Raw genomic sequence first — 464,026 nt, 5'->3', positions numbered from 1 at the left:
GTGGATCGGGCGGATGTGATCGCGATCTGAAACGCGACGCATCTGCATCGGCATCGGCATCGGCGCAACGGGCACCACCAGGCTGCTGTACGCATCGCGGTTGCGCGGTTCGCGGTCTCGATTCGTGCGGCTCGCTGGAAGCGAGCGATATATAGCATATAGCGCGGAGAAGAGAAAAGAAAAAAGGGAGAAGGTAAAGCGAGCGACGGCGGCGGCGAGATTGTGTGGCCGGTAGTCCTAGAGCCGGTATTCGGGCGCGTGCGTGTGCGTGCATGCGTACTTGCGTACGCTCGCGCGCGCGTTCACGCGCTATCTAGAATCTAGATGATGGCAGTGAGCTTGACCGAGTGGCGCTTCGCGAGGCCGGCCGACGCCCTTCCTCCTGCTCTCGCTCGCGGCTCGCGGCTCGCGGCCCGCGCTCTTTTGCTTTTTGCGCAACCTACCTACCTACCTACCTACGCAACGCGCACCACCGCTCGCTCGCGCGATCGCGCGTCCACACCTGAGCTTGAAACGCCATTACATTTCCCTACGTTCGCCGGCTACCGCCGCGTCGCATCGGGTGAAGGAACCGACGCACCGCGCACCGCCGGCGAAGTCACGTCGCCGCGGGCGATAACCACCGTGCCGCACACGGAAGCACCGGCTCTCTATCCGCGCTGCTACTGACTGAGTGGAGAGAGAGAGAGAGAGAGAGAGAGAGATAAAGAATCCGCCACGCCGCGGCCGCCGCGGCCGCGGCCGTGCGCCGCTCGCGTTGTCTTTTTCATCTCCTCGAACCGGTATTCGATCGCGGTTGCATTGGTAGTCCGCTGAATCGTAGTAGTACTTTGAATCTTTCAAGTTATTAAAGTTGATATTATGCGCCGCATGATCAACAATTTACGTTATATCCTTGTTTTTATCGCTTTATGTTCGTTGCAGATTATGTCAAATAAGATGCGCTTTATTTTTCGAAGATACCGCTATCTGTGTGTTGAAAGTATCGCCATGATTAAAGTACTTCGAGATCATTCAGTCTCGGCTCGAAATACATCTTCTCCAAAGTTGATGTTTCAACGGAATTGCGTTAACGGGCTCTCCCGCGTACGCGTATCGGTCGCCTCGAAAGAGAATTAGCCGGTCCGACGCGACGCGACGGCGCACATCCACTTCGCATCCTTGGAGCACGGTAGCCGATCAAGCGCGAGCACTCGCCGCGGGCTCGCGCGATCACGCGGATACGCCTCACTGGTATTCGGAACGTTCGGTTTTACAGCTAGTGTAAACCGAACGTTCCGTGGGTGGAGCTAATCCACCCGACTGAGATTAGTCCGGCGCGGCGCGGCGACGACGTCTCCGCGCCTCGTATCGATAGGTCGGCGGAGGTTTAAGATCGTGACGCGAGATATTCCGTGTTCCCGGATTGCATTCCGACAAATCGATCCACGCCGCGGACACGCTCGCGCGCTCGGATTATTCCTTCGTCCGTACGAAAGAAAGTTTCCCGGGTACAGGGCAACGGACAACCTTCTCGCATTAATCATTCGTGTCTCCTTTTACGGGCGGTCGCGGTTGCGACTGGGATTTGAGTGAACGAACGGCGAAATTAATTGCGATCCCAAGCGCGATGTTAAACATTCGACCGATGGGAAGGGAGAGGAGGTATAATCTCTTTGTCGCCCATTATCAGCCATATATATACTAACCGATAAGTAAGTAATGTATCCCGATCAAATCGGGATACGTCCGGTCGCCTAACGCGTATAAACGCCAGGCCGCATCACGGCTCCACGGCATAATAACCGCGCCGCATCGCGCACGGCCGCGCGTTCCGCGAAGAACGTCGCGAGTCATTGCGTTGAATCGACGAATCTTCGAAACCTATGGTTTACTCGTTAATTATTCGGAGCCGTGGGTAGGTAGATAGAGCAGGTAAAGGTAGAGATAATCGCGCCCCGCATCCTTGCAAGGACATCCCCGACGGGGATCCCGCCGCCAGCGCGCTGCAGCGGCGGCTCAACGGCAGCGTGGCGCGGCGGTGCGAGACGCTCGAGAATGGAAATTACGGAGAGTTCATTAACCATCGGATACGCGTTTACGCACGCGATCCACGCGAGAGCTCGAGGGACCGCGATCTGTTCCTCAGGAACCGGGAAGAAGAAAAAAACGAGAGACCGATAGGGAAGGAGGGAGAGATAGAGAGATAGAGAGAGGGAGCGAAAGGGGTATAAAGATAGACGATATTCCGGGCCGAGAAGAAGGATACGCGAGGAAAAACGAACACGCACATACACACCCTCACTCACATACATCCTACGTGCTGCGCGCTATAATCCAGGCGGCGATTACTCGGTCGTGTCGCGTCCACCCATTCTCCGGTGAATTTTTCCTGCTCCCTTTCCCCCAACTCCGCCCTCTCTCCCCCTGGTCCGTCATCCATCTCTCCCTCGTCCCCCGCCCTTCCCGGCCGGCTCGCGGGAGATCAGCCTTTTTTCTTCGCCAACTGCCATGCCGTAACCGTTGTAATTAGTAGCTATCCCGCCGGTTTAAACGTCCGCGGTGCCCGCGTGTGCGCGCACGTAGTATATATAGTGTACGCGCAGTCGCTCGTGTTACCGTAGGGAAAAGCGCAACGGCGCGGGATGCGAGAGGTGTACCGACTTACAGCTCGAAGGTGAGAGGGAGGATGGGAGGAGAGAAGGAGGGGAGCGAGAGCGGTGTAGGATGGACAGGGATGGCGGGTGGTGGGTAAACCGCACGCCGCCGTTGGTGCATAACTACGCGCTTATCGCACTATTTTCATCATGAGCCGATACACGTGTGCCTCGGTCTTTCCCCGCTCCCGCGTTTTCCGCGCGCTCCCGTGACACACGCGGGATCAAGTACGGACGGAGGGGCGAAAGATCGGGTGGTTCAACGGCGGGGGAGGGGGGGAGAGAGAGAGAGAGAGATAGAGAGGAAAGATGAATGTTGCCGGGAAGACTAGGGCAAAGGAAAGCAGGGAAGGGTGTTGTTCGAGGAGTTTGTCCTGTCGAAGGATCAACAGGCGTTAACGCGTCGAGGACGCGTACGCGCGCGATTTGTGGAGCAAGATAGGAAAGTGGCAAGGGGAAGGGAAGAGGACGAGAAGTAAGGGGGAAACCACTCTATGCACAGGTTGTAGTTATCCGAGCGACGAGATGTGATATACTTGCTCGATGGTTTTGAATAGATAAGACGGCCCGGAATAACGGCGCCGGGCGCGCTCGTGTTAAGTATCATACGTCGAGGAGCGGTAACGATAAGAGATAGCGCAAAGATTTGACTGTTGAAGCTAACATACGTCTTATACTAATTGCAAGTATGTAAATTACGAGCCGCGAAATCGATACTATCTAAATCCTGGCGAATAGAAGATAATAATAACGACGATTGTAGAAAATACACATCGCAATCGGATGATTGAGACAATACGCGAATATTACGAGAAAATTATCGTTCTACCAACATCGATATAGAGCATAGAGCGCCGATGCGCGACGTTTCGTTTGTTTTTTTATCTCGCACGCACCGAGCGTCCAGTCTCACCTGATGGAAGACATTAATAAGCATGCAGAAAAATGAGTTACGGTACGTAATTCACAGGTCGCTGCTCCGATAACGGGCGATTATCGCGTTGCAAGAAGGTTCCCTTCTCGCGTTGATGCCGAGCACGGTGCTCTCCTCGCCGAGTACCCTGCGCGGCTCTTGTAACGACTTTCTGATTAGGTGCGAAAGGCAGGCTTAGAGAGCAGTTAATCGTTTCAAACGGTCGCTCGCACGTTAGCGGACGGAACGTCGTCGGGTCGTAACGCGACGGCGACGGCGACGGCGACGGCGACGAGTTTTCGCTATTCGAAATCTTTGCGTGAATCCGGCCCACAGCTTCGAGAGACAACGGCTTATTCTTGTAGTTGCTTCGCGCGAGGAGTATCGACACTCGATTGCACAAGTTCGTTAAACTCGGTAGGCGTGCCAGAGTTAAGCTGCGCGGTTAAAGCGTGACAGTGTGCTAGATTTAATGTTGCATCGATGATCGGGGCGAACGTTATCGGGGGAAAACATATCGCATCCGACGACGTCTCGTCGCGATATCTTTCCGCGACGCTCGGGACTTTGCGTTTTCTTGGAGAGATTCGGAAATTGGAGAAGAAAGTTTCTATTTTAAGATCATGTCTTATTATTGCATGTTTTTTAATCTGTAATACAATTAAATGTTAAACGCGTTGTCGCTGGCAAACAAATTGGTTCAAGCGCAGCCTTATATTTCGTTTGTGTAAGGATAATTCCGCTCAATAATGTTAATTCGATCGTGTAGGAGGGAAGGGGAGATTTGACATATGTATATATCGAAATGCTCTCGTTAATACTCAGCGTTATCCTTCCATCAATCTTGTTTAAATTGCACCACGTGCAGCACCGTCAGTGCCCTAATCTTCTTCGTTTCAGCACCGCGAGTATCTTTTTGCGTTAATCGGAAAAAAATAAAGAAAAGATCAGCAGTACGCGCGTAACTCCATTCCGTTGTCGATAGGAAACTTACCTCGCGATTCGCGAAGCTCAATCACTGTTCAATCACGGCCTGGTCGGGATGGTTAATAATTTTCCGTAGTAATATTCCCGCGATAACTCTCTCGTCGCCGGATAACGCTATGTCAATTCTGGGACCTAGTGGAGCGTACCGCCGGCAATTGAATACAGTAAAAAAGGAAACAAAAAGAGAGGAACCTACGACCGCGCGTGTCTGTGCGTGCGCGCCGCGCACACCTCTACGTACTCTCTCGCTCACTCGCGAACGCGGCGCCGTGTCCGTGTCACGGACGCGCTTATGCGCATCAGGATGACCGATCGTTTCTTTTCCCCGCGCTCACTTAACCGGCTTACCGTCCTTGCGCCGCGCCGGCACGGCACGCCCGCCGCGAGTGCCGGTACACGGCTATTACCATTACCGTACCTAGGCCAAGTCCGCGCGCATCGAACGCGAAACGATCGAACGCTGAATGAGGCCTCAAAAATGTTTATCGCGCGGAACGAGCGTGGAAAATTGGAACGGACAAGTACGAGATCGTGGCCACGCGTGAAGAACACCTCGCCGGACTTGGTCGACTTTTAAATCCATCGAACTAACGGTTAACGATAACAATCGCGATTGTCTCGACGAGTGACTGATGTTGAACTGAACTAAAAATAATGACAAAGTAATTAATTTGTCTCAACTACTTTGTCGAAATAAGATATTTGAACTTTATTGGTATTATATTCCAAGTCTCGGAATTGATGGAAAGTAGATAAATAGCATTTCCCCTTGAAATTCGGACCTATTATTTCTTTAGAAAATACTCTTTTAGTAGAATAAAGTAAAGTTCGTGGCAAAGATAAAAATTAAGATCCATTTCAAGCTTAAACAACTCGATACGCGATATTTCGCGATGCAATTATATTTGTTATAACGCAATCGACTTAACGGGTATCGAAGGGTGTGCCACTTAATAAAAGTATGAAGTATACTTTAACATCATCCTCTGGATTAAAGGTTAAACACATCCGTGCGGCGGCGAGCCCAGTTATTTCTAATGCTATGCCAGTTCCGCACGCATCCGCCGCGAATGATCGAATACTCCGAGAGTCTTGCCAGTATTTTCTCAGGCATGCAGAAGGCGAGGTGAACTGCTTTCCGTGTCAAACCTGATTTCTACAGAAGGGAACGCAAGGAACTTTCGTCGTAACAGCAATTGATTTAATTGCAAATAATTCTCCATTCCTCTCGCGGTAGAAAATGTCACCATTATACTACGAGCGAAAGGATACGCTTATCGTCTTTTTCCGCAAAATTATTTCCTGCCTAGCAAATTGATGTACGTTTAAAATATCGGTAAACGAGCGATCACTTGGTGATTGTTAAGTACTGTTTGAAAACTTCACCATAAAATCTATGTATATTTTTATTTTGTACACATTTTTATTTCGTGTGCATTGTAAAATCTACTAGTTGAAAAATTCAAAAAGTTGTGAATTTTTCCATATAATTGAAAAGCAAGTCATAAGTATAGTGTTAAGCGTGATTTATATTATATAAACGTGATTTTTATATTTTTGTGCTCCTACCTTTTAACGATTTAATTAATTCTCAAAATATTGATTTTGATGCACAATGGCGTTTCCTCGGGAAATATTTCAGAAATTTATCTAACGACACAATATGGTGTGTGTCAGATAGTAGCGTCGTTAGATGAGATCTCCGACGATTTTTTTCACATCTATTCTTCGGAGGAAGAAGAGAGAGTGGAAGGAGCTTATTTTAATCTCGGAATAAAATCATTCTAGGTAGATATAGCATTATCTAAAAAAATAGCAAAGTCTAAATTGAGAGAGTGAGAGGAGGAGAAAGAGAGAGAGAGAGAGAGAGAGAGAGAGAGAGAGAGAGAGAGAGGGAGAGAGAGATCACAAAGAGGAACATTGCGGCTCTCTCGTAGTGTGGCTATGGGCCGTGGGCCTTCTCGTTGCTCCGGTCGGTCTCTCGTAGATGACGGATGGGGACAGTTGTTGCATCGCCGTCGCTGCCAAGAATATCTCTCCAGTGACCACCCTTTCCCCCCTCCTCTCCCGCTTTATCTCGAAACGTCAGTCTTCTCCCCTTCCCTGCGTACCTCGTTTCCCGCGCGCACCGCGCTTTCCTCCCCCTTTCACCCTCTCTACGCCAACCAACGCCTTTTCGTTTCGTGTTGCTCGCCGTATCCTGCTGCTGCTGCTGCTGCTGCTGCTGCTGCTGGCGGAGTTCGTTAACGCGTCCCATAACCGCGTACGCATAATTACATACTTGTGCGTCTCGGAATCGCGTAAAGAGAACTGCTCGACCTTCCTCCGCGATTCCGGGCCTTTATAATGCGAATCTGAAGAAAGTTTGTAGAAGTAATACAACAATTAACTGGCAATTGATGTGTGACGGGATCGAATAAGGTTGATCGAGAGCGCGAATTTCGATAACAAATTATCTATGAGAATGCAAAATTCGCAGATATCAATGGAACGGTCTCAAATAACAAAACCAAGGATTCTTTGATAATCTCACTTTAAACAGTTTTACGACGTTCGTTGGACGTTTGTGCTGCCAAGATCAATTGGGAGATTAATGATCGCTTTTAATTGAAACTATCGGGTGAAATCATTTGGCGATCGGCAAGGCCGCGAGGGCAACGAACGGGGACGATGCTTATCCATCTAGACTAGATGTATAAATAAGCGTAATACAGTCTTGTCGTAATAGTCGGACTAAAAATCACTAATTAATGCAGCTCGCGGAAGAGAGTACACCGGTCGTTTTATACCGAGGTGCGTCCACCGCAGCGTTAATAAGACGCCCCGGCTAGCGGCTCTATACCTCGTATAGAGACTGCTCTCCTGAATCTATATTGAGCGCTGGTCCAACCTCTCTTTTTCTCTTTCTCTCCCTCCCTATTCTCTCTCTTTTTCTCTCCCTTCCTCTCGCGGTTACCATAGCCGGCCGGAGCTAACGGCTTCCCGATTTTTGTGGGATTTTATCAGGGAGCGGTAGTACGCCCGCCGATGCGTACACGCGGAAAGAGAGGCAGCATGGCGAGCAAGAAAGGAAGAAAGAAAGAAAAAACAGGACAAAATAAAAGAGAGCGAGAGAGAAAAGGAAGGAGTAGCGCAGCGACTCGAAAACAAGAATCTGTGCGGCTATTGCGGCTTCCGTTACGCTGAGTAGATGTTGTTGCTGCTGCTGCTGCTACTGATGCTGCCGCTGCCGCTGCCGCTGCCGCTGCCACTGCCGCTGTTGACGAGAACGAAGACGCAACGACGACGAAATAGAGTGCTAGTTCGAACCGGTTTCGAACTCACTCGTGTAAAATGAGTGACAGGCTTTTCGAGACGGGGCTTTCCCGCCCTTCCTGAGATTAAACCGCGAAACGAAACGTAGACCCGTTAGATGCAGGGCCGGCCTTAGGCCAGTCAGGTCGAAATATCTGGCCCGACATCCATTGCGGACCCAACATTATAGCCATTGACCGCTACTTTCACCTTTTTCTATACGTATAAACATCAATTACCATTTTACTTTTTGACAGTTTGTATTAACGTAATCTTTGATCTGATAACGAAAATCCAAATTGCGAAATCATCGAAGTCCATTAGGCCTCGCGCTTGATAAAGCCAGTCCTGGTTAGAGACGGGATCTCGATAATGACGTTATCGCGTATCACGAAATAAACGCGGGCGATTGTTTCCTCGCGCGGTAACGCGCGGAGCTTTGCATGCCGGACTATCTGATTGGAAAGTTCGATTAAACGGTAGATTGACGTGCGCATACATCGCGCGGTGCGCAAAACATCCCGTGACGGAGGAGCGTCGATAAAATGCGAATTAATTAGAAAAGCGATCGCGCACCGTCATCCCGGCGCTGATCTGAATCGCACTTAGGCAGGGGTCGCGCATCCTGAGCGGCTGAGCCGGATGACTGTAAAAAGCGCACCGACGATGCGGCCGCCGCGTGATGCGAGTGCTCCTTATAACGCGAGTTCTTATACGAGGAATTACACGTCCGTGAATACGTCTCGTTTTTTACGAAAATAATTTCTAATTCTAGCTTTCGCGGAAGCTCGTAGAATTCTTAAGATATTTCGTAATTACTTTGGCGAATATCATTTCTCCGATTTCTGATTTGCTTTTCACGTTACGCGTTATTAATCTCGTGCGAGAGATTATAGGTTTACTGCGCGAGACGTAGGAGCTTACCACGAGGATGGAAAACCAAGGCGGAAAACGCCGCGCCGGCGCCGGACGCGGCGGTCGGCAACGCCAGAATTAACGGAACGCCGATAGATCGAGCGGTAAGACACTCGGGTGATTACCCCAATTATATAAGTTCCGCGAGTCGTTGGACGTGTCGTGCACCACCGCCCGACACATGTGAGGCCGTTTATTAGAGGGGAATATCTATCGCGTTCGCGCGCTCGCGGGCTTTCAAACTCTGTCCTTCTCTATCCGCCCGGTGGTCCGTTTTCGCGCGAAATCACGTTCCGTCGGCGCGGCGCGGCGGTAGCCGGCAGTAAGTCATTTCGACGACGCGCCGGGCTTTCTACGTAATTACCGCTATTGATTTCAGCGCATTAACGCCTGGAAAAATGCACGAGGCATATTACGCCTCTGGCTCGGCTCGGTTCACTTTTTGCGACGTTACGGCCAAATGCCGCATTCGTGCTCCAAAACCGTAGCAAGCTCGAGGACTCGAGCGTTGGAAAAAAATGTGGAGGACATCGATCCTTTCTTCTTGTTCCGCGATGCGTGTCTCGCTACGGGTTTCCTATTTGTCACGATATAGTTGCGATAAAGGATAGAGGAAATCGACTCGAGATTTTTTACGTAGGTCGACTCGAAACTCGAAAGGCTGTCATTAGGGTTAAAATCGCAGCTCACGTAAGACATGGAAATTTCGATCGATGAGACGAAACGATTGAAACGTCACGGAAAGATCGTGCGGAGTTGCGTCTCGCGTTATCCACGATCGGATAAATTGACTCGTCGCCGTCGCGCGTCGGCGAGATATCGGAAAGTCCAATATCGTTCCTTCCGGCGGCGTGGCGCGACGCGCGAGCGCAGGATTCGTCGTCGCGGCATTCGCGCCGTGCGAGACGCGCGCAAATTAACGAGCTCCTTCTCGGATGATGCTCCTCGCTAAGCAGCGCTCCAAATAATGATGCTGCGCATTGGTCCGCGCCGCAACGCGCGGTTGCCAACGCTTCCGTTGCAGCGCGTTGCAGCACGCGCCGTTACACGCACCCGGATCAAACTGAATCCGCGCGACGCTCGCGTGTGTGCATATGCACGTACGTGCACCTAGATGCTCCGAACTGACGTATCCGTAATCACGGCAATTACGTACACGAAGCCCGGCCACGACAGCCCTGCCGCTTTTCCCTCTTCCTTCCTTTGTCCCTCCCCCTCCCCCTCCCCCTTCCGACGCGCGAGTGACCGCCGATCGTTTACCTCCGCGCGTTTTAATTATTATAGCTCAGCTCGTGGCTCGGAATTTCTTTCGTACCCTTCGCAGGAGCATCGAGATCGACCAAGATTCAACTTAGATATGAAAGCGGAATGCGATGTCCGGTACGATGCGCGCGCGGTACTCTAATCACATGTTACGCCGATTACTGGCGTGTCCGCGAAACGTTGAAGCGCGCAAATTCTCTCAAGATTAACGGCTCTCAGCCGTGAGTTTTTTTTGGGGCGTGAAGATTGCGTAAATTGCTTCTTTTATACGATAGATATTGGAGAAGTAGCAGTTATATATATATATATACTGAAAGAAGCTCGGAGAGATGAATGAATTGATCGAATCGATCGCGGGCAAGACATGAGTCAATCTTTTCTGGAGCGAAAAACACGATACTATTTTTCCTAGATCATTATTTTTCATTGTCATAAAATAATTTTCGTAAAACACGCTAGGTATTTAGCTAAAATTAATGCATTCACATGCATTAATTTACTACAAGAGTTTTAAAGAAAAAAAAAAGGTGTAAGAATGTATCGCGAATAAACTGTTGAGGATGTAGTCTAACGTAGTTCAATTTCGACTTAATAAGCGATATTATACAATCAGCGGTGGAACGGAATAAAAATGCACAAATATTACGGTAATGTTACACGTTAATCATGTTGTAGTTACTAAACGTAAGTCGAAATCAGTCCACGCACAATAAAACGCGCAATAAAACAATTATTCATCTCTCGCGCGTTTGTAATAATCTAATTGACTTCTGCTTGCGTATACGAAGCGGGATTGATAATCCCGAACGCAAAAAACCCCGAGCGTATAATGATGTCGAGTAATTGATATTCAAATAAAATGACGGTTAATAAAATCGCAAAAGAGCTTCATTGAGTATAACCATTTCGTCAATTGATATTAAAATTACGTTTTCGACGATCGTTTACAAAAAAGAATATGAGAGAGAGAGAGAGAGAGAGAGAGAGAGAGAGAGAGAGAGAGAGAGCGCAAGCGCTACAATACGTGTTAACTATCACTTTGCGATATTATGCCTCGGATAATCATTTCTCAATTATACAGACTCGACGCTCGAAACGTCCTCGAAACATACGCTTTTATTTCGTCATTCGCGATTTTCCAGTACGGGCTGGGAAGACGGGGGATTATCGGATGTTTCGCCCTCCCCCACCCTTTTACACGCGCTTGTTCCTTTCCACCTACCGCGCGCTTTAAATTCGGGATGTGCCGGGCCCGGCAAAACGCGTTACCGCAAGGTCCGTTCGCGAAATCAAAAAAACTCGCGAAAGCACCGTGCCAAGCGAAGCCGCGGAGTCGGCGTGCCAGAGTCGGTGCAAGACACACGTGGCCAGACGGGATGCAGACACGCGAAGCCCGAGGAGCCTAACCCAACCCAACGTCGCGCATCGGTCGCACTCTTAAGGCCGTACAACCGTGCTTTCAATTTGGGTATCCGCCTCCCGCCTCGTCGAGTGACATAAGGAAGAGACGAAAATGCGTAATGTCGCATAATATCACCGCGGAATAATCATTTTCGTTTTTTTATGACTACACACAGAGAGCACATCTACTTTCCATCTGTCGTAGTGCTGAGACGGAGAATTATCATTCGAGGAAGAAATGTGCGAAACAAAAAAGTGCCGACAATTTCAACATGAAAAAAATACCATGTTTCTTCTCCGATATAGATAATACAGTTGAATTGAATTTGACGCGCGCATCAAAACGTGGCACAAGATTGTCGCTTCAGTAATTTTAATGATTATTACTCGCTAGAGGACACCGCAATATTCTGCTACTCTCGCAGATTACGTCGAATTACCTGCAGTCACAGAATAATTATAACAGTGTGCGGGAACGTTAATACTATTTTTTTCGGTAGTAATTCTCAAGTCATTATATACACCACACTACTGTTATCACTGTCCTCAAGATCTATATTGTGACCAATAATGAAATTCCGCGCTGCATTCCGTAAACGTTATCGAACAATCGCGCGCGAATATAATGACTTTTATCGAAGAAGCATCTTTATCGGTAACGGAGACCGGCTGTAGTTGGCTACATGTTCCCTGCGGGGAAAGTCCCATTCTTAAAAATTGCATTCCTCATTCTTCGAACCAGAAATTTAGAGTTTAAAAACGAGGGGTAAATCACTCTAAAATCATGATTTTTCAAAATAAAAAATCGGTAGATGTTGTTAAAATAAGCGCAGCTTTATTCTGCTTAACGCAGTGTAACTGCCCGTACAATTTATTTATTATGTATAACATAAGTTTCTTATTCTATAAAATGAAATCATTCGCATACGAATAAAATAAATTAAAATCAATAGCTAAGGAAAGAAATCACAAGCGTAGTCATACGCAACGCGCCGCGAAGAGAAATAACCATGGGATAAGCATCGAATAAGGAAAAATAGCATTCGATCGCTTACTGTACAGCGTACAGTCTTACTCTTCGTGACGAGTCGGGTAAACTCGGAATATGTTGGCTACGTTCGGTTTGGGCGCTCACGCGCTGTAAGTATCATTCTATCTTCGTTGCACATCGAATATCAAACGAAGATAGAGTAAATACGAAACGAAAGAGGAACGTTGCAATATTGAAATACTAGACTGTGTTACTAGATGTTTTACAGATTGTTCTATGTTTCTACATTGTAAAAAGAAAAAAAATACTTTTCTACCTATAATTTGTTATAAGTGTCATTACATTATACAGAGAATATACTTGTCTACTCAAAATAAGTCTTAAGTGTTTTCTTGGAAGAAGGAATAATGTTTTCTTCGTTGTACAGAGAGAATTTATAATTTTGGAATTAAATTATAATTGAAATTATAATTTAAATACAAAATTATAAATTATTGACATGAAATGTCCAAACTTTAATTTAAAAATAACAATCAATTACAATTGCCAATATTGCATACAAATTACGTATATTTAAAATTCTTCGAATTTCCAAGAAATTCATTTATAATAAATTTGGAATCCGTTAGTTTTCGAAATTCATTTCAATCGAATAAAATTAATAAAAAACTTAGACATTAAATTTCTCAAAAAAAAACTGAAATTAAAAGTTCCAGAAAAATCCACTCAAAAATGATTAAAATAAAAAATCTAAAAATTGGACATAGATTTGATGAAAAATTCCAGAAAATTGAATAAAACTTAATTAATTCGACTTACACGACTATATTTTAAAAAAAATCCCTCGAGATCCAATTGCCTGTAACATATTAACTTACAAATCGAAAAATTGATGAAGCCCAAATGCAACTGTCATAAAAATAAATGATTATTCTTCATGATTCTTCATTGATTGGTTATTGTTTTTCTTTTAATCGTAAATAAGTAGCGTTACACTTGAATCATAAATATATTCGGGCGCTTAATATTATGAAGGTATAATCTATTTTATTGTTATACACTCAATTTTAATGTATTTAATAATCAACCCCTTTCAGTTAATGAAACGCATATTTTTATTTTATTTTATATATATTTGGTTTTATTATATATATATAGAGAGAGAGAGAGAGAGAGAGAGAGAGACAGAGAGAGAGCATAAACTTTTTGTATATAAACCAAGGTATAAATATAGACATACGGAAGAAGAAAGATTCGATTAACGTCAACATCGAGGTGTTAACGAACCTGTAAGGGACGGCTCTTAGTTGGTAAGAAAAAAATCATCCGAGAAGCTACTGGACTAGGCTCTTTTAGCGCTGCTAGCGACGACGAGCTTATCGCTAGCTTACAAGAAATATATAGTAACTCCGACGTTAAGAATAACGATCGCCTATTGCATTGATGCTATTCTAACAGACTCATAAGACAAATTCCTTACTTTAGCGTCACCAATATCGAAAAAACAGAGCACAACGTCTATATAACGCTGAACGTTGTCTCGCTGATTTTAGAGTGAGTTACCCCTCGTTTAAAAATATGTTAAAATACTCAACATGCCTCGTGAACAATTAGAGAAATAATTGTTGCAATTTCTCGCGTATAATAAAGTGCGGTGATATAATTAAGCGCTCAATGTGAAATGGAAGAGAGTTCACTGCAACAAATATTAATTCTTATCAAAGAACTGAATTATTTCATTCCGTTGGAGGTTGGAGCAATTAAAATGTACCAGAAAGGAGAACGGGAAGAAATAAAAAAAGAGATCTGAGACAAGCGGTCGTAGGAGCGCTACGAAACTTTTTTGACACACCTTTCGCGACTCACATGGAAGGTCTCTCGCGACCATGTTTAGGATGCGCGTTGTGGACGATGGAGTAGCGCGAGAATCAAGGGGAAAAAACGGGGAAAAAAGTACGAAGGCAAATTCGGGCAATGCACACTTCGCGCGAAATAACTCGCTTCGCCTCTCGATTCATCCCACTCCCGGAGCAACCCCTCACCACCGCCGCTGCCGCAACCCTTGGTTCCCCGCGTACCCTCGGTCCTCGCCCTCCTTCCGCCGCCGCTGCCGCTGCCGCCGCCGACGTTGCCGCCACCGTCCTTCTCCCCCGCTGTCGAGCCCTCCGTCGCCGTCACCGCCACCACCCGTCGTCTACCCCACTTTCGTGCCTCCACCAATGTATTCCTGGCGTTTCGCACTGCAAGGTCAACAAACTTCTCCCCGATAAAAAATAAATGAAACGCAGAACTGTTTGAAATTGTAACAGTAGCAACCGAGGGGGGGGGGCAGAGATTGCTCCCGATAACTTTAAAGAGGCACGATTTCTTTGGTCGCTCCCTCACCTTAGGAACTTAGCGGGGTGGTCATTCTCGTTTTTTTTAAATTTTTTTCCCCTGAAAGTCCGCAACGAATGCGCGTCCGATCGAAAAACCGGAGTTCGCGATCGAGTTCGATGACTCAATGGGAACTCGAATCAGCATTAGCTCGAATCAGTCCTACTTCTACAGGGGATCAATCATTTCCGAATCTTTAAAGTTTTGCAATAAAATGTGTGTTCCGTTTTGTTTATTAAAAACGTGTGTGAAATCTGCTTTACAGAATCTATAATATATTATTATCTATATATTAGAAGCAGGCCTCTCTCTCTCTCTCTCTCTCTCTCTTTCTCTCTCCAAACATTGTTCTAGCTCGAGCTGTAAATCCGTCATTATATTAGGCGCATCGGCAGCTACTAAATCCACCGTTTAAATTTATGTGGCATGCCGGCGATTAATCATATCATTACAATATGCCGCTCACGCATCGGCAATGGCCGACGCGAAGTTTCTTTATTGCGATCGATCGAAATGCAACGGATGTTTATGGCTGTCGGGTACGAGCCATTGCCCCTTCTTTTATCTTTCGTAATAAGCGCGGCTGTTTAATTGCCCATAATCGAATACGTCAATTGCTGGAGAAATCCATTTCTCGGTGTTTACTCGGTGAGCGCCATACGCGGGGAGGTAAAGTTGTACAACTCGTTAATTACGAACATAGCGCCAGTATTAAGTATTGCTCTCATTTAATTCTAATCAACGGAAATGAAATAAATATACAAAAAAATCGTTAAAAATGTTCGGAAAATATGCGTAGCAATTTATAAGCATTTTGTTTCAATTATAACATACATGTCGTGGCATAATTATATTAGAAAAAAAAGAAATTGATATATATTTTTGACTCTTAAACTTTGCGCTGAAAAAAATGTCATCATGGATTTTACTAAAAATGCAGCTTTCGGAGACTTTAGGTGAATGGTTCGATTTTGCTTTCTTGTTGCTTTCTGGTTGCTTCCATCCATCGTCCATCGACGACGCAGATTATCGCGCCGATTAAAATCGCATTAAATTTTCACTCCTGACTGAATCTCGTTCGACCACGGCCGCGATATTTGCTGAAAGAAAAGAAAAACCGATCGCTCGTTTATCGCTCACGCGATGGTCACTCGAGAGATCATCGCGCTGCTCGTCGTAACGAGACTCACGTGCTCTCGAATGCAGCGTGAGCGAATCGGTCATTTCGAAAACAGTGAGTGAATACAAAGAGCTGGAATTGTTGAAACAGTAGTAAAGATCTTGGATGTAAACTTGAGAAGAAGGTGCAAATACGAGATAGGATATAAAATACCGCGTTGCAATTTTTATCTTAAATCTACAACATTATTGCACATCCTATGTGTGATTCAACACTTTAGTAGCGTTTACCGTTTACAAAGCATGTCATTGTAAAAAATCACTATTACGCGCTACAATCGTTACGTGTACTCGCGGGTGTTTCAGCAAGTATACATCGCTAATTTAACACGTTCCATTAGCTGCTTTGACTTGTAAAAGCTGCAGACTTATGTATGTTGTTTTCAACGTAACCGATTTGAACGTGGTGACGCTAACGGAGCAAATAAACACAATTGTCGTGTAAGGCATTTTTGTCCGATGCAAAAACTCGGGGTCTTAGCCGCGCTATCGGAAATTACTATTATCTGGGATCCGCTAACGTTAACGCGATATTTCTAGACCGGATTTAACGGGGTGACCGGGCAGATAGGGGCCCAAGAGCGCGGGAAAAGGGGAGTTAGGACGGAGGGTAAGGCAAGGAAAAAAAAACGCACACGACGTGGCGATGCGCGTGGAGAAGGATATTATTGCGCCGGACCAAACCGCAATCTACCGACCATTATTTGCCCCATTCTGTGCGTTCTCGTTTCGTTTACCCGTTCGATCTAATTTCTCGCGGAAGCAAATGATCTCCGGTAAGTTGTCGTTACGGTGCTCCTTCATCTTAGAGCGCTCTCGTGAAGTAGCGCTGGGCCGAGAGCTCGTACGCTCATATGCTCGCTCGCCAACGAGTTATAAGCCGACGTTTTCCGGAAGATTTCGCACGCCGTGTTAAAACCAGAAATCATCAGAGCAAGTCCGCGCGGCAGTAGATCGGCGAGAAAAATCCGCATATCCCGATGATTAGCCGGCGCTAGGCGTTAACGTTGCACGGAGCAGGTTTGGCGGGGCCGCGATACGAGAGGCGGGGGGGAGAGAGAGAGAGAGAGAGAGAGAGAGAGAGAGAGAGAGAGAGAGAGAGAGAGAGAGAGAGAGAGAGAGAGAGAGAGAGAGGGGGGGAGAGAGAGAGAGGGAGCGCGAAAGAGCGAGAACGAGGGAAGAGGAGCACGAGAGCGAGAGAAAGAAAGAGAAGAGTGCGGTCCCGGCAAACAAGAAGCGAGCCGCAATGCATTCGCTCTACTCGCTAGATATAAATACGCGACAGAGGGCAAGGAACCAACCACGCCTGCACCGGCAGCTACTGCCTAACGACACCGACACGGACGCACAGCCGCTCATTGTGATAAAGCAAAGAGGGAAACGGAGGCAAGGAGAGAGAGAGAGAGAGAGAGAGAGAGAGAGAGAGAGAAAGAAGAAATCGGGGAGAGAGAAGAAGAGAGAGAGGAGACAAAAGAGAGAGAGAGAAAGAGACCGGGCGAGAGAGACAGAGAAGAAGAAGAAGAAGAAGAAGAGAGAGAGAGAGAGAGAGAGAGAGAGAGAGAGAGAGAGAGAGAGAGAGAGAGAGAGAGAGAGAGGCGCGCAAGCTGCTGCCCGCCGCTGCTGCGAGTTCGTTCACGCGCCCATCCGTGCGCTGCGAGTTGTGGACGAATGTGGTCGGCTCCGAGTCCTTCCCTCTCTTTCTCTCCTTCGTCCACTCTCTTTCTCGAAGACGCGGCCAAATATTGCATCGTCGGATAAATATAGGCGGCCGCGGACCGCGCGACTGCACCAGCCCTAACGCGTACTTTTGCTTTTCTCGCTCCTCGCTCGTCGCTCGCTTTTGGGACGGGACTACTGCTATACAGTATATACACGCCGGCGAGAAGTCGCCGGCGCGCCGCGGCATTCCTTTTCCGCGGCTCTCTTTCCGCGCCTCGCCGCGTCGCGCAAAACGATCGTTAAATCCGTTCTTCGTTCATGGCCGAGAACTTGGCGATAACGATCCCTGCGCTTCGTGATGTTTTTTTCCCTCCTTTTTTTCACCGAATAGAACCACACCCTTTCGGGCCCAAAGTGAGGCAAGTTAGGTGTGTGTTTTTTAATAACCTGTAATCGACGTCAAAAATAAAATTAATATACATACATGTTTATACATGTTATTTTATATAATATGTATATACATGTTAATTAATATCTATATATATTATATATATATATTTTTATAATATATATTTATATTTATATATTATATATTTTGCTTTATTACGTAAATAAGAATTCGGCAATGAAATAAAATACGTTATGAAAAACATTATCGAAAGAAAAATGGAAAGAAAAGCTTTTTTCACTGATCTCAATTTTTGTTGCTTCTGTAAAATAGATCTTGCGATAGCATAGCATTACATAATATTTCCCACGAGAATTTAATATATAAAATCTAAATGGACGATGCAATTGATACAGTCGAAATCATTTCTAGAAATTTACAGCGAGGCGTGATCCAATCCTTCGCGATCCCATATAGCTTATAGTTCATTCGGTTCGAGCGGTTATCTCGTGGCGCATTACAGCAGGCGATAAGTTTTAATCGGGTCACTACAACGATGCATTGTAAAGTATCGTCGACTTGCTCATGAATCTCCATGCTTCTTCCAGCTTCGCGAGAACAACCGTTCGACGAGCTTGAGATATCGTCGATGCCTCGAATCTTACGAAGCTTACGTAAGGACATAATCGGGTCCTTCTTCCGTCAACATTGAGCGTTCATCAATCTGTGATTCGTCTAAAAATTTTTTTCCTTCGGCTTGAATAAAATTGGCAAGAGACGAAAATTTATTTTGCACCTGTGTGCCATACAGCTTACCATATAGGCGTCGTTTATAAAAGAGGAGCGATAGAGATTAACGTCTTGTTGTAAATCGCGTTGTAGTAAATCGCGATATCAATAGAGAGAGAGAGAGAGAGAGAGAGAGAGAGAGAGAGAGAGAGAGAGAGAGAGAGAGAGAGAGAGAGAGAGAGAGAGAGAGAGAGAGAGAGAGAGAGAGAGAGAGAGATGCATTATCGAGACAGAGTTTTAAGCGAGAGCGCGTCCGCTCCACTACAGCCCATGGCTTATCGCTCGTCGCTGTGCACGCGGCCCGAGTCCGGCGAGTCCGCATGCTTCTGCATGCCAACACATATACGACCGCGACGAGTCGAGTCGAGCCGAGCCGAGTCGAGCGCGCGTTTACGTCGCGCGTCACATGTATCGCGTATACATACGCTTGCGTAGGCATGCTCGCGTTGTACCAGACGTCGCATCCAGCGTCCAGCGACGACGAGACAACTATCCCTTAGCATGCGCCTAGTCCGCTCTCGTGGGGCGCATCGGCCCCCTTTGTTTTCGTGGCATGGCGCTGCGCGGCGTCGCGAGAGCGAGCACGTGGCTGCGAGGTTGCGGGCATATAGTCAGTGAAAATCATCGTGCGCGGACATTGGATGGCGGGAAACGTGCGTGATAGCGCGCGGCAGGCCGTCGCGGAGGGAGGCCCTAATCAACCTGGCGCGTGAACCTAACCTAACCCCACGCGAGAAACGGGGTGGGAACGCGCGAGGTGGAGGAAGTGGCGGAGGAGCCGGCGTAGAGACGCAGGGGCAGGGGGAGGGAGGGAAGCAGAAGACGACGGCGGCGGTGTTCTCTCGCTTCTCGCCGGCGATCGGCGGCAAGACCGGGGACGGAAAGCGGAGACGGTTATCGCGGAAGTTCGGCAATTATAGGTGGCGATTCGTTTTTTTCCCTTTCTTTCTTTTTCCCCTCTTTTTTTCGACGAGTGATATTGATTTGGGAGAGGCAGTTCGTATTCGCGGCACGAGCATACCTTGTGACTCGCAGAGGCGATGCCGCCGCCAGCGCGATGCATCACGGCGCAGCGCGCATTGAGGGGTACGCGTCGGCTCGCCGCTCGCCGGGAGTGCGAGAGGATCGCGCGGAGAGGTAGGGAAGAACGGAGGGACGAGGGGGCGAGGCCGAGGGGGGAGGACAGGAGGAGGTACGCGCGATGGCCCGAGAGAAAGGAAGAGAGAGAGAGGAAAAGCGATCGGACCGTTTCCCCGCCACTCGGTCGTTCCCCTACGCCGAAAGGCTGCCCCACCCCCACCGCGTGGACCGTCGGCGTCGTTCCCCGACGGCGCGGTATCAAACCCCTTCCACGGGTTCAACGAATATAACTTCCTCGCTTCGCCTCCTCTCGGCTCTCCCCTTCCCGCCGTCGGTCCTCGCCGGTCGTCTCGTTCTCCACCACCACTGATCGCTCCATTCGCTCCCGCTGCCGCCGCCACCGCCACCGTCACCACCAACCTCCTCGCGTCAGGAGCGAACGCTGAATCTCGGCTGCCCGCGGTTCTTTTACCGATTTCGCGGACAATCGGGATGATGAGAGATTCGACTAATTTTTTAAGTTAAAAGATCGAAATGTTAATAATATTGATATCGATTGACACTCGATCGGGTTTGAAATGACGAATTCGAATAATGGATCGCGAGACAATACTATAGTTGTTTATCACGAGACAAGACACCGAACAATTTTTATAGAAAATGCGTAGCCTTTCGCCGAAGATGATCAGCAATCGATCATCATCGAACAATTATCCTCCTTGGAACAAGAGTCGGGTCGAACTCTCCTTACTTAACCATGGAGTAAATCCGAATTCTAATAGTCTCTAAGGGTCTGTCACATCATTCTTATTTCTCTCAAAACGATGTATCAGGATCGACCTACAGAGATATTTAAATCAGGATAATCCGATCAAATTGACACAAGATACTTTCTGGAAGCACAAGAAGCTAAATTAACGTACTAACGAATTATATCATATTGCGCCGATAAGTTTAAACTTCAATTTCAACTCAGCTGTGTCTTCAGCCCTCTACTTTCCCTCTTCACATCTACAGTTTGGGCTGACTCGGAGTCGCGAGTCGCGAGTCGCGAGCGGGAAATGACGCAACGTTACCCTCGCGGATGCATTCGCCCCTGCAGCCGTCGCTGCGGCCGCCGCCGCCGCCGTCGCCGCTACCACCGCCGACGCCGCCACCACCACCCCACCGCGACTCGTTCCACGGCACCTTCTCCGCTCTCGCGTCCTCACCCGATGTTCTCTACCATCCCAAACCCGAACCAGTCCAGAAATCCCCACTCTGGTCGCGCGTGCACCGCGACGACGGAAGCGTGGCAACACCGCAGAGCGCTCGCCAGTGTCTCGGTCTTGGCGAGTTACTCGGGGGGGCTCAGGTCGAGTCTACCGAGATTGTGTCTGCCGGCGCGGGTAACCCGAAAGCGAGTGTGGCGAGGATTAAAGTCGCGGGCTGTTTCCCGGCATGCGAGACCGTCTCGCTGCTGTCCGAAGGCCGTACAAGAACGCACGTAGGACGGCACGCCAACGATAAGAAAAGTTTCACGGCCGCGGATCTAGAGGAAGAAACTGCCGACGGCGACGACCGACGACGAGGACGGCGAGGAAAAGATAAAGCAGGAGGCGAAACGTCAGGAACGGCAGCAGAAGAAAGAAGAAAAAAAGGCGTCGTAGCGGGAGGAAGAGGAGGCGGAGGACGGATCGTCGCCGTCGCCGCGCGACAGACTCGACAGACGTAGCAAGGGCAGAAGCAAGCCGACGAGACCGGGCGCCGCGCCGCGCCGCGCCGCGCCGCGCGCTCGCACGTTGCCGTGCCGCGCTTTACTATATCGCGCCACACGCGCGTCGTGATTCGCGTACGCGCGCGTGAAACGTACACGCGCGCCATATTACATATTTATATGCATACACGGTGACCCGCGCGCGGAGATAATACAGTGTAAATGGCGCTCTCGGCGCAGAACCAGTCGACGTCGTACGTGAACTTGTATTATTCGATCGTCCAGCGTGCGGCGACGCGCTACTTTAAGGAATATTACAATTCCGGTAAGTACCATACGCACACACGTATGCACGCGTATACACGTGCCCACACACGTAAACATGTACGCATACGCGGACACGACGCGCAGATGCGTATCTTGGTAAAAAGCGCAGCCGGCACGCATCCGCGACGACGGATTCGCCGGCGAGCGCGGATAGCGCGCGTCCGGCTTTGTATCGTGTTCTAGCGGCATCCACCCTCCTCTCCCTCGCTCGTCTCGTCCGTTGCCCACCCGCGAACTTTATCCCTCATGTCTGCGACGGACACCGGTAGCCACCTGTGCGTCCACGTTTCGGCAAAACGCGACGTCATCGCGTGCGCCGCACCGCACCGTATACTCGCGGTTTCGAATTTTCCCGCCGACGTCCCTTCTCATTTTCCTCTCGCGCGTTCGACGCCGCGCCGTCCGTCTCTCCGCCTCCCCGAAGACCTATTCGAATTCCGGAGTAATTTCGACGATCTCGCTCATCCGACGGTGACGTGGATAAACGCGACACTTTTTATTTCTACCTTCGTGCGCGACAATAGTCACGTGATAGCGAAATATCGCTGCAACGCGCTGGAGAAATAAAATTCATTAAAACTGCTTCGGTTTTACACAATCTTTGCTCTTTTCTCCGTATTATCTTTCATTCGAATACCCTTTCTTTCTCTCTTTCTATCTCTCTCACTCATCTCTCGTCCCCTCCCCTGCCTCCTACGTGTTCGCGTGTGCACGTATGCACGTATGCATACCGAGACAATTACAGGAGCGAACTATAACGTGTCGACGACTGCTTGTGGTAGAAGTGTTCTTCTGACTGCGATTAACAACGCTAGTTAGACACGTGTCCCGTGCGAAACTCGTGTCTGCGGTTAAACTCGAAGCTCGATTGAACGAGACGTGTTTAGTTGGGAGACCGAAAGGGAAGAGAGGGAGAAAGAGAAAAACGAGAGAGAGAGAGAGAGAGAGAGTGGGAGAGAGAAGAACGAGGTGCATAGGGTGACTCAGAAGTATCGAGGGGGATAAGAGAGTATTGCTATCCGTCGGCCAACGTCTAGTACATGAAACTCCTTGCGCAATGACGGACAGAGAGGGAAAAGTCGCGTGTCCGTAGCTACTGCACGAAGCGAAAACAAGCGAAAGCGTGTAAGGGTGGAAAAGAGGGAGAAAGAGAGGCGCGCTTACTACACTACAAATCCCTCTCGTGAGCACCGGCACCGGGCAAAATGACGTAGCAAAAGCTATGAATCGGGGATGGAATGTTAAGCGAGAAAACGCGCGGCAAGACAATCGTATTCGATAATGCGAGATTCTGTGTAGGGTAATAAAAAAAACCGTAAAAATCAGAAATCAATTCGAGATAAACGCGAGACTAGTAATTATTAAATAATTTTGTTACGATAGTTTGCTTCGCGCTCAGGAACTAATCGTAAAATTGGATCTCGAATGATTAAATCTCTTTATTATGGAACACGGTACTATGAAAGACGGAGAATTTAATTAATGCTCTGGACCAAAACATTCTCGTTACGGATATCGATGTGGAGGAAATGCAAAGAAAGTGGCAGCGTTGAGATTGCATAAATCACTTAATAAATTTAGCCGAACGCGTATCGCGCTCTAACGGTAGAATAATTTTAAAAAGGAAAACCACACAAATACACAGACCGAGAGACAGAGACAAATAATCGTAGATTGAGTGCAATTTTCCTCTCACACATGTAATTGTGATCATTGCAATATAAATTAGACGGAAGTTGACGATTATATATGCCGACGAATACGCGGGTGATTTAAAGAAGGATGAAACACAGTATTGTTAGAGGTGTAGTTTATTGCACAGGTATGCATCACTAATTAAATATTTGTAGACAAAAAAAGCGCAAAAAGTTCTTGAAGTGTGCATCGGCATGTTGAATGCTGAAAATTATTCAGACGTATTTATACAATATATTATTGTAATATATAACATTGAGCATGTACGTAATACGAGAAATCTTTTGAAAGATTTGATACAATATATGATAAATGATAAATAAGACAAAAAGAGCTTCGCAATTAAACTGTAATAGCATTATCCCGTATCATCGCGTGTCAGCATTTATGGTTATATTAATTATTTACATTTACGCAACATCGTTTGCGCGTTAAAGATAGCTATACATTGTGATCGTCGCTTATTATTGATTCGTATCTTTTATAATTATCCTTTTAATTATCCGAAATATATAAAATTAAATTAATTTGTTACCAACGTGACTGCAAGCTGCACTTTTCGATAATTAAACGTTCCGGCAATTGTTATTAACGCAATACGGACCATTTGCTTGATCTCACCATTTGTTCCGCAGCAACGTACAAATCGCGATCAAATTTTTATGACGAGAGCATTGCAGTTTATATATATATAAAGCGTTTCTTTTCTCTCGAGTGAGAAGAAGGCACAGGGAGGGGAAAGAAGAGAGTTACGCGATGATACGCAAGGCACAATCGTGTAATATCTATCGCGTCGTTTGGGTCATCTAATCGGTCCCCGAATTATCGCGGCGAGCGAAGTGACGAAACGCGTGAAGCGATAAGTTTTCAAGCTACCCTCCGACCACCTCCGACGGTCTGCGCTATAACTTTCTCACGGATCCGCATTGAAATCAATCTGAAGGGAAATAATCCGATTGTCGTTTCGTCCTTCGATTCGTGGCGGAGTAATTCAGCGGTAAGACAACGTACGACGCGCGCCGGACTCTCCGTACCTTCCGTTACTCACCGGATTCATCGACCAGTCCCGGAAATTGACTTTTTCTCAGCGGGAATTCGATACGGTGCCGCCGACTGTCCTACTAACTTTTTAATATTCAACTTTAAATTTCTTCCAAGTACTAATCCCTGAATTAAAACTTTCGTTCAAATTTCACTTATAAAAAGAAAGTGTCCCGTCGTCTACTTTTATCATTGAAGATTTTTCCTATCGCGCAAGTTCACCGCGAATATTACACGTGATTTGTTCTCGATGTTTCGATCTCGTCAAAAATCGGTTCCCAAGCGCACTTATTGCGAAACAAACTGCAATCACAACTCGTTCTTCCTTTTCGGAAGATGTGAAAATCACGCGCGACGCTTTTACCAAAACGTATCGATAAGAAACGTATTTGGAGATTTATTTGGAGCGGATCGACAATGAAAACCCGTTGGGACCGATCGCACGGTCTCGCCGCGGCGCGACTCCACACCGATCGAGGCGCGCAGCCTGGTCAAGGTGAGCGTCGTCGGCCGAGGACTCTCGTGATCGTGCTCTTTGTGACCGAGAAATACAACGCCGGCAATCGTGAGTCGTGAGTGAGTGCGTCGCGCGCGGCCCGCGACAGCGGGCTCTAGGCTCCAGCCGAGGGCGAATGACAACGGAGGAAGGTCGATGACGGAAACGAGAAACAACCGCGCTAGTCTGAATTGCCGCGCGACGAATGGGACTGATCTTTTCCGGCCGAAATCTTACTCCGGTCGCGTAGGTGCCACTTGAATGTTTATCTTACGTATTTGCCGCCGTTTTTGTTACGTAGCCGCGAAGGTAAAGATTTAATTGTCGAGAGAAAACCGTTTAGCGTCAATCTGAAAAATACCGCATCGGGGGTCGCGAAAGGTTAATCTGATTTAATTCCGTGAATTCCACTCGATGAATCGCTTTCGCAAACACACCCTGTCCGAAGGACGTAGCCGCCGCAGCGACGATTTCAAACATGGCGAGAAACTGGCGCGATTATATTTGTGACGGGGAAATATAGACTTAGCGCGCATTGCTGGAAAGAGACGGATTGCCTATTTAGATATGCTACTTCGATAAGAATGCTGGTAAAAATTTAGTACGTGTCGGACTGCATGCGTCAAATCGACCTTATGCATTTTCAGCGATTGGCGCGTGTAAAAACTTTCTTAATTTATATTATGAAATTAGCAGTATATAGGTGTAATAATCCAAATCTGCTAATATATTTGAAATATAATTCAAAGTTTCTTCTCGGGAACACGAGTGTTTTACACCGACAGTGAAAACGATGCGATGCAATTAGAAATGAGGGATTGAGGCACTAGATCGATAATAACGTTCAACATAAATAAATCACGTTAATGCGGGGAGTAAGTCCCCGCGGTGTGTAAATATAAATCGCGATACGTGTTCACCGCGCCGCGCCGATAATAATTGTTATATTGTCTTAACGATCACGTGAATATCTTAATCGCGCGATATACCTCTGTACGTTAAAGCGAACGATCGTAATCGCAAACTATCGTTATATTCCGCGGCGTTTACGCAGCGTGGTTTATGTCGAGAAAATCAGTGTACTTCCACGATTAAATAACTCGTAAAACAGTCATCGCAAAGAGTGGCGCGGAGTACTCTAAGTGTGGCTGTGATTATTCCCATTATTATTACGTAAACGCATATTTAAAGCTCATCTTGCGCGTATTAGATGTTCGACTATTCAAGCGCAGGTGTTTTGAAGAAGCGAGATATTTTAATAGAATTCATGGTCTTGTCATTGTTTTCTTTGGAAATAACGTATCATTATAGATGGATATTGTCACTTTCAACGTGTCAAGTGTAATCCCGCCAAGTCTAGCATTATACGCAGTTACGAGTTACGACGACGTAATGCCTCATACGATTTCTCTCGAACGGGTTTTACATAAAGTGCAAGTTGTAAAGCTCGTAAATATTTGTGCGCGTCCGCGTAAGCCAAAGTAAAGTCACGTTTTAGCTGGGAGTTAGATGCCGAGAGATTCAACCTTGACTTGAATTCTCGAAGGCGGTCGACATTACATTGTTCTTTTTTTTCGTCAAAAGTTCCCTTCTTTCCGCCAGGTACATTCATCGCGTCGCGAGATAATTATGACGTAATGTGATAAAATCGTATAAAGATGCAGCATTGAAATATGTATCGCGCGATACGATAGAAGATTCGCTCTACAAAGATGCTTTGATACACGCAAAGTGTGTCGACAGTATTCTTTTTCTTAAGTGCATCGGGATTCCTAATCGTAACATGTAATGTAAGATACCGTGAAATATCATATGATACAAGAAATGCATTGTACAAAGATTGTAATTGTCTGTTGAAGATGCTTCGTAGTACGAATCGCTTCGACAAGTATGAGTCATTTTTATTGAATAGCGAGGAGAGAGAGCGAGAGAGAGAGAATCAGAGAGAGAGAGAGAGAGAGAGAGAGAGAGAGAGAGAGAGAGAATCAGAGAAGGAGAGCGGAAGGGAGGGAGAGGGGAAGCGCCGACGTCGCGCGCGCATTCGGAAAATAAACGCGTCGACGAGTTTATCGTTTGACTCCTGGCGATAAAAGAGCGATCATTGCTCCGTATCATTCGTAATATAAGAATTAATGCAAACGAACGCGCGCGCGGAACGCGCATGTAGAAAATCCTCGATCGACCTGATTTAATTCACGGATATGCAATAATTATAGATGTGCGTTCGTTTTGCTGTCTACTTTGTCTTCGTAAATTACATATTAATGGCACAACGTGACAGCAAATGGCAGCAAATTACAATATTTAGTCTGTAATTATGTTAAAAAACTTTCCGTCTGAATGATATATGTGACCGATGAAATTGGCTGGCGAATCTGTGAATGGATCTACAACGATTATGAATGTTTATATTCTGTCGCCCGCGTCGGCTTTATAAATTATGCATCAGTGGTCCACTTGTGAAAAAAATGAAATCATATTTAATTATTCGCATCGTCTGATACTGCTCGAGATATTATATTTCGATGAAATACTTTACTCAAATAATTAATGTCGCAGCGCTTCGTGTCAACATATCGCAATTAAATAAATAAATAAATAAATGTAGTTAATGAAATCAATTCGTATATTTTATCTCGGCTATCTAAACTTCATGAATTATGCATTAATGTGTAAAAAATTGCAGCGAGTTCGAGTCACAACACAACGTTTGATATCATCGCGCGTTGTTTTACAACTTTTCCACTTAAGCAATTAATATCGCAGCACAACGAAACTAAATAGAGTAATAAATATATCCGAACGCGAAATGTTTTTAATTGGATCGTTATCAGATTCGATTATTAACTACTCACTGCGCGCGAGGCGCGACAGGACACGTCGGTTTCACGCGCGTTTCGCGATATTTGCGCAAATCCGCGATGGTCTTGGACGTGAACGCACGAATTGTTTTATAAGGCAGAAATAATATCCTCCGCGAGTGCATTCGAGCATCCGTCAAAAATATCGCGGTAACAATAGCGAAAGAAAAAAAATATATCCGACGTTTCGACTTTGTCAACGCGTGCACTACACTCTCGAGCTAACAGCGGGCGTATTTCGTTTCTGTCTATTTTTCTGAAAACAAACATTCGATCTGACGAGCTGAATAACGCCAATGGAACACTAGGAAAGGACCACTCGTTTCTGGAGCACTCTTCGGAGCGCCATCGCGGAAAGTTATGTTTTTGTTGCGCCCGTTTCGTTTTTTGCCACCCCCACGTACGACTGCCGCGCGAGGGAGGTCCCTTGAACGGTTCGATAGGAATATGGGCCGCAGGTATTTCCTCTGACGTTCGATAAATAGCGGCCGATGTTCGCAAATGAATACCCGAGTCCCCCCCGTCTCTCTCCACTCGCGAGATCCTCGCACGTTTAATTCTTAACTTATATCTCATCGGCGTATGGATATTATAGGCAAGTCCTTCAAATGTGAAAGTTGCATGATGCAAAACATAGAGAATTATTTTGGGAATCTCACACGTAAAAATCTTACGTATAAAAATCGGCTGGTAAGAATTATCTACTGGAATGACGTACTTATTATACCTACTGGAAGAGTATAAGTCGCGTTGCCCAGTGATATTTTCGTGATTCAGCACCGCGTCTAATAGATCGGGCGACGAGGCAAAAACCAGCTCTCTCGTAATTTATACGCAACTCCCACGCGAAGTGCACATTGCCGCTGCGCGGCGCGCCGTCTCTTCTTTTCTGCAAGAACGCAAGGAAAACGATGGCGTTATATGCCGCGAATATTACATTCGCGAATCTCGCCCGTGACCACAACTATCGGCCGTTCTTTCGTTTGCGCGGAATCCATAAATTAACGAATAAAGCCACTTAAAAAATAGTGTCGTGATTTATCGTGCTGTCCGATGTCCTCCGAGAATTTTACCGATATGTAATATGTTATGTAATGTGAGAGATGCGTATATAATATGCAAGACACTTGTATAGTATCATAATACTAGGCATCGAACAAACAGGAAATGATACGAAGAACGATACGCACGTGTTTATTTGCGCTACGAAAAAAATATGTCAAAATTAAAGTACATATAAAGGCAAATAAGAGCCAGCACCGATATGGTGAGAAACGTAAGTAATATTATACAGTACATCTTTTAAGGTACATCTCTTAAAAATACATAAATTTGATTGGAACAATATTAAAATTTTGGATAGAAAGAAATCCTACATAAAACGCAGTATTTCTGAAATGTTTCGTATAAAACGTCAAATTAACGCTATCAAGCTACAAGAGGATACATTAGATCTCAGCAAAGAGTATTTTTCAATTACTGAGATTTACACATATATATGATGTTGTCCTTGTTTTTATGTTTTTATTTATAATATTATTTGTTTCTTTTTGCAATGCTTCATAATACTTACGTATATCTGTATATACTTTTCGCTTATTAGATAAGACGAGTTTAGTCTGCAAAATTTTCTCTGTTCGATATATAGAGCGCACTAATGCCGAGTACCAATGCCAAAGGATTTTATAGTTTCATATTCGTTTTAAGAACTTTTTATTGATTAATCTTGCTAGTCATTTATTCTGACTTTTTTCTTATATGGCAGCAGTCACTTTTGCGTTTTAATGTCGATATTTTATCAATGTTTTTATCAATCGCGCGATGACCACTTACTATGATCAGTGTATGACTGCATTTAATTAGTTTTTTACCCTGAGGAAGGTCTAAGCCTAAGAGCAAAATATTTAATTGTATTTTTAAGAGATGTACCTACTGTGTGTAATATTATTTTCGTTTTATTACCGGCGCTGGCTCTTAGTTGTCTTTATATTTACTTTAATTTGATTGTATATCTGCAGAGTTTTATTTTTTGTTTTATATAAATATGTCAAAAATCTGAAAATCCCAAGGAGCACGATAACAATTCGAGAAACCGAAAACCCAAGAGTCCCAGCAATTCGAAGAGCAGGAAACGTGAATTTTTACGCAAGGCATACTTTGTTTTATCTGCGGATTTATCTACAAAGTGTGTCGCGGACTTCTGTCAGCCAGTGTAAAACTTGTCGATCTAATACTATATATCGGGTTTTCTCCTTCGATATTTTCTTTTATTGTACGCATATCGTGCAGACTGCGCCTTCACTTTGAGCCCACAAAGTCGCTTTCACCTGTTCAATTAAATCCGCACTTTCGATCAAAGACACTCTATAATAGTTATTTCGCGATTTTGTCAGTACGAAGCAGAGGAGGTTGAGTTTTTCTTTTTTTACTCTTCTTTTTCTTTTTGTCTAATTTACGACACCGTTAAGACGGGCCGGAAGCCATCAGTGCAATCCGCGTAAAAATAATCGGCTTGATCGCCAGTTTTATTTCCTCTTGGTCATTACAAATCCAGTGATCGTTAACTCTAATTATCATTAATTTTAAATTTACGACGCGACGGAAAAGTTGAGTCGTCCAGACTCGTCAAAAGTACGACTCTCAATCTTTTCTTCTTCCTCGACGTAGTTTACCGAACATTTTATCGACGTATACGTAAATGAAGCAAAAACTCATTCTAAATTTTAATGCTGCGAAGAGAAGAAAAATAAGCTCTGTGTTTATTCGTGATAATAGCGTCGCGACGATTGATGTGAGGGCTGACGCATTTCACATTTTTGTTTCCAGTATAGGAGATTGACCTCATCGAAATTATACCGGTTTTGAAGCCTGTGTCGCGGTGCAAGTTTTTCGATTGTTTGCATGGAATAAAGCGCGATTCCCACCACTCGGGGAATCGACGGGATCGACCCGGCGACTTAAATCTACGAGCCGCCGCGGCAGGAAAAATCTTTAAAAATGCTGGCCCCGACGAAAAAAGCGCGCATGTGCAGCCACGAGCCATCTCTCTTCCCTTGCTCCTCTTTCTCGCCTCCTACCACCGATGCGCTACGGTTCTCCCGAGCTTCGCTTTATGCGTTTCTCGCAGCCAAAACAAATCGTAAAGACGTCCGACGGAGTGCAATCCTATGCTTGTTACCGCGAAAAATCAATGATATCAGCATTGGCGACTTTTCTCAAACGCGAAATACCATTCCACCAAGTACTATACCGTGCAATAGATGAAGAGTTTTACGTTTTTACGACGAGTTTTCGTACCTCATTTCGCCAAGCATTACCGATATTTTCAATTATTGATCGGTCTAGATTTTTTTTTTCGATCAAGAAGAGCTCGACGTCAATTTTGTTAAAGACTCTACTTTTCAAAATATTACTGAAAGGAAAAGGAATGGTAATAAGAACCAGTCGTAGGTAAATTATCTGGCTCTTATCGGTTTTTTGCTTCTTTCGTCGGTCATATATCTCGGAGCCTAATATGTATTATCCTCTATATCTTGCACGTGCTATACAATTTTTTTTCTATTTCTCTAGTTTTCTTATATGTCGTCTTAACAACTATGCGTCTTTATTTTCTCTTTTTTTTTTTTTATTGGTAAGCTCGTATAATTTCTACCAAGATTTTTTCCGATTTTTGTTGACACAAGTGTCGCTAGTCTATCCAAGTGTCTGTTGGTGTCCTTACTCTAACTTGAAATGAGATATCGATATCACGAGAAATATTGACTAATGCGCGACACATAACACGTATTGAAGATTTTTACAAGCAAAAGTATTTCTATCTGTTATATCGTTTTTTGAATGACGTGTTGAACGGATTAACAAATTTTAATTTGAGTGATTTATTTTTTACGCGGGGAATCTATCAGGAATTATTCGTAAGTTGTTGAAATAACGTGCGGTGCTCGGACTTACTCACTCTATAAGAACTTGAGTGATAAACCGGTCCGAACGAACAAAACGTCATTCAGCAGGGATTCCTCGACGTACGTGGTCCTCGTTCTAACCTGTGTATTAATGCAACACTGTCGAACAAGTACTATCTCATTTTCACTCGCTGGCTGTTCTTATCGAATTTTAATGCAAATTTTAACTCTAGCGACAGAATTTATTGCTTGATGTGGAGCTAATTTTTCGTTATTATAATAATTAAAAATTGATACACAATACACAAATACACATTTTTTAATCATACCTGCTTGTCTGATTTTTTTTATCTATGATTGAATAAATGTAAGCGATCATTTACGTTTAAGTATTTATGTTATTGAGATCTTAAGCTTTGTGTTCGTTCGAGAACAACTCGTAGTAAGTAAAGAGAACAAGAGAATAAAAGTAAGAGAATAACTCTCCACCGTAACACTCTCCATTGATATATCTATTTGTAAGTGTGACTTTCAAGAGTGACTCTCGACAGTATTTGTTTCAAATGAACAGTAGCCGCTTGTCTTTGTGTGATTTGTGAAACATAACGCGCATCAAAATCAACTCCGAGATCTTACGATTGCTTAGTTGGTAAAGTTATAAGTGGATCGCGTCTCTCATTAAAGCTCGGTCGGATTGCAGCAAAACTTGGAGTTCGTATCAACGCTTGCCAATGTTTATCCACGCGAATGCAAGGGAAATCGAAAGAACAATCTGGACATTTCTTTAATGCAATTTAGCATTAAGAATATGCTTCTTGAATAACGCGACAACAGGAAAGATTCTCGCGATGGAGAGAAAACTAATTTTTATCTTTGTTTCTTTTTTTTTTTAGTCTCTGTAAATATTAACCTTCTGTGTTTGAATAATTGGCCGAATAAGTTATTATTATAATAGTAATTATTTTTTATTATTATCGCGCGTTTGATTATTATTGACATTGTAATTATTGTAGGACTTAATTCTTTAAAAAGATTTATCTCAATCACGATTTCTTCTAATTTCTCATAGAAATAAAATTTTAGGGCAAACGAAAAAATCTTTATTTTACTCCATTAATTAAACTTTTAGTGGCTTTGGTGTTTTAATCTTAACTGTCAGTTTTCGTAAAGTGCACTTGCGGTTTACAAAAACTTCTTTCTGAGACTTCTTTTTATACGATATAGCTAATGACTTCCCGGGTGCGAAGGAAATTTGGACGATTGCTCCGGGATTCTGGATGTAATTAAGTGTTGCCGGACGGAGATTGAGTTTAATGAGACGTAACGTCACCTTGCTAGCATAACTTTTGACGAATTTCTTGAAATAAGCTGACTTTAGAGCAGATTAATGGATGTAATTTTTTTAATACAAGGATGGATCGTTAATTGTAAAAGAAGAAAGAGATAGCCAATAAGAGTCAAACCGCAGATGTTGCGTAAATATTTACGGCAATATATGATTAATGCTTCTATAATGATACAATTGCTTGGGCTATTTCCCGCTATTGAGATATATTGAAAAGCCTTTCGGTTTTCCTCATTGTATAACACATATTTGATTAAAGAAACAGAAAAGCGGTGTTTTGCAAACTAAGATTGAACTACGTGCAGTACACGCTAATTTAAAAAGTTGTGGAATTTGCGAAACGTTACGACAATTATATCAATGATAATAACGATATTTTTCAAACCGCGAATATCATATTAGCGCCATTTTTCGACCAGTTGCTTTTCTCTTAACCGCGATAACGGGATATTACAATGTTATCGCATCGGAGATTCTCGAAATAGTTAAATGCAATTATATGATGAGATAAACTTGGAATTGCAATAAAACTAATCTCGACATACCCGATGCACATAGTATTATCTTAACAAATAACGGTTATGTAACGAGTAAATACGACATAATAAAAACGATAAGATTTTTTTCTCTGACATAAATTTATATATCGGTGAACTTTGTTAACAAGTATTTTCAAGTCTTATCGTTATCTGTCATCATTAACCACTGCACATCACACAACGTTTCGATCTACTTCACGTTTTTCTTTACACATTCGTTTAAGTTTTTCGTTTTTATATTTTTCCATCTCTAGCAATTAGCATTTGTTCTACTGTTAATCAATTTTTCGAAGAAAATAAGTTATGAAATATTTTTGTGTGCAGTTTTGATTGATATAAATTGCGAATCTCGTAGATCGTGACTCGTTGCGTATCCAGGCGATAAAACTTTTATTGGAATACTTTTCACAAAGGAACAATATTGCATCAGATGAGTCATCCAACAAAGCAAACGCAAAAATTTAAGCAAGTCGCGAAAAATGCAGACTGAGTGACAAATTTGAAGTGGCAAACGAAGGCTGATGTAATTAGTCCGATAAGAGGAGGAATGCCTCGCGATATTACGTAACATAAATTCCGTAATCGTAAAACGACTTAAGGCCGTCTTATTCCTCGCAACGTAATTGCGCGCGATAATACTGATTGGGTGAGACACATGTCTTAAATAAGCGTCTTAAGTAGCGTGGCAAAGTTTAATTAAAAACTTGGCGCGATATGATTACCTTCCTTTGCGTTTGCCTCTTATTTTCGGATAATTGTAATCGCATCCGCCTTTGTTACTCACATATTTAAAAAATTAATAAGTATAAAAAATGAACGGATTAAAGCGAATGCGCGATATGATTATAAGAAGTTCCGTCTTAGGCGTCCAAGGACTATAGCGTCCAAGGACAGAAATCTTCAAGGATTCAGGAATCCAACGAATCAGGCCACGTGGTTTTGTGTTGCATCTGTACCTTTAGCACCTTAAAAATTATCAACGCGATACGCAATTCATAGATTTGACCTGCATAACTGCTATTGAACTTGTGAAGCGTGAACCGGACGTGTCTGTTCATGCGTGACTAAGAACGTGGTCTGATTTGATATTCTAGAGCGCGTATTCTAGAATCGAAGATTCTAAAGATGCAAACATCTGTGATTCGTGGCCTAATTTCGAATAACGTTATTTGTAACCAAAATTGGCCAAAGTTTAGCCTTATTTTACGAATACTAACTGTCTATTCATACGATATTTATACTAAAAAAAAAAATTGAAAATTGAGACTAAAACTGAAACTCGAGACGATAAACGTAATGATCGTTACCAATAAAATAAAACGTTTTATTGTATGCAAATGGAAAATAAAACGAGTATTTCATATTTCTTTTTTTACACAATAACGCGCTGTCAGCACCCGCCTAATTGCGAACCCTCTTCTGCATTGTTTACTTGCAGATACTGGCGCGCCTTACGTATTGTACAAAGATAACATGGAGAGACCCCAGGGTCAGTGGGGCCCGGGGCCGGGATCTCTCCAGGACGGTGGACTGTACCCGCAGCAGCAACAACAGCAGCAGCAGCAACAGGGTTCCTCCTCGTCGGGAAGCCCACAGCAGGCCTGTGGACCTCCAGTCGAGGGCGGTGAAAGCGGTCCCCCGCCCTCGTTAGCCTCGCCCGTGCCCTCACCATATCCCTCGGCGCCTCCCGAGCCTCAATCCTTGACTCCGCCGGACGATGACATACAATCGAGTCAAGCCACGTCCCAACAGCAGCAGCAACAACAGCAACAACAAACGCAGCAGCAGGTCCAGCAACAGCAGCAGCAGCAACAACAACAACAACAGCAGCAGCAGCAGCAGCAGCAGCAGCAACAGCAAGTTCAACAACAACCTCAGCAACAACAACCTCAGCAACAACAACCTCAGCAACAACAACAAACGCAACAGCAAGATCACTCGCCGCAACAACAATTGACTCCTCACGCAGATGTGGATCGCAGCGACTGCTTTCCCGGCGCCGGAGAGCTGCAGCAATATCCGCAGCATTATTTCAAAGAGGCCCGGCCGCACCCCTCACCGTCCGTGCCGCCACATATGCTCACTCCCGGCGGCTTCTCCGCGCTGCACTATCTCAAGCAACCTGGAGTAATGCTGACGTCTCTCGGCCAAGGCGACGGCGGGCCCGGTCTGGACGCGCATCAGTACGCGAGTCCGGGCGCGCCGAATATGGCAACCGGGCTGCCTGACATCGTGCAGCAGAGCGGCAAATTGTCCAAGGCCGGCAACAGCGATCTACGTCTGTTCAAGTGCTTGACCTGCGGCAAAGACTTTAAGCAGAAGTCGACTCTGCTGCAGCACGAGCGGATTCACACAGACAGCCGGCCGTACGGGTGTCCAGAGTGCGGCAAGCGGTTCCGTCAACAATCCCATCTCACGCAGCATCTGCGCATACATGCTAACGAGAAGCCGTTCGCTTGTGTATACTGCGAACGTACGTTCCGGCAGCGTGCCATCCTCAACCAGCATCTGCGCATCCACTCGGGTGAGAAGCCATACCAATGTCCGGAGTGCGGAAAACACTTCCGTCAGAAGGCGATCCTGAATCAGCACGTCCGCACACACCAAGGCGAGCATTTCTCTCTGCCTCCCAGACTCCCCAGAGGGCGTCCACCACAACCAAACACTGACCCACCCACCGGTTTTCACTCATTACTATCGAAATCACCGTCGCCACCGTCACCATCGGCATCATCGTCATCATCGTCATTATAATTATCACGTTCATTACCGCCGGCGGTACAATAACCCGCATACTAACTATTCATCTCGATTCTGCACCAGTGGCGGATTTGCGGCTCGAGAAATAGCAAAGAATTATAAATTGACAAAATGATGTGTCTCGAAATAATGGGGGTAAATTCACCACTGGTTTATATCATCTATATCCCTCACCAGCTTGCCGGAACGCGTTTTTTGCTTCAAAACCTTCCAGAACTAACGACGACTTACCAGAGACAAGTACCGGTACCATCGGCCTCGTTGAAGCTAAGGCCAACCGGCGGGTAAGAACGGTTGAGCTGGACGCGACAGCGCTGGTGAGCTGTGAGAGCAGCCCCCGTCCTCGTTTTATGCGATCCGACTTGTCATCCATCTAACCCGACTGCCCTCTAATAACTCTAGTTCCTCGCGTTCCCTTCGTTAAAGTGAACATCGGCCTATCACGGATAACTACTTTCTCTAGCATTTCTTCCCGCATTTACTTACTAATGCTAATAACTTTCAATGGGGACCACAATAAATTGGGTCATAATAATTTCCCAAACAGCACAAAAGTCCAAAAGACATGTAAACGCCGTCGAACGAATCAGAATACCTGATTAAACTTAAGCTTTCTCGGATGTTTGTGTTGTCTGGGTGTTTGTGTTCTCACTGAACTTGAGCCAATGTTGTTGAGGTCGCGCTTCACTCGCGCTACAATTTACACGTAGATAGATTTTGTCCTGTATCATTGAACCGTAATCCGGGCTACTAACGTTTCCTCTTACCCGCCCGCCGTGGAATACCGCCGATGAACCGTGGACCGTTCTCTCGTTACAGACGTAAGCCCGCACCTCATCTTCAAGAACGGAATGACGCCAACCCTCTGGCCACAGGATGTTCCCTTTCCTCCCGAAGAGGGTAAGGAGGAGGTGGCGTCGACATTCGGCGACACGGACACGCAGTCGGGCGCGTTCAGTCCGGCGCCGGACGCCAACTCCATCCACTATCCGGCATACTTCAAAGACCCAAAGGGCGGCAATCACGCGGTCTTTGGCGCGGGTGGTCCGAGCAGCTTCGGTGCCTTGCAGTACATCAAGCAGCAGGGTGGCATGAAGAGCTGTCTACCCGATGTGATACAGCACGGCCGCTCGGCTGGCATGCCGTTGTACGTGCGTTGTCCGATCTGTCAAAAAGAGTTCAAGCAGAAGTCCACGCTGCTGCAACACGGATGCATACACATCGAGTCGCGGCCGTATCCTTGCCCGGAGTGCGGCAAACGGTTCCGACAACAGTCCCACCTTACGCAGCATCTGCGCATCCACACGAACGAGAAGCCATACGGCTGCGTGTACTGTGGACGTAACTTCCGCCAGCGCACGATCCTCAATCAGCATGTGCGTATCCATACCGGTGAGAAGCCTTACAAGTGCCAGCAGTGCGGCAAGGATTTCCGTCAAAAGGCGATCCTGGACCAGCACACGCGCACTCACCAGGGCGACCGACCGTTCTGTTGTCCGATGCCCAACTGCAGGCGGCGTTTCGCCACCGAGCCCGAGGTGAAGAAGCACATCGACAACCACATGAACCCGCACGCGGCCAAAGTGCGCCGGAACTCGATCGGTGACACGAAGCCGCCCGGTACGCCCGCGGGCTTGGGTCCGGTTCCGGTGCCGCGCGGCCTTACGCCGACGGTCGTCAAGCCGGAGCTCTATTTTCCGCAGTGCTACGCGCCCGCGTTCAACCATCAGCCGCCGGTCTCGACCGCGCAATTCCCTGGCGCCCAGGCGAATGGCGTGTCCGTAACCGGCGAGTTCAAGCCACCGACCGGTCTGCCGCCGCAGTGACTAACCGTCCATCCTGCCGCCTACTAGCAAGCAGGAATCCCCGCGCTGAGGTTTCAGCGCTGTTTCGGTCCCGCCGGGTTGGAAGCCGACGCAACGTCGAACGCCATCGCCGTCGCCGCCGCCGCGTCTCGATGCGGCCAGCAGCCGATCCAGCAACACTACCCGTGACATTTATCATTGTGCATTTACTAGAGTCTCCTTTATTTTCGTCGTTTCACAACTCGCTCGCTCTTCTTGTTCCATCGCTGCTTAGCAGAATCTCGGAACACGCCCAGCTAGTCTTGAATTCGACGGTGAGAACGGTGTCGTCGTCGCGCATATACCACATAACGCGAATATCCGAGAAACATCGCGAAAACGTGCACTACCCGGTCGCTACGTCTCTGATTGACTGTCGGATAAAATTATCTTCGAAAGATAACCGCTTTTCTATCCCTCTCTGAATCGTAGCGCACCGGCTGTGATGTAAATAGAGAGATATAAATTTCGAGGATCGTTCGGGTACTTGTTTGACACGTGTCTTGGATTTTCGCGTTGTTAAGCAGGAAGATATGCGACCGGGTCTCCTGTGACATTCGTCGAATATGCTGTCACATTTGCTGAATGACGTCGCGGAAAGACGACAATCCCAGTTAGAATTGTCGCTACAGAGTAGCAAACGACGATTCGATTATACTTGCTCAGGTATTGGTCGATGACACTTCAACTCATAATAAGTTTGTGACATACATTTTCTTCTTTATTTTATGATGTACGGTACGCGATTGCGACGCAACGTTTATTACTTCCTCGCGACCGTCCGTTATTTTTCACTTTTCGTTAAATTAAATCGGTTTTTGAAGGATCCCAAATCAATGCTTCGTTATTGTTGACGCACACCGATGAGTCTAGTTAATTCGCTAGCACACGGAAATACCGATTCTCGCTGCGATCCACATCTCCAAGTCGTCGATCTCGCACGAAGGACAAGTGACGTGAGGGGGACGCAGAAAAGCTCGGAAAAGCGGCCGCCGCGCTCACCGTCGAGTTTCTCGCTAGCCAGACCAAGGTAAAGTAATCAACGAAGAGTCTCGTCTCTATTCCTCCGTACGTATTTTTTATAATTAATCGATTACGACGTACCTTCTCGCGTTTCTTTCGTGGACAAGCGAATAGCACGAGAGTTCGAGGCTTATCCCGCGAGACGTAGGCGAATTCAAAGAGATTGACAAAGAGAGTTGTCGCGAATCTTTCTGAATCCGCCTATCTTCTCCTCGCGGGATGCGAGGTGCACGCGCCGCCCGGGGCGCTACCGCTCACCGTTCGAAATGCCACGTATCGCCAAACGGGTTGAAGATGTTCGATTTCGACCAGACTAAAACGATTGTGATACAATATTTAACTTGCCTATGTTTTAAAAGTTTCGCGGGAGAGAAAGAGAAAAAGAAAGAGTGAGTGAGCGAGTAAGTGAGAGTGAGAACGAGAGATATATATATACATATTATATATATATATAGAGAAAGATATGTTGTGCTTCTTGAGAGGAGCGCTTACACGACCACGAGAAGAATACCTGTAAATATGTAAAGCCGTTCACTCCAAACAAAAGAAGAAGAGGAGGAGGAAGAACGAGGAGGAAAACAAACGACGGAGAAAGGTGAAGTATGCGAGCGCGTGCGAATGAGACTAGGTGTGAATGAGTCGAAAAAATAAAAAGTACGACGTGAGTGAGAGGGTAGGAGAAAAGACGACATAGGGGGTTGGGACGGGAAGGCGGGGGAGGGGAGATATGACGAGCCAGAAAGGAGAAAGATACGAGAAATTATAGGTAGAATTTACGAGAACGACGCATCCTCCCACTGTGCGCTGAGCCATAGCTTTCGGTAGATCGAGTCGTGAACGACGACGAAGATGATCCGCGATAGTACGAATAGGTTGAGAAACGGAAGAAGGGAGGGAAGGATGCGATTCTTGTATACTATAGTAATATTTGAATGTATATTTATACAGGTTATATTATATTCTAACTATATGACGATATTTTGAATCGGTTTTAAAATCAGATTGGTGCTGATAAAAGAAAACTAGGTAAGCGAGTACACGAAAAACAAGAGGAGGGAACGTGGAAGAAGGCTGAGACACAGTAGAAGTTAGCGTTTAAGTAGCGTAGACGATAGCGTAGCTCAAAGTAAAGAAAAGACTTTGAAGGACCGCGCTCGCACGGGGTCCGCTCACATCTCGAAGAATTATCATCGTCACTCTTTAAAGAAAAGTAGGGCGAAAAAAGGAAAGGAAAAGAAAAAGAAAAACAATTCGTGGCAATACTTAAATAAAGAGCAAAAATGAAAGAGGAGAGGGGGAAGAAGGCTTCGACGTATTAGAAAATAATCTTTTAAAATTTCTATATTAAGACGTGTGTGATCTCTCTAATTATTGTACATTACGTAATGAGTCTAAAACCTAGACGACGAGATGCGTTAGTATAATTACGATTACGTACGTATTAGGTGTTCTACAGTTAGTCTTTTGTCATTTAGAGACACAGAGATCTGAAGATGATAATTGCGCGGCCATATTCTCTGTGGCCTGTTCGTAGTGCCTCGGAATTGCTGCTCGCGGCAGTGATTTGACCGTATTTTTAGGAAGGTATATTATACTATATTGAGGAACCGCAATTATATTATACTCTCCAATATACAATATTGAAAATAAAGAAAAGGAAAGGGATGGGAGGGGGGGGGGAATCGCGTCGTGAGGCGTCGCGTTCATAAAACGACTCATTAAATTATTATGACGAAAGAAAATCTACTTATATATATCGCGAGGATGAAATGACGACGACGATATAATCGTGGTGGTTGTTCACTGTTGTTTTTGTTGTTCTTATTATTTTTACTTTCCTTTCTCTCGTTCATTACGTAAAACGCGAAAATATGAAGAAAAAGATGGCGAATAGGAAAATATTGAACGCCGGGAATGGCGGGGTCTCTTCCGGTAGCCGTTCGTAATATTTATGAGTATTATTATTAACGTTGAGATAATTTTAACACTTACCTACGTGCCCTTTTTAGGATATCTCTTTATCGTTCTTGCGGCAAAAAGAAGGAAAGCGCAAGCATGGCAAGCTTGCTAGACATTAACGCTCATTTAACTTGGGTCATACTCGAAACATCGATCCGTATGCCTTCGTATGTACACATGCGTCTGCAACAAAAATATTCTTCTTACGTTCCGCAGAAACTTTTTGCAATAGCATTTTGGATACGGTAAACGGTAAGGTCGTATAATCAAGCGCAGTGAACGATAACGTGAGATTGGGATGAAAATCATAAGTAACAAAATGGAGAGTAACTACACAATTCATGAGGCTTACTTTAAATACGAAGTCGCATTTAAAAAAACTTGCAGATTATCGACTACTTCTTTCTTGCTTTACGAGCTCTTTAATCGCCATAATAATTGTTTTACATACCAGTGTGGAACTTTAGCGTTTACCGTATTTAAAGTATCGTTAAAGCTCAATATTCGTTAAAAATTACAGCAGTCATTTACGCATAGACATCGAAAGCTCAGCATACGTCTCTCTTAGAACTCTTTGAGAACTTTGGTTCGTTCTCGTCGACAAAAATATAATTGAAAGAAAAATAGCTGTTTAATTTTTTTCATTTTTTTATTGCTATAAACTTGACACTGACCGCGCTATAATCGTTTCTCAATTGGAGATTTATCTCGATAATTTATTTTTGCTATAAACATCTGGTCTTATTTACATATTTCGCTCGTTATCAAAGACAGAATATTTGTATTGATCGGATAAATGTCAATGTCCGGGATATGTCTCCTCGTCTTTCACGAATAACATATTACAGTGATTTACATTATTATCAAAACAAGTAGACATCTGAATAAAAACTCGAACTATTTTACAGATAGCACAGTCATAAAACACATTTTTTAAATTACATTATCTTCTTTTTTTTATTTCCCGGGACAACTAATGTTTTACTTCTTAAAAGTCTTTAATCGTATCTATTTCGTATACATTTTGGCCGTAAACTAATTAAAGTTAATCTATTTTTCATACTTTATCTCTCTACGAGACAGAAAAAATTGAAAACAACTTATAGCTTAATTAACGAATGCGCAGCACTGCAATAATGCTCGCGACAAAATTTACAATCGCGAGCACTAATTTACAACGTAAATTAAAAATTAAAAATTTTAAATTAAATGAATAAAATAAAATAATTTTTGGCAGAAATTTGTGCTCAAAACTTTCTGTAATTTGTAATAATTTGTAATTAGTAGCCGGTTCTTGTACGCCCTTCTCCTTCGGTCCAATTTATGTCAAATTGGAGATCTCAACGACGGTCTCGTACAATTCGATCGGTAAAACTCGCCGCGGGGAACATTGCGCGCAAACCGTGCGGTAATGCTGAAAGAGCAGCGCGCGAGGTAGGGAGTTTTTCTCGAAAAAGTATAGACACCGCAATAAAAGGGAAAAGAAGCATGTTGACAACATTTCGAACTTATTCATGTGCACGGCCGATTGTACTTTAAAGAAATCCGTGATAACGAAAATAACTGATTATACAAAGATACACATACATGCACGTAAACATATTAACATAACAGGTCAAGCTTAGAGGAAAAAAAAGGGGGGAAAAGGGAGAGACACGCGCACACACGTTTCCCGACGTGATCTTTTTCTCTCTAACGAGTCAAAACATTATATATCGAAAAGCGAATTGGGTTTCATCGCGATTGAGAATCGCGTAAACCGAAAAATGCGAAATACGAAAAAGAAAATAATAACTGTTGTAGACAATGTGTAGATAAAAATAGATATTTGTTTTTTTTATATTATTATTATTACTACGAAGTACACTCGATACAATTATATCATTATATCTTATTATTACTATATTATTATTTTATTATTATTAATTATTACTATTATATATATATATATATAATTATTATATTATTATTAATTATTAAGTTTTATACGAGAGAGATATTGCGTATGGTGCATTTCTTTTAGTACCGTCACAGAGTTTTAATTACCTTTGTTTTTATTACGCTGTATCGACTGTACGAACTTCTCTCACTCTGTTTTCATATCCGACAAGAAATCTCTTTTTATATGCTACTATCGATATTAGTCGACTATTAGTGCTTATGCTTATTATATTCTAATCTCGCAGTCACAAAATCCGCCGTGTGATATAACAATACGTATATTCGAGTGTCGCGAATGAAGAAGCGATGTCGGATTGGTGTTTTTTTAATCTCTTTTATATATATATATATGTATTATATATATATAAATATTTTATATACATATTGCAAGATGTACTTTGCAAAGAGGAGGGGGAGGTCCAGAGTTGTTTTCTGTGGCCGAATGACAGGGACGTTACTTTGTACTTTAAGTTCCGCATACGCGCGAGACCGCAGGACTTCGTGGCGAGCTGTTGCGAGCAGGGATGAATTTATATGAGGAAATTAAATGCGACTTAAGACTGTTCGGAGGAAAACCACTGAATTAGATTGTAGGAGTATGTATTGATTTTTTGGAAAAAAGGAAAGAGAAAAGAGAGAAATACGAGATATATATTTTTTTGCTTCGGTTTGCTAAATATTATTAGCTTCAGACTGCGAAAAATCATCATCCTACCCGTGCCTACGAGCGAAACTGGTTCGGATGGTTAGACGACGACGTCGGAAGGTTGCGCGGTGCCATTTCGATTGACGGGAGAAAAGGAGGGAAGCAGAGAGAGAGAGAGAGAGAGATAAGAGGAGAGAGAGCAAGGCATACTTATTAAGTAGAATCGGCGATGTACTGTGATAACGACCGCTAACGACATACAACATCCGCTTAATTTCATTTAATCCTATGTCGAAATTACACATCAGCCAGCTTTCTCGAAGTTAGATATCACGATTGCCTTGCAAACGCCGCACTCTCTTTCTCCGTCGTCTCTTGCTTTCCTTCGAATCGCTAAGACGGAGGAGAATCACCGTCGCGGTGTCTATCGATCGATTTATTATTTTGCAACAACGGCCCTCGTCTATCACCTCGATACCAGCGTTTATCTCTTTTGTTCATTATTCGTCGTTTTTGTGAATGCGCAATAAAAACGCCGCGAGTCTAGTGTGATTCCACGTCTGGTTTAACAACAAGCTTTCATGGATTTTGAAGGTGTTTACGCAGGTCCACGAGTAATCCGTGAGAACTGGGCCTGGAGAACTTATCCAATCTTTTTTATCATAAAAAAAATAGAAACGGCCAGTTTTCCTTGCGCGTCCGTGTTGCGACAAGAATAGAATGCACGAACAAATTCCAGGATATCCAGCTCGCGACGAATTCCGCGGTAAACGCGCGATCGTGTATCCGTATACGTAAACGACAGAACAAGCGATCTTGTTTCTTTTCGGTTATTTTTTCTCCTTTTTTGTTTTTTCTTTTTATAGTCGGATATATGCTTTCAGAGACGTGTAGAAAAAGAGGCAACGCGCTTATCACAGGCTGCGTCACTCTCGTCGTTCACCGAATGCTCAACATAGATTAGGTGTAAGCTTTATACATATATAATATTACCTAATGATATATATATATATGTAAATTATTGTTTTCTCTTTCCCCTCGTAAGACTCAGGGTACGTGCTCTCAAACGGGCCGTACCCCGCCGACAGGGTGGCGCATCCGACGTTCCGTACATAATCATTCGTACTCATTTTGTTTTCAGAAGCTCCGCAAAAAAGCAGATGGATTAGAAGAAAACCGACAGAAACTCGTTCTATAAAGCTGCATATTTCTGTCCTGCAAGTCAGGGTTTAAAAATAAAGTTCAAGTTTTTTCGATTCTCTTTTGCTTTTAAATAAGATTAATTTAATATCGAAACTGGCGATACCTGCGCCGCCAGCGTCGAAAAAGTGAAAGGGACGTTTCTCTGATAATCATAATAATATTGAATGAGAGCGTTAGGAGGAGTATCTTAAAAATAAATTTTCACATTTGGACTTTGCGTCGCAATATCTCCGCTCGTAAGGCACGTAGCGGAATATTATGAGAGAAACCCCCCCCCCCTAATTGGACCCCAAGCTATCGATCAAGCCTACTTAGAACTTGATCCGTTCACTCGTTATCGAGATCTCAACATCTCGGGTACTCGCAACCCGTCGCGTCGCGTAAAAGAGTCACGGTCGGTCTCGCTCCGCGTGTACTTGGCGCGAGACACTACCGTGTCTCTTGATCCTTTAATCAGAATTAAGATACGTTATCCTTTATTTTGTTTCACATTACATACTCGATTATTTCGCTTTATTTTACAGAAAGAAGTAAAGCCTTCTTGTATCGGGAAAATAAACCTGCCAGTTTTTTTTTTTTTTTTTTTTTTTTTTTTTTTTATTAAAATCTTTTTTTACATTGTAGACAGAAAAATTTTACTAAATTTAATTCTACGTGACGTTGGTGCATCCAGTTTCGAAAGAATTACTTCGTGTCGCTCGTGCGGAATATAAAGTGGTGTTAATATAATAAGGATAGGAGGGAAAGAAATCAAAATTCTCCTTTTGATCTCAAATTTTAAATCCTTGAGAATTAGAAACTGAATTTTATAGAACGATTTTCCGACTATTTCTTTCAATCGGTCGATTTTTTGCAGGAGAGAGAGAGAGAAAGAGGGAGAGAGACGAATCTCCGAGAACGTTAATTTATGCGGACGGGAAAACAACGCGATGCGCGCGAAAGAAATACAAACGGGTGTGCCCGCATACGTTCCCTCGTATACATGAGATCTCGCTTTCAAAATTTAGCTTTAAAAGAAAAAAAAGGAAGAAAAAGCCCTCGAATGCGAACGCCGACGCAGGTGCAATACGTTTCACAGATGTGCATAAGTATACTTAGGATCGTGCCGTGATGCGTTGAACACGTTGGGAGGGAAGCACGCGAATTTGCAAATATTAAATGGCGTCGTTTAGCGCGTGCAGCATTGTACGTGCACCATATATGTCCAGTTACGAGCCGCAAATTGTTACGTTGCGTGCTCACGTAGATCCGTTAACACCGAAAACTTGCCTTATTCCGTAATACGAAAATTGCTTCCCCGCAAAAAGAGAAACGAATCAAAAAGAACCGATGGAAATGCACTTTTGATGACGAATTTTATGATATCTTTCATCTTTGAAATTAAACTTTATTTTTTGTTGTTTTAAAAATTCTTGATTTGTATTTCCTTCGATTTCTGTTCGTTCAGTTTATTTTTATGACGTGCAATTTGAACGAAGGTTAATTAATCTTTAACAGATATCGAAAAGAAATCGGCGGACGCTTGGGCGACGTTTTCAACGCAGATGTCGTGTCTTATTTATGTAGAATTATATATGTACACACACACGCGCACACGCATACACATACACATACACATACAGACTCGCCCGATCACAATTGTAAAAGAAACAGAGATCACGCGGCGCGCCAAACGCCGGGGTGATGCATATACCATTATTTACAAGTATATACGCGAGCAGCGAAATACTGCGCCAAGATCGACCTTACCTCGTTTTTCGTCGTTTAGCATGCAAATTTATTCGCGGCGCAACTTCCCTAATTATATTGCCGGTGGTATACCTCTTGATTCATGTTTGACGGTACGATAAATTGTTGAGAATGATGTTACGTTTTCGGCGAGGCTTTTTAGAGACAACGATGTTCTCCGTGGAAATATCAGCCATTAAGCAGCAGACATTAGGGAAACTATGAATATAATGCGCAGCGAAATTAAATGCTTTCTGCGTGCACGAAACATATATTTTATAACGCCACGTAAATATATTTTGTTAAAAGCGCCTTCCGTTTGGTTTGTTTTCGTTGCCCTTCTATCTTTAAGTTACGTAGTTAAGTTTTCGCGTTTGACGTAGAGATCTGTGTTACCGAAATACTCAGTTGTCAAAAAGTCTTCGGAGTAAGTATTAATTATAACGCTTTTTTGGTTTATCTTTTGTAACAGCCGATTTAACTTGATTTCTGTTCGCAATATGCAGCGATACATGTTATCATCAATCCTTTTGACTCAAATCATTGCTTTAGTAATTACGAAATTATGTTAAATCACAGAACCGCGAGTTCTGGCTCGAAGAGTTAATTCGGCTGGATCTTGGGCGCAGAGTTTTTCGCTGCAATGTTACGGCGGAACCAGGTTCCTAATAGTAATTTAGGGCGTGGGAAGAGTGAAAGAAATCAATTCGTCTCATATATTTTGTGACTGACGAGTGTCTCGGCGGCGCGGGTCCGATTCTGTTCGAACAGACAGTGTTCCCAAAGATATATCACCGTGTATATCGTACGTATCCTTTGTTCTTCTTTTCTTCGTTCTCCCGCTCTCCTCTGGCTTATTTCTCTCTGACACAGCTCCCAGCATCCCGCTCCGTTCCTACCGTGTATATTCCAGCCCACCAACTTCGTTAAATATATATACATATACACATATACATATACGTATATCGTATATGTATATATATATTTATAGTATATGTACACGTATATACATATTACATACGCGCGTATATATTATATTAATCAACAAGTGTGGTTGTTCGTCACGAAACGGCCCCGCGTCCATGCCCCGAGCGTGTTCTGTTTTTCATTTTTTTTCACCTTTTTTATACAAATAAAATATACAAATAATACCAGAACAGCGCACGTCTTCAAACACAACCTTCGTTACTTTCCGTTAAATTATCCTCGTGGTGTTTACCGAGACACATTATTTTACTCGTATTTAATTTTTCAAAATTTAACGTAATTTTATAATTTTTATTTCGAAAAATGCTTTCTATATATATATAGATATATGTATATATTATATATATATATATAAAAATATAAAAGAATTTTATATAATAGTAATATATTTTTCTGAAATAAGTTAAAGACGGGATTAAAGGAAGCTAAAGATTAAAGAATTTCGACATTAATATGAAGTAAAAGTGCATTGACTCAACTTCAAACTTGCATAACTTAAATGCACTTTCTGTTTCTTTGACATTTCGTCGTCAATTAGAAAGTAGCGCAATGAAAAACACAATGTCTCGGTAAACAGCGCTGCTATATGATTATTACTTTGTTTCAGCTGGCAATTATGTTGTTTTCTCTTCGGTCGCTTCTTATGCACGTTTACTTTAAAAATTGTCCAATTTTTTCGTCTGAATTCTTATAATTTTCATTTTTTTTTTGTTTCCACGGATGAAGCAGTGATTAAAGATGATATTTCTTTCTCGCGTCAATTCATAAATCTAAAGTATAATTATGCAACAAAATCTTAAAACGCAAACACTTAATATTTATAAATTACTACTTGCATATTTCCAAAATTCGTCTTACGTGAATAACAAAATTAAACCTTTTATTAACATCTGGATTAATATCATATAAACAAAACTACCTGAGCGACTGAAAACTATCGAAAATTTTTACCGGATTCTCTGCCGAAGCTTCCAGTGTCGCGAAATTTCAACGGCGCGATTCCAGGATCGGCTTTATCGGGTCTACGACGCGCGGAGAATAAATTTCAAGCATGGTCGTAAATTTGAGAGACCGACCGACCGACCGACCGACCAACCGACCAACCAACCAACCAACCAACCAACCAACCGTCGGAAACAGTCCGTTTCTCGCGCGGTGCAACCAGTTTTGCACAGGCACGTCAGATCACGGCTCCTTGTCAGAACCGCACTTGTCCGCGGCAACCTTGATTTGGATTATTTGTAACGAATTTTACAGAGCGCCGCTTATGATGTATGCATCTGTACGCGCGCGCGTTCTTATCCGCTAAACTTCATCAGAATCCAGCAGAACCATACGTTAAAATCTCGTTCGTGCGAACACAGAAGCCACTTGCTCTCGTTCGCGCGAGCACGGCTTCGAGTTTGCCAGTGGTTCTCGTTTTGACTAGTCGGCAAAAATAGAGAACTATAAATCGATATTTTTCAAAATTGAATTATAGAGACGCGTGAATTTATATACCTTTAAACGCGACGTAAATCTATTGTCGATAGTGTTTAAAATACACTAATATTCGACGAAAGAGAATGATCCGTTTGCAGAATATCCAGTTTCACTTGTTAAACCGTAAACATGCAAATACGCGACAATGTGCCGTCCATTATCCCCGGAAGACCGAGAGGTTTCCGTGTATATCTGAAGACGAGTAAGAGGAAGAGATGCGATATGTAAATTTGGCTCGTTCGTCAGTGCAGGGAATAACGTCGTCACTTTTGTCGGTTACTTTTTGCATTACTCTTCTTGCACGGCAGCGAAAACGGAGCGTTTAAGTAGTTACTCGAAGGGAAGCGAGAGGCGATCATCTGAAGCGTGCTTCAGTCTGGAGAACTGTTAAGCTATAATACGTTCGATCGATGCAAAAGTTTGAGCGGCCTATAAACACGAGAGAGAGAGAGAGAGAGAGAGAGAGAGAGAGAGAGAGAGAGAAGGGGGGAGGGAACGGAAAGAGATGGGGGAGAATGAGAGAGAGGAATACATTGCAGAGAGAGCAGAAAGCCGCGCGCTGTTTGAGAAACTCTGTCGTCTCTCTGCGTGGAAGCTGCCCGACTGCACTTGACTTTCCAACTTCACGACCACAGCCGCGGCACAAGTGAATCCCGCCCATACGAGGACTGTAAAAAGATCAAATTGAGATAGCCAAGAGAGCTCGCGCTATCAAAGGAAAGAAAGGCGAAGTGAAAAGTGTCGGAGTTATACGCGCGACTTTGCCTTTTACGACGAACAAATCGAGCAATTTAGGAAAATTACGCGATGAATAACTTTGAAAGAATCACGCGCGCCAAATAATTACGGGAGATAATTGCACCCGCGAAGGAGAATTAACCGAGTCTTGAGTGCCAATTTCCGACGAAATATATATACACATTTCCAAAGACAAGAGAAAACGATATTAACGAAATTAGTACAGCTCACGAAGGCGCTATCGGATTCTGCGTTTCTTATCGGGGCCTACGGTGCCCATCTTCGACGCTAATCGCTGAGCTCTTTGTAAAACGAGACACAGAGACGTCGGTCCGATGACACGGCACTGACGGCGAGAATCACGGCGATTCACAGCAATTTGATTCACGCTCGCATCTCGGCCAAGCAGCTAATGTAGTTATTGCCAAAAATGACGAGGAACGAGTTTACGCGGCTCACCGATCGGCGTACCATCTTAACCAGCCGCGTACACGCGGCGCCGAATCCGGTTAGACCGGTTCGGCGAGACGTTAGATTTTCGCGTGATCGCACTTTCGGTTTCTGAATATTGTGTCCTTGAATGAAGCCCCGCATCGCGTGGTGCCCGCGGTGATCGCGGAGTGTGTGATGCAAGAACGAATGCACCGAAAATTATTTTTAAAAAATAAAAGCGCAACCTGATATATATTTTATTTATCGCCACCGGGGCGGGATGGTAGATTTATTTTTCAGGAACGCGAATGATATATGCTGTTTTCGGGGCCGCTTTGTTGCGCGTACAAGGGGAACCAATTAAGAGTCTACTTTTGTTGTAAACTCAACTTTTAATAGTACAAGAGAAGCTCCCAAAATTCGCGAGTCAGCTATCGGACTTGTAAATGATTTTCGTCAAATATGCAAGCTCATTGATATGCACGCGTTTGTTACTGTTGTAATTACGAAATGTTTAACCTTTCTATATTCTCTTAAGAGATTAGTAAAATTACCGCTAGAGAAAATCAAGTTTCTTTGTTTGAAATGTATATCTTCTTCAATCGGATGATCGTATTATCGTATTTATTAACGTCAAAGAGTAGAATTCGTTTACGTATCGAAATACAAAACTTTTATATTCCACAAGAAAGAAAATTAAATTTAAAAAATTCTCGTTTGTAGCGTTAATTTTTGTGCGGGTTGAAATTGGGTGAGGCAAACGCAGAAAGGCTTCTAAGATAAGGTATGTCGGTATGTGGCTCGCAAACACGGATTAACAATTGTTGTACGGCGGATTGCCGTAGAGGAGCGACGAGTTGCAGCTCGTTGCATGGTCGGTGCGCGTCGCGCCACGCCGCGAAATGCAAGCAAGTAAGCAAAGCCGAAGGACAAGGAGCAGCCGGGTATCGGAACGGTGCGAAGAATGATGGATCATCATGCATGCCCGAAAACCCGTTGGGACTCGGCAGAGATGAAGAATGTTGACCGGAGAAGAGAGACAAGGAGTGAAAGAGAGAAAGAAAGAGAGAAGACCCCAGCCGGGCGGCGGCACGGCGAAGAGGCGATATCAGCGATCATGAAGTATGACTCCGACTGTTTTGAGCGTCCGTGCCCCGGCTCGACGGGAACGAGAGGAAATTATTATGCGCCGTAGAACTTCCGATCGAGCAGCCACTCGGTGCAACACGTCACGACGAGATAGATAATAGTTTTCATTTCGTGGGGGAAAACCCCGTTTATCCCGAGACTCTTTAAATTGATCTCGCGAGCCAATCAAATCTCATTTAAAGAAAAATGAAAATTATCGCTCGATAGAATTAGCGGGATCTGAAGCACTAGAGGTTTCGCGCGAAAAAGTCATCAGTGGTCAGTCCTAAAGACGGAGAAGGAGAGTTGGTAGACAATTTTTTTTATCAACGTTTAACTCATAAAATTATCATTTACAACTGTTTACTCTAGTCATTAAAATTCTTTCGGAAATGCATTCAGAACGAAGTCTCTGTAGATAACTGAATTAAATTCAACCTTTGACCAATTTGAAGTCGACGTTTTTGTAGCAAGATTGGATTATGAATTTTATCGTTCCACGTTCAAATCTGGTGAATTTATTTTACCGTGAATACCAAGAAATACATCTTACATCGGTTATTTCGCTTTCATGGTATTCAATCTGTGTAGAAAGTTATCTTCCAGAAGAGCTAGGCTCATCGACGACACCGAAATATCTGACCTCACCGAGATTACGACGATTCGAATCGCCTGGCGATAAACCACGCGCGTCGAATCACGAGGACGCTCTTAAAAGGCATTCCGCAAAATGACAATACGAAGTTCGCGTAGTTAAAGTCGAGACTTGGACGTCATCTCGCCGTCGCGCGAAAATACAGGCGGGAGCGAAGAGGACGAGAGAAGGCGAACGAGAATTAAAGAAAGAGAGAAAGAGCGAGAATTATGCGTTCGCTATATGGACCACGCGAGGCGAAAGTGAGACGGGGGGCAGAACCGCGATGGATGAGGAGAAGAGGCGCGCCAAGCTAGGGGGGAGCCAGGGGGATATCGCGAAGGAGAGAGACGAGATCCTCTCTCAGGTCCCCCCGGCTGCTCATAACTCGGTGCCGCGCGGTGGGAGAAACGCCCTTGACTCGGACTTGGTGGTTGGCGGGGGAGTGGGACCACGGCGCGGCCTTGAGGCGGCCCGTCTCGTTCCCCACGACCAGCGTTTCTCAATCTCGCGGTCTCGTCGGGGGTCTACCGGTCTACCGGCCGAACCAGCGACGCCACAAACTAAAACGTAAGAATGGTCATGGAAGCTATATTTCTATGAAAGGGATTTAGTCATGTACACGAGATAACACTGACAACTGGGACAGTCCGTCGTCCTTCCCTAAGGTCGGAGGATGGAGAGAAATGGCAAGAGGAAAAATACGTCGTGGTTTAACGACGTCTAATTTTTCAGCGGGAGGAGCTCAGTGGTCAAACGACGTAGAGATGAAGAGTGGTGCATGCAAGTCAAACCGAGATAAAGCTTTCCTCGTATCTCGCATCATTGTTTTCGTGGCGTTCTTGTATTTCTCGAGGTCACCGCGTCACGCTTCTTCTCGACGTAGTTGTGTCGCGAAGCGAGACGTTCTGGTTCTGGAAGACGTATGTACAGGTGGACGCGAGTGGCGAGTGGCGTTACGTAGGTCAAGTAAGCGAACGTACTCTGAAAGCGCAACCGAGAGCATTATCCTGCCCGTCGAGATAGCAATATGCTCTGGAGTATAAAAAATTTGTCCAATATGACACATGTGTTTTTCTTTTAAATTTGAATTTCAAAAATTAATATACTCTATTTAAACAAAATAATTCTAAAATGAAGATGCACCCAGGATCTTTTTCCCCTGAATTAGACATATTTCATCGGTAACATTTAGGGTTCAGGGTCCCGTATGCGACGAGGGCGTTCAGCGAGCGAGCCCAGCCGGTGTTGGGGAACCGCGTTAGTTGGCCGAAAACCTAATCACTGACGGATCGCCAGCCACGCGGGCATCTCTCGAAACGAGTCGGCGGGCAAAAGCGGGGTTCAAGGTTCATGAACTTGGCACGACGACCGTCGCGACGGCTCTTATGAGCGTGGCGCGGCCACGACAGAGGAGAGAGCCCTTCTCGCGGCTCTCTCTTTCTCTGGACTTCTCTTCCCTCGCGGTCCTCGCGGCCACGTGAACGAAATTCCTCTTCAACAAGAACGAGTGAAGGATCTTCGAAAAAAACATTCCGATGCGCGATTGCATCTACGGTGCATCGTTGGACCGTATACGCAACGCGACGTCAACCATCGCATAAATGATTGTGCTATCTCTCTTTTTCGAAGATAACAATGAAAAAATTTAGTTTAAAATCTCAACAGTTCGACCATAATTTTTTAAGAGAGAGAAATCATTTCAAGCTAAATGTGTGTGTGTCTGGTCATATACCATATTTAAGAAAAGCGTTGGCCCTGGAACATGAGTAGCCACTTTGACGCTAAAATCAGAAGATACGGAGATTCGCAGAATCGAAGAACCATAATACAGCATGTGTTCAACAGTAGTCGGCCCTCCACTATATCTACGAGAGTCAGTCGGTACATACGAATGCAATGAAATACCCGCGTTGCGGGTCTCGCGGATTTGCGCACGGGCCGGAAGGCGTGATCGAGGAAGTTGAGAACAAAACGCGTTTCGTCTGCCAGAAGCGTCTGCGAGTATCGTGGGATAGAGAGAGGAAAGAGGGACGAAGATATCACGAGAGAAAGAGAAAACCGACGAAGAACCGCGTAGAGAGAGAGAGAGAGAGAGAGAGAGAGAGAGAGAGAGAGAGACGCGAGATGCAAAGGAGAGGAAAGGAAGAAAGAAGCGGTCGAGACGATCAAAATTAGTGGCAAACCTCCCGATAGGGTTATAAAGCGCACGTTTTAAGTCTCGTGCTGTAGCAGTTTTTGTTATACAAAGCAGATAAATTGCCAAGAACAGATTTCCATCTATAAAAAATTCTTAATTATAAGAAATATGATTCACGCGTCCGATATTTTTATATCTCTTCTAAGTTCTATACTTATGTGTTTTCCTCTTCTGCGTTATTCGTAATTACATCGCACGCTGTACGTTCATCGATTACAGTAATATTGATTTTAAATTAACGAAGATCCTCGCAGATTTCCTGATCAATCTACCGCGCTTTAGGGCCCCATTAATGCTAAATCCGCTACTGATCGGAGGGATATACTGATCGAGAGATCCCACCGTCGCGCTCTGCGCTCTCCCTGCACCGTCGGCGTCGTCTCGCGCGGCTCGTATACACCTCACGGTGCACCGGTGCTCACCCTTTATACTTTATTTTGCCTCCGCGAAATACCAGCCGACAGTTACTCCCTCGAACGAAATAAAAGATACCTCTTTCCCTCCTCCCTTTCCTTCTCTCCCTCTCCATCTCCCTCTCTTTCTATCTCTTTCTCTCAGTCTCGCGGAAGAGAATCGCGCGTGCGGCTCCGGGGAAGTTCCTGGCAGGCCACTTGGCCTACTACTCCACTCCGCTCTCTTCGCTCGCGGACGAGCTACCGGGGCTTTTCTTTTTACGCGAGCCACTTCCTGCTCTCCGCGAACTTTGTTTTTCTTTCTTGTCCCTCCCTCGCCCTCCGTCCACGGTCCCCCTCGCGGTTCTTCCCCAGCTTCTTTCTTTCTTTTCCCCTTTTCTTGTTGCTCCACCCCGGGACCCGGTCACGGGGGATTATGCAACACATAACGGATAAATCTAAACAAGCACGACGAAATTTGCCGGGATCGGACTGCCCGGTCCGCTCTCTTTGAAGCGACGTCTCTCGTACGCACCACTCCTCGCATCGTTCAGCCGAAGAATGTCAGTGTCAGTTGATTGAGAAATTATATTTCCCACACAGAAACATGTCACCAATTATCATTTCTCCTTCATCAGTAAAGATATGTATATTGTAATCAATTTTAGAACGACATTTGAAATTGACAAAAATGGAAACTTGTACTTCCGAAGAATAGCAATAAGTACTTATCGAAAAGATTACAAGAATCGGACCAAAGAAGTTGTAGAGAATAAAAGGATCAGAGAGCCGCGCGCTAGCTATCGTACATCGAATATACATATACGTCGCGTTGCTATTAACAACTTTGCGATTGCTGGGCGATCTATGTATTGTAACCTGAGTCTTGGCGAGATGCTGTGTGCGTGAGGCGGCGATTACTACCGTCTAGCTGTTATTACGAGTCGGCGGGACGGGTCGGGGCCGGGGCCAGGGCCGGGGACGGGCAATGGCGAAGGACTGCTATGCAAAGGACTCTCGCTGGCGGCGGCGGCGGCTTTAGCATACTAGTAGATTAGTTCGCTAGGTCGCTGTAGTTTCGTCGTCTCACCCAATTCCGGACGGGATGAATAAACCAACGGCAACAGGTTAATCGCTCGCCCGGCGAAACGCGCCGCAAACGTTAATCGTTTTATTACTCCCCGTTACGCGCGTTTTACCGTATCTCGAAGTTCGCGGCGCGGGACGACGCGAAAATTGACACCGCGACGCATCGCGCCCGCCGGCGCGCTATTATTTTAATCGAGCGGCCCGCCGTTCCTTTGTCGTGCTCCGCCGGGGCCGCTGTTGTTTGTCAGAGCGTAAACAATTGGCGCATTGTGTGTTCGGGGGGCTGCGTTACTCGCAACATTGTTGCAAATTTAACGCGACATTTATATCGGTTCCGTTGTAATTCGACGCGGACGTGCCTACGGCGCGGCGGCGCTCCGCGATCGACGAGGTGTCTGATCTGTGGATTCGTATCGCAGATTCCCGATCTCTGGAGCATTCGGTCAAAGAACAGAACGTAACAGCGGAATGTAAAAATAGAAACCTGAGAGAATGAAATTTAAATTAATTTTTTCAATTCTTTAAGGGGAGTGTTGGGGTCTATATACACATCGCAGTTGCATTCAACCCTTTTTAGCTCCCGATTGCGTTGCATTAGATCATAATTATGCACCATTATGTTTTTCGCGAGGCGAGAGAGAAATTCCACCGATTTTTCCTATATTTTAGAAATGCAATAATGCAGCGTTTCAATTTTATAAAAGATTGTTATGGTGCGGCTGACGATGCAAGTGGGACCACCACTGCGCATTGTTTTTGCGGGTTACGCCGGTCGGCGTCGCGCATTTATGCATCGAAGCCAGTCCGACTGTTTACCCGTTTAAAAAAACGTAGATCCCTTTTTTTAATTATTTTTTTTTTAATCGTAGTAGCTACCTGCTACGCCAATGAAACACTCGCCGACCTTCGAATCGGAGTCTGACCGTTTTTGTGTATCGTGCCGGTAGCCCGAGCCGAGGAGGGGCTGCCTCCTCGAGGAGTGGAAATAAACCTGAGAGGAGGTACAGGACCCCTAAGAAAGGCTGGAGGGGAGATAGGTAGCGGCGAGAGAGCAGTCAGGGAGAAATGTGGTAGGAGAGTAACGACGTACTACAGAGTGATTCATAAGTTTGCTTGCATAGGCAATGTCTTTGGTTAGCTGCATGGACTGTAAAAATGTTAAAGCGAACGCGTAGCCGGGATGTTATTTTTTGTTAAAAGATAAATGTTTCCTTTAAACTCATCCCGAGCCTCACGACGAAGGTATACGGATATCGGTATTCCGAGAGTGCATCATCTATGACTGGTGCACATTCTGCGTTATTACACATGTATATATTCCTTTGTGATACTCTTCGATTTGTTATTGATTCGGTTACGCTAGCGCCTTTGGAATTACGAAAATTAATCAATTCCATGATTATACGTATACGATAATCGAGCGTTAACGACGCGTGCATCGGAGATGAAACAAAATGAATTATCGTACCGAGCGAAAATCAAAGCTCGCCTTGTGCCGCGAGGTACTTCTTCTTTATTTTTTTAATTTTTACACGCGGAATATCCGCGACTGTTGACTTGTTGAATTTCTTCGTGTAAGGCGGGCTCGTGATTCTTTAAAATGTCTTCAATACAAGAGTTACCTTACTTTCGATGAAAATAGGAAATTCTCTATCCTTTCTCATTTTATTCCATTTTATTTCTCTCTTACGAATTCATATAAACGCTTCTTTACCGATTCTCATAACTCGTAAATTACGAACGCTCGTTTGGTATACGCAAAGTTAGATACTACGTATGTGGATAATTTTGTAACGATTACAGAGAGTATATGTACGACAAAGAAATGTGATCAATCGATTAATACGTAGCGGTGTGCCGTAAGATCTTACGAACGTGGTTGTTCGATCCGCGCGATGGTCGCGGAGTCGGTACGCAAAAAGAATCCGGACGAGCGACAATTAACGAACAAAAAGTGAAATCTCGCACCACGTCCAATTCGTATAGGTGAAAACGAGCTGACGTGTCACGGCAATCAAAATATCTATATATACGTACATTCAGGAACTTAACGACGCCAAGCGGAAGTTAGGTGGAAAGAGTCGCGGTAAAACTTTCTTTACGTTCGAAATATCGCTACAATTATTACACAGGTATGCATATATACATATATAAATATACATATTAATATATAATAGATTATCGCACAGGTGCTCCGAACATTGCAGGCATCTTCCACGCTCTACCGAAGAATACGTAATTCAGTGTGACTTATAGAGATCAGAGAATATGAATAATAATAATAATATAGTAATAATATTAATAATAATATTATAATAATAACAGTAATAATATTTACATTTTAATGACCGTTTTCAAGTCGCTCCGACGTATCGATAAGACAATGCAAAGAAGTGACAATCCCAAAAGATGGTTTTCGAACAAGCCGGAAACAATTTTATCGACAAGATAACAGCGCGGCACCTCTTCGGTTCACCTTCATCCCAATCGATTTAGTTATCTTTCTTTGTATTTCCGTCAAGCGAAAATGTAATATTAGAGATTATAACGTGTATAATGTCGTGTCACGCTATCAGAAGCCGAAAACTTTTGGTCGGCTGTACATTTTTTCTTTCGATTCTTCTGACTGTAAATGCAATTGTAACGTTTGAACTTTAGTAACTCGTGCAAAAAATAACTAATCAATTCCAAATGGCTCGCCTCCACTTTGTACAATACATTGCGAGTACTTGATGACGAACGCGCGAAGATAAGGATTAGATCCACGCGAGCCGAGTGCAGTTCAGATCTGATTCTCTAATCTAATCGAATATTTAAACAAGTGATTCTCTTGTTGAACGTGTTGTATATTCTTACGTTGCCGCTTTGGTTCCTCTCCGCGAGGTAGAAGCTTCAGCTTCAGCTGTTTCCGAACTGATCTTAAATCGGTCTTTAACACGGATTGCTCGACTTTTCGACACGCCACAATGTTTTTCATCCTTTCTCGATAAGACGGTTTCCCTCGTGAGATTGCACGCGTTACGCGACACGTGTCACTTAATCAAAATGTTATACGTATTATATATACTATTAAGCAATTGCCGGACAAGAGCGGACGCGCTTGTACCACACATCGACTGATTAGAATTTCGTTTGACTGTCCATGCGAGCGCAAACGAGAAACTCTTTCCCAGCTTTACGTTGCGATCGTTGCATCTTTACCGGATGCTGGATGACGTTTCCGTATCTCGTGATTATGCGTTAGGAGAGACAGAGTGGTGCGTTAAAAGTGCGCGAGAACAAATGTTTATACTATATATAAATATAATAAATATATGCGCTATACGAGAGATGAGAGAGAGAAAGAGAGACGGTCAAGTATCGGGACACACGTGCGATAGTCGGGAATATTTAATTACACGACGTTATTACTACTATTTTCATATGCCGGATCAAGACGGAAAGATCCGCTCGTCCGGTGGTGTTATCCCGCGACTTTATCAATCGAAATTACATAATCAACATCGGTGGCGGTGCATTGACGCACGTGTGTCACAATACTGCGCGTATCGCTCTCGTGCGCGCGTTTCTCGGTATACGGTAAACGATTAAACAAATGGGAATCACTAGTGTGTGTATATAGAGGACCACGGGTTCCTTAATTTTACAATTCTTGAGAGAGAGAGAGAGAGAGAGAGAGCACATGCTCATAAAAAATAATTAATAATAATAAACGATAATTCACATTGCGCGTATCTCTCGTTGCGCGCCTAGTAGACTGCAACTAGTAGTCATTCGAAAGTCCGTACATCGTGTTTTGGGGGTACGAGCAGGAAGTGTATAGTGTTTAATTACAATACAAGAAGTCCATGCATCGACGGAAGCTTCTGCGTCGCTTTCCGGACAATTACTTTTGTGATTTATTCGTAATCGAAGGAGCATCTAAGGTATAGGTGCACCCGGTATCCGAAGATTTAAGAGATTAACACAGCCCGGCAAAGAAACCTTGAGTCAAAAGAAACTGATAGTGTCGGACGATAAGCTCGTATGTAGCGTAAACTCGTGAGCATAGCTTACAAGGCGTTCGGTAAAATAATAATCTTTTTAATTCCTTCTGTGTGGAATGAAGTATAACGATATAATCAAGTGCCCGATGTGGAATGGAGAGGAATTTACTCTAATAAAAGAATTAAGTCACTTAATTCCATCTGAAGGATTAAAATGAACGGAGAGAATTGATAAATTTTTAAACTTATCTCTCTGACAATTTTATATAGAATGAATCAGTTTCTTCGAATGTCTTCTTCTCGCGGGGAGAGCTTTAAAAATCGACGGTAGAACTGAAATCGAATAGCCGGGAGAAGCCATATCCCACCTTTCGCTCCTCGATAATTATATGAGTAATTGTCTTTTGTTTGACAGAAAAGCGATGCGAAGATCGGTCGCGTTGTACTCAGATATACTCCGCATACCTTGTTATTCAGCAGCAGTTGAACAGATGAATATGATTTATTGCAGAGAGCCGTAATACCACAAGTGAAACCGTTCTAAGTATATTTGTTATACACACATATTGTTACCATTGCCACATGAAAGCAATTATTAACTCCATAGCCTGGGCCATTGTTAGACGAACGAGAACTCGGGACTGTTTCTTGAAGTAGGATTGCAGCTGGGATTACTTTTTTAATATCACCGTAAAGTTCGCGTTTATGATTATTGCACCCTCTATAAAATGTAATAACTATTGTTTGGAGGGCAATTAAAAAGATCCAGGATTCGGAGACCTTGGGAACCGAATTTTAATAATCAGACTTTAATATTATTCTCCCAGCATAACGTGTCGCGTATTAATTTTCTTGAGAAATAATTTTTTAGATGAATTGATTTTCGAACAGAGTTATACTCTTCCCCACGATCTTGTTCTATAATATCATTTTTTGTCTGTCCGTTGTTTGTTTTTTAACGGCGCAGGCAATCCTACATCGAGGAAGAAAAGAGTTACAAGAAAGTGTGAGACAAGTTATCGTAATAGTCGCCGATTACTCCGTAACAATGGCAATGCCCATACGTATGAAGTCTATAATCGAAATGCTTTATATTTTTACACCGAACAAAGCAGTATATAACGTACAATAAAACAATAAAACATGTCCTTCCATACATGCAACCTCAAGATGACAAATGTTGAATTTTTATTTTTACAACAGCCCACTATCACTTCCGATATCTGAGCTATATTTGGGCGTATAATTATAGTTGAGACTATTAATTAGGATATTAAAGTCGGCTAGATTCATTTTAATCGACTCACAATTTTACGATTTCTACACGAATGATCGTCTACTGTAATATACGCATTATACGATACGTATACATATGTTAGTGATATTATACCGTGCGACGACGCGTTTTACGATCGTTAATAATCCCGCAGGAAAGGAAGATCTCGAAAGTGTTAATTTCTTCTCCGAAATTATGAAAACGAGCTGGCCTGTCCAAACAAATAGTTAGCGTTCCATTCGTCCGTTGTCGCAGCGTCCGATTGTACATTGACGCCAATCAACTCCGGCTATCCAGATTTATGCTGTTTCGATGCGAAGAAATCAAAAGGAAGGGAGAAAGAAGCAGATAGTACCAAAAGCGAATTGCGAACGCCGCCGCCGCACCGCGCCGCGTCGCGGCGTTTACCTTCACGACCGACACACATATTGTACATATGTATTTATTAAAAATGGTAGATATACGAATTCTCACACAAACACACACACACACACACACACACGCAAAATACATATGTATACATCTACGCAAAGGTTTCCACCGTACCGAATACTGTGTATGAAATATTTTTCTCTCCGACATTATCTTCTGGATTGTATGTATACGTATACGAGAAAAAGAAAGTTTATATCGACGTGATTCCGCGACAACCTTCGATATTACTATTTCGTGTAATAAATGTCGGATATAGAGCCGCGAATTGCGTTTCTCCGAGTAATCCCTGAATACGCGAGTTTCGACGTGGACAAACGAAAGCCACGTGGTCGAACATGTGATGGTTGCATAACTTTAGGCGCAATGCCGTTCTTTTCTTTGATCGAATTTTCGCGGAATTCAATCAAGCGTGCAAAATCAAAAGTCGCATCCTGCTGTCCAATTTCTGTCGACGAAAACTCCCGGCAAACGCGCCGAGAGACAAAAGTCAGCCAGTATCAGGTCGTTATGCGTGGTAAACATTTGCGTACACAACATGTCATTCCATCAGCAACGTCATCATTGTTATCAGCTGATCGAGTGTCCCGTCGGTTTCTCATCGACGGAACACTGTACGGTTTTTTATTATAGTCGCCATACTCGCCATCAAATTTAATTTTAACATTATTCTTCTGTACAGGCTGTGTTGAAGTCCCGCGATCTCTTTACGGTTACAAACTCCCCAAATCTGAATATGAAGTTTTATGAAATTATATGAAAAATTATTGACGTTACGAGTTAAGGAGAAAGTTACCTTCGAGCCCCCCCCCCCCCGACGATGTTTGATATAAATAAATTATAAAATCTCATCCTTTTTGATCGATTAACGAATTTTGTTTTGTCGATGTAATCTCAGGTGCAATTCGAGGCACGCCTACAGATTTTATATCGATGACGCAAATGGTTTCGATCAATTGAGAGCAGTATTGATGGAAAATCTTCTGGGAGGAGAAATGCGCGTGAGACATTTGATGCGGCCTACATATGCCAGGTTTGACATTGTAAGGCAGACACGACGAATCAAATTCACATTTTTTCCCCCCTTTTTTTTCCTTAAAGGGAACGTCTCTAATAATAAAAGACAGCCGCACTTAGTTGTACATACGTGAAAGTATACGTATCCGAAAGAAGGGAACTTGGATATTCTCGATTCGCCAAATCGCGACGGAATTTTCTTCAAGCGCGGAACGGGACGTCGCCAAATTGGGACTGCTTTTGGTGAAACGATAGGAAAGGAAAGATTCGATGTCGAATCTACAAGACGCGGGAGAACGAGAATGAGAATGAGGCTAATGACGCGATGCGTCGAGTCGAGCCTGAAATTAATAATCAAAATTGAACGACTGTTTGCGAAACACTTGTGATTAACTATTTTGTAAAACCAACCTACGGTACGTCCTTAGGTATATTATGTAACAAAATGTAGAAAGAAAAAAAAAGATAAATAAATCGAGGAAAATTCCCTTGTGAGAGAGCACGAATATAAAATAAAAAGACTTTTTGAACATTATCACCACACTCTCATCTGATGATAAAAAAAAAGAAGAAAGAAGAAAAGGATAAAAAAACCGCGAAGACATCAGTCTTTTTCGTTTCGATGTTTATCGTTACTCATTTTACGCGCGTCGAATCGTTGGGACTGTGTTCGTAATGTTATTAGTCGTTAGAAAATTCTTTATCATTAGTAGTCAAAAGAGAGAGAGAGAAAAAAACAAATGTTTACAGAAGAAAAGTTTACATACCACACGCTTACTGGAAAACATGTTTATAAAATGTATTTCAAGACGTCTTCATGCAAAGCTGGTGAATGTTTTACGTGTATTAAAATATTCTCTTTTAATCCTATTAAGACTTACAAAATATTATAGGTATTATACTTTACTTGTATATATACATATGTGATAAAAAAAATATATATATATATCTATATATATACACATCTTGTTCTCTTGTGTGCGTAAAATTTATATTCGTGACCTGTTCTCCGTAAAGCAAATGTATATGTTGAAACATATTATATGCATGGTTAATTCGTAATGATACAGGTTATATGTCAAAATCTTGATACCGTGAGAACTACAAGCAAATTTGCAAATAAATTTTATATATTTACAGAAAAATATATTTTTGACTTTCTATTTTTACAATTTGGGTTTTACAATCTTATTGAATTTGTCTTTTAAGCGTTAAACAATATAAAACAACGTGGAAACTTGCAATATTTGTGCAAGATATATATTTTGTTTTAATAGGAATGTATGTGTAAATTATATGTGTTTATAACATGTTAACATATCTTTAAAATATCGCGATTACCAAGCAATTTTATTTAATGTGTATCGCGTTAGCTTTCGTAGATGTCATTATTCAAGTAAAATGTGCATTATGACATTTATCACAGTTCAGCGACAAGATATAATATACATATTCAGTCAATTAGTGAAATTATCTCAATAATTCCTAGATTCCTACATGGGATGTTTGAGAATCCAATGAAGAATCCCACCATCATTCAAAGTGTAAAATTAAACATCGTTCGGGATCATCGTGTCCAAGTTGGAGACCGTACTAATACTAGGTAAACTGCTGTCGGTCCAATCAGGATGTGGACAGTTCCGTAATGGACTAGGTATATTAACAGGTTTCCTATTTTGCACATCACCTTGCTTTCTTATGCCAGAAACTGTTGATTTGGTAGACGTAATGCTTTCAAGAGCTTTCGATGTATTAAGAAATAATTTTCTGATGTTATTATTTTGTTTTTCCATAGGTTTTGCAAATTTTCTCGTCTTGTATGTATCATTTTCTTTTTTGCAACCCTTCTTTGAGGAATGACGTAAGGATTTTTTCCCGATCATATTGTTCGTGTCCATATTTTGATAAGGAACAGTATTATTTTGCATTGCTGATCTTTTAGCATTTGTAACTATTAATAATAAACATGAATACAAATTAAAAATTATATAAAAGTAATTTAATTAATAGCAATTATGTTTCGTAAAAATTCAACTTACTTCTTCTTACCTTCATTCTGATCCGGCATTATAGTATGTGATGATTCTCCATCAAGTAAGCTAACAAGTTTAGGATCTTCAACAGGTGCATCTTTTCTTCGAGCATGCTCTTCGCAAATGGAATTTACCGAAGAAACTGATATATCATCCAAAGATTGACTAGAATCATCAGTTGAAGTAGGGGACGAACATGCGTGCCCTGTATGGATAAATGACATTTGAGGACTTGTGCTTCCTTCTTTCATACAGATTTCATTTAGGATTTTTAATTGATTTGCAATCTGATTTTGTAGCTCTCTGTAACATAAATTGGTGACATATATATGAATTAAATAGGTAAGTAGAGCGTGTCTGTGTGTGCGTGCTTTTAATTTTATCAATAGATTAATCGATTGTTGCGCAATTTGTACCATTTACAATTGTGTATCCACTAAGCAGTAAATTTTTAAAAATATATATGTATTAATAATAATAGAATATATATATATATATATATATATATATATATATATACTAACGTTATTGTACTTCGGTATTCAGTAATTAGTGTATCTTTACAAGAAGATAACGCTGTAAGTTTATCTATCTCTAATTTGCTATCAACGTAATTTTGTGCAAGTTCTGTTTGCTTCTTATTCAGATCTGTAATTATTTTTTCCTTGTCTTTAACATGTTGCCTTAATTCAGTTATTGCCGATGTCATATCGTTTTTTTCACGAGTTGCTGTATCCAATTGTTGTCTTTGCACATCTGCATTAAATGCTAACTCTGAACATGTTTTATTAGCCTTTTTTAATTTTTCTTCTCGGTTTTGAAGTTCACTGATTTAAAAACGAAAAATTAAAAAATTAGTATTTTTTGTTTTTTGTTTTATTTTTTAATATATCACATCACACCTTTGCAATTTTTCTCGTTCCATCATGAACAGATCATACATGGTCTTCATCTCTTTACTAGGCTCTTTTGGAACCGCACTGGATTTTAGATCCTGCAAAAATAAATAACAATGTAACCAACTCATTCAAAAATATAAAAGTAACATAAAAATTTAATGAGACTTGTAAAATGTAAAATAAAATGTGTATGCTTAAAAATATGAATTATAATGATATAATCCTTCAGATAGTGATTTTATTAAGGTTACCGGTATTTTCTGCAATATTCGTTCCATTTGGGCAAAGATTTCACAGGTTCTTTTATCCTTTTTATTAACCGAATCTCGTAATTCTTTTATTAAACCCAACATTAGTAATTTATTGAATACAACGTGTGCTGAATTAAATTCAATAGGTTTATTGGAATTATGTATTTCGGGATTGTACATTGTACATTGTACAGCGCAATCCCGAACAAGAGTTATCGAACAGCACGGTGATGTTTTCAGATGTTTTTCGTCCGATTTCATCTAGAATAGATACTTTTTAATATGAAATTACACATATTTAACAACATATTAAATATGAAAGATGTTTGGCCAAGAATAGAAGGATGTATGTGTGTACGTGTACGTGTGAATTTGAAGTATACGTAATATAATACTCACAAGATTTTTCGCAGTACTCTGTTGTGTTTTAGCACTTGTATTCTTTTTTGCTTCTCTATCTTTATCATGTTTAGTAGACCGTTCTTTCGTCATATGTACTAAGTTCTGCTCTCCAAAAATATTACCCCAGTTTTGTGGGGACTTATTATCATTGATCGTAGATCTTTCCTTCTCAGCTTTCTGCCCAGAGTTAAAATTTGCTACGGGCGAAGTACGTTTTTGACCTTTAGTTTTTTTAACCGTGACTTCTATACCATCGCCTTGGCCGAGCACTCCGAGCAGTATTTCCTTGGAAGGCATCGTGACACGCTGCTTGTGAAAATAATAAAAATTTATTCAAATATAAAATGTATTATGAAATTGCATTATAAAAAATTGTAGGACCTTATGTTCTATATTATGGGCTTTCAAAGTTTGTCGATAATTTCCTAAATTTTTAGTCTTAACAGTCGCAGCCTCACGCATCTTGCTCATTTTGGAGCTTGTCGAAGTCACATCGACTGCTAGGCGTCGTTGCACATTTTTTTATAAACATGTTACGTGTATATTCAGAAAGTACTATAAAAACAAACGGAGAAACGGGATAAATATTACAAACGATTTACATGTTGACAAATGAGCGTGTATTGTAACCTAAAAATACAATGTTTCACAGTAAATCGCAATACTTACAAGATACCTGTCGCTTATCAGAGGTAGCTTTAGAGATTGGTCGTTAGACGTTAGACATCCAACGTGTTTTTTGCAGAAAATTATCAGCCAGAATCCTTGGTACGCAAGTCATCGAACATCGAACTCGACTCGGAGTTGTTAATTTATCCAAATTTTCGTCAGTGTCGGTTGGTGATCAGTCACTGACTTCAGATTGTCGAACCCATGGCAATTCGTTTTATTTGTCGAACGAAATTTGTTCAACGGAGTCGGCCGCCGATAAACACGCGCGGGATCCTTTATCAATCGAAACGCGCAACGAATTTCAACGAATTCGGTCGCTCGCGCTGCGTGTTGCAGGGCTTGCAGGCTGTTTAAAGGCTGCTGCGCATGAGATTCCTTTCGCGTGGGAACGCAACACGAGCATCTCCACCAACGAGATATCTCATCGTAACTCGCTTTTTAACATTATTTAGCAGAATTTATACAAGTGTTTTGTCATTCGGAGCAGTTCGGAGTAAGCTCAGATCGGTTCATATGCCATGCCCCGGCCATGCCTGTGCAGTGTGCGTTCGGACAATATCATGCGGAACGGCCTTAATTCGCGACTTTCGCGTAGTGTAGATTGTAGATGCACTGAGTGCACAGAGTGCACGCGCATACATCGTCACGTCGTTGCTGCGATTGAGCGCAGCAAGCCCGAGATAACTAGCGTTACTAGCGTACATTAATCAACGATAAAACCGTGACTGTCTCGCGGAGGCTGTGGAAGGATCGCGTGTCGTCCATCCCGCGCGCGATAATCGATATCGAGGGTGCATCGGCGATATACGTGAATCGCGCGAGTCGCTAGGGCCTCCGACACTTGGAACGCTGTTCAAGCGTTGAAGCTGACGTCCCGTGGCCGTGGCGCGTGGCTCTTGACCTGACTCGGTCTTTGTAAACATGGTGTTTGGACTCGTCGGGATAATTGTTTTTTTCCGCAAGACCGACTAGGCTCCGGCGCGGGCGCGGGTTTTCCGAGTAACGCGCGCGATCGCGCAGCCGCCCCCCGAGGCCCCGAGAGGACCGGCGTGTATCATGTGATTCTCACCGGGATACAACAAGTATGGACACAACTCCGTTACACGGTGAGTTTGCTGCGTTCTACTATTTAGCCCGCTCTACCGAGTCTACGCGTTTTCGCGAATATCGCTAATCTAATTATTGGGACAGTCCGATGTCTCGATAACCGCGCGCTACGTTATTTGCCCTTCCCGCGATAGCCGAGATAGTTTCCTCGAGTGCTCCATCGTTAGCCGCCGTTCTTACGCGAGTTAAAGTTCATCGGTAATTACAGAAATCTCGTGCCCACCTATATTTTCGCGTTCGCTTGCAATTTGCGTGTCGTTTATGAGATCAATCGTTCTTGTAAAGATTCTCCGATATTTTTCGCGAGCGTTTACGTAGGATCCCGCTTGCTAGGTTATGGTTCTCATAATAATTACACGATAACGCGGATATCGTCAGATTTATATCACGATATTATTTTCTTGCTAAACAGGAAACTGTATGCTTTAATGACAAAAGTTTGGAACATCTTGGGTACTTTATCATGGAACAACCAAACTCGTCGCAGTCGCAAGTTCTGGTAGTCGAAGAGATCAAAACGGATGTCGACGCGCAAGCAGCTCGGATCGCCGAACGAGATGTAAAACCCATTGCTTCCGTAACGGAAGGTGGCCAAAACTTGTCCAAGGCGTGCAAGCTACGGTCGGAATCTGAATTAACGGTAGACAGTACCGATATCCATATAGCAGCCGCATCGGAAGATTACACGGATGCGAGCCACAGCGAGGTATCTGCTGAAGAAGTTGACGACGGCGCGAATAATCGAGTGAAACCTCCCTCTGAGTCGAGGGAGCCGGACGCAAAGATTTGCAAATCAGAACGGGAAGAGATCGAGATCTACGATACAAAAGATAAGGTAAATTCGAATCACGAATCGCAACGCTTGTCCAACGAGGAAGACCAAAGCCTAAATGTGATAACTGAATCTAAACTAATAAAAGAAGAACTAATAATAGAAGAAGAAGAAGACAAAGAAGCAACGGATAGTCTAGAAAATGACTGTAATATAATAAGGGACGTGAATCAATCAGATATCGTAGATAAGCAGGATGTAGCGCTAGACGAGTCTAGACTTGGCGAACATCAGGGCCAGACTCGTGACTCGTACGAGTCAGTTGAAGAAACGATCAAGGAAATACATGATGAAGGTAATCAGAATAACTCGATAGTAACCAATTCTGAACTGACTAAGTTAGTACAAGAGGACACAGAGGTAGTCGTAGTAGTAGAGACTCTACCAGTTGCGACTGACTCTACAGATAATTTTATTGTTACTCTAGAAGAGAAAGACGCTAATAAAGAATGCAGCCAGGAAAATGTTACTTTGCGGGAAAAACAAATTGCGGAATCTGACCATAGCAACAATGAAATTGATCTAATTGACTACAGCCAAGAAAGTGACGATACTGTAATAGAAGTGACGGAAGTTATAGATGCTCCGTTTGCCGAACAACATAAAGAGCAAAGTAATACGGACTATGTGGACAGTACTAAATGCGATGCAAAATCTGTACAACTAATTGACGGGAAGATTGCGATTGACGAAAGTATAAATGATGAAAATACTGAAGTAAAGGCGACTGATAGTAAAACTTTAATTAGTTCTGAGAAAAAGGATAAAGAAGATATCACTATAATCATAGATGAGAAAATCATAATTACTGAAGTTGAGTCGACAGATCTGCCACAAATTGAAAATATCCATAAAGACACCATTAAGGAGATGACCGAGCGTAAACAAGATGACACACCTGCTTGTAAAATACCGGCGGTGGACTCGTCGATGAAGAAAAGAAGCGTTATTCAAGATATATTTGACGACTGGGGTGTTGAAAATACGGACGAAGATGTGCAGTCAACTTCAAAAGTGCACGATTCTGTCGAGATCGAATTAAAAAGTTTATTAGACGAGACCAAGACGGACCAGACTGTTTCGAGTGAATCAGTTGTAACTTCTCAAGAAAAAGTCCCTTCTGCAAATGAAGAATACGACGAGACACGTGACGTCGTAAGTACAACCGAGAAGAATAAAACGAAGCAGTCGACGGAAAATCAAAAGAAAAATAAAGCAATTAGTAAGGACGCAATGTCATTGAATAAAAATGAAAGGAATTCTCCTGTATCATCTGCAAGCAGATCTTCACGAAGTATGGATACGCGTGCGGTTAACGCGACGTCGCGCGACACCGCGGTCCCTAAAAGTCGTTCTCGGCATTTAACCAGTCAGATAGCGTCGCCGGCGGAAGTGACGGAGGTGTTGAAGGAGCGTTTCCGCGAAAAGCAGAAGAACGTAGACGCACCGCGTGGACCGGATATATTCTTTGTGAAGAAATTAACGCAAAGATTGTCTAGTAAATTGGCAGGTGGACCAGTGAATCCGGCACCAAAACTTATACCACTGCCACAGCAAACTGCTTCTTCAAATCCAGCTCCTTCTTCCGTAACTGCACAATCGGCGCCGGCTAACTGTGATAAGAAAACAACGGCGGAAAACACAACAACGGAAGCAAGTAAGGATGGTAATTCCGACAACAAGGAACTATTGGCTATTTTAGAGGGTGACATTGATCCTGACTGGTCTATCTTGAAGCCACCAGTTCTCACGGAAGAAAGCAAAACACCGTTAACCGTGGAACACTCCGAGCAAAGCAATCCACCAAAACTCGACCCGTTGGTGGAACGAGAATTGGCGTTAAAGCAGCTCCTTGAATTGCCCATAACACCGTCCAAGAAGATTCCATCGCGGAAAAAGAAAACGTTTCGAGCAGCGCCCAGTAGAGCATCTAAAGACGCGACTATTGACGCGAAGACTCCGCTTGCTACGCAGCCAAAAGAAGTTAACATAGATTTAGCGAGTGAAAACGCGCAACCAAATACAAAGTCAGTTGGAACTAATCTATATTCTTCATCTCGCGAAAAGAGTGGTCAGAAGAATCAGGAAGGCATACGAATAGAAGAATCGAGATCAGGTAGAAAGCGCAAACCTACTGAAAAAGCGAGGGAGCATGAACAAACGATAAAACGGCAGAAGGTATACAGGGGTAAGGTTCCGATAAGTAAGAAACAAATGGAAGACAAGCCTGTTTCCAGTGATAGCTCGATTGAGAATCGCATTGCGGCGAGCGATGCGACGAACGTTGATGCTGTAAATAACGAGAAAACCGTCGCGAAAGAATTAGCGAGTAAGCGATCCGAGGATAAGGTAGATCCAGTTTTGAATAAAGTCGAAGATTTTCCCTTGAAACGATCGAAGCCTGGTCTTGCTAGAAAGGGACCGATGACCAAGAGGAAAATGGTAGTCAAGAGATTGCTGCGCGAAAAAATGCCAATTGATAAGAAGTCTGTTCAGCTGAAAACTAAGTTGAATTCGCCGTCAAAGAAGACTCCTCCGAAAGCTGTCTCGAAACCGCCAAAACGGATAGTCGAAGGTCCATCCGGTGACGTGAAACCCAAGAAGAAGAATATAAATGAGATAGATAGATTGTTGCAGGACGAGGGTGTCGTCAATTTACTGTATGATGTAGAGCAGCCGGATAGAAAACGTTTGGTTCCCATCACGAAGTCACGAGCGAAGGTGATGGACTTGCAAAAGGTGCAACGTGAACTTAAAATCAGAAAAAAATTGGTTCGCAATGCCGTGCTGCGATTGCGCACGTCAACGATCGCAAGTGACAAGAAAGTGTCACCGAGATCAAAGAGAACGGCGATTCATCCGAGTGATGTTCATGATAAAAAGATGGTGGAAGTCACGTCGTCAAAAACTCCTACTTCACCCACGGAATTTATTCTTCCGGCAAAGATTCGGAATGCGGCCGACGCGTCCATCATCATCAGGAGACACTCGTCTAGTTCGTTTTCCAGTGCGTCTGGAAGTCCCAGAGTTAGCATTGACTCACCTGAGAAATTTGTAGAAGCCGTCAGGTCGGATGACGGAACAATTCATTCCTTGAGATCTGCCAAAAAGAGACGAGATTCGCAAGAAGAGAAGATTAATATTGCGAAGAAGAAAAAGAAAACAGTACAAAAGTATGATATTGATGTTACCTCTACCAGCACCAGTAGCACCGCTGCTACAACTGCCACAGCTGCTAACAATGCTATTGCTAATAATGCAGAAGAAAAAATTGCTGTCGTTGGACGTCCCGGTAAGAAATCGGAAATCAAGAAAATCGACAAGATCGGGAAACAACAGGAAACCATTTCCGCGGTTGAAGACAACGTTTCGAGTAAAGTTACAACTAGATCGTCGAATGGTGCAGTAACAGGGAAAGTAACAGCAAAGAGCAAAAAGGAAAAGCAAGGTATGAAAAGCAAAGTGACTTTTGCCAGGGCAAATGATCTTAATAATGCTGATGACTCTTTGAAAGATGAATTATCTGCTTGTCTTGCTGAAGCAGCTACCGCTCTTTCAATCGTCAATGCCAGAAACGTTGCGACCACACGAAAGAGCAAAGGTAAAGGTAAACACTTCTAATATCTTTTCTTTGTAAAATATAACAGTTAATTTTTTTGTTCACTTTTTTACACGAGAAAATGATAAAAGGTTAAGTAAGAGTTAAAAAAAGAAGAAAAATAAGTTAAAAATAATTTGAATTTAAAAAACGTACGCAAAAAATCACACGATATTATATTATTAGGTTATCAAGGTTTAATCCAGATCGTAAATGGCGTTTTTTTTTCTCTCTAATTGATTGTATATCATAACCATAACGGTCGTGTTTTACTTATTATTGTTGTTTAAAAGTAATTTGATATAAACCATGTGCTAAAAATATCATACGATATTCCAGTGAATACAAGTACCATGAAATCGTTGGACGCAGATAGTAACAAAACAAATACTGAAATGCAAGGTCAATTCAGCAATAAGGAAATAAATGTGCGCCGACACGGTAATCTCGTACAATTAATACTTACGCCATCCTCTTCGACGAAAATAAGAAATGCTCTCACATTGCAAGTAAGTACTTTCGCGCTCGAACAATCTCCAAATCGTATATAATTATAAACTGCTAAATGTATTACTTTTAATGGTATTAGGTGATGCAAGAATTCAGAGAGGCTCTGTCGATATTGAAAAGAGATGACGAATGCAGGGTAGTACTGTTAACATCTACGGGTACAAGTTTTTGTGAAGGTCTTGATCTTTCAACATTATTGCATACAAATAAGGAGGAACGACGATCTACTGCTCAGGAGTTGGCACATGCCGTCAAGTATGTACTTAAGCATGTACAAGCATGATAGGTGATATGATACTTCATATATTTTATTAAAATTTTCATTTCTTTTTTTAGGGATTTCATAAAAAGTTTGGCTACTTTCAATAAACCCATAGTGGCTGGCGTACAGGGTGCTGCGGTTGGACTCGGAGTGACAATGTTACCTCTTTTCGACCTTGTGATTGCTAGTGATAAGGCGACGTTCTGTACACCTTACGGGAAATTAGGACAAATTGCCGAAGGTGCTGCAGTCTTCACCCTGTCACACATACTAGGCAGTGCAATTGTAAGTCGTAAACAATTCCGTAACACGTAAAGTGAAAATAATACATAAAAATAACACATCTATATATTTCGATAGACGAGCGAGCTTCTTTTGGGTGGAAGGACTCTGACAGCAAGTGAAGCGTTAAGAGCCGGTCTCGTTACTCGAGTTTTATGGCCTGATCGGTTTCAAGTAGAATTATTACCATCATTGCGGGCTATGAGTGATCAGTCGTCACAGGTAATTTACGTACAACAATATATCTTGATTTTAATTTTATTAATAAGCTTTCGAGATATATTTTAATATATTTATATAATATATTTTACACACACACACACACATACGTGTGTGTGGCATCGTTAAAAGTATTTTTCGTAGTTTTTATTTATTTATTAAATTATAATATCTTTGTATATTTAGTAACGGTAACAATAAGCCATATAAGCAGGCCCAGAATAAAGTAGTTCTTGTACATTTACCTGTGTCTTATTCTTAAAAACGCATAAATGCTTTTCTGGGCATGTACATCTGTAATATGTCGAATATAGATCAGATCGTATGTAGCCGCAAAATTCCAGAGATTCGCACATTCTTTTCTGCATTAAAAAGTTTGCATTCAGTAAATAACATATTGGTAAATTAAAAAATATTAAATATTATAAAATAAATAAAGTTATAAATTTTTTTTCCATTCCTGCATGGTTTAAACTTTTTCTCTTCAAATAAGAGACTACAGGAGAAAATTAGTAGTTTTATATACATATAATTATATAACAATAAATGTTTAAATCATGCGGATTTACAATACAAAATAATTTTAAAAATTATTGGAAAAAAGTTTCGCAAAATGCAAAAGCAATTTTCTTTTGTGCATTATAACACACATACAAGGGGTACCTTAACACATCTGAATATTTGAACGAGACCGTGCTCTTCGTACGTGTATTTTTGCAACTTCCAGTAATGTGTTTGCGGACATATGCAACTTATTGTCACATTGTATGGTATTATGTAGCTATTATTTGTATCACCTTCCCCGTGTACTACCACTGCCTTTTGCTTATACGCACATGTCTCCAGTTCCATTAATTGTGTGCAAAACTGTGCCAGGAAATGTGACTGTTAGAAGCGTCAAAAAGAGATATTTTTTTTAGAGTAGATACCTCAATATTTTCGATACCTTCAGAATGGATCTATTATTAAGGAATATAGTTGAATTATCAAAGGTTTTCGTCCATTGCCACGGACATTCTCTTCCATTAGGACAGTGGCAAAGTCTTTCCGTTAAACCGGGCATCCAAAATCGGTCATGAATTACATTACATGCCTCGTAGGGCTCACAGTTATGTAAATCGCTTTCCCCTTCAACCTATTTTGATTCAACAGAGTTTCATCATGCCGTCACACTTACGAAAAGTATTTATATGGTATATAAGTTGGTATTACGAACTCCTTTTGTGTACTTGAACGTAATATTGTTAGCCTTACTGCTGATTGTCGTATACACACTGACACTCGCGCTTATCAGAGAAACGAAAAAACAAATTTTGATAAACATATTTACAATCGTGCGCGTACTTGACTACGCTAGATTCGATTGTCATAAGCGAGATTATATTAACGCAAGTGGCAATAATGCTAATACATTCTCGATTCTACGTTTGCTCCCACATGACTCGTAATTACGAAACTTTTTAATATTCATGACATTGTCTTCGTTTCATTTGTAAGGTACAGAGGTGTGATATAACGTACGGTAAATCAAAGTGTTGGTAATAAAATCCATTTTTTTCTGCAATATTGAGCATATTTCAATAAATATGAACGTAGATTTCAACAAGAAGAGTATTCGTACAAGATATTATAAGGAGAGAGGATTATATCTGTATGTGCGTAAAATTATGATTTTTTAAATCACTAATCATATTTTTTTTAAATATATTATTTTTAGTCCATGGAAGCAACAAAGGCTTTGCTACGTCACAGTTTACGAAAAAAATTGGACGCCGCACTTGAATCAGAAACATACTTATTGATTCAGCATTGGTGCTCCGCAGAATGCCAGACTGCTATAAAAGCTTACATTGATGGAAAAATTCAATAAACAACGGTAAGTTCTTGCATGATAAAATATTACGACGAATATATTACATTTTGCAGTTTATTATAATTATTTATTGTGTCAAAATGTTAATTGCAGTGCATATACTACTGTTTAATCGTGGTCCTATCTCTCTCGGTATTAAAAATCGGAAGTAATGGTTTGTGAATATGGATGCAGATGATGAAAGTCGTATGACAACTGAAATCAATAATGTCATATAACAATTTTTGATGTGACATTCTACGTCAACGCATAAGATATAATTTAAGTATAAGACAAAAATATTGAGAATCACTCAAAAAGATGGGCTATTTTACTATTAGATCATTTATTATACATAAATATATATGTGTATACATATATATATATTTCTATATATACATACATACATATATATGTAGGTCTGGAAGTATGTTCCGGGACTTTTATTTTTGATATCGGTATATTCCGGGACATTTGGCAGTTTCCAGGACTGTCCTGGAAAAAATTGATGTCCTACGGCATTTTTTGGGACAGTTTTTTGAATCTGATTACATATATATGCGTTATATTCCAGGACTGTACATTTCAAAAAACGTAAACAGTCCCGGAACATACCTCTGGACCTACATATATATATATATATATATATATATATATACATATATCCTTCTGCATTATGTTATTATTGTTAGATTAAAATAAAGATACATTCATTGTAAGAATCAAATTATATTTCTGATACACATTACATTACCAAATTCATTGGCTCGTGTGAACTTTACGTTGTGTGTATCTGTGAAGACTTGTGCGACTGTTTAAAAAGAAGTTCGTAAGTTGCACATCAACAAACTTCAAAGTTCAAACAGCCAATGGATCTGTTTTCCTCCCTGTAGAGCGATATTTATATATGACATTTTCGCAAAATTAACAAGTATTTAGTTGGAAAAAATGGCAGAGCCGACAATGCCATGCACGTATGAGTTTTCGAGAGGCTATGGTACTGGTGTGGCAGAAGCGCTTGGAAATTGGGGCTTCTCTAATCAAACGTGCAACGCTGGCCAAGAATTACGACGTTTAAAGTGTCTCTTTGCAGAGATGGATTCTTTGTGAGGAAAAACATGCGTTTCGTCCAAAGAGAGGCTCAAATTGAATTATTCTTCCTTAAGGAAAAATTCGACTAGGATATGAATAGGAATAAAGGAAACACCTTAATTACAGACGTAGCAACAACAAACCGGTGATGTGCGTTAAATACGATCGCAGATACGATCCTGATGCGTGGTACGTTAAGCCTAGCCCTGATGAATGTAAACCGGCGTGGACATTTCCTGTAAAGAGGCCTCTGATTACTTACTGCTCAACTGCAACAGTTATGAAAGTTTCCAATCTACACGATGTCGGATCGGAATTAACGCACGTTATTCCTGGTCGTAGCTATGTTCAACAGGGTGTATGTATATATTCTTTCAATGAGTTTAATCATTTGAAGCGAGTTAGCAAGGCTTTTATTACGTATAATTACCACATAAATTTTGGATATACATCGCATCCTAAAGTAGATACTCCGTACAATTATATAATTTACTTTTAGACGACCAAATGGTATCGTCGAGGTTCAAATTGTTGTTATCAACCTAGCTGTTTAGCCCCGCAATGTCCTGTACGATATTGCGAAGGCTAATCTTCAAATTTTTATATAATTGTAATCGTACTTAAATGGTAATGTTAAACTAAATATAGTTTTGATTTTTTCTAATAATAAAGTGTAATATCTGCGCAATATACATATATATTTGTTATATTCTGAAATATATGTTTGTAAATTAAAAGAGAAATCACGGTGGGGAGGATTCAAGGTACAAGGACACAAGTAACGATGCAATTAAGTTAACAAAAAATTATATTCGAGAGTAATGAGGTCGTTTAATTTATTTTTTTACTTTAACAAACACAGTGTCCTGAACTTTTGCGCGTTGCGTGAGAACAATTACATTATTATATGGTGGGACGAGTGAATTAACTGACCGTTACTGCAAGATTTTCACTCTTGAGCTGATATATCGGTGAATGTGAAGTATCTCTAGATACTAGTGTTACAACAATGTACACTAATTCAAATTCCTTAAATAGAAATCTACGCAAGTAGCAATTTGTAAGATCCTAGATAAGGAGCTCTGTGCTGTCTTTGCGATGACTCTGCATGAAAGCTTTCCCCCGGGATTTTTATGTACAAGAAAAGATACAAAACTGAATTGATGTGAGTCATGGTACAATATAAATATAAAAACCGTAAGAAAATGACGTACGATTTACGCGAATCAATAATATATGTTACGCGAGTTATTAAAAATATACTTATGATACTTTAAGCAAGTAATATACATATCGAAATGTATAAATTAAGACTAGATAGAATATCGGAGAGATCTTATCTACTTCTACAGCCAATACAGTAATCGAGAGTGACTGAAGTACAACTTATAAGCTAGTTACGCAATAACATGCGGCACAATGACGGCTGAAAGCGTACTGGCAAGAAGAAGAGAGCACATGATATTTTGTTGACATTTCGTTTTCCTTTTCCACATATTCTGCTTTAAGTCGGACATAACACTGAAATCAGAATAGCAATTTTGTAAGTGCTTTCTAAAAAACTATTATTCAAAATTAGCAATACTTATATATTATTGCTTATGATATGTTCAAGTTGAAAAATTAATATTCACAGTGGATAAGATTTATTAAAATTGAATTAAAAATTCAATTACCTTTGAGTATATAATCCGTCAGCAAAGTGGGTACTGTCGGGCTATCCTCGCTAATGGCCTTTAATACTGCAAATAAACATGTCATCGATACATGTAATTAGGTACATAAAACTATAGTTCGTAATTAAATACTTACTTTTGATGAGTACTTGCAAGGCTTGATTGTCTGGCGGACCACTGTCTGTATGATATGGAATAACGGTCGTCAGGTACTGTAATGAGAATGATAATTATATCGTTTTTATTTGTCTCTAAATTGTACAATTAAATTGAAAATTGTTTTTTTATTGAAAATTTAATTTTCTGTAAAAGTATTCATAATTCAACGGTCGATATTATGTTTACTACGTAAATGCGTAACTGTATATATACGATGATATACGTTACCTTCGGCTCTTGCAAAGACCTATGTTGCGGCAACGGACTAGTGCCATTCTGCATTTGACTTCTCTTCTTTGTAACGTGATGCTGCCTACGTCGATTTTGCACAGCCAACAGTAAAGAGATAAACTGGTTTTTCAGTTCTTTTTCGTATTCTAATTCGTCTCGAAGCGCAAGCTCGGCGATCAGTGTTTCGCTCAAAGCCGCAACCAAAGATTCCATTTCTCCAAAAAGTTCAGTCAGTTGGCTGGAGGAAAGTTGCTTTAATTCTAAAAATACATCTAACGCTTTATGACATGTATTTTTATTTTAGAAATTATAATTTGTTTCTAATTATGTTAAATATGAATATTTTTATATTATGTAATTAGTGTTTTAAAACATACTCTTTTCGCGAAGTGGTGATCCAAGTACTTCTCTACTTCTTTCCAAAGCTTCATCGCTGTCCAATAAAGAACCTTCTGAATCCGGCGATCTTTCCATTGACGGACTTTCCTACGGCGACAAGTTGCAGAATTATTAATCGTTCGTTTAGTCATTACTGCACCGACAAAGATACTCTGTTGCGCCGAGATTATACCTGCATTATGTCATCTATCTCGCGAAGAACTTCCTCGGCGGTCTTCAGCGGCTCTTCCGGACTGTGAGTATCGGTACTGCTGGATAAGATCAAAGCATGCATGTCCAAATCTGTGGCAACTGCCTCGTCTTCGCTACTCAAATCCTCTAGTTCGGGTCTACGGCGAACAAAAAACGAAAGCGTTGAATTTACAAGCGCTAGCGCTGTCGTGAAAAAGCGAAGTCGATCTATGATAAGCAGTAGTTTCGAGAAAATTTGATTTTCAAAATGCATAGTCGCTGCAAAGTAAACTTTCGACGAATAATTGTACTTGTGACAAATAATTAAACGCGCAAGAAACTGAAACGTATCTAAATACCTCTCCGTCGAAGCGGGCGCTTCGTTCAGATTTAAAGCGGGCATATGCATTTTTCGCGCGTAGGATTTGCTCCAATCGATGGGTAATATATTCCCGAAAGTTCCGGTGATCGTCCACCACATCCTGCAAGAAAATTCAATGTCAGACATATACGTTTATTGAGGGGCAAAGGATCTCTGGCGTCCGCTAAGGGTCAATCGCTTGCTTGATCTTAGCAATCGCTTATATCGCTTATGTACATGTAAACAGATGCAGAATCTTAATAGATGACTCATTTCCTCTAATTCACACCATTCTCCGGTCGAGAATACAAATGTGCCTTAAATTTATGTGTCATCGGTTTTTTTTCGCTCGTCTGCTGAATGATTCGATACTCATTCATAAAATTATCGCATCCTCTCTTTTTTTATTTTAATTTTTATTTGAAAATATTTGAAGCGGGATTTCTTACAACAGAAATAAATCCATTTTTTTGTTAAACGCGTACGAGAGAATTGTCTGCCGTTTTAGCTTCAAAATCGGATTGCATAATGCTGTTAATCATTTTACTAACATCGAAGTAATGAGATTATTTCAGAACGATCCTCTAATTTTCATTTTATTTCTATTCTTCTTCCATAAAATGCTTGAAATATCTTTTTTGTTCTAATATTTAAAATTAAATTTCTAATCTCTCTCCCTCTCTCTCTCTCTCTCTCTCTCTCTTTTTCTCTCTATATATGTCTCTCTTTACACGTGGGTAAAGAAAACATTAATTTGTTCATCGAAATGTCACAACAGTTTCCGGCGTCAATCTAAAGGTTAATGAGAACGTATGACAGAGATGTCGAGTAATTTTAGCACGAAGGACACGATTTACGATAGCATGATGCGTAATGCGCGATCAATAAATGCAGATGTTCCTATACGAGGATGATATAATGCCGCGATATTATTGAGTCGTGCCAACGTGTGTTGTACCACAATGTAGAAACACGCATTTGGAACATCCTATATATAGCTGATGAGAGTGACAGGTTTCTCACTTGGGAATCTTCGTCTTTTAATACCGCGTGTGCTTATACCATTTATATAATACCCGTGTGAACATTGCCATCGGGACACATTTAGGACTTAGGACACCCTCTATGGTGATGAGAGCGATATAGACTTTCTAGGACGCCGCGTGAATCACTGCGGGCTGTGGGCGTTTCCTGCGTTACGCATTGTACATTGTATGTACGTGTACGCACTGCATAGATAAGACGTTTAATCGTGTACAAACAAAACGTAAGTCAACGTTTATGATGGTAACGTGCCGTTTTCTAGAGGAAGTGATTTTTCATGCGAAGAACGGCCAGACCGTCGGCGTCGCCGCGCCGCGCCGGAACGAAGGCTCCCCGCGGCGCAAATTTGCGAACAATGTATCTCGTGGGAGCCGAGCACCAAAAACGGCATTCAAGCTTGTTAATATCCTTAAGAGAACTGAATTATCAATCAGCTATTAATTCCTTTTACTTCTTCTCGAATGTCCTGTAACCCTCTCGTGGGTCGATGGGTGACGGAAGCCACGTGTTTTAAAAGTCGTTCCAAGAGAGCTCTGTTTTTTTTTTTAATATCTCAGTTTCGCTAACTTGAAATATTCACGTTTCACGAATTCGATAAAAAGATCGCGATTCCTTATTTTTCTATCAATCAACATTTCTCGGAAAGTTCAAATCAATTTTTACACGCAAATTCCTTAAATACATAAATTGCGGAAATTTCTAATTCTTGTGGAAAAAATCGTGTGAAGAGATGTTAGAATTTTAATGAAACAAAGTGATTAAAATCTGTATTATGTTGAGAATATTAGATATATTTCGATCTAAAATATTTATTTTGTTCAAAATTAGCACGTGTCTGTATGTATACTTATTTGTGGAAATAGAAAAATGACCGCAATGGATATCAGAGGGAGAGAGAGTCAACGCATTGATCGGCCATCTGATGCCGTGGGTTAATAAATCGAGGTCAACTCAGTCCACTTGAGTCTCTGATTAATGTAAAGTGGCTTTATCTCCAGCGCACACGTTGTTCGCATCGAAACGGCCAGACATTTTATACCACACACGGTATGTACGAAGCCTCTACCAAGCTAATTTATCTACTTTCTTTCCGAGCGCTCGCAAAAATCACAAGCGGCTAGGCGAGGATAAAAGGAAGCTCAGCTAATGTAAAATTAGCGTAATTTCGAAAAAATGGGGATTTCGCAATATTGCACAAACAGCCCCTATCGATTCTTCTAAATTCGCTTGCTTCCCACAAAATTCATATAAAAGAGAGAGGGAGAAAGCGAGAGAGAGAGAGAGAACATAAAAAAAATTATCTTCCTTAATTAAAATCGGACAAATTCTCTCATAGCTTCCACGTATAAATTCACCCCCGTGGATGTGGACGACGCCATCCGAGGCGCGTGCGCGCCGATATTGACGTTCGCCCTCTGTTTGGAGGGTGGTGTAGCTCGATACGAACGAAGGAGCAAAACAGAGATTAAATTTTCATGTCACGCGTTTTCGTCAGTATCAAAACACTCAGGAAACGCAATATCGGTAAGGGAAACGATTTACTTTCGAGTGTTCATCTGTCGGACCACAGATACCTAACGCGAGTCATTAAAAAAATAAAGAAAATACGTAAATATTTTGAATCATATGTATATTTCTGAGAAAAAATAATCTCTCTCTATATATATAGAGAGAGAGAGAACCATGTAAAAAAACTCAGATGTTAAATTGATCAACCTTTAACAAAGTTTGTAATTTTAGTATCGGAGCGATTAGCTTATAGCGCTTTATCTATATATACTAAGTTTTTCTACTTTCTATTTCGCGGAGACGATCGGTTTGTGCGTGTGTGGCTTCTGAGAAGCTCATATATCGGTTCTCGCGCGATGATGATTTGTATCACGTGCAAATCATGAAGGGGATAGACGTATTAATCTCTATATCTGACACGCGTGTCCAGTACTTGGGCGTCTAGCGCGGTCAGCCTCGTGCTAGAAAGTGCGGTTGGAAAATTTACGTGGAAACTACGTTTTAAACGCGTTTAATCGCGACGAACAGCGTACTGTACGCGACGGAGAACGCGAGCGCTTCGCGAACGCGCGCACTCGCATCGCTACCGCGGCTTTGTCGCAATCGCAATCGGGTCGATGACCTTATTAGTCACCGGAATGGAGAGAACGCGCCATTTGAATAATGCCACCCTCGCCGAACGCCCTTTCATAACGCCGCACGTAAATCGAAGCCGATCAATGGCATTTGAGTCGTTCTAGCAGAGAAACCACGAGCAGAAGGTAGACTTCTTGGGAGGAGAGGAAAGAATAGGGAAAGAAGAAAGAGAAACCTGGCGCGGTTGTTCGTTATCAGAGCGCGTGATTCTTCTTTCGTTTATCACGATCTCTTCAGAAAAATCTCCAATATCAGCAATATTTTTCTTTCCGAAGCGATTCTTCTTCACGACTCGCGATCATACATTTCTGAACGGCTAAATTCTGAAAATCTTCTCACATTTCCACGAAAAATGTATGCAATATTCTTTTTCATCGGTAGACAAAGAGAATTGCACAAAAACCGAGAGAGATACTTAAAAAAAAAATCTAGCCTGTGCGCGTCTGTGAATTATCTCGCACTTGCAAAGGATGTGTAAGAAATTAACGAACCGATCGAAAATCGCGCAGCACCTCCGTATTTGAGGGCGGATGATGAGGCGAATGATCCAATGTAAATTTAACAGCTCTGTGCGTGGTCGCGCGCGGAAGAAGAGACAATTTCGCGCTTCGTTGAGTTTCACCTGCCGTCGCTCGGTTATGCTCGTTAGGACGCGCAGCCTTGCCTTGTCCGTGAGCGTGTTGCGACTGTAATTTGCACTCTACGACTAAAATATTTGCCGGGATCGTCTATCGTAGCGTGAAACCTCGACCCCTCAAACTGGTCAAAAATCCGTAAAGCTGCAATGACCGTAAGCTCCAAAACGTTACGTGGTATTATGGTGTGCGCTAGATACCTAAACGTCCACATACGTCTCTCCTATCTCGTATAGCTTATACTATAGTCCATACTTAATTTTTCGATCTACTTGCAAAATTTTGTTAACATCCCAAAATTGTGTTTAATGGAACTGAGAGAATTTGGAAAGAAACCGCTTACTTTTTTTTGGTTCGATCAGGACGTATGTCATATCTTGAGTATATCTACAGATATTTGAAATTACGTCTACGACGCAGCTCGAATCGTGCCTACGTCAACATGTCTCGCCGCGGAGATGTCCGTCAAGGTTGCCTTGAAAGATCTCGTTGTACGTCGTTAAATGTATACATTCGTTGTGTATAGAGTAGCGGATAAGAAAACGGATTTAGAAGATTTACGTCCAGTATGAGATTTCACTGACAATAAGTATTGTGCATTATTATCAGAAAAGTAAACATTTAATTATTTATTAAATGTGCCAAATATTTTTTCGATTTTATAATATAAAACCGAAAGTGCCAAAGATAACAAATTCGTGTCCTGAATTTACAAACGCCAGATAATATATTTGATTCAACATCTTTAATGCTTTACTCAACGTTAATAAATCTCGCGGAACGAGAAAATAGCAAAAACGACAATTCCGTCGCCAATCGATAATTAGACTAAAAAGAAACGTTCCATATATGTATTATACGTGTATATACGAATTATACAATCGAGATGCATTTTTTTTGGAGTGGAGCGGCGACACTGTGGCTTCGGAGAGAAAGCTGTGTACCGTAAACATCGCGTAGAGAGTACTAGCAGTGTTGACCGTCGACACACTTCTTCCATTGGGAAATCGATTGCTATCGAATATCGTCGCTAGTATGAGAAGAAATTCTATTTACTCCCATTTTTTTTGTCTTTTTTTTAAAATACACGTTCGCCTGGAATAATAAGGTCAAAATGTTGCATCGTTATTTAATTAACATGCCAATATAAATGTTTCAGTGTCATTTTGATCTAAATCTATGTCACGCAAGGATTGATTTGAAAAGATTTTACACCTAGAGTGACCTAGAAGTTTCGATTGCTGATATAGATGAGCAGTGAAACCGTAGGTACGTGTAATTGGGTTACACCATGCCGCAAGATCGCATTAAACGGAGCATTAAGTGGAATTGCTGACGCGCTTAATAGAAAGAGAAGAGCAAGAAAGAGAGAGAGAGAGAGAGAGAGAGAGAGAGAGAGAGAGAGAGAGAGAGAGAGAGAGAGAGAGAGAGAGTGTCGTCGGCGAGGAGTAATCCAGATGAAACAGATTATATTATGGGACCGCGTTCTACTCTCCGAGTGAACGGGAATGCTCCCCGTTATTGCGCATTACGTATCACGCGTGTTACGACGAGCAAAAGAGTTAACGGTAATGCGATAAGTGATTATTTCCGCTGGAGCAATCGTCACTTTCGAGCTAAGAAACGAAGCTGCGAGAGAGCCGAGGTCCGCAAAACGTAAACGTCGATTTTAATACGCACCGCGCGTTATACCTGGTAATTTTCAGGCGAGCGGCGAGTACTCCGCGCGTCAACGACGCCGGTGATTTATTTTCCGTTGATACGCGGTGAAACCGGTATATACTCGTCCGTAACCGAGTTCTCGTGAACCGAAAAACCGCACGGTTGCACGCACGAAGAGGTTCGCGAATACGGTTAATTAAAAAAATTAATCAAAGTAATTGCGTCAATGAGGTCAAACGCGCGCGCGAGACGCCGAGATGGTTTTTCAACGATGACGAAATAAGTCCTGGTATTATTAAAAAGTAACACCGCTAGATTATCTTTTATGTAAGGTGCGACAATACTCTCGTCTCGTTCAATACAGGCGCTTCGAGATCATTAGGATAATAATGAATTACGTGGCGAACGGACTTACTGGCACTCGTTCATGATCTCCTCCTGCGTTCGCACCTGCACCGGAGCCAACGATTCTACATCGGTGCCATAATCGCGGAAGCAAGATGTAATCTTCTCGTCGAAGGTGTTGACGAGATCCTCGAGGCTGCCGCTGAACGGGCTGAACGTTCCTTCCTGGAGGATGTCGGTGCCGTTCTCGTGCGTCGTGGGCGGCTCATTCGCGTTACAATTTTCCCCGAAACTCGCGTCCAGGCTGGCGTCCAATAATTGTTCTGCGAAATCAAGAGAACGATCAATCGTTATATCTGGCAGCGCGAGACAAGGAACGTGTCTGTTAATTACGCGTGGGATATCGACATTTTCTTTTTGTTAATTTACACTTTTCAGCCAGCGACATCGCAGATGTCTCTTTCCCCTTCGTTGAAGTAAATTCTGATCTAGATTTAACCCTTGACGTGCCGCACTTTGGTATTGATGAAACGCAAAGATGAACTGAGGTCGCGGGTCGCGATATCGAGCGTTATCGGGTGCGACACCGCTCGTCGTCGCTCCAATAAGAGTATACCTATACTCATCCCTCTCTCGCGAGATATATGTATATATATATATTTCTTCTCGTGCCAAGCCCGATTCTGCGACGCAGATTACGCGAGACGAGGAGGTAGACGTTCGAGAGGTCTGCAATGTGCGAGGTGACTTTTAATCCGCACATTTGAAAGCGTCTTATCGCACAGAAATTGAAAAAATTGCACGGAAAAGATTAAACATAAAGCAGCACCCTGCGAACATTGATCAAAGACTCGACGGATTATTTTATTTTCTCCGAGATGGAATCTGAGGGGGATCGTCCGTGATCCTCTGTGATCTAGAAAGGTGCGGAAAGACTCGGTTATTATCGCGGCGAAAATTAATGGCCTTGATGGGAGAATTGCCGCTCGTCGCGGCAAAGAATCGTGGGTGTCGACGGAGGAGTATAGCTCGTGCTCGAACGTCGCTGATCGCTGTTATATGCTATATTCGCGAGCAAACACACGGACATTTCAGTTAACCGGAGACGGATTTCACGGTGACGCGACCGAACGACAAAAATAAATTCGGAGGAAGGTCCGCGGTCGGTCTGAGTCAAGTATAAACCTAGCTTTTCCATTTTCCTACCCGTTTTGGCTGCCGAGGCAGGTACAGAAATTAAGCGTACCGAGCGTCGAGAGCGCCCAACAACGTCAACATTCGTCAGTCCCCGGGCCCCGTTGCGGGACGAGGCACGTTAACACCTGTCGATTCCTAAGGAACGCGCCGCGTATATTCCTTCGCTCTTTTAATCCACTGGTGGTGCGAGGGATCGATTTACCCCCCCAGAGAACTGTTCGGAGAACGAAAATTCAGGTCGCGAATCGCGGCGCCTTGTATAGAATTACATCACCGCCGTAACCGCCGCGAGCGATATTCTTCAGTGATTTAACATTTCCACGAAAGTTTCAGCCGTAGACGGCTGGTACAGGCGTGCAAAATAGGATATCCGTTTACGCGTCAATTGACGTGGGAACTGGGAACTGCGGGAAGGAGAGCTCGCGCCGGGGGCCGCATCAGCGTTTGTCGCTAATTTCGAAAAGTTTCGGTAGCCTCGCGTGCCCGGGGCGACGGACGTGAGAGGCGGACGGGCCGAGTCGGGATCGAGAAAGAGAGATATCGCATCGCCCGAGGCGCGCGTCGAAGACGGAGTAAACAAGGCGCGTGTTTCGCACCTGTCAGGAGGTTCATGTTCTTCAGGCTGGCGGTGTCCTCCTCCTCGAAGCGCGCGAGGGGTGCCTCGAACTTCAACTCGGCGATCTTACCTGCCATGTCCCTCATTATTGAACGCGAGGGAGGACGAACGCGGGCGCGACGGGGGAATTCGGCGTCGCGGCCGAACGTGTGCGCGTCTCGTTTTTTTTTTGTTTTTCTTTTCCGCAGACCGCGCGGGAACGGACCGTGGCTCGCCGTGTTTCGTTTATCCGACGAGATCTCGAGAACCGAGGCCGAGACGACCGCGTCGACGACGCGACCGAAACATGTAGGAGGTGCGACGACGCGCGCGCGCGCGCGCGTGGACCCACACACACGTCACGCACACACACACACACACACACACCCGCGTGCGCGCGTTCAAGACACGCGAAACTCTCGAAACGTGCGCGCGACAACCCCCTGTCGACGCGACGGACGACGGACACGAGCCAACCGACTGCGAGCGACTGAGTCGACTGACGTGACGTGGAGTGGAGGGGACCTGCTCCTCTTCGCTGACTTCGCTGCTCGCTGCTCTTCGACGATGGGCACCGTGGCACGGGTGGTGGTGGTGGTGGTGGTGGTGCTGGTGGTGCTGGCCGCGCTGGCGGGTTACGTTGGAGTCGAATAGTAGGTGGTGGTGGGAAGATGATCGCCGGTCGTCATGGTAACCGCTGGCTGAGCCCGCTGAGCGCGCCGATGTCACGAATCATCTCTCTCCGCCAGGACCGGCTCTATCGTGAGAGAAGCGGCCAATTTCAGGGCCAATTCAATTCGCTGAGTCTGTGTATGTACTGTTCGCATTTTATAGGTAATTTTACTCTTTCTCTTTCCAACGTCCAAATATATATATATATACCGTTAATATATATATAACGGTGATACCGTTTCGTTTCAAATACAAAAAATGCTACGTGCAGGTGCAGGTAGAAATAAAACAAATGACTCCACGTGCTCCGGTTTGTTAGCGAGGATACTTGTTCTTTAAGTACCGCAAGCTTCCTAGAACTCCCGACCGGCCCTGATCTCTCTTCAGTGCCGTGTCACGTTTGTTATAATTTTGGCCATTTATCGAAAATAGAACAGATCTACAATCGAATCCTGCGACTACTTTTGTCTGAGAAAATTAATAAGCTACTTAGCTTGTTATCTTCAATTGAGTTTTGACTGCGCCAGATAATATAGCTCTAACTTTGCTTTAATTTCGTCTAGATTTCTTTTCGTTGAAAGAACGGAGAACAGTTGAGTTAACGTTTTTATTCAAGAGCAATGAGAAACAGTCTGTACAACTTTTTGACGAGAAGCTTAATTAATTAAATTAAAAGTTCATTCTTATATAGAAAGATCAGAGATTCGATGTTGCATCGTTGGCGTATCGCTTGATGCAACTGGACTTTGGTTGTATACGGTATTGCCCCGACCCGCTCGCTGGACAAAGCGCAGGCTTGTGAGATAGAACGATATAGAAACGAGCAGCGAGATGTCGCATTGTCGCTGTTGAATGTTAAAAAATGCCATTTATCGATGCTGCGTAAAATAGTCGGTGATGGCGTTACGAAATTAATTTTTGGAAAAATTATTTGTCGTTCGTTTCTCTTACAATCTTTTTTTTAACTTTCCTTTGTCCACGCTATTGATTGTATAAACACATATATATACGCTGTGGACATTTGCTCAGCGGGTAAAAACTCGACGGTGCGATCGGCATCCGTGGATAACATTTAGATTACGGAAAGAGCAATTGTAAGCCACATCGGTCACGTACCGCCATCTTTCCTATATTTCCATATACCGGTAGTATACGTATTGTTCAGTATATTTTTTCGGTTGAATACTAAAATGCGGAAGAAATAATTGGTGAGAGTCGTTCGAATAAAACGTCTTCCACACGAGCGGCATGGCATGAATGTCACGTTGTACGATGTATAAGAAAGTTGTCGTATGAAAAGTCGCGAACTCTTTTCTCTTCTACGCTCCAAATAAATGATGTTGTTTTCCGTCTCTCCCTCTCTCACACACGCACACCGCTCCCTTCTCCCTTATTTGTATACCGATATATGGAGTACGTTCCAATTGAAGATTGACTCACAAAATACTATCCTTCTTCGAATGATTTTAACTGTCATAACTCGATATAATCGGAGGAAATTGATCGAAAATAGATCTCGAGAGCTACCGCAGGTTGAAAGAACCGGTTGAAATCGCGGATTGAGAAAAGTCTAATTGCGTTTCGAAGATGCAGGCAGATAATTTCGGGAAGAAGAGTCAGGGCGCGAGTTTATCAGAGGAATACACACGCAAACAGCCGTAGTTATATCACGAAAGATATAATTAAATCTCGAATCTCGATCGAAGTTCGCTCTGTACGATGGAAAAAAAATATTTCAATGAGCTTTTAATAAATCTCCGCCCATTAAAGTGAACCAATCGCGCAGCTTTTATATATGCTGCAAAAACAGTGTCCCGTCATTACGAGTTGCATAAAGAAACAAGGCAATTTGCATCTAACAAAGTTCGAAAGAACGCGCGATCTGATTTCCATCCTTGGCGAGAAGCGATGGTTATAGATAAGCGCGTGCATGTTTCAGGGTCCGAAGTTGGGTGAAAGGGGGATGGAAAACAACATTATTATATGTATATTTATCTGGAGCACGGAGTTCGCGATTTTTTAATACAACTTTTTTACGCCGTATACAATATGTTCGCGTCAATGTGTTCTCGCGTAGAACACGTTTTATTCCGTAAAATTTCGAATGGCACGCGCAATTATCTGTTGAAATGATTCCGTCTCATCCTAATCCCGTCTCAAATGTCGGATTAGATGCCGCGAATCCCGCATTCTTTTATAAATTAGCCCAATTCGCGACCTTCGCGAGCGATCCGTCATCCGTCTTTATCGTATAACGCGTGTCGAAGGAAAATCGAACACCACCGCGTGTAAAACGTCGACTTCGACGTCATGCTTGGCAAGCTAGTGTGCGTGTGGGCGGACTGCGTGCGGATAGAAAGAACAAACGGAGGGATTGTAGTCAACCTTGGCATCGCACCTCTCGTAACGTAAATCTCTTTGTCACTACTGGACATTTTAATAAAATTGACGTATATAAGAATGTGCTCTCCATAAAAACTAATTAATCCCATTCTCCACATCCATGTGGCTTCTTCCCATTCGTTCTTCGTATCAAAATCAATATATGCGGCTTTGACTGAACTATATGTTAGTAGAGTGGAACTGATTTTTGTCGCATCCGATCGAGTGAAAAAAAATTGGACGGGATGCAATGTGCAAAATTGAGCGAAATTTAATTTCACAAAGATAATAAGATATATTCGTGATTTACTTGTCTCCCCGCTGTGCTAATCAGTCGTTAATGCAACTTCCGACACGCGTAATCTCAAATCGGAAATAAAGTTCGCGTTAAAAAGTGTTTGAGCTTAAGATATGCGTATCAGAAAGTTGTAACATTAAGATATGCAGAAATGTTAGAAAATCTATAATTCATAACAATTGCTACAAACATTGCTTTGTGTTTAAAACGCAATCTTGTAAATTATAATTTATAATCTAACGGCGGACGCATTATTTAACGGTTAATCACCGAGAAGTGAATGATCAAAAGCGAGTTGAAAATGGAGCGAATAAAAATAAAAATAAAATATGCGTTTACACGTTACGCATAACGTTGATAATATTTTAAGATCCAATATACCGACATACAGCAATATTTTTCAATTGGTTTCCGAAGGCGACATAACCATCTATACGAATAAGATGATAATTAATTCTAATTGAATAGGTTCAATAATTCTTAATCGTCATAAATGTATGAATGATTTTACCCTCGAACGAAAAAAAAACTAGAAACTTGTCGCGAGTGCCCGAGGTTGGAAAAAAATGCTGATTTAACGTTAAATGTGTAATAATCGCCTGTCACATATATGACGTTATGCAAGTGATTATTACCGTTTGTCTGTCGTACTAATTATGAACAGAAAGCTGAAAAATTGAGCGGTAAATATGCATGGTATCTCTATATGTAAAAAATTGAAAGACGTAAACGCACAAAATGACATATCTTATATAGTATAAATTCCCTAAGTAATTTATTGACATTACAAGGCGGCAATAATATTAGCGGCCTACTCGATACTTAATCACATACTCTATAATTATTCTACGCTATTGCATTCACATATATAATTTTATTGCGTATCTACATTGTACTGCCTCTTGCATATAAATATCAATATCTTTTTAAATTAATAGAGGAATATTTTTATCATGTTCGTTTCATATAAACGTTAATTTAGTTTGCAATTGATACGTGATATGTATATTTGTAATATGTTCGTTAACTATAATTTTATCATTACCATTATTATCGTTAACCATGATAACAACTACCATTATACTACTATAATTGTGTTAATTTATAAAATTTAATCGAATGATGTAACTACGCATGATTTTCTAAATAATCTAAATTATAATTATAGTTTGAAAATGCATACACGTGTAATGTAGCATTAAAAGGAAGTATAATTTTCAACAATCATGAACAGACTCTGCGCTTTTATATCGCTGAAACAAAAGAAATCGTATGTTACAGCGGTTCAAGTAATATAGCTATAACGTAATAAAGCAACCGAGTGAGTCACGTCGCAAATCTTGTGTACCTCTTCTCGCCCGTTATCTGTTATGCAAAACAATAATAAATGCAACGTATCGATGGATGGACGCGCGTTTCTTTGCGCCCGTAACGTGTATTTTCAATCGTAAGAATTGTTCTACTGTCTTCTTTGGCGAGACGTGCACACACAAAAATATATATAATGCCAATAAAATAAATAAATAATTGATTAATGTAGTTGGAAACACATTCAGTGTATAATTATTTGCTTAAAAAGAAAAAAAAACGAAAGAGAAAAATTAGCGGCAGGAAGGCGTTCCTGAATAGATTGCTCTGTCATTATCGTATATCGATGAAAATGCACGAGATAAGATCGTCGCGGGAAAACCAGAAATAGAATATCCGATAATAATCAGTAACGTGTAGCGAGGACTCGGACATTTTTCAAATTTTTTTTCTTTCACATTTCAGGGATAAATCTCGATGGAGTCGTTATTTATATATATATATATATATATATATATATATATATATATATATATATATACGCAAATACGTGGATTTGCGCCGCTCAGCAATCGTCGGTGACATCCGTGATGGAAAATAAATCGTGCAATAAGGTCAATTTCACAACAACACGAACAATGTTCTTTTAATCGCATTACGATTAAATGGCTCTTTGCTCGCGACGAAAGCATTACTAATCGCGAGATCTCTCGGCGATAAGTTTATTTAATGATTCTGTTTAAGTCGTGCGCTCGAAAGTAGATTGCGCAACTAATCGCACATGTCTATCAGAATTGTGCTGTTGTAAATACGTTATGCAAAACAAGTAACTATTAGTTAGACGACAGTTTTATCGATCGATGCAAGATAACGTGCGTCGATTGAACGCGCATTTATGTCTGCCGTGAATTTTTCAGCTGAGAAATTTGTTTCTGAATATTCGCGCAAAGAATATTTTACATTGATAAAAATTCGATGTAAAATCGTACATTTCGATAAACAAAAGAATAGAATGTGTATAAGATTTTATGGAATACTCGCGAACGGTTATTGCATCAAATGATACAGCACAATGAGCTCGTTAATGCACGTATCCTCGTGTATAGTCTGACAGTTCGTCCCAAGTGTATCAATAGAACCCCATTGCTGATGATAGCCACGGATCTCGCTCCCTAATCAAATTTAATGGAAAAATAGACCGGGGGAGTCTCGCTCGAACATATTGTGTGTGTCGTCGGATAGTAACGACCCCTAATCCACGATCATCCTTCTCACATCGTCAGTCTATAGTTGGATACAACGCGTTAAGGGGACAAAGCACGTCGTACGTATCTTCCGGTGAATTCACGAGAAACCGACGGACATCCGGTCTTTTTGGGAAACAAGTAAGCAGTAAAAAAAAATAAAGTAAGGATAGAAGTTTTCACCGAGAGTATGCATCGCGACGTTCCGATTTATTTCGAGTGTCTTGTCGGACGCTCGTCCGCTCGATCGCTCGCTCGCAGTTCCTTACCTTCTTCTTCATAAGAGACCGCGTTTCGATGCATAATTAAGACTTCCGCTTCGTCGATTCTTAAGCGAATTATTGAAATAATTCGATCGTAAAACTTTATGTATTGAAACGTGAATACACATACGTTTAACAGACAAGTGTTCCTTACATATAAGCTTCGTCAAAAATTTGTGCCTATTACTTGAGCAAATAAGTTGATGACTTTGTCGGTATTTTATTGTAGTTGTTACCTTCAAAACAAATGGGTACAATTCTATCTAACAATAAATAAATAAATAAGGATTTGTAATACCTAAATACTTACAATTAATAGTCTTTAGGTATTAGAGTCTTAGGCTTAGTTGTCTAATAATAAACATTTTCTCACTTGAATGTAAGCGACATTTATGTGACAATTTGAGTGATAATAAGATACAATAGAAGTTATTAGATGAGAAACTCCAATAGTCATTAATACAATTATAAATGTAATATTTTTTCACCAAATATATAATAGTCCTAATACAGAAATTAATATAATGACCGCGTTGGTTTATTCCTTTTACAGATCAAATATTATTGTAGCTTTAATATTATAAATATTTATCTCTGTATAGCAACACCGCTTACACCGCGCATATTCTAAATTTAGGTGGCAAGAAATGCGTTGCTTATATACGTCCATGCTAATAATAACCTCTACCGAATACCTATGTGCTGCACGAAGCGTCAAGTCGAAACGAAATCACGACCTGAATGTATATTACGAAAATAGTTATTTTGAATTATTATAAAGATAATTGTGTTCTGAAAGCTAAAGCAGAAAAGTTAAAAAAAATTATTGTAAGTTTCTGATTTAACTTCTCATGAACTTTTCTTAATTTTTAAAGAAAGAATATCTACGTGCGATAAGATTAAACATTGTTATCAAATAAAAATCTCGACAATGATCAGAATATTGTTGCCGAAGTATATTTGATTTGATTGTACGTCAGACTCAATCAGATTCAATTCCTACGCATTAACGCTCAATTGAGCAGCATGTGCCACGCGATCGTGATACTAATATCAATATAATATAAGGGGTGGTCTATACTTATTATTTCTTGTCATCTACAGTGTAACAATATATCCGAGTTATTTTTTATCTTAAAAACTAAGGAGAGATCAATCCTATAGTAATCTGTTTTTCCGAGTATGAACAGTGGTTGCAAAGATAGTGCGCTATAAAATGTTTAATAGAGAAGAACGTATTCACACAGAACTAAATTCAGAGAGTTCTTAAACGAAAGGCAGCTCGGTAACTCTGAGACACCAGATATTGTCGTATTGGTCACCGATCAACGTGTATATGCAACGGGACATTAGCGTCATGTAAAATGTTAATGCCTCATGGAACGATAGCGCTTTATCACACATTTAAACACGAGCTGTCAAGCCAACTGTAGCAATTGCATCGATAAAGATGACGACCATAATAGTTCTCATTGTCAGTAACAACACTAGGTTGCGATGCACCATTAGAATCGTGCGCGACTGCCACTTCGCCGGCTTCGCTTGTGTATTTCTATTATAGTTCGATAAGTCGTTTTCGGCAAGTTGTTGGCTGGTGCACAAAACTATCGCGCGATAAGAGATCCCATCACTGACCAGGATCTCAGCATCCGCATCTGCGTATGCGTGCGTGTAATAGGATAGAGCGTTGCTCTAGAGAGTCTATATAGAAGTCTAGAGCAACAGAAGCGGAACGGTGTTATCGCAGGTGCAGTCAAGTGGGTACCGCATATCTCGTTCTGGTGCAGATCGCGTGTGCAGATACGTGATAAATGCAGATAATGCGCTAATCGCGCTTCATTCGGACAAATTTTCGTCCGCGTCACGCGACTATACTCAGTCGGCTCGAAATTAGCTATCGAGCACGTATTAACTCTAGTGGCGTTTATAAAAGTTTCAAATAAATTGCTGTCGCGCGAGTCTCATTTCGATTATCTTCAATAAATGTGTTTACTACAAACATATACGATACGCTAAAAGTAATCTTGAACTTTCGGTGCAATAAAATCGTGTCAAGTACTTTCGATTTTATACGCGTATTTTTCATATCGGTTGGTAGTATTAAAAAAAATAGACGTAAGATAATATAGTAAAATTTAAAAAATGTTACATATATAATGAAAATGTGCGTTGTCTTTCGCATTAAATACTTAACGTGAACTTACTCAATAAATGAATTAACATAGTAAAGTAAATCGAATGTTTTTTGTCATTGCCTTCTTATGCGGCGTCAAACGTAGATTTATTTTGATATAGAATTATTGAGATAGAAATCAAGAACGCGATCGATAAAATAATAAAAATCGATTTTTTTCATTGGTTTCCCACGACCGACTAAACTGGAGCAATTGATTCATTTTGAAAACATGCACACAGACTTATCGCGACATATATTTGTTTCTTCCTCATTTACGCACGTTTACATTGTCGCGTCGGTCTATCAGAGTAAACAGTTTAATTTCTGCAGCACGCATGCGCTTCCATGTCAATATCAGCTCGCGAAATAATTCTAACGAGGTTCCATAGACTTAAATGCCTTGGAAAACAGACTGTTATACTGTATATACTTGAGTTACTATATCGACAATTCGGTCTTTAACCGACTTTTACCTAACAGTATATTTTGATAGATCATGGCATACTTTCTTTGTAAACTTTTTGAATTTTTGCAATATCTTCAAAATTGAAGAAAATATAGTACACGAAAATGTGCGTGACGTCATAATGTTGTTGCGAAATCTTTTGAAGTTGCCGTCATCAAAGAAACTTTAGAAAGCTATAACTTTCTCAAATTTGGGTTTTTTTTTTTAAATTCAAAAAGTACTAAAAATTGGCTTAGATTCTCTACATTAATTATGGATACCGCTTAATAAAAAAATTTTACTTAAGAACCCAATTGTATTAAGCCGGATTAAGTTTGATTTAACAATCTTATAATTAAAATGATATCACGTACGAAATTAATATATATCGATATAGTCTCCATGAAATTTTATTTAATAATTCGATAACAAATGACGATTTAAACGATCTCGCGAGTAAATTAAATTATTAGAGTAATTTATTCGTTATACGATCTTCCAGTTTTAAAGTGATCGTGCATCAAGCTTCACAAACGATCATATTACATAGCCACGTCGAGGACAACTTGTCTGTCGACACAATAATACGACTTTAATTTTAACATACACAACTTGAGTTTCGGTTTATCGAAAAAAGAAAAATCCAGTATATTAGGAATAATATTACATTCTTCAAATACCTGAATTTTTTGGTAATATAATTTGGATTTATCATCTTTCCTCGAATTGCATGAATTAATAAGATAGTCGGGTGACCAATTCCAAAGAGGAATTGATTTCTCGCAACAACAGGACAGATATAGGACAAGATTCTACATTGGTATATGATTCAATTTTCCCCTACTATACGAAAATATACACACTTTTATTATGAGTAAAAGAAATTGAACTATTAAAAGTGCGTCAGAAGGTGCTCCCCGCCGAAGAGTTGTGCATAATGAACAATGTATATATATGCATTTCTTTTTTTCCTATCTAAAAAAAGGCATGTTAAACCGATACTCGTATTTGATACTCACTATCGGGGAACGCACTATTAACGCTATTGCATCATTCTCTCTTTATCGCTCATCGGGTGCAAAATAAGGATAGAATAAACAAATAGCGCTAATAGCGCGCTCCCCGAATCCAGCCTAACCATTCACTCAAGGTCTCCGACAGGTTGCTAAAACTGTTCCAACGAAACATATATGGTTACGATCGTAGTGAGACAGGCTGCGACGTGACGGAATTGTTCCTCATTAAGTGCTGAAAGTACTCCAATAAATCGCGTTTACAAATGCACATCGAGTCGGCCTCGGCATCGTAAAGTCGACATTCCCAATTATTAGTTGCTGTCCAATTAAAGTCAAAATCGATTATTCCTGTTCCAGAAACTTACGGTTATTTTTATCGATTTGATTTAATCGATAACTCGAAAGTGAAGCGTGATGATTTCCATGACTGATTCTTTATGACATTATTTTTCGTCTTTATTTATTGGCTAACAATATTTTTATCATTTAATATGTTTTCTCAATTGTGCAACAAACATCTTTTAACAAATATTGTCAATTTTTGTACGTTACCCATTTAGCTTCTTTTTTCTTAATTTTATAATTTATCTATAATAATCTATTACGAGTGTACAGATGTCCCGTATACATGATAAAACAAAATAGTAGAGGATATTTGATACATGGACGAACATCTGATATCGATACCTATAGCGATTGAGCTCCGTGCCAGTCTAACACCAGGCACGCTAAAAGATACGATGTTCAAAAATGAATGCTATTCGCAAAGACATAGAAATAAAAATGCAATGGTTTATTAGTCCGCTCGCTAATGACTGTTCGAGACAATAAAAATTTGAATCGGTTCACTAACAACAGACGTAAGGCGGTTGAATCATACAATTCACCCTGTGTTTCAAGGACAGTTTCTTTCTATTAAATCTTTCTATCAAGTCTTCTAAAGGCTTTCGTTGAGCAATTCTTCGTACAACAAAACCTTACCATGCGTTCACCGTTCTGTCCCCTCTTTCCATCGAATGCGGAAACTGGCGTAACATGTTCGTTCAGGATTCGCTACCGCATCCGATTTGAAAGGCTGCAAGGAATGCTTGGGAGACCATTTTATTGAGGCCATTATTTCATTGTCGATCGTTTATCGATTGTGTAGCTTATCGAGTGTCGCGATCAAAGGACGCACGATATACGCGAACATATACGGCCATGAAGATGCTTTGTAATTCTCGCTGCAGCTCCACGCGATTTAAATCGCTGAGTCGCTGAGCGGTATCAGCTTGCTAAAAGTTTATCGTTTGCAACGAAAACGAACAGTATGTTTAATCCGTCAACAATCGTAATAGAAGCCAATAAACAGCGTTCTATCGGTTTTTATGTCATTGTAGAAAAATCGATTTCGTAGACTTGAAAAAATCTATGATGGCGAGTAACCGGATATTTATATTGTGTTTTTATACTCGTATACTCGTTGGGCTCCACAGGTAATAATAAGGCGAAGTCTCTCAGTTATATATGTTTAAGACAAGGATAGCCTCGAACTATACGGTCTTTACTATGACGGTCTTCAAAGGTACCATGTCCGATTAGAGATATGCATGGTTACGACTATCAGTGACCTTCGAGCTGATAGATCGATAGGAGTCGTTGTCTTTGGCATGTTCCATTCTCCACACAATAGCACAATTGCTCGTATAAGGGCGTAAACGATCTGAGCATACGATATAAGATAACAATATGCAGACAAGGCATATATTTAGGGAAAACAATTTCAACATCCGCGGTATATGGTGTAAATTACAATAAACACATTGCGATATACAACATAACAATTAATAATAGCATTCGATTATTATAATTTAAAATTTTTAATTGCGTAATAAAGTCTAATTTAGACTCTAATTTAGATATTTTCTATTTGTTCGTTAAACATGAGGACGTACTATTTTCCAGCAAAAATATCTCTTGCATTATGTATATCAAAATGTGTCACGACAAACGGCAGCGTTAAATAGAAATTATTTTCTAATTTTATATGCAACACGTGCACATTTTTATGTTGTACACTTTGCAAGTATTAAATAGCAAATCGTCAAAATTTTATTTATGTATACAATCTATAGAATTATACGCTGGACTGGTGAAAACATGAAATTCTGTTATTATTCCAAGCTATAAAGTGATGTTGACATTAAACTTTATGCGTATTTTTCTCTCTGGAGATACAAATACAAATTGTTACAGGGCATTGCACAGATTTGCAATTTTTATATTATTATAGAAAAAGATCAAACTACGCGTTTGCCTCGCGCGATTCCTCGACTTTTCGTCTAATTGCAAGCTTGTATTCTTGCTTCTCCTCTGGCAATGCAACGCTCTTCACTGGAGTAAAAAATAAGATCCAGTTTATCATAATAAATCACTGCAAAATTATACAAAGCTGCGACATAATTACGCGATGATTGCAGATCGATCCAAGGCTGATTAGATATCCTTTGATATTAAAAAAACGGGGGCGTCGCCTAAGTATCCTAAACTATATCTATCTGTCCCTGAACCTGCAAGAATGCCTGTTGCTTCTACAGCGCGTATATAAGACTGACAGCGTTCTATTGCAATGCACAGTGTTAGATTACCACCTCGTCGACAACAACTGAGGATCGCGGTGTTAGCGCTTGGAGAACTTGCTTCCACAGTTGTTCTCTGCAATTCGTGTATTGAAACTCTCGAGACACAAGTGCGGTAAAGCTCGCGGATCTTATCGTTCGTCATGGAGAACATACGCGCAACAAATCTGCTTGATGCGATTCGCATCGACAGCGACAAGACTACCAGTTTTGTGAAAGATGCACCGAGGATTACGAAATACTCGGTAAGAAGTTAAATTGAACGAGACGAAAATTAAAATAATATAATCCGCGTTTACACTTTAAAAACCGAATTAATATGTTTGGTAAATTTGACGTAATATGTCGAAGTGCTTCACTTCAGATTCGAGAGAAATATAATTTCTGAGGGCTCTGCTTTTAAAACCGCAAACACGGAAGATTGCATCTCCCGAGTCCAATTGGACAGATATAGATAAACAATTATTATTATATTTTGTAAGAACGCGATAGCCCAACAGCATTATTTCTGCTTGTGGTTCTTACTTTTTAGTTTTTTTTATTATTTATGTTACATATTACGTATTCGCGACGTTTTCTCTCTGGAATATATCACTATTTTATTTCACGTAATAAACATGAAGATTGTTTTCGCACGTACTGATCGCGTCGAAATGTTTGATCGTATCAAAATTATATCGTTTCTTTCGACCCGTTAATTTGTCATCGAATATGACACTTCCTTCGAAGTAAATGATACTTCTCCAAGGGATAGAGTCACTCTTTATTGCCTTGCACGGTGATGATGTACGCGTAAACGTGCGATGATCTAATCATTTTCTCACGGTAATTGTAGGACAGACATTATTATGCAGATTATTAATTACGCTGAAATAAACTGTGTGTAAGATCTTTTAATGTAAGTAACGACGCGCTCCCCCTTTGACATGACGTAACTCGAATGATGACAGCGCGCGTCTTCACAATGCATCCTTCTGCAAACGTAATGACATAATGTTCAGATGCTGGCTCCCTTAATTGCGACAAATATTATTAGCATATGAAGCAAACGATTATTTTATAATTTAGCAAATTATTATTATTAAGTAACTTATCAGAGGAAGGACATTTCAAATTGCACGCGCGAACAATAACGGTGTAACATTCAAGGCAAAAGAGTTTTGCATTCAACAAGGTTTCCTCGCGTTCTAAATTACGCGTCATGACATCGCGACATAACATCAAAGTTACCGTCTCAGAAGATGTCCGTTCAATATGCAAAAACTGATTCAATATTTTTGATGGAAAATATCTAATCGTCCTACTTTTTTTTTTTTTTTAAGAGAATTTTTAAGTCCACGTTATTATGTATCTCTATGCCATTTGCGAAGCTGTCGTGTCAAAACGCATATCGCATCCGCACGCAGGCGGTCTTATCAACTCTTACAAATCACTTGTCTAGAAGTAGATCAATGACAAATTAGCGTTGGGCGACGTTGACCGCGCAATGACCGATCGCGATAAAATGCGTTTGATAAACGAGAATGTTTCACGCGCGTCAACGTGACGTGCGGTGCGTGTAATAAAGTTGGCGCATCATTTCCACGGGTATGCGAAAGTCTCCTCTGAATCCTCGATTCGAGGATCATGTCGCAGCGTTCAGCGCAAATTACGCTGAATTTATACATTTCCTATTGTTGGAATTGCGTGATGCACGTCTCGTGTTCCGATTAACTATGACCATCTCAAGGTACGGTTAGCTCTGATCAAAATATGCGTCAATCATCAAATAGTAGCGTTCGATATAAAAAAAAATGTATCAGATATCTCGTCAAATTTCTCCCGTATCGACACTATATTGTAAAATATTGACTAACATTTTCAATTTCCTTTTGTAATTTATAAAGAAATGACATTAATGTCTATGAATATAAAAATTGTATCGGAATATTACATTCTTCTCCTATAATAATGTCAAATAATTTTCGTAAAATCTCACATTCTCATTTTCGTAATGTTCTTATTTTAGTTGGCCGATTCGGCTGACGGAGCGAACGGTGGTATGGATTATCATATCGAGATAATTAATAAGGATGACAAACTGAAGGTGCTGAAGTTCCTAAGGAGATTCTTCTTCAGAGATGAGCCGCTCAATCAGAGCATCCAATTGATTCCAGAGGGTGAAGACAGTACTTGCATGGAATTGGAGGATTACTGCAGCCACTCGTCGCTCGAAAATAATTTGAGTCTGATGGCAGTTTCCGCGAGTGGTGCAATTGTTGGAGTTCTGCTCAGTGGTAAAGTTGTACTTGATGAAATTTTTTTATAGCGACGATGTTTTTTCCTCAAATCTTCGAAAATATATAGTTCGATTACGACACACGTCACGTTTCCAGTGGATTTCATTTCTCGTGCATTTTACCGTTTTACGTCATCAGATCAATCGTCTGATTGTATCTTCCGAGCTATAGTTATCAAGCACATGTTCTCAGAATTTTTAAATTATTGTGCAAAAATGCTAAATATTTATTTTTATTTTGTTGATAATGTGAAAGTGATTGAAAATATTTTACAATTGTCTAACGTCTATTTGTAGTTTGTAATATTTTATTAAATATCGTTTTTGTTAGTTTCATCTTATGGATGAATATATCCATTATCCATATCCATTAATATAAATATAAAAAATAAAGAAAGATACGAATATGTACATTTATCTTTAGTCTCTTAAAATACGTACGGTTGTATCGTTTCGTTTGAGCAAATGTAACAATTACCAGTTAATTTGAAATGTATCTCAACGGTATTCAAATAAATGCACATGGAAAGAAAAGACCGAAGAAATACAACGGTACCGTTTGACGTTACGTAAAATGCTACGGATCTCCGTGATTTATTATCCGATACCGGTTTTGTGACTCGAAATAGATAATTACATCACGTCATCTACTGATAAATATTATACATTAAAATGCACAAACAACACGACATTCGAAAATCGTATTTATAAATTATCGCATCGCGCGTGTGCGAATCGCTAACGGTGCTGCGAAGATGTTAATCAAAGACTTAAATGCAATTTAAAATCAACGATGTGGATAGATATAATAACGTAGATAATAGCTTAAGTCGTTAAGCAAAAATAGCAAGGCTGTTAAAAGTCAAAAAAGAAGATACCTTTTAAAACTTATAATAATCTTCAAAGTAATATTTTTTAAATAAAAGAAACAAAGAGAAGAAAGGAAAACGTTATATCTATAAAAAAATTCAAAAAGTACATTTACAAGTAAAGAAATATTATCGATACACAGTAATAATAGGTATATACGTCACAGTTTAACATTAAAGACAGATTAACTGGATCTACATAGTTATCACTCGTTTCGTCTTTTAATATATGCGGAATATTAATTTGTAAAGTTCATAAAAAAAAGGAGATATCACGTAACATACTACTACAAGAATCAGGCAATATATTCCTTCATTAAAAACTGGAAATATAGCTATGCTGCATTTTACGTTTAGGTAGTGAGATTTTATATTCAGATATACTTTGAAATTTTCGTTGGATAATACGATTCATATTACATAAAAATATTTAAGTAATTTAGAATTGATTTTTTCACATCAAAAATATCAAAGCATTTTATAAAGGATATCTAAATTCCCCGATAGCACCATTATCCTATAAATATTCATATATAACGTCCATAGGCATTCTGGACATAATATGGATATCCATAGGATATTGTGTGCTGTCTGGGTTGTATGTCAAATGACGGGACAAATTAAATCAACCTGTATAGAAATCTAGTATACTGAAGAATTTTTAAACACCTTTGTTATACGTTACATATTTGTGTGTGTGTGTGTGTGTGTGTACCCTAGTTCCATATCATATCTTAATTTAATTCCTGGCTTATTATCATTTACTAATTTAATAATTGATAGTCGTTAACTGTCGTTAATTGATAATATATGCAAAATGTATTACAAGGCGTATAACTATATGTATATGTATACATATGTATATGCACGTCGTGTTATATTATGGAAAAACGTATCTATTAAAATATAATTTTTCGACTTTGCTCTCAATGAATATTGAAATGTAAGAATTGAGAAAAAACTGTTGTTCGAAATGATAAAAAAATCATCTATGATTGTATTGATTGTAAATAATGAGAAGAAGAAACTGTTAATTGATTTTGAACTTAATAATTGCGTATTAATATATATAAGTATATATATATATATATATATATATATAAATATATATATATATATATATATAGTGTGTGTGTGTGTGTGTGTGTGTGTGTGTGTGTGTGTGTGTGTGTGTGTGTGTGTGTGTGTGTGTGTGTGTGTGTGTGTGTGTGTGTGTGTGTGTGTGTGTGTGTATATATATAAACCAAAACTTATTATTAAATAATATTATATATATATTAAATAGTTTAACTTATTTATATATATATATATATTATTAAATAGATTATTAAATATAATTTTTAATATAAATTTTTTAATCATGTAACTGTAGATAGACGTGGATTTACAGTTTTTTTTTACCTTTTACAGGTAAAATGGATCCTCCGTCGAACGAAGAACCAGAATACATACAATCGTGTAAAAACGCGAAATTTAAAAAGATACTAAGATTATTGCACCATATAGACAAAGGTGTAAACATAAATGGACAATATCGGGATTTCAACGTTCTAGAGGTCAGAATAATTTCGGTGGATACAAATTGGAGAGGAAAAGGTGTCGGGAAAACGCTCATAGAAAAGTCGATGTAAATATTATCTATAAATCTATAATGTTTAGAGATCAAATTCGAATGAGAGATGCATTCAAGAACGAGCGATATATTCTTGGCCTACTTATGAATTACAGGGAAATCGCAAAGGAGCAAGGATTTCATTATATCAGGGCAGACTGCACGTCCTTTTTTTCCGGTAAGTTATGCGCGCGACTTGGCTTCGACGCGATATACAATCTTAATTATAACGACTACGTGGATGAGGACGGGAAGCCAATCTTTTCACCCGCGTCACCTCACATGGCGGCTGTTACATATATAAAGAAATTATCAACATAAAGTTTAAAGATGTGTGTGATATTGAAGAGAGAGTATGTCTGGAACGACCAAAAGTTTGATGTAAAGTATGAAAAAAAGAATAATAAGACACGTCACATATTAAAAATGTATACCGATATCTACATTGTAAAGAGAGCCAGTAGAAAATAAAGTATATTTTATAATTTACTGTACAATATACCTATATGTGAAAATTGCATATCATTATCTAATTGTAAGTGTAACGCTAACCATTGTAAATACAATAACTATTTCGAAAAACGATTAGATATATAATAGCATAGATGTTTCTACGTCTACATGCGCAACAAATATATTATTGGTGTACATGTAATACCACCGACATATATAGATATGTGTATATTATGTAAGTTGAAGTATAGAGAATGTTTAATTCATTTTTTTTGTATGTAGCATTAAAATATATCCATATCTAAAAAGAAATATTGTAAAATATACATGAAATATTGTATTATAAAAATTATTTTCTTATCGTAGCAGTTTTTCCCTTAATTGAGGCATTGGGTAAAAATATTCTGTACCTTGTTTTATATGTTTAAGATGTTAAGATTATAATTTATCATGCTTTCAAATTTTCTTTATTATGAGTAGATAAACAAGGTATAAAAAGAATCTAAAAAGTATAAATATAAAATCATCTCTGTATAAAAATCATACAATAGGATTTATCTTTAGTATAACAGGAAAGCAAAGGATAGAGAAAGAAAAAAAAACACTGATGTCTCTAATAACTGCTATTTTTTAATTTCTAATAAAATTTTTGCTAACATTCATTACTGTCTTTCGTCAGGTACTCGTTCAGATCCTCTGCGGAATTTATATTTTTTATAACAAACTGATTGGTTCTAGTGTGTGCCGAGTTTCGAATTTGTTGGTATTCGTTCTCTATTCGAACATTTCGCAAAGTTACTATTTTTCTCACTTTAATACTATAGAACATGAAAATAAGTTGTAGCAACCCCAACCCACAAAACACCAGGGCTATTAGGAGGCCAAAAAATGCATTTGGCTTTTGCTGAGACGGTGGCCACGGTCCTCCTGCCGTACGTACTTCATATTCCCATTGACTCCTATATTGTCTGCAACAATATGGGAGTTGCATTAATTGCATTAGATTTTTTGCTTCCACATGCAATAGAGGGCACAAATCCGGGAATGCAAAAGCAAAAATCCTCAAGATACAACTTAATTTCACATTACACAATCGTTAGCATTCTTTTAACAAATCAATATTCTAATGTATTATACATTAACTTACGTGTTCTGCGAATGATATGTGTAGGAAGGATTGCATCTACGGTATTTCAATTCAAAATCATATTGACGCCTTGCACTTTCCTTTCCCAGAATCGTATATGCCTCGGTCAACTTGACAAAATCAGCATGATCTTGTTTTCCACTAGTATCAGGATGCAGCTAGCAAAAACAAAATGTGCAATTTATACAATTGTAAAATATAGAATAGCGAAAGCAAAAAGTACGCCATTTACATTCATTTCATACTATCTAAAGTAAAATAAAGTTATAATAAATTCTCCAAATTTAAAACAAATTATCTAGTGTTACATACTCGTTTTGACAACCTGATAAAAGCTTGTCTGATGTCTTTCTGTGACGCATCGGGTAAAACATTTAAAGTTTCATAATAATTCTGCTGGTACCTTTAAAAGGAACGTGCTACATGGCAGTAATTAAATTTGTTTCTTTTAGTAGAATGACATTACTTTCTGTGCACTCGGGAACAAAATAATTAAATAAATATATATTCCCATCCCATATATTAGAAGATGGCAAAGGAAAGAAAAGGATTGTAAAAGAATACAAAAAGTGACTAGCTAAAAAAAAAAAAATATATCGTTTGACAGCGATTATATATTATAATATAACGTGATGAGACAAGATACTAACCTCTGAGTCCCGTAACTTCTGGCCACGCAACAGATTTCCGGCTTGCACAGTCGGAGGAATTGTGCCATTACAACAACGGTTCAACAAACACGATGTTTCTCAACAAAGCGATAAGTCATTTCGGGGACTCGAGACATTTTGTGGATCGACGGTCCGTCTGTCATACTAACGTCAGACCGTCGTCACTGTCACTTTTCATGCAAAAAAATTACAAAAATAACATCGACAATCGACATGCGTCGTCGTCGTCAAAGAGGTCAAAGTGATCGAAAGTGATTTAGTGATTTCCTTCCTACTCCGCGTTTGATAATCGGTAAATAATATTGTAGGAGACCTACTTTATCAGTCGCTACCCTAAGACGCCGACGTTGGCCGACGTGGCACCACTGTAAACGGGAACGGGGAAGGTGGGCGAGCTGGGCGAGCAAGGTCTTGATTGGCCGTCAAAAGTTGTTTACGTTAGGAAACCGCGGTTTGAAAGTTGATGCGGCCGCGGCGATCGGGGCGAGAAGTCGAGAAGCGAGACCGCGACACACCTCCGGCATTTACGACCTGCATTTCTCGTGCCGGCCGTGCCGGGCCCGACGATGGTGCGCTACGCTGCCCTGAAAGGACTGTACGACCTGGAGAAGACGATCGGTAGCGGTGGCTTCGCCAAAGTCAAACTCGCGACTCACGTCGCTACCGGCGAAAAGGTTGCCATCAAGATTATGGAGAAGACTGCGTTAGGTGTAAGTAAAATCTCAATTGTTTATGTCTTTTTAAGAAAAGGGGATTTTTCTTTGTAATTTTCTTTCACCTTCTTTCTTTCGACATTGCTTTATCTCTCTTTATTCTATCTTGAAATATATATATTTACTGTACAATTATTTATTCTAGGAAGATTTACCAAGGGTGAAGGTCGAAGTGGAGGCACTCAAAACACTGCTGCATCAACACATCTGTAGGCTGTATCAAGTGATAGAGACGGACAGTCATTATTTCATGGTGATGGAATATTGTTCTGGTGGAGAACTGTTTGATCACATAGGTAAGCGTTACGTACGACCGCGACGTAAAGAATCTTTTGTTATTTTCAACAGCTGTTAATATTAAAATGACATTGTTGTGTTTGTATTGCAGTTGAGAAAAACCGATTGTCGGAATCTGACTCGCGCACATTTTTTTGCCAAATAGTGTCTGCTGTTGCATACATGCACAATTTGGGATATGCTCATAGAGATTTAAAGCCTGTAAATATATTTTCTGTCTTTTGCAATATATCTATATTATTTGAATAGAATTATTCTTTTATTCTTTTTTTTTCCCACAGGAAAATGTTTTATTGGATAAAGATGAGAATTTAAAGTTAATTGACTTTGGGCTATGCGCAAAACCCAAAATGGGAATTCAGGCACATTTATATACCTCTTGCGGTTCTCCCACGTATGCTGCGCCAGAGCTTATAATGGGAAAGAAATATCTAGGTAACTGAGCTTCACAAATGTTTTTGACACTTCACTGTAACGTAATATTTAATTAAAGATACAAAATTTTTTTGCAGGCTCGGAAGTAGATATCTGGAGTATGGGAGTTCTTCTTTACGCCTTATTGTGTGGCTTTTTGCCTTTCGATGACAATAATTTAGAGAACTTGTATAAAAAAATACTTGTAAGTCCTACAATCGCCATCTGCATATTATGACACAAACAGATAAATTACAAATTTGTTCTAGACTGGCAAATATGAGGAACCGTATTGGTTGTCCAATGATAGTAAAACACTGATCAAGTCAATGTTACAAATCAATCCGATAAAGAGAATCACCATTCACGAATTGTGTCGCCATCCATGGATTACGGGAAATTCTCGAAAGCCTATATCATTCATTCACAGAATAGAAGTAAGAATTTGGTGTACAGAAATTGATTTTATAGCTTTAAATGTTTTATGAAATTCTCTTTTTTTTTTTTTCCCTATGAAAATGTTTAGTTTGAAAAAGATGACGAGGTATTGAGTACTATGTCTGCCATTTGCGGTCGGAACAGCACAGATATATGGAAGAAACTTGTGCAGAGTGATAGAACCGATTACAGAACGGCTACATATCTGTTGTTACTTGACAGAAAATTACGTGGACTTTCATTGAAAATAACATCTACGATGAGGTCTCATCTAAAGCAAGAAATGGTAAGTTAAATGTTTTTTCAATATGAGATTGATATATTTAATCGTATAAATTTTGTTCTCTCTACAGAATGGCACAAATGTTCCACAACGTGAAATAATAGCCAACAATTTTATAACCAAACTTGATCATTCTCCAAGAAGCAGAACGAACAACGAGCAATCTCCAACGATTGATGTCACTTATGATGTACTGCCTAAAAGAACTGAAAATAAATTTATAGAACCATATACATCGACAAGAAAAAGATTACGAAGTAGAGACTGTGACGATGTATCACCGCCTGGTAAGTATTTTATCATCATTACAACATCCTAATCCTTTTTATCCTATTTATCGTTTTTTTTTACAAACAAAAACATTTTAAGTTTTATTGAATTATCATCATTTTATCTTCAGAAACTTTTCACGATGATAAATATATCAATCTCATATTTCTAGATATGTCGATTTTTTATGTTTTTGACGTTTTTGTACATTTTGCGTGCAATTGTTTAGGAAACGCGTTGTATCGCAGGTATCGTAGGTAGTTCCATAGTACATTTTGATTTTCTAAAGTTTACTTCTAATTAGGAGATGCTAGCACCACCTAATTAGAAACTTTAATGAAAGTTTCCGACTGCGATAAATTACAGTAGTCGCGCGAAAAGCAGATAATTACCTCGAGAAGAGCAATGACTCGCTAACAAACGCAATTTGGACTTAAGAATTTCCGTGTACAAGAATTCTTCCCCAAAACTCCTTAGAAGATACGCTATCTCCCAAGCACCGCTACATTTGAAACCTTATCATTCAGAAGAGTATTAAACTTTTCAGTAATCCTATCTGTATAGTTTGTTAATAATACATAAATAATATTGAAGTTATGCTTATGTAATTTGGCTTTTAATAATATTACAGTAGTTCCAACAAAGAGGCTGCTTGAAAATAGACCAGCTACTCCAACGCAATTCTCAACACCAGATTCCAAGTATGCTTATGAGTAATATGAAAATAATATAACAAATACGATAAAGATGTTCAAAAATATAATATTTTTTAGAGTTCCTCAGACATCTACACCCGGTAGTGCAAGAAAAGTTATGATGGGGTTAGAGCGAGGGTTGAATCGAGTAAGGTATGTTCTTACACCGAAAAGACGAGTGAAGAACGAAAACACCGATCCGGATGAACCAAATGTATTGTCGGGGAAGGTATGTCTCACATTTAAATTATGAAAATATTATTGAAAGAAGTTTTCATCTCGCAAACCGCGGTAAATTGTATTTTGTTATCAAAGGGTCTTTCTAACGTATCTGCAACATGCAGCGGTTGCCCAAAACATGTCCTCTCGAAATTACGAAGAGCACTTCGGCAAAAGGGTATAATGTGCCGTCAAAAAGGGTAACTATAATTTTATCTTGAACACTGTATTCCCTATATTGTTTTATTATCAAAAACATATATCGTCGTAGATTCATTTTGCAAGGAGAAACTGAAGAATCCTTTCCGGAAGGTAAAAAAGATTCGGCGAAATCGATTTCTTCGCAGAATTCCTGTTCTTTCGAATTGGAAGTTTGCCTCTTAGAGATCGATCCGAACGGTAAACGATTAGTCGGCATTCGTCGGAAAAGATTAAAGGGTGATGCATGGGTTTACAAACGCGTCTGTGAGGAAATTCTTGCTCTCACTGCAGAAGATATTTCCACAGATTCAGAGGTTACTTCCGAATCTAAGTGTCCTATTTGAGAAAAATGACTTTCATAATTACATACTATATTTCTACGAAGTAGATTTGTCAATATAAACGCTCTAACAATCTAATTATATGAGAAACGCACCTCTTAATAGTTATATAATGATATTAACGATAAGATTGATGTTTTATAATAAAAAGATCGACGTTATGTGCAACAGATAGTGTAAGACTTAAAAGTATGCAATTTCTAAAATATATTCAAACGTTTAATTTAATCATCAGAAAGAGAATATGTTGCTTATAACGTACATTTATTTTCGTTAAAGGGATAAAACTATGACTAAGTGTAACAAGATCTGTAAAGATCTATAAATATATTTTTTGAGGTACGGGTAATGTAAGTGAAATTATAATGTAATAGTATTTACGTGATATGTCAATTTAATAAATTTATTTTATCGCTCCTATATATCTTTATTATCTATATCCAAAATAAAAACGAAATATATCCATTAAAATAAGATTGTAACGATAAATACATCGTAACGTCATATCTCGACAAATTTTGATATCAAGGAGATATAAATTATCGGTTTTTTTTTTTTTTTTAATTCTTTCCACCTTTCATGTAACATCGGTATTGATCTGAAGAATGTTCCGACCAACGCGATCGACTGTTCTATGGACAGCACAAAGAAATTTCCTGTGCGAGCACTTCGAGTGCTCCTTGCTTGCCCCTTTCTGTCCAGAATATGTAAAGCTCAATTTTTCGCGTTTATACCGCAGATATAAAGTATCGCGGCCCGTTTGAACCGGTCCGCAAGGCTCTGCCACCGACCGGTATAGAACTATAGCCGGTATAGACAGGCGAAGATATAAAATCACCACAAATCGATCAGCATAAAGTGGTGCCGCACGTTTACTTCACTTTCGCTTTATGGGAAGACGAAACCGACCTTTTATCTTTGCCCGCTCAATAATCGCCGGCACTGCCCCGCGCGTAGCTACGTAGTAGACAAGTATCACAGGTATATCCCTCTCGCGCGCGCAGACTCAGTCCGATCGGCCGCTGTTTTTTTCCCCGTACCGATTCGGTACCGGTGCGAGACAAAGCCCGGCTGCTGCGGCTTACCTTACAATTGCCGTACTTGCAGCGCGTACACTCCAAAAAAAATTGAAAAATGTGCAGATTGCCCGCAGAGTTGTAATATGACCATGTGAGGTATCAGCGTCCACTTTTGGAAATTTTTCTACGGAAACTGAAATAGAACATTGAAAAAAGAATGTTAACAGACGAAGAAAGAGTACAGCAATTGTATTGAAGAAAAAATATCTACGCAAGAAGAATAATAAGAATATGTTACCTATATCAAGCCCGTATCGCATTACGGATTAGGGGACTGAGATTGGCTATTAAAATTTAATTAATCAGAATAAAGAAAACTAAGGCTGCGCTCCGATATTTGTCGCCAGTACTGAAAATCTATAGTTTACGTAAATATAGCGTACGTGACGTAAACTATAGATTTTCACAATGAATGCCGGGACGCAGCCGGCATACTGTAGTTTAACGAACTTTGCTCTGATTGGTCAAATTTGAATCCAAGCTCAATCTTTCCGCACTCCGCGCGCGCGTACTCCGTCTCCGTAGTCTGATGTCTGATGTCGGGCTCGGGGTCGGGTTTTCGCACGGTACCTGTATCGCAAGGAGTAATGTCGAACTTCGACTCGATAAGCTGGTAATTAATATTCTAAAACAAGTTACCTTATAAAATTAATTTTTAAAAATTAATGAACAAAACACGAGAGGAATTTCCTGCTCGTGATATAAGTTTCTAACCTGACCAGGTATAAATTGCAATTAACAGTATCACCCGTGCGCGAGCGCACTCATGTGCATGTTGCGATCTTCGATTCATCGTTACTTTTAAGCCGAAAGAACCGAAGCGAAATACACAAAAACACATAGGTATCTCATTTATTTGCGCATGTGTCGCTTATAAAATAATTCTAGGTTATTTGTGTCCGACTTCTGTAATGTATATATGCGTTACGTGCATTTACATATTGATTATATTTTACACCGTGATTCAATGCCGAGTTACTTTAAGTATAACTAATTACAAATAGCTTTCCATTTTTGGAGATTTTTTATATATCTCACTTTTGCAATCGCAATCGGTTCAATTTCGTCTTGAAAAATAGCACTTTCGTAAGAGATATATCGTGTAGGAGAATACGTTAAATCTCGATATGATTTGAACGATTGTTGAATGGCTGCAACGCGTGAGACATATTTATTAAAGTATAAATTAATTGTGATTCACATTAATTTAACGTCGAATGAATTTTACAGCTCTCGATACGGCTACCGAGGATGTAGAGGATGTACGTTATTGCCCATGTGCTACCTTGCTCGTATCTTCTCGCCATCGTATCGGCCACTCGACACCGGTTCGTACCAATTACCGTCTAGCCGGCAGCTAATTAAGGATTGGGGCAATGAGGCCCGGCGATACGGTTTCCGCGATAATGATTATCCGCGACGGTAATTGAGCGAGCGGCTATGAACGCTGCAGGGGCAGCGTATGAGGAAAGAGGGAAAATGCGAGGCGTGTGAGAAAAAGAAATAAACGACGTCACAGCGGACCGAACGACTAAAGGCACGTAAGAGTTTCTGGTTTTTTTACGCTTTACATTCTCTTTTCTCGTAATTTTACATTTTTTCTTTATAAAATCGCTATATTTAATTGTAAAATCACAATGTCACGATTTCCTCTACATTTATGGAAATATCCTTTCGTCCTTATACAAGACTAGATCTCTGACGATTTTTATTTGTACATTAGGAAAGTTCCATGGGAAAGAAAGAGAAAAACATGCTTCTCGCCGATGAAGACGGTAAAAACGGTTGCGGCGTGGATTTTGCGAGCCGAGAAAGATGGAAGTCCTTATACCAGCTGAACTGCTTCGAGTCAGGCGAGCTCGCGAGCAAGACGCATTACTGAAAGGTAAGTGTAAGCATATGTATGATACAAAGCCACGCATCCGAAGAAGAAGAAGTAAGGGTGGCACGCGCGGCCCGCTTCTATCGCTTCCGGGCATCAGCGTGCTCGCGAGCCGCGGCTAATTGCTCCTTAATGTAAGCGAGCGTGCGGGCGCGTTGCTTTTCTTGGGCATACGTCGAAGAAAAGCCAGCCTCGATAACATAGTTAACGACGAAAATGCCACATTAACGATAATTCCGTGTTCGGTATTAGGAAATGGCTTTTTGCAAGGCAGAATCACGCGACTTTAAGGAAATTTCGCGAAATCTTATTTAAAAAAACGAAAACTTTAAAGAATTGATTTAAATTGGACTCATCTCGTGTCTCTTTTCGCCTCCTGATGTTAGAAAATTAAGCTTTCCTTCATATGGCGAAACGATACAATTGTGGCACTGTGGGTGAAAGTAAACGTAGCCTCGTGCAATTGTGTTTTCTTGAAACGCTGCGTTTCTGCCGAGTCGCGTACGGTTTTAAAGTGACATTTGTTACACGTAAAAGAGGCGATTTTTTCGCACACCTGCGTATACCCGATGCGCACAGTGTTACGCGTAGGTTTCTTCATCGAATAGACAGAAGCCGCGAAGAAATCGTTATGCAGCTTGCACTCGGAAGAAAGACGGGGAGCGCTAATCGTCCGGCTTGCTTATTCTCATTTCTCTTCTTTTCTTTCGGGCTCTATTTATTCGGGAGAGGAAAGGGCGCGCTGCTGGCAAAAATAAAGGGCAGAAAGCCCCCGATTCGTCGAGGCATGACCAGCGCGTCCACCAGAAGCTCATACATATGTACGCGGCTCGAACCGGGCAGTGGCGAGCAACCCTCCTCTTCCTCCTCCTCTTCTTCCTTCCCCTTCCCTGAGACTCGCTCCCAGAGGGAGACCCCTCCGGAAAAATGAATATGCAGCCCGCATAGAGGAGGGTATTATTTTATAAAATTTACTATCTCGTGCCTGCGCATTATCCACCCTCCTGCCAACCCCACCGACAGATTCGCCGCGAATTTTCCGCGCTAACGTGAAACCAGACTTCTATAGCTGCGAGATAAAACATTTCTTAAAGGGGGCCAAGAGCGCTTTCTATCCGAAAATGTGTATATTCCGATTTGAAAGTAGATTTCTCCGCTGTAAATTTATCTCAAAATCATTCAAAGGCAATCTTGATATATTTGAAAACTCATACGCGCAATTGAGAAGAATTCAAACAATTGTACACTTTATATTGAAATCTATTTTACGCCGAAACGCATCTTAAAATGAGATATGGAATTAAAATACGCAGCGTTGTGACCGTGGAAGAAATCTGTTATAGAGTTTCGTCTTTATAATTCTCGTCATATATAATTTATACCTTCGACGCCTTCTCACTCCACCTGTTCCACAACACTTATTCCTTTGACTAGTGGGGTGGTGGCCCTTAACCGAGGTCTATAATTGCAACGTCGTTCGCGAGCGTAACCGCTTGTGTTTTTCCAAGTGTGCTTCGTGCGCGCGGGGCTATTCTAGCGCTTCTATAAAATTGTAGCCCCCTTATCGTCGTAGAGGAAACGAAACATTAAATCGGCTCCGGCCGACAGGGGCGGGCTTGTTTCGGTGGGTGCGTCTGAGATTTCCTGTGTGGACTGTGGATGCTAGGAAAGGATGGCTTCCTACGTAAAGGGCGCGTCCTGGTGTGCGTCCTCACGTCGACCGCTCGATTTATATATGAGCCGGGGAACATGAAATAATCCGCCCATCTTTACCGTATAAATATAAATGTAGATCGTATCGTCTCGATCCCATCTCCATAATTTAGTCTCTTTTTGCCTTTTCTAGAAATATCAGTACGGCGATATATTTCTACGATGGGAATGGAATGTAAATTCGTCTTCGTATATTTATTCATTATATATTTTCTATTGTGTATATATAGCGCGAAGTCGGGCGGGCACACGCAACGTTATTCCGTTCTTCACCAACCGATCGTCGCGCAAACTCGTGCGTGTGTGTTTTTTTTACGCGCGCTCTTCCTTTTGCGCTCGCGTGCCAATATCGCGCGATATCTAAACAACTTTATCATTAATGCAACAGTAGGAATTTGTATATAATGGTGCTATGTACATATGTAATATATGCCGGACTGCCCGCACATAACGGTGATATCATAAGATACGAACCAATAGCCGCAATTGTATGGAAATATGTATCTATGAATGAAGACACTTTCATTTATGAAACCAGATACTTATATACCGGACACGGGCGTTGTAACATCCTGCTATTATGTGTCCTTACCTACCTATTCGTTCTCTCTCTTTCTCTCCTCATGCTTTTTTCTCCCTTCGTCTTTTCGCTCTGGTCCCCGCTAGAGCGTACCTTAAAGTGTCCATCGTTCGTGTAGATATTACGCTATATCGTATCAATGTATATAATTCCGCGAGTTTCATGCATTTTTCGCCGTGTTTCGTAATAAGCGCGATATCGCAATCTATCGCTTTTGCAAATCGCGTAATCTTCTCTTCGAAGCTAAACATCTGCTCGCGGTTCTTGCCGACGGAGCCATCAACGAACGATTCTTGTAATTAGCGTTCGACATCGCAACGTCGAATAGGAACGTTAGAATTTTCTACGTTAAGATTTTATTTCGACTCGAACGTCGTCCGCGCGAAGGGCCTTTTTGCGACACGCTTGTACTGCGAGTCGACGGAAACAACGCGCAACCCTTTCGAGGAGGATAGGGAGAAAGAGGCCGGCGAGCAGATAGCAGAAGGGAAAGGAGAGAACGAGGCTGAATACGCCGACTGTGACGCTTTCCGGTCAGGTGCCGCCCTGACGATCCCTCTCCTTCCAATTTCCACGTCGAGATCCGCTCGCTCATTCACTTGGTTTTGCCCTCCCTGTTTTGCTCTTCCTTCATCCTTTTGCCCGAACGTCGCGCGTCGTCCGTCTTCGAGAAAAACTGGCAGGAAAAAGCAGGAAACGGATTGTTTCCGAATGTAGATCAGGAGGATTTCTTCGAGGAGAACGCGCGCGCGCGAACAAGCACCTAGTAACGATATACGTTATTCGGTATAGCCTCCCTTGAACCGAGAGATGAAGACGTCCGTCCTGACGTCGCGCGCGATAATTGGATTATAATTTTGATCCTTGATTACGTGTCATCGGCGTTTTATAATGCTTATCATGCGCGCTGTATATTGCACGAACGATCCGTTAACATTCTTATTTCACTGGTCAGCATTTGATCGTATCTGATTGTTAATACCAGAATGAAGACAGCGGTCTCGAGGATTCTTTTCTGTTTACCACATTATTACTCGGCGTCGTAATTATCGCGCTGCCTCGGGAGGCCATTGTCACAATGGACGTCCGGAGTTTCCCTACGATTATCGTACCGAAAATCTCTTCGTGGTCGAGCTCCTCATCGACTTCCTGCCGGCGATGGACGATGATTATTTGTCGCAACGCCATGGTAGACGCGCGTGTAAAAATGATATTGACAACTCGATCTCTTCCATTATATTTGTCCATTATATCTCGTCCACTATATTTGAGACCTATGTCAAGAACTACGACAAGCTAATGACTTACGCATACGTCGTAATAAACGTTACAAGAGTAATTAAAAGGGGCAGAAAAATTATTAGCGATTTAGCCGTTAGACCGATTTAGTAATTAGACAATCAATTCCGCTGGCGTAGGTTGATTTTATTCGCGTTTTTGTTCTCTTGCATCGAGAGTTTTTGTTCCCCCCTACATCGATTCGTTATTATTATTGCCAAGGTAATAATCTTTTCCCATCTAAATTCTCTTTGAACTAGGCACACAGAATGTCTCTGTACCGCATCATAATTACGATCGGTAGATATTTCGTTCAAATTCTAAAGAAGTGATTCCCGCGCTCGTATCTCTATCTACTCACCTGTCGCAATTCGCAATCATTATTAAATAAAACCAGCAAGTATCGGCGTTAGCGTACAAATAACTTTCATTTTACAACATCATCATCGAATCGTCAACGTCTACGATACGATCGACTTCGGTATCGTTAATTGACCCCGTAATAACTTATCGCAGCGTGCCGCGATTGCGGTTTCCTTTTTATTAAAGCGTCATCGTTTTTAATTCTAGAGTCTGGTCATGGACAATATGTGTCACGAAATGCAATTTTGCATTGTTGCAAATGTTTCAGTCTCTTAAAAAAAAGAAAGCAGAATCTTAGAATTTTAAGATTTGATTTCTTCCAAAGCGCCATTATCGCTCAACGCAGACTTTTGATACAAGTCTTTTCGAAACGGTCCTCACTCACGTAAAGTCAATCAATTTGATTCTCCTTCTCTCCATGGACACAACGGCGAGTACCGTTGTCCGGTACGTCGCGTTATCATTATCGCGAGCGCGATAATCTGCGCCACGCGCGGTCGAGGCTTCTCTGGCCGTAGTTTCTCCGCGATTATCCTACCGAAAAATCTCTCGCGCTCTTTCTCCTCACCCCGTGCACACGCCAGCCGGGGCCGGTCGTCGTCGACTTCCTGTGCCCGCCGGTGGACAATGACCAGCACTTGCCGCAATGGCAGAGAGCGGCGGGGCAGACGCGCTTCTAATATCTATTCGGCCGATCTAGTTCGCGGAAGCCGCCGTTATTGTGGCACGGGCGTGTGCGTGTGTGCCGTATACGTCGCACACACCATCGCGGTCTGTACGACGCGTACAGGGTGTACCAGGAAACGATCATCACGCGATTTCAGTATTTCGCAATTTGCGCGCAGAGGTTTCGGACGCGGCGTCTCAAACGCGTTATCGCCATTAATTCACGAAGACTCCGGAAAGAAGAGGAAAGAGATAGGAGAAATAAGCGAAATTACAAGCGTTCCTGCTTGTTTGACGCTACGGATTTATACACCCCGTATGAATTGGCGTCAGGTACACGTACGTACATACGCGTATCGCGTATCGGCGGGGACCCGCGGCGTGTGCGTGCGTCGGCGGAACGAAGAGGCCCCATCAGCGTGGCGTGGCATCGGAGAGGACGACGAAGAGGTGGAGAAGGACGAGGGAGACGAAGAACGGGAGGAGATGGGGGGGGGGAAGGGGGGAGAAACACCTCCGAAGAGCCTCTCTGGAAGGAGGATATGATGGCTCGTGGCGTTATGCTCCGCGAGCTGTTATGCTCCTCGGGCACCACCGGACCATAAGCGAGGCTACTTCGCTCCGGCGCAACAGCCGCCACGTTTCTCGTTATATCAACGCATCGGCGTCGGCCAAATAAAGTTTGCGCGCGCCAACTTTTTTATCGCACGCGCGCCTTTTTTTCGCCGGCGAGAAGACGAACGATTTTTTTTATCGAGAGCGATTGGACCGTTATTCGTTAATTCAAGTATCCAGTACTTTTTCCAGTCCGACTCGAAGACTGCTAATTCTCGTTAATTAAAAGAAATATAGTTTCTCTTGTAATATCAGTATTTTAACAAGAATAAATCTAGCCTTCGCAAAGAGTTAAGCGTGTATATTCTTGCGGCATAGGTTTATAGGAATAATCATAAGTATACATAGCGATTGCGGACGACGATGTTGCAATCGCAGGAAAAAGAATCATGTGCTCTTCCTATTGTTAGGCGTGCAATCACGAATATGTCGTTATCGTGTACATACGTGGCGCAATGCTGCGAACGCGACGTTCATCCGATTTCTTGACGCCGCGCCGCGCCGCGCCGCGCCGCGGCCGCCTTCACCGGATGCAGGCGCCAATGCATCTTAGGCACGAGCCACTCGAGGCTGCGTACGCTGCGCTGAGCGATTGCCGATAAATTATATTTTTTCCCTATAATTTTATAATTTACTACCGTCATGTAGTCCTGATGGATTCCCCGGATATATTACGGGAAATACGTGTAATAGTGAATCGATCATTTTCAATCCCAAATGTTCTTAATCCTTTGATGTAAAATAGATCTCGCTTCAGTGACGATTTAACGCAAACCCATATATTATTTATCATATCTTCATAATATCATCGTTAAATATTTTAGTACTTAAAAATGTATTATAATTTATAATTTTGTCATCAATCATGTACATATGTATAAACGTTTAAACAATATTCTAAACCATCTTTTATCGCAGTTTGTGACAGAAAACTAAAAAATGATCGTGATACGTCGGTTTTCCTCTCGCGATTACTTTCGGGTCCGTTTTCTCGTTTTCCTCGAGAGACCACGGAACGTGTGCGTCTTGCCGCCGCGCCGCGGCCGTCACGCTACGCGTAATTCTCGGCAGAGTTGGACGCCAATGGATCTAGGCACGAGCCACGAGTCTGCGTCGAATATGCCTCGCAGTCTCTGACCCGCAGTTCCTCTCGGGGCTACGGTCTTCCGAGGAGAAGGAAGGGGAGGAAGAACACGACGAGGGCCCCGGAGGAGGCGGCGGAAGAAGGGGTGGCGGCACGGCAAGCTGAAGGGGGTGGCGGCAGGGGGGATAAGTTAGCGTTCAGCATGCGTAAGGAGCTGAGAGGCATTATGCCTGGAGGCCCCTGCGAGGCCGGGCTGAAACGAGCGAATAAGAAAGTAGTTAAAAGTCACGGGTGGCGAGGGCGGTAGAGGTGGCGGTGGTGCCACCGAAGGTAGAAGAGGGCAAGGAGGAAAGAGGAAGATATAGGGGGTCCGCCTGCCACGCGCTGCCTCTTCTTTCTCCTTCGCCTTCACTTCCTCCTGCTCCTCCTCTCCCCTCCTCCCCCTCTCGCTCATCTACCTCCCTCAACCACCTCCTTTCGCCTCCTTAACTCCTCCCTGACTTCTCTTCCATCCACTTTGGACAATCTTCTTCCGTGCCGCACAATATGTAACAACGACTCGTCACACTCTGCTTGTCGGCGCACAAGATAATTGCCCTCATTATAGTTATTTAAAAAGCGCACCGCGTGCGCGAACGCGCGCCACCGCCGCCGCCTCCGACGCGATTGAACCGCCGATATAAAGACGCTGCCAAGCGCGAATTAATCGCAGGGGATGCTCGGATGCTAGCGAAGGGCGGGAGGGGGAGAGGGAGAAAGAGAGCAAAGAAATACAGACGGTCGCGCGACCGCGCGCGTTCCGTCGGAGGTAGCTGTTGCTTTCCGTCGTTCCGTCCTTAGGGGCAGCATTAGCTCGTTCCACTTCGGAAGAGTCGCACTAGCTACATAACGAGCTGGACCGAGAGGACACGCGAAAGTTAAGAGTACGGAAACTGATTTTTATATATAGGATAACGCTCAGTCCGTTATATTTACCATTTTTTCAAGATATCAACGAAAAAGATGATTAGATAAAGAAAAGAAATTTCATATTTTGTCATACAATTTTCACATTTTTACGTTAGACAAGTTCCTGTAATTTGCAATTCTATACATAAAATGAAGGAGGAAAGATTATTTCTTTAAGATGTATCAAATATCACACAAATATAAGGTTATATATACAAATGGTGAGGTTTGTGTAGCGAAACGCTATCTATTTCTAATGTGCTATTACCAAGTGCAGTAAGTACGTTACAAGCCGCCGCGACGTCGTTATTTTTTAACGAAGAGCCAAAGGAGATAGGCATGCTCCTGATTTTCTGGTCTGGTTGGGATTATGATGTTGCAACACGCAGCGAACGCTACTATTTCAGACACAAAGTGCTGGAATGTGCGTTTATTAGCGGTCGCGGACTTTAATGCATGGCGGCGGAGGCGAATCGTCGGACGTGCTGTATTTGTATAGCGGATACCGTTTTAAGTAACGGTAAACACCCGAGAAAACGTCGGGGTGGGCGATAATTAAGGCACCGTCGGGTTAAGCCAACCGTTTCCTCCCGAATACCGAATTAATCTTGAAATCGACGGAATTAAGGAGGAAAAAAGCCAAATTTCAAATTATAACAATTAAAAGACGCGATGAAAGAGAGAAATATTAATTTATGTTTTACGATTTAGAGTCGATGAATTATCGCCTATATCAAGCGGTAATATGCATCACGATGCGAAACGTATATCCAATGATAAATGGCGGTGTCGAATTCAGACGAGCGCGAGAAATTGGATTATTTTTGGTATCCGATAAAAGCCGACGTGTACATATCCGCACCGGTTCTGTGCTTTCTAAATACGTTTGCCGCTCATCGAGCATCAGATTTACGTTTACACGCGCGTTTAATATATCGGAACGACGATGGAAAATTCATGTTCATTCGCGACCGCGTATACGTGAGATTCTCGCCACAACGAACGCGCCGGAAACCGACAGTCAGAAACGGTAACTTGCACATCGAGATCCTGCGTTTTTGTCAAGATCCTAATCGGCGGCTATCCTCAACTCTAACGTGCATAATTTTTGTTATTATCGCGCGCAAACTCTATCCTATTGCTGTAGCAACGCTTAATAATTGCTTTTTGGCCAACTCGCGTTATCGCTACTGGAATATTAAACCAGTGGTCCATGACGTCACTGAACCTTTACTTATATTTACTCTTCGGTATTCAACGCAATTTCTTTAATCCGATCTTCGTTCGCGCACGAAGACCGGGGATATAAGTTCGAAGTTATATTTTTAACCTCGTGAAAAGAATTCGCACGACAAAAGTATCCCCGCAGGTCTTCGCGGATAAAAAATTGCACCGCGGGGGCATCTCGTATTTGTATTCAGCAGGATCGTGAGGACGCGATGCGGTCCGATAAACGTTCCGCGAGATACAAAGCGGCATTACCCTGAGATATAAACGTAGAAGCCACGTGCGCGAAATATATCTGCGCGGAAGCCATTTGTCGATGATCTGAAACCGCAGACCGCTTTATCAACGTGGGAATTTTTCCACCTCCCTTGTACTTTTACATTAGGCCTATGTATACTTTTTATACGACAGTACGCATATGCGAATATAGTATTATAAAGCTTTTTTTAGTTTTTAGTAGACTTATAAAATTATATTTATACATATGTGTCGGTATTATGCACCCAGTTGGTGTATTTACGTTTTGATCTCTTCTTTTTTCATCGTTATATCTGCTCGTTCGATATGACGGCGAATACGCTTGTTAGCCGATCTCTGTTGGTTAATACTATTATTATTTAACTCTAGGAATTCATACCCAGGCGAATCCCCTAAAGCGCGTGCATTTGCATGCATTTAAACCGTGCGCGACCGCATACGGGTCGCATCTTGGAATCATCCGCGGGGATTCCACGTGCCGCAATGCCGTAGAGATACAAAGTTATAGGTACCGTACGACGCAACTGCGGGGCACGCAGGTGGTAGATTTTCCGATCGCGGTTCCCGCGTGTGCGCGGCCACGATTTGTGGCAGCGTCGTCGCGCGCCGTCGTCATCGTCGGGGACTTTTCGCGAACGAAGGGACCGCGAGGCCCGGGGCCCCGTGCGTCGATTGTTCACGACGCGGACGGAGCACGCGCAGCAATGAAAGCTCGACGGCACGAGTAAAAAGCCTGTGAGGTAGACATAAATAAATAGATAGTGGGTGTGGTTGGTAAGGCCGCACACATGGCGTCGTGACCCGTCGTCTCCGTTCGTGAGCTCGAGGCCAGCTCGAGTTATGCCCCGCGGAATGTTGCTCCTGCCGCGCGCAACTCGCAAGCGAGCGAGCTGCAAGCAAGCGCTTTCGGTATCGCGGTTAAACGTAGTTTCGCGTGCACTTGTCTCCTGTCCCCTTCAATTGCGTTCCTCCTCGACCCGTGTTCATCAATATATATATATTTCGCGTTTCTGCCGAAAATCTAGGAAATACGTCGTACGATTTTTATTTGACGATAGACGAAAAGTCCAAGGAAATCGATACGGCCTAAAAGATTCCGCGATGATGGATAAATAAATAAAAACGCTCGCAAACGTTACGCAATTATACAAGAGATTTTCGTTCAAAGAACGAGCTCTTTCGGTCGTTTACGAACCGTAACGGGGTCAGATTGGGGTTCCGTATAGCGTGCGACGATCGAGGGTTGATCCGGAAATTCAGGAGTCTACAAACGTGAAACGTGTGCGTCGTGTAACGCCGTTCATGACTTAGCACGGTGCTTGGCTTTGGCGGTTGAGGCTGCCGATATACAATGCCGCATTGTTTCGTCGTTGCCGTCTTAGTCGGTACTCGGTAGCACACAAACTGACGCCAAGCCAATGTTTATTATCTTCTTATAATCCGCGTTTCTTGCGAGTTCGTGCTCGAATCAATCTCCTACATAAAATCCGGGAGGCCGATACTCCCAGTCGTATTTTCAAGCGGCGCACGAAGCAACGTGCGAGGATAACCAATTCCGAGTTTGTGCGACTCTTATAGGAAACGGATGTTTTAGAACAGATAAACAGATGTGCACAGTGTTGTCGGTAGAGTTATAATGCTAGACAATTATCAAAGAATATGTTGTTAGTGTTGTAAGGAAAGATATCTTAAAAAGAGAGAGAGAGAGAGAGAGGGAGAGAGAAAGAGAAAGGAATGATCTAAATATATGTCGCGCACCAAATGTCGAATCAGAGTATACGAATACAAAGTGAAATATCGAGGTTTGCAGACTAACATTTCACGCACATTTTCTTTTGCGTCCTACATAGGAATCGAAAGAGGTCATCTATCCACCTCTCGTATGAGCCAGGTTTCCACTTTCATGGATGGCCGCCCGGCTCGCGCGCCCACGCGTGCGTCACGATTTTATTTTCGTCGCCAGCAACGCGACTCCCGTATTTCGCGAACAATTATTACATATTCTTCGGATGGAAAGTTTCCTTTCTCCCGAAAGCGGCAGACGAGGTGAGGAATCACCGCGATAGATTTGCAGATAGAGTTTCGTTGTGCCAACAGTGAAAGCCGCGATCTCTGATCAGCCTTGGCACTATTAGATGCGAATCGAATTCTGCGTCTCGCGATGCGCGAATCTTCTCCTTATTTTCGCGCGACAGGAAGGAGAGAAAAAAAGGGAATTGGAAAAAAGCCGCGAGAGCCGCGTATTGGCGGGGGAGCTGTGCGTGTAGAGAAATAGCTTTCTTATTTCCATGAAAATTGCGTTCGGCGATTTCGACGACAATGCCATTCCGGTGTTTTAAATGCAAATCCACAAAAGGAAAAACCGTAAAGGCATTATAATTTATATTACTACATGTGGCAGCGGCGCTTCCGGCGAAAGAGCATAGGCGCAGTTCCGGTCAGCCCCACGGGCTGGAGAGATCCTACATCGCCAGATTATGAGCCCACCGCCGCTTTTACAATGGATCGTCCGCCTCTGAGTCGTACGTCAGCAAGAATAATTCTGCGTTACCGCCGCCGCTCGCGCTCGTCTTGCCAGCAAAATAACACAAACGATCGCCGAAGGGCGTGCGGCCTCACGCGATACAAATATAAAAACTATTTTTCTTCCATTGTCTACACGGGATAAATAATTTTCTTACGTCTTTACAGATATTATCGACGTTTATTACCCAATATCTTAATGTAATTATAAATTATGCTATATAAGAGCGTATAGTATAGATGGTGTGCACTCACAATTATATTTATCGATTCTCTATGATACATTTGTGATATTAGCGATAGACAGGCACGTATAACGAATAAATATGCAAGATTAAAATAAATAGCGAAAGAAAAAATAGGATTTTTTAAACTATGCCAAAAATTGACCGTTTTTGATGAATTCCACGATCGCCTGGACAGTGGTCTGGAAGCGCACAAAATTCTCTCGACCATCCTCGGGAGATTTGGCATTGTAGATAGCGTTCGTGTACGCCGAGGTCAATTCGGACACCAATATCTGCGCTTTTTTAGCGGCCGCCTCGATCGAGCCTGTGGGCGTCTTAATTTGTTCCGCGGTCCTCACGACTGCCTCCTTAATGATTTCGACGAGCTTTGAGTCATCCTCCGTGTTCGAATCTCCGCTCGAGATCTTCTGCAGGATGTCTCTCATAGCCGCTACGTTCGCATCTTGCAATCATACAATAAGATAAAGAGGTCTGGATTAATCGAGAATTAAAATCTAGTCGCATGTATATAACTCTAGTAATAACTAATTAAAAAAAAAATTGACTACTCGCTTCGATTATATATCTTTCACCTGCGGTTTGTGTGGTTGTTTCCCTAATTATTCTCTGGGACTGCGAGACAGTGCTCGCCAGCAGAACGATCGCGACAATTGCAAACTTTGCCATCTTCGGAAATCGCATCGAGCAGCAAACTGTCAATCGGTTGTCCAGCCACGCTCTCTCTCTTTATATGAATGCATGTCCCCGCGAGCGCATCGGGTAGGGATGACGTTATGTAAAATGTAATTTGCCGTTCGTCGTGTACGCGGTCGTTGACCATTATAAATGATTCTAATGGGTGTCATTAAAAAAGAAGACGCGCGAGAGAAAGTGGAGCGCCGCAAACGGCATGTTTCAAGAAAGTATGCTTTGTTTTGATTTCTATCCGTTGACAACCGGAAGAAATTAGCTCGAATAAGATAAGTGTTGAGCGAAGCATCTTTTCTTAATTACCTGCGTGCGATTTTCAACTGACCAAACGAATATTAATCCGTATTCTTATACCTTCGTAATCAGAAGAGTGCTGATTTTGCAATGATCTTCTAAAGAAAAGAATAAAAGGCCTGATTTTCTCTCTCTCTCTCTCTCTCTCTCTCTCTCTCTCCTGAATTATGTTACAGAGCTTGTCATATATATTTTTTCTTTTACTAGACATCACAGACGCGCGCTAGTTAGCTATTACTGTTACATTACACTATTAACCCTTTGATACGCAAAACTATAAAAATATGCGATGACAGATGCTCACGAAGTAAGTCCAGTGAGAGATCGGCATCGCGGAAAAGTAAGAATAAAACCTCTTATACGGCTTTTTTAAAAGTAGGCATTTTATATTTATTACACAACGCAAGATCTTCGAAATTATGCATATGTCGTCGTGATGTTGCGATCGGAAGTAGTGAGAAGGCTTCAACCGGAAGCGGTGCGAATCAAATGTTCCTTGTCAGCTAATTGCGGGTCGCGAAGCGAGTTTTTCTCAACCGAGCAGCAATCGTCGTAAAAGCGCTGCTGCAATTTTTCGTTGCAGTCTCTATGTATATACATCGCGATACACGCACAATTCGACTCGACACGACGACGCGCTCAACAGGTCGGTCGTTCGCGGTCTCCCCCCTTTCAAAAAATGCAGAGGCAATGCCGATACTGGCCGACGGTAAAAGTGCGTGAACACAGGGAGGGAGTGCATCCAGCCATGATTCCTCCTCACCGATTTTTACCCCCTTCTTGCCTCTTTCCGTGTGCCTCGTTCTCTTCTCTACCCCTGCCGTTACCTTGACGCGTCGCGTCAAATTAAAGGTTGCCGAGTCGCTTTCCACCTGAGAAACGATTCAAATCTTTCGCAACGATTCGCGACAGCAGTTCAGCGTCGCGATTGTCCACCAGATGTTCCCGAATAAAGGCGAACAAAGCGAAAACGAGAGTCGGCTGGAAAAAATCGTGGTCGACGCGACGTCTAATCGACGACGTTTGCCGCGGATGAGACTCTCTGCCTTGCATAGAGACTCGCAAGAAAGCGTACCTTAATGCGGGATGAATGAAAATACGGGTGCTTGAGTAAGCTTAAATTACATTTCATTCATGCAGGAAAAGCAGACACGCGGGAGTCGTCCTTCCGGCTCGCGTTGCGCACGTATCGCAGGACGGTGGACTTGCACGTAATGACGACTGGACTATAATGTGTATTATCCCGACATCCTGTACGGCGACGACTTTTTCTGCGTTTCTCTCTTGCGTCTAGGGGTGCCGGCCCTTGCTGCGTTACGACAGCGATTACAATCGTAGAGGCGACCTTAATTTTTGTGCGAACGCTCGCTTTTCGCAGAATGGCAACACTTTCGTTCATTCTGCTTCTCACTACTCATATGCATCATAAGGCACTTACTATTGCCACATAAACTGACTTTTCGAGCGGTTTCTGATCGCGAGGTAGTTACGTAAGATTTCGCCCGGCGAGTAACGCCCAATTTTTCCGACGCACAAAGAAAAGCGTCCAAGCGGAGACGCGAGGGCGAAATATCGATCGCACGTACGCGATCGCGCGCGCGCGTACCATCGATCACGATCTTATCTGGCGCACGGACATGGGATTCACGTCGACTGCAATGGGATGACGAGGAAACACAAGGCCTACGTATATCGTGAACAGTATACAATGTATCGGTACGCTCCGCTCCGCACCGCGCTCCAGTACCGCGATCCACGATCATCGATCCACGATCACCGATCCACAATGAGAGGACTCGAGATGCAGGGCGACGAAGAGGGTACTCGTCTCACCGATCGGGAGGAGGGGAGGTGAGAAGAGAAAACCAGAGCAGACCGATCGACGGACAGTCTTTATTCTCGTATCGACAGCGGACAACGCCAACGATGGAAGCGACGTGGGCCTATTATGGGCATGGGTCCATATAGCGTGGAGCACAATGATCAGTGCCGACGCGCAGAGATCCTCTCCGGATCGTCGAGAAACACCGGCCGCGTCGTCGAGCAGGACCCGCTGAATGAGATCCCAACATGTTCATCTCGCGCTTGGGGGATTATGGCGAGTGTGGGGCGCCGCCGAAGATCGACAGGACCGATTACGTCCGCGCTGACTTTAAGCCGTTTTAAATGCTGCCATTCAACCCGGACGGGCAGTCTCCTGACCTCGCCGCTCGCGGTGCACCGATTTGGCGTTTCTCGCCGGTTCTTTTCTTATATTTTGTCTCACACACAATGCGCGATCTCTCCGTAGATGCGAAGATGGCCTCCGTACCCGGAAATCGCGAATGACAACGGTCCTCTGCAACTTAATTTCTTCGCGAAAGTTATTTCGTCGTGGAAATTAAAAGATCGATCATTGTTTTATTAATTACATCAATTGTATCAGGTTTTTCTTCTTTGACGATTGCCTATTTCTGCGGATTTAGATGCTGTAATATCTTAGATGCTAGAGTTGGAGTAGATTCTAGTGAAAGACCGTCCGACTTAGAGAACGGGAAACCGAGATTCGGTACGGCCTGTGGGGGTTCCGCTTGATCAAACCGTGCGATTCTCACATGCAATCGCGGGGATCCATGAAAAACAATTCCATGAAATTAATAAATCTATTCTCGGGAGGACCTCCTACGACGCAGGCGACTTTTTAGGGCAACGGACGATTCCGCGAAACGTGGGTGATCCAATTAGGCGCGGCCGCTCCAAAAAAAAAAAAGAAAGAAAGAAAAAAATCGTCGCGGTCACGAACGTTATCCGTTTACGCGCAACAAGATAAATTAGCACGCTTTTTCGCGTCAAATGAATTTTGCGACGGAACAAGATCCGGCTTTGGCAACGACACAACGCGGCTAACAAAAATAATAAACAAACTTAGAAACAGCGGGGCGCAAGTGAGATTAAGAAGACCGCGACTTCAACGAGACGGCGTGGCTTTACCACCCGTCGATCGATCTGTCGCCTGATTTCTCTTCGCAGCATCGAGTCACGGTGCTTTTTGTCGGTGTGCCGCGGCACACTGTGAACAGGCGGCGGTTTCCCAGATGTAGAAATCCTCATCTTCCATTTCGTCGAGGAACTGTAATACAATGGCATACCTAATCAAAAAATCACGACGCTTCGAAAAAGCAAAACATTTCGCGCTTGTTCACGATGGCGATTCCGCTGGCGGAATAATCGCCGCGCAACGATGTACTTTCCATCGATTGAAATTAACTTTTTCTACGCCGCGCAGCGACAGGTAGAGAGAGAAAGAGAGATAGAGAGAGTGAGAGAGGATACGGCGCCCCGGATTTCCTTCCGATATTCGCGTAATTAGGCTGTTTTACTATTATTCGCAGTTTTGTGAACTTTCACCGCGACGTAGCTTCAAGAGCTCCTGCATTGAATCCAGACACTCTGCGTACAATACCTTGTAATATGTATATATCACATATATAATCATTTTACGCACGAGGCATTTTATATTAAAATTACTATGTTCGCGCGCATCTTTATCTCGCGAGATCTTCTCTCGATGAAATAACTGTGTATAGACTTAAAGTACTCGATACAAAGCAGGCGATCATTAAAATATCGCACGTGACGTTCGAAGATGTAATCAGGGTGATCCGATGAAGGATGCACGAAGGTGCTCTTTGAAGAAATCTCTATATGGCATTCGAAAAATCGACGTTTTGCTCAGGGGCAGGTGTCGTCGTGTCGGCGCGGCATATCGAGTTAAGGAAGTTAAAAGAGTGGGTAAAAGGAGTTACGTTAAGCACCGGCTCATCGTCGCCTGAGGGCCTCGTTATCATAGTTTAATGACGGTGGGGCGTTTCAGTCGCAATGGATTACGGTACACGCTAACCGGCAATATGAATGAATTAATAATCGATATAATGTTCCGGCGAGCTCGCTGAGCTGGTCAAGACTTTTAATGCGAAATGGCGTAAAAATACATCCAAGGAGTTTGGTAATTTTAAGTATTTTGAAATATTTTAATATCTCAATGTGTAATTAATTGCGAGGAAATAGAAAGTTAATTAGTGCACGGTAAAAAATACGTTTTTATTGAGAAACAGGTTTTAAACCACGGCTTTAAATCATCTGCATATTTGAAATTTAGCATTTAACATTTTAATGGAACATATGAAATTTTACAAGTGCAAATGTAATAACAGTTTCGTGAGAAAGAAGGAGAGAAAAAGAGAAATGCTCAGAAGGTACTTGAAATTATTAGACAATTTAGCTTATAACTTACAAGACTCATTCTTAGCGTATCGACTCGACTCAGCATCGGTTTAGTATGATGGGAAACGTAGTATTCGGGCAGAAGGTTAGTGTGAGAACGCGCGGGTTTACTGAAAACGATGTTGTACGTCGTAAAACGCGACAGTTTGGCACGAGCGTTGCGGACGGCGTATATTGCGGTGTACATCATAGACAAAGCCTGGATTATTTTTCGCGGTGGCAAAGGAAGCGTGCTGGTATTGTTGCCGACCACGAACAACAATAGTTTCTCCTCGCTCGCCTCCGTCCTCGTTCGTGTTACACTAGTTTGACTAGTCTTCTAGAAGAGCAACTCGTACCGGCACAAGGAATGAACGACGTACGCTTCTAGGTCTATCTGGAACCCTTGTAACTCGAGTTAAGGGAACTTAAATTGAACGCCAAGTTATATAATTATACTGCAGTATAAATGCTTCTTGCCTTCGTTCACACTTACCTGATGTTAACGTAACGGCATTTCCTAGTCGTGAAATTTTTAACGCGCTAATTAAGTGACTGGCGATATCTGCTACCTCGCTAACATTTTCATTATTTATCTTATCGACATATATTTGGAATCGTACGTAATTACAGTTTATCGTCTTTATCGGATCATTAGAACGTTTTTCTGAATAAATCGGATTCATTTGGCGAATCATTTGCACACCGATCTAAATCGAACCGATTCGAATTACGTTATACGACGCTGGATTATATCGTTGACCGTAGAATGCGTTAATTAGTAGCTACGAAAAAGTCATCGGGAATATAGTACTGGTAGGAGATTACTGGTCTTTGATGGGTGCGCGACATTATATATACATATATACATATATATATATATGTATATATATATATATTTATGCCTGGGTGTCAAGATTAATAACACGGACTCGGATAGATAAGACCGGGAGCCGCATTGAAATGCTTCCATTTAATCCGCCGGGTCGGCCCGTTTACGAGGCAATTCAGGGGCGAATTATGGGCGTGCGTATGAGGATTAATCACGGGCCCTGCGTGCGAGCGTGGACGTACACGCGCACATTCACACGCAAGTATACCGGAGCACATTAATTTGCCGGCTATAGCTACATCATTCCGCTGTGTACCTTCTACAGAATTTAGATTTGTTTTGTAATAACGAAAACGCGAAAAAGTTATTGAGATAAGACGATAAGAGTTTTATATATAACTTGCAATCAAATATATGAAACAAAGTAATCCAGCTCAATTTTAGAAGAGCTTAGGATGATTTTTCTATGATCTTCATAGATCTGTTTGTCATGACGAATTTTGGATATCCGAGCTATTGCGATACATTATAAATGTAAAAAAAATATTTCTGTATCATTTGACAGCTTCTTAAAATCCTTCTTAATGCACTCAAGTATACACGCGATGCAGTAGTAAGATAGAAGAGAGACGCGTGTATCGCAGGCGGTGGTTTTGCCGCTCGCGCGTGTGTTCACGCATTTATCTGCACGCGAGTCGTCGTTGTCGTGCATTGGTCGACCTAATTCTGCGATTTGTCACGCCTCTTATTCCACACCTAGCTTTCACTGCTATACATCAGGGGGCGGACGTCGAAGGTATTAACTGTGCGACCTGGAAATCGAAAAAAATGCGAGATATGTCGCATTCTCAAAAGAAATCTTTGTCATGATCATAGTCACTTAACAATCTTGAAAGTGAAAAAAGCTTTGCTATATAAAGAAAATCTTATTTATTTGTAAGCCCTATTGCAGAGACTCTATAATCAAGTCTTTATAATTAATTTTATAAGTATTCATGATAAATATAATAAATATATAAATAAGCACATATATACAGCATATTTTGGATACTATACTGAGAAAAAAAATTTGTCAATCCCAAGAAATATTTAGTCCGATACGTTCAACTAAACATTTTATTTAGTTAACTAAACATTAGTTGAATTAATTAATTCTTGGTTAAAGAAACGAAATAAATTGTTGAAACAACCAATATTTAGTTAACTAACTAAAATGTTTAGTTGAACGTATCGGACTAAATATTTCTTGGGATTAACAATTTTTTTTTCTCAGTGTAAGATTAATAACTTTTTAGCATGGAAGTTACATTGTTTTTTATATGTTTAAAATTGCTTAAAATATCTTTATACTTATACACTTAAAATATTCTGATATTTAGTGGAGGAAAATAAGAAAGAATGCGCGGCTGGCTTAAAATAATCGTCACGTCGTCTCCGGATTGCTCGTTTCTCGTCCAACGCGATAATGACACCGACACTGACTGCGTAATGTTAGCTACAACCGTATAGTAAAGCTGTTTCATGCCGCGCAACAATAAGCATACAGGCGCCGTAAAGGCGCGAATTCAGCGATTTTATTAAGCGCGGCCGCCGAACATGGCCGCGTGAGATGTCTTAACGACTGATTGGTATTAATACCCATTGTTAAAATTGAGCTGCGATATCGATCGACATGTCGATACAAATTGCGAGGCACGAAAGCATTTGGCCGCTATACGATCTAAAGTTAACGTAGCACTGATCTGTCTTTGATCCTACAAAAATAGAAAGATGTAATACGGAAATTATACTATTACAAATATCAAGACCTCGCGAATGACGTCTGTAAACGCTAATGCAAATACAAATGTTCGGGTGATGTCGATTACATAACGGTGGCGACCAGGTTTGGCGCCGTGAGTAATACAGATATATCTGTCTAGTTGCAGAGATATAATAACGTACCGAACGTTAATTAGCAGTTTCTCTAGAATAAAATTAGCGTATTAATAATATTTTAAACTGTGGCCTTAGTTAGCTTTCACATTAAAATTTATTGCGATACATGATTACATTACAATAATATTTATATAAGTTTGCTTCTCTTTTTACGTTTCTCTTTTTATGGGTTTACTGAATTTTACATATAATTTATGAATTTATGTAATTAATTCTTCTGTCGTATTATATAGATATCTATATTAAAATTACTAATTTAGCGTTGATTATAAAACTGCGTTGTCTCTTATTAGTTAAGTTGCATGTCACCTCAAAGCTTTTTGTGACTATTGATACAGTCTGATAGTTCAGCTCTAATTCGCTTCTAATCGCTATGTTGCTAGTGCGTAGTGTATATTATTATATATACATATTATATACACTTTCTCTTAATTTATAATATAATGCTAACTGATTAGTTTATAGACTGGAATTTCTTAAGCAATACAAATCATTGAAAGCAAGAGTCGAAAGATTATTAAGTTGTAGTGCCCGAACATGGCCATGTTTAAATAAAATATCTAATAATAAAAATGTCGAGAGAGAGAGAGAGAGAGAGAGAGAGAGAGAGAGAGAGAGAGAGAGAGAGAGAGAGAAATAATCGTAAGAAAAAGTTGACATATTTCATGATACCTTCTTAGCTTCCGCGAGGACGGTTTACAATTAAGAAATAGTTTTCATCGTTTTTTCCTTTTCTTCCGTTTCTCTTTATGAGAGCGATTTGTCGCAATAGTGCTGTATTCCTCGCGCTTGTTTCTTCTCATTCCGTCGGATGTTGCAAGGATCATTGATTATATTTTTCTTCAAACGACGACACTTTGTGTCTACACTGTCTACTTTTGCATGATCATCCATTATCGATTGCTCGGTGATCGCACTGGCTCGGGCTGGATCGATCGATCTGTCGATCGATCGGCCGGTGGTGCATACTTGCTCGCCGGAATGCGCGCAAGAAAGTGGCGAGCAGAAAAGAACGCGGGGTCTAGAGTTGATTCCGAAGACAGGAAGGAGTCTGATGGCTACGGACTACGGATCTGGTGAGCTGTTCAAGCAAGTGACGTAACGCTTTTGCCTGCAAATGAAAATCCTACTCCGGATTCCGTCGTTCTTTACGTTCGAGGAAGTAATCGGCAAGAAAGATTGGCTCGGAACGAAGGAGCGTGCGACTCCATCTGACCGAATGATCTTAAATTGTTCGCACGTTCTTCACGCGCGTCCCGCTGATTTCCGTCACGATGCCATTTCGATCGCACTGCGTTTCTTTTTGCATATAATATGAATTTAGAAACGGCAACACAACTAAATATGCAATATCCCGACGAAAAAGAACGGCGATAAAAGAATATCTCGTGGCCGTAATGTACGTAATATAATTCGTATCATGTACGTAATATAGCAGCGCAGATGCATTTACAAGAACGATCCTCCGAACGTTCGCGCACGCAAACGGCAATTAAATGCGGGAAGGATGAGGAATGTTAACGGATAATTTCTTGCAAAATGCTGCCGTAGCATCTACGCGCATTCCTAGTATCCGCCTATGCATATGCAAAGATACGGGAGCTGACAAATTGCGTCGAGAACGCTCGTTGTATTAGCGGCGACGGCGGCGTCGTTGTCGCTGCAACAAGAGATATAGAGACAGGAAGTCTCTAGGATGCCTGTAAACGATTATATACTGGCGTGATGCTTTACTTTTATTCCATCGCGTAGCGTAGGCTCGTGCATCGTTACGCGAGAAACAGCCATGCGGAAATGTCGGATTACTCGCAAGATATAAAATGTTTATTTGAATCCTCTGCGCGTGTGATTTGCAGTTTGCGTAGAAATCTGACTCACGTACCGTTATTATATAGCAAATAATTGATCAAAATTTTTGAAATTTAAAATAATACTAAATGTTTCATAAATGTGCATCTTTATATCGCGACCTAATTAATTTAAATAACATATTGTAGAATGTATCAGGGTATACATATAGGAACAGAACGGAATCAGTGCAAATGCTGATAGCTCCGATCGATAATGCTTTATAGACTGGCATTTTTTCCTGATAACATTATTAATGATGTTATTAAATTTGAGATCCTTTACAGCTCACCGTATATAAGCACGATAAGAAGTATAAGCGACTCTAAGGCGGATGTTATTTATACATTTTAAATATTCTCCACCAAAGGCGATCAGAGGTGGTTTGGCAACTTGTACACTGTCAAACAGGATTAGATCCAGTTTTCGTTCGACTTGCTCTCTTTAGCACACTCACGATCGCACTGACAGGTTGATATAATTTCCGATAATTTACCAATAAATAACTTATTGAGCGCGAACCCACTCTCCATCCCGCGGGAAAGGTTCCTCATTTCAGCCTAGCTTTCTTCCGACGTCTTACGGTTTTTATCTCGGTTTTAATTTATCGAGAAGCCGTCGAGATCGAGCGCAATAAAAGTTTTTCTCGTTTATCAAACAGCGATTGGTATCTACAAACTCTTCACGATAATATCAATTTATAAACTCTATGCAACATTTCTTTCTTTTTCTTTTGTAAGATAAAGATTTTATATAAAACGAAACGTGATACTATATAGCACATATTCTAAACGAAACTCTTTCTCTCTCCGATCAGATTACGGATTCTGTCGGCAGTCTGATCCCGAGGGTCGCCTCTTTATAGCGTGTTTCCGGTCGCGCCGAGGCTGCACGTGACTCGATACTCTTCAGTTCACTTCACAGCTACCTGTCCCAATTTAATCTATCCCGTTCTTCTTCGTGGTGCCCACACTGCCCACTACCGATTATCGATACCAGAGGGAATCCACGCGACCGCAAGACTCCCTCTTCTACACGTGTAAATAATACACTAGCGGGCTACGCTGACTTTCATCTACCTCCGCGATCTTACACCTCGTAGCCACGATATAGTAGCCGAGTAATATTTTTGTAATGAGTGCTCACGTCTGAATCGCATTTCGATTCTCCGCGAGTCGTGACTTGATCAGACTATATAACCCTTTCTCTTCTCCTTCACCGTATCTAAACTTTTTTGTTCATGCAACTCTGGCTCTCTTATAGACTTTCGATTTACTGTGCCGATGCAGCCATTTTTGAATAATGTCGAATATCCGTAAACAAAATGAGAGAACTCTTTTGTAGAACTAGAGACACACGTATTAACATACCGGTAAAATTTTTTTTTCGGTTTACCTTCTACGTCCGGCTAATAAAAACATACGCGGTCGAGGACTTTAAAGCGATGTGCGGCACGCACGCGTGAAATCGAATAGGACCTCGTATACCTACACGTCGAGATATTGATGAGTGCGCACGATGCATATCGGGATTCGATTTTTAGCGACAGACAGGCAGGTATCATACTGGCGATGATAATCATCTGTCTCTAAACGGTTGGGATCATAAAGCGTTGGTGTCAATAAAGCGCGCGTGCACCAATCGTCCTCGTTGCCGCCGCCGCGCCGATGCATTTTTCTGGTACCGGCGGGACTCATTCAGAAGAGACGCTCATCTTATGAATGGGCCTGAAGTACCGGTTAGATGTGTCATTAGCATAGGCATGACCCGCGGCGACATCGCGCGTCCTCGTCGTCCCGTTATCCCCGCTGCCTTGCCAGCGGCGGAACGATCTTCCGATGCAAATTGCCCCGATGCAAATTGCGTAATCATCCTCTAACGATTACCGCGTCGCGCGCTCGCCGCTCTCATTACGATTACGCGCGGACACCCGTGGCCAGCCATCACTCTCGCGGGGTCTCGCGAAGGAATCGCGCCTTTGCCTTCAGGTTCTCGCCTCGTCGACTTTACAGTTCTGTGGTATCTCGCTACTAACTTGCCGAGCCGTCACAACGTGGTAGTTTAACCCTTTGTTTGTTTATTAAATAACAAAGTACTGAATAACAGAATATAATCCTACAATTTTCTCTTTCTCTCTTTCTCTCTCTCTCTTTACATTTTCCAATACAATCTTGTAAAAGGAAAGACGAAAAATTGGAATGATAATAGCGACACTGCTATATAAGAAATTTTATTTTAAAGTTTGCTCATTGTCAGAGCTCTTGTTGTCGTGAACTCTCGATAAAAATAAAAAAGAAAGAAACACGCCAACGAACGACGCGGGGGACGACATACAAGAGCTAATGGGGTGAGCAGGTGTTTCGAAAATGTAATCGGCTGCGGAATCGATTCTCCGTTTATACTTTCCTAATCGAACTCGACAAAAAAGCGCCACGGTAAATTGTAGGCGGCAATTAGGACGGCGATCAAAGAAGAAACACTCTCGGCTACTGCGGTTTGTATCTGAAACGATCGAATCAAATTTGTGTCGTGCTCCATGAAGAAACCGATCGTATCGACTCCAATCGGGTCGATCTGTTATTTGTAAACCGCGATACAGTCACAAAATTGTACAGGGTGATTCAAAAGATTACTGCCAAATTTAATCCTCCACATTCAATGCAATCAATTGCATCGTCGAACAGAACTCTGGCGTACTCTCTTTAATATCCCAGGTATCCCACGTAATTCTTAACAAAATCTTAATAAAAACAAAATAAAGCCAGTAGAAGAGTAGCAAATTGCGATTATTTTATTGGTATATATATTAGCCGAGTTCCAAATAAAAGGTCTGTACTGACTCAGGATTATATACTTCGGAGAACATAGGTTCTTAATCGAAAGTTGTTCTGTTTTAACCCCTCTATACGCTCCTTAAGTTTGGCAGTAATCTTTTGAATCATCCTGTATATGTGTAAGGATGATCGAAATTAATAATAAATAACGCTCGGTTTTATAATTAATTATCGCGTGCAATTAACATCCCTCAAATGTGATTTACCATACGTTATATGTTTAAGAATTAAATAGAACTAATGCAAGTGAAGGTTTATACCGAATGTGGAAAAAGTGTCAGGATACGCGCGAAACTCGCTCCCGATGGAGGCAATGTCATGACGCGATGATCGGTTAGCTCGCATCAAAATCCGTGCGAGCACGAGAATGGCTCTGCTCGACAGGATAAAATCATGGAGCGAGAGAATTTCTCCCGAAACCCTCACGGTTCAATCCCTGGTGCTTCACATTTTCTGCCTACGTAACTGTAAGCGGGGCGTTGCTTCCGAAGCGAAGCGCGACGCGAGACAGGTGTGACCAGGTGTCACGCTTTTCAGGTGTTTTGTGCCAACGAAAGGGATAGCCTTACAGAAGATGAGACTATCGATTTCTTTATTTACCTACCTTTATCATCTTGACACTTGTGGTCGATCATTCTTGTTTCGAACTCGAATTGATTCCAAGGGTCTTTTCGGTGACGAAATTACATCCTCGATTCATGACATGTATCCTTGATTCTGCACGTTATCTACGACACGTTTACGTCGGCATGTTCAGGAATCAAACCGGTTTTAGAATATTTTTCCAGCATTTAGAATAATAAAAGTAAGATTTTTTGTTAAAGTGGATGAGAGCTAGGACACTTTATAACGGAATAGATCTTTATCCCGCTGCGAAAAACTTCACAAGGCATTTTGTTATAATAAAAACAAATTGTTGGATAATTTTATGAATACTTATCACTTGTTTAATAAAATATATTAAAATAGCAACAATTTATTCGCATTTAGACTAATATTTGAATACTTTTAGATCGAACAATTGTTATTCATAATTCTTATACTGACAAAGAAGGATATATACGTTTTAATCCAATTAATTCTATTTATATTAGATATTAATTTGTATTACACTGTAGTTATTTACCACTTAGGCGTGAAAAAAATATAAATTATGCATTATACAATACTGATCCGAGATCTGACATCGGCAAATTGGCGTCGCACGCCGTGCGAAACTTATTTACGACGCTTCGACTATTATTAATAAAAGTCACGGCACCGTTACTCAGCTCGATTTCGCTCAATCGACTTTATGTAATCGTCCTCCCCCCCCTCTCTCTCTCTCTCTCGAAAGAGAGCAAAAGAAGACGCAGATCGTTCCGACTGTCAATTTCTCGGTAGAACGATAATGATCGGTTTTGCACTGTTGTTTATTAGTTTGTCGCGGTCATTGTCCGTTATTGGACATTACGATCTCTCGCTACTCGACGTGAATCTTCGCCATCGTGGGAGAGTCGTTCGATCTGGATCACCACGAAAGGGATCGCCGCGGGTAAGAGAATCGTGTTTCGCGGCATTTGCCACCGTCGACCTGGTGGATGAGCATGCTATGTCACGGTCACTTGATCAGGGAAACGTTTAACGCTCGACGAAATCAATGAAAACATCCTTGGTAATACTTTGAAGTGATTGAGACGTTCTAACAGATCGTTCGGCGCAATGAAAGTGAGATGTGATGAGAATCTATAAAACCGCCGCCTTAAATTTTACTATTCTGTATTTACAAATAATAGTAGTAATTGGTACAGGATTTGTCAATTTCTTGTTAAACTTGACGGGAAAGTTTTGCGTAAAATTCCACCGCAAGAAAGTTTAAAATATATGATATACCACGTTGACGCGGAGTCTCACGTTCACATTTTGCAGTTGCATAAAACTGATGAACGTGCGCTAGGCGAGCGCTACATAATACGATTATGATGCGATGCCCGGCATCGCGTAATAACTCGTGCGGCGATGTTGAAGTGACGTCGAAATAGCTTAGAAAAGAACGGCAATGCCCAGCGCTGCGCATTGAATCTCGCATATATCACACAGACCGCTCGACTCGCTTCCGCCTGAAACGAAAGTAGGATGATGGCGGTCTATTATTTATACATAAATGGAAGCCCGCCCGCGCTCTGTCCGCGTCCGCGCTATTTTTACTTCGTTACAGGAGTGAAATTCTTTTTATACACGATGCCCGCGCGCGGAATCGCCGGCAAAGAATCACGATGCAGACTCGATAAATTCTGCGCGTACGTATACTATTTATGAATGCGAATGTGCAAATGCGCGCGTTGGCTGAACATAATTTTACATAGAAACTCACGAATCTTTTTAATAATTCATCGCACGGAAACATATGCGATTTAAAAATATGATTTTGCGGTTTTTTTTTCGACATCGTAATGATATTTGCGAATAAAAATTTCGGCAGAAGTATGTAGTGTAGCGTCGAACATTGCTTTTCCAAGAATTATAAAAATCGAATGTAAAATGATTTTCAACTAATTTGAACATTATTTTTGTGTTTTTATCAATATACATTGTATATTTATTCAACACGTACACATATATATATACACACATGTTAAGGATTTACGTTCGTTATTAAGTCGTGATATTGTTTATTTTGTTTTATCGAAAACTGCGACAGCCAGTTAATTCAGTTCGATCCTAAGTTGATTATTATTCTAGTATCGTTGCGAGATATCGCGACGTCCCGATCTGCAGATCTGAGTTATGCAAATTTGGCTTTTCGTAGATCGCGACGGAATATTCCGCTAGTGACAACGTTATCGCTTGAATTATCTCGTCGCCTGCAGAGTCGTTGATATTAAAAAGACGGGCGCGCGGAAAATTTTCTGAAAAGTCGTGTTTGATCTGCTATCATACGTCATATGATATGCATTGATCGCCCCGCCTAATCGTTTATAACCGACTAACGGCAATCTGCCGATCATCGGCTGTATATTACACACCTGTCGCGTGCAAACGATGATCGGCGAATCAAATTCTAGCCTCGGTCATGCTGCGTGTCATTCTCGTTCGCTCCATATTTACATATTTTCTTATCATCACGTATTTTACGAAGGATCGAATAACAGTTATCCATCGGCGATCCGTTAGTCTTATCACTTTGATTGCAACGAACAAATCGTGGCTTGAAACCATGGTCTTAATGTTTCCTACCTGTTTACATTACCGTTCCTATCATGTCATAAACTCGACCTGATGAGATCGTAAAATGTGATATTTAAATAACTGAAGGGGTTTGTTCTTAGTTTTCCATAGTTTTGCTATAGTTTTGGTTTTAACGTTACGCGCTTCGCTTTGCGATATGAAAGGAACATTACCATGCGTCTCTTCTTCTTCCGGCATGCGCGCGTGCGCATTCCGCATGTATTCCTTCTACTAAATCTATTTCTTCGACAATTATGTCGTCCACCTCCATTCTCTTGATCGCGATAGACAAGCTGGGTGGGGATACGAAAAGGAATGGTCGCTTTTCGGGCAGGGCCTTTGCTTGTGGCGTTTAAAAGCCAAACGAAGGCGGGTAACCGACGAAGACCTCTCCGAAAGAGGGACAGGGAAGTACGTAAAAGGACAAAACGGAAACAAGGATGGGATATGTCGAACGGCGAAGGACTGCTAAATGAGACCTGGCGGGACGGACAGGGATGAAAACCGGCGTCCTGGGAAGTGGGAGCTAGACAATGACAAACATATCGTGTCGCGCCAGGAACGATATACAATTGGGAGGAACGACAAGGAAAGAGACAGAAGACTGACGAGAGAGTGCTGAGAGAGGTCCGGAGGTGAGCTGAAACGAAAGAGAAGCCGCGGCGAGAAGCCGGTACGTTTCCTCGGCAGGGAGCCCGGCCAATCGGAGCACGGTGGGCGCCGCGGGTAGGAGGAGACAGTTCCGCGCCGACAGGCGATGTAATCACCCGCGGCCGTGTCCGCCGCTGCTCTCTGGCCCCTCCGGGGGTCTCTTCTCTCTCCCTCCGTGTCGTGCCGCGCCGCGGCAAAGCCCTCGCCTCTTTCTCCGCGCCCATCGACTTAGCCGCCAGGCCCCCACTGTGGCCTGGTGGCGACGGCAACGCTACGGGGCGAAGAATCCCGGCCGGCGGTCACCGGCCGGATCCGTCGGGTCGCGAACTCCGCGACCGAGAGAGTGCCTATCGGCTGGGTTCGGCCACGTTCGGAGTGTTCGAACCGCTGCCAGCCACGCGACAAACAAGCTGTCGGGGCTGCTTCAGCTTCCACCGTTACGTCCGCCGGTCCGCCGCGCGTCCGCCGGGTTGCTCTGCGACTAGGCGGGTATGACGACCCGTGACGCGTGCCTTCGAGTAACACCTGTCCCTGGCAATGCTGATAAAACATCTGCATCGACATCGTCGTTTGATCGATCTCGCGAAGAGTCAAAGACTTTATCCATATGCATACTTCGATTAATTATGCAGAAAATAATATTCATACAATTTTCCTGCAGTCTATTTACAGTAATATTATTGGAGAACGATTAAATGCAAAAAATTAACAACGCTTACAAAATTCACAAATATGATCACAGATAGATATTTTAAGTTCATGAACGCGATAGATAATCACATCAAAGGTACCTACCAGTAAAATAATCGAAGGTATGTTTGGCAAGGAAGTGAACAGTATACTCATCCCTGACGACGATATGCTATGCCGTTCATATAAGAAGGCGAGTACATCGCTTGAAGGTGATTTCATGAAGACGTAAAACGTAAGACATGCATTTATGTCGCATCGTACGCCGTTCCTAGCACTCGCTGAAGTCCACTATAAATGCAGCCCGAGGCGAGAAGGTCTCTCTCTTGAGTGTTTGGGTAAAGCATTAAATTGAGAGACCGGTTGAGTATCCACTAAGAGCTTAACAACGTCTTTATATCCAACGATATTTTATGCGAGTTGGTAGCCCACTACCATTCGCGATGATGCTTGAGACGATGCGTTGATAAATATTGTGACGACGGAGTTTATCGTAAAATTACGAGTATCGTTTATCCCCCTCGTTTCCCTCGAATGTTAGAAAAGTAGAGACAGGACTCAATCTTTTTAACGCTTGACTTGATATTTATGTGCCGTAATTATTGGAACATAATAAAATAAAAAAGTAAACGCGCATATATATATTGTCCAGTAACGCGAGGATTTAAAAATACTTGTCGTGGGTGACTTTAACTTCGTTGACTTCCTATACTGAGCGTTTTAAATCGGAAATCGAATGAGATGGTAGTGGAGCGTGTATATCAATATATACACGCTCGGACGTAGTGTGTAATTTCATGTAACATGTTATTTTCTCATTATATTCAGTGGCAGCATAAAGATAAAACGCAGCTGGAGACTGCGTAATCCGCTGTCGAAATGAGCTGATTAAGGCATTGAGACGATAAATAGTGTCTTGATTGCGCCGTCGGTAGACAAATTCGTGAAAATTATATAATACCATTACGTTATCGGGTAGATTCAAAACCACGTAACTTAATTTAGACATCACATTTTAAAATTCTATAAAGCTGACTCTCTCTTGCGACGAATAAAATTCTCGCTGCGATTCACGTGCGAACGTCGCACCGCGTATGCATAATACATCGAGGTTCATATCAATAATAATGTCTCTCGTGGTGCGTTTTGCGAGCTGTAATAAATTCCCCGTTGAAACGAGCGTGACGAATAAAAATGAAAAAACCCACTCGCGGGGCGGTAGGAAGCGGAACAGACAGAAAAGACATTACCTACCCTTACGTCCGGCAGTCGGAAGAAAGTTGCACCTGCTGCTGGCTGGTGAATTTGCCGACCTACGATTGCATCGCCGTTCGCTCGACCGTCCAGGAATTGTTTTTCCAAAAGCGATATTAATCTACGCGTATATATATGCTTGATCGATGAGAATCTATTTTCGAAACACCTTTGACGGGCGAAAGTGGCACATCGTTATCGGCCATCGCGCCACGCTATCGCTCTATCATCCGACACAGTTCCTCCTGCGTTTCTAATATCTCGAGAAATACCTCGATGCTATTTATACGCAACGTTCCGCCTAATAATAAGATAATACGTAATGTTCAAATAAAAATCAATTCTTTCGTGTTTCATATCCGATTTGTATCCAACAACGATATATTATTTATTTATTCGTCTGCGCCATTAGCCCGTGGCAAACGAAAGAGCCTGCTTTCACTCCCGCCGCGGCCGTCGCGTAGCACACCACGCTTCTCTATTTTATATTTCTCGAGTCGTGCTCCGCGCATCTCTTGTGCCGCCCAGTGCCGCGGGCGAGCTAGCTGTCGATCGGCATTCGAGGAGCACCCTGCCCACGTACGCTCCTTTCTTAATGCCTGCAACAAAAAAATAAGACAGCTCGGTGTTACCGCCCTTATCTCTCCGACGCGCGTACCGCGTAATCGACAGATACGCAGAACGAACGCAATTTCTCATTAAATCGTGGGTGTACGGTCGCGGTCTTATAAAGTCTTTATTTACGTTTATCTTCCATTGCACACGCCCTAGGCGCATTATCTTGCGAGATCAAAGTATACGTTGATGCGGCGGCTAATTCGCGCCAGCGGCTTCTCACCTCGACGGAAGGTTTCGCGCGGTCAGGTTCAGGTATCAATTCACGCGAGCTCCTCGCTTCGGGGTTGTGTATCGTGTTCAGCTATGAGAACTGATCTTTGAGTTTTTCTATCTTTCATCTGAATCGGTTATTGACCGCGAATAACGCAATCTAATGGTCGATTTACTTGAATCTCCCGTATTCTTTTCTTGGGATTTGACGGCCATATCTTTAATATTGCAACGTGTACGAGTTAATTAGTTTTGTACGAGTTTTTAGATCGTTATTCATTCATAATTTGCATCGTTATTAATGATATGCCTGACTGCTTGAAAGATGTTTCCTGCACAAAATAACGGAGATCCGGTAATTTTAATATTTATCTCTCGGAAGGCACGCGTCAATTATTTATATATACAATGCATTCATTCCCGAAGAAATTGATTACACGTCCGCGTTGATGTACTAATTAAATAATTGTGATCCGCGCGAGGCTCATACCCAAAGAGATCAACCGAAAATTTCGGATCCGTTTAATTACCCTATCGAGCATCTCTGAGTCGCGTCCGGCCTGACGCTCGTGCCACGGCCACGCAACACCCATTTCGTATCCCGCTATCGTGGCGGACGCGTGCAAGAAGGTCGCGGCTACCGGACTTGCAGTCGAAACGAGGACCTCGCCTCGCGATCGTGACGAAAAGGGAAGAAAGGGGCCCGCCCCTACGAAGAAGGGGCTTCGACTCGTTAAGGCGTCAGGTGCCCGGGACCGTTGACGCACGGCCGTTACCGTATACCATCCCCAGAAGAACGCCGCGCGATAATAATGTATACCATTAATGCGAATACCGGGCGGTGAGGTGCGCCGCGTGCGTGTCTTCGAGGAGCGGCGCGCCACCCTGCCCTTAGACTCGAGGGACCTGGGGGCCATGTGCGCACCTTCGCGAAAGGTGAAGGGCGTTTAACGGTCGGAACGTACACGGTTTTCAGGATCCATCGGGGCAGAGAGCACCAGCTGATCATCGTTCGCTCCCTATCGTTCGGCCACTCTATTTCGGGCCATGTGTTTCCCGCGCTTTTTCTCTAGCCGCCCATCGGGCTAGACGATTTCTCATTTGCTCCTCTTTGGTACCCCCCGAGTTCGTTGACTTGTATCCTTGAGTTCGCAACGTATAGTCTGAGACTGGCGAATAGAGTATCGTTTGTATGGAAAATTGCACGAGAACAGGGTGTGCGCGGAAACACAAAACTGTATCGATATCTTTATCAGCTATTACAGGAATTACGTGAACGCACAAATGCGAATTTTAAGATAGATCTTTTTAATCCTAAGACACTAATGTTATAAATTATTAGGATTATTCGAATACTGTATAAAACTTTCTTTTGATACTCGCGTTTTCATTATTAATATTCCGATGCAAACACGAGACATATACACTTCCAGCGCATTCCACTTGCGCGTCCTGGTGATCGTTTGCCGTCGGCCGGCAAATGCCGCGAGAGAAGGAAGGAAGACGGGCAAACGAGGGAAGCGAGTATCAAGATCGAGATATCATTAAGCCAGGTCGAGTGATCTAGTCCGGCGAATATTATGGGGTTGAACGATGGAAAGTTGATGAACTGGCCGCACGGCAAGGGTATGCACGAGGGAACGTTGCACCTTACTAGCCGGCACAGGTGCCACAGCTGTTTCAGCAAGTGCAACGAACGCCCGTGGAACACGCGGGCATTAGAACTGTTGCGGACGGTGGGCGCAGCGCAGGGGTAGCGTAAGGGGTGCATAACTATTCGACTAAAGCGGGCGCAGTGAGGTGTTGCGCGTTGTTTTTTATGGCGTGACCGTTGAAGCAGCTCGCGGCAACAGGTTGCGCGCACGTGTGACTTTATCTTCATTACCGAGGCCTTTTTTGAACGTCGCGAATTACATCTAATTACGCGTTGCAAAGGCACAAATTTATCCTTAAGCGTTGAAATGAACCGGCTACAAAATATTTTCGAGAATAACAAATTTTCTGTGTAATTATTTATATTTTTTCTATCTAACTTTTTTCCAGCAATACGAATCCGTTAAGTGCAGAAGAGTCATATGAATATATAGCGCAATGCCGCGTCAGATAATCGAATAACATCATCCATCGATCACTGCTGAGATTATTGTGTCCACAATTAGCGTCTTGCTTGACTTCTAACAGTTCTAGGGTCAGCCGCGCACCGAATTTAACTCGCTTCCGTTTCACACGCCCACGCGCGCGATTCGATGATAGAGGAATGGGCGTTAATTCGTAGTTAGTTGACCGTCGGCATAATATGAGCGCGGCTGTATGCAACAACTTTGTCCAAAGTTTAATTTAGCCGACGACGACGGCGGCGGCGGCGGCGGCGCGGCGACGGCGATGGCGGGAGAGCGGGGGGAAAGTTTTGTTCTGTGCAGGAAGCGTGGTTCCGGCTCTCTCGGTTCCGCCCATAACGGTGACGGTGTGAACTTCGTGGATCCCGCGCGATCGCCACGCCGGACTTTTTCGGCGGGATTTGATTGGCGGTGGTGCGCACCGTAATTAAACGGGCGATCATTAAGTCGTCTTCCGTTCTGTCGTCACCGACGGTATACCGACGTATACATGGAACATCAGCGACCCGGATGAAATCAGAAGTTTGTTCGACCTCCGTAGATCCTCGCGTAGATAAGCGGCGAAGAAAAATTCTTGCCGCTTTCTGTTATTTAACTATGGCCAAAGTTAAGTGGTATCTGAAACAGGACGTTCTTCTTTGGTGGATCGAAATGCTTTCTCTTTAAACGAGGATTGAAACGCGACTTATTTACCGAGTGTCTTGATTTTCTTTGATGAAACCTCATCGCTCCTTTCGATATCTACGTAGCATAATTTAGTCACAAAGAGGTTCAATAAAGGACTGCTACTCTCTGTCGTTTTCGATACCATTTGTTGACAGTAAACTTGGGATCAGATTTAGCAACGACAGTAGTTATAAGAAGCAACAAAATGGATTCCGCGAGTAATGATTGTCGATCTTAATTTCTTTCATCAATTAGTATTGTTCAATGACGCGGTAAAATGCCGAAGGGAAAAAGAGAAAAGGAGTCAAATTATATTATTTCTAATCATTTCCGAGAACATATTCGACGTGAGTCGATATTTCTATAACTTATCATATTTTCGAGAGATGATCGATGTTTTAATTTCACCCATCATTGACCTCAATGCTCAAACCACTCTAACGTTATAAATGTTCCGAACGGCTGTCGATTAGAAGTTAGAAGTCGAGGAAACATGGCACATTAAGTACGTCGATTCGCATTGGACTTTAAATAGCTATTTTATCTTTTCTAGCACATTGTGCGTGCGTTGTTCTCGCCTTATAGAATGCAACAGCAAAAAAATTAGTATCTTTAGTAGCATTGTTGTTAATTTGTCATAGCATTTCCTAACTTAATATTGTGACAAATAGCGTGTAATATTTCTTTCGTCTAACTTATTCGTTTATCTATAACGAGCAAGAAATGAATTCAACTTGATCATAAAGCGATATGTTTCAGATGATTGTTTTATTGCTGCAACAACTGTTAGTCCTGTGTTACATTATTAAAATAATATACAAACAGTATACATAACGTATCTTTTGCGTTACCAGTTTTCTCAGCAAGTGACGTGATTAGTTTCGAAATGATTATAGGCGAATCACTTCTTTCTTTATCTTCTAATTTTTATCGGCAAACCCTTTTCACGCAGCAAACTCCTTCGGTTCCTAAAATCATCAGGACGGGAAGGCACGAGAATGCTCTTGTCGTATCTCGGTGGGGGTGTTGTGGTACGAGTGTGCGGTAGAAGACTGGGAAAGGGAAAAGAGAGGGGCCTCTTTTTCATCGGACCTCTCTTTCTGTCCTTTTTCTTTCTCTCTCTTTTTCTCTCTCCTTGAGTCCTCTGTTCCCCGCGCTAAACGTCTCTTACTGCGTTTCTCTCTGACTCTCTTTTTGTCTCTCTTGCTCACGGCCCACTGATATCGCGAGAGGTCGCGGCATAAGGGAGAGGGAGAGACAGGTAAGCAGCGGCGTTCCGCCACGGCACACGAAGGCCCCGGGTAAGAGGGAGAGGGCCCCGCGCTAGACCGACAGAAAGAGAGAGAAAGGGGCACCTAAAGCGACGCAGCGCACGGTGGAGGGAGGTCGGCGAAGCGGAGGTGAAGCGCGACCGGCCCTCTCTACTCCAGGGGCCCAGGCTAGTCCAGTCCGGGACAGCACGCCTCCTGCTGCACGCTTCACGAGGTAGAACGACGAACGTAGACACGACGACGTTGAGACCGGTACAACGTTACGCGCGCGGGCCCAACTTCGAACGCGTAAGACCCCCGGCTACTCGCCCTCTATCACGCATCGGCGCGCCGCGTCGTCACCCATCGACCGCGACGAAATTTTGGACTTTTACGTGGGGAAATCTTGTACGAGCAAAGGTGTCCTGTCTTTTCGGTATCCTCAACGTTATCGTTCGCGACAGATTTGCTCAAGGGGCTTGACCGTCTCTTTTGTCACTCGTCGACAATCGAATCGCGACTTCGCTCGGACGTTGGTACATCTGAACGCCTTGGTACTGCTCAGAGTGTATTCTTCAATTCGTGTAGAGGATGTTTCCTGGAATCCTGTAAAGTCTAAAATCCAAAGAAGACGTCTTGTCCCGACGATGGAAAATCCGAGGTAGATCGCAGGACTCTTATCTTCAAGGTACACCGATCGGAACGAGTTTATGGAAAAGAGTGACGAGAAAACAGAAGTTTTCATTTATATCATCCGTTCGATTTCGATGAGAGAAGTCTGCAACCCACGACGTTCGTGTGTACTTCCGATCCACAACTAATCGCGACTAAACCGATTGCCGATTGCCGCTCCGTCAAAAATCGTAGCCGATATATCGTAGACCCGTGACTTGGTCTCTCTCACCAAGACGATACATCGCCACCCCCACCCGTGAGCACCACGCGTCCAGCCACGCGATCAGCGGGATCAGCGATCCGGAAGGTTTCGCACGGCAACGGTGACCAACGAGCCGGGTATTCTTAATGGACACCTGATCCACGGTGATTGACCACGTCGTCCAGCTGCATCGAGCTACAACGTTATCAGGGTGACGATGATTCTATCGGAATCCTGAAGCTCTCTTCAAGATTATCGAGAACCATTCGAGAATCGTTCCAGGATTTCGGTGTTTGTCACTTTGAAATTTCTTTCGAGAAACTTTCGCAGTTGTGAGTCAGCAAGGTCGTCAAAAAGGGTGGTGACAATTTACACGTGTGCGGGTATGAGAGACCACTGTGAACAGTGCAACGGGCCACCCGAACGGTGAGCCGCTGCGGGGTGTTCAGTGAGCGCAATTTCGAGAGACTTCAACGCCCGGCAAGGAGATAACCGAGGGATATAACCAGACGACTAAGACGACCACGATCACGACGACAACAACGACGACGACGACGACGACGACGACGACGACGACGACGACGACGACGAGGCTATTCATATTCAGGTGAGGCTTGCCAGATAAGCTGGACTCGTTGGACTAAGTAAGTCTTCCCATTGACGCTGCGATAGAGGATCGTCTTTATCACCGACGATGATGATTTATCGCGACTCGGTAGATTGCGCAAAACTGTCACGAGGCACAGATCGTTCGGCCAATCTGTCTTGTTGCATTTGTTAGATTTCTTCAAGGACGAGATATCTCATGCATATTGAATATTTATGGGTTTAAGAGAGATATTGCTTCATTACTACGGAAAAGTTGCCCTTGCTTTCAGTGATAAATGGAAGACGAACGGGCTAAGAAATAACATTTCGTTATATCTCTCCCGAGAATATTATTAAGTTTTATGAACGGAGTAGAGATGTGTATTAAACACAGCAATCAAGCTATCGGTATCGGCTAATTTTTAAAAATTTAGATGTATGTGCATTCTCTTCTTCATATTTCTCGTTTTAGTTAAATCCCATAGTAATTAACATTAATAATTTTTTTTTATTACGCGTTTGTTTAATTTTCATTTTTAATTTTTAACCAATACAAACTATAGTATTTCGAGCTAATTAAATTCGAAATGTATAATAGATCGACTTGTCACGTATAATGAACAATTATATGGGTATTCTCTTTTCGAAAATCGTAAATGGGGCAACATTCTGTGGTCAACAGTACGTAAACTACGTATATATACGCAGATCCCACCTACCGACACATGCGCAGCGGGTTACACTCTGTGTTTACATTCGCCAATTACAGATAGACGCTCGTACGCAATAATGATAGATCTGCCGGCGTGGCTAATGACTGGCGAGTTGCCCAGCGCAAAAAGTGACGGGCATGATTTTCGAGCGGAGAAGAGTACGATCCGCGAAGCCGACGGCTTCCATTGTGCCAACACGCCGACTAGGGAACGGAAGTATGGAGTGAGATTGAGAGAATTAAAATAGGTGGATATGTAGGAGCGTTATAAATTACCGCGCGAAGAGGTTTTCCGGTGTGTTGTACTTTTCTTATTCTGGCAGAGCCGCTGGATTGTATGCCTAAATTTAAATCGAGGAAATCCGTTCGGACAGTTATAGCAAAACTGATATTTATATACAATTTGATAACATTTCGAAAATCCTATTTGGTAGTTCTTTTCCTTTAAGTAGGGTGTGATTTTTCTGATGCACGTATCTATATATCAGGAAGTGAAGTAAATGATAGGTCTTTCCGATATTCCCCGTCGGCGGCAAACTTTGCATTCCGGTCCGCTTGCTCTTCTTTCTAGAATTCTATTCGCGCACTCACGCAATGAAATGTACGTATGCACGAATGTACGTGCACTATGTATGTTCGATATAATCACAGGTAAATTAGAGATCATCATCGCGTCGCAATTATTTGTTAGAGCGGTAAAACATGGATGGCATTACCGCCGGCATTAAGAGCGCGTACTCAAACAAAATTAGCTCTATTAATTTTAAGATGATCGGACTCCCGTTTGCCAATTAATTCCTCGGCAAACGTGCCCCTTTCCATTACACGTTCGCTGGTTGTTACGTTATCGAAGATATCGCTTTCGTCGAACTAGATTATTACATTGATAAGATGCAAAGAATCGCGCGTGTCACTGTTTCCCAGAGTAATCCGTTGATTAATCGGTCGGCTCATGAATTAATCTGACAAGATTCGTCGATAAAGCGAACCGGTGCTCCGATATTCCGACAATGTTCCGCGATTGATCCTCGAATATGTAATAGGGTGTCTCGAAATCGCCATTATTTATATGATGAGCTGATCAAACTTTTCTTATTATATATAATCGTGTCCTCGTTAATTGGATCGACCACGTAAATAATTGTGTATAAAGTTCAGAAGTTTGATTCCTGACAACAACGACATTGGTTCCCGAGGAACATCGACAACGATATCTTTACATCAAAACATCAAAAGGATAAGATCGGCGGCGATGCGTTCGGGCTTGATGCAAACTGGCCCGTCCGTCTTCCCTCAGCCCATTATTCGAAAAAATTCGTTTCTAATCGCGTACACAAGCGGCATCTGCCTCGCACGTTTCCACCCTTGCGTTTTTCACCTACTGCCACCACTCTGTACGTTCACCCGAAGACAACTGCCTTCTTAGGGGCAGTTGTGGCGTCAGGTGGCACTCGTCAGCCAAAAGTCGTTGGCAGTTAAGAGAACATGGGTTGACAGTTGATAATGGTGACGACGATCTCGTGCTGCTTTAATAGAAGACGAAACCATCATTAGAATCGATAATAGCACGTCATCTGTCAACAGTAGCGATATGTGCATTGATAGCGATTCGAAGACTATCTCCAAAAAAATTAATCTGTCGCACTTAAGGACTTGCCTATTTTCTTGTCTGATTTTTTTCTACTTTGAGAAATGATAATTTATTGGATCTTCTAGCTGATCGCATTGTTAGAACTCAATCTTTATTTCGACTTTATTCTCGGCACACCTTTCGACGATCTTTTATCCTGGAATGTCAATGCTGTAAATATGTTCACACATTGATCACAGATAACATCCGTCAGCGTAGACTCGACGGAATCTCAAGCCAATCGTACTTGAGAGACGATGGTTTGTCGCGGGCGCCATTATCCCAGCTGGACATCCGCATAATTTCCTACCGTCATTCCATGTCTAAGCCTACAACTCATTCCGCTACGAGGAAGAGAGGGCGCAGATTCACAAGTGCAAGTGGCTCGATCGAGAATTTCAATAGTTCCTCCGCGTCAGCAATGACGACGCGTTCGAGATAGCGACAGAGTTGCAACGTAAGCGATTGTCACCATTAGCGCAAATAAAATATTGAGCAGCAACGTTAATGCAACGCAAATGGAACTATCTAATCACTTAATAATCTATACGTCCTGACATCTGATATTGTGGGAAAAGTTAATATATAAATATAATTGGGGTAACTAAACTATATACGAATATACCGAGCCAACTCTTAAGAATACTAAGTATTTTAGAGAATCGCGTATACAATGGAGAAGTCACTTTTGTGTAACATAAAATTATATCTTTCATTATCCAATTATTGGTATATAAATATATATATATATATATATATATATATATATATAATATATATATATTTATTTACGTATCTCGGATATATATCACATTCAGGGCACGCAGCCGAATCGATTGGACTTTCTCAGATGGCTTTCTCGCGATACTTGTGTAGATGCAGTGAGATTTCTATTTTCGATACGCGTTCTCGGGTTTTTTGTCGCGGAAATCTCGATCAAATCGTGCACGTCTCGCGCGATTCTCCGATGACGTTGCGAATCCGTAACACGTCACGTTCCGCTCGTCTCGCAATCCGATTGAGATAACGTTCACCTTCGCGAAGAAGTCGTGCGATTGGTAGCTAGAGTACACTATCATCTCCACCTCGCTATGTAATTAGGTTTCCACTTTTAGGACTATTACTTACGCGGAGCGCGCGATGAATACTTATTCAATCACGGGATAAGACAGCTCCAACTGTCCGTTCTATCTTCTAATGCGGCGCGTACAAGGCGTATTGAGAATTTACGGTGTTGCAAAATGAGCGGCCATTGACGCAATCATTTGCGAGTAACATTCTCCATCTATACAACGATCGCGCTAGCATTAGCAGCGTTTTTGTTTATATACTTTCTTACACGCGTAAGTATTTCGCGCCCAGTTCGGCGACCGCCGAAGACTCTACCTTGCTATTATCTCTATCGCGCCGTTATGTTCTCTAGTCTATATAATCCGGAATGTGGTTTGAGTATAATGATTAATAATCTGTCTCAAAAACTCGATCATTTTAATGCGGTGCTTGTCAATCTCTCGCATTCAAATCGCAGTTTAATATCGAGCAAGCGTCATCATGTTTCTATTTTACGTCATGCTCGCGGGAAACTTTGTAGACTGTATCGGCGCAGCATGTGCGTAAAATATCTAATGAACGCTGCAGTCAATGTTTTAACGTCTCTATTATAGTATTATCAAATTGGCGAGCGAATGCGAAGATTAATTAATCCTCAAATGATCGAAATGTATAAGCGATTTACAAATATGTAGCGCGTATTATCAGGTATAGATACGAACATGATCGAGGGATAGTCCATCATACTTGGATTATGATTTTCATATCATTTCACATTCGTTATTATAGACTCCGATGTAGGTAGTTTCCTTTCCTAATCAATCAACTATATAATCGTTAGAATTACGGATAATTTATGAGCAGCGGATATGACACGATATACCGATCGATATTGAATCGATCGCGTCTGCATCCCGATAGGCATCTAATCCCCGTTGAGACCCGTTAAGGATCCCGGACTGTCATCGAAGATGCGACGAACCTGGGGCGAGATATCGGGCGGAATATAATCTGAATGATGATCGACTCGATCGCGAGGCGACGCGCGGCTGCCTCACGCGGTTATCCGGCTCTTCTCCCATATTGTTTATCAGCCAGCGAGAGCGGACTGTCGGGTGGTTAATTGCAGAGTGGCCCTCGTCGTCGTCATCGCCGCGGTGGTTATACAGTTAACCGGCGACGGCGGTCGCGCCGCGTGCGCTCTCGCCGCATGTGGTGCGCAGCACGGAGCCGCCGCACCACGTCTCGCAACTGCGCTGCGCTGCGTGCAGGACTGCCGTGCGCGCGCGTGGTACAGGTAGCTCTCTCGTACGTACGAGTTTCTTAGCCAAGTGAGTCCCGCGAATATTGCTTTGCGAATTTTCTGTCGCTTTATTCTATTTGTTTTTGTTTCCAGCGGGGCGAGATTCATTACGCCTTACGGTGTGCAAGAGGTCGCGTAGGCGATCATACTCGACTACTAATCGACAGGTGTCCTTTATATTTTCGATCAACTTACATGGCTTTTTCGTTTAGATACATTTATTATAATGTCACGACACACACAGTTCATGAATCTTTATTGCGTTTTGATTCGCGAGCCGTCGCGTACAATCTCTCTTTTTTTTCGCGCGAAAACTCGTTTTATCATGAAAACAGTCGGCAACCGGCCGACCAGCCACCTGTGCGGTATGCAAATGCGTAACGACTAATTTCTAATTCACTACCGAACATAAACGGTTCGGCCAAATGACGGCAATGCCGTCAGTAGCGCACAGCGGCCGAACCAAATCGAACCCGCTGACATTTCCTGGATTTTCGAGCTAATCAAAGATAAGCACGAATTTGTCGTTTCGTTTAAAATGACATGTAGGCCACTGACTGGTAAAGGTGTATAAAAAATTTAAAGAAATACACTCTACGCGCGTGATCCGATGTTTTATATCTTAAAATTTTATATTATAAATTTTTATATTTTAAAATTAATTATGAAAAAATATCAAGCAAAACTTTACGTGTGGTATATAGTATTTAATATTTTAATCCGTAAGTCGTCTGAAGCGAAATGTTAAGTGATATTTGAAAAAGAATTATATCCACATCGTAATTTTGTACGGAATACTGAAACTTTCATTATTGTTTTTGAGCAATCCGCAATTATGCACGGTCTTTTTCAATGTTTACTGATCACGCGGTAGAACAGTACATACAGCAGTCGTACATATACATATAATAATCATTTATCACGCGGTAGGTAACCAGTCGTTTAACTTTTAGTGTGAGACGCCTCTACTTTTTTGGTTATTTTTATACGACTCACTTGTTAGAAACCGTTAACAGGAGACGATTACACTGTCGATATCTTTGTAACGCGTGTCCGTTGATAATTCCGTTCTCGCTTCAGATCGTGATCGCGATGCATAGTCATAGAATCCATTTATCACGTCATATTTTAGATGCCATTTAACCACTTACGCTTTTGTAGTTAATAATCTTAAATCAACAAGTGCGAGCGATTCGCTCCAACGAGTTGTTAAATATTTATAAACATAGCTGCGTTGGATCAAATGCCAATCACACTTGTTTCGAAACGTATAGCATTAATACGGTACATTGAGAAATTGATTTACGACAATCGGAAATCTCGAAAGATTATGAATACTCCCTCCCTCTGAGACCGTATTAAACTTCTTCCGCTAACAGATATTCGAGAAGCATTTTATTCATCTGAACGAATCCTCAAATTTATTCGCCTGCAAACCTCGTAAACTTCGGGACGCACCTGTTAGCGATACTCGAGTGATGCAGATGTCGATCGCTCGAATACTTTTTTCGTCCTCCTTTTTTTTTTTTCGACGCGTGTACTCGCGAACCTGTTCTTGCGCATCTCCTTCTACGACTCCACACATCAGTCGGATGTAGTCGTCTGTATCAATCAGAGAGCAGGGATACGAGAGTGTACACTTTCTTGCCGTTACGCTTGATCTGTATACGCACTTACGCCGCGCGATTAACTTCAATCAGGGTCGATTGCATCGGACGAGCGGAATAATTACTGCCGTATCGCTTATTGAATTATTGGGGGCGATGACGCTTTTGCACCGAGCTGTAAATAAGCTTTTAACGCTCTGGCCATCGTTTTTTTCACCTTTTGTCTCGCCAAATCGTGATTTACGGCCTGTAAATCTATCAGAGGTATTCCAAATCGGTCGTTTGGTTCGTCAATGATCGATCTTTCGCTCCCTGTTTACTAGGAGAACAAAACTTTACGATCCTTCGTGCAGTATTTCACGGTGAGAAATATTTACTCCTAAATTCTCTTCGCGTCTTAGATTCTAGGATGCTTTCGCAATGCTTAAATTCCTACACATACAACTCTATCACACGACGAATCCTGGCCAATATCATAAAGATAAAAGTGACTTAACGTATCGCCATAATATATTGATGGTCGCTCGAGAAATTTTTCGCAAAACCACACATCGCCAACATCGCCGCAGAAATAAAGGAATGCTTACTCGTCTTATAATATTAAGGATTTAATCAGACATGTTTCATCGGATGATAATGAATTAAAGCAGGTGTTTTCATTATGAGCGGTTATATAGCGGCACGATCAAGCGGATCGTATCTTACGTGCTACATTTCTCCGATCGATTCTTCCAACAGCGGATATATGCATATACCTATCTACTTTTTGTGAATCGCTCGCGAAGATTATCAGGGAAAGAAGCGGTGCAATCCCATCGTTTCGCCACTTGTTATTTTCGAGAGATTCGCCGTCGCAAAAAATTACTTGGCTATTGTATGTTTAACGCCTCTTCCGACAATATTTGTACCGCTCGCAAATATTTATCAACCGGTTTTAAATCGTAAAACACGTTCCGTTGCGCTAAACGACAGTGGCTAAAACCGCTATGCGTTAGAGATACTGACAGATCGATCCTCATAAATCATTGCCGTTTGATAGCTACGCGTTAACTTAACACGATTTCGTAATAGAAAAGGAGAAACTTAACGTATTACGTATTATGAAAAGTTATTACGATCGTAAAGAGCAATCATCTTACATTTTATTTGAATATTTTTAAACATTTCCGGATGTAGAAAAACTGGTCGTTTAATGAAGATAGTTAATTGATGTGTAAATACGCGATCGCTGTCAATTACCTCAGTTTTTACCGAAGCCATATATTTTTCAATATTTTCGCTCAGCAAAATTGCAAACAAATCTTGAAAATTAATCGAAAAAAATTACTCTACAAACGATTGTTCGTATTGGATAAACTATCAAAGATACAACTCCCCAATGAGTTTTTTAAAATAAAGTTTTAAATAAAAGACAACTCTCTCCAATAAATTTTTTTTTTTTAATAAAGTTGAAAAATAAATCTGAAATACTTTTTCTGATTTTGCATATTATTTTGTATATTACTCGGTGGAACTGCGTGTATAATTAATGTTCTCTTTTACCCCACTCTGTGTGTGTCGACTCGCGGTGCGGCAGCATGCGATGCATCATGCGGCGCAACGAGGAATGCTCGCACGTCAAATATGATATATTTGCGGTGCTCCGATTTAAAACTATTTACGATGTCGAAGTAACGTACTCTCGGGCACCCCTCGTTGCGCACGAAACTTGACGGTTTTTCGTGACAAGGTGGTTGATCGCTGTCTCGCAACTTATAAATGCAACGTCAGTCGTTCCGCGCGATTCAAAGAGTCACCAGTATATTACACATCGCGAAGAAACGACGAGTCATAAAGAGCGTAAAAGAAATTTTCTTCGAAATTTTTTCACTCTGTTGCGAGAAATTTTCTCATAAAAGATACCTTGCATTCTAGTATTGTGATTGAAACAGTAGTTACGCATTACGTTGGTTAATGACTTTGTTGTACAATAAAGCAATTAATGACGCGTAAAAATTAGTTAATGCGCGAAATATGGGGGGAGGGACAAAAGGATGATAACTTATATGTATGCAGTTGTAAGAGTTGACAGCGCGCATTTATTCTCTCGAGCTCGCATGAATTTGCGGATTCTCTTCAGACAGGCTCAAAAAGACTGCGTATAACGCCTCGGCGTCGCTCGGTGCATACCGAGAAAGTGTTACGGCGCCTTGTATAAGCGACCTTGGTACGACGTAGACGCACGTCGGGACGTCTCGCAAATTGCCGGAAATTTCCGTGGGAAACTATTCCGCCGTCCGTTCGGCGGGTCGTACATTGTGCTTGCGATAGTGTTGGCGGGTGTAATAGTACGCGTAATAAGCGAGAGCCGGCGATCAACCGGTGAGTTGACGACACGACTATATCCTATACACAATCCTGCACTTAAGCAGGGCTTTGCCAATCGCGTTTGCGTTTTCGATCGCGGACAACCGGATTGCGCATATGATGGAAAACAACTTTGCATCATAGATCTAAGATTAAATACATATATACATATATGTATGTGTATGTGTACGCGTCCTAAGTTTTTTTCATAATGTTTCACAAATTGGAAAATAATACTGTCAAGCGATTTGAAAGCGCGCGATAATTGATACTGGAAAACGAAAGTTCTTCGAACCAAACTCCCTACAATTGTCTACTTTAAGTATTCTTGTATTCAAAAGTACATAGCGACGAAAAAGGCATAATTATAAACGGCTGCGGGAAGAAATAACTCAAATTCCACGTCGCACGTCATCGTCTAAAACTCGGAAACCATTTGTAGTTTGTAGCAGGTGTATAGGGGACGTGTCCCCGCGCATTTTTGCCACCCCCATGAAATAACCGGATATTTTCCGTGTCGGGGTGCGTGCGTCACCGTAGAAAACGAACGGTCACGGATACGAATTAGCGTCGAGTAATGTTGGGGCGTGCAACAAGTGCGACATTGTGGGGTATCAGGTGCATGCATTGAAAATACGGGCGTACGTTAAACGCGGCCGTTGGAGAAAGATCGGCTTAGCACGTGACCGAGACTCTGCCAGATGGGCTCTAGGAATGACACCTCGTTTATTTTTTCGTGCAATCCCACTACGGTGCATCGCGTGCGCGAAATTGCAGGACATTTGCGGTCCCCGGAATATTTCAGGCGAGTCCTCCGTGAGCTTTCCTAACGAGATAGCTATTCATTTAACGGAGAACATTATTTGTCTCGCGCGCCCGTAGCTGAGAAAGGGTTAAACAATTTCGCACCATTTTTTTTAATCTCACCGTTAATCGCGGTCGATTGCTTAACTCTTAATCAGCGAGATCCTCGGAAACGCAGCACGCGTTTCTCAGCACACGCGTTAACAAGCCGCGCAATTAAGCCGGTCCGCAAATTACTCGGTGCACGCTCCAATTCGGCTGGCCGAATATGGCAAGGCGGAGAAAGAACCGGAAGTATCAAGATGCAAAAATGCAAAAACGGCGAACCGACTCGGAACGGAAAGCGGACTGTTGCGTCTCGACCACGTAAACCGTTTTCATTTCTTTCTTTTTTTCTCTAAATGTTGACGATCCTTTTTTTTCAACGAGTTTCAAATCATCGCGGACGAAAATCGTTCGAAAGGCATCGATGCTAAGCGCGGTATCGGTGGCCATTCCTCCCTGCACGCTGCCGGTATCAGGTGGAAGGTGGAAGGTGGAAGGCATACGGTCTTCGTGAAGGCACGTGAATGAGGTCTACTCAATCGATCGGCCGAACCGTCGATCGGGTATCGCGAGAGTGCGGCATGCAAGGGGGCGGGCCGAGATTTATCTAGCAAATAACCTCCTGTTGCTCGCGCGCGTACCATGTGTGGCAAAAATTTTCAGCCGTCTTAACGGCGATCCTACGCGCCGGGAATAGCCGATCGATTACTCTCGTCATCGTATCGGGGGCAGCAACGATTCGCGAATAGGCGCACGTACGATGGCGTCGATCGCCCACGAAGAGTACAATGTTAGCGTGAATCCCCGTGATTCGCGATTCCTAGGTACACTGACTCGCGTCCGTTCTTCGTTCCGCAATTCAATCATCATTGCGGTTAATCCTAACGGACAATATGTCATTCGTAAAATATATAAGTCAATAATGATGACGGTCCAATTATCAGATATGATATATTAGATGCCATTTGTCGAGGAAGTGACTTCTCGTTTGCCGAGAGTTACGAGCACGACTTCCCTACTATCAATCACGCCGCGATTTATTTCACGTTCGTTACACATTACCGTTAGCGGTAGAAATAATCCGGAGATATGGCAGAGATCGGCATAACGACAGTGAGGTGTGACGTTTGTGGGAAGAGTGGCGACGGCGAAAACGAGTCGAGAACGTGGTAATTACCATTGTAATCGTTGATCGATCTCGCTTTTCTATCTAACTCTGACGTTCCAAGGATATGCGAATATATTCGTTAATCGGGGAACGCATGTCCAAGGGGAGAACGACGACGATATGTATCACGGAAAGTTCTCACGACGCGTTAAGGCGGACTAATTGGAAGTGCACGTCGCGATAGGATGCTCAATTAATAGAGCGTGCCAACCACGAAGATATCTGTGGAATGACTCGTGAAAATAACGACTTGAGGGGGAAGCGCGCGTGATTCGATCTGGTTACGGACGATCCGCGTACTTCGCGTTTGTCAGTGAAAGAAAAAGCGACGTGTGAGCTCGATGAAGAAATAGAGAGTTAATCTTTTATATTATATTACGTTATATTAATTAAGTTCTTTTGTCTCTATGACGCAAATCCTCTCTCGCAGCGCTCAGAGAAGATGCTGCGATTATTTCTGACGCGACGAGAAGCGGAATATTAATTTTTCCCGTAACGTTCGATGGCATTGTGTGATTCTTCTTGGCGGAAATTGCGCGATTTACAATATATTTTCACCACACGAATGATAAAGGATGCCTTCGATCGTTATCGGATTTTATTGTAAATTTTCTGCTGCGCTTTTAACAAGGTGCGGTTGAACGCGAGTTTAACACTTGCGGCACGCACCATTGCGCCAAATGGTCAGTTGTAGCTGCGCGCGCCGCTTGTTTAACAATCATTATTTGCGAGCCCATAGGTATCCGCCGATATCACGCGTAGATCAGATCGAATCTGTTTGCGGGCGGCTTTGCGACTCACCCGCATTGTATTCGCGAACGACAGCTACGATTTCGAGAGATCGTTTCACGTAAACTACCTCGCCCTGGCCGTCGTCTACCACGGTTGATCATGCATTTTCTTCTTTCTGCAGTCCGTATTGTCATTCTTCCTCTCGCAACCTTAATAGCGAATGATTCGTACTTTGCCGATCCGTTTCATATTTTGAGATTTATCTCTTTAGTGATAGATAAAAATCGAGACACAAAGCGAGATGAAGAACTGAAGCTAAAAATGTACATATTTCGCGATACCAGGCAGCGAAAGCGGTCAATGTTATAAACCCGATTTTTGGAGCAACGTTCGCGAACCGAAGTACTTCTTCGCAGTTGGCTCGCCAGTCGGTCGCATTAAGTCAAATCTCTTTCGACGCCAATTAAGAAGGGAAGTACGGGGCGTTCGGCAGTAATTCACGGATATTACCGCGACGCGGCAACGCAACCACGCCCATGCACATTGGTGTATACTCTTTGGTGCTGGAGCTCTTTGTGTCCCTAACACGGTGTATATATCGTTTGCGGGTACCTTATAAACGTCGCGCTCACTTCCCGAGTGACTTTATATCCTGCCCGGATCGCTGTTGCTTCGCCGATCGCCGATCGTCCTTATCCTTACCGCGCTTGATAAAACAACTCGCTGCCGAGCGACGATTCATTGTACGGATTCACGGTACGGATGGCATACACGGACGTTACTCTGGAGTTTTTCGTAGACGGACGTGTGAATACACGCGGTATCATTCTTATAGAATCTTTGAAGTCCGCGAAACTTAATTGAAAGAAACCAAATTCATATTTAATCTCGATTTTAGCAATTTTTACCGAGTTACTTTCGGCATCGGATAAAAAACGTCTGCCTTGACGTATCTCGTAATTGTAACATTATGAATCGCGTAAATCAATTCTATGTCGAGATTCAAACAGCCTGAGTTACGAGCTACAAAACAAATAGTCCGGTTTCAACCATAAAATAAAACGCAGTTATAACGCAAACACTTGACGCTAAATATAGCGTCTGTTGAGCTTTATTTTACCTATCAGCGGTATAAAATATGTGACCACAGTTGTACTTTGCGTTAAATGCGCGGCAAAAGAATGCAGGTCAATGTCGCTGCAGCACGCTGCAGTAGATTTCGCCACTACAACGCCGGTATAGCAATGGTCAGCTGTAAGGAGACCGATATACCCTACGATTTGTAAAACATGCAAGTTCGCCTGCTTAGCATCGCAACTCAATTTGTCATTGGTGAGGGAGGGTGACGTTTATCTACGACCTTCACGTATTATCGTAATTTTATTCCGTCTATCGTGTTCACCGCGACGACAAATCACGCGCTTCGCGAGGAAGCCTCACGAATATACGACTATTAAATTTTCCCTCAATTACGCCGCCGCACGGGCGGATGCCGGGCGAGTCGTCCGACAGGAAAAAGAGGAATTCGACGTTCGTTGGGAGCATCCGGCCCGACGCGATGGAGGGAACCCGCGACGCGACTCGTGAGAGTGAAATGGTAAAAGGTACAACACGCCGGGAACGGGGCAGAGGCGAATTTAATGGCAGTGAATTTCGGGACCCCGGGAGAATCAGAGACTTGTTTCGTCGTTAAGCCCGGCTAACAATGAGTCGCTCGTGTCGGCCCGATAAAAACCTTGTCGACTTCCTGCGCCACCCGCTTCTCCCCAAGGTTGTTGCCTCATTACGTGTCAGACAGATACTGGTCAACTCCGCGCGCGGTGGAACTTATGCCGCGATATCTCTCTCGACTAATCAACCCGTCAAGGCTGTTCACGAAAGCGTGCGGAACATCTAGAAGCGTTCGCTCCGATCGCGCGACCTTTGAGATAGAGATAAAATGGCACGGCTGTGTAAAACCCGGTGCGACAAACGAGTGAACGGTGATATTGGTTTAACACCACACTCTTACGGCAAAATTAAATCAACATAAGACTTTTAATCGTGCTGACTTTTAGTAAGCGCTGCCCGAATAGCGATTACGATGCACAAATTAGGTTCGATTGTAACTTGCGCTTGCAGCTAATAAACGTTATAATACTATATCGTATTTTCTATTTACTAGCATTATACATTTTATAGTTTTACGAAAGCAGCCGCAGAACGCGTAAACTGCGACGATGATCGTTCTTTCGCCTGCATATCGTTATATAGGAGACGCGTTAACTACCAGCACCGTTAACACGTAACGTCATAATATAGAAGTGATACACCGCGATTACCCGGAAAAACGCTTCAATCGGCGCGTCTAGGGTATTGTTTCGACTCGGCACTCGAGGCGCCCCGCGAGATCTCGACTATCGATCCGGCGGGACCGGGACTTCTTCCTGGTACCCGCCGAGTGGACGTCGACTGCCTTCGGCGACAGATCTCGAGGATCCGACACGAACGTTCACGTGCGTTCACGTACGTGAACCGGTGCGGTGGCGTGGTCGATCCGCGCGACTCGGAGCGTAACGCACGTGTGTGCAGTGTGCACCGATCTACGTGCATCTGCATCGCTGCACGTGCGCGTCGACGCGACGGCGCGTAAGTTCATTCGTGCACGTATATGTGTCGCGCGCGCTCGTGTTTGCGCGAATCGCGGACGTGCTTGTGTGTACGGAAAAGCGGGATTGCCGGGCGAAGGACGCCCTCGCAATGGATAGAAGCGCTTATTTCGTTTACGACGTAAGCTCCGGGCTGTTGGGTGTAACGCGGAATTGCACTCAAAGATAGACGTGGTGCGTGCGCTGCTTGGCACTAGACTAGAGTTAACTAAAACTGCGGTGAATAATCGATCTAACCGATAAAATACACGGGATAGATCTCGAATTTTAAGTCGTTACCTGTCAGAAGTTTTTATACGCTTTTCTACCCAACTGGCATGCGTCCTTTTCTCACGTCGTGAAAAAGGTAGCGCAGCGCTTCAAAAAGGATCGCTATAACTACAAGTTATAAAATAGTGAAAGGACCGGCGAAAGCAATGAGATCGATCTTTTTTTTCTAGCCGCGTGACGAATTCGCGCCACGCGTATAACGCGCTGGAACTGTTACCTCGACTGCGACACTTCACGGATGCCGAAAGCCTCCGTTCAAAGGCGGACATCCCGCCTTCTTTCTTGTGACTCGCCGTCGATCTCGTCGCGGCTAACTGACGGTTTTGCTAGCGTGTTTATGACGAGAGAAGAAGAATCTTCGATGAACCGACCGATGCAATTGATCTCGGGGTTCTCACTTTTCCGCGCCGCGGAATGACTGTTTCTTCGAAGATAGTCGCCGACGAAAGAGTACCCTGATGCCAATCAGCCTTTTCGTTAGAATGAGTCCAAGTACAATGAGTCGACTTTCTTTAAACTTATCGAAGAATTTAGGTCGGATATATCACAAAAAAGAGTAGCAGCAGAGTGAAGAATCTGTTTTTATTTACGTATGATAGAAATTCTTCACAATATAATGGCATGATGCCAATAGTTATTGTTTTGAAATTTATTATTAAATACAGAAAATTCTTTCATTATTATTTACAGTGTATTATTTTTGGGTATAGTTTGGATGAAAATTAGATCTTAAAAGATTTTGATGTATGGAAAGTATGAGAGAAGAGAAATTTAGACGATAGCTATTCTATGATGTTAGGCATCGTAAAATGGGTTTAGATTGCACTGGTAGGGATAACTTTGCCACAGATCCGAATGCCTCTTATTCGCGAAAATAACCGGTCGCGGCCGATAAGTCGTGGAATAACAGAAATGATCGACAACACCCGAGGCCGGGCGTTCTTCCTGGAGACTTGGGCAACGCGATCATAGACCACATATCGGCGCGCGGTGAACAAAGTCGGTCATCATCCACGAATCCAGTTACTCCGCGGCACGCCGACCGGCAATCGATTCGTCTCCGTCGGGCATAACCGATCCGTCGAGTATCGGGCTTTCCTGATGCGTTTAGGCGTATCGATGTTTCACCTGTACACACCTGTACACGTCCCGCACCGTGTACACCGTGAACGGACGAACGCGTATATGTAACACCATCTTCACTCGATATAGGTACCTAGGCGTCCCTATTTATGAATGAGACGTTTCACGGTATCCAGATTGGTCACGATGTTTCTTTCTTTCTTTCTCTTTCTTTTTCTGCTGTCTTCGCCACCTCTCGTTTCCTTCCTCTCGATCGGCGGTTCTTGATCGTGATCCACAAAGCATCACGACAGGTCGTTCCAGCTTTCGCGCGATGTGCCCTTCCTCCTCCACACCAAGCTTGATTGTATTTTATTTTTTTTCTTTTCTTCTGCGTCCGACCGTTTTCTCTTATCCTCGTCCCGCTATTATGTGCTACCATGCCCCCGTTGATAGAAGAACTAGGGATACAGGTGGATAGATCGATATTAGTTTCGTAGGCGATCGAAGGAGCCAAGGAGGTCCAGTAAGAGAGAGGGATAGAGCAGTAAGAGAGCGAGAAAGCCGATTATGGCAGAGGTGGGCAACAAAAAGCGAGCGATGCCTGCGATGGACGAGTTTCCCATGAAAGGGGGCGGAGGACGCGGGGGCAGGATGTGCCAGGACCAATCAATTGTACACGCCGGTCTCCTTCTTCTCTCTTCCGCTCCTTCACCCCGCTATTTTTCTTTCTCCTCTACCTTCGCATTCTTTTTCTTTATCGGAACCGCTGTTTTCCTAGCGATCGCTTTTCTGCGATCGATTGACCCCACGCCGAACTTAAATCACATCTTTCCCAGAGAAACAAGAGCTCATCTCATGCTTATAATGTGTATCGATCTTTATTTTACGCCTTTAATTATACCGATCTTTGACTTCCTTTCGTTTGATCTTTGCGAATATAGGTTTTGCAAGTGTCGGCTTGTCAATACATCTTTGTAACGGATGTGTACATTATTGATTGCGGAAATATACTAAACATTTTAAACAGAAAGGACGATTCTTGAGAGATTCCGATTTCGCGTAGGCACCATGTCTTACGATTTTCAAGATGGAGCAGCAAGGAGGCCCTGGTTCCGGTTATCGCGGTCATCACGCGCTTTATATTCCGTGCACGCGCGCCGCTACTCTGCCGCTACTCTGGTTTCTCGGTCGAAGATCGTGAAAGTGTAAGAAACTGCGCGGCGGCGGCGACTATCGGCTGGCGATCGGAAAAAATGCAAGGTGGCACGCGGCCTGGACCTTCACTTACTGCAATGCGAGCGACGGAAAGCGTTGGGTGGGCGGACTGACAACCAGAGAAGGCGACTGAACTGGTAACCCGGACTGGACTAGCGACCTATAATGAGGCCTGCTTGGAATCGTCGTGATCTCTCAGGCGCCACGCGAATCCCGCGAATGTCGGAAGAGAGACGTTCTGGTAACCAGCGATTCCCGTCACGCACGTATGTGCTTACGACGCTGAGCGTTAGTCAAGCCCTAGATAGGTTGAAACAGAATCACGGAAGAGAAGGGGAAAGGTCATAGGAAGTCGCTGGAAATGAGATTTAGCATTTTTAACAGCTTTTCAGTCCGTTTGGTATCCGTTTACGTGTTAATCTTGAAGGAAACATAAGAGATTTTTTAAAGGATAATAGAACTTGGAACTAAGCGTATAAGAATTTCTTATGCCTTTGCTGCGTATGTAGCTTAGTACGTTGTCGCCTCAAGTCTTTCGAATGATAAGTTCAAACGGCAGGAAACGATTGCGCGAATCAAATGGATAGATTTTATCCCCGAGCAGGATTTTGTAACGCCCTTGATTTCGCGCGGTCTATTAACGTGAATACGAGTGGAAATTGTAAAATAGCGCTAAAGACTTGCATGATACTTACAAAAGTCTCTAGACAGCCAGCAAACCTCTTACTGTATTTTTTTTTAAAGATTATATCTCAAGATAAGCCTTGTTAAGATGCAGGGTTAATTCTTTTATACTCTCTCTGGTATCTCCAATTTTGTATAACATCGCGGCTCATTAGTTACTACTTTGGTATCGTCGTTACGCGTGACAATCTCGGATGATCGTCCGCGGTGATTTACGCTTGTCGAGCCGATCTCGCGCATTGGGCACGCAGTCGCATACCGCTGCAGGTGCGCGTGGATTCATCCAGGACATCCGACGTCGACGAGGACGATCGTTCGACGACGGGCAGTATCGAAGGAGAAAAGGAGGAAGCGTGGCCGGGACTGGTCTTCTTCTTGAGAAGGGATGTGCGCGCGCGCGCAATGTTACAGTTAGGCAGTGTGTATAATTCAGCCGATTATATACCTGATCGCGAACGATCGCGGCATTGTTGTGACGATCCAGAGAGAGCAGTCGCACAATGAATTTATCGATTATACGACTTGGCTCTCGTACCATTTACCGTTAATGCGCGTGGAGAAGTCTCGATAAAAATTAAGCACGCCTTCGACATCTACATGACCGAGACGAAAGATACTTTCTTTATGGGAGTTACATTTTTCGCACTTTGAATTGAGCGTCACTTTGACAGCAATCGGTAAAAGTAAATACATGGACGAATAAAAAGTATCAGGTCATAAGAATCATTAACGAAAAATTGTGGAAATGTGAAAACAGATAATAAGAGGAAATTAATGATAGCAATATTAATAACCAGAATGAAATTGCCACGTTAATAACATCTTTGCTGCGCACGTTCGTTGCTTACGCATTAGCCTACGAAAACATCGACAATGCGAGATCGAGATCGAAGCGCGCACTGACGCAAGATGCACTTTCCGCGCGCAACGATCGGGATTACTCAGCACCGTGCGGAATTTCTTGGCAGCCTGACCGGCTTTTCTATATTCACGCACGATCGTCGCATCAACTTGGCGCGCTCTGGCTCGAATCGAATCCCCCGCGAGCCCTGCGTCGCGCTGCGCCACGGAATAAGATGACTAAAAAGTGACCGGCGCGGCGCGGCGATCATGTCGATCTTGTCGGTGCGCTTATAATTCTAACTTCTCCTTTTACTGCCTTCTCGTAATCGTGATCGCGGCCACCTCTCCAGTCACCTACGCCTCTCTCAATTGCCTTTCCCCTGCCCTCGTCCTATAGCCAGGCTCGGCTGAGAGTTGAGCGAGCGAGCCGGCCATTACGCGGCTAGATGGTCGATTCGATAGACGATTGACTTTGTAATTATCAAATGGCGGCCGATTAAGGGCCAGTCGCTGATTGATGGCCGTGCGTAACCACACGCCGTGCCGAGCGCCGCGCGGCACTATCGCCTTTTTGCCGCGCGTTTGACCATTAGCGCTTCTAATGATCGGGAATTACGCGGATCGATGATATTGTCCTATTGCGAATCGCAGGAAAGTGAGCGCGATATTACCTCGGATCGGCGGCAGCCTCGCCACCGATTCGCTAGCCCCGATGTCACCGCGCCGATCCATTTCTTACTTTAACGCCGTTTATCTCAAGCGTTAGAAATTCACGTTGTAGTTAGAAATCTAATGATTGTGACGATCTCAGGTATGCGGGATGATGTAAACGTTATTCGAACATAGCAGTATGCTTATTCCAGTTTGTGACAATTACATAGTCCAGTATATATAAGAATCTAACAATTTACAGATTTTTGCTTAACATACTATAACGTTAATTAATTTGGCGGAAATTAATAAAAGCGTTCGATACTTTTGGATTACGCACGCTTGGCGAAAATATCACGGGATAGAGATATTTCGAGACTAAAGAAATCACCAAGATGGAGGACCGGATAATCGCGGCAACCGGTATTTATAGGGAATGTAGATGTAATCGTCGGTCCCGAGACCCAGAAGAGGAGAACGGACGGGAGGAGGACGCCGCGGCCGTTACCAGATGCGGCGGCTGATCGTTGCACCGATGGCGGTGGGATGCACCTTGGTGTCTGTTACCTGCTACCTTGTGCTGCATGACATCGGACGGGCCGAAGGGAGCGACTTGGGATTAGTCCGATGGTGGCACGTGCCACACGGCCACAGGTGGCTCTTTAAAACTCACTTATCCGCCTCCTTCGCGATCGGCGCGGCGTTTCGCCGACGGAAAACCGGAATCGGAAGCTCGAATCTCATAAAGAGACGATTAGCTGAAGTATCAAGGCTTATCCGCTAGCGTTATCACAATCTTGTCTTTTCAAATGTAGAACGTGTTAGTAGAAAATGTGTGGAAAATACATGTTGTGCAAAAATTTGAAATGATATGAGACAAAATGTATCGTTATCCGCAGCTGTGTATAATTATGCGCAACAATTTACTATCTTCCTCATTATCTTGTATATTTTCTGCGCTTATGACGCTTCTCATTCGTGTTCCGCTGCTGCCGACAGGTGCAATGTTGTATCGGATTAAATAGACTGTGCGAGATAAGTGTCGGCGTGCCCAAAAAAGACGATACTATCCTAGCTTAGAATAGTACCGTCTTCCGGCGAACGGCGAACGGCGCGCGGCGGCGAATTTTATAAATTAGGATTGAACGGCCGAGTACTGTTAATCGTTCCAGGATGCCGGAGTCCTATGGTATCAGGGTATCAGGGTTTCTCGATACGTCGTTTCCCTCCCTGCTGCCTGGAACGGGGAAACCGCACGCTCGGTAGATCGTTCACGGTCTGAATTCAAGGTTGGACACGCGGCTAATTGTAATAAATATCCCGCGCGCGCACGCGCAGCGAGGCTTAACTGTATGAGAAATAACGTGTCGGATATATATCGGTACCCGTTTTCTTCTTTCGAAAGCGACTTGTATCCCGCCCCTGGCTCGCGGTCGTATATATTCCGCGGGACAGCCGTGCGCAACAAGCAACAAGCTACTACTTTATTGCAGGTGACTCCGCTGATACTCGCCTGCCCATCTCAACCTCTCGTTCTTCCCTTTGCAACGGAAAACCGGAATTGGAAGCGCGATTCCCGCGCGGTGAGCCAATCAAGCGGCCCGCGCCAACTCCTCATCGAGCTCCTAGAAACAGGGATCCCGTGCTCTCCCGCGAGGAGCAATATTACCGCGCGTATCTCGCTGTCCGTCTTACCGTTACGCGGTCGTACGATTCAAAGGCGAACCTATCGGCGAGTCTATCGTGCGCGCGCGTGCATTTATTCGTTCCATTAATATATCTAATACACTCGTGATTTTATCTCATCCCGCGCACGTGCGTTAACTCCTTCGCGTTATGGAACAACCAACGTCGCGACTGGGCTGGACGTATCTCGGAATGTACGGTTCCGCGGCATCGCCTCGATAAACACGTCTACGGCTTCAACGCGGAAAACGCATTCTTTATCATTTCGATTTATATTCTACTTGATAATTATTCCCCGACATTTACAGAGACCAATATGTATACATTGCTACAATTTATTTCTCGGTCACTCCTCAGACTCTTCCTGGAATAATTTTCAGGCTACACGCGCGACGGTTCCATTACAACGGCTATTCCATTTAAAAAAGTCTTCTAAGATCCACCTGGAAACTTCAAGTTCGCTGTTACATAAAAAATGTACGTCCAGGACGGAACGCGTTGGATGTTGATCGGGTGTTTTTCTCACTCGTTCCTTTTTTTTCCCTTGCTCTGCCGCGGCCCGGGCAATTACAACCTTTGAAATTGTAGTGTATTACAAGAAAGGTCCGTCCGCAAAGAAAATAGTATCCGCGCTCACCTGTTACACCCACGCGGCACGACGCCGCGACGGTGCGGCAATGGCGGGATATCGAGACATTCGCGCACGTACGGACACGCAAGGGAGCACGTTAATGGCACGTGCCACAGGTGGTTCTTCGAAAGTCACTTATCCACGAAAGCCGCGCGTCTCTTTCCCTTTTACTCAGGCCGGCTCTCCTCCTCTCTCTGGTCGTTCTCGCGCAACTTATATTTACCTACATACGTTCCTCTCCATGACCAAGTCCCGGCCGCCGCCAACGACGAGAGAACTGGAATTACTTGACCCGGCCTGGTGCGTGCAGCAGACAAACCGCCGCTGTCGATCGGGATAGCGCAACGCGCTGTCAGACACGACCGATATAGCTGCGAGTGTAAATGCACTCTCGTATATTTCACGTGGGTTGCTCTCTCGCCATGCTCCAGTAGGCTCGTGAATTTTTGTTCATTAACAGGACACCACGCGCGCTGTGCCGCGGGATTGTCGATCGCTGTAGCGTGCGGTGCTCGGTATCGGGGTACACCGCCCGGATAACGACGCCTCGGCTTTTACGATCGGTTCTCGATAATGCACGGAAAAAAGAAAGAAAAGAATTAAGAAAAAAATTCACTTGAAGGAGAATAATGATTAGTTAGTAAGTGATAAAGCTTTCTTGAGTAAAGACACTAATGCGATTTTAATACAACGCGTTTGAAATTAATCAACGATGAAATTTCGTGTTTTATCGATGATCGTGCGGTGGTAATATAATGATCGCGTAGGCGTACAGACGACTGACTAATGTATACGAGGCACACTCTATGTATACCAGCATTAATATAGATATATATGCGTTTGTGATTTGCTAGTGAGCTGGTACAACGTGCGCGCTTATGTGGTGGCCAAGTACGGATAATGGGGTTAATGAGAAAGAAAGAGAGGCACCTTCTTGTCGCTTGAAAGCTCGATCGAGCATGTATGGTAGACTATGTATGCCTACTAAAGTACTTCGGCGTGAATATTTAAAGACACTCACGGTACATAATGGTACAAAATTTGCAAGGTGGCTAGCCGGAACGCTTTGCTTTTCTCATAAGTAAAGGACGAAGAAGCCAAACCGATCATTCTTCCATCGTCGTCCATTAAATTCGCATCTTATCGTCAAACTTTATCGTGAGAAAGGATGCGATCCGCGGAAACCCGGAAGCACAAAAATCCGCGAGTCGTTCTCGCAGATCGCGGAAAAGATCGTCAAGATTGTCGGCACACACATTCCGCACTGCAATTCCCGATCAGATTAATAAACATGACGGGCGGCGATCAAGGCGCCAGCCGTCCCGCGAAAACTGGACTGCTCCTCTCGACGATATACGCCACGAGAAAAGCTTCCCAGGATTCCATCGTGGATTCCTGGCGGGAGTGTTCGTTTATGGACCGAGAAGTTGCATAATGTATCGATGTTTTCGTTCGTGAGAGTCCGAAGCCGAGTGTATTTCGCGGCCCTTTCGCGTAGCTGGCGCGCGCATGGACGCGTTGTCCCGTCACGAAGAGCGCGCACACGGTGGAGGATACGCGTGTACACACCTACGCCTCTTCTTCTTCGTAGGTGTTCGGTTTACGGAAGCCGGGAGCGAAAGAGAGACAGAAAGGAGCATAGTCGGAGTTGTTCCGCGCTCGAGCAATTCCTTGATGCATATTGTCACGCGTTGTTAAGTCCCGAGAGCACCGCCATTACCAACCAGTTGGGATATCGACGCTGAAGCAAAGGCAGAAGAGCGAAGGCATAAGGTGCGGAAGGTAGCTGCACGGGTTCCTCGACTAGTTGAACTGCTAGCCGCTCTCGGATCATTACTGTTTACGTAAGCGACCTGCGTGCCATGGATATCGTCCCTTAGTTTCTCTTCTTTGAGTAACCGAAAGGAAGGCACATCTGGCGAATTTAATGTTTTAATAGGTTTCGACATGGTCACTCGACGCGGCTCCATCGATTGCAAACTCTCTCGCGAGTGAAAGCGAGATGCATCAAGAACAATTGGCTATTGTAAATACCGAAATAATTCCTATAATATTGGTCATTAAAGAAAATTATTTTATTAAGCTGTATTATCTGACGGTATTTCTTTAACCGGCTACTCACTGACGCGTATATTTTAATTGAAAAAGAATTACTTCAAACAGATCGATGGTCGGCTATTTATCTTGACGGGAATATTCGCGAGAGATCATCCATAGTCTCGACCACACGTGAGATGCACATCGATCGCGTGTGCAAACGCGGGGTTTTATTTTGGGCCTCAGCTACGAACAGCCCGTTTTCAGAATGGCATAGTGGCGGCGTTTTCTACGTCCGCTCCGACAGTTACCTCAGTCCTTAAGACATATAGAGTAGCCGACGCGGCGGTCCGGTCCCGTGGCGGGGCCCTGTGAGAGGGCCTAGTTAGTAAAGTACGCGGGCGTTCAGGGCGGCCGTAAACAATGGTTTTAGCGAGTGCGTATACGCCGTGGCCGGTTGGAGAAGCGCTGGTGGCCGACTCCCACGGTTTATAGGGATAAGTCTCTCTTTCTAAGACTGGTCTTTACGCGTACTTTGGCCGTCTACGACTCACCCACTTTGCTTTAGTTAAAGCCGTTCGTTGCCTAAGTCGCTGACCGTTTCACCGCCGCCCCCTCGCTCAACGATCATCGTCTGCCTTTTCTTAACCGACGTTTACTCGCCACGGTGTAGTCTCGCTACATTCCATCCTCCATTAGGAGGGCACCGCACGCTGGTAGCACGAGTCCGCAAAAGAGGAGCGAGCTTTGCTAGGAAACTACGACGTTAAACAATCATCTCTCGCGCTCTCATTGCCGATAATCTGAACGTCGATGTAAACAGAAAACGGATCCTTGTTCCGGCCTTTCTTGCTACGGAAAAACGGTTGGGAAATTGAGAGCGCAATTTTGACGTTTTCCTCCCGGGGATCCGTTTCGCTTTTTTGCCGAGTTAAAATTGACACTTCTAGCTCCCACTGTCAAAATTAGCGTGGCGAACGATTTAGTCGGATTGAGACTCTGCGAGGATCGCTTGAAAGTGATACTTCAAGGAGTTATTTGTAAATTGCTGAGAGCATCTTCGCGGAATCTGGTGCAAATAAGATAAACGATGCTTATTTTTACACGCTTTGTAGATTTACGCTCTTGTATACGATTTACACGTTCTATAAGTTACGTTGATTTTCGAAAATCATAAATCTATTATTTTGTATAGCGGGACAAAACGACTTTCCCTTGGCGGAGACTCGCGTTTCGAATACGACCGGCTTCCTCACGCAAATTAGAACCTGTCGAGGTTTTAATCGCCGACGAGAATACAAAGACAGCACGCTTGCTACGGTGGACAGTCGTCGACCGCAGACGATAACCGTTCCCAGTCTCACTCCCACGCATTATAAGATCCCGCGTGTTTCGCGACGTAAAACGGCGGAACGCGGGAGCAGTTTCGAATTTCACGGATGAGCGCCCGATGACGATTGGTGCACCAGGCGGTTGCTTCCGACTCTCGAGGCCTTCTCGTCTCTTTGCTCTCTTCCCTTGCAGGGCAGTGTAATGTACTCCGCGGAATACGAGAACAGGACCGAGCGCTCCATCGATATTTTTTTTCACCAGCTCCGAACGCTTATATTATGCATTCGCGGAATGCAGTGAGCGGAAAACGTAGATATACGCCGTCGAGTTGGGCGCGAATATCTCGACTCTCATATCGCTTTACTCTCATAACGTTTCACTTTTATATCGTTGAAAACGATAGAGATATCACCGTGATTAATGATGGCCAATATAAAATTTACTGGCGCAGGTGGTCGCGCATTTTACGACAGAGGAAATATTGCTGACTATCCCGATAAAGGAGTTTGACAAATAGACAGAGGCTTGCGTTTCCCTCGCAGTTGGCCGGCGCGGTAATGTGTTCTTTTTTTTTTTTTTACACTAGCAGCTGCAACGCGCGTCGCGAGAAACTGTGATCGTCCGAACCTAGACAATGCACCCGCCGTCACCAGATAGAAGAACGGGCAGACTATAGATAAACGTCGCCGACAGCGTGGACGAAATTACACTTCATTCATCCTTTCATTCATCCGAGGGATTTCACCTTGCCTCCCGTAGCTTTCCAACCTAGCCGTCGTTGGTGTGTCGCTCGCTCTCCACGGCGGCCTCCTCTCGACGTAATAAGCAAAAAAGATCACCCGGCCAGGCCATTACGTAGAAAGGAACGAAGAAATTATCTACTCCGCGCGTAAAAAGCGTGGCAAAGGCAATTCCACCGCGGTTGGACCACCGAGACTTATTTTTGTGATCCCGCCTGTTGCGTGGGGTTCTCTCGCCGATCTGCGGTATGCCTAGATCAGCTTGTGAGACTTTGTCTACGGTATTCTTGCACCATTGATTCGACTACGAGTCACTGACCGAAAATCCGTGTCCGTTGCTCGGCGGAAGCCACCGACTCTATTTATGTCCCCATGAACAATGATGATCATGACCAAATCACTCGCGAGAACTTAAAATTTTTCCTCATCAAAAAATCGAATAATTTTTTTCATGCTATTAAAATTGACTTAACAAATTTTTTTTCTTTTCAGAAGGCGACGAAGAGGTGCACGGACACCTCGTCCAACTCGGCGAGGTGTTGTCCGAAATAGAGGAGGGTGGCGGGAGGAGAGGGTTGGACGGAGGGTGGCGTGCTATGATCAGCATGGAGCTCCCGGCTCACGCGACGCAGCATGGTGCTCTACACCTAGGGGTCGGAGTCGGGGTCAATCCGGGTGACCCAGCCGGAAGTGCCTTAGCCGCCATTCATCCGCATCCCCAGGACCCTCTAGCCCTCCACCATCATAATCACAACGCTGCGACACCCGGAGGTATGCATGAGGAGTCCAAGAAAAAACGTATGTTTCTTCTTACGAATCCACTTTTTCATTATGTAAAACGCTAATTGTAAGGCTAGCATTATCGCAAGAAGCCGAAAATAGATAATTATTTTTGATCGTAAGAGAGAATTGCTTTTACAATAAATGAGACAAGTACCTAACGTATGACCAGTTCTTGCGATAATCAACATTTATTAATAATATAGTTATAACTTTTTATAATTGAATGTATGATTAACGTAAGTGTTTTAATACAACCGTTATTTTTTTCGTATATTGGCATGAATTTTCTTGACTGCCACGATATACGCGATATCGGATATACAACAACCGATAATTAGCCTGCTTTTCGATATCGCGCTCGATGATTACTCCGACATCACGAATAAGATAACGTACGCGTCAATCGACGTTCGAGCGAACGGCGTGGCTCAAACGCGAGCACGGTACACAGCCGACAGGAATGTCGTAGTCGCAAAAAAGTGCAGGCACGTGCCTCGCGAAATACCAACGATAAATCTTGGTCCGCGCGCGGCGACGCTTCTATTACTAGCGACTTATGCCCACGCGATGACGATGCATCACGTTCGCCAAGTCAAGTTGGAATTCCGGAATCCGTCGAATGCGCTTTCCGGTTCTCCTGCAATCGCGCGAGATTCTCGGTGTTCGACACGCGCGTATCCCTCGCGGTGACCGATCAGACGAATTTTTAAAATACGGGAGTTCGCGAGGCAGCGCAATTTCAAATTGCGGCGATAATTTAACTATCTGGATCGTATCAATTACCTCGTAATTATTTATCGTTTGGAATAGACGCATTTATCTCAACGTCTCTTAGGAGAGCTCTGCAAATTACTCATCGCAAATTCTATACCGCGCTTCTATACACGATCATTAATATTCTCGAAGCTGCGAATTGCACATGAAAGCGCGTTAAACACTCAAAAGTCCACATTCCCGCACCCGCCGGTACCACCTTACCGTTTATCATCATTATCTTGCTATAAACCGCAAGCTTATTAAATCCCGTATCGACGGCGTATGTACATCCGGTGGAGTGACATTACGTATATCGGGGACACCGCGAACGATGATTCCTTCATCAAAGACCGCCGGAACGAGACTCTCGCGTGAAAGAGCTCCTTGTTCCGTATGGAGCAATCGAGTTAGCTGAACTTGCTCGGCGCTCGAGCGTCGCGCAGGGATCTTTCCGGATACACAGATACATATACGAGCATGACGCAGACACGACAGGATCATCTTAGAAGCGATAGTTTCTTCTTTGGTGGGCGATCGTCACACACGAGTATATTTTTGAACACATACAAACTCATATACGTGACACGCGTGTACGCATGGATACGCCAGGATCATCTTCGAAGTTGTAGTTTCTTCCAGCCAACGGTTGGTTGCGCCGATGTAGAAGCTCGTTGTCTTTCTTCGTCCTCCTCGCGTCCTCACAAATGAATGTGTGCGTGATAGTAGAGAGTGCGGCTGGTTAAGGAAGATGAAAGGCAGCCGCCGTGGCAGCAGCCAGTGACGCGGCATGAGCCACGAGGCCAGGAAGGAAGAAAGGGAGGAAGAGAAAGAGAGAGTCAACGCGGGTCGTTAAATCTAATGATATCAACGTATTTGACAGAGAGATCCGCGGATCAATTTTAGGGCCACACGCATATCCAGCGGGTCGCATACATTACATATATACATCGTTATTTCGTATTAATGACTAACATTTGCCAAGTTCCTATGTAATGCTCTCGTGCGTGTAGTTTATCCTTCTGATTTTCGTTGACTGCAGAACAGATACACTTTTAATTGCACCTTTGAAATTACGCGTCGCTAAAGCAATCGCCGAGCAATGTATAGCGGATTTCGATTATCTCTAATGGTGCGTAACCACGCAATGGATTTAATTTGTAATTAATGCCCACCTGCGTGCGTGTCGCGTGTAGAACACGCAACGCGAATCGTAGTGAATTATATGGTTTATTGACCTCGCGACATAGTAATTATTTCGTATACCTCTCATCTAGTCGCCGTCCGGTCCGCTTTGTTTCGATTTAGACCCGGATTGTTCGTTGTTCGACGATCGAAAAGTCTCCGATTTAATGCCGACTATGTAACGATACCGCATAGATACCGTAATAAGACGGTTTTTCTTAACTGCCGCGAAAAGAAAGTGATTTTCTAAAAAGTGGAACTGGGCGTGAAAGGTTTCAATTGCCTAAAAGCCAACATTTTATTTTCAATAAATTACTTCGCAAAAAAGTATCTTTAAAAACTCATGCCTTTCTCTCTCCGATATATTAGACATCAATCTGGACGTATTGCGCAAGACGTATTGCGCTTGGTACGTTTGACCATTTAATGCCAGACGACTTATTTATAGCAATTAGCATTAATATCTGATACTCTGATATTCAAGAATGTAGTGTTACACGAAACGACGTGGTTATTGATTACTGCCTACGTTCTTCGCGAGATATATTTATAATTATTTGCATATGTAGCTCCACCATGAACGGCATTGATTATTTGTATCGTACGATATACATATAACGTAACAAATGCATAATAACAAACTTTTTGATGTGTGTTACAAAAAAAAGGACGTACCTACAGTTTGAAGTCACGCAACTTGGGGGATTAAACGCGCGAGCTATTATCGAGCGAGTAACACATAGGTACCACGCTTTAATCTCGCAAAGGGTATTCTTTTCGCTGGATGGACGCACGGATCGCTTATGGGGATTCCCATCGCGCCAGACTCGCGCTACACCAGAATGACTGGCAGCATCTAATATATTTCGTACCGTATGCATATACACGGAAATGTATTTTACTGTATGCACACGTATACGTTGTTGTCCGTTGCCTATAGGAAAACATTCGGGGTGAGATAGCGACGGTTATTTATGGGGTTAAATAAAGGAACACTGCGCGATCGCGCGATACCAGGTCCGGAGTACAAATAGGTTGCCGCGCAGGTTGCTATCGCTGGCGCGTTGCGAGTCGTCATGATCCACAGCAACGTGCGAATGCTGAATCTTCGCGAGGTGCATTCGTTTGCTCCCTCACGATATCCTATCGGGAAAGTCGCAGATCTCGTACAACGAGGCTTCCGTTTTCGATAGATTTATATTCCTAGACGTGTTAAAAATAAAAAATATTCTTGCAACATTACGCAGTGTTATTTATATATATTGACAGCACGCAACGTGTATTATGTTCTCAAATAAGGTTCGGGAATGTCATTAGCATTTCTTTGTTTCATATTAGAATACTTTATTACTTCTGCATGCTCTCTAGAAGTATCGCTTTGTCGAAGATACCGATTACAATTCAGAGAACGGCATGACGCATGATTATAGGCTGTAACGTTTCAATTAACACGCGATCAGACACTTCGAGTAAATGAATAAATGGCGAATACCATTTTTTTTTGCATTTTTGTTCGATTAAATGTACATACGCATAATTTGGCGATAATCTTGGTTACGCATCTCTCCATATTTCAATTTACACGTCTTAATTCTGTTTTTCTGTTTCGAACAGATGATGGCGGCCACGGAATGAACCAGGATGGTGAGTGAGCTTTTGTTTTTCATATAATTACAATCCCGCGCGACGGGTAATCCAGTTCTACGACGCGACGTGCCGAGATGTTTCCCTTGACACAGTACTGGGATTAGGCCGGCGCACGCGGGAACGGTCGTAGAAAAGTCGCGCGTGGAAAATGCGCGAGCGAACGTTGTGTGCGCGGCCGCGGCGTTCGGATAAAATGTTTATCGCGAACCGTTAGCGATACGCACCGTGTTCCCGTTATAATCGTCGATAGTAATTAAATGCGGTGGAAGCGAGAAAGTTATCTGAAATGTCGGTTGCTGCTTATCGGCATCGAGATCGATCTCGAGAGATCACCAATTATCTCAACGCGAGTTCTTACCCGCTATTTCACGTTCCGAAGCCACGATACGGAATCGTCCGAGTGATTCAATCATTGATGAGGTGATAAGCGCCTGCGCCCCTACGAACTTATTAATAATCGAGCAAGACGTTACACGCGCCACCGAACTTTATTGCCCTAAATCTATAAGGCGATAAACGATCTAAACTGTACATCTTCGATATCAATGTACAAATGTTAATTAGATAGGTGATAACACACCGCAAGACATCGCAACTCTGTAATTTACTATGATACATCGTTCGCATAGCCTTCTCATTGCTAAATTAAATATGTGTTAGACTTTAATTCACTTAACCGTCAACTCACGCTATCACGTCACGTTGATAGCGAAAGAAGCTTGCATTTTAATTCTTAACGCGCGAAATATGAGCCAGCGTCGATTCTTTTTAAGAAGGATCCCGCGCATGTCAAGGATGTCTCGATCGTTTTCTATCTCGCGACTCTTCGCGCGCGCGCGGATCCAAACGGATAGGGTCGAAGGATACCTCCTCCTCGACGAAGTGGCGAGGAGGATCTTCAGCATCGCCGCGCGATGTTCACGTATAATTTATGCCGATGACTTACACGCCTCGCCGCGGTAGGTGGGAGACGGCGCTGGATGGTAATCACGAGTTTAAAGGGTAAACGATTGCAAGGTGTTGGGGGCCCGGCGTGGGGCCCCGTGGGCCCTGCCAGCACGCTCAATATTCAACAGGTATTTACATTCGCAAATTGTTTACGTCAGCCCACGATGAAATCTGTCAGGATTTCGTTCCGTCGGCAGCTCGGCGGAGTTCTCTGCTCTTTCTCTCTCTTCTTTTCGTCTTTTCTTCCGATTCTTTCTCCTCGTCCTTTGTACGATGTGTTTCATCTCTGTTCTCACCTTCCTCCCACACGGTCCGACGAGAGGCGCGCACAACGAGGAGAAGGTTGCCCTCTTCTCTCGCGTCCGTCCTTCCCCCGAAGCGGCGCGTAATTACATCTGGATATTAATCAAGCGCACGTCGGCAACGAGCACGGCGAGATCTTGATTTTCGTCCGCGCGGTCGTGTCTATTCGCGATCACCAGTTTAGTGTTCATTTAGTAATGCTTAATTGGAAATTGATTATGAGACATAGCGGCGGCTGTTTTTTTTTTAATGCAAAAAACACTCATTTTGATCACGCTCATACGAGAAAAATTTAAAAAGAAATTCTTTTACAATGTAAAGTGAAAATTTATGTATTTGATCGGTACACTTAAATGTCACTTAATTAATAAATACTTGCAATTAGTAGTCACACACAATGACAGTATTACTGTTCTGCTACCACGAGGTGCGTTTTACTTTCTTCAGAGAAATTGTTGTTCGTAAGACATCAATTAGCGAGGCCCGCGATTCCACAATTACATTCGAGCATCGATATACAATGCGGTATCTCCCACATGCGCCATATGTAGTGTGTACCTTTTCGCGATTTTTCAGCTCGCTCGCAAGATCGAGGCTAAAGATAAATAAGTCGTGCGCCGGTCAAACGTTCGTTGCAAACACGCAAAACCAGTTTGCTTTCCTTAATGTCGGACGATTACGTGGACATTTAGAAAAAAAGTGCCGCAACCTGCAGCAAACTATCGGCTGCTCGTTTTAATACCCGAATCGCGTCGGCCGCTTTAGAGTCAGCCGACGGTTCGTGGCAGCGGTAAGAGCACAAACTCCGTGCAGAATTTCAAATATTCCGACGAGTACGCGCTCGGCTCGTCGTGGGAGATCAAGCCGTGTTTTGATAACGAAAACGGAAAGCGTGCCTCGATGTGACCTCTCCCCTGAAAAAGCGCTCTCTAATCCCGCACTATCGAGATTCGTAGTTCTCGGCAACGGCATTCGCGCGCGCGGCAGTTTACGCTCTTCTTCCCGAGTCCTGGGAGAGACTCGGACGGCGGTGCACGTTAACGTTTATCGTCGCGGTTATTAATACGGCGCGGATTACGCGCCGTAAGTAACGTCGCGCTCATACGCGTATGCGGGCGCGCGCACGTATATCTGTGTGCCTGTGTGCGCGGTTACGACGGCCAGCCGGTCCTAATTATAGCGTAATACAAGCGCGATCGTATGCCGCGGCTCGGCGCTTACGTAATCCCGCGATTATGCGGCTCTCCGCGAGTGCACGCGCTCGCGAGTGCGCTTACGCGCGCAGCGTAAGGCCGCATACCTCGCCTACCGATGGAAGCATTCGCCCCTGTACGCGCCGGTAGGTGGTGGAGTCTCACCAGCCGGGGTGATGCGGCGTTATCTCGTTTGGGATAATGACATTGAGGCGCGCGGATTTTTGCTGGACGCGCGGAAAGTCGACGGCGGTCACGATAACATCCGGTTGCGGTATCCGCCGATCCGTACTGAGATTACTTTAGATCGTGATCCTACGCAGCAGTCGCTTTGACCGATTTGCGTACGCATAATTTTCTCGAACGTGCTTCAAAGGGCGTTTTATAGAGGAGAATGAGAAAAAAAAGGGGAATGAGCGAGACACGTGATGCTAAAAATTTAATAGCGCGAAAATTACGCACTGCGAGATTTTCCCTGTCATTAGGGTAACGCTTTTACGCACTGGATGCATTTGCGCGATCCATGTAGCATTATAATTAAAGACACGATTTTTTAGGTCTCGATACTTAAATGGAGCCATACTGAAATTTATAACCCGTACAAATTTTAATCATTTCGATTTAATGGATGATTTCCTTTAATTCGCAAAAACTTTACAAAAAATAAAGTTGAATACAGTTTATATCTTTAATTGAATAATTAATAAGGTTCAGTTACGATTATATTTGTTACAACTTTATTTGTAACTATATATTGGCTTTCTATATATTGCCAATTTAATTGATATTTAAATTAATAGATTCAATGAGAAAACACAGACTATATCTAATTAATTAAGTACATAGATAACATGCAAAATTTAAATATGAAAAAATGTAGATCGTGTCCGCTGTGTATATCGTAATCGCGTTCGGATAATACATGATGATAAAGAATAGCTTAACGAGCTGACGTTTGTCTGGCTGAAATCAAAGATTATCTGGTTGATTTGATTGCACGAACGCTGGCGCAATCGCGACGTGCCTGCACAGCGCTTTCCGCGTTCGCCGAGCCTCCTCGGAGAGATGCCACCGCCCTGAACGATTCAGGAAGCGAGGTCAGCACCCTGCCTCTTCCTTTTCTCCCTTTCTCGCTTGTCTCGATTAGCCGGGAGTATAGCGGCGCGATAACATCGGCCCGCGCCGCGAGTAGTCGCGGCGATAACGCGCTATCGCGGCTCCCGCGGTGAATCACCGAATGCACTTTGAAAGGTCATAATATTCTAATGTATCTCTGTTATCGATTCCCCACCTGCCCGGTTTGGAACAGGCGGCTGAGGCGGCATCGCGCGCGCAAGCGTGATTAATGACATAGCACGAATCATAAATTGTGTACCAGGCGATATTTATTAATTGCGTACGGCGGTCACGAGGAATTTCGGAGCGATGTATCGCGCGCGGTAGCTCCTCCTAGGAAATATTTTATCTCGATACAAGCGTGCGCGAGAGATATGAGCAGATATGGATTTATATACATCGCGCGAGAAACTGTCGCGGCTGCTTTTACGATTCTCGTTTGCTCGTTTATCGGCCGGATCTGAAGTGAAATAGAAATATTTTTGAGGAATTCAATTAAATGGATATTCAATTACCACAAAACTTGCAGAATGAGTAACGAAACAAATTAAATGGGGATTAAAATTTACTCAGAATTCATTCGTACATTCTATTAGTTATCTTTTAAAACATCTGGCGCATTCGCACGATACGTCAACGTTTTACGACGTGGGATACTTATAGCTTGCCAGTGAGAACATTCTTTGGCGATGCGACAAAGTAATACGGCCGGTTCAACCGAGCTTGCTAATCAACAAAACTGTTTCTACCGACTGGTATCTGATGCACATGCCGCACGAGAGAGCCGCGTATGCGCTCCCGTATGTGTGTATGCGTATGCATGTGTGTTTTATTCGCCTTTCGCATAAGTAGTACGTGCAGTACCACGCCCGCGCACGCGAGAACTCGTTCGACAGAACGAGAAAGACGAGGAGAGAGACGAGAGAGAGAGAAACGGTACGCACTCGCACTCGACGAATGATTTGTATTGCTAAATAATCAGCGCCAGTTGTCTCGAGCAGTTGGTTTAATGACGACCGCGGGGAAAGCGAGCGGGGAGAGGAGAGGTGAAGCGAGTTACATGTAATACGCAATGCATACACAGACCATACATCCGTCCTGGCGAAGAGAAGTCGAGAGGCTTTTCTGCCGATCGCGCAAACTTTAGTTGGCGATCGCATACGTTCTGACCAAGCTATATCGTGCGTCTCGATATTTCAATATCGAGAGCGTGCAAGTGTCGAAGAATGTATGTGTGTGTCGACAGGACGAGCGTTGCTCAATTGGAATTTATACTTACGAATGCCGATTATGGAATATCTACAGCCATATATCTGTTCTTGTGTTATTTGACGTTAATATTTTACGCGTTATTTTTATGGTCTGGGAGATAAGTTTCTTAAAAGGATACCATTTTTTCATATCTGTTAAAAGCGTCAAGTATTTCGGTTGTGATAAACCATCGATGGATGATTTCTTCACGCGGAAATTTGAGGTCTCGATTCTAAATGGGTTTGATGAGATTATGCGAAGGTGGATTTCGCTTGGGATTTCGCTTCACAACTTCCTCCTCTCCTCTACGACAGTACCTCTACGTCGGGACGCTGGAGATAGAATCGGTACAACTCCAGGTGTATGTACAGAGTTGTGTGTATATCGATGCACGTATATTTCCTTGTACACAGACAAGGGTGTGGCTGCTCTGCGCAACGGTATCATCGTAGGTGCATGCCGGTCATCGAGACCAAATTCTCGTTGCGTTTCGATGATTGTAACCTTTCGCGAAGCGACGTCCGTTCGCGCGACATACACAAAGGAGTGGCTTTAGATAGTAGAGATAGATATTCCAGCTATCATAAATTTTCAAGGAAAAAGAACCTATATGTAAGTGTAATTGTATTTTTTAGGTTTAGCATACGTTGCTAGGATGCACTTTGTTGGATATCATAATGTAATTTTTTGTCGTAATGCCATATAAATCCGCAATCTATTTCGAGAGGAAAGAGAGAGTTATCAAAAAAGCCATAGTTGCGAGCAACAAGTGCTTTTCACGCGATAGTTTTATTCGCGCGAGCTTTCCACGGGAATAATTATTGCTGCCGTGGTTCCGTATCGTCTATGAGATTGCTTACCGGCGGGATATTCATTTCTCGAGGTGTAAGGCCCCACTTAATTCGAACCCCCCGGGTCCTTCGGAGTGAGTAGCCTTCGTTTAACCTACGTTATATACATAGCACTGCAGTCGCGTATCTGTGTGCCTATGAACGGCGTGCACACGTAGCCACGACCGGTACCTGCTTCTCTGCCAATGCAAACGCCGGCTCGTAATGCTTGAGTATACAGAGTAGTACGCGGATACTTGCGCAAACAGTCGGAGGAAGTGCAGTTGCGAGATCAACCGGTGAGCGAACCTGAATGCGTGCTCGCTATTGAAAATGCGTGTTGTATTTTAACGGTTTCACGCCGCTTTTATTGGTGCATCGGGTCCCATTATTGTTGCCGTTTTAAGTTTTTATTGAGATACGTTAGAGCCGAATTCTCTTTACCAACAAGTTATTCTCAATTTTTTGTCGACCAGAGTATTTAGATTTTATGTAAAAAAAAAAGATGAAATTTAATTAGTCTATAAAAATTGGGACAGGATATTTTTATATATAAATGGCAATCATCTACTTGATGAAAATATCTATGTGCCATTGACTTTCTCTTGTACAATCTTTTCATGAAACGTGAGAAAACAAGAAATTGTAAAGATCGTACAGGTACATCTGCTTTCTGCAAAAAAAAAAAAAAAGAAGAGACGTGTGCCTAAAAGAGAATATGTTTTCTGCGGGCGGGGGTATTCGCTGATATGCAACGTACGTGCGTAACCATTGACGAGCCATAGTGGGTGGAGATTCGATCATGCGTAACATCAGGTTGTTCGGTAGTCGTGTTCGTGGACTTTTTACCGATTGCGTGTTGCGTGCTATTTTTAACAAGCGAGCAAAAAGTCTCGACGGAGGATTCCTTTCGCACCCGCCCGTCTGGCACCTCGATCATTATCGGGCGCAAGAAGATAAAACGATCGCTACGAGGACTCTACGAGTCTACGAGGCGTGATGTCGGCATCCCGTGTTCTTGGAGATATATACATTCGCTCGCGGCCGAGAGATTAATAATTATCGGGGTGCTTGTGAATGCTAATGGTTTCTGCGGCCTCTAGAAATAATCCGCGTAAGTTCGACAGAGCTTCCTTATTCGACATTGTACAGTCCTTAACTTTCTGGACTTCATGTACGTTTAATAACTACTAGTTTGAAATAAATTGGGAATTGTATATCGCGCGCGCGTGCTTCAGAAAAAAAAATACTTTGATACTGAATAAAGCGATATTGATCGAGCGAATAATCTTCACGTGGCGCGTTGAAGCGAATATGTCTCCGAACGTTGTTCAACGCATTGTACACCGGTCAGCTGCACAATTATTCGCTTCCGTCATAATAATTATACGAGTGCCCTGTGCACATCAAATGCATCATTCACACGTACGCGTGGAGTACTCTCTTCTGCAAATCTTTTTCTGATCGGCCTATTATTATTAATAAGCTGAAGAACTACTGATCGGCTAGCGTCAATAACGGAAGTCGAGCAGGTTTGTCTGGGAGTCTGATTACTAATCGTGACTACTACTCAACGCGTCCTTAAAGACAACCGTCCCATTACCAATTTAAAGCAAAAAAGAAATGCGGTCAGTGACACAATCCTATTTCCAATCTTCCCATAACGATCTGTAATCTGTGATTGATATTATAACACTTATATTGCACTAACATTAATAGTTGGACATTTGAAAAAATTCGTCGGTATGTCATCGTTTTTCACCAACTACTCATGTATAAATAATTTCATGCAATTATCGTGTAATTTCTTTAACCAGTTCAATCGAGAGCAAGTACGCATTTGGCACACGCCACAACGTCTTCATGGCGGTCTCCCCGGAGGCAGGCGGGGTTCTCCGAGTCGTTCGTAGACGGCATTGCCGGTTCGGAGCCGGCTGGTCAGCAGAGTAGTCTGTGGGGCGCCAGAGCATGACGCCATTAACGTAACGAGGCCACACGTTGCACCCTCGCGAGCACTAGACTATATCAGCCCCGAGTGCCTATGCCGCGCGGCGCGGCGCGGCGCGGCGCGGCAATGGATTTCTAGACCTAGACCTCCGTCGAGAGAGAGCCCGATACCTCGCAATTATATCCCAACCAAAGGATACATACGTGCATACGTATGGTACGGTTCGCCGGTTCGAGTGCATCGACGCCAATCGAGATCGGTCGCCGTAACTGCCAATGGAGCGACGACAAAGTCGTTGCTTCTGTTTACACGCGGGAGCGCACGTGCGTGCACCACGTGAGTCCGTAGCCACCCGGTGCGGCGTTCACGCCGTCACCGTCGTCGCCGCCGCGCATGGTTTTCCGCTTGAACTGATTACGAACTGGTTTTTGATCATCCAACCGTTCGATCGCGCGGCCGCGAAGGTGCTTGGCTGTCACGTCATCTCTGCCGACGGATCGTTTCGTCCGCTCTCAGATTTTTGCGCCCGATCGCCGAGAACGGACGCCAGAAACGTTTAGCGATAGTTCGCGCGTGTCAGTATTGTATCAAATTAAACTCGAATTCGATCGCGACTACGCGAATAAAAACTATATTGCTATACGCAACACTTTTCGGCAATTAGTATCGTTAACGGAGCTGCAGCGTTATCGTAGATAAATTATAGCAATATATCCGTTGCGCATTGACATCACCGGAAGCGGGAACAAGCGGCGAAGCAGGGTCAGACGCAGGTCGACTCGACGTGCTCGTAACAAATCAACGACGGAATCAAAAGTACGTGGCTTGTCTCGCAGTCGAATTACGGTAAATTAGCGGGAGTAAAGAGTCAGCGCCGGCAAGAGCAGCAGGTACCTACATCGAAGAGAAGACTAGTCGTACAGGACGAGCGGACGGATAGGCATCAGGGGCAAACATAAATTAAGATGGGGGACTGATTATGAGGCGAGGGCAGGCTATCATTACCCGAACCATCGTGACCGGCCGACCCTGCAGCAGCCGCGGCTGCTGAACACAACGCGCTTGCTCGCTCGCTGTCGTCTCTCTCTCTCTCTCTCTCTCTCTCTCTCTCTCTCTCTCTCTCTCTCTCTCTCTCTCTCTCTCTCTCTCTCTCTCTTTCTCTCTTTCCCTCTCTCTCTTTCTCCGTACCAGTACACGATGTTCGCGATCCGCCTGCCTCGTGCCCCGATAATGTCGGGGTGGGAAACTGCAAATTATTAATCTCCGTTTCTTGCATTACATAGTTCAACGAATATGAAACGAGTATTGTCAGAAAGATACAAAACCACCGTTTCGCGAACGTCGAGGCACCCGCGCCACCCGCGCCGTTAGACGAATTTTTTCTTCCGGGTCAGTCCGGATGTGGTATTATAGAGTAAAGCGAAACCGTCACAAGCCATAGTGCAATTATCGATTATTTGATGGTGTTACGAGCTTCCAATCACTATAATCTTGGCATTTTATATTTTTAAATGTTTTTTTAAATCTCTTTATAAACCATCTTAAAGAGGAAATAAATTTACTTTTGTGTGTTAGGGATCGAAAAACGAGAAAAGATATAAATGTAGAAAAACCACAAACGTGTTCATTATTGAGTGGCAGGTGTCGATACACGCGCCTACGTGACGAGGTCGCGGCGAGGACTCGACCGAGTTTCTGGTGCGATGCAATGCAAGCGCAATGCAACGGACAGCCGCGCAAATGCTAGCGCGCGATACGGAGAAAGTTCTACATTAAGTACCATGCTTTTCCTTAGCCGGTAGCCAATCACGATCTATGGCGGGTATCTCTAAGTCGTCTGTCCACCCGAGGTGATGGGGCGACGCGATAAAGACCGATATACATTGCCCACGCAGTTTCTACGCTCGCGTTTCTTTCTTTCTTCCTTGCCCGCAGTTACATTGCCTTCCGTGGCACACCGCAAAGTAGGTCGCTCTCCGTAATTTCCGGTGAAATTCAATTACTGTATATTTCACACCTGATTTGATTGCATCGATTTAAACGTATGCATCTCCTGAACGGAATTCTGGAGCCCGGAAATGAGAGATTCTGGCGTCGCGATTCTTTCCTCGTCCCAACGATGCGTTATACGTAAAATTAATAATTGCGCTCATTAATATTTGATTTGTATCGGATATAATTTCATCGAAATTATTTCAATGTCCGAGAATTCTACGGATCGTTATCGGGATTGAGGCTCGGCCGATCATGGCAGTCGATTTGCACCGTGCGACTCGCCGTGCGTGCTCGCGATTCGCGGCGGCTGCGATCCTCAAATATCTCAAGTTCTCGCGTGGCGATATTAGTTGCGCAATTTCCGACACGGCCCCGGTACGTCATCGCTTTACCGACTCGTTCTCTCAACAACTCATTGCAGTTCTGACCTCTCGCGTATTTGTAGGCGCATTCGGCATGTATAGGAAATTTCTAGCAAATTAAAAATTTTAGCTATCTATTGTTTGAGCAATTTGAAATCAAATTTCTTCGCAAAAAAGTACCAAGATTCCAATTTTAAATAATTAGTATCGAAAAGTTTAGTCTAGAATCTTAACAATCGATCCAATCATTACTTGGAAATATTTGTGCGTTCGCAGTCACAGTTGCGGTCGCTGTGCGCGGTTTGCAATACGCGAGTCGGTTTCAACGGCCGAGTTTTGCGGCCGATCGCGAACAATTAGAGATCGTATCTCGGCTTCTCTCTTTCCCTTTCTCTTCCCTCAGTGATTTTTTTCTCTCTCTTTCTATCTATCGCCGTTCTGATTCTTCGTATTTCTCTCTCTCTCTCTCTCTTTCTCTCTCACTCTCTCTCACACTCTTTTTCTTTCTTCCTTTCTTACCTCTTCTGATATAGAGGCAGGGCAGAGAAACGGGTCCGCGATTCAAGCTGAAGAAACATTACGTGTGCCGTTGGCAGTGCCGATAAAAAACAATTCGTGGCTTTTCTCCGTTTGTAATTCTTCCGCCTACAATTGACCGAGATACAACAGCTGCGTGAACATCCGAGCACTTGGTTCATCGATAAACTTAAGTTTGTTTCTCTATCAATGTATTAACGCTCGTTGCTGCACCTTTTGTTTGTGATTTACATCTGCTTGTAATAAGACGTTTCTTTCGACCCTGCGTCCTCTCTAGCGTGGACATCGCCGTAATTGTCGCAGAGAGGCATAAAACGCGTGTTACATCGTAAATCGAAAAAATTATGTACGCGCATAAATTATGTCCGTCATGTAATCACAGAATCAGAAATCGTGCGTATAGTGATATCAGTGTATATTCTCGGTTAATTAACTATTTGCTGTTTTTGCTGAGTTAATGATTTGATTCAGCGCTAGAACGGACAAAATGTTTGCATGCAAACCTTGCTTCGATATAACGGAATGGGTCATATTTGAAGCTGCCCATTCCGTTCCAACAACCAGACCATCGAGGTTGAACATAGCGTAATATCGCATAAAATTTTTATAGACCATTAGCAGCAAGCTAATAACTATAATTGAGGATGTAACGTGAATATAAATGTCGCTACTTGTTTCTGGAGTGAACGAGCCACCACCTCGCATAAATTTCCTCCGACGCGGTCAGTCCGATCGATGAACATATGAAAAACTGTAAATCTTCGTTGTCATTGTAAACGCAATTAGTGATATACTCGAGCGCGAGAGATATTTCTGTATTTCTGCTTGCCGATCTGCAAAAAGGTGCTGTTTGTGCCAATTTCAAACCGCAGATATTAGACTCACGGCCGTTTACAATATCTCGTAAAGTTTCATTAACGGTGACAATTTACGCCTTCGTAAACTGTCCCTGACATGACAGAAAATGAGGATTCCTCGCGAGGTCCTGGCCGCCTTGTTCAATAGTCTTTCGTAATGAAGGCGGAACGTCGATACACTCAACTTCCGATTATCGTTGGCCGCCGCGAGTCCTGCCGCTGGTTTATCACTAACGTTGATCCGTTGCTGCGGCAACATTGATATATCGGTCGTTCCGCACGACGCAAGAATTCGCGTCCACTCCCGGACCCCGACGTTAGAAATTATCATAATCTCGCCGTGCGCCAGCGGATAATGCGGATGATTTCGCCGCGAGAGTCCAGAAGCGGGATTACAGCAACCGGAGAGTTCCGTGTCCATGTGCCCCCGAGCGGCATGCACCGATGCACCGACGTTTTAAGAAGTTCCTTGCTTGCAAATTGTGCTGATTGGCTTCATAGGCGGATAGTTACGGAGCGCCCGAGACTGCCGTGGCCGTTCGCGTTGGTATTCTCGTAGAATACAACTGTATGTGTATTTATGTCAATTACGTCATTTTCGTCGATCAAGAAATTTGCACATTTCGTCTTTTAATATCTAACCAAATTTATCAGTACAAATCTTAAAAAAGGACATTGGAAAAATGTATTTTTATTTTACTTTTTATCGATAAATAAATTGGAAACGTTTCGCACATTAATAGGTAATTTTTAGAATTTTAGAGATATGCATACAAGAATTAAAAAACGATGAGTGATTAACCGTATGTTATGTAACGACGTAATGTGTACAATAAAATTTGTGAACATCATACATAACGTACAATGTTGGAGATTTTCAACATACATACGGGATCTCTAGATCGAATATTGAAACTAACTCGAATCGCCGTTTTAGCAATGTTACACAGCTTACGTTAAAGTGACACCCGCTGGCTGAGACGTTCGCCAGAAAAGGGTCTTACGGTAAGATCCCGACCACACTACGAATGCTATAAAAACAATGAGAAGTGAGAAGGGAGAAAGAAAAAAGAAAAGAGAGGAACATAAACAGGCGACTTTATCTGCATATAACCGCCTCGACTCACAAAAGTCTATGATAAGTTGGCCCGATAAAGACGACCGCTTGTAATCCCCAGCTTCCGCGCTCGCGGGACGCCGTACATATATTTCAAAATGCTACGAGCTCACGGCTGTTTTTGAGCGATATTACGTTGTACCGTCTTGATTTATAGCGTCAATGTGTCGCATGTAGGGGGATTTTCTGCAAATTTACTCGCTTCTCGATTTTGATCCAATTACGATTGCGTATATTAACGCTGTTGCGATAATTGGAGATGCCTCAAGAAGAAGGCGCAAAAATGACGTGATCGGTCAATCGATTAATCTTCGCGTCATGTAAAATTATTAATTAATCATGATTATTTTTATTTGCAAAAATATTCAATTTCTTAAAAATTTGACCAAATGTTACGTATGGTTTAGTTTTAGTATCACTCGGATACATCGCGAAAGTGTATGGATTACGATATTTCGCGGTGAATAGATCCGCGTATCGCGAACAATAGCGGCAGTGTCTTACCCGATACAGGTGATAGGTGGACTTAGGTGGCAAATAGCATGCACGTGTAACTGAGAATGCGACCGCTTAGCAAATATATCCGTGTGTAAATCCGCGTTACATATATACCGGGTGTGAGCGTATGTCGCTAATACCTAAATTAAAATTCTCTTTTGTGTGAAAAATTGAAAATTTTTTAAAAGGGAAAGAAAAAGAAAGAGAAAACTCTCTCACATACAAATGAACAATATGATAATATCTTCAAAGTATGAGTCTGTTACTTCTTATGGCAAAAAGCAAGCGCTATATAAACATAGATACTTCGATCGCGACTCGATCGTGCCCAGAATTTTATCGGGACATGTTTGGAGTGTACTACCACCGTGAATTTCAAATAAGTGTTCTTTTTGCTCTCTAAGCGACGGATAAAGATCGAGATTCTATCGAGTAAAGGCGGACACCTGGTGTAGGAATGGAACGTAGGGAGCACGGGGGCGCGTGCTCACGCGTGTGCAGGTGACAATCTCGTTTGTGTTCACATGATAAACGGCTCCGCGATGGTGTTATAGACGTTTGACGTGCCGCTCGCTGACCGCACGTTCACCGAGGACTGTCAACCACGTTTGCAGCACATTTCAAAGATTCACACATTTTCAAATTTTCTACTTCTCTGCCAATCTACATATATCTCTGTGTAAAAGCAATGATACGGAAAAAAATTGAGCTCTAACTTCTATACATATTAAGATGATACGGGAGAACAGAACACATCGATTAATTGTAAAACGCGATAAGGGCCGGCAGTCATTTCCGGGTTTTACGTTCATCGCAAGTGACAATCTATTTCCTCCTTCGTGCGTTCGCACGATAAACCACTCTCGATAGAATTACCCGACGTCTCATGCGGCTTACGAGCGTTCCCTCCGCGAGGCCTACCATTTGCGTTGTACACGCATACCGGAGGCCTCGTTCACCCGGCTTAGTAACGCCGTCGTCCCTTTTCATATCCGCGTTAACCTCCGCGCCGTTCGGTTAATTGATCCGGAATACCATTCGAGCCTCTTAGGCTTTTTCCCGTCCTGCCCCTTCCAACTTAACCCCTCGCCTTCGGCCGGTCATCATCTCATCTGAAAGAAGCTCCCGGTCGGCCCGTTCTTTGACTCGGGGAGCGGAATTTCAATGCGTCCTACGGCCCTTCGCGAGAGAGATTCCCCAGTTATTCCCATAGTTACTTGCTAGTGAACGAGTACGTGCGGCGATTTATCGACGTTTCGATCGAGAAATGGAAAAAGCACTTGGCGAAATATCTAAGTTGGCAACTTCCACTGGAAGCGCGATGACGCCCAAGTACCAGGAATGCTGATTTATTGTCCGGCTCGCATTTTTCGCGTAAATTGTATGGCATATGATTTCCGACTGAAGTTTCGAATTTTTTTTTATCCTACGACTCACGTCACGACTTTATACTTGCGTCTAAACTCTAAAGGATGCGGCCCTCATCCTCTCGCAGTAAGGATATCTAAAATCGGCGAAGAACATCGCTAAACGCCTATTTCCGCGAACTCGAAAATCGTACCGCGATGCATACTCGATCGTACGTGATGCACGATGCGAGCGGGCATCAAATAGGCGGTTCCGCGACTTAAAGACGAGTTTGCGGAAAATCCAAGGTAGCAAGGACGGGCGCAGACGATCGCGAGGCAGCGAGTAAAGGCGGTTATTACTTAATTCTAAAGGCAAGCCTTTAACATTACGTACGATTAACCGAGCGCTCGCAATCAGTGATCGGATCGATCTTTCGTAGGTCGCGCAAGATCAATGTAGAACTTATGTTAGCGGTGTAGGTACCCTCGCGTACGTAGCCATGCACACGTTCATCCTGTGTGTGCCTAGGTATCCTAAGCACCTAACTACACGATCTCAAGCACGGAGACCGGCCAGCCAGCAGGCCGATCTGCTTAGTGCAACGCACAGGATCGCTCTATGACCGGTCTATAAATCTAGTAAATCTTAAGACGATGGCTGTTTTATCGAGCAACAAACAGGTTACTAATGCGCCACGCTCCAATCACGGGCTCGCGTGACGCTCCGAGTAATGCCGCCTCGGCCAACATTTTTCCCTCTTCTCGTCCTCGTCTCGCTCTTCTTTTATTTCGGTCCACTATCTCATGCTCGTGCGTCGCGCTTTTCCAAGCGATCCGTGGCATCCTAAAGGTCAATTCACAATTCGTCATCCCTCAGAATAGTTTCGATATATCTAATTGAAAAAAATTGTGTCTTTCTCGGCAAATACCTGCAAGTATCTTGTTCAATTCGTTTAGTCACGGCGTGAAATAAGTAAACGCTCGGTTAATCCGTTGTTTTAACCCCGTCGACTCGAGTGAATTTTTCCAAGGTAGCACTCGCACGCGGAAGCGACCAACTGCAACGTACCGGATTGTCGCAAAAAGCAGCGCATGACACGCGCCGCATTGCTGTGCGCCACGCAAGAAGCGCTAAACTGTAAAGTATTTCTCATATATCTGAGTAATCGTGGCGCAAGTGAGCACGGCGAAACGCATCTGGTCACATTTCGACGTTGTACCGGAAGAGCGTAAGAACCTTAAATCAATTTCAAGGCAATTTGTGCAATTTAGAAGCATCTGTATGCGTGCACTATTATCGCGTATTAGAGATATAGCGGAGCTAAAAGAGGAGGAAGGGCAGAGAGAGAGAGAGAGAGAAAGAGAGGGTGGGGGAAGGAAAGGATTATATTCTCTACTTGTTATACACACATATATATACATACATGTGCAAACACGTGCATGCACACACATTTTACCATTTTTACTATTTGAATATTTAATGTCCACTTATAAATATATATCTGTGTGTATAATTATCGCTAATACTTATTACATTGCAAAAGCACGGTATAAAGCGAGTATACGTGTTTGTTCTACAGTCTTAATCGCGCTAGCTTCATCTATCGTCTTATCGCGTGCGAGTGTGAGTTAGCCTTAAGCTCCGACAAGAGCTATCACCCGAGATCCCGGCGCGGTCGCGCAATTTATTTGAGGAACGACAGGCGTTGTCTCCCGCCAGTGTACTTCCTGTTTATCATAAAACTCGAGGTGCGCTATTAATTGACACGATAAATCGCGCGGCGTCCTACGTGTCTCCGTAAGGGGATTAATAATTAGATGATGATTATATGCGCGGCCGGGCTGCTGCTCCCCGTGCCGGAAACCGATCGTTGACCGCGTACCGTTCTATCCTTAGCCTGTTTCGAGCGCGCAATGCCGCGCACGTTGCGCGTTGCACGAAGCGAGCGATATTTACGGCACGATGTGTGTGATAAATACGAAAGTGATTTAAGCGAGTTGGGTGGAACCGGTGGCGGAGCTTTTTGTTCGCGCCGCGGTGTAGCGGTCGCGATATTATTTCGATAGCGACCGCCATCGTTATTATACAAATGAGATTGTACGAGATTTACCGTTATGCGAGATATTTGCACACGCGTCTATTTTTTTTTTTTTTTTTTTTTTCAATTTTCCTGTCTGCTACCGACCATTCTGAGTAACTTGGGCAAAAGTCGAGTAAGTCTCATGGGAAATTGATGACGAACGTGTTTAAACGCGAGCCAAAGTGCATTTGTTACGAGCAACTAGGACCTTGACTGTAGGAAATTTTAAGTATGCTTTCCGGATTGCGTGGAAAGTACTGGACGATCTCTGTCTCGTAAATAAGTGATTAAAGCGTTCTAGAAAGGATAGAGCCGCCTCTCGCACGCTTTTCCATCCTCTCCGTCGCCTGGCTTGCGACCGTTAACGAACCAGAGCGCATCGTATTGTCGCAAATTGTTCGAAAATGCATCATCCTGCGAAGTAGAAAGCATGGCAAAAGCGAAAATCTGACGACGGCGGTACCGACCGAGTTTCCAAGCTTGCTCGACGAAACGCCACTCGAAACTTCCTTCTGCTTTGGTTGGGAATATTATGGAGATCACTTCCGGATTGACGTAACGATGAGCGAAAATCAACTTTCGAAAGTCAGATTCTCCAATTCGCCGTATCGTCGATCGGGCAGGCTCGAAACCGCAAAGCCTGTCGAAGAAACGTCGTGAAAGTACGTCGCGATTTAGTTTCGTCGATCTGTCCACAATAGAGTCGATCTTCCGGGTTAAAGTCAATCTTCAGATGCGAATAAAATCGCTGACAAGTTCTAGTTTCTATTCCGTGGTAACCATCAGTCACAATTTTTGCTCCGTTTACACTCTCTTGTTCTTGCGACAAGCGGAATCGAAAGTTTCGTTGCGTCTGATTGATGGACGGACTTGGGTACTGACGTCGAAAAAAGGACATCTTTTAATAAACGTTTCTTGAACGAAAGATGAAGAGTGTACGGAATATTCGCTACCAACCGGACAGAACGTTACCTTCGGGGTTTAGAAACAGTTGACCGGACGTGGATAATGGCTGGCATGGCTACAGCTGAGTACGCCGACCCATCCTTCCTACCGGCACGCGGGTGTGCAATAAGCGGGATTGCGGTTTTAGGATGATAGGCTGTCAAGCCGGGTTGCAAATTATTTTCAGTGGAAAGTATGACATTCTTTTGTTCCTCGAATTATACAAGGAAGTGCGGGACGAAAAAATATTTTTCTTTGTCCGGGCCCATTTACGAAAAATCTCACTCACATCTCGTCTCAAAATATCAAGGATCAAAAGGAAAAACACTAAACGCGTACGATTGAACAGAAATCGAATTCAATCCGCGGTAAAACTTTTATGATGGTTCTGCGCTGAGCGTGTCGATGCGAAAACTGGAGTGAGAAATTTCGGCACCTCGTTACGCTTGAACCATCTATACGGACAAAGTTTAAATATAACAGTGACAACGGGGGATATACTTTGCATAATAGGAGACCGATGTTAGCGATGCCTAACAATAGTCGGATGCATGCAGCATGCGTATTTCGCTATGGCTCGTTGATTCCACGCGTGCTGCGCGTATTCACGGCTCCTTAACAGCCGCCACGATCGTTATGCTATTACGTGTTGTTATCACTATAGCTCGCTATAGTTATCACGCCGCTTTATTCGACTTTTCCAACGGAATTAAATCTTATCAGATATTATGTCATTATATCATTTTGCGCATGAGATGAACAGTTTGAAAAAAATTATGTTTTTAATGGAACAAAAGAAATGTCTTTTCAATCGATTATATACATTTTCAATTGTTCAACAAGTAACAGGGTGCACGGAAAATAAAAAATTACAGAATCTAATATGTTTTATGGATAGAATAATTATCCGACATCAAGGCAAACCTTGTCAGTCTAAGCTTTACACTTTTGAAAATTGGCGACTACCCTGGGGAAATTAAATAGAAACGTCAATAAACGCCTCGGGAAGTATTCTCTCCGTAAAATCGGTTTTATGATCGTGCGCTCGCGGGAGAAAAATCTGTAATTCCTCGTGGGAAGAAACGCGCGCCGTGCATCGTCGCTGCCACTCGCAAATAATCCCTTCCCGTGGCGAGAGGTGAGCTTTAGAGTTAGCACGCTGCAGGACTTCGGTGTGTGATCTGAATTGGACGGTTGAAACTAAAACGACAGGCGTTTGCTTATAAATCAAGATCAGACGAGCTGCTTCCTCGAAAGTAACGTACGTAATTCCAACATAAAAATATTACGAAAGTGAATGAAGTCCGAATATAATTGCACGGATTACGTGACGATATTAATAAAATATTGTCACACTTAATCGTTCGACGCATACCCACGGCGTTGATAGCTATAGAGAAGAGAACTGGTACTCGATAAAATTGCATTATAGTTATTCTTTGATTTGTGTTTAAACGCTCGGCACAGAGTTTGCACTCAACGTCCACGGATACACGTAACGTAGTGTAAAATACATTTTATAGCTCATTAAGAGGCACCCGAAGCCATGCTGAAAGGAGAGGTCGGAATATTCGAGCGCGGAACGTGAACTGAGAAGAATACAGCATGTACCGCCTTATATACCGTGCGTGGTAATTTTCAACGTTGAGCTACGAACGGGCTAAACAACTAGTTCAATTTTTCATGGAAAACGTCTGGGCGACAAACGGAAGAAAGCATTTAATATTCAAGCGAAATGTCCGCCCTGCGCGTCGGATATTAATGAAAATGTCCGCGCCGATACGGATGATACGGATTTTATAGCATGCAATGGGAGAAAATTATCGAAGCTGCATTCACATGCAGTATGCATGCGAGAATGTACTTACGGCGCAAGACTCGAATCCGCGGCGCTTCTCTTTCTCTCTCCATATTACGGTATTGGAATTCTTTACTTGTATTATATAATTACGATAGTGTTGCTATTTTGTTAGAATAACGGATGAGATGACTTTTATCGACTTTCTGCGGGCATTAGAGAAGTGCAGTAAGAGAGAGAGAGAGAGAGAGAGAGAGAGAGAGAGAGAGAGAGAGAGAGAGAGAGAGAGAGAGAGAGAGAGAGAGAGAGAGAGAGAGAGAGAGAAGAGAGAGAAAGGAGAGAGAGGGGGGAGCAGCGTATTCAACTGTTGTTAAACCACATTGAAGTTCGTATTGTTTGTCACTGTAATGTACCCCCGTGAGTATCTGGCAGATGTGTAACGACGAAGCGAGAGCACGAGTGGTGAAACAGGAGTGGCCGAATTCGTTGGTATTCCCTAATAACTTTACACACGTTGACAGAGAAAAGACCACGGGGTCGTAAAAGGCAGCAGCGATAGCGAGCAGCGGTAGTAGCAGGTATACCGACATCCGCGGCTGGACGTAAAAAAGTCGTGGAAATAAAAACCCAGCGTAATTATGTTTGCGAGCCGCGCGACTGCGACAATATAACTGCGGGAAGGAGGGTAGCGGAGGCGAAGAATGGTCGGACGAGAGGAGATGCAGGAAAGAGAACGGAGGAAGAAGAAGCGGAGGACGAGGGAGGACGACGCGGGTGACGTCGTGTCGTTGTTGCTATAAAAATTGGAACGGCTGCCCCCTGACGTACGTGAAAATTTCATATAGTCGCCGAATGACGAGCAGTTTTCTCGGTAATTCTGCGACTGAGCTCATTCGACTCGAGTACGGCGAGGAATATCGCGCTTGTACGCTGGGAGGCAACATATCGCGAAGCACAATAAGTTTGCTCAAAAGAATAATATGTACGAAAGATCCGTGATAAAATTCCTCCAGTGACTAAAAGTAGATTGTCAATTAATTTCTTTACAAGATTAAACGTGGTAATCGAGAATCTTCGCTAAATAACGCAATGATTCAACAACGAAATCAAATAATAGAAAAAACAACAGTTTTTATCAATATCAATCGATATTTTAAACGAAATAAGCGCGCGGCGAACTAATCTTGCGAATTAATTATAAGAGCTAGGATTGAATATAGCGCGAACGTGGCGAGCATACCGAATTGACATCGTTGCGTTTTGCAACGGCAACGCAAGAAGGCTGAACAGACAGTGCGATTTCATTTCTCGTTATTGCACAGTTAATTGCTAATCGATTCTTGTACCGCTACAGTTGCCAATCACAATGTGGTACGACCCTGACGAGAGCCTTCACAGGTAAAGCAACGATCCCAATCGTTTCATCGTTAGAAATAATTCTCGCGACGTACTGCTTCCGCCGCGCTCTGACTTTTTCTCGAGGTTGAAAACGGCGTGATCCTTCAGAAAAGATCGTGAAGTGAGAAATGAGCAAGTCTATTGACAATTTATTCATCGCAATTTTTTCATTTATTTTGATTAGATCGCTACGTCGAGCCGGTGTGGATATTTGCACGAGGCAAATACGCTCGAATAAGATAAAAGACTGCTATTTGCTATTTGACTTTGAATTTGCAAGTCGCCAATCACATAGGCGAATTACACAGTCAAATAAGTTACATTATTTTTACGCACTAGCTTAAGGGTTTATCGATCGCGCTATGCAATTTCCATATAATAATCGTTTTCACAACGTTCGTAGAACGCTTCGCAAAATCCAGTCTATCAAGAAATCTGACATCGATCGCGCAACTCCCTATTTACTAAGGACTCCGTCGTCACGGCGACGTCTCGCTTCGATCGATTCGCTTGGTCGAATCTCCGTCGAAAATCGCGACCTAAGCTTATCTTACTATCCTTTGGTGTATCATCAACGTCCACTTTTCGCGACAGAAGCGATATCCTCGGACCAACGTGTACGCGAGATTGTGGGCGGATATGAAATACATTCGCGTCATCGCCTGGCGCGCACCAATCTTCTTCGATCCTGCGATCTATCTTTCCCCGAACGCGCTGTTATTTCCATCGTAGGCGCATCGCATCAGTTCTGCATCGTAGGTACTCATTGACCGGCTACTATGCCGCGATACAACCCTGGCTTCCTATATTCCGATTCCTATTTATAAGACGAGAAACATGGCGAGGGGAATAGCGGGAGAGGAGGCGCGGGAATGAAGAGCGTTTCTAAACGGCGGTTACCGTGTGGTCTGGCGGATCATCGGCTAGATAGATCCTGTTGTATCGCGAAATTCACATCGTACAAGGCGCCTATAACTTTGAAATCCTTCGAGTACTCTTGTAATACTTATCTCGCTGTTCTGCATGCGATCGTCGAATTCTGATCTCGCAATGTCCTATAAAATTTTAAAAATTAATTATAACCAGCGTATCTCGATTATGCATAAATGTCTAATCAATTAGATTGCTCTAGTACATGTACCTATTATAGTAACTGTAGTATATCCAGTAACATGATAAATTTGAATATTTATTATCCAAAATTCAAAATAAGAGAGAAAGAGAAATGTATGTTTTATTACATCGTTTGTTTTATGCAATATGCGAATAGACGACTTAGAGGAAAATTACCCTTCGAATTAATTATTTTGAATCAAGCTAGATGTCTAAAATACACAAATAGTCTGCAAGATACGGACGCGTAAAGAATATCAATGATACTTTCTCGAACATCGTCACAGTTTATCTCTTGGACGGAAAAATACGGGCAATTTACCAATCCATTTAAATGAACCGACGTCGGTAACAGGTGAAGAGAAAGAGGAAGAAAGGATTCGTGGGACGCCGGGTTCAGTCCGAGCCGGGCTCTGTACACGCGTACCTAGTACCACGTGTACCTAAGTCCTAGTTCAAAGGATTCAAATTGCCCTTCAATCTGACGCTAGTGCCTCACTGCTCTTCGACTGAAGCACTTAGGCGGCCCGCAGTCGGCTGAATCATGTTTCACGATACCTCTTTACTGTCCGTACTGAGGCTCTTAACACTGTTCTCGTTCACTCGTGCGCGCGTACTCGCAGCGCTAAGTGGCGTTTCGCCGGCAAATCGATTCCACCTTCCATCCTCGAGAGGATTCCGAGAGAGAGAGAGAGAGAGAGGGGGGGGGATAGATATGGACATCGCTGCTTAAATCGGACGACGATATTAATCCAGAAAATAGGCGCTGGAAGGATACACTCCCATTGCATGATTTGTTCACACTCTAATGCCATCGATAAAAGTCATCGATTGCGTACGCCTTCGATCATTCCGTTAGACTTCTAACATTTCCATTTGTTTATATTTGTTTCTCGTGTTAACGCGGCGATTCTCTCTATACAGATCGATCAATGTAAACCGATCGTTCATTTCCAAACGGGGATGGAATCACCATTTACATCACTATGAAATGACGGTATTAATTCCGCCAACAGTACCATAAGATCGACTTTCGATATAACATCGATAAGAGTCATTTCGTCCATTTTTCATTCCGTTCCTTCCTTTCGTTCCGCTTCAAACCTAAAAGTTCTCTAATATACGACGTGCAATGTACATCGACGATCGAATCAGGAAACAGGTGATACGTTGATCTAGCTTCGCGGATCTGAAGGAGGAAATTAAGTTTACGGCCCGGCCGACGGAAATTATCGTGTATTATGAGATTTTAATTCGCAAGTTTCGCGGTAATGGAATTTCGTTAAAAAATAATCGCACTTCTTTGCCACTACTATTGCAAAGTCGTCGTCTATACAGAGACAATTTTTGGGCGACTAAGGTCTCACGCTCGACTTTGCAATCAATCCGGTGGAATCGAGGAACTGGGAAGTGAAGAAAAGGAAGAAAGTTGCGCGGCACAGGGGTAGGAGATAGAAGAGAAGAATTTGCCCCTTGACAGACTCGGTTCTGCTGCGAATCCTCCGGATGGATCCGATCGCCGCGTCATTTTCTGCGGTCGCGGCCGCCGGTTATTGGTTATTGGCGAGCGGTGCCAAGAGACACCCGGAAACTCCTCATGGGAACTTCTCCGGTGACCGGATCACTTCCGTGTCGATTAGTCAACTTTTGACTCCGCTTTGTCATCTTCACGAACCAGTGGCATGAAGAATGAGGATTAAGACGCGAAATGAACCGCATTGGGATTTACAGGATTGCACTGATTGCAAGCTTTCTTTCTCGTTCTACGTGTAAGATCAACGAAATATGCGTTATATAATTGTTTCGAGGTATTTATTCGTACTTAATCTTCGCGCACGCACACGCACACACACACACACACAAGCACTTTACAAGCTATTCTTCTAATAAATAAATAAATTTGAACCGAACATGTTTATCGTATCCTCGAATAATTAGTCATTATTGAGGAATCGATAAGCAATCTCGAAGATGTTTTCCACTTAAGATACTGAAGCGCATTATAGCATTAGGAGAGAACTATATGAAAGCGAATAGTAGGTGGAAAGTGAAGAGGAGGAGGAAGAAGAGAGGGAGTGGTTATCTTCTCGTACTTTGGAGATCTCGTTTAGATCGGAATCGGATACTCATGGCGGAGACGTCTAAATCGGCACGCGGAAGAGACCAACGACCAACCAAGTTGAGAGAGAGAGAAATAAGAGAGAGAGAGAGAGAGAGAGAGAGAGGGGTGAGGGAAGTGAAGGTGGAAGAAAAGCAGAACAGGATGAGAATGAGGATGACGAGGAAGAGGAGGAGAATGGATGAAAAAAAGGCAGCAGCTCCTCGCGTGACTACGTTCGAGCGTCCGACACGTAGGTACACGTCGAGGCCTGTCCGTGTTTATCAGCCATCACCCTCGGCAAACCGCGCGGCGGAAACATGGACGAGCAGCAGTCGTTCGACCCTTCCGAGCAGTCGAAGAAGCATTTCGGAAGGAAAAAGCAATCTGTCTTTCCATTCTAGCCAGCTGGCAAATATCGATATCGATCGAAATGCAGAAGCAAGACAGTTATTGGAGATTAAGACAGTCGATTGGTTAATTACCAGCGAACGATATGTTTAGATATTAGACACCGATATGCGTAGGCAGATTACCAGTCGAAATTATGTAAGAGTATTTACGTAATCGTACCCAAGTCAGGCCACTGGCAGAACCAGTAGTCGCACTCCGCGCCTTCGTCGCTTTCTCGAGGCCGCAAAAAGGTCAATACATTTGTCGAAATATCTAGGAGAAACATGAATTTGTGAATACGCCACTCGTCACTTAGGAACTCGTAATACGTCCTCGAATAGGAAAAAAAAATACGACAGGCCGTACGGGTGAGGCAATATTCGCACGAAACTTCCGCGGGGAAGGACACTCAACAATAAAGTCTCTCGTAGAGAGACCAAGGACTTCCTCGAAGCTCGATCTGTAACGATGGGAATTTGTCCGAGGAAACCAGCGGTAACACCTCGCTCGGAGATGGAATGAGAGGAAGAAAAGAAAGAGGAGGAGGAAGGCGTCGTCGAGGAAGGAGAAGAAGCGTCACAGATTAGCACATCTTACTTATACCTCGGTAAGGACAGCAGCGATGAGTAACGAGAGATATACTATTATTAGGTTCCTGGTACTTCGATTAATTGGCTGATACAGTTATAAGGGTGGAAGAGAGAGAGAGAGAGAGAGAGAGAGAGAGAGAGAGAGAGAGAGAGAGAGAGAGAGAGAGAAGGAAAGGAAAAGAGAATTCAATGTTTTCGCGATTTGCTCGACGCCCTCTCATGATTAATTTACTGCAATGGCCACGATGAATCATGTTGGTGATTGTCTCATTCACGATAGCAACATCACAAGTGAAAACTTTTATAAACAGTTTGTGACAAATAGATGAAGAGAAATCCAATGTTTGATATCTATTAATTAATACCACTGCAAATTTTTACTTGTTATCAAGAGGACATTCTGTTACCCGGAGCATGCGTTGCAGCAATTTGTCCGATATAAAAATCATTTGCAACGTATATTCCTATCCATCGACTTATGTGTTAAACGTGATTCAGAAACGGTTTCTTGTATCTTATCAGCAATTCGATAAAAAGTGATAGCATTCGTTCGCATCGATTGCCGGCCGATGTCGAATAAACCGTTCCCGTGTTTATTCGCGGTCGTTGGCGACGCGAATGAATAACCCCGAAGGCATGACCGAGAACGGTGAAGACAACGGAGTAAAGCGATCTATCTGGTGGCGCATTAGCATAAACGGGCGGTGTGTTGCGGCGCGCGGCGCGCATTGGGACGCTAACATGTAGCGCGGCGCTCACTTCTCATGGAAAGTCGATGGATTCGCGCTTGAGTGATCTTACCACTCAATCGGTACCCCGTTCACACCTCTGCTGAGTCATTCGGCGGCGGGATATCACTTATGTCATGGCCATTGTACGATTTTGCTGCCGGAGCGAACGTCTTCGTGTGTGAGTCGGTGTATTAAATCGAAAGCATTATAATGCAATAATTATTTCGAATGCCTTTTATATTTCTGTTAATCTTCTTCTAATTCAACCACCGAGAGCTTCAGGGTGTACGGCTTGTTTTCTTTGCCGTGTCGCTCTCTCTGTCTCACAACGACAAGTGTTTCATTCGCTCGGGGGGATAGCTAACCCCGGGGACCTTAGCGCGCGATAGTTACTGCAGCTTCCACTTCCTTTTTATTTCTATTTTCCTTGCCTTTTGCAGCTTCAGAAACGGACGAGTATCGCGTTACTCGCAATTTCCTGGTGTCCAGAGCACGCACGTGGACCAAGCGGATGATTCCTTGGGAGGGGCACGCACTTAACTGCACGGATACAACGGTTGTTTCGTTGCTGGATACTTCGTTTTTGGCTTACACATACACGCGCGCGCATATAGATACACATATACACTTGACCCTGCCTGCTCGCTACCTCGATCTACTCTTTCGCTTCGTTAGGCAAAAAGCAATGCATGCGGTAGATATACCGGAAAATGTTGTCTGATACCCTTCCCGCCTTGTACCTTATCATATAGCAATTAAAATAGAAGTCTATACCTACCTCTTCAAGACATATACGTGTATCAATTACAAATAGCTAACATGGATCGGGTTAATACGTGAGCTAATTTTAGTCACGTTTATCCGCAATTTTAGAGCAGCCGTCGTGAATATATATCGCACCGCTGCTCAAGATATTGCTTACCACCAAATATTATTACTATATAATTTCTCTAGCGATAAATTAAAATATCCCAATTACGAAGGCGATCAACCAAGATATTCGATAACGGCATCTTGTCTTACGATCATTTATTTTCGACGCTTCAGCTTCTATTATATGAATCCTCTTATAAGATCGAAATCATATAATATTGCCATCGCAACACGTAGATTTCAAACACGTTGGAAACGTCAGTTATCAGCCACGTCAAGAAAACGCATCGGCGTTAATCATGTGTGATGGTGCTTTATTTCCTACAAAATAAATATACGGATACATCGCGTTATCCGCATAATTTCCCGAGTGTCCGGCTTACACATGCATCATTGCGAGACTCGAGCGGGAGAGGAAAAATTAACGGAACATCTCGATTCGCGCAGAGTGCATAAATTCAACCATTGTTCTGCAAAATAGGTAATCGGTTGCTCGCTTTCGTATAATTAATTTCAGATCAGAAATTTTCAAGATACAGTATCGGTCAGATTTTATACCGAAATATTCGAGTTGTAATCGTAAATATTTACATTTTAATTAGCCGTATTTTAGTTAATTTTTTTTCGCATTACAAATTAAATGTGCACCGAATATTTTCATTTTCTCCAAGAAAAGAATTTCAAATTGGTTTCGATGAATACACGTAATACATGTAATACTTATTGCACGATATTATTGTCGCTCTATATTGCATCATTACATACTCGATTGCTATTACGATATGATAAGTCATCCGATTATGTATTTTCTAAAACATTTTTCATTTTACTGAATAAAATAACTAGTGATATTTGATCTCACACTGCTCTAAAAAACATCACGCATTATATATGCTTTATCGATAGATATGTCTTTCGTATACTTCATAAGTGAAGTCATTAATCTGGTACGAATATATATATATATTCTTAGATAGTTGCCGGGGAGAGCGTGTACCTGCATGCGGCTAAAATTACTTAATCTACGACAAAAGCGCTAGTATAAATCCCTTTTGAATCCTTTTCCAAAGACAAATAAATGTCTTATAGCGAAACGCGAGGGCGGCGGATGACCTGACCGTGCCTGCAGTTATACACCATCGACTCGCGAAGCGTCGCTGATACATTTCTGCCACGTCTTTTTACACACCCGCACAGGCATACAGGTATATCGCGTTACTCGTAATTCCTAGTGTGCGCGGTGTGCGCGGGTCTAATAGAGAGGAAGAGATGTAGCGTGCGTGCAACGCGCGAAAAGAGCGGGAAACAACGAGCGGGCAGGAGGGAAGAGGACACGAGGAGAAGAGCGCGTAGGTAGCATTAGTCGTCGATCGCGCGCGGTGCTCTTGTTGTTAGTAGTGCCGCATGGATAGCGGAATGCGCGAATTCTTCGGAGAGAGAGAGAGAGAGAGAGAGAGAGAGAGAGAGAGAGAGAGCAATAGGCAGTGCTGCCGGTACATGATGCCGATGCCGCTGGCCTGCACGAGTCGCTACGGTGCAGTGGCAGGAGCAGCGACCAGCGACCGAGCAGATGTCGGCAGAGGTGAGGGAACTGTGGGCGTCCTTGCCCCGGGGGACAGAGACGCGGAGGGCCCTCAGGAATATAGGATACCGCTGACTTCTTAAGCGAGACCAGTGCAGGCTTCGATTCGGGAAAGCGAAATTCCGTCAATACCTAAAAACACGATCGTCTACCATCGAAAATACTCGAAGGCAGATGGACATATCAACTTTTTTTCTAATACAAACTTATCTCAGCCGGAACAGCCTTCATTCGCGATTTTACGTCATGCATTTTTCTAACATTTGCATAAGACAAGATTTATAGTAACTTGAATCGCCTCTCATGAGGACGGAAGCCTAATGAGATAAAATATAGGGAGTGCCCATTACGTAGATCACACATCGTACAAGCAAATATATAATTTCTGAAAGAAGTTTGAATTGTAAATCTACATTAGTCTCTCATGCCTCAGCGAAAGTGTGCATGGCATTTATTGTTCCTCTTTTCAAAAGCAAACCCGCTGATGCAGGTGTATCTTCCGGTAAAGAAGAAATCGATAGGGAGAGAGAAAGAGAGAACGAACCAGTCGGCTACCGGTTAGCCCAGGTCAGGGCTGCCCGCGAGCTACAATTTGGCATTTCTCTTGGATCCTGCCGAGCGTAATTTGCTTAGCTCTGCCCCGTCAAGGAATCCGGTCCATCGAAGAGAGGTCGATCGTCGACCGATGTAAAGTGAAGCGGACGGAACACGCGATGGCGAAAGTAGATGATTATACAATCAGCACTTAATGAGGCATTGATGTAAGTCCTCTGTTATTAATTTGGATAATGCGAAGATGCATATGTGGATCATAGAATTCTGGTTCGTGATTAATTTAAAACGACGATAAATATTGCAAAAAGTCTTTAAGAATCAAACAAGAATTAAAAAATTAAACAATCTCTAAAATATGGGTTTAATATCTAAAAGACAAAAAAAGTATTTTATTATATGTTCAATGACTTTGACAGCGTCTTGACTCGCTTGAGAAATGCTCCGAATTTTTTAAAAGGCTGGCCAATGCGACGGAGATCTTAATAAAACTGATGCGGCCAACAGTGTACAGACCAGTTTGCACGAATGACGAAATCTATAATACTACGCGCCGATATGGCGCCCATATGTAATTTTATTATCGACGATGTTAAGCGCTCGATTCCGACGAACCTTCTTCCGGGCTTTAAGGCCGGCTGTTATGCCTGCCGCGCCTTTACGTAGCGGATGCGGCCCGTTCCCGTTTCTAGAGTCCGGTTGCCGGGGGACCGTGCACGAGATATGCAATCTCTGCCTTATCGTTCCCCCGCCGGTCGCTCTGAAATTCCAACCGCGCTTGATCTCTGATCCTCCTTCGACGATGATCTTTGATGGTGTTTCGGGCGATCGAGTTCTGTCTGCGCGATAACGAATCGGTGATTGACGCGCTTCCGCAATGCTCCCTTTCGAGCACAGGAACGCGTACGAGCATATTCGAGCGCGTCTGTGTTATACGATACAACTTTTAATAATCGCCATTACCGGATTCACTTGTCGCCCGTCAGAATCACGAGCCGTCTCGTAACGGTACGGCTAATTAATATCTCTCTGTGCGAGTGCACATGTAATTCAGCCACGTTACGGCACAAAGCGAAATCGATAAGATCGCCGCTGATTCTGAGAGATCCAACGCGTTGCAATCGGGAGCTCGTGCATCAACCTCGAAGGTCATCTTGCGTAGCCTAGGCAGAAAAGAGAGAAAAGAGAACACGTCGCTATATTCTCGGCAGTGTTTATTTGTTATTCTATTCGCGAAGATCCGAGATAACACGAGGGTGTTGGTTCGCATTACACGTATGTACACGCGGTTATTACGGTCTTGGGCAAATTCGCGTCACATCTCGATTCACCTTCCGTGTTGAGATTTCCGCATCAAACGAACACAAAGACCGAAAAGTTTCGGAAAGTACCGTGACGTACTTATGCCAGGAACTAAGAAGACATTCTCAGTATATAAAATCGACAACAGTTTTACTTTTATTCGATTTCCAATTGGGCGAATGTTTCAGAATGATGGGATATCGGTCTTTCATATTTCGACGTTTCGTTTTAATCTCGCACGATCGAAGATTTCCTTTGTCGATTGCCAGACGATGACAGTGAGTATCTCTGACATAAATAGTCTCGGAGGAAGAAATAATGAACTATTAAAGGATAGTAAAGCTTCTTTCCCTACACGCACGTACACATGAACTCGTAGAACTCACGAATGGATTCTCTCAATGAGAGACTCGTGGCGCGTATAAATCGTATCCCCTATACTTTGACAATTCTGAATCTCTCTCGATCTACATTCGACTGCTCATTTAAGAGAATCATCGTAGTCCATTAAAATGTCCAATGTACGACCCAATTCCCGATTTTACTTTGGTACAGAAATACAATACGCTGTGCATACACCAACGATGTGTGACTTGCGCTATAAAATAAAAATCATCGTAATATAATAAACGCGCGGTTGATTTTAAACGATCGTAACAATCAACATCGTAGGCCCTGTTAGACTAACAAGCTGCGACCCAAATTTCATTTTCCTCTCACAAACGGAATAATACGATGAATGTTATCAGAATCTGTAGAATTGAAATTGCATCATTATATTTGCAACTTTGAATCTGTTCTCTTTAATCATTGCGTTTTCCAAGCACAGTCGTCACAATGTTGCGTAAATGTGAATTGCAAAGGTCTACGAGGAGGTAACACGTCCGTCAAGATGAATTATGAGATGAAATATCGCGAAGAGTGTCTTGCGAGGATTATCGTTCTGAACGATCGTTCTCCATCTAATTGTTCGCGCTGCAACATCGCGTTTTGAGGAAGTCCACAGTCCAGGAAGGTGTAGCCCGAGGTTCGCGATAAGAAGCAGCAACAACTCGCGAAGGTCTCGGGACCTTAGGGACAACGGTTCTTAGAAGTGCAAGAGAGCTGTAATCGTTCTCCCGGCGGCTGCAGCAGTATACGAATCACTGTCGGCAGAAAAGTAGCAGCCCGCGGGCTCCATAATTTCCGTAAATACACAGTGAAAACACCGCGCGTCTCCTCGCCGCCATTCGCCGCGTCTCGCTTCTTTATCGGGACGAGGAAGAAGCCGGAGAAGAAGAGGAAGAGAGAAGCTTCAATAGATCCGCCCCGCGCGCAATTGCCGGTCGATTGGAGTCAAAAGCGTGCGCAAACACTCCTTCTGTCGCGCGGTTTGAGCGCGTGTACTTTCATGCGGCATCTCCTCTGAGTTTTCAACGTTTAACTCTTTATAAGTAATTTTCAGTTTTATTTCCTTAACTTTATTTAGGGATTTTTTTTAATTTTCTCTATATATATTTCCCTTCGCTCTCTTAAATGCTAGTACAGAATAGTTAGAACGTCATCGCCATGTTTAGATTATCTTCTTTCCGAACTACATACTTATGTAGCTGGTTTCCCTGAACGCGAGTGAAACTCTTACTCTTGACGTGGTCGCGAAATACACGGAAGCTAGCTGGCTTCCGTCTCATTGGGCGGACCCAGAGTTGCACTTTGACTGACTCCCGTAACCGTCGAGTCGGGCTCCGTACGCCGACAGTCGACGTATGAACGATAATTTATTCGGAATGAGATGCAAGCTAGAGAGCGCGCGGCGCAAAGTCGTGCAGTCCGTTCGGCGCGACCAACCGTATGGCTTTCTGGTCCGCGTGCCGGCTCTACAGACCGAGAAATCGTTTCTCGGATCAGCAGCGCGCTGTAAGAGGTGAGACGAGAGCTACGGGCGGCCACAGACACGTGGATTCGTTCCTGTCGCCCGTTGTTGTGAATGAGAAGTTTATCGTACCTCTTGGCGAAAGGCAGCGAAAAGCTGCGCGCGGAAACAATCCGCGTCTTCGTCCGGAATTAAAATTTCGATACTACATATACACATAAATAATATTTATATATATAAAATAAATATAATTTTTATGTATACGTGATATCGATATAATAACGAAACTATTAGATCATTTTCGGATTTCCCAAACGTAAATATAAATATTGTTATACTTTTAGAATCATATGTAATTGATTGACGTGTAATATATTATTATTAGTCACAAAAAACATGTCGCGTCAATCGCGCGAGTCGTCCAATTCATCCACGTGTCGGTCAATCTTGGAAGCTTTCAACGTCAATGCTGGTGCGAGATTGAGCGCTTCACGTACGTAGAATTTCCCATTAACGGAGGACGTTGTCGTTATGTCGTTACGCGTTGAATTGATTTGCTTTTTGCGATGCTCGGCGGGATTACGAGCCACGTGTAGCAGCATACAAGTATACAGCTTGAAAAAAAGTCGGTTGTCTCTTCAGGCTACTAGACTAACGACATGAGCGTCTGGCGTCAGGAAGATCGAACGTAGAACCATGCGATCAAGTATAGGAAATAAAACATGGAGACGGCGTTCAACGCAGGTTGAAAATCGACGATCGCTAGCCGAAAACGCTAGCGTTAACGAGCGTCATTATAGAGCATCATTACGAGCGCCAGGAAATGCGTGAGACGAGAAATCTAAACTCGGAATCTACAAACTGGTTTGGCGGCGCCCCGCGTGGGCGTAATGCCCCCTGACCCTTAATTTAGCTTCTTCATCAATCTGGAAGCTTGAGAGCTCGCGATCCTTTGCACACGGCTACCATATCGCGCTTAATTTAACGGTACTTTTAATATCGAAAGTTGAATTTATCGAGACTGTTACCTGATTTCAATGCCTGATTGCAATAAATATAAAAATGTATATTTCACATTCTTCGGATTGTTTCGGACTATTAACTAATTACGCGAGCAAATAATTATTGCAATTAACAGCGCTGAGAATTTAGGATAACCATTGATGTACCTGAGCCGCTAATTAAGCCAATAATTATTTTTATCCGTATGAATATCTTGGCCTAATTATTTCTATCGATTAAGAAGGACGTTAATGTAAAAGAAACGGTCATACGTTTGTATGTACCTTGATAGGTTCGCCCTCAAATACTAAATGCTGCAATGACGCCACTTGTCATTAACATAGTCATAATGCATAATAGTTTATGCGACGACAGTACAGAACTGCGTGCGAGAAAAGGTGTTTTACGATCGACGGAAAAACGACGGTTCAAGACTCAGCAAATAGTATCGGTGTAAACCAGGTACTCCGTAAGAGATCGAGTCGAAATACTCCGCAAATGTGCAATACCGTAGCCCGTACTCACATACACGTGAAATCGTAACTTTGCAGTATTATATGTATCTCGCATGCACGGGTTATCGCAAATCGACCCGCAATGTCGCCATTACTTCCTTCTTCGTTTTACAACCTAACTGGCGAACTCTAGGCGGATACACGCGCCTCGTTGCACGCCAAAGTACGTCCTTAAACTTATACAGCGACGTAACGCTAACGCTTTACGTCCTTGTAAGACAGCACGAATTTTACATATCGCATTGCATCAAATAGCATGTAGTTGCCTCTTGAAATACGGGATATGCGTGATACATTTCCACGATTCCAATTGAAAATAAAAATACAACATTACACGAATCTAGCAAAATAGAACAACACTTAAAACGGATATCCATTGTTGAAAATCCATTTCGACGAGCGCCAAGATGCCTTCTTTTGCATATTTTGCGATCTGCTCTCGATGTCTCAAGTCGCGGCGCGGCTCTTCAACCTCTCCCACGGTGCGTGATCGAGCCTGAAAGATAGGCCAGAGAGCGAGTTCAGGCTGGGGAGAGGAAGACCGTAATGAAATCGGCTCGCATCTGAAACGCATCTATCGCGGGGAACTCGGGGAACATCGCAGCAACGAGGCGACGTGGGATCGTCCTTGTCTGCGCTCCCGCGGCCCCCATTGTTCGCGCCGACGAGTCCGCTTTGCTCGCTGCCAGCGCGAGCAAACATGCATGTGCACGAGTATCAGAAAGTAGTTCGCTTTGCTCGGTGGATTGTTTCACCGCGCCGCATTGAATCGAGTTTCGCTCCGAGTAACCCAGAAAGAAAGTGAATTTCTGCCGTGTTTGTTCGTTATTGTAGCGGAGAGTAAGCGCGAATGTATTAATATCTTGGCGTGAGGGCAATCGATCTACAATTACAACTTTATTCTAATTTTCAGATAGTATTCTTTCCTCTTAATTATTAAATGTTTTATTAAGACAAAAAAAAACGAGACGTGACAGAAATTAGAGAAATCGTTTAAAATAATTTATTTATTTATTTCGTAATTTTTTTTTTAATATAATAATCTGGTAGATTTTGCGCTGAAAGATTCGCCGTGGCAAAAGAAATGGAAATTTCGCTGCAAAAACAGCATCCACTTGTTGCGTAAGCTGGTGAACAGATTTATTGGCCGGGAGGGAGATGCAACATCGACTTCGATTTATCCTTTGCGGGTTGTTCAATATCGAAACAATGGCCTCTATATAGAAATCACGGATGCAATCTCGACCGGATGTCGATCAAAAACGTGTGCGCAGCCCTTCGTGCTTTTTTTGGCACACTGAATTCTATTTAAACTTTCCAGTTTTTCTCTTTTACCAATCAAAGCAGGAATTTCAATAAGGGGGGGATTTAGAAAAAGTAACTATTAAATATTTTTAATTTGGCCCCTATATTTAAATTTAATTTTAATAATCAATATTGTAATAATTAAATTTAGTATGAAATTGAAAGGTTAGTAGATACTCGTGGAGAGTTAAGAACAATATGCAATATACACTTTCTCATGAGTCAAATGATTTTCCCTCGCACGCGCACCTCGCGCTAACTTAGGCATGAGTAATCATCGCGTCGCAATCATCATATAATAAACACGTATGCGCAACTTTATCTCGGGCGTTATCGCGCGACATCGATTTCACAAGACGTTCCCAAGGAGAAGCACACAATTGCGCGTCTCTTTTTCGCAATTGTTTATAATACCGTTCATGCTCAAAAAGGAAGTGACGTCTGACGATCTCGACTATGCGAAATCAAAGCGTGCAACGTCATTTGAGACCGACAATTAATTTCACACAATTCGTAAACTGATGATTTGTAACTTGACAGACCTTCCATGTTTTGCGTCCAACGCGCCGGCCGGATTTGCGTCTGATTTGCGTGTTATAAGTTATAACCGTGTCACGAGATCGCGGGCGATATTTTCTTTCGCGGTTGCTAAAGAAGTGCGGACGAACGTCCCGCGCGTTATGGTCTTAAACAAAAGGGACATTAAGCGTGGTGCAACACCGTCGATTTCCTCTCGTCGCTCCTCGTTTTACAGTTTCTCAGGCGAAGGGAGCGAGGAGAGGAGCGAGGACTGAACCAAACTGAAGAGCCGCCGCTGCACTGCCGCGATGGGAACCGCGAGATAGCTCTGCCCACATTGATTTTCAAGAACGCCAAATTGCAGGAAGCGAGAGGTCAGATCGACCCGCCACGGCGGCGCAGTGCAGGCCGTGGGGAACCGGCCGAAGGTACAACGGCCAAGGAGGACGCACCTGTACACCTGCGACCGACTCGTCCGACGATGGTCGACCTCGCCGATCGCCGAATGCGGCACTTCCGGAAGCCATTCGCCAGCAACTTTTGTTGTAATAAAATTTCGCCGACATTAAGACAATTTAGCGTAATCCACTTCGAGAAAAGAAATCTTCGTTTTATTCTGTATATGCGAAAATATATTAGAATTCTCATAGAAATAAACACTCGAGGCATCTATGCGGATCATGTTCTGGGCGTTTTATTGGTATCAAGAATTGTCATCGAGGAGGTTTATACAAATAGAAAGGAAGAAAAAGAGAGGCATAATGAGTTGTGCACATTGAGTAGCGAAAGTGTGTAATACGTCCGCCCTAACCGCGAATATGGTTTGCGGAGCGCATGCTGCCACCATACCAGCCGTCTAATTGCGTTAACCGGCACGAATGGCAGCCACAATACGAGTGACACCGATTTACTGGACGTCGATGGTGATAGGATCTCGTGGATTTAGTGAAACACACACGCGCTTAACCAGAGTCGATATGAATGCTCAGTCACGCTTTCGCTGTCGCGCTTGATCGATCGCGTTAATAATTGAAATTTAACAATCAATAATTTTGTTACAGCCTGATAATATTATAAGAATTATACAAATGTGATTTCCTTCTCTGTGTTTTTAACATTAGGACGTTGCGAGAACAAGATAGAAACTGAAAGCGTTTTAGTTGCCCCGCATCCTCAAAAACAATAGACATCTCCCGCGATCTACGATCAACACAATTTCATTTCGCAATTACTTCGGCGTAGCGTTTCCTGACTGCATCAGCACGCGTTTCGCATACAATGCTGCTATAATGGTAACCACCGCTGTTCTTATGAAACATGTAAGCGACGATTACGAGAAGGCGAACGGTTAATCATCCATTTCACTTTTCATTACCTCGCCGATCTAATTTAGCGAGCAGATAAAATTACGGACTAACAAAAGCGTTAACAGTCGTAAATAAAAATGCTATTCTATTATATCACGCGAACGGTGACGGAAAAACGAGACGGTGGAGAAAGGAACCAACCACAGGGGCAGACGTGCAGGGGGCACACACGTGCGTGCACGCGGAGAGTGTGTTGCTCTCGCTTGGGAACTCGACACGGAGCACGTCCTTGACCGGGTCTATCGTGTGACCGATCTCCGGGCGCATCACAATGTCTCCCCTTCACCGTGCCCGCCTCCGACGCGACCCTCTTCTGAGGCCCGAGGCCCCGCTTAACCGCGCGCGCTTCGCACCGACCACTTTGTCTGTTTGTCTCCGTTTGAACGCAACCCCGTCGCACGCACGCACGCACGCACGCACGCACGTACGTACCTACCTACCTACGTATACGTACACGTGTATACGTCGCAGCACTACGCTGTCCTGGCGAACAATGCGAGATCTAGCACGTTCGCCGTTTTTCGCGACTATTGTTCGCGCGGTATTAATTACCTGCGACGTGCAATACGGGCGAGATAAATTTTCTCCGTAGTCGCGGGGCGGCGGAGTGCACTCCATTTCGAGTTACAACTTTGGTGGTGGCTTGTGCTTTTTAGATACTTCCTCGCGCTTCCATCCCCTTTATCCCCGCCCCCCCCCCGCGCCGTCCCAAAGATCCATTACGTAGCACCGACTTTTGTATCCCGAGCGTCGTCGTAAAATGCTTCCCGGAAAGGAGATTGCGCGCAGTATTAAGAATCACGAGAGAGGCAAAGCTCGTTTTCCACCGATGAATTTACGTTTGCTAAACGTACGCTTACAATTAGTTTGTGATCTATGAACGGTGAAGATATCGTTTCACGATCAAATTATTGTCAATACAGAGATTAAATCGCTAGAGTTATACTTCGGCATACATAGAGGTGGTAGAAATTAGGATTATTTAGGATTAATAGCTAATTCACTACTTTTTAATTAAGTAATAAGATTATTTGAACAAACACCAACGGTGTTTCAATGTACAAACGTGCTAATTTTCTTTTTTTTATCTCTTGCCGTACGATGAGAACCTCTGTTCATAGTTAAAATAGTGGGAGTAAACTGGGAGTAGTATGGTCTCCGGTCGACATGCAGCGAGGGGGAGGGTGGGCTGAGACAATGGAGCATTAAAGCCACGGCGTGGTTTTCTAGACAGGAAATTACAGGGATCACGCGGAGATTGACAGAAAAACGGCTCTGGCGAGCTTGTAGATAGCGAGCGCACGATACACCCCCGATCCCGTTTCTCTCTTATTCTGACACATGTAAGAATCACCCTCTCTCGGTTCTCAATGAAGAATCTCTTGAAACCTTCACAATCTCCGCGGCCGTTAATTCGAATGGAAAAAGTGTTCGGTAAAAAAGCAATGTATACTTAAGCGACAGCACGATTAATAGCAGCACGTATAATCGGAATAAAAAAATATGATAAACGCGTATGTTCTTAATAGGCGCCGATCTCGGTTATTACGTCGATCTCGCCGTAACTACTTTAAGTAAGCCCGTACCTCCACGAGTATAACGTCTCAATAATCGCTCGAGCGGGGGAAGGTTTCCGTCCCGTGCATGCATGATTTACGACGCACTTCATTATCACCAATCGAACCGGCCGATAAACGCGCATCGCGAGCCCCATTGCGCACTCTATCATTCGATAAAGGGAAAATAAAGTATCCCGGTTGGACACGGGAAGAGAAACGGGAACGGTATATTCGCGTCATCGAGCGCAGGTGCGCCTGGCGAACGCTATTTCTGGACCAGGAACCGCGCGCAACCAGTTTACAAGGTAGTTCGAGAACCAAGTTCCTTCTGGTCGCTCAATACTCCTGCCTGGCCGAACACGCAAGAACGACGAAGGGGATGCTGAGGAAGAGATTCGTGCTGCCAAACAATGACACAATAATACAATTGCACCCTTTTCGCTCCTCATGTCAAGATTGTGCTGCCGATTATCAAGCTCGACGCTGTCGAGTTTGAAGACTTTATGTTTGAAGAGTATAATGTGCAACGTTTATAATTTGCTCTTTATTTTTAATAATTTGAAATACTATCTCTTATTTTACAGTTTAAATTCCCATATTCTTCTCTTTGTTTTCGATAAAAATGTGATAATTTACTGACATCACAGTTTACAATATAGAGTCATTCATTATTATAATGACATTAAGTTTACACAAGGCTGTACTTGCCTACATCTTTAATTTGACGCGCGCTAAGTCGATCGATCTCGTTGGTTGGATAGACGCGTCTCGGCTTATGCTCGCGAAATCAATCAATCGGAATGACGCATGACGTCGCGCTTGGATTTCAGAGGCTTCCAAACAAGTTCGATAATTTTAGATACTTATGGTTGAGTCATTTTATTTTACGCTTACATCTACACGGAAAGTATTCATATTCACAAGGGGAGTGGGGGCTCGAGATGGCTATGCGAACACCTTAAACGTGCTTCAAGTATCTAAACAGCAAGCTACGCCATTCCCTGCAATATAATCGCATGACAGATATCTCGAACGATACGGCGGACACACAGCGCGCGAGCTATCCGGTCGCGATCTCTGCGCTTGATTCCCGAGGATTCTTAACGCTGCTGCGGCCTAACTCCTTACACGAGAGAGACGCCGATGACGTACGGCGTCGTGGCTATCCATTACCGAGGGAACGATAAATTCGCCCCGGCCGCGGCCGGGGTTGACCGGGTGAACCAGCGAAGTGCGGCGCGTCGTACCGCGCGCTCGATCCTGCCGGGTGGTGGCCGGTGGGTCTCTCGGCTAATAAAGAGAGTAAAGAGAAGCACGGGGGAGCGAGAGGAGGAAGGGGAGTAGGCAGAGGGGATCAAGCGGGATATTGGCAACATTAAGTATAAATGCAACCTACCGAGATTTATGCCTGTCGAGGAGAAGAGAGAGCGCCGGCGAGAAGAAGAAGAAGAAGAAGAAGAAGAAGAGGTGGATGAGAGGGAGTAGGGGAGGGAGGATGAGTACAGAAGGGATGAGGTCGCCGCAAGGCGTAGCGGAGGACCACACGGAGAGCTGGGCCCGCTCGTGGCTCGTGGGGGGCCCTTACTTCGACTTTCCTTCGAGTCCCTTCACGGGTTCCTCTGTCCTTCTCACTCCGCCTTACTCCCCTTTCTTTGCATAACTACGATTTGCTGCGATGTCGATACCGGAAGGTAATGAAAGGGAAACATCGATGGAGGGCAGTATCCAAGATTCTCGAGCGATATTAACCGATTATCCAAGAAGGTAATGCGCGTCTTAGTTCGATGTAGAAAAATATTCAAGATTGAATAATGTCAATTCAAGCTTATAGTATTTTGAGAAAACGAAGCAGAATCGCGTGAATATTTCATGTTATTTCGATAGATGAATGAACATTGATGTGCATTATAAAATGAACAAAACGCTCAGATGATTGTCAGCAAGTTAGCAAGTACATGATAGTTCTTTCTCCCTCTCTTCAGTCTCCTTGCTCTATTTGCCCGTTCTGAATCTTCTCGGTTTACAGTTCGTAATATTTGCCGATATACGTAAAAGGAAAAGAAATTTGCTCGCCAGAAAGTGATGAAACTGTTGCGTACAAGTGGATCGATGAAAAGAAATAGAGAATTTCCATCATCCACCTTTGCTTTTCTTATATTTGTACAGGAAAACTATGGAATTGTCGATCCATTTACTATAAATATATTTCCTGTAAATTTGTTTCTTTTCCGGGGATTCCAATAGATTGCTCTCGTTAGTTCCAATTTCTAACGTGTTTGTTTGCTGAGCAAATCTCGCGGCTATTTGTTTTCATTCGCGATACTTATAACTGGCACAATGAGAGCTTTTATGTTACAAAATTTCATTTTTGCAAAATTTTTGTCTCTTTCGAACGATGCGTATAAATGGGATACCCGCAACGAGCGGTCACGCGTAAGATTAACTCCGATCGATCGATCGATCGAATTCAACGGGCAGTATAAGTGAATGGAAAGAGAGAAAGATGGAAATACGTTCGTTATGCTCGTTATCGCTCGTTATGTCGGTAGCTATAAAGATAACCTGCCACTCTTTCATACGTAACACATAACGTTACGCAATCATTACGAACGTCGTGTCTAATGATCCTTGCTCGGGCCCGACGACAACGTCGAGAAAAAGCGAGTTCGATCGTTACCATGGCGAAAATCGTACAACGGTACGGCTCAATTTTAACCGCGTGCTCGCACCTTCGACCGTGCTTAATCCGCCTTATAAACGATCGATCGTTCAGCTATCTAATTAAATTACAAATAGCACTCGGTCAATTGAACATATTGTAGGAAAGATCCGAAAGATTAACAAGAATTATCGAGATACTTGGACGCTATCCGGAATGCAACCTTCTTCTCTCGACTCCAGACGTGTCGTCGATCTCGGTCGCTTCGGAATCGCCGCGCGGCCGGAAGCATCTTGATTTTTCGCGAGCAGAAGTAATGGAGCGTGTCAGTTCGGCCGCGATGATAGATACTCGCGCCGTACTGATACACGCCGATACCGATGTTTCGAGCACCCGGCGTACGCTCGTTACACGAATTACAAAAGTATCCGTGAACATTGGCGTGCGTTCGTTACGAGCGTACGAGCTACCGGCGCGAGGAACAAATTGAGCGATACGCGCGGGGACAGCTCGCGCACAGTCGCGGTATTAATGTTGATCGCGAACGATGATCGCCGACGGAGGAAGCGATTCGTTAGCAGTGTTAGCACCGACCCGTTATCGCGAGCCGTTTGCTTCCTCAATATAATTGAATTGATAGAATTGAGACGCCGGCGCTCTCTCTCTCTCTCTCTCTCTCTCTCTCTCCTCCTCCTCCTCCTCCTCCTCCTTCTCCTCCTCCTCCTCCTCCTCCTCCTTCCTCCTCCTCTCGCGCGAGAAATACATCAGATCTGGATGAGTGAACCTCGTGGACTATATCTGCGATACGGGAATTCAGTTAGAATCCTAACGCCGTTTTCCAGTCCACAAATTAGCGTGAGCGAGGGCCACCTGCCTTCCGATAGGCGGATGCGGAAACGGTACAGAGAGATTCATGCGAGATTCATGCGAGATTCATGCGAGAGACTCGTTTCGCCGCGATCGAGCGTGTTCGCAGAATATATTCAGTCGGTGTGCGCTGATATCGATCGCGGATTGGCGCATCTGTTAGCACGCGAGCGCGAACTTCTAAACTTCTACATTGCAGTCATTTAATGATCCCGTCGTGATCTTATTTCAATCGTGTTTCCGCGCTTCGCGCTTCGTGCCGAGGAAATAAGTGTCGTTGACACGTTCATCGGGCTTCTGTCAAAGACGCGCGGAGAGTTATACATTTTCCACGGTGACTCTACATCCTACGAAGTAATATAATTTGGAAAATGTTGTATCTTCTATGATTCTGTAAAGAAACATGCCGATGCTGCCACACAATCTGTAAAAATAACCTGCGTCGTATGTAAGGACTATTGAAATTAATGGGAAAAAATTGAGATTATTTTTAAAAGACCGGTCGATGGTTCTACATTGCGAAGAAAACATTGCGCGCGCGCGAACACATGGAGCGTGAAACAAGGATTGCGGCTACAATGGAGCTAGTTGTAGGTACAGCTAGACAAGCGGCTGACATCATCTACGAAACGTAAAACAGTTTGCAGAAAACGCGTCGCGTGCACGCGTCAGACGCTAGACGGGTGCACGCCGCACGCACTCGAGCGTGAGATGCGTTGCGCATCGTTCCACATACACCGACGCGCGCGACGGACGCATACGCGCGCGAAGCGCGTGAACGTGAAGGCGAATAGATAGGGATACGGCAGGAAATGATTCGTGTTGTATCTCCTCGTCCGGCCGAACAATGCCACCGTGACTCATCCTCCGTGTGCCCGCGATCCCGACAAGCTATGAAATGAACTCTAAAATAAATCCGCGGCTTCTCCGCAACTACGTCGCAACGTACGTTCTTTGATCGCCAATGTAAAACAAGAAAAAGAAAAAAAAAAGAAATGCGATCCTAAAAACCTGTCTTTCCTAATATCGGTATATCGATATTATTCTCGCGCGATCCACAACGTTGTTACTAACGCTTTTCGAAATGTGGTAATATTAAGTAATGTCGATCGCGCGAGAAACCCCCGGGGGAGTGAATTGCATCGAGCGAAATATGAGACTTTTCTCGTGGAGCATTAGAAGTACGCACGGCGAACGTACGTCTCGACGCGGGCCAATTTCCACTGTGTTTCTCCAGTATAGAGAAGACTGTTTATGGTACGTGTATATAGCGATGTAACGTTGGTATATAATACTGGGGTGTAATTACGGCGCCTAATAGGGATTACGGCTTGGCCAAGGGGAATCGAACATCGGGGGAGGGTAGCCGGGGGTAGCCCGATGATGATCGATACCATTGGTATCATCGCGCGGTGATTATGGGCGCGGTGCGGCGTGCGGCGACGGCGGCGGGGACAAGAGCGGAAGGCGAGAAGGATACCAGAGGTGGTAGGTGCCTAGGGATCGCGAGGCCTCGGGAGTAAAGAGCAAAGTAAAGGGTTCCTGCGGTCGGAGGCGCGTTGTTGCGGTTAAAGCCGTAACACGTCGCGTCCAACCTGCAGCCGCTTCTTAACTACCCGCTCGCCGCGAAGCGCGTTCGGATACCTGCTTGGTAGCCGCGCCGCGCATTTATAATATATACGCGCCCGCGGGACGAACGCGGGGTGCGGCGTCGATTATTGGCCGGACACGACCGCAGAGCTCTTCGGACAGTTCGAGCCCGTTCGGCTTACCGTCCACCGAGTCTGCCCGGCGAATTCGCAGTATCGAGAATTTTCGATACACACAAAAACCGCTAAAGTAGCGTGGGATGAGAGAATCGGCTCAATTCGGCGAACGCCCAACGAAAAAAGCATGCTTCACGGGCGCAATTATAATATATACGCGACGCGGGGATCAACCGCGATTCCCGTCGTACAACGCGGCTGTTTCTCTTCTGACACTGAGCGATACAAGGTTTATTACGCAAACTAAGAATTGAACGAATCACCAGGACTTGAAAAAAAAAAGATGAAACCCCAGTGTACAAATCAATTAAAATTTCAATGCGTATAAGAAAGATTGATATGTATGTAGATAATTAGGTTGGGATAATGAATAAGTGCGTTTATAATGATGTTGTAGTCACAAGAGACAAGAATAAATAAAATTGTTCCTAAAACGCATTCCCTGTCACCGCGAAGTCTACGTCACGAGACACGACTTGACAACGCAGAAGATGATTTCATAAACCGTAACAAAAAGTGCGATACACGGGGATCCTGATGGCTAGTCCGATGCGAGCTGACGAGCGTAAGAGGGATTTTATGCGCCGCGCGCGCAATTATAATGCACAAGTCGGAATAAACGGCGGACGATTACCAAGGCGACCGCAAGATTCCCGGTAACTCTTAGCGAGGCGGTAGCTGACGTATAAACGTATAAACGTTTCGGTTGTATGTGTATGCTAGATGGTCACTCTGAATTGCCCGAAAAAAAGGGAACTATGTCGGCCTGTCACTATTATAACGCAGCGTGTCGGCACGTGAAATAAACGCGACCGCAAAGTCCTGTTTACTTGTTTAAATTTTATAGCAGACTCTATTGCAATTGCAAGTTTTGGCGCAAAAAAATTCGCGAGCGCCATGAGAAATAATTTAGTCGTCGCACGCACGATTATGGTACATAATCACGATTGTACGCGAGAGCCTTCTTGCGCGCATGGAAATTGTAGTTAAACGGACGGTATTGTAATTTACGGAAAAGCAAAAAAGAAAAAAAAAGAGAACAATTGCTCAATTTTCTGCGGCTTTACACCGGCGACGTCCTTGCGATCACAACCGGGAGTGTCGGATTCATGTTTTTCCTGCGGCGTTTCCGAGCCTCTGTCCTTGCGCGTTTAATACGGATTGGAAGAAAACGCAGGATTTCGTGCTCATTAGCGTTCGATACCCCGAGTCGTATCGATTTCCATCTATCGATTGCAAAAGCGGCTTCATCGGTTCATTAAGTTCGGGCAGGACCTTCGGTAATTAAAATCGAAGAAATCGGCTGCGGCGCGCACACGCGTATCGACTCGTGAAAGCCTAAAATTCACGTAGAAGTGCAGTTTTTACTGCGCGCCACTAGAAAAGTTTTCACTTCGTTAAAAGTGATTATAACTCATATGGAATTCGTAAAGCGGTGATTTCGCTCCAATTTCACCGGTCACCACCGACACGACGAGATAACGGCATCCATTAAGATCGCGAGTAGCCGAGTAGCGATAATGGATCTTTCGTGTGTCGACTAACCGACTTTGCGCAGCCAGTTTTTGCTAAAATGAGAAAAGCATTAAGCTTCACAGCCGCGGCGCGTAATACAGACCCAATCAGATCACCTCGCTTTCCACTCTAATGCCTATTTGATCGCGTCTGCTAACGATGCTGTCTAAATGTCAATCCTTGAGGTTTTTCGAATCCGGAAGAAAGTTCACGCTGAATTTTCGCGTTTTGCTCGTTGATACACTTCTGGCAATACGTATGTACCGTTATGACAATCTGAAGATTTAATGGAATAAGTTTGTGTGTGTTGAAGCGCAATAATTTACATATCCATAAAAGGATCACTATCCAGGAAATATAGGACCTACATATTTAACGGCGCATGAAAAGAAAAAGATTCTGCAAATTTCCGATTCGGTCAGAGCGTTATTAATAAAAGACACATGTGCGAATATGTCTAATTGTAAGATAATTCATCCTTTTGCGCGTGCCGAGAGACCCAATAGAATCGCGACCGCGCTCCTGTTCTCCAAGATATTTTAGAAACCTATTTTTTTATAATCTAATAATAAGCGGGAGTAATATGCACGTGACTCAAGTATTCAACAATCGTCAAGTCTATTGGTGCTCGCGTATGATATCTCGCGAATCACCTCCGGAAGTGGATATGTGCTAGAAAAAAAGATTATAGAAAAGTGCAGAAAATTCACCTAATAGAAAGAACAGAGTCATTATGTCTCGTTGCAACAACCGCAGTTCGTGAACTGCAATTTTCGAATATTTCTCATTCGAGGAATTGCGACTTTTCTGCTTCGACGTGATCTACCCGGATTGCAAAAATCATAAATGCAATGACAACCGCCTGCTGCCATCTGCGACTTATCGCGAGTTGAAACGCGAAACTCGTTCGTATACCTTTGGTCGAGGCCCGGTCGAGCTCGGTGGGTAAGAACGATTTGCGAAGCCGACGTCGTTCCCGAGAGCGCCGGGCATCTTCGTGGCCACGTTGGATCCAGGGTGATCCAACGCGATAATTAATAATGGGGTGATTGCGGGTTTAATAATGCGCCACGATCGATGTCTCGAGGTGCAATCGAGGACGAAAAAGGGGGCAAAATGGATCGAGAATCGAGAATATATATAGATGAATCGAGTGGTCGCGCCGGATATCGACGCCATTAACAATGCCAATTAAAACGAGCTGCGCCTATTGACAGATTGACGCGGGTGTTTTCTTCCAGACCATATACCGCCATTGCGGGATGAGTTACCTGACCTATAGGAGAGAAAGAGAGAGGGGAGCGAGTTATTATTAATCTCCCTTTAAGACCGCACTTTTCTGCCCCTCCACCTTACCATCGCGTTTGCTAACCCGAGCACCGGGTGGGTTTTTAGACTTATCGGGATACACGTGAGCACCATATTTATGTCAACAGCATTACAGCATACGTAGGCGGCGCGATATGAAAGATTTACTACGTTTACGCGAGCGTTACTTCTGTAGTAACTTACGATACGTCCTTCGCGTGAACGGGATTTTGTAGTAACTTACGATAATTTACTCCGCGTAAACGAGTGATATATCGTAAGTTACTACAGAAGTAACGCTCGCGTAAACGTAGTAATTGTCTCGTTATCTCCTGTCATATACCCGCTTCCAGAGTGCGAGTTGGAAGTCACAGAAACAGGTTATGCCGCACGAACACGGCCGCAAATATCTCTGTATATAACAGAATGCCTCCTTTCTCTTGGGCGGCTGATATAGGCAGTGATAGGATGTTCAGAATCGAGGGATCTCACACTTCCGGAATGAAACTGTCCGCGACTTGAAATTCTTAGCTCTCGCTTTAAAAATGTACTCTGTTTTTGCTCTTTCTGCGATATAATTACAAATATTCGTGTATGCTAATACTCAATAACTTGCCAATTAATTTTCCACGAAAATGCAAATATGAAGGATATGCTCTAAATCGGACGCGGCCGGTCGCCGCGCAATAACGGCTCCAAGCGCTTCTAATTTCAGCCCTTCCACGATAGTATGACGAATAGTTGCGTTATCCACGCGAGTCCATGCTCCGTGCTTGGGTTTCGGCTTGGTGGGACCAAGAGCTGACGGTTCTCTCACTCTTCGGCTTGGGGGGGATAGTAGAGGAGGTATACAGGAGGAGGCGCGGAGAAGGTTGAAGGGGGTGGCAGATTGATCCGTCACGGAGGGCGAGCACAATCACCCCCATTAGACATTATGTGCCTCCCGGCCGCACGTACACGCACGCATCACCTTCCGCGTGTATGTACGCGGTACGTGCGTGTGCGCGTGCGAGCGTTACTGTGCCGGCCACCGAAATGTATCCGCTCTATAATCGGGTTCTCTCTGAGTTACGATACTCGTCCCGATCTATCGTGCTGGCCGCGCCGATGTAGGAACGAGCCCGAATTTGCAGCGGTTTACGCTCGGCCCACGCTTGGAGAGGAAATCGCGACGCGACGGTCCTCTTTCCGCACGCTACGCGGATCAAGAGAAAATCGACGGTATACACACAGGACACAGAGCTCCAGGACACGTGTCGTTCGTCAGTTTCGCTCGTTTCGCCCTCGGGCTCGAGGCACGAGGCACGAGGAGCGCGAAAGCGCGCGCGGCGACACGGCGCGCTGCTCACCATTTCCCCGCGACTGCCGAAGCCACCCACGTAGCCCGCCGCTCGTTTGTCATCCGACAAATAGGCTTTCTGCCCGCGCGCGAGAGGAGCCAAGTGCGTGTGCGACACGCGTACGCGCTTTCACGCGCGCCTCGTTCATCTCGTACACTCGTAAGATTATTATTATCTTAACGGTCAGGGCCGCGCGCGTCGAGATCCTCGTTCGTTCCGTTTCTTTATTTTTATCTAAAACGTTCGAGTACGCTATCGTCGTTTATCTACGTATCATAATCACAATAAGAACGAAACGATACAATTAATATTCATTCATTGCGAATCGTGAATAAAAACAATAGTTTAAATGAATATGGACGTGCTCATGTTACGCACCGCGCGCGACAATTCAAAGTGTACGTTATACGTGGCAATATTACTCTTGTCCCGTTCAAAAAAGATTTTGTCAGTCTCTTCCTCCATGTGCTTTCGGCACCGATCCTTCGTCGATGCAGTTATATACGTACGTCGCAAGCAACATCTGGTGTTAAAACCAGAGCGAAGATGCCGCACAGAAGAGCGCTGCGAGAATTCGCATATAAATTAGAGGCTATTCGGAGAATGCGAGGCGGCGAGTAATATGTCGTGCTCGATTAATACTTTCTTTCTGGAGCGGGCTTGCTCGGAGCATGTCTATATGTCACGTGTATAGCACGAAAGCTAGAGACGATAATTCACTTTCTTCGACAAGGAAGCGGTGACTTACAAAAATCATCCGGCATCTTTTATACTCTTTATCGAATAATTTAACTTTGTAGAATTGGAACGATCTACTTTTCATCTATTATTTAACATTATGCCGCGGTACCATCGTTTTTCAAAGCTTTTCTCTTGAGAAAAAAAATGGGTATCGGCGTTCCTATACAAAAGATCTTTTTGGTTTAGAAAAGTGAACGCTGTGCCAAGTTGCAAAGGGTAACGGTGAGGGTTGGCTCGACTCGTGCGCGAAGGGTGAAGTACCGGATAGTCGGACAAGAGGGCGAAAGAACGAGAGAAGCAACGGACGAGGTGAGATGAATAAATAAGAGGGTTTTGAAAGGAGCTCGTTGTGGTGCAGAAGGTTATTACGTGGCGTCACGCGATGATGTATCCGCGCTGGTTCAGATTGTCTCCGCGAGATGGGACCACAGACCGTGAAATATGCACCAACCCCCGGGTTAAACCCCCTGGAGGCATACCCGCCCCCGCCCTTATTCACGACCGCATCACCACCTCCAGACGCTGAGGAAGATCGCCACGTCTTTTCGAGGGAGGGTCGAAGCGCGCGGCTGCTGCCTTTCAATCGTCGAATACCTCTGTCCTTTTTGCGCGAGGATTAATAACGATTTTAAATGTTCCACCATTGTAATCAGAGGCGTTATTGGCAGAATAAAATGTACATCTTTCTCAAGATCGGTTCCGTTTCGAATATCTTTTGAAACGCTTAAAAATAAAATCATATATCACTCAGTATTACGGAATCTTTTTTAATAAAAGCGTCCCGCGACAAATAAAATATCGCTATGCAACGCGATGCAATATGTCCCCGCGATGATTAACGAGCAAAAGAATTTTTGTCGCGCGACGCATCGAAATCCGAGCGTACGGAGGACCTCTCTCGCTTTGTCGCCGATCGATAGCTTTTAAAATACTCGGCTAAATCGAGATGGGTCCGCGCGCGCAGCGTCGAAAAGCAGCGTATCCGGATTGCGTGGCAATAATTTCCATATATGTGAGGCGCAGTGACGGCGCATAGATCACGGACGTCTACCGCGGCACGCGACAACACGTGTCCCGTACTCGCTACATTCAGCTACCACCCCTCGCGCCTAGCTACACTACGAGGGCGAATCCTCCAGGTTTTCCACCCACCGCCACCGCAAGACGACGACGAACCACTCGAGTGCGTCCCCCTTATGCGCGCGACACAACCCTTCTTCCAGCCATCATCGTAACGTTATTCATGCTTAATACGGAGAGCTTCTTAGAAATGCAGCTTGCTCGGGAGAAGCGCAAGAATCCAATTTCTCTCCCTATTATTCTTGCGGTACAAACGCAAATAGTATCTTTTATTTTTGTCGTCTACGTAAGGAAAGAAGAAAATCCAAGTTATTGTATCATGATACGAGTGGACGCTTTAAAGAATGAGTGTGAAATGATTCAGAAAAATATTATAAAAATTTGATTAAGTATTTGGTGTAATATAATTCACAAATATAGAGGAAAAAAGACAAAGGAAAAAGTACGTTTGAATGAAGATGATCCATCATTTTTGCAATCGAATCGTCCGATATTATATTACACATTGTCATAAATCTGTCGACGATGCTCGACGCACAATAATAATCGTGTCTCTAAACAAGGGGATAACGAACAGAACGTAATCATATTACGATGCTTTGGCCTTTAGCTCCCGCGGGAGTGTCGGAGGGTTGTGTATTTGACATTTAGCATTTCCCGCGGGAAAGTTGCTTCTTTGTCTGTTGTCAAGGAATCCCATTCTCGTAACATTATCACGTATTTCAGAAAGATAAACGTAATACACATTTACATTAAGATTATCTACAAAAAATTCTCGCGTATTATATTAATTATCTGACTATATATATACATATATATATATGCTACGTACAGTCAAGCGAATCTTATTATATTTCACAATATGCTATAAAAATTGATGTTATCATTCAACTGCGATATAATTAATTGAATGAAACATACTGTCGGAATTAATATGGAAAAATCTGTTTTTTTTTTAAGTAATAAAATAGCTGTGTCGCGCCGGCAAAGTCCCGTCGCAGCAGAACGACGAGGATTTATTTCAAGGCGTTGCAATTTCTTTCTGTATCAAACGAACGCGTCTAACCGGTCTGTCCGGGCGAAAGTAAGAGCTCCTCTTCTTAAGATTAACGATACTTTAGTGCTCTTTTAAAGAGATCGTCCTTCCATACCCGCGTTTCCCGGCAGGAATGCTCAGAATTAACCGCCACCTCAGCCGCCCCCTCTCATTCTCTACGCGTCGCTCTCCCTTCGCCTCGCGCGATCCCCACTTCGTTATTCTCCACCGCCGCACTACCCTCGCAATGGGAGGACCAAAAAAAAAGAGTAGCAATCGTCGGAACTTGAAAGCAGGGCATTTTATGATGACTACAAAAGTGGTTGCGGCCACCGTTGGGGTGGCAAGAAAGAGGGTGGGCACGGTGCGGTGAAACGAGGGTGAGACGCCACTACCACCACTATTGCTATCCACCGCCACCTCCTTTCCTACGTCCTTAACAGGACCAAGCGACGCGACGTAAGGGAGAACGGGTGAGATGGAAGGATCGAGAGAGCGCGGCTACCACTCTCGGCAGAATGGTGGAGACGGCAGGGACTTGAATTGATTGCTTTCATTACGCAAAAAAGTCGCCTTCTCTTTCCCTTCCCGCACGAGCAACCCCTCACCTTACCCTCCGTATTTTTAACTTCTGCCGTGCGACACTGGCGAATAAGTAAGTGCGCTATTTACATCAAATCTTGTGAGTTATCGCCGCCCACCTTTTCTTTCCTCCCGCTATAGTACCGCCATCGGAGGAACTTTGTCGGGGGTAAATTCTTTGTGTAACCGTTACAAGATTATGCGACAATGAAAATGTCCTTTGGATGCTACCGGAGTTAAATCGCGGAGCAGCTTAATCCTTGCGCTCATAATTTTCAATCAGAATAAGATAGAATCTCTCTTTTCGAAAAGAAATATATTCGCCGGTAATTTCACCGTAATTTCTGAATCGTAACGAGCGATAAGAACATATATTATCATATGACGTATATACCTTAACAATATCGTTAATTTTACAGACGCCCCGTTACAGTTTCGCGAACTCTTCGTTCTTGCACTATGATAAAGGAGATTAATGCGGCGGTCGGTCGCATAGATTGGGAAGGATAGTAGCTCGTCTAGGCACTGATTAGGGACAGCCAAGAGCACGATGCAGTCGCATTACCCCAATGATCGATGCACCCCGTACGGTGACCTCATCTGCATTTGCCCCCGCGTACACCGCAGCGATGCTTCCTACCCTCCGCCGCCTACACCGCAGGGCCTCCGGGTCCACGGTGCGTCCCTATTCGCCTACAAATGCGTCGTCTCAGCGTCGAGCACCGGTGCAATCATGTAGAGGACATATTACCCGTCAACGCGGCCGGAGCCGCTCGTTCGTTCAGGCAAATGATATGCCAAAGCGTAATCTCGAACGAGATCCTCGAGAGATTAGGTTCACCGGCGTAGTAATGACGAATGAAGGGTCCGTGCTCGTGAGGATCACGCGTCAGGTGAAGCAAGAATTTTTGCGAGGGGTGAAAATAAGCATCTCTCCAAGGATCCGCCACGAAATACTAATTTATCATCATGTCGCCTCTATAAGAAAACGTGGACGGCGATTAGAGCAACCAAGAGCGAAAAATAAAAATCTTTCTCATATATACGTATGTCTCGAAAGTCGAGTAACTTTGTACGCTCCCGACTTCCCGCGCGAGTTCCGTCGCGATATTCTCACGAATCGACGATCGAATCGACCGTGTTGCTGCTAGGAAGTTTCGTTTCGCCCGAGTGCGAGTGTCGGTGTCGCGTACACCGGTTGCGCAACGACACCGTTTTGACAAGACACACATATGTAAAGTTTCGCGATGTCGGGTATCTAGTGTCAGCGGGCGCAGGGCGAGAGGAGGTGCGGAGGAGGCGACGCGGGGATCTGGAAAGGAAGAAAGAGAGAGAGAGAGAGAAAGAACTCGCAAAAGAACGCACTCAAATGTAAACCGGACCCTTGTGAGATTCGCGGCCTAACGACGGTCCCACCAACGACGACGATGCCTGACCGCACCTTCCGGGCGATCCGGCCCGATCCATGCGGCTCAGAATAGGGCCCAGTTTCTTCCTTCTCGGCGTAACATTCAGAAAAGATGATACTATACGATCCAGTTGATCATTTTGATGTAAAATGAATCTTTTTAATTTTTACAGATTAGAAGTCTGTGTCTCTCTTTCTTTTTATTTCAGGCTTTACGCATATATAAACACAACGCTGTACAATTTGATTAAATTTAACATTAAGATATGTTATAGGTATATGAACAAAATGTAAGCGATTTGACAATTGACAAATATAAATAATACAGAGATGAGCGGCTATATTTACGAGCGATAAATGTCGAATATAGTTTGTACCATTCGAACTTTTAAGCGTTATAAACTGTAACTCTCTTCCGGCGAATAAGTATCTATATTTCACGATACGTATCATGTCCGAGAATAAGTTCCCAAGGAACGCGTTGCACAGGAGAGGGAGTATTATACGCCGCAGTTCATAAACCAGTAGTATACATCGCGCTCCACCTTCCGCGCTTTAACTTCCCCACCTCGCAATGTGTAGATTGCAAAGCCCTTTTCTCCCTCGGCCACCTTTGCTGTCCCGCGGCAGAGTCCGTGAGCGGTATCCACGGTATTTGTCTCCACGTAATCAGTCTCGTAATTAATCGCGGCGATGCATGCCGCGGGACGTCGCGCGATACGCTCCAAGAGCGTTAACCCTTTCAGTGCTAAGTTATTGTAACGCCATAATACAAATAAGATCGCATACGATTGTATACAAAACATCGTGCTCAAGCAATCTTTACAAACTAAACCGAAATATATCTAATATAATAGTCTCCACTACCTCCACGTTTTAGTGAATTGTTGGTGATGGCAAATCGATGACGAAGAGATTGCCGTGAAAGGTGTAGAAGAATAATTTCGTACGTAAAGAATGAAAAAAAAAAAGACTAATTGTTGAACAAAACTCGATTTGAAGTTGGAAATTCGAAGAAATAGATTCCCGCTGAGAAGGAGAGACAATCAAATAATTTCGCGTAATATTGGCAGTACACCAGCCGACCAGCATTAATTTTTAAATATATTTGGCTGCGTGGCTTCGTCTGGCCGCCATTGTTTTTTTCTGACCCTTCATCTCCAAAATGTGACGATAAATAAGTTTATAGCCATTCGATATCCTTGAATTGCTCTTTGCGTACAGAGAGAAGGATCGATAAAATGAATAAATTATAACAATACGAGAGGAAGAAGAATTAAATAGAAACAATCGAAGAGGGAAACTATCAGAAAAACAATTCCACGAAAAATTCTGAAGATACATGAAAATCGTACGAGATCCAAAAACTTGAATTATTATGAAAATTCATTTGTCGTGAAATCGTTAACGACAAATCGACAAATACATTTTGTTCACCCTTGCTTCGCGCACTTCTCCCATTCTTTTCCTTTCCTTGAATTTCTCTTTCATCGATCAGCGATCAAAACGCCATGATCCATTCCGCAGAATGAAATGCCACACGCCGCAGAAGCGGCCGTACGGTAGAGAGAAACCCCCCCCCGGGGCGGGTAACTTTTAAATAAATAAAATCGATAGGGCGCGACATCCGAGGGAGTCCAAGAGATACGACCTCTTCTCTCCCGGAGAAGAGGGACACTCTCATGAATAAGCAGTGCTCACAGGGGTGTGCGCCGCGTGATTTCGCGCGGGACTGTTGGCGGTAGACCAGCCGGCGAGCGTTTATTTCGCGCTCGCCTTCGTCTCTCTTCCATCCCGAGATCCACCGTCCTCCGCCACTCTCCTGCCTCCCCGCACCCGTCATCCGAGGGTCCCATACTCGTTCCCGCCGAGGTCGCCGCGATGCCAATAACGAGGTTATCCCGCGCGACGCCGCCGCCGTTTCCGTAGAAACCCCTCGTCGCAGGGTGCTCTCCCACCCGGCGGTTACATCGCGCCGACCAATCGGGCCCGGCTGGATGCTGATCGAGGGATGCAAAAGGCGGGGTCGAGCGCGGCGTGGGGATGAAAGCTCGCCGCCGCGAGGCGGGGGTCGAAAAGCTGTCCGAAGTCACGTGTGTCCGTCGGCAGAAGCCACCTTCGTACTCCTCGACGTCGTCGGCCCGGTTTTGCCGTGGCGGCACGGCTCGCGTCGCTTCTTCGGGAGCACGAAAACAACCGCGGCAGCTGATAACGATATAACGACCAACGGACGTGAACGAGACTTGTTTCCCTTCTTTCCGCATACCGCGAAGCCATTAAGAATTTCGCGCCTGGACGGAGAGCGTTTGGCGTTTCGTTTGTCGCCAAGCTCGACGTCCCGCGCGTATCTCGGATTCGACCAACCGGTTCACTATCGCGCCTGTCTATCGCTTGTCAATAATTCACGGGATGAATGTTGTATTGAATAACGCGACATATTCTGTAATGCCGTCTTGAGAAAATCCACATCTCAGCGTGTTCAGCGGATCGAATACAGTGATAAGCGTTGACTACCTACTGAAACGTTGGACATGTTAAACTCTCACCTTTGTGTCGTCGGCGAGACGTATGACTACTTGGATGCAGTGAGCTGGATTGGTGATTGTGACGAACGATAACAGCAGTGCATGTCGTGTATATCATATCTCGAGTGTACCTGTAACACACAAGTTCGTCGTTGATATTTCACACTTTTCACATACCGCATACGTATAAGGACTATGTGCAATATGTCTCCTAGGAAGAGTCGAAAATATTACATAAAGCGCGCGTGAAAACTCTCGCACGTGAGATTTGAGCGGACACTGGGATCTTTGACCGCTCATGTGGACGATGTTGTGAATGGTACTCCGCGACATTTGTGAACGTGCGAGTTGTAGGTCAGATTTGATTTTTCGACGGTGCAGCGAGACACTCGGCACTTGATTCTCGAAGATGAAGCGACGGCCGACCGGGTATCCGCAGCCACCCGTCGTCCGTCACAAAGACGCTCCTGATGACAGTCATTGTATCGCGTCGCCATAGACCGACCCACTTCGTTCCCGTAAAAAAGAGACGAAAGCCACTTTTGGAAATCTGTGAGAGGTCTTTATCGGCGGTCAATAGGACCGCCCGTCCTTCGGATGCATTTGATACATTACATATAAAATCTGCTCCGCTCCGGGAGAAGCAGGCAGCTGGATTCCCGATGGCCGTCGGGCCTGGAAGTGCCGCGATGGACCTCAGCACTACTCTGAGTAGTGCCTACCGATATAATCAAAACATGATGGAATATTACACTTGTAAGATATTTAACTCCACATATATTTTTTGAACGTCTCGCTAGAAAGTACAGGCCTCTTTTTATTTTCTTCTCTTCTTCACCGTCATAACTATAGCATGGCACGACTGAATAATTTATCCGAGTCTGCTTATATTCGCGCGTGATATACGTATATTTCAAATTGGATTATAATATCAAAATTTATCGTTACAATGTTATTGTCTTACACAATTCTTCTTTTATCTTGTTAGACTATTGATATATCGCGAATATAATAAGTACTCGATAGCGTCGATAAATTTCAATCGTCACGATTCTATTTTGTTCGTTAATTCTCAGCTCATGTTAACAAGTATTTGCGGCCCGTGGCAACCATAACGGCATGATTTTAATAGATATTCTAGATATAAATGGATCTAACCTTGCGATCGGACACTTTTTCTTCATACGAGGAGTTTTTTCGTTGCTTTCAATTTACCGTCTATTCTTTACATTTTATATTTCTTCTAACGCGACTCGAAGCTGCGCATAAGTTCGATGTAAATGCGATTATCAGCGGATGTCGATAACTAATGCAAGAAGAACCGCGAAACGGACATTCTCTCGCGTGTAAAACGATTCTCTCGGGATCACACGATTTCTCTTGGAGTTCGCCGACGGAGCATCGATTAAATAGAGCAAACAAGATGAGAGGATCAGAAAAGAGTCGCGAATCCACGGTATCGGTGTGTAAACGAGAGTGCGAAAACAAGAAATCCAGTGGCCTTCGATCGCTAACTGAGCCGTAGCGGTACCGGTACCGACGAAAAACTAAACCGCAATCATTGTAGCTGACGATCTGCGTAGGAGCTATTCGCAAAAACCTTGAAACTCTCTCTTCCCTTGAATTTGTAAAAAAAAAAAAAAAATGTTGCGCATCTGACAGTTTCTATAATAATGTGTTTGGTCCATCTCGTTGTAAAAAATTATTAAATTAATCAAATGATTATAATTTGTCTATTAAGAAATGATTTCTCGCATAACTTTGTCTAGAGCATTACGTAAAAATAACAAGTTCGCCGATCCGCAAGCATTTCCATTCAATCCTCATTCGGACCGTATTTATTAGTTCGAGCCTCATTTTAAAGTTGTAGCAATCAAAATCACCGTACGTTCCGTTTATGAGCGCGCAGCTGGTCCGTTAAATCTAATGGAATGCTAATAACTATGCAACATTAACAAGAATAACAGCGATCACTGATCGGCCACGTGTTGTAAAATTATCTATAACGAACCGTGTGCTTTTTACAACTCGAGAAATTTAAAAATACAAAATTTTTTATTATCATCATAATATATATTATCTCATATATTACGTTGTGTCATCATTCACTATATAGTAGTCCGTCAATGAGAAAATCTAATCAAATATTGATTATCAATTACATTAACGTGCTTTTCAATTACTTACGCGGCATAACTGTTCTGATTACAATAGCGAAATTCTAAGGCATCGCACGCTATACCGATGAATTACACTTGTACGCGTATTTTTCTAGCCAACAGGTAATAAAGTCCGTCGTATTCAGGCGTGCCGGCAATACATAACGCCAAGGCGTAATGTAATACGGGAACAAAGCAGCGCGATGCTGGAGAAATATCGAGTGACTACACGGGAATCTATATCAAAGTTCTTGGCTTCCAATATACACACGTACCGAATCGCCGATCGTGTATCACTAGGGCTCATTTTATTGGCTCTGGAATTCTCCTGGATCGGTCCTCCATTCCGCTAGCACACAAATGTAGAACGGATGCTGTATATAAGTTTCATCGCATATATGTGCAATCAAATATTTCTACCGTATACAAACTTTAGTCTCTCTTAATAGACATCTCTAAATTCGAAAGAGCTAATCTACATATTTTGTAAGATTGATAAATTACAATTAATGCGTCTGAAATAATTTCATTCCTTTAAAAACGCGTCAATATTCGCATAAATATTTTTTCTTATCATTGTAAATATCATTTCTCTGGAGAAATCGGCTTTGATGAGATCTGAGAGACAACGCAAACCGGATTGAGTTATCTCAATTCAGACCGCGACGAGATTTCAAGGATATCGTTAGCGCGGCAGTAGCCATTGAGACATGGGCACGTCGCGTAATGAAAATGTAATGGCGACTCAGCCGATGGGGATCGCATTTGTCCGGAAGTAGTCCGCAGCAGCTCGGCGCACAGCCAGGTCATCTTATTTTGCATCGACGTTTTTATATCAGCGGTTCCAATTGCTTAGAATTGATTAGGAAAGACACTCTTGGATTTCTCTCTCCGATTGTCAATCGAAACGGTGATAAAATCATAAATCCAATTTTATGGAATCACTAACTTGGATATAGCTCGAAATTGCGTGCGAGTCATTGATTGACGATGATCGTGAACGCATCCTATCGAATCTTTATCGAGTAAGAGATTTCTATTTCTATTGAAACACTTCGAAGCAAATAAAACGAAAAGTAACGAACGTCATCAATCTTCTTCAGGCTAGTCAAAATCGAAAGCTTGTTTTGGTTTTTCGTTACCGCACGATAGTTTCTAGCAAATCGCGCAATTTTTTATATAATACTTATATTCCCAGATATAAAGAAAAAATTGCGTCATATAGACAATATAAGAGAAACGTAATTACATAGGACGAGACGTTGCATCTCTCGATTCGACGTATCCCAGAAATGCGGAACGGCACGGAGCGACGGCAATAAGCCCCAGTAATATATGGTGGCCAGTTCCAGCGACGGCAGCAAAACTCGTAGCAGTAGCAATAGCAGTAGCGGCAGCTAGCCGATTCGGGGGTGGTCCAGGCCGGACTCAACTCAGAGCCCTCGTATAGCTGTGGTCAGCAGGCGTGACGGCGTGTGTGCGCGTAGGGTAGTCATGGTGCTTTCGCCCTGGCAATGCCACCATGATCCCAACAACTATCCCCCTGACTACCGGCCGCGCCGCGGGGATGCGATCATAAACGCGAGAGCGAATTGATTTGCGACCGGAAAGCGCGTATCGTTTCCAGTAATGATCGCGGAGACCTCATTGTCTTCGTGCGACGGCGAGATCATCGAGTGAACGATACGATATACGGTCAAACGGCAAAAAAATGTCGTGGTTCACGCCTCATAGATCGCGGTGTTACCGTAATTACGAAACCCCTCGGATGGAAATGCGAACGCGCGCGCGATGTCGGGGGCGATGACTCGTTGTCACACGTTTAATTTATTCCTTCGAATTGACTTTACGACGAACGGAGAAAACGTCGAAAATTGTAATTAGATGATAATTGAAATCAGAAAACTTGAAAGTATATATATGAATAACAATAATTCCCGAATTTATTATTTGCTCATCCCGATATAAGAATGTATTTGTCGGAACAAGTGTCAAGCAGAAAAAATATTCAGCCAGGCTGCCATAAGAGCGATAGCGGCCAACTTAACTCATTGTCGTCGAGGGTTCATCGGAAACAACGATGATCATCGAATCATCGGTGCACTGGCACGAATAGGGAGACATATGTCGCGACGCAGAACCCTCCATTACGATATTGGCTCGAACTTATCGCATTAGGCAGCTTTAACGGGCGAAAATGAAGCCTGCGAATGCGGCGGCATAGAACAGACACGAGTGGCAGCGGGGTGTAAACTATAATAATGAAATAATCGGACCCTGGAATATTTCTCGATGTTACGAAAATAATGAGCCGGCAGAAATATTAAAGTTTGCGTTTTGCTCCCGACGCGTTCGATCTATTGCGCGCTTTATTAGTCACTACGACTATTAGATACCATAGATTTATACAGATGTCAAACATAAAAGTAAATATGTGTGTGTGTGTATGTGTGTGTAATAAATCATTATTTTTAAAACAAACAAACAAACAAACAAACAAAGCGTGTGAGACAAGTCGCTTTCTTAACAGAAAATCTCGTCGGCGAACGGTACGACATTCTTTCACGGAATCTGTCAAGTGGAATAATTCCGTAGCGGTAGACCGCTCGAGACAGAAGATTTACATTGGCGTTTGCGATCCGTTCTGCCAGCAGATCTAGCACGCGCGCGAAGCCTAATTCACACGCAAATCGCATTTAACACCGTGATTTCACGGTGGATCGTTCATGGCTGATACATTAACCTTTTGAATTCGTGCCCGGCACTATCACAGCTTTTGAAACCGAGACAGTATAGACGATATTGAGGCGGCTTATACGTGTTTTTGCTATACAATACCAATATAGCATATTTCTTCTGATATAAACGTTATAATGCTCGATTTACTACCAAGTTCAAAGAGTTGAGTCTTAGTCGACTAATGCATTATCGATCCGCATTTTTCCAGGTCATGGCGGAGTCAACCAACTCGGCGGCGTCTTTGTGAACGGAAGGCCCCTACCGGATGTAGTCAGGCAGAGGATCGTCGAGCTAGCGCACAGCGGCGTCCGACCGTGCGACATTTCGAGACAACTCAGGGTATCTCATGGCTGTGTATCCAAGATACTGTCGAGGTGAGTGCCGCACTCTTTTCGTATCCGTTACAACCGCAGCCTCCCACCGAATCCCGAATACCTTCCAGGACAGCGGGCAAGATGGGCGAAATTGTTAATCTGAATGCGCGAATAAATCAAATCTCTAAAAAAATCAAATCTCACGTAAAGATTAAAATTAAATCTCTGAAACGTGACTTATTTATTTGAACGGTGTAAGTATTCCGTGAGCAATTAACTTAGACGTATCAGAAATGTATAATTGTATCTGAAAATCGCATTTGCCAAGTTCGGAGAGCGGATAACGAGCAAACAACGTCGCCGAAGGGCAAGTGATTTATGAGGGAATCAAGTTTGTCTTGCCAAATGCCACGCCGCAATTTCCGCGCCGCGAAGTGGCCAAGGTCGTTCGAATCGCGGATAGAAAGAGAGAAGATGAGAAGGCAAAAAACGCGCGCGCGGGAGAAAGAGAGACTGCTCTTCCCGAAGCAATTTAATTAAAGACGCTGTTAGAATCGCGAAACGAACGAATCCGAGGGATGAACAGAGAGACGACGAAGCCGGAAGGAAGGAACCAGTCCTCATACCCTCGCGACGCGGGGGTGCTCGACGATATGCGGTTTCCATGTTTTTTCCACCCTCCAGACCCCCGCTCCGCTATATAACGGGTGGCCTCGTGCCGCTTTGATGGTCCGAACGTCATTCGCGTCCCCTGACTGAATATCATTGTCATATACGCGCTCTTTCATGAATCCCGCATAATAAAGGCCGACTGGATTATTTACTGCCACGACTAAAGTTACCATTTCCTCTTCTTTTCTTCGGCGCGGACCCCTTTTCGAGCGAGGATCGAGTCACAGAAACGAGATTTCGTCATTAACAATGTGAATGTCGCGCGCGATCCATCGGTTGAATTTCACTTGTGCGTCAAAATATGAGAGAGCAAATTTCGAACAATTTAAATCTTGGATTTCAGCACCGAAGGATCCGGAAATAATGTCACGAGTACCGAAGGGTAATAACGCAATCTCGTTAACAGTCCGATACAAGCGCTATGGTTTTCGAGTGCCACTCGCTGCTAAATTTAAACGTAGACAGTGGAGAACTTAGTGCTGATTCCATCTAAATACATAGTTCTTCCGTGTGGGGTGTGCGGATGTGACTTAATGACCCGAAAATACAGTGAAAACATAAGGCCTGTCGACGACGACGACGATACCGACGTGACATCGTTAACACCGACGCGAGCAGTTTATGCAGTCACGCGTCGCTGATAAAACGAGAATGCCGCGCGTCGTGATGCCTCGTTCGCCGAATTTAAGCGAAACCGGATACCGGGATTTTTTCGACTTTAGGCGAGGGTTCGTAAAATCGTTGACGAAGACGGCGTTGAAAGTCCGATGCCGGTGACCCCATGAAATCGAGTCGTTCCCCGTTTGCTCGGAAAACCTTTTCTGACTGCCGCGTCGGAGATATACAAAGTGCTCTTCTTCTTTAGGGTTACATTCGAAAGAAGAAACGCGAGAGGGATCGTAGTCTTGTTGTTCTTTGTGTCACGCTCGTGAATCTGCTTCTATATTCTAGATACGTCGTGGATTCTGGGGACTATGTAAAATGTTATGATTCTCGAGTCCTGCAAAACATCTTTTACTAGCGTGCAAATGTGACGATACGTCTTTTCTCGCTCGTGTCGTGACGTTACGCAAATGTACGTTTTATTAACTTCTCATCGATTAGCGATTGAATAATTAACATTTTTCTGTAACCTATTCTATTATTACGATTATATAATGCATTTCTTGCGTCAACGCTACACTTTTAATGTTAACGTGAAAATCAGCACGAGGCATTGTGGCCTCGTAATGAAGGGCGTAAATAATGCCATTTTTTCACGGAGGTGGTACTTTCGATTTCGCGCAAGACTGTTTCGAATCCATTTAAATCTGTATTAATACAGCAAGGGTGAGTAACACGCCGACGATGGCAAGGCAATTTGAAAAATCGCGCGATCTAATGGCCATTTCACGGTGGAGGCGGAATAAAGGGGACGAAATATTAACGGGTGAGCATTGCCATGTGGGCTTGAAATAGGGTTTTACACCAGATATGATCGCAATAATTTCGTGGGGATGGCGAGATCCAGGTCTGTTCAAGGCTATCCGATTGTATAATACTTTCAGCTGTAGATTTACGATCAAATGTTTTTTTTTTCGACAATACAATAAAATAGCAATTGATAGATCAATGCAATCTGACAATTATAATAACAAAATATTCAAAAATAGTAACATATTTCCCAAAGAGTGATATTATTCATTCTAAGATAATAGAAATATACGTTACAGTTTTAATTAAAAAATTTTCATCCTTCTACAACAATCAAAATTCGCACAAAGGATCAGGTTGTCGCAAAGGACTATAATTCGGCTCAACAATCCGAAACCCATTTTTCCTGTAACATGCGCAACGCAAAAAACCTGTTACGACGTTTTTATTCGCGCAAATATTTTTTACCGAAAAATACAGAGGTCTAATACTGGAGCGTGTTCATGTTCCGCAGTACACGCACAAAGGTATATACACGCGGGCACACTAAATTGGCCAGATATCCAGCCGGTATGAGTCGACGCTGATGTCGATGCCGACGCCGACGCCAACGCCGACGCCGGCGGCGGCGGCGGCGGCGGCGGACCCACATCCATCAAGGCGGCCCACAAGCGAACCATTATTGCGGGCCATTCGGCGTAATTGAATTTAAGCACGAGCGAAGATATTATTTAACTAATTAGGCACAAAGGGCGCGTTCACGGCGGGCCAATCGCGATTGTCCATCTCGCGCGCATATATACGCACCCCGCCGGTGGGAGGCCCGGCGGAAGAGGAACGAATGAGAGAACGAGAGAGACGAAGAGAGGTCCAAAGAGCAGAGAGAGGGAGGCAACAGCGGGAGGCCAGAAGCCGTTTGTTTTAAAACAGCCGGTCGTTGACGCGCCGCTGGACGGCGATTCGTTATTCCGACGTTGGCCGCCCACCGCGGGAAAAACGTTCGTTCCTCTCTCTTTTTCCCCTCTCGACCTCCCATGTTCCGTGATAGAGCAAAAGAGAGAAAGAGAGAGAGAGAAAGACAAACTGCGAACTTTGGCAACCGATCTCTTGTCGGCATCGCGCTTTCAAGTGCAGTTTAAGACCGATCAAAAGATTTCTTCCTTCCGCGTGTTGTGATTATTTCATAAGATAAAATTAATTGTAATGTTACGTGAATTTTATTTTGTAGGTATTATGAGACCGGTAGTTTCAAAGCCGGTGTCATAGGAGGCTCCAAACCGAAAGTAGCAACGCCGCCGGTCGTCGACGCGATTGCTAATTACAAGAGGGACAATCCGACCATGTTCGCGTGGGAGATCAGGGACAGATTGCTGGCCGAAGGCATTTGCTCGCAGGACAACGTGCCATCCGTCTCTTCCATCAATCGGTGAGTCGATGTTAATGCTCCGACAATTTTTCTAGTATAAAGACACATTTTATGAAGAAATGTCACTTCATCTCACTAATTGCCGGTGGAAGACAATAGATTACGTGTCGTTCCCCGTGATTACCCGAAGAATCGCGACATATGCTTCAACCGATCACCGGCGATAGGGACGCGATCAGCTATTCGCGCGCGCGCGCTCGGGCGCGGAGTGTTCGACGAGAGCACACCCTCGTATATGTGCATCGAGATAAGTACGCATCCGGCCCGTCACCCCGATCCTATTGACCTTTCGCAGGTTCCTTCGGGACCGGGCCGATTAATTCAAGTGTTTTTGCGTCGCCCGACGATGCGGCGGGCCAACGGAACACGAGTACCCTAGGATGTTGTAGGGCCGCCCTTACGAGAGCGAGAGCGAGGGGGAGTGAGCTCCCGCGGGACAGCATTACAGCGTATCAGCACCGCACAAACTGAACGACTCGATCCCCTTTCGACCAACTGAAAAGCTACAAGGGTACACTGCGGGAAAAGGAATGCGTGGGTAGGTAGGTAGGTAGGACAGGAAGGGACAGAGAGAAGCGACCGAGAGAAGGAGACACCGGGGTACCATTGATCGGCTCGCATATGTCCCGAGATTTAATCAGTCGCTACTTAAGACCTTATCTCCCGCTTAGTTTACAAGGGCCAGGCTATCTTTCTCCGAGGTCCGATTCTGTCTTTCTCGCGTGCACGCAGTCGATAATGAAATAGAGCGTAATGCGAATTGAATTGCCAGCAAGTGAAATTCACTAACGCGATTTCTACGGACCGCAGCCGCTAATGGAAACGCACGCAAATGAGTTAGCGCCCACGTAACGACGTAAGTGCTATGCGCGGCCGCTTATTTAAATTCCGCGTCGTGGTTGTGCGCGAGAGATTAGTCCGGCCACAATTACACTTACGATACTGCATTCTCTTGCGAGAATCTCAATCGCCGTAAAAATCCATTCTTTCGATTCAGTCATAAAGTGACGATCTTCGACTTAGTCAATTTTTCTTTTCCCTACATTTTCACGATTTTCTTTGCAGCTCTTGTAGCTATACCATAAAGTAATTGTTACACCACGAGAGAAAGTTTTGAATAAACTCGCATAACAGTGGTTACCCAAATAGAAAGCAATTAACCTCTCTCCGTCACATTCCCTGGTGTTTCGTCAAGCTTACTTTGCCATCATAAGAGTTACCTCGCACATATTTTCATTCTTCCACTATTCGCGTCGTGCGGTCACAGTAGCGTGAAACGTGGGCGTGTGTATGTACAGAATTACTTTCTGGCCGAGGTTTTCGATGTGTCTAGGATTGCAGTCGAGGGTGCGGCGGTGGCTTGTTGCTCGAGTGACTCCTCCACCTCCGGCTCCACCTCCGGCACACGCTCTCGCCTCCTCCTCACTCCTCGCTCCCTCTCGCTCTCGCCTCTTCTCTTTGGCCACGGTCTCCTTCTCGCTACTGCGACTCCTTTTCCTCCTTGTCCCTATCCCCCGATTCGAGGCCCAGATGGCGGGTATTGATCTGAATCCGGAGAGCAGATCGCCTGGAAAAACTTACTCCGCGGATACTTACCTACCTACCTACCTACCTACCTACCTACCTACCTATCTACCTCGCTCGCTATCTACATGCACCTATCCAACGTACCATCACCCACTCACGTACACCGAACCCGCAACTTTCCGCCCTATCCATTCGGTACAAGTAAATGCATTTCCGCTCGACGAGTAACAAATAGAAATGCGCACGCGTTTGGGTCTCTTTAGAAAATGCCCACGCACTCAGTACGTACTCCCGCAGGCTAATTGTATAACGACTGATAACGAGAAGGATTTTAAATGCTACATATATATTCCACGAGGCGTCGAAGCGAATATAGTTTCTGTCCGATACAGACAGATATGAAATTCATTGGGATGACGGTGCAGTTTCGTGAGGGGAAAGTAAGATCGTCAAAACGGCATGACGGCGCAGAGATTGTCACGTTACGACTTCATATAAACTTGACGGACAAATGCTGCGACTCTTATATTGTTAGACAATAGTAGACAATTGCTATAAAGAAAAGGGAAATAGAGAGAGATAGAGAAGAATTGAAAATAAAAAAGAAAATCTTCAAATCGATCGAATCATGCTTTCGTCGACGAACCTTTGGTGCAGCTGGAAGTTAGTTTAAAGAAAAGAGTGCAAAGAAAGAAAGGTCTCGATATGAAATGGGATTTCGCCACGAAGAAACAGGAACTGGGTGCATCAACGACCAGAGCGCGTAGTATACCGGGATTTCTCCCATTATGAGCATGTCCCGGTTTTTCTAGCTTCGGGGTGGAGAAATAATGATACAGCTAATATAATGTATTGTCTTGCTTTGCCGGAGCACTTCGAAATGAAACCCGTCCGCAAACGCGGGACAGAAAGAGAAAGAGCGAGAGTAGAGAAGTAGCATGGGAGTCGTGCGAGATAAAAAAAAAGGCGGACCAGAAGAGCGAAATAATGGAGTGGCTTTCGCGAAAAATAACAGTTATATATCCCGTATATAAGACAGGATTGAGGAGAGCGGAAAAATAGGCGAAAAACGGAGAGAAGATTGGACGCTAACAGTTCCGAGCCTCTTCTTTATTCGCTAAAGACGCCGACACAGCGACTTCTTCCTATTGTTCTCATTGCGCGCTCTTTATGAAACGCAGAATGCCCGTCGTGATTAAAAAAGAACGTTTTCTTTGCATGGTTCTTACGAAGATAGCTCTTCTTTTTCTAGTAAAAGGAATTTCGTGTCGCCAATTTATTTAACACATTTAGCAGGTCAAAAGAGTATTAATCAGACATTATTGAACGTGAAATGTGTATGGTAATTAAAAGGAAGATGAAAGAAATTTAGAACATTAAATGCATAAGCATAAATGTCGCGCACGATCGAAAAAGCGAACGCATTTATTGTGAGGGTATGACATCGAAAAAGATGAAGATAAAATCGGGAGTGTCTAAAAAAAAAAAAAAGAATATAAAGAGAAAAGGATTGTCGAAGGAGCTACGGTGAATTTCAGGAGGAAATATTGATAGGCTCGGCTTCGGCTGCGGAGTCACGGTCGAGTAGGCGGCTCTCTACCGAGGTCTATCTTACACGTATACAAACCCGCAAAGGCCCACCCCTCTCTTAAACCATTCTCTCTTTCTCTCTCGCGCTTTCTTGGTGTCGATCCTTCTCTCCCTTCTTCTTCGTCGGAGGAGTCTCAGGAGCAGATCGATAAGGAGCGAGGTTCGCCCGAGAGCTTTACGCCGGGTTCACAGCCTCCTTCTTCTCGTTTCCTCGACGCAGCCCCCGACGTCACGCTCTCGCGTGCCTCTCGCATTCGCCTCCGAAGCCGCAAGTTACGACAGAGTCGATATCAGGGCCAAAGGAAGAAGCCGCCGCTCCCTCGACTTCCTGTTGTTCCGGTCGAGAATCCTTCGCTCGCGGGATACTAGCGTTGTTCGACGATGTTCGAATTAGAAGTCAAGCTTGAAAGTTCTTTATGCGATAAAGATTCAAGAATTATCTTTCAAATGTAAATTTCACGCAGTCATCGATCTTTTGTTTCATTTTCAACGTTTTATATAATACATTATTCGGCGGGTTAAAAAATTCCATCGCAGTAAGGTGCATTTTAAAAGAGAAGGATGCGCGTGAACAAGATCTAAGCGATCTCGCAGATTCCCGAATCCCGCACGATCGATCACATTTTCAGTCGTAGCTTTAATTCGACGTAATGACCAGCGCAACGACAACAGTTGGCAGGAAATCTGTCGCGTCGAATCTCGCCGGAATTGTATCAATCTGTCATCGCTCTCTCGCGCCGGTGCGCGGCAGCGTCGTTCTGTTTCTATCGCGCGACTCAATCTCCCGTCGAGGCGCAACCGGCTTCGCTTCGCTCTCCATTACTTCCATATCATTTCGCACCCCCGGAATCTCCCGAGGTGGCGGCGCAGAAGCGGCCCGGGCCATATGGCTGGTTGCTCTCCTGGAGGACACAGAAAGACACAGAGGGACAGCCAATGGGATGGCTGTTACTTTCATGCCACTTTCGCCTTTCCGGCCGGCATAACCGGTATATCTCCCTGTTCATCTTTCGGTTATTAAATTACATCCCCATAAATAATGCTCTGCCTACCCCGACGAGCTTATTTACCATTCCGCACGCGGCACCGCGGGAGGACTAGCTCTTCTCCTCCAGGAAGCCGTCAAATCGTCGCATTTGTCATCTCAACTTGAATTCATTTACCGAAGGAATTGGTTCGCTATTTCGCATTCTTGGCGGACGCTAATTTCTTGATAAATATCGCATTGGCGTTCGGGGACATTTTATTTCAACAATATGAAAAAATGCTTGATGACACTGCAATCCAAGACCGTCATTTTATCTAAAACGAATTTTGCACAGAGCAAAATATTCAATGCCACCTTATTTTTCGATTACTTGCCTTAAAAAATATAATAGAATGATTTTGAATATACCGCGCGATCGAGACTGTTTCAGAGATAAGTTAAAAATCAAAGATTTTTCTCTCTTGGAAGGGTGATAGGATGTTGGTGTTTAAATGAATAGCGACACACACATGGCCGTAGGGAGAACAATATGGTGCACCATGGTCGTGGACTTCGTTAAAGCAGCCATATTTGCGGTGCGCGAGAGCGAAAGGGAAGGAGGCCCTCCTACATTATCCGGCACAGCAGCACCCTCGGGGGTGGGCGGAGGATCCGGGGGATGGTGGTGCCTCCACGTTGGAAACGCCGGCAGTGGCGGCGGCGCGTATCCATAACCGTCCTTTGTCTGGATAACGCAATTATTACCGCGTTTCATCATACCCTCCGGCCGAAATTAGCCCCAAATGAAGTTACAATTACGGGTTCTCCGTATCCCCTGCCAGCGAATGGAGGGAACCGCTATGAGAGACTTTGAGGTTGTACCTCGATATGAGAGTGGCGACAATGACGACGACAATGATAAGGATGACGACATCGACGACATCGACGACGGCAAGGACGACAACGAGGAGGACGTCGACGAGGAGGACGACGGTGGTAGCAACGGCGTCGACGGCGGTGACGGCGATGCACGAAATTCAGGTTGCCGTGGAAACGTCAGAGGACAGACGGAACAGCAATGAAACCGGATGGTCGCCTACTCTGCCAGCCCATAATGCTTCGTCCCTTTTGTTCCTGGTCGAGAGCTGGAATAGCGAAGTTGCTCGAGAGCATTGTACCGCCGAAACTGCTCGACCGGACAGAAGCCAAGGTTTCGGGAACATCCCGTCGATCACATTGGATCTACATAATAGTGCGAATTTCACGATTCAACTTCGTAACGGAAAAATGCGATTGCCATTTAGCGGGCGATGACTTGGGAAAACGGGCGTTTAATATCCACTCGGTCATTGAATTGACTGGTAAGTTAATGAACCGTCGAAACTCCGCTATTAATTGCTCATCACCGATGAGTAATAATCACAGGGAAGTTCAATCACGTATTATCGTGCCATAATCGATCTAGTGAACGATCGTAAAACGAAATTGCAGTGTCACTTCCCACGACCTATGATCGCACGATCTCGCATTACTCGCGTGTGTGATTAATATATGATACGTAGAGATTGATAATTATTTATCTTGCTTAACTTTATCTTATACAGATACGTCAATTACGTCATCGTGTTTAGGATTAAACAGCGCGATGCTGGAAAACGAGGGACAGCTTCGAATATATGAATAACATTCCTGATCACCGCGCACATAATAGTGAATACAGACTATCCTCTTGACTTCCCATGGCCGTCTCGAGGGGGGAACCAAGTGTCGGTACAAGAACGATATATTATAAATCGCGTGTTACATTGTGCTTAGAGGATCGGTGACTGTTGACTCGCCAGTATCATTGTTGGGAGCGTAGCTTTTGTCGTCGGGATGCACGGCATCGCAAACAAACACACAAACACACATTTTCCGTACGTATACGCGCGCATGCACGGATACACGCAAATTATTATGTCGTTGAACGCCGGCACAGCCGCAGTTAATATAGTTGTGTACACGGAGCCGGCAGCTGCCGTTTGACAATGCGCACCCTGCGCGTCCCCAGATATAATAATATACTCATCCTGAACGCGCGAGCAAGGGAGGGACACTTCATCAAAATGAGACGCGCTACCGAAGAGTAGCGCGAAATGGCGCACTACGGTATACCGTTTCAATATATACTTGACGTTTTAAAAGTGGAATCATTATAAACTACATAATATATAATATATATGTGTAATAGGATAAGAAAATAAAAACGAAGGATAAATATTATAAATCTGTCGTTTGAAGATGCAACACTGTCTCGCGTAACTTCCAAAGTTGCCTAAATCCTTCCTAAATATGTCATTTGTAATGAAAAAGAATTAATTCGAAAGAGATTAAGCTAAATTGAAAAGTATTTTTAGGAAAAAACAATGTATTTCGAAGATATAATCTCGTACTTACAGTACAAACGAATAGAAGCGCGAACTCCGACATCGCGGGAGTTGCTTTTGTTTAAGAATCACACCTTGCTGCATTGCATGGAAGCGCCAGGTAGCTCCCGTTCAGAGTACATTATAGCCTCCTCTCTCTCTCTCTCTTTCTCTCTCTCTTCCTCTCTCTCTCTCTCTCTCTCTCTCTCTCTCTCTCTCTCTCTCTCTTTCTCTCTCTCTTCCTCTCAAGAGTGAGGGAGAAGTGACGGAATATCAGGATACACCTTTTCCAGCCATTGTGCGGCTCTGAAGGGCGTACAATAGCCGCGGAGCGAACCCCGTATTGTGTCTACAGTTCGGCGGAACAGTTCTGCGACTCTGGCTGCTGCTTCTGGCTCCATCTTACTCCCTCTCGCTGCTCTCGGGTGCTCACCACCCCCCGATCCTTCTCTCGACTTCGAGTTAACGAGAGAGAGGAGTTCCGTTCTGGTACTATTCGTGGGCCATGGACGGAGCATCTGCCCCGGGACCGCTAAATCCTCCGAAAGCCCCTTGAAATCTCCCGCAATCCGCCGCGGCATATAATGGGTCGTAATAACTTAAGCTCCACATTAACACCGCAAGAACGCAAGGCACCTTAATACGCATTTAACATCATCCTATCGAATCATTTTGCCAACAGAATTATTCTGTCATCAAACGTGCCGGGACAAATTGAATATCGTTTTATTATCTTGACATCGGGAGCACGAACAATGGTAGCGATGCAAATTAGACTTCATGAAAAATTAAAACAACGATGGAAATTTCGGGTCAAGCTTCTAAATTCGTATTTTCTACGTCGGCGCGGAACCACGGTAAACGATGTGTAAAAACAGATACTTTGGTGAAATGTATTAGCAACATCTGCTCGTAAGAATAGCGTGCCATAACTGTTATCTGAGTTCTGCGAGTTTAACGTGAGTAGATTTCTTCATAAAATTTGAATTAAAGGCGTGAAAAAAGAATTTAGTATTATGTATTTTTTACATTAAATATATACAAAAAATAAAATTTTTTTAAATTGTTATGAAATTTATAAAATAAATTTTAGCTTTATACTATTTCATATAATCGAATCGATACAATCGATACGCGAAGATTTAAGTCGATGAGAAATGAAACGTGTTCTGTCTCCCCCTCCCCCCTCTCTCTCTTTCTCTTGTTGTGTGAGTAAAACATTCTTTCCTTCGTGGTCAATACAAGATCCACCAGCACTTTGAGCGATCAATAACAGCCGACGCCTAACGAGCGGCACGATAATTGACAATTACAGATCGTTTGCGCTCGCATCGCAATCCGGAAATCCCTCGCGATATTCACTAGCGTGTATACGTATCCGCTAACGAGCGATTTGAGCTCATTGACAACCATCGATCGTCTCTTTTCGCCCACGCTATGATCAAGATCCACGCCCGTTGGCAATCCAGAATACTTCTCCTTCGTCGTTAGATCATTGATCTTTAGTAACATCAGAAGAAACCTATCCTCGTAACGTAACTGTCTCGAAAGGATTAAGCTACGGCGACCGCGCGGACGGCCGTGCTCGAGATCCGAAGAAATTAATCTCGATCCGTGAGAGGTGAATTTTTAAATCCGCCCAGTCACCAACCCCCGACACAGAAGAAAACGTCGGAGGTTGGAGAACGCGCCGCCACGATGGTGGTGGTAGCGGCAACGGTGGCGGGAGAACCTAGGCGGCCCCAGCGCCGGCGAAATGTGATAAAGTTGGCGTAGAGGTAATTTGAGTATAAAGTTTTATTCGCAATAATTTAGCCGCGCGGCCGCGAGTACGGGACGATCGGGGGCAAGATCGGGTAAGTAGGGAGAAGGGTGCTCTCTCCATCCTAGAGGAAAGCGTGCGGGAGTGCGGGCCATATATTTGATGGGATACTTGGCATAAAGTCGTGCATAAAAGTAATGCCGACATTAAAGTTTGTGGTTCCAGAGCTGTGGCACGAACCCGAACTCATCTCTCCTGCTTTCTCGGAACGTCGCTCGTGCATGGTAGCTGCCTACGATTTTCCTAGCCGTGACGGAATCGCGGGGGCGGTGGGGCGCAAACTTCTATCATCGGAAGCGGCCTATGTAATGATACTCGTGCACGTTCGGACGCGTCTATTATATTCCCTTAGTTACTATCGGTTTGTTAGAAATAAATTCCGGCCAATAAAGAGACGTTCAATGTCGTTGTCGACTACGCATTCGAGACGTTAAGTCGCCAGGCACGCTCGAATAACTCGGATGATTTACACTATCTCTATATTGCTTCGTTATTCGAAAAATACATACGCATTTTTTATCACTTACAAAAACGCGGAATAAATAGTGAACACTAACGTTGCATATTGAAGCGGAACTATAACTTTTCTTTTTGTGTAATTTTTCATTGTGTTTTCTTTTTAGCGTTTTAAGCAATATAATTCCAGAATAATAAGTAAATAATTCGTTCCATCCTTCTTGTTCTTAAATTTCTAAGTACACGCAGTCCTGGTTGTAAGACTTAAGCGGTATGCGACTGCGACATCCACATACTTAAAGCGAACGGCAAGGAAGCTTGACTTTGGAGTGGGAGATGGCACTTCAGGGTAGGTAGCGGAGCAGTTTAGTTCAGGAGTGGCCGTTGGGGAACGATCTGACGGCGCCAGGGGAGGCATAGCTTCTTCCCACGTGGCATCCCCGACACGCTCTACCCTCATAATTCTACCAAGCCTTCCTCCGAGGCGCCACCTCCGGTTTCTCTTAAGCATCGTAACCGTGAGAGCGAAGGAGAACGTCGTTTCGTATCATTCACGGGAAATCCCTTTTCTCGTGCCTGTCGTATCAAGAATCGAGGGACTTTCCTCTCCCTACTCTCGAACGCGAACGAAAGCCGTCACATGATTTTCCGGCAACAGACTTACACAATTTCCAATGGCGAACTCCCAAATTCGCGCCGAAATGCGAGCGAGCTGACTAACTTTACGATGCACAACTATTAAACGCGATTTCAGCTAAGATTCAGCAGTGAAAACAACTGCAATGGATGTTCTCGATTGTTAAAAAAACATGGACTTCAATGATTAGTATGCGACGTTATAAGAAGCCAATCGTGATTATTTATATATTGTAATACGCTCTAAATGGCATTTTCCTTCTTGTAACGTCAGTGGTACTGTTAGCAATTTATCAGCTTTAAGCATGAAAGCTTAATTATATAGGTGGAAAGCAAGTTGTAAAATCTGTGTTGGAAACCGTCGAGCTCGCATCGTCTTGCGCCGCAGATCGCAACAAGAATCGCCACGGGGAAAAGCACAGAAGAAAAGGTGCACTCAATGATTAGATGAAGGACCGGAAAGGTAGGGGAAAGAGAGGGTAAGAAGGAAAGAGACAAAGAAAAGGGAAAGAGGAGAACAAGAACGGAGAATCGAGCACGAAGGGAGAAACATTGTAGCGTCAGGAAAATGTTGGGGTTACATCGTACGAACTTCGTTCTCATCCATTCGCTTCTCTATTTTCCTCTGCTCATACAAGTCTCTCTCTCGTTCTCTCTCGTTCTCTCTCGTTCTCTCTCTCTCTCTCTCTTTCTTTTCTCTTTCTATGTCTCAGATAACTCTTATTGTTAGTGGTACTCCTTATTATCAATACAATCCTATCCTTTCAAAAATGATAATTTTTTGAAAGATCAATGTTCCGCATTATGAACAAAATTTTCACAATCACTCTCATCTCAGAAAAATCTCAAAAATACATTTTCTTAACTCGCGGTCTACGTGTCAGTATTTCGAGTATAACATCACGATCGCGAAAATGATAACGCAACATCGCGATTTACTTGCGCAAAATCGCGCAACTACTCGATTAGTCTTTGGCGAATTGCCCCATCCCTTGCCAGTGGCATATAGAAAATTACCAAGCCGCTGCTGATATTTAGCAATGCATCGATAACGAGCGTGCTCGCAAAGGATTACGTTAATTAGAGTGCCGAAGCCCGGGCGTGCAATGAATTTTAACGCGAAAGCTCTCGCTCATTCGGCCACATTCGCCGAACGAAGCGCACCGTGTCGCAACGGTTCGCACCATCTGTATTACGATATAATCTGCACCTGTTATAGCAAAAGGACTACCTCTCCTCGGACGCCGCGCGCCGTTGCATTTATTAGATCGTCGATTACGTTCATTATATGCCGCGCGAGTGAAGTCGTTACGTGCTGTTTCGCGGAAGCCACGCGTCTGATTTTCATCATTCACGAAATACCTCTCGCGTTTCACCGTGGAAAAAATAACGCATCGTTGATTATATAGCGAGCAAACACGGCAACGTTTTTATCATGGTATGCCATAATATTCTCCGGTAAAAATATTTTTCTTCTACTTCTAAATATTTTTTTAAATATTCTTTATTATTTTATTTGTGTTCAATAGACATTTTCGAAATTTCAGCAAAAATTCGAAAATCGCATTTAATTAATAGTTAACATGTATAAGGTGCTCCGAAATAAAGCAATGACGAGAGTAATATAATATCAGATTAATTAGCTTATCATTATCGAAAAACATGATAGCGATTAGCTATATTGCAGGTGTGAAATTTCCATGTGTAGAGAGCGACGTGCGATAACTCGTTGGTTTAGGATCGCTGGTACCCCGGCCACCCTAGAGTCTAACCTTGATAAGGATCGCTGCTAATTGTTGCGAATTGGTGAAGGTGGCGAACGAACGAGGGAGGTTGGGCAACAGGTGTCATCTGATTGATCGCCGTTGCTCGCACCCCCACGATTACCTAGCCCACAAACACATCCACGGCAGAAACGAAGGACTTAATGTCGATCCATTACGTACTGGCCCATCCCGGCGAGGAATCGTTGACCTGACGCGCTCCAAAGTGCATTACGAGGTGAAAAAGGATGACCATTGAAAAAGAGTGGAATATCCGCTACGTTTTACGACCAAACGTAATATGTGTAGCACACGTTGCGTACTATCCCTGCGAATTACTCCACGAAGAAGTTTTACATTTTCAGTGATCTTTTTAGTATTCTCGTTAATAGAAGGAAGCGAGCTGATTGCGTACGGTCATTGCTGAGAAATCCAAAGTGCAAATCTATTGAAAATTTAAACGCCACTACCGACAATTTATTCAAGAAATACTACAATCCCAAGTCCATATTTCATGTATCTATCTGTCGCATAAAAATTCCCGAGTTGCGAGCTTCTCGCAAAAACAGACTCACCGATTCGTCCTCACCGGGCTGCGCGCGTTCCGGCGAGGACGTTGCCGGCCTGTGCATCTTACGGGAGCAAAAAGTCGACCCGTGGAGAGCGTTAAATCATCCAAGGCCGAAAAAGGGCGTACCGGGCGCGGCCGGTCATTGGCGTCGTAAAACGCGCAACTTGGTTCGCGCGAGACATTTCACACTTTTGCGGCGAGTCGCATGCGCGAAATTAACAGTGCTCCGCCGTGAATATTCGACGGGATAATTGACACCGACGTCGGCAGAGTTGCTGACCATTGAAACCGCACGCGCAATATATCACGGATAATAAGCAGCCGGTGCATACGCCCCGCGTACTCGACGGAAGTGGAGGAAAGGGAGAGTCGAGATGGTCACTCCGTTACATTTGCGGCGGCGACTCTCCCTCGTTATACGATTATGATACGATTATGATACAATGCGGGCAAGTTTCGCAAAGTCACGTCGCTGGTCGCTATCCGAAGGTAACGGCCGACGGCCCCGACGCGACGTCAGGCAACAATAATGAAACGATTCGCGTCTCCTCGTATGCGTGTGCAACGACGAGCATATTCGTCGTACAAGTGTGTACACTCGCGGTAGGTAGGTCTAGGTTATACATTGGAGTCGTGAAGAATGATCGTACGCGAAGTGACCCGCGCAATCGTAATTAATCATCGTGTAACCCGTGACTCGCGGATCGGCATCGTATAGGGCGGTTATCGGTGGTAAAGTCAAGCGGACATAGCCTCGCGCTCTAAGCGGCGATGTCGGGATTTATGATCGGCTGTGATGGAATTGGAATGAACAATCGTTACTTTCGTCGTGGCACAGCTCGTTCTGCTCTTCCGCATCGAGCGTAACAGGCACTTGTCAAAGAAGTGAAGAGAGATCACTTTTGGAAGAAATATTTCTGCGACAAGGGTATACCTTTGCTAAATTGAAAAATGTAACGATGTAACATACGCGTTTGATTTATCGCGTTACATCCCCTTAAATTTTTACTTATTTCACAATCCACGCAATCCAAATTAGTGATCGTGTAATTCGCAACCGATAGTTCAATATCTTGATCTCCGTTTATCACCGCGGCGTTCAAAAGTCAAACCGCCGCGCTCAACGGGAAGATCTTGTCTCATAACAATGCCAAGCTTCATCATCAATCTCGAACGCGAATCGTTCCGCGCCCGATGGACTTGGAATTAACAATCGGTACTTTGTGCCACTCTCCATTGTTACATTATGAAGTCACTGTATATATTAATAGATATACGCAGCGCGCGCAGCGTAGATGCGTCTACGCTTCGACTTTGCCGAAAGCGTTTTCAATGAGATTCAGATCAGCGAACGCTGTCGCGATTTATTACCAGCCGGCGTCATTTATTCGGATTTTTAATTCGAGAAAGAGAAAAAGCGAAAGAGAAGACGACGTCTCTTGGTGACATGGCGGTTTCGCTATACGATGCCTGACCTATTGTTCGCAGGATCGTGAGGAACAAGGCGGCGGAGAAGGCGAAACACGCGCATCAGCAACAGCAGGCGCAGCAGCAGCAAGGTCAACAGCAAGGTCAGCCGGGATCGGGCGGTTCCGTGTCGGTGATAGCACATGCACCTGCGACGGTGGCAGGTCATCCCGCTGCCACCGCTCCCAACGCCTACAGCATCAGTGGCATCCTGGGCATCCCGGCGCATCATCAGGATCCCAATGGCAACAGCATCAAGAGAAAACGCAGCGTTGACGGTGAGTCACTCTCCTCGTTCGTGTCGCTGACCTTGCTTCTTCGTTCGCATCTTCTCGAACCTACTACGCTCTGTCATCGTGTAACATTATTCAATACTGAATCCAATGCTTATTATCGGCCACGAGATCGCTTTAGTTGAGATATCGAATTGCAACTGAACTTGCAGAACTCTCGAAGCGAAACAGCATGATGCGAAAGCACGCGTCATGAAGAGGAAGAAGTGTTATTATAATATCGCAGATATATAAATTAAATAATAGCGAATTTTCAGATAACAATACTTGAGATTGAGTAATGTTCGTATAAATATGGATCGTATAACGTAGGCAGTAATTTGTCACTTGTAAAAATTACGGATGCGATATAATTTAAATATGATGTCATTTATATTGTCGTTATGTCCCGAAGATAAACTAAGTCAATTTAGCTCGCGAAGAGTACAGATAATGGGGAAGTTAACAATTTCGCAAAGACGTTAGTCTACGGCATTGCGAGCACCGTCAGTGCTCATTTGTACGTCCTTATAGTCTCATTTTTGAAAATTCAAATTTTCACCTTATTCAGTCATACTAAGACTCGTGAATTATATTTCATTCATTTGCATTGCCCACTCAAATGGACATGTAAAGACAGAGATTAGGTATAGTTTAATTAATGAATCTTGTTATAAGTGACTCTTTTACTCACTTATAATTATATCACGTATAAATAATTCCTTATATAATAACATTGAGCGATGATTGGAATAAAAACGATAATTAAAAAATAGAATATGACGATATTGTTTGCACATGGATATACTCGATGTAGAAATTTGTCTATTGGGACATATGTTTTGAGCTTACGGATTTTCTAGTCGTACGCGCTCGTTTGCGAATGATCGAGTCACTTGGAGCACTTATTGCCCCGAGCGAACCAAGATTAGCCACACACACAGCAAGGTTATCAGTCAAACGTCACCGAGCACGTGTTGCGATTCATTCTGCTGTCATTGCGTGAATAACGCAGACCGAAATATTCATGACACGTGCCGCATACACGTGACCGACGACGGCGCTTTGGCTTCGCAAGAGGTTTTCTGTGCCGATCGCGTTGCAAGAGTCTCTCGCGGAGTAATTCGCCGCATTTATTTTGCGAGCTATGAAATAATTTCGCGTCTTCCAAGATGTTAGCGCGAAAAAATTCTCTAATCCATCTGCCCGTGTCATCGGGGACTAAATTAATTCGATTATGACGATTCCGCGAAACAGGCGTTTTTTTTTCTATTCTGTGCGCTATATACACGAGCAAGCCACAGCGTTACGCGATACGATACAGCGGGGAAAACCGCGCGCGTGAGCTCGATCAAAATTCCGCGAGCGCGCGTTTCGCGGCGAGATATATCGATTCGTACGCGGAAACGCGCGGCGCGCAGTGTGCCGATAGGTACATGGGTAATTCAATATAATCGGATTATGAGAGCGGCGATACGCGGCCGCAAAAGTGGTCGCGTCCGCGGTGAGAGCACTCAATGTTTTGCGAGCGTGCGCTCGTGCCGAGAGGGTAGGTATACGTATTAGATTATAAACTTCACAGAGAGACAGAGACCACAGACGGCTTCCTCTCTATCTCGGCCTCGGCGACACATTAGCTTCCCTATCCTCCGGGGAGATCATCAGCGTGTATCAACGCACGTACGTATATATACGCGTACCTCCTAACCGCCTGGAATTTCAACGACCGAGCACGGTGATCGTTCCGAGAGCGTTCCTCCGGCTCCGGTGCCGTGCCGTCAAAACGTAAAAATCGACCGATCGTCGCGTTAACCTAGCCGCAAGTACTCTAATTTAATGAAACGCTCTGACCAGAGAGACTCACGGGAAAAACTATGTTACGGAGCGCGATCGATTCTGTTTTAACTTTCCAGCGGTGGAAACGCTGTTATTTTGCAGCGGCTAGATCGGATTTAACTCGAATCTTACCTCTTGCCATGCTTCAGTTAATTTTAACAATATAAACGCTATATGTTAAAGGTACGCGTCGAAGGAATAATTTATAAAGTATCGAGTTTGCCGAACGAATGCCGATATGTTCCCACAATTTGAGACTCGTCGATCGAGAAAAATCGAAGCGGTCCCAGCGCGCCATTATTTATGTCTTATGTCTTCGACGAACGAGCCAAGACATACCCAAAGATCCCGGAGCTTATTACGAATTTACGAACGACCTCTCGAGGGAAGCATTGCAATCTATCGGGGCTGTTTGTTGTCGCGTTACATCTGCGCGCTTCTGACCCCATGCAGAATCCCAGAACCCGTCGCGGCGTGTCCCACCCTATATATCCCCTGGACGTAGGGGATACACCGCGAGGCCAGATTCGCCCCAAAGTCCATTATTACCCGTGTATTGTATTGCTTAACATTGACTCAATTGCTTTCGAATAACGCGAGCGAGAGAACGTTCGCCCGTTCGCCCGCTCGCTCGTGCAAGCGCGTGCTTTGCCCTCTTGAGCATCAATCGAGTTATTCGATTTACTGCTCTTTTTCGGGGGACGCGCTGACCTTCCTTCCGCGCGACATAATTCATTCGTTGTCAAATCAGTCGAGGACCAGCTACGATTTCGACTTCTCAAAGTCTACAAATTTTATTTCGTATAAAAGTACGCTTCGTTGAATGAAACTTGATTAACTTTTCGATATTATATAATATACAAAAAAGAAAAAAAGAGGAAGACACACACTTTAATATTGTTATTCTATATAAATTCTATACGCGAGATAATTACATATGTTCTTTTTTTTTTATAAATTTGCTGAAAAAGAACACGCTCGATGACGCGCGTCCGCTTGTAAAAACAAGAACAATATTAATCCCTAATGTAATAAAACCTGTTATTGGCCCATGGTAGCGATTGTCGTTTTACTAACTTATCACTCGCGCGAAATCCGATTCACGTGCAATCCCAATTACAAAGTGGAACTACGATGTCCCCAGGAAACGCCCTAAACTCCAGTAAAACCGTATCGTAACGCGGTACGCGTCTGTATGCCGCGGCACAGCGCGGCCGCGATTAACTCGGCCGATCAAATCGTAAAATTCGAGCGGGACCGGGAGCGAGAGCGGGAAGAGAGCGTACGGGGCATCGCTGCCGCCGCCGCCGCCGGTGTTTGAAACGAGGGTTTTATAGCGGTCCAGGAACAAACCCTGCCGTTCGAATGGGATCGTCGCTCTCGGCCGGCCGGACAATCACAACTTGACAGGGAGATTTAACGAGCCCTATGCTAGGCGCACTCCGCTCGTCCCACCCTCGGATGGTCATTTAATTATTCGAGATACCCCAGAACGTTGGACTATCTCTACCCCCACCAGCGACATTGCGTCCGTCCTGTCGTCCCTCTTGCCCTCCCCCCTTTTCGCCGTCCATCCCTATACCTCTCACCGGTCGGTTCCGTTCACGACCTCATCCCCGGCAAGGGTTCGCGATGCCCACACCCTCGGTACCGGAATAACGACACTCGTCCCACGTGCCTGTTCCTATATTAAACCGCCGGGACGGCCGGGAGATAATAAAGACATATAATAGAATCGAAATTGTTTCTCTATCTATCAATGCCATACGCCGTCTACGCGCGCGAGCCATGCCGCGCCGCCGCCGCCGCCGCCGCCGCACGTCCAGCCCTCGACAGATTCAATTTAGTTTTGGCCGGCCACGTTTAATTTGTGTCTTGATTCGTTGGTAATACGAGAGACCAGCCGCGTATATGGCCTGGTCGCCTGGTCCGCGTGTAGGTGGATGACTATACATGCGATCGCGCCGGTTGATGTGCCGTCGGTCCGTCGCCGATCCATTTTCTCTCGCGTTTCGAAATTATCAAATTCGAGATATACACCGACGGAAATAACAATCATCGAACGTTCTGCACGTTGCTCTAATATTGGAATCGCTATTAACGATTAGTATTGAATGACAATACATATCCTCGTAATATGTTGCCACAAATTAAAAAAGAATTCTGTCTCTAACAGTTGTTGAAACTTTTACAGATGATAATCGCGAGCTGAATGACCACGCCGAGAATGATTTGAAAAGGCAAAGGAACAACTACAACGGCGATCAACTGTATTCAAACGTAAGTATCGAAGAAACTTGTTAATCGCGCAACAGATTGTCTACAATGTCTATATTACCGCGTGAGTAATTGAGATCAGATCAAGTTGAAATCTCAGGCAAGTGAGTCAGGCCCGGTAGCATATCTCCATTAAAATGCCCTAATCAATCAAAAGCAAGCTAAGTTCCATAGAATTTCCGCGTAACTCTCAGCCAGCCCTTGCAGTAATCGGGGGACCGAGTCGGGCCGAGCTACAACATTCAAGTCAATCTTGGCGCTTGTTCTCGGATGTCCCGCCAACTCGCGAACTTCGACTTCAGGTTTCGCCGGTTTGTGTTGCAGCTGTGGTCGAGTAAATGGAGCATCAAGGACGAGCACAAGCTCTTGAGCGAGCTTGGTGGCGGTGGAGGCGGCGGTACGACCGGTGGTACAAACGGCGGTGGAAACGGCGGCGGTGGAAATGGCGGCAATGGCAGTGGCGGTACTGGCAGCGGCAGCGGCGGAGGCGGCGGTTATTACGAACACAGCGGATTCCCCGGGAACGCTATTGCCACCTCCGCCGAGCTGTACGACTCCCTGGGCACCATCAGCACGATGACGCAGGCGCAAACGCCTCATCTTTACACCCCGCCCATAGGGGGCACCATAGGTGAGCGTGCTTGTTCCCTCTCTTTTCACCCTCCGGCACCCTCCGGCACTTTCCGACACCCCCTCATCCCCGTCAAGCGTGGTCCCTCTGTCTCTTTCTCTGCCGTTCCTCCCCTCGCACGGAAATCCCAGATAGTGTGTACACCACAACCTCTTGTACGTAACGCCGTGTCCCGTACCACCACCTTCTCGTTTCCTATCCTTCTACTCTCCCGTTGCGCCCCAGATCTATCTTTCTCTCTCTCTTTTTTCTCTCTCTCTCTCTCTTTCTCTTTGTCTCTTTCTACTCTCCCTTCCTCTCTCGTTTCCTACCAGTACGCTTATTATTGCGGCTTACGTCTTGCTTTGCATACCCATATCGGCTAAATACATGGCTTTAATAATGCATGAGCTGTACCGAGCAGCAGCAGAAGAGGTGGCGGAAGGCTCTACACGGTGGTTCGGCATTTTCAGCTTTGGGGAATACCGCTCTAACTTCTCTCATCAGCCGACTTTCTTCCTTCTCTTTCTCCTCTCTCTTGGTCTATACTTGTGTCTCTCTTATCTATTATCTAAGTGGGATCGCCGAAATCTCTTGTTCGCGGATCTTTTTACCTATGTCCTTTCCATATTACATTTACACATACACACACACATACACACACACACACACACACACACACACACACACACACACACACATGTACTCACCCTCTCACGCTCTCTTTCTTTCATTCTTCCACTTTTCATCTCGCTCTCTACTTTTCTTACGCCGTTTAAAAGCGGTCGATCAGCGGCGGAACGTATACAGACGGTACAAAGTATTGAGAAGTATATCACCGCGCCGAACGTGGTGCACAACACATGAACGGAACTTTCTCCGATGGCACGTGTTGCGACGAACTCGGTCACGCCGCGTCGCGCCGCGAATTCGCCCGATCGGTGCTTTTCGGAATGGACGAAGCGAGGCGTGTAACGGTGGCTTCATCTCATGAAATTCAATCGAGGATCTTCGCCCCGGATCGAAGTATTTTTGAAGAACAACATAAACGGTCAAAGTCGCAATCGTAGCTTGCTGCACCGTCGTTAATATATAGCAGTATCGCGAGTAAAATGCTTGGTCAAGGGTGTACGCGGAAGTACTTGAACTTTTATAGTTTATACTATTGAGTAGTATAGTTTATATATTCATAGACGCGAAGAAATTAGCTGCGCTACAAATGTTCTCGCTATCTCTCACAACGATTTTTATAAGTAACGCACTCTTGAGTTGAAAATATAGGGGCATTCTCCGCGCGACAAAATAATCGTTTAACGTTCCGCCTTGATTGGCCGTCGACGATACGAGAACCGCAATAACGGAAAAATGGGGATCCCTTAATAGCAGGTGGTACTTTGACGCCGCTCGCGCCACTGACGATGCAAGAACTAAAATTGAGCCAAACATTGGACGGGGCTAACATGTCTCCTTACCACACCACCGGTGAGTTCGCCACCTCTTTAGTTTTCTTACGGTTGTGCCGAATCATGTACACCTGTTTCGCTGAGCATAAGGTTTTATTAAGCCTCTCTCAGATATGCGCGTGTCCAACTAATATGTCCACATCTCAAGTGTGTACTACCACATCGAGTGTTTATGATGGTGTTGACTTACTGCGAGATTAAGCGCGGCATCTCCTGTGTTCTCCAGAAAAATCCTTTATTATACCCACGATAATGATTTGTATTTTATGTCTAACGAATCAAAAAATATATACGAGGCATACATCGCAAAGAAATAACATACTTTTTCTTTCTTATTTTTTTCTCTTTTCATTGTATTATACGTTGAAATCAGACACGGTAATAGCACACTCTTAATTTTTTTGTCTGTATAAAATTTTCTGTTCTAAAATGTAGAAAATTTTCTTTCAGACTAAGATTGTATGAAATTTTTGTTAATTTTTTTAAATGCCATTTATACATTGAACAGAATCATAAAAAAAAATAAAAGAAATGAACGAATGTTTAAACAGAAACGGGTTGTATTTGTGAGAGATATAATTCTAAAAAGTAATTAATAAGATCCCTCAAATCCCGACTGTTTCCCGGTCCCCACCAAAACAGTTTAATTAAGCTTTAGACGTAAGGCGCTGATCGTTAGCTAGTGCTTGATTCGAATGTCGTGTTGTGTTGTGCATGGCCATAGCAGAGAGCAGTACCGTCGCAGTATCGTATGTCGGGGTGGGGGCCGGTGGGGGCGAGCAAAGTCCCCCGATTTCGTTGCAGAACGAGACAAACGCCACCCCCGCGGCCCCCAACACCCCCGGAGGGGATCCCGGACTGACGGTCTTGCAGCCGCCAGTTTCTCAGCCCCAAGTAGCCTCTGCGATACCGCCGTACTCGACGATGCTCCCAAGTTTCGGACACTACGCCACCGGTGAGTACAACCAAAAACCGCTTGCTTAACCATTCGTCAAGGACAAGCGCGCTCGTATACCCTCCGGGGGTTGAAGGGTTGAACCGAGCCTGGCGGTACATTCGGAGGGTAAGTCAGAGCTCTGTCTGAGGAGCGCTGATTTACCAGTTCGGGGTGATGAGCAACAGCAATTTTATCTCTCAGAAGGGTAGTTTTATCCATTGGAAACAGAGTCGCGTACCAATGGAGAATAGAATACCATGATGATGTTAATTGATATGTAATTGGAATGTCTTTTTTTATCTTATGTATTACTCGCAAAATTAAATATATATATATATATATACAAGAATTAAATATATTTTGTTTTTTAAAAATAATTGCTGCAGTTATATCGTTTAGCATCAATTACAGCAATAACCACTATTTCGGTTGAACTATGTTTCTATCGTGCAAAGTCAAACTGCACGCGAGAATCTAATTTATTTCTTAGCGCATTTTCGCGCGAGTTTACCTGGAAGACCAATTTCGAGAATCAATTAAGACATTAACATAATGTGCTAATTTTAGAAACGTCGACATTGTCAGCCCGCACTAATCAGCTTATCGTCGACTTTTGTTCAGGTGGTGGCGACTACGCGTATAGCGCTGCATATTCCCAGTATTCAAGTGCACCGTACAGTGGCTATGGTTATGGAGCAGCGACAAGCGGGTTGCTCAGTAAGTAAACAGTGAGTATGAGTACCGATTAGATTAGGATCATCGAAATACGAAAACATTAGCAAAGTAGACCGATATTTCGGTAACGCCATTGATAACGTTGCTAAGCCGGCCGGCCATTACACAACCGTTCGCGAAACCAACGTTTATTACTTGATCTATAAGTCTAAGTAATAAACGCGCGAAAGCCAACCGTATTCTCTATCCTGCAGGAATTACACGAATGCGATACACAAAGATATGACCTAGCAAAAATCTTATTCCCGGTTACGCTCATGTAACCGCGCATGCGGACACAATTCCTCGCGGTCTAAATAGAATTTCCTAGCCTCGTTCCTCGTTAACGCGAGTTGCATATCAGATAACACCGAACTAGTTCCCCGTAAGGAGCTACGTCGCGTTCCCCATCCGGTTCTAATACAATCCCGATTCGATGCCTATCCCTCATAACGTACAAGATTGGCGGCATTAAACCGAGATCGCGATACCTCGAGGTGCAAGCACACTAGAAGAGAGCGCGCATCGCGCGTGCAGAAATGAATAGAATAATAAACCGCTTTTTTTCCTATCGGACACGCGATACGCTAACCTGTGTACCTCGTAACACGTAATGCAGATCCGTTCGCGATATCGCAACGCTCTCGCTCACTTCCCCGCGCACACTCAGTTTATTTCTCCTCGTTCTTGATATTCCACGCGAGCGTTACGTGAATGTTATAATTAAACGCAAAAATCAGATAGGCGCAACGCGGAAAACAATTTACTCCATCTTAATTCTGCGCGATACGTACATGTACAAGTAGACGTACACGTACATAAATAGAACGGGAAAAGTTGTTGCGGCGAAAACATGGCTACATATGCAACGTTACAAATTGCGCACGAAACGTGAAACATGCGACGTAAGCAAGTATCTCATTCGCGGATACAACATTAATTGAGCCTGTAAAATTAGCAGGTATAATACACGTGACAAAAATTCGATATCGCGAATCGCCGCGCAATATTAAGCAGGGTATTGTACGCAGGTATAGAGAAACCAGCAAATTCCACGCGCGATGAACGTAATCGTTTCTCGTTGTAGACTCCACGTACTACTATTGCAACGGAGACACAACCACTCATACGTCGCAGCAGGGCGGTGGCGGTTGCACTAGCGGTGCTCCGGAAAGCAGCGCCGATGTGGCTAGTCGTTCGCCTCTGGCGGCTACCAGGGCTAGCAGCGGGGCCAGCGCAGCCTCGCCGACCGGAAGCGCCTGTACCAAGCCGGACCACACCTCCGCCACACCGACGGACCTCTATCTGGCTTGATGGTCGAACCGCACGACGGGAGAACTCTTGATCGAGCGTCTCCCAACGATCAGCGGAGAGACAGCGAGTTGTGATGGACGCCATATCACCAAGAGACACCATCTCGAAATTTAGCAATGATCTCCTTTTAACCGCTTCGGGAATGCGCAATGGAAAGTTCGGAGTGCGAGGGATACCAATAAATCCACGGGGAAGATTAAATATGTCGAAGAAGAAGATTAGGATAGCTCGACGAACCTCTTCACGCTGATGAATCTGGATAAGTGGCGTTTTTGGACAAGAAACGTTAAAACGACTCTAGGATTAGTTGTGCTCGGAGTTCTGAATTCCATCGCGTTCAAAATGGATGACAGGACTTGGGAGTTTGATCTGATCGATGAGCGCGCGACGTGATTTCGTGTAAAACGAGCTTGACGAGTGACGGTCACATCAGAGCATTGGCGTACAGAGTTCCCTCATGTCGCTGCCGTTCTTTGCTATACAACGTTCCCTTTTACGTTTTATTTATTAATCGTAATCCGAAGAATCCGAAGAATCATCGGTCAATCGACTTATCAATTGCTAATGGCAGCGATGCGAGTGAATCTCGAATGCTCGAAAGCGTTAAAGACGGCGTCGCCGCTCTCTAGAGAGCCGCGACGATAGGTAGTTTAATTTAATGATATCCTCAGTTAGTATATATAATTTCCACGCGGTGGTCGTGACCGCCCTCGCGAGCGCGCGCTTGCGTGGCGAATATAGTCGCTGACCATGTAAATATATATAAATTGAACATATATAAATAAGAATAAAAAATATATATATTATATATATATAATTCGTGTAAACAAAGTCAAGCGCCCTAACGGCACGTTTTTCTCTCCTGTAGGCACAACGACCCTTCACCCCCTTAAGAATATCGTAGAATATAACACGATAAGTTTGAGATTTTTAAATCAGGAGTCGACCGTAATGATCACACTACTGTTAAGGATATTATATATATTTTTTGTAGAAACCAAAGACCATATACACACGCGCGAGTAAACCCAACACATGCACGTACACACGCGTACATACGCACGCACGCAGCACGCAGGCACGCACCGACATACGACATTTACATCATGCGGATCGTCGAACGAACGAGCACGTCGCGCAATTGCGGCAAAAAAGCGTGACCTTTGCGCCGGTTTTGAGCGGCCTTTTCACACGGATAATTAATGCATAATCGCGAGCGGCGTGTAGGATCGACATAAAAATTGAAAAAAAATCGTAATTAGTTCAAAGGTAGCTCGTTATTAAAAGATTCAGAGAATTGATATTTTTTTATTTAAATTTATTTTTAATTTTGTCGAGGTAAGTACATACTGACCGCGAGTCATGTCGAGATATTAATCGCCATTGTACGAAAAACGTTCTTTCTTATTCGTGATAATTAGCACAAGTCGGCGCGTGGACACTTCCTCGACAGCTCGGCGCGATCACGCTCGTTCTCCCGTTCCGTTCAACGCATTCGCCACGCTTCCGCTTTGGGGCGGAAGTCGTACTGGTTCCCGTTCGTCGTCGGGCGGAACGCGCCGGAGAAGATTATCACGAAGCGCAATTAGCGCCGAGCGTCGGAGATTTTTAATGAGAAATTACGTTCGCAAGCGCACGCGCGTTCTCTGATTTAATTACCGTGTTAATTATTGATGCTTCAGCGGCACGCGCTACAGATTTCATGCGTCTCGAACTTACTCAGCTTGCCGGATAATGTTGTAGATTGAAAATTACTTGACAATTCTACGCAATCCGACAATTTCTAGTCACATTCAAAAGAGATGCGCTAGTAAACCAAATATTGCATATTGAAATGAAGGGAACAGTAAATTAAATAGCGAGTATAATAACGATATAAAACGTTCTTTCAACTCATTAGATTTGTCGATCCAAAGCGTGCTCGCAAAATCGAAATATTGTTATTGATCCCCAGTCAATCGATAAAAGTTTTGAAATTTCTCTCGCGCGATGTTCCGTCCGTGTCGATCGCCTTTTATTAAATAATTAAACTGTACTATTTGTTGCGAAAATCATTTTGTCTCCACTGTCTGTGTTACGCTCTTTAGCAATTTGCAATTTAATTTGATTTATCATAAGGGTAAAATTAGCGATTGCAAATGACATCTTTAAATTGCTAATTCAAACCGCGATTATGATATTTATTGCTTACAATTATAATGTGCCACGATAACGTGATATAAAGCCGTGCAGAAAGGAAAAAACGCAGATGCTAAAAACGATCCGAAAGATTTTTTTGCACTGCAATCTTAGCGACAATTTTTCCAGCTCGGCATTGCTAAATGAAAGGCACACTTAAAAAAAAAAGTTCGAGAAATTTAGCGCGTGCATGCACAAGATACATGTTTGAATTTCAATTGGCCAAATATGGGCTAGATCATTGTGTCCGATGTTCGGTACGATTTTTTGCATACTTATACATTGTTACTTTATTGCTATTATCGTAATGACTCTGATTATTAATTATTATTCTATTTACTATTTTCACTATTTTCATTATTTTATCATTATTATTATATTTTATTATTATTATTATTATCATCATCATTATATTATTTAATACATTTATTATTTATTAATTGTAATGATGACCTATGTGTAATAAGTTTTGCCAAAGAATCCGTTGAGAGAGCAATATTGCAGTAAACGTTTTTATAGTCTCCATAGGAGGAAAAGCCGATAAAGCACAATTGTAATATGGAATTGAATATAGAAGATACAAAGAGAAAAACGACTGTGTGCGGCATTCGAGCGATGAGCGGAATTGCGAATTCGTTTGCGCGAATTATACATTTGCGAATCTGAGATTTCGACTCGAATGCCGCAGCCGCGCATTTTTAATCGAGCACACATTATCTCATTTTATTTTATTTGTTCCGTGTGATATTCTTGTTCCGTGCGCCGCTCTTGCCGAGTCTCGCTGTTGATACTTGCAAACAAAACTCTGTACATCCTTTTTAAATAAATATGAGGTTTATATATATACATATATATATATATATGAAATTCATCTTTACACCTAATTCCCTAATTCAATTTTTCATGTAAATATTTTTAAATTTAACATTTGACTAATTTAAATTACTGCAGAGATTAAATACCTGCCAAAATATTGTTAAAAATAATTATATATATATAAAATATCTTTTTTAAAAATAATTTAATATTTCCATTTTGTAAGTTAAATCGATATTGAATAAGAGAATCTGAGAAGAAAATTATTCTCGTCCTTCTATACCTCGTGCATTATAAAAAATAAGTCAAACAAAAAGTTACCATTAATATCAATTTTGTTAAATATAAAATTAGCAAATATAACAAATACATATGATGCATACATTTGAAAAAAAAATTCTAAATAAAAGTGAATAAAGCTATTAAAAGTGAAAAATAAAGCTATTTTTCTTGTAATTATAACACAATATAAAAAAACTCTGTTTTAATTTACATCAAAATCGATACTTTGTAAAATTACAATATAAAGTTTATTAATAATTCGTGAAAGTGTATTTGGCGACATCTGTTTACAGCAATGAATACTCCTATAGAGAATATAGAAAAAAAATCAATACAATATAATTAATACAATAATAAAAAGAAAGAAATAACTTTAATAAGATTATGAGACACCAAAATGTTGCGTTACATTGCTTATGTTTTTATATGAAAAATCTTTATTTATTCCCAGCTAACTGTACGTGATGGCAACGCATCTCTAGTCGTGAACGTGCATCTCTCCTTTATCGGCATTATGTAGCCGTAGCCTAATGTATCGCATATGCGTATATAATAGAACATGTAATCTGTATTATCCCCGTTCTAGATATTAGATCAGTTATAGGCATGGGTAATGGGATAAAAAAGTAGTGGTAAATAGATAGAAAATATAATTATTTTCTTCTTATATAGCATCGTTATTATTATATTTAATACCGTATACATTTCTGAAATTCTTGTAGAAAATAGAGATATTTACGTATACATAAATAACCAGAATGATCGTTATGTTATATTTAAGTGTCCAACTGCTCCTTGCATTCAAAATTGTACAATTGTCTTAATTGAAGTACACATTACTGCTTTTACATTTACACTTCATTTATTGTAAACATAACTTTCAGCACCACCACGTCCGAAACCTGCAATAACAGCGATCATTTCATTACGCGAATCTGCAATATTAGAAGCACTGCAAACCTAATTTGAAAACAGTACAAAGAGCAATGAGATACGCGTATAAACAGATGAAATAAGATGCATATTAATTTAATATATTAAGTGCGGGACGGCGATGTTCTACGAAGGGTTTTGAATATGAAGCAGTTTTAGAGGAAACGAAGCGCATCGCTCGAACCGAGACGAAAATTTCCATTTACCTCCTGGACCGAACAGAGCTGAATAGCAAGGGTGATTGCAGTAGGGTTTCCCTTCGTGCTCGGCATGACCCCCGGGTGTTAAGGTCTTATTGCATTTCTCGCAGCGTAAACACGAACCGTGCCAATCTTTGCCTAAGGATGTCTTCCTCTCGGCTGCAACACAAGATGAATGTTAACGCGTCCGTCTCGGTGTAACGTAAAAGGCGGTACACCGCGGCGGAACTAGTCGCGTTTCCCATATTAAATTTTATGTTCCTACGGTAATGTGGTATTCGCATTAGAATATCATTTCCCACATGTGCCTCTGCCGGCGCAAAGGTGATTGCTGAAAGAAATAAAAATTATCGGGCACACGCATATATTAGGTAATAAAAAAGAACGATGAAAAATTTTGTATGCGATGTAATGTTGACGGAATGATATCTAAAATAAAGTAAGATAACGAGACCTGAAAAATGGGCAACACAAAAAAACAAATATTTTTATTTAATAACAAAATTGATTTAGCTAACAATATTACATCGGATCAACTGTCAATTATTTCCAGCGACCTAAAATCCGAAAGAACAAACTCCATATAGATTAAGTGCAATGTCGCGTCGTCTGAATTGAGAATGACGAGAACGAACTCTCCCATTAGCAATTTCGTAATTAGAAAATCCAATGTCGAAGTCCCAATGGGATCGTTGTCAGTTATTCATTAAAGGCGCGAATGCGAAACACGTACACTCCGAACGTGTTTCACAAAGAATTTCACGTTGCCGACGGATTTTGAAAAAAACATTCTCAAACCCCACATTATATTACATGTACCTCAGTTAATTCCCAGATGCATCTACGAAAATTTGCATTAGTATGTGTGTATGTGTGTGTGTGTTTCGCCTTCGCGCGAAAGGGACATGTTACAATAGGATTGCTGAAAGAAAGATGCAGTGATACTAAGGAGAAAGCAACGAGAGAATCAATTGATATTATATTTTTCAAGATACCAAGAATTTTAAAACATTCCTTTAAATATTAAAATTCTTAAATTTTATTTATGTTTTATCCTAAAATTAATTCAAACTTATTAATTTTAAATATTTGTAAAGATAATAGTTGATCACACATTTGTTTTTTAAATGAGAGAATAAGCGGATAGATTCATCATATTTTAAAACTGCGTTAGTCAGTTTTCAGTGTAGTTATTCAGATAAGATTAAATCGTGTATGAAATTAAATATCTTGATAAAGATAAGTCTCAGTTTATAATATGATTTGCTAAGTGTTGTTGACTCTATAGTCTATAGCGTCTATACGCCTGCCGTTGACATTTCATTGACTTCGAATATCTTCATTTTTATATGTGGTTCGCGCGTTTTATAACCAACAATTCGACAAAAGACTCGCTAAAGCCGAAAACCGATTTCTCTTTTTCTCCGTTGCGTCGCGGCAGCATATCGCGCCATTACGGCATATCAAACCTCGCGGGAGAGACAAAAAATGATGCAAAAACCGCAGCGGGCTGGTGGTTTGCACACATTCAAACGCTTCACCGTGTCTAAGAAGAAGCACAAAGGGCGGTAGCGCCAGCGAGGGAAATTGGAAAATGACGAGACGCGAGCGCAGTGAGTGCATCGGGGAGGAAAGGATGCGTCGGTGAAAGCAAGGTGTAGTGGAGAATGAGGAATAGCAACGTATGGGAGAAGAGAGAGTGAAAAGAGAAATGAGAGAGCAGAGAGAGAGAGAGAAAGAGAACGAGAACGCGCGCAGTGTATCGCGGTTAAGAAGGGTACGCGCATAAAGGGCCATTAGTTAATTAACTCCTAATTATCTGGCGACGGAGAAGCGAGTGCATAATCGTCAGCGACATTCGCCGTGCTGCGCACCGCACCGGCAGTGTGCGAAAAGGTAGAGACAGTACCGTAACCACGAATCGTTGCGCCCAGGCGCCAAACAATCGGCCACCACCGTTGATTGCATAGACCCTCGGAACTTCATTCCCCGGCCCTTACGCCCCTTCATTCCTTCATTCCTTTTTTTCCCCTGTTCGTCGGCAGAGACCATCCCCTGCCTTCGCCGCGATCTCCTCGCACCCACGCGTGCATCATCCCGTGCGGCGCCGTGCATGCGCTCTTTTCCTTTCAAACCACCGTCCGCACCGTCGTATCCCTTCTCCCCTCCCTTCGAGGGCCCCAGAAAAACCGCTCGGATCTCGCATCTCGCATCTCTCCTCCCTTGCAACGGGGGTTGCGGCGGAAACCGACTGACTCCTCTCTTCGTAATTCCTCCTCCTACCTTTTCGTACTGCGACTACGAGACCTGACCATTCAGGTCTTCTCTCAAAACCTGTTTCGCGTGTCTGTGTTGTTATTAGTATCCATGCGCGCGCGATATACTATGTTTCCTTTGTGTTTTCCTCACGGCTGGACAGTTTATTGTTGCTGTTACAACTCGGCGCAACTCGACGTTCGTCCAATGCAGTTTTTTCCTCAACCTTGCCGTCTCTCGCTTCACGATTATTTTCTATCTTTTTTTCTCCGTTTTATTTTGCATTAACATAATAGTTTTCTATGCGATGCATTTAAATATGATGCATAAATTTTTTCTCAAGGTCATACATATATTCACAATAACTTTGTCCAATTTTTTGTACATACATATATGTAGAAAAAATTATTCGGTAAAATACAAACATACAAGTGTAATTCAATTGTTTATGTAAAGAGTTCCATAATTTACATATTATTATTTTCGAGCATTTTATACAGAAAAAAACGACATTTATTTTATACGTTTGTGACGCATCAAAAAACGCAATCCGTTACCAGCTTTAAAAAAAACCAGGATGCAAAAGCTCGATTAAAAATGCACGTCTAAACACAAAATTCGCGCACGTCTTTTTAGAGATTCGTGCTTTTATTTTTATTAATAAAATAAGATAAATAAATAATATATTAATTTTTTTGTAACGGCAACAGTTTTGAAATCTATAGAAGAATGCTTTGAATAAAAAAAAATGCTATATAGCAATTACCTATCCATATTGTTTATCTATGATTAAGCAAAGTTACTATGCATGATGCGCACCTTAAAGTGCATAGTCGACTATAGATAACGTTATCGCAGCATTTTACCAACTACTAACTTGTGGTACAAGTTACAATGTGCGGTGTAATATACCGAGGTGCATTTGAGGAGGTTTCGAGGTCGTCTCCTCGTTTTGGAAAAGTATCGTTAATAATGGTTAGCTGATTTTCCAAGTAAAGCTGATGTAAAGTCGAATCGTGGCACGCATCGATAGAAAATATTGCGTAGAAGTCACTTGTTGTGAAACGAGAGTAATACGATGTTACCGTAGACTTAAGTTCATGTAAATACGCGCGGTGTCTCTCTCTCGTAGGTGCAACTCCTGTTACACAACTACGGATTGAGTTTATTCTATAGAAACTGACTGGATTACTCATTCACTTCGCTCGTAGTAAACTCGAGAGCCTGTATACAGTGAAACAGACTGACATAATGTTTGCCGTGGTGGATTCCGAGGTCGTTCAATGATATCATTGATGTCGTCACCGCGCGTTTACCATTTCGAGTATATTTATGTTCGTCTGATATTTTATGCCTTTCTTATACAACTCGAGGCTTATAAATTCAGACACAAGAAAAGTTGAGAAGTATAGTTTGTACTATATATATTAATTTCATTATAATTTATCGCGCGCGCGATACTTTTGAGAAAAGTCAAAATAAAATATAATAGCACATAAAAATTGTAGCATTGACGTTTAACAATAATATGTCACGTTTATAAATGTGACTCCTGCTGTATCTTCCAGAAAGACCAAAGTGATAGGCTATATATTTTTTATAGCTAATTTTGGACGAAATGTAAAGCATATTACGTACGCGTATATATCGCTTCGATCGTTTTCTATCAAGTGATATACTTATGAAGTGGGGATTGTGATCATCGTACGTTTATCAATACGAGATACTCAATAACCTCTTTTCTTCGCTGCGCTATATAAATGATCGATGCAATAATTTATTATGTAACCACGTTTATGAAACGACAGCGTCCAAACAAAAAATATGGGAAATAAAATTGTGTCACTTTCAGCGTTCACTATACTTTCATTCTTGCACATATAAAAGAATATCGCGAATATATAGAAATGTACAGCCACGTTCTGTAAATCAAGATATATTCTATTTCGATAATTTAACTTTTAATGTTACGGACATGCGGGACATATGTAGAATAACCTTTGTTCACGATGATTAGCACAAAGTACAATTCTTCGTATCGGCAGCATCGAAAACTCAACTCATTCAAATTTTACTGGTTTCAATGTTTTGTAACAACGTTGCAAAATAATAATCATCTTACCGAAGTACACAGGCTTGTCGCACTTTGGACAATTCGGCATTTCGTTATATATTGTGAAGAACCGGCTTCTAGCCTGACGAGGCTGCACGTGTAACAGAAAGATACTTTCAGCGGCGTGGTCAGACGCGTACTGGCCCCGAGTCTGAGTCGTCTGAGAGCCCGGCAAGGTAACGCAACGCTCTCCAGTTGATTGAGCGTATGAACGTGTGTTAAGGCTAACGGCTGCACGAATACACGACGAAAGCTCAACCACGGCCGCGTGCAGTGTTTAAGTGTCGGGCAAACGTTACCTGCCTGTCGTTATACAATCTCGTGTGCGAGCGTTCGCGTATTCGTATATAAATGGATGCACTTTCGTTGTGGATTCTTTTTATTTAAAAAGAATTTCTATAAGCAATTTTGCTTATAGAGAAAATATCGAAACGTAGGTAACCTCGGCCAAAGATTGATTACGAAAAATTCTAAATTAATAAGAAAGAAAATCCGTAAGCAAAAGAAAGCAAAAGAAGTGAAGAATTCAGGACACCTTGTACATACACGTAGATCTTCGAGCAGTAACGGACACAGGCTCGACATCGGCTTCGTTCACTTTGCGTTCGTTTACTTTCTTCGGTTACGCTGGAATAATCCCGTTAGCTATTGTGAACAAATTCATTATCAAAACTGCGCGACGCAACGAGATTCACGAGTATCCAGATCGATAGTTTGATTATGCGCGAATAACGGAGCTGTTCGAAGTATCGAACAACGGAATGCACTCGCTTCGAAGGTATTTACTCATAAAACTGCAACGTGATACCCGCGAAATTAATTAATTATCGGAATTTGGGTCGGGGAGCTACGCCGTGCAGCGTCAGAACGTAGCCAGAGGGCGATGTGGGAAATGCCGCTGTAAATTTTGGAATTTATTTTAACGAGATTATACAAATATTCGGTCGAAAGTTATTCGCTACCGTTTAAAAATTCAACTGCAGTCTTCACTTTTTGTAATGCGTATTGTATAGGCACTAGACGCACCCTAATAGACTACGAGATTTTTATTCGGTAACAGCTGAACAGAAATCTGAAAATCTATATAATTATATGTCAATTTATAGTTATTTACGAGCCACGAATTTTTATTTTAATATCAATACTTTGACCAAAGCTATTGACGTAAATTAACAATTAAAATAAAATCATATCCAAATAAAGAACATTATCATATCCCCTGCGTGCCACATCCGGCAGATAATGATTAGATGTTCTCGTTAATTACGCGCATTGTGCGTCAGTTTCTTATGAGCATTAGAGATGCTTGGACTCGTAGACCGATCAATTTATATCGTTGACGCAAGAAAAAACGGAAAAATCGTAATGCATGAATGCGATCCGGATCATATCGCGCTTATATTAGCGATCGAGAATGGAGAGTTCGACGAGGCGAGTAAAATTTTGGCGCGCGATAGCAAAAATAGATATGTGCGTCCGGTGGGTGCTCTTCAAGTGACAGCCGTGCACATGGCTGCGTGGCAGGGGAATATTGATTTGTTGAATCAACTCTACAAAAAAGGCGCCGACATAAACAGTATGGATAAAATTGGTAGATGCGCCCTTTATTATGCGGCACACAACGGTAATACTGACGTGACAAAGTGGCTTCTTCAACACGGAGGGCACATCGACGTTAAAGTCGGTATCTATTCGTGTACCAAGAATATCCCATATTCTTCGCTGACAAAATGCTTACTCGTAGGAAGAAAAGTTCGTACCGCGAAGATAATTCGCGAATTTGTACTAAACCCGAGAAAAAAAAAACACAGCTCCTTTTTTCGATGCTTCGTTTTTTTAGTTGCCGTTACCCGTGTGCTGGGGAAGAACGCCGTTGCACCAGGCAGTAAAAAATAATCACGCAGACGTCGTGCGCGTTTTGGTGGAAGGCGGTGCGGATGTGAACGTTAAAGACGAGTGCCTGGTTACTCCGTTGCTCTTGGCAGGAAGCGCGGTGAATCGCGATGATCTCAATGAGATGACTAAGTTTGTCGAGATCGTTAGGATTCTAGTCGCCGCGAAGGTGTTCGTGAACATTATTCATCCGGACACGGGTATTAGTTAATATCAATCGAGCGTTACGCAATATCGATAGAATCGCGCTATATCATCATTTATTCTTGATCAGAAATCTGTTATTGCCAAAAAATTTTTTTTTTAAATGACATCTATGTACATATTATGTGTGAATCAAAGATAAATATAATGTAATTCACGTTCAACTCTACTAGGTACCACTGCTCTGCACCATGCGGCGATGCTAGGTAGTGCCGAAGCGACGAAGATATTATTGTCAAATGGTGCATGGCCAATGTATAAATGCAAGAGCTCCGGAAGCACGCCTCTACATATCGTCGCGAGTACAGGGAGTATCGAGACACTAATGGTTCTACTTGAAGTAATGCAACGTCATAACATTGACACGCGCGATCAGGTCAGCTCTATACCGAATGCTACAATTTAAGTATAACAGACGAAATTACAAGACAAAATTGTATATTACTTTCTACATCTCTGTGCTTACTATATCTCCGTGCTTTCTTGTGTTATCCACTTAGATCAATCGTACGGCTCTTCATAGAGCGTCTTATCAGGGACATCGCGAGTGCGTACGAGTTTTGATCAGTCATGGAGCTAATTTAGCCGCCGTGACGAAGACTGGTGTCACCGTCGTTGACGCTATATTCGCTCATATTTCGCGACCATTGGCCTTTTTAACAGATATCTTGGATTCTAACGTACGAACGGCCAATAATGCTCCTTCGGAGAAATACGAGAATGTAAGGATCGCGCTTTACGTCTCCCGTTAGACTCTTACGTGCAGATACAGATATCCTACTTTCTTATTTTATACTATGCTGCCTTTACTGAATTCTAATGAATGGAACGTCTCTGTTAAAGATTACCGTTGACTTCGGTATACTGGCTCCAAAGCACCAGATGCAAATGGCAGTAGTTACGGCCGTTATAGCCGTAGTTTCGGATATAAGGCAATTGGCAATATTACAGCATCCACTTGTGGAGACGTTTCTCAGACTAAAGTGGGCGAGATTAAGGATACTTTTCTTTCTTCTTATACTCGTACACTTGTTCTTCGTCATTTCGCTCTCGGTCTACGCTATAATGTTTACACATAATGACGCTGACCACGTGGTGACTCGAAGAATCCTAGCGACCTGTTCCTGTTTTCTTTTGTTTCACAATATGATTCAAGTTGTATTAGAACCCAAGTAAATATGCGCATCTCCGAGTAATAAAAATTTGAATTTTTTCAATTGATTCATACTCGACATATATTCTCGAAACATTTCAGGCATTATTTGCGACAACTCGAGACGTGGTTATCACTGATATGCGCCATGCTATCCCTGGTGACATCGATAGCGGGCGAATTCGTTAAGTGCTCGAAGAAAGAAATTGAGACTCGGCATTGCGCGCACTGGGTGCTACATTCCATCAGCATCGCAATCTTGTTGAGTTGGATGCAAATGATGTTATTAATTGGTCGAGTTCCAATGTGGGGATATTACGCGCTCATGTTTTCCACGGTGTTGAAAAACTTTCTAAAGGTTAGCCGAAACAATTGACGCACCGTTATTTTTCTCTAAGTAAACATTATTATGATTTATACATTCTACGAAATATATTCAATTACAAAATACAAAAATATAATTAGCATTTCGAAATTTTCCGTCATAAATCCATTTTAAAATAATCGTGCTATTTATATATAAGCGGAAACCTAATGCTTGGGATGAGAGTAACTCAAGCATCGTGATTACCTTTATGCATATAATTATTCATCTCAAGATTTTATCGCTCAGCTTAGTAATCCTCGCGCTCGCTATGTCGAATTCTCTAACAACAAATGTGACTATAAATATGATTATCGAAGAAACGAATCCGGATTTGAAAAAATTGCGTCGACGATATCACATCAGAATCCATTTCACGTATCACTCTTGCTATTAAAACAAAACATATATACATAATTTTTTATTTCCTTTTAGGTTCTCCTGGCATTTGGCTACCTGATTGTCGGATTCGCGTTGAGTTTTGTAGTTTTGTTTCACGGAAACGATCAATTTGACGATTTCTGGAAGACTATCGTAAGAACTATGGTAATGATGATGGGCGAGTACGAGTACGAGGACCTGTTCAAAGAGAACAAGTCAAACAGCACCGAGAACGACAAGGGTACTTTTTTACCAGTTACAAGCAGAATTGTGTTCTTCGTCTTCATTATGCTCGCCAGTATCGTTTTGATTAATCTCATGATCGGTTTGGCGGTCAACGATATTCAAGGTCTCGAGAAGGAGGTAGGATATATATTGCCAAAAGCTACACTAAGCTAAATCAAGTTAAATTAAGCTATATACAATAGATCGATATGCAGATTAGTCTGCAGGATTAATCAGCGTCGGAATTAATATCGTCACACTAGGGCCACATACGTCGACTACTGAAACAAGCGGAATTTGTCGCACATTTAGAAAGGGTGACGTCACACAGAATCTTTCGCAGCAATTGGCTACATCCTCGCTTAAGAATGTTGTTGCACTCGAGACGCGATATTCCCACAAAAATTACGTTGGTCTCTCGTGAAAATTATTTTCATCATATGAGTCATTTTACGGAATCGCCTCCTAAGATTCCCGCCGATCTAATAGAAGCTTTATTTTTGTTAGCCACCAATGAGACATCCTTCAAGAACGATAAGTATGGATTAGACAATTTGCGTAAAATATGTTTTTCCGTAACTTATAGCATAGAAAATTGAAATTATGTTTAATAATGTAGCGTCATATTATTTTTTAGTTTGGCGGACAAAAACATAGAAGTATGCGATACGAAGATGACTTCTATACTGTCCAATTTGGAAGAACAAATCCGGGAATTGAAAATACATTGTTATCGTAATTTGACGAATCGAAGATCGTCGAAACGACGCAGGTTCAAAAGAAAACCTGTCCAAAAAAAACTTGTAAATACTTAGTATATTGCGTGTATGCGACGTACAATTAATTTTCAATGTGCTGGACGTTAGCCCAACAACAACATTTATTATAATCATTAAATAAAGCGCCATAGATAATGTCCTTCTGCCTCATTGGTATTGCATAATATTTACAAATAATATAAAACAAATACAGAATAAAAAAAGTAAAGCGAAATGCATCTCATTGTCAGTATGTACATACACAGTTGCGCATAATGATAAGTCAGCGATCCGTCTTATCTTCTCAGTACAAAGAGACCTAACAGATATACCATATAGATGTCACCACGGAACTGGTTGAAATTCCGATTCTTTGTATAGCTTGCGAATCATATATCGACCATTTTAACAAATTTAAATTTGCTCGGAACAATTAAATTGTTATTATTTATTCATATTGTTGATTTTACATACGTCTCCCCGTTCTATCGTTCAGCTAGTGTCGATTTTGATGCTTTTATATATATATATATAAACACGATATCGGGGAGACGCAGACGTAAAGACCCTGCATGAGCCTTATTTAATTTCATTAAGGCATAATTTAGCAACGATCAGATGAGATTCACGCGTAATCACCGATAAGGTTGAATTAAGCAATAATTAACGATATTTACAGTAGTATATGTAAAACACACGACGTTATAGATCATCGTTCTGTCGTAGCGTTCGAACGCGACACACGCTGTCGTAAGTATCTCTGGATATACATCGGTATTAAAGATTTTTTATTTTTCAACCATGATATGCATTTAACTGGCGAGTTTTGCGCGTTCGCATCTCCATATATCCGACTACTAAATAGCCGCGCGTATTACTCGCGATGCAGCGCAGCGGCCGAGAATTACGCCGAAAAATATCGCGGAGCATAAATTATAAGCCGGATAAGTATATTTGCAAAATGTATACGCTCTTTCCCAACGGTACATGGGATGGCGGCATCAGCAAGCTCCCACCAGTCCCACCATAAAATGTGCAATTTTGCTATCTTACTTATTCCTAGTATTCCTATTTAATTCTTTATTACATATGTAGGACCTGGATAATAATTTTATGGAATTCCTACCGATAGCATACAAAGGATGAAAATCTATCTTATAAAAGGCAAAACACTACGGAACTTTACTTGAATTATATTTCGCAATAATAAAGTTACGCTTGATTGTACCGTAGGTATATATACAAGACATCGCAATAGGACGAACATATCGAAGCATTTTTAAGCGTATATATATCAATCATGTAACTCCACGCTACATATGATAGATTTGCTGCGCTCGTAAAGTTTGCGTGACTAATTAAAAATTTATTAAATATGAAAAAGAGCTGTGTGTACTCGCAGAGTGGTGCGGCTAAAATTTAGTTTGAACGACGCGACGGTCTAAAAAGGAACAACGGCGGCAAAAATCGAGAGTCGAAAAACTCGCCGAAAGCGACTCGCGAGAGGAGGCAGCTCTCATCGGCGCGGCGACGCGAATTTGGATGCTTTCATGACGTATTAAATTCGCTTGTACGTCGGAGTTTATATATCCTGCAACGTATATATGTTTCAACAGCGCGGGCGCTTCGACGGCACGCAACGCACCACACGATTCGGCGGTATCGTCGTAATTTCGGAAGAGCGCGGAGCGTCGGAAATACGCGGAGCTGTTTTCTCGATTTTGCGCCGTCATCGCCATATAGGAAACACCAGCTATTCCGCGGATTTTCTCTCTCGACTCATATATATAGATACATAATTTTCAGAAATCCGAAACGCGAACGCGCGCGCATTCGATGTGTCTCTTTCCACGAATTACGGTACAGAATAAAATAAGCACGGAGAAAGATTTATACGCATGACAATATCCTTTTCTCTTTATCGCGCGCACAAATCCTACCGGAAAAGGAGTATAATTATTTCAGTAAAAAATTATATTATATATAAGAGAAAACCCCATTGTTATATTTTTTGAGAAATCAGTTTCTTATATTCATCGATAAATGATGGCTTATATATGTATATGATATTCGATTTCTATAACATATAATTTTCACGCACGAGCATTTATGTATATTAAAGTTCACGGTAACGTTAGATATCCTTTCGACGATATATCAATTAAACGCTGAAATTTATAGTTGCAACGGGCGGTAGCGGAGCGGACATATAAATTATCATAAATTACTAGGTCCTCCCGCGGCCATAAAGAAATCACGCGTGTACACCTGTCCTAACTGCTTCACATACAGGAGCAAAAAGGCAAGTTCGCGCAAGTGCCACGTTGGACGATAAATTCATGACGATCCCGCCACTTTTATTTTACGATGAGTACCTACGTACTCGATAAGTTTCTTTTTTCCCCGATCCGATAAGATATTACAAAATAAGAGAAAAAGAATTCGACTAACGGGCAGAAAAGAAACTTGCAACGATTCGCCTGGGGAATAAATGCAATAACCAACGACACGATCGCGGCTCGCGGCCAGTGCCGAGCCGAACGTGCGCGCGCGCGAGCGCGGATAAAGCTTGAGAATAAATAAGAAAAAATTGTTTGAATTTTCCTACCTTCGTTACCAGGTGCGACAGCTTTGGTAATTCGTCAAGACGCATCGGCGACATCCGCGATGAGAGGCACTATTTCTTCGTCAAACATGGGCTGCGAACTACGAAGACGAAGACGACGACGACGACGACGACGACGACAATTCGCGACAACGACGATACGTTCGCGTGACGCGTCGGTGGTAGTTGGTAGTACGTATAGCGGCGGCCGGCGCGGCGGCGGCGCGCGGCGGTGGCGACGGTGGAGAACTGGAGCCGGCGCGCCGGAGCACGTTCGGGCGAGATCGTGTTCGGTCGGGCGAACTCGGTTCGCCGCCTTGCCTGCCATGACTGGCCGAGCGCGGCATCGCGGGGGAGCGAGGTGGCGCGTCGGCGAGGGAAACCGCCGCGGTGAATCCGGCGTCGTGATTGGTCGTCGCGTGGGAGAGCCGCCCGCCCGAGCTCACCGTCGCCGGCACGGCAGTCGGCACCGAGCATCCAAGTAGACCGTACCGGGGACATTCGGAGTATTTCGGAGTCGGGGCGAGATACAGGTATACGCGGGAACGACACGCAATCTCGAACACTGCTTGTTACACACTCACGGGCACGATGACCGCTCGGCGCGTGCACCGTCCACAAAAACAGCGTAAACAACAACAACAACGACAACGAGAGTGCCGTAGTTGTCGTGGTGCCGCATTCGTCGCGCGTCGTGTCCATCGTACGGGCCCGTTCACGGAATCGCAGTATCGTGCGCTCGCGGAAACATCGTGGCCACCGTCTTTGTGCGATGCTACGTGCAAACCAGGCTCGCGGTGCGCGCACTGAGAATCCCATCCGGAGCTAACTTCGAGAGAGAGAGAGAGAGAAAGAGAACCGGGAGCGAGTGGAGGAACAAGGCAACGCGCACCTCGCTCCACTGTAAACTCCGCGCATTGATACCGACGCGGCCTGCCTTCCGTACACCACCTACCTCTGTCCGCTACATTTTCTTCTTCGCGCTTCTCCGTCTCTTTCTCTCCTCTCCCGTCCTACGCCGCCTTACTCCTCCTCCTCCTCCTCCTCCTCCTCCTCCTCCTCCTTCAGTAGCGGCGACCTTCCCACGCGTATCTCTCTTCGACAACGACGCCGACCGCGCGCGCGACGACCGGAAATTAAACTCACGCGCTTTTCGCGCGCGGCTGTGCGTCGCGCGGGGATCGCGGGTCGAGAGAGGCGCGCCCGGCCGTCTCGTTCCGTGTTCCGCGTCGGCCGGTCGGCGAGACGTAGTCTCCGCGCGCGTCGCGAGTCGCGTCACGCCAATTCACTCTGGACTCCGGAGCGCCGACGGATATCGCGGTACGCGAAGAAACGCGGAGCATTCGCTGACTCCTTTGTCTCTCGGGTCAAGTGGTACCTACGGCCTAACCTCGTCGTTCGACTGTCAGCGCGACGAGCGACGAGAACGGACGAGACGCACCGGCGCGGCGCGGCGGCACGCGGGTCGCGGCGTGGCGGCGACGGCAACGGTATAAACGCTGTGTGCCACGAAATTGCCTCCGATCGCGTTCGTTCGGACCGCATTCGACGCGCGCGCGTTCAGTGAGATTCGAATCGAATGTGAACAGTGAATCGCGATCGCGGTCGGTTGAGTCGGTGTTTCTACGAGTGCAAACTTCACGTCGCTCCCCGTCGGCCATCGTTCGAAGTTATCGCCGGCGGCGACGGACGACGTTTGACTCGAGATCTTGAAACTCCTCGCCGTGAGTCAACTCGCCCGCCGACGGATACGAGCGTTCTCACCACCGAATACGAGTCGATCGGCAAGCGAGGAATACGAGACGAGACAGGGAAGTGAGGGAAGACGGTGGCCGTCGGCGTCGCTCGCGTGCCCACAATAATGCCGCACGTGAGCAGCAGCGGCGGCGGCGACGATCTCGGCAGCGAAGACGAGGTCAAGGTCTTCAAGGATGAGGGCGAGGAGGAGAAGAGGTCCTCGGAGAATCTCACCGAGGACAAGAGCGATCTCATCGACCTCACGGAATCAGAGGTGCGGATCCATTTCTTCGTCGTCCCACCGACGTATTTTCCTTGTTCTCCATATTGTGTTTCGCGTTTCGCGTTTCGACATATTCTTCATCCACCCTCCCAAATATTTCTGTAGCCGCATCAGGACACGAAGCATTAAGTGCGTGCATGTGTGTTGCAGGAAAAGGGCACGCTCGCCGGGACCTATGCGACGACGGGAAAAACGTCGGCGAGATCCGACCACAGTCCCGTTTTCGGTAAGTCTTTTATTGTTCTTTTATCGTATCGTACAGTTTCTGTACTTTGTCCGTGTCCGCGTAGATCGCTTTCGTCGCGGAGAGTTGACTCCCGATATTTCGCGAACGACGCGGGAAATCATATCGACGCCAATTTCGCGCGCGTCGCGTGAGTTTAATTATTCGTTAGCCTCCCCTATAATTCCTGCCAAGTCAACGGGCTCGATACATCGTTCCGTTGCGTCCGCGTCGTGGCAAACAGCTGGCTGGAGGTTTATTTAAATGAGGGTAATATATATGCGCAAGAATATTCATTGAGTGATGAGTACGTGACGTAATTTTAATTTTACGATGTGTATTACAAAACATTGTCAAGTTTCCCTTGGAAAAGAATTACCGTTTTCTCTTGAAATATCGGTGCAACATAGAGACGTATAGCGTTGTATAGAAATGCTCCGATTTTGAGTCACATATCGACAAATCCATATGAGAAGTCAGAAGTAACGTATCGTTAGAAGTAATTCCATGTAAGTAGACTTTGCGACGCGAGAATATCATATATAGTTGCCGGCGATTGATCGCGAAGCACGAAGGAATGAAATAATCAAGTATCAACGGCGCGAGGCGCGAGGCGCGGCGCGACATTTCCCAATGGTGGCCGCGTAGCGTCCGGGCTTAGCTCGACGCGATGTAACGCCAGCACCCAGGTATCTCGCGCTGCCTCGCGCGCTTAGATTAACGTCATTTGAAATCGATCGAGGCACGATAAGTGCCTACTCTCGTAGCCGCTTTCACGGTCCGATGATAATCGCGCCTGTGTGCGCGCGCGCTCTGTGTCGGCTATAGAGAAAATATGTGACTCGGATTCCCGTTCCCGGCGTATGGCTGTCCACTAGCCACGGCCGCTCCTATTAATTTCCTCGCTATTACGCCGCGCATTACGTTGCACGTCGTCACCGTTCGAAAGGTTCCTCACCGTCGTCGCCGTCGTCGACGTTGGCGGCGGCGGCGACGGCGATGGCCTTATTGCCCACACTCTCCCGTTCGCGATAATCGCGAACGCCGGAGGCGTCGACAACGACACTTGGACGATTCTACGCGTGAGAGAAAGTGAGAGAGAGAGAGAGAGAGAGAGAGAGAGAGATATGCCACGTTGCTCTTATTGGCACGACGTCAATAAAAGCTACTTTGTAAGCCGTCTCGAATCGCGTTCTCCTTCCTTCAGGTCGTCGCCAAAACGCGGCCGATTGTTGGGCGAACGACGATTATACGGTAACATATTGAACAAGTTTGGAAGCAAACCGACTCATGTGGAATGTCGCGTCCAATTTGTTGCAGCATGTACGACAAATGAGCCAAAAATTTCGAATCACCTCGATTTTATCTTGTTTTTTTTTTATCGTTGGCGATTATTTTGTTTATTGTCTCGATATTGAATATTTGTATATGCATCTCTTTGAATGCACGCGTCAGCCTGAACATTCACGTTCTTTAGGCTATAACCGACTCAGAATTCTTTAGAAATGATATTTCGGGAGTTAATAAAAGAATAAAAGTAATATTAATAGCTGGTCGCGGTGCAACCTTTATAAAGACGAATGGCCGTGAAACTGGCGCGTTATCACCGCTAAGCGCCTCGCACAAAAATTCAACTAATGTAAACAATGTAGTAAACTCGAACGCGCAACGTGTGTGTAGGCACTCCCGCGATATTCGAAAAAAGAAATATCAAGGTCGAGAACTGTCACGTTTCTCGCGAAGCTTTAAACCTCGCTTCTTGATACCATCTATAGATTTCTGGAGTTAACCCAATCAAGAATACAACGCGAGACTGCATTTATCAATTGTATTGAAATTATTTTACTGCAAATGATAGAAGTTAAGTGGCTAGAATTAGCGTTTCAAGCACAAGATTTATGAGATTATGATTATCAATGGTCGTTTACAATGTATAGAATTTCAAGTCAATTTTTCAAGAGACCTGGAACCGTTTTCTTAAATTGCTATTCTCTCGATATCTTGGGAGAAAACTTTTCAATTTTTTTAATTTTTTTCCAAAAAACGCTTTAATGTCTTCAATTGTCTTTCCATTCTGAAAAAGTTGAGAGACCGATTCTAATTTGTCAATTGTAAAAAGGAAGTCGAACGGAGTTTACGAGTGACAGATTCATTCGGAACAAATCGCCTCGACGCGTCAGTAACGTATACGATATGAAGTGCGTGCGCCTGCCGTTCTCGTTGGCCAGTTCTTCCTCTTCCCTGCCAGACTTTGTCACTGACAAATCGATGTCGCGCTACCGCGCTGTCATGCTGTTGCCAAAACATTTTAATGAGTTAACGTGGCCGTACGTCTCCTGACGCGTCCCGTATGTGAGATGTTGCAGGCACGATTACGGTACGACTGTCTGGAAAGCGTGATTATCGAATATATCAAGGTCTCGGCTCTTAAAGAACCTCGCATTCTACGGCTTATGTAATGCACAGCCATACGAAATAATCTTTCATAATCGTCAATTCGTTTGATTTTTAATTTTCTATCGTCATTATATTTTTCGTAATATATCTATCAATAGAATTCGCGATTGTTAATTATACATATCGTCTTATAGAGATTTATAATATAGTTTCCATTGATCAGATTCTGTCGTCGCGCCATAGATCACTTTCGTTTTATATGTATGTACGTAGTACAAGAATACGTGTGTACTAAGCAGAGAGAGAGAGAGAGGGAAGGATTCGTTGCACTCATCGTCAGAAAACGTGTAAAACGTTACGTCGGGATCCGTTGTAATCGCTTAAGTGGTTAATTATGGCTCTTCGAGGAAGGCCGCGCGCGCGAGGCTCAAGCGGAATTAATCTTGGCATCGGCCGACTTCACTAGAGCCGCTTCACGTGTTCTTTTTTTTTGTCACTTGTCTGCATGAAAACTAGTTATTCAGATATGCCGAGAAAGTCGAGATTGCGTGTAACGCGTCACATTCTGATGACGTCATTTTTAACCAAATATGATTCATTCCTCGAATCGACGCATTATACAATACGTGAATCAATGGCGAAACGTTATGCACATATTGAAACTTATTTTTTATCATGCGTATAATTTCTATGCGTATAATTAAAAACAATATGTAAAATAAAGACACGAATTTGCACATAAAGAAATTCGCATTTTTTATATTGGAATTTTTGTCGTGCGCGATGTAATATATTTTTATGACAATCTGATATTATTGCTTGTTTGCTACCTTTCGGTTACCGTAAAGAAATGTCAGTAATAAGTGCGCGCGCGCGCGCACACACACACGCAAAATGTGTTTACATGTAGTTAATGTTATTATTATTACCATAAATTAGTATCATTAACATGTCATAAAACGCCATACTCGTCTTTTTCAAAGCTATCTTTTTCTTACACTTCTTATGTTCCATAATGTCGAGCATTTCGTTAGTATTCATGTCAGTTTAGCGTTTCTATATGTGACTGCCCTGTGCTAATTATAGGTATTGAAATAAAAAGAAGAATCTATCCAGCTCCACACAGAAAGCGAAAATATGACTTTACCAATTTTTTCGTTACATTTCCTTAAAGTGCTTACTTGATTAAAACCGCTCGATTTATTTCACGACACATATGGTTAATTATTCCAAATCTTTATTATTTGGAGCGAAATAATATTACCAAAATTGTTTTTATCCAACTCTGAAGTGTCGAACAGATATCGACGATTTGGACGTGTCGGTTGGAATAAAAATTGATGGCATAAAATATATGCAAAACAAAATCTCACTTATATGCGCGGGCGAGGATAGTGGTCGAACGACTAGCCACTAGAGTTTTTGCTGCAAGTTTACTTCGCAAGCGAGCGTAAACGCTGCGACATAAATTGCAACGTATGATGCGATTCACGCGGTAGTTTGAGTTCGGACGATCGCGAAATGTTCGAACCTGTACGAACTGTCTTTATTTTTCGTGTTTATGTGAAGTTAGCACGCTGATATCGCGAAAGTACGTAATTCAAGTGAGGCCAGAAGTCTATTTTAATAATAAATTTTTATAAAAATTATCTTAATATATAATTTACCTATTTGCAAAGTGTTGACGGTAGTTATTATTTTTCTCTCTTGGTAATTTTTGAGCAATCAGCTATTTTCTATGTAAAAACTTGAAATATGAAATGAACTCGACGCTGTTCGCCCGTTGTCGGTGTGACATACGCATAATGATACCTACGCGTTTGCACGCGATTTTTTCCGGTGGTATTTACGTGGGCACTCGCGAAAGCGCGCCTTTCGATACATATACTTTGTCGCTGCTCGGAAACCGCCTCCGCGCGTCCGGATTGCACCTCAGACTCCGCGGATATACGACGCGCAATGCATCGTGGCGTGCTTCGAAGATCGAGAGAGAAAAAAGAAGTGAGACAGTAGTGAGAGGTAGGGAAGAGTTAGAAACGATGTGTCTCGTTGTGCGAAGTAATTGACGAGTTCGCGTGTAGGCGGTCGGGCGCCTAGATCGCCTCAAGCACATTATAGGCTTATCCCCAGAGACGAAAAACGAAACGAAACAGTCCCGACGGGCGAGCGCGAAATCATGAAGGAGAAAAAGTGAGAAAGAAAGAGAGAGAGAGAGAGGAGAGAGGAGAAGACGTCCTCTCTTCGTAAAGAAGAGGCGAAGAAACGAGATGATGCGAGAGCGAGAGAATAAGGGGGCAGAGAGAGAGAAGCACAACGAAGAGAAGAGAAGAGAGACCCTGCTGCTGCATCACCCTGAACTTGCCCGAATACCTTCCCTCCGAACCGTACGATGTGTATCCGCTCACCAATGCACATGGCACCCAAGCGAGTTCTCTTTCTTCTCTCTCTCTTTCTCGCTCATTCTTTCTTACTCTCTTCTTCACGCCTTCCTTGTATCGCTCGTTCGATTTCTCTCTCTCTCTCTCTCTCTCTCTCTCTCTCTCTCTCTCTCTCTCTCTCTCTCTCTCTCTCTCTCTCTCTCTCTGTCTCTCTCTCACTCACTCATTCTCCGTGGTATCTCGCCACGGCTCTCTCACTCTCGTTCCTTTGGTATCCTTCCTTTTCTCTTCTCTTACTTCGTCTCTTCTCGGAGCTAACCCACCCATTTCTTACGCTCTGCGGCATATACCGGGTATACCGAAATATCCGCAAGTCTTTTGGAATTTCCAACGATCGCGATAACAAGATAATAAGCTTAAAAAAAAGGAAAATTAAATAAAAATTGAAGAAAAGTAGTTACACTTGTACATTTCGATATGTATCGTAAATTGTGTTTTTATATATAATTTCTTTAACATTATAATCAATAGAAAAAATTACGCGAGATATAAATATCTAATAAAAATATAAACGCGTTAACGCGCTAAATGAAAATTGGCCGTTCCTGTAACATCTTTCATTCTCGTTACACAAATGTGAAATGTAGCAATTCTTTGTATATTTTTAAGTCATGCACATTTTTCAGATAAAGATTACAATGCCATTGTGACAGCGCATGTTTTACAGTGCATAAATATTACGATCACGTCATTTGTCAACAACGCAGTCGGAAAAATCTGTAACGCACTATATAATCTTTTTCGTAAACAATTGATAGGGGTAATTCTACCCGATACGGTAATTCACCGTAAAATCTGAATGAATAAGGCGATGCGGATTGTTAGTACACCCGATATGTAAGCACAGATACACACTGGCTACAGTCAGCATTATACATCTACCCTGACTCGCCTTTACCTACCTACCTGTTCGCTAACGAGCCTACCTGCCGGACTTCTTGCATTCAGAAAGGTTGCCCGAGAGAGGAGAGAGAGAAGGAAGGCAAGACTCCGTCGATTCGCCGCCCATGGTGCCTATCCCCATGGGTTCGGCAACTATACCCCACGGTGGTGCTTGCGTCTTCCTTTATAAATGGTTAAACAAATTCCTCTTGCGAAACGCCTTTCCCAGAAAGAGATACATACGCGCACCACGAACAGAAAATATGTTTGTTCTACTAAAACCATCATGATTTCATGGACGTGGGCGGAGATCGAAATTTGTTACTTAAAAAGGAGTAAGATGATTTTACTCGCATACCGCTGGAAAAACCGTGTGTATACGATTCTCAAAATATTCTAATACAACACTGGAAATATCTCAAACGGTTTAATTTTTTAAAATAAAATAGAAACTAAAAAATAGAAAATAAAATGAAACCTTGCTGTGTTATATATATATCTTTTGTACATTTTTGAACTCGAAAATTAATATTGAAATTGCAATTGATGCGATGCCAATGAACAGCGTATCAGATCTTACGGCTTTTTCTCTCTCGTGGCTTTTCATCGCACATTGTATAATGTATCGTATCTTATCGCTTGGCAAATCGTCGATTTCTGTTTCCGATTTGTTTGTAAAATCGATAGACATGACACGAAGCACCGATTAATGACGTGAATTTTAATAGACGGTTGTACAGAGATAACAAGTTCCTGACCTGCGACATGTGGATTACCCTGTGAGTGTAAAGGTAGTTTAATTCACATCGTCACGCAATGTTACGCCAAGTTTTTATCGAACTTGCGAAAACGAGATTCTCCTCGCGCATTGTATTTGGTGGACATTAATAAGCGGTTGTTCCGCGGGTAAAAGTGGGTGAAAGAGGCTGAAAGAGGCTGTCAAATATTGACGTTCAAAGATACGTATTTAACATCTCTAAAATTGATATGCACTGGGCAGATAGTCGGATAGATAGATTTGCAAAATATCGAATAGAAACTTGATCATTATTCATTCAATAACGTTCTTTTCTTTCAAGTTGGATGCGATAGGGTAAAAATTTTAACAGATATACATATATGAGTGACTAAATGTAAGCTTTTACAAAGACCAAATGCGCATTAAAATAATCGCAGTTTAATCAACATAGTAACAGGATAAGCGCATACTTGGATGAACTATCGAGCAGCACTTTCATATCGTTTTAGTTACTCTTTTGATCAAGAATCACATAAACATTTACATAAAAATGTAATTCTTTTAGTAGGAAGAATCTATCGATCTCAAATACGAAACATCGATTCATTTGAAAGAATTCTGCTTTGCAACAATTCTTTTTTTTAAATCTATTACTTATGTCGGTTTTTGTTGAATAAACAAAAGCTGATGTGTATATATATATATATATATATATATATATATATATATATATAAGTATAACGAACAGTTACGAACAGTGAATGCGCCGAAGAGAGTGTTACTTTCAATACCTATTTAAAGCGTGATGTTTGCATTGCGTGAACACAAACACGCAAATACCTTGTTCGCGCGCGCGAGAGGAGTAAACCGCCGTTTAATAAAATAGCGTGATCCTGGTGACGCATGCTATCGTATATAAACGCGCTGAAATGTTCGCCTACAGAGTACTTTGACGAGATTAATGCAGGTAAATGCAAACGACTCATTTATCGCGCTTCGCTCCGGGCGAGATTAATAATCTTGCGGATTCAGTTAACACACTACAAAGTTAGATCTAGCGAATATAATTAACGTCTGCAGAATTAGATATGCATTTTTATTAATTTTTATTTATTTAAAAATGTTATAAACTTATAAATATATATTATAATATGTAATTTTTGATATTTTGTGTGTAGAAATATATACAAGCAGTTCTTTCCGATAATATTCCATTCTCGAGACAGAAATTCTTTTTAAAATGTAAAAGTCCAAGCACGAAGTTTTCTTTCTGTGCTAATGAGGATTAACATAAGCTCACATATTCTCGCTTCTGAATTTTGCGTTTCCGCCCTTTAAAATGCATTTTTGACGCGACGCTCTAACGAAGATCGCGCGGATCCCGAAAAACCCGGCTGGCAAAAGAATGAAAAAGCGGACGCATGTTAATAAGCTGTGCTCGCCCAAAATACCGGTTTTTCTTTCGAGACTCGCATGGTTACGATTCAGGTTTGTCCGCCCAATTCCGAGCTCAGTCGAACCGATTTTCGTCAAACAATGTCATTGGACCGTACAATTCTCGAGTCAATTAACGCCAAGAGACAGTCGTCGTCGTCGTCGTCGTCGTCGTCGTTGTCTTTGTCGTTGTCACTGTTGTTGTTGGTGTCGTCGTCGTTATCGTTATTGTCGAACCTTGAGTTGCTCGTGTCTCACTTGATAAAAAGAAGAAGGTTAGACGAAAATTGAAAAGAGAGAAACGGAGAAATACGCGTATTTGATTAATCTATGGCCACTAATTATGTTATTTCTACGAATGGAGTGAAAGTCACGAGCACAGTTATGATTAAAATGATGTTTGCAAACTTTGTTCTTTAAGAAATAATAAGAAATTAGTCTTAAGTCGTATTTTTATATAAAAATGAAGAACAACGAGGGGGGGGGGCAAATTGTTAATTAGATGGAGAACCGAGAGAGACTGAGATTAGGTAAAAAGAAGAAAGAAGGAAGAAAGTTGACGTAATAGAAGAAAAGAGATACACAGAGAAAAAATGAGACATGATAAAATTCAAAGAAACCAGAGAAAAGATTAGAAAATCAAAAGAAAGAAAGTACCTCTTAGATTGTTCATTTGTGGCTGTGTGAGAACAATATGAGTAAAAAAAAAACAGAAGACAAGCGAGAAAGGAATTGAGGCGGAAAGAAAGTGGCGAAGAAAACAGATTGAAAAGCGAGAGAAAGAGAAAAGGGAAGATGGTAAACGAGGAGGTGCAGGCTGTCTGTGTGAACCGAAGGTTAGCAATCTACGTAGTGTTTTACGACAACTATAAATATGGTCGTAAAGCTCTTTGTTTAGAGCAGCTAGTCCGGCTTTCGAAACTGTGCCCTTACTCGCCACTGCCGCCACTCGCGGAGACTATTTAGGCTCTAGAGAGTAAACGACTTACATATTGCTTCGTTTTGCACTCCGTTGCTGATTTGGTTTTCGGGCTTTCGATACACAAATAGGATAGCCGATAAAAAATTTATAACTCGGCGTGATGGTTGTTCGTGATTTTAAAGGAAACCAGAACCATCCGATCACACGTCAATTCACAGCATCCGAAAGATCGACTTTAATAGTAGGATATTTGCACGTGAAAATTTCTGCCGAAGCATTTAATTAAAAAAGAAGGCTTATAGCAGCGATGGCATCTGCTAACCATATGCTAAGGCGACCGGGACCGGGATAGCAGGCTGTCACGCTAATATCAGGTTAAGCGGTGAGAATGATTTACAAGCGGCGAGTTCGAAAAGATGCATGGCATGCACAGTATTGAGATAGAAAGAAAAAATAGAAGAGAGTATTCCTTACTGTTTAGGATTCTCCTCTCTATGCACGCTTTGGCCTTGCTCATTTAATTATAATTACCTTTGGTTGACCGACGCATTGACCGCATAGTACTTAAATATTGCACGAGCCGAAGCACACCGCTCGAACGATCGGTTTCCATTTGGAAGACTTCCACTATTACGTAATTAACGTCTCGCGTGGCCGCGCAATCGTCATGCTAAAAAGAAAATATGTATAATAGATTCGAAAGCGTCAAGTTTTTCAGAAAACCTATCGTATACGTCGAATCAGATGCTGGATAAGTAGATTATATAAGGATGATATAATATTATATAGTATTCTATCTTTAAAACCTTAACAGTATTTTTTTAATACAGTGCTTTTAATAGTATTGAAGAGATATCAAAGATTTATTTATATTTGAATTTTTATTTAAACACAAATTTGCTTTTATTATTATTTATATTATTACCAATTAAAAATGATAATAGACAATCTTCGGATGGCAGCAGTCGGGAGTAAAAACATATTTTTAATATCGACTGTTTGTTGAGCCTGTAATAGATCATTAGAACGATTCTACGTGAGGATACTTATTTATTACGATTATCATTAATTTGTCTGTGGAAAGAATTTTACTACTCTTGTTCCAGCCAGTCGATAGAACTGTACGTATGTAGAATGATAGGCATAGAGGAAGAGAGAAGTCGAGGATAACAAGAAGGGCCAATTAATCGGCTTCGTGATATTCGTCGGTGAGCTAACTAAGGCTAAATAAGGTAGCCAGTCGGTCTTCGTAAATAATTGTATCTCGTAAAGCGACTAGGTAACTAAGGATTTATATGGGCGTAGCCGACGGGGCTGACACTTGCTACTTGGGTACACGACGGCGCATAACAGCCTCCACTCCCTCCCCATCCTTCCTTGTCTTCTTTTCTTACTACGCGTTTTCTCTTCTTGTTTCCCTAACGTCCTTCCTCTGGCTCTGCCCCGTTCCTTTCTTCGGACGGACGTAACCTGCAAGTACCATAGTGGCGCACACGTGGCAAGAGAGGCAGTCACCGAGGGGACCGTGCCTCTCCTCTTCCTCCTCTCTGGTGGTCAATGTTGTATCGGACGCGGACCTTTCAAAGGCTTAACTTTAGTCATGCAAATTAACCGTCGAGAGACCTCGAAGGTAGCCCATTACGCTCGCGACAATTCGCTCTTTTTTAATTGCCTCGTCTCTGTCGTACGGCTTCGACCGTGAAAAATTGTGATGTGTGTCAACGACGAGAACGAGCTCCTCTCGTTTAACTCTTCAAAGGGGAAGAACATAAAATGCATTGAAATTGATATAATTGAAAGAATTTTTAGAGTCGATTACTCTATTTTCAATTTCCATATAGTTATATATTTTTATGCATTAGGTATATACTTGGTTCATTCTTTTATACCTTGGCGATTACATTTTGCCACGATTTTCGTCTTAGTGTGACGGGAAAAGCTTTTATACACTTGTCAAAGAAAGTTCCGAGAGATATTCGAGTGTGGACACGGTCCCCAATGCTTTCCGACGCTTTTAGTCCTTTCAATCTCTTGAGCGCAGGATGCGTATGCGAATTACTTTCGATAATCTCACACGTAAGGATACCTCGTACAACTTTTCTTCTATCATCATCATCGTCGTCGTCGTCGTCGTCACTATCGTGCTTTTTTCCCTTATCTTTTCTTCTTTCGTTGCTCATCTCGTCGCATCACGCGCGTGGGGAACGGGATTCCGAGAAATTTTTTTCTTCCACCCGAGATTCCTCGACGGCGATTTAATGGAATTAAAAAGTTTCCGCGATGCACATCGCTGCGCCCTTTACTCCCACGCGGCGCGGGGGACTCGGCGTAAAAATAGCTTACGCGCGAAAAAGAAAAGCCCCGATCGCCGATCAACGATCTGGGAAATTAATTATCGTGCACGAAGAAACCTCGCGGAGATTATTAGTCACGGCTCAGCCATAGTTATCATCGCCGTTGTATAAAGAGCCTTTTGCGTGCACTCGCCGCGCGTCGAGTCTCCGCGCTTATAGATACGCTAATCTTATCTCTCACCAAGATAGTGCGCGCACCATGCTCATACGATATAATTACCTATTGATGCTGCTTTTTCTACATAGTTTTCTCTTCTTACAATAAAAAAAGGCGTAAGTTGCTTTCGACAGTTATTGTTTCCTGAATTAATGGGATCAAACTATCACATATTACATCATATTATTGACATAAGTTTTAATTGGAATCTTTTAATTGCAAATTAACATATACGCGTAATACTATATAATTGTGTTAACTTCTTGCCTTTTTCTGTATTTTGGGGGGGGATCACATAGGATAATAAATATCATTATCTACATCATTTTGTAATAGCAGTCAAGAGTTGCTAACACCGGCGAGAAAACGGTGTGAAGCATATAGAAACCGGACTCTAACGAAAGTCACATACCCATAAGCGATACGTGCACGCGCGTAACTATTTATTTCGTATTTTTAATATTTCTCTCACTTTGCTCTCCACTATCAAACATCTGCGTAATAGACAACGATCGGTCCACTCTCCAACCACGATACTTCTCGATACAGGAATATGAATATCCTTAAAGTTATATTTCTAACCGTAACGCGAATTTGATTCGTTAATATGCTTTTTCCTGAATACGTTTCTCGGCTTTTTTCGCAACATCCACGCGAGACTGCAGCGCCCATCTCTGGTTCCCGGACACTCGGACGAACGGGCGCCTAATTTGAGACTTTATCGTCTTGTTATCCTTGCACTTCTCTCTCTCTCTCTCTCTCTCTCTCTCTCTCTCTCTCTCTCTCTCTCTCTCTCTCTCTCTGCGATATTAAGCTCTTTCTCGCATATTCGGATGTCGCTATATTTGTCTCGCATTTACACTGATTTTAAGATTCGCACTCCATCACGGATTGCACCGTGTTTCGCGTATACCATAGAGAAAAACAAGAATAAAAAATAACAATAACGCTGACATAAAAGTAAAAGAAAAGAAAGAGATACAAAGGAGAATACGCTCAGAATATTTCTTAAATGTAGATGAGATGCATAAGCGTAAAAATATCATAGTTATGACATTAGATATTTATAATTTTTTTCGAATTGAAAGTAACGATAATCATCGTTTATTATTTCCAAGCATTTCTTTTTTCAACTACTTGAACACTAGAAAAATTGCATCGTTAGAGTAGGTGCAGTTGGTCAGAGACGCCCTGTACGCCGGTATATACGAGTGGGTGCGCGCGTGTCTCCTTGTCCCCTCCATTGCAGGCGATCTCTGGACCCGGTGGGGCACCTTCTTTCCATCCCGCGGCTCTCAACGGGCAGAGCCCGAGGCCAAGAACGCAGGGCCGTAGGCCCCTGGCTTCGGTAAACCGCCAGGGCTACGAATAGCCGTGTGCGACGTTGCCGTATCCTCGTTGTATCCCCGTTTGAACTAGAGAATACCCGGTTTTATATAAATTATCGATCCTGAGAGCCAGTGGGCCATGTGACATATCAAGAAGAAAAAAAACAGATGTGTCGAAAAATTGCGTGATATGCAGATGCCGAGAAATTAAAAAACTCTCAAACAATTTATGCATCGATTGTCATGACGCAGAAATAATTGTCTTTTGCTTAAACCATATTCACAGATATTCATTGTTTGATCTTATATTCAAGATCGTCTCAAGTATGATCTTAAGACGCTGGCTGTATTTAACGATTATTGCATTACACACATTGGTTGGATATAGAATCTTAGGACTGATGCCCATGAGCAGACTTGAATTAAAACGACTTGAATATAAAGATCGAATATAAGGATCAGAAATACCTTAGCATCAACATTTGCAACTTGTTAAAATTATATCGTTTTTTATTTCGGATTTAAACTTTAAGGAATATCGGAGTAATCTTTAGTTTTCCACAAAACTCTTCCGTTACGCTACAAATTAATTATTTTGGCAAAATCTCGCAGATCGACATAATGGATAAGCATCGCGAAATTTATAATCGGCGATCACGTCGCGATATTCTAGTATGGATAATCGCGCTTATATTAACTCGTAATGAAAATCGCTGCCTTAGATTCTCAGCCAACCTTGACCAATCGATTACCATGTGTGCTCGTCAAGATGCATCGTTTCCCATTACAAATGGAACCTATAGCGCACTCGGTCTCGTTTCAAAGAATAGGAAGCATCAATGAGCCGTCAAAAATTCGGACGGATAGTCGAGACTAATCGGATTAGGCCACTTGATCTACCGCGGTCGTTACTGTGTGCTCGAGTGTACTTTTTCAGATTCAAATGTTTCTCGTAAACATTTATTACAAAAGAAGTATAGTTATGTAGAAATTAATGACAGAAGTTAATAACTTTATTTAATAATAATCTGTCGAATGTCTTTAATATTTGTCAGTCTTGCAATTTATCATTGACAAGTTGTGGATTAATCTCGTATTAATCGCAGATTGCGTAAGCTATTGAAAGTCACGCGTCAAGTTTACGCCACAGGCGCGAAGAGAAGTTTCGGGATATCGCTTTCCCGGAAGGAGGAGCAGGTCGTTGGACTGAAATATCACGCGCGCGTCCCAGGAATTCCAGCGAGGAATTCGTTTATTTCTTTCTGTAAATTATCGCCGGGCTCGTTCTAGCGCTGACGCTCGGTTAAACGAGAACCGTCTTTCCTCATCTCGTCCACGTGTTTTGCGTCGTACAAAAATGTTTTGCAACTTGCGTCAATGTATGTACCATTCACCGTCAATTTTACGATAAGTAGACTAACTAAATTTTTATATTGCCTATGCTAATATAAAATACAGTTACAAAATATTTTAGCCAACATTTATTCACATTTACTTTAAACTGTTTATTTGTTTGAAAGAAAATATCTGGTAGAGTGAGCAATAAATGTTTTCTCATTCCCCATGTGGGCGCGCTTTTTCTCGGAAACGAACATAATGGCCCGTAGAAATCGGTCCTTGTCAGCGACCTCCATCACTTCCGAAACCTGTCAAAACTGCATCGCTCGCTACCTGCGTGAGCGCGGGTATCTCGAAGAATGCGCTTAGATTCAAGAGACGTATTGTTGAAGGGAAGCGATCGACAAGGCGTCGAAGCGCGTCGGGTCTGGCCGCGCCAGTGCTGCAGTGGTACGCTGCTTAATATACGATACAAGGATTCCAGGCAGTATTTCTCTATACTTGATCCTGAATAGCCTATAGATTGCGTACCAGGTACAGGTAGAGAGATCTTTGTTAGTGTAATTATTGTCAATGTACGTAGTATTCGGTTCTAGAATTTTTCCGACTTAAAATAGACCAGGAACAATCTTTTTAACTCTTATGTTGACGGAAAAGGATGACATTAAAATGAGAACAATTCTTAAAATGAAAAAATTACACGTTAGTCAATAACGTGATATAAATATATCACTTTTGTAGGGGAGAGGGAGTGACTGGGAGAATTAGATAAAAAAAGATACAGGTTTATAGACTTTTTTATTACCATTAGAGCTTAATAATTAAAAAAAAGAGAGAGAGAGAGAGAGAAACATAATATGATGGAATATATCATTCGAGAGAGTTTAATTTAATGTTTTTCGAACGGCGAGTCTCACAGTTATTTCTCAAACGTTACTTATTAAAAAATTACGGGGCGATTAAACTAGTCACTCAAACGGGACTCTCTTCGTTCCTTGGAGAACGGAGTTCGCGGCGGATCCGCGAACGTTGGAGGAAAATCTTGGCCTCAACATGCCTTTCCGTAATTCTTTGATCGGTCGAGTGTCCAAAGAGATCTCGGCCGATTAAAAACTCATCGCTAGGCAATAACGGCCACTCTCGCTCTCCCGGCGTATGGTTATCGCAAACTCTCGCTTTCTTCTCAAGGCATGCCCGGTTTTATCTCGGCTTTATCTCGCCCCATTACCGTCGTAAGAACCTCGGCTGCGGACGGAATGACTCGTTTTCTCGTGTCTCTGTCCGTGACAAGTATGCTCTAAGTCCTTGCAATGATCGAGCTACTTATTATCAAGATAAGAATTAATTTTAAAATATCAAAGGTACTCTTTATTAATTTTTTTGGCCCCGTTAGATAAATGACAATAAGAATAATAAATATATATTCGATATAGCATTAAACAAAGTTTTGTCAATATATTCAAACACTATCCCTCTTGATTATGGATCGGCTTTATCAAGATTATTATGGCTATCAAGTCACGCGTTAATATGAATGATCACGTAGCGACTATTAGGTTACTTTATAGGCATGAGCCTGTAGAAGGAAAATCACATGCGTGCATTCGTGTCGTAAAATATCAATTTTATAATTCAAGAAATAAGAACAACAGTGAGCATACATAGCAAGCGCAACATGGCACTATTCGACAATTTCGGTGAAGAGCATAGTGTTTCCAGGCTACGCCAAGCGGAGCCGTGTGGCAGCCTTGGCCGAAGGCGCGCTGGTACCAGCACCCATTGTCCGCGCCGTCTCTTGTTACGAGACGAGACGAGCTGGCGAAGGAGCAAGAGAAAAAGTTAGAGAGAGAGAAAGAGTGTGTGTGTGTGTGTGTGTGTGTGTGTGTGTGTGTTGTGTGTGTGCGTGCGGGAGACAGAGAAAGAAAAAAGTTAGGGAGAACAGAGGAAAGAACGAGACGAAGAGCAGCGGTTGAGCAGCCAGCCAAGCGGCGGTCAAACAGGCAGACTCGATCTTCTCTTTCCTTCTCTCACGCCTTCTCTCCTTCCTCTTCTTTTCGTCTTTACCTCTCCTCTTGTTGCTTTCCTTCGCGCACGGGCCCTGCCGTGCCAGAGCCGCACCGCGTCGAGTCAAAACTACCTACGTGTGCCTGACCGAAGCCCCCGGCAGTAGGTCTCGCCTCGGGGCCTCTTTTCTTCTCCTCACTGAGATCTTGCTCCCTCTTATCCCCTCTTCTTCTATATCTCGGCGTGAGCGAGGACCCGTCTCCCTTGCCGGGGCCCGACTTGTGACCTTTGGTCAACTCGTTGAATGTTTCGTGTACACTGCGCACCATGCACAATGACAAAATTTTGTATAATATTTGAGGAGTTTAATTTGTTTTATTTTGAATGCTCATTACAATACTGTTTTAACAATAATGCACAGTTAAAGACGCGCATGTATAAGTATAATGATAGTATAGATTTTTAAATAAATCTTACAATTAGATAAATTTAAAGTTTGCTCTTTTTTATAAAATATAAAAATAACTAAACATTATTATAACCATGCATGTACGTTTCTATACTGAAGAATTATATAAATTCCGTAATAATTTAAAAACTATTACTTAATTGTGTATGGTCGCTCGTATAATCGATCTTTGAAGTCATCTTCATAAACTCGTTCGCCAAGAGATCTCATCGACTTTGGAATCCAGACTGCACATTGATTTCCACGAGGTTTTGATTGCTTTGATTCTTGCACGTGGTCTTTCTGAGCACGCCTGAGTTCTAACCAACAACCACGTCTTCGATCTCGACTACGTGACAGTGGGTCTGGCCTCGAGGCCCGTCAAGAATCTCTGGGGCCCATTATGAGGGTGCGTCTACTTGGTGACCTTTACGCGGCAAAATACGTTTCAATTCTTTCTCTCTTTCTTTTTCTTTAATTCACTAGGCGCACTTATATTTTCGACCATATGATCGAGAATATCATAAGAAATAAAGATAATTTATGGAAAAATCGAATATCACGGATGATTCATATATTTCATCAGTCACATATTTCGAATAACTTAAATTATACATCACAAACATTTAAATGTTATAATGGAATATGTATTGTGATAAAAACAAAGTAAAATTGAAATATTTGTAAAACTAAATTACATTTTGTATATATTTCTTATTTTTGTTAAAGAATAATTTCTATTATTTCTACGTCATGTCTTCTGGTTGTATAGTTCTTTGTTAATGTCGAAAATACGAAATATAGTATATTTTTCTAAGAAGTTAACGATCTTAAGAAACGTGCTATAACTATACATACGATACTTGGTGCACAAAACGTGCTAGGATTCTAAATTTTTCAATACATTTACTGGCCCCTAATTTCTGAACCCCCGCGTCGAAGGTCAAATACATGCCAATGCATATGTTTTGGTACTTAATGGAAAAATTCTTTGTATAATACGCTAGAAATTCTAAATCACGGAATTTTTTGAAAAACCATAAATTCTTAATTTTACAGTTTGCTATTTATCATTAGTCTCTAACATATCATGAATTTTCTCGAAAAAACTATTTCAATATACAATACAAATGTAAATTTATTAATAAAATTTATGAAATTTATATATATATATATATATATATATATATATATATTAAATTCTTTCCTAAAATAAGATGTCTTACATATCTGAAAGAATGTTCTTTGAAAAATAAACGCATGGAAGGATATACATTTAGATTAAATATGTGTCAAGATATAAAATTTACGTTTTAGGATTTAAAAATGGCTCATTAAGAAGTTGAATTTTCAATATGTCTATTATTATATATGGACAACACAAGAAGTATTCGTTGAAAATACGCATACTCGTGACGGACAATGAGACATGGATTCTTATTACACAAAACTTTCACAAAAATATCTAAATTGCTTGCTGTCCTTCTTTAATTTCTTTTTATCTAACGGGAGAAAGAAAGAGAAAAAGAAGAAAAAAGATAAGGCCCCCCGCAGATCAAAAGCTATATCCAAGATACATTCAAAAGACATGAGCAAGAATTTATACTGACACAGGTCAACGGGGAGCTTCGTTTTTAAAGAATCTCTAGGAATATACTAACGTATGAAAACGTTTTTTTCGCTCCTGTAAAATTAGACCTCTGTCTCACTCCGGGCAGAAGACAAGTGAATAAGATACTCGAGGAAACAAGAGGCAAATTGGAGAGAGACCAAGTGAAAGCCGTTGATTTGAACATTGACCTAGGTCTAGGGTACATATGCGATATGGGGGTTAAGAATTATAGTAATTTTTAATTTTTTCTTTTTTCCTTTCATGATCGATTTTTTTTTTATTCTCTTGAAGAACAAAATAGCTTAAATCCGTGCACGCGCATGTGTGTATAAATTAAAAAAATTATATTCTCAATATACACGTGGAATCAATTCGTAGTAATCGCTCGTGCAGTTTTGCCTTCGAATTCGAGGGCGACTGAAAATAATTGTACGGTTTCTTGCCGAGCGCGATGCTATTACATGACGACGGTCGCGCATTATTGGCGCCATTAATTTGGGTTAATTGCCAGGTTGAACGGTGTGTTTTTAATTCGGCTTAATCAGCTATATTAATTAATCGAGAGAGACTCGTTTGCGCGACGCGTCATATAACAAGACCTTCGCGCGATTTTAATCGAAGATCCGTGTTTCCTTTCGAGGATGTCTTTTATCATTTTTTTTTTTGCAAATCCCCTTCTAAAGACTAACATGTTTTATACTTGTCTTCTGAATATCTTGAATGAGAGAAACAAAAGTATATTTGTAATTTATATCAAGTTTCCATCGTACTATAAGACGTGATCTTTTTTATGTATTTGTCAAATTTTACGAAATTGAAAGTTAACATAAGCGCAATGTGAGATTTGCGAACGACCGCATTTAATATTCGATTTTTGTATGATTTATTACTTGTGGGTTTGGCAAGTTGAGAATCGCTGGACAATGTCGGCAGGTCGGTATAGGTATACCGTTGATGGACCAGAGCTAATCTAAAAATCGCCGGAACTTCACAATTATAGTAATTTACCAACCGACAACAAGCTGTATACACAAGCTCGTCCGTAATGGCATTAACAGCACGCTCTTTCGCTCTCGTGTCCTTTTTAGCTTGTATCCGACCGTGATTTGAAACTCGAATTTGGAAGAAGTTCATAATTGCCGCATCCTCTCATCTCCGGATTAGGCGGTGCGAACTCGACCTTCATCAATCTCGTTCGTGAAATAAGATGATAACCCAAGAGACAAAGTTTGATTTTATATCCTTTCCCGCTTTTTCCACCGGAATATAGAGTAACAATTACTTTTACATCTCATATTTTGTAATTTTTTATTATTTGTCTTTCGCATGCTTTTTACATGGCGTGAATTTGTGTAAGCAGTTGAAAAAATATTTATATGAAATCTCATTATTGGTAGGGTTGCATTTGCATATTGAAGTAGAACTCCACTTTTTTGTAGTTTTTGTTTTTTCGATGACGCCATCATTATAGCTTGTCTCGGTACATACACGAGATATTCGACCTATTTTGTTTGCGAGGATATATGCCTGATAGAAAAAAAATCTCGTTGCTTTTCGTGAAACAAAAACAATCCTCAGGCATAAACAATACTCGCAAGCACTCGGCGGGAGATCGAGAGCGCTTCGAGATACCAAGCCCAGTAATAATCTCTTCACGGCTTCCGCTCTTTGACTTCTACGTTCTGATGGGTCTTTCCTGGAATCATCGATGCGGAATTGGAGATGTTGTTTAAGAATCCGTACAATAATCACAATTGTTACATACTCTCATAAATTGATATTCTGTTCCCGAAACTCTCCTATGTGCATTTTCTCGCCAGCGTGGCGCTTCAGATTTGGTGATAAATTCAAGTGACTTAATAATTGTATACATTATGAAAGGAAAAAATACCTCTTTTGCTACACGGCAGTGAGTGTTGAAAGAAAATCTAACGCGTTCTGTAGTTATTTCTTTATTACCGAAATTAAGTTAATTCAACTCCATTCTTTAAATGTAATTTCGAATAAAATTCGTTTTCTCAAATTAGATATTATAAAGTTTCAATGAAAAAATTTGTCGCGTTATTAAATGAATAAAATATTATCTGCATTAATTACGCTAATCATATTACATGATAGGAGATGCATTTTCGATTAAGATAGATCGTGTTTGCTCGCCGAAGAAGTCGAGGTGGGTGTTCATATCGGGTGTCGAGATTTTCATTGTCAGCTGCCGCCACGGGTATCAGTACCGAGAAATATTTGCGCGGGTGTGTGTCTTCGGGCTGTAAACGTGTGTCGGAGTCGCATTGTGAAGCTCCGGGTATCTATAATTACCTTGCCGGGGTATTATTCCAACAAGACTGCGAAGTAAACAAACCCGCGGGAGAGGAGCGAACGAGAGAGGACGAAAGAGGATAGAAAACAAGGAGAGAGGTCGAGTATACGAACTTTGTATTAGTATAGCGCCGGTTGGAAGACCGATAGAACGCGCAAGGGAGGTCGTGCGGGCGAGGGAGGAAACACACCGATCCGATCGTGATGGAAAGGGCGGACGGGAAAAAGAGGAAAGAGAGACAAGCTGGCAATAAACTTTGGGCGCGAGGAGTGTGGCGCACATGTGCGCCCAGGATATGCATTCGGTGGCGAGTGAATGCGAGAGGAACGCGGCTAAAGTTACAGCTAAACGCTAGACAAGCGGTTCCTTTTTGCGCGCTTTTACACAGTTTCTTCCGAACCACGGAATGTGACCGATAAATGTTCCATCTTCGACAATCCAAATCCATACGTCAATACGTAATTGCCTTATGCCATTCATTGCGATAATCTTTTAAACTCTAAGTGTTTATTGCTTTACTTGCTAATAACCTTGTACGCACTTTAATGCTTGACTATGCTATATTTTTCTTCACACACACACACATTCTCTCTCTCTCTCTCTCTCTCTCTCTCTCTCTCTCTCTCTCTCTCTCTCTCTCTCTCTTTCTCTCTCTCTCTCTCTCTCTCTCTCTCTCTCTTTCTCTATCTCTCTCTCATTCATTCACTTATTCACTCATACTCTCGTACAATAATTTTGCGTAAAATCCGTCAAGCGTTTCACTGCGGGATCCTCGATAAAAGCAGCTCTCGCGAGAGCTTTCCATCGGCAGACTCACAAGCGTTGATAAAACGAGAATCGCGGGACTCGACTCGGTGGTATGCGGCGCTGCGTTGCGTTATTTATAGAGTCGCGTAGCTGACAATTTAATCGTCCGCGCGTTCGTGTGAATTGCATCGAAGCGTGCACGCAGCAGAAGCGTTCGCGTCTTAATAACTACGAACGAACGAGTACTGTGCTGTGTGTGCGTATCGTGCCTCTCCTCCACTCAAAGGGAAAGGTCAATGGTCCTACGTCTCGCGACGATCGAGATCGCGTAAGTCCAGCGCGAAGAATTAACTCTTTCATGGTCGTTACTGGAGCCGAGCGGTCAAGACGACCGCGAATAAGTTCGGTCGTTTTGGCCTCTCGTTGCCAAAGTATTAATTGAATATGTGCTATTCATTGATCGTTTATTTAAACTAGGGCATTATTCATTGATTATCTAATTTAGAAGTAAAATAGTAACCATACAGTATAAATATTTGAATTATTTTCGATACGAGAATGCTACTATACAACGGTTCATATACAACGGTTATGAAACGTATAATCATCCTTATTGAGAGTGAAGCCAGAATAAAGTATCAATCAATTTCTCTGAATTTTTATAGCGTCGAGCGTTATACGAAAATTAAATTAAGGATCTTGTTTCCCGCTCATTGAAATGTGCGCTCATTGAAATTATCGCGCGATAATTCCACTTTTGCGCACTTTGCAAATATTATCGAGAAGGAGAACGCGATTTTCGTTATACTTATATATATAAAATTTGCGAATATTCGTACAATTCTATCATTGTCTCATTGACTACTTAACGACGTTCGTTCCTCAACGATAAAATCTACGCGGCGATAATCATAATGCTCGGATTTGCTGGCCAGATCGATGGACGATCGCTATATCGATTCAAGCAGGTTTCAATCGTTTCGGTCGAAACGATCGAGTTTCACGAAACCGACAACAGAATTCGGTCGATTCTGCAAGGACGGAATCCGTTTTGATTACGGAGACGATCTTGGGCGGAAGCACACAGCCTCCAGGACGATCGGTATCGCGGAGCGAATTCTTCGTGTATATTTCTCCTGTTGCTCAGGGCGATCCAGTTTCGCGGAAGGGTAAGCCCGAGAGGTGTCTCCGACCGCAGCGTCTCGGCGTCTTAAGGATTAGCCGTAACGATAGACGATTGGTATCGCCTCTGAATCTTTGGAGCAGGTTTTCGCATGCTCGCTGAGATCGGTTTTCTCTACGCAAACGACGTTGAATCCTATTAAGCGAAGACTGGTTTTAATGTAGATGTAATATTTATACGAACGTTTAGGATAAAAAAATAACATCTGGCATGCGGATCAAGCGGGTATATAGTGTTATTAACTCATCGATTAAATGCGACGTTACATAAAATTGCGAATGCAATATTTTTAGTGACTTTAAATGAACTTTTGTAATGGATAAGCTAAAACACGACAAACAATTGTACTTGTCTAGTATTTTATATCGCGTTGAAAAATATATCTTTAATTACATTTTGAATATTTTTAAACAAAAATTGCGAAAAAATCTTGTGCGCGTAAAAAAATCGAGCAAACGCGAAGGCAGGTCGAGATAAAACTAGATAAAATAAATATCACGCAATCTTCCATTTTTTTTGGCAAACTATTATGTAAAAGAAAAATAAAAACGATTTGTATGGGGAACATATAATTAAGCCAGTGTTGCACGAACCTCAAATTGTCGTCCTACAGTCGGTCGTCGGGCTTTCTTTCGGAACTATTTTTTATTTTTTACAATTTAGTTCGCGTGCAGGTTACCATTTAAAGGAATGTTTCTCCGTCTGTGGTCTGTTTAACGTCTGACTAATCTGTAGCAATTTGTGATCTGTGCGATACCGACTTAACTGGTGTGTATATTAATTGCACGACAATATTACCGTTGTACCTTTTTTTAGAGTTCGATTACTTTAATTTTCTACAGGAAATAAAAGTGTGATAAAAATGAACATTTTATATCTAATTGAGTGAGATTTGACTAAAAGCGAAAGATAAAAAATTAATTAATTGTTCTAATCTAATCAATATTTAACAAATTTAGTTATTAATATAAAGGGATCTACGAGTATACTGATAATAATCGTGCTCTTATTTGTTTTCGAAACAGGCAAGGTGGATCCGACCCCGCACACCTCCTCGTTCAACATGGGCTACCTCGTCTCGCCGTATCCGTATCCCAACGGAGCCGGAGGACCCATCCCCGTTTCTATGGTGAGTAGTCCGGTTATGCTTTTCTTAGTTTTATTTCCGTTAAAAATTTGGCATGCCTTGAACTTGCCACCAGTCTGCCCATCCTACAGGAAATTATATTCTCGCGCAGTATTGTTCGAAGAGAGAAAATATTATCCGTTTAAATATATACGTACATACCTCTGAGATACAGTTATAATGACTGACTCGGATGTATGACGGGACTTACAGTCTGAACCAAATTACAAGTGACTGGCACCATAGGCAGCAAATTAACCAGAATTATTCACCGTCCTTGTTCTCGACGACAACGACGCGTCCGTTCCATCATGGAATCGCATTCTTTTTAATTGGTGGGGCGCGTTTTGTTGCGCATATGTAAACGCACAGATTTGTGTATTTTTTTGTTTCTTCTCTATACATTTCTCTTCGATAGTCGAACGGCTTTTTCTACGCGGCGCTTTTCGAAATTCGTGTAAATTCCAGCAACATCGTTCCTTTGTCATAGCAGTAACCACCGTCGGTAGGGTGTAACACGACTCTAGTATCCCGAGTCAATGTCGTCACGAGTCGGATGTACAAAAGATATGAAAAACATTCGGCAGTGTCGCATTGTACGAAAACTCGCGAATAATTGTCGCGATTAAATTCTGCCGTTAGCAGCGAACCGATCGTCCATTAAATACGATCGCGGTCAATTATTCTCTGGCCGTTATCGAGGCTCTGTGTCGACAGGATGTGTAATGGCCCAGTTATCCAATTCCTGTTTCTCGCGCGGTCATCACTTATCGCGAAAACCTCGCTTTTGAAAAATCATTATATCTGATGTATATTCTCCAATGTGAAAGGCGTTGCGTCCTAGCTCCTAAAACTCTTTATATTCTACAAAAGTGCGGCAACGAGGTGTACGCGAACCGTTTAGCAAGTCGTTTTCATGACGGGTCGCAATCGGTGAGGATCGCATTCGCGCGCGCGCGAGAAACGTGGAACACGATCGCTTTAGAGCTACTTAACAGTCTCAGTCGATTCCGTGGTCGACACCTCACGACGAAACGCGCGCACGTGGTCGAGATAGAGAGAGGCACGCGTGTGTTCCGACATTCCGGTGAAATGCGTTTAAACCGCCGCGACGAATCGTTAACGGGCTTCTAATCGCCGCGCATTGCTGAGGTGGCACCAGCTCCAAGTAACGAACGACCGGACAAACTCGGAATATATATTACGCTTTTCTCACCGAGGAGGTCAAGTGAGATTGGCGATATTCGTTGGCGAGCGCAATGTATGCGTTGACATGCACGCGACATACATCGAACGTACAAGTTTCTCTGGGCGATTAAATATGCTATTCTCACTAATATTTAAATGTCGCGTTTGTGATTACTGCATTAATATATAATACGAGTACGTTAAAATGTTCTGCATTGAGCATAGAGTCTAGAGCATAGATCAGGATACACCATGCCTTCCTAGCCGGATCGTGATCACGCTATTGATTTATGGCATCCGCAAATTGGATTCACGATTTATATTTACAGCCGCGCTCGCGCATACGCGCGCATTCTCTCGCTTTCTCTCTCTATCTCTCTCGAACGCGAATTTACAGTTTGCCTCGAGAGAATCACAAGATGACGTTGTTTTCTCAGGTCATCGGAAGATATATAGAATAGTTAAAGCGAGAAAAACCATAAAAATAACGATTAATCTTTTATATACTGACGTTATTACTATACGTGTGAAAGAAATGTGACATGCGGAAGGGTTGAGCCGCGAAACATGATCATATCGATTCATGTGAGCATGCTTCCGCAGATTCGGCTAATTCGGCTGCGGCGAAGCATGGCGACGCTAAATAGTGAACAAAATTGGGCCGATTCGATGTTAAAGAGAGCGTGACGCGTGTGGCCGCCGTGCCACGCCGCGATCTCTCGCCGGTCACGTCGCGCTTTGTGCACGATTCCACGACGCGTGAACCCATGCATTAATAAGAGAGAAGAACAGTCCCCGTCGATTCTTTACGACTGATAAACACCGCGACGCGCGAGGCAAACCGCGCGCGACGTCGCGCCGCGTCGAGTCGCGTCGTTCAATTCTTCATGACGTTCGAAATGCAGCGACCGCGGCGGATGCAACGGCGGCTGCGGCGATTACATGGCGCGGGGCGTGCGACGCAACGCGGCGATGATAAATTATTGGGAATTATCGCGGTAATGTGCGTCGGCGCGTTGACCACTCAATTTCGCCGTTGTTTCATTTACCATGGAATTTCGCGTTGTATCAATATATATCCGCTGGCGATTTATACCGGTCGTTAACGCGATAAAGCGCTATTAAAGTTATTGCGATTGCGCGTGGTCCACGCGTCTATCAAAAGTCAATAATTAGAGGAATGACGGAATATCGCGGAATCGGCACGTTTATAGAGAATGAGAGTGAAGACAATTACACGTTTCGTGGAAAGAAAGCGTGTCGTTGATATATTAAATGATTTTACGATTGTAGAAATCGCAATTCTAATAAAAAAAAAATAATAACATTAATGTTGATGTTTTATTAAGTTTAGTTTTTAATCTTTCATTATATACATAGAATTCTATAGTGCGAAAATGTAATCCATGTTCGTCTACATCTGCACTCGTCAGAATTATATATCGATTCGATTCTTTACTTGAACATATACATCATAAGTGCATTTTTTTATTTTATTATGCGAATTCGAGGCGTATATTTTGATTAATAAATCCGGTCGAATCGTAGCTGACAGTTCAGCGACAAGAATCGCGCGCGAAATCAGGTCGAGACGTGAGGTAAAAGGGTGCGTGACATGGTCCAGACTCTAGCGGGAGAGCCTATTAAGGCCTCTTCAACTCCTCGGAGTTGATGAACCACCGGCGATGGTCAGGGATGCTGCCGAGTGCCGAGACACGCCGATGATCCCACCTTCTCCTTGTTCCCCTCCTTCTTCTCTTGCTCGCTGGATATATATCCCAGTCTGGTTTTCTCTCCCAGTCCCTCCCTGTCCCTCCTCTTTCCTTTTCTTTTTCTCTCTCTTTCTAGTTGCGTCGTGCTTGCGTCTTGGATTTACCTACCTGGGGCACTCATCCTCTACCATGTCATTATGTCGTTATTTCCGACAACGAGCGTGTCTCGGCGAACTCTCTCTCATACGCTTACCTCCGCTTCGGCGCGGGTACGGGGCGCGAAGCGAGTCTCGCTCGAAATCTCACGGCAAACAGCACTTCCGAATCGTTAGTTGAGCTAACTAGATCTTAACGTATATTGCAAGCGCGGGGCTTGCAATTATATATCTATTTACTGCTCCTTTTGAAAGAATGCAATTTATAATAGTTGAAACCGTATAGCAATCGTAGCATTAATTAAAGCAGAGCGTTTTAATGCAATAAATAATTAATTAATTTAAATATTAATTATATGAAAAAATCACTATTAGGGTTCTCTAGAGTTTCACAACGACGACGGTGACGATGGTGACAATGGTTTTATCCCAGAAATGTCCTTTGTCTGTTTGCTCCGGCGGAAGAATTACGGTATTGTTCTCATTGTAGAGATATTGGCGAGCGACTTGCCAAGGAGATGGAGAAAGAGAGAGATAAGAGAAAGTTGTAAGGAGGATGCGCATGACGCCGGTCAAAGATGCTCGCGTGATACATACCTATTCCGCGTTCGGTTCTCTTCGTCGTCCCCATCATCCCCATCGTCTCCTCCTCGACATCGTGGCCGCTAATTGTTTGCCAATCAAGTGCCGTCGTCTAGTACTCGTGGGAAGAAAGTCCGCTGCTTTCCTTCTCCATATCAGGTAGCTCGATCCAAACCGTGGAGCTGGAAAAAGAGAGAAAATGCGGTGTCACGCGTCGCGTTGCATCCGATCGTACCGGATCGCATCCGATCGGCGATTTTACGCCGCGTCGCGCTATCGCTCGGCGGCAAGACGGAGATTGACGAGACAGCGTAAATTCGAGTGTCTTCTTTTTCAGAATGAATGTTCCAGATGCATGAACGTCCAACGCGTTTCTGAGTCGCGCTCATGGAGAATGGCGTGGAGTATGATTAATTATTTGGTTTCTTCGTGATAGAAGAGAAGAGTCTTTTTTCTCGTAACAGAGCATTTATTTAAAAATTTTTGAAATATTCTGGCACGACATCAAGATAAAACAAAATTCTTGCGTGAATTTTGCGAAGAATTCGAATATGTGACACATTAACCGCGACACCGAATAGAGGATTAGGCTTATTTGATAATCACAGGATTTATCAGGTGCGGAGGTGCCATTAGTTTCAGGCGTTAGCATTCACATTCGAGCACTTTTTGTGTTCTCCAAATCTCCATTTCTCTTACATCAAGGCATAAACCGAAGGATTGCCCTTTTGCAGAGGGATAATACCATATAGACCGTTAATACCAAAATGGCCATGCGATACGATCTCTCCATTACGCTACCTACTCTCCCTTGTCCCAAGAACAAGAACCCTACTAATTGTTTTCCTGCCTGTTCGTTCAACGTGCAGGGAAAAGCGAGCGGATTCGCAGATCCAGATCAAGTTCGCAGCGCGAGATTGTTCTATCCAAATTATCCATTGGATTATCCTCTGCAAAAACGTTTGGCAAAATGTCGCCATAATCTTTGCAGCTTTGACAAAGAAAAGTATAGTGGGATTGATCAATAGATTTTTTTCTATCAGATAAAAATAAATTTTTGTTATTCGTTATAATTAGATTCACATTACTTATATAACAATGTACTTTTTTATCAAATTGCTGTTCGGACAAGGAAACAATAACACTCTTTTGGCTCTTTATATTTTGATATTTGTATTTATATATTTGCGCAAAGAGCTCATAATTAATTTAAATAACCGGTTCTATCCGATGATTGTTTTTTAAAAATTTTCTCGTTGCACTTCTTTTCCAAATTTGTTCTCACCGTCAAGAATTTTAAATGAACACAAATTCCGAGAGATTGCATTAAAGTCAAACCACTAGTCGTTATAGTTAACACCTGAACTCTTGTAGAGCTCCGAGGGGAGCGGTATACCGCGCGTATAAATCCAAAAAAGGATCTCTCTAGGTTTCCCTTCGATGACGCGGCGATTCTTGTGGGACAAATGAGCCAGAATAAATACCAGGGTAGACCGTGAACGTCGAAGAATGCCTAGAACTAACCACCCTGAAAACGGAAACGGGAATGTTTGCGATCACTGTGGCCGAGAATGCTTGTTCAAAGAAGAGTCGCCATCTCTCTCGTCTCGGTGACTTCTCTTGCTACGCGGGTTACACGTCTTTACAAACAGACATTGTAGGTTTCTGATCGAATAATCTCTGTGAAATATGCCGTAAATAATGCGTTTTTCCGCGGTGGTATTTAAATAAAAACGAATGAACTATATATATGTGAAGTAACTGTTGAGTAAAAGAAGATACATAATTATGACAGAAGTAGAAAAAGAAGAAGGTAACAATGATCATTCGATACATTATAATAATAAATATTTTGTTTTTTCAAAATTCAAAAGACGGATATATTAGACAGTAAATGTTAAAGCTCGCTTCGATGATGAGGCAGTTTCAAAGGGACAAATGAGCGAAAATGAATACCAGGTAGAATCATAAATAACGTAGCGAGAGAGAGGCTGGCAATCTTGAGAGAGGGACACGAGCTGCTGGCTGCAGCTCGGTTATTGGGTGAATAATTAATTTATTGGCCGCGCTCGTGCTATCTACTTAGGTAGGATTTCACGAGCTCCTCCCACCCCTCTAGGCTGCCGGGATATTATAAAACTCGTTCCACTAGTTTACCCCCGTCGCTCATTTACATTTAATTGGGGAATCAATTCGGTGCCGGGGTATCGTTACAGAATATTTATAAGCTCTTTGTGCATGTAATGCGTGCGAGTTTTAATTTCGCCGACGGGACGCGAATGTTGCGATTTTTCTCGACAACCGCTTACCGCTCAACGATTGTTCATTCATCATCGCCGACAAGTAGATTTTCTTCAATCTCACAATGGTAAAGGCGTCGCGCCTTTAACATTTGCCAATTAATAATTTCACGTTCCGATACATCAGAGATCGAAAATTAATATCGAACACCTGGCCACTGCTACTGGCTGTGATACGTCGTATCTGGCCGACACGCATACACACTAATTTATTGCAAATCCTCTAGCCCATTACGAACTTCAAAAGCGACGCGGGTGCGCCATCATTGTTTTTTAGCGTTATAAACATCGTTGCGTCGTGCGCGAGGATGCGATGAAAACCGTTGAAAGCCTCACGCTTTAAACTAGAATGAATTAATGCCATGAATTAATGGCAAGGTATATGTATTTTAATATACTGTTTAATATGCCGCGTAACTAGCGAGACGTGAGCTTGTATTCGCCGTTTAATTCCACCCATCTTTTATGTCGAAATTTGTTTTGTATACATAGTTTTTCAAGTAAACCACTATTATATTAGATGAATAAAATTTAGAATCAGAATTACACGTTGGCAATGACAACGCTTTAAGACGAAATATGGAATTTTTTTTCTTTTTTTTTTCTTTCTCGAGACCATCTTACAGAAATTACTTTAGTAAGACTCGTCGTATGTGGGTAGCGGATCGAAGAAAGGAATCTTATAATGTCTTCTGGGGTTAGAAACTAGGACAATGTCGACCATAATTCTAGTTTCACCATGACATGGGGTATGCGCGCTTTTGTAATGCGGTTCGGCGGCGTCTAACTGCGCCGGGATGCGTATATTTATTAATCGATCGTGGCCAAGCTATCGACAGGCGCGATCACTACCGTTACGACACATTATAGGCAGTAGGATTAAGTAGGTCACGTTCGTACAGCCTTGTTGCCGCGTGATAACCACTTAAACTGGACTCAGCGAGCAACTCGTCAGCGCTCTGTTCATCATTATCTTCCTTTTCTTTATTTATTTAACATTTATTAAGTAACGCGTTTAAATAGATAAAAACTTAAAAAAATACGCGATATAACATAATTATAATATAAATTTTAATAATATGCGCAATAAAACAATATTCCCTAATACGGTTTTAAACCATGAAGCAGAGGATAATCTGTTGAATTAATGGTAAATGTCACATGCATATCATAGCTCGATAAGAAAATCGCTGCGCGTGTAGTGCTCTTGTTTTAGTAGAAAATTCAATCTACTCTCATCGACCTCGCTAAGAAAATAAAGTTGCGCGCGAAGGCAAACCTGTTTGCAGAAGTCGGATCCGCTCGCGGATCCCCAGAGTGTTGTTCATGATTTAATGCCAATAACGAAGCGTGAATCGTGAACGAATCAAATCGCAGACGTCTCCAGGTATTTTTTGGTTGTCAAGTATTTTTTCGATTGGATGATTTCTCTGACTCTCTTTCTTGAAAGAAAGAGAGAGCGAGAGAGAGAGAGAGAGAGAGAGGACTAAAATAAGATGCTTAAAGCGTAGAGTATATAAAAAGATCTTCGAAATACCGGCGTCGTGATTGAATCAAGATTTGACTCATTCGACGAGAACCCTTTAATCGAAGTACAAAAACGACCCAACTCTCCCGTAATTTTTTCTTATTTCGACTAGCACGACTATTTTAAGCGATACGGCACAGGAAGTTTATAGCGTGTACGGTTTCAGGCCTTTTGAAGAGAGGCAGCAGTTTCACTTCTTTCTTTCAAAAAAGAACAGGCACCAGAGATGTTTTTCCACATAGAAAAACATATCTCAATCGCAATCGATGGCAACATAATTTCCTTGTTCCGGACGTTTATCGTTTATTCTTAATTGCACTAAAAAATTTAAATTTAAACATTACTAAACATTACTAAAAAGGAAAAAATTTTTAAAGAATTTGGCAGAATATAAAAATTATACATACCATGATATTTCTAGATGAAATCACCTGGTGAATATCTTGGAAAATATTGAAGACAATAAAGAAACGTTTCATGGTTCATGGAATATTGTGATTGTTCGAATATCATCAAATAAGAGTTTCCATAATTTTGAATTGGTACACATTTCGGATTCAGCGATTTTCATTTATTTGTTCCATGTTTGATGAAAGCACAACAATATCTTCTCTTCGATAGATCCCGTCACGTTTCGTCTAGGGCTCGTAGAACAGACCTTAGAGAGAAAGAAAGAGAGAACCAGGCTCGGGAGCTCTATACACAAGGCCGGACACAGTTTTCAGAAATCGTTAAGTATCATTTTTACGAAGGTGGAATGAAAAAAATGCATGACAGTAGATAAGAGGAAGGGGTTAGATTTTTTACGCGGATGCTTTGGCATTTTGCTTCTTTTAAATTGCAGTCCGCGACCGTCGATACCTCCGCTCCGAACACAAAACAAGCCCCGTTCTTGCTCTCACTCTCGCTCTCGTTTTTTCATTTGGCTGAAGGGAGGATAGAAACAAAAAAGGAAGTCGGGAACGACTTCGTGCAACGATGGAAACGCGCAATTCTTTCATAGTAAGAAGAAGGGGGTTGTTGCCTGCGAATTCCCTCATTGCTGCCTTCCTCCGCATCTTCTTACTGCTGTACTCTTCCCCCGTGGCCATTTTGCGATGGAAACGGCCCTCGACTAGCCTCGGTTATTACAGTGCGAAATCCCGATAGCCCGTTTCGAGCGCATGCCACCGTTCGCGCGCAGAAACGACTCGGAAAGGTACAGCCCAGCTTTAATATTAAACTTAGCAAACCTGTGAGGAAATAAAATCAATATTGTATCATAATGACAGATATAAAAATAGGAAATGCAAGTATAGAGATGAAAGTATTGCACGGAGATCAAGCATTGTTTAAATCGTAAGAATTTTAGTAATTATATTAATAAAAAAATTAAATTAAAGAAATGAATGCGATAAAATTTCGATAGATTTTAACAAATTTAAGGATTAACATTTTGAATATAAACAGGAAATTATTTCGATGCGTTTTATCAGAATCCAGGTGATAAAAAGAGAGATAAAATTTCAACTTAGGGTTAAGAGCCTGCCACGATCTCGATAATAGCTATCATTGTCGAGTGATATCGAAATTCTGTCTGTCCGTATGTGCGGTCATATGATCGATCAAGCTCGCAAAGGTGGAAAAATTGTGTCCAAAAAGATCGAGCGCACCTCGTCAAACGTTAATTTCGGGTCGGATCGGATTCTCTATATATTATACAGGTGCGGTAAGTAAATGGGAATGACGTGACTCGTGCGGCACAAGGTTGTCTCATTAGTTAGAAAGGTGGTGCTATTACGACTCGCCCTGTGTTAGATGCGATTTATTATACTCGCTACATTTATTATACTCATCGCGATTCTTCCTCGCAGCCTTACGAACAAACGTTATTCAGACAAGTATAAGCGGACATTTCGTCTTCCGTGTTAAAACCTGGACGAGATAGATAATCCGAGATTGTTCCGAATAATTTTTTTGCATATAAATATGAGACATAAAAAAATTATATTTTTAAAATAGTTATAAAATTCCGAAATTTTTCAAGGATTTTTTAGCTGTAACATTTTATATCCTGGGTTGCTCAAGGTGCTACAATTTCGGAACGTTACTTATCCAGCGTTAAGTGGGTCCGTGCCGGCGAAAACGCGGGTGGTCTTTCCGTTTGCAAAGGCGGGACAATTTTATGGTTTCCGCTCTCCCAAGACCTAAGCCACCGTTTTCAAGGCTCATTCGTAGCTCAAATTAATTTCTTTCTAATGCCACTGATATATTGCGGACGAGTCGGCTATTACAATGGCATTAAAAAAAATTAATAGCAAATTCGTGCGCTCATTGAGATAATTAGTTAGAAAAGACTAACATTATCATAAGTTTATTAATAACAGTAATAAAAGAGTATTAACAAATTGCTATTTTTCGTAAGATGTAGGACAAAAGATTGTTGTTTGCCATTGAAATCGTGAAAGTTGAAGAAAATGATCGTTGTTTAGTTTAGTAGATTACCTAGAAGTGAACGAATACAATGAGCTCTCGCGCCTATGGAAAGACCGTCGACCGCAGTGGCATTTGCATCATTCACCTTGAGAGGTAGATACCGCGAGTAGAGTAGAGAGCCTTGTGTCTCACCGCGGATTACGTTCGAGGGAATTTATCGCCCGGCTAGTAACGCCGATGCGCTCCGTTCCTCCGCCCCCTTCTCTCTTTTCCCTCATCTCTTTCCCTCTACCGTTCTTATGAACCATATGGAGTTAATCTTGCCCAAGTTGTATCATAATAATTTAATGATATAAATCATTATATTATCAAGAAGCTTAATTAGAAAATGTAGTATTTCAATAATTGTTTATTTGTTAATAAACATATTATAATGATACAAATATTTTTTCAAGGTTTTATTAGAAGACAATCGTAAACAGATTTATTTTTTTTTTTCAATAGACATCAATTTGTTGATGAATAATATTTTAAATAATCTTCTGTGGAGATCTGCTAATATTCTAAATTCCACCTGTTGACCTGATATTAACGACATGCTCCGCATTGAACAAATCCTCATGCACGGTCTTTTTTTAGTCGTCTTATTCGCATTTTTTTATTTGCACTTTAATATATAAATGACGACGCGATTGTGACGATTTATTCCTTCGTAATAATCTTACATGCTGCCGCTTGCTCTGTTAGGAGCTGCTCGTTATTTTGTTGAGCATCAGTAATTCCGTCGACACACAAGTGTCGTGAAAAGCGATAGTGCACGATTGTCAGCACTGAAATAATAACGCGCACAAAAAGCGCGCGCGCGCGAGAAAGCGAAAGAGAGAAATTTTTTTTAGCAACATCGCGACAACGAAATCGACCGACTCTTTGTTCTTGTCGAGCGTGTGGATATTTCAACGCGTGTTTTACGCGAAATTACATGAGTCTGTCTTGTTTTATCCAGAGACGATCTATTAATTAAAATATTCTGTCCGATGACTTTAAACATTTGCATAGCTATATACATTCGCCACGATTTTCCTATAATACGCGCTGGGGTTAATTCTTTTCTAACGATACAAGAATTTCCGTCATTTTTAACAAGCAGAAAGAAAATATTGTCCTTCTAAGTCCTTTCGTAAGTCGAGGAATCATATATTGAATTGAAGTGTGTGCTAACGAGGCCAGCTATGTTGATTCTTACAAATGTAAATAAAACCTTCGCATATATACATATACGCCGATATAATATATATATATATAACACACAGATAACTACTATACTTGTGCATGCGGGTATGTGTGTATATTGTATACCTACATATGTACATAGAGGAAATATATTCAAGGGATCGTATTGGTCTCATTAGTAAGCTTCGACGATTCTTACGAGGTTCGTAATGAAAGGAGATCGCATCTTGTACGTAGTAAGGTGCAGACCGAAAACAGAAGAGCTGAAAGAGAAGAGAGACGTATATAGAGAGAGATGAGAGAGTCGTGTATTACCGTAGTAGTGAACGATGAGAGAGGCGTGCCACAGTTGCGGTAATAGCCGGTAAGCTGCGCTATTATGAGCGGCTCGAAAAAACATGATGTCACGCTAGGCCACTCCTGCGGTTGACCGAAAGCTGAAAAAAAGTGCATTACAATTCGTCGCTTCTTATTGTTTACCGCAATTGGCCATCGCAAACCCTTTTCCCCGCTCGTCTCTCGCCGTTATTGTTTAGTTGCTCGCGCGCTTCCCGCCGCTTCATTATGCCCTTTGTCCGTGCGCGCGGCTTTTATCGTCTGTTTAATATTTATCGTTGACGCACAGGTGCAATACTAATTTCTTCGGGTTGCGCCCGTCATTCGATCTCATATGCGTCAACTCCGAAAGCTCGTCAGTTTGCGAAAATCATGCGCGCAGAAGCTTCCGTGCGAGCTAAAGATACTTCAATTTTTGCAAAACTTGTTAAATTACAATTAAAAAATAAGATTTAGTGAAGAAAGAGATAAGAAATTATTTTTTATGCAATGTCAATGAGTGGCTCACAATTATCTCAATGCAATATCTCAATATTATTTTCTAAGAAATAATTAAAGTGGAGAATCTTCATAAGAAAATATTGAGAAAATAGTTATCAATAGTTCTCAAGTTATAAGTAATATAAGCAATGAAAGTTGACTAATAGCATTGCGTACATACAATTCATATAATTAAGTATGAAACTATGTACATTATTTATTTATAAATTGCAAATATTTTACGATAATGTATTAAGTAACTTTTATCGTCAGTCGCAAAACGTTCGCTGAATTCTTTCAATATTGTAATAGCGTTGTTTTTCTATTTTGAGAGACACTATCGACAATTTCGACAGAATTCAACTTAATCGATTACATTTAATGTACATGGAATAATAGTTAATAACTTTCTTTATGATTTCAAAATAAATCTTGTTTGATAGAATGATTTTGTAATTGACACCTAGCGAAATCTATAAATCACAGAGAACGAAATATGAGATCGTCAAATCGTAACGTAACACCACGCATCGCGGCGCGATGTGGTAATTATATAACTCGTTCACGACAGTTACCAAAGTTTTAATTGCCGTAAGTTGCGAGTGGCCCCGCAATAATATCATTATTCTCGGCTATACTCGCGTGGCCGCCTTAACCGCGAGTGGACAAGCGAGAAAGAGCGAGAGGAAGGGAAGAAGAAGGGGGAAGGGGGAAGAGATGGGCAGCAGAACTGAAAATGTGCCATCCTTGTTGAACATTTCTTTCAGTCGCGTCTTTCCGATGCTAACTCCTTTTCGCGAAGTCGAGATTTAACGGCGAGATCTTTTTGCAACACAAGCAAACCGAAATAACGAGTTACAAAAGTTTTCATCTTCATGACCCGTGAACCAGAGGTTTTCTCGCCGCATCTTGTTACATCGATGCGGTTTAAAGATTAAAGCGCTCTTTTTCTCTGAAAGTTCGCTCTATGAATATGTATTATGACGATAATATAGAGCAGGTGCGAAGTTTTGCGAGGCCTTTTCTGACCTAGGTGATTCGCCCTTAATGGGCACTCTCTCACTATTATCTACGCCCCAAAAAGCCTCAGTTCTCTCGCTCGCTCTCTTCCTACACTTGGACAGAGGAGAGATGGGCGCTATAGTGCTTCTGAGCATCAGAGACTAATAGCGATCATATCAGCTGCTCAACTGAGCGCCACGGAAACCGGTGCACCCGCCGCGGCAGCGCGCAGCGGAGCCCATATCACGCATGCCGAACCATCGATATCGCCGTTAATTTCAGCGACTCTTATCTACGTCAAAAAGCTCTTCACTCACGCCTTACTCGCTCGCATGAATAAATTAACGCGTAACCATGCGAGCTTTTCTCTCAGCTTCGAAAGACTTCGTCGCACTTGTGAATTAATTCTAATTGCCTCGTTGCAATCTGTTGGATTTTTTAATTTGCTTTATCAAATGTATGTCTTGTAACATTAAAGTATGTTTCAACTTTTTTTTTAATTTTTAAATATATGGTAAAAAATTAGAGAGAGAGAGAGAGAGAGAGAGAGAGAGAGAGAGACTCGATAAATTATTGATTTAAAGAGACAAGACGCGGATAACGTTCAAATAAAAATTTTGCGAGAGAATCGGCGTCACGTCACATAACGTGCAAGCAGCTAGAACAGTCACCTGTAAAGGTGGGTAAAGCAACAGTCTGAGTCACGCAAACTCCACGCGAACCCACCCAGGTCTTTTAGGCCTCCCTCTCTCGACGATTTGCCGACTGTCATTAATTAGAGACGCCCAGCCCGTCATCTTCGTGTCACACAAAGGCTGCGATGATACCGGATATATTTTACCTTGCTAATGCATCCTCACTAAATTTCTTGTCATTCGTAGTCCTTAATTTATTAGTCGTTGCGCGCGCGCGACTTGTCTAATCTTAAGTGAGAATTGATTTAATCTTTTATGTTTCTTGTTATTAACCTGTGGCGTGTAACAGAGATTAAAATGGCATGTCGATGTATAGAATATGCGCGTTGAACATTTTAAGTCAACATTTTTTATTCTAAGAAGATGGATTAGAATGCTTATTAATAAATCATACGAGCGAATAACGACATTTTATAAAATTGCATTTACATAAAGATCGATAGATCGATTGAATCACTGATTAACGCGCGCGACTTTTTTGTAAAGCGCATTTTGTCATCGACGACTCGGCGACAAGACAATGCTATCGTTGTTATCATTGCAAACGTAGCTACGTCATGTGGCACGACGCTGAACGGCCACCGCTTTAAATCGCTTCGCCTCGACGAGACCGTTAAGCCCTTCATGGTTAACCGAGGCTCGTGCTACAACACAGTCGCCTCTTTGTCGATTAGCACGCCAACTCGCCAACCAGGAACGGCTGGATTTTTACCGAGCTCGTGACGCCCGTAATTTTTATCGAAACGGGATGCGGGAACGAAAGAACGCACCTGAAAAACGCGCAAAAATTCGACGTCGATATTTTTATTTTTATTGAGAAATTATCAATATAACATGTATATATGTTTAAATAACCGTGTAACGAACAATGAGTATCATTACACGAATATCATTTGAAAATTAACTTGGGAAAACGATTTTACAAAAATAAATAAAATATAATTTTATAATAATAAAGAGTGAAAGAGAAAGCTGTAGGTATCTCTTCTAAAAGTATTGTATGACTTTCGATGCACGTTTTATTTACATGGTATATAACGGGTACGGGTGTACAGACATGTCGTCACGCGGCACACGCGCGTGCACGGTGGTCTGTATATATCGACGCTCGGCGAACTTCCTGGCGCTGCTTTATCATTATCGGATGTGACTAATGCGGCGTTTAACGCAACCTCGCGTTAGTTGTTATTATAGCCCTTGGCGAACAGGTCCTCCTGCCTCTTTCCTTTCGCTCGTTTCCTCCCTCTCTCTCTCTCTCTCTCTCTCTCTCTCTCTCTCTCCTCTCGCGTTCCCTTTCACTACTGCGCGCGCGGACGAAACGCCCTTTCGTGTCCACACATGGTCCCTGGGCTTCGAGTGAGCCCGATTTTGTGTGACGCTGGTTTATTCATTCAATAAATTCTGGACCGGTCCGCAGGTTTCGAATATTGTTTCTCGGATTCGCACGCTCGGAGAGCGTAAAAGAGATCTCACAATCAGACCGTACACTGGTTGGTACAAGTATTAGTAGTTTTTTGACAAGATTTATACGCGCGACGCACGTATATTTAAATATTTTAATTTTTTTTTTTTTGAAAAGTTATTTTACTGGTACTTAATTAATAACAGCACATTTTTTAATCTGATTAATAAATCGCTAATAAATATAGGTAGAAAAATAATTTGCAATGATTTCATAACACTGTTTTAAATAATATATAATTTCTATTAGTCGTATTTATTCACCCGTTCGATTGACACGTGTATATCACGTGGTGTTCCACGTGTCGTTCATTTATTTCTTAATGATATGGCTTGCAATGCAGCGGTTTTATTTATATTTCACAGCGTAGACAAGGATGCTGCTATAGTTTTTATATATAGGGTGATTAAAAAAGTTACTGCTTAAAGTTACAAACTTAATAATCGTATAGAAGAGTCAAAATAGAACAACTTTCGATTAAGAACCTATGTTCCCCGAAATAATCCTGACAAGTCAGTACAGGCCTTTGAATGTATGGAACTAGCTTTATTATGTTTTTGTTAAGGTTTTGTTAAAGATTAGCTTACAAACTAAATTTACAAAAGGTGTTCGAATTGGCGACCTTCACATTCAATGCAAACATCGCATCGTCGAACGCAATTTTGACGCACTCTCTCAAATACCCCAGGCATCTCCCGGACAACGTCAGATGCTGCAAGTACCCTGCAAAACATAACAAAGCTAGTGGAAGAGTAGCAAATTATGATTATTTTATTGGTATATTATCCGAGTTTCATACAAAGGCCTGTACTGACTCAGGATTACTTCAGAGAACATTATAGGTTCTTAATCGAGGCATTCTTAATCGAGAGTTGTTCTATTTTGATCCCTCTATACGCTCCTTAAGTTTAGCAGTAACCTTTTGAATTACCTTGTATATTATTGGATACCGTCGGTTACTATTTACATATATATTTTTTATCGGAGTCGTACAAGTCGTTACGTGAACGCGTCGTAATCTCACAATTAGTTCGGTAAAGTGTCAGCTTACAATTAGTATCGATACTTAACAATATTCGTCGTAGCTTATTGTTATAAAATATTATATATAGTACTAATTGTACATAAATGAATAAAATAGGAATGTTTTTTTTGGCATGCTTAGCTCTATTTAACTAACACGCGATTGATTACATGATAGAGCCCGGTTTGTCGAGGCAGGCCCAGCGCAAAGCAGCCTCACACTACCGTGACTGTTAACACGGGTTAATCTTGCTTAATAACAGTCATAGCGTTCGTGTGTCTCGCCCTTTATCGTCGTCCGCTATTATTTGCACAATTATTTCCGGCTGCACGTCGGATAAGCGATATTATTAACATTACCGGCAATTAGGCCAAGGTGATGCCAGTCGATAGTGATAATCGGTCAATTCTAATCGTACTCCTTAAATTGTAATGAATTTTCTTTATGAAAGTAATTGAATTTTTTTGTATACAGATATTATATTGTGTTATATATTTGTTTATTTTTTACGTCGATGAAAAAAATTCTATTAAAAAAAATTACAAATGGTGAAACCAAGAGGAATGTGGAAAGCGGGAGACAAACGAAATAATTAAATGTACATAAACGTGACCGTTCATGATATTTATAGCTAAATAGTGCATTTTTATAATAAGCGAGTTTTCTGCTGACAATAAATTGAAGATGGTTGGTTTTAACAAACATCGCATGTAGACGTTGCCATTTACATAAGCGAGAGAAGCTAAACGGATACGCTCGGTTGGCCTGTTATCCGGATAGCTTCCAGGCTCGCTGGCTGTTGGCGAGATAATCGCTTACACATTGCACGCGTTGGTTAATTCACTGCCGTCTGACAAGCGAGAAAATCTTACCTAGAATTACTCGCGCACCGTAGTACGTTTGAGTCAAGTACCATCTTAGACGCACCTGGGAATGCTAATTTTTCGCTTCGTGAAAACATACTGTTTATACCAGAAATACGTACATATACATATCCCGAATGTGTTTTTGTCTTAAATATGTATAACGTAAAGATTTTTGTTTCAATTAATGCTTTGACGCCAATTATAAAATAAAAGATCGAAATTTTCCTTTGTCGAGCTTATCAAGGATCACGCATCACGAGATATAAATTTTTTCTAATAGATAAGTATACGCGACAAAGCACATTCAACAAGTTATTATCGCAATTGCAATGCTTGCTTTTTCTCGTTTCGGAATCCGTCCTTCTTGACATCATATCACTTCCTCGCTAAGCTTCGAAATCTTCGAAAGTGGCCCGTTTATTCCTTGCGTGGAAATTTCATCGCGGTCCTTTACAATCGAGGATGATCCGACGTCGACGGCATCACGGAAGCTCGGCGCCGACGCACGGAGGGCGGGACAAGGGCGCGGCTCACGGCTCGTTCTCCCAATTTCGCGGGCTGCGCCCGGAACGAGGTGCCGTTGCGGCGCAAGGACCCCCTCAATTATCGGACGGTGGTGATTTAAGGCGAGCTGTTTTCTCCGTGTAGGAGGGCAACAGCGTTTCTCCTTGCAGAGCCGTTTGTCGAGAGTGGCCATAGAACGGCCAATCTTGGCTGTGGCGAGTCACGACCCGACGGTAATCAGAGTGGGAAGATTAACGAGACGTTAAAACGAAGAGGCGAGTTACGAATAAATCAATATCCGATAAGCGCGAGATGCATTATATACGTATTCGTAATGAGACCCGAGATTTATATCGACAAAGGGCTCTCGTTTCGGCGTTATCTCTCATCGCCTCGCTAATACATCGAATGATAAATCTACTCGCGATGTTTATTGCATTCCGAAAACTAAAGGGTTTATAAGAAAGTACAAATGTTTATATACATGCAGTTTTTTATATACTATACATATATAAATATGGCAACATCACTACTCTCTTACACACCACCCACACACACACACACACACACACACACATACACGCACACACACAAAATTTATGAACTCATATGATTGAGAAAAAGTATTCATTTTTTAATTTATATAAATTTTACAAGAAATAATTTTTCATGTTATCATGTTATTACAAAGTCTCGTTAATATGAAAATTAATAAAATCCAATCATGTATGTTATGAATAAGGCTCAAATTTACCGGGATATATTATTACTGCTCCACAACCTAGCTCGTATTACATTTTGCGCGTAGCAGGTCTTAGGACGGTCTCTCACAATCAGTCTCGGCACTTTTAATTTTATTACAAAGCATAAATGTTTGTTGCGTTAACGCGCGATAATTTCGTTAATTTTATTTAACGACAGTTCTTCAAAATAAATATCTCTCATTATCGATATATAAACACATAATTTATGTTCATTCTTGTTTTTATTTATATTTCACGTATTAGCGATATGAAACGGACACGATAAATACGGATTGTGAAAGAAGAAGGGCTCACATCACGAGAGAACCTATACACAGAAAAGGAGAAGCGCTTGTTCGCATTTTTGCCACTTTCGCTCCTTTAATGGCCTCAGTGTTCCTCGCAATTTGTTCGTATTACTGATCCCCTCGGTCTCTTCGCGTTGCGTTTCTTTGCTCGCGTTTTTATCTTTATTTTTACCACTTTTCCTAACGCACGTGAGCAATCCGTTAGTTCATCCGAACATCAGGCAACCCAAAGACGGGAAACTTTATGGTAATTTTCTAGACATCGTTTAATGATCCAATCTAAAATATGTATTTACATATATATGTTTATATAATATATGTTTATATATTTACACTATATGTTGTATAATTTTTTAGTTCTGCATTTCACTATCGGAATTTTTATCAATAATGTAAGTTACATTTTACTGTTATTGATAACGATAATAAAGTCTTAACTATCATTGCTGAGATTTCCTGCGGTAGAAATAATGGGAGCAGATCGAAATCAAGCTGGTTCCCGCGAAATCAATGGGATTCTCCTAATCCGTCGCGACGACAAAAGGTATTCTCCCCGTCTGTGAACCCTTAATGCGTTAACGACAGGAAACGAGTCGACTACGCCAGCGGGCTTACCGCGCGTCCGCTTATGGAGGCGACCAGCAAATTGTCTAAGGAGGGGCTGAGTCCTCTAAAGAGTTCACGGCTACAAAGGAGCACGCAACGTTTGACGGTGGAACTTTTTACGGGGGCCTAGTCTATATAAATGCGAGAATTCCCTATGTTTTTCAACGCTATTTCTTAACACGCGTCCTCAAACTCTATCAAGGAAGATGGACTTTCTTCTTCTCTCGCGTCACATACATGTCACAATAATACTGGTATTAAATTAATATTTTCATTAATTTGATCTCGATCGATTTTGAAACATAAGCTAATCGAGCCTTTGATAAGTTTAATCACGTCAGATGCTCTCTGATCTTTTTGACAAATTTTTTTTGCTTTTTCTGAAACATCGGTGATAACCCGATCAATCTTGTAAATCTTACAGAACGATCGGAGCGCGTATTCACGGATAATACTTTAGAGTCTAAAACGAATTTCTCCTATGACGCGCGACCAGGCGTTCGTTCTCTCCTCGCGACTTCTCTGCGTCAAACTTGGAGCAGTTCGTTAAACCTTCCTCGCTGAAAGCTTGCTCGTTAACTGAGTCATAGCAACGCGGTTCGCTCGTCCGAAAAGCCGTCTTTAGTCTACCTCGAGCTCCAGTCTACCTGTCGCCACGGAAGTTATCCTATGCATTTGCACCTTCTCTTCTTTTGTCTTTCTCTTGCTGTTGGTTAACGCCGGCGCTAGAAAAGTAACTAATTAATTAGTTTTCACAGGGCGCGTAACGTTATCGCGCGTTACGCGTTACGCGTATCATCGTTGTCGGTTGTCGTCGTCGTTGTCGTCGACGACGTCGATGTCGTTGGACGACGAGGAGGAGGAAAAGGCAGTGGAGGCATGAGGTGGCGGCCGGTGGTGGCGATGGTGACGGTGGTGGTGATGCCGGTGACGGCGGGGAAGGTGCCGATGGTGGTGGTGGTGGAACACCAAAGAGGAGGAGAAAGAGGATCTCTCTCTCTTTCTCTCTCTCTCTCTCTCTCTCTCTTTCTCAATACGCGCGCGGCGTTGCCATACTTCGCGCACGCACCAAATATTTGACGCTAACCATCGGTGAAACACACGCTCAGGCTCCCCTCGCGGGCTACTAGCCGACTCGAAAACATCGGCGCCTCCTGTTATTTGCATTCCCCTAACCAGCCACCGCGGTGTGTGTCATTGTCTCTCTCTTTCTCTCTCTATCTCTTTCTCCCCCTCTCCCTCTCTTTCTGTCTTTCTCCTTCTCTACAACACACGCTTCTCTCGCCTCTTTGGCTCCTCTCGCTTATACTCGCTCTTCGCGCTGCTTGCTCCTTTTCGCCTCTTTGATCCGCGTTCTCTTGCCGCACATTTAACATGAAACGCGACGCTCCAATTCCCAGTTTTGCCGATATATATCGGTCCTGTGTATCGGACGTCGACTTTATTTTCCATAACACGACTGACGTATCGTCGAGGATTTGTGACTCGAAGAACTTGAATGTAAATTCGTTTAAACTCCGGGCATTAAAGAACGAGGACTGAAAAAGTTGAGAGAGTGCTACGGCCTGAGTATATTTTACGCGTACGAAAAACAGCGACGCGCGCGCGTCGTCGTTAAATGTCGAACGAAAATTTTATGAATTCCCACCCATAGTCTCGGAATTCCGATGCCGTAGGCCGCGATGATGTTCCGACTTTCTTCGCTCGGAACAGCAACGAGAGCCTCCTCCGTTCGAGAGAGAAAAAAATGAGGAAAAAAGGGAGAGAAAAGAGAGAAAAAGAAAAGAAAAACGACCGGGACTCCGACTACGTTGCTGATGCACCTCAGGAATTCGTAGTTTGCGTTTTTCGGTACGAACCGTGCGCGCCCGCGTGCGCGCGCGCGTGTACCGTGGAGCCGTCGGTATAGTAATTTACGAGCGATCGTTCGTCGAATTCGCCGATGATATTCTGCCTCGCGGGCCAGTCTCTTGACCAGTTGCAGCTTGCAGCTGCAATGTCGTATATCGCACCTCCGTCGATTTCGACACCTCCTGCGCCGTCGTTGATCTGCCACCAAAAGCATCGAATATTTCTACGTTAATTATGGCTCGGCCAAAAGGGGCAATCGGTGTCTCGACCGTCTCGTCGGAAAATTATAAGTACCGGGAAGAAACGTCGCGTATACTAACAGGATGCACGAATGCATATTTAACAATGTCCATAAATGTCATTAATATTGATTCATAACCCGAATTTCACAGGATGAATTATTTTCTACCTATAGTTAGATAATTCCTTGTTTTTTTCCCCGATCGATATTGCTGTACTTCTATGATGCGAACGGAAGAGGTCGTATTAAGATCGTTCTACGTTTTAATGTACTAAGTTTTTTTATAATTGACGTGTCGAACTGTCATTCGGGCATCAAGTAAGGCCCAATTAGGGATCCACTAAAGTCCACTGATTACTCTCGTTTATTTCCTTTTGTCATAAATTTTCCGTCCACCATCAGTTGTATATTATATTCACACACATTATTTATTTTATGGGGAACGTATGTTCTCTACCAGCAAATATCGATGGTAATCTGCCACGATGCAAATCGATAGCGACGGATAATTTTTGACTGTCACGATAGATCGATTAATTATGTGCACCTGCAGTTTACGAGCTACTATCGAGTAGTCGTTTTCCATGAAAATATCCAATTTCAGCAAAATATTGGCTAAGATCTGAAGGAATTATTAGCGTTGAAGTTTCATTGTCGGTGGCACGAACACAGACAGGTGTAGAGCGACAGGTGAAATGCCTTTAAAAAATCTAGCTTCGTCGGTCACGCACTTCAAACTACCAAGTTAATTAGAATTAAAAGTTAATTAACCACAGGATTATAGCTGTTTCTATAAACTATAAACAATCAACAGACTGAGTTTCTGAAACAGATGGTGAAACAAATTTAGTTAGATCACTGTACGAGACATTAAGCCCAACTTGATTTATCTTATACCATTTAAGCATTCGAAGAATGTTGATTGTACTAGCAACTATGAGTTTTATAATCGCGATTTTTTCCGCCACTTTACGGTTTACGAGATACTTACCATCCGATACGTAACGTCCTTCACGTGAAATGCTTTATCCTTTTCGTTTAAAAACGTTCTTCCCTGGAAGGACCTAGTCGTCGTCACCACCGCCGCCGCCTCGTCGAGGCCGAGTACCGAGGAGCCGAAGATTGCCCACTTGACAACGATCGTTGGACAGCACTCGGAATACGCGACACTTAGCGAACAAAAGACAGAGAGAGAAAAAGAAGAGCTCGGGAAAATGAGAGAGAGAGAGAGAGAGAACAGTGAAGATAACTATAAGAGAGACACAGGGAAAGAATGAGAGAGGGAGCACGGTACCTTGGTGCATATAGAGACGAGGCGGTTGTGCATAGAGCGCACAGAGTGTCGCGCATTTAGATAATGCGTATGTTCCCTCAGAGCTCTTCTCCTCCACCTCCTCCTCCTCCTCCTCCTCCTTTTCCTCTCCCTGCTCTTTTTCCCTCGTCCCTCTGTCCATCCATTGTATTCCTATCTCTTTTCGCACTTCACTGGCGTTCGTCCGTAAAAGCTTGAAGCATGCATCCTTTTATCCTCTTGTAACTTTGGTGCCTTCGCACTTTTCGTTATAACCGGCTATATTCGCTACGAAATCGTGTGACGTTATAACGCCGCGCCATTAACAGGCCGTAATTGCGCGACGCCGAAATGCCACGGTTGAAACGCGCGCTTATATATATATCCAGCTTCTTTCGCATCGAGAAAACGGTCTCTTCTCTATATATTCTTCGTGCCCCGATCGCCCCGATACAGCGGTCTCAATAAAAATAACCGCTAATAACCTGATAATCATCAACAAAATTCGACCAGCAACGGCAGCAACAATAGGACTATTGAAAGATTTAACGCGCGATTGTTCAGTATTACAGTTGTAGAGCTTTCCGATACTCGCGGTTCGCCACTGATTCGCCACTGACGATTCGCTTCTTCTTTTACGTAGATTCTACCGACGGAGTCACGATCACCTAAAGGTAGCCAAGTTTAGTTTCTTCTGTGTTGCCTTCAAAGTTGGCCGCCTTGTTACTCGAGGGAGCGACCTCGGTGAACGGCACGATTTACGACGGGTAATTACCAACGGGTAGTAGTCTCTATATACTAAGGCCTGGCTTGTATATCAGTGCTGCAAAGGCGAGCACGAGCGCGAGCGAAACGCCTTCGATAGTCAGCGGGCGCAACATTATTACCCCTCTCCGCAACCGAGCATTTGTTCAAAAGAATCGCTGCCATTAGTTCACAGTTGCGATTTTATTGTTAGTCTTACGATAGCGAAATCATCGATTACGCGACAGCTTCAATTATGCACTTTTACACATTCTATATGCTGTACTATCGATTGTTTATCATTTCGAAGTGGGTTAATTGAAGTAGCTTGTATATCTCTTGACACAAGTCTGCATAGATAACGTACCTATTAAGGTAGTTCGATGATGAAAGGCCGAAGTCAAAACAATGTATATAATTTTTTTATTTTTATGATTATAAAAAAATAGAATAACGCATCGCAAAGCTTCGTAACGACGTAAAGGGATTATTTAGTAAATAATTTTGACGTTGTGGAATAATATTTTGCCTGAAATAGATTAAATAAAGTGTGTGTTAACGCGTCGTTTGACTAGTTTTCAACTTTAATTATTAATTTAAAAAAAACTACGGTGGATCGTGTTCACCTTCAACTATAAGCTTCCTCACAGTGTCCTCTTTCCATCGATATATATTGTTCAGATATTTTTGGCAAAAGATTTTTCGCAAACTCGTGTTATTCATAGGAAAATAACCTCTTTTCCTATTAGACCAATGTCAAAATCATTAAAATCACCTAATTTTAAAATTAAATATCTTGAGAACGGGACGGTGAATTATCTTTTTTCTGGGCTTAATCGATTCAGGAGCGTTCCTTTTTTCGATATAAAAAATAAAACCTATCACTTTTGGCAAAAGTTGTTCATCATCGAACTACCTTAAATATCATAATTATTTGTTGTATCAAATATTTCAACAACTTGCTTTCATGTCTGTTTGTTTCATCCCCTCGCGATTTTTTCCGATTGTTTGATTTCTTACGCACTTCTGTCGCTATTCCCACTTGTACGTTCACTCAGAGCAACATCTAACGTAAATTAATCTGTGATCTTCCGAGTGCGGCTTATCTATACCACAGAATGCACAACGCGAAATTGAGTATAAACAGTGCAATTACATGTATTTCCATTATCGTGCCGCCTGCCGAAGGGCGACATCAAACAATGCGAAAATCGAGTTTCGCCGACGCGGTGTGCGAACGCACGCGCGAGAGGACGGCGCAACTTCGACGCCTTGAAACGCTTGGCCGGCCGCTGCGCGGCTGGCCGACTCGAGAAAACGGTCGTGGGCGTATTATTGTAGCTTCGGCTTCTGTTCGTTTGCTAGGAGCGGCGACCGTCACGCGCTTCGCTCCCGGCGAGCACATAGTCGTTCCGTACTAGGTAGATGATCTCGGATGCGCCACAGCTTGTTGTCATTTAGGTACCGAAAACATACACTTTCACGTAATTGCATTTTGCTCGCCATACTCCGCTTCTCGCAATCTTTCGCTCTCCGTGCGCGATCTCGAGTGACAGTTATGTCCATTCGGATCGCGATCACCGCGCTGAAGAGGAGCCGTGACGCTCTTTTCAGACATGTCTTCCGAATGCAGTCTTAATTTTTTTATCCATAGGATAAAATTGTTTGTCATAGATAATTATACATCTATTTAGATAAGAATAATAATTAATTTGATAATTTTTAGAGGCTGCAATAACACACACGCGACTTGCAATTCTACGCGAAATGTGTAATATAATATGCGCTTAATGTATTAATTACTTATAATATGTGTATGCTATCGCGTGATGTAAATCTCTAGATGTTTCTACAACAAACATGAGAAATTAATTTTTTTTATAATTTAATTAATCTATCTCTTTTAAAAAAGGAAAAATCTTGATGCCGTGGCTATTTTTATTAGTCGCGGATGTTTACCTCGCTAAACTACACCCGCTCGATTTTGTGAGACTCCCTCGTTCGTCGCTGACTATTAGGTACCTGCTTTACGATTTCTCATTGCGTAACACGGAAATTGAAGTGACTAAAAAGGAAAGGAATGAGCGAGAAGCCGAAAGGTTGGTGAAAAGAAGAGAGATGACGAAGAGTTTAGAAGTAGTCTTTTCTGTCTTTTCCCCCTCTCCCCCCTCCCCCACATTCACTCATTCACTCACTCTCAAGACGAACGTAGATGTCTCCTTGTTTCCATGTGGGCACCGCCGAGTCGACTCCGAGGACTATTATTTGGTCCGAGGGTCGAGGGATTCGCGTTACGAGCGAGAAAGAAGCGAGGAGGGGTCCCGTTAGCGTAGGGTCAAAACTCCTCCGCCCCTTTTCGGAGGATACCTCGACGTTCCTCCTACTTCTCCTCTCCGTGCTCGCCACTGTCCTTGTCCACGGAACGTGTAGAAGAGGGACCAAGCGAGGTCCGTACTTTCTCATCTTGTTCTCGAAGGCGAAGGCTGAAGGCCTCAAGGCAGGTATAATATAACCTCTTCCCACATCGCCTCGGTATCTCTCTCTTTTTTTCTCATTGTAGAATCCGTTCTTCCTCCTCACACTTCGGCGCGTCTTTTCTTTCTCTCGTCTCTTCTTCATCCCCGAATATCCCCTCGGCTAGCCGAGAAGTTATTTATTACAGGTTTGGCGTTTATATTGGATTTACACAACTTAAATACCGAGCCCGACGCGCGCAGCATCAACATAAATATTGTATTTCCTGCGTTCACACACATGGGTTGCGCCCGGATCCGTACCGAGCCAGTTTCACGACGCTCTTTCCCCGAATCCGCGATCGTAATCGGACCCCCGTTCGTTTCCCAGGCCAGGCCCACCGGTCGCTAAAATGAACGTACGATGTCTCTGGTGCCTTGGGCTGACGCCTTTTTAAAATCAACTTCCGTCTCCCGAACCCTACAAGAATTAGTTACGCTTGTTTCATCACTAAGAACTATATCATTAAAAAATAAGGTGAGGGTTAAAGTTGTCACAAATTCAAAAAGCGCATATAAGATTGTACTGTTAGACTAAACTATAAAATTCATTCTTTAAATATACAGACGTACAGACATAGAAACATATCCGAAACAAAAGTGTTTATTTGACTTACGTAATATATTTGAAATACTTGTAACAAGACAAAGTTTCTCTCGTTTGAATATTCGCGTGTTCCTTAAAGAGCGGCCCGGCCGCCTCATAGTACATTCCGCAAGGCGACTCGCGTGGCTGCAAGCCGCGAGTCCGGATCAGTTTTTGCGATAAGTGGTAACAACAACACCGCGTTGGGAGACGGAAGATGAAGAGAAAGAAGAAAAAGAGATGAGGAAGGAGGAGGAGGAGGAGGAGAAAAAGAAGGCGAAACTGCTTTCGTTGCCGCGGCAACTGCGCCGCGCGGCAATTGCCGCGTGCGCGCGCTTAGTAAAGCAGAGCCGCGTATCGCAATCGCTCGGTTCCTTATCTAACAACGGCGGTGTGTAGGCGCTCATCCATCATCTAGTAGCGTGGAAAAGCGCTCGCTCGTTTGTTTATGCCGCGTCGTGCCCGTCGTTGGACACAAATAGTATCCAGTTTTAACCCGCGTGAGACATTTTCGCAATTAGCTAAGAATGCATATTTGATGATGCGTATAATAAAAGGAGAGGTATGACTCCTTATACATCATTGCACAAGAGTAAGATACCGTGTCGCGCTTTCTCTCGGTTAAACTTATTCTGTATTGACACCGAGGTTGAATTTGTCCTTGTAAAAATTATATTGTAGACGCCGTATATTTAAAAATTTTTTTTATTTTTAACATAGATCATGTCTTTGTGATGAAATTGAAAGAAGCGGAGGTACTTATACGTATAGAATAAAGCTGTCTGGTCACTTGATCCATCAACGATGCTTCGCCATGGAAGCTGCATCGACACGAGGCTCGCGCACGCGGACCGCCTTTTCTGCGTCCGTCTCTCCGCGCAGGACGAGCCGCGTTGCGCCGCGCCGCGCCGCGCCGCGCGTCGTGGTATTCTCCCAATTTTGCGCGCCCACGCCTCGTCTCGCTTCACCTCACCTCACTTCCCTTCCCTTTCCTTTTCTTCTTTTCTCTTCTCTTCTCTTCTCTTCCCTTCCTTTCGTTTCGTCTCGTCTCGTCTCGACTCTCGCGTCTCTCGTCTCGTCGACTGCTCGCCTCTCTCACTCTTTCTCTCTCTCTCGGCGGCGCGGCGCAGCGAGGCGTCTCGCGATTACGCGAAGCACCGCAGCGTCGACGAAGCTCTAGCACGACCCACTTGAATCCAACGAGAATCCGATCTAGCGTCGTCGTACGTGCAAAGAACCGCGCATTACGTTCTCGTCAGGTCGATTTTATACATTTCGACGAACGATCTCTTCCGAAATGTAAAATGAATAATACGATACAAATTAATGTGTCTATTATCGATGATTAAAAATAGGACGCAAGGGATACATGTATGACGAATCGATGCGCTTCGTTCGCTTTATCGCCGACTAGACGAGCTCTAATAAACCTCGGATTTATTTATCGAGCCGAATAACGTGGTTTCGTATTCCAATAAACTGTTGCGAAGTGCAGCCGCACACGTAGCTCTATACTTGTACATATAACCGCGATTGTTTAAAATGATGCAGACACGATGCAACTATTTGGCATTTACTCAATGTATTACAAGCGCTTCTTATTTCAGCACGTACAACGCGCATTTGCATTTAGCAATTATTTAACAAACTAGTATTACATTGGTAACAATATTTTCATATCGATTAATCTTTTGACATTTGTAATCCCTTAAAGTAGGGTGCGCGTTTGAAAATCGAATTACGCGATTTTCATTCACGATTATCTTCTAACGTCCATTGCAATCGGATTTTACGCGAAGTGATCGACGACTTCAGGGTCGAGAGATGGAAGAGGTGTATCTATCCGCCTGACTGAGCGAATTGAATTAGGCGTTCGCTCGCGCCGCGAATCGGGAGAAAGAGAGAAAGAGAAGTGGCGGTGGACGGATCCGCGAAGCGCATAACGGGTTGCATACGTCCGCATAATACGTCCCTGCGCCTGCCGTGTAAAGCCTCAGAGAACGAACGCAGCCAGCGATGATGCCGCGTACACCCGACGCGGCAACATTGTAACCGAGAGAGGAGTACGCGAGAGATAGGGAGACATGGAGGTCGGCGGAGGAGAGGGGTGGAGAAGAGAGGAGAGGAGAGGAGAGAAATGGGAGAAAAGGAGAGACGGCGCCGAAGAGGAGAATAACGTATAGAGAAATATGGTTAGAAAGACCGCTCGAGGAGGATGGTCAGGACAGGACCAAGAGAAAGAGAGAGAAGGATAATGGCCGAGAAAGAGGCGGAAGGAAAGAGAGGAGAATTGTGTGCATCTGCACACATGTATGTATACGTCGTATATGTATACACGACTGTGTGAGTATAGTGGGTGTCGCCTCTGTTGCCGCCGACGTCGCTGCCGTTCCTCGTTACCGACGCGTTTGCTTGGACGCCCTCCACTGGCCCTCGACATGATCTATCAGCCTTGTCTACTATTATACGCTATCCTCCTTCCTACCGTGGTTTTCTCTCTTTGTCTGATGCCTTCTCATCTTCTCGATTCTCGATCGGCGATGCGCGCTTCGCATCTTCGTTCGGCTGCCCTACGCACGCTACGCTTCGTTCAGGGACGACCAAGTGCGTATGGTGCGTGTGTGCGACCGTATACCGTGTTGGTCGACTCGACACGAGGGGAATGGATCTCGCGAGAGAAGATTAATGAGAAATCGCGTTAGTCTCGCTGAATTATTTCACGAGATTCGCGTATCCATTTATGAGAGCCGCTCCCGGAGATTTTTGTCCCTCGGAATAGGACGCACGTTCATTATATTCCGAGAGAGGATAAGAATTGAAGTAGAAAATTTAAAAAAAACGCTCCACGACATCAGTCACTTTCACCGCACTCATAAACGAATAGAATTGTACAGAATCGACGTGTGACAAAAATGCTCGATTCTCTCGATCCTCTATTTATTAAGTACTAGCTGGTTACCCGGGCTTCGCCCCCTATTCTACCCCTATTTTATATGGTTTTAATACAAAATCTGTCCAGCCGTTCTTGAGTTATAAATGGTGTAACTAACCCGACTTTGTTTTATATATATATAGATTAAATTTGAAATTGATAATATAATTTCAATGAGTCGTGAGTCTGATATTATATCGATAGAATAGAATCACCAGAAAGGCTTTTTATGTTTATTTGCGATTAACATGACGTATTTTTTTTATCTGCAACATCGAAAATCAAATTCGAATTATATCGATCTATATCTTTATCTACAAGATTTCCGTTATCACATAGCCACAGAGGGAGAAACGATTGCGATTACGATCATTCAACTATCGCGCGTTCCACTGTTGACGCGAGTCGTCCCATAAATAGAAATAATGGCACGCCGTCAAATTTTCATATAATTCGTTTAAATAAGCGACGGGTTCGTAGAAAGCCAAATACAGTCCTGCGTCGTTCCTCCCCCGCTACCCTTCTCCAACCTTCCGTCCTTCTCAATCTCTCTTGCCTTCTTCTCCTTCCTCCGCCTCCACCGTCGTCTCTTTCGTCCCTACGCCGAGAGAGCCGGTCCCCACCGGACGTGCCAGTCAGTGGTTCTCACTGACTTGGGAACGCGACGTCGCTCTTCTCTCCATCGTCGTCGTCGCGTGGCATCGTGGCGGAGAGATCTCAAGACCACGAGGCTACTCGTGTCACGTGCCAGCACGAACTCGTTAACAGCCCTAACGATCGAGATTCCACGTGGCCGCCGTCGCCGCCGCTGCCGCCATCGTGGTCTTCGCCGATAATTGGCGGTGGGTCGTCGAGCCAAATTGCCCCGAAAACAAAAATTTTTTTTTTAATATTATATAGACGTGTCCTTTCCGCGACACACACCGTATCGAGAGGGCGGATGTGCAACGTGGAAAAATTGCCTGGTCTATTGCTAGTCGATGATGATCGCTCAATCGTTGCCGAGCGTCGCCAACAGCCTAAATCGGCGATAGTTTTAAGGACTTGTTCTGCTGATGTCACACACACGCTTTCTTTGCGAAATCGACATATGTTGTAGGATTTTAACAAAATATCCATGGGACGTCGCGCGGTATTTTTCCAGTTTCGCAACTGCGAGAATCATCGTTAATTGAGAGTACTTAACTTTAGTTTATTAGTCCTGCTTGAATATTTAACAAGTACATATTTATGTTATTTCTTATATTTGAACTTTTTTATAGATATATGGTTTATTTTATATATGATACACATGCTGAAATTCTCGCGATATTTCCTAACTTGGCTTCTGGCAAAATTCTTACTGCATCTCTCGCATATATCGTGCATTCCTAGATGCGGCACGTGAGCTCACTCGGGAAGCGCGCACGTGCTTATCGGTCACGGATCTGACATGAGCGTCAGACGTACCATAGAACGAATTATTATCGTATCATTTATGTGGCTCGCCACCACTCACGCGATTTTCGACGTATCGATTTCACAAGAAAAGATATAGATACCCTTTAAATCTTAGAACGATAACTGATAACGCCACATTATTCAATATATAGAGGCTGTTACCGCGCCACTGTCGCTGCCGACATGCCGTATTGGGCATGCCGCGTGAACGCGAATATTATATATGCAAGACGCATAAATCTTTCAACGAAGCAACAGCGGCAATGTAACTTACGTGCCTAGAGCCGACTGCACCGAGAAAATTTCTTGCGTATTTTCCAGCCGTTGTACCAACAGTTTACAAACTCGGCAGCAGTATTCGGTATAGATTAAATCGAAGAGATGTCGATATTTCGATACTTGGAACATCTATTTCATTGTAATGGTCCTAAATATTTAACAGTATCGCGCCAAGTGTGTACTTTGGGAAATCAACTATTGGGAAATACGTGCGAGAGTTCCAATCCGAATGAGCTCAATGCTCGACACGATGCCGTAGAACGGAGAGAAATCTATGCGCAGGCCTGTATTAATTCTTAATGCTTAATCAGTGCACCTTATCGCGTGTGCCCTCACCTCCCGACGTAGCACGACCGCTCATTCTGTCTCTCTTTCTCTCTCCCTCCATCATGGTGAGCCGGCAGGCATGCCTTGTAAATAGAGGAAACGCGTTTGCCGCCTATCTGGCATCAAAGAGGCCGACTCCGCGACGGTTTTATACTCGTATACTTAATTTATGAACAATATACATTCGCGTCGTCCCACCTAGATTCTGGGCACCAATCTCATCTCTCTTTCTCTCTCTCTTTCTTTTTCTCCGGCTACCGCGGTTTTTCTCTCCGTGTCTCGTTCTCTCCTTTATCAAACACCTTTAAATGGGAGAAGTCCATGATAAGCGGTTCCACGTTACCCTTATCAACCGTTGCACCAGTCGACGCTCTGTCACGAGAGCAATTATCTTCCCCGTCTCTCGCTTTCGCGCATTTCTCTTTACGCGTGTTCCCAATTTGATTGCCGTGCTCCGTAATTATGGAGCTTCTGCCGCGCTTTAGTCGCTTTCGCTGTCGTTATTGCGTTAGTTCATGTTGCGCCCTATATATATCGGCCGCAAACGGGCGCAGAAAGCGCCGGCTACGACATACTTATTGGACGTTCAAGTGCCACGTACGTGTCTCCTTTGTGACGATAACTCAGTTTTCATCGAATATTGGCGCGTTAACGGATTTTCGGTTTCCGTAGTCGTATAACAAACCACGATGCTGTTCGATAAAATTAGAACGAAGCAGTTAATTTTCTAATTGGAGAAAGACGATTAATAATAGTCTTAAATCGTTCACATCGAGAAATAGCAGTGGCCATTGTATAGTAATAAGATCGCGGTTAATACCTCGAATACCATACGCCGCCATAATACAGAGGAATTCTCGTCCAGTTGGAAATCTTATTCATCAAATGAATTAATTACTCGCACCGGCTTCTCCCGCTGGAACAAAAATCAACCGGAAATTAAACTTCCTGTGTGGATCAATTCCGATTGTAAATTAAGGGATACGTACTTATATTCCTAAGGATAATTGCCACCCTGTATGAATCGAGAAGCGGAAAAGTATTCGCGCTCTTTCGCGCTATAGCTGCATGCGGCGTGATTTTTTGTCACCAGCTACGCGCGATGTAACGAACGGCAATCGCGTTAAATCGTTACGCCGGCCACGCGTTTCCGCGAAAGGACGTCGGCGCTGATTAACGATTCGATCAACGACACCATTTGGCGCGCGTGTATTCGCTCCGTTCGCTCGTCGCTTCACCGAAATGTCCATGAATTTTTATCTACAGCATTGACAGATGCTATTCTCGTCTCCTCTGGCTTCCATGCTTGAATCGCGGTAAAATCAATTTTGCAGCGTTAATTAGCATCGGACGATATAACGTGCTCCGTTGCATCAGGTTTAATAGCTGATCGTATAATTTTTCGAGTACCGATAAACGGATTCCTACGAGAGCGAATCGCCTCGTTATAAAAATCCCTAGCGCGCTCTCCTACGTCGTTGGCTTTTATCGAGACTAACTGGCGCTTTGGCGCGTTTTATTATATCGTGTAATGAATTCCTGCACCTCCTCTCTCTCTCTCTCTCTCTCTTTCTTTTTTTTTTCTTTCTCTCGTCATGTTATGCCTCGCGTTTCGAAGGGACGCCCCAGCGTTAACTCGTGAAAGCGGGAAGAAGGGGAGGAGGAATAAGCGACACCCCCTGTAATGACCGCGATAAAATATGACGCGTCTCGTTCGCTCTCAATTGGTTCAGTCGGTAGATTTTATAAATACGACGTGAATAAATAGTTTTTGCGAACCTCTTCTACAAAAATTTTGCAACTGATCTTTTAATCAATTTTTTTCTTAATTACAATTATTTCTTTTTACTCTCACACACACACACACACACACACACATAATTTTACAACAAAAAATTATAAGATGTATGTTGAACATATATGATATACAAAAACAAAATGCATGTATATTTAATTTATATATGTGTGTATATGTGTGCGTGTGTATTGTATATAAAATGCGCGTGTATATGAAATGCTTCGATTTCACTTATCTAATCCAAAGGTAATGAAAATATAGCATAAGTTCAGGAAGAAGATTCACGCATGATCAATCATATTTTCCATATTAGCTAACGAATTCGCGATGCCATTGTTCGCGCGCAACATTCCTGTAATTATCTGATTTTCCATAATTAATATTCGTTTTTTCTCATTTTCTGTTTCAGGTAAGTCCAGCTATCTTTAGCAATGCTGACCTTGATATGTAGGTATAATCTCTCTCATTTTGGTAATATTTGTTGTGTAAAAAATATATTGCCGCATGTAAAATATCTTTTTTATTATATATATTTTTGCTGCATATTTATTTACAAAAGAATCGCAGAAAACTTCAGAAAATATACTGTAATTTTGAAAAAAATTACAAACCAATTATTTTGTTTTGGTAGTAGAAACTATTAGAATATTAAATTTGGAATCTCACTGATTTGCCAGATAATAGAAGGATAAAGACTTTCTCTCTTCTGCCCCCCCCCCCGTCGTATTAAGAGGTATTAAAAGTATAACCACTCAAAGTTGCTCGATGGTAATGCGGTTGGGGCTTTGTCCAAGAGTCGATGGACTCTTATTTAGCCCCGGCCCCGGCATCGGTTCGCCGAATCATAATAGAACGAGAGGCCACTAGAACTGGTGAAACACGCGTTCCCGGGGGGAAGGGTGCATTAGTTTAATCTGACGATTCTCGCAAGCTGTGAGAAGTATCGCGTTCGACTCTATAAAATCAATCGGCATCACCTAAAGCTTAAACCGACGCGTAAAGTCCGACCATGTGGGTGGTCGAGTATCGAGTGCGGTTTTCTGCATCGACTTGCGTGTAAAAGCCTCTAAGTGCAATCTCTACTGCAGTTACGAACTTCTACTCACTTTGCAGTGCATTTCAGCTGCTGGTCCGCTGATAATAGTGGCCACGCATACTATTTTATAGCAATATAGCCGAATATCATTGATGCATTTCGTGAGATAAAAAGCGAAATTTCCGTCTTGAAGTTTGAAGATTTTCGAAAATTTTATATGTCTATCATTTGAAATATGTCTGTATGTATACGTATATTTTAATATATCCGTTTATTTTTCGTTGATTTGATCGTTGACTTTCTACTATTCGTATAAGTTTACCCCATCATTTTACTTATTCAATCTTTTACTCGCACGGGGGGGGGGAGAGAGATTTCCACCCGCATTCATCGTTTCCGCTCATTCGTCGTCCGCACGGATTTTCACGTGGTACCATGAGCATATTAGCGGGGACTGTCCGTCCTAATCTGACTAAATCATTCTTCCCTCGTATCCAACCGACTGTGAGAAGTATCATGTTCACCCCAATAGTCGTTTAAACGGGCACAATAGGACTGCGATTCGTCGACGGCTGATGGGGGGGCGCTTTCCTAAGCCACAAGCAGAAATAATAACTCGTATAATACTCGGCTGTGCGCCACACGGACCCACCCCATGTATTAAATAAATATAACGTTCGCGTAATATAGCTGTTATAGAGGAGAGAGGCTTGTCGGGCGCGGTCGACCCCGTTTGCACCCCATCAATTGCATGCGGTTGTCTATCGCGCTCCCTCCCACCTCCCGCTTATGTTCTAGCCGCAATATAAACCACTATTGCACGCGCGCGGGGGTGAATCGTCACGCAGCTACCATACCTGTGTCTCGTTTAACGCCGAAACAGCGCGGGGCAAATAGTCACGTGCGTCGGTTCCAAATGGATTGTTCCACCTGTTATACGTTATGTAGAATATGCTTCTCTAGATATCGTACGAGGCTCATTCTTACGACAATCGGCACGTCGATGGATACCGCTACAAGACAGCTGTCGTCGCAAAACTTAAAAACGAAAATCAACGAATTTAGCGAAACCTTCGATCTTTTTTAATTTTGATTACAATAATGTTTCATTAATAATAATTTAGGCATTGTATTGTATTTTTTAATTAAAATGCCACATTCTCTTAGTCTCTTATAAAAATATTATGTGCCCCTAAATTCGATATTCTAACATATTCCAATATATACCTACATGTATCGAAAGAACTTGATAGATCCCTTTGTTTCGACTATCTTCCCTTATTTGTCGAAAGATGGATGCGTAGATAAGATGATACGGAGAAGAGACCCTTTGTAGACAACTTCCGCTTTACGTGTTTACACAGAGCTATCACGAATTACGCGTTGGCTGGATGCTCGCACCCTAAATCATTGACTTCCACTTGATCCCGACCAGGTCAGAAAGAGAAAGAATAGTCGCGCCGGAGTTAGGGCGGAAATGGTTGTGTGTCAATGTTGGCCCATTCGTCGACAGTTACACATTGCGATTATCCGCGACGATCCATGATCTATGATCCGTGAATGGGCACCCCGATAAACAGAATCGGGGTGTCTGACCGATTCGTTTCGCCAAGTGACTCGCCCCCTTCTCTCTGTCGAATATGAATATAATATCGCACCCCGCCACTTACGAAATGATTTATCAATTGAGCGCCGTCGACCCTGGGGTACTGGTGTTGAAATATTATAACATCATTCCCCACGGCTCACCCTAATATTATCCCCCCTAGCTGGCCGCCATTAACATAACAATGTCGACCTAATTGCGGCCTAATCGGCGCCACAGGGCAAAACCCGGACAAGCGGCATAGTCGGATCTTCTCATCTCGCTTTATCTCTTCTCCTTTTTTTATTTGTTTCTTTATTCTCTCTCTTGAGCTTATTTCATACGAAGATTATCTGATTGGATGAATAATTGTGATAGATGTAATTATTGGTGCAAAAATCTCATTTGGGGTAGCGATACTCGCAATTTTTAATTCTAATACTCACATTTTTGTGACACGCAACTGATGCTCTTTTTCTTCCCCTTCACTCATTCTTTTTCTTTGATTGAACAACATTAAAATATAAATAAATATTTCCTTAGTTAAATATTTGACGTACGAGATACACACACACACACACACACACACACACACACACACACACACACACACACAAGATCGCAAATAACGGAAAGACATGAATTTCAATAATCAATTTCCTTTGAACAAACTTTATTTACATATACACATATTCGACAGACTTTGATTGTTGCGATAAAGCATATGAAAGTTTATCGTCGCGTTAGCATTTTTTCGACGTTTCTTATGTCTCAAGGAAGAATTCTTGTACTGAAATTCTCTCGAATTCGAAATAACGCAAAGAATAAGCTCGGCACGAGTTTGCAATTATATCCAGGGACTGTAAGTGTAAAGTCGCGTTGCGAATTTTTTTTCAACGATCTCTCTCTTTCTTATACGTATATCTTCATTTGTTTCTCTTTCCGCCTTCCGCAGCTCCAGTTGATATCGTCGCATATCTATTTTTTACACTCAACCGCAGTTTCTCGTTTTTCTCATCCAGATGACCACGTAGTAGATTTCTATTTTTTTCTATAATTTCTTCTATAATAAAATTATTTCTTTGAGGCACAAATTGTGGATGAAGAAGAAAAGAGGTGTGTGCAAAAGTGTTTTGAAACAGATTTCCATTGAATTGAGAATTATTCTTAACTCCATGATAGTAAATTTGTAAAACTAAAACCGCATTGCACCGCATATCGTAAAAGTGAACGCACGTGTGCACGCATGTCCTATAAAACACCGGCGCCACGCCGCTTCATTATCGCGTTATTATTTCTTTCTTTTATTAACGGTGCACGCCAAACAACGCCGTACTATATTCTACTCTGTTCTCGCGGTTCGAAGTCACATTGTTCACAACTTTCGATGATAGTTTTTATTTAGTAACCACTCGCTGCGTTTTTCACAGCCTGTCTTCAAATTCCCAATATACGTATAGTTTACTAATTTTATCAGTAGTACAAATAACGAAGTACAAATAATAGTGAGATTGTCTGCTAAAATCGTATCTTTTCTTTTTGTCATTTTTTCCTTTATTTAAAAACGTATCTCGTGATTCGACATTCCGCGCAATCTCCGACAACGAGTAACAAAGCATCGCTGTGCTTTTAGCGTGATGAGAAGCGTAATTCGCGCGCACGGCGCGGCGCATAGACTAGATTCCCTTAGAAGGTACATCTCGTTCGAACGATTTATCATTTCTCTACGGGTCTGCTGGCGATATCAACACAGTAACGTACAGTAACAGCAGCAGCAGCTACACGCGCATGTCGTTTCCACATTGGGCGATGGTTGTGACGACGACCGGTCGGCCGATCCAGATACGGAGAGAGAGAGAGAGAGAGAGAGAGAGAGGGGGGGGAAGAAAGAGGAGAACGACATGGGGAGGTGGCTGCCAGGAGCACGTTCGTATGATATGTTCCTGAGTAACGTATGCAGATAATGAATGTGGGGGAATACAGTCGGACGTATATAAAGACCCCACGCAGGAGATACGACGGAACGAAGGCCATCTCTTTTCGCGCTCTTTCTCTCTTTCTGTTTCTATATACTCTGCTTTCTCGACGCATCGCCCTACAACGTCCTCGCTCCTCGTCGTCCTAACATGCACGCGCCCATGCAGGCACGCGTTTCTTCCCGCTCGCGCTCTCGTGTTTATATATAGGAAGCAAAAGATCAAAGAGCGAATCTTCGCTTAGCTTAGCATCAACACCGCTCTGCTCGGGGAACCAGCCCATCGTCACCGAGATAGGTTGAGCGGATGATGATGGTGATGGTGATGGTAACGGTAACGGAGGCGGTGGCGGTGGCGGTGGAACTGCTTGTATTTCGCGGCGCGACGGGTGGAAAGGGAGAGCGTTACCGATATAAATATTATGCTCAGGGAATGAGAGAGAGCAAGCGGCAAATGGGCGGCGGAACGATTGATCTAACGAGTCGTGCGCATCCATCATGGAGATCTTGGAATGGAGACGAACGTCGCGTTTTATTACGTGGAAATCACGTAGCAGATAGGCACGGGATTTCTAATTTTCTACCGCGAACACGCACATTGGTTTCTACCGGAAATTGTATATTCAGATGCTTGTTTCGTCTTCGAAAGGATATTGAAAACGAGGTGATCTCGCATGAGTTTGTGGTCTCGCATCATTATATCCAGAGAAAGGTAATTATTTGGAATAGGGTTTTTTTCTAAATTTTGATATTTTTTTGATATTTTTTCCGGTTTTTTTGTGGTAAAAATCTTTGTTGTGACTCCGACAGTGATAATCAATCGGGGGAGACCAAAGAATATGTAACCCACTTATTTTTTTTTTAAGTATCCTTCAATGTTCCACGCAAACTTTAATTTTTTTTTACTTGAAAGTAGGTACACATCAGCAAATTACTTCCCTAAAGCCCGATTGTTCCAACCTGTTGGTAAACTAACTAATAGTTAAATCATATATATGTCTTTGTTTAGCCTTCACATTAGACAAAGATAGACATATGATTTAACTATTAGTTAGCTTACCAACAGGTTGGAACAACCGGCCCTTAGTATTGACAAAAACTGTTATACTTCTAGTTACATTTGTTAATAACATTTTAATAAATAATGAGCGACGGCTAAAACCATATTTACGCTTTTTAAAACATGAAATTGTATATATACTTTTCAATATACCAACTATTCCCTGCTTTAACGTGACGCACATCTGTGAATATCTATTCAGCACAAATAGATTTTCAGCTTATTTGTGCTGAAAAAATATTGGTAAGCTACATATTTTTTAGACTCCCCCGATTGATTATCACTATCGGAGTCACAACAAAGATTTTTACCAAGAGAGCGGCAACAAAATATCAAAATTCGAAAAAAGGCCTATTCTGAATTTATTATTCCAGAGATATAGACGAGAAGTAGGAAGTTAGTGTCAATATAGGTATGTGTGGCAATGATCGCTGTCGAGGAGAGATGAGTCGGTAGCCTGTTGCATTTTCTTCGTGTTATCTTAAAATTAGAAATGCCAAACTCATCTCATATCTTAACGTCTCTCTATTACAATTTTTCAGATTGAATGCCTGTCCTTAATTAGTATAAAATATGGAATTTTATAATAGCATCGCGATATCAATGATATCTTCATGCCTCAAGTCGAGATATGAACAGTTACAAGGATATAGCGTTAATCTGAGAACTGCGAAATTAATTTAATAATTTAATTTGTTAGCACGAAGGATTTGGGCTGCATTGTTGACGGAATTTAATATCTCGCACGACATTAATTACTGAAAATGATATAAATATAAATGACAAAACTTGCTATCGATGTATAAATGAAAAATGTCACGCTAGAAATATTTAATCATCTATACCTATGATGATGTTCCGCTTTTTTTTGTCAAGTCTCCTCGGACGGAGTATGCGGCGTTAATGAAATATAACGAGGTAAAAAGGAAGAGAGGAGGGGAGGAACCAAAGAGAGAAAACGAGAGGCGCGAAATGATAGTTACGGGCCCGCTAGACGAAACTGCAACGGAACGTAATCGCGTTAATCTTTGAAAATAGAAACACCTCGCGCGTTCTCGGCTGAATAACCGGCCCAACGACATTACAGCGATCGCGCCTGTGATCAGAGGCGCGCCAGTATCGCCGGGGCAATTAATGTAATCACGCTGAAAAATAACTCGATATCGAATTTGACGCGGCACAAAGAGAGCGAGAGAGGGGCGCGGCAACGGCGGCGGCGGTCGACAGAGGAGAGGTGTGTGCGAACCACGAAATACGAAAAGTTCCATTGTGTTGATCGCATCGCGGCGGCGGCGATGGGGCAGTAATTCGATATCGTTTAAACAATAGCGGTCAAATTTCGCGTTATACATTGTGCGTTATACATCGCGCGGTTATTATTTTGTTTCTCTTTTTTTCTATTCTAATTCCGCGCGGCAACGCGGTCTTTACGCTTACGGTGACAATAATGATAGAATAGGAGATCAGTATCGACTTTTTGTTAATGTTATCAAATCGAGTCATATACCGATTGTGTTGGCACATTTTCACAATCGCTTTTATTATAAACCGTGTCGCCGCAACAAAGTTAATAATTAGAAATGGCATTTTCACATAATTTAAATATATCTATTTTATTCAAATTAAAATTAGTGTGTGATATTATGAAATCAATGATATTTAAAAAGGAGAATTGTGTAATACGCTACTGGGGCACTCGTAGATCGCATTAAATCCTGGATCGAGGACGGCTACCGCTATCCTTAGCGGATCATTCGTTTATACGAGCCCCTATACATATATATATATGTATAATATATACATATATATATATATATGTACATATATAGCGAGATCGCAACGACGTGCTAATTACACGATGTTTCGCGTAACGAGATGCGGGTTCCGAGGGGGTAGCCCTTTTCGAATTGGATACCCAGATAGGCTGAGTCGAAAAGAGGAAGGAAGGCTAGTCGGACGGACAGCAATTCCTGGTAGTCTCCCTTTTTCGCCGACCACTTAAACGATATCCTCTCTAATTCTCAACGTGTGTTTTCCCCCTCGTCGTCCTTTCGCAGCCAAAAATGTTGTGTTCCAAACCGGCGAAATGATAGGCCTGTGCTCTCGTGGCCCCGAGATGCATCGACCAACAGGTCAACTTTCTTCGGGCTCACGTATCTCCTTGTAGTCGTATAATTTATAGCGGAAGACAGGTTTCGCTTTTTCTTTTTTCTATTCTCTGTTATATGGCGCTACAAAACGCACAATTAATGCCCATCTGCGTCACGATTTCTTTTGGAACCTACAGAAACTACGGTAGAGATATTCTAGTTCGACATTAATCTTTTTTCTAGTGTTGTAACAAAATATATGTATATATTTATTTATTTATTTATTTACATTTATAACATCTGAGAATAAACGCAAATGATTAAAATATATTATATATCTTAAGTAAATCTTTAAATTTTTTGTATTTTTTAAAGTTTAATAGAACCTTAATAGATTAGCCGAACTTTTGTCACACACAACACTTGATTCTTTGAGCATAATACAAATTTGGAATTTGCGCAGACGCAGACGTGTCGATTAGTAGGTCTCGCATCGCGCCGCTCCGATCAAGCGTGTGCCTGAGGGTGTTGCACTCTTCGGTATACCTCGGACTCGTTTATACGGCCCTGGGCGCCCTCTTAGAACCGACAAACAACCTGCTGCGACGGGTGCTACCGCTGGTGATGGAGGCCACGTATTACTCTCTATTAATATCATAATATAAACATAACTTGCATGTGCGAGTCGGCGAGCTAATAGCAAGCGGGAATGAGAGACGGAGCGAGGCAGGAATGTAAGTGGAGCGAGGAAGACGTAACGAGATGGAAGCGGGAGAGGGGAAAGAGAGAGAGAAGAGATGCGTTATTCTACCGCAGGGTCTGTTCAGGGCCAGTAGGTTTTCTGGGGTCGCTTCAGTTTCGATACGGGGGAGGAAGGGGGATTCAAACGAGAGGGAAGCAAGTGGCGCGTGATGAGCAGGGTGTGTTACACGGACATTATGCGAGATCCTGCCCTTCTCACAACCCCGATCCTGCGCGTACCCTCCTCTATTCCCGCTGCTGTCACTGTAGGTTTTATATAACGACGAGAGAGAGAGAGAGAGAGAGAGAGAGAGAGAGAGAGAGAGAGTCCGGAGAGGGTTACAACTATATATCGGGTAATCGTTCCAACCCCTGCGCATATGAGCGTATACGCACGAATCGTTCATCTGACGAGTCGGTCGTCGACTTCCTGCTTCCGAGATGTTTTGAAAATTGTTCATTGAAGCAGTAAATCTGTTTGAAATGCAGCCACTGGGTTTCCTTAGTTAATAATGATAATATGCATATGCGTCCAACCGTTGTCTTTTTCGTATATTATAGATTTTGAGGATTTATGATGAACTTTTTAAATCAGAACCGGAGTCGAGTTCTCAAGAGTCAGTGAAACGAAGCGCGCCAAGAGGACGTATCGCTAGCTTTCGCGTCGAGACGTATCATTACTGAATTAGCTACTATTACAGTCCCGAAGTGGTAGTTAGCTCGATAATATTAATGTCAGCATCAGCACATAGGGTCACATTTAGCAAGAACACATTAGCGTATGATAATTATCGTCGTTAGCGTAATTTTATATCGAAGAGGATCTGGCGCGAGGTGGTGCATCCCGCTCTGGAACCCCTGGCAATAATTTTTGTTCTGCAGAACGAAATTGCAATTTTCGTTCATTACCTTCATGACGAGTACATTAACGATCGTTAGGGAAACGCTGCTATATAATAATTCGTTCCGCATGGACGAGACGAAGACTGGCAATTTTAATGTCACGCGACGAGAAGCCAGGAGCACGCGTTTTACAAAGGCGATAAATGATTGTCATTTCAAAAAATAAGACTTGAAATAGAGGCAAGTGCGCGTAAATATAAGTGATACCATTTCCAAATTCTTTATTTTTTTGGCCGAGGTATCAACATAATTGCAGGGCGCATCTTCGAACATCTTGGTTGCTATTTTCTGTTATTTTTTTATTTATTACTCTCGTCTATAATACAAATATACGCGAGGCGCGTTTCCGGCAGGAAAATCTACGAACGAAGTGTAGTTGTTCTCATCTCTCGTCTCTCGTCTCTCGTCTCTCGTCGTGCTGCAACACTCAACCGCGCCCCGCAATTTAGCACGTGCGTGCCGTGATGCACGTGCGCACGCGTGTGTGCATCTCTGTGCGCTGTTCTCGCCGCCACTTGCGCGCGCGTATGCATCGCGTCGTGTACAGACTGACTCGAAATTACACAGCCTCGTAGCACGTGTACGATATGAGATTTGTGCGTGTGTCGCCGTACATGTAACGTGCTGTGATTGCGTTCGATGCTCGTTGCCTTGAATAATTCTATCTCGAAAGATATGATATAATGTTGCACATTTAAAAACAATTTTTTTAACCGATACGTTTAAAAATCCGTATGATATTTTTGTATAATAATATATAAATTTGTGAACATTTCAAATGTGTGCGAATATATATGTCGATCGTATTATTATTCTTTAAAGAAATTGTATTTTTGCGTACTCCAATGTGTCATTGTTTATTGACAAATTGAAGTACATTCATAAGCAAAAGAGACGAAACAATTTTGTTCATAGCCGCTCGAATAACGTGCGTATAATACTATTTTTGAACGGCATGCGACAAGTCACCCGTTATATGAGCTCGCGCGCAATGGTACACTCGACTGTAGCACGCACTCCACGCACGTAGAGGGGTTGAGGGGTTGCATACGTTGCGGTATGGATTAGTTAGGCGGACGCAATAATTTCACCGGTACAGCCACGGACGATGTTTCCTCTTCTCTCTATTTTACACCACTCTTTCCTAGTCTTCTCGTGGTAATTTTAGATTCGATTTCTTTCTCAACGACAACAATTAGAATTTTGAACGTAAAATGTAATGTACTATTTTTAATATGTTACGCTTGCTAGTTGATTCTCTTAGTGTATTATTTTTATCTTGTTTGTTATGATTATATTGAGAGCTTGAAGATCTAGTGTTTGATAAGCATCTTAATCTATCTCTTATACATTACTCAGATAACAGATGTAAATATCTAATATCCGTGAAAATATCGATATGTAATAGCGACGACGATTTCACGCACTTCCGGCACGCAAGCTCGACCGGTTTGGCTAATTATTGCCAGGGGTGCGTCCGTAATTGTCTATGGATGAACGCTCAAACGGCCACTATATACTATTGCATTAAAGGAAGGAGGAGGCCATAATTAGATGAAATTTCTCAGAATCAGAGCAAACGCGATTTTATGACGAATGCTCTAACGAGCGTCAGGATTTTACGGGAATGTTGCGGAGGACATCGCTTTCAGATGAGCGCGATAACGGTTGAATAATGAATATAAATTTCACGAGATAACACGCAACAACACGCGTTTATCCATGAGTACCGTTATACAAACAACCGACTCTTCTCGCGTGTTTCGTGTTAAATTTCTCTTTTTTTTCCAGTTTAAAACCATTACTAGATGCCTAAGCATTGCCTCGCTAGCCAAAAATAAAAATTGTTGGTTAGATTTTAGTCTCGTGGCAGCTGCGAGTGTTCAGCTTCTCCACTTTCGCTCGATAATCTTTATTCGCCTGAACGAAGCGCGCCAGTGAGTGAGTAACCGCTTCATTCGGCAAAAGTATACGTACGTTCTTATCTTGTACTTATCTTCAAACAACATTCTAGTTATTTTAATGTTATCAATTTTACCCAAAATAACTTCTGCTCTGATGTCTAATATACATATAGCACAACAGTTGTTTTTATAGTACCTCTAAATTCTAAAACTTGGAAATATCAATTTCCGAATTTTTTATAGCATCGATTTTTCAAAAATATAATTACCTACTATTATATGTTTATTACTTACTCAAACTCATTTTTATTTGTGCGATGATATCGATTCTAGATTCTAGATTCTAGATACTGATACTTTAAAAGCAGTGAAAAGCAGCGCAACGAGGCGCCGACGAGGAGGAAAACGAGTAGTTGGGGAAGGATGAAGCGACCGGGGGAGAACCCCTGGCCACCCTTATTAAGATTCCAGCTGTGGAATTCTACCTGCGCCGAGCTCGCTACTGGTCTTAAGTAAATAAAACACGACCGGAGCCACGTCGCCTCCGCAACCAACGGCTCGCTCGACTCTCTTCAGCTCCGCTCTGTTCTCTCTACTACTCTTCATTCCGCTCCGGCGCGGCGCGGCGCGGCTCGTTCGCCCGGTTTGTCGCTGCTGCTTCCTGTCGTTGGCTCGCCGCTCCTCGGCGTTGCCGAGCCGGGAGCCTTCGGGCCCTGTGTTCGCCGTGCCCTGCCCTGCCCTGCTCTGCCGTTCCTCGTTCGTCTCTGTTCGCCTCCGCATATCCTTTTCTCTCTCTCTCTCTCTCTCTCTCTCTCTCTCTCTTTCTTTCTCTCTTCTCTCTCTCTCTCTCTCTCTTTCTTTCTCTCTCTCTCTCTCTGTCTGTCTCTCGTTCGCACCACCGAGCCGACCCGTCCGCGTCTCGTTTTCTCGTCCATTATTACGGCTGCTTTGCCTACGCCTCGCTTGCTCGCTCGCTTACTCTCATCTCGATCTTTCTCCGCATAAACGCGTCGTGAGGGAATTCAGGATCCGATGCTCTCCCAATCTGAGCGTCAAGGACGCATCTCTATCTTTTGCAATATTAATCTTGAAGATTTCTAACATTCATATGTATAGCATATAGGAAAGTATATTTTGGCGTATAAGAATCTATACCGTTTTATATACATACGTATAAAACTTGAAACATTATATTAATGTCTATACTTTATCTAGTCTCTCTATATGTATATAATTGAACCATGCATATATGTATATGAAAATGAAAAGAAATTTTAAACGCAAGCGGAGGATGAATCAACATAATATTTTGGAATGTATTAGAAATCACAATTGTCGTCACAAACAAATATTACGGATACATGTAATTTTTAGCTTCGTTGCGGTTGTGGCCCGTGAAAACGTACAACGAATTCCGTTAAATCTTCACTATCGTGCCCACGAAACCGCGACAAAGCGTCGACCGTGAATGTCGAGTATATTCATGACATATTGAAAAATGAAGGACACAAGAGCTGTAATTATTGTTCTGTTTTTGATAACTGTTGCGTGTATTTAGAATGAGAAATTTTACATTTTTTATTAATTATTTATAGTATTTATAGTATTAACTTTTATCTCTCATAATGGAATTAACACCCACGACGTAGGTATACGTCTTTATTAATATTATTAATTCTATTCGAGCAAGTTTCAAGTGTATGTACATGATACGTATTACACATAGAGGTTTTGGTTATCGAAATTATCGAGACAATCACATCGCAATGATATCCGCTAAGCTTGAAATCCGCTAAGCTAAACCGGCGTTTTCTCGCCGTCACGACTGTTCGACAACGAACATCCGGTCGATGTCTCGAGCGCGTCGCGACACGTGTCATGGCTCTGTGACTATAATGGGCAACTCTCTCGAAGATCGACGTTCGTCGATCCCTCGAGGATTGGCCGTACCCAGAAACCGGAGCTTTGCGTTGAGATCGTATCGCACGAATTAATACGTCGGATTGCGCGTAACTATCTAGTTAACAGAAAATTAAAATGACACAAAATTACACATTTATACAGAAATGCATTTATATAAAAAGGCAAACGATGTATTTATTATATAGAAAAACATATAAGAAAATAAAAGATACCTAAGAAAGAATAAAACAATTTACGGAAAGGAAGAAATAAAAATATTCAACTCTGCAATATAACTCATTTAGCGTTTCCACTCTTTACTTAAATAGCTTAAGCTCCGTTCTCTCTTATATTCTTATACGCGGGACTCTTGGAGCGAGGTGTTGACATACATTCGTGGGGCTTGTTACTCGTCATGCTCACGTAGGGTAGACGGCGGATGCCATCGGCGTCCCTGCCACCGTGTTCCATAGAACGTTTTTAATATTCCCCCGAGCTCTAGCTTTTCTGCGCGCGCGACTGTCATTCGCGTTTTCCGCGACGCTCTCGTTTAAGGGGTAAAGCAGAAAGAGACGACACGTTCTTCTTATACAATGCGCCAGTTCCCGACGGCGACGCTGCCGTGTCCTCATCGTGGTTGACGTGGTCGTCGCAGTTACTGTCAGAGTCGCCTCGAGTTATGGCAGGCGGTCGCCGATGTGGCGCCGTAGATAGATGCCGTTGATGCACTTGGTTGGAGACTTTAGCTCGGGGCCACGATAACCACGCGTGTCTCGCGCCACGCGAATCATGTTCGTGCCGTGCGTACATTTTCGTACAAGAGGAAGAGAAAGGGTGGCGGACATCGCGGGTGATCCTGGGACGGATAAAGAAAAGTCTTCCGGGCATAATCCGAAGCGTCGCGCGAAGAGGCGTCAGAACAAATCAAGCCTCCCCCCTCACGCCTCACATTGTTTCCAGTCCTGAGGCTTGCCGTTCTTTTTCTTCTTCCATCTCCCTTTTTTTTTACATCGACATGAATTGAAAACAACGCCCAAACTGCAGCGTCCCGCCGCAATTGAGAGATTTATCCACAAAAGGGTTTTCTTGGGTTTTCTTGGTTTTAAGGGCTTATGATTCGACTTAAGTACAAACGGAATATTAAGTACACACCTTATCACATAGATTTTTCTTTCCGGTTAAGTTTATTGGTATTTCGAGTTAAACAACTTCGGGAAGATAACTCTATGTCACTATTGATATGAACCATGCATGTGTTCATTACACCAGCGTTTCTCGATGAATTTTCACGATCGATAATTTGGCTTTAATGAATAATTATACGCACGTGTTGCCAGAATTATATTGATTTCTTTAAACTTGAAAAATATTCTGCGAATATATATGCGAAGTGAGAAATTGAATATTTAAGTTAGAAACGTTAGAACGTCGTCTTGTTATTTCCGAGACAAGCCTACGAGAATGCATGGAAAATATGCGGCAACGAAAAGGACCTCTTGGTAAGCCGAGGAACGGCAGGGTTTCGAAAGCGGAACATGCATTGTATCCTGGGAGCGGGAACGAGAGGCAGTGAGAAGAAAGGTGGGAGGGAAGGCCGGTCCTTAAAGGCCCGGGCTTCTAGGAACTCCGACGTTGCATTCGGTCTCGAAACCACCGCGAGTGGAAGTTGTTCACTTGGAAGCCACGACCGGCCGGTGTGCTACCACATGGGGTTTGCGTTACCACGAAATATCTGAAGCCACATCGCGCAGTCCGCGTATCGCATTTCTCGATTCCCTGTCTCTGAGTTCTATCGTCTCAGAAAATGTTGCTTCTCTTCGACGTCCAGTATGATTAGGCCGCTCCTCTCGTAGTTCGACAGTCGTCTGCGACTGTGTAAATATATACATTTCTCCATTGACTTTATGTCGTGCCTAACGTAATTCTAATAATTAATACACGATGAGACCCTAATCGATTCGGAAAACGCACAAAAGTTTAAGACTGTTCTAGAAGTTCCATGATATTTCATTGCCGTGTTTGACGCACGATCAATTTGTTTTACGACAGTTGTGCTTTATTAATAACTACGATGAGAGACGAAACTGACAAAATAACTATAATCTACAATCAACGCCAACGGCAAACCATACAATTATGAATTAAGGATGAATCGTGACAGACGGAGAAACAGTCGTACTCCAAGGATGTACTAATATAAGGACACGTTTTCGTGGTAGAGTAAAGAGATATAGCTGAGTTTTATTGTCTGAGCATATGTTTGTATACGTGTGTGCGCGTGTGTACGCGCAGCATCGATCGAGCGCGAAAGAGCATGGTGAAGCTGATTGGGTATCACCTTGCTCGGCTTCAATCGAGGCATCGCGGCGTGCCCTGTAATAAATCCCCGGAAATTCTTCGTTCCTTCTTTTTATACTGTCGTTTGCCGTGCGCGCAACCATTATGGACCGTGCGGAAAAAATCTTGTCAAATCATCTTACCTTCAAATCAAAATACATTTCTCAAAAAACGTTGGATATCGATCTTTTTGATAGATTTTAATGAAAACATGGAAATGACATCAATCTTTTGAAAATAATCCTCGATTTAATTTTGAAAAGTAACATATCGAGAAGATAGTGCATTATGCTTTAGTAACGTTAGTAACTAAAAAAATCTCTTGACTTTCTATCTTATACTCCGTTATTTAAACTACGTTTTTAAATATTGAGAGATTATAAAATCTTGTTTTATCACGATGCAGAATCACGATGCAGAGTTACTTCCATCGACGCGATACGACCTCATTTTCCACAATGTTATACGGGACTTGCGGTAGGGTAGTGTTATGTTGGTTGCGGTGTGTACTCAAACGAGAGCGTTGCACAAGCCGAGCAAGCCGGGTGGGTGATTTAGAGGAAACGAGTAGAAGAGGAAGAAGACGACGACAACGATGAAGAAGAAGGGTTGGCAGGTCGTTGAACATAAAAGTGGTCACGATGAGTGTTAGTGTACGCGTGTATGTGTGTGTGAGAGAGAGAGAGAGAGAGAGAGAGAGAGAGAGAGAGAGAGAGAGAGAGGGAGAGAGAGAGACAGAACGAGCAAGTCACATGTACCGCGCGCGCATCAAGACGGATCGACAGGAAAACATGGTGCTGCGTGGCGTTACCGGCGGTAGCAGAAGCAGAGACGGCAGACGCTTCTTCACTGGCAGCTCATCGAGCCGCGCTAGCTAGATAGCTTGACGATAGCTGACTGGTCGGTCGGCTCGTTCGTTCGTTCGTTCGCTAGTTTGTCTCTTTCTACTGCGCAGTCTCTTTCGTTCTGGTCCTCTCTTCTCCATCTCGCTCCATCACGCTCGCGTTACACCTTCTTGCGAGCCTCACGACTCCCCCTCCGGGGCTGCGCCACCAGTAATTGCTTCCTTTGAGTAGCTCCGGAGGTGTAATTTAGTCCCCGACCAACAACCTTAACTAATTAACACACCGAGTAGCGAGCGAGTAAGTGAGCGAACGAGTGACGGAGAACGAGCCACGGTGGCTTGACTGACGGACTGGCTGGTTGACTGGTGGACTGGGTGGCTGACTGACTCCTTCCTCTTCCTTACCTTTCCTCGCTGTGCACTGCTCTGTGCACCTCTACGTGTATATTTCTCCGTCCCCTCGCCTTCGCGCGTCGATGATCGAACTCGAAGTCTACCGCCGCGCCGCGGGGCGTCATTCCTTCTTGTCTTGTCGAGGCGCCTTGGGCCCGACTATTCACCACCTCCTGCAACTTCGTTACGTGACCTTGCGTGTCATACATTGACTTAAAGTACTTGGAGTACTTGAAGAAGCTGATCTTCCAACTCCGATCTAATCACTCTCGTGATAAGCCGCGGTCAGTCATCGACGGATGCTCGTGATTGTTTTTCCTTGTGATTGTTGCACAGTATTGTGACAAACAAGTAATATGGAGTTCCGATCAAGTAGCCAAATTTTCGTTCATGGACGCTACAATCGCGAACAAGCGTTGTTATCAACCGTTTTGTGCACGCAGTTTTTCAAGTGCGCTGTTCGGCTTTGTATTTTCAGAGGATTGATTTTCGATGAAAGATGCGCGCACGCCTCAGCGATGTCACGCTGCATTGTTCGCCGGACGTTGCTTTCAACGTCCATTTAGAGTCTCAGACCGGTCTTTGTTTCCTTCCTGTGACGAGCACTTGCTGATCGTCACTGATCGACTAACCGGACGTACAAGATTGCTCCTTCTTGGCTATACTTGGCTTTCGCCGATTAACGAACGGTTTACTCTTGCCCATTTGTCATGTGTGTGGATTAGACTTTAGGTCCTTTTATATTATTCATTCCCTCTCCGTACTATCACGATTAACGATTATCTACCTTGGAAAATGCGGAGGCGTTGGAGCCGATGAGGAGAAAGATGCGAAAAAAGAACGAGTACCATGGAAGAGGCAAAGCGAGAAAATCTCTCCCGATATCTCGAGAGGTAGTAGGAATATTTTCGAGGTGTGCAACGATGCTCGTATTTAACACCTGATTAAAGAAGAGAGGGGCAGCGAGCGTTGGCGTGACCAAAGCCATTGCTCCAAGATGAGGCCCTCTTTCTCCCTCCGCTATGTTCGTCTCACACCTCGGTCGTCTCTTTGCCGTTCTTTTTTCGTCGGGGTTTCTCTTCGTGGTTTCAGGACATAAGGTGGCCCAGTCGATTCTTCGTCACGTGCATATGTGTACGAATATGTACGTGTGCTCGTGGTCCCTTAGCTGTGTATTTGGAATGATGGACGGGACGGAGGAGGGGAGATTGCGGCAGGAACGGGCCCCGAGCGACAGCGTAATCACCTGGACGAACTACCACACACACTACCGCATTTTTCAGTCCCGCAACACGCATGCAATGGCGTAGCCAAAACGAAAGAAAGATAAAAAAGAGAGAGGAGGGGAGGGCATGTGTCACCCGAAAATTGCGGACTGTCCAGCCCCAGCCACGATTTACGATGGGCCCGGGAATTTTGTTAGCGTCGAAAAGCGACGCGAAGAGATACGAACGAGCTGGCCATGAAGCGCGTGATTCACATGTAAATTGAACATGTCGATTGTCGAGTGTGCTCATGGGCCTCGTTGGTATGACATCGGCGCCACGTGGATTGCGTTTCCTATGATGGCCCGCGATTGGGCCCGTTTTGCTTTTACTCTTCGCTTTACTTTTTTATTCTATAGATTCGCACGTGTGTTTTTTTTCCTTCGTTTTCAATGTAGTCTGCATAACGATTGCATAAAGATTAGCAAAATAATTTCTAAAATGCAAAATAAATTACACTATCGGACACATGTTACAGTTAAAAGATAAAAAGATATTTGAATATTTTTTTCACATGCATTACAAAAATAATTGTGAAAGTTTAAAATGCTTTTCTTTTTTGAAAGGATCATAAACTTCACTTCGCTTTATGTATACTGCAGACTTAAAATTTAAACGAAGACATGCAAGATTGTTTTCGTTTAACGCATGTAACGAAGTCGTTAAATCGTGTCGTCATTGTTACCGTCATCAAGATTTCCGCCAGATTTCCGAGTAGAATCATGACGCGAATAAAGCGGCTACGATTTGCTCGAATTCCTTGCCTTTTTCATTTTCTTCAGTGCGTCACCGCACGGTCGGGATCCTTTGAAAATGTAATATTCCCTCGTTAATTTCTCGCCGCGGAAGAAGCGAGAAAAGCGTCGCAGGAAAAAATGCGTGAAATAAATGCCAGGACGCGGGCACGACGCGGCGTCAAAGGTTCGCGGAAATTCGTTTGCTTTCAAGTTTTAATTTTTGACGCCGACTTTATCAAGATGGCAACCTCGTTAACGTCGTTCTGTTTCTCGACAGATCTCGCTCGTTTTTGCCCCTTAACATGACTAAAATATAACGTCGCATTATATATACTATATATTGTCAGTTATTACTATACCGTTGTTAGGTACGCAAAACTACTAACGTATTTTTAATTCTAATTTCTTTTAATTCAATGATTGTAAACTATTAAAATAGTGAATCATAAATCGGGACAGCCACTGTTTTTTTTTTTTTTTTTTTTTTACAGTGTATTCTAATGTTTTAGTAATAGAGGAGTGGCGACAAAATACCGAGGTATCCTGTATAATTCAATTATATTATTTATATAGCACATTCTACCCAGGCAGCATATTCATTGAATATTTATGAATGCGCGCGACGCTCTCGTATGCCTTGCAAACGTCATTGTTTCACGCCGGGATGATTATAGAGGCTCCGATCGATCCGGATCATAGCAAACTTTCTCGCTGCACAGACCTTGTCTTGTCCTGAGACAATGACTGCGGTGGCCGCAAAGGAAAAGCGCGACCACGTTGTGATCTCCATTTCATATTTCATCGTCGCGATCGACGAGGCGCGGCTATTTCTCTCTCTCTTTTTTCTTAGCTGCCCCTTTTTCCCTTCTTTCTTTCTCAAATGCTTCGGGAGCGCCAGCCAGACTGGAATCAGGAAAACAATACCTTGTGCAAGATCTTATTCTTCATCGATCATTAACGTCGGTAGAGGGCAACGTATTTCCGAAATTTATCTGAGACGCGCGAAACTACCTCTGTAAATTGAAGTGTTTTGAATTATCATAAAAATAGGATATTGACTGTGATTACGGTAATAAATAGAATGATACGAGAGATAATTTATAATCTCTATGAATTATTCAATAAATAGTTTTATCGAGATTTCCACAGTTATAAATAGGCGTGAAAGATCCATATCAAAATAACGTTTGACGTGTATCACGCATTGGCATAAAAACTTTATAGTGTTTCAATATTTGTTACGCTAGAACGGCTGAAAAATTTTCGTTATAATCAAGACTACGTCCCTTTCATTACATGGACTCTCCCAGCGTGTAAATTTTCCTGCCATTCCGTCACATTACAATGGGTCACGTGAATGCAATGACGTCACTTGTCACACCCATGTGGAAGGCATGGAGAGAAATCGAGAGAACGCTGGAGAACGCCATGCGTGGCCTTGAATCGACACCTTGCTGGATCGCTGCCAATCGTGCTTCCAAGTACGACGATGGATGCTGCACGCGGCGCATGACTCCTTTGTGACGGAGAAATCTAATAGGAGTAAGGTGTATATCAACCACTTAGGCACAAAGATATGTAGATATGATTTTCAAGTGTTCTCACATTGTACGCAAGAAGATGTAAGTGTGACTCTGCGATATTTTCCAATGATAGCAGCCATCTTCTTTTATTGGCTTTATACATGTAATGTACGTGTTATGTTAGTTTGCCACGATTAGTCTAGCCTAGTCTAGTCTAGTCTAGCGTTTACCACAATCAGTATGGTATGCGACAAAGTGCAAGATATTAACGAAAATCATCCTACGATGGCCCGGCAACGATTATTAGGAATTAACGAATGGCCGAGCATGGTTGACGTAATTAATTTTTTTCGAGACACCATCAATGCCCCTCGATGCATACACCATTGGGATCCGGACTCAGCCCCTTGTTCATCGCATTAACAGGCATGACTTGAAAAATGTGGTTCCTAACACCGTCCTGTTGGTCCTGGTGGAATGACCGACGTATTATTAATGCGTCTTCTTGCCTCGTTTCGTTGATAGTTGAGGCTCCGGATGGGTCGGAGATATTGGATGGAAGGAACAAATTGCAAAATCCAAAATTGGCAGTATTATGCACGACAACGGTTCGCGTAGCACAGCTTTGTTGCGAGTTTACATGTGTAATGATAGAAATTTGTTAATAATAAGTAATTGAATAACAAACTAGCAAACACAGTAGAAAAATGATAATAAATAATAATTAATAAAAAAATTAATTAAATTTGTATTTTCACAAATGCATTGTGGTGCAAATTGCACGAGCAAAGATAGAATTATTATTTCGTTATCGCTATTAACGAAGTACATTTTATCACGGAGTCGTTATGCTTTATTCTTGGGTTATAAAGCGTGATTGGATTAAATTAAATATCATGCGGCAATTTTGCAGTACGTCGAATTTAGTTAAACGTTAAGTGAAACGAAAAATGCCGTTACATGCGCATCAGCGGTTCCCTTTCATGTATTGCTACATTATTTTTTTTTCCCGATGTGAATACGATTCGTGGCTTCGGTCGTACAGTTAAAAAATCGTTTATAAAAATCTGCTGGTTTGTATACTGGTTTAAATACTTTTATTTTTTTTTTTCATTCTCGTTTGTTTAATCTATTATGGAACGTGTCAAATCTTAATCTATTATTATGGTTTTTGTGTCCAATCACGCGGTTAATTTATAAATTTTTGATTGCGGTTACAAATTCTTTTCGGAAACCGACCAATTTCTACGATACGGATTTGCTGATAGACTTTTGTTTGACTCTTTTCGAGTCAGTAGATTGTGGTAATGCAAACAGTAATAGCGCAGACACGTTCTCAAGAAAGCATGTTTCTGACCTTTCTTTATCCCCGGAACGGAGCCGCGCTGCTCAGAGTCGCGTGCCTCGTGAATTTCTCATCGCTGCGAGTGAGTCGCCTAAGCATCGGGAGGATTCAACGAGCTTAATCTTCGGCAACACGCGCGGGAAGAATCACACGCATTTATAATGGATATCGACTCGTCGCCAATACGACGCTTTCGCGGCTTCTTGACTCCGCTCCGGCTTCTCGAGAGGTAAGAAAATTTCTCCCTCGTCAAACGCCCTGAATAAAATACTTGGATCGCAGCCTGATTCGTGCGCACTTTCTTCCGCGCTTTTAAAACTTTAAGTCCTCTCACGGATCAGCGCGAACAACTACCATTACGATCGCTTCTCGAGAACGATGAGAAATCTGTGCCATTTGTTGCTGATATAGAATTCAACTAGAATTGTATGGTAAAAGCTTTTATTTTTTGCAAATGTTATAAATATAACTGTGACTTTTCATTACCACTTGAGAAATTGAGCTTCAGAATGCCTTCGATTTTTGCATGACGACATTACGAAATCGCGACGCGATATCTTAGGGTGGAAACTCGTTTGGACGAGCAGAGTGTTTTTTGTAGCTGGTTTATTCCTTACGAGTTCTTCGTACGGTCTCTCGCGATTAGTCACGTGTCACCAAGTACACGGCTTAAAAAGCTTACGCCGTTCCGGCCTACGAGAAGTATTTATTCAGCGCACCGATATCGCCACGCGGCGACGTGAACACATTTCTCTCTAAGCACCTCCATTTCTTTAACAAAACTCTCAAATCTTAACCGTACCGACGCGACGCGGACGGCGTGGAGTGTGATTGATTGCGGTTGGTGGATGCTCGAGATGAGAGACACTTCATTCCGTAGGTAGGAGATCCTGGTCAGAATCATTTCAACGTATTGAAATACCAAATTAATAATATATAATATGTACATGCTCCATATTACGAAGAAATACGAATTCGTTATTTTTATATTACAGTAGTAGTACATTAATGTTAAAATCTTTTTATCAACAATTTTCGCTTGGTAGACATATGAGATTGAATGATTAATGGCATATTTGTAACAAAATCGATGACAGTGCTATTTTAATTAAATAAATCTTTTTTTATATGAAATAAAGAATGTAAAAAAGAGATATAAGTCGTGTCTTTTGGAACTGGCTTTATACCAATTGTTAAGACAACCCTCCGCTCTCTGCCTTATGGAGTTTTTATTCTACGCGTCGCCGGAGTGCGGTATGTAATCCAAAGAGGGACATTAATGTTGCATAGCGCACGTTAGGCTCAATCCCGCGTCGCTGACAACACGGCAACTAAATCAACATTTATTCGTGGCGCTACAATCTTTCGATCGAACAGACACCTCGTTTCGTGATTTTGTACGATACGAAACGATTCAGATATCTCAGAATCGGAAAATCGACAAGATTAGTGACTAGGGATAACGATGTCTGTATTCTTAAAATTAACGGAGTTAACAAAATAAGTTGCGTAACGAACAAATATAATTTATATTTAGGGCTTTTTTAATTTCATATATATTTACGATTTGCCTTAAAACACTGTTTTCCCGTTTTCGCCGTTTCCAAAGTAAGAGAAGGAGAAAAGAAGGAAAAAAAAAGGAAAAAATGAGTACGCGATGGGGAAGGAAGAGGAACGCTTTCATCACCTATGTTTTACGAGGGCCTCTCTTGGTCGTCGCGGGGCAGTTAAGAACGGGCTGCCGCCGTTCTATGTAATTTGAGCGATCGCGCGGTCGCACCCGGTAATTCATAAGTACGTGTCCTCTTCGCGGTGAAATTTTATAAGGTGAGCAACATTTTATAGGGACGCCGCTCGAGGCGTGGTGTCTGCGGGGGAGTGAAGGACGATGTAAAGGGAAGCGCGAGGGAGAAAATTACATATCGGCCCACAGGACGTATACGGACCGCCGCGCCGCGGACTTTCCACACGTTTGCCAGCCCTATGTCCGAGGGGGGGGGGCCCTCTCTCTTTCTCTCCACATACCCTCTCCAAACGGAATACTCGATCGCGATTAAACATACATAGGCACACCTCCGTCGTTCACCTTTAATTCCGCGCGCTCTGCCTTTTGCGTCCCTGTCGCCGACGAAGCTTCCGCTACACTAGCGAATAATTTTCTTTTTTTACATTTTCTCTCTCTCTCTTTCTCTCTCCCTCGTCACATCTTTTTGCTCTTTCTTGTCCATGGCGTGAATAACCGAACGAGTCTCGTTACAGGGTTCACGATGATACAATTTCGTATAATATTATTTTTTCAATTCTGTATAAATTTTCTCATATGTTAATAGCTGTAATTGAATCATTTAATGTCTTTTGTACAGAATCCTTTCCATCAGATCTGTTGTTTTATTTTACCGCGAAATATAAAGTTGTTGGAGCCCCAACATGTATATTTCTTAAAAAAAGATTACAACTACTGCATATATATATATAATAACTAACGTGTCGGTAAGGCGCCGTAAAGATACTTGGTTCCAAACACGCAATGTCGTTCGGTAAACGACTGTCTTACAGGGGTATGGAAAAGAGAGAGGAGAGAGCACCGGCTATACAGCGGCATGATACAGGACAAACGGAATTTTTGATGGGAAGATCCGTTATTCACGGATCTACCAAGTCTATTGTGTACGATCGTGGTGCCGGCCCTTGGACGCCAAGCAAACTGTTCTATGGGGTTGATCGATGTTGCTCCACAGCGTTAAACGGAACATAAAGACCGAGAAGAAGATAAAGACAACTCTCGAGCCACGAAACTCGTGACCTGCACGCGAAAATTTTAATCCTAGATATTTCTCATTTTGCACGTCGTCAATATTTCGTATTAACGTACAATTTTTTATTTCAAAAAGAGAAGTAAACCATCGCCGTCGAAAACAATCACCACTTGCGTTGTAATAAACTCGATCGCAAGATGAGCAAGCTTTTTAATTATTATACTTATTCCAATTTTTTTTGCGCGTTCTTTTCTTCACACAAGTTCAACAGAATACTGCGGCAATATTAAAATGTTCGTTAATTTCCATCGCAGTAAATTATGTAAAAATTTTTTTCTTCTAATTATTAATTTCTCGGAGAAGTACAACTTTTTACGAGACATTTAAACATTTCATCGCCGCGAAACTTTTCGACTAAAGTATACTTTTTTTATTTTAAGATACAATGTGAAACAAAGTAAACTTGTTCAAAGAATCGGAAGTTAATTTCCGTGTTTGTTCGTTTGGCGCGAAAATTGCTACTCGTTAAACTTTCGAAATGGGCGAGGCGAGGACTGTCGAATAGTATAGGTATCCGGTGGTTTTCTGGAAATCGTCGAGGACTCTCATGTGGAATTTGTTACGTCGTCGTGGTAAAAGACCAGGTAGAATATGCCGCTGATATAGTCTCCGGGATGCAAAGGAATGGCAGGGAGCGCCGTTCGTAGAATATTAATAACGATCAACCGCGTATACATGGGGACACACGTTCGCACACACGCTAATCGTCTTCCATCCGGGTCCGGAGATCGCAATCATGGCGTATAATTATTTCAGTACCCGTGCTATTTTTATCCGCTACCCCAAGTCGCAATGCAGGTAGAAACGCATCGGCCGGCGCATATAGCGAAAACTTTTTTTTGCCTCGTTACTCACTTATCGCGGTTAATATTAGCTGCATTTTTCGAAATCTCGGCACGCGTGTGCGCGTGTGCGCGTATGACAAAATTTTATTTCTATATTTAAGGAGTAGTCAAAATTCAATACAACAATAATTCTTTTTTCTCAAATTGAATGAGTGAATGAATATATATTTTACACATTGCGGGCAAATGTATTGTTAACATCATTGTATGTCTGAAATACAAATTGTTAAAAATTATAGTGATTAGACTTTTAAAAGGTATACAAATTATCGAATGACGCCATGGTACTACACATACATATGTGATTAAGGGTTAAACGTTTTATCCGATGCACCAATGGAGCATGGAGCGCACGCGGCAACCAGTACCGCGTATTTCATTAGCATGCATCTCAAGATCAAACGCCACGTTCGCGCTGCTCATCCGAGAAGCCTCCGTCCTCCGTCCCGGGAAAAAGTTCAACTCCTAAAGACGGGCACGTCGAGCGCGCGCCTTAAAATTCTCACGGCGATCTCACGAGACCGGTAAACTGTTGACGTCGATCGCGTAGCACAAGGTAGCGGCGAACGGTAGGGACCCCGATAATGGTTAGACATGTCGCGCGAATAGGAGAAAAACAAATTATACACCGAATCGACTGCGCGCACCGCGAGAAAATGTTTTGCTTGCAGTTACGCGAGAACTGCTCGCACCGTGTCCGGTCTCGCGGTCTCGCCGATGTTCCACACATGTTCGTTTCGAGATGCAATTGAGGTTTCTCTCATCGTAACATTTATTATAATACGTTTAATTATTAGAAAAATGTTTAATGGAATAGAATAATTATTCTTTTTTATCTATTATGTTATTATAATAATAAATGTCGCAGAACGATAGACTATCGTTTGACCAATTTTTCATTTCTTTTATGCAGATGTATAAACATAGATATTTATAGATATTACACATGTGTATAATATCGTGATTTGTCTTGTCTTAAACAATGTGATCATTCCGAGGTATCTCTAGCGTATTTTTCACACTGGCATATTTCCCCAAGTTACCCTATTTAATTATTTGGGTTGTACCTTATAGTTACGATAAGGAATCTTCATCTCTGTATCTCCATCTTTATCATCGATCATAGAAAACAACCGGGTGCTCTCGACGGCAATATCCGCAACAGCAACAAGCAGCACGTATCTAGAGATAATTATTGCGAGCCGCGTTCCCGACAAATTTCCCTTAATTAACGCGAAGAAGCGCACGGAGGCGCCTACGTACAGACGAGCGACCGAGTATCCGCGTACACATACGTACAACATATACATACATACACGTATCTATACACCTCATGCATACTTGGCGTGCATACACGTTTACGTGCATGCAGTACGCGACTGCGAGCTGCGAGCTGCGAGCTTAGAGCGTCCGCGCGCACGAGGGCAGCAGCAACGAGAAGCCTCATTATTTTCTAATGCACTTGTTAATTGACCAATCGCGGAAGGGAAGTGCGCCTCCCACGCTGCGGCCGCCTCTTCCTAGTGTTAACCATAGCCGGAACAATTTAATGATCGGTGCGCTTGTGCTCCTTTCCCGTCTCCCTCGCCACCCCCCCATCCACTGTTCGTGTCGGGGACTATTATGACGCCGCGCTTCGGGAAATCTTTTTCCTCTTCTCACGCCCCGCTTCTCCATTTTTATTCCCTACGCCCCACGCTCTACGATATGCCTGGGCGACGAAGAAGGCAGTGGGGCACCTGCACCCTGCACCCGATATATGTTCCCTACGCCGGAACGAGAGAAGGGCTCGACTTTTACGCATTCGAGAACACTCGCTTATCTCTCGCGATCGAGTGAGTACGTCTACTTCTAGATATACGAAGAACGACTTGTGTGTACGAATCGCGAGAGAAGCTCGTTCACGATCACACGGCCGAACGAGAAAAGAATCGCGCATCATTTCATTCGAATGCCGGGTCGCCACGTCGCGACGAGCATCGCGCCGAGTCAATGCACGGCCGGCGAATATTTTCGCAGGAATTCACGAGAATCGCGAACAGCCAACGATCCTTATATTTTCCGTTGGCAATAAGGAACGTTCTCGAAAATAGGAAGAAAGTATTGGAAATGATCGGCACCGTCTTTTATAGATAAATTTTAAAATGCTCACAATTAAATTTTTTATTTGTATTTCGCGACTTTGGATAAAAATCCTCATGTGCAAACCAACTAGATTTACATTACGAAGCGATATAAATATACGCCGGGAAATTTTGATATTTATATTAAAGGATTCCTAATTGAGGAGTTTGCCATAAACGTTGAGTTTCAAACAAAAAGCTTATATAAATAATTCTAAATATTATAATTCTCTTAAATTTTTACATTTTATAAAATTTATTTTTATTACCCAGCAATATATTCGATAATTAATTTGATACATTTTTATTCAGCAAATTGAAGTTACAAGCATTTGATCTGTGCTCGTTTGATTCTACGCAAAGGACAGATAACAATGTTTTTCCAATTATACTTGCTCATGAAATTTAACCAAGTACAAAGCGAGATGTAATTAGAATGAAAACTTCTGGATGCGCACTGGCTTTTTGTCGAAAATATATCAAGAATTGCAACGATGTATTTTTAGTTTTAATTATTTTATACCGCGCGTACCAACCGGCCGCGGCCGTTGGAAACTCGGCGGTCACCCCGAAAATTCGACATTTCGCCCAGGCGAAAAAATATTCGCCGGATTTACTAAATTGCCAGTCACCAGCTTACAAATAAATGTAATTACTACGTTTATTTATTTCGCTGCGCAATCTATGACAGGATTCATCGGCACAAATCGCGATATAGCGTAAATATATAACGTGGCCGAACCATAAAATCGCTTAATCTATTTTTTCGACGCACAATTTCGGAATAAACTCAATTGGGTTTTTGTTCGACGCTTAATATCTATATAAATAAATCTAACGAATTCCCTTTTTTATTAATGGTCTTCTTTTTAGAAGTCTTTTATATTTGAAGCGGTAAAAACGGGACTTTATATAGTTACATACGATATATGTATAGTATGTATGTATATCCCGTCATATGTGTAGACCTTGCCTGCTTTTATGCCTGCGATTTATGCAAATATTTTATACTTATTTAGATTTAATCACGAAACAGTTGATTACATAAGACACATTCCGAATTCTGCTCCACTCTATCTTTTGCTTTCGTCGATAACCTAGAACATTCGAGCGAAAAAGCGATACTCTTCTTATTTCTTTTATTATTTTTTCTTTTCTTTATCTTCGCTCTTCGAGAAAAAGACATCGTTCGATCGAATGAAGGCAGTCTTGCTGGGTGGACTTAAAGCAGCGCAGGAGACAGCGGATGGAATAATGACCCGCGTCCCCAAATGACGCGAGGTGCATATTTAACGATTTTGTCTATACTGTGTCGCTTCAAATCTGTTTGTGCATGCGTGCACTGGCGCCGCTGAGCTTGTGCGCGTCCTCAATGTAACGAGATGAAGATACAGGATTCGACGGAAAAGAGAAAACATGTCGTTGCACACGAATTGTCGTTTGTCTCGTAACCGTTGAAAATCTTGATAGATATGTGTTATACGTTTCTATAGTTTTCTCCAACTCTAAATTCTAGCTTAGAAGATAACTAAAGATAAACTTTAACTCTAGCTAATTATGAATTCTGATAATGAATACAATTAGTATGCGATTAATGGGACGATGTCGAAGTTGCGTTATTCTTACGTTGTTATACTTCTTGTAAGCTCCTATCGCTTTTCTCTTCTTTCCGAACAACGTCGTGGGTCGTCGTCGTCGTCGGCGGCAGCGGCGGCGGCGGTATCGAATGGCCTTAAGTGGTTTATCGCTCCCCCGCCCGTCTTGTTTTTATTGAATGACGAGCCGTGATACGATTTCGCTTGAGTAAATAACCAATCGATTTATTTGAAGCATTAGACGACCGCCTTCCGGTAAATGTCTTTTAATTTCTTTAGCTGTTCTCACACACACATAAGCGAAATGGAGATGATCAGTTATCGCCATCTTTATATGCTCGTTACATTCGATATACTGGATACTGAAAGAGATTGTTTACTTCACAATGTTATTCGAGAAATAAAATGCGTAAAAATTTCGAGTATCGGATTTTTAATGTTGCATATGATTATGATTTATTTATAGTACACCCAACTATATATAGTAAATATTCATCATATAGCCGTATGTTCTGTTTGAATGCCGATTACTTATGCACTTCAAAAATGGAAATATCAAGGAAACGATAAAATAGGATGATTAATGAAAATATAATTGTAATTAGATATTTTTTCTCTTCTTATTTTTTTATAAATGAGTGAAATATTAAAAATTATATTTTTATAATAATCCTACCATAATATCTAATAATTTTTGTACCGAGTACTTCTAAGCCATTAAATTGCTCTTTGAATAAAATTAAATCAATCTGGAATCGAGCGGATTCCTAATTTACAATTCCATTCAGCCGTCGAAGCCTATATCAGAAGACAATCGAAGTTACGACTCAATCGTCATCCGAAAATCAATACTCGCGTCCCGCGGAATACTATGGGGTACGCGATGCTCTCGACATCATGAAAAACGCACCTTGCAATACGATCCGGTTTTTGCCGCGTCAGCGGAAACAGCGAATTCACGGCGGGCGGCCCATCGGCTTCGCTCCGAGGATGAGCTGGTTTTATTAATCTGCCTCACAAAGAGGTTTCGCTTTTTCGTAAATACTGCCAATATTGGCGGCTTTTGGTACACACGAAGAGAAAGACTGTGGAAGAAAGAGAATTCGTACGTGATGGTATTGTTGTACGTCGATATTACATCAAAGATAGCACGTTATTCATGATGCAGCGTCGCGAGGGATATAAGAAATATTGCGATGCTCTCGAGAAATGGATTTCGTGATATTTCTCATCAGTTGCTTATGAGAATATATTAGCATTGCCCTTTAATTAGAATATATAAGAATCGTAAAAGTCAAAGACAAATATTTTTGTGTCTTAATATTGTTAAATAACTAACAATAAGAAAGTTTTCGTAAATATAAAATTACATTTCAAATCTTTTTGAGCGCTCGCCAACTACCTATATAGCGTGTCGTACCAACTAGTTTTAGCCAGCTTGTTTTTATTTCGACTAGATCCGCGCTTCTTATTCTCTTCCCTTCTCACCTCTTTGGGAGGCGTACTTCCTCGTTGCGTGTCAAGTGCAAGATTCCCGTTGACAACGAAAGCCGTGTACCTCGTCCCCGCCGATGAATATTTGATCGGACGTATCAGCGTGGCACGATGTATTCCACCTACAAGATTATGCGGCGGCCAGGTCGTTTTCATGCGTGACGAGTCCGTAATTTGCGAAATACCACGTATCAAGGGCGAACGACCGGTGTCGAAGGGAGATAATGCACGAGCGCGTACTGTCCTGTTGAAAAGGCTGTGAAGATAATGCCAGTTTTCCATAAAAAAAACATCGTGGAGACACTTGCTGTGCACCTTCCACAAAGACACGTAGCATAGTTATCGTAAAATACATAAGTATCATACTTTATCGACATTGTTGTTAACACGGCACCTATGAATCTTTGAAAAATTCTTGAACCTTAGCGCGGGTGATATGGCATATGATGTGTACTATGGTAATTTGATATGAAAAATGCAACGCGTTTTTTCTTATAACTTGGACAGAATAGCAGAAGACTCACAATCGTTTTCATTCAACAAAAACATACGGTATAGTTGGCGAAACTCGGCCGCTTATACGCACGGATACTTCATCAAACTTCTCTCAAACCCTGAAGATGATGAATGTTGGAATAGATCTGAAAAAATGTCGAGGAGAGAGGATTTTACGTTTGGCTAGCCAAGCACAAGGACGTTAACGAGCGCTAAGCTATTCCGACCGAGCATTTCGTTAACCTGACGTGTGCTCGCGTTGAACCGTTTTAAGAGAGGGGCTTGTCATCCAAGAAGGCGCTGGAAAGAAAAGCAACAACCACGACACAATACCCAAAACAAATTTGAGGTTTCCCGATTCCGAGCCGATGCGTCCGATGAAGCGCGCCACGATTATTCCGGAATAATAAAGCGCTGTCGTCTCTTTCTCTCTTTCTTAAGGATAAAAGCGGAGGGACCACCACATAGGGATATAGATTTCGGGCAAATATTTGGACGTTCGTGACCGCGAAGAAGGAGGGTGCGGACCGTAGTGGAAGTAGGAGCAGAAACGGTCGACACAGATTGAGGAAGACGAAGCCCAAGCCGGGACATTGTGTCCGAGCGCTTAGCGGACCGCGATAACGGAGTTACCTTCCGCTAGGAAAGCCCCACCGATCCATTGTGCTCTCACATTTTTAAACCGCATAGCCGTGCGAAAAAGGGCCACCCACTCCTGCCTTCTTTGGGTCATTTTGTCCAACTCGCGACATTGGTGGACGCGCATCGATGCGCTTCGAGACTCATCGATGTTTCCCGGTTTAGCCCAGCGACGAATTCTCTCTTTCTCTCTTGCCAACCAATCGTGATTAATTTTGTGTGATTCAGTTTCTCCTGATTAGATTTAAGTCCACATTCAGCTTTCCGTTTTCTCACATGTAAACGACAAACTTGTGGTGCATTCTCTTCACTCTGTATTCGCGTGTCTTCGTGGTATGCTGGTATAAAATTTGAAGATTTAATTATACGCTTTTTATAATGTAGAATTTTTGTTTGCATCGGAAATATGTAATATATTCTATTATAGTATAAATTTCACGTTGATATTTTCTTCAGAGCGTGAAATGTCGGCGCGAGATATAGTAATAATACTTAAGACAATAAGTAATATCATGAAAAAACACTTGGCTTGATATATTTCGGCGATATATGTCAACCGGATATACATCGCTTTCCCCCATATAGCGCTCCTTCAGAAATATGTAGGTGAATCCTACGTCTCAGGAGAGCTCTTACGAGAACGTACGACGGCGACGGGAACGTGTCGGAGAAAGAGACGCCCGGAAAATACCGCGCCGGGCTCGACGTGTGACTGCGTGTGTGACTCGTTGTTTGCTTTAACGTCTCGCTGGATCTTGCTTCACTAGCTTCGAGCTTCGAGCTTCGAGGTTCCTCCACGACTTCTTCTCTCCTCCGACTTCTTTGTTCTTTCACTTCCCGCTTCTTCCTCTGTCGCTCCCGCGTACTCGCGTCTAGTGTTTGCTCGTGGCACACAACTTGTGTTTTCGCGTGCGTATCAGACCTGCGGTGGATAGGCGCTGGAACGGCGAGGACAGGTTTGGGTTCTAGGTCCCCTTCTCGACTTTTCGAACCCTTCTCGACCGCGCGCGCAGGAAACACGAGAACGATGTCGACGTCGTTGTCGTCGTTGGGTGTCGTCGACCAGGATCGGGGCAGAAGGTATAGAGCAGGGCACGGATCGACGCGCGGCGACGGGAATTTATTTTTACGAACTATGCAGGAGGGATCGAGCAGCCTCGTCTTTGATGTTCGAACCGACGCATAGGCATTAGCGTATAAATATTTAGACCTCCGGCTGTTGCCCGGGATATATGGGCGCCTCGATCGACTATGCTACCGGGCACGATATTACGCCTTTGTCGAACCGCCTTTTGGCAAGTATTTTGAACCGCCATCACCGATGAAAGACGTTGGAAGAGCGTTGTCGACGATGTAAATTCGTGGTTATTATACCGAAGATATATCTTACGGATATATGCACGAAGAAATCCTTATCAAAAATTGATATTTTTAATTTTATTATTTTATGTAAAACATAGAGAAATCCGTGGCATAAGAAAAATATTGATCTAGCCGGACGCATTCGTTCCGTAGTTTACTCCGAAGATATGCTTCCGTGCCGTTGGCGCGGAAATTAGAGCGTTACCCGATTGGCGGAGGTGACGGAAAAGCGGGGATTGGAAATGGAAGCTCCGATATATATATATATATATATATATATATATATATATATATATATATAAGAGAAGAGAAGTGGTGGTGGGTCGAAAGAGGGCCGAGGGGATGGCGAGGCGACTCGAGACGACGCGACGGCAACGACGAATTTGACGGCGATGACGACCGGAGGGATTTGCGGGACGAAGGGTAGTAGCTAGCTGGCGATGATGGAGACGGAGGTGGAAGCAGTTGGGGAGGCTGGCTTGAGGTGGTAGGACGGGTCTGGGAGGGTAATTACGAAATATAAAGGGTGGGCTGGCCCGCGCCACCAAGGCAGGCAGCCAGACTGATGAATATTTCACCGTTCTGCATTAGCCAGCGAGAGAGACGCTTGTGTGTGTCTCTTTCACTTTCCATATACAGCAACTCAACGGCGGCCTCCTTTCTCCGTGCCGGCCTCCCCCGCGCAAATATATCCCTTGATATTCTGGTATTCCGGCCGAGGCAGAAGAATTCGTTCGCGTTCCGATCCAGTCGACTCACGCCCCGTAGAAAGACAATCGCAAGAGTAATCGCAAATGATTTTCCGCAACATTCGCATTAAAGAGCAAGAGTATTATAGAAAATAATGTTTCGCTATTTCTATAAATATCGCAAACTAAATCCGCGATGTCTCTTAAATCGTCTCGCGATCTTTGAAGGATGATTGAAGGATTTTTCCAGTCCCAGTCCAAAAACTTCTCAGGGCAAGTCTCGTCCTTTCGATGCCGTTTTGACGTCAGTCAGCCGAGAGCTGCGTTCGAGCAGCAAATTTGAATAACTTCCAAGTGGTGACGAAATTCCGACGCGGAGAACGAGGGAATGCGGAGATCGGCGCAGTTATCCCGTTTCATCTCTTACTTTTCTGTTGGACAAGATGCGCGAGTACAACCAGGAATGGTTGACAAGAGCAACGCCGTTTCGGACGATATGGTTCCTCGGCATAGAGAGAGGTCACACACCGTCTCTTCCAGAGATATTATACTTCCTCCCTTTTCTGCATCTTTCTTTTTTCTCTCTCACTCTCTCCCCCTCTCTCTCTCTCTCTCCCTCTCTCTCTCTTTTCTCTATCTTTGAACATAAATGTACGCACGCGCGTGCGCACATACATGCGTTGCATATTTACAAGTATACGTACGTCAAGAAGAAATGTCGTGCGCCGTCACCACATCGTATTCCCACCCTTTGGCAACAGGGTCCTACTAGACCGACCAGGACGAACCTATCGACGGCGAGCGGACTACCACTTCAACGTCTGGCGACCCTTTTGCCGTGCTCATTCGAATTTATTGGCGCGTGTTCGAATATTCATAAAAAAGGGACCCCGTGTTGGCGGAGCGGAGCTCGGCTCGCTTTGCCCCTCTCGTTTTCCTCATCCTCCAGCATCGTCCCCCTGAACCGCGACGAATTATTATACGGATTTTTAAGTGGCGAGAGGCGGAGCGAGGTGAGAGAGAGGCACGACCAGCGACCAAAACTTGTATGTGCGCATGTGGTTATGATCGAGAAATCGATTGTTTGCGCGAACAAAGTGCTCACTGACTTCGGAGAGAGGGTTTTTCGTGTTGATGTCGGGACACCGTGACATTGCATCCCACATCCTACATTCTACACCGTACGTCGTCTTACAATTAGTTCGATAAATTGACAATTAAAAAAATACAACAGTAATGTTATAAGAGAGACTTATGAGAATTTAAAACGATTTGAACGAAATTCTATAAGATATTTACATTAGATCTTTACATGTATTTTGCTCAAAACTGCCTATACCAATTTAGAAAATCGCCTCGGTTATTACCCAGCAAACTCGAAAATTAATTTTTTTCCAGTTATACGCAGTCATCTGTGTTCGTTTTGCGTGCGTCGACCTGTCAATCCTTCGGAGCCCTTGTACAGCTGAAAATAATTAACGGGTTTGAATTGGACGGCAGTTATTAATCCATTATCAATTTTTTCTGGCCGCTCGCATCCAGGCTGCTTGCCTCCGCACGTTACACACGACGGCCGGATTGAACAGCACCGATTGGAAATTGATGCCTCGTTGCCGAATGTATTTTGACGAGAAGCCTGAACTTGCTTTTCGCTTTGTAGCCTGTTTGTCTGCAAATTTACCGACTGATTTTTCTCCACCAGACACGTCAAACTCGCGGATTTTTATGTTGACGCGCTACAAATGGAACGTTTACCAGACGGCTTCGGGGCGCACGTGTTTATTTAAAATACAACCGCGTCTTTTCGCCGCGCGCAATGTTATTTGGATATTGTTTTCGCCAAGTCTCACACACGCGCGCACACACACACGTATCGTATAGTCGCGGCAATGGGATTTTTTTCTAGCATACATTGGTGCAACTGTGCAAAAACAAAGATAATAGACGGCTTGGTAAATTAAAATTTTACTCGCTTTCTCGCGATTCAGTCAACCTCGATTTGTTATCTATCCGCTGTGCCCGCGCCGCTCAGGATCACAAGTGCATCCGTTTAACTTTTGTAGTTTTACAAATTGGTGTATACATCCGGTGGGGACACCCCGTACGTCGCGCGTGTTTATAAACCCGCTCGTGTACATCGACGAAACTCAGCTGTATATACACGTGTAACTACTTATACACACGTAAGGAGTGCATGCACGAGGCTCCGTGTGACACACGCCTGTAGTCGTGTCACCTCATGCGTGCCCTCGCCCGTGTGTATACGTACCCGGTGACTCACCTAGCGCCCGTATTTTGCCAGTGGAATTCAAAGGCGGGCCGGGTATTGTTTTTGGCAAAGATCAATGTGATCGGTTCGCTGGTCTTCCGCATGGAAAACCCGGCTGGGCTCTCCCTGCTGCATTATTTGCTCCGATAAACCTAAAGAGGTCCGTCCTATCCGACTCCTCCTACTCCGCATCTCTCCCTGTCTTGTCCTCTCTGTCTCTCTCAGCCTCTCTCTTCCCACTACCTTCGAATAGCCCACCTCCGAGCTTTTTGTTCATACTCCTCTCAATGATTAGCGCAATTCCGATAAGAAAACAGCGGAACGAATATGTGTAGTTTCGAATTTGACATATAACGTGCGGAATTTTTTTTTCTGTGTTTCTATTAAGCTTATATAAATCTTAGAAATGCGGTTTACCTCTATCTTATTTCTATGTCACGTGGCATTGTCAAAACTCTTATTTCGGCTGTATGTTGAATCGATCATAACTTCGATAATAAGAACGCGTTTCCAAATGCGGGTAATCGCATTTTGCTGATTTCGAAGGATATACGATAATGATGATGCATTAGCCTGGAAAAGCGTCAATCTATATATATCGATTAAATACACGGTCTTTTGATAAATCATCGTACACTAATCGAGCACGCATTACATAGAACAACACGAAGTATGTGCAAATGTATGATAAGATAACATACGCGAGAAATACTAAGCCTGTAAACTGGAAGATATAGTGCTAATCACGTAAAATGCATTTATCTAAATGGAGTAACAAAAGTGTAAAAAGATAAGACATTAAGAGGAAAACAGATATTGCTAGTGATGAAAACACTTGATAAAATTTCTAAGAAAAATGTTTTAAATGTAAGAGTGGAATACGATTTTTCTATATTATTCTATAGAATAACTATTACAATTGATCAAACGATAAAAGAGTTGTCATCAATATACGCAATTTATCTTAAAATAAACGAAAAGTGAAATTTTATTTTTCAAGAACATATTCTTCAAAGTATTCTTTTTGAACTCATATGCGAACATTATCGTTGGTCCCGGATGTGCAGAAGGCGCGGGGCATTTCCGCGTGGGTCCGTACGGCGGAGAAGCGGCGAGTTTCGCGGCGTTAATATAGCGAATGGCGAGCCGAAAGCCGCGTCGAGCTCTTTGCCACTCCACCGAGCGGAAATTGATAGGATAAATTCCGGGTCTGAATTGGCTCCGTCGAGCTGGAAAACCTCCCCTTCTCGTCTCTCCTCTTCTACTCCCCGCGCCACCATCATCGGCGCCATTTTCTTTCCTCCCTCGACTCCTACTACCCTTTGCCGACTCTCCTCTCTGGATCCTCTCCGTTCACCCTTGCTCATCGACGAGCATAGTCGTCTCTTGGTTTTACTCTCTCGTCGATGTTCCTCTTAAATTCCTGACGTAGAGCCGTCGATTGCGGCGGTTGGCGAATAAATGTCGTTACAGCGTGCAGGAACGACCTCGCAAATTCTTAAAATTATCGGAAGACGGAGCAGCGTCTAGAGCGTTAGCTTTGCATCGCGATAGAAATGATTTTCAAGATTACGCGATGCGTTCCGGTTGCGAATAAAATGCGTACGGAATGCGTATCGATAATTCGAATCAAAAAGATTATCGCGTAAATGATAGTATTATAGATATTCTGTTAATGAGTCGAGCGACCGGTTTAAGATAGCGACGGATACATATTATGACTGCGAATTATGCTTTTTTTTTTAGTCACTCTTGACGCGGTTAGAGTCGTGTAAATTAATAGAATCTGGCTATCTTTTCGTTCTTTCTTGCTCTAAATTGTTCCTTAATATATATCTCTCTCTCTCTCTCTCTCTCTCTCTCTCTCTCTCTCTCTCTCTCTCTCTCTCTCTCTCTCTCACCGTGCCGCTTTCCGCTTCGTGCGCGCCTCTCGACATACGCGGAATAGAGATTGATCGCGGCTTCGGCTAACTGATAAGCGCGGAATGTTGAAGAAACGCGTGCACGTACGTCGCGCCGCTTGACAGCTGTTCTCAGAGATCCGCTTACTTCGTGCAAACAAGTTGTTAGTACCTGTTACAACGAGACGCGGCTGCGTATCGCGGCGAGTTGATCTAGAGAGACGTCTCCGATACGACGCCGCGCTTCATTGCATCTTCTCATACTGGCGCGAGCGAAGAGGACGACGACGGAGTTAATATCGCGGGCGACGGTAGAGTGTACGGTCCTCGCGTGTACTACAATATCGAGCGTGTCTATTTATGACGATGAGGTAATGCAGGTCATGTTGAAGAATGTTGATGTTTGAATGCAAGCAATTACAACATCGTAACAATTTGTTTTCTCTCTACTTTTCCACGGACAATCTCTCTCTCTCTCTCTCTCTCTCTCTCTCTCTCTCTATTGAATGAAAACAATCGCGAAACAATCCAACCCGTTCGGTGTCAAGAGTCGCAAAAATTTACGTCGATTCTTTCGCTGTCGCAACCTCTGTCAAGAGATCCCGAAAATAAGCTCTCTCAAGAATATTTGGGAAGGGACGAAAGGAAAGAGAGAGAGAAAGAGAGGAGGAGAGAGCACGCCAGATACTTTACGTCAGTGGACAATACGCACAACTGTCGGATCTATTATGCCCACTTAATTAGGCTATGGCGTGTCGTGCAAGGGGCGTGACACACGGGGACACACGGGTGACGCGGGAGGGTAGCGCACACAACGCCGACGACGACTACGGGATAGTCAATAGTCGGACAAGATACACCGCACGCGTGTACGATGCATGTACATAAGATAGGGTGAGAGAGTAAGGTGAGGCACAGGGACACGACGAAATATGGAGAAGGCTACGGGACGCAGCAACAGGGGGGTGCAGGGGGAACAGCCCCTCGGGGGGTAGACGAGATTATAATCTGTCCCATTATTGTGCCATCGACGTCCCGGGGGGGATTTTTCCATTTGACAATGCAGTTACACATTTGTGCATTTAACATCCGCGCATCCCGCAGCTATGCTTACGATGCGCCCGAATCAACTCCCTTCTCCGCGCGGAAGGGGGACGAGCACGGGATGAGCTCCGGGACACGATGGACTTGATCGGGACATCGAGGAGGGTGGCTCTCGTTCATCCCTCTAAAACGAAAAAAGGGGTCCTCGGCTATAATCCTACCTGCATATGATGTCCTCGGCTTTGTTTGCCACTGCGACATACTGAGCGCGACGAGGGCTCACGAATAGAATGAGGGGGGAAAAGGGTGTCTCGCACACATCGACGATGAAACCTCGGTTGACAAAACGTGCTTAAATGATGTTCCTTTTCCAATCGCTGGACATTTCCATTAAGGTAAAATCGACTTAAAAAATTGACGAAAGAATTTACGGAGGAAATAATAAACCATGCACGATGTGTTTATGAGTCGCCACGTGTAAAGTGCTTTGACATATTTCGGAAGTGTATTTCCGTTCAATTTTGCAAACACTGCAAACTTGTTCATATTATCTCTCTTTCGTTTTAAAAAATGTAGTTTCTTTCTATGGAATACGTACATCGTGACCTTTCATTCAATTCTATTGTTTAACGCTCTTTGTCCCAAAATTTGTTTTGTCCCGTGCTGAATAGCTTTGCGACGACGCGAGGGAACATTACCGTGAGAAAGTATGCTCGCAAATGAGGGAACTACTAATTGCAGTTTTCGAACAATAATCCTTACTCGAAGCAGCGCGCGGGAGGCGCTGCTTCAAGTACAGAACCAGTTTTTTCGCTCGGCACTTTCACGGTCGAAAGAAGGAAAGGCATATCTCGCATTATTTCACATTATTCGCCTTCCGCCAAGTTTCCTGCTGTTTTCAACCGCTAACCGCAATATGAGATGGAGTGACTATACACTCGCCTGTTACATCGAAAAGTACAGGTTCGTTCGCCCGACTGACTGCCCTCGAGACAGTTGTCTGTCGTCACGTGTACCGAAGTATCCATTAAACTGTCGAAACCGTGAACTGTCGACGCCGCGGCCTTTACGATTTACTAACGCGGCACAATATGTCCTCTGCCAGCGATGGCTGTATCGATCATAAACACCTGTTTCACGACAGTGATTCATGGATCACTATTCTGACCGACGCGACGCAGCGACGCGACGTATCGCCGAAGATATCTTTTATATGCCTACTGAAACTCCGCTATCGCAATAGAATATAATAATTCGATCTTGTAAATAAATTCGACTATAACTTGTTAATTACTCGCACGTTTTTCTCTTACATAAAAATTACAGGTTTGTGCAATTAAATTACGATTACATAATCAAATTATTTATTTTTACTCTTAATTTCTATGATTATAGATTCTATTATACCTCAATTTGCGCAATGCCTAAATATCTCGAGAAAATTTTGAAAAGAGTCATCAGAACCGAACTTCCCTCGGCTTGTCATTACCGCGTGATTGTAGCGGTCGCTAACTTCGATGTAGCATCACAACTCTGACTATCTTGTCCGCAAATGTCCGCGTGTTTGCCAGCGAGTCCGCGGGAACACTCGTATACTCGCGTCGGCGTCGCCTCGATAGGATTGCGCGAACGCGGTGCCGTCGGTAATGCGAAGGGTAAATCCCAGCCGCCGCGCGCAACCGGCCCCGGCGTATCTAATAACCGTTATTATGCGTGCGCGTATGTTGACAGTGGTAATACGGCGTGTAATATGCCGCCGGTGTATAACTGATGCGAGCCGCGCGCGTAGCTCCCAATATCGTCGCGCCCCGTTATCATCGGCTGTTGTGCCAAGGATGCACACAACGGAGAGAGTGAAACAGAACGAATGCCGAGAGCACACTATCCGCTTAGCGCTCTCTTATCTACTCGGAAAGATTACTCGCGTGTGCGATTGATATCGATGATTCGTATGTAAAAGATGCTATATTTCAAAGTGAAATATTTCCAAGACAAACTTAGGTACTTACGCGTCACGCTTAAATTCTTAAAAATATTACAATTAGGTACAGCAAAATTAAGTCAATTTTTAAATGTAATACGATATATTATTTTAGAAGAAAGTCTAAGTACTATTTAAAAAGATTACAGCGCATACATGAAACGCACGCATCGCGTGCGATCGTCTACGCGCGTCCACAACGGGCAAATATATAAACGATCCGTCAAGCTCGTGAGGCCGAGCATAGTGCGCTTGTCAACATGGGAACAGCAAACACGAATCGAAACAGATAGCACTACAGCCGAGCAAATAGTTAGGACCCTTTCCCCCCCCCCTTTCGGCTACGCGTGTTACGTAAGCCGAGGCACGCAGAACGTTACGTATAGTGATCCTGTCCCCTTCTCTCGTAGACACACATCGCATCGTTGTTACCCTTTTCAATGGACAGCGTCTAGTTTGACAGGGATGAGTTAGCGATACATAGACGTTTTAATTTGAATACTTAAATTCGTGGATACGCGTGAAACTTGCACAAATAAAATTACGTTAAATTTAATTAGAGTAAAAATAATAATTTATTAATTAAGAGATGGAGAAATAACAGTTTACGAATAATTGAAAATTCTTTGGTGAAAAATGTAAGATAACGTTCGTATAGAATATCACACGTTATTGAAAACTTCAATTGTTCACATTTTAAATTGGGCGATTGTTTTATTTGCCATTTTTCTTTTGTTTCAGGTAAGTGCAGTGATGCGACTGGCACTAAACGCGCGATAAATCGTGAGTATCCAAGACACGCATGACATGCTGGACACGCTGAATCGTGTCATATCAGAATAATCCGATTACGGTGTTGTTATAAGCGCGCCATAAAGCACGGACCGAAAAACTTGGTTGCGAATTAAATATAGAGGAGTAGTGGCAGAGTTCATAAATCCATTTATAGTGTCTCCTTGTCTGGCTCGCCGTCTGAAAAAGCGTACGAACGTCGATGCGGCGACGTTCTCCACACTCGCGTGTAGTTTTATGGGCGCACTTTAAGCAGCTGCGTCAATTTTATTAGACCGAACTTGGACTCTTGACGCGTCTGTCAGACGTTGCTCCGGCTGAAGCCTGATAGGAGCAGTCGCGGATTTTAAATCTGAGGCGTGATTTTTTTTGCAAAGAGTAAAATAAATGTAACTAACTCTATAATTAATCAAACTCACTGACCTTGCATTCAAGAATTTGGTATTTCTAAATGCAATTGCATTCCGAAATGCCAGTTGAATATAAATAGAGGAAATGTGATCTGTGAATCTGCAACTACGTAGTGACATTACTTACGTTAGCGTTAATGGCAATCATAACGATAGATATAATCAGAATGATATGGCTGGCTCGCTGTTATTCACGTAAGACGTTCATGATCACTTCGTTGTCGCTATCACCGACGACGATCGGTATACCTAATGATCGTAGACCACCTTTCAAGAGTGCTTTTTTGTTGTGGATCTTAAGTCTCGGTAAAAAATCGCATGCGCGACATACTTTCCCACCTTATGGTGAATCGGTTAATCGTGGATCAAATCGATAAATTCAGTGACGAAAGTCGCGAGCGAAAATCGACTCGAGTATAATAGTCAAAGAAAATATTTACAAGCATCGCCAATTGGTTAGGAATTCAATAAATAGATATTTTCTCAGAACGAGTATTCCGAGTGGGACGACTCTTGATTTTTTATTATTATTATTAATAAACGTTGTGATTTAAGCACCTGCAAACGAAAGGAGTACAGAGAGGAGAGGGAGACGAGAGGTCAGTTCTTCTAGCGATGCCAATCGGCAAACCTCGACCGGATGGGGGGGATAGCGGTGTGGGGGAGAGGGACCATAAAATTTCTCTCCTCGTCCCGGCGTCCCGGCTCTTGACCAGTTCTCACGCAACTCGAGCGCGAGCTTCTTGCCTCGCGGTGATCACGAAGAGAGGAAACGTCCGTCCGTCCACGCGTTGCCGGCGAGAACAGGATTTTTTTCGTTCGTTTTGACGTAAACGAGCGTATACCTCCGCCCCGTACCCGATGCACGCCACGCGTTGCGCATCGCGCCCTTCGTAAACACGATCGAGCGAAACCCGCCGCGTGATAACGACGTGCAGCCGTTTGTTTACTCCTTTTGCGGCACGTCTCGCCATAAATTTCTCCGACGCCCGTAACCAAAGTATTTAATCGCGAATGTTAACAGCCTCGCCGCTGATCGGAGTTGACAGTGAATTTTAAACAGGCAAATGATGCTGCAGAGTTTGGGTTTGGAGAAACATATTAAAATAAATTTAATAAGATAAATAATTACAATTTATATAAAATTATATTTTTCATTTTTCTCTGATATTGTACATCCATTAAATGTATGTACATAATGTTGCAAACGTACATAATGTACGTCGCTATTTACTGTTAGCACGATTGACATTAGTATTTTCTACCTCGATTAGATTTATCAAGCTCTGTGCATTTTTATTATCTCTATTTTTTCTCGAGGTCTCAGATATAAAAACTTTCGAGAGCTCTCGAAGACTTTTGTAAATAGATGATCCGACGCGACGCAACGAGAATGTTCTTGTAATAATCGTAAACGTGCGCGTTGAGAAGACAATCTCCCCGAGGCATGGAACAGCTGGTCCTCCTTAGGTGCGTAACTCCCGACGCTCCCGACATTCATTATTATTAAACGGCTATTAATCCGCGCCGCCGAGAAACCAGCAATAAGACGCAACAAGATATCGCTTTGACGTCCGTCATCTCCTCATCCTCGTGTTTTCCTCACTTGATATCAGCCGCGCTCGCATTCCGCTTGACCTAGATGTTTGTCGTTTGTCCCCGGGCGAACACGGCGGTCTCTTCTGGCTTCGAGGTAAGGAAACGACCGTTCTTTGCTTCCACCGGACTCTTGCACCACGATAACTACCAATGATAGGACACAACTACCAGTGAGATTCGTGGGTGGGCCTCCTTCTCATCCGCGACACGTCATCCGTAATTATACAGGTTCCTTTATTTGTTGTCTGTTACACACTTGGTTAGCACGTCACTTATATAAAGAGTTTGTGTATTATTTAGTAGGCTACATGTATTCTCGAAGCGTTATCGTACAATCTCGCTGCTTTTGGATCTTTCTACATCCTTCTATCCGGCACTGAGTTGATCTTGACTATTATCTCTTCTACTTCTACCTTACTTTCTCGATTTGTCGTAAATTTTTATATGCGCGGCAATCATCGTGACGCTAATCATAGAGTCATCGAATTACTTTTCGCCAATGCGATTTAGACGAGCTGTGTGTGTGGTCTCTTTCTTTCAAACTATTTCTTCCGAACGGTGTAAAAATTTGACAATTTTTGTAATTTTTACATCGTTCCATTTTCTAAAAGCTATAATAATACTTGAATTTAATATTTTCTTTTCTGTTTTACTATCCGTGATTGTTGCATTGTTGTCATTGAAAAGTCATTCTGTTTCACCAATATTGACAATAAATGATAATTTACAGCGCGTTCCTTAACGTCAAATGGTCTCATCGTGTAAGATATTATCTTGACCACTTTCCATTGACACTAATCGTTTCGCGTGATTTGAGGAGAAGGAACGATCATCGGTCGTGGTTCGGACGATCGCGGCGCGGCGTTGCGACAGCGATACTAACAGCAACAGTGAGAGAGCGTTTTATGAATGAATCGCGTGCGTGCCAACCGTCCTATTAGCGGTAGGCCCCTGCCAACGGTAGCCAAGTTGTGTTCGAACACGAGAACGTTTCTCAATTACCTCGCAAAGCCGCTCTCGGTGCGCGCACCTACCGCCGTGATTATAACCGAGCCGTAACGTGCCAGCTCGCCACCGCTGTTTCACGAAGGTCTCGGCCAAGGCATTACCATCACAACCCGGTTAATGCCGTGCTTCGTCTACCAGAATGGAGATTATACACGCCACGAGCTCGCTATGGATAATTTTAAACTCTCCGAATAAAAGCCTAGCCTACCTGGTTTTAATTTGAGAATTTTGTCAATTGTATTATGTATACTGAATTGGCAAATACATACAAAATTGGTATATTAGTAAGAAAACTGCAGACCAGAACAAATTAAATTATACAAATCAGAGAGAGAGAGAGAGAGAGAGAGAGAGAGAGAGAGAGAGAGAGAGAGAACGCGAAATAACCAAATCTTCATTTTTTGAAAACATATTAGGTGTCTTCTGAAATTAATATGATTTCTGTGTGTTATTTGTTACGAAATGATGAGTAGGACGGATCCTATTTCTGCGCTATTTCCGTACTATACGGAAGCTCCTCGCGAGAAGGTTTTCACTTCTTGAAAATTGCAATAAACACGCGCATGCATTTCTTGGCGGCCAAGCAGAAAGAAACGAGTAAATAAAGCCGCAAACCAGAAGCGTGACACTTCATCATCCCCGATGCGCAGAAAGAACGAGCCATGCGGCACGGGCGCGGTGCTCAGATCTTTTCAGAACTTGCACCTCGATTCCACCAGTAAGTTTTCCATTTCCGTCATCGTCGCCCGCTGTAATGAGGTTTCAGAAAGCACGTGGCGCGCAAAAAGAAGGCAAAAAGAAGGTGGAATGGGGTTACAAGAATAATCACAATCTAGGTTATTTATATTAGGCTCTTACTTTCAAGTCAATCAGTTATCAATAATAACTTGAAAACCAGTAAAGGAAGTTTAAAAACTTAACACTGTGTGTGACAATAAGATGCGAAAGCGATTGCCATTTTTGAAATTTGTTTATTCTTGAAATTTCACCATAATACGTCTACATAGAAGATAGAAAATATATCACGTCATTCTGAAAGTTGTCATTTTCCGTTCGTAACTAGAATCGACCATAGCAAAACTTGGAATCGTCGCGATTGTTAGATGACGGGCATTCGCGAGTGGAACTTTTTTAGAATATGATAATTAAGATTGTAATTAAACTTCTCAGAGTGAAAAAGAACCCTCGCGATATCCGTGGAGAAATGAGCAAGCGAGCGCGAGAGAACGGTACTGAAAGAAAAGGGTGGGTAACGGGAGGGCGGACGATGGCTCCAGAAGGGTGCAGGCGGTTGGTGGAGTACCCGGACTCGAAGGGATGCGAGTGGAGCAGCTCGGTTGAAGCCTCGGCAAGGCGGAGTGCCATAATTGGAGCGGTCGCGTGCGCCCGCCGCAGGACAATAGACTCGTCCGAGTGAAAATTATTAACGCAGCGCTCTCTTCTCTCTGTTTCTTTCTTACCGTCTCTCGCCGCCCGGATTGCCCGTCTCGAGAGAATCGCGTTCTTCTTACCGTTTCGATATGTTGATGATGGGATTTATAGTGCGGTAACTCGTTATGCATTGAAAATCGCATGGAGCAACAACCGCACATATACCTATATTGAAAAGATTTCTAATAATTTTTTATACAACGAATATGTAATAGATATAACCGTAATTATACATGAATTATTGGATAAAAATTATCAACTTGATAATCTCGTTTCCCCCAATTTTATCATCATGCAACATTACGCGATATTATACAGAATAATATACGCGGATATAGCCGTTTATTCATCCGTAACGGAGGCGAACCGATGCAAGCCAAAAAAAAGGGAACAAACTGGAAGGAAAAAAATGTTCCGATCTTTGGTTCTGACCCGCGACCCGGCAGAAAATGTAAAATACGCGGAAGTAGAGAAGAAAAAGGGGATGAACTATACGTATTCGAATCGAGATCCTAAGGCATGGCCAATGGCCTTTTGTTTAGCAAGAATCGACGTCGAGAGTGGAGATGATGGGAAAAGAATGAAAAAAGATAAACGGAATAGAGGGAAGAAGCGAGAAATGGCATAACCTGGCAGAGGCAACGCGGCTTCGAGATATAAATTTGCGCTAAGTGCAAAATCTTTCTGACCTCGGTGTGCCTCATCCTCTCTCTCTCATCTTCGTTCTCTCAATGCATGAATGGCTGTTCGAAGATGGAGGAACGCGAAGAAGCGAAATTACGCTAAGTTTTGGATGTGGATGTAGCGGCGGCGAATGGATGGCCAATCAGAGGTGAGCTCCATTTAAACCGCGACGGATTCTCTGCGCCGCGGCTGAAAGGCATTTAACCGATCCAAAAGACCACCCTTTTTGTCTCCCCCTCACTTTCATTAGACATCGTACTTTGTCTCTCCCGCTACGCCAAGGTTTATATTTTAAATGCTAATTGCTAGTTTTTAATGGGCCGTGTTGCGAGTTTCTGGCTTCTTTTATTGTACGAGTCGCGCGTCAAAAGCGGGAAAAGGGAGGTACGTAAAGAGATGTAGAGAGTGAAAAAGCAGAATGCAGAGGGAATATTCGATGATATGAATCGCAACGGGATAAAGAAAGATGGAAATTGTTTGCAAAATAACGCGATAAATATCGGTTAGGTCAGGAACACCGTAAAAAACTACATATAAATGCAGCATAATGTAACTATGCGTTTCCGGAAAGAAGTTACATACATAAATTAATACACATATGCAAAGAGAGCTTTAAATAGAATTAAATTTTATTTTAAGAATTTGAAATATATTATACAGAGAAAGAAAAGAGGGAAAAAGTAGGAAACATGTTCGCGTGGAACGAAGAGAAGAACTCTCCGCTCTCACCTCCCTAAAGGCAACTGCTACCACTGGTATTTGTTCCGTCGGGAATAATGTATAATGAAAAAATTACAGCTTTTGCCGGCAATTATGTATATACGAAGGTGTTCTGTGCGTGCGCGCGCGTACACACATGGTAGGTACTCATACAAGTACAAAACTCCGGTCCGCCGCGTGCAACCGCGGTTATAATTTCTCTCTCGTTCCCGTGCAAATCCCCCTTCCTCAACTTCTTTTTTTTCTTTTTCTTTCCTCATCCTTGCCCCTCCGTCTCGCGTCCTGCGATTAAACCGCGCAGACAGAACGCATGTTGTAAGGTTCCTCGTTCTTGTTACCGACAATTACCGACGCTCCTCGTTTAATCCTCGTTTTTTTCCGGCAGCTCCCGGCCACCAGAGTCATATTAAATAGATTGAGCGAAAACAATTACGCTACCCTCGAAGGAGGGATATCGCTCGCGATACTTATTATACTCGTCACGGGACGCTACCTCGTTGCGATCCGCGCGCGTCGATGAGAATCTCGACGTGAGGTTTGCGAGGTTAACGAAATCGGCTTGTTCGCGCCACTCTAACGAGGAAATTACTTTAAATTGGCATAATAGCTTCTCTTTTCCTTCCAAACTGCCGAGCGGAACCGTCGAACGAAATGATGAACGCGGTTCGCTCGGTCTTTTCTACTTCTCTCATTGTTAGTATATATTTATCGTGCTGTTTGTTTGTACTTGGCACTTTAGGCGTTACGAAGGAAGTTTAACAACTCGTAAATTACACGAAAATTGAAATAGAAACGTAAAGTGGTTTAGCTTAAACGTGAAACTACTTTTTGATTTAGTTACAAATAGTTTCTGAAAGATGAAGAATCTCACTTTGAAGATAAAGCAAACGTTTTGATTATGCCTAATATCTATTTGAAATGTTTATTAGATTTGAAAGATATATATAAGATGTATAATAGAGCGATGGTAATTAATATCAAGAAGATCTTGGTGACGAGGAAAGACGTGAGAAGTGAAATTTGTAGTGAGGCGAATGAACAAATCAAGGAAGAGCACCCAGATGAAAAGAAAATACGGCACGGACGAAAAATGTGAAATCGCTGAGAAGATAAGGTGAGGTAGGAAAAGGGTGAGCATTGCTGCTCATATTATTAGCACTTTGAATGCTTGAAAACTTTAGACGAAAGGAAGAGTATTCATACTTCGCTCTGAATAACATTATGAGGGATATTCGCAGACGCGATAACGAGGTTGCTGCGACAACGCTGAAGGCAACAGAAGGTAATGAGGAGAAGATGATACCGAGAGAGTCTCGATGCGCTAGAAATCACCCAGAAAGATCGTAGTATTAGCGTTCGAGGGTGCGCCTAGCTGAAAGGAGCAAATCAGGGGAGAGCCCGACGACGGAGAATCGGGGGAATACCGCGGATTGAAAGCCCGATTATCTTCCACTCCTCGTTGCCGCCACGTCGTAATCAGCAAATTAATGCGAGCCCGCGGGCCAACCTCCGCGCGTTGCTCTTCATCTCCTCGTCTTCTTTCTTCCATTCTTGTTTATCTTCTTCACTAACGTATAGTCCTTTCCGGATTTTCTTGCCTGTCGCTTCGCCGAAAAAGGAAGCCGATTGTGTCGACTTCCGCGCAAGGAGGACAGGATGCGAGAAAGGCTCCAAAAGGCTACGGAGGAAGGGAGGCTCGCGAACGAGTGAAAACTTTTACCGGGTGACCATTGTCACTTCGCAACTGGCCGCACCCTAATTTCCTTGTACTGACTTTCGTCGGGCTCTTTGTTCACCCACCAACTTCCTTTCGAGAGAAGAAAGCTATAGTTTGTTCGGAAAGATACTACATAGATGATATATATCGCTTGCAATAATCCCTATTGCTTTAGAAGTCTCGACTAATAGCTGTCGTTTTTTTTATTATTATTTGCTAAAAGTTAATAAAAAACACTGTTTATTTATTATAGTATTTTACTTAACAGAATTTAGAATATTAATTCTAATTTATCATAGAGAAACATTGCGTTGTCACTACATTACAGTAACGAGCGCATTTTTTAATTTTTTTATTTAGATTTATATACAATTACTTCGTTTTTATTTGTTCACAATAAAATTTTGCAAATATCACTATGCTTCTTTAATGCCATATAAAAAATACTTATATATAGAAAAATCAAATAATCATTTATTTTTACATTTTATACGATAGATTTCTACAAATTTCTACAAATAAGTTTCATCTGTCTAGCAAATATAATGTGGTTTTCGATAATCAGCCGTCTCTTCAAAGGCTATAATTACACTATAACTCCCGCGAGATGTCATTCTAACTCGATGTAACGAGTTCCCGAGGCGTAAGTTTCGATACCATGTAACGCGAGTTAACATCAGTCACTCGGCCGAGTTAACGAACGGGAATCGATACGATTGCACGGTCGCGCGGAATTATTTGGCAAATATAACGATGCCGCGGTGCAGCTGGTGCCGCGCGGGTTTAGTCTTCCGCGCGGTGGTTTTTCGTGATCCCGATAGAAGCGTACGCGTACACGCCCGTACGTGCGCGCGCGTGCGGGAGTTTTCGCGCGGTCGCGCGATAGCATGGGCACTCGTGTTTAATGCAAATTCGCAAATTGGAGAGGCCACGGTAATCAACTAACCGCCAACGAGTAACTCCCGTAAACTCATTGAAATAGTTCATAACTTCGGGCGCTAGTTTGAGTTTCGGAGGGGAACGAGGGGGGGGGAGGAGTCCCTCAACTTCCGCGGAATTTCCCACATCATACCGGCCGACCGACTGCCCCGGCGCATTGTGTGTGTTAGGACGTTCCTCTGATAACTTTTCTGTGGTGTTTTATCTCGCATCGAGTATAAATGGCAAGTTTAAAAGGCGAATTTCTTAATTTAAGAAAGTTGCATTTAAGATGCGGAATCGCACAACTTGCAAGTGCTGCGCGTAATATATGAAACAAAAGATTAAAGGATTTTGATAATTAAACATTTCGGCATCATCGACGGGTTAATCAGGTGACTCTTGCATAAAATCACACGTTATTGACGCTACGCGATTCCATATACGCATTCCTTATTTTTTCGATGTTCCAAAACCTTTATCCGCGGCGTTGCAGACTGCGGGAGAAAATCTTGACAGAATTAAGAAAGACGAAGGGAAGGTAGGCATCTCATCAGATTAAAAACTTTTACAAACATAAATAAATGAGCCGCCAGGCACAATGGAACAACGTTCGGTTGACGAAAAGAGTGGGAGAGGGGAAGAAGGAGTCATGGTAGCAAAAGTGACAGCAATGGTAGAAACGCGACTCCGTCAACAGCGATACCGTACAGCGGGGAGGGGGAGGGGGGTTAGCCGGTGACTGTGGGTTTGCGTATCCACTCTTAGTATATTGGAACAGGAGTCTTTCTGTTCCCCTTTCTCCCTCTCTTGCTCCCTATTCGAAAATCATACCATCGCGTTGTCCGTCTCGCCTACTCTCATCGTCGTTCCATCCTTTCCGCGCCCTTCATTCTCTCTCATACACCTTTCGTCGTTCTTTCTTCGACTCGATCCTCTCGACCAAGCGAACCCGCCTCACTACCCTCCGCGACTTCATCTCCCCACGTTCTCTTCCGCCTCGTCCTCGTCTCTCGCTCTACCTATCTCTATCTCTCCGCTTCTCTCCATTGCGCTATCCGCCGTGCAGACCCTCGGCCACGTACACAAAGCCCACCGGTCCCTGGCTTTTATTACGAGATACGAGATAGCCCCCCGGCTTCGTCCACGTTCACCCATACCTACTCATCCCGTATACGTTCTCCAGACGCGACGCTCGCGTCGGCGTCGCCGCGCCGTCGCGATATATATTGGCAAACTTTGCGAATGTCGGATCACGCCGGATTACGCATCTCCAGCAATATCGTCTTTTCTTACACCCTCGTGCCACGTGGAAGTAACCCTCGTGTCGAGATGAAATACGCTTCTATTATCTTCTGTTTTTATCACGATGAAAACTTAGCAGGAATTCGTTCTTTATCCATTAATAAAATCTTATAATATGTACAGTTAATGATTCGACTCAAGTTTTGAAATGTCTAATTAATCAACCGAAATATTAAATAATCAAGATTCAAGATTTTTATATCAAAAGACAAGAAAAGAATATAAGAAAACAATGGACAAAAAATAATCTATCGCGAGCATACACATCTCGAACGGGTCAGCAGGTATCGTATCACCTTTCTCAATCCATCAAGTGGCACAGCAGATCCTCTCGATCGTGCTCACTGGTCGATTTTCATGGCGGACGCCAGAAGACGAAGTTTACCTCGCTCCCGTCATTCCGAAGTGGAATAACAGCGCGCGCGCGCCTTCGCCAGCAAAGGCGGACTTAAATCGATTAGAGGATGGCCCGTGAGATGGAATCATCGGGTATGGGAAACTGATAGAGCAACGAGATTGGACAGAATGGGAAGCCCCGCAAAGTGGATGAGAGAGCACTATCACTCCTCCCTCGCGCGCAAGGCCTGGCCTGCTGCGCGAACTTGCTCAAGTAAATTGCACTTCCTTTTTTCGTGCCGCCGCGCTTCGCGGAATATATTGGGGCCCGATCGATTTTTCTGGGGAAAAATCCATCGAAAATTCAATCATGCGCTTTCAGAGCGAGCGAGCGAGCGGGTCGGCGACCGGCGTATCTATTACTGGCGCATTATGCAAAGATACCTTCCACGGACGCATTAACGCCGAAATGTCGATCTATCTCTTCTCCGTCGAAAATTTAATGGCACGCATAAAATCAGATTTTTATTGCGTCTCATAAAATTTCACGTATTATATTGCTTCAAAGTATGAAGGTGGTGAATGGACATACATACAACGCGCAGCGGTACATCTGTACATCAACGCTCAGAAAATTTAGATAAATCTTGGTTTTCTCTTAAAATTTAATTTTTAAAAAATTTTTATTTATTAATTACTATCTATTGCTGATTTAATCTTGGATGATTTACACGTCGATTTTTTTACGCGAGTACTACTTGACCGACTGATAAAAATGACACCGGACAAAATACGATATGTGGTTTTCGAAAGTTTGTCGTGCAATTTTGTCGGCGCGAGAGAGGCGAAGGGAGGCGTTTAGAGATAGGCGGCTGCAGGCGTGAACAGAGTGATATAGAATGGACAGGGGTAGGCAGGCAGGCAGGCTGGCAGGCAGGCAGGCAGGCAGGCAAGCAAGCAGGGATGCAGGGATGATGGCGAACGAATGCATAGCGCGAGCACGGAGGAGGGACATTGACGCGAGTCCGTCGGGTGCGAAAGCCAAAACCGCAGAATGGAATTACTCCTGCTCAATCGTTTATAACGGCAGGATAAATGGATTAAACCGTCGGCGCACGACTAGCAGTTTATTTGTCATCGTAGAGAAGCGCAGCCAGCGAGTCGCGTGTGTTCGCGCGTTGAGTGTCGCACGTGAGAAATCTCGACGTTACAAGTGTAAGATACTAATCGAAACAGATTATTGATAGCAGGTCGAGATATTTCATTTATAGTTTATGTAAGAATTACAAAGTATATGTTTGTCAAAGATGTAATTAAAAATAGAGAATTTTTTTGTTTTGCGCTGACAATAAGATGCATAAATTATTAGCATGAGTGACGAGGGAAGAAAACGCGTAATGAATCCACGCGATCTTGCAGCGAAATAAAAACCGCAAAATCGCAACGATGTCTTTTTTATATCACAGAGGAGTCTTTACGTTTGCAAGCTTACTTAAATGGCGAAGAATGGATATGCATTACTGTCCCCCTAAAGAGAGCCAAATGTTCGATAACGAAAGCGCGGCGAACAGTACGTTCCCAAAGTCTAATACAAATCACGGTATACGTTCTTGCTTTTCTCTTCTGTGTTTGTCGAGTCATCATTATGGACAAAAGAGAATGAGAAGAACATTAGTAACATTACTACACATTCTCTCTTCCATTCTTTTCTTGGTATTCTTATAGAGAATAGGCAGAATAAGATACGAAACCAGAATTCGTTTACGCAGTATAATTATTACAAAAGCTCCATATTATATCTCATCTATAAAATTTAAAAATCTTTATTCAGTGACTAGAATTGTGCGTTATGTTTTGACGTTCCCACGATATTTTTCGTGGTAGACGGGTCGAGTGTTGAAGAAAAATTGCACCCCTCTCGTGTCACCCGCTAGTCGGTCTTTGGTAACGACGGGCGGCGGCAACGACGGTAATGAAAAACGCCGGTGAGGGACGGCTGTTTGATACGAGAAGGTAGATAGAGGCCGTCGAGCGTAGTAGGTGTTTGCATCGTGCATGCGTGTGCGAAGGGTGCCGCGGAAGGGTGCGAGAGTAGCTCAGGCATTGTTTGAAACGCGAACGCTTAGTAAGGTTGCATGACGAAAAACTCGAGGAAGAGAAAGAAAGAAAAAGAGAGACTACCTTCTTCTCGACTGAGAATACGAGGGAAAAAAAGAGAAATAATGGAGCAAGGTGTACGCGGAGTATGCTTATCGTCACCGTCTATCAAGTGGCCTCGTAAAAAAAAAGGTTGCGGCGATTTTAGAGCAGGCGTGCTACTCTATGTTGCGCTAATGGAAATGTGAGATTTTGTTTCGACTTGAAAGTATTCGTGATCGGGTTGTGAGAGCGAGCCCATTTTCATCGCGAACCTCCTCTCCCTTCGTGGCATGTGCTAAACAAGGATCAAAACGACTAAATATGCGAAAATGAGTTGCGATTGTAAACCGAAATTAAGATTCTCTTAACTCTCTTACGTAGTTCCGTATGTTTAAATTCATTTTATGATAGGCAAATATTATTAGTGGGTAGATGAAACTAAATAGGCATTTTTCTAGCTCAGGAATGTGTATTTTATATGCTTGCATGATTCAACATCTCCATAAAACATCTTTACATTATTATATCATTACATATGATACATAAGTAAAGCACATCAGCAATGCGATTTATGAAGAAAAGAATCATATTTATAAGATTAATATTATATTAATCTTTATGAGCATTATTCTCAGCTAACATTATAATGTGATTGTATATTTGATATATATATATATATATATATATATATATATATATATTGCACTATTTTTTTATATGTATAAACATTTTGTATCTGGAGTAACATGTTAATCTTTAATCTAACTTTTAGTCAACTTTATTCTGACTGCGTCAAATCAGCCAGAAAGCAGCTATATTGACCGAATTAGCTGAATTCTCTTTGGCAAATGCAAGTAATCGAAATAATAGTGTTATATTCCAAGTAAAGGCTGTTGCTGCGAGTCGATGTTAAGAGATTAAGCGGGCAACTCTATCTACTCTATCTACTCTATCTAAGGTATCTACAGAAATCCATTAGAAGTAACACTACGCGTCTCATTGCTGTTTCTTGTTAGTCTCGATAAATTCAATAATCTTGATAAATTTGTAACGATATAAATCATCTGTTGATCTTAAAAGTTATAAGTTCTTTAAGAAGTTATTGAATATTTTACTATTATTTTTTAACATCTGTACTACAAAGCATTCCACTTTAATATAAGGTAAATATGTAAACATATCAGAATATGTTACAATATTTAAGCAATGTTTTGTTAATTTATTTGCGATTGTATTAATTATACAGGAAATTTGGCAAAGATTTTAATACAAACAAAGGCTTGAGAGAGGTAATTTATTCCTGATAATAGCGAATTACTTATTTCAAGCGTTTTCCTTATCGATGCGATTCTAACGAAGCGTCTCATTTAAAAAGCAAATGCCACGTCAAAGCGTTTGATTGTACTCGATTGGTAGTTTCCAACGCTAATTGGAATGAAAAAGTTGAGCATGCGAGCAAAATATCGTTTTTAGTCCGGTTGTTTTCTGGTCGAGAAAACAATCAAATCCTTAGAATTGTTAAAAAATGTTCTTAACTTTTCGTCACGTTTTACAAATACAATAACTTAACAGCATCGAGTGTATCGAATGTGCCAATGCCACGAACTCGCCGTAGGCTCTCTTATAAAGGTGAGTCAGTTACAATGAGTGGAGAAGAGAAGCATCCAATTTTGTATTCCGATTTGTAAACGAGAAGCACACACTGCGCCGACAATTAAAGAAATTACGTACGTAATATTTGACACTTTAATAATGCATCGCCAACGCACTGCCGGCGGCAATGCGACGCGATTTAATCGCCAGTGATAATAATTGTCCACGTTCAAAGCAAATAGCTTCTATGAGAATACAACGCGTATTGTCAAATGTAAAAATAATGTAAGCAAACTCTACACTGAGAAAAAAATGTGTTAATCCCAAAAAATATTTAGTCCGATACGAGCAACTAAACATGTTAATTAGTTAACTAAACATTAGTTGTTTTAACAATTATTAAGTTGCAAAAGGTATAATACATTTTCATGTCAACCTTTAAAATTGTTTAATCAAGAATTAATTAATTTAACTAATGTTTATATATAGTTAAACTACTTAAAATATTTAGTTGCTCGTATCGGACTAAATATTTTTTGGAATTAACAAATTTTTTTCTTAGTGTATATATATATATATATATATATATATATATATATAAATTATAAAATAAATATATTGTTAATTGACGACGGTAAAATATTCTCATTTTTTAAATTCAATAGAGAAAGTATATACGTAAAAGGGCGAATATTCTCTATTTATACTTAAAAAATATCAGACCCCTATATATATATATATCTTTCTCTATTGAATTTAAAAAATGAGAATATTTTACCGTCGTCAATTAACAATATATTTATTTTATAATTTTTTTACGATTATATCTCGAAACTCGTCCAACTTTTTTACGCGCTTTAAATCATTAATAAATCGCTATTATCCTTTAGGGATACTCTTTTCTTTTCAAATTTGTTTAAACCGAAAGAAGAACACTCGGTCAAGTCCGAGCTTCGATTTCGAGAGTACGGTTAATTGAATTTTCGCTCGTTTCGATCGAGGGTGCTTTTCAAGTTCTTCACTGACGACGCGGACGCAAATAGCAATATTTTCGCAGAGTAACGGGAGACATCTTAAATCTCCAAGGAAGGAGATCAAAACAAATCGGCTTTGCCTAGGCTTCCTTTCGGGAAGCTCCGCTCGAAGGGAGAAAAGGGAGAGGGAATGGATCGCCGTTCTGGTGCGACGGATTATTCTTAATATTTGTAAGGTTTTCATCTCGCCAAGAGAAGTGAGATGACTAGCACCCTCCGGCATTGCGGAAATACGCAAATCGTGGATTAGAAATAAAAAACGAAAATGTCGGCTGATCCCTTCACCGACGAGTTTGCCTTAAGCGTCTACAGTGCGTCTACATCAAAATCTGCAATCTGACAGTTTTTCGCATCATCGAGGAAAATATTGCGTTAAAAGACTTGTAAAAAATCTTTTTAGCGTCTTTTTGGACAGAGATAAAACATAATTTTATCCCATTTTAATTAATTCGATTATACATAAATATCTGCAAAACTGCAAAATATCCGTAAAATTGAGTAACAAGATTAATAAATTGTATTTTTTGCATTATAGATACTAAATTAGCGAGAAAGATTGTTCATTTGACTTGAGAGGCGAGATAACACTATAATAATCGACGGACTTCTTTGTGGCGAAAGATGTCGCGGAGATGATTACGTCACGATACGCATATCATGTACGTTAGTACTGACAGCGCATAATCCGCCGTTAACGTAAAACTCTGCCGACAGTCATAAAATTAACTCGTCAGTCCTAAGAGTGACTCAATGAAAGATGATAATACCGCGGAAATTGCTTGAATCATTAATATTCATTACAATTCAAATCAGACCGTAATAACGTTGTAGCGTTATCCGAGCAAGAACTTTTCACGCGTTTTTATTATATATTTATCTCGAAACGAATTTATGATAAACAAAACCTGACGCTATTACATTTTGCAATTCATGCAAAATAAAAAAATTGCAAATTTATACAGATTGATTTTTCTAGCGGCTTTATAATTTTTAAGTTATGTGAGCAAATAAAGGTAGACGATGATTGGTAGACAGACATTCTGTCAGTTTCGAAAATACCGAAGTTGTGAGTCATCTTTGATCGTTGATCATTGCGAAAAAATAATTATACATATATATACATTATACATTTGAGGCACAGTTTTGCTAATTGCGAGAAAGCGAAATCTATAATAGCAAGGCAACGATTTTCCGCGAAGGACCGCTGAAAATTTCGTGGACGAATGACAGCTTTGTGAAGAGAGACCGCCAAGTCTCTGCAAACGTGACAAATGGAAACCGGTGGTTGCTGGCAGCTCGTTCGTTGAACATACCAGCACCGTTATGAAATGACGACGTGGTGCCGCCGCTCGTGCTGGTGGTTGTAATCGCAATGCGCTACCGTACCATCGTTGTTACTGTTATCGTTGTTGTATTGCTGTTGGTGTTACCGTAGATGGAGAGGTTTAGGTTGCCCTGGGCTTGCTACGCACAGAGCTCACGGCTACGTAGCTAATTACCCGATCCTACCGTGAACAACTGAGCGCGTTCATTGGGACGAAAGGGGGTTGGGCGAGAGAGGGATGAAAGATCGGGGCAGCGGGGGCGGCGGGGGCGGCGACATGGGGCTGCGCTACCGCCGCCGTTACTGCTGCTACTGCTGCTGCTACTGCTGCCGCTGCTATTGCTGCTGCTGCTGACACCAAAGACTTCTCAACATCCACCCGGAACTCGACTCGGTGGCAGCCATAATACAACTTCGTCCGGTTATACGAATATTTCGCCGTAAACTGGAGGCCAACGTCGAGAACTGCCGCCGGCATTCGGTTTCAATGGCCAACAGCAGTCGGCTTGGGCAGCAACCCTCTCTGATTCCACTGAAAAAGGGAAATTCTACGACTGCGAACCTGTAACGGTGAATAATGGCGAGTTTATAAAACGAGAGAGAGAGAGAGAGAGAGAGAGAGAGAGAGAGAGAGAGAGAGAGAGAGAGAAAGGAGTGAAAAATAAATGGCAATCTAATATTTTTATTAGTAGTTTGCTATGTTTTATAAAGAAGATCGAAACCATATCGCGAAAGTTTTCTGAAGGATTATTTTCTAAGTAATTGATTCCTCACAGTTAATTTGTTATCGAAACCATTTAAATTGAAATTTTTTTATCTGCCTTATTATTTTATCGAGGTTTTATTATAATACTGAGGTGTGATTACACGTTAATACACACGGGCGAGAATTGGCCTACGGGGAATTCTCAATCTGCAAGATGGCTTACTATATATATTATATTATGTCACTTACTCAAATATCTGTTATTACTGTTTGAATTAATATCTTCTCCAAAAAATTATTTTTTGAAGTGTTGAATCAATTATAATTTGAAAATATTAACTAAAATTGATAAAACTAAAGAAATGAATTTAACAAAATTCAAATAAGTAAAATACAGATTGGCTTGTTTTTAGAAAAATCTAAGCAAGGATATATATTTTGATACTAAACAAAACGAGATGTTAACAGAACCGGAAAATGCAAATGTTCACGTAATATTTAATATATGTATGAACAAGAAGAATTGTACAACAAACAAATATGAAGAAACGATCACAAGATAGAAATCTCAAATGTTTTATAAGTTAAAGTTTCTCATGTAACCGATTTTAGGTAAATAAACAGCTTTCTCGATGACTGATACATATCCAAAGCGTTATCTAATAAAACGGGAATTCTTTTCCCGCAATAATATGGTTCCGGATTGATGTGAAAAGCGGCGAGCGATTCTCTTTGCACGAGATCGTATCGAGGTGGATGAGTCTCCTCGGTGGTGAGACCACATCGGACTGACGTGTGATATTGACCTGTGTGTCGAGATATGATATGATAGGAAGGTATTTATACCAGAGCGGCGGCCAGCCGAATGGCAGGAGCCACGGCGAATAGGAGGCAACCCCGCGTAGGAGATGATCGAGAGAACGACAGGGTGGAACGGCGGGCGAGAGAGGAGACTGCTGAAAGGGAGGGGGATCGATCCGATTTTCCAATCTCGGCGACCCCGACTGTATTTGTATTCCGGCACAAGCCACTGGTTCTGTGCCAACTATAGCGCACCTGATCTCGTAACTGTATACGGCCGTGGTATCCATCTATATCGCACTCTGATCCCGACTAATAGCGAAGACTGATAGAACAACGATCGTCGTTAGGTAACACCGCACACGGCAAACGTAGGTTCTCGTTTGGTTGCGCGAGAATCCATGTTTCCTTAGTTCTAATAACGTTGTTCTCCCTTTTGATGAAAGATTAGCTCTTGATAAGATCGATTAACACACTTCGATATTATAATATTAATATTAAAACATATATATAATATAAATTTCTTGTGATACAGACCGATTAATAGTTCTTAAAGTTCTTAAAGTGTAAATATTGAATATGATGCAAATTATAAGAAATTTAGTGTTACGTGATTAGGAAGAAACTCAAGAGGTAAGAACTAGGAACAACAGAGGGATGGCTTTTTCGAATGTAAAAGTCTCTGTCAACTCTAATTGGTTCGACGAATTAATAAAGATCGCCATAAAGGGAGTCACGCGATAAAGTTTCCGTGCACGATTAATTACGAAGTTATATTGGTAGTACTGACACTGAGTATGTTATTTACTTCCTTTCCCTCTGTTACGCCGAGAGAGTGAGGAGAAGTAAAGTTGAAATCACAACAAGAATTGAGAACAAGGAGGGCTGAATGGATTTGCCAATCTCCATGAAGATTTATCTATTTTCATCTATAGTCTTTATTATTGAACGCAGAAATAGCTAATTGAATATTAGTGCGCGAATCGAACAGTTGGATAATCACAAGCATCAGATAGATTTCATTGTGCTAATATCTTAATAAATTGTACTACCGAATTAAATCTGATTCTTATACGTGAGAAATGTTTTCCCGCTACGTGTGTATAATTTTTAAACAGCGATGTCGTAATACCTACATTCTAGGATAATTGTACTTGCATCGTTATCACACTGTTGGAATATTCGCTTAGAATTTCCATCATTGCGTTTTGCGCTTCGCTTCGTCGTTTGTCTCCAGCCGCGAGGAAAGTCGAGCGATGGATAAGGGTGAAAAGAAACGAAGGGGGACGATGAAGAGGAGGAGGGCGACGAAGTGGTGGGTAGACGCGGCGGATGGATCGATCGTATTTTCCAATCTCGACGGAAACCCGTCCACCGCCGGCAACTCCCGCGTCCCCCTTCAAACCCCCACGACTGTATTTGAATTCCAGCGCGTACAGCTCGGACGCAAACCGAGCGATCGAGCGAGCGCGTAGAGCGAGTACAGAACCAAGCTTCTGTGCCGCATCCCGGAGTACGGTCATGGCGTGTCAGGCCTGCCAGAGAATATCCCAGTGGCTGTGATAGCCGCGCACCACACCACACCACACCACACTACACCACACTATACCACATCACCCCGACGCCCCCCAAGCTTACTCTCTGCGAGCCTCGATGAATCCTCTCTCGATTCTCCTATCCGTTTCTCTCGTTCTCTCGCTCCCGTCCTCTCTCGCTTTTCCTTCCATCTCTCCCGTGGTTCGCTATCGATGTTGGTAGTTGCGGCCGGTGCTGCGATTGAATGCTAGGAATTTCATCATGAGTTGAGTCGTGGAGACGGCAGCGGCAGTGGCAACAGCAGCAGTAGCGGCAGCAGCAACAGCGGCGGCGGTGGCGGCGGCGGCGGCGGCGGCGACGGCAGGGCTCGATCCAGGGGGACCCGGCACGATGAAGAACGGGGGCGGAAAGACGGGGGAAGAGAAAACCGGGGTGGTGGAGAACCGCCCCCGGTTCGTTCCGGCGTATCCACCCCGCGGACACGCCGTGCGAGCTAACCGGGTCTAGGGAGCTCGCTGCCTTGCTTAGCAGCCAGCCGTTCCAATCATGATTCCACGCTCCCACCGTTTGAAGTCTCTCGATTGAAAAGGGGCGGAGGTTTGACTAAAGAACGAGTGCTCCGGCTATCGGCTATCGTTCTATGCCCGATGCGCGCGTGTGTGGATCATTCGATGGTCACACGCGCACCGCGTATTATACATCACGTTCCAAAATCAATGGTCAAATACACATCTCAATGACAGAATTCCAAAAAGTCCCAAGAACACAAAAGATATTACATATAAAAGTAGAAAAGATCCGGAAAAGACTTATATTTTATACCATATTAAAATTTCCGTTAGGAAAAGATTGGCTTGAAATGATTTAAAATCATTATTGAATGTAAATACATAGTTAATTTTAGGACGGCTTGTATATGTACTTTGTAACTAAAGATTACAGCGATAGGTGTAAAGCAGAGTATGAATGTAAATCGAGATAACGGTCAAACTTCATTCTTGAAACGGAATTTTCTCTCGTTCTGTATCTTCTAACTCATTGTCAGATACCATTTACCATCAAATATAAGATTTTCTTGGTCAATTAGAATTGTCACAAGAATTAATTCTCGAAGATATTCTTCATTTCTCACTGATTGTGATTCGTGCAGACGCCGCAAGTTCTTTTACTTCTCTTCAATCTTAATCGTAAATCATGTACGTGTTTTAAGTGTGTATATGTGCTCAAGGGGTCAGATGTCTTTCGCTGAATTTTCCGACATGTGATTCGTTGTACGAGAATCAAAGATCGGAAAACGCCTTATTAGCGAAATGGACCCGGCTGACGCTCGTGCGTAGGGTTCTTGAAAAGGGGAGAGGGGACTCTTCTAGAGTATTGCACGCATATCGAAAGAGAAGCCTCCGTTATATATCATTGTGCTGGATCTCATTACACAAAGAGTAGCGATAGCATCGGTCCTCCTGTCGATCTCAACTCCCCCCCCTCCCTCTTCATTTCTTTCTTTATTCATCCATTTTTGTTCCCTCGTTGCTGATCGACCAAGCTGGACACGACCAAGCTGGCACAATTCGGTGTATTTGTGCATATGTGTATTTTAATGGGTTCGGTGTGTACATGGGCGTGTATAAGAACGGGGAAGACGGTAATCCGTAGGAAATTACATATTATTATGACGTGTTATTAAACGTGCAATAACGGGGCGACGGTATGCGCCAGGTGGCCTGGAAACGGCGATCTTGATGGATCTGTTACGGGACGATAAAAATCAGCGACATCGGTTACACGCTCCCGATCAAAGGAACTCTCGCGCTCTCGTTTTCTCTCTGTCTTTCGCTCTATCTGTCATCGTCTCACCGAGGTTTGAATGACGGTGCATTGCATTATGTATTTAACTATATCGTCGAACATGTGGCACGAGAAAGGAAAGGGGGTAATATGTGACAGAAATCTCGTTTGCTGTATACAGCGATAAAATATTACTTCCATTTTTAAATGCATGGGCCAATTGTTTATCTTTCTTTATCTAAAAGTTACGATATAATTTCAAACATTTAAAATTGATATTATACATAAAATTATTAAGATATTAATCATGAAGTTTATTATGATAAAATACCTTTTTGTGATGGGAATACTTTTGAAATGTATTTATAAAATATTATTGGATTTATGATTATACGTATACCGTACCTCTTCCCCTTTTTTATTTTATTCTTCTCATACATTGACTAATGAATATCTCGATAAGCTCGAGTACCTTTAATAATAGTAAATCTAGTTAGGATACATCGGAATTTTTATGCAAATTGTTGGAAAAGTGCAATTAATAACTAAGATTTAGGTTACTTATAATATTCAACATATTTATGCTGTAAAATATATGTTGCAGTAAAAATATGTTGGATATTAGAAATAACCTAAATTTAGTTACTAATTGCTTTTTCCCAACAATCTGCATGTAAAAAATCCGATGTCTAGTAATTAGAAAATTACATTTAAACTCCAAAATATGTTTCAGGAATAATTCATACACTCTTATGATATCAAATTTGCGTCAAGTGAAACGTTTCACTAAAAAAGAATCTTATCCGCTCGATAATTTCTACTTTTGTAGAACGAAACGTAAGAATATCATAGATATATATACATAGTACATATAGCTACACAGAATTTGAGATATTGATTTTTCTATACTACCGTGTCTCTTGACATAATGGTAAATATTTTGCAATTTTTACATCTGAAATAATTATCTCCTTTCTAATTTTTTTTTCTTTTTTATGTGAGTTTTCTGCTGTCTCGAAGGAAAGACGAATAAATAATCCTTGCCCTCTCTTTCTCTCCCTCTCCTCTCTTCTCCTCTCCCTTTTTTCCCTCTATCCCTTCTTTTCAAAGGTAAGCAAGAACCAGGAACAAAAAAGAGGAAGAAGGACGGAGGGTTAGGAAAGGTAGGAAGCGTGGCGCACAAAGTGTCGAGCTAGTTTGCGCTATAATCTACTATCTCGTCGTTTGCAATTAACTTCTCTTGATGATGTCACGTTTCGTTCGCGCCTCATTTCCAGCCGCGCCGTATAACAATCTGCTGTGTTAGCCCGCCCTCTTCTGCTGGGACGATCCTTTTAACGCTCGCCTCTAAATTTCGTAATCAAGTTTTTCCTCGCCGAGAAAATTTGCGAATCTCCCTCTCTTGGAACGTTCTCTCGCTCTCTTTCTCTCTACCTTCCTTTCTTCCCTTTTTCTTCTCTCCCGTCTTCTTTCTTTCCGTACCTCTCGAGCGTCAACCACTTCTCATACTTTGATGTCAAACCTTGAACGTCACCAGCCGACTGTTTAATTTACCGGTCGATGTGTTTGATAGACCCCCTTTTTAGCGCCTACGAAACATTCTCTCTTTGTCGCGCGAACGTATCGTGCGTATACCTCTTCCGTATACATATTGGCTACATGTTTCCTTCCTTTTTGACAATGTTATTTTGCGAAACTCATATAATTAATAAATCAACTCGATATCAAATTTTCTTTTTACGAGCCGTGAATAAAATTTATTATCATATTACTAACAATAGAACTAGACTTGAAATTTTAGCATTTAATGAAATCTATCGGATTATTTCGAAATAGTAGAAGAACATAATTATAGTTTGCTGTTGAAAGAAACGGTTATATATCTTATGACGAAGTTTCACAGAGTTGCGAAATCCGCCACTTGTACTGTGTTTCATAAAATATATCAACGCCGCTTATAGACTCCGCCGAGATTGCTGAGTAACTTAGGCATTCACCGACCGAGTTACTTATACAGTAACGAGAAGTATTAGCGCACGGTCTGGTGTGTATGAACTTTCGGCATGCCTATAATGCACTAGTTGCATCCGGTATTCGTGAACAATTTAAAGGAAGTAATGTATAGCCTCGTAAACTTTTCAATGTCGCGAGATTGTTATATACGGTTCATCATTCAGTATGGTTAGATAAATGTCTTGTCTCAGAGAAAGAGAGAGAGAGAGAGAGAGTGACTTTGACCGAATGATAAATGATTCACAACTACGCTATGTTTATAAATATTTATAAACGTGTAAAGAATACTAATTATAGCAGCTTTATAATCAGTCACTCTCTTTAAAAGTTACGTACATGTGATGCAACTTTTCAATGCTAATTAATCTTATGTACGTATTACGTAAATCATGAAATAAGTGTTTGATTCATAAAGACACCGAAATGTTTTAATCTGATTTTCTAAAGCGTTAAGATTATTCAATCGCAAAACATTTTAACGAGTTAACGTCGCAGTGAAAGTTTGTAGCGAACTTTCAGGCTGGTAAGGTTTTGTTGAGAGATGCGATGAGATAGAGGAGAGAGAGAGAGAGAGAGAGAGAAAGGGGGAGAGAGTATCCAGTAGGATGTACCAAATGTGTGAAGTATGCCAAAGTCGAGGATATGCTAAACCGGGGCGACGGCCAACACACACACACACACACACACACACACACACACACACACACACACACACACACACACACACACACACACACACACACACACACACACACACACACACATATATATATATATATATATATATATATATGTATGTATGTATGTATGTATGTATATATATAACAGGTGAGTGAGACAGCGGGATAAAGAGCGCACGGGAATTATGCGTGAGGGAAACGCGTACGGTCAGGGCGACGGGAGGGAAATGAGGGAGAGGGATCCGCGAGTAGAAGAGGCAGAGGCATAGCAAGTGGAGCGAAAATCAGATTTGCTCGTTGTCGCCTCCACCCACGTAGCATCGCCACCCATCTCTACCCTCCGGCCCGTCGGCTCCATTCGAACCACCCCGAGCGCGCCACCCGCTTCCCCTCGACCTCTCCGCGTGGACCACTATTCTACCCTCTCTTGCCTCATTCTCCCTTGCCGCTCCCTCTATCCCGGAGCGCCACCGTCCCTCGAAAGCTCGAACGAGCACCGCCCTTTGATCCTGCCGACAGCCACCCTCCGAGCCACCCAACCACCATCCACCCATCCGTCGACCTAACTCCATCCCCTATGGCCCCCAGGTCGTTCCCTTCCCCACTCCCTACCAAACGTATCCAGCTTCTGCCCACTGTCTCTTTTTCCGTTACGACATTTCTATCCTCGCGCCTTGTCCCCGTCAGCACCCTTTCTCGAGATGCGCCTCTCCTCTCTCGTTCTCTCTCGCTGCTCTTTCCATTTTCATCTCTTTTTCGCGCACGTTACGAGGGCACCGGCTGATAAATATGCTACCGGTGGGCCACGCGACTGCCGATGCACGTGCGTGGCCACGAGGCAGCGAGTTCCGAGCTTTGAATTTGGCATTCTCGTTTGTCTGGGATTAAGTGAGCCTCGTCGATCTCATACCCGCGTTAACGTAGTGTAAAATGTAATAGAACGCGGTAGAATCAACGAATCATGTTTTTCGTTGCCATGAATTTTATTGCAAAATTAGACAACTAAGTCCAAATTTTCCAAAAAGCAATATTTTTCAGTATCTCATATCTTGTACAGGAATACGTATCATCTGATATTAATTGATCACTTAGATTTGTGAGATATTGCCAAATGTGCGTAATTTCTTGTGCATGCCGTATATTGTGTTGGAGATTTTCATGAACAGTCATATTAAATTGTCTGCGTTTTTTATTTATCTTGTATTGCTGCTGCGCCTTGATTTGGGTCAGGCGCAAAGCACTGTACCGCGGGCCTCTTTTTTTGCGTCCTAAAATAACTCGAGTGTGAAACATTTAGCGCGTCGCAGTTTTTTTAGTTTATCGCAAAGTTCCGATCCGCGAACGTCGAAGGATAATTGAATTCCTCTTGGAAGGGTAGCTTTTAATACTGGCGGTGACCGGTTTTTAAACGTGCCGGTGCAGTCAACAATGACATTTTCCGGTAAAAATGCGCGCGAAAAAAGGGGGAGGCCAGTCCCGGTATTTAAATGGCCATTGGCAGATTACCAATATCGGCGTACTGCTTAGTTAAACGAGTTACCGCGAAAACTCAATACGGCTCAATACGGTGTAGAGAGGACAGCAGAGGGGGAAAGAGACAAAGGGAGAGAGAGAGAGAGAGAGAGAGAGAGAGAGAGAGAGAGAGAGAGAGAGAGAGAGAGAGAGAGAGAGAGAGAGAGAGAGAGAGAGAGAGAGAATGGGTCGGGCCATCGGGCGTGATCTATGTGTTGAAATCACATAGCACCGTTACAAAACCGCACTAAATGCATATTTGTCCGTTTAAAAGGTCACAAAATGGCGATTCATAGGTACGAAATAAACGAAAGTACATCAGATTACCTGTCGCCGACGGGGTCTCGTTTTAATTCGCAAAATTGCATTGGCGTCGAGCTAATTGCAGTTTAATCCCGCGTTAGGAACTAATTACCAAAGCGTGCAGCCGTATTTGCGTTTACGGCGAGGCTCGCGTTAATTCCGTAATATACCAAAACTTTGTTCGAAGAATATATTAAATTCAATGCTGATATTTTTCTAATAGTTGCATCGAACGAAAATTTAAACTTTTCTTTACACGCTGTTATGTTGAGATTACTAGAGCAAGTTAATATTTTTTTCGATGCATTTATATAGAGTCGCGACTTAGAAATTTTAAAAACAGGCGTACAATTAATTTGTAATGTGTTGTTTCAATAATTTTTTATTTCTATTTAAGACACTCTTGCTGTCGCCAAGAAAAATGTTTCCTGGTGAAAAAAAAACACGCGACAAATGTAAAATAAAATCGGTCCGTCGTGCATACAGAGGCACATCGATCGGCCGCGACAAGTAATTCAAGCTCGCGCCATTTAACCATTAGCCGACTGAAATATTTTAATAACATCCGCCGCAATGTGTGTCCAGCGAGCACGTATCGAATATATTGGCATTTAACATTACGAATTATTCATTTTCGAACGCGATACGAATTCTCAAACAAAGTGGCAGTCAAAGAGATAGATAGAGAGAGAACTGGAAAGAATGATATAATTCGAGTCTTTGACATTGTTATGTACTCGAGAAATTCGATTTAACGAGCCTATCTATTTCACGATTTTATAAAATTTTTCTAATATGCACTTTATTTTAATTTACTCATTTATTTAATCGTAATATAAAACGATATATCATTAAAATATTAGTCATAAAATAATTAATATTTTTACACATATTATCGACAATCAGTTATATTTATAATGAAGGTGTTTTATTTTAGATTATTTGTATCTATATAATTATTTTTAAGGTGTAGCTGGCATATCATTTTGAGGAAATTTATAAAGTATTGAGAATTTTGGCTTTATTTTTAATAGTTTTATACTCCTTATAGGTTAAACAAATAGTTCTGCTGATTGGAGCACAAAGAATGCCTCGGACAAACTGAGACGCCAGCGCCTCACCTTGTTCCACGGGAGTTTTCTTAACATTTATTGCTATATTTCAAAAGATTTATAGTTCTACATAAATAAATTCTAGAAAGAGTTTTGGTGACAAACAATGTTTTTTTTTTCCCCACAATTTTAACCCACCGAAAAAGGAGCCCTACGGGCTAAATAGGTGAGACTACGCGCGCGCGCGCGCTTTCACACACACACACACACACACACACACACACACACACACACACACACACACACACACACACACACACACACACACACACACGGCATTTCACCTTTGTTTTCATAAAGACAACTATCTCGAGCATAAAAATTATTTAAAATAAAATAAAACAACGTTTATTGTCAGAACTTTTTGTAGAACTTATGTAAAACTATAAATTTTTTGAACTTTAGCAATGAATATAGAGAACCCCGTGTGACAAAGTGAGACGTTGCGTGATGAATCTGGCATCTTAGTTTGTCCTTTAAGCATTTTTTATGCTTTAATAACTATAACTAATTGTTTAACGTATAGAAAACTACAGAACTATTAAAAATAATCCAGAACTCTCAATACTTTAAGTTTCACAAAATGATATGCCAGCTTCATATACGCACTATTTTTATATCTAATACTAATTGATACACGATATTGTACGTAATTTCTAATCGTCACACGTAACACTTTCGCTCGTTGAACAACTCAGATGAGTAACGAAGATAAAAACCATTTTGAAGAATCGCCGAAAGCGTCGCGGTACAAAGGCGCCGTTTAAACAGACGTTTCGCTCATTATTCGCCGTTCCGCGCAAAAAGTCTCTGCTCGGAACATTTTCGCTCACATGAACTCCGCCGAACAGGTGCTTCGCTTGTCTATTTTTCATTCCCTTCTTCCCTGCTCTTTCTCTTGGCAAATCTTTTTCATGTACCATCAGTATACCATTACCTTTATGTTCCGTCGCGGTGTTCCTTCATTTCGTATAGAAACGAAATCTACGCCGCGTTTACGATTTTTGCAGATTAAACGCTTACGTGAGCATCGCTTGATTGCACACAACGGTATCATTCGAGAGCATAGGACTCACCTCGACCTTTGCATTTAGTGTCGTACATAAGACACCAAGGTAATCACGCACATTTATTGAACTAGTAGAGATTTCAAATAAAAAGACTGTTTATTGCAAAATTTCCATATCTGTATATTTATATAATTTAGAAAACAAGTTTTATTTTAGTGACCTTTATATGTTGGCGCGCGCGCGCAATAATAAATTATTTTCTTAAATTAATTTTTTTCACATACGCACGCACACACACACACAGTTCTCATTTTGAATTACTCGTATTCAAAAAAACTTAGAAATCGTCAAGTACTTTGCATTGAGATTCTTGTCTCGCGAGTCGAGATTCTCAAAATTTTCTCTATAAAAAGATTTGAATTGATCAAAGAATCTGTTAGACAAGTTAACATCGTAAATTTCAAGACATTCTATATATATGTATGTACACACACACATACGTACGTGTGCACGCAGTCAGGTATAACATCGGGTTGTTTATAAAACAAAAGACCTCCGGTGTTTGGCGCCGAACTCGCGTTTAAGGAACCGAGCAAAGCGCTTTACGCGCTCGCTAACGCTTCGTGCTTCCAAAGTGGCACCTCTCGCAGTTTTCCTTTTTCTCGACGAAGCTCGACGTGAGAAAAGACGGGAAAGGATGGTGTGACGAGACACAGCGGAGGGGGGAAAAGCATTTCCCTTCTCTTCATCTTTTGTTTTGTTCTATTTGTTGCTTCCTTGCCGCCTTTTCGCATTCGACATCGTTTCCTTTTCTCGGCGCATTTAACGCACATAAGTTTGTCTCCACGGAGGAAAAGAATCGATGCAACATTTTGTTTTCTATCGTCTCTTGTGTGTTTTCTTGTCCGTCTTTCTTTCTAGATATCGCGTTCGATTTTCGACGTGAATCGATTTGCACGTGGAGAGAAAATCACAGAAAATGTTTACCTCTCGCTTGTTCATTCGCAAGTAAAAAAATGATTGAATGCGATCCATTTAATAAAGACAATAATTTGAAATTTATAGTGCTAGAATATTAAATTACAGATAGAAAACTAGATGAGAAAATGGATAGCGATCACAGTGCTTGTTTCAAAACTAGGTTGAAGAGCGATCGAGATACAAAACATGAAGATATACAAGGCCACGGCGGACCGGAGTTAAGGGAGTGAGAGAAATGATCGTGGACGCAAATGTGGGCTTTCAATCCTATTCCTGCTCATCAGTTTTGCTCATCGTCTCCCTTCTGTCGCACAAATGGATTTTTTTGCTTGCTCGAAAAGGCGGTCCCATTTTCTCGCGATATTTCTCGATGATATCGACTTAAAAACTTTTCCACATAGCATTGCTTGCTTGAACATTAACAATTCACTGGGGAGTATGGAATGTTCAAGGTTAAAAAGTTGTTTTGCAATTTGCTCTGCTTGGAGTGCTTGGATGTTCGTTTCTCTCGAGATAGCATTTTATCGATTCTCTGCAGACGCGGCCAATAGTTGCAAAAGTTTCGCCGGACTGCCCGGCAACTTTTCGCCCTATGAAATAAGATACAAACTTATCGAGATAATTCAGAAATCTAAAGGGTTGAGAACGGGAAACAAGGTGAAAGTGAAGAACGGTGTGGCCTTGCCCGAAAGTTTCTGTTTGCCGACGAGGGAAAAAGTATTTCTTCCGTACTCAAACGAGAGACTTTCCAAAACCATCACTCGGCTGACGTTTCTGTTATAAAATTTTCCGTATCTTCCTTGTAAAATGTTTCTTTATTTCAAATTTTAAATCAATAAAATAAGGTATTTAATATAACATAATAATATAATATAATAATAATTAAATCAATAATAAAATCAAAATAAATTTAGCGGCGATCATATCTTGGTCAAATGCGTAAAAGTTGATGCTAGAGAAATAAAATTATAAATATATGTTACATATATTTATATATGTGTTACAATTATATGAATGATTTTTTAAATTCTTATGCCGATTTCAATTGTTTAACATTGTGATATTTCAAATTGTTTTATTTATCGTTTTATGATATGAATTTTCTTCAATCGTAATAATATCCCACAATTATTTTCGAGATTTAATAGACGAAGTGTTTATGAAAGTATGGTTGCGCGCGAGTTCCTCAAATACAGGAAATAATGCGATAATGCAATCGTCAAAAGCATGTCGTTTGGTGGTCAACGGGCGCGCTTTGGTAAAAAGCAAAATTACAGGTTCTACAAATAGACGACTTTCTAGACCAAGAAATCTTAAGCTCGTGAAACGACGGCCCTGTGTTACGTTTCGCCCTTGCATTTTTACGGAATATATAATTACATAATGCCAGGTCGAGGAGAGATTTAAGGGGAAAGAACCCTTCTCGAGGCAGATACTCCCTCTCTAGCGCACGCGCGCTCGGTTGTGGAACTTTGTGAGCCCTAAATGCCAACATTATACAATGGTAAATTTGCTCTTGAAAAGAACAAAAACCTTGTTCAAGTTCGGTTAAGGAAAAAGAAATTCGATATAGGGAATTCGGAATTAGACACTATCCGAATCTCGTATTACACGATTAAAACGTCATATACATATGTCATTAAATAATTTTGAACTTTCCTAAAATAATCTAACTCTCAGAAAGTAAGATACACATATTACGATTTATTAAAATTTATTATTCGTATCAAGTTGAAAAATAAATATAAAATTTTTGCAAGCTTGAAAGGCACAACAACAGAAGTTTCGTCAATATTTAAACGAAATATCTACACCATGTCTGAAATTGTGTCATATGCGCGATCTAAATTATATTATCACTCGCGGAAAGCAATCTCGATACACACTTGCATGCGTTCTAATGTATCTCGCGCATTAGCGAACCGCGAAAGGATTAGGTGCGGCACTCCACAAATTGCCCGGCATTATTTAAGCGGTGTGCTTCTTTGGTGCTTCTCTGAAGAGCGATCTTTTGTCCTTTGTGTTCTTCGCACGCCTCAAAAGGGGTGCCGTGAAAAACATGACACAGGCGACGTTGGTATGGCGAAGGCGAAAGGAGATCCTGAAGTATCTTGCGAGGGAGCAACAGTTAGCGGCCGTATGCGGCTTTCAAATTGATCGCCATTGCACAAAAGTGGGTTGAACAAAGTTCCATGTATCCAGTTGTCGCCATGGTCCAGTTCTGTTTTATGTCGATAGAAAGATGTCATTCTACATTAATCTCGTTGAGAAACGCCTTTTCGAACTTGTCAACGCGAAGAGCATGATCGTACAGTTATAGGTGTACAAATATCGAACAGAGCGATAGGATAAACTTGCTGAAACAGATCTAACCGTATCTTTCGGGAGAAAGAACTTAAATCTTTTATTTTATCACGAGAAATATACAAGTAGAAACGTACAAGAAGAAACAAAAAAAAAACAAAAAAAAATAACATTGGAACGATCGGAACTGTATACTGATCGGGGTCGCTGGTAAGCAGCGCGGTTAACGTTTCGAGGGTTAAGTTCGTAACAGTTGCAGCGGAAAGTGGGTTAAAGGAGGAACTCACCCACGTAGATCGTTGGGCGTCTCGGCGTTGGCAAAGCGTGGCATCGGCACCGGAAAGGAGAAGAACGTACTTATGCGAGAAAGGGATGATCCTGGCGCCACCCCGCGCGCGTGATAGTTAGTCGTGCGTTCGTGTTCCTCACGTGTACGTGTTTCGCAGCAGGCAAGTCTGCGTGCAAGCCGGTGGACGCAGGCGCCGGTAGCCATGGCGACGATTCCTTCGGATTGGCCGCAGCTTCCACTTGAATCCCCGCCGCCCACACCCCCGTCGGCCCCGACTATCCGCCACCGCCACCGCCACCATCGATAACCCCTCCGGCACTCGCGTAGTCATGTTCAACCCCGTCGTCGCCGACCTACCCCCGTCTACCCTTGCTCTTCGTTCTCTCCTTCTCTCCGCTTCCCACCTTCTTTCTTTCGATTTTCCGTTCCCTTCAGTCCCCGTCTCTCCTTCCGTCCACCTACCGTCTCCTCCCCTCTCCGTCGCGCCGCGGCCGGGCCGGTCAGAGGCGGCCGGACCACCCGACGCGGTCGTCCACCATTCTTATCAGGCAGGCTCGCGTTCCCTCGTCACGAATGTCGAACGCAGGTATACGCTTTAGTTGTCGCTTTGGTTTTCTTGGTGTTGCTCGCGATGGCATTCGAGGAGAGAGTCTGTTGCGAGTTAAGATAAACGGAAATTGTAACCCTTCGATGTAGAATTGTCCGAAAAGTGCGTTGTATTAATTTTAAGGGTTTAAATTGTAACAAGAGATTAACTAGGATAACTTACTTCTCGATGTAGAAAAAAAAAACATGAAACCACAATATGTATATATTTTACAAATATTCAGGAGCAATCGCATAGGATGGGCCGAAGAGGAATATTAAATTCTCGATTATACGTATAAGCAATATGTATATTATTTTCTTTTCGCGATGCTGAGCTAAACGCATCTTGCCCCAAAACTCTGTTAAATAATAACCAGAAGCAGTCTTCATGAGCGCAGTTCAGCAAACTTGGTATTCGCGATTAATTAACTGCGATACATCGCCGCCGTTATTAGCGTTAGGTATGTTGCGTGCGGAGACGTATATACGAGGTATCGTCATGTGTGTGTGCGTGTGCGTGCGCTTTTGCCGAGCCACGCGTGCGCATGCATACGCACGGTGCTATACGGTGCACGCGCGGCGCTGCACAAACGCCACACTCGACCAATTACCATCCTATTTAACACGAAGAACTTAACCGGCGCGCTGTTGCCTCCGGGCAATTGTGTCTCGCGTATATGAATCTCACGATTTATATAATATGAACCTCGACACCACTGACATCGTCGCTACCGCCGCAAATGCACCGCGCATCTATCTCGTGCATCCGTTATTCACGTGACCAACGTGAAATCTCTGACGCTCATTGCGAAGAAAAACGAAGTCGAGTTTGACTCAAAATAAATTAAGTGTCTGCTTTAAAATTCTTAAATGAATCTCTAATGCCTTGTCTAGAAACAAAATTCGTTAATATTTCCATGCACATTATATTTACCATTACTATAATTTGTTTAGTAAACATTTAATTTACAATTTCTCATAGATAAAAGAAATGACTTTTGAAGTGACTCCCCGCAGTTTATAAGCATTACAAAGCAAAACTCTAGCCACAAAAATATTCTCCAAATTGTTTACATTGTTCGCGCTTACGAAAATGCGTTATCGCGGTTGAGTATAAGCGCGCGACGACAAACGCGCGTAATTGCAACAACGGCGTATAATCTCGACACGTTTTAAAAACAGTGCGAAGACGAGCGAGGTGCGCGAGGTATAATGATTACAGTCTCTCTCCACACCACGTCGTCTCGGCTACGGCCGCGGCGGCGGCGGGCATGCGCGCGGGGGACGCACCTATACAATCTCGCACAATGAATATTCAGCGCTCTCGCAACCACCCTCATATGGATTACTTCTAGAACAACTCCGGTCTCGCTCGATTACGCATACTTCCGGCGAGCCGTATTTATATTTTCCCTAAACGCTCCTCCACCATGCACCGCATACACGATATTGTCGAATCTTTACATCACCATCTTCAGATTGCAAAGATTTCATCATTCTGCAACTCCAGAGATGAAGAACTTGGGACTTTTTCGTCCATCCCGCTCCCCCGCGAGGACACGGATCTTCGGCAACTGCCGAAAATCGGTGTTCTCAAGTTCTCATTGTTCTCAATATACTCGACGCGAACTGACCGGACGATATAATGCCAGTGTGACGTCACGCCAGTGCGGCTAATTTCACGCTGCGAATTCACTTGCGTGTGAAACGGAAATTTTCAAAAGTATGTGTTTCCTGCTACCGACCGCGACCATGAAAATAGGAAAATGAATCTTTCGAGAAATTTTGCGAGTGGTCTACTCCGTTTTCGCGTAATATCGTTCGTATTTATGAAACCGGCGCCGGTCGCGTGAGCGCTTGACGAACGCACCTCCCCCCACCCCTCTCCTTTCGATTTTTAACGGCCGTAGGCCGTAGGCCGTATTCGCAATCAGTAATCAGTCATCCGATCGCGTAGCGCGCGGGTCGAGGAAACGGCGCGACGGATCGCGACTGCTCCGTGTTTCTCGCGTCTTTTTATCCGCCGAATGTGAATCTCGCGAGTGAACGAGTGTCGGGAGTGTCGAATCGAGCGACGGGCGATCGTCTCGAGTGCATTGATGGTCCAGGCGATCGCGATTAATGAGTCTTGCGACATTCGGAGGCGGCGGCAACGCAGTCCTACCTATTCGGGTCATTGCATATGACGAACCTGCAGGAGGCATTATGGCTGGACTGGCAGGACGATACGCAAAGTGAGTCGCAATAATGGTCGCAATCGTTTTTCTTTATTTGTCGAAAATAAACTTGAGGAGTATAAGTGCGAACGCTTCGGAGCGTTGTTCTTTTTGGTATAGATGCGGTCGGTTATGATTCTCGATTAATTCGCCCGGCTTTTCTGGAAGGGACACGTTCTCGCCCCCCGCTCCCCGCGCTCTTTCCGCGCAAATTTTTATCGCGTATACCGTAGTCGCGTTACGTTAGCGCGAGATCGTGTCGCGCCTGCTCCGCGTTTTTCGTGTCTTTTTGCCGGTTGAGAAGAAGTGACGCTACGTAACACAGCTGATTTCGAAAGTTTCGATTTCACAGGACGCGAGTAAATTCGGGCGGTACATTGTTCGCAGCGTGAAATTAGGCGCACTGGCGTGACGTCACACCGGTATTATATCGTCCGGGGTCAGTTCGCGTCGAGCATATTGAGAACACCGATTTTCGGCAGTCACGTTACCGAAGATCCATGTCGTCCTCGTGGGGCAGCGGGACGGACGAAAAAGTCTCGATATGCGATATTTGCACTGTTTCTAAATCCTACAATTTGACATTAGCTGTCGTAACTAGATACTAATAATTAAATGTAAGAAACGCGAAAAACTTAATGAAGAAACTTTCTGTATTATAGGAATCATTTGAAATTGAGTTTGTGAAACTTAGGAATTGGATGAAGTCTTGTTAAAATTCATCGTTCGTGATATAGAATTTCGGTGATAAAAAATTTTTGCAAGTAATATGCTCTAATAAAAATATCTTTCATAAATTTGTCACCGAAATTCAAAATGTATAAAAATCATGAAAATGGTTAGTATACTTTTGAAAAAAAATGTAGAATGATTTCTTAAATAGTTATCTACACTAATTGTATAAGTACAAGTACGCGCGCTACAAGGCAACGATTAATGTCAGTGCTCGCGCTGTCATGTTCCCCGCATCACGTTGACTAGATAATTCCAGTGTTTCATTTAATTACGCACGCACAGCTTTGCTTATTGCGTCAATCTGTCAAATTCATGCCGCTTTTATGAGTAATTGTATGTAATGTTCGATTCATGTCTCTCTAACGAACGTATGTCTGCACACGTGTTACCACTATGTTGATAATCAAGACATACATGTCAACGATATCCTTAACAATTTTTAAGAGTATGAGAGACTGAATTATTTTGTGCACGAGTTTCTTCGATATACATATGTGTTTACATATTGTCAGCTAGACTTTAAATTGAAAGTTACGAATAATACTTTTTATCTCAATGTAAAAACGGTTGCAATTTAAGAGAAATAATTTTCAAATTATTAGTATTAACCACTCCCCAAATCTTGAAACCATGTATTAATCCCGGCATCTTAAATTGTCTTTTTTTTTTTTTTGAAACCTAAAGTGCAGCTGAGAGTTAAGTACGATTGTACGAATGTCTAACGGAGAATTCCATAGTTCACTCGCGGTAATACGATCCGTTTAGGAATAAATACAGAGACGAAGGGTGTGCGAAGAGAAGAGAAAGAGCGAAGGTTTCGCCATCCTCTCCCTGTTGCCATCGGTCGTACTTGGACGTCGGTCGTCGGTCGTCGGTCGTCGGTCGTCGGTGCCGAAGCCGAAGCCGAAACCCTTCCATTCCCGCACCGAGCCCTACCACCGCCCGGCGGTATTGCCACCCCCCCAATGTCGTAGCGCTCCCGCGTCAGAATCCAACCTCTCGTCGCCCCCGCGACCCTCGCAGCAGCCCTGGTCGAACGAGCGAGGGAAACCCTTCCTCCCTGTCCCCAGAGCGCCTACGCCTCCCGCGTTGCCCCGGCAACCTCAGCTTGGGGTTGGCCACCACCGCCTCCGTGTACCGCGGCTCCATTCACCGCGTCCCCTCTCCTCGCTTCTTCTCCTCCGCCGGATTCTCCGCCCTCTTCTTTCCGCCGTTATTCCTCATCCTTGTCTTTCTTCTCCTCTACCCCTTCTAACCTTCCTCCACCATCCCCGTACCTACTCCCCTGCAACTCGTCTCTCTCGACCGAGGTCGCTGCTTTGCCTTGATCCAACCCTCGTCAGTCTTCACCCTTCTACCCCGGTTTCGACTTCGTCTCGCCTGGAGTCTGAGAGGACGAAGTAGGGAAAGGGAATGCATTGGTCTAGGTAGAAAAGAAGCTAGGAGAAACGGTGCAGCGCGGCTCCTCCGGAAGCCAACCGGATTAACGTATCTCGAATAATTCGTGCATAATTTCGTGCCACGCGTAAGCGAGGAAAATGTGCACATCACCTTGCTGCTAGATCAGGTCAATTTCGATAACAACTGTAAAAAAAATGAAAGAAATGGGAAAGTGGATAAAATTGGATAAAAATGCAATTTATAAACAGCTTAAAATGTGTCTTCTCTAATAATATAAACAGAACAACAATTTTTTACAAATTGTTTTACAAACGCTATTTAATAATGCTGCAATGATAGCGTCAGTCCGATACAGTTATCTTAATACACGGAATAAATATACGGATTTATATAAATCATGACTGGGTGCGTGTGATACCTATATAGTTTGAAAGAAAAAGATCGTTCTTGGTCAAATAGGCATTGCGTCGCTTTTCAACGCGAATTCGACCCTCTTTCGGGAGAGCTCTGATGTCGACGAGTTGAACTTGTTACGACGTTACGAGATTCCTCGATCGAGAGGGAGAGTTCCGCTCTTGTCTAACACTTTTTCGCCACGACTGTATAGGGTGAATCGAATTGTCGCCGTACTATAGAGGCGGGAAGAAAAGAGAGACGGGTCCGATTCGATCTTCCGCGTGGAGGATTCGTATGGCCGTGTTATTGCATGCGAAAGAGGGAGAGGGATAAAGCAGCAGGTTGAAGGGGGTTAAATCGATGGTAAAATCTTGCTTTCTCTCTCCATTACCGGGGAAGAGAAACGGGAGGTTGCTCTTGACGATTTCGCTCTGCCGCAGCCGAGAGAGAGACAACATCCGAAACTTGGAATCGGTCTCCGGGCACCCTCCTCGCAAATTTGCCATCAGGTAATTCGATTATATCCGCGCAGCTCGTCCTGCGAGAGAGTCGCGATCGATAATACCCGCGTTTCGCGTCGGATCCTGCCGGTATCCGGTTCTCGACAGTCGCAAGGTATCAGTTTTCGTTGCATGTATTTCGACGAAGCCTAGGCCTCGGAGAAGAGAAGAGAAGAGAATAGACCGAACAGTTGGTTCGCGATCTGCGCGCTAGTTATAAATATCAATGCACTTTTCGTAATCATTCACGGTAGATATATAAACTGTGGGCGCAATATGATGAACGTATTATTTTCCACAACATGATGTGCAATGATTAATTAATGAGTAAATATGGTATTTGATGGAATATTACAGATAATTTAGGACAGTGCCTTAAATCTCATGCCAAATCTATATACAAATTCTATCTATTTCCTATAGTTCTTCAAGTTATATAGTTTGAAATTATATTTTTTCGCGCGATAATTCGATTACACACACAGAAATGACTGACTATTAAATAAAGATAAAGGAGCGAGATTCGAACTCGCGCTCGGTCGAGGCGACAAAGAACGCCGCGAGAAAAAGATATGACATATATGCCGTTCTATCACCAAGGCTATCATTAAAATATGTTTCGTCCGGGTCACTGGCGTTACATGGAAATGCGTTTTATCGGTACTGTAACGGCGGTGTTCCGGGACAGATAATCCAATTAAAAGCTACACGTACCCCAAGATAGGCTCATTGCTCTCATATCGTAGTCGTAATAAAAAGGGAGCCTGTACGATCTTGAGACAGATACGACGATAGATACGTTGATTGTGTTTCGTTCGGCGTTCTAAAATCGTTAGTCGGAAACGAGCGCGGTTAGTTTCCATCCTGAGCGTTAATAGATACCGCGATATTGCCTAACTTTCAAACTTACTCCGGTACTATCGCGATAAAAAGGCATGGCACACATAAGTACGAACCGTGCACACAACTCGAAGAAATAAAACACAAAGTAAATGAATGTGTGCCCCTTGTATAATGAATCTGAGCTTTCAAACTTGCTCATTCTGTCAAACGGCTGAAGCAAATAAAATGATTGATCGCATGGCTGTGAAAGAAAATGCAAAAAATATTTTTAACATTTTAAATTTTACAATTGAAATATATATTGAAAAGTAGAATCTGTATTGTGAAGATGAAGATGAAGATAATGATAATCATATTTCTACAGTTATATTGGCACATATCAATCTTAGCGTAGGACACATTTGCATTCCGGTTAATTTCGAAACGTAGACAATCGCAGGTCGTTTCGCCTCCGATATTCTCTCGCTAGATGGAATCAAATCGGATTGCGCTGCTGCTTACTTGCGTACGCCTAAAAGTCCGGGGGCGTGTAGATAGCGCGTGACGTACCTGAGAGAGTAATCACGCATAGTACCTACCTACCTGGCTGCTGGCATAGCCGATCGATTACCGTATAGCCGCGCGGCGCACACGCCTGCCTGCCGCCACGTACCGCAACTACGTGACAAATATTATCGCGATCGACCGACCCGCTGCGTTTGATGTGGACGCGTTTATGAAATGCCGACACGCCGATAATCATGCGCGCGACCAGCGCCCAAGGCTAAATCCAATTTGTAATATTAATCTCAGCGTTGCGCCTCGCATCTCTTTCTCTCCTCTTCCCTCTCCCCTCTCGCATCTTCTCTTCCATCCTTGTCCTCCCTCTTTCTCTCTGTCTCTTTCTCTTTAATTCGACATTTTTTAATCGACAAGGGTCTTCAAGGGCCTCGCGCAATTTTTATCGCCAATCACATTTTTTACCGTTTAATTATTTCAACGCGAACGGGTATCGATTATACATATTTTTAAGTTTCAATTGATGTTAACGTACAAAACGAATGCCAATGGATAATTCTACATACGTCAACAACCCTACGTATCGCATGGTACTACGTGTGTCAGCATTCAAGATACAAAGTTTATTTTCGCTTTGTCTGTATAAAATTAGTCACGCTTGTGCGATGGTAGACGGGAAACGGGTTTGATTAATCGTGAGTATAATTCACCGGAAGCGTTGTTTTTCCGATTGGGGATCGTTCTGATTACAGTGGCGCGGGATCGGGTGTCAACGATCTACGTTTAGCGCACGCGATAAACAGCCTGAACAAACACCGGTGAAAAGGCCGTGCTTTTAACTTCGGAGCGCAGAAACAAATCTGCGCCTCTTTTTGTGGACTAACTTGTTTCGCGCGAGCTAGCAGAAGCGTTCTCCAAACACGCCGGGCGCCATTATGCGCCATTATGCGGCCAAATGGATCGGTATATTTAGTTGACTTTGGCCCGTATTCAGATCTCGCGTTTCCAACATCTTGAATCTTGAACAGTTGGTTGTCGTTGACGCACATACGACGGCGACGTCTCGGGTCTTGGGTCCCGGATTTACTCGGGAACATTTAGTACGTGCTCGCTAATTGTGTCACGCTCGCGTTTTTATTTCTTGGGACTCGTAAATTGTAACATTAGCGGACATTACATCGTTGTTCTTGCAATCTTTGATCGGTAGCTCAACATGGTTGAACAGAAAATAGCAGTTGAAAAAGAAAAATAAACTGAAAGAATTTTTAAAGCAAGTTTTAGAGATAAGGGCTTGAATTTCCGAATACATCCGCAAGATCCGCAAACGTTTACGCCTGAAATATATATTATGATGCCATCGAAGAAATTTGTAGGCCCGATGGATATCAGCAGGTAATGTCCTCTCGGAAACGAAAATCTTGCTTATCTTATCGCCGTCGACAGGCGAGATACAGTATACAGTGTCGGACCACCGGCGCGGGCGTACGATGAAACGCGAATGTGACAGCGGAGCACGGAGTCTCTTACGAGGCAAGCAGCGCGGGCAGACACGCGTGGACGCTCAAACTCAAACGAGGAGGCGACTCTACGTGTCTCTCATCTCGTATCTCGTTGTGGCCCCCTCTGTCTCGTTTCCGCTGCTGTCGCTGCTCGCTACTGCCGTCGCCGGCATCGCCAGTCGCCAGTCGCCACCACCGCAGCCACCACCACTCGCGCTCGGCCGCGCGTTCCTGTTATCTCGCAGCTCGCTTCGACTTCCCTCGCTCCCCCGCATGCCGCCTCGTGCCTCGTCCCCTCCCCCGCGTACCGTGCCAACCAACGAGTCGGAGCTCGGAGCTCGGAGCCGCTTTCGCTTTGTGCGCGCCGGGGCGGCGGTACATCAAAGCCTTCTAGTTCCCGCTCCGGCCTTTGACGGTCGCGTCGCGGCCGCTCGCTCAGTCATCGCTCGGTTGTAGGCGATGCCGGCGCGCCGTACATGAACGGATCGCGCTCGCGCGCGCGCGCGCGCTCCTCTCTGAGCGCACGATGAGCGCGAGCTCCCCGAGATCAGCCGCGAAATCGCCGTTCGCCGTTCGCCCCACGTCCGTCGGATTCGCGATACGACGAGTCGATTTCCGTTTAACTCTCGCCAAACGCGGATGTACTTGAGTGATTACGAGGTAGCCGCGAATGCGTTTGGATCGTGCGATGCCGCCTCGTGGCGGCAAGTGCGCGCGTATCAGCAAAGTAGCCACCAAGGGGCGCCAAGCGCGCGATCAGCAGCACGTCTCCCTGGGTCTTGTGGAAACCGAGGGAACGACTATAGCGATGGCGATGGCGACGGCGACGGCGACGGCGACGGCGACGGAGACGGAGACGGAGACGGAGACGATCACAGCGACGGCGACAATGACGACGACGACGACGACGACGACGTTGACGACGACGACGACGACGTTGACGACGGTGACGTCAAGCGGAACGGCAGTCGCAACAGCAAGAATGGACAAGTCCGCGGTAACAACGGCCGCGGCGTGCAACGAGGGTCGATCGCAGTGGATTGGGCGCATGCGCCAGTCCCTGGAGAGCAGCTCCGAGCCAGCCCGTGAAAACGGTACCCCGGTGCATCGTTATCCGGAAAGGCAGCGACGACGCGAGAGACACGTCGCGGGGAGGAAGCCTCGACCGGCGAGAAACACCGACAAGGCCACCGCCGGCACCTCATGCTCCTCGACATCGTTGTCGTCGCCGCCGGCGCTTTCCTCGCCGTCTTCTTACGCGTCCTCGCGTCGCTCGAGCTCTCCGCCGTCGACCACCTCGTCGCCAGCACGGTCCTTGACATCCTCCACCTCATCGGTCACGAGCGATCCGTTAGCGATCAAGCCAGCGGTCAGAAGCAGGCGAAGAAGCACTCCCGATCGGAGCGACGACGGGATTGGAAAGCGGAGGCAGAACGCTGCGGGAACAAGACGGAACGACGGCGGGACGACTCATGGAGCGACGGAGACGACGACGTCGGTGTCGATTTCCTCCTCCTCTTCGATCACCGTGTCTTCCTCGTCGCCATTCCCCTTCCCTGTGTCCACGTCCTCCACTTCTTGCCGGACGGCGACAACGCCGCGCGGCCATGGTGGCGATCACGGCGTCGCGCACGTATCGTCCTCTTCGTCCACCCTCGAGAGGCTGAGAAGTGCTCTGGAAAACTACGACCGTAGTCGAATATACCTCGCCCATGTTTGCTATCTCGATTGGCGGGATCTGCCGGGTAAACGGCGTGGTGATGGTTGTGGCGGTGGCGGTGGCGGCGACGACGGCAGCGTCGGAAATCGCGACGCGACGCGTAGCGGCGAGCGGGTGTGGGTGGTGGGGGCGGCGGATCACGAGGGTCACCACCGGACACGATTGTTGGTGGCGGGCCGTCACTGGCGACCACGTTGTCTACGCAGGGTCAACATGCTGAGCCAACCGGTGGTGTACGCCGGTGGCGGCAGGGGTTTTTTAACCGCCGATCTCTTTCTATGGTGGTTTCATCGCGAATTCGCTGTCACGGCAATGGCGATGCATCCGGACGGCGCCGTGCTGGTAGCCGAGAGTGCCGATTACCTGCCACCGGAAGGTGACTGCGTCGCCGCGGACGGTCTTGTACGGTTATTCGTTGTACCCAAGGACTGCATGGAAACGCGATTGGTGGTTCGAGAGTTGAGAGTGCGCCTGGCTACCGGTATATTATCGAGAGCCCGCTGTGGCGTTTACCGCGATAAATTCCCTTCGATCTTGGGCTTGCCCGAGGAAGAGGGCGATCACCGATTGGACGCGTATCTAAAAAGATTCACGCTAAAGGAAGCGTTCGCGGACCTTCATCGCGCCTGGCTCAGTGTTCGATCGGAAACTTTCGCTCGAAGCTGGACGTTGCCACGCGATCGCGAGGATCATCCGCTCGCGGGATGCAACGGCGCCATGTTACCGCCCAGAATCCACGCGGTCGATCAGGAAGAGGATAGAATGTTGCTCGTCGAGCTACAGAGCCTCGCCAGGGAGGTCGGACTTGAGATCACCGATGACGAACTCGGTAGTTGGATCCTTGACGAGGAGAACGCGTTGGGGCGTTTCGTTAGGAAGAGAGAACCGGATGAAGAGCACTGCCGGGTGAAGATCGAGATAGAGACAGATAAATGGCTGGATCGCAACGACGACGAGGATGAAGACGGGAAGAACGACGGTGTCGAAGAGGATGACGGCGAGGCCGAGCCCACCGCCGGAGAAGCTGTCGGACTCCTCTCGAGAGTACTAACCTGGATGGAAAGAGAACCTCTCGATCCAGGACTTCTACTGGCGGTCAGATCGATGCGCGATACCGCCGCACTTATGGTAAGCACCGCGGCTGATAAGAGACGATCTGTCGAAAGTCTTTATATATCGATCGTTCGCGAGACGAAGAAGAGAAACGGAAGAAGGAGAATGGAAGAAGAGAGACGGCGAAGAGCCCAGGAAACCGTGCGCGATCTCGCGAGCTTACGAGCAGATTGAACTAATTTCATCGACTGTCACTTGACAAAGAGCGACTAGAGGGTAAGGGAGGTTGAACAAGTGGTGGGGTGGGTTACGCTACTATCCTTGAGGAGGGCACTCGATTTCGACGATACGTCGCGTCGAGACGAATCCACGGAAAGGTTGAACGAACCCTCCCTCGTGCTTCGAGAAGTACATTCCTCCCTCCGCAATCCCGCACACGGTCTTTGCAAATTAACGCTCGAGCTGGTCCTCGATAAGCACTTCTCGATAAGCTCCCCTTTGGAGCGAATCGAATTGGATATCGTGTTTCTTTTAAGAGTCGTGAACTGTGAATCCTTGGCGTTATCCTTGCACCTTTTACACCGTTGACGTTACTGCCTGAACTCGTGCGAATCATATTCGAATTAACGTAGCAGTTATATCTATATCATGCATGTGCGTGTGTGATACACCGTGTAACATAAGCAGCGGATAAAAAATGCAATTTTTATCGACATAACGATAAGGATTAACGATGCTCGCGAAAATAGCCACCTAGATATAGAATATAGATTATTACGTACATTATTATTTAATAATGTCATATTAATAAATGTTAACAATTCAAAGATTTTGGGAGTTTGATCTACGCTTTGTGCCGAATATAATATAAATATATGTTCAGCGAAATTACAGAATAACATTAATCGCTCTCGCACTAAAGTATTTATACAATTTGATATACCGAGATATTGTTAAATGAAACAATATATAAAATACCTAGTTGTACATTAAATAAAGAATCTTATTTTGTAGGCAAGCAAGATGGGTCTGGCAGGGACGCATCCAGGTGGATTGCCCTTCTTCTGCCCGAACGGGGAACACTTGACGCAACCACCTCCCGCCCATATGGGTATACCCCCCTATGGCGCATTGGACGCGGGTAAAGCGGCCGCCGCGGCTGGTAAGTACTTTTTGTTATCAGCCACTTATTAGAATAGACGTCCACATATCTCTAGAACTGTTTTGAGTCACGACAATTTTCACAGGTCAATTTCTCTCATTTGACCTTACTGATGGTAATCTCGTTTGTTCGAATTAAGTCGAAAGATTTTGCAAAAGTTGTTGCATCTTTTAATCTGTTTGACAATCAAAATTTTTTGACGTATCGTAATTTTCGTGCCGTACGTAATTGAGAAATTGCAAATTGTTAAAAGATGCCTTTTCGCCGATAAGTTAATAAATTGCGTATATTTGATATATTTGGTTATTGCTGAAAATAAATTCGGCACTTTTGTCATATTTCGTCGTTACTGTCATAAAGTGTGCAAAATATCACTTTTATGGAAGTAACATAGTGACATTGACAATCAAAAATCACAGATTTATATATTTTTAACCGATATATCAATTACGTTTACGTATTATTACGTTTTGCAAAATATATTGATCACAAATATACAGCCGTTGATAATATAAAATCTCTCTCGACGCACGCGCTTTCAACATGAACTTTCAACTACTGACAATACGCCGCACAGTCTCGATATCCCCAATGCGTATCGGTTGAATCAACAATTCTTTCACGAAGTTAATCCGCTATTGTCCGGCCAAATATTGACGTTCCTCTCGAATTGTAATTGATGGAATACTTCTCGTCCCGCTCGCGTAATCGACACGCTCCGCCCCGTCGAGAGAGAGCTTTATATATAATTTTATTGTATCGAGCTGCGCAAATATTAACATGGCCGTTACAACCCGACCCAAGCGAGTCCAGCTTGTACCTGGCCTTTGCGCAAACCGTTTGTGACCGCGTTAACATACGTTAATCTTTGTTGCAGCAATTCGGTAGACGAAACACTGAATTGCTATTAATGTATGAATAAATCTGCATGAATAAATGAACAAAGCAATCCGTATTGGCAAACCACTGATATCAAGTCTAACAATAAGTCTCTGAATATACAGATTGATGTTGCAGAGCACGTCCTTACTGCCCTTACTGTCAAGTATTCTATTCCCTCTCGGGAATCACGAGCGTATTTTCGATGCTCTCGAGTCAAGTCGAGTTAAAAAGTCTGCGCCAATACCCTAGCTTCTAATTGAAGGAATATTTCTTATCAAGTCAAGAGGCAGATGATATTGGATTCAAATGAAGGCTGTGAAGGGGATGGCATAATCTTCGAAGATGTTCTGTGGGAGATAGATAGATAGGAAAGCAGCAAATTGATGGCATAAAATATAAGAGTATAGAAGGACTCATCATTAGGCTAACTAGTCAAGCATGCAGCCTTCCTCTGGGTCAAGGTAGTTTGTACCCGTCTATTTAGTTTCGACAGTTTCTGTCCTTAATCTATCCTTGGAACGTTTCCCTCTTCTATCAACTTCGTATTATCGTGAAGGTTCTACTATTGATACACTATCAACGCTCTTAGATGCGACCTTGAGAAGTTTCGAAGTAGCGTCATCACTGGAAGAGCTTAAACATCGCTCCTACTGATGTACCTTAGGATAGAGTTTTCATCGCTTTACATACTTTTATAATATATTTTATGTGAAGAAACTTCAAGAGTTTTTCTATCATTTTATCTATAAACAAGCACGAATAAGATATTCTTTATCCCCTATACTCTGAAGTATGCAGATGTTGATAGCATTTATGCATGCGCGGCGGCTCAGGTTCTTTGTCTTGTAAACAAGGGAGCATTCCGTCTCTACTCTTTGCGAACTGAATCGAGACTCGATCTCACCCTGTCTCATGCCCTTTTTCTTTTGCTACTTCGGAACGACAATCTCCCCATTTTCAATACTTTCCCGAACCTATCACATATTCGCCCATTCTCTCCCCCGCCACCAGACAGTCAAGTACCGCGGTTCTAACTTCTTTTTCTTCCCGTTTACTCTTTGCTCCGTGCCTCATCTCCTTATCTGCTCCGTACACTACCCCGTTCGTAATCTCCGTGTCCATTCTCTACTTTCTTGTTTCTCTTTCTATCCGCTTCTCTTTTTTCCCCTGAGGCTTCTCTCCTTCTTCCTCGTCCTTTCCTTTGTTTTCGATTTGTGCGGTTTCATGATTTCCTCTCTTCCATGCATGGATATACGTATATTTCTAATTAGCTTCACTTTTCGATCTCCGTTGCATGTATTTAATTAAAAAGAATTCCATGATAAAGAACAATAAAAGAGAGCGAACGGAGAAAGAAAGTAAACTGGTAATGGAGATGAAAAGACAGAAGAGAGTGAAATGTAAAAAAATAGGGATATGGATATGGCTATACCCCAATCCCGGCGTTCCGTTTCATCAAGACTTTGCCATTGATGCGCTTAACTTCTCTCTTTCTCTTTTATCTGTCATGTTTCCTCTTCCTTATTTTCTTGTTTCTTACTAATGTTCATGTCTTTTTCACTCTTCAAATTTTCTCGCGTTTCTTCACTTCGTGTTTCTCTCCTTGCACATCTTCGCGTTTTTTAGTTTTTGAAAATAAACAAGATCCATCTGTTCTTTTTTCTTAATTTTTTTTATTAATTCTAAGTTGGTCTATATTTTGCCCCATCAATGTTATATGGAAAAAATACGTTATTCAGGTTATTCTTCAGCAGCATTTTACAATTAACAACGGCCTCTATTTTGCAATCCGAGTATGCAGAGTATATGTATAAAGTTCGCTAATAACAACCTTTATAAGTCAATAATTAATCTTCCGTCTGTATACGTTTTCTTTTTTGCACCCTCGGAATGTATACATGGGCCAATCACGGATCTTTCGGCAAACAATCGCAATAACACGCGTACACCTTTTTACATCGTCTGCACTTGTACAAATTTGTTATTAAATCTTTATTTTCGATGCGCACCCCCTACTGTTTTGACTTTCATAATTTTTATTTTTCTAGGATTATTATACCTTTTTTATCTTCTGAGAACAATAATAGTAAAAAATTTTATATTTAGAATTTTAATAGATTATGTTTTACTTTTTTCTCAAAGAATTCTCAATACTTACAAATTTTTTATTCTGTTGATTAAGTGCAAGAGAGAAATAGATGTAGTATTAATTTCATACGAAAACAAATAACTTTTTTATTCAAATTAGTTAGCAACAAAATATTTTTTGCTAAAGCTCTTGATGCGCTATATCTAGAATTTTCAATAAAATGCTTGATCTCCAAAAAAACCACTCGTAAAAATTATTTTGCGTATTTCTTATTCTTAAGGTTACCAACGTCGTTAAATTTTTGTTTAACCGATTGAATTACCTTTTAAAAACTAAAAGGAAGAAAGGAATGAAATGTTAATAAAATTTTGATATTTATTAGTAGATAAAATTTCTCAAAAAAAGGAGAGAGAGAGAGAAAATTTCTGCTTTGTTTCTTTTCACACTACTTCACCGCTTCCGCTCTTATTTTCACTGCACCCATTCAGTTTCCGAGCTTGTACTACCGGTTTCCGGAAGCCGGACGGGTAGAATTCACGACAATAAGGTTTAATAGAGCGAAATAGACGAATTCGCTTGCGGGGTTGGGCGAAGCTACAAGAAGCAGTTGGAAAAAAGAACTCTCGAGCACCGGTCGAGTTAAAATCGACTTGGATGGAAGCAGGAAAAGAGTGAAGCGGACAAATGGGAAAAGAAGGAGAGAAAGAAAGAAAGAGAGAATATCGCGGTACACGGAACATCGGGAACCTGAGTTGTTCGAGAATAAAAGAGTAATTTTCCGGATGGTGAGATGCCGATAATGGGGTTGCAGACTGCCGAGTCAACTGGAAAGTGATTAAGCACACATGACGGAATCCACGGACTCGTCAGGATATTACGAGGCACCCCTTTCCGCTATTCTCCTATTCCTTCGTTCTCTCATTCACATCTTGGTTCTTCGTTGTCTTCCCTCTCTGTTTCTCCTATGTTTTTCATCCTCTCCCCCTCTCTCTTTTATTTGGTTTTTTGTGAATATGCTCTCAATTCCTAGTACTCTCTCGAACATCTTATTAGACGAATATAACCTTTCTTATTCTATCGAGTACACGTTTCGATCTAATCAGCGTTGAAACGGCCTCATCTTCAACCCCTTTTTATCGTTAACTGAGATTAAGTCGTGCTTGCTCGATTTTAATTTTGCCTGTTCTTATCCGCTTACCCGAAAGTTTGAATATGAGAGATTTTAGTTCTTGATTTCGTCTTCTTATTCTACGTCTTATCATTATAGATATAATATTAAATTTGAAATTTTTTTATAAAAGGAGGTGGTTAAGATCAAGTAGTAAATAATAAACTTTAATTTATTATTGATGTATTGAAATTTTAAAATGTATATATATAGGTACACATAATGTGTAATTTGTTTCATGATTTATACCCAAAGCGACGTAGGCGAATATATCGTGTTGCACGTGGCTCACAATTTCGCGCGCAAGATAAAATATCGGATTATTACTTTTACGTGGGATTAAATTTCGTTTCGGCAGCCATTGTTTTCACGGGCTCGAGTGCGTGCTTCGTTATTCAAATGAGATTAAAAGCCCGGGGCCGAGTGAGAGCCGGTCTCGTTACAGTCGAGTGGCTAATCGTCGTTATGCGAAGATCGAAAGTAGCTCCATTGTAAAAAAAAAATCCCAGCATCCGTGAGTTTTATATACGTCGTCGAATTTTATCTTTTTCTGTCGGTATTACAAATAATGTCGCAAAATAAAAATAATATACTGATTTCTCAAAAGATGGATCAAATTTTTTCAATAAAAAAGAATACAAAAATAGAAAATAGAGCATTGTTTGATTAATCTGATTATTTAAAAAGAAATGTAAGTTTTTAACCTCTGCATTTCGCTGTTTAAGGATCCACTTACATGCGTAGAGCGATAAGTAGTCAAAAGTAGGATATAGCTCACGATCGTTTAAAGTCGCAATTGTTTTTGCCAAGTGTAGACGCGCTTCGTTTAAACGCAAACGGTATTCCAGAGACGGAAGTCCGATCTCTTTACGCGCGGTCGATCGGTCGACAGTCATTATAGAGTTGGGGATTGAAAGTGGCCCTATCCGGGGAAAACCACGCGTTGACCGATTTCAGCACGCGCGAGGGGACGAGAGAGAAGAGATTGTCACGGGGAATATGCCTTCGGGACATGTTCGCCCGCAAAACGCAAAAAGGAACAGGATGGAAACAGGCTGGAGAGTCTATGCAATCCGTTCGCGTATACTATGTCGAATGACATATAAAGAGAAAAAGAGAATAGCATCGCGAAAGAAAGAGAGAGGGAGAGAGAGAGAGAGAGAGAGAGAGAGAGAGAGAGAGAGAGAGAGAGAGAGAGAGAGAGAGAGAGAGAGACGTATTGGCCTCGTCAAGCGGTTTCAGGCTTGCCGATATTCCGGGCGCTTCTCGTCGACCCTTATGAAGCCAATTACACTTCGCCTCGCCAAAGGCACCCCACTTATATCCGCGCCCAACATTTCCCGGGCTCTCTTGAAGCCGCGATCAGTTCCGCGGCACGTACTAGTTACATTAGATACAGATGTAAAAGCGATATACTTTATCCGTTATTCAACCTAACGATAGCCATGTAAATGTATAATTTTACAATTTGTTATCCGAGTAATTTTAAACTCTCCTGCAGCTTCTTTTCGAACCTTTCTTTGGTTTGAGGGGATTATGCGTATACTCTTATTAAAATTGCAAGTTTTATTGCAAGTTTAACAGAAAAACAATTTAATTATTATTTTATTGTTGTTTAGCAAAAATATATAATTACTTAGCAATATCTCTGAATCTTTTGCATTTAAAAACAATCAAATAATTGTGTTTTTAGAGCTCAGCAAATTTCTAGTGTGGAATGTCCCGTACAATCTCATTATCAATGTAACGCAGACTAAGCAGACTTGATCGATCGCAATTATATAAAAATCGGATTGATATCGATACCGTTCATCCGTCTGTCCAGGATGAGTTACGCGGCGTTAAATTTCATTAACGACTGTTCTCTGGACGACGATCCCGATGGCGTGTGTATTTCACTTCGTGTCGGGTGCGCTAGTTACAGAGGGTGCGGCCGCGCACGCTGATCAATGTCCTCCGTTCTCTCGCCACGAAAGAGAGAAAACTTGTCGGAAATAAAATATTTAGGCCGTTGCGTTATGAACCTTGCGGTATGGTTCGCAATGTCAAATCTCGAGCGTCGAGATAAAAGGCGCGGCGTGTTCCTGTTATAGTATATCTATAAACAGTTTCGCTCGGCGAGATTCTTGGTCAGCCTATTCATAAGGCATTACGTCCGTGACATCGACCGTGATCGGTCGTGCGTAATCACGCGTCTTTTTCGTTTCTATAATTGTACGTTTTTTTCTAATAAAATACACAGTAATAATACAACTTGTGGAGTTGTACCAAATTATTACAACAAAACTCGACCTCCGTCGTCTCGAGTGCGTTTGTAGTGCAAACCTATGCGATATATTAAAAGTATAGTTTTCTTTTCTCGTTCAATCGCGCGTTTCTTTGATCTCGTCGTGATAATATTTATACACGGATATGTCAAGTTATTCATCAGTGCGTGCGTATTGCAATGTCGAAAACTGCAATAGTTTTTAATATTTAACAATAATATTAATAACTCATAATACTTATAATAATAAAAAATGGCTGCTATTCTCTGCAAATGGCACGCATATTATTCATATTTGATCTTATTTTTTATAATATTTATAATAAGAGATAGATGAAACTTTCATCTCATATATAGAAAATATAAGTAATAAGCTTTCCTTAATTAATGACCAGAAAAATGCATCTTGCAATGAAATTCGCTTGTGTTTGCTGCGATGCACAAATACAGAAACCTCCGTGCACCCGCTCGTTACCGGTTCGGTCTTTCGCGATCTCATCGCGATTCAATTGAACGTCATCACTTAGTGACCGTAAAATTGGCCACGCTGCTGGCTAATGATAGATTAAACGCGTTATGACGCCGTTAATCGCGGGTACGAGATGTGCGGTAGATTTATTCTTCGCTTTAACATCGGCATCGGCACATTAATTTGCGGATGTTTCAACCTCGGTTGTGTCAACGAAATACAAGCGTAAGAATGAAAATAAAAAGAGATGACGGATAAAATTTCCGAAGAGTACTAAACATAAGTATCTAGCAATTCTGCATAACAGAAAAATCTGAATATATGGATAAAAGGATGTAGAGTTAAATCGAGGAAAAACCATTTTATCAGTTATATTCGACATTGAATGAAAGAATTATATTTCATTTTTATTGTTATAGGTCTCACGAGAGCACCAATGTACCCATTTTCGACGGGCCAGTACGCATACCCCATGCTTAGTCCGGAAATGACGCAAGTCGCTTCCTGGTAAGTGAAAACATATTTATTAAAGGAGAGAATTTTACGTCAGACACTTTTTCTTCGTTCTCTCATATCTGTATAAAAACAATATATTATAGTTTCATAAAAGCTTCAATTTAATGTAATACAATTATATCCATGTTATTCCGCGATTGGTTGCATTACAATATAACGTAATATTATTTCAATTTTAAACATTATCAAACATATATTCAACTGAATGTGTATGATGAGAGCGATATTCAATTTCGCGATGTAAACGCGTACGCGACATCCATAGAACAAGAATCGTTTTACACTCCTGTGCGCGCGTGCGTGTGTGTGTGTGTGTGCGTACACACACGTTATATTATATTTTATATTAATTACGTGTTAAATAATCGATTTGCGTTTCACAGTAACGCAAATGAAAAGTAATGGAGAGCATCGGATTTCGATCGCGCGCCGAAGCGATTCTTGGTGATTTAAAATCGCTCGACACTCAACGCGCGCAGATCGCATATCGCGAATTGTGCACAAAGGCTGCTAAATATTCATAAAAGTATCAGCAAAAACGGGAAACGTTACATGACAAGCCTCTTCTCGATAAATTTTTCGCTTTAGAATAAATTCTTTTTTAATGTAAAGTGTGCGGATTTGCATGATAAACGTCGTCAGGGTTTTTCTGGTTCAAAATATGCTCACTGATCTCGTTAGTAACGATTTTCACGACGCTTAAAGGTGAAATTTTTTATTAGCTGCTTCTGATCTTTCTTGCAATGCCAATCGCGAAATTATCGAGGATCTTTAAAGTAAGACGCACAGATAATCGCGACGTATTCACATTCTGGTTCAGTTATCTGAACAAATCTGGACATTGGGATAGGTGTGGGCTGCTTTGGTCAGTTGTCCTCTCAGTTCCGGTCTATTACATCCGATACGGAACCTTGCCTCATCCTCGTGGTCCTCATAGACGTCACCCTCTTTTCGCGAGGAGACAGCCTAGGTCCTTACGATCAGGTTTTCGCTCGAAGCCGCCGTTTCCCCTGCTCGTTATTTGCTTTACGCCTGAGTCGTTCCAAATTGCGATTTTCCACGGATGATTAGGCTCCTTCTTCTCAATTAGAAGGACCCACAACATCTTTGCTCGCTCGAGACGAACCTAGCACGCGGAAAAATGTTGGACGTCGACATCGCGTGCACAGAATTTAGCTCTCGCGGTTTTCAAGGGGTGGTGTCCGTCCTCGAAAAGGAAGAAGTGGAGCGCGACAGAAGGCCACTTGCAATAATGAGGAGGTCGGCGGCGTTTTTATTACGCGAAGTGCATGGAATTCTGGTCTCGACGTTCTTGGCAATGGAAATGCGAACAGCGTATTCGCGAGGAGACACAAACTAATTACTCTTACGAGAAGCAGTTTGCATTGTTAGTCATAATTAATTAACTGTTCTGCTGATCGATACTGTGCAATATTATAATAATTATTATTATTTTTATTATAGCGTTTTTGCTCAACGAGTTGCTCGCGATACTTGAATTACAATCATGCAATTTTTATAGTCACTATCAATAATAATTGGTCAGTTGTTTGATTGAGAAAGTAACTTAAATCTAACGACAGTTACAAATAATTATTTTCATTTTATTGCTTTCTTCTTTTTTTAATTCCTGAAAGCTGAATTTTTTTAGATTTTGATTTTTTCCATTGGATACGTAATACGACGAATATCAGACTGATAAAATTTATTTTACCTACAGTTCTACAGTTTTACAGGTACAGTAGAAATCCCTGTATGTACATAATTTTGTCAAAAATTTTGTGCTCTACAAAACGGTCGATGTTACAATGAAACGAGTGAATCAGTGAATTAATAAATTTCCTAGAAAATTTTTCACCAGCGTCCAAATATCGAAGAAATATCTCATTGATTGGAAAAATGTCAAAGTTCTTGATACTGAAAGAAATTTTCATAAGAGACTCATCTCTCTCTGAAATGATTCATAAAGAACAAAAGAATAAAATGAATTCAAATAAAGACACCGAGTTTCTCAACAGCGCATATTTTGATACTCTTGACGAACTTGTCTAATATCTTATTTTAACTTAATTACACTTATTTATTAATATTTAAACTTATTTACACTTAATATTTTATACTTATCGATATTTAGCGACATTGTATATCCCCAGTTCATTGTTTGACTACATGTTAGGAGGCTAACGACAATCAGTTAAAACACTCTCTTTTAAATTTAATTACTTAACCACAATCTTGTAAGTTAATTTTTTAAACTATTAATCTGTGAAAAAGAGGAAAAAAACATTTTTTCTGCAAATACAACCTTCATTCCACATTCTTAGAATTATCTTAACATAAATTTTGACACTGGATATTTTTTTACTTTGCACAATTTTTTTTCAACATTGACTTGAATTTTCACGTGACATACTTTTTCTAGACACATCTTATTCCCGTTTCGTAACGTAGACTAAGCAAGAAATATTATTAATTTATTTTAAATAATGACTAAATAACTCAACGTGTCGAATTCATTTTAATCGTGTAATAATTTATAATTCTAAACTAAGGACCATTAAGGTTCTCTTACCTTTGTCTTAGCTTCTTGTGTTTATCTTAATGTTTATTCTATTAGTGTTTTCTTAGTGTTTATTATGTTTTTAATTTTTTTTTTAATTTACAATGTGTCACTTATTATTATGTATAGTACGGTAAACTGTAATATTTCATCAGTTTCGACTAATTGTTATTTTCATAAATTTTAATTTAGTACTGAAGAAGACTTAATAAAGTCAAAAACGTCTATTTTATATTGATTATAAATAAAGTTATATTAGTATGATAACTTATATTTAGCTCATATCGTTGGCCCAATATTCTTTCATATTGCTTTACATAAAATGAGCCTAATATTTTAATAATTTTATTAGAGAATTCTTGTCCCGGAAACACTTATGGCAATGATAATGAATATTTACAGGCACACACCGAGCATGTACCCCATCTCGCCAGCAAACGCCGGCTTCCGAAGTCCATATCCCACAAGTTTACCCATCACGAGTTCTAGTTTACCAAGGTCAGTACAAATATATTTGGTACTATCAATAAAAACCATTTTCTCGCTTGTTTTCTCTAATTCTCTCTAATTCACCAAGCTTCACCACTTGAAATGTAATTTCTTCGATTAAACTGTATTTTTATTTTTCAGTGATCTCTACCGGTTTTCACCAACAGGCCTTATGCCTCCGCATCCTGGTCTGAGTCCGCACGCACACGCTCTAGCGTCGCACGCGTTGGTATCCTCGGCGCCGAAGGCGGATCACTCCACCCTGGATCACAATCACAGGTTCGTTATGAATCTCAAGTTCGTATCGCTGGCGACATCTGAACAGTCAGTAGCAAAGCCGACATCGATTATTCCCGTCTAATACCCAATATCCCTTGTCCTTTCACTCAATTCGATAAACTTTGCGAGATTTACCACGAACAAGTTTCTCGAACGTCGGCATCACTATCGGTCACGAAAGTCTCGAAACGTTTAGCAATGACTTGCGAGCGATCCACGTTTACGTTAATGATCTAACAATCAATTATCATGACGAGGACTGTTGTACATTTGATATACAAGGAAGAAAGAGAGAGAGAGAGAGAGACGGAGACAGAGAGATGCCGCAAAAAGAGGTGCCATAATCTTTGAAACGATGCGGCATAAACTTTCAAAGGCAATTAATGAACTCACCGACTTGCCGCTTGGTTTTATCTGCCAGCGCTTGCAGTATCATCATCGATTAATTACTCCGCCAAGAATGTAATTAATTTATAATACGTCGCGCGTCGTCTTTTACTCACGCGTGAACAAAACGGCTGTACGACGGCTCGTCATCTACAAGTTAATAAAATAAGTGATACAAAAAATTTGTATGGAAAGAAAATTTTAACCTTGACCGATGTTAAATAATATTTTGAAAAAATGATATACATAGAAAATGATTCAGATCTACTATAGACCACAATTTCTTCATTAAGAAAACAATGCTGAATATTAACATAACTAAATAATTAAGAATGTAATCTTGCATTATATGAACTATAAATATAATATTTACAAGCCTACATTGCGATTATGGCACCTCAGTTAATCTAGAGTTTATTTATGAGAAGAATTATGTTGATGAACGAATCAGTGGACAACTTTATTATTAATTCGACATTATGCATCATCGAGTGGCATTCTGCGAAGATATTGTTGACCATCTAGACATTATTTACCGGATGACGTTCTATAGAATTCCGCGAGAATCTTCCTAACCGCCCTACGATTGTGTGCCGATTCAACCGTACCCCATGGGTTGCGTAAGCGCCACGTGCTTGGTTTGAGTTTTTGCTTGACAATCGATAAAAATACTCGAATAGCGCTGACAACTGCAAGACGGGTCGCGTACCAACGCAGCGCGTCTGCTGATAAGGAAGCGTCGTGCCGAGGGTGAGACGGGATAGTTGCGCCGCAAGGATCGTAGGGGGTAGCACGTCTCGACTACCCCGGAATGTTCGAACGACCGAACCCCTCGTCGCGTGCACTCTTCACTCTTCACTCCTTTGGTAGTCGAGAGAGCACGTATAACACTTATCGAATGATTCCCTCTGCACAGCGTCTGCGCCCGTTATCCCGACGTTGCCGCCGTCGACGCCGCCACTGACGCCAGTTATGTATTGATCATTACCCTCTTAAACAGATTTCTAATTTACATTAGTACTCGGGCGATTGCCCGTCCCGCATCCGCGCATACAAAAACGCGTAGTCATACGCGTGCGACATACGCTCTGCTCTCTCTCTTTATCCCCCCCCCTTACACACACACACACACACACACACACACACACACACACACACACACACACACACACACACACACACACACACACACACACACACACACACACACACACACACACACACACACACACACACACACATATATATATATATATATATATATATATATATATATATATTCGCGCGCAGGTGCGAAGCGTCACGAAGGACCAGCTGACGCATTTTCCTGATCCATCGGCGACGCATTCACGAAAGTAGTAGCATCGCGTCTCCGTGTGAAATTCGTATTCGTTTGTACGTTTGCATCCCCATTACTGCCGCATCAGTGGTACAAAGCACTCGACTCTCTATCCAAAAGAACAGATTGGATGCCTTCAGTTTCAATCTTGGTGAATAAATCGTGAGGATGCTGTGTTTTGCAGAGACAGATGAGGCGGGGACGATAAATATTTTTTTGGATTTTATTTGAGAACGGAAGCAATCAGTCAGCGCGAGTGCAAATCACCATCGACCGTTGAGTGACGAAATACATGGAATCAGGCGAAGCAGAACCAAGGTCTTCGGAGAGGAACACTGATATATCGAGAAAGAAAAAGGAGAAAATTGCTCGGAGAAGTACGAAGGTCGCGATATCGAAGTGATCCATCCTGCTAGGTCGCCGCACCGCTGGCAAGTGCTGGCGAGTAGCGAGTGGCAGCAGGATATCCAGGCTGATGAGTGGTCGACATCGACGGCAGCGCCGCGACAACGACAATTCGCCAGAAAAGGAAGAGTCGCGGCGGCACGTAGAAGAGGAAGGCCGCGGAGAATGCGATATTCGCTACATCCCTCCCACGGCCACGCTGCGCTCCCAGAATCGTAGAACCGGCTGATGGTAGGGTTGTCTCTATCGCCGCGAGAGCCATGAATCGCGATGATGCCACCCATCCCGCGATGCCACCCTCGCGCAACTCCGCACCACCACTCCCCCGGCCACCCCCAGACTCGCCGATAATCAATCGTCGTAACACCGGTCGGTGGTGATTCCGCTGACGCCAGAAACGAGCGCGTTTGAGACGCGCGGCGGAAAGTGGGAGAGAGATACGGAATACCGTGCGCGCGAGGGAAATCCGGCGCGAGGATACCCCGAGGCAACCCGCGCGGAGAGAATTCGGAGAACCTGAGATCGAAAGGGAAGGCGAGGTGCCGACTGCCGACGCATATCGAGAAAGCGTAGAGTTTTCGTGCGGGCGTACGCGATAAACGTCACTGGAAATCGAGACGAGAGGGTGCGTGTTGGACGCGATACGACAAAACGAGCGCGCTATAGTCGTCGGCGTCGGATGAGATAGACGGGGTGTTTGGTGGGTATATAGAGCCACCAACCCTCTGCTTGGCGGCGGTGGAGGCGGAAGGGGGAAAGAGAGAGAGAGAGAGACAGGGAGGGTGGGTGGTGAGAGAAGAGGAACGGAAAGCACGCAGACAGGGACGGAGAGAGCGAGAAAGAGATATGACGAATGGGTGACCGTGGGATGCCGCCCCTGGAGACATTTCACCGCACGAATCGCCGGGTGACGAAGTCGCGTCAACGACTGGCGCTGCCAAAGCGGCGGCGGGCGAGCACGAGCACGAGCGCGAGCGAGAGCGCGAAAATGAAGGCGCGATCAAGGACGGCGTAGGGATGACGGTGCCACTGCCATTAGGCACGTCGTACGTGCGGACGACGCGCGGCAAATACGACGGCAACCACGTACGTCTCGAAGGCTTCCAGCGGAGCGAGGCTGCCGCCAGCGTCTGGCGGACCATCACGGACGGCGCGTAAGTGTCGTCGTGTGCGCCACCGCCGCACGTCGTACGTGCTGTTTACAACGGGCTGACCGGTTTACGGGGCCCCGTTCCGTTCCATCGTTTTACGCGCTCGCTATAGCGTGACGGGAGCGCGAGGATGTGAATGGAGAGTGTAAATTCGTCGAGTGCCGCGGCTGGACCCCAACGAGCTTGTTGCCTACCTGCGATGCCGCGAATGACGGGCAATATTCTCTTTCGCTGAATTAACGATCAAGAGTAACAAGAGGGAGGGAGGGAGATGAGGCCGCCGAGGGTCGCGGCGAGAGGGATGATCTAAGACCCTCGAGAGTGCCATCGAAAGAGAGAGAGAGAGAGAGAGAGAGAGAGAGAGAGAGAGAGAGAGAGAGAGAGTGCATCGCGACTCGTTCGTCCCGTGACAATTAAACGTCGAACAATAGCGCGGGTAATCGCGTGGCGTTTAGGATCGTTCCATGGATCGATTTGGATCACTCGGGCGGTGGGCCCGCGAGTAAGCACGAGGCAGTAGTCCCGTATGTGGCGATGGAGCCAGCCGAGTGCCTGGAGCCGCTGAACTTGGTGATGAAAAAAGACGACACTGACGACAGCGGACCGACCAGGACTGTGATCGGAGTGAAAATTGCGGAGGCGTCGATCGACGAGGAGGAGAAGGACGCGCTCGCCGTCGTAGCCGAGGAGAGCGCGATCGAGGATAATATGGCGATATTCCAGGACGCTGTCAAGTCCGCCGAGTCCGGTGGCTTACCAACCGCGGATCACAAACTCTTGACCGCGCTCTACATGAGCAGTCTCGTGCAGATGTCGAGCTTGAGCGCGCCGGCATCGCGCGGCATCGCGCCGCCGCCATACGCCAGCCAGCAGCAACAGCAAAGCTTTATGCAGCTATTGGCGATGGTGGAAGCGCGACATCGCATGTGGCAGCAGATGAATTGGCCCCTGCCGCAAAGCTTTCTGAGGAGCCCGTTGACCCTACCACCGACCGCGCCATCCTACTTTGACGGCGCTACCACGACGCCGACGCCGACGCCGCCGAGCCTGACTGATCAGCTATCCCAGAACTCCGCGCCGACCTACCCTCTGTCCTGCGCGAAATCCGAACCCCTGAATTCCGAGGTTAAACAGTCCTACTTCAATAAACGGTACACATACGCAACGGCGATCGATGGACTTTGCAGAATTAGCGTAAATCGCCTCCAACAAACTCATCTTGAATATTTTTTCTCACGCGTGTGTTGCAGGTCAACGGTAGAGCAGAAAAACTCCACGTCGTTACCTACGGACAATTCGAAAGCTCAGGACACGGGACAACAAAATAATCAAGGTAAGGATACGCGGGTAAAATCGCCGGTACGCGTGCATAGCCACGGTGCTGCGAAACCATAAATATCTGACGCTATCGAGGTGGAGGTGGTTCATGTCATCTCGTTGTGTTGTTTCGACAGATAAGAAGAAACCCCATATAAAAAAGCCTTTGAACGCGTTTATGCTGTATATGAAGGAGATGAGGGCGAAGGTTGTGGCAGAGTGTACCTTAAAAGAGAGTGCCGCGATCAACCAAATATTGGGAAGACGAGTGAGTAAACCTTCTATCTAAACATTTTTCAGACTTGAAGTAAATTTTTCTACATCAGAGTAGCAAATTTGGGCTTGGTCGGCTTATCCCAATTTAACAGTTCTTTCTTTATCGAATATCATAAATGATTATATATCATCTGCTAATAAAATATAGAAAATATTTGAGCTACATTTGGATTGTTAAGAAAATTTTTCTATTGCACTCTGATGTAAAAATAATTAAATTGTGCAAAAGTCAATATTTTCTCTTATCTCGTAATAAAATAAGATTTTTTAATCATTTCATATATATATGTATGTAAACATAGAGAGAGATAGAGAGGGGGGAGAGAACAGAGAAGGACAGGGAAAGAAAGAGGAGAAATACGTCTAATTTGTTTCTTACTAGAATTTTCATTTCCAGCAATTTACTCAGTTTTGCTCAAGTCTACATTTTCTTTATATCGAACCGACTACGTTAGAGCTACTGAATTAATATATTTTTATATTAGAAACCAAAAGTTTTGCTATCCCGGTTTTAACATTTAAGAGATAGAAAAAGAGAAAATATTGGTTGACCGTTAATTAAAATATTCCAAACGAGTTTTCGTTCTGAATACACGAGTACTGCATGTATTTATAATGCTTTTGTCGAACGATTCGTCTATCGGATTACTAATCGGAGCTAACTAACTGTACCTACTAGTATCTCAGTAAGAATAGAGCATTGTAGGTGGGATCTAAGGAAATCTCAGATTCGCCTTGATAGAAAGAACGCTGGGGCAAAAGGGGAAGGGTCGAAGAGTGGTTTTTGCGGGTCTCGTGAGACACGTGACGAGTCACACGAGTCAATGATAGACTTGTCCACTTGTCGCTAGTGGTAGATAAGTTCGAGCGAGCGAGCGAGCAAGAGAGAGAGAGAGAGAGAGAGAGCGAGGGAGAGGGAGAGAGAAAGGGAGGGAGAGATAATGGGGAAGGTGCACGGTGATAAATACTGTGAGGCTATGAATCTGTGAATCTGAATTTTGGGGGTATGACACGCAGTGGCACTCGCTAAGCCGGGAGGAGCAGGCGCGGTATTATGAGGCGGCCAGGCAGGAGCGCCATCTGCACCAACAACGATATCCCGGCTGGAGTGCCAGGGATAACTACGGATATGGCAGCAAGAAGAAGAAGAGGAAGAAAGAGCGATCCGCAGATCCCACCGGAGGTACCACTTTCCAGTGCTAGAACAGCAGGCCCTTAATAATTCATTATATAATAATTGCTAGTATATACTTATACTGGTTGATTGAAACGATCAAAGTCTCTGTGCGTTTCTTTTTTCGTACGTTTCTTTTTTTGCGTTATTTATTTGTTTATTTATTTATCATGATTTTCTGGCATTCAATCTTTTTCCACGTGCAGGCTATATCTATTTACCGACATATATGTATATCTCTTGAATATTTTATATATGTACATATATGCATATATGTATATTTTTTCGTTTTTTGAAACTGAATTGGATTGGATTGTCTGTGGGGATTGTGGAATGTGGCACAGCAGAGAACTAAAAAAAAAAAAAAGAAAAGTACAAAAATAAGAAACAAGAAACAAAAAGAAATGGAAGAAAATCAACGCAAACTCTCGCGGCATGCAATGCAATCTCTTTTTTTTTTATCTGGCCAAACTCCCTAAAGCGGTATTCGTTCGGTGAACAAGAAGAAATGAGACGAGACAAATAATATCGTCGATGATGCGATAATGAGAGCGAGAGTAAAAACCAAAACCTTAGGTACGGGATGTCTGGTAGAGGACCTGACTATTTTTTCTCCTTTTTGTTTTTCTTTCTCACCACGGCTACGGGGCGACATCCACTCGCAGTCGCTTCCCTTTTAAGATAAACCGTGTTACGGCAATTTAACTGAGAACTGTCCATCGACGATGCCTCGTCTCCTTCAAAATTTATTTCTACTCCTTCTATTCTCCCGTTCTCATATACATCCATATTTCAACATACCTGTGAAATGAACGGAGAAATACCCCTTTACAATTTCAATGGCGCAACTCGTACGTGGAGAGGAATTGGGGCAGGTGGCAAACGGAAATACACTGGAGGAACATTTTGCGGTTTTTGTTTTATACATAATCTTTATGAAGAACCCATATCACCGAAAGAATTGAAAGATAGTGAAACTTAATTGAATCGTCAAGCGTAAATGCAATCGTCTAACAGCAGATTTGTATTTCTCAGTTTTTTAATCACGCTGTAATATATAAGAGTGAAATATAATTAATAAATGAGAAAAAAATTTTCAGTTGGCCGAAACAGTATATTACTATTATTATTATTATTATTATTATTATTATTATTGTTGTTATTATTATTATTTTATAATCTTATATATCTTAAGGATTATATCTTCCACTGATTGCAAGTACATCAACTATGTATGGTGTCCTTAAGAAATACGTTTTCTTCAGTGTATAAACATGCCAACGTTATTTTTTATCACTCTTTCATCCATACGCGTACTCCAATAAAATTATTTACCGTCTACTCACTAGGTCGTATTCTCTATCAGACACCCTGTATGCCTTAGGTTGTTATTAATATCGACCATATATGCGGCGAATAGCGGTGCGACCGAGGGGGAGGGGACAACTTAGGCTGTTCTTCTAGCACTTTAAACGGAAAGTAGGGACCCCAGTGTTACTGAAATGCTATGAGGCAACGAGATATTGCTAAGAAAAAAATAATAATGAAATATAGATAACGAAAAAGTAATAAAAAATTAATTTCTAAATAAAGTGAGCTAACTCTAATTTTTATGCAATTAGGGTGGCGGCAGTAGCATTAGTGAATTTTCTTTTTTCTTGATTAAAAATATTGTTTAGTCCACACACGGTTCATGCACAATTACAAAAAGTGTTTGGTTCTCTCTCGGTAGTGGCACGCGCTAGGGCGAGAGGAACAGGCCAAGTATTATGAGTTGGCGCGACGGGAGAGACAGTTGCACATGCAGCTGTACCCTGACTGGTCTTCCCGCGCAAATACCAACCGAACTAAGAAGAGGAAGCGCAAACAAGACACAAACAGTGATCCTGGAGGTACCCACATGCCTCACTCCACACATTCTTACAATCCCCTCGTCATAAGGAAAGAGCCCCCGCCCCCTCCACCCTATTCATTATTACATATATACTATTATATTATATTATACATTCTTATATTGCTACACTATATTATGTTGCATGTTTCCTCCCCGTCTTAGGGGTTTTGGGTCGATATCTATATTATATTTCATATATATATATATATATTTTTTTTTACACAAACACACACAGAGACATATATATATATTTGATTATGACTATATTATTAATATTATTATACACACGCACATATACGTTCATATATATATATATAAATGTGACTCTATTTTATATTTATATATATAAATATATATATATATATATATATATATATATATATATAAATAGACTAAAATTTAAGATATATATATATATATGGTCTCTTAAATTTTAGTCACGAGTACGGACGTGAACATACGCATGCGCACGTGCGCGCCTACATATCTGCATTACACATTGGCAACGTGTGACACATATCACACACACACACACACACACACACACACACAAAATTGAGACAAACATCATGCATTTTATTATTAATTACGTATACAACTTTGGGGACGCTGGCCATTTTGCATTTATACAGGGACCTATACTCCGCAATCAGACAATCCTGAGCGTTTAATTTTCTTTCAGCCTTTTCGCCTCTCTCTCTCTCTCTCTCTCTCTCTTTCTCATATTTTCTTATTTTATAAATATTTGTCTCTTTCGTCTTTTTTTCCTATTATACTTTCTCACTGTCACTCTCTTATTCCTGTACTTCGATTCTTGATTCGTACATTTATTTTCCTTTGATCGTTTCAATGTTACCATTTCTTGATTTTTATTCTAATTTTATTTTATTATTTTTGTTCTGTCGTCACTTTTAATCGAGTCATTTAGTTTATTCTCGACTTCCACATACGAAAATTTTGTCCACTAGCACTCGCGCGATAGAGCGTTCACATCCATAATATTTTAGATATTTTCTAGATATATTCCGGAGCTTGCGTTTATAATACAAGTCACGACATTTCAACTGAGTAGATCTTTGATCGTGTTTTTAAACTGTTTTAACGTTAACGTTGCATGCTATATTATTTGTTTGACAAAGATATGAGCCATTTATTTGGAAAGTGACGTAAGTCCGATTTCTGAAACAAATTAAATGAATTTATCGTAATATCTTGTTGAAATTTTTACCATTTTAAAAAGAAATTTGCATCGTTTTCAAAATAAGTGATTCACATCTTTGTCAATATGTGTGGATCTTTTCTCGAAGACTATCAATCTCATAGAGACTATCAATTTCACGAGATTATCTAAAGGAAATTTACACAATTATACTTTTGTATTTCTTATTTGTCCGTGACATATTTTCATGTAAAACCTATTTTTTGATGTATTACATTTGATATCGATAGCATCTTCGATGAAGATCTTATGACATATCGTTTTTTACAACCCTTTGAGATCGTGACACCGAAATAAATTTTTGTTACATTTATTTTAAAGGACTTTTATTTAATTTTGGAATTATATCTACGATTTTAAGTAACGTTGCAATATATCGAATTTTTTAATTTTTCTCTGAAAGGCTTATCCGTATTAAAAATCCGTAATGCGTTTTGATAATTGATGTTTTTGGATCTCAGAGGGTTAATCGTTCTGTTACACGCATGACTAGTTGACATTCGTTGAGTTCATTTAGCATTTACAGAAACATAAGTTTAACGCAAAAACTCGAGCACTGATTCACTCTACTACGTAGATTATGTATAGTTATCGCATTGAATCGTACACAATAATTTCGCATTGGTTTGTCAATATATAACATCCGTATATATATTATAGTATTACTCGAGTTGTTGTTTTTTTTTTTTCCTTATTACATTTTTCTCACACGGCGATGTCAATAACTACGTCATTCTTTTGACAGAATGTAATTATGTCAAATAGTAATCCATGAGCTTGCAAACAATTCACGATCATTGAATTAATCGTTGCTGTTTTATTTTTTAGGTAATAACATGAAGAAATGCCGTGCCAGGTACGGATTAGATCAGCAAAGCCAATGGTGCAAACCCTGCAGGTATGTGTGCCAATTTTGTGCAGCAACTTCCTTTCGATAAATCTTGTGCTTCAGCGATGAGACAATCGTCAGACCGCGCATACGATCAACGCGATTCGCGTGTAAATATGTGTTAAATTTTACGAAAGTCAGTGTTTCGACAACGTCTACGTTCATCGTATCATCATATATTTTTAAAAAATGTTGTCTTGGTCCGCCATTAAATCTGATGTAGAGGATGTAGTACACGAAACATCTTTGTTCATCGATATTGTTAATTTCGGAAAAGAGAATCCCGAATTCTTCCGCGTAATGTCAATCCTCTGTGTGTTTTACTTAAAATATAACGAGTATATAATTTAATACTTGACGGTAATGACACTCGAGTAACTACTAAAGTATACTCTTTAGAAACGACTGAATAATACGGAAACTTTTGTAAACGAATTTCGACATGTACTAACGACCTTCTTCAAGATTGCTCGCGACATATCGATCACGACTCTAGTATCCTCGACTTTCGCTATCTCTATCGGTCTCGGACCCCGTCATCCGTTCCGTCATCCACATGTTATATGTTATCTATTTCTATATGAAAGTTGAAAGAGAGGAGACACCGCCAAATGGCATATCTCCAGAGCGTATATGTATACAAGTATCGATGATGTGATGCGATGTGCGATGCGATGCGATGCGATGCGATGCGAAACGTCATACGCAACAGGGTCGTCTCGTGTCAGGAACAACTCGCGCTTGTGGTACTACAAGTATAACATAAAGCGAAAGAACGAGGAAAGAAAAAGAAAAGAGAGCGCAGCGCAAAGCTGCGCGTGACCGTCAGAAAATGTGTCTTCCAAAGAGAAAGAAAGAAGCAAAGGGATGAACGACCAGTCTCCTCCGTAGTCGCGAGTAGGCGCAACGACGCCCAAACGTGTCCAACCGTGCTTGTCTTGTAAATATCGGTTTCTAGAAGCGCATTTTCGTAGTTTCCCGCGAAGTCACGAGCCACCTGTTTTTAGCATCGACTATACATTATGCTTCATTGTCACGGCGTAGCCCAAATGCCCCAACTCCCGGCTGGGTTTGTGAATCTCATGGACCTCATTAAAGGGGCGAGAACGAATCCCATCGACGGTTTTTTCTTTTTCTTTCATTTATATTACACGATGAGAAAAGGAAATAATCTTGAGAGCGATCACCAGATTAAGCACCATTTGGAGAACGTAGTCTGCCGACGAATCTTGCCGATCTGGCAATCTTTCATTATCGCGTGCATGGGAATGAATTAGAAGCGTGTAAAATTTTCGTGTCGTAAAGCGTGTAAAATTTATCCTGCCTTTTTCTTTTTTTTTCTTTTTTTTTTTATTCGTCCTGCCAAAGTCGAGATTGAAATCTGGAATACCGGAAGCACCTAGTTTGTTGCATTTGGACTTGGCCGACTGCACTTTGCATTGAATGCACGTAACTTACATACCGCCTGTATAAGACGTCATTGTGCTTTCAATTGATCATGTTATCACGGATATTTGAGAAATCGTTATTATATTAAAGGATTGTAAAAACGTGTGAGACAATAGGAATATACGCTAAGCGTAGAACAACCACGGATGTTCGCGGCGCTATCAAGTGTGCCAAGATCAATTCTATCAACTACCGCGTCAGCGCGGGTATTTGGGAGACATATTTTCTGATCGATGCAACAATCGCTATATCCTGCGCCGTCTTTCTTCGTTCCGCTTCTAAAATCTAAGCTCGTTCCAACGGGGCCGGCAATGCTGCAACTACGCGATTTCTATACAACATTTAAACCTAAATCCTAAATTATCAATCGATTATCTTTTATTGCTAAAATTTTATGTTCTATTATTCGGAAATGTGGCATTCTTCTTTTCAGAAATATATATCTATATGTTTGTCAACTAGAAAAAGTTGGATTGGCAACCATTTCTTATTTCTTACATTACAGGATAGTGATATGAAAGTAATGAAATTATGTCTGGCATCGATATCATGCATTCCAGAATGTAAAAATTGCATATCGCAAAAATTGATAATCTCGATAATCAAGTACTGACGGTAATTATAATCGTCGGCCTCGTTTTCGCGATTTTACTATCACGAGAGATTTAGGGAGCGCGAAAGTTAGAAAAGCGGTAACACACGTTCGATTTAGACACGTGCGTGTGGGTGACGACACGATACGGTGCGAGATTGAGGTGGGATTAAGTCGACGATATGTCTTAGCGAGAGAGCGCCCCTTTAATGGCTGGTGGTTGGTTTTGGCAGCCCAGTGGAGCATGGAGCGGGGATGGGCATCCACGCGAGCATAATCCATCACGGTGTGGGAAGTAGCGCGGGGGCAGGGGTCGGGGCTGGAGGCGGTGGAGGGACGGTGGGGACAGCCGCCGCCCCGCCAAATACCAACACTGCCTCCAATGCCTCCTCGCCTCAGCAAGAACCCACTTATGTTAATCTCTAGTCAAGCCTATCGCCTCCCTTCTACTGCAACACTTCTTCTTAAACAGTGGTCAGTCCCGACTTAAAACCTACGGGCCTTCGTCGGTCCTCGCTATGGCCGGCCAGCCGCTCGATAAATAGCTCGAATCATTTCGCTGTACCTCTCGTAACTAGATGCCAAACTAGATGCTTTTTTTCTCTCTGAAACTTGACGGGGACATATAGCTCGTTAGATATCATCGTGGGAAAGTACGAGCGAGGAGTCCCATAGTAAGCGGCACGACGGTGGCCCGTGATGCTCGCATTGTTTCTCATTGTTGTGGCTCTTTACAGCTTATTATTGTTATTTATTTATCCCTCTCGTTTAGTTGAAATTTACTCAGTGTTGCCCTTAGCATGGCTGATCTGTAATATGTATCATATTATGTATACATATATGTTTCTACACACACACACACACACACGTAACAATTATTTATTTCGATTTCGGAACGTTTGACACATAGAAAGTCTTTGTATATTTTAATTTTTTAGCATGACAGAATTCATACGATTAAGACCGGATGATTGCGTTGTACGGATATGTGTTATTTTTCACATTTTTTATTTTTTTAATATCTAATCATTTTTTTTTTGTAATATTTTTTATACAATAACATCTTGTTATATACGTACAGTAACCACTTAGATATTTCTTTGGAAAAGAACCGCGTTGGCTGAACGCGTAGAATGGAATTTAAGTTGAAATTTTGCACAATTTCGTATTTTGTGTATATAATGTATCAGACTGAACCTCGAACTGGATTGCAACTGCAATTGCAGTTCTTTTAACAAGATAACTGTTGCCATATCTATATAAAATCTTTATTTTTTTTTTCATTCTTATTAAATAAAAGAAAAAACGCGAGAATTATTACTTCTCTTGAAGATATCCTATATGAAGAACACGATACATTTTATGAGTACAAATCTGATGAATATGTATCTCGCGATTCGCATATATCAATGCCTTATCTAACAAAAGAATAATGTATGTTGCAATCCAGCACGAGATTTTCGAGTACTCATTCGTTGTCGCGCACTAAACGGATATTAACTTCCGTAAATTTTGTGTAATGCTTTGACATTCAAGTGTGACTGCGAGTTAATAGCAACTTCCGTCGTCCTCGGCAGCACGACCGATAAAACTAACTGATTTAGCTGAGAGATAAATAATGAGAGCCAATGGCAGAGCGGCAAAATGTCTCGACTGCGAAGCAGTTCTCGGACGAGGTCGGACAGGCTCACTTGTGAAAATTGTGCAGTAGCAAAACGCCTCTCTTCCTCTCGTCACACGAAATCTATTCTATCGATGTCCACATCTTTTACGCGACTGAAAACTTTACTTTAATACACTTAGTCGCAATATTCCAAGTTCCACGTAACATCCTGTATCCACTCTGGTACGTTAATTGGCCATTTTATGATAAATCGACGCCGAAAAAAGAACGCGGGCGCGGTTCCCCATGGAATTATCGATTTGCGGATGATCAACGATTCGATAGATGATGCCCCCTGGCATTTCGATTGAGTTTGATTTCCTTTGTCACGTATAAATTTTTTACACATTATGCTTGTTACGTCCAAAAATTTTGAGCATGGCATTTGCGAGCGAGTGATCAGTGTCGAGCAATCGAAGCATTGTCAGGCGCACAAAGATCGTCAATCCCTCCAGCAATTGAGGCATTGGAAAACGAGATAATTTACTACAACTCGAGATGAGAAAAGTTTGTGCGTCTGACTTTGCGATGATGACGAGTAATCGCATGTTTTTTTTTAGTTGGTAACAATTTTACATAGATGTAATATTTTTCATGGATACTACGCATTTCCAATGGTGAGGATTCCATCGAATATCGAGCTCGGCGTAAAATGCAAAGAAAAATTTGCACAATTGAAAAAAATTTCGAGACAAAAGCCAAATTAAAGTTAACGCTGTTCGACGTTTGCCTGATTTGTCATAATTCTCAGATCGAGGCAAGCTTCGGACAATATTTTTACAGTAAAGAACTGTACTTGATTTTATTTTAGGAAATTGTTAAAATATAAATAAAAAAATTTGTAATATTTACATGACTCGCTACTATCTAAATAAATTATCTCTCACAGATGGAAATCGCAGCGATCGAAAGACAACATTACGTCATGTTTCGAGCACACCTGGACGAGCGCGCACTAATCGGTTTTCTGTCGTTATTTGCAGACGTAAGAAGAAATGTATCAGATACATGGGGGAGGGAGGAGACGGCGACGGTGAAGCCGACGGTGAAGTCGAGGATGATCATTCGGAGGACAACCTGGGTAGCGTAGGAGAGGCGGGGACTCCTGAGGAGGACGAGTCCCTGAGTAGTCCCGGGGGCCTATCCGCGTTGTCTAGCCTGGCGAGCCCTTCGTTGGTCTTACCATCGCCCTCGAGTCTGGCCAGTCCATGCCCGTGCCCGTTGACGCCTCCGGTGCCGCCCCCGCCTATGTCGAACACGAACCAGTCGGCGACGGTGGCAGCGACGACGACGACGACGACGGTGGCGGCGGCAGCGGCGGCGGCAGCGGCGGCGATGGCGATGGCGGGATCGGCAGCGCAACAACAGCAACCGCAACCACCTCCGCAGCCTCACCGCAATCCCGTCGGCACGAATCCTCACGACATTAACAATCCGCTCAGCGTGAACCAGCTGACCGGACAGTGTATAAAGAGCGAGCCCGCACCTTCGGGCCCCTCCAACCCGGCGATCAGTGTTACGTAGCCCCGGCCGGACCCACGTGACCGAACTGTTGCTACATGCGGTGTCATCTATAGGGTCCGTCTACGTATGCACGCGATGAGAAAGCTGGATGACGAGGAACCGACTGACATGATGACAGAAACAAAGAGAGAGACTTGGCAAATGAGAGATCGAACAAGTATCTCGCCTTCGTCTAACGTTTCTCTCGCAGTTCCAATTTGATTCAGAGGGGATCGGGTAGAGGTTCAAGGAGAGTATAATATTTTCGAAATGCCTGAAGATAATTCGAGTGGTCACTTACGAGTAATTGATCACGGCTTCGTTCAAGTTAGACGCAATCTGCAATCTGAGCGGTACTGTTGACGATTTGGATTCGGATTCGGATTCGGATTCGGATTCGGACACGCGGAATCGTCGTGCAAATCGTCACATCGCCATTGTGGATTTATGTCGTCGCTTTCGATCGTTCTCTCCTGACCTCGCTCTTGTCCATTCGCCGAAGTACAGATCAGATCCAGTGTCCAAAGTGTCGGGAGTAACGATCGAGTCGTTACATACGTGTTAACAAAAGAACAAATAAATATTATGTGCAGAAATACTCAGGACCAAGTATTTGGTTGTAGTCACCCGCTCGGCAAAAAGACAAATGTAAGCGAGATGTAAGCGTGAGAGAATATATGTGCATGTATAAGCTTGCGAAGCTGGGGAAGAGCAAGGTGCACGTCTGATAATGCGACTGAGAAAGCAGGCTCATCGATGGTGCGCGTGACGCAGCTTGTAGTCCTTGTTACGTTGTGATGCCAATGACTGAGAGTCATGTTCCTGTGCCAGCTACTATACTCTAGAAAAGTAATTATATTGCAGACAAGTATCTAGTAGAGATGCGTAAAGCGGAGAAGAGTCGCAAGAAAGAACGAAGCGGCGCGCGCGTGCGCACGCGAAATGCGTTTTATTGTCATTCGTTTATTCGACCTCACCTCACACATCAAGTGTGTTAAGATACCTAACTTCTATATATATGGAATTTGTTATTTTTTTAAAAGTCTATACACACAGTGCGGTTGATTAGCGTGTAAGATCCTTATTACCAGCTCGTCGCTCACTTTCTACTCGAACATTTTTTTTCTCTCTCTCTCCCTACTCTCTTTTAATTCCCTTACTTCTCGTTTTTAATAATATTACCACCGATAAATGGCGCTATACGATCGATAAGGTTCTAAAGGCAACGTGGTTCCGTAGAACTTGTCAAACAAACTTTTCCATTTGTACGGAGTGTATTACGTTGTTAATTACATAGTTATTAATACGTATTAATACTAATAATACGTATTAAACTTCGTGTTTCACTGTCATTGTCGCAATCGACTTAACATCGCTCGGTGTTTCAATCTTTTGATTCTTTCTTCAAATTGGATAGTGATTTCGGCTATCGCTCGACAAATTCGCACTTCCGATTGAACAAAGACAACCACGGTAAATTAAAAGAAAGACTTTGGGATCAAGAGAGACGATTATCTTCCATAGGAAGATCGGAACGAATTGCATCAAGTCATTTGCAAACAGTGTCAAAAGCAATGTTTTTGGAGAATTATCCTGTAATATATTTCTCCTCTTCAAATTCCTATTCCTCTTTCCAGAAACATTTTCCGCCCTTCTTTTCACTCTTACGTGCTAACGTGACATGAGCGTTCGATGAGCGTGTAGCAATGTCCGATGCGACTTAAGGATTAGGCGATTTGTATAATCCGTATGTGTGCGCATCAGAGAAATAAGTTTGCTTCTAAAATCGTGGAGTAGAAAGAAAATTTTTATCATTGGAACAATCGCTCAATGAATTAGGAAAGGACTTTAGGAAAAGAATTTCATACCTTGTAAAAACATTTTAGATTTTACTTATTTTTTATTTTTCTCTCTTAATTAACGGAATTTAACATGCGCATTTCGGGCATTAGGATAGTGCAGGTTTTTGTTTTTAGATTTCAGTAAAATAATGTTACAAATATTTTTATTGGCAACTACGTTTTTTTTTCTTATGTTTTAATATACATATATATATGCATTGTTTATCGTATCGGTGTAACGTGCAAATGTAAAACGTACTATTTGGGCAATCAATACGAAATAATATGAAATAATGAATATTTTTCATTATTTCACGAGTTTTTGTTGCGAAAAATCTATTACAGCCAGTAATCTCTTCTTTTCGTGAATGGAATAGAAATTGTTAATTATATAATGAAAGATTATATGATTAACAATATGATTCGCAATATTGTTTCGTAAAAGAATAGCTAGTTGTTTTATTTATCTTATCATTAAGATTTTTAACGTTGCTACTTTAACAAAAATTTGTATTCTTTTATCGATTCAATGTTTTTACATTTTTACGAAAGTTATAAAAATTTCTTAAACCTTGCAATAGGACATTTACACGGTAGTACGTTCCATAAGAAGCTAAAAAATTACACGTATGCGCAATTTCAAGGACGCCGAGTATATGCGATGAGAATTGTTAATGACTGATCTCGTTCCGTTACGCGACATTTCAGTGCGATCCTAGTTTTTCTTTATCATCTTTATTGTCTAAACTGGAAAGAAATGCGCGATAGGGGTTCTTTATAACATAACAATTGTTCCACAAGCGTTTATTCAGAGAGCAATTTCTCTTTTGTACATAAAATAAATACGTTTTATAAGATGCATTTGTTGCGGCGCATGGGAAAGTGCAATGGAGGTGCCAATGAGAGAACGAGAGAGTGTGAGATTGCGCGCGTTCGTGCGCTACGAAACGGAAGTAGTCGTTGCACGAACGTCTATGACAATATCTTTTCCCTTCCCTCCTTACCGCAATGTGTTTCTCCCTCTTGTCTCTCTTTTTTTACTCTTTTATCTTTCTTTTTTTTTTTTTTTTATCGACTGGAATCGTCCAGTGTCCGTATAGCGAATGGTGGAAAAGCCACTGTATAGAAACGCATCGCCGCGAGTATAGCAGCGAACTAAACGTGCCATAACAACGTCATGCCAATATTACCTATAATACATATTGTTTTTTGACATTATAATCCATTCAACCTAGTTCCGTCGATCGTGGAGCATGGGCCATCTTGCCCTTTTCCCCTTCCTTCCATCACCCTCTTCATTCGATCCATCGTTCTCTCCTTTCCTTCCCGCCTTCTTCGTTTGTCGATCGAACTCGTTAAACAGACTGAAAATGGCATTTAGTAATGACTTTTTGCGAGTGTCGATTTGTTTCAACAAATGATTTGTGTGTGTGTGGGTGTATACATATATATATATATATGATATGTACTATGTATATATACACATATCATATATATCATATATTTATATTATTTTCGAACTAAGCGAAAAATTTACTAGCGCTCGAACGAAAGAGAAATGTAGACTCTCGCGCGTATAGGACGTTCGATCGGGGAACCAAAGTACTTACCTATCGAAAAAGTACGGGGCAAGGACAACCAGCAACGTCTCACGAGAGACGAGTGCGAAAGAAAAGGAGGCGGTGGCAATGGCGAATTAGCGATAAAGACGTAGCCGGAAAGGGAAAACGAGACTCGCAAAGTCTCATGCGAGACGTTTAAATGTCGTACATGCGCTTGTGTATATGACGACGACTGTTACGCGTTATATACGCCGAGGAGAGTGACGCCTGTGACGCCGGCCGAGTGGGACCGATTCCCTCTCTCGACGGACAATCGGGTGCTCGGCGAGGGAAGCGGTATCTCTCTTTCCTTCTCTCCTTCAAAGAGAAAAGGAAATATCGTAGATTATCTCGAGCCCACCCGCTGCCTCTTTTCGCTGTGCTAGGAACGACGAGACGACGTCGCTTAGGATTCGGTGTTGGATTGCTCGGAGATGCGAAAGCGTCGCGTTCGACCGTTATTCACATTACCGGGTATAGAAAAAGAAACGTACCCCTGGGACGCGAAATGCGAGCAAAAAGTCGCTCGACACGGCCTACAATCCGCTCGAGAAGAGAGAGAAAGAAAGAGAGAGAGATAGAGTATCGAGATTTGCTCGCGAGTCGCAGATGACACCCCCTTCCCCCGATGACGAGGGTGACCAAGCTCGTGCCGATCGAGTCGGGAGTTCGGAGCTCGTGTCTCGCTTCAAAGGAGCGATTGTACCATATTGTAAAGTATCAATCGACAGTTCTCAGCTGCGTTGTACAGTGTTTTCTAAGTATTTAGGCTGATAGCGCGCGTGTAATTGAGGAAAAGGAACATTGTATTTACACTAATAAGCGATCTGTATCATTCATTCTCGTATAGCCTGTACTGCTACTCATGTAGATGCTAAAAGTGATTTGTGTCATAAAGAAAACCTATAAATAAAATTAGCACTTTGAGAACGTTGTCGGCCGCGTGTACAAATTCTTTCTCACTTCCATTCATCTTTCGTCGGACGAGACACAAAAATTTTGCGTGCGTTTCAAGTTTGAAAGTCGTGAAATATTTTCTCAAACAAATCCTTTCTGAAAACTCTACATACATGTAGATTTTACGTCTTTTTGAGATTCATGTCGCTGCATCTACTTGGCGAATAGAGAAAGGAAAAATGTAAAAACACCGATGCGGTTAACGTTTAAAATGGACGAACGTCTTTCGTTATCGAGAAGAAATGCAGGCTCGACACGTTAACCGCGTTCAGAGTGTACACGTTCGGCCGCTTGAGGTTGCAATTGGCCACGAATATCTTGGCCATCCTCGCGATACTATTACACCTGAACATGCATGCGGCGCCGTCGTAAGCGGGTCTGCCCCGATCGTTTCTCGAGCACGGGTCGAACATGTAGAATTTACCGTAATGCTGCATCACGGCTACCGCTAGATTGGTCGTGTGCAATATTCCGGCACAGTTCGCGCGGAAGAACATAGCGAGCGCTTCGGATAGATCAAAAGCGTCAAGTATTCCCGCGGTGGTGTGATGATTAATGTGAACGGTGACCCTCGAGTCACCTACGATGAACACGGTAAGCAGCTCGCTGGGCGAGAGGTTCCTGGCGCCCGATCGAGCGGCTCGGGCACTCTCCAAATACAGCGAGTCCCCGTATCTGAGAACCGCATCGATCAGCTTGGAAGTCCACGTGGAGGGCACGTGTAACAGTCCCATTACAACGGCAACCGCCGCGATCGCCGTGCTCTGCAGACCCCTGTTTCTCAGGCTGAAGGCCCGATGCGTCATGTGTAGACTGCCACGCAGAACGCTCAACTCCTCGTCCACGACGTTGTACTCGTTCAGCGGCTCCACGTTCAACGTACGTGTCTCTTTCGGGCAGGCAATTGAAACGGGTGGCGTTCCAATAATATGCTCTAAATATGGTCGAAAATCACCTGGACGCGGCAGGGCCTCGATCACGGCGTTTCTCACGATCACTCGAGAGATCTCGAAAGTCCCGTATCTCTCACGTGGATCGATGTTGGCGAAAATTGTATCGTACAAAGGTTCCATGCAAGCGAACCACATTACGCACGAGGTTCCACCGAAATCGGGCAGACCCTGGTCGTTTTTGGCTCTAGGATCGTACGTGAAGTAGACCCCTAGATCCTTCCAAATAGCGACCATTCCGCGATCGGTTACTAGAATGCCGGCACGGTTATCTTGGAAAAATTTTCGCAAACCTTCCATGAGTAAAATTGGAGAAGAAGATAGCGGTCGTTCTCGTAGAGAACGATCTTTCTTCTTGCCTTTATCGATCTTTTCTTTCGTCTCTTCTCGCCCTTTCTTCTCGTCTTCCAAGACAAAAGGTGCAACCGCCACCAGACCGATCACGGTATTAGGCTCGATGTCAACGGTCAAAACATTAACACCTGAGAAAATGAAAATTCACAAATTTATAAGTATAAATTAACTGTGTGTAAAAAAGGACGCGCGAAGAGATACTACCGTATCTGTGATTAATTTTTATATCTTTTACCTAACTACTAACGTTACCTTGTATAGTAATATTCAGAATGGTTATTAAAGCAGCACGCGATATTAAAGAAAAACGACGGACGTACATACCCACATGGAATATTCTTATAATGTCCTTCAGTTTCGGTCTCAGCTCAGTAGGTCTGGTCTTTCTTGTCTCTCGGTGAACGCCACTGCCGATCGCCAAAATTTCGTCCATAGTTTTTTTCGTCCAGGTAACGGGGCTCTTGACGACCGACATACCGAGTGCAACAACACAATTCGCTGCTGCCTGTCGGCCGCGTAACGTCTCGGGAAAGATCTCGTCACCCTGATGATAGCTTCCGCGTAAGATAGCACGTGCTTCGCCTCGTAATTTTCTGTAAGCGTTCAAAGGAGGCAACATCGCTGGTCGAATCGCCGGACTAGGATCAAGTTCCCAGGGTGGTGGTTTATTCCAGTCCAGTACGTCGATCGCGGTAATTTGATAATCGCCTTCGGTTCCCAAGTGGCGCAAAAGATATTCTACGAGAAGACTCGTATCTCTGAACCGAATCACTCGCGGTACCGTTGATACAATTTCTTCCGTCGTAGTGGACCAATCGGGTATCAGAGCGTAGTATGCGTTATCAACCTTCCATATGGCTAGATTTTGATTTCCCCGTGCGGTCAACGCGCCAGCTTTGTATTTGCTGAAAAAATTATCGATTCCGGTCTGCAAATCTTGAATCTTGAGCGATCTCCCCGCAAGATTACCCGCTTCAACACAGTCATTGATCGTCAGAGCAATGCGTCGAGAGGACAGGAAGAACTCGTTGATAATTTCGTTTACTAGGGGTACGCTCCCAAGTCTCTCGACACACTTCGAGTGCAGCTTGTCGCCAGTAACGATAATTTCATCAATAATTGACGGTGTCCACTGTCTCGGTTGATAGACCTTTATTAATTTTCTTAATATTAGTTATTTTCGTGCGGTCGAGTTAAACATGAAAGTTAAGTAAAATTAAATTAAATTAACAGAGAGAGAGAGAAAGAGACCTTGGAGAAGACAATGGTCATCGCGGCGATGGCCGCACTTTGCTTGCCGCGATTTGCCTCGTCAAACTTCTCATCTGTCATAGTGACGTTTCCATCGATACTCCAGACACCGTTGGCGAGTTTGGGAAAATGATGCCACAGATCTTCACTAGAAGTCGTCTTCTTGATACGTTGGCCTTTGGCGACTCGCGTCTCGTACACATTCTCGATTGAGACGGCATCGATGACAAAGTCGTCGATCTCCCGTGTAACTGCTCGAAGAGCACCGGCTAACGAGGGGATATCGGTGAAGAACATCACTGCCGCTGCTCCGTCTTTATCTCTGGGTTCGCCTTGAGCGTTCCTGCCCCTAGGATCCATCGTGAAGAACACCCTGCCCTCCCTCCAAATCGGCATCATTACATCATCTTGACGAAACACTCCCATCGCGTTTCCCTCGAAAAACTGTTCCAGCAGTCTCGTCACTTCAGTCATTCTTCCGGTGACAGATTCTTCTTCAAGATCGACCGACATTCGATTGACTCCTATAACGAAGTCTTCCGCGATTTCCGATGGGAGAAGATAATACCTGGGAGATTCCTCCTCAGTCTCCACTTCAGGTAGATTTGCCAGGTTCTCGATGGTGAGTTTATCGCCGATCCTCAAGATATCGTCTACGAGTTCGCGATACCACAGATGAGGATTGTAAAGTTTTGTCATGGCCAAGGTCGTTAGAGAGTTAGCGGCCTGCTGCTTATCTCTCGTTTGTCGTTTGAAAGCCAATTCGTTTCTCTGATCGATCGTACCCAAAAGTAAAGCGCCAGTATTGCCCAAATTGGAATAGTTATTCAAATCTGGCACGATCAATTTCTGTTTGTCCGCCTCGATCTCCTCGTCTGTCATCAGCGCGCCGATGGAGACATTCTTTAGCTCGTGTATCATGAAATCGTTTTCGCCTCCAACATCTTGCCCCGCATTCTTCTTAATGAGATCCGCTAACGCTGATAGATCCGAAGAGCGCACCAAGCAGGCAAAATTCTCTTCGTCTCTCTCCGCCGACAATTGACCTAATTTATCACGAGGGTTTGGATCGAAATAGTAATAAAACGTCTCCTCTTTTTTGTTCTTGTCTCTATCTTTATCCTTGATCTTGTCCTTGATCTCCTCTTTGTCTTTCCACACCGCCACCGACAATTTTTTCGTCTCGATTATTCCATAATTTTTGCTCTCGAAGAATTGACGCAATCCTTCTTCCAGGTTTGGTAGTTTAGAATCATCCGATGCCGATAAATCGCCGACAACCGTTGCCTCTTCGACGTCGATGGTTACTTTTCGATTTTTGAAGTACAAGTTTTTCTTCAGGTCTCGGACAAGAAACAATCTTTCAGTTTCCTCTTCCGTTTCGGCAGGCTTGCACCAGTTGTAATAAGCGTCGCCCTCCTTAATCACTTGGTCGACGGTTTCGCTACTCCATTTCGCCGCTGGTGTTTCCTTCGCGCTCACCAAGGCCACAACTGGCATAGCAAGACCTTGAAGTCCTTGGTTCTCCTCCTCGAATAACTCGTCCACGTTGGATATTCCGCCTCGCAACACCCACGTCTTACCGGCTATACCGGGCTGAAACTCGTTCCAAGCTCGAGTGCCAGGCACGTCGTCCACGATCGTGACATGCCGGATAGTGAATCGGTCGTTTTTTCTCGTAGGATCAATGTTCTTCAGGAACAGCGCAACCAAGGAGTCCACGTTTGGAAATCGAATCACGCAACAATTTTCTATATCCTTCTTATCCTTCTGTATAGATACCTCCTCCTTCTTATCTCTCCCAATAATTTTGATAGCCTTTTCTTCCCTTATCCTGATGCCAGCAGCATCGCAGGGTCGAGGGTCGAACAGATAGTAACAGTCATCCTGGCTCCAGATCGCCGCCGCCATTGAAGTCGTTTCGATTACACCCCCCTCGTTCAGCAGAAAAAACTCTTCCAGTGCCTGCTTCAGATTCAAAACCGACGGAACCTTTGAGCTAATTGTACCAGTCACGGTGATCAGATCGACATCTATCACTAATTTATGATCCCCTATTTGGAACTTTGTATCATTTAAATCGGCAGCTGTCATAATTTTTATTATTGGCTTGTCAGATTTGACGTTAGCGTACAGCGAGTCGCCCAGCATCAAAATCTCGTCCAGCTTTGACCTCGTCCATGTCTTCACCGGATGCACCTTGTTCATAGCGATAGCCATCGCGCAATTCGCTACGTTTTGTCCGCCCTTACCCTTGTACAGTTCGTTGCCTTCATGGGTCAAACCATGAATAATCGCTATTTTGCCAGGTAATTCCCTAAACGTGGAAGGCACATTCACGCGCATGTCATCGTATGAATATCCTGTGTCAAAGTCGTTTCGATTCACCGGCAGTTCCGTGGCGAAGCGGCGGTCGATGCTATAATTTGAAATGGTGATGGACAACGGTTCTTTCCGTATCCTTGCGAGCGTATGCAACTTTTCGTCCCTGGGCACAGGCTTGGTACAGTCCACTTTGTGATCATCGACGTCCACGGGATTAATGGATCGTAATACATTCTTCCGGACTACGGGTGGACTAATGATGTCGGCTAGACGTTGACGATCGACGAATCCACGACCGACCTACGATTTTTTTTTCTTTTTACGTATGCATGTATTATATGCGCGTATGCGCGTGCGTGTGTTTATGTTTTTTTTATTTTTATTTTATTTTTTTTTATTATATCACTTTTTCTTTTTATGTAAATAATATATTTGCATTTTCTTTATGTAATATACTTGTTCTCTCTACTACTCTGCTACACTACTATCGCCATTTTACTGCTGCTATTATTACCTCTGTGGCACTCAACATGGTGACCTTGGTGATGCAGTATCGAGAGTCGTAGCGCCAATTCAGGTTCTTTAACAAATGGTCATTCAAGTCATTGATGAACTTGAACCTCATGAGGCAAGCTGTACCACCAGGATAACGCAGACCGGTCTCGTCGCACGATGCCGGATCGTAATAGAGGAAACCGGCGTCGCCAGACTGACGCCACACGGCGACGGAATTACCCTGAGCGGTGATCACCCCGGAATCATTGTCCTTCAGAAATTTTCGGAGGCCTTCGGCAAAATCTGAGCTGCCACCCGACTCGCTAACGAGATTGCCGTGGATACCGTTGTCCTCGATATCGACTATAATTTTGTAGAAACCGACATAGAACTCATTGTGCACGAGATTGGTCCTCATGTATTCATCATCCTTCAGCTGGTTCCTCGTCAAGCTTACGCGGAACAACTTGTCACCGTATTCGAGTACTTGATCGATGTGATTCCTCGTCCACTCCTTCGGTTGAAACAGGCGACCGTAAACGATGGCCACCACCGAGCACGGTGCCGCTTGTCGACCTCGACTTTTGTGCTTGAACCGGCGATCGCTCATCGCATGGGAACCTCGAAGAATAAACGAATGTGACGTTAAAATTCGGAAGTGATGCCATCGTTTTCCGAAATCGCTGCGAGGTGGAATTTCTTTCCCTTCAGTTTGTCCTATATCACCTTCGCCGACACTGCCAAGATTCTCCATGCCTTTTAACTTCGGGGTGAAGCTTTATTTTTCTCTTGATATTTCTCTCGAGATATTCAGGCATCCGACTGTACATGTGTGTTTCTTGTTCGTACAAAATAAATAAATTAAAAAAATTTAACAGAGAGAGGCATATATTACGTAATATTTGTGATAATTCTATGAAATTTAGTACTCATTTAATAGTAATTTATAATTAAACAGTACTTACCTAACCCATGATAAGAATCACTAATCACCGAATAAAAATGATATTAAAGTATAAACTTTTACTTCGCGTTTTCAATGATAAATGATATGAAAATTATTGCAACACTCGTACATTATTTTGCTTTGGGATTGTTTCACTTGTAGATTTACGAGGAATCAATGATCAAAATGGCAAAGAAAGACATATGTCAAAAGTTTAGTTTAAAGCCGAAACAAAAGGTATCGTCAAAAATTAAACTTGAAATATAAAGAGGAATTTATAACGATACAGAAAGACGATCCGCCGAGTAAAGTATACCTAAAACTTTATTACAGCAACATACGAAAAATGTAATAAATATTATAAATACAGATATTATATAAAGTAAAGTCAAATACTTGCTCTTCATTGTGTAATAATATCGATGTTTTCTAATGACGAATAATCATAAAAATTTATGTACAATGTACGGATAACAGAAATCAAACTGCTTATTCAATCATCGCTTATTCAATCCTCAAGAAATTTAATACACGGAGCCGCAATTATATCCCGCGAACAATCGAAAAACTCTATTGTATATACGTCATATAACGGTAATAAAATTTTGATTAGTTTTCACACAATAACAAAAGCCCTTTTGCTATTATTCTTTATTTACAACGCATATATTCCTTCCTATATTATACGTATATATACTTAACTGATAACATTATTGTAACAAGTTACCAAAAAATATCTACACGTAAAAATATAGATATGTATTGTATATACATAAACACGCTATTATATTCGCGCGCGCGTGCGTGAATGCCACGGTTGCAATACAATGTGTACATATATATACGAACTCTATTAATTATATATATATATATATGTATATATACTTGTTACTTCTTATATAATTAAACATCAACAAGAGGCTTTTCCATTAACAGAAGAAGCTTTCCCTTATCGTGTGCGTGTAAATATATCATTTTTATAATACATATTTGTACATGTACACGTACAGGTATATGCACATGTTTTACGTCTGCGTGTACCTAAATCTATACTATACATATGCTCGAGAGTATCTTTTGGCTTACATCGCAAGTCTCC

General features: G+C 42.9%; 16 protein-coding genes across 41 annotated transcripts; 9 read left to right on the top strand and 7 right to left on the bottom strand.

Moving 5' to 3' along the window:
• Positions 1–21,113: 21,113 nt before the first annotated feature.
• LOC143903926 (uncharacterized) lies at positions 21,114–63,624 on the top strand. 2 transcript variants are annotated; one of them, XM_077418001.1, is made up of 3 exons: positions 21,114–21,892; positions 35,212–36,297; positions 37,353–63,624. In XM_077418001.1, the coding sequence occupies exons 1-3, from the start codon at positions 21,790–21,792 to the stop codon at positions 38,357–38,359; spliced, it is 2,196 nt and encodes a 731-aa protein (XP_077274127.1). In that variant the 5' UTR covers positions 21,114–21,789; the 3' UTR covers positions 38,360–63,624. The 2 variants fall into 2 exon arrangements, with proteins under 2 accessions (XP_077274127.1, XP_077274126.1); XM_077418000.1 differs by having other exon boundaries at positions 35,212–36,381.
• A 139-nt stretch (positions 63,625–63,763) lies between these two features.
• Positions 63,764–67,243, bottom strand: LOC143903928 (uncharacterized). 4 transcript variants are annotated; one of them, XM_077418004.1, is made up of 8 exons: positions 66,925–67,239; positions 66,637–66,810; positions 66,253–66,561; positions 65,854–66,114; positions 65,606–65,697; positions 65,228–65,530; positions 64,720–65,006; positions 63,764–64,621 (listed from the first exon to the last, which is right to left on the bottom strand). In XM_077418004.1, exons 2-8 carry the CDS (start codon positions 66,724–66,726, stop codon positions 64,221–64,223), a joined length of 1,743 nt encoding a protein of 580 aa, XP_077274130.1. In that variant the 5' UTR covers positions 66,727–66,810; positions 66,925–67,239; the 3' UTR covers positions 63,764–64,220. The 4 variants fall into 4 exon arrangements, with proteins under 4 accessions (XP_077274130.1, XP_077274131.1, XP_077274132.1 ...); XM_077418005.1 differs by lacking the exon at positions 65,854–66,114 and having other exon boundaries at positions 66,925–67,242; XM_077418006.1 differs by lacking the exon at positions 65,228–65,530.
• Positions 67,244–67,496: 253 nt separating this feature from the next.
• Positions 67,497–76,132, top strand: LOC143903924 (uncharacterized). 2 transcript variants are annotated; one of them, XM_077417996.1, is made up of 8 exons: positions 67,497–68,033; positions 68,447–72,473; positions 72,804–72,973; positions 73,054–73,229; positions 73,311–73,521; positions 73,597–73,740; positions 75,455–75,613; positions 75,704–76,132. In XM_077417996.1, the coding sequence occupies exons 2-7, from the start codon at positions 68,498–68,500 to the stop codon at positions 75,605–75,607; spliced, it is 4,830 nt and encodes a 1,609-aa protein (XP_077274122.1). In that variant the 5' UTR covers positions 67,497–68,033; positions 68,447–68,497; the 3' UTR covers positions 75,608–75,613; positions 75,704–76,132. The 2 variants fall into 2 exon arrangements, with proteins under 2 accessions (XP_077274122.1, XP_077274123.1); XM_077417997.1 differs by having other exon boundaries at positions 67,498–68,033; positions 68,447–72,467.
• Positions 73,761–75,447, bottom strand: LOC143903935 (kappa-scoloptoxin(11)-Ss1a-like). Of its 2 annotated transcripts, none has more exons than XM_077418025.1 (4): positions 74,954–75,447; positions 74,684–74,872; positions 74,392–74,604; positions 73,761–74,099 (listed from the first exon to the last, which is right to left on the bottom strand). In XM_077418025.1, the coding sequence occupies exons 1-4, from the start codon at positions 75,059–75,061 to the stop codon at positions 73,920–73,922; spliced, it is 690 nt and encodes a 229-aa protein (XP_077274151.1). In that variant the 5' UTR covers positions 75,062–75,447; the 3' UTR covers positions 73,761–73,919. The 2 variants fall into 2 exon arrangements, with proteins under 2 accessions (XP_077274151.1, XP_077274152.1); XM_077418026.1 differs by having other exon boundaries at positions 74,401–74,604; positions 74,954–75,445.
• Positions 76,133–76,419: 287 nt separating the features above from the next.
• On the top strand, positions 76,420–77,180 carry LOC143903937 (uncharacterized). Its single transcript, XM_077418028.1, has 2 exons — positions 76,420–76,695; positions 76,808–77,180. The coding sequence occupies exons 1-2, from the start codon at positions 76,538–76,540 to the stop codon at positions 77,178–77,180; spliced, it is 531 nt and encodes a 176-aa protein (XP_077274154.1). The 5' UTR covers positions 76,420–76,537.
• Positions 77,181–77,487: 307 nt separating this feature from the next.
• Unc-76 (fasciculation and elongation protein Unc-76) lies at positions 77,488–87,864 on the bottom strand. Of its 2 annotated transcripts, none has more exons than XM_077418008.1 (9): positions 87,303–87,864; positions 85,580–85,832; positions 79,677–79,799; positions 79,319–79,475; positions 79,125–79,233; positions 78,745–79,019; positions 78,494–78,569; positions 78,358–78,423; positions 77,488–78,202 (listed from the first exon to the last, which is right to left on the bottom strand). In XM_077418008.1, exons 1-9 carry the CDS (start codon positions 87,406–87,408, stop codon positions 78,186–78,188), a joined length of 1,182 nt encoding a protein of 393 aa, XP_077274134.1. In that variant the 5' UTR covers positions 87,409–87,864; the 3' UTR covers positions 77,488–78,185. The 2 variants fall into 2 exon arrangements, with proteins under 2 accessions (XP_077274134.1, XP_077274135.1); XM_077418009.1 differs by having other exon boundaries at positions 78,745–79,007; positions 87,303–87,859.
• A 5,322-nt stretch (positions 87,865–93,186) lies between these two features.
• On the top strand, positions 93,187–104,981 carry LOC143903932 (arylalkylamine N-acetyltransferase 1). Of its 3 annotated transcripts, none has more exons than XM_077418019.1 (4): positions 93,187–93,346; positions 101,732–101,999; positions 104,281–104,497; positions 104,599–104,981. In XM_077418019.1, exons 2-4 carry the CDS (start codon positions 101,765–101,767, stop codon positions 104,801–104,803), a joined length of 657 nt encoding a protein of 218 aa, XP_077274145.1. In that variant the 5' UTR covers positions 93,187–93,346; positions 101,732–101,764; the 3' UTR covers positions 104,804–104,981. The 3 variants fall into 3 exon arrangements, with proteins under 3 accessions (XP_077274145.1, XP_077274146.1, XP_077274144.1); XM_077418020.1 differs by lacking the exon at positions 93,187–93,346 and adding an exon at positions 94,674–95,225; XM_077418018.1 differs by lacking the exon at positions 93,187–93,346 and adding an exon at positions 99,722–99,968.
• Positions 104,982–105,545: 564 nt separating this feature from the next.
• Positions 105,546–107,000, bottom strand: LOC143903936 (dnaJ homolog subfamily C member 4). The gene is made up of 4 exons (XM_077418027.1): positions 106,733–107,000; positions 106,395–106,485; positions 106,083–106,240; positions 105,546–105,903 (listed from the first exon to the last, which is right to left on the bottom strand). Exons 1-4 carry the CDS (start codon positions 106,798–106,800, stop codon positions 105,588–105,590), a joined length of 633 nt encoding a protein of 210 aa, XP_077274153.1. The 5' UTR covers positions 106,801–107,000; the 3' UTR covers positions 105,546–105,587.
• A 170-nt stretch (positions 107,001–107,170) lies between these two features.
• On the top strand, positions 107,171–111,058 carry LOC143903927 (maternal embryonic leucine zipper kinase). Its single transcript, XM_077418002.1, has 12 exons — positions 107,171–107,463; positions 107,612–107,762; positions 107,855–107,964; positions 108,045–108,198; positions 108,276–108,382; positions 108,447–108,614; positions 108,704–108,901; positions 108,969–109,185; positions 109,800–109,869; positions 109,942–110,092; positions 110,179–110,282; positions 110,354–111,058. The coding sequence occupies exons 1-12, from the start codon at positions 107,320–107,322 to the stop codon at positions 110,625–110,627; spliced, it is 1,848 nt and encodes a 615-aa protein (XP_077274128.1). The 5' UTR covers positions 107,171–107,319; the 3' UTR covers positions 110,628–111,058.
• A 13,966-nt stretch (positions 111,059–125,024) lies between these two features.
• On the bottom strand, positions 125,025–282,157 carry LOC143904159 (uncharacterized). Of its 3 annotated transcripts, XR_013258860.1 has the most exons (4): positions 281,882–281,906; positions 234,189–234,298; positions 143,569–144,167; positions 140,293–143,467 (listed from the first exon to the last, which is right to left on the bottom strand). XR_013258860.1 is itself a non-coding variant. In XM_077418546.1 (3 exons), the coding sequence occupies exons 2-3, from the start codon at positions 234,283–234,285 to the stop codon at positions 125,214–125,216; spliced, it is 414 nt and encodes a 137-aa protein (XP_077274672.1). In that variant the 5' UTR covers positions 234,286–234,298; positions 281,882–282,157; the 3' UTR covers positions 125,025–125,213. The 3 variants fall into 3 exon arrangements, 2 of the variants coding, with proteins under 2 accessions (XP_077274672.1, XP_077274671.1); XM_077418546.1 differs by lacking the exons at positions 140,293–143,467; positions 143,569–144,167 and adding an exon at positions 125,025–125,530 and having other exon boundaries at positions 281,882–282,157; XM_077418545.1 differs by lacking the exons at positions 140,293–143,467; positions 143,569–144,167; positions 234,189–234,298; positions 281,882–281,906 and adding exons at positions 125,025–125,530; positions 125,661–125,902.
• On the top strand, positions 148,638–268,549 carry Sv (paired box protein shaven). 11 transcript variants are annotated; one of them, XM_077418524.1, is made up of 12 exons: positions 148,638–149,913; positions 175,586–175,864; positions 179,429–179,458; positions 239,274–239,439; positions 242,693–242,890; positions 256,116–256,372; positions 260,397–260,482; positions 260,804–261,110; positions 262,473–262,571; positions 263,277–263,507; positions 264,111–264,206; positions 265,291–268,549. In XM_077418524.1, exons 2-12 carry the CDS (start codon positions 175,690–175,692, stop codon positions 265,515–265,517), a joined length of 1,872 nt encoding a protein of 623 aa, XP_077274650.1. In that variant the 5' UTR covers positions 148,638–149,913; positions 175,586–175,689; the 3' UTR covers positions 265,518–268,549. The 11 variants fall into 11 exon arrangements, with proteins under 11 accessions (XP_077274650.1, XP_077274649.1, XP_077274648.1 ...); XM_077418523.1 differs by having other exon boundaries at positions 175,586–175,891; XM_077418522.1 differs by lacking the exons at positions 148,638–149,913; positions 175,586–175,864; positions 179,429–179,458 and adding an exon at positions 234,282–234,923 and having other exon boundaries at positions 262,476–262,571.
• Positions 269,447–274,510, bottom strand: LOC143904161 (cysteine-rich protein 1). Its single transcript, XM_077418548.1, has 3 exons — positions 274,305–274,510; positions 269,933–270,085; positions 269,447–269,695 (listed from the first exon to the last, which is right to left on the bottom strand). Exons 1-3 carry the CDS (start codon positions 274,342–274,344, stop codon positions 269,652–269,654), a joined length of 237 nt encoding a protein of 78 aa, XP_077274674.1. The 5' UTR covers positions 274,345–274,510; the 3' UTR covers positions 269,447–269,651.
• Positions 275,105–279,734, top strand: LOC143904154 (transient receptor potential cation channel subfamily A member 1 homolog). Of its 2 annotated transcripts, none has more exons than XM_077418517.1 (9): positions 275,105–276,047; positions 276,136–276,388; positions 276,566–276,768; positions 276,893–277,114; positions 277,236–277,564; positions 277,648–277,903; positions 278,345–278,653; positions 278,779–279,053; positions 279,135–279,734. In XM_077418517.1, exons 1-9 carry the CDS (start codon positions 275,598–275,600, stop codon positions 279,328–279,330), a joined length of 2,493 nt encoding a protein of 830 aa, XP_077274643.1. In that variant the 5' UTR covers positions 275,105–275,597; the 3' UTR covers positions 279,331–279,734. The 2 variants fall into 2 exon arrangements, with proteins under 2 accessions (XP_077274643.1, XP_077274645.1); XM_077418519.1 differs by having other exon boundaries at positions 275,107–276,047; positions 279,153–279,729.
• Positions 282,158–282,346: 189 nt separating the features above from the next.
• On the top strand, positions 282,347–409,044 carry LOC143904160 (protein pangolin, isoforms A/H/I/S). Its single transcript, XM_077418547.1, has 4 exons — positions 282,347–283,889; positions 284,049–284,124; positions 307,447–307,550; positions 408,976–409,044. The coding sequence occupies exons 1-4, from the start codon at positions 283,740–283,742 to the stop codon at positions 409,027–409,029; spliced, it is 384 nt and encodes a 127-aa protein (XP_077274673.1). The 5' UTR covers positions 282,347–283,739; the 3' UTR covers positions 409,030–409,044.
• Positions 409,045–422,255: 13,211 nt separating this feature from the next.
• Positions 422,256–456,583, top strand: LOC143904153 (uncharacterized). Of its 4 annotated transcripts, none has more exons than XM_077418515.1 (11): positions 422,256–425,144; positions 426,084–426,231; positions 433,525–433,612; positions 436,584–436,679; positions 436,812–436,949; positions 441,482–441,564; positions 441,686–441,816; positions 442,842–443,007; positions 446,940–447,009; positions 449,275–449,515; positions 451,688–451,827. In XM_077418515.1, the coding sequence occupies exons 1-10, from the start codon at positions 422,967–422,969 to the stop codon at positions 449,465–449,467; spliced, it is 3,291 nt and encodes a 1,096-aa protein (XP_077274641.1). In that variant the 5' UTR covers positions 422,256–422,966; the 3' UTR covers positions 449,468–449,515; positions 451,688–451,827. The 4 variants fall into 4 exon arrangements, with proteins under 4 accessions (XP_077274641.1, XP_077274642.1, XP_077274639.1 ...); XM_077418516.1 differs by lacking the exon at positions 442,842–443,007 and adding an exon at positions 444,731–444,890 and having other exon boundaries at positions 422,372–425,144; XM_077418513.1 differs by lacking the exon at positions 449,275–449,515 and having other exon boundaries at positions 422,376–425,144; positions 451,688–456,583.
• Positions 456,584–456,709: 126 nt separating this feature from the next.
• LOC143904162 (uncharacterized) lies at positions 456,710–463,729 on the bottom strand. Its single transcript, XM_077418549.1, has 4 exons — positions 462,001–463,729; positions 459,162–461,786; positions 458,235–459,060; positions 456,710–458,038 (listed from the first exon to the last, which is right to left on the bottom strand). The coding sequence occupies exons 1-4, from the start codon at positions 462,733–462,735 to the stop codon at positions 456,813–456,815; spliced, it is 5,412 nt and encodes a 1,803-aa protein (XP_077274675.1). The 5' UTR covers positions 462,736–463,729; the 3' UTR covers positions 456,710–456,812.
• Positions 463,730–464,026: the final 297 nt, after the last annotated feature.

The sequence above is a fragment of the Temnothorax americanus genome, unplaced genomic scaffold (genome assembly GCF_048541705.1).
Source record: "Temnothorax americanus isolate GAGA-0224 unplaced genomic scaffold, ASM4854170v1 Scaffold5, whole genome shotgun sequence".
In the NCBI taxonomy this organism is placed as follows: domain Eukaryota; kingdom Metazoa; phylum Arthropoda; class Insecta; order Hymenoptera; family Formicidae; genus Temnothorax; species Temnothorax americanus.
The sequence above is the reverse complement of the archived record's forward strand: the minus strand, read 5'-3'. Positions and strand labels throughout refer to the sequence as shown.

Coding starts and splice junctions, on each gene's coding strand:
- LOC143903924 (XM_077417996.1), top strand. CDS start 68,498: ATGGAACAACCAAACTCGTCGCAGTCGCAAGTTCTGGTAGTCGAAGAG. Junction 72,974..73,053: donor GAAATGCTCTCACATTGCAA/GTAAGTACTTTC, acceptor TAATGGTATTAG/GTGATGCAAGAATTCAGAGA. Junction 73,522..73,596: donor ACATACTAGGCAGTGCAATT/GTAAGTCGTAAA, acceptor ATATTTCGATAG/ACGAGCGAGCTTCTTTTGGG.
- LOC143904161 (XM_077418548.1), bottom strand. CDS start 274,344: ATGCCGAATTGTCCAAAGTGCGACAAGCCTGTGTACTTCG. Junction 270,086..274,304: donor CGACAAGCCTGTGTACTTCG/GTAAGATGATTA, acceptor CTTGTGTTGCAG/CCGAGAGGAAGACATCCTTA. Junction 269,696..269,932: donor AGCTCTGTTCGGTCCAGGAG/GTAAATGGAAAT, acceptor CTGTTATTGCAG/GTTTCGGACGTGGTGGTGCT.
- LOC143904162 (XM_077418549.1), bottom strand. CDS start 462,735: ATGGAGAATCTTGGCAGTGTCGGCGAAGGTGATATAGGACAAACTGAA. Junction 459,061..459,161: donor TGACCATTGTCTTCTCCAAG/GTCTCTTTCTCT, acceptor AAATTAATAAAG/GTCTATCAACCGAGACAGTG. Junction 458,039..458,234: donor TATAAGAATATTCCATGTGG/GTATGTACGTCC, acceptor TCATTTTCTCAG/GTGTTAATGTTTTGACCGTT.
- LOC143903935 (XM_077418025.1), bottom strand. CDS start 75,061: ATGTTTATCAAAATTTGTTTTTTCGTTTCTCTGATAAGCGCGAGTGTC. Junction 74,873..74,953: donor CGTTCAAGTACACAAAAGGA/GTTCGTAATACC, acceptor GAATCAAAATAG/GTTGAAGGGGAAAGCGATTT. Junction 74,100..74,391: donor GATGTGTTAAGGTACCCCTT/GTATGTGTGTTA, acceptor TTTTTAATGCAG/AAAAGAATGTGCGAATCTCT.
- LOC143903928 (XM_077418004.1), bottom strand. CDS start 66,726: ATGAGCAAGATGCGTGAGGCTGCGACTGTTAAGACTAAAAATTTAGGA. Junction 66,115..66,252: donor AGAGTACTGCGAAAAATCTT/GTGAGTATTATA, acceptor TATCTATTCTAG/ATGAAATCGGACGAAAAACA. Junction 65,007..65,227: donor GAATACCGAAGTACAATAAC/GTTAGTATATAT, acceptor TTTATGTTACAG/AGAGCTACAAAATCAGATTG.
- Sv (XM_077418520.1), top strand. CDS start 234,638: ATGACAGTCATTGTATCGCGTCGCCATAGACCGACCCACTTCGTTCCC. Junction 256,373..260,396: donor GAGAAAACGCAGCGTTGACG/GTGAGTCACTCT, acceptor AAACTTTTACAG/ATGATAATCGCGAGCTGAAT. Junction 262,572..263,276: donor GTCTCCTTACCACACCACCG/GTGAGTTCGCCA, acceptor GCATGGCCATAG/CAGAGAGCAGTACCGTCGCA.
- Unc-76 (XM_077418008.1), bottom strand. CDS start 87,408: ATGAGGGACATGGCAGGTAAGATCGCCGAGTTGAAGTTCGAGGCACCC. Junction 79,476..79,676: donor GCGCCCGCTTCGACGGAGAG/GTATTTAGATAC, acceptor TGTTCGCCGTAG/ACCCGAACTAGAGGATTTGA. Junction 79,020..79,124: donor ATCACCACTTCGCGAAAAGA/GTATGTTTTAAA, acceptor ATAAAGCGTTAG/ATGTATTTTTAGAATTAAAG.
- LOC143903937 (XM_077418028.1), top strand. CDS start 76,538: ATGGCAGAGCCGACAATGCCATGCACGTATGAGTTTTCGAGAGGCTAT. Junction 76,696..76,807: donor TTTGCAGAGATGGATTCTTT/GTGAGGAAAAAC, acceptor CCTTAATTACAG/ACGTAGCAACAACAAACCGG.
- LOC143904160 (XM_077418547.1), top strand. CDS start 283,740: ATGCCGCACGTGAGCAGCAGCGGCGGCGGCGACGATCTCGGCAGCGAA. Junction 283,890..284,048: donor TCGACCTCACGGAATCAGAG/GTGCGGATCCAT, acceptor TGTGTGTTGCAG/GAAAAGGGCACGCTCGCCGG. Junction 284,125..307,446: donor CGACCACAGTCCCGTTTTCG/GTAAGTCTTTTA, acceptor TTTTCGAAACAG/GCAAGGTGGATCCGACCCCG.
- LOC143904153 (XM_077418513.1), top strand. CDS start 422,967: ATGCGTTTGGATCGTGCGATGCCGCCTCGTGGCGGCAAGTGCGCGCGT. Junction 426,232..433,524: donor TAAAGCGGCCGCCGCGGCTG/GTAAGTACTTTT, acceptor TTATTGTTATAG/GTCTCACGAGAGCACCAATG. Junction 447,010..451,687: donor CAATGGTGCAAACCCTGCAG/GTATGTGTGCCA, acceptor CGTTATTTGCAG/ACGTAAGAAGAAATGTATCA.
- LOC143904154 (XM_077418517.1), top strand. CDS start 275,598: ATGCTTGGACTCGTAGACCGATCAATTTATATCGTTGACGCAAGAAAA. Junction 277,904..278,344: donor TGTTGAAAAACTTTCTAAAG/GTTAGCCGAAAC, acceptor ATTTCCTTTTAG/GTTCTCCTGGCATTTGGCTA. Junction 278,654..278,778: donor TTCAAGGTCTCGAGAAGGAG/GTAGGATATATA, acceptor TCGTCACACTAG/GGCCACATACGTCGACTACT.
- LOC143903927 (XM_077418002.1), top strand. CDS start 107,320: ATGGTGCGCTACGCTGCCCTGAAAGGACTGTACGACCTGGAGAAGACG. Junction 108,615..108,703: donor CATTCATTCACAGAATAGAA/GTAAGAATTTGG, acceptor GAAAATGTTTAG/TTTGAAAAAGATGACGAGGT. Junction 109,186..109,799: donor TGACGATGTATCACCGCCTG/GTAAGTATTTTA, acceptor ATAATATTACAG/TAGTTCCAACAAAGAGGCTG.
- LOC143903926 (XM_077418000.1), top strand. CDS start 21,790: ATGGCGCTCTCGGCGCAGAACCAGTCGACGTCGTACGTGAACTTGTAT. Junction 21,893..35,211: donor TAAGGAATATTACAATTCCG/GTAAGTACCATA, acceptor GTTTACTTGCAG/ATACTGGCGCGCCTTACGTA. Junction 36,382..37,352: donor GCACGTCCGCACACACCAAG/GCGAGCATTTCT, acceptor CTCTCGTTACAG/ACGTAAGCCCGCACCTCATC.
- LOC143903932 (XM_077418018.1), top strand. CDS start 99,867: ATGGAGAACATACGCGCAACAAATCTGCTTGATGCGATTCGCATCGAC. Junction 99,969..101,731: donor CGAGGATTACGAAATACTCG/GTAAGAAGTTAA, acceptor TTCTTATTTTAG/TTGGCCGATTCGGCTGACGG. Junction 102,000..104,280: donor TGTTGGAGTTCTGCTCAGTG/GTAAAGTTGTAC, acceptor TACCTTTTACAG/GTAAAATGGATCCTCCGTCG.
- LOC143904159 (XM_077418545.1), bottom strand. CDS start 125,769: ATGCGATTTCCGAAGATGGCAAAGTTTGCAATTGTCGCGATCGTTCTG. Junction 125,531..125,660: donor AACAACCACACAAACCGCAG/GTGAAAGATATA, acceptor TATGATTGCAAG/ATGCGAACGTAGCGGCTATG.
- LOC143903936 (XM_077418027.1), bottom strand. CDS start 106,800: ATGGCACAATTCCTCCGACTGTGCAAGCCGGAAATCTGTTGCGTGGCC. Junction 106,486..106,732: donor AGAAGTTACGGGACTCAGAG/GTTAGTATCTTG, acceptor TTCCTTTTAAAG/GTACCAGCAGAATTATTATG. Junction 106,241..106,394: donor TTATCAGGTTGTCAAAACGA/GTATGTAACACT, acceptor TGTTTTTGCTAG/CTGCATCCTGATACTAGTGG.